At 44.4% G+C, this 556,255-nt stretch overlaps 1 protein-coding gene and 1 non-coding gene across 5 annotated transcripts; both read right to left on the bottom strand.

The window, feature by feature from the left end:
• Positions 1–7,676: 7,676 nt before the first annotated feature.
• LOC126101609 (endoglucanase E-4-like) lies at positions 7,677–456,097 on the bottom strand. Of its 4 annotated transcripts, none has more exons than XM_049912290.1 (9): positions 456,047–456,097; positions 175,347–175,572; positions 92,324–92,419; positions 61,410–61,592; positions 50,455–50,632; positions 42,103–42,265; positions 32,644–32,808; positions 19,532–19,671; positions 7,677–9,369 (listed from the first exon to the last, which is right to left on the bottom strand). In XM_049912290.1, exons 2-9 carry the CDS (start codon positions 175,570–175,572, stop codon positions 9,138–9,140), a joined length of 1,383 nt encoding a protein of 460 aa, XP_049768247.1. In that variant the 5' UTR covers positions 456,047–456,097; the 3' UTR covers positions 7,677–9,137. The 4 variants fall into 4 exon arrangements, with proteins under 4 accessions (XP_049768247.1, XP_049768246.1, XP_049768248.1 ...); XM_049912289.1 differs by lacking the exon at positions 456,047–456,097 and adding an exon at positions 429,320–429,470 and having other exon boundaries at positions 7,678–9,369; XM_049912291.1 differs by lacking the exons at positions 175,347–175,572; positions 456,047–456,097 and adding an exon at positions 92,576–92,688 and having other exon boundaries at positions 7,679–9,369.
• Trnat-ugu (transfer RNA threonine (anticodon UGU)) lies at positions 158,756–158,830 on the bottom strand. Its single transcript has one exon. It is a non-coding gene; the product is annotated as a tRNA-Thr (tRNA).
• Positions 456,098–556,255: the final 100,158 nt, after the last annotated feature.

Genomic DNA, 556,255 nt, shown 5'->3' on the forward strand with positions numbered 1-556,255 from the left:
CAGGGGAAGATGGGCAGATGGGTTGACAGAGGGCTTCGAATAAGTAGGGTGGGAGGTGAGAATAGGGAGGAGATGATAGAACAGAGCGAGTGGAGACTTCGGTGAAGGCTGTGGGGACAATATGCTACTATAGGTTGAGACCAGGATAATTACGAGAGTGGAGAATGTGTTGTAAAGATAACTCCCATCTGCACAGTTCACAAAATCAGGGGAAGGATGCAGATGGCTCAGGTAGTGAGGCAGCCATTGAAATGAAGTGTGTCATGTTCAGCTGCATGTTGTGCAAGAGGGTGGTCTACTTTGCTCTTGGCCACAGTTTCGAGGTGGCCTTTCGTCCTGGTGGACAGCTGGTTGGTAGTCATATCCATATAAAAAGCTATGCAGTGATTGTGGCAGAGCTGGTCGATGATACAGCTGCTTTTACAGGTGGCCCGGCCCCTGATGAGGCAGGTGAAACCTATGACAGTACTGGAAGAGGAAGTGCTGGATGGGTGGAATGGATATGTTTTGCACCTGGGTCTTCCACAGAGACATGATCCTTGTAGCAAGGGGTTGGGACTGGGAGTGGCATAGGAATGGACTAGGATGTTATGGTGGTTGTGTGGGTGATGGAACACCAATTTGGGAGGGGTGGGAAGTATCTCAGGTAGAATGTGCCTCATTTCAGGATATGATGATAATAATAAAAGCCCTGGTGAAGGATGTGGTTCTCTTGTCCCAGTCCAGGATGGTATTGGGTGTTGAAGGGGACACTCCCTTATGGCTGGTTCTAGGGGGAGGTGTGAGGACTGGGGGTGTGAGGGGAAATGGCACAAGAAATCTGTTTGCGGACTAGATCTGGAACACACTGCCTGTCTGTGAAGGCCTTGGTGAGACCCTCAGCATACTGAGCAAGGGAGTTTTTGTCACTGCAGATCCACTGTTACCGGCTGGCCAGGTTGTATGTGAGTGTTTTTTTGTTATGATAGGGATAACTGGTGTCAAAATGCAGGTACTGTTGGTGGTTGGTGGGTTTAATGTGGACAGCGGTGCAGATGGAGTCATCAGAGAGGAGGAGGTCGACGACTAGGAAGGTGGCACAATTGGTTGAGGAGGACCTTGTAAAGTGAATGGGAGAGGAGGTGTTGAGGTTGTGAAGAAACAAAGGTGGGGTGTCTTGGTCTTGATTGCAGATCATGAAGATATCATCAGTGAACCTGAATTGGACTAGGGGTTTTGTGTTTTGGGAGGCTAGGAAGGACTTCTCTAGATGACCCATAAAAAGGTTGGAATAGGAGGGTGCCATGCTCATGCCCATGGTCATTCCATGGATTTGTTTAAATACTTACCCTTCAAACAAGGTGTAGCTGTGCATTAGGATAAAGTTAGTAAGGAGTCTGAGGAATGAGGTAGTGGGTTTGGAGTCTCAAAGATGTTGGGAAAGATAGTGTTCAATAGTGGTATTCGCCTGTCTTCCCTTACTCCTCTCCTATTTTGCTTGTTTCTTCCTCCACCTCCCAATGCTTCATCTGTTGGCATTCTAGTCCCTTCACACTCCACCAGACAGTATTTGTCTCTCTCCCCACCCACACATTACTATGCCTTCTCCTTTCCTGCTCCCTCCAGGTTGATGCTTGCATCCCATGAGATAGTTGCATTCTGGCCCGAGAATAGTGGTATTCGCCTGTCTTCCCTTACTCCTCTCCTATTTTGCTTGTTTCTTCCTCCACCTCCCAATGCTTCATCTGTTGGCATTCTAGTCCCTTCACACTCCACCAGACAGTATTTGTCTCTCTCCCCACCCACACATTACTATGCCTTCTCCTTTCCTGCTCCCTCCAGGTTGATGCTTGCATCCCATGAGATAGTTGCATTCTGGCCCGAGATGCTGGAGTCGGTGGTTGTGTGTGCATAAGGCATGCTTGCTTATGTGTGTAAATGGTGCGTGTGTGTGTGTGTGTGTGTGTGTGTGTGTGTGTGTGTGTGTGTGTGTGCGCTCTCTCTCTCTCTCTCTCTCTCTCTCTCTTTCTCTTTTACTGATGAAGATTGTGGCCAAAAGCTTTATGTAATTGTCTTTTAATTGTGCCTGTCTGCAATCTGATGTGTCTTCTTTATGGTAACTACCGATTTGTCTTTCCCTACATTATTATTATTCCTTCCTGGAGTTTCCATTGTATGATTTTGCTGAATGACTTTCTTCCATCCTACAACCCTGTGCTGGTGGCCCTCACCAACCTGGTACTGCAAAAGCACTGCTCTTCTCAGTGTCTGTCCTTTCTCTTATTTTTGCCTTTTCTTATTCACTGCATTCCAAACCATATCTCACTCTGAGCCACACTGTATTAATGCTCACTCTCACTCTCATGCCTCACCGTTGCTTGTCTCCCACATCTCTGTACCTTTTTAATGTATTTGTGAGTATTTTTATGTGATTTCACACAGTTTCACGTATTTTTACATTCCTGTGTGTATTTTTATGCATCCGTATGTCTTTTTGTATATGTGTGCTTGTTTCTGTGTGTCTTTACATATTTTTTACACATCTTTACATGTCCTTCCGCTTATCCAATTCCTCTCACAATCGTCAACATCTGTTTTGCTCATTTCAGCATCATTCACGTGCATGTTACACCATCCCTGCCACAATGGATCCTTGCTCCATCTTTCTGCACCATTTCAGAAAATTATACCTGAGGTGTCAGAACAGCATGGAGTTCAACCTTTTACACAATGGCACAAGCTCAACACAATAGACTGTGGGCTGGTAGGACTGACCCAAGTGACACAGCAGGCAGTCACCATCAACACAGTGCACTGAACGTTTACTTGGCACATTTAAACAAGACAAATAACAAATAAAACCATCAACATATTTTTAAAATTACCACACATCTTTAAAATTACAATTTAGATGAGAGCAAATTACTTCAGAATTTAAACATTCATAAACCACGGCATTTATGGCCCATTACACATTTAGTGAAATATTTACTCAAAAACTATGATCAACCTGAAGAACAATTTACTAAAATTTAATGAGAAAATGTAGTATTTCATTACTGCAGTGATTGGTATTACCAAAGTAGTTCAAAGTACAGGCAACAACAAATCAGATACTTTGGAACACCACATTACTTAAATGGTAGGCACCCTAGAATGTAGGATACAAAACATAAAATTTCATGTGACCAAGCAACCTCGTGGGATTCAACAAACTATGCCCAGAAGTGGATGCCCTCTCACTCAGCTGTTTCCAATACAGGCTCGGCATGAACCCCCAAACGGGAGCAGAAGTGGTCACAAATAGGTGCAAAAAATCCCAGAACTAGTGAGTATCTACAACAGACTGACATCTGCCTTGACTAACTAGAAACACAAGAATTCATTACAGCACATCATTTGTAGAATTAATCAACCTATTAATGAACATCAGGTAAGCAATACAAATCTATTACCTTATGTGTGTACAGCCAATTATACATCAAGCCACAAGCGAACTAGATACATGGCCAGCTGGCATGCATGGGCAAAGGGGATTTTCCACATTAAACCCACCAACCACCAACAGTACTTGCATTTTGACACCAGTTATCCCTTTCATAACAAAAAAACACTCACACACAACCTGGCCAGCCGGTAACAGTGTATCTGCAGTGACAAAAACTCCCTTGCTCGGTATGCTGAGGATCTCACCAAGGCCTTCACAGACAGGTAGTGTGTTCCAACCCAGGATTGCAAACATATCTCTTGTACCATTTCCCCTCACACCCCCAGTCCTCACACCTCCCCCTAGAACCAGCCATAAAGGAGTGTCCCCTTCATCACCCAATACCGTCCTGGAATGGGACAAGAGAACCACATCCTTCACCAGGGCTTTTATTATTATCATCATGCCCTGAAATGAAGGACATTCTACCTGAGATACTTCCCACCCCTCCTAAATTGGTGTTCCATCACCCACACAACATCCTAGTCCATTCCTATGCCACTCCCAAACCCAACCCCTTGCTACAAGGATCATGTCTCTGTGGAAGACCCAGGTGCAAAACATATCCATTTCACCCATCCAGCACTTCCTCTTCCAGTACTGTCATAGGTTTCACCTGCCTCATCAGGGGCCGAGCCACCTGTAAAAGCAGCTATATCATTGACCAGCTCTGCCACAATCATTGCATAGCTTTTCATATGGATATGACTACCAACCAGCTGTCCACCAGGACGAAAGCCACCTCCAAACTGTGGCCACTAGCAAAGTAGACCACCCTTTTGCACAACATGCAGCTGAACATGACACACTCCATTTCAGTTGCTGCCTCACTACCTGAGCCATCTGCATCCTTCACTCCACAACCCACTTTTCCGAACTATGCAGTTGGAAGTTATCCTTACAACACATTCTTCACTCTCATAATTATTCAAGGCTCAACCTGTGGTAAAATACTGTCTGCACACCCTCCACCCAACAGTCTCCACTCCCTCTGTCCTATGATCTCCTCCTCCCCATTCTCATCTCCCACCCTGTTTATTAGCAGTCCTGCGCCAACACATCTGCCCATCTTCCTCTGATCCTCTCTCTTTTTTTTTTTTTTTTTTTTTTTTGCTCCTTTTTTTCCCACCTCCCTGCCCCACAATCTCCTGGTGCTGCACAAGTTGGCATTCTAGTCCCTGTACTCTCCAGCAGACAGCATTTGTCTCTCTCCCCACCCATACACTACTATCCCTTCCCCCTACCTACCCCCTCCAGGTTATTGCTTCCATCCCATGTTATAGCTGAATTCTGGCCCAAGATGCTGGAGTTGGCGGTCATGTGTGCAAGAGGTGTGCTTCGTTGTGTGTGTGAATGTTATGTTTCTCTCTTCTACTGATGAAGGCTGTGACCGAAAGCTTTATTTAAGTGTCTTTTAATTGGGCTTGTCTGCAACTTGACATGTTTTCTTTACAGTAAGTAGCAATCTGTCTTTTCCTACGTTGTTGATATTCCTACCTCAAGATTCAATTGTTTAATCTGTAATTTATGATGTTCAAAAACCATGCACTTGTAAAAATGTAGGTGGCTAATGAATGATTATTTGCAAAATGCCATAGCTCATTTGACAGCCTTAATTCTCTTTTTCAAGCAAATATTTTACTTTTTCAGAAAAGTTCTTATGTAACTTCTATCTTATTTGTAATGGAAGTTTTCCATCTTCAGAAGATATTTTTGCTATTTTGATCTTTAACCATGTTTCATGACAAGAATTAATGCCATAATTTTGTTGCCTAATTTTTGTGATATAAAAAATACCTTTGATTATGAGGATAATGTGTTAGTTCAGAAATTAAGCAAATGAGGAAAATTAATAACCTATGAAAATTACAAGAAGCCTTGTACATTCCTACATGAGTTCATATGGTATTAACAAACAGTTCATATAGCTTTGTTAATTTTAGAGTTATGTAACATGTAGCTAAACCAGAGTATCACTTGCCTCACTGTAATTTCATCACCAATAATATTGATCTTTTTTCTGTCATAAACTGAAAGCTAATAAGCAATTTCAACAAATATCTATACCAGTACACTTGTCTATAAATAGAGCCACTAAAAAATAAAACAACAGTCTATACTTGGTAGTCATTCAGTCAACAACTTTGTCAGCCCATGATTTGGTATTATTTGCAGTCGTCCTATCAACATCTCAGTGTCAAAGTATACATTTAGTCATCAAAATGTAAATATCTGAGTGACAAAATAAGTCAGTGTAAATATCTTTGTGTACTTCTTTGGGCAGTCCATTTTTAGTTGCCATCATGGCAACATCTCCATATCAAATGTGTTATTAAAACTTCAGGAACTCACTTTGTAAACCAAAATAACTGTGATTCGCAGAGACTAAATGTGTATAGAGGCATGGGCATGGAATTCACTACAGAATTGGGTACCGAATATTTTGTCGCTGTTGAAGTTGATTAAGTGCAGTGGAAAACCTGTGTTGTGTGAGCTATAAACAAAGTTAATCAAAGAAACTGATCATAAATACTATACATGCAAATAAAGTTGACACTTGGCATCATGGATGCTAGGGTTTATGTAAAGGCATTTCCCATTTATGGTTGCTCCCATCAGCCACTGCGAGTGTCAACTTAATTTGCATGTTAGTGTGTGTTTCGGAATTAACAAATGGGAAATATTTCAAGTCTGTTTCAACAATGTTGCATCACTCGTAAAGCTATTAAGATACAAATCCAACCAGTTTCAGAGGAAGAGACTTCAAGATTCCTATGTTATTGAGGAACTGCAGCAGTATAACCAAGTTAGTAAACTGACAGTCTGACAGTATATCTTAATGCCACACAACAGATGAACTGCACACAAAGCAAATTGCACTAAAATTCATTCCACTTATTTTGTATGATTATTAGTGAGGCAGTAGAGTGGTGTTGAACCGCAGACAACAGTTAATAAACGTTAGGTGTATGGTTATGGAAGTGAAGCAAACCACTTATATTTATGGTGGAAGATACCATATACCCTGCGATGAAGTTTTTTTCCCCTTAATTTTGTCTTTTAATGAAACCTTCCAGAAGAAATTTGTTCCATCTGGTCAGAGCACTGTACAGTAACATTTTGAGGAGATAAAAGGAAATATTTATGGTACATACATTCAGAGGTTTAAAGAAACAAAGTCAAATCACTTAATTACGATAACATGTCTGTCCCACCTTTCTACGTGTGAGATATTTCCTATCAAAGAATCAACAGTAATACTGTCTCCTAGTCACTATTCCTATTGACTTTTTTTCTTTTTTTGTGATTTACATTTTATCTATGAAAGAGAAATTGTGGGGCTGAATTTTACTTCACTGAAGAGGTACATTCGATATTACACAGTTACTGGAATCACATTGCACATAAGACAAAGGGTATAACACTATGAATGAACACAGGAATCAGGGTTTAGGTTTCCTCCAGAAATTCTGAATAGCACTTCATATACTTGTATGACATATGGATGTTTGCAATGTGGTGTATTAATGATGAGTAGACAGCAGCAATTAACTTTGAATTTGGATCAGTGCATCCTGAATGGTAGTATCTCAGAAACATATAGTTTCTGCCTGACTCACTGTTCCGTCTATGCAGTTGAATGAACTTCTTGGTAAGATATTAAAATCTGTAATTTGTGCTGACAGTGTGGTTATATTAATTAATTGTATGTATTTATATTAATCACATATCAAATAAGTTCCAGTTTTTTTATGTGAGTTCTTGACTGTAGTACGTTTTCAGAAGCATGTATATCATTTTCACAAATTAATTGATTATCACCTCTATTTAATAAGCTTTGTGAAAAGTTTTCATACTAGGAATTAAGAGTCACTTAAAATTCTTATATCAGTGCACTATTTTTCTCCGTTTAAGCCAGTGTACTGTTCTGAAAAATATATCACAATGTTGCTTATATTATTCAACTGTTTCAGATATGTCATCAAATCTGAAATTGATATAAATGATATAAACGATATGAATGCTTTCTTCATTTTTTAAATTAATTTAGGAGTAAGTGGTTAACTATCCAAAATATTCGCAGATTTTTCTGTAATATATGTGCAGTGTATAAAACTGGCTGTACAGGTATGGAATTAATCAGAAGCTGAAATAAAGCAATCTGAAAGGCATAATCTTGTGACATGTATTACTTTAATCTTTAATATTATATCACAGATAATTAGATAAACTAACAAAGAAAGTTCCTTTTACATCATATAAACTTAAACAAAGACACACAATATATATTCATTCCAGTCTATATTTTAGAATTTACTACTTTTGAAAGCACCATCAGCATAATTACATTCTCAGAAAATATACTCTTATGAGACTCCAGAAGAGAAACATTATTTATAGTCACAATTACATACTACTTTTATGCACTTCTCTCTTAAAAGTGGTCAGTTTTAGGTATAAATTCAATAGTCTTCTGATTTTATCATTAAAAGGCAATTTACAAGTTTCAAAAGTATTTACATAATTTATTTGGCACACATACAGATAATAGTACTAATAATAATAATAATAATAAAACAAATATTTTACAAAAATTGCAGAACAATGACATGTATGTTCCAAAGTGCGGCACAAGTTTCTGAGCTTCTGACTTATTTTGTTAGGCTATTTTTGTAAATATTTTTTACTTTCTACTACTTCATTTCTGTTTAATTTGATTGTCCAGCTTCAACTCTTTAATAAAGGCTTTTCAAATTACATTTATTTGCTAGTGTAGGTATAGAAGGAAGACATATAGCATCGAGTGTGTGTTGGATAAGGATGGATATGAATTTTTAAACCATTGAGAGTTCCTCTACAGTTATTTTCAGAGAATTCAAAACTTTCCATAAAGTATATACTTGTATGATACACACCTTACATCTCACATGAATGCATGGAAATATAAGGCTATCATCACTTGGTTCATTGAGAAAAATAAGAAAACTACACAATACTTTCAGACCATAAAACAGACATGTTGTCCCTAATGTTACAGTGCAGTAATTAAGTGTACCATAGCAAATGCAGATTGTGTTTTTAGGTGGAAATAAGGGCTAGATCTCTGCTTTCATTGCCAGCACTGTGTCAGCTTTTCTTCGTTTCTGATACCAGGATAGGAATTCACATTTTCCTATCATAAATCTTCATGAAGCATTCCTCTGATACTAGAGAACTACTTTAAATGATGATATTAAGTTTTATCACTGGTCTGGTTGACAACATTTATCTACCATCACAGATTAATTTGGCACAAATTGCATTCGCAAGTGGACAATTTTATAGGTCTACATCAAGCTGTGGACTGTTTACTACATGGAGAAAATGTGAAAATTACACCTACCAATCACAGTAACATATTTTTTTTAGTTTTGGGGTGTTAAGAAATATATGAATCCAACGTAAACATTTTATTGTTTGTGGGCGAAAAGAAATTGTCCTTTGATTTGACACATTGTAATTATTTTGAAATGGAGTTCCTGTTAGCAAAGTTCTTATAGTGCCTCATATCTCATTTTTACTCCCATAAAACTACAAGAAGTTTTAAGGTGGTTCAGCATAATCACTGAGGGAGTTATAGCAACACTGTCAGAAATCATGTTTTTTAAGACACCATGAGTATTTGTATCATTCACTGCACTTTAAGAGATCTCAGTTCATCCTGGAGAAGACCAGCCACAGCTGACTGGAAGCCAGCATTGTAGTCCAGAGTCACTTCAGTGTAAACATATTCTTCACGCTTGTCCTCAAAGAAGTCATTCTCATCTGGGCCACTGACAAGTGCGCCATACAACACTTGCGGGTTGGGCTCTTTGCTTCGAAAGGCTTCCCAGTCACAGGGTGCAGGTAAGTCTGGACATGAGCTGTGAACAACAGAAATAGAATAGTCTTTCTAGACAACAATTTTCATTTTTCTCTGGATTCTACCATGTCATTTGAAATAATTAAGTACAACTTGTGCAGAACTTATAAATTTGTTGAACATGAAACATGTTGCATCTGAAAAGCTAATTTATGATTCATCAGTGGCAGAGCACCATTGATATCATCTGCATTAATTATTATTTGACTTGACTTATTTAATGCTACATATTAACTTCCAACATATAACAAAGCCATTCACAACTGCAGAATTTTCTTAGATTAAGGAAAACATAAGAAACATTTACCTTTAATTATAATGTGTACAATAATTGTCATGAATATTTAAATTCATGCATACTAAAATTGATAAAATATTGTGTATCCTATTATTCCATGTACTGCCAAATAAAAATTTTGCAGGCTCTAGTTACAGTGATCATTAAAACCTAGACTCACATATCACATTTTATTGGAATTGTTTCACATGAATTATGTCAAAAGCACACAGCATGAGTAATTCATGAATTTTGTTACAGTCTTTAAACTTCACAGTGAGCTCAAGCTCCGTAGTCTAGCTTGGTAGCTGTAGGTATATTGCGACACACTTCATGACTTCTCTCACTGCTGCCAGTTTTTGTTATCTATGGTGAGTGGTACCATTTGCACTTTAGTTGTGCAGCATGAAAATTATGTTGCCATCGTGGCATGAGATACTTGGCTCTCCCAATTCTTACCCTCTCGTTGCAATCACCTTTGAGGTGAGCTCGGTATGAAAATTTCAGACTCTGTATTAATTATTATTTTGGAAAGGAATAAGTTGAGCAGTTGTGAACAGAGTGTTACCTCATAGAACTGTGTGTAAAATGTGACAACAACATATCACTAAATCATTTCCTTCACACGTTTGCATTAGAAAGTTGGTTGATGACAATAATGCCCTATGTGGTGCTTCGATATGTACTTAAAAGCATCACTGTCTGCCTGTGTAGCTAAGCAACCAATTCCTTCACATCCCACCTGGGGCCATGCATGCCCTTCACCGTACCAACTTAATGATACTGTGACCGTAGCTCACCCTGAGTAATTTACCACTGATAACTGCAGGATGGCCATCCAAGGACAAGTGCTGTCAGTCATCTGGCACATGAATGTGATGAGTATTCTATGAAGATGAATATGACTTCAAGTGGGTGCGTGATACTCTGTCCTACCACATTACAGTGTACAAAAATCAAGGGCAAAGTATGACTAGTGAGTTATTGAATTAGTGCTTGTTTGACTTACTTGGTTTGCACCTTAATGTGCAGATTGTATGGACAGTTACTCAGAGCTATTTACACTGCAATTGGGTTCTTTAAACTATGTGTGTTATATTGTTTTAGTTTTGAGTCAATTCCAAGTTTATTCAAAGAGTTACTTGGTTCCATCATGGCTAACTTACACTGCTAAATTTTTTTATGCCACTGTTTTTTGGGGTGGATTGACTAGATACTGTCTATTGGGTTTGAGCCCTATTGGTATTTTATGAATATTATATGTGCTGGTTTTATGTAATTTATTTTGTACTCAGCATTAATGTAAGTTCACTTTTAATACCTGTTGTTTTGTTGTTTTAGTGTAAGCCATGTTGGTGCTGTTGTTTCAGTTCTGTTTATACTTACTTTTATAGAACTAGCCTGAGTTATTACAACTTAAAATCAAGCTACATATGTTGATGTACTCTTTCCTGGCCGACATTTGCAGTCTACTTTCCAAATAGTTATTTCAACACCTAAATAATCTACCCTTATCATGCCTCTAGATAAAAAAAGTGTTGTAATATAAAAATGCACATTGATAATTATAAAACTAACTGGGATCTTCACTTGTACAATACAAGAATGTGCAATGACATCCACATAAAAAGAGTAAACAAGGCTTTAACACAAAAACAAACCAACATTCAGGGTACTATTTTGTACAACAAACTTCAAACTCAGCTAAAACAAATAAAAACATTGTCTACATTCAAGGAAGCAATATTTAAATTCTTAATGACCAACTGCTATTATAGCATAAATGAATATCTGCAGTAACTTTGTAGCAAGTAACTACATTCATTTACTATATGTTAATAGTACCATAAATCAAATGCTTGCCACAGCCTCAGTGTTAATTTTTCTGAACAAAAGTGTTAAATCAACTATTTACTTGTAATGTATTTAATGTAAAAGGCCCTGAACAAAATTGTTAAATCAATTATTTACTTGTAATGTATTTCATGTAAAAGATCCTTCTCACACTTTTATATTATTACAGTAATCAAAGTTATATTGCTCAAAAATATTGTGATGGGTACAATGAACCATTGTATTATGTAGGAAACTGTACACCCTTATCTTGTTTTTGTTATACTATGTTCTTCGACAAAATCCATACAATGAACATTGTTGCTGGATGAATAAATTACTACTACTACTACCACTACTACCAAGTCCATGCTTGGCTATTTGTCTCTTTAATGAATGAATCACTATGTCTTTAGAAGAGTTATAAAAATATTGCTCTGATTGTAAAGCTTATATTTCACATTGTTTCTATAGCTGATCTACAGGTTGCAAACCACTGTGAAGTCTGCCACCTGCTTGACCCATGACTGAGCTTATGTGATCATTTCATTTCATATCCCTATCAAGTTGTAACCTGGGTATTTGTTTGAGATGGACAATTCCAACAGTGACTCATTGATGTTATAGCCTTAGGAGACCATATTTTTTCATTTTGTGTAGTGCACAGTTTTACATTTTTGAACATTTAAAGCAAGTTGCCACACTCTGCACCACTTTGAAATCTTATCAAGATCTCACTGAATATTTATGCAGCTCATTTCAGACATTACTTCATTATAGACAACTGCATCGTCTGCAAAAAGTGTGGTATTAACATTTTCTGAGAGGTCATTAATATACAGCATCAACAGCAATTATCCCAACACATTAGCTAGGGCACATACAAAGTTTCTTCTACATCTGATGATGAGTCTCTATCTGAGATAATATGCTGTGTCCTCTCTACTAAAAAGTCCTCAATCCAGTCACAAATTTCACTTGATTCCCTATATGATCATACTTTTAACAATAAGCATAGGTGTGGTACTGAGTCAAATGCTCATTGTCTGTTGTAATCTGTTTGCTTACAAATGTTAAATGGTGTTAACTAAATTTTTATTGATGATTAATGCATTATTCTGAAACATTTGTTAGTCAAATGTTTTTTTTTCTTTTTTCTTTCTGCACTCACAGTACCTGAATTTATGCTGTACTTTAATGAATTTATTTTGAGACAGAACCACCTGAGTGAGGTAAGGCTCTATGCAAAGTCACGATCTGAAATCTTTAGTATTGATCAGATTTGAAATACTAAATTTTTATTTATGTTTTTTTGGATTATCATAAATAGCTGCATTCATCTTAGCTTATAAAATTTCACTTCTTAAAAAAATTAATAATAACAGCTTCCCATTTGCAATGATTTTCAAATAAAACACTTTCCACTGTAACTGGAAGAAAACTGACTGAATTCTGTAATGGATGAGATCTAATGAATGTGGGTACCTGATTCATTTGTTTTGAATTAAAAGAACAGTGGTTAGTGTGGTCTGGTGGGAAGTATAAGCCACTTGGCTCCTCGGAACTGCCGTTAGATAGCGGATGCATGAAGTGCTTGGAATAAACTCCAGAGATCACTCCACCAATTGCTAGAGCCTGAGTGATGTAACTGTTGAGTCTGTGTCACAAGTAAATTTCATTTATTTTGAGTACTGTAATAATAAAATCCTGCTCTCTCAAACTGGTTTCTTTTTCTCTCATGTTTTAATGTGCAATGGCAGTCAGGCAATATGGACTGATGCCAACTTTCAAGAAGCACTATCGTCGTCTTCCTCTGATTTCATCTCTTTTTTCCCCCCCTATGCATCCATTTTGTACTTTTCACATGTATTTGGGTGTATTTTTGCGTAATTTTTCAGAAGTAATTCTACTTTCTAACGTATTTTTTCGCATTTTTGCACCACCATGGATCCTTGCTCCTTCCATCTGCGTCAATACAGACGAGTTTCCTTATCCCTAACCAAATCCCAGTCACACATACTGTTCCTGTGTTGTTGCTTGGCTCATGAAATCCCCCCTAATGGCCTTACTATCAAATTACCCATCTCTGCTTGCCACAACTCCTTCCTGTTCAGATTCTGTCAATCCTTAGCCCTCACCAATGTAGTCCTGAAAAACCATATCAATCAATCCCAATCCTCCTTGCAGTACCTTCTCTCCATCCGCAAAATTCTCCTGCTATGTAATCCCAGATTCCTGGAACCCATAACACGCACTGAAACTCTTGCCCTGCAGGAACTTGAGCAACATGCACAACACCACCTCAAAAAGCTCTCCATCCTGCTCACTTCCTACTCCCACCTCGGAGTACCACTGTCCACCACTTCTACAACAACCTCCAAACCTCCCCCATGCCCCCTCATAGCTGACAAACCTTGTCACGCAAACCTACTACATTTACCCCACCCCCCGAAACTCCCTCCCACCACCACACAGAACTCAAATCCTAAACAGACCTGCAACATAGTCATGAACCTTTTCTCCAGAAGCCTTAGTCCCACAGAAATATCAGTCCTTTCCAAAGGCTTCACCTTTTGCCCCAATCCCAAATTCAACCATGCAGGAATAGTTAAGGACCTTCTCTCCTTCTCCCAGTCCCTACAGTGGAAACACTTTTTTGCCACCAACCCAACCAATAAGACTCAACCAAAGACCAACATTGATCCTTGCCTAACTCAGTTTACTCCTCCGTCCAACCGTGATCCACCCCCACTGCCTCCAAACCACCCCCTGTTAACTTTCCAGAATTTCTTATCCTCGAACCTCGCCTCACCATCATACCCCAAATCCCTCAACATGCATACTAACCTTACATCCGCAGAAAGAACTGCAGTCCACCATCTAAAACCTGATCCCAATCTTATAATCCTACCTGCAGACAAAGGCTCCACCACCATAGTTTTGAACCGCGAGGATTACGTAGCAGAGGGACTCCGTCAGCTGTCAGATACTTCCACCTACAAACCGTGCCACAGTGATCCCATTCCAGCAATCCAGCAGGATCTCCAGTCACTACTCAAAGCCTTAGGCCCATCCAAGAACCTCTCCCCTGAGTCCATCTCTCTACTTACCCCTACCACTCCTTGCACTCCCACCTTCTACATACTTCCTAAAGTCCATAAACATAACCACCCAGGATGCCCCATTGTGGCCGGTTACTATTAGAGATGGGGGATCCACTCTTGAACTAATTCATAGAGTTGAATCTTTCAAAGTAGTGAACAATCAGTGATTCAGAAAAAAAGAACGGTAGCTCCAAACGTTTCCCACGGCAGAGAGAGAGAGAGAGAGAGAGAGAGAGAGAGAGAGAGACGGAGCATATCAGCAGCGCCTCTGCTGGTCACAGCACAGTGTACGCCACACAACACAGCCAGCGCCGGCCTCTACCCTGCTTCTACCTTGGCTGCCTGCATTGTGCAGTGCCCCATTGGATTTTGTCTTTCACATATGCCGTGCCGTCTCTGTGCGTCGTCTGCCGCGTGCAGTGTCTGGCGCAGCTTAACTTCGCATCGCACTCTGTCGGCGATCGTTTCAGTCGCACGTCCTGCCCTCTGGGCAGTTGATGCGAGCAACAGGACAGAGAGCCACCTAGCGGATAACATAGGAACTACTTGCAACAACCTGCTCGCAAGGGAACGGACGATTTGTCTCGGAGCGGGTGAGTTCACCGCTCCCCCCACCCTCGGAACTCGCCCGCTCAACGCTCACCCCACCATTCTCGACTCTAGCCAGAGCGTTGAGCAAAGCAACTCAGGTGTCACTCTGGTCTCTGCGGTCTTAGCTCACGCAGTAATACAGCTCGCGGCTCGACCCGCTCAACTCAGTGCTTCTGCATCGGAGTTCGTCTCTACTGGATATTGTTCTTCGTAGTAATACCGCTATGTATATTACATTATTATGTTATGTATACATCATTTGTTTTTATTTTATTTTTATTTGTTTAAACTGATCAGATTAGGTTCCTGACGACTCCTCTTACTATAGGATTTTTATTATGGACACTCGAATTTACGCTTTAATTACGAGCGAGCCGATAAACGTATCGCAAAATGTGATACACCAATATTTTCCTTGTATTATTCTGCGTAAGGCTATAGGCAGCACTTTCGTTTTACAGTCAAATTTATATTTTTTTTTCTTATTCTGGTACGGATTTTGCGATTTTAGGCGTCTTCGGAAGGAAACGTTCACTTTAAAAATATATGGCTTGCGATGTATTTGTATGAGGTTAATGAAATTTTAATACATTATAGCCAAATATATTGTTAATGTAAATATCAAGTTACAACATTTTCCGATCACCCAAAAAACCACGATAGTGCAAAATATCGTGGAAATTTCAATAAACAATACAAAATTCTTACTCATTATCTGTGTTACTTCAAAATAGGATCAAATAAGATCAAAATACAGGTATAGTACTGGAATAAACCAAGTTTAAAGGGCAATGTGCCTTGCATTTATTTTCTATTGTAAATGAGTGGTGAGTCATGAAAAAGAGCTAATTCATTTCAGGGAGTGAACAGTTCTGATCCGATCTCTGAAAAGAACAGTTTTGCCCATCTCTAGTTACTATGCCCCCACTGAGATAATCTCTGCTCTCGTAGAGCAACACCTTCAACCTATTACCCGGAACCTATCCTCCTATATAAAAGATACCAACCATTTCCTCAACCGACTCTCCACAGTTCCTCACCCTTTACCACGCAGTGCCCTGCTCATCACCTCCCTGTACACTAACACTCCTAATGCCCATGTCCTTACTGCTATCAAACACTACCTTTCCAGACGCCCTATGGATTCCAAAACAACAACCTCCTTCCTAGTCTCCATGACCAACTATATCGTCACCCACAATTACTTCTCCTTTGAAGGCATTACCTACAAACAAATCCACGGTACGGCTATGGGCACCTGCATGGCACCATCCTATGCTAACCTATTCATGGGCCATCTAGAGGAATCCTTCCTACAAACCCAGAATCCTAAACCCCTCACCTGGTTCAGATTCATTGATGACATCTTTGCTATCTGGATTGAAGGTAAGGACACCTTATTCACGTTCCTCCAGAACCTCGACAATTTCTCCCCCGTTTGTTTCACCTGGTCCCACTCAACCCAACAAGCCGCCTTCCTTGATATTGACCTCCACCTCAGAGATGGCTACATCAGTACCTCCGTCCATATCAAACCTACTAACCACGAGCAATACCTCCACTTCGACAGCTGCCACCCGTTTCATACCAAGAAGTCCCTTCCGTACAGCCTAGCCACACGTGGTTGTCACATCTGCAGTGATGAGCAGTCCCTCTCTAAATATACCGAGGGTCTCACTGAAGCCTTCACTGACCGTAATTATCCTCCCATCCTTGTACAAAAACAAATCTCCCGTGCCTTATCTTTCCAGTCTCCCACCACCTCCCAAGTCCCACGGTCTGGCCACAGAGCAGCATTCCCCTTGTAACTCAGTAGCATCTGGGATTGGAGCAACTGAATTACATTCTCCACCAGGGTTTCAACTACCTCTCTTCATGCCCTGAAATGAGAAATGTCCTACCCACTATCCTTCCCACCCCTCCTACTGTGGTATTCCTCCGTCCACCGAACCTACACAATATACTCGTCCATCCTTACACAACCCCTGCTCCCAACCCTTACCTCATGGCTCATACCCCTGTAATAGACCTAGATGCAAGACCTGTCCCATACATCCTCCTACCACCACCTACTCCAGTCCGGTCACTAACATTACCTATCACATCAAAGGCAGGGCTACCTGTAAAACCAGTCATGTGATCTACAAGCTAAGCTGCAACCACTGTGCTGCATGTAGGCATGACAACCAACAAGTTGTCTGTCCACATGAATGGCCACCAACAAACCGTGGCCAAAAAACAAGTGGACCACCCTGCAGCTGAACACGCTGCCAAACATGATACCCCTCGTCTCAATGACTGCTTCACAGACTGTGCCATGTGGATCCTTCCCACCACCACCAGCTTTTCTGAATTGTGCAGGTAGGAACTTTCCCTGCAATACATCCTAAGTTCCCATAATCCTCCTGGCCTCACCTTTCATTAGTCACTGTCCTCACCCATCCAGCCCCCTCCCTGTTCCCATTCCAGCACTACACAGCCGTCATTTCACTTCCACACCCAGTCTTTTAATTTCTTTTATTTTTATTTCTCTCCTTTCTGCTACTTACCCCCTCCCCCCTCCGCACCTTCTCTCCAGCCCTCCATCTAAACTGCAACACTTCACTGTCCGCCACTCCCACCATACTATCCCTCGCCCTTCCCGCCCTAGCCTCCTCCTTACCCACACCCAGTTGCCACTCCCATCATACACTGGTGCTGCTGATTGCAGTGTAGTTTCAGCTCTCTGAGACTGCAGATGTGTGTGCAATTTGTGCTTGCGTGAGTGTGTGAGTACATATGTGTATGTGTGTCTACTGCTGGCCTTAATGGCCGAAAGCTATGATTGGGTGAATCTTTTTATTGTGCCTATCATGCCTCAGCATCTCTGCTATATGGTGAGTAGCAACTTTCCTTCTCTCATATTGTTACATTCCATCCTGGATTTTCCATTGTTTGATATTCGACTATCTGCTAGAAGTATGATAAAATATTAGCATGCGGTGAAAATTTCATGCAATGACTGGCTCATCTACATCCATTATTACAGTTGTGGTCATATCTAAAATGCAAGTAAATTTTACACAGACATCAGCCATAACTAAAAATGTGCTTTAAAATGGTTAACTGCATTTTAGTTTCCAGATCAAGACACCCTGTATAGGTGTGAAGTGCTCATTATTCAGTATTACTGGTGAGAAAATGCTGACTTAAAACACAGTTTGCTGATCAGAATCTTGTAAAAACTGCAGAACCCTTGCCATATGTTCCCTATGTCAGTTAAAATTAAGTTTATTCTTCAGATGAGATATTACATGCATAAGTTTGGTAATTTTGGAACTCTATCTTGCTAATGGATAATGGTATTGAAAAAAGTTTCACGGTTCCCGAAGAACATCATCTTATGAACTTATGGTAAACATTTCAAGGATTTGAGATGAACAGAAATTATAGAAGTGGCCATGTCCACATTGGTACTTTTGGTACACAAAAATCATGATTTTTTCAGGTGTATTTGATAACAGAATAAAGATTTTCAAAATGGGAAAATGGTGTTCCTAGGTAAATTTCTAAGGAATATATAGTTAAAATCTGAGCCATTTGCTACAGTTATTTATTTAGATAATAGAAACTCATAGTGCAAAAAAAATGCTAAAACCCAGTTTTAGTGATTTCCTTGGGAACTGCCTGCGGCCACCTAAGACTCACCCTAGACCACACCTTAGGCGAAAGAACCAATGAATTTCCGCAATTTTCCTGGGCTGGAGGAAGTGTGTAATGTTTAAATTTTGACCCTGTATTGTGGGATAGTTATGGTGTGACTGTTCTTTCATTAGGTATACAAATGGCTGCTACACTAAGGACTATCCAAAATACTTGACCCCTTATCTAAGTGATCAGTAGAACCCGAGATATAACCCCCTGAAAAATCACACTGTCATGCATAGTGTTTTTGAACATGTTGGTACTGCTCACTGTATAGCATGAAGCGATACAAACATTTTCAGACAGAATTTAGAGTTAAAGATGAGAAATTTTTGTCTTTCAGAAAGAAAACTTAGGGGAAGCATAAATCCTAATTTTTGCAGTGCTAATATTGGTTTTACTAAGAATGATTTATGAGAAGTTATGTAAGAGGTCAAAAGATTCTATACATCATTTGGTATTTATTGAAACAGAGTTGGGAGGTTGAACTTTCCTCCATCAATTTCTTTCTTTCTTTTATTTTATTTTTATTTATTTATTTATTTTCATACTGCAGTAACAAGTTTCACATAGACTTACGTTACAAAAAGAATTAATGGTTAGAAACTACTGATGGCCAGATGTCTTAACTTCTACAGGGCAGAACAATTTTCTCTTAAAAACTTGATACTGACCTGGCAGCATGATATGGTTGCTTTGGCGGATTGTCTCCGTAGCCAACAACGAAACTTCGTCCACTATCTCCCAACATGTAATTGATTTGGCGTCGAGCAAAATCCACATATTTCCTGCCTCCTAAACCTGCTTCTGATGCCTGTAAAAGTAATTTAATGTTATACAGAGAAAACCATGGAATTTCAAGCACTTTATTCATTTATTGCTTCTATGACACAATAACCTGAAACTGGCTGTGAATAAAATCACTACATATAAGATCTTCTCATAACTGTGCACACCAATGGTTTAACCACCACCATAAGACTGTGTTTAATGAATATGTGGTGTCAATTGAAAATTGCATACAGCCTTGTTAACCATCATGCTGTCTGATCACACCTCCTGGTATGATTCAAATTTTCATTGCCACTGATGTTTCTACATATGATTTCTGAACATGACTTCCAAAAGTTCTCCCACAAGGTATATAGGAACTGACAGAAAAAATGCATTTAAATTTTAGTCATGGTAATTATTTTCATACAGTAAAAATTTACTTACATAATAAAAAAAATTACAACATAGTAAATATTCACCAACCACTGATAAAAGATGGTATAAAGGTCTCCCAGGGTAACTAAATCAGAAACTGAACAAGGAAAATGGGTGTCAAGTGAAGCCTTAAGAAGACAGTATCAAATATTGAAATTTTTGCATAAAAAATAACTAAAAATATCTGGCACTGACAGCATTTCCTCACAGCCAACTGAGCCTGACTTCATTAACAGACAGCCATGAGTTTGGTATATCATCTGCTTTTCTGTACAAAAGCAGGCATAAGATGTGGAGTTACACACACAAAACGAAAGTCAGCACAGTGAAGACATTACAGCATGATTGGGGGGGGGGGGGGGGGGGAAATGCCAGGCTGCACTGGACTGTATGCTGGGCTAAGATTATTAGTCACCCAAACAAGTGAATTTTGGCCGAAAAATCATTCACATTCTTCCAACTTCAGTTGATACTGGTTTTTTTTGGTGCCCCCGTAAGGCACTGCACCAGGTCTTCTGGAAAATGAAATTTGTGGTAAGTTCCTAGGGAAGAAAACTGCTGAGGTCATCAGTCCCTAGGCTTACACACTACTGAATCTAACTTACGCTAAGGACAAAACACAAACGCGTGGCCAAGTGAGGACTCAAACCTTCAACAGGGGGGAGCTGCGCTAACCATGGCAAGGTGCCTCAGACTACACGGCTACCCATGTGGTGGTGTCTTGTGAGAACTGCAACTAGTAGTCAGCAAAGGAAACAGTATGAGAGGGCAAAAAATTGGAAGAGAGGTTGTAAGAAAAAAAAGATCTTGAAATAAGACAATGTGGAAAAACTAAGAGACATGTTCAATAACTAATTACGCTGTACTATGTTGTCAGGAGTAAAACTCTCTGTGCATCTGACTGTCACTTCTTCAGGTTCCATGGCCTGTATCTATCAGGATGAAAAAGTATCTTCATATTGTGCCACTTTGACACTGACAAGATTAATACTAACCCTTACTGTTAACTGTGAACTGTTGTATTAGCACACATGTGTCATGTAAATAAGAAATACTAATTTATGCACAATTATGTATTTTTTGTTCAGCAAACTTCTCATTTTTTAACATCTCTTTTCCAGGATGTGCCTATGTGGCTTTCCTTTGGATATTTTCTACCCTGGTTGGGCTTAGGGGGAAGGAGGCGTTCTTCAACCTTGAGTTGATGGGATGATCTTTCCATAATCCTTAAAAAATGGGTTGTGGTTGATACCTACATAGCTGGTTTACAGGGTGAGTAATTTCCATGTGATGGCCAGTGTTTTCCAACCCTGACTATGGGGAAGTTCTAAAAATCCTGCCAGAAGGTAGCACTTTACAAAAGCTCTTTAGCAGGAGCAGGAAGTGGCTAATAAAAATGCCTACATTCCACTCCTAATTCCAACAGGCTGGAAAGAATTACGCAGCTCACAAAACTGAGAACTCTGCTAGAAGCCCTCATGGGGTTGAGACAGCAAGTCATGAGCCCTCTGGGATGGAGTTTGTGTTTTAAAATGGTTATCAATCCTGAAGTCTGGAGTTAGTGATCCTCCATGCTTAATGAGACTACTTTTCCGGTACTGAAAGCCTACAAAGCATTCGAAAGTGTGTTCCTGTGCACAGGCATCGGATTCCCTGTTTCTCTCAGCAAGTTGTGCATATTAGTGAGTGTGGACTTGTTCACTAAAAAGAGGCCTCAAAGCAGAGTGCAGACTTATTAGCTAATTGGAGGTGGTGCTGAGTAAACGTGATGGACTTGGCTGGGATTAACTGATAGAAATTTGACCCCAGCTCACAGATGTATTAAACTGATTTGATCATGTAGCTGAGAGGAGAATTAATCCTGGTACCCCAATAACTGTTTACAATTAAATCTGTGTGTAATACAGCATTTAATTTATCTTGCACACCACACATCATAATCAGTAAATGGATTCTGGTTGTGGCTGCGAGCGTGACTTCATGAATGCCATGGAGGCTTCAAGGCATGGACAAAAGGAATGTTTCATTTTTTCTACATAAGTTATTCATGATACCTATTATTATAAATAATTACTTATGAATGATTTATGTGTAAATATGTGTAATAATAGGAGGAAATCTGCTGTTCATTTATAAAAAATATGATGCTTTCTCCTAAAATTTCAATAAAAATTCAGAAAAACATTTTTAAGGTGACTCTTTCTCATTTTGGACAGATAAATATCTCCATGAGGTAGGTGTGCTACACATATTACAGAAAGTGATTTATAGAGATAATAATTACTTACTACAGAAAGTCACCAAAAACCCAGCTACAGCATGTGGAAACACAATGCCATGATTCAAATGCCACAGCAAAATTGATATGTTTCAGATACCTCCAAAAGATTCCTTATTGAGCCCTGTGCCCAAGTAAAAGTTCACATTGAGCTTTTAATAATATTATGAAAAGGAAAGTTGCTACTCACCATATAGCAGAGATGCTGAGTCACATATAAGCACAACAAAAAGACTGTCACAAATAATTAAAGCTTTCAGCCATTAAGGACTTTGTCAACAATAGACGTTCACACACACACACACACACACACACACACACACACACACACACACACACACACAGAGAGAGAGAGAGAGAGAGAGAGAGAGAGAGAGAGAGAGAGAGCTCACATAACTCACACAAACAACTGCAGTCTCAGGCAACTGAAACCACACTGCAAGAATCAGCACCAGTGCCTGACGGGAGTGGTGACTGGATGGGGGTAACGAGGAGGCTGGGGAGGGGAGGGGGGGAATAGTATGGTAGGGGTGGCCGACAGTGAAGCGATGCAGGTCAGATGTAGGACAGGGGGGTTGGTGGAGAACGGGGGCGAGTAGCAGAAAAGGAAAATGGTAGAATGACGGGTGTGTAGTGCTGGAATAGAACAGGGAAGGAGCTAGATGGGTGAGGACAGTGACTAATGTTGGTTGAGGCCAGGAGAGTTACATGAATGTAGGATGTATTACAGGGAGCGTTCCCACCTGCACAATTCTGAAAAGCTGGTGTTGGTGGGAAGGACCCATATGGCACAGGCTGTGAAGCAGTCATTGAAATTACAGAGAAGTTTTCTTATCCATAGCCAGATACCAGTCTCATATACTGTTCCCGCATTGTTGCTTGGCTCATGGAATTTCCCCAAATGGCCTTACCATCAAATTACCCACCTCTGGCTGTCACCCCTCCTTCCACAAAGACCTCCACCTGTTCAGATTCTGCCAATCCTTAGCCTTCACCAACATAGCCCTGCAAAACCATATCAACCAAGCCCAACCTCCTTACAGTACTTTCTCTCCATCTGTAAAATTCTAATGCTATGCAATTCAAAATTCCTGGAACCCATAACACACAACGAAACTCTTGCCCTGCTGGAAATTGAGCAACATGCACAACGCCACCTCAAAAAGCTCTCCATCCTGTTCGCTTCCTACTCCCGCCTTGGAGTACTTCTGTAACAACCACCAAACTTGCCCCATGTCCCCTCATAGCTGACATATCCTATCTCACAGACCTACTACACTTAACCCACCTTCCAAAACTTCCTCCCACCACCACATAGAATACAGAACCTTAACAGATCTGTAACACAGTCATGAACTTTTCGTCCAGAAGCCTTAGCACCACAGTGATATCAGTCCTTTCCAAAGGCCTCACCTTTTGCCCCACTCCCAAATTCAATCACGCAGGACTTGCTAAAGATCTTTTCTGCTTCTCCCAGACCCTACAGTGGAAACACTTTTCCCCCAGCAACCCTACCGATCAGACTCAACCAAAGACCAATACTGAACCCTGCCTAATTCCATCAAACCATGATCCACCCCACTGCCCCTGAATCACCCCCTGTTAACTTTCCAGAATTTCTTAACTTCCAACCGTGCCTTACTATCATTCCCAAAATCCTTCAACATGTAAAACTAAGAATGAGATTTTCACTCTGCAGTGGAGTGTGCGCTGAAATGAAACTTCCTGGCAGATTAAAACTGTGTGCCCGACCGAGACTCAAACTCGGGATCTTTGCCTTTCATGGGCAAGTGCTCTACCAACTGAGCTACCGAAGCACGACTCAGGCCCGGTACTCACAGCTTTACTTCTGCCAGTACCTTGTCTCCTACCTTCCAAACTTTACAGAAGCTCTCCACTCCGCTGCAGAGTGAAAATCTCATTCTGGAAACATCCCCCGGGCTGTGGCTAAGCCATGTCTCCGCAGTATCCTTTCTTTCATGAGTGCTAGTTCTGCAAGGTTCGCAGTCCATAAACATAACCACCCAGGATGCCCCATTGTGGCTCGTTACTGTGCCCCCATTGAGGCAATCTCTGCTCTCAGAGACCAACACCTTCAACCTATTACCTGGAACCTACCCTCCTATACAAAAGATACCAACCATTTCCTCCATCTACTCTCCACAGATCCTGTTCCTTTACCACACAGTACCCTGCTCATCACTATTGATGCCACCTCCCTTTACACTAACATTCTTGGTGCCCACGGCCTTACTGCTATCGAACACTACCTTTCCCAACGCCCAACAGATTCCAAACCAACTATCTCCTTCCTAGTCACCTTGACCAATTTTATCCTCACCCACAATTACTTTTCATTTGAAGACATTACTTACAAACAAATCCAGGGTACAGCTATGGGTTCCCACATGGTACCACCATATGCCAATCTATTCATGGGATATCTAGAGGAATCCCTTCTAAAAGCCCAGAATCCTAAACCCCTCACCTGGTTCAGATTCATTGATGACATCTTTGTGATCTGGATCGATGTTGAGGACACCTTACTCACATTCCTCCAGAACCTCAACTACTTCTCCCCCATTTGTTTCACCTGGTCCTACTCAACCCAACAAACAACCTTCCTAGATGTTGAACTCCACCTCAAAGATAGCTACATCAGTACCTCCTTCCATATCAAACCTACTAACCACGAGCAATACTTCCACTTCGACAGCTGCCACCCGCTTCATACCTGGATGTCCCTTCTGTACAGCATAACCACGCGTAGTTGTCACATCTGCAGTGAAGAGAGGTCCCTCTTGAAATATACGGAAAGTCTCATTGAAGCCTTCACAGACCGTAATCATCCTCCCAACCGTACAAAAAAAATTTTCCGTGTCTTATCTTTCCAGTTTCCCACCACCTCCCAGAGTCTCGCCATCCTGCCACTAAGAGCATTCTCCTTGTAACTTGGTACCAACCAGGTCTAGAGCAACTGAATTACATTCTCCACCTGGGTTTCAACTACCTTTCATCATGCCCTGAAATGAGAAACGTCCAGCCTATTCTCCTTCCCACCCATCCTACAGTGGTATTCCACTGCCACCAAACCTACACAATATATTCATCCATCCTTACGCAAGCTCTGCTCCCAAGGCCTTATCTCTTGGCTCATACCCCTGTAATATACCTAGATGCAAGACCTGTCCCATATTTCTTCCCACCATTACCTACTCCTGTCTGGTTATGAATATCACCTATCCCATCAAAGGCAGGGCTACCTGTGAAACCAGCCATGTGATCTATAACTTAAGCTGCAACCACTGTGCTGCATTCTATGTGGGCATGAAAATCAACAAGTTGTCTGTCTAGATGAATGGCCACCAACAGTCTGTGGCCAAGAAACAAGTGGACCACCCTGTTGCTGAACACGCTGCCAAATGTGACATCCTTCATTTCAATGACTGCTTCACAGCCTGCGCCATATGGATCCCTCCCACCAACACTAGCTTTTCTGAAATGCACAGGTGGAAACCCTCTCTGCAATAAATCATACATTCCCATAGCCTTCCTGCCCTCAACCTTCATTAGTCACTGTTCTCACCCATCCAGCCCCTTTCCTGTTCCCATTCCAGCGCTACCCAGCCATCATTCCACCATCACACTCAGTCTTTTTACTTCTCTCCTTTTTCACTACTTCAGGCAGCACTTCACTGTTTGCCACCCCCACCACACTAGCCCTTCCCCTCCCCAACCCTAGCCTCCTCCTTACCCCCACCCAATTGCCACTCTCATCATGCACTGGTGCTGCTGCTCGCAGTGTGTTTTCAGTTGCCTGAGACTGCATTCATTTGTGTGAGTTTGCACATGTGTGTGTGTGTGTGTGTGTGTGTGTGTGTGTGTGTGTGTGTGTGTCTATGTCTATTGTTGATGAAGGCCTTAATGGCCAAAACCTTTATTTATTTGTGACAGTCTTTTTGTTGTGCCTATCTACGACTCAGTATCTCCGCTATATGGCAAATGGTGAGTAGCAACTTTCCTTTTCATAATATTGTTATACTCCATCCTGGATTTTTCACTGAGCTTTTAGTCAGTCATCAAAAACAACATACTGTAACTTTATTTTCTCAGAACTTTTAACTATCTTACAAAAACTTACATAAGAGAGATCTGTTTCAGTTAAGAGACTTTACATATCAAGGCTTAAGACACATGTACTCCTGATAATGGTTTCCAGTAAAGTATTTTGAAAATGTTCGGACAAAAGTCACTCTTTCTGTTATGAGAAAAAGTAATTCTTTGAATTATCTTTATATCTTTATTTTTATCCATGGAGCAAATATCTCATGAAACATTTAAACTGAGGCTGCCTGATAAGGACCTGTAACAAATGACTTTTTCAGTTTGCATCCATAAGTTGTACCAAAATACACTCCTGGAAATGGAAAAAAGAACACATTGACACCGGTGTGTCAGATCCACCATACTTGCTCCGGACACTGCGAGAGGGCTGTACAAGCAATGATCACACGCACGGCACAGCGGACACACCAGGAACCGCGGTGTTGGCCGTCGAATGGCGCTAGCTGCGCAGCATTTGTGCACCGCTGCCGTCAGTGTCAGCCAGTTTGCCGTGGCATACGGAGCTCCATCGCAGTCTTTAACACTGATAGCATGCCGCGACAGGGTGGACGTGAACCGTATGTGCAGTTGACGGACTTTGAGCGAGGGCGTATAGTGGGCATGCGGGAGGCCGGGTGGACATACCACCGAATTGCTCAACACGTGGGGCGTGAGGTCTCCACAGTACATTGATGTTGTCGCCAGTGGTCGGCGGAAGGTGCACTTGCCCATCGACCTGGGACCGGACCGCAGCGACGCACGGATGCACGCCAAGACCGTAGGATCCTACGCAGTGCTGTAGGGGACCGCACCGCCACTTCCCAGCAAATTAGGGACACTGTTGCTCCTGGGGTATCGGCAAGGACCATTCGCAACCGTCTCCATGAAGCTGGGCTACGGTCCCGCACACCGTTAGGCCGTCTTCCGCTCACGCCCCAACATCGTGCAGCCCGCCTCCAGTGGTGTCGCGACAGGCGTGAATGGAGGGATGAATGGAGACGTGTCGTCTTCAGCGATGAGAGTCGCTTCTGCCTTGGTGCCAATGATGGTCGTATGCGTGTTTGGCGCCGTGCAGGTGAGCGCCACAATCAGGACTGCATATGACCGAGGCACACAGGGCCAACACCCGGCATCATGGTGTGGGGAGCGATCTCCTACACTGGCTGTACACCACTGGTGATCGTCAAGGGGACACTGAATAGTGCACGGTACATCCAAACCGTCATCGAACCCATCGTTCTACCATTCCTAGACCGGCAAGGGAACTTGCTGTTCCAACAGGACAATGCACGTCCGCATGTATCCCGTGCCACCCAACGTGCTCTAGAAGGTGTAAGTCAACTACCCTGGCCAGCAAGATCTCCGGATCTGTCCCCCATTGAGCATGTTTGGGACTGGATGAAGCGTCGTCTCACGCGGTCTGCACGTCCAGCACGAACGCTGGTCCAACTGAGGCGCCAGGTGGAAATGGCATGGCAAGCCGTTCCACAGGACTACATCCAGCATCTCTACGATCGTCTCCATGGGAGAATAGCAGCCTGCATTGCTGCGAAAGGTGGATATACACTGTACTAGTGCCGACATTGTGCATGCTCTGTTGCCTGTGTCTATGTGCCTGTGGTTCTGTCAGTGTGATCATGTGATGTATCTGACCCCAGGAATGTGTCAATAAAGTTTCCCCTTCCTGGGACAATGAATTCACGGTGTTCTTATTTTAATTTCCAGGAGTGTACATTCTCGTATTTACTAGGATATCATTGTCCATGAATCGTCACCAAGTAGGCTTTTATAGGAAATGAACGATGATTTACAGTTTTCATATCAGCAGCTACGGCCTCTAACTGAGGTATGGCAGAGGGTATTTTCTTATGATATAATTTTCCCTAGGCCAAATTTTTTTGTTACAGATGTCTTCACTTGTGGAACACAGTACATCTCCCAACTCTTTTATGTTTAATATGATTACTGCTATCAATTTCCCTGAAAATTATAGCTATATGCACACTGTAAGGGGGCTCTTGGCAAGGTGGTTGATGGAAATAGCTGAATTGATGGAAATTGAAATGCACTGACTGATGTTGAGTGCTTTCCCCTCAGTATGAAGTTTAGGTATCAGATAAGAGAGTGTTTAATGCACTGAAGATATCGACAGAGAAGACGTCAAATTCAGTTATACATTTCAATGATCATCAACTCTTCACGTGACTTTTGTTTTTGTAGCTGTATAAGGGCTGATCAAAAAATTTCTGTTTGAGGGTATTTCTGCAGCATAACTTAGCATAACTCTAATGCAGATATATAAACACTGATATGTAGTCAAGGGATTGGTGTGTCTTTCCGATGTGCCTGAGATAAGTGTGAAAAGATAGACTATGGTGATGCTATTACCAAATGTGTCCAAACAGAACCAACATGCTGTTATTCTTTCCTTGGCTGCTGAAGAACGAACACCAGTAGACATCCATCAGACTAGGAAGAATGTGTGTAGGGCAGCATGTCTGTCAAAACATCCAGGAGAACTGCAACAAGGGGTCTGCTGTTTCATGATAATGCAAATTCCCATATCACAAATACCATAATGCAGAAGTTAGGCCAACTCAAGTGGGAGACACTCAAGCACCCACCACATAGTCCTCATCTTTCCCCACATGATTATTGTGCCTTTGGTCCCTTAAGAAGGCCTTGAGGGTCAACAATTCCTGTCAGATGAGGATGTGCAGCAGGCAGTTATGGACCACTTCTCACAGCAGGACATTGTGTTTTACCAATTGGGTATCTTCAAGTTTGTGCATCAGTGGGATGATTGACTCAATGCTCATGGTAATTTTGTCTGATTGGTGTACCTCTCTTGGACTTAATGACCAACAAATGGAAACTTTCTAACTACAGGATACAGATGATAATTTTCAACATCTGAAAGTTGATGCCTAACCAAATTTCACTCCTGTTCCATAAGAGTCATGCTAGTAGTGCCACTATCAGGATGCAAATCAGGTTTGTTTTAAATACACACTGTAACGTTTGTGAGCATTTATTTGCCTTTGCCTTTGAGATTGAGTGTTGTGAGTTGATGTTAGGGGACAAAGATGCCATTATCAATACATCACTGAGTTTGATAAAGGCTGTGTAATAAGACTACTAGAAGTTGGATGTTCTTTCTGCAATGCTGAGAAAGACCTGGCAGGAATGTAGCCACTGTAATGAATGCTTGTAATGATGGTCACGGAAATGTATAGTTGCAAGAAGACCAGGCTCCAGATGGTCACATAAGTTGGGGTCCAGATGGCCATGTTTCACTACCGAGAGAGAAGACCATTAAGTTTGGCATATGGCTCCAATGCATTGTACTGCATCTACAGCAGCAATGTGAACAGCAGTTGGCACAACCGTGACACAACTAACTGTTAAAGATCGGTTACTCCAAGGACAGCTCTACGCCAAACACCCTGTAGTGTGCAGTCCACTGACCCCCACCCACTGCCATTTGTGACTTCAGTGCTGTCAGGCAAGAGCTCATTGGAGAGCATGGAGGAGGTCTGCTGTGTTGTCTGATGAAAGCTGGTTCTGCCTCAGTGCCAGTGATGGCTGTGTGTTGGTTAGAATGAGGCCAGTTAAGGACCTGCAACCAAGTAGTCTCTGCGCTAAACACACTGAGCCTACACCTAGAGTTTCTGGGGTGTGATTTTGTATGATAGCAGGAGCACTCTTGTGGTTATCCCATGCATCCTGACTGCAAATCTGTATGTCAATCTGGTGATTTGACCTGTTGTGCTGCCATTCATGAACAGCATTCCAGTGGGTATTTTCCAATAGGAGAACACTTTGCAACATACCACTCTTGTAACCAAATATGCTATAAGAGTGTCGACATGTTGCCTTGGCCTGTTAGACCACCAGATCTGTCTCCAACTGAGCACTTATGGGATCTCATTGGACAAAAACTCCAATGTCAGCCACAGACAGTATTAACCAACCCTCTATTGGTCAACTAAGTGCAGTGGGCATGGAACTACACCTCGCAACTAACATCCAGCACCTATACATCACAACACATGCATGTTTGCATGCTTGCATTTAATATTCTGGCAGTTACAACAGCTATTAATGTGCCAAAATTTTACATTTGCAATGGCTTATCTTGTGGTTACATTAACCTGTGATCTTGCAACACAATCACTTAAATATGTTACCTACACAAATGTATTCCTGAAATGTCATTACTCTAAATTAATTATTTTTTGGTGTTGTGATTTTTTACATCAGTGTGTGTGTGTGTATGTGTGTGTGTGTGTAGGTAAGTGTTCACTATTAATTTACACTAATCATTGTATAATGGCACAAAGAGTACTAGTCTTCAGTACATATTAGAACAATGTTTTCTGTGTAAAATGATAAAGCTTTAGCATTAGTCACCACTACTGTAGTGAACTAAAGCAACAATTTCTTTTGACTGAAATTTGTGTATTCCTACAGTAATTGTTAACAATATTAATTTTATAAAATGTAACATAGAAAGGTGTTGATTTTTAAGAGACACTTTGTTTGAAATCAGTTTTTAGTTTCTGCTATGTAGATTGCCACATGTGAATATGTTTGTACAAAATATCTACCCATTGTAAATTGCAAGGGGTCATTATTAAAACAGTATTAGAAAAGGTTCATATTGTCAAAATTCTATACATGCCTAGTGTTGGGCCCAATCTGTTAGTTGCAAGTGGCATTCTGTGAAATTATCTGTCACTTGTGAAGTAAGCAGTTCAGTGGTTGTTATGATGCTTCCAAAGAGTTGTTCAGATGTTGAAAGTGAAAATTACCAAAAAATGAAGACAATTATGAAACATGTTTGTCAGAAAATGATTTCTAAAATATGAACTCCATATTCATGTATGAATATAAAATAGTCCAAAAAAATGAGCCTAGGACAAACAAGAAAGATGTACTATTATGATCAACAATCATTGTAACTCTCAATTCATCAAAGTAAATATATAAAATTAATGTATTGTTTCCTGCTCTAAAACTTGTACCACCTGCAATAAATCTCATTAGTTTAATCAGAAGACTACAATTTACAACTAAAATTTAGACTTAATTTTTGTCATCATTGGGAGCAGTAGCATTGCAAGATGCACTAAACATGTTGTCCAGTAGCTCACATTGACAGTAACCATTAAATAATCAACACTATTCAGTGTCATTTGATTTGTATCAAATCTGCTACTCCCATTAGCCACTTCACCAAGTATCTCATTAGAGTGTGCATGTAGTAGTTTAATACCATAACACTTAAAAATAAAATTCATCTTGTAGTGCTACAGAAAGTGAGTGGACAAGTGTAGCAAATGTGTATCAATGAACAAAAAATGTATTAGCAAATATTGATCTTTGTACTTCCTCCTTATTACAGATGAGTTCCTCTTAACCGGGAGTCTGAAGGATGTGGCTCTCCTTTCTAACCTTTTTTGACTTATTTCTCTTTTCTCTCTGCGGTAGAAACTAATAGTTCCAAAAGCTAGGACAAATTTGTTACATTTTTTCTCTCCTTTGTATGTCAATCAGTGCTACTTAGAGTTAAGTAATGGCTAATCATCCTTCCTCATTGTAACTTTATAGTTTTCTCAAGTGAATTTTCCCTTTGATACAATTAGCACCTTTTTCACATCAGTGCTTAAATTTGGTTGGTGTAATTCATAAAGGCAGATCACAAGTGAAGTCTAGTGTTGTAGTTTCTCAGCTGATGTTATAAGAAGTACCCTCAGCTATGTACTTAGTAGCAGTTTGCAGAGCATGCATATGTATGTAGATGTGCTGTGCAAGCTAATAAAGAGAAATGTTACCTCTGAGATAAAACTATAATCAAAAGCTTACAGCTAAAGATTTGCTTCTGTGTACTTTGTATTTCACTGTGTGGGGGAAAAAAAAATAAAAAATAAAAAAGTTGTTGTGCACACTTCATGCTGTAATAGTGTAAATTATTTACGCAGTGGAATTCTTTCATACATCAGGAACTAATGTATATAACTCTACCTTTGGAGGAGGGAAACAGTCTCATTTTCATATACTGTCAATAAATTTAAATTGCTACTTTATTCATGAAGTAATGTCAAAATTCCATAAATCAGGAACAACTTTTTTGAATTTTTGTTTAAGTTTGGACTAATGCAGACTATGTTCAGTAAAGTGATAATTCAGTACCTGTAAACAAACAAATGCAACATTGGCTGCATGGCAGAGTGTTCCAAACTTATCAATGTACACCAGTCCTTTAGGTGTTCTCTTTTGGTGGTCAACAGTAAAATCACAGAATGCTTGTGCAGCTTCCACATACTCTTTTTGTTTGGTGAGCTGTGCCATCAGAACCTGAAAAGAAAATAACAGATGTAACTCATAATCAAAAAGATTAGAGAGAAAAAAGCAAAATTTATGTTACTTTGTGCATTAAAGCTCTGTTATCCCTATACACAAAACCACCTGTAGATAAATACGACAAAATTCATGTAGTAAGTTGGTCACTTACTTTTAAACCTATTGCTTTTTATCACTACAGACTAACAGCACTAAAGTCCCTGCCTCTTAAAATTTTGGTGACAGTTGAATGGTTTGAGCAAAACAGTGGAGAGAAGAGGGTATATGAGCTAGTTAACATCAAAGTAATAATTATCTGAAACATCTGGACTGATATAGGCTATATACTTTTTATAATATGTAAATATATGCATATTGTGTCAAGAGGAAACATTGTTAGCAAAAATCTCAGAAAGTTCTTGAACAATTCACTTCTAATTTTCACGCAATACTCTAATAAATGTCTAGTCGGACATAGGCTACATATTTTTTTAATAAATAAGAGACAGTCAGAAAGCTTCAATCTGAGGATGTTGCTCCAGTATATATGTAATTTGGTGTGACCCAATGCAGGTATTAAGCACTGATGTGTAAGCAAGGGATTGGTGTGACATTTGTATCTTTCTGATGTGTGTAGGGTAAATGTGGACACGTCAAATATGATGATGCTATTAGTAAGTGTGTCCAAACAGGACCAATGTGCTGTTATTCTTTTCTCGACTGCCAAAGAACAAACATCAGTAGACATTCATCAGAGAATGAAGAATGTTTATGGAGCAGCATATCTGTTGAAAAGCACCACTGTGGAATGATGCACCAGGGGGTGCTGTTGTTTCACAATATCACACGTCCCCACATCACAAATGCCATAGTGCAGAAGTTATGCCAACCCAAGTAGGAAGGTCTCCAGCACCCATCCTATGAACTCAATCTCTCTCCATGTGATCAACATACCTTTGGTCCCTTAAGAAAGATCTAGAAAGATCAACAATTCCTGTCAGGTGAGAATGTGCAACAAGCAGTTACAGACTTCTCCAAGCAGCAGGACACAGTATTCTAGCAAATGGGTATCTCCATAGTGATTTAGCCTGATTAGCATACAGTTCTGGTCTGTATGGTCTTCAAAAGAAAACATTTTGATTGCCCCTTATCTATGGAATATAAATGTGTATCTCTAATGTATACACTCAAGCTCATAAATTAAGGATAACTGCAGAATGTGGTGCCACACAACATGGCATTACACAAAACTGGCACTAATAGCATAGGCACATAGGGAACACACACAAGACAGTCTGTAAGTCCACAGTACTGGTGATAAGTTGAGAAAACCATCCAGAAACACATGTGCTACAAAATTCCATTGTTTACCACGCATATACCCTGACATCAATATGGGAAATGATCACCATGCACATGTACACAGGACGCACAACAGGTTGGAATACTCTGGATCAGGTGGTCGAGCAGCTGCTGGGGTATAGTCTCCCATTCTTGCACCAGTGCCTGTCGGAGCTCCTGAACTGTCCTAGGGGTTTGAAGATGTGCAGCAATATGTCAACTGACAGCATCCCAGACTTGCTCAATGGGGTTATAGATTTGGAGAACAGGCAGGCCATTCCATTTGCCCGATATCTTCTGTTTCAAGGTACTCCTTCACATTGGCAGCTTGGTGGGGCCATGTGTTATCATCCATTAGGAGAAATGTGGGACCCACTGCATCCCTCAAAAGGCAGACATACTGGTGCAAAAAGACGTCCCTATACATCCGACCTGTTACAGTTCCTCTGTCAAAGACATGCAGGGGCGTACGTGCACTAATCATAATCCCACCCCACACCATCAAACCACGACCTCCATACAGGTGCCTTTTAAGGACATTAAGGGGTTGGTATCTAGTCCCTGGTTCACGCCAGATGAAAACCTGGTGAGAATCATTGTTCAGACTATACCTGGACTTGTTCGTGAATATAACCTGTGGACCACTCTTCCAATGACCATGTACTGTGTTCTTGACACCAGGCTTTATGGGCTCTCCTGTCACCAGCGTCAGTGGAATGCACCTTGCAGGTCTCTGGGTGAATAACCATGTCTGTTCAGTCATCTGTAGACTGTGTGTCTGGAGACAACTGTTCCAGTGGCTGCAGTAAGGTCCCGAGCAAGGCCACCTGCAGTGTTCTGTGGCCATCTGTGGGCACTTATGGTGAGGTATCGGTCTTCTTGTGGTGTTGTACACTGTGGACATCCTGTACTGTAGCGCCTGGACATGTTTCCTGTCTGCTGGAATCATTGCCATAATCTTGAGATCACACTTTGGGGCACACAGAGGGCCCGTGCTACAACCTGCTGTGTTTGTCCAGCCTCCAGTCACCCTAGTATTCTACTCCTCATAACATCATCAATATGTGTTCTTTGACCATTTTCAACACAGTCACCATCAGCACATCTGAAAATGTCTGCACACTTACTCACTGCACCATACTCTGACATGCACCAACACATGTCTGTGTATGTGGACCACTGCCAGCTCCACCGTGCGATGACCGCAGGTCAAATGCACCACACGGTCATGCCATGAGGTGATTTAAACCCGCAAACTGCCCACCAGAGCATTGTTTCACCATGTATCGGCATTATCCTTAATTTATGAGCATGAGTGTATATTAGGGAAATGCTGTTAGCAAAAATCTCAAAAAGTTCTTGACCCATTTACTTCAAATTTTTGCATAATATTTTGTTAAACATTCAAATGGGCACAGGCTATATATTTTTTTTAAACAGCAATGTACAACTTTTCTGTTAAAACTGACTGCAAGAAGGAAAATGCTGTGCTGTGCTGTGAAAGTGTGCAGTTTAGTTTTGTTCATCACAGCCAGTTTTAATTACAACAGCAGGGCATTTAAACCATTAGGAAAATTGTTTCTCCCACATATATTCTTTTCCCTTATATACAATTTTAAGCAACAGTTGTATACACACCAATGTACTATTTTGTTTTCTTCCTCATAGTCAGTTTTAATAGAAAACAGCAAGTTAGTTAGTTAGTTAGTTGGTTGTGTGTTCCACTGATCAATCCCACGGTACGATAGCCATTATGATGTGGAACATGTCAAGTACACAAGGAATGCACATATGAAACAATTTTTTTAAATATATATATACTATACTTAAAGATTTATTTATTTCTGTTCAAGAATTGATGTATGGTATAGAAGGAGTTGTCAAGGAGATATGATTTCAATTTATTTTTGAAGCCATTACTGCTGTCTGTCAGACACCTTCTTTATTCTGGTAATTTTTCGAAAAAATTTTATAGGAGCATATTTTACCCCTTGCTGTGCCAAAGATAGGTTGAGCAAAGAATAGTGTAATTCTTTCTTTTTTCTAGTATAATAATCATGAATGTCACTGTTTTCAAACTGGTCCATGTTGTTGAGAACAAATTTCATTAGTGAGTAGATGTATTGTGAGGCTGTTGTAAGAATTCCTGGTCTTTTAAAAAGATGCCTCCAAGATGTGTGACTATGAACCCCACACATTATTCTAACCACTTTCTTGTGAGCAGTGAATACTTTTTGTCTAAATGTTGGGTTATCCCAAAATATTATTCCATATGACATCAGAGAGTGAAAGTATGCAAAATATGTTAGCTTACTAACTTCTATATCCTCAGAATTGGCAATTATTCTGATCGCAAAAGTTGGTGAACTTAGTCGCTTTAGAAGATCCAAAATATGAATTTCCCAATTAAGATTCTTATCTATATGTACACCCAAAAACTTAGAATGCTTTACCCTGTCTACTGACTTCTGTTGAAGTGTTATATTTGTTGAAGGAACTGTACTTTTTCCAGCAGAAAATTGGATATACTGTGTTTTTTCAAAGTTTAGAGCAAGCCCATTTGCAGGAAACCAATTAATGACTTTTCCAGAGACCTTATTTGTATCATTTTCAATTGGAGTTTCTTTTACTGAATTAATAATGATGCTTGTATCATCAGCAAACAGTGTCAGTTCAGCTTCCTGTTTCAGATAGGAAGGGAGGTCATTCACATATATCAAGAACAGAAGGGGAACCATGATTGAACACCTAATGTAATTTCACCCCAGTTAGATGAAGTGGCAAACTTATTTAAATCACTTGACCCATCTAAGGAAACTTTTTGCTTCCTGTTCTGTAGGAATGACTTAAACCACTCATATGCTATTCCATTTATACCATAGAATTGGTTCACACAATCAAATGCTTGGACAAAACACAGAAAATTCCTATTGGTGACATTTTACTATTTAAAGAATCTATTGTGTGAACATTGAAATTATATATTGCTGTCTCAGTGGAACAGCATTTTTGAAATCCGAACTGCGATTTATTAAGTATCCCATTACTGTTATGATGGCTAACCACTCTTGAGTACATTACTTTTTCAAAGATTTTTGAGAATGCTGTAAGTAAGGATACTGGCCAATAATTATTGACGTCTGTGGTGTCCCCCTTTTTGTAGAGAGGCCTGACAATGGTATATTTTAACCTGTCTGGGAAAATACATTGAGTTAGTGATGCATTATATATGTGACTCAGAACATCAGCTGTAATTGCTCCACATTGTTTTAATATCTTATTAGAGATGTCAATAACTCCAACAGAACATTTATTTTTCAGAGATTTAATAATTTTACTTATTTCACAAGAGGTTCTTAGGTAAAACTTAATCTGACTAAATTTTTTCAAAACAGTCTCTTCCACGTACTGCCTAGCTTTTTCTTTTGAACTTTTTTTTCTCCTACAGTTAAGAAATGGTTGTTAAATACATTAGCTACTCATGTACTGTTGGTCAGGATGGTCTTGTTCTCTTTAACAGTAATACTACCTATCCCAGTGGTTACTTTTCCTGTCTCCCTTCTTACAACAATCCATATTGATTTGATTTTATTGCCAGAGTTGTTAATTTCTTCTCTAACATACATATTTCTTGATTTACTTACAACTTTTCTCAGTATGTTACAATAATTTTTATCATGTAAAACTACTTCTGGATCTTTACTAGTTCTTGGTGTCTCATACAGTTTTCTTTTTCTTTCTGAAGACACTTTAATACCTGTAGTAATCCAAGGTTTCTTTTAAAAGTGTGTAGTGTTTCCTTTGGGAAACAATGTTCAAAGAGGGATATAAATTTATCAAGAAATATGTTGCACTTATCATTAGCATTTGGCTCATTGTATACATCTCCCCAATTAACATTTCTTAAGCTTTCTCTGAAGTGCTGTACAGATACCAGGTTGAGCGACCTCACACTTTTACTTAATGGTTTCTGAACTATAAATCCTGTTAGGTTTTCTAAGTTGATCAGTTGTGCATCATGGGCTGATAATCCATTTACCATAGGGAAAGCACGTGTTTGTTTTACATCCTCTTTCCATACAAATACATTATCTATTAGTGTGCTACTGTCCTGAGCTATACGTGTAGGGAATTTGATCACTGATTCTGTTATATGTTATTAATAACGTTTCTAGTTCACTTTTCCTATCAGAATTACTTAGAAAGTTTACATTGAAATCACCACAGATTAATAACTTCTTCTTTTTGTCTGACAGACAGCATAATAGGGAGTCAAATTTTTTTATGAACAGCTCCCAGTCTCCTAATGGGGATCTGTACACTGTTGCTAATATCAATACTACATTATCTAGCTGAAGTTCACATGCACAAACCTCAAAGTACTGATAAACACAAAATTTGCTTACTTCTATAGTTTGGCATTTATACCCTTGTTTTATGAAAATGGCAACTCCTCCTTTATCCATCCTAGATCTACAAGTGTAAGATGCTAAATTATACCCACTTATACTGACACTATCCATGCCCACAGTTACCTGTTGTTCAGACAGACAGAGTATATCAATCTCATTCTTATTTTTGAGATAATCTAAACACACTAATAGCTCATCTACTTTATTTTTTATTCCCCTGATATTTTGATGAAGTATGCTGATACTGCCCTTAGCTTTACCCATATTAACTATACGTAAAGTTTCTTTTATTCTATTTATCTTGATTGTTATCTGTCTCGACTCTGGCTGTAACCTAAAAAAACTTGTCTGCCTGGACCCATTAACCACAGGGACCACCCTTTGTGTGACTGTGGACCCCCTTACAGTTTCTGCTAATAGAGAAGCTAACTTACTTTTCCCCATCCTATTCAGGTGCAGGCCATGTGTTGTGTATTCCCACCTACCAATAGCATTTATTGGAACAACACTGAGATTTTGCCAGTGTCTGGAGCATCCTGTTCAGCTCAGTGTTAACATGCCTTACAGCAGTGTTTACCCAGGGCTGATCATGGTGCTGAAAGACCTCCACAAACCCCACATTTGTGTTCTCAGTTTCTGCTCCTCTTTTATCCAGGTCACTCTTAATACTGTATCTTGGATTCATAGCCAGGCTGTTTCCTGCTCCCCCAACTATAATTACCTGATCTTCCTTCTCAAAGTTTTCTGTCACCTGGCTAAGGCTAGCACATGGTTTCACAAAACTTGTGACCTGGTACCCTGCACCTAATTTCTCCTGAAGCTGCTGGCCCACACCCCTCCCATGACTGCTGCCTATAAGCAGAATTCTTCTTTTCCTATTCTGGTTTGATCCCGACCTGTCTTTTTTTCTTTAAGCTAAAGTTCTGCTAACAACCTACTTTCAACTACATCTGGATGAAGTCTTCCTCCACTGCAGACAGCAAGCCAAACTGATTTACTAATTGAATTTCTGGAGTATTTTTAACTGTTTGCCTTTTTCGCCCTTTGCTTGCTACCTTTTCCCAATTCCCAGTCTCTTTTTTCCTCCCTTAACCTACGTAACTCCAAGTTTGTGTTTTCTAATTCAGCCTTAAGGGCACAAATTTTTGCCTCCGGTTCTGTGATTTTTCTGTCCTTTTTACATAACCTACACTGCCACGGAAGAGCCTTACTTTCTACCCTCATTTCCTCACTGCTACATTCACCCCAATGATGAAACCATAACTTACAGTGTACACAGAACACCCCCTCTTTCAAAATTCTACGGCAACCACCACATTTGTCACACATAGTTTGATAGACAAAGTTATATTTACGGCTTACCAGCTGATGATTGTAATAATATCACAGGATCTGATTTTTCCATAACTTTGCAATTCTACCCATTCACATATTAAAACTACATGAAATGCTTTCACTGAGCCTATTATCCTACAGAACCAGCACCTAGAGAGTTCTCTTTTATCCCCTGTATACCCCACATACCAATGATCGCAACAAATCTACCCACTCACTTTAAACTTCTCCAAATCCCAATCAAGATTTTGTTTGCAATAACATTTAATGAGGCTCAGTGTGAGAGATAGGGATGAAGAGGAGATGGACAAAGAGAGAGGTGGTGGAAATGGACATAGAGAGGGGGAAAGGACAAGATGGAGGACGAGATTAGTGTTTAACATCCCGTCGACAACAATGTTATTAGAAATGGGGCATGAGCTTGGATTAGTTAAGGATTAAGAAGGAAATCAGCCATGCCCTGTCAAAGGCGCCATCCTTGCAACTGCCTTAGGTGATTTAGGGAAATCACGGAAAACCTAACTCTGGATGACCAGACACGAGTCTGAACTGTCGTCCTCCCAAATGTGAGTCCAGTTTGCTAACCGCTTCACTTCCTCACTCAGTAAGGACAAGACGGGCAGAGGAAGAGATAGGGAGGAAGAGGTGGACAGAAAGGGGGGAGAGGGAGATGGACAGAGAGGGATGGAGAAGATTAGGATGTATACCCAGTTCCTTATATTTTAGGATGTGTTCTTCTGAAAATATTTGTATGGGATGTAGCCTTGTATGAAGTGAAATGTGGACAGTAAGCCATACAGACAAGAAGAGAAAAGAAGCTTTTGAAATGTTGTGCTACAGAAAAATGCTGAAGATTAGATTAGTAGATCAGACAACTAATGTAGATATAATGTATCAAGTGGACAGAAAAGAAATTTATTGTATAACTTGACTTGAGTAGTTGATAGAACACCCTGAGGCATCAAGGAATAGCCAGTTTGGTTATGGAGGGGAGTGTTGCAGGTAAAAATTATAGAGGGAGACCAAGTCTCAAATACAGTAAGCAGGTTTAGGTGGATGCAGGTTGTGGCAGCTCCACAGGATAAACTAGTACAGATAGCTGCATGAAATACCTTCCTACTGAAGACCACATTGCTAACCACAAGAGTACTCTCAAGTGTGACATTTTTGCCTTTTTGCTGACTGATACAGATATGCATACACATATACGAAATATCATAGAGTTAGGAAAGTACCATATGGATTATTTATTGTACAGAAATGTGGTATGGGTGTTCTCATTTTATTATTTTTGTTTATTGTTTCCATCCTGGAATTTATGTTATCGTAACAGGTGATCTTCTAAAATATGTCACAGGCCCTTTACAAAAACAAACAAAATCAAAAAGTTGTTCTGCTATGATTTGATAGAAGCCACTAATGAGGAATTTAAGCCATGTGAAGGATTAAAAGATTGAGATGTGCATTACTTGTAGTCGAGTTAGATACAGATGATATTTACTTTCAGTTGGGATACAGAAAAACTAAATCTAGAATGTAAGGTAGCAGAAGGATAAAATACTTCACAAATACTCCTTTTTCTGTTAACTCTAACCCCTCAATTTTTTAAGAATGAGATTTTGTGTCCTTTTATAAGTTTAACTTAAGAAAAAATATGCAACAAGGTGAACAGTTAACACCTTAAATTCCTGTTAACTGAATAATGTCATTTGTAAGCCGAACAGGAGTACTACAGTAACACTGCTTGTATAGACTCTATCATTATGAGAATGAAGACAACAAATAACTATATGTCTCTTTTTATGTGAAACAATAACTTCTCTTATTGCAAATGAAACGCAGATTACATCTGCAAGTTGTTGTACAGGAAACTTAAACTATAATAACTACCTTCATAGTTACTTTCTTAACTCTTCTAAGACTAACATTATCTTTATGTTTGTTTAATTCAGCTTATATCCCACATTAATGTTTGCCCTAAGACAATCAGTTCTTCTAGCATGTTTCCAATCAGTTCTTTTAGTATGTTTCTACATAACAAATGGTTAGTTATAAATCTATGCGGAAATAGTCTAGCATATATTTTGAAATTCTGGATTTGAATAAATAATTGAAATGTTGGCACCATTCTCTTTGTGTATGTATTTTTGTGGACAATAACTGTTTACTGTGATTTGGCATCTGGTATTGAGGTAGTACAATAAATTAAATAAATTCTTACCTGAACACCAGCAACCTTCTTATTGTAAAAAAATTCATTTGGCCTTTCTTTTAATCTGAATTTCATATAGTGGTGCTCAGCTTCATCCAAAAACTGTGATTCATTTGTTGCCTTGTACAACCATGCTGCAGCCCACGTCAGTTCATCACCATAGTCGGTGGACCTGAACAACAATTATATTTCAAATAATTCTTTGTGTGCATTGTGTTTATTTAAAATTTATGTCACTCATTAAATGATGCAGAATTTGTGAACTTACATTTAGCAGTAATAAAAGATATTACTACACTTAACAGTCTGAAAGCAATATTCTGCAGAAAGGAGTAATGTAGGGAACATAATACCAAAAAATTTAAGCAAATAGTAGGTGAATGAGATAGTAGGTGAGTGAGAATAAGAAAGAGATAAAATTTACAGATATATAAAATTCATACACGATATTGTTAAATGGTATTCACTCATTTACTTAACAGTAATCCATCTCCTGCTTGAGATTCTTAAAAGAATCAAACACATATGTATAAAACAGTTTCAAACATCTGATTAGTTTATAAATGAGATGATGAGTTAAATATTTGATGTTAAACAGGAAAATCCTTTATGATTGAAAATATTGTAGTTCTTCATGCATTTCAATGTTTGTAATGTGGTAACTCCTGGACTGAGTGTCGTACAATAATATCATTTTGTAGGTACAGTCAGAAGCATTTGTGAGTAATGTCTGTAAAATGGGTTGTGAACTGAATTAGTGGTAAAGAAGTAATAAAATAAAAACTTATGCCTGAGGCTGAAGTTTTACTGCGTGAACAGTGAAAATGTAGTAAGTAATCATCTTTTTCCTTTCATTAATTTGTGGTGGGTAGAGAAATTTCAGAAAAGGTTTGAAATTATTTATTAGAAGTCGCTAAGTTCTTTCATTCTCAAATACTGGATGAATATAATCTGGGTAATCCACATGCTGAGTTACACTGGCCCAAGACAAATACACAGTTTAAAGATTTAATGCAATAAGTAAAGTAAGATTATATCTATTAATGAGCAGGTTATGGCAGCATTTTAAATTTTTTTATTAGGTCAATAATTGTGTGAAATAAGGAAAATCAAATTTTTGTCATGATTGGAAACCACTGGAAAGGCAACCTGCAACTGGTACCATGTCACAGTTTAGCTCTTTAGTAACAAAGATTAATTTGTATACAGATTTTCTCTGTATGCATGTCATCACATTTTATGAATGCATACACACAATAACAAAAGTATCACATCACCCTGACATGTCATGACTGTTCCTGTAGTGATCGGTAGGTCATCTCTGATGTTGTTTGTAAACATACACTTTGTTACATGGGCACTTGCTATGGGTAGAATGCCTTGCTCGAATGGACTGCAGCATTTCAGTTGAAAGTAAAGCACTAGTAAGGATGCATTAAGAGACATCCGTGGAACAGCACAGTGAACATCCATCATCTCACAAAGGACAGTTGTGACCAATCATCAGATCCACATCACAGAATGTGCAGAAGGTTTGTTAACCATGGAAGTTGCTCAAAGCGTGCACCAGAGCCAAACTGATGTGGTGCAGGCATGGAATTGGTTCCAATTGACAGGTAGTGTTGAGGACTTACACCACTCAGGCTGTCCACCTTTGACAAGAGCACAGGATGATCGATATCTAAGACTTTTGAATCAAAGGAGCTGTAGGGTGAGTGCTTTGGAAGTGAATTAGTCATTCAAAGAGGCTACAGGATGTAATGTATTGCATCAACCTGTTAGGAGATGATTGCACAATGTAGATCTCCATCCTTGATGACCACGGCAAGCACCATGTTGTACATCACAACACTGTGTACTCCAACACTGTGTATTCCATTAGAGAGGCAAAAAATCATGCAGAACAGACACCCCATGATTGGCTTTAGGTTTTGATTATGAACAACAAAACTCGAATTTGTTTGAACCCTGATAATCACAGACAATGTATTTGGAGACAGCCCAGTAATACCGAATGCCTCCAACAATGTGTCCCACACTTGCAACAAGGTGAACGTGGAGTGCTGTTCTGGGGGTGGCATTACATGGGGGCCACCAAAGTCCTCTCTTGAATGTTAAGGGCAATCTCACTGTTCTATGAATATTTTGGTGACAATTTCACCTTGCTATATGATAAGCTGCTTGACTACATGTGGCGAGGAAAAAATTATGCAAGTATAGCTTATAGCAGAAGCACCTCAGTAAATTTGTGTTGGTGAAGGGTGAATGCCAATCTTCATAAACCTTTTTATAATGTTTAATTATGCATCTATGTTCAGTAAACTGAGTGCATGGGTTTTATGTTGATTCGTATGGAACATGCTAGGTAGAAAAATATTCAAGCTGTGAAATATTTGTTTTTAATTATTCGGTTAACAGTTCTGTATTGGAGCCACTCATTGATGAAGTAAACCCATCTGACAAAAGAAAATTGTGGCTAACAAAACTGCTACAAATCTCTTGCAATACACACTACAGGTGTCCTTACTGTGGTTGAGGAATAAGTGAACACCTAAATGTAAAGTACCATAAATGCAGGTGACTGATACACACCTGATGCTATTTTACCTATGTAGCCAACATGCAGTTTACCTAAGTCAGATCTTCATTCTGAATGAAAGTGTTAGCTTAACTTTTACCAAGTGGAGTGGCTGTGTAGCTATTGGCTATCTCCCTACGAATACTGCAGCAATTCTGTACCGATACTAAAATTAGAACTACTCTTCAATTCAGTAGCTGCATGAAATTTAATAATATACTGGGTGCAGGGATTAAATTATGCACAGAAAGTGTGTATACTTAAAAAGAATGAAACAAATGTGGCTCTTTGAGATGCAGACTATTAAAGAATTGCAGTTCTTTTCAACCAAATGTCAGTCTGGGAACTGACCAGAGGGAATCTCAATTGGGAACTGTGGGAGGATCATTCACTTGATAACCAAGGGAAACACCATGAAAACTGTGGTCAGAGGTGGTGCATTGGGACTATTTTAATTCATTTTTGGGAGAACGTTGTCAGTTTTCCTAACAAAAAATTAAAATTTAGTGTAAAATGGTTTTGTGTGTGTACATAACATTCAATGAGTGACATTTCAGTCAACCTGGAATAAAATATGTTTGATGTTGACTTAGGCATAACAGCTGTGGCTAATTATAAAGGCATGCGTGGAAAACTACTATTTATGTAGCACATATGAAATTTACGTGGGTGCAATGGTATAGGCCTGCTTCATCTCTCAACAACAATCTCCATCTATTTGAGAGTGCCCACACAGTTGTGTGAACTTATAAACACAAAGATGCGGTATCAAGAACAATTTTATATATGTACGAGGGGGGACCCAAAAGAAACCGGACTCCGAGGGCGCTGCCACTCGTAGACATAGTGCAGGGTTCTCACGCTAGATGGTGTTAGTAGAGACCTTCATGAAACAGCTGTGCAGACGGCGTTAGTGTAGAGCTGAACGTGCAAGTATGGTATTATGTTTCTCTGACTGTTGGCGGGTTACCTCTGCGAAGTCGTTATGGCAACTTTAAAAGAACAAAGAGTGTGTGTGAAATTTTGTTTCCTGCTTTAAAAAATTGCATCAGAGACACACTAAATGCTTCAGGAACCTTTCCAGGAGGACGCTATGAGCCGCACACAGGTTTACGAGTGGTTTGGATGCTTTAAACGTGGTGAGATGTGTGTTGAAGACCAAGCTCGTTCTGGACGCCCTTCAACATCGCGAAATGAGGAGAAAATTGAAAAGGTCCGCCAAAAGATCAACGAGGATCATCGCCAAATGATCGACCAAATTTCAGCAGAGAGAAGAATCAGTTGGAGCTCGTGCCAGCGGATTTTGAGTGAGGATTTGCACATGAGACGTGCTGCTGCTAAATTTTTTCCGCGCCTTCTCACACAGGAGCAAAAAACCATCCGCATGTACATGTGTCAGGACTTGAAAACAGAGATTGCACGTGATCCAAACTTCTTGAACAAAGTCATTACAGGGGATGAGAGTTGGTGTTACGTGTATGACCCAGAAACCAAGCAAGCGTCAAGCCAGTGGAGGACTCCCAACTCTCCCAGACCAAAAACAGCAAGGCAAGTGAGGTCAAATGTGAAGACGATGGTCATTGTCTTTTTTGATGTTCGTGGAATTGTGCATCAGGAATTCGTACCCCCTGGCCAAACTGTTAACCAGCACTTTTACATGGACGTTTTAAGGCATCTGCAAGAGGACGTGAGGAGGAAACGCCCGGAACTTTGGCGATCAGGTGACTGGTTTCTGCATCACGACAGACGACACTCCAGCACACATAGCCTTACGAGTGACCCACTATTTGGCATCTCAGAGATGGTCTGTCGTTCCCCACGCTCCGTATTCGCCGGACCTAATCCCGTGCAACTTTTTCCTATTTCCACGAATGAAAAAAACGCTAAAAAAGGAGCATTATGACGATGTGGAGGCGGTAAAAACAGCTTCGCAAAGGGCACTGGACAATATCAAACTTGAAGAGTTCCAAACATGCTTCCAACAGTGGGAAAAGAGACTTGACAAGTGCATCACATGTAATGGAGAGTAATTTGAAGGTGACTGAAGTAATTCTGTAAAAAGGTTCATCAATAAATTTTTTATGACAATCCAGTTTCTTTTGGGTCCCCCCTCGTATATGTCATGGAGAAGTGAAAGAAAACGCAAATACACATGCCGATTTCAAAAGTGCATCTTCCCTACAAAACTGATTACATTCCTCCAACAGTAAATGAGCTATCACAACTACATCTGGGATGAATCACAAGATGTTCTAGAGGACACCGAGCTTTTCATGTAGGTAAAAAAGTTGTCAAGACACATGCCAAAAGTCCTAAAGCTGATAAACAAGCAATGTAACAGATTTGGTGGGGCTGAACAGTGAAAATCACTGCTGCTGTAACCGCACGGGTTGTAGTAATCAGTTGGCACTTCACAGACCATCACAGATGGCCTCAGAACATTGGCGGAACCACCTGATCAGAAACCAGAGTTACTAGAATCCAGTACACTCCCACAGCATTGCAACAGGGGAACTGCATGTCATCTATGGCAGATGCCTGTCAACAGACCTGTTTCTGTCGAGTAGATGTTCTGGCCACCAAGCTGGTGAAAGACATTGAGTCAGCAAGAGCCGTGGAGTGGGCAACAACTGTGTGTGTGGGGAAAACATTGTCACTCTATCACTGTCTGCTGGTGCAATCACCGATGTCCATCGTTCTATGGAACTACAAGCTGTACGCTCTGACATCAGCTTCGATGGGCTGAGGGTCTAACTTGGAGCCTTCCAGTAACTGACCTGCTCAGCAACTACCATTTCCAGACACTGCCTGCTGGGGCCCAGATTTTGCTCCCTGGATGACACTGCTCTCTCTGCAAGCTGCCAAATGGCAAGCCAGCAAAATGATGTGGCTGCTAGACGTTAAGTGTGAGAACACAAAGAAATCTGGTAGCCTGTGCGTTGACTCACTGCACTGTCCAGCCCAGTTGCATTCACCTGCAGATGCAGATACAGAGAATGCTGGTTAACCAGCCAGTTTGTGCAGCAGTAGTAACACCAGCAGCGTGTCATGTGCATGCTGACTGCTCTATTTTCTTTCTCAATGTTACAGAAAATATGCAGTGAAAAAATTTGACTCTCTCATTACTTATAGCCTCATATTACATGTTATATTGAAGTTCCTATCTTTTCATTAATGATCACAGCTGCTGAGATACTTCTAAACTAGGTAACCCACCATACAAAATTTGAGTAGTCTGCAATGAAAAGTAGGAGTGACTATGAGTTACATTTGATTCACATGAGGTCACACATTGCTGCATATGAAATGTAGGTAGTGCACTGAATTTTTCTTTAGACTCTCCATTCTAGAAAAAATTAATTTTATGTGGCACACTCACCTCCATCTACACGTGCTACAAAACAGCAAATGTGAATTATTCATAAGATTTATTATATTTCATAAGCAAGGCTGCATGGACAACACTGACTCACATCAGCTGCAGAGAATGTTTACCTAGCACAAATGCACCATTCCAAATCCTGCTGCACTGTTGACAACCTGTGCCTGTGATCCTGACAGTGCACTACCATCAAGGACAGTGGGTTTGACACCCACCCCCACCTGATGAACTTGGGTATTGGATCTCTGATGTATGCTGAGCTGGAGAAATAAATGAACTGCTTCCAATCTGAGTGTGACTGGATTTTCTTCTTCTCCCACTTGAGAAATCACATGTCTGGGTAGAGGGAGTCATACTAGTCAATCTGACAAGTCTACTTCTGACCTCCCCTCACCCCAGCAGTCTCAATGTACCCAGCACTATCAATGCCACTACACATCTGTGTGTCCAAAGGATGATCTGGGATTAAGGAGGGCTAGAATCTACAGAATACTGTGCCAGTATGGCAAAGCCTACATTGGTTAGACAATGTGCACAGTGCATGAAATGTGCATTGAACATGATGGCCACAGACACCTTTTGCAGCCCAGTAAGTCAGCCATAGCCAAGCAGTGTTCGAAGGACCTTTTAAATTTGTCCTCTTTGATACCTGCTAGCACTTTCATGACATTGCGTTTTACGTCTTCCATATCCGCAAAACGCTTCCCTCTCAAGTCTCTTTTCATCCTCGGGAATAGGAAGAAGTCCGAGGGTGCTAAATCCGGCGAATAGGGTGCATTGGTCAAGGTAGTCGTCTTTGTTAAGGCCAAAAACTGGTGAATGCTGAGAGCCATGTGCGCGGGAGCATTGTCGTGATGCAGGAACCACACGCGAGAATCCCACAAAGCCGGACGTTTTCACGATAAACTTCTGCGAAGACATTTCATAACCTCCAAATAGAATTGTTGGTTTACTGTCTGGTTTTTAGGGACAAATTCAGAGTGTATGATCCCTTTGATGTAAAAAAAAAAAAAAAAACAGATCAACATCGTTTTCACATTTGATTTCACTTGTCAAGCTTTTTTTAGTCAAGGTGAGCCAGGTGACTTCCATTGTGATGACTGTTGTTTACTTTCTGGATCGTACCCATAGCACCATGACTCATCACCTGTAATGATTTTGTTGAAAAAATGTGGATCATTTTTGAACGCATGTTTCATTTCAAGACAGGCTTGAACACGACGATCCCTTTGATCTCCGGTAAGAAGCTTTGGCACGAATTTTGCGGCCACTCTTTGTATCCCCAAATCGATGGTCAAGATGCATTGAATTGAGCTCCAGGACTGCGTCGATCTTTACTGATGAGATCAAGGATTTTGTCGATGTTGTCTTCGCTTCTAGCAGCTGAAGGTCGACCGGAATGGGGCTGATCTTCAACCACCATTTCTCCCTTTTTAGACCGAGGAAACCATTTGTACACTTGCGTTTTACTAAGAGCATGGTCTTTGTAGGCTGTCTGAATCATCGCAACAGTTTCTGCTGTGTTCTTGCCAAGCAAGAAACAAAACTTCACTGCCGCACGTTGTTCATAAGAACTAGACATTTCCTCGTATCACGTCTGCACTGTATGTACACTCAAAGAACTGCCAAAGAAACCACACTTCTCACTGCTGGGTGACGCCGCGTGGCAGAATGACTCAGCAGAGCTCCTATTAAAACCCTCTGGCGGCGCAACCTGCTACTAGAAGTACACGATGCGCAACATTATGATTCTGGTTACTTTTGGGTCCCCCCTCGTACATTTGGTGGAAGATCTTATTGAGATGGCGGCTTTCAACTGGATAAGGCGTAGGACCTGATGATTTCTTTACTGTCTTCGAAGAGAATACATTTTATGACTAATGACACATCTAGCTAAAGTTAATTTTTTAAATTTGACGTCTGTATTTTTGACTCCACGAGCCCGCATTCTGACAGATAGTACGCATATAGTATCAATATAATGCATGTCCCTATAGATAGAGCAGTGTTCGAGGAGTGTGCAAAAATTGAAGGAGATCTCTCATGTAATGGCTGACTTTGCACATGATCTCCGCACCACGTGATGAACGGTGTGAACTAGCAATTTCCCCTGCAAAACACTCACCTGAAGGTGGTTGAATGACTGGTGGTTGATATTGACAATGTCATCCAGCTGCAATCCTGAAACTTCATGGAACATTCTCTAAGCAGGGAAAATTTCAAGAATCACAGCCTCCTCTATGTTTGAACTTCCACATTTTGCGACTAAGATTTGGATAGGGTCGTTAATTTTGATTTTTGGAATCAAACATCTACATTTACAATCCACAAGCGAAGGTCATTTCTAGTACCACTACCATTTCCACCGTACTATCCTGTTACATTCGCAAATGTCACTTACTCGTAGTAGGGTTCGGCACCCCGGATGCTCTCGTGGTAGAGACCGCGGTGCTGGTTTGCGAAGTGGTACAGCTCACGTGCATGACGTAGGCACAGGTCTGCATACTCTGGCTTGTCCCCTCGGAACACTAGCGATGCTGCTGCCAAGGCTGCTGCTGTCTCACCTGCCAGATCGGAACCTGTCAACACAATGTCCACACAAGTCAAACACTGTGTGCCGTGGTGAGCAAGATAAGAACTACACACAATGTCCGGCTATCTAAAGCCGATTTACAGTGAAGCAAACAAAAGCAAAAGCGCAACAGCGAACGAGAATCCTCCCTGGTGGAAACGCCTGGTGCGTGGTGTTTGGTCGCGCGCGGGACATAATCACAAGTGTTTGATTGGTACCCGAGGGGTGCCGGTTTTGGAGCAGGCAAATTGGAACAGCGACATTTCTGTGACTAGACACGTATACCAAATGAGTGGCGGCGGTTCCACTTCCTCGTTTTCGCGATACCCGGAGGAGGAAGAGATTAGTGTTCAACGTCCCGTCGACAACGAGGTCATTAGAGAGACAGAGCACAAGCTTGGACTAGGTATGGACGAAGAAGGAAATCAGCTGAGCCCTTTCAAAGGAACCATCCCGGCATTTGCCTTAAGTTATTTAGGGAAATCACGGGAAACGTACACTACTGGCTATTAAAATTGGTACGTACACTACTGGCTATTAAAATTGGTACACCACGAAGATGACGTGCTACAGATGCGCAATTTAACTGACAGAGCATTCACACAAGGTTGGCGTCTATCGTGCTGACATGAGGAAAGTTTCCAACCGATTTCTCACACACAAACAGCAGTTGAACGGCGTTGCCTGGTGAAATGTTGTTGCGATGCCTCGTGTAAGGAGGAGAAATCAGTACCCTCACGTTTCCGACTTTGATAAAGGTCGGATTGTAGCCTATTGCCATTACCGTTTATCGTATCGCGATATTGCTGCTCGCGTTGGTCGAGATCCAATGACTGTTAGCAGAATATGGAATCGGTGGGTTCAGGAGGGTAATACGGAACGCCGTGCTGGATCTCAAAGGCCTCGTATCACTAGCAGTCGAAATGACAGGCATCTTATCCGCATGGCTGTAACGGATCGTGCAGCCACATCTCGACCCCTGAATCAAGAGATGGGGACGTTTGCAAGACAACAACCATCTGCACGAACAGTTGGACGACGTTTGCAGCAGCATGGACTATCAGCTCGGAGACCATGGCTGCGGTTACCCTTGACGCTGCATCACAGAGAGGAGCGCCTGCGATGGTGTACTCGACGACGAATCTGGGTGCACGCCGGCCGCGGTGGCCGTGCGGTTCTACGCGCTCCAGTGCGGAGCCGCGCTGCTGCTACGGTCGCAGGTTCGAATCCTGCCTCGGACATGGGTGTGTGTGATGTCCTTAGGTTAGTTAGGTTTAAGTAGTTCTAAGTTCTAGGGGACTGATGACCACAGCAGTTGAGTCCCATAGTGCTCAGAGCCATTTTTTCTGGGTGCACGAATGGCAAAACGTCTTTTTTTTTCGGATGAATCCAGGTTCTGTTTACTGCATCATGATGGTCGCATCCGTGCTTAGCGACATCGCAGTGAACGCACATTGGAAGCGTGTATTCGTCATCGCCATACTGGCGTATCACCCGGCGTGATGGTATGGGGTGCCATTGGTTACACGTTTCTGTCACCTCTTGTTCACACTGACGGCACTTTGAACAGTGGACGTTACATTTCAGATGTGTTTCGACCCCTGGCTCTACCCCGGTGGACGTTACATTTCAGATGTGTTACGACCCCTGGCTCTACCCTTCATTCGATCCCTGTGAAACCCTACATTTCACCAGGATAATGCACGACCGCATGTTGGAGGTCCTGTAAGGGCCTTTCTGGATACAGAAAATGTTCGACTACTGCCCTGGCCAGCACATTCTCCAGATCTCTCACCAACTGAAAATGTCTGGTCAATGGTGACCGAGCAACTCGCTCGTCACAACACGCCAGTCACTACTCTTGATGAACTGTGGTATCGTGTTGAAGCTGCATGGGCAGCTGTACTTGTACACGCCATCCAAGCTGTTTGACTCAATGCCCAGGCGTATCAAAGTCGTTATTACGGCCAGAGGTGGTTGTTGTGGGTACTGATTTCTCAGGATCTATGCACCCAAATTGCGTGAAAATGTAATCACGTGTCACTTCTAGTATAATATATTTGTTCAATGAATACCAGTTTATCATCTTCATTTCTTCTTGGTGTAGCAATTTTAATGGCCAGTAATTTAAATCCGGATGGCCGGTCGCGGATTTGAGCCGTCGTCCTCCCAAATGCGGGTCTGGTCTGCCAACTACTGCGCTACCTAGCTCTGCGTACCGGGAGGACCGAAGCACACCCAGTCTTACTTCCATCGGGCGACTGTAGCGCTACGAGAGACATACTGAGAAATGACGAGCACTGCAAAAAAGCAAAGAACGGGAGATCTGTGTTCTTAGTCATTTAAACACGGCTGGGAATGCAGTTCTTCTTTACAGCAGTAACTGAAAACTCACAGTGTTTGCTGTGCCACCGAATAATAGGCGGCCTGCGTAAATTCACGATTGAAAGACACTACAACTCATTTCGTAAAGACGAGTGTAGCGTACTGAACAGTAAAGAACGGCCAACCACATTAAGTGCGCCTAAGAAAGTGGATGAGGCACACCAACAGATTTTTAATACAAGCCATAATATCTGATACCTCTTGCAATCTTCGTTTCTTGTGTTACATTCGTATCTATTCTACAGTACAACGTAATGTTTTCGATTTTCCAGACTGACAACCACAGTACATCTGCACTGCGAGCAAGTTTGATAACTGCCATAAGAATAGCAAGATCTGGGAAACCGTTTTGCGAAAGGGAGTTTGTAAAAGACTGTCTCATTGATGCTGCACAACTTGTGTCCTACGAATATTTGCAGGTTTCAAGAAATCGGCCTTTCCCAACAAACAGTGGTGCAAAGTTTAAGTCTTATGGCTGGTGATGTGCACAGGCAGTCAACAAATGAGGCTAAGGACTTTTTTGCCTTCTCTGTCGCGGTGAATGAAGCAACAGATCTTACAGATACAGCTCAGGTAGTGATATGCATACGAGGTGTGATAGCGCTCTGCGTGTAAGAGAGGACATCTTGGACAGGTGACTACGACAGGTGCAGACATACTCTAAACTGTCGAGCAAGCGATTGATGGTGTCGGTATGGACTGGAATCGGTTAATCTCAGTGACCACGAATGGAGCACCAGCAATGCGAGCACTGATGCGCGGAAAGCCAGGATGCACAGAAGAAACGTTGTACGGAATTGAAGAGGCGCTTTGTGCAAAATCAGTAACTTTAGAAAACGCCATGTAAATTGTTGTCCATGAAAACACATAAGCTTACGCATCGCCAATTTCAACAGTTCTTGGAGGAATTATAGAGGAGGAAGGCGCCACTCCTTACTACACTCCTGGAAATGGAAAAAAGAACACATTGACACCGGTGTGTCAGACCCACCATACTTGCTCCGGACACTGCGAGAGGGCTGTACAAGCAATGATCACACGCACGGCACAGCGGACACACCAGGAACCGCGGTGTTGGCCGTCGAATGGCGCTAGCTGCGCAGCATTTGTGCACCGCCGCCGTCAGTGTCAGCCAGTTTGCCGTGGCATACGGAGCTCCATCGCAGTCTTTAACACTGGTAGCATGCCGCGACAGCGTGGACGTGAACCGTATGTGCAGTTGACGGACTTTGAGCGAGGGCGTATAGTGGGCATGCGGGAGGCCGGGTGGACGTACCGCCGAATTGCTCAACACGTGGGGCGTGAGTCTCCACAGTACATCGATGTTGTCGCCAGTGGTCGGCGGAAGGTGCACGTGCCCGTCGACCTGGGACCGGACCGCAGCGACGCACGGATACACGCCAAGACCGTAGGATCCTACGCAGTGCCGTAGGGGACCGCACCGGCACTTCCCAGCAAATTAGGGACACTGTTGCTCCTGGGGTATCGGCGAGGACCATTCGCAACCGTCTCCATGAAGCTGGGCTACGGTCCCCCACACCGTTAGGCCGTCTTCCGCTCACGCCCCAACATCGTGCAGCCCGCCTCCAGTGGTGTCGCGACATGCGTGAATGGAGGGACGAATGGAGACGTGTCGTCTTCAGCGATGAGAGTCGCTTCTGCCTTGGTGCCAATGATGGTCGTATGCGTGTTTGGCGCCGTGCAGGTGAGCGCCACAATCAGGACTGCATACGACCGAGGCACACAGGGCCAACAGCCGGCATCATGGTGTGGGGAGCGATCTCCTACACTGGCCGTACACCACTGGTGATCGTCGAGGGGACACTGAATAGTGCACGGTACATCCAAACCGTCATCGAACCCATCGTTCTACCATTCCTAGACCGGCAAGGGAACTTGCTGTTCCAACAGGACAATGCACGTCCGCATGTATCCCGTGCCACCCAACGTGCTCTAGAAGGTGTAAGTCAACTACGCTGGCCAGCAAAATCTCCGGATCTGTCCCCCATTGAGCATGTTTGGGACTGGATGAAGCGTCGTCTCATGCGGTCTGCACGTCCAGCACGAACGCTGGTCCAACTGAGGCGCCAGGTGGGAATGGCATGGCAAGCCGTTCCACAGGACTACATCCAGCATCTCTACGATCGTCTCCATGAGAGAATAGCAGCCTGCATTGCTGCGAAAGTTGGATATACACTGTACTAGTGCCGACATTGTGCATGCTCTGTTGCCTGTGTCTATGTGCCTGTGGTTCTGTCAGTGTGATCATGTGATGTATCTGACCCCAGGAATGTGTCAATAAAGTTTCCCCTTCCTGGGACAATGAATTCACGGTGTTCTTATTTCAATTTCCAGGAGTGTATATTGAAGTACACTGGTTGTGATATTATTGGATTTAAGACATTTTGCATATGAGAAAAGGGCAGCCATCGAGCTGTAGTTTGTAATGATACTAAGCATGACAACGCGAGAGTAAAGAAACGAAATCTGGTTATAACATGCGCCTATACCGAGACGCGCGGCCAGCGTTTAAAAGGTACTTTTAAACACTATGACTCGCTGGGCGCAGATATTTAAAATCATTGCCGCAGCGCTTGATATCAAGAAGCTGCGAAACAGAAGAAAGAACAATTTATCATTTGTTAGGAAAATTCTAGAGTCTTTGTAGTTAGTTGTACTTCTGGTCGCCGATATGTTAACATGTACTTCATTACCTTTGATGTTTGGTCGCCGACTTGTTAAGACGTGTTGTGTAGCACCGCTACAAGTTATATTTCATTTAGTGTGAAAAACCACGTTGTCACCAAGAAAAAGAAAAACGCTTTTGTAATCCTTGGGACGGTAAAAAATACTTACGCGCACGCCAGGACATTTATTTTTTACAAAATATCACACATACAAAAGCAGCGATTGTTGGACTGTTCCATATATGAGAAGAACATAAAAATGTAAGTTTTCTATTCATTGTAAATTTGTTAATGTTTATAGTTTAACGCCTTTGTTCTTTAAGAATATATTGATGCTTCACTGTACAGAAAATCTATGCTTATTCTTTTCTTTAAATTAACCACAAATAATGTTTATGTTTAAATGAACTTTGTTACAGGTTCGCTCTTTATCGCGGTGTCTCGATTGTATTTGGGAGACCATTAATGTGTTCAATTTCCGATCTGACAACTTTTTTTACAACAGTTCACTGTTTTGCATTCATTTCCAATTTTTTATTATTATTCAAATAGGTCCCTTAGGTAATTTCATTGAAGAGTCTGATTGCGTGAAAGCAATCCGGGTTAAGAGGTCATTTGAGAAACTATTTTCACGCAATCAATCTGTACGTCTCCTGAACACAATCGAGAACCGACGCATCGTCGATCATTCATTAATTTTTCTCTCTTTCCAAGTCGTACCAAAAAACGGCCAAGGAGAACTGCCGTGAGTACGCAATCTAGTGTTAAAGGTTGCATTCTTTATCTTGTCGGCAAACATTGCCATAAATTATCATCATCAATGTTATATTTGGTTAAATGTGAAAAGCAAAAAAACCTTTTAACGCTAGATGGTTCAGTCAAGGTAAAATCCTGAAAAGATTTTTTTTATTTACGTTTGGCCGTAGCACATTTCTCACATGAGAAGGGAAAGAGTGAACCAACATTAGATGACGCTTGCTGGATATTAGACCTTGCATATCTCCTGGAGATTGCGTCACACATGAACATAACTTAATTTCTGACATGTTAGAAAAACTAAATGCTTTTGAAAGGAAGCTTGCTTTTTGGTACAGCCAACTACTGTCTGGAAACACTGCACATTTCCCTGCCCTCGGTTTGCTCCACGAAAGTGCTAGATTTAAAGAGTACATATCAATAATTGTAAAAATTAAGCAGCAATTATGAGCACAATTTGTAGACGTTACAAGTGTGTCACCTATCATTCGTCGCTTTACACGGCCGCTTGCTCCGAAGCGTCTACAGATGCGACAGTTCGACCTGCAGTGAAATACACAACTGAAGTACAAGTTTTTTGCAATACAAAGTAGAAAAGAATTCTATGAGAACTTTCACAGAAAGAATTTCCACGCCTCCATCACGAAGCTGTGGCAGTTATGACCATGTTCAGATCTACTTATGTGCATGAAAGATTTTTCTCCATAAGGACAATGAATACATCAAGGTTTCGATCGAGTATTAATGACGAAAATCTTCGCAACTGATAGCGTTTATCAATGTACTGTGCTTTTGTGCCTGACATTAACTTCATCGTTTCTCGTCGCCAGTGATGAGCGTGTATTGAATTTCTTTCTTTTTTGTAATTTAAAATTGTTATTTACTAACTGTGCCTCAACCTGCTCCATGTTACATAGGTGAACATTGTCATCTTGAAAAGATGGCATTAAACCGGTTGTTCAAGGTATACTTACATGCTTAAAAATTATCGTTTAATTGTTGAGGGACATGTATGAGACCCTTGCCATGAAGGGTATTTAGGTGCCTAACGTGGGCGTAAAACCAATCTGGCATATTTATGCACCAATTGTTTTTATGTTTTATTTTAGAAACGTGGCGTTTGTTGATAGAGCGATAGAATAACACGATACCTTCCCTAGATTGCACTGCACACTGTGAAAACAGCTAGAGAGTGTCCCAGGTACAGTGCATCCCAGCTAGTGGGTAAAGCAAAGTGGAGACACCTGTACTTACAAGGGAACCTCCCCATCGCACCCCCCTCAGATTTAGTTATAAGTTTGCACAGTGGATAGGCCTTGAAAAACTGAACACAGATCAATCGAGAAAACAGGAAGAATTTGTGTGGAACTATGAAAAAAATAAGCAAAATATATGCAAACTGAGTAGTCCATGCGCAAAATAGGCAACATCAAGGGGTGTCTGAGCTCAGGAGCGCCGTGGTCCCGTGGTTAGCGTGAGCAGCTGCGGAACGAGAGGTCCTTGTTTCAAATCTTCCCGCGAGTCAAAAGTTTAATTTTTTATTTTCAGACAATTATCAAAGTTCAGGCACTCACACATAGTCAATTTCGCTCTCCAAAATTCCAGGACATGTTCAGATTTGCTTGGACATGTGCAGGATTTGACGGTCTACATATGGAAAAATTTGAAAACGTTAAAAACATATGTTTTGACAGAGCAGGGAAAACTGTGCGCCTGTGAAACTGTTGAATTCATTTGTTGCAGCTGATGTGACAAACTCTTATGTTTTCATCACTTTTTTGGGAGTGATTGTCACATCCACAAGAAAACCTAAATCGGGCAAGGTAGAAGAATCTTTTTACCCATTCGCCAAGTGTACAAGTTAGGTGGATCGACAACATATTCCTGTCATGCGACGCACATGCCGTCACCAGTGTCGTATGGAATATATCAGATGTGTTATCCTGTGGAGAAATCGGTTGACCTATCTCCTTGCGATCAAATGTTTTCGGTTCCCATTGGAGAGGCAGGTCCTTTCGTCTACTAATCGCACGGTTTTGCGGTGCGGTCGCAAAACACAGACACTAAACTTATTGCAGTGAACAGAGACGTCAATGAACGAACGGACAGATCATAACTTTGCGAAAATAAATAAAATAAACTTTTCACTCGAGGGAAGACTTGAACCAAGGACCTCTCGTTCCGCAGCCGATCACGCTAACCACGGGACCACGGCGCTCGTGAGCTTCTAGTATCCTTGATGTTGCTTATCTTTCACATGGACTACTCAGTTAGTATATTTTGCTTATTTTTTTGATACTTCCACACAACTTCTTCCTGTTTTCTCGATTGATCTGTGTTCAGTTTTTCAAGGCCTATCCACTGTGCCTACTTATAACTAAATCTGAGGGGGGTGCGATGGGGAGGTTCCCTTGTTAGAGACATAAACAAAGTGAGCGGTGACAGTCCCGTTTCCCTGTTTATACATCTGGTGACCAGGAAGTTGCACCTGTGCAGCAGATCTGCACGCGTGCAGAATTTCTGGCCGACCATGACTTACAGGGATCTTAATCGGAACATTTAATTCAGTTTCCATCATTCTTGGGTTAAAGGCCAAGGGGAAACCTGCTATGGATAGCAGATGTGCCCTGGCCACAGGAAGAATAATATCTTCATGGCTAATGGTGATGGGTGAAACTGCAATGAGAAGGCGAGCCGGCCGGTGTGGCCGAGCGGTTGTAGGCGCTTCAGTCTGGAACCGCGCGACCGCTACGGTCGCGGGTTCGAATCCTGCCTCGGGCATGGATGTGTGTGATGTCCTTAGGTGAGTTAGGTTTAAGTAGTTCTAAGTTCTAGGGGACTGATGACCTAAGATGTTAAGTCCCATAGTGCTCAGAGCCATTTGAACCATTTTTGAGAAGGCGAATCCAGAAGACAGGCTCACCTAGGCACTCAGGTGTAAGAGACTAGAGATCGACAGACACACCAAAGGAAACCTACCCATGGTAAGATTTGGTATGAAGTCTAAGCAACGCCTGGAATAGTTATGCAACCATAGTCATTCTGGGAACGTTGGCGCTTTTTGTGAACACCAGATAGACGTCAGTTCGTAGCTACAAAGCGTTGCTTTCCGTTTTTAAAGTAACACCTGTAGTTTCTGGACAACAGATACATTGCCAGATTCTTGACTTCCGCAAGGCGCTTGATACAGTTCCGCACGGTCGTTTAATGAACAAAGTAAGAGCATATGGACTATCAAACCAATTGTGTGATTCGATTGAAGAGTTGCTAGATAACAGAACGCAGCATGTCATTCTCAATGGAGAGAAGTCTTCCGAAGTAAGAGTGATTTCAGGTGTGCCGCAGGAGAGTGTCGTAGGACCGTTGCTATTCACAGTATACATAAATGACCTCGTGGATAACATCGGAAGTTCACAGAGGCTTTTTACGGATGATGCTGTAGTATATCGAGAGGTTGTAACAATGGAAAATTGTACTGAAATGCAGGAGGATCTGCAAGGAATTGACGCATGGTGCAGGGAATGGCAATTGAATCTCAATGTAGACAAGTGTAATGTGCTGCAAATACATAGAAAGAAAGACCATATAAAATTAATCGTCGGTAAAGCAGATCCCAGACTGAGATTCATTGGAAGAATCCTAAGGAAATTCAATCCGAAAACAAAGGAAGTAGGTTACAGTACACTTGTTCGCCCACTGCTTGAATACTGCTTACCGGTGTGGGATCCATACCAGATAGGGTTGATAGAAGAGATAGCGAAGATCCAATGGAGAGCAGGGCGCTTCGTTACAGGATCATTTAATAATCGTGAAAGCATTACGGAGATGATAGATAAAACCCAGTGGAAAACTCTGCAAGAGAGACGCTCAGTTGCTCGGTACGGGCTTTTGTTGAAGTTTCGAGAACATACCTTCACCTAGGAGTCAAGCAGTTTATTGCTCCCTCCAACGCATATCTCGCGAAGAGACAATGAGGATAAAATCAGAGAGATTAGAGCCCACACAGAGGTTTACCGACAATCTTTCTTTCCACGAACAATACGAGACTGGAATAGAAGGGAGAACCGATAGAGGTACTGAAGGTACCCTCCGCCACACACCGTCAGGTGGATTGCGGAGTATGGATGTAGATGTAGATGCCTGACAAAAGCAGTGAAGCATCCAAAAGAGGACGAGGAAACGAAACATCATGGGTTGAGAAAACATTACACAGAGCGAGTCAAAAAGGAATTTACAACTTTGGAATGATACAGAAATTTATTGAGATAACTTACAGAATCGGCAGTTGTGTTGTTTTGTAACAAACAATCTCAAGTTTGATTCACATTGGGTGTCGGTACTCCATTCCGCCACCAGGAGCGCCAGCGTAGTGCACAGTCAAAATGGCTATTTAACTGGTGCGGAGCGTGCTCGCTGTGTGTTACTCTTAAGCGATGATCCAACAGTAATGCAGAATATGGGCAGCGAAAATACACATGCAACCCTGGAACACCTTTGTGACTCCCCAAAAGTTAATACGTTTTGTGCCTTTAGCATATTGGAAGTGTAGACATTTGTTCTTCTTGGAAAAAACTATCACTGGTATTGTGTATCTGGATATGCCATGAAAAGTTTTTAATTCTTTAGATCAATGAAATGACCGAGATGGGATGGTTTAGTACCAGCAAGACAGTGCATCATTTTGTTGTTTAGTGTGCATGTGTGTTCAAGTCCTTTACAGGCGAAGCACTAGTTCTCTCGCGAAGCTCCGAAAGGGTAACGGACGAAATTTGACATTGCATTGTTGAAAGAATAATTTTCTAATATGCATGAAGGATATGCATAACAATCGAACGAAGGGTGCAAGGCATACTCTTCACCAAACGTAGGAAGAGTCCTGTACTGAATTAGGTTGATACCAGTAAATAGAGAGTTAAACATGGTAGTGTGTTCCTGCAGCTACGGAATGTGACAAACCTGGGTGCTGGGCGTCAATCTTGAAGGCGGGCCGCGACATGTTGAGCTCCTCTGGCCGACCCCAGTACTTGTGGTCGAGGTCGAAATCGCCAACCTGACCGTACAGCTCCGTGGGAGCCACGTGGCACTTTATGAAGTAGTCTGTCGCCCACTTCACTGCGTCCACTGCATACTGCAACTGACCTGAGGGAAAAAATCGAATTACACGACGAATTTTCGATGTACTGTAAGTGCTGAAAAAAAATTTAACTCCCAGGAGATTGCCCATCAATGGCTACAATTAAGACCATGCGGAAAAAATGCTTAAAATGTCATAAGAATTTTAAAAGCATACAGCATTGTATATACAAGGTGTAACTAAATTCCCTTGCAGACTTTCAGGACTTGTATTTGGGACCAAGACGGTTAAGTTTAGCATAGGAATTCATGTCCTGAAATGTAGCATTTCCCTGCTACACACAAAATACCACAACACACATTGCTCTTTGTCTCTTGTTGTTCGTCATCTGGGTCCACATATAAGTGGGGCTCAGTGTGATGGCCACCGATGTCAACACAAATACGGTATCTCTGTACCATGTTCCAAGACACATGATCTCCAATCCTTGATGCTCCAGTATCCGCCACAGCCATAACCCGCGCCAGTAGATCTTCTCTGCATGCCACAGGAGTCTCGTAAATCTAGGATTTCATGTGACCTCACAGGTAGTAGTCTAGCGGGTTCAAGTCAGAAGAACATGCTAGCCATGCAATCAGGCCACAATGACATATACACTATTGCCCAAATCCTTGGTCCAAATGATGTTGGACAACATGTGTAAAATGAGGTGGTGCAGCATCGTGCTGGAACCATATGTTGTGCACACATGGTGCATCTTGCAAGAGTTCATGCAGTATGCCATCAACAAACTGCAGATATGCACTAACAGTGAGATATGGTGGAAGAAGGTATGGGCAATTCACACATCCAGCCAGAAACCATGCCCAAATGTTCAGACCATATTGTTCCAGGAATCCATGGGGGTACACAGCACGTGGGTTTTCATTAGCCTACCATGACTGTTGTCAAGGTTTCCCACCTTCCCTGGTGAACTTGGCTTCATTCATGAAAAGGATTCACCATGGGAAGTCTGGTTTTTCCACACAATAATGCAAGAACTACCTGCAGAATTGATCAAAAGATGCAAACTCCTGTGTCTACCTTGCCTGTACCTTCTGGGGATAGTACAGGTGTAGCTGCCATTTGAACAAAACACTCCAGACAATTTGGTGATCCACTTTCAGTCTAACTGCTATGTTTCTGGTACTTGTCGTCAATCCTCTTCCACTGCATGGAGTACAGCCTCTTTAAAGTCTATGTTCAGTGCCATCATGGAGTACCACAACCAGCCCTGCTGGTGGTGAATGTCCTTGTCTCGAACGCCCACTTCTACACCGTAGCAAAGAGGGAGTGTGAAGGTGTCTGATGATGTGGAAAATGCTTCACATAGAACTGACGAACAGCCCTACCATTGCACCAAGCTTCGTCATATAATAACAATGTGTAGCGTACTGTGGTCAACAGCAATGCACTAAAAATGAAATGTAGCTTGGATTCTGTACTGTAGTGAGGAGGAGATCAGTCTTTAACGTCCTATCGAGGTGTCATTAGAGATGGACCACAAGCTTGGATTAAGGAAGGATGGGGAAGAAAATCGGCCATGCCCTTTCAAAGGGATTACCCCAGAATTTGCCTGAAGCGATTTCTGGATGTTGGTTTGAACTTTCATCCTTGCATGGCGTACTGTAGTGAATGATTACTACAGTACATTAGCATAGGATGAACAAAGACAATGAACTCACCAGCATGTACAAACGTATTTGGGTGGATACAGTAGTACAATATGAACAAAGAAGCACAATTGCAGATACAAACATCACATGGCAGATCACAAACTCAGCTGAATGGCATGCAAGCAAACCTGTAATGGGCACGTGTCATCAGGTGAGAAGTGGGGCAAAGCGGGTTACGGCGCACTTTTGATATCGAATTGATGTGATAATTAATTAAATTTATCAATTAAACCACCCTTCCCCCTCTCCTTACCCTACTGTTCTGCTATGTGGTTTATGAACCCCAGAAACAAGAGGTTAAAGGGAGAGGATACTTTAATTTATCATTTCAATTAATTACTGTATTAATCTGATATCAAAAGTGTGTCAGAGCCCCCTTACTCTCTCTACCCATGCGATCGCTGAATGACGTATGTAATACTCTAGTCAGTGGCACTGAAAATGTGACAGATTTGAGTGTGTGTTGTGATATTTTACGTGTAGCAGGGAAATTATATTTGTCTGGACACGAGTTCCTATGCTAAACATAACGATCTTGGTCCCCACTACAAGTCCTCATTGCCTGTAAAGGGAATTCAGTTACACCCTCTATATCCTGCAACTAAATAAACTGAAGTTTCCTTGAAGTCTCATCTCCATGCTGTGGGAGGGCTAGGTACCGTCGCAGTTTCAGAGCCAACTCAAGGAAATTTGGCATTTTTCAAACGGAATGATTCATTCTTCCACTCCTAAGCTGTAGGAGTAGGGAATTCATCGCTTATTTGTCTCGCTGTCACACAAGTGTCATGTGGTTAACGTCTTCATTCTCTCCACATTCACATTTTGGGAAGCTGGTCTTTCAATTCAGTGGAGATGTTTTATAGCGTCGAGGTGTGGTACCATCACATACAGGTACACCATCTGTCCAAAAAGTTCTGAGACTGATTTTATTCCTGGTGTGTACGCGATGTCAGTGCGGCAACAATGGTGGCAGCTTGAACTAACGACTGTAAACAACAGATGTACATCCAACCAGTCAATTGTGAGCAGATGGTGTTAAGTAGTGGCTCTGACATCAGCACCAACACCCGTAGAATGCCACGTGTTGTTCTGGATACATTTTAATGCTTTTAATAATTTTCAGATGATGTCTGTTTCATATTGTTGTTATAAAATGCTGTGCTTGCTTAGTTTTAATTTTAGTGAATATCTGTGGGATATTTACATGTTAGTGTTAACATCCATCCACTGTCTATTCATTACATGATGTTCGGATATTAATTCCTGATAGTGTCTGTTTAAGATTTTTGTTAAAAAATATTATGCTTTGTGTTTTTAATTCAGTTCAGATCTTCTACGATCTGAAACTTGCATTCAGTGAATACCCTTGTGGTTTTTACATTCTCGTGTTATGTCTGCCTGCCACTTAGAAGTTATTTGTGGAACTCATCAGAAGATACGTGGTTGTTACTTTACTGAATCTGAAACGTGTGTTAGCGTTTTTCGGTTTACTGTAGAAGTAGAGTCAGGTGAGTCAAATAAGGATGTTGCTAGAACGAGATTTTCACTATGCAGCAGAGTGTGCACTGGTAGGAAACTTCCTGGAAGATTGAAACCGTGTGCCGAACCGAGACTCGAACTCGGGACCTTTGCCTTTCACGGACAAGTGCTCTACCATCTGAGCTACCCAAGCACGATTCACGTCCCGTCCTCACAGCTTTCCTTCTGCCAGTGAGGACAGGGCGTGGATCGTGCTTGGGTGGCTCAGATGGTAGAGCACTTGCCAGTGAAAGGTAAAGGTCCCGAGTTCCAGTCTTGGTCCGGGACACAATTTTAATCTACCGCGAAGTTTCATATCAGCGCACACTTCGCTGCAGAATGAAAATCTCATTCTGGAAACATCCCCCAGGCTGTGGCTAAGCCATATCGCCACAATATCCTTTCTTCCAGGAGTGCTAGTTCTGCAAGGCTCGCAGGAGAGCTTCTGTAAAGTTTGGAAGGTAGGAGACGAGGTACTGGCAAAAGGTGAGCTGTGAGGACGGGGCGTGACTCGTGCTTTGGTAGCGTAGATGGTGCATCATTTGTCCCATATTTCGACCTTTTTCGTCGACTACAGTTACATACATACCAGTCTCCCAGATACGCGCCCACCCAGGACTAATGATTTTTACAGCCTGCTGCTGCGCTGTGTTCCCTGGAATGTGATGGAGACCAAACATCTCTCCATCCAGTGGCCCATAGTGTGGACTACCGTCCACCAGCCCTTCCTCCCTACGAACGTCAGGGCACTGTGGTATCACATAGTCAACAGGAAATTTGCCACGAAGCAGCGACTGCACAACATTGGCTTGTCAGAATCTCCTCTTTGTCTCCTTTGCCAGCAACTGGACACTGAGGAACACCGTCTGACATGCGCCTCATCGCAAGATGTATGGCGCTTCGTGCAGCAAATCATTGCCTGCTATCTCCGGGTGCCACCAGACACAATCGAACCTCGAATGTTTCTGTACCCGGACGACAGACATTTTCCCGCCGCCAAATGTCACGCTATTACGTGGGCCAAAGGGTGGGCGGTCGCTTATCTCTTTCATGAGGGACCTAAATCCCGCCTCGACTTCTGGACCTACACTCCTGGAAATGGAAAAAAGAACACATTGACACCGGTGTGTCAGACCCACCATACTTGCTCCGGACACTGCGAGAGGGCTGTACAAGCAATGATCACACGCACGGCACAGCGGACACACCAGGAACCGCGGTGTTGGCCGTCGAATGGCGCTAGCTGCGCAGCATTTGTGCACCGCCGCCGTCAGTGTCAGCCAGTTTGCCGTGGCATACGGAGCTCCATCGCAGTCTTTAACACTGGTAGCATGCCGCGACAGCGTGGACGTGAACCGTATGTGCAGTTGACGGACTTTGAGCGAGGGCGTATAGTGGGCATGCGGGAGGCCGGGTGGACGTACCGCCGAATTGCTCAACACGTGGGGCGTGAGGTCTCCACAGTACATCGATGTTGTCGCCAGTGGTCGGCGGAAGGTGCACGTGCCCGTCGACCTGGGACCGGACCGCAGCGACGCACGGATGCACGCCAAGACCGTCGGATCCTACGCAGTGCCGTAGGGGACCGCACCGCCACTTGCCAGCAAATTAGGGACACTGTTGCTCCTGGGGTATCGGCGAGGACCATTCGCAACCGTCTCCATGAAGCTGGGCTACGGTCCCGCACACCGTTAGGCCGTCTTCCGCTCGCGCCACAACATCGTGCAGCCCGCCTCCAGTGGTGTCGCGACATGCGTGAATGGAGGGACGAATGGAGACGTGTCGTCTTCAGCGATGAGAGTCGCTTCTGCCTTGGTGCCAATGATGGTCGTATGCGTGTTTGGCGCCGTGCAGGTGAGCGCCACAATCAGGACTGCATACGACCGAGGCACACAGGGCCAACACCCGGCATCATGGTGTGGGGAGCGATCTCCTACACTGGCCGTACATCACTGGTGATCGTCAAGGGGACACTGAATAGTGCACGGTACATCCAAACCGTCATCGAACCCATCGTTCTACCGTTCCTAGACCGGCAAGGGAACTTGCTGTTCCAACAGGACAATGCACGTCCGCATGTATCCCGTGCCACCCAACGTGCTCTAGAAGGTGTAAGTCAACTACCCTGGCCAGCAAGATCTCCGGATCTGTCCCCCATTGAGCATGTTTGGGACTGGATGAAGCGTCGTTTCACGCGGTCTGCACGTCCAGCACGAACGCTGGTCCAACTGAGGCGCCAGGTGGAAATGGCATGGCAAGCCGTTCCACAGGACTACATCCAGCATCTCTACGATCGTCTCCATGGGAGAATAGCAGCCTGCATTGCTGCGAAAGATGGATATACACTTTACTAGTGCCGACATTGTGCATGCTCTGTTGCCTGTGTCTATGTGCCTGTGGTTCTGTCAGTGTGATCATGTGATGTATCTGACCCCAGGAATGTGTCAATAAAGTTTCCCCTTCCTGGGACAATGAATTCACGGTGTTATTATTTCAATTTCCAGGAGTGTATTTACGAACAGCTCATGCAGCTCTCGAAAACACGCCACGTTACCGAACATTATTTGCTAACTATCTTCGGCTCAGAGGGCACCTACCCCTCCTCCCCCGGCGTTTAAACCGGCTACGATCGATTCTACTTCTGACCTCCGTGGATGAGAGAGCGCGTCGCAGATTGCACGGATTTTATTTCTTTTTGCTTTTCATTTTTCTTTTCTTTTTCTTTAACCAGATTTTATATTTCTTTTCTCTTTCCCCGATGTGTTCACATAATTTCATCATAATAGTGAATAGTGAATATTTCAAAAACACATGCAAATAAATAAATAACAACAACGCCTTCCACTACTGTTGATTCCTGTGTCTCCCACTTCCCTAAGCACCATAGGCTCGGTGGTGGTGAGGGGGACACTGTGGCCAGGCCTCGGGTTTCGACCACTGCCCACTTTGCCCCCCGAGCCCCCACCTGTCCACCACCACTCCAAAATAAAATTAAAAAAAAAGAAAAAAGAAAAAAGTGGTAAAAAAAAGATGGTAGAGCACTTTCCCGCGAAAGGCATAGGTCCCGAGTTGGAGTCTCGGTCCTGCACACAGTTTTAATCTGCCAGGAAGTTTCATATCAGCGCACACTCCGCTGCAGAGTGAAAATCTCATTCTGGAAGCATCCCCCAGGCTGTGGCTAAGCCATATCTGCACAATATCATTTCTTCAAAAATGGTTCAAATGGCTCTGAGCACTATGGGACTTAACAGCTATGGTCATCAGTCCCCTAGAACTTAGAACTACTTAAACCTAACTAACCTAAGGACAGCACACAACACCCAGCCATCACGAGGCGGAGAAAATCCCTGACCCCGCCGGGAATCGAACCCGGGAACCCGGGCGTGGGAAGCGAGAACGCTACCGCATGACCACGAGATGCGGGCTGTATATCATTTCTTCCAGGAGTGCTAGTTCTGCAAGGTTCGCAGGAGAGCTTCTGTGAAGTTTGGAAGGTAGGAGATGAAGTACTGGCAAAAGGAAAGCTGTGAGGACCGGGCGTGACTCGTGCTTGGATAGCTCAGATGGTAGCGCACTTGCCCGGAAAAGGCAAAGGTCCGGAGTTCGTGTCTCAGTCCGGCACACAGTTTTAATCTTCCAGGTAGTTTCATGGATGTTGCTGAAGGGCAGTTAGTACTGGAGAAACATGACAGGACTGTGGGTTGGTATTTGATTGGGAGGATTGTAGCAGGGAGGCAAGTAAAGTATCAGATAAGGCTCTTCCACGGATTTGTGTCCTTCAGGAAGAATTATAAATGGCTAATGTTGAATTAGATGGGTTGAAGGGAGAAAGAGACAATGGCAACTGGGGAAAGGTGACAAGTAAGGAGAAAACCTCAGAAATCACATTTCCAACTGCGGTTTGCAAATAGTTTGACCTGTTATCTGAAATATAAGAAGAGAATTAACCTGTTTTTGTACAAAGTAGAGTGCAACAGATTCATAGGAACAACTTTAAGGCTAGGTCGGCAGAAAAATCAAGTAAGAAGAAAGAGTGAGTGGTGCTGCTAGGCAGCAATCATAGGAGGGATGTTGGCCAAAGGCTACAGGAAAAACTAGGGGCGGAATACCAGATCGCCGGCCGGGGTGGCCGAGCGGTTCTAGACACTACAGTCTGGAACCGCGCGACCGCTACGGTCAACAGGTTCGAATCCTGCCTTGGTCATGGATGTATGTGATGTCCTTAGGTTAGTTAGGTTTAAGTAGTTCTAAGTTCTAGGGGACTGATGACCTCAGAAGTTAAGTCCCATAGTGCTCAAAGCCATCTGAACCATTTTTTTGGAAGACCAGATCACAAGTACTGTGAAACCTACAGTCAAGCTCAGGCAGGTGATGGGGAACACAGGGGTTTCGTGCAGAGATTCTGATGAAGAATGTAGAATACTTATATTAGGAGCAGCAGGAAACACTCTGACTAGCAGCTTACCGAGAACAGCATTAAAGGTGACTTGGAGGTAATAACAGCAGCAATAATGCACAATTGTATGGAGTTTGTAGCGGTTTTGTAGTGCCATGATCAGCCCTGTCAGTCGTGTAAACAAAGGGCTGAGCGGATCTCTTATTTGTGCTATACCTGTTGCTGCAACTGGCAGATAGGTATGGTCAAATGTACGTTTATATCTGGATTATACTCCGAAATCACCTAACGGTGTGTGGTGGAGGGTACTTCTCGTACCGCTAACTGAACCCCCTTCCCCATTCCACTCGGAAATGGCACGTGGGAAGAATGATTGTCGGTAAGCCTCTGTTTTAGCTCTTATTTCTCGAATTTTCTCGTTGTGGTCATTAAGCGAGATATATCTAGGAGAAAATAATGTGTTACTTGACTCTACCCGGAAAGAGTTCTCTATAAATTTTGGTAGTAAACGTCCCCGTGATGCAAACGCCTCTCTTTTAACTTCGGCCACTGGAGTTCGTTGTGCACCTCTGTAACGCTCCCGCGCCAAGTAAACGTTACCGTGACTAAACGCACCACTCTTCGTTTGATATTCTGTAACTCTTCTATCGGTCCTATCTGGTAAGGATCCCAGACTGATGAACAACACTAAAGAATCAATCGAACAAGCGCCTTATAAGCCACTTCCTTCGTGGATGAGTTATATCGCCTTCAGATTCGTTCTACAAATCTCAGGCTGGGGTCTACTTTTCGTATTTCAGTAAAACTTCGTTAACACGAATCCGAAGGAACCGAAAAATCAGGAGTTCGTGTTAAAAAAATTCGTTTTAAGTGAAAACCATAGATTTTAATAAGTATACATGTACAGCAGTACAACTAATGTGTAATACACTACACTATCAATCACGTTATTGTAGACTTTTAACACTATAAAGTGATTGTAAAGTCCTAGTAGTCACAAATTATGTACGTTACTTTCTTGGAAAAAATTCGGTCATGGTTCGCTGACGTTCATGGGAACGATAATATTTTGTAATTTCACAACCAATTGCAGTGATAGCGTCCGTAAACCCAGCAGTGACGTCGGATGTTGAAGCGATCCGTTATAAACAGTCCAAGGCTGTAAACATCTCCTGACGGGTAGATGGAATGGTATCTATATTCTCTTCCTCTTCACTTTCTTCTGATGGCCCTTCTTGCACCTCGTTCACAGCTTTTGGCACATCCAATTCCACAGAAGCACATACGGCAACATCTTCGTCTACACTAATGCATTCTTCGAAACTAATCCCAGGGTTCACAACGTCCTGCAGAACTGTCCATTCATCAGGATAAGTGGCATCTTCTAACTCGTGGACATCTTCAGTGTTGCTATGTGCTGCTACGGTCGCAGGTTCGCATCCTGCCTAAGGGCATTGAAGGGTGTGATGTCCTTAGGTTAGTTAGGTTTAAGTAGTTCTAAGTTCTAGGGGACTGATGACCTCAGATGTTAATCCCACAGTGCTTAGAGCCATTTGAACCATTTGTTGCTATGTCTCCAAGCTCTGTTAAAGCACTTCCCTACACGATGTGGCGATACTGAGTTCCAGGCTGCTGCGATGGCTTTTATTGCGTCAAGCAGATTCCAGTTTGGGGTTGCACTGTTGTTTTCAGCAGCACGAATTGCAGCTCTTACAAGTCGCTTACGATAAGCTCTCTTTATAAGAGAGATTATGCCTTGGTCCAAACGCTGAAGGCGGCTTGTGGTGTTGGGTGGATAAAACTGAACCTTTATGTTGGATAGGTTCAGATCATGAACGTTATGGGCAGTACATCTGTCCAATGTAAGAAGAACATGTCTATTTTGAGCAATCATTCGAGTGTTGAAACGAAGAAGCCACTTGCGAAATGATGTGCCATCGATCCAAGCTTTCTAGTGGGTAGAGTAGATGCAAGGTAAAGTGTCCATATTTATGTTTTTAAAGCAACGTGGTTTCTCGGATTTACCGATAACCCAGGGACGAAACTTCTCACTGCCGTCAGCATTACAACACAGTACAACAGTCACACGTTGTTTGCTTCGTGCTCCACCGTGACACTTATCACCTTTTATCCCCAGGGTGTGATTTGGAAAAAGGTTGTAAAAAAATCCAGTTTCATCCATGTTAAACACATCACACGAGGCATACTTTTCCCTCACTCGGTTGAATTCATGCAACCAGCTGTTCGCACTTTCTTCATCAACTTTATTTGCTTCACCACAAATTTGTACAGATAAAATCGAATGTCTCTTTTGGAACCGATACAACCAACCAGCAGAACAACGGAAGTCTTCGATGCCCATATCATTAGCAATATCAATTGCTTTTGACTGAATCACAAGGGCAATTAAAGGTATGTTTATGCACGCATGTGATTGAACCATTCTAGCAGTAACGTCTCGATGTCTTCATACTTGGCGGTACGAAGTCGTTTAGATTTGTTTCCAGAACCTGATGCCACAGCATTAATAATTTTTTCTCGACTTTTAATAATCGTAGATAAAGTGGATTTAGGTATTCCAAACTGCTCTGCAACTGCTGTTTTCTTGGTACCGCGGTCTACTTCATCTAGAATCTTAAGAACTGTACATTTAGAGCTGTCTGTTTCCTCTTTGCTATTTTCGCACGCTACGGTACCGGTTGTAACTGTAGTTTTTATTCAGTATTCCATCTCGATACGGCTACGACTAACAGAACACCTGTCAAATCAGGCACTGAGTACATTCTAAATGATGCTGCACACATTATTGAATGTCTTACAATGTACAGCATACGCTGATTGTTGAGGTGATAATCGCGGCTACCGACCTACAATACGTTAAAAACGAGTCAACAATAAGTATAATTAGCTTTGTAGCTGCATTTCCTACATTCATTTCGGAAAAAAATTACGCTTTAAAATACTCTAAGGTCGGAAGTTTGTGTTACAGTGAAATTTAATTACGCTAGGAACTGAAACAGAGTTCGTAATTCGCCTTAACCGAAATTCGTGTTAACCGATAAAACATACCATAAGAACTAATGTATTCCTGGCGGGACCAATATTTTTTTCGCGTTAACCGCGACTTCGTCTTATGCTAGATCTCGCTGACGAGGTTATACTGTATTTGTTTTGTGTTGGTCATACCACTTAAGGTCTCGCTGGAGAGCTAATTCCTGATATTTTACTGTTTCCAACAGGTTGTCATCAATAGTTTAGCCGTACAGTAGTGGGTTTCTTTTCCAATGTATGCGCAATATTTTACATTTATTCATGTTCAGGGTCGCCTGCCAGAGCCTCCACCATTCGTCAGTCCACTGCAGGTCGTTCTGCAAATCTCTACTCCCGTCTGGTGTGCTATTTTTCTATAGACAACTGCATCATCTGCAAACGGTCTTAAAGAGCTTCCGACGTTTTCTACTTTATGGTTTATGTACGTTGCAAACAGTAACGGTCCTATCACACTTTCATCGGGTACTCCGGAAGGTACCTTTATATCTGTCGATTTTGTCCCATTAAGGGCTACGTGTTGAGTCCTATCCGCAAGGAAGTCTTGAATCCAGTCGCAGAACTGGTTTGATACTCGATAACCTCGTATTTTTTTCAGTAACCGGCAGTGCGAGACGGTGTCAAATACCTGCCTCAAGTAAAGGAGCACAGCATCATCCTGAGCGCCGTTGTCTGCAGCGCTTTGAACCTCACGGAGGAATAGAGCGAGCTGGATTTCGCAAGATCTCTGTTTGCGGAATGCATGTTAATTTTTATAGAGGAGATTTTCGCGTTCCACAAACGTCGTAATTTTTGAACATAAAACATGTTCCATAATTCTACAACAAATTGACCTCAACGATGTTGTTGTTGTTTTTGTTGTTGTGGTCTTCAGTCCAGAGACTGGTTTGATGCAGCTCTCCTTGCTACTCTATCCTGTGCAAGCTTATTCACGTCCGAGTAACTACTGCAACCTACATCCTTCTGAATCTACTTAGTGTATTCATCTCTTGGTCTCCCTCTGCGATTTTTACCCTGCACGGTTCCCTCCAATACTAAATTGGTGATCCCTTGATGCCTCAGAACGTGTCCTACAAATCGATCCCCTCTTCTGTTTATTTATTTATTTATTTATTGTTCCGTGGGACCAAATTAGGGAGAAGTCTCCATGGTCGTGGAATGAGTCAATACATGAAATTATAACACGATATTAGAAACAGATAAAATGAAATATTAAAAAAAACGAATTCAGGTGACAAGTCGTTAAGTTTAAATAAAGAAAATCAACAATGTAACACTGGAATTTGCTTAATTTTTTAGCTCTTCCAGGAGCTCCTCGACAGAATAGAAGGAGTGAGCCATGAGGAAACGCTTCTGTTTAGACTTAAAAGCATTTGGGCTAGTGCTAAAATTTTTGAGTTCTTGTGGTAGCTTATTGAAAATGAATACAGCAGAATAGTGCACTCCTTTCTGCACAAGAGTCAAGGAAGTGCATTCCACATGCAGATTTGATTTCTGCCTAGTATTAACTGAGTGAAAGCTGCTAACTCTTGGGAATAAGCTAATATTGCTAACAACAAACGACATTAAAGAAAATATATACTGTGAGGGCAATGTCAGAATTCCCAGACTATTGAATAGGGGTCGACAAGAGGTTCTCGAACTTACACTACATATAGCTCGAACAGCCCGTTTTTGAGCCAAAAATAACCTTTTTGAATCAGAAGAACTACCCCAAAAAATAATACCATACGACATAAGCGTATGAAAATATGCGAAGTAGACTACTTTTCGTGTTGAAGTGTCACTTATTTCAGATACTGTTCTAATGGTAAATAAAGCAGCATTTAGTTTCTGAACAAGATTCTGGACATGGGCTTTCCACAACAGCTTACTATCTATCCGAACGCCTAGGAACTTGAACTGTTCCGTCTCGCTTATAATATGCCCATTCTGTCTGATCAAAATATTGGTTCTTGTTTAATTGTGAGTTAGAAACTGTAAAAACTGAGTCTTACTGTGATTTAGCATCAAATTATTTTCCACAAGCCACGAACTTATTTCATGAACTACATTATTTGTTACTGTTTCAATATTACACACAAGATCCTTCACTATCAAGCTGGTATCATCAGCAAACAGAAATACAGGGCTATTACAAATGATTGAAGGGTTTTCATAAATTCACTGTAGCTCCATTCATTGACATATGGTCGCGACACACTATAGATACGTAGAAAAACTCATAAAGTTTTGTTCGGCTGAAGCCGCACTTCAGGTTTCTGCCGTCAGAGCGCTCGAGAGCGCAGTGAGACAAAATGGCGACAGGAGCCGAGAAAGCGTATGTCGTGCTTGAAATGCACTCACATCAGTCAGTCATAACAGTGCAACGACACTTCAGGACGAAGTTCAACAAAGATCCACCAACTGCTAACTCCATTCGGCGATGGTATGCGCAGTTTAAAGCTTCTGGATGCCTCTGTAAGGGGAAATCAACGGGTCGGCCTGCAGTGAGCGAAGAAACGGTTGAACGCGTGCGGGCAAGTTTCACGCGTAGGCCGCGGAAAATTGGCTCATGCCACAACTGGAGACCGACAGCGCCGACTTCATCTTTCAACAGGATGGTGCTCCACCGCACTTCCATCATGATGTTCGGCATTTCTTAAACAGAAGATTGGAAAATCGATGGATCGGTCGTGGTGGAGATAATGATCAGCAATTCATGTCATGACCTCCACGCTCTCCCGACTTAACCCCATGCGATTTCTTTCTGTGGGGTTATGTGAAAGATTCAGTGTTTAAACCTCCTCTACCAAGAAACGTGCCAGAACTGCGAGCTCGCATCAACGATGCTTTCGAACTAATTGATGGGGACATGCTGCGCCGAGTGTGGGAGGAACTTGATTATCGGCTTGATGTCTGCCGAATCACTAAAGGGGCACATATCGAACATTTGTGAATGCCTAAAAAAACTTTTTGAGTTTTTGTATGCGTGAGCAAAGCATTTTGAAAATATCTCATATAATAAAGTTATTGTAGAGCTGTGAAATCGCTTCAATCATTTATAATAACGCTGTATTTTTGAATCACCTGTAATACTAGAAGGCATATCATTTATATAAATAAGAAACAGCAGTGGCCCCAGCACCGACCCTTGGGGAACGCCCCACTTAACAGTGCCCCATTGGGACTGAACATCACTACCACTCTCAATATTGCGGTGAATTACCTTCTGCTTTCTGTTCTTAAAGTAAGAGGCGAACCAATTGTAAGCTAATCCCCTTACTCCATAATGGTCAAACTTCTGCAGTAATATTTTGTGGTCAACACAGTCAAAAGCCTTCGTTAAGTCAAAGAAAACACCTAGCGTTCGCAACCTTTTATTTAATCCGTCCAAAACCTCACAGAGAAAAGAGAATGTAGCATTTTCAGTTGTTAAACCATTTCTAAAACAAAACTGAACATCTGACAGCAAATTATGTGAATTTAAATGTTCCAGTAACCTTGTATATACAACCCTCTCGATAACTTTAGCAAAAACCGATGGCATAGAAATCGGTCTATAATTGTCAACATTATCCCAGTCTCCCTTTTTATAAAGTGGTTTCACTACCGAGTACTTTAATCGGTCAGGAAACCGACCACTCCTAAAGGAAAAGTTACAGATATGGCTAAGTACTGGGCTAACATACATAGAACAATAGTTCAGTATTCTGGTAGATACCCCGTCATATCCATGAGAGTTCTTGGTCTTTGGTGATTTAATTATTAACTCAATCTCCCTCTTGTCAGTATCATGGAGGAGCATTTCAGGTAACAGTCTCAGAACACTTTTTTCTAAGAGCACTATATGATTCCCTGTTGGGACTAGGTTTCTATTTAGTTCACCTGCTATATTCAGAAAGTGATTATTAAATACTGTAGATACACTCCTGGAAACTGAAATAAGAACACCGTGAATTCATTGTCCCAGGAAGGGGAAACTTTATTGACACATTCCTGGGGTCAGATACATCACATGATCACACTGACAGAACCACAGGCACATAGACACAGGCAACAGAGCATGCACAATGTCGGCACTAGTACAGTGTATATCCACCTTTCGCAGCAATGCAGGCTGCTATTCTCCCATGGAGACGATCGTAGAGATACTGGATGTAGTCCTGTGGAACGGCTTGCCATGCCATTTCCACCTGGCGCCTCAGTTGGACCAGCGTTCGTGCTGGACGTGCAGACCGCGTGAGACGACGCTTCATCCAGTCCCAAACATGCTCAATGGGGGACAGGTCCGGAGATCTTGCTGGCCAGGGTAGTTGACTTACACCTTCTAGAGCACGTTGGGTGGCACGGGATACATGCGGACGTGCATTGTCCTGTTGGAACAGCAAGTTCCCTTGCCGGTCTAGGAATGGTAGAACGATGGGTTCGATGACGGTTTGGATGTACCGTGCACTATTCTCGACGATCACCAGTGGTGTACGGCCAGTGTAGGAGATCGCTCCCCACACCATGATGCCGGGTGTTGGCCCTGTGTGCCTCGGTCGTATGCAGTCCTGATTGTGGCGCTCACCTGCACGGCGCCAAACACGCATACGACCATCATTGGCACCAAGGCAGAAGCGACTCTCATCGCTGAAGACGACACGTCTCCATTCGTCCCTCCATTCACGCCTGTCGCGACACCACTGGAGGCGGGCTGCACGATGTTGGGGCGTGAGCGGAAGACGGCCTAACGGTGTGCGGGACCGTAGCCCAGCTTCATGGAGACGGTTGCGAATGGTCCTCGCCGATACCCCAGGAGCAACAGTATCCCTAATTTGCTGGGAAGTGGCGGTGCGGTCCCCTACGGCACTGCGTAGGATCCTACGGTCTTGGCGTGCATCCGTGCGTCGCTGCGGTCCGGTCCCAGGTCGACGGGCACGTGCACCTTCCGCCGACCACTGGCGACAACATCGATGTACTGTGGAGACCTCACGCCCCACGTGTTGAGCAATTCGGCGGTACGTCCACCCGGCCTCCCGCATGCCCACTATACGCCCTCGCTCAAAGTCCGTCAACTGCACATACGGTTCACGTCCACGCTGTCGCGGCATGCTACCAGTGTTGAAGACTGCGATGGAGCTCCGTATGCCACGGCAAACTGGCTGACACTGACGGCGGCGGTGCACAAATGCTGCGCAGCTAGCGCCATTCGACGGCCAACACCGCGGTTCCTGGTGTGTCCGCTGTGCCGTGCGTGTGATCATTGCTTGTACAGCCCTCTCGCAGTGTCCGGAGCAAGTATGGTGGGTCTGACACACCGGTGTCAATGTGTTCTTTTTTCCATTTCCAGGAGTGTATATGCGACTTATCAGTAACACGGACATTCCCACTACGCACTGATTCTATATCCTCGACCTGTCTCTGCAGACCAGCCACTTCCTTTACGACTGACCATATGGTTTTAATTTTATCCTGAGACTTAGTTATTCTATCTGCATACCAGATACTTTTTGCCTTCCTAATAACATTTTTAAGCACCTTACAATACTGTTTGTAATGGGCTGCTGCATTTAGATTTTGACTGTTTCTAACGTTTTGACATAATTGCCACTTTGTTCTACAAGATATTCATATCTTCTAGTCAGCCACCCAGGCTGCCTGTTTGTGCTAGTACCCTGTTTTGAACGTTCTAACGAAAAGCAACTTTCAAAGAGCATGAGAAAAGTCTTGAGAAAAGCATTATATTTATCGTCTACTGTATCAGCGCTATAAACATCTTGCCACTCTTGTTCCTTGATAAGGTTTACAAAGGTCTCTACAGCAACTGGATCAACTTTCCTAAACAGCTGATGACTATATTTAACACGTGTTGCAGCACAAAAATCTTTTAGAGTTAAAATTTGTGCATCATGATCTGAAAGGCCATTCACCTTTTTGCTAACAGAATGCCCTTCTAGTAATGAGGAATGAACAAAAATGTTGTCTATGGTTGTTCTATGTTCCCTTGCACTCTCGTTGAAAAGAATACGGTTTGCATAAGATTATATGAATTAAAGAGGTCTACCAGCATCCTCTTCCTTGCACAATCACTTATACAATTAATATTGAAGTCACCACATATAACTAACTTTTTGTATTTCCTATAAAGTGAACCAAGAACCTCCTCTAGCTTTAGCAAAAATGTTGTGAAATCGGAGTCTGGGGATCTCTAAACAACAACAGTTAGAAGTTTAGCTCCATTAAATTTAACCACATCTGCACAACATTCAAACACCTTTTCAGTGCAGTACTTTGAAACATCAATTGACTCAAATGCGATGCCGTTTTTCACATACATGGCTACTCCCCCACACCGCAAAGAGCTCCTCGAAAAGCTGCCAGCCAACCTGTATCCTGGTAAAGGAAGCCTCTGAATTATCTCCTTATTTAAGAAGTGTTCAGATATACCAATAATTTCAGAGTCACATCTATAAGCAGCTCACTAACTTTATCTCTAATACCTTGTATATTTTGATGAAATATTCTAATTCCCTCATTACTCGGATACCTAAGCTTTGTCAAAAGTGGTTCCTTTGTTAGAGAGACTTCCCTTAAGCGGGAATACCTATCAGCTGACCTCAATCTAAAAAAGGTGCAGCTCTAACACCCACTACTGCAGGAATTTTCCCGTGAGTGATACCACCAACCCCACCTATGCTGCCACCTATAAGCTTTGCCAACCTCCCCTTCCCATACCTGTTGAGGTGCAGGCCATGTCTAGTGATCCCCGTCCTGCTGATAGACTCCACCGACACCACTGAAATGTGACCCATGCTTTCTGTCATCAGCGCACCCCCAAGTCTCATGTTATTACGCCTGACGGCTGCATTAAGATGAGGCCGATCGTGACGCTGAAACAGTTCCACGAAATGCACATTCGTGTTGCCAGTCTGAGTGGCTATCTTTTCCGGGTCACCATCTATGTTATACTCCCCATCCCTATCAATACTATTACCAGCCCCACCCACAATCACTACCTGATCCTCTTTAGTAAAATCCCTACATAACCCTCCTATGTTAACAGTCACCTGAGCCAATCCTGCATTAGGCTTCACAATGCTGGTGACCTGGTACTCACTCCCCAGCACTTCCTGCAACTGCTGGCCTACACCTCTGCCATGAGAACTACCTAACAGCAGAACGTTCTTCTTCCTCTTCGACTTTGCAACTGTTCTAGCCACATCTACATCTACAGTTACTAGAGATTCCTCTCCACTAGACTCTGACAGTTGGTCATATCTATTGTAAACACCAATAGTAAAACTATCTGAAAATCTTCTTCTCCTAGCAGATCTCTTGCCAACAGCCAGCTCCCATTCCCCAACCCCCTTCTCCCTCCTCATCCTATCTAGCTCCTCCTGTGCGTTTTTCAACTGCACCTGAAGGGCACAGATCTTACGCTCCTGCTCCTCTATCAACTTACTCTTGCTACATAACCTGCAGTTCCAGGAGAGGATCTCACCAGAATGCCCACTGGCTTCCCCACTGCATTCCCCCCAGTGAAAATACTTCGAACAAGTCTCACACCGCAGTCCACTACTGACGAACCTACGGCAAAGCCCACACTTCTCACTCATGGTAAAATTTTACTTTTTCTGAGTTCCGCTACTACAATAAGAAGATGTTAAAAACCTGACTACAATAATCACAAACTTACTCTACAAGTGACTCTAGTCAAGTTGTGCCATAAATTCCTCTTCTCCCCAATTCCATTCAGTTCCTCCTCATTAGTTACGTGATGTACCCATCTACTCTTCAGCATTCTTCTTTAGCACCACATTTAGAACGTTTCTATTCTCTTCTTGTCTGAACTATTTATCGTCCATGTTTCATTTCCATACATGGCTATATTCCATACAAATACTTTCAGAAACGACTTCCTGACACTTAAATCTATACTCTATGTTAACTGATTTCTCTTCATCAGAAACGCTTTCCTTGCCATTGGCAGTCTACATTTTATATCCTCTCTACTTCGGTCATCATCAGTTATTTTGCTCCCCAAATAGCAAAACTCATCTACTACTTTAAGTGTCTCATTTCCTAATCTAATTCCCTCAGCATCACCTGATTTAATTCGACTGCTTTCCATTATCCTCGTTTTGGTTTTGTTGATGTTCATCTTATACCTTCCTCTCAAGAAACCGTCGATTCCATTCAACTGCTCTTCCAGGTCCTTTGCTGTCTCTGACACAATTACAATGTCATCGGCAAACCTCAAAGTTTTTATTTCTTCTCCATGGATTTTAATTCCTACTCCACATTTTTCTTTTGTTTCATTTAATGCTTGTTCAATATACAGATTGAATAACATTGGGGATAGGGTACAAAACTGTCTCACTCCGTTCCCAACCACTGTTTCCCTTGCGTGACCCTGGAATCTTATAACTGACGTCAACGATATAGGCCTATAATTACGTGCATCTGTCCCATGGCCTTTCTCGAAACAGGAATGACTTACCCTTTTTTCCGGTTGCTAGGTACCCTCCGTTGCTCCAGCGACATACGACAAACTGCTGCCAGAAGAGGAGCAAGTTGTTTCGTATAATATTTGTAGAATCTTACACGTATCTCATCTAGTCCTGACGCCTTTCCACTATTAAGCGATTGTAGTTGCTTTTCTGTTCCACGATCGGTTACCTCAATATCTGCGTTGGTACGACGTTTGGGAGGAAACGTGTACGATCTTTCACGGTGGCCTAGACTGTAATAGGAGGGGAAAGGACAGGTTATATGAGTATCTTGCGAAGAGCGTACGGGGGGCAACAAGCACACAAGGCAAAATCCCTGTGATTACTGGAGTCACCAGAACACATTTTTAGGTAAGAGTCAGGTTATAGACAGTCTTGAAAGAAATTAGAACAGGATAGAACTGTAATGGAAAGAACAGTTTCCAGGATGAGATTTTCACTCTGCAGCGGAGTGTGCGCTGATATGAAACTTCCTGGCAGATTAAAACTGTGTGCCCGACCGAGACTCGAACTCAGGACCTTTGCCTTTCGCGGGCAAGTGCTCTACCATAAATAACAGAAAAATAAAATTATTTTGTTTTATCAGAATATTAGTGGGCTGAAGAACAATGTAGATGAGATTCTTGTATGCTTAGAAGGTGTGTAAGATTCTGACGTGGCAGATGTATTGTGCCCCTCTGAACACCACCTAACCATAGGGATAGAGAAGTTAAATAAAACGGATTATAGACTAGCATTATTTTCATGTAGAGTTTGCATGGAAAAAGGAGGAGTTGCAACAATAGCAGAAGTTGGACACAGTCAAAAGTACTGGTATGAGTAGGTTTTGTGTAGGTCTGAAGCTAGAAGCATGTGATTGCGAGTTATGGCTGCAGACTATTTCTCTGACATTTGTAGCAGTCTATAGACACCCTTTAGGAAAGTTTCAGTTGTTTTTGAGAAATCTGGATGCATTATTGAGTTGCCTATCAGACAACAATTAACAGCTAGTAATTTGTGGAGACTTCAGTGTAGGTTTCTGAACAGATTCTATCAGCAAAAATGAGCTAGAATCTATACTTGGCTGTTTCAATATGATTTCAGTAGTTAGTTATCCAACTCGTGTGTAGGAAGATTGTAGGACCCTCATTGAAAATATTTTTATAGACAGTGCTCAGGCTGGCGCAAATAATGCGTACCCAGTATTGTTAATGGACTATCTGATCATGATGAACAATTAATGGAAATAAAGAATAAAGCACCTTACGACTCTTAGGTAGATTCATACAAAACAGAGAGGCTTATTAATGAGGACAAGGGAAATTGTTTAAAGAGTGAGTTAAAAGAGATGGTATGGGTAAGGTATACTCAGAAAAAGATGCTAGGGCGAAATTCACTTTATTCCGTAGTCTTTCTAAAAAAGTAATCCACAAAGTCCATTCGAAAAAGGACAAGTAAGCCATGAATAACTAGAGGAATTAAAATCTCACGTAAGAGGAAGAGGGAACTCTATATAAAGACTAGAATAAGTCAAGCTCCAAGGTTACTTGGATTAAAAAAATTACTGTAATACCTTAAGAAGAGTCATTAAAATATCCAGAAGTACGCTTGTCCTGACAGAAATTAACAATGCAGAAATAACAGTAAAAGTATATGTGACATCATCAAGTGGGAGATAGGACAACAAATCAGTGTGCTACAAAGATACCTTAACAATTAAAGTAAATGACAGTGCTGTGCCTGATAATTCATAAGTTGTATTTTTAGTAATCAGTTTCTAAGTGTGGCAGCAAAAACAGAATTAAATTGTTCAGTTGAAGAAGCAAGAGAATATAGGTGTTAACTCCGTCATCCTACAACACTTGAAGTAGTGTCAACATCCATCACTGAAATTAATAAAACTCTAAAAAAATTAAAGCTCATCTAGAGTTGATGGAATTGTTCTAACTTAATAATAAATGTCCTTAGTGCTTTATGTAATGCGTCACTGGCAAATGGAACTTTACCAGACAGATTAAAATATGCAGTTGTTAAACCTCTTTATCAGAAAGGTGACAAGAAATACATAAATAATTATTGTCCAGCTTCCTTACTGACATCTTTTCCCAAAATATTCGAAAAAGTGGTGTACTCAAGGGTGGTCTCACAGTTAAGTAGAAACAATTTACTTAGAATATCACAGTTTGGATTTCAGAAGTGTTTCTCAACTGAGAATGCTACTTGTACATTCTATCACCAAATATTACAGGTGTGCCTTAAGTAATAAAACATCGGTAACTGGTATTTTTCGTGATCTTTCCAAGGTCTTAGATTGTGTAGATCATGTTATTCTCTCAGAAAACTTAAAATTTATGGAATTGATAGCTTTATACACAAATGGTGTGAATCATACTCAACAAATAGAAAGCAAAAGCTGTACTGAATAATTCGAACGGTGTTGGAAAGGAAGAAAATTTTAGTAACTCTGTAGCAACACAAAGGGTGTCCCACCTTCCACTTAACATTCAACAAGCAGAATTGGTACTTTTTGCAGAGAACACTACTGTTATAATAAATCCCATTATACAGAAAGCAGCAGAATGTACTATTAATGATGCTTTTCAAGGAATTATAAAGTAGTTATCTGAAAGTGGACTGTTCCTAAATTTTGAGAAAACACACTACATCCAGTTCCATACAACAAGTGAAGTCATACTCATAGCTGATATAGATTTGAACGGGGTTAAGTAAATAGTGTAGGATGATACAAATTTTTGCTTGTACACACTACTGAAAACTTGAACTGGAAGAAGATTATTAGACAACTTCTCAAATAAATAATTTCAGCTGCTTTTGCGCTTCATATAACTGCTAGTCTTGGAAACAGACATCACAACCTCCTGGCATATTTTGCGTATTTCCATTCAATAATGCCTTATGGAACAATTTTCTGAGGTAATTCATCACTCAGAAAAAAAGTAATGATTGTACAAAAGCGAGCCGTAGGAATAATATGTGGTGTTCACCTGTGGTCATTATGTACGTAGCTCTTCAATGATTTATGCGTGTTAATTGCACCATCACAGTACATACGTTCGTCAATGAAATTCATTATGAATCGTCCATTGCAATTTGAGAAGACTAGTGATATCCCCTACCTACATCGCAGGAGGAAAAAAAAAAAAGCGTTTATTAGCCATTGCAGAAGGTGTCGGTGGCTCAGAAGGGAGTTAACATGCAACAACAAAAATTTTTAATCATTTGCCCAATAATATAAAATGTCTGATAGTTAGCAAACGCAGTTTTAAACCTAACCAAAAATAATTCCGCCTGGACAACTTCTATTCCATGGACGAATTTTTAATTGAATATTGGTAGCCTATGTAATCTAGTTTTTACGTTTAGTTATATGAGTAGGACTAAAACGTATGTTCATTAATATCAACATTAATCATGTATACATATCCTGTAAACTGACTCGTTACATATCATTTCGATAAAAGAACCGTTCAAATGGTCTACAGAGCATGTAAACAAGGAACTAATTAACTAATGGACGTGTGGCTGTATTGTGTCAACGATGCTGTATCACAAATTGCAACTGAGCAACGAACTGAATATCTCTAAATCAAGTGTTAAAGATATTCTCCAGAATGTTTTGAAGAAGAGAAAAGTGTGTGCAATGTGTATCCCGCACACCTTGGGTACTCCTTAACAAAAACAAACGGCGCGTGGACGTCTGCTGCGGCTTACTGGAATGACAAACACGGACAATTCTTTTTTGGAAAACATCATTACGGTTGACAAGACTTGATGTTATCAATACGAATATATCACAAAACAATGAACTGCAGAATAAGTCCCTGAAAAAAACCGAAGAATGTATGAATGTGATACGTGACCTGAAGAATATTCCAAAGAAGGATTTTTCTGACAATTACACAAGATTGTATGAACTTTCTGTGCGCTGTACTCAAGTGAGGGGAAAATATGTACAACATATAAAAGCATGAAAGCCGTTATCGTAATTTTTATCTCCTTTTATCTGCTTTTTAATTAATCCATTCTTGAATCCATTCAAGTTAGAAACAAGGAGTAATGGACGTTCAGAACGCCACTGTGAAGCTAGGTGCCAGGTATATAGTTGACTATAGGACCGCTAATAGAGGCGCTAGAAGTTTTCCTTTTTCCACTCGTTGCCCCACTCGTTTGTTAGTGGTTTCTTCAAAGTCGTAATTGAGTTCGGCATTTCGTCACACTAGGTGTCTGACCGTAATAACGATATCCTTTGCTAGCTGGTCTGCTAGTTCGTTGTCCCAAAGGCGGCCTTTTAGTCACAACAAAGCTCAGATAACAATAAGAAATAACTACTTCATGCTGCAGAGCCGTCTTACCTCTGTAGTGTTCTCTGCTAAAATTTTATCACGCTACATATTCTCAGAAAGCTGCTACAGTATGAGATTCAAGAAGAGGCATCAAGAAGATGATTTATTTCGTCTCTTGAAAGGATAAATCACCAGGAAAATTCATGTTGAACTTGCAGGTGAGTACGTAGTTTCACAATGTCTAACACTGTGGTTAAATTGCGTAAACATGTCTAATGTGGTCAAATGGATATTGAAGACAACCAGAAGTAGCCGCTTGTACCAGGAGCTGCCACACAGCTGAAGACCCTGAAAGTGCGAACTTCTTCGCCTTTTTGTAGAGTTGATGGTGGAAAACTTGCACCAGAGTTATAGGTGAATGGTAAGCACCACTCACCATAATTTGGATCAGGTGAAGTCTCCATCCGGTTGGTACCTCGTCTGATTACATATGAACAAAAAAGGTGTTTGTTCATTGAGTGGGTAATGATCCCAGAGGCCGCACAACTGACAAAGTAGTGGAAAAACGAGTGAGACCGCAGTTGTAGTTGGGATACAACATGTTGAGTGTTTTGGGATTGCCGTGATATGCTTTTGATATACCATGTCTGTAAAGATCAGAAATTTACTGAGAAATATTTTCAGTAATGGAAATGAGCGTTTGGCGTCATTGGCCGCCTTGGTGCAGGTCTTATTACATTAGACGCCACATTGGGCGATCTGCGCGCCGGATGGGGATGAAATGATGATGAAGACAACACAACACCCAGTCCCTGAGCGGAGAACTTCTCCGACCCAGCCGGGAATCGAATCCGGGCCCATAGGACGGCAATCCGTCACGCTGACCATTCAGCTATCAGGGCGGACAATATTTTCAGTACATACAATTAAAAAAATTACGGATACCGCTCAAACTATGGGCACTTCCTCTTGTAGAACGATAAACTTGTAGGATTTGGGTAACGAACACGATGTTCATGATGTGTAATGACTGTCAACGTTACCGATTCACATACGCAATATTTATTTATACACATTATACAGGCAGATACAAATTAAACACTTGGCATCCCAGAACACAATGGCCAAGATCCTAAGATACTGTTTTGCAGGGATATTCATGGGGCCGGAAGTCCATAGAGTTTGAGCCCCCACAGGGCTCTCCCCCCCCCCCTTCACCCTCTCCCCCAAAGGCGTGGTGTGCAGAAGCTGTGTTGGGGTGTGGTGCAGGTCGTCTCTGGAGATGCTGTCCAGCTCGTACTCATCTAAATGTCTTGGTCGGTGCAGCGGTCTGCCTGTTCGTGACGTCAGTACTGATTGAGTAGATGGTACTGGAGATGCCATCGTTAGGTCATCCGCCGGTGGTTGTACTTGATTCTGTGGTGGGGGTGTAGGCTGATCCTGTGTCCAGTTTTCTGTCTTTTGATTTGGGGCTGACACTCGTAGGGTGCCATCCCTGGGTACTGTAGATAACAGTGCAATTGTGTCGACTGACTGTGGTATCGGTGTGGAGTGATACAATGATCACGACACCTTGCTGTTGCTTACCTGTCGCTTTTCGTACATGGCAGATACCACTATCGTCGTGTCGTGTAGCGTCACTGTGATATCTTCTGGAAGGTAGTGCTTGACATCGACTATGACAGAAAAGGGGGTTGTGGTTCAAATGGTTCAAATGGCTCTGAGCACTATGGGACTCTACTGCTGTGGTCATCAGTCCTCTACAACTTAGAACTAATTAAACCTAACTAACGTACGGACATCACACACATCCATGCCCGAGGCAGGATTCGAACCTGCGACCGTAGCAGCAGCGCGGCTCCGGACTGGAGCGCCTAGAACCACACGACCACCGCGGCCGGCAGAAGGGGGTTGTGTCGTGTTGTGATGTCAAAGGGGTGGTACTCTTCCTCGGAGTCTCCATAAAAGTCGATGCTGACTTCAGTCTGTTGACGGACACAGTAGTGAGTTTGCCAGCTAGCTAGCATGATTTCGAAAGTGTTGGGTCCTCCGTCTTAGTACTTTATAAGGTCCACTGTACGCTGGGTGCAGGGCTAGCTTGATGGTGTCTGTGCGTAGCATTACGTGAGTGCAAGTCTGTAGGTTTTTGTGCGCAAATACAGTGGGTGTTGCGTGGTGCGACGGTGGTGGGACTCTGATGCTGTGTATCAGTTCTCTGACCCGGCGTACGAGGTCTGGGAGGTCCTTGTTGTGTTCGTCCATTGTCTGTATGACAAATTCCGCCGGGAGGCTAATCGCTTCACCTTAGAGGATCTCTGCTAACGAGGCGTCGATGTCCTCTTTGTGGGCCGTTCTGATTCCCCGCAGTACCCAGGGTAGGGCCTCTGACCATTCGTTATCATGGTACACCAGTGCCGTTTTCAGCGTGAGGTGCCACTGTTCCACTAGGCCGTTTGACTGTGGATGGTAGGCTGTGGCATGGAATCGGTGGCAGCCGCAGAGGCGGCACAGTTCCGTAAACACGGTCGATTCGAATTATCTGCCCTGATCGGATATTAGCGACTCAGGGCAGCCAAATTTCGCCATCCGCAAGTTGATGAACGATCTCGCCACTGTCTCCGCTGATATGTCTCTGAGCTGAGCGGCCTCCACCCACCGAGTCGTTCGGTCGATGACCGAGAGGATACAACGAAATCCGTTAGATTCAGGTAGTGGCCCCACTGAATCTACACTCCTGGAAATTGAAATAAGAACACCGTGAATTCATTGTCCCAGGAAGGGGAAACTTTATTGACACATTCCTGGGGTCATATGCATCACATGATCACACTGACAGAACCACAGGCACATAGACACAGGCAACAGAGCATGCACAATGTCGGCACTAGTACAGTGTATATCCACCTTTCGCAGCAATGCAGATCTTGCTGGCCAGGGTAGTTGACTTACACCTTCTAGAGCACGTTGGGTGGCACGGGATACATGCGGACGTGCATTGTCCTGTTGGAACAGCAAGTTCCCTTGCCGGTCTAGGAATGGTAGAACGATGGGTTCGATGACGGTTTGGATGTACCGTGCACTATTCAGTGCCCCCTCGACGATCACCAGTGGTGTACGGCCACTGTAGGAGATCGCTCCCCACACCATGATGCCGGGTGTTGGCCCTGTGTGCCTCGGTCGTATGCAGTCCTGATTGTGGCGCTCACCTGCACGGCGCCAAACACGCATACGACCATCACTGGCACCAAGGCAGAAGCAACTCTCATCGCTGAAGACGACACGTCTCCATTCGTCCCTCCATTCACGCCTGTCGCGACACCACTGGAGGCGGGCTGCACGATGTTGGGGCGTGAGCGGAAGACGGCCTAACGGTGTGCGGGACCGTAGCCCAGCTTCATGGAGACGGTTGCGAATGGTCCTCGCCGATACCCCAGGAGCAACAGTGTCCCTAATTTGCTGGGAAGTGGCGGTGCGGTCCCCTACGGCACTGCGTAGGATCCTACGGTCTTGGCGTGCATCCGTGCGTCGCTGCGGTCCGGTCCCAGGTCGACGGGCACGTGCACCTTCCGCCGACCACTGGCGACAACATCGATGTACTGTGGAGACCTCACGCCCCACGTGTTGAGCAATTCGGCGGTACGTCCACCCGGCCTCCCGCATGCCCACTATACGCCCTCGCTCAAATTCCGTCAACTGCACATACGGTTCACGTCCACGCTGTCGCGGCATGCTACCAGTGTTAAAGACTGCGATGGAGCTCCGTATGCCACGGCAAACTGGCTGACACTGACGGCGGCGGTGCACAAATGCTGCGCGGTTCCTGGTGTGTCCGCTGTGCCGTGCGTGTGATCATTGCTTGTACAGCCCTCTCGCAGTGTCCGGAGCTAGTATGGTGGGTCTGACACACCGGTGTCCATGTGTTCTTTTTTCCATTTCCAGGAGTGTATATGTGCGTGGCAAATCGGCCCTTCGGGACAGGGAAGCTCCCTAACGGCGGCTGGTTGTGTCGTCCCGTCTTCGCCCTCTGCCAAGAAATGCACGCTCGTGTCCAAGTGGCACCATCCCTCTTCATATTCGGCCACACATAACGATCCGAAACTAGTTTCGTCGTGGGGCGCACTCCGAGGTGACCTAAGTTATGGAACAAGTCGAATATTGTTCGGCTATAGTTGTCAGTGACGAAAGGTCGTTTCCTCCCCGTCGACACGTCGCACCAAACTAATTTGTTGGTTCTGGGCACTGTGCATTATCGCAGTTATAATCCCGTGTCGCCGCCTGACAAGAATCGTTCCAGGTTCGTATCTGTTGCCTGTGCGAGGTTATCGAAATCCCTTTGAGTGGTCACGGCCGCTAACCGGGACAGGAGTCAAATGGTTGAAATGGCTCTGAGCACTATGGGACTTAACTTCTGAGGTCATCAGTCCCCTAGAACTTAGAACTACTTAAACCTAACTAAACTAAAGACATCACACACATCCATGCCCGAGACCGGATTCGAACCTGCGACCGTAGCGGAAGGGTCCCAACATACATCCCTGGGTCACACCCGAAGTTACTTCCACAACTGACGTGACTCCCCATGCAAGATGACATGCTGCATCCTCCCTTCAAAATTACTCTCAATTCAGTCACAAATTTCACTTGATAACCCACGCGATCGTACTTTGTCCAATAACCGTAGATGTGGTACTCAGTCAAATGCTTTACGGAAATCAAGGAATACTGCACGTACCTGACTGCCTTGATCCGAAGCTTTCAGTATGTCATGTGAGAAAAGTGTGAGTTGGGTTTCACATGATCGATGTTCCCAGGATCCAGGCTGGTTTAAGTGGAGGAGGTGATTCTTTTCGAGATACTTCATTACGTTTGAATATGTTTTCATTGTGGATCATTTCTACCATCCTTCTTGTAGACGGGGGTGATCTATGCTTTCTTACAACTACTGGGCAAGATTTTTTGTTCGATGGATCTACGACGGATTATAGCTAGGAGAGGGCTAACTCATTCGCAATTTCACTATAGACTCTGATAGGGATTAAATTGGGCCCTGGAGCTTTGTTAAGTTTTAACGATTTCCGCTGTTTCTCAACGCAACTGAATACTTATTTCACTCATCTTTTCAGTGATATGAGAATTAAATTGGGACAGTTCCTGTACATTTTGTTTTGTAAAGGAACATTTGAAAACGAAGTTAAGTAGTTCAACTTTTGCTTTGCTACCCTCAATTTCATTTCCTGTCTCATTCGTGAGTGACTGGACAGTAACTTTGGCATCACTAACAGCCTTTACTTAAGGCCAGAATTTCTTTGGGTTTAGTGAAAGATCATTTGACAATATTCTACTACTCGACAGTAGGTGGTCATAAACAAAATTCAAATTCTTTTCTTTGCATTATTTTAATAGCATCAGTATTGTGACGGAATACAGACGAAGCACTTGCTCCCAACTATGAGAGCCAAACGAAGAGTTTCGGCATGTGGTACACTCCTGGAAATGGAAAAAAGAACACATTGACACCGGTGTGTCAGACCCACCATACTTGCTCCGGACACTGCGAGAGGGCTGTACAAGCAATGATCACACGCACGGCACAGCGGACACACCAGGAACTGCGGTGTTGGCCGTCGAATGGCGCTAGCTGCGCAGCATTTGTGCACCGCCGCCGTCAGTGTCAGCCAGTTTGCCGTGGCATACGGAGCTCCATCGCAGTCTTTAACACTGGTAGCATGCCGCGACAGCGTGGACGTGAACCGTATGTGCAGTTGACGGACTTTGAGCGAGGGCGTATAGTGGGCATGCGGGAGGCCGGGTGGACGTACCGCCGAATTGCTCAACACGTGGGGCGTGAGGTCTCCACAGTACATCGATGTTGTCGCCAGTGGTCGGCGGAAGGTGCACGTGCCCGTCGACCTGGGACCGGACCGCAGCGACGCACGGATGCACGCCAAGACCGTAGGATCCCACGCAGTGCCGTAGGGGACCGCACCGCCACTTCCCAGCAAATTAGGGACACTGTTGCTCCTGGGGTATCGGTGAGGACCATTCGCAACCGTCTCCATGAAGCTGGGCTACGGTCCCGCACACCGTTAGGCCGTCTTCCGCTCACGCCCCAACATCGTGCAGCCCGCCTCCAGTGGTGTCGCGACAGGCGTGAATGGAGGGACGAATGGAGACGTGTCGTCTTCAGCGATGAGAGTCGCTTCTGCCTTGGTGCCAATGATGGTCGTATGCGTGTTTGGCGCCGTGCAGGTGAGCGCCACAATCAGGACTGCATACGACCGAGGCACACAGGGCCAACACCCGGCATCATGGTGTGGGGAGCGATCTCCTACACTGGCCGTACACCACTGGTGATCGTCGAGGGGACACTGAATAGTGCACGGTACATCCAAACCGTCATCGAACCCATCGTTCTACCATTCCTAGACCGGCAAGGGAACTTGCTGTTCCAACAGGACAATGCACGTGCGCATGTATCCCGTGCCACCCAACGTGCTCTAGAAGGTGTAAGTCAACTACCCTGGCCAGCAAGATCTCCGGACCTGTCCCCCATTGAGCATGTTTGGGACTGGATGAAGCGTCGTCTCACGCGGTCTGCACGTCCAGCACGAACGCTGGTCCAACTGAGGCGCCAGGTGGAAATGGCATGGCAAGCCGTTCCACAGGACTACATCCAGCATCTCTACGATCGTCTCCATGGGAGAATAGCAGCCTGCATTGCTGCGAAAGGTGGATATACACTGTACTAGTGCCGACATTGTGCATGCTCTGTTGCCTGTGTCTATGTGCCTGTGGTTCTGTCAGTGTGATCATGTGATGTATCTGACCCCAGGAATGTGTCAATAAAGTTTCCCCTTCCTGGGACAATGAATTCACGGTGTTCTTATTTCAATTTCCAGGAGTTTATTTGGATCTGAGTGTGGGAAGTGGAAGGTGAGAGCCTGTTTAGCACCGGCTACACGTTTCGGTGCATGTAATGCCGCATGTATAAGATCTTATTTGCTCGCCAAGTATGCAAATTTTAGTGTACCGGACTCGGCTAAAAGCTCATTGGTTTGGAACCACCTAGCGCAGCTGGAAACCCGAAAGATTTTTACCACCTAATAACGTCATTCATCTTCTGTTTTGTCCAAATAAATAAGTGGTATGTTTATACGAATGAAAATTATCATGTCCTGATTTTTACTCAAAGACTCTGTGTATTATGTGCAATATTTAAAAAAAAGCCTTGTTTTTGTTTTAAAATTGTATGGAAGCAATGAATATGCAGCACAACAGCTCTGCAACGGTGGACATAGCTTTTGCTCGTGCAAGAGGAATATTCAGCCACGTAATCAGGCAGATTGCTCTGCTGCTACTCACCCGCCGACTTGTACGCTTCCTTGTAGGAGAGCAGTCCCCACGCCAACAGGGTTGTCGTGCTGGCCATTGTGAACCCGAACTTGACGAAGTCGCCAGCTGCAGCAGAAACAGAAATTCACCTTCAGACGAAAGCAGAAAAGGTTGACATTTCAATTGGGATTAGCATAGGACGCCATATGTAACTTACTTTTTGAAGTCCCTACGTAATATGCGTGTTTCGTGGCTACAGCGAAATCAGCATTTACAACTCACCCAGCGGAATAAACCTGTATGCCAGATTGGGACTCGAACCCAGAACTTAATGTTCACAGAAAACTGTGTACCAGCACAACTATCGGAGCGCGTCTCACAGCCGAATTCACAGCTTCAGTTTGCAAGACTATACGGCGAAATGACGCGACGGAGAACAGCTTGTAAACGTCACACACGGATAAGGCCGTAGGCCTGTTCTGACTCGCCGACTGCTGCCTACAAGGCGAGCGATATATGATCAGGGGACATGTGGTCAGCAAGCCGCCAACCCCTCCAGCCGTTGCAGCCATTGGATGAATCCAGATGATGCCGCTGGTTCTTTTATCAAACAGCTCCTCATTTGCCCTCACGAGGGTGGTGGACCCCAATCAATCCTCCCTACCTCAGAAAAATCCGAGAAGGTATCTGGAATAGAACCTGGGTCAACCTTCTACACCGAAGGTAGTGACGCTACCTGTATGGCTATGGAGGCTGTGAAGAGTAGCTTGCATCAAGACTAAGTTACATTTCTGTATTGTATCTTCAGCATATCACATGATGGTCTCGCTTTGGTTTCTATTTATTTCTCTTATTTATTTGAGCATTACTTTCACCTTACAAGATGTTCAGGCCTGTCTCTTACATCCAAATGAATGCAGATGGTGAGTTAACATTACAATACGCAAAGTACAGGAGCAGCACATTAGTTTTTTGGAGACTGCAGTGCAGACTGATGGTGGAAACTTGAACTGTGTACCAGGTTTACCATAGATGTATGACTGGTAAAGCTCTACACAATAGTCCATCGCATGCCTGCCTCATCACTTCTGCATGACTGCCGTAATCTACATCCACTTGGACATGTTTATTTGACTTAAACCTTTGTCCCATCTCCAAATGTTTTTTATCTCCGACAGGTACACAAGCTTCATGGACAGTTCTTTGATGCATCTGGATGTGTCTTATTAGCTGATCTCTTTTTGTAATCAAATTGTACCATTACGCTCTTTTCTCCTCAGCTGGATTACTTATTACGTTCGTTACTCGATCTACCCATCTAATCTTCGTAATTTTTCAGGAGCACAGTATAAGGCTAAAAGCCAGAAAAATAGTTTCAGAAAAGACTCCCAAGCACTTAAATTTGTATAAAACGTAACAATATTTCCCGTTTTCAGAAGCGCATTCTTGTTATAGCTAATCTCGGTTTTACATCCTTCCTATATAGGCCATTATCAGCTATTTTGCTGCCCAAATCGCAAAATTTATGTACTACAAAAGTAGTCCTTATAACTATTTTCACCTCCATCACTTGATACAATTCGGGTGCATTCCATTACCCTTATTTTACTTTAGATAGCGTTCATACTGTAACCTCGATTAAATGGCGTATCCATTCTATTCAACTGATATTTCTAGTCCAATAAGACTTAAAAAAATTATTGTCTACAGATAGGGATACATGCCCGAAATTATGGCCTCTATTTTTGAAATACACTGTGTTCGGGACACAACATAGGTCCGGAAAGATGAGGTAGAAAATCAGATGTCTCAGAAAGAAGATTCATCCAGGCATGCACCCAAGCGGTTTAATGCGAAGGCTGAAGCTTTTTTCCTCATTCCTGAACTTTATTCCGCTTTCCAAATTTTTCTTAGTTTCCTTTACTGCTTGTTCAATGTACAGACGGAACAAAGTGGGGGATAGGCTACAACCCTGTCTCACTCGCCCCTCAACGACCACCTCCGTTTCTTGTCCTTCGATTCTTATAACTACAGTCTGATTTCTGTAAAAATTGTAGATAACATTTCGCTCCCTGTGTTTCATCCCCGCAGCCTTCAGAATTTTAGTGCACTCCAGTCAGCATAATCAGAATTGCTTTCTGATTATAAAAGCTTCCTGAATACTTCACAATGAGAGATCCGAATGGGTGACGTCTTTAAGTGCGGAATATTTTACCCAAGAGGAAGCCATCGTAATTAAATATACAGTTGAGCTGTTGTAGCTTCCCCTTGCATCCAGCCGTTCGCAGCACCATGCTGGTCAATGTTAAAGGCCAGACCAGTCAGTTTGTTACCCTAGCAGCTACTGAAAAGGCTGCTGCTCCTCTTCAGGGACAATATGTTAGCCTGGCCTCTCCATGGGTGCCTCCTCCGATGTGGTTGGACGGCTGTCTGTACCGTTGAGACAACGAGCCGCCCCAGATACAGTAATCAGTATTATATGCACAGCATATGAGTAGTACAAAGTAAAAACAATAATAATAATAGTAACTGTGATTCGTCAGACGATGCCACAATGATACAGATCTACATTCCATGGATGCTGATGATTCTGTTGACAAACAAATGTTACCTAACAGCCAAGAGAATTTGGGATCGACAGAAAGAAGAGAGCCATTATCCAGGATATTTTATCAGGAACCACCTCAAATGTGGAATTCATTGGAGAAAATCTCAGACTTCTTCGAAATTCACACACGAGTCCGACAATGAGAAGAATTATCGCCACTCTTGTTCAGCATCGTACTCAAAAATGATACGAGAGAAAAGCACATCAAAGTTATCCGAATTGGAAAAGAGAAAGGAAAAACAGTCACCTCGGCAGTAGAAATCTAAGAATTTTTAGCATATTGCAGCCTCGTCAGCAACTTTGAAAGACTAATATTTTGAAGGATCAGCCTCAGTTGCGCAAATTTTCTGGTTTTTCCCAGGATTCGGCTAAATTAATCTAGCCATCTTCAGAAGCATAAAATTACTATAACATGCCAGAGTAAGGCACAGTCAACATTAAAAATTAAAACCTATAGTGCCGTGGTACCATGTCGAATTAAAACTACTTAACTGAAGACCAGTCCCGGCATCTCTTCACCACGCGGTCGGTTGGCAGCGGGGCTGGACTTCAGTTAAATAGTTTTAATTCGACTTGGTAGCACGATACTATAGGTTTTAATTTTAATGTTGACTGTGCCTTACTCTGGCATGTTATAGTAATTTTATGCTTCTGAAGATGGCTAGATTAATTTAGCCGAAACCTGGTAAAGACCAGAAAATTTGCGCAACTGAGGCTAATCCTTCAAAATATTAAAATATTTGAAAAACAACAACGACGAAATCAAACTTCATTGCCGGAAAAAAAAGAAAAAAAATTGTACACCCTTTCAGAGGTTTGCAATTCACTCGAGATTATTGCGACAGTGCATATGGAGTATATGAAATGATAACATTTACAGATCAACAGAACATGCTGTTCTGAGGTACAGTACCAGGTATCGACCCGTACTAAAACACCCATATTAGTAGCACGTAGTGTAGCCTCCAAGGGTGGCAATGCAGTCGCTGACTGTGGCATCCAGTCGATCGTACAGATGGCAGATAATGGTCTGGGATACGTTATGCCTCGTCTGCTCGACCTGTTCACTTATTTCTGAGAGATCTGTTGGTTGACGAGTCGGACAAGTCACTTCTTATCCCATCATATCCCATACGTGCTCGACTGGAGTCGAGTCAGCAGATCGTGTGGCCAGGGAAGTTCCCGCACGGTTTGCAAAGCATGATGAGTTTCACGGGGAGTGTGTGGGCGAGCATTATCCTGTTGGAACAACACATCACCTTCCTGTTGCAAGACCGGAAAAAGAACGGGTGTAACAATGTTCTGCACGTACCACGTACCAAGCGCTGGTTAGCGTCCCCCCCCCCCCCCCTAGGAACACCAAAGGTGAACGAGAATTGTGGCTTTCGCTTCCCGGACCATAAGCCCTGGGTGGGGCCAGTGAGTCTTGGATGAATGCACTCCACGAGACAGCGCTCATCAGGTCTACGAGTACTTCGTACACGCAAACGACCGTAACTTGCGTGCAGGCAGAGTCTGCTTTCATAGTTGAAAACCATGGCGCGCCATTCCATCTTCCAAGTGATCCTCTGAAGGCACTAGTCAAGCCGTGCACGTCGTTGCTGTGGCTTGAGAGCAAGAGTGGTGCGTGCCCGTGGTGTTACTTACTTACTTTTAAGGGCTTCTCCACGCTTCAGCGGTTGTCCTGTATTCCCATTCGCCAGCTTTCACAATTATGGCAGTCTTCCTCTTTCAGATCTCTCTTCCTCAACATCCCCATCACTCCCGTTCTCCGTTTTACTCTCGGCCGTCCACGCTTCCTCCTCCCTGGAGGCGACCACTCCAGGATTGCTTTTGGCCTTCGTCTTTGCTCCATTCGCCGTACATGGCCATGCCATTGAAGAGCTCTATTCTCAGGTCTTTGCACAACCGGTTGTTCCATTTTCATTGTCTGATTTTCTTATTTCTTCTCCGCTCTGTCCCGGATATCTTGGCTGCCCTCCTTATTCCATCCACTTCTAGTGCCTGTACTCTGCTTCTCCGCCGCTCTCTCAGGGCTCATCTTTCTGCATCCTATGTTAGTGTACTTTCCACCACTGTTAGCAAAATCTTCTTCTTTGTTTCTTTTGATACTGCCCTGCTTCACAGAACTCCAGGTAGCATTTCAATTGCTCCTCTTGCCTTTTGGATCCTGCGCTCCACATCTGCTTCACAGCTTCCCTAAGTATTTCAACTCCTTTAAAGCTTTAATAGTCCCTTGCTGCGTTGGATCCTGCGCTACACATCTGCTTCACAGCTTCCCTAAGTATTTCAACTCCTTTAAAGCTTTAATAGTCCCTTGCGGCGGTACTGTTTCCTGCCATCTCCCCCTACTACTAGATATTCTGTTTTGCTCAATTTATTCTAATTCCGCCTCGTTCAAATGCTTCCATTATCTTTTTTGTTATGAATTTGGCGACTTCTCTACTTTGTGCTATCAGTACTTTATCACTGGCAAATAATAATGCGTAGATAGTACCATTTTGGAACGGATTCCACCGTTCCAATATACAGTATACTGCACATATATTTTAAACAAGGTCGGAGACATACTGCAGTCTTTTCCAAATCATTTAGATCTATGGAAGGTGTCAATCAACTTTCTCCCTGCTTTTAACAGTTGGACACGATTGGTGGCATGTTCTTTGAATTAGGGGTATATGTTGTGTCTCTACACCTATACATTCCATCGCTTCCCATAGCCTGTTGATGGGTACACTATCATACTCTTTTTCTAAATTCACTGTCCACCTGCTTAGCTCGGTGGTAACGTGCTCGCCTCCCATGCAAGCGGGCCCGGGTTCGATTCCCGGTCGGCTTGAAGATTTTCCTCCGCTCGGGGAATGGGTGTTGTCTTGTTGGTTTGGTTTGTTTTGGGGGACGAGACCAAACAGCGAGGTCATCGGTCTCATCGGAATACGGAAGGATGGGGAAGGAAGTCGGCCGTGCCCTTTGAAAGGAACCATCCCGTCATTTGCCTCGAGCGATGTAGGGAAATCACGGAAAACCTAAATCAGGATGGAGTGTTGTCTTGTTCTCATCATCATTTCATCCTCATCATCGGCGCGCAAGTCGCCCAATGTAGCGTTGACTGAAATAAGACTTGCACTTGGTGGCTGAACTTCTCTGGATGGGGCCTCCCGGCCAACGTTGCCATACGCTCATTTCATTTCTAAATTCACAAATAACAACGTTATTTCCTGTCCCTTTGAATACGCCTTCTCACTTATTTGTCTAAAGCTAAAAATATGATCCATACAACATCGTCCAATTGTAAAATCTGTGTGTTCCTCTCGCATCTCTCCCTCAATCTCATTCTCCAACCGGTTTTCAGGACAGCGCCAAAAAGCCTGCTGATAGAAGCTGTTACACTAATTCCCCTACAATTATTTGGGCACTTCTTGTTTTCTTTTTTGTAGATAACAGACGAGTGTGATAAACACCACTCTCTTGATATTTCCTCTCGCTCCGCGATCTCACTGTACAATTTACTTATAAGTCTCACCGTCTGAGAGGGCCCTTACTTCCACAATTCCATCACAACTCCTCCCGGTCCCTTTGCCTTTCCATTTCTTGCCTTTTTAGCATATCTTTCACCTCTTCCTCTAGTATAGATTCTATCATACCTGATGTACAGCTTGTGGTGTAGACTTCTATCACGTGGTCTATTCTTTTTTCTACCGGAAGTTATTCAGAGTGCTTTTTTCACTGTCAAATAGATATAGGCTGTATTGTGGGTGCGAGACTACTGGTCATTTTCATCTTACTTGTCATCCTCCATGCCTCTGCCTATCTCCTGTGTCAAAGCGAATGCTTCATTTTCTCGCCTACTCTTTCCCATTTCCCTTCCTTACACTTTGTTGTTTGTTTCTAAGCTCTCTTTTTTATATACTGTAAGTAGGCTGTTTAGATTTTATGCTGGTAATGCCACGTAGTGCACTGTATGAAAATCGCTGACTGCGCTGTGTGCAGTCTGTGGCTGCTTAGACTCATTGTTGGAATATTTGCTATTCTAGTGTTGGGCAGTTGAATGTGAACAACGCGTAGCATTGGGCCGTTGGAGGTGAACCACCAGCAGTGGTAGATGTGGAGAGTGAGATGCCAGAGTTTTGAGAGGTTGCTATAAGCGGACGATCTGGACGTGTGTCCGCCAGAAAAAGGAAATTTGTAAAGATGGATGTCATGAATTGAGAGATATATATGATGACTTTTGAACATTATTAAGGTAAATACATTGTTTGTTCTCTATCAAAATCATTCATGCCTATTAGTAGTTAGTGCCTTCAGTAGTTAGAATCTTTTATTTAGGTGGCAGTTTTGGCGCTCGCTGTATTTCAGTAGTTCGAGTAACGAAGATTTTTGTGAGGTAAGTGATTCATGAAAGGTATAGGATATTGTTAGTCAGGGCAATTCTTTTGTAGGGATTATTGAAAGTCAGATTGCGTTGTGCTAAAAATATTGTGAGTAAGTAAAGAGAAAACTGTTTGAGTACGTTGAGTTTTGCTCAGCTGTTTGAAAATCAAATAAAGTAGAAGTTTACCAGCACAGTCATTATTAATTTTTCTAAGGACACGTTTCAATACCTTTTACCTATTCCAGTTCCCTTCACTCCCAGGACTTAAACATATATGATATAGTTTCTTCTTTCCTTAACCACCTCCAAAAACTCCGTGGTCGTCCATTCAGTTCTTACTCTTTCTCCCTTTCCTGTCCTAAAGCCCCCTCCGACGCTTCCTTAATTGACTATTTCAGGAAACTGTATAGCTCATTACCACTCAAGTGCTCCTCCACTGCATAAAGTCTTAGGTTTAAACTTTGCCGAGACAAACTTTTCACGCTTTCTTCTTGTAACAAATGTATCCTATACTTCGGATCCTCCATAGTTATGCTTCCAGAATTCTCCTCTTTCTCCTTCTGTTCCATCTCAGTCTTAATAAAAAATAATAATTTCTGAAATGATTATAAAATGATTGGAGCCACACTCTATTACTCTTTTTATCTTTACATCTTGCACCTTAATTACCCGTCGCCTCTGCACTATTATGTAGTCTATAATTGATGTTAGGTTCCTTGATGGACTGGCTCAGGTGTACTTAAGTATTTCTTTATGCTGGAACTGCCCATTCATAACGGTACACTTCTGAACCTTATAGAAATTAATCAACCTCCTTCCAGTATCGCTTTCTACATTCTCTCCCCATGGTCCCACAACGTCATCATTTCGTCTTTTTCTAATTCATCTATTTAAGTCCCCATTATTAACAATTCACGTCCATCTGGACATTTGTCAACGCTTCTTGTAAGAAAACCGTCTTTTCTCGTCAGGCGCATCTTCGTTAGGGTCATACACTCCAATTAATTCCAGTTTTATTCCATTAACTATTATTATTGTACTTATTATTCTTTCATTCGCTTCTTCCCAATTAATTATTTCTTGTTTCCGTTTTCTTTTTATAAGAACTGCTACTCCTGATTTTGCTCTTTCAGTTGTTTCCACTCCACTCCAAGACCGAATGTAGTCTCCAATTAGTTGTTGTCCAGATCCTTTCATTTTCGCTTCTGTCACTACCAGCATATCCATTTCCAGTACTTCCATTTCTTTAATTATATTCTCAATTTACCTGCTAACCCCTGTGAATTCCAAGTTCCACAAATCAGAGTCCTTGTTCTTAACCGAAGTCCATGCCTTTTGATGCGTCCGGTGGTGGTGGTTGGTGGTGGTGGTTAGTGTTTAACGTCCCGTCGACAACGAGGTCATTAGAGACGGAGCGCAAGCTCGGGTTAGGGAATGATTGGGAAGGAAATCGGCCGTGCCCTTTCAAAGGAACCATCCCGGCATTTGCCTGAAACGATTTAGGGAAATCACGGAAAACCTAAATCAGGATGGCCGGAGACGGGATTGAACCGTCGTCCTCCCGAATGCGAGTCCAGTCTGCTAGCCACTGCGCCACCTCGCTCGGTGATGCGTCCGGATTTTTTATTTTGTTTGGGAAACATAACAAAACCTGTTTTAACCGGGTTGGTTCAAATTCAAATGGCTCTGTGCACTATGGGACTTAACATCTGAGGTCATCAGTCCCCTAGAACTTAGAACTACTTAAACCTAACTAACCTAAGGACATCACATCCATGCCCGAGGCAGGATTCGAACCTGCAACCGTAGCGGTCGCGCGGTTCCAGACTGAAGCGCCTAGAACCGCTCGGTCACACCCGACGGCTACCGGATTGGGATGCCAACCCCCCATTGAACTCACAACCTGGAGGACTGGTATTTTTTGCTAAGGGTTTATTCCTATATGGAGGCTGCCTACCCTACGTTACCATTTAGAGAAAGGAAAACTCAGATTTGGATAAAGGAAAAGATGAGGCTTGCAGGACACTCTTTGTTTGGATTCTCTGCATGAGGCCTGTCTGGCATTTGAGACCCAGCCAGTAGCTACGCTACCGCCGGTATAGCCCTCGGCTTCACTGAAACACCTAAACCCTCGCTCCCACACAGACAGAATTACATCAAGGCGGAGTCTGTTCGAGTCCCATTGCCCATTGCTAATAACAGTTTGTGTTGAGACATGTGGACTTACAATCCTCATCTGTGCTGTGGTAGCTGTAAAATCTGCTACTGCTGTCCTTACAGCACGACGATCCTGACGGGCATCTGTACTGCTTGGACGGCAAGAATCTCGTTTAAGGGTGTTGAGGCGTAGCGCCGTATAACGATCCTGCCTTGGAGGCGGTTAAGTGGGAGATGTGTCTCCGAGCTGGAGAGTGACAGATGGTGACGCGAGACTGGACGCGCACGTAGTTTATGTGTCAGCCGATAGAGGACAATATTGGATAGGGGGACTGTGATTTTAGTTTCGATTGTGCCCACTAGAGTGCACTGAAGTAATAGAATGTTTTTCATAAGCTGTTCTAGTATTTTCATAAAGTGTTATTAAGTCTTTTTGTGTATGTAAAATGTTATAAATGTCTTTTAGCAGTATGAATAATGCGTGAGTGTGGATTAATGTTAATATGAAGATAATTGTTTAACGAGTTATGTAGCAGGATTTAGTGTAGGAACATTTCGAAGAAGTATGGATATGGACAAAGGGGATTTTTGTAGAATAGTTTTGTAAAGTTAGTTTATGGTAAAGGGAAAGTTAATTCCGATATAAATAACAATGGTAAATAACTTTATGCATAAGCAAAACTTCAGCATATTAGATAATTACGTCGGTAAAAAGTGCAGTCATTAGGTTTACTATTTTGCGATTGGTTATGAATGAAAAGCGCGGACTGATGCGGGAGAATGCTGTTTTGCTATTGGCTGTTAGGTAAGTTGACCAATGGTAAGGCAATATCCTTCGCGCTTCTTTCTCTGCTGGAAAAGAACACTTAGAGTATTCTAGAGAGGGGTCGAAGCCTAGCCATGAAACAGATCGGACGTGTGTAGTAGCAGTTCCGATGGAAACGATAAGTTGTCGGATCTAGCAGTGTTTCATACATCAAAAGTGTTGGAAAGTGATGGCATAATTATTCCGATGTGTGTGTAGAGATTTCGGAATTTTTAAGCGAATTTTGTGACGAGAAAAGACATATATTCTGCGTGGCGTATTGAGCAGGTCGGTGGCTAAAAATTGTGACTGCATTTGGTACCGACATACCTAATATTTGGCGAGTATTCTCAATTAAAAAAAGCAATATTTTTGTATCTACACTCCTGGAAATTGAAATAAGAACACCGTGAATTCATTGTCCCAGGAAGGGGAAACTTTATTGACACATTCCTGGGGTCAGATACATCACATGATCACACTGACACAACAACAGGCACATAGACACAGGCAACAGAGCATGCACAATGTCGGCACTAGTACAGTGTATATCCAACTTTCGCAGCAATGCAGGCTGCTATTCTCCCATGGAGACGATCGTAGAGATGCTGGATGTAGTCCTGTGGAACGGCTTGCCATGCCATTTCCACCTGGCGCCTCAGTTGGACCAGCGTTCGTGCTGGACGTGCAGACCGCGTGAGACGACGCTTCATCCAGTCCCAAACATGCTCAATGGGGGACAGATCCGGAGATCTTGCTGGCCAGGGTAGTTGACTTACACCTTCTAGAGCACGTTGGGTGGCACGGGATACATGCGCACGTGCATTGTCCTGTTGGAACAGGAAGTTGCCTTGCCGGTCTAGGAATGGTAGAACGATGGGTTCGATGACGGTTTGGATGTACCGTGCACTATTCAGTGTCCCCTCGACGATCACCAGTGGTGTACGGCCAGTGTAGGAGATCACTCCCCACACCATGATGCCGGGTGTTGGTCCTGTGTGCCTCGGTCGTATGCAGTCCTGATTGTGGCGCTCACCTGCACGGCCCCAAACACGCATACGACCATCATTGGCACCAAGGCAGAAGCGACTCTCATCGCTGAAGACGACGCGTCTCCATTCGTCCCTCCATTCACGCCTGTCGCGACACCACTGGAGGCGGGCTGCACGATGTTGGGGCGTGAGCGGAAGACGGCCTAACGGTGTGCGGGACCGTAGCCCAGCTTCATGGAGACGGTTGCGAATGGTCCTCGCCGATACCCCAGGAGCAACAGTGTCCCTAATTTGCTGGGAAGTGGCGGTGTGGTCCCCTACGGCACTGCGTAGGATCCTACGGTCTTGGCGTGCATCCGTGCATGGCTGCGGTCCGGTCCCAGGTCGACGGGCACGTGCACCTTCCGCCGACCACTGGCAACAACATCGATGTACTGTGGAGACCTCACGCCCCACGTGTTGAGCAATTCGGCGGTACGTCCACCCGGCCTCCCGCATGCCCACTATACGCCCTCGCTCAAAGTCCGTCAACTGCACATACGGTTCACGTCCACGCTGTCGCGGCATGCTACCAGTGTTAAAGACTGCGATGGAGCTCCGTATGCCACGGCAAACTGGCTGACACTGACGGCGGCGGTGCACAAATGCTGCGGTGTCAATGTGTTTTTTTTTCCATTTCCAGGAGTGTGTTACGTTTTCGGGAATTGCAACACCATAAACTTGCTAAAGGGATTTTGAGTGACTGTGTTAAGGCTAGCACGCGCTTGGCAGTGATACTTGTTCACATAAGTTTCAGAAATCATTAAGTGAGGACAAAATTTCCAACCTTTCATTTGGTGTTTCTCCCGAAACGTAGATTAGTGACTTTAGTTGCAGCCTGGTTCACGTCGAAGTACAGTAGTTCTCACTCGGCTTTCCTACTGATGATCTGCTGAGACAATGTTCACAGGTAGGTGCAGGTCCGTCGTAAAGGGACAGAAAAAACCGCGCCGCCGCAGTGTGAGAATTACCACGAGACTGCCGATACCAGAATCGTTGCCCAACTGACGCAGCACGTCCAACTTGTGTGGCAGTTCTCCAAAAGGACAATCCCGCCACTCGGAAGGCCACGATTCGACCGCTTTCAAACTCGCTCAGTTGGCTGTAGGAAACACGAGTGCGTCTCCATGCCTGCTTGCTTCACACGTCTATTCCACACTGAGCCATCTGCCTGTTAGCACTCCATATTGAACAGCAGACACAGGCGACGCTCTGGTAGCTATGTCACTGCGTTAGCTGTTAGCGGACGACGTTGCAGCCATGATCAGTATATCTACACTACTGGCCATTAAAACTGCTACACTAAGAAGAAACGCAGATGATGAACGGGTATTCACTGGACAAAGATATTATACTAGAACTGACATGTGATTACATTTTCACGCAATTTGGGTGCATAGATCCTGAGAAATCAGTACCCAGAACAACCACCTCTGGCCATAATAACGGCCTTGATACGCCTGCGCATTGAGTCAAACAGAGCTTGGGTGGCGTGTACAGGTACAGCTGCCCATGCAGCTGCAACACGATCCCACAATTCATCAAGAGTAGTGACTGGCGTACTGTGACGAGCCAGTTGCTCGGCCACCATTGACCAGACGTTTTCAGTTGGTGAGAGATCTGGAGAATGTGCTGGCCAGGGCAGCAGTCGAACATTTTCTGTATCCATAAAGGCCCGTACAGGACTGCAACATGCGGTCGTGCTTTATCCTGCTGAAATGTAGTCTTTTGCAGTGATCGAATGAAGGGTAGAGCCACGGGTCGTAACACATCTGCAATGTAACGTCCACTGTTCAAAGTGCCGCCAATGCGAACAAGAGGTGACCGAGACGTGTAACCAATGGCAACCCATACCGTCACGCCGCGTGATACGCCAATATGGCGATGACGAATACACGCTTCCAATCCATCGGAGGCGCTCGTGTCTGTGATGCAACGTCAAGGGTAATCGCAGCCATGGTCTCCGAGCTGATAGTCCATGCTGCTGCAAACGTCGTCGAACTGTTCGTGCAGATGATTGTTGTCTTGCAAACGTCCCCATCTGTTGACTCAGGGATCGAGACTTGGCTGCACGATCCGTTATAGCCATGCGGATAAGATGCCTGTCATCTGGACTGCTCGTGATACGAGGCCGTTGGGATCCCGCACGGCGTTCCGTATCGCCCTCCTGAACCCACCGATTCCATATTCTGCTAACAGTCATTGGATCTCGACCAACGAGAGCACCAATGTTGCGATACAATAAATCGCAATCGCGATAGGCTACAATGCGACCTTTATCAAAGCCGGAAACGTGATGGTACGCATTTCTCCTCCTTACACGAGGCATCACGACAACGCTTCACCAGGCAACGCTCGTGAACTGCGGTTTGTGTATGAGAAATCGATTGGCAACTTGCCTCATGTCAGTACGTTGTAGGTGTCGCCACCTGCGCCAACCTTGTGTGAATGCTCTGAAAAGCTAATCATTTGCATATCACAGAATCCTCATCCTGTCGGTTAAATTTCGCGTCTGTAGCACGTCATCTTCTTGGTGTAGCAATTTTAATGGCCAGTGGTGTACTATCCATCAGCTAGCATGTGCCGTCATCGGATCAAAATCGACGTCGTCTATTCAGGTGCACAATTTTTTTCCCAGCAGTGTAGCGCTACATAAGCTGCATGAAATCTCCTGTAAAGCGGGAGTCCAAAATTTCTATGAAAAGACTCGGTAAATGGACACCAAATCAACAGGAAAACTCCCACTGAAAACACAGTACGGAAATATCTCACAGCTCATTCACTCCAAGATCGGGACCATATGGAGGATGATCCAGTACTTCAGATTGGAGTTTCTGCAGCGTTTCAGCAATGTGGGCAGCAGTATTCGGAGGGGCATTGTGCAACAACACAACAGCATTTGACAGTAATCCTCAGTGTTTGATTCGAATTTCAGGCTTTAGCCTGGCAGTAAGCATCTCACTGTAACGTACACTGTTTATTGTTGTGCCCCTTTCCCCATAGTGCTCCAGTACTGGACCTTGTGCGTCCAAAAAACCGTAAGCATCAGTTTTCCTGCGGATGGTTGGGCCTTGAACTTTTTCTTGGACGGCGAATTACTCTGCCGTCTTGACTTTCCGGCTCGTAATGCTGGATCCATGTTTCGTCACCAGTAATGATCCTGTCTAAGAAGTTGTCCCCTTCGTTACCATAGCGATCCAAATGTTTTTTGCTGATGTCCAAGAGCCTTTGTGTATGCAACTGCGTGAGTTGTTTTGGGATCCATCTTGCGCAAACTTTATGAAACCCAAGTCCGTTGCGGATGATTTCGTAGGCAGAACCATGACTAATTTGCAGACGATGTGCCACTTCGTCAATAGTTAATCATCTGTCTAAGAGAATCATTTCACGTGAGCGCTCAACGATTTCTTCATTTCTGGCGGTAAACGGTCATCCGGTTCCTTCGTCGTGCATAACACTTGTGCGTCCATTTCCGAATTTTTCAATCCATTCGTAGACATCCGTTGTGGTAAAACACTGTTCCCGTACTGTACCGAAAGTCTTCGATGAATTTCTGCCCCTGATACGCCTTCCGATCACGAAGGCAGCGATAACTAAACTAACCTAGCAGCTCGCAAATTGCAAAGATATATATATTGCGGATAATAATTGACTTACCCTCGTTTTTTGTCCCACTATACAGATTAAATACTTACTTATTTTAGAAGCATTCTCGCAGGTGAAATTACCTGTACAGTGGTTATTTTGATGTAGTGGTCTTGCGACCGAGTGTCACGATGTACGCAATTCAGTTCCAACATCTGTCAGTGTCTTTGTATTTGAAAGTATAGCGTGTAATATATTCATTTAGCGAGTGGTGCAACGGTAGTGTCAGTAGAAACGGTACTGAAGTTACTAAGCAAGTGTGATAACGCCACTGTCACTAGAAATTGTTCCAAAGCTAATAAACTAATGCTTGTTGTAAGGGTAGGTTTCACAACTGTCAGTTTCCTTGTGCCGGACAAGCAGGAACAACGTAAATTTTATAACCAGTAATATATTCAAGTAGCAAGTGTAACATAACGATTTTGCAAGCAGAAACTGTGCATGCATGTACGGCTATAGACAACAGGTATCGATACAATTCCTGCGTATCGAATCTTACCTTTATTCTTCTCTGCCTCACCGAAGCCCATATGTGGCGTGGGGATGCCGTATCATCCGTGTACAGGCTTAACAATTTTGACACCAGCCGGATTAGCGCTCGGAAGTTGGTCGGAGGGAGACTGCAGAATGCCATCACAGGCGAACATGGTGTGCGCAATAACGAGTCGGCGTGCGGAAAGTAGGGGCGGACATTAATTATTGTTGGTTCGTAGCAGTTTGGTATGAATAAAAGACTACTGTATTTTCCGAAGTGTTACATATACAAATATGGTCTGTGCATAGACAAAACCGTGAACTCAACACGTTTGCATTTTGCACTCCACAAATGTTCTAACAAGGGAATGGTCAGACTTGTCATGTCGAAACCTGTGTTGCTTTTTTTACCACTGTGAGTTAACATTGCAAGAAGTCTGTATGCAGAATTTTAGCTGCTGACATGACCTGGAAGTATGTAAACAATTTTATGAAGTAAGACATCATTGTCGCATGTTTTCCGCGCTTATAACTGCCTCTTGTACAACCCTGACCTCGCTCGCTACGTTATACCAACGCCATCTAGGGACAAGGTGGTGGTAGCTAATCGCCGCTCTCTTGCCACAGCAGTGAGAGAGCTGATTCCCCCAGTGAAAGCGATCGTATGATAATTAAACATTCGTTGACAAATATAGCTGATATGTTATCTACAACTTTTTTCCAAATAGCTATGAAATAGACACAAATAAATATACGGTTTAGAACACGTCCAAATTTTATTTGTTGTAATTACCGCAAAAATGCGAAATATTGATACAATGTTTAAAACATAGGTTTTTTGTGCACCAAGAACATACAAGCAAAGACGACATATGACAGCCCTGCGAATCACAGACGTTGTTAGATGTCCGTAGACAAAACTGGGCTCAAATTCTGAAAGCGTGGGGAGGAAAATTGATAATGTACTACTGATTGCAGCTTGAGAATATTGTCACTGTGACAGACAGAAAATTGCAGTGATCTGCACACAATAATTTTCTCTGTTAGTTTTCTGTAAAATGCCTTCCACTGACGGAAAAATTCTCTGTCTAAAGGTTGAATTATGTTCGTCGTGCCGGGTGGAATCTGAAGTATCTCTACTTCTTTGTCAGGGTGGGCTCGAAATACAGCTTTTAATGAATCAGACCTTTTATGACCTGACCACGAATATAGAAGGAGAAGAGATTTGTTCCCGCAGATCAGAAGAAAAGCATGACGCATGAAAAGTGTAACGTTTTCATTTCCCATTTTTCCAGACTTCCATGCGTCTACCGCAAGAGTGTTTGCGTAGAACACGTGGTCCAAAACGTCCAGTTTGTTCTTGAAGACACACATATAGTTTAGGAAGCAATGAACCATCCAGACTAATTATGGGCATTATAGTGTATGAATGGGTGAGTGCAGTCGTGGACTGCGCAATTGTCTCAATATGTTTTTCCCCTTTGAATGACAGTGTTCTTTTCGCACACATTTCTTTTTTAAAACCTGACAAATCGGCATTGTACACGTACGATTCACTAAAAATAGCGATCTTATTTTTTGCATTCGTAAGAAAAGCTTCTATCATTTCGATTTGTGTCACTTCCTTTTCCGACCTGTTTCTCGATACAAATTTTGTTATTTTTCTTGCCATAATTTTATGTGATCTTTTGAAGCGACTAATCCAACTTTGAGAAGCTGTAAATTCTTAAGCTCCTATCGCGTTGGCAATCTCTAACGCCCAATCACGCAAAGTTGTATCGCTGACACTAAATGACTGTTGTCTGGCATCGGTAAATAGCTAAAAACGTCGCGCATTTATCTCCGTCGCAATTTCCAGTCGACTCTTACGTCGTCCAGCGACTTCCTTTTTCCATCTATACAATTCAAGTTCAGAACGGACAAAGCGATAATTATTTTGAACAGTACTGACACGTAGGGGTCTCTTACTACTTTCGTTCAACCAATACGTCACCGCTTTTTCTTTGTCTTATAAGGTAATTGTAGTTGCTGGTGCTACTTTCGGATATAGTTGATGATGGTACGTGGCACTATCACTCGAAGATTCTTCATGAGTGCAACTTTCGTCGGTGGCTTCGCCGTCTGTAGATTCACAGTCTGCAATATCGAGTGTTTCAGTTGTTTCTAGCCACATGTCTGAGCCATTTACGTGCTCGTCTAGAAGTTTAACAACCATGTCACACAACACATAGTCTTCACGCGTGTTTTCTGTTGATTGCTTCATTTGGCGTCTGTGGTATATCTCCATGGAAACCAGCAAAACATTTACAGGATTCGCCATCTCCTGTGAGGGGAGATTGAATGTTCACCGTAAAGTGGTTTGCGGAGTAAAGATGAACATGTACAGAACATCTTTCACATCTCTAACCATTTTCAGGACGGTATGTTTCGAAATACGTACCAGAAATTAAAAGGACGTGCATGCCACAGAAACGAATATTCCTTTCCTCTTTCCACCAAAACCTTGCAGCGATATTCCTCTTTAGTGAACGCCGCGATAAGACGGCCGCACTTGCCGACCATGCGCACAACGCTCGCGACTCGCCATTTCCAGGGGTGGCCAGCCGTCACTGCAAGCGCCAAGCAGGAAACACAGCCGTGTTCGTGATTTTTTTTAGGTGACTTCCAGTTCATGTCAGCAGCTACAGTTTTGTATACGGACCTTTTGCACAGTTAAATAACAGTGCTAAAAAAAGCAATACATGTTTCGGCATGACAAGTCTGACCATTCCCTTGTAAGATTGCCCCTCTGGTAACACGACAGATGTCCAAGCGGCAGTCAATTTAGTTCCATACATTGTGTAGCAACATCACAGCAGCACTGATGCTTTCTGTGAAGTGTTCCGGGTACGTAAACACGGTCCTTAATGTACCTCCGCAAAGAAAATGTCGCAAGGCGTTAGCTCAGGCGAGCTGGTGGACCACCGTGAACAGAGCTACGTCGCCTTCAACACAACGCCCAATCCAGCAATGCGGAAGTTCGTCTTTTAGGAAGCGATGCTCTAATGAGGGGCTCCTGCTGGAAGACGCAATTCTAGGAATCAGCAGTCCGATGTGGAAATAACCACAAATGCACCATATCAAGCTAAGAAGCGCCCGTCACAGCCTTTTCACAGAAGAAAACCGGCCTAAGCTACAACTGTGAAACAGAAAACATGAACCTTCGGCAAATCTCGTTCATGTGCCGCAGAGGTTAATCCTTCAAGATAAAGAAAGGGAAGGTTGCTTCGTCGCCCAGCGAAATGTTCATCCTCAAATGCTTCCTGCCGAGGCCTACGAGAAAGACAGGCCGCGGTGCGTACGTCACGAAGGTAGGCCGAGATAGCTTGCTCGCTCGCTCAGCTCAGCAAACAAACTGCGTTTCTACACCTGTTAACTCGTAACTGGGTGTGTATTTACTAACGAGAATTACATCTTCTAATGGAATCCACTGTTACGGAGTTTAATTATTTAGTAGCCTCATAACGATAGGAAAAACTGGTAGAAGCCGACCTCGGGGAAGATCAGTTTGGATTCCGTAGAAATGTTGGAACACGTGAGGCAATACTGACCCTACGACTTATCTTAGAAGAAAGATTAAGGAAAGGCAAACCTACGTTTCTAGCATTTGTAGACTTAGAAAAAGCTTTTGACAATGTTGACTGGGATACTCTCTTTCAAATTCTGAAGGTGGCAGAGGTAAAATACAGGGAGCGAAAGGCTATTTACAATTTGTACAGAAACCAGATGGCAGTTATAAGAGTCGAGGGATATGAAAGGGAAGCAGTGGTTGGGAAGGGAGTGAGACAGAGTTGTAGCCTCTCCCCGATGCTATTGAATCTGTATATTGAGCAAGCAGTAAAGGAAACAAAAGACAAATTCGGAGTAGGTATTAAAATCCATGGAGAAGAAATAAAAACTTTGAGGTTCGCCGTTGACATTGTAATTCTGTCAGAGACAGCAAAGGACTTGGAAGAGCAATTGAACGGAATGGATAGTGTCTTGAAGGGAGGATATAAGATGAACATCAACAAAAGCAAAACGAGGATAATGGAATGTAGTCAAATTAAGTCGGGTGATGCTGAGGGAATTAGATTAGGAAATGAGACACTTAAAGTAGTAAAGGAATTTTGCTATATGGGGAGCAAACTGATGATGGTCGAAGTAGAGACGATATAAAATGTAGACTGGCAATGGCAAGGAAAGCGTTTCTGAAGAAGAGAAATTTGTTAACATCGAGTATTGATCTAAGTGTCAGGAAGTCATTTCTGAAAGTATTTGTATGGAGTGTATCCCTGTATGGAAGTGAAACATGGACGATAAATATTTTAGACAAGAAGAGAATAGAAGCTTTTGAAATGTGGTGCTACAGAAGAATGCTGAAGATTAGATGGGTAGATCACATAACTAATGAGGTGGTATTGAATAGAATTGTGGAGAAGTGGAGTTTGTGGCACAACTTGACTAGAAGAAGGGATCGCTTGGTAGGACATGTTCTGAGGAATCAAGGGATCACCAATTTAGTACTGGAGGGCAGCGTGGAGGGTAAAAATCGTAGAGGGAGACCAAGAGATGAATACACTAAGCAGATTCAGAAGGATGTAGGCTGCAGTAGGTACCAGGAGATGAAGAAGCTAGCACAGGATAGAGTAGCATGGAGAGCTGCATCAAACCAGTCTCAGGACTGAAGACCACAACAACAATGATAGGAAGCCGATATAGGCCTACTAATAATTTGTTACCAAAATTATTAACAGTTGCATAAGGTAACATATCTTGTATGAAATGAAGACTGTTATCCAGAAGAGACGAAATGCTATAAAAAAGCCGCTATACCATTTATATCGAGAATTGATCTTAAATTTTGTTGTACGACTAGTAATCAGTCAGACTTCATAATAGCAGATTCCAGTAGAAGATGCAATTCTCATTAGCACATATACAGCCAGTTACGAGTTAACAGGTGTGGAAACGCATTTTGTCTGCTGAGTGACGTACGCACTGCAGCCTGTCTTTCTCGTAGGCCTCGCTTCCTGCAATATGATGCAAAACTGAAGGCGGCGGTCATGATCTCCAATTTCAACTGTGGCACGAGCTGCAGTTGGTACGGCTTGAACTGTAACTGCCGAAACAAAATCTTGCGGAGAGTTTGCTGCGGTGTTCCAAGTTCAACGCTTGGGCGGACCGCTGATTTTGTTGGACGGCGTACGAGACTGTCCCTCGATCTCTCCACAGTTTCATCTGGCACACTTTCTCGACGGGTACTTTTCTGTTTAGAGAGAGAACCAGTGTCCCTAGACGCATTAAATGTAATGAAAGTTGCGAATATTGACAACCATCAGCTATACAGGGTGGTCGCAAATTCCCGTTACAAACTTCTAGGACGTGTAGAGGGTAGTGAGTACATAACATTTTGAATAGGAACCCATGTCCTGGAAACGTATCGTTTCTGTTCTTCGATGCAGATGATCATCTCATCCACACCCATGTGAGAAATGTACTTAGGCGTGACCCAGTACAATTGTTGCAGTCCATTTGAAAAGAATACTGACTCGTTCCGTTATTACTAACGTATTATTACAACTTACACCTTATGGTTTACATTAGTCGACAACAACAAGAACCCAACATCTATGGCACCAGCCGCAACGTACCGATGCATTACAGCAGCGGCTCGATGTGGCGACCACCAACGTTGTTACACGCATTGTACCTCCGAAGCATTTTCTGGTGCACTCTCTCCATCCCACCTGGCGTCTCTTCAATGTCTTGTGCAGCGGCCAGAACTCGTGCCAGCAGATCTTCCTCTGTCTCTACAGGTGTCTCATAAATTAGGCTCTTCATACGACCCCACAAGAAGTAGCCCATAGGGGTTAAATCCGGCGATCGTGGCGGCCACGCGGTTGGACCACCACAGCCTATCCATCTTTCACCATACCGTCTGCTGAGATGTCTCCGGACAGCCAGTCAAAAGTGAGGTGGTGCTCCATCATGCTGAAACCACATTTCCTGACGGACATTCAGTGGCACAGCTTCTAGGAACGGCTCCATTACGTGTCGTAGGAAGACTAAGTATGCGGGATCCGTGAGCTTGGATGGAAGGAGGTATGGTCCAATCACATGACCGCCCAGAATGCCTGCCCACACGTTAATTCCAAACCTGTCTTGAAATCCCTGAACATGCGCGACATGAGGGTTTTCGTCCGCCCAGACATGGCTATTTCGAGCATTCCAAATCCCTTGTGAACCAACCTTCATCTTTGAAGAGAACTCGACGTGAAAATCGAGGCGCCCCGATGCAACGGGGCAGGAACCGTGTGCAGAAGGCGACGCGTTGTGTAAAGTCTGCTGGACCCATAGCGTGTACCCTTTGTAAGTGGTTCGGATTTAATTGTTGCTCATCCAGGCTGTCTTCAATGCGACGCAGTACACCTTCCTCAAATTCGGGAGTGCGGCGTCGCCGTGGAGCACCACAGTCCAGACTCCTCACTGTGAAGGTACCCGTTTCTCGTAGCCGTTGTGTAACTTGGGCAAACAGTTTGTGCGGTGGAGTGTGACGGTGTGGAAAACGTTCGTGATACAGCCGACTAGCAGCTCTTCCGTTACCTCCAGCTTCGCCGTACACAAGGAGCATGTCTGTGTATTCCGAAAATACACTCCTGGAAATTGAAATAAGAACACCGTGAATTCATTGTCCCAGGAAGGGGAAACTTTATTGACACATTCCTGGGGTCAGATACATCACATGATCACACTGACAGAACCACAGGCACATAGACACAGGCAACAGAGCATGCACAATGTCGGTACTAGTACAGTGTATATCCACCTTTCGCAGCAATGCAGGCTGCTATTCTCCCATGGAGACGATCGTAGAGATGCTGGATGTAGTCCTGTGGAACGGCTTGGCATGCCATTTCCACCTGGCGCCTCAGTTGGACCAGCGTTCGAGCTGGACGTGCAGACCGCGTGAGACGACGCTTCATCCAGTCCCAAACATGCTCAATGGGGGACAGATCCGGAGATCTTGCTGGCCAGGGTAGTTGACTTACACCTTCTAGAGCACGTTGGGTGGCACGGGATACATGCGGACGTGCATTGTCCTGTTGGAACAGCAAGTTCCCTTGCCGTTCTAGGAATGGTAGAACGATGGGTTCGATGACGGTTTGGATGTACCGTGCTCTATTCTCGACGATCACCAGTGGTGTACGGCCAGTGTAGGAGATCGCTCCCCACACCATGATGCCGGGTGTTGGCCCTGTGTGCCTCGGTCGTATGCAGTCCTGATTGTGGCGCTCACCTGCACGGCGCCAAACACGCATACGACCATCATTGGCACCAAGGCAGAAGCGACTCTCATCGCTGAAGACGACACGTCTCCATTCGTCCCTCCATTCACGCCTGTCGCGACACCACTGGAGGCGGGCTGCACGATGTTGGGGCGTGAGCGGAAGACGGCCTAACGGTGTGCGGGACCGTAGCCCAGCTTCATGGAGACGGTTGCGAATGGTCCTCGCCGATACCCCAGGAGCAACAGTATCCCTAATTTGCTGGGAAGTGGCGGTGCGGTCCCCTACGGCACTGCGTAGGATCCTACGGTCTTGGCGTGCATCCGTGCGTCGCTGCGGTCCGGTCCCAGGTCGACGGGCACGTGCACCTTCCGCCGACCACTGGCGACAACATCGATGTACTGTGGAGACCTCACGCCCCACGTGTTGAGCAATTCGGCGGTACGTCCACCCGGCCTCCCGCATGCCCACTATACGCCCTCGCTCAAAGTCCGTCAACTGCACATACGGTTCACGTCCACGCTGTCGCGGCATGCTACCAGTGTTGAAGACTGCGATGGAGCTCCGTATGCCACGGCAAACTGGCTGACACTGACGGCGGCGGTGCACAAATGCTGCGCAGCTAGCGCCATTCGACGGCCAACACCGCGGTTCCTGGTGTGTCCGCTGTGCCGTGCGTGTGATCATTGCTTGTACAGCCCTCTCGCAGTGTCCGGAGCAAGTATGGTGGGTCTGACACACCGGTGTCAATGTGTTCTTTTTTCCATTTCCAGGAGTGTATGTACTGCACCATGTTTCCTCTATCGGTGATGCACAGGTATTGACTCGGTCTCACAGCAAAGCGGACAATAAGTGACATCTGGGGATCGTTTGACGTAATAGACGTCATCGCGTATACCTTGTTGCATACCAGGACAGGGAACTCTGAGACGTTTCTTTTGCCCTAAGCAGACGTTGACGAGGCACACATCTGAATTAAAACTGTCGTAGAACGGAAAAGATACGATTGCGGACATGGGTTCCTATTCAGAATGTTCTGTACTCACCACCCTCTACATGTCCTAGAAGTTTGTAACGGGAATTTCCGACCACCCTGTATAATGGAAAGCACACAATGAAAATTTGTGCCGAAGCGGGACTCGAACCCGTATTTCCCGCTTATGGGGGAGCGGTCGCCTTACCATGCATTGCATAACGGCTGTAGTCGCCGCAATGCCTGTTCCTTCGGAGACGCATGCGTGTCCCTAAATTGTCGATAACAACGCATAATGCTCTGTTCACATTGCGGTTCTTTTCCGTAATTTCTTCTGAATTAATGCTGCACTGTTGTGACACAGAAACATCTCGTATATTCCAATACACAAAAACTCTTTTCTTTCTTCGTCGCCACTTTGCCAAGACACTGCGCTCGTAACGTCAACTGGAGGGCACAATGCAAATCCGGTGAGTTTACGGTTCTGTTCATGCATCAATCATATCTGTACATGGAACACTTTCGAAAGGATAGAGCTTTCGAAACGAATGAATCATCTGTAGTAACCGTATAATTTACGCAGCCTGACCGAACCAGAAAGCAACGGCTAACTTGAGGGGAGATGTGGAATCGTGTGAATGCTAATGTGATGTGAACGAACTTGTAGGGATGTTTTCTATGTACATAAAGTATAATAAATACAGTGTGTGGTATAAAATGTTCTGACCTGAAAAGGTCTTCCGCATCGTTATGTGTGAGCTAGCGACTTACAAGGGGAGGCTACGACGTTCGGAACGCGGATTTACTGCAAACTTCGTACACTCGTAGTACTCCATTAGGACAACAAAATGTGTAAGCAGTGGCGCGTACTTGTCAAGCGTTATTGAGAAAGTCGCAAGATAATTTCGGTTGTCAAATATATACCTGTGCGTGGCCGTTTTTACCAGGAAGCTTCGGTAGCTGAATGTTTTTGGAGTTTAAAATCTTTTTGCTGAGACTAAGTTATCTCAGCAAAAAGAATTTAAACTCCAAAAACGTTACAGCACAGCCGATTTTAGCTGAAAGACTGAAACATGAAAGGAAAAATAACATAGAAACCAAATATGCTGGAATAGCATGGAATGTGGTCTGGAAAAAACATCAGTAGTGATGTTCTTTCGTCTGACGTGAGAACAGCGTGGTACAAGGTAGTCAATAACATCATCAGCACTAATGAGCGTCTCTTTGCCATCGGTTTAAGTCACACAAACCTCTGCAGCAAATGCAACCTCGTTGATAGTGTGCCTCATCGTTACACTTGTGGAGATCGGATTATCAACTGGAGGTGGACCAGGGAGAAAATTGCTCAAATAACAAGAACTTCAGCAAACAATGTGCTAACATTTTCTTCAGACCAGAGGAAAGTTACTACCCTCAAGCAAAAAATAACGCAGTGATTTGGTTAATGGGCAAATATACAAGTTATGTTTTTAACAATATTGGGAGCGATGAACATATTGAATACAAGATGTATATGGAAAATGAATTCGAGAAAATACTCAAATATCAGAATCACAATAAGAAATATGGTAACATGCTCCGAATTGTCTTCAACCGAATGGGTATAGGTTAGGAACTGGATTTCTAGTAGAGAGGGAATGGATTGGGTCGCGTTCCCGACCCTAACCTCATCTGCAAGTCACACATGAAAATAAATCAGCAGTACAGCAGATACAAGAATATGGCGAGAAACATCTGGTGTCTGATATAAAGGAAGATCTTGAACTCCCTATAGATGCGTTTAGAAGGCTGGAACTGACAAAAATAACAAGGCAGTGAAATATTTTGCGATGTCGCTGTTCCGGACTTCTCTTCTGTCCATGTAATTTACCCTGGAAGGAACACACATCAAGGATTTACTGAATGATTAATTTGGGTCTGGGAAATGATGATGAGGAACCGGCTGCAGAAGAAGAAAATGTGCATGCTGGACTGCCACCAGTTGAAGGTGACAGTGAAGGTGCTAAATTGTGCTACTGCTAAAGACTCATTTTTTGAATGCTGAAATTTATGACTGCAATTATCTGTCACCTTAGTTATGTCATTTCATTGTAGCCATTTTTGTTACTGTTTTTGGTGAATAAAAACAAATGGTTAGCGTTCAAGCCCCGTAATCGCTGGATCGCTGGATCGAGTCCCGTTCGTCAGTTTTTTTTTTAATTTCTAACAGTCATTTTCTTTACTATTTACATTACAATTGATATAATGGGAAAAATACGTGTACTCGGATGAACTTTTATTAAATTTACAATGTCATTTGGCAGTCTACAAATTTTTATTATCACAAATAATATAATATTCATAACTATCGTCTAGTAAACGACCAAACGCATAAAGTGATACTGAAAATGTATGCTTGTCCGTGTGTTCAAAATTGTTCGTATTTAATCGAAAAAGAACGAGAAATTGCTTCTCGTGAAGGCGCTATTAAAATACACTCGATACTGCACGATCAATTGTCAGCGCCGATATTTGAGGAAATACTGCGTTATGCCTGGTTTGCTTCCAAATTATCGGCTGAAAGAGAGGTCTTTGAAAATGTTAACGAGGTTTGTTTTTCCACGGAAAACCTCAAACGAGCTTGCGTATGCGGGAACAGCATTTATTCAATACAGCTGGTGCCGTTTAACTTTATGTTTTCAATGTTTTTACGAAAAATACCATCCTGCCATTGTACTCGTAATGTCGAAAGCGACGATTAATTATACATCTTTCGAAAGCCGTCTGTGCAGGTCAAAACTTGGAGGTAACAAGTAGTTTCGGGCTTCTTCCAGGTATAAGGGTTTCCTCATACATTTTCAGTATAACTTTATGCGTTTGGTCGTTTACTAGTCGATAGTTATGAATATTATATTATTTGCGATAATAAAAATTTGTAGACTGCCAAATGGCTCAAATGGTTCAAATGGCTCTGAGCACTATGGGACTCAACTGCTGTGGTCATAAGTCCCCTAACTAACCTAAGGACATCACACACATCCATGCCCGAGGCATGATTCGAACCTGCGACTGTAGCGGTCGTGCGGTTCCAGACTGTAGCGTCTTTAACCGCTCGGCCACTCCGGCCGGACTGCCAAATAATATTGTAAATTTAATAACAGTTCATCCGATTACACGTATTTTTCCCATTATATCAATTGTAATGTAAATAGTAAAGAAAATGACTGTGTTAAAAAATATACTGACGAACGGGACTCGCTCCAGCGATCACGGGGCTTGAACGCCACCCACTCGGCTGCTGCCGCTTCCTGGTAAAAACGGCCACGCTGAGGTATATATTTGACGACCGAAATTATCTTGCGATTTTCTCAATAACGCTCGAGAAGTACGCGCCACTGCTTACACATTTTGTTGTCCTAATGGAGTACTACGAGTGTACGAAGTTTGAAGTAAATACGCGTTCCGAACGTCGCAGCCTCCCCTTGTTAGTTATTGTGGAGTAGTGAGAGTTGGAGTTTTATAGGGCAAGTTTTACGAGCACACTTAGGAACTTTATTGCCGTGTTACGTGGACATTGGAAGTAAAGCTACTCGCCAATGTTGTTCGGTGGCAAAGCAATAGAGAGCCAAGAGGAGATGCCCTTACGCCACAAACGTGAAGCCACCGCCGCCGTATTGGTGTGTCCATAACATCCGGAGTCGAGTGAGTATTCACACTGAAATGCCGTGATACTTTATACTGTATCAAAATACATACTCAGAAATGACTGCCTATTAGACGTATCAAAGCTAAGAGGGCAAGTGTCACACGGTATTCAACCGAGAAACTCGCCCTCTGGGCTCAACGATTTGGTGCCCGTGGCTGCAGTCGATGGCTGTGCTTGGCACAGGTAGTGCCGTCTCTCCTCATTCTAACGTCCTTGACGACAGCAGACTAAAGAGGCTAGTTTTCGAGAATTAGCAATAATCTAAAACTAGTGTGGGGCTTTACAAAGTGTCTTCTAATGAAGCTTATTTGTTTACTACACAGTTTTATGTTGAAGATTAGCAGCGGAAGGTTAACTTTCTCAGTTCTAAATGGTTCAAATGGCTCTGAGCACTATGGGACTTAACATCTATGGTCATCAGTCCCCTAGAACTTAGAACTACTTAAACCTAACCAACCTAATGACATCACACAACACCCAGTCATCACGAGGCAGAGAAAATCCCTGACCCCGCCGGGAATCGAACCCGAGAACCCGGGCGCGGGAAGCGAGAACGCTACCGCACGACCACGAGCTTTCTCAGTCCTAGACAAAAGTAATAGGGCTATAGCACACTGCATTACCATGCATTAAATAGTTCTGACCAACTACTCCCGTCCCTATTTTTCGAATACCCAGAACCCAAAAACGTGTCTCCACCGTCGCTGGCGGTAAATCCAGCTTCCCGATATAGCAGTAACCGTACTCTCTCTTCTCTCATTTTTGGTTCAAATGGCTCAAATGGCTCTGAGCACTATGGGACTTAACTTTTGGGGTCATCAGTCCCCTAGAACTTAGAACTACATAAACCTAACTAACCTAAGGACATCAAACACATCCATGCCCGAGGCAGGATTCGATCCTGTGACCGTAGCGGTCTCGCGGTTTCAGACTTTAGCGCCTAGAATCGCTCGGCCATCCCGGCCGGCCTCATTTTTGGTGAATAAGATGTTGTGGGAGTAGGGAAGGAGAGTTACGGTTTTAGCTGCTGAGTCAGTGGAGGCCGGGTTTTCCATCCTAATTTACCGGCACCGTTGCAGTTAACCTTCGCAGTTTAAAATCTGCGCGCTCGCGAAGTGGAACGTGTCTACAGTGCCTCATTTTAAAGGAGAAAGATCAACTTAATGTGCCATGCACGTAACTACCTTTGTTTATTACTGCGGTGGCGACAGCGGAAATCCCACTGGCGTTGCTATTTTTTTTTCTTTCTTTCTTTCTTTTTTGGAGAGGAACCTGACCTCTAAGTCGAGAAGGTCCGTCTGTCACTAGCCAAGACAAAGGAGTAGTATGGAGGAATAACAACATTTCATTAAAAAACTTGGGTCTAACTGTTTCAGCTTGTAGCAACTTGTATAGGCCTCTTCTCAGGGTTTCAGTGAACACGGTCTGTGAAACGAACTGGACGGACACCAATCCAATCCGGCTGAAAGAGCACATGTAGTAGGCCTTGCATTGCAGCTGGTATACGGAGAGGCTTTATCCTGGACGAAGCCAGTGCTCACAACATAATACCATAGTATGACATTGGCAATGCAGCCGAAATATAATAAAAGCATTAGCAGCTAACTTGGAATGTTCAGTCTAAAATGTCATATTACGAAGTGTTTCGGGCTGCGCTCCCAACTAAACAACTTTCTTACTTGTCTAGCAGCAGCTATATATATATATATATACAGGGTGGTCCATTGATAGTGACTAGGCCTAATATCTCACGAAATAAGCATCAAACGAAAAAACTACAAAGAACGAAACTCGTGTAGTTTGAAGGGGGAAACCAGATGGCGCTATGGTTGGCCCGCTAGATGGCGCTGCCATAGGTCACACGGATATCAACAGCGCTTTTTTTTAAAAATAGGAACCCCCATTTTTTATTAAGAAATATGAATGTTTTAGTTGGTAGTTGGACCACTTTTTTCGCTTTGTGATAGATGGCGCTGTAATAGTCACAAACGTACAAGTACGTGGTATCACGTAACATTCCGCCAGTGCGGACGGTATCTGCTTCGTGATACATTACCCGTGTTAAAATTGACCGTTTACCAACTGCGGAAAAGGTCGATATCGTGTTGATATTGGCTATTGTGATCAAAATGCCCAACGGGTGTGTGCTATGTAAGCTGCTCGGTATCCTGGACAACATCATCCAAGTGTCCGGACCGTTCGCCGGATAGTTACGTTATTTAAGGAAACAGGAGGTGTTCAGCCACATGTGAAACATCAACCACGACCTGCAACAAATGATGATGCCCAAGTAGGTGTTTTAGCTGCTGTCACGGCTGATACGCACATCAGTAGCAGACAAATTGCGAGAGAATCGGTAATCTAAAAAATGTCGGTATTGAGAATGCTAAATCAACATTGATTGCACTCGTACCATATTTCTATGCACCAGGAATTGCATGGCGACGACTTTGAACGTCGTGCACAGTTCTGCCACTGGGCGCAATAGAAATTACGGGACGATGACAGATTTTTTGCACGCGTTCTATTTAGCGATGAAGCGTCATTCACCAACAGCGGTAACGCAAACCGGCATAATATGCACTACTGGGGAACGGAAAATCCACGATGGCTGCGACAAGTGGAACATCAGCGACCTTGGCGGGTTAATTTATGGTGCGGCATTTTGGGAGGAAGGATATTTGGCCCCCATTTTATCGATGGCAATCTAAATGGTGCAATGTATGCTGATTTCCTACGTAATGTTCTACCGATGTTACTACTAGATGTTTCACTGCAAGACAGAATGGCGATGTACTTCCAACATGATGGATGTCCGGCACATAGCTCGCGTGCGGTTGAAGCGGTATTGAATAGCATATTTCATGACAGGTGGATTGGTCGTGGAAGCACCATACCATGGCCCGCACGTCCACCGGATCTGACGTCCCCGGATTTCTTTCTGTGGGGAAAGTTGAACGATATTTGCTATCGTGATCCACCGACAACGCCTGACAACATGCATCAGCACATTGTCAATGCATATGCGAACATTACGGAAGGCGAACTACTCGCTGTTGAGAGGAATGTCGTTACACGTATTGCCAAATGCATTGAGGTTGACGGACATCATTTTGAGCATTTATTGCATTAATGTGGTATTTACATGTAGTCACGCTGTAACAGCATGCGTTCTCAGAAATGATAAGTTCACAAAGGTACATGTATCACATTGGAAAAACCGAAATAAAATGTTCAAAGGTACCTACGTTCTGTATTTTACTTTAAAAAACCTACCTGTTACCAACTGTTCGTCTAAAATTGTGAGCCATATGTATGTGACTATTATAGCGCCATCTATGACAAAGCGAAAAAAGTGGTCCAACTAAAACATTCGTATTTCTTTACGTACTACAGGAATATGTAATAAAAATGGCGGTTCCTATTTTAAAAAACGCAGCTGATATCCGTTTGACCTATGGCAGCGCCATATAGCGGGCCAACCATAGCGCCATCTGGTTTCCCCCTTCAAGCTAGACAAGTTTCGTTCTTTGTAGTTTTTTCGTTTGATGCTTATTTCGTGAGATATTTTGCCCGGTCACGATCAATGGGTTGGGGTTTGGGTTGTTTGGGGGAGGAGACCAGACAGCGAGGTCATCGGGTTAGGGAAGAATGTCGGCCGTGCCCTTTCAAAGGAACCATCTCGGCATTCGCCTGGAGCGATTTAGGGAAATCACGGAAAACCTAAATCAGGATGGCCGGACGCGTGATTGAACCGTCGTCCTCCCGAATGCGAGTCCAGTGTGCTAACCACCGCACCACCTCAATGGACCACCCTATATATATATATATATATATATATATATATATATATATATATATATATATATATATATTAGGGTGAGTCACCTAACGTTACCGCTGGATATATTACGTAAACCACATCAAATACTGACGAACCGATTCCACAGACCGAACGTGAGGAGAGGGGGCTAGTGTAATTGTTTAATACAAACCATGCAAAAATGCACGGAAGTATGTTTTTTAACACAAACCTACGTTTTTTTAAATGGAACCACGTTAGTTTTGTTAGCACATCTGAACATATAAACAAATACGTAATCAGTGCCGTTTGTTGCATTGTAAAATGTTAATTACATCCGGAGATATTGTAACCTAAAGTTGAAGCCTGAGTACCACTCCTCCGCTGTTGGATCGTGTGTATCGGATAGCACCGAATTACGTAGGGATCCAAAGGGAACGGTGATGGACCTCAGGTACAGAAGAGACTGGAACAGCACATTAAGTCCACATGCTAACACCTTTTTATTGGTCTTTTTCACTGACGCACATGTACATTACCATGACGTGGAGGACGCATGAATTGGCCAGGCCGTTCTCCTGATCTTACACCTCTGGACTTCTTTCTGTGGGGTACGTCAAAGGAGAATGTGTACCGTGATGTGCCTACAACCCCAGAGGATATGAAACAACGTATTGTGGCAGCCTGCGGCGACATTACTCCAGATGTACTGCGGCGTGTGCGACATTCATTACGCCAGAGATTGCAATTGTGTGCAGCAAATGATGACCACCACATTGAACATCTATTGGCCTGACATGTCGGGACGCACTCTATTCCACTCCGTAATTGAAAACGGAAACCACGTGTGTACGTGTACCTCACCCCTCATGGTAATGTACATGTGCGTCAGTGAAAAGGACCAATAAAAAGGTGTTAGCATGTGGGCGTAATGTGCTGTTCCAGTCTCTTCTGTACCTAAGGTGCATGACCGTTACCTTTGGATCCCTACGTAATTCGGTACTCTCCGATACACACGATCGAACAGCGGAGGAGTGGTACTCAAGCGTCAACTTTAGGTTACAATATCTCCGGATGTAATTAAGATTTTACAATGCAACAAACGGCACTTTTGTTTATATGTTCAGATGGGCTAACAAAACTAACGGGGTTCCATTTAAAAAAACGTAGGTTTGTGTTAAAAAACATACTTCCGTGCATTTTTTATGGTTTGTATCAACCAATTACACTAGCCCCTCTCCTGACGTTCGGTCTGTGGAATCGATTCGTCAGTATTTGATGTGGTTTACGAAATATATCCAGCGGTAATGTTATGTGACTCACCCTGTATATATGCCAATTTCTTACTTGTCTAGCAGCAGTCAAAACTGTACCGCGCACACTACAGTGGTATGGAGAGATAACGTATGGCGCCTTTCACATCCCCTTGGCACTTGCCTTTGTCGTGCAAATGGCACACGGCGCCCATGGAGCTGCCGGGCACTCACACTGGAGTGGACTGCTGCCGTGCCGTTAGCACCGAGACGTGTGGGATAGTGGAGGCTTTGTAAACATACAAGAATTTACACCTACGATACGCATCTGCTCTAAACGGAAGTGACGTAAGAAGCACCTCACCTTGCAAATGTGCGAAGCCTGCTCTCGCCTCCTTTGCTCAAACAGCTTAATGGTTTTGACGGCGGAGAATATACACGTCACTGATGCTCGTTTCACTGGCAGCAATTTGAGTTGTACTCTCAGGTCCCTCCCTAACCACACACTAGGAAATTGCCACATATTCGGACTCTGCCGGCCGCGATGGCCGTGCGGTTCTAGGCGCTCCAGTCCGGAGCCGCGCTGCTGCTACGGTCGCAGGTTCGAATCCTGCCTCGGGCATGGGTGTGTGTGATGTCCTTAGGTTAGTTAGGTTTAAGTAGTTCTAAGTTCTAGGGGACTGATGACCACAGCAGTTGAGTCCCATAGTGCTCAGAGCCATTTGAACCATTTGAACATATTCGGAGGTAGACAGCCAAATATATATTTTCCTCTTCGTTTTCTAATGAGATGGAAATATAAATAACATTGAATATTGTAGAACGTACTTGCATTACATTCATGAGAAAGTTCCAGAACTTGATACGCTAGAATGTAAAATATATACATTGGCACATATTGCGTCTTGAACCTTCGGAACTACTTTCTGCAGTACTTCACTCCACGACGTGACCCATTACGGTACGCTGTACTTATAAGATTTATTAAGACACAAAGGAAATACAGACCTTGGCTGCGAGCAGGCATTGATTGAAATCGAGGGGGAAAGTTGAAAATTTCTGCCGTACCGGACTTAGAATCTTGTTTGCATCTGCACTGAAGGGATCATTGGCCGATATACACTCCTGGAAATTGAAATAAGAACACCGTGAATTCATTGTCCCAGGAAGGGGAAACTTTATTGACACATTCCTGGGGTCAGATACATCACATGATCACACTGACAGAACCACAGGCACATAGACACAGGCAACAGAGCATGCACAATGTCGGCACTAGTACAGTGTATATCCACCTTTCGCAGCAATGCAGGCTGCTATTCTCCCATGGAGACGATGGTAGAGATGCTGGATGTAGTCCTGTGGAACGGCTTGCCATGCCATTTCCACCTGGCGCCTCAGTTGGACCAGCGTTCGTGCTGGACGTGTAGACCGCGTGAGACGACGCTTCATCCAGTCCCAAACATGCTCAATGGGGGACAGATCCGGAGATCTTGCTGGCCAGGGTAGTTGACTTACACCTTCTAGAGCACGTTGGGTGGCACGGGATACATGCGGACGTGCATTGTCCTGTTGGAACAGCAAGTTCCCTTGCCGGTCTAGGAATGGTAGAACGATGGGTTCGATGACGGTTTGGATGTACCGTGCACTATTCAGTGTCCCCTCGACGATCACCAGTGGTGTACGGCCGGTGTAGGAGATCGCTCCCCACACCATGATGCCGGGGGTTGGCCCTGTGTGCCTCGGTCGTATGCAGTCCTGATGGTGGCGCTCACCTGCACGGCGCCAAACACGCATACGACCATCATTGGCACCAAGGCAGAAGCGACTCTCATCGCTGAAGACGACACGTCTCCATTCGTCCCTCCATTCACGCCTGTCGCGACACCACTGGAGGCGGGCTGCACGGTGTTGGGGCGTGAGCGGACGACGGTCTAACGGTGTGCGGGACCGTAGCCCAGCTTCATGGAGACGGTTGCGAATGGTCCTCGCCGATACCCCAGGAGCAACAGTGTCCCTAATTTGCTGGGAAGTGGCGTTGCGGTCCCCTACGGCACTGCGTAGGATCCTACGGTCTTGGCGTGCATCCGTGCGTCGCTGCGGTCCGGTCCCAGGTCGACGGGCACGTGCACCTTCCGCTGACCACTGGCGACAACATCGATGTACTGTGGAGACCTCACGCCCCACGTGTTGAGCAATTCGGCGGTACGTCCACCCGGCCTCCCGCATGCCCACTATACGCCCTCGCTCAAAGTCCGTCAACTGCACATACGGTTCACGTCCACGCTGTCGCGGCATGCTACCAGTGTTAAAGACTGCGATGGAGCTCCGTATGCCACGGCAAACTGGCTGACACTGACGGCGGCGGTGCACAAATGCTGCGCAGCTAGCGCCATTCGACGGCCAACACCGCGGTTCCTGGTGTGTCCGCTGTGCCGTGCGTGTGATCATTGATATATATATATATATATATATATATATGTGTGTGTGTGTGTGTGTGTGTGTGTGTGTGTGTGTGTGTGTGTGTGTGTTCGTGTGGTGTCTGTTGTTATGGAGATGGGCAAGGGGCACTACTTTTGTATTTTGCGGGTAAGTTGAGAATTTCGGTCTGTCAGGGGAAGTCCGAAGGTAGTCTGTGCAGTGCAATGACCATTGTGTCTGGATGGCTTAGAAGCGGGCACGGTAGCTCAGCGTGTTCGGTCTGAGGCTTAGCAGCCCTCTGTAATAAAAAAAAAACTGAGGGAATGGATCAATAACGAACTTCAACGGGTGTCATGGGACGTCCGCCCCGAACAAGGCAACGAACAGTCCGCAGCTCGTGGTCGTGCGGTAGCGTTCTCGCTTCCCGCGCCCGGGTTCCCGGGTTCGATTCCCCGCGGGGTCAGGAATTTTCTCTGCCTCGTGATGACTGGGTGTTGTGTGCTGTCCTTAGGTTAGTTAGGTTTAACACGTGGCACAGGTCCTCCCACTACCGCTGCAGATAGGTCGCCGGCTTCAGGCGGCCTTCAGTTACTACGTTTCCGCAGGTCATATCTTTAAAGTACGATACGACACTCTTACCCTCCCAGTGCACAAAGGAGGACTGGGATTGGTCAACGTAGGGTGAGAGCAGCTGCCCTTTACATGAGCAACATGAGGAAACGATGGAAAAGTCAATATACCTCTCTCACGGGTCGTTTACTACAGGTTCTGATGCCAGTCTCTAACGTCCCGCCGGTGTCGGTTGCGCACGTCACACCACAGCTCTCCAATGTGTCGATCTTCGTTCTTGATTACAGCTATGTCAGCTCGAACCTCTCCGCCACACGTCCACCAAAGGCGAAAGATTTTTATACCAACCTTCTGCGGGCTGTTCCCCATAACGTGGTGGAAAACAGGTACCCTACGGTTCACTGGCCAAGAGTGTGGAAAACGATACACCACAACTTTCTGTCATCCACGGTGAGTTCGAAGTGGTATCAGATCGCCAACAAAAAATATGCCACACGACAGCGACTTCACACTAATGGACTGGCAGACTCCCCTTGTTGCCCAGATTGTCACCTTTTGGATACCGATGAACATCGTTTTACTTGCGCATCATCGTCCGGAGTTTGGCGACTAACACAGAAGATATTGGCTTGTTACCTCCGGGTCACACCTGATATGATTGACCCTCAGACCCTACTCTGTCCCGATGAAACTTACTTTCCGGCTGCAAAATATCATGCGCTTACATGGTTCAAAGGACTTACCGTCGCCTACATCTATAGCGACGGAGAGAAAGAGCAGCTTGATTACTGGTGGTTCCTACAAAATGCTCACAATGCCCTCGAACGCACACCGAAATACCGTACGCTCTTCGCAAATTATTTACGCAGCGTTTTCGTTAACCCCACCATTCAGCTGGGGAGTGCCAAGCTGCGGTTAATGTTCTGTGCCGCGTCACACCAACGGCTCAACGTTCTGCTTAGTCAGCCATAAGCGAAGGAAGAGACAAGCTGCTGCAAGGATACTGTTTTCCTTGAGGCACTAGCGAAGCAGAATGCCTCCGTTGCAGATGCCCTTCAAAGGCGCTATTGAAGATATCAGATAACGATGGCGAGGCTCCAAGTGGAACCAGTTACATTATTGAAGAACCTTTTAGTTGGAATTACATCAGTGATTTATATTTTTATTTTTTGATTACTCTTTTATGCCACCTTTGTTGTAACATTTGCTTATAACACTTAGTTACTAGAATTCTCATTTGTACACGTTCCCTAAATGTAATCATGTAAAAAAATGTGGCAAAGGATAGCCCTAACCTAAAAAAAAGTAGTTCTAAGTTCTAGGGGACTCCTGACCATAGATGTCAAGTCCCATAGTGCTCAGACCCATTTGAACCAAGGCAACGAACATAAACGAATGAGATTTTAAAAAAAGTGGTCAGATGATGTGCCTAGTAAGTAGGAGACCTGGATTCAAATCCTGGCCCGGCAAAAATTTTCAGCTTTCCACATTCATTCCAATCAACGCCCGCTCGCAGCCAACGTCTGTAATTCCCTTGTTTATTAATTCATAATGGCTGCTGGATCAAAACTGGTGTCTGTTCTTTCGGACATACCCGAAAGAACAGACACCACCCGGAATCCGCACCTGTGTACATATTATGTAAATTAGAGGGAGATGGGAAGGGGGAGAGAAAGGAAAGGAGAGGGTAGGAACTAATGATATCCACTGCATTGGAATCAGCGGCGACGAGTGAAAATAAGCCATTACTGTTGTAAATGCTAAGCGTCGTTTGAGACAGTCGTAAACGGCGACGCCACTGCACAGTGGATGAATGTAACCGAGTGATTTGGAGTGAGGAGTCACGCTACCTGCGTCGACACAGATAATCCGCAAGCCACCGTACGGCATGTGGCGGAGGGTGCCCCGAACCACAACCAGCCATCCCGTTTCCCGTTCCACTCGAAAATAGAGCGAGGGTAAACCGTCTGTCTATGTGCCTCCATGTAAGCTCTAATTACTCGTTTCTCCTGGGCCCTTACGCGCAAAGTACAGGGTGATTGTAATTAAAGTTAAACTTTCAAAAGATATAGAAATAACACCACTGGTCAGAATGACGTCAAATTGCAACGGAATATTATCGGAGAAGGGGGAAAACGTATGACAGAAGAAAAAAAAATAGCTTGAAAATTGATCAGTAGATGGCACTGTATGTGTCAGAATACGTAAATGAAAACACCTGTCATGTGCACGAACCATTGAAGTTGGTATAAACACGCCAGATACACGGCTTTTCCCCCTTTCGCGTCTGCCAACGTCCGCCATGACTGTCTCATTGCAGGATCGCGCTCTGCTTGTACAGCTGTACTACAAGAATGATGACTGGGCACACGTCGCTCTGCAGAAGTTCCGGACACTGAATGGTTTGAAAAACGGCGTTAGTCCAATGACTGCCGTGGGTCTGGAGAAAATGAATCGGAAATTCGAAAAGACGGGTTCTTTTCCTGTGCAACCTGGTAGAGGGAGGAAACAAATTTATTCGACGTCAGTGGAAGCAGTGGCCACAGCGACGCAGAAGAGACGAGTAGTGGTGTGCAAACGTGTAGTGCACGGAGAATTGCCTGAACATTGGACATATCCGTGAGCACGGTGCGTAAAATCCTACGAAACATTCTTTTTTACTATTCATTGAAAATTACCCATGTGCACGAGCTGCTTCCTGTTGACCTAGCAGCAAGAGAGATCTTTGCTTCAGAATTTCGTGCTCGCTTGGAAGTGGACAATGATTGGCCGTGGAAGATTTTGTGGACAGACGAAGTCCACTTCTATCCGACAGGATACGTCAATACACAGAACTGTCGAATATGGGCAACGGAAAATCCATATGCAAATCAACCAGTACCACTTCATCTTGAAAAGGTCACTGTGTGGTGCGGGTTTACAGCATAATTTATCATAGGGCCATATTTTTTCGAAGAGACAGGAGCTTCCGGTCCTGTTACCTGTACCGTCACTGGTAAGCGCTATGAGTGTCTTTTACGCTACCACGTCATCCCAGCTCTCCAACAGTGTGGATGTTTAGATAGGATCATTTTTGTGCAAGATGGCGAACCTCTGCACATTGCAAGTCCAGTTAAGCAGCTACTGAAGCGCCACTTAGGAAATGCTAGAATTATCAGCCGCCATTTCCCTACAGCTTGGCCGTCCCGATCACCTGATATTAATCCGTGTGACTTCTGGCTGTGGGGCCATATGATATATGTTGTGTTCAGTGTTCCGACTGCAAACTTAGCTGTCTTGAAGGCACGCATTGCGCAACACATTCTGAACGTGACTTCGATCAGTTGAAGAAAATGCTGTTCCTCGATTTCAACTTGTTGCAGAAAACGGTGGACAGCATACTGAACATGTTTTGTGCCAGTCACAAGGAAATAAATAATCCGACTTGATTTTTATTCATGTTTTTTATGCGGTTTTTGGCCTCAGGACAATTAAGAACCGATGTGAGTGATGCCTTTTATGCGGTTCTTGGCCTCTGGACACTTATAAACCTATTTTTCCCATCCAGTGTGATATGACCTTGCCGTAGTGGATGGACTTACGTAACTAACAGTATCTCACCTGTACACCAATGCACACTGAGTGGTACAGTTTGTTTAATGGCAGACGTACACCTTAGGCATTGTTGTATGATTCATTTGTCATTTGTAGTCGACCACTATTAAATTACGATGCTTCCAGCGCCATCTATTGCTACAATTTCTAACTATTTATTTTTCTTCTGTCATACGTTTTCCCCCTTCTCCGATGATATTCCGTTTCAATTTGACGTCATTATGAGCAGTGGTGTTATTTCTGCAGCGTTTTGAAAGTTTTAACTTTAATTATAATCGCCCTGTATGTTGGCGGGAGTCAGCTTCGACTGCCGGTTCTCTACATTTTCTCAGTAGTGTTTCTCGAAAAGAATGTCGCTTCTCATACGAGTTCCCGAAGCATCTCCGTAACACTTACGTGTTGCTCGAACGTATCGGTAACAAATCTAGCAGCACGCTTCTGAATTGCTTCGATGTCTTCCTTCAATTCGACTGGATGCGGATCCGAAACACTAGAGCAGTACTCAAGAATGTTGTTGTTGTTGTGGTCTTCAGTCCTGAGACTGGTTTGATGCAGCTCTCCATGCTACTCTATCCTGTGCAAGCTTCTTCTTCTCCAAGTACCTCCTGCAGCCTACATCCTTCTGAATCTGCTTAGTGTATTCATCTCTTGCTCTCCCTCTACGATTTTTACCCTCCACGCTGCCCTCCAGTACTAAATTGGTGATCCCTTGATGCCTCAGAACATGTCCTACCAACCGATCCCTTCTTCTAGTCAAGTTGTGCCACAAAATGCTCCTCTCCCCAATTCTATTCAATACCTCCTCATTAGTTATGTGATCTACGCATCTAATCTTCAGAATTCTTCTGTAGCACCACATTTCGAAAGCTTCTATTCTCTTCTTGTCTAAACTATTTATCGTCCACGTTTCACTTCCATACATGGCTACACTCCGTACAAATACTTTCAGAAACGACTTGCTGACATTTAAATCAATACTCAATGTTAACAAATTTCTCTGCATCACAAACGCTTCCCTTGCCATTGCCAGTCTACATTTTATATCCTCTCTACTTCGACCATCATCAGTTATTTTGCTCCCCAAATAGCAAAACTCCTGTACTACTTTAAGTGTCTCATTTCCTAATCTAATTCCCCTTAGCGTCACCCGAGTTAATTCGACTACATTCCATTATCCTCGTTTTGCTTTTATTGATGTTCATCTTATACCCGACTTTCAAGACACTGCCCATTTCGTTCAACTGCTCTTCCAAGTCCTTTGCTGTCTCTGACAGAATTACAATGTCATCGGTGAACCTCAAAGTTTTTATTTTTTGTCCGTGGATTTTAATACCTACTCCGAACTTTTCTTTTGTTTCCTTTATTGCTTGCTCAATATACATATTGAATAACATCGGGGATAGGCTACAGCCCTGTCTCACTCCCTTCCCAGCCACTGCTTACCTCAAGAATAGGTCACACTAACGTCTTATATGCGGCATCTTTACAGCCGGACCACTCCTTCCTAAAATTTTCCCAATAAACCGAAGTGGACCATTCGCCTTCCCCACTACAGTTCCCAAATGCTCGTTCCATCTCATAAAGCTTTGCAACGTTACGCCCAGATATTTAAACGACTTGACTGTATCAAAAAGGACACATTATACCCGAACATTGACTTACATTTTTCCATATTTAGGGCTAGCTGCCATTCATCACAGCAACTGGAAATTTTGTCTGAACCGTCTTGTATCTTCCTACAGTCACTCAGTTTCGACACCTTACCGTACACCACGGCATCATCAGAAAACAATCTCAGATTGCTGCCCACCCTGTCCGCCAATCCATTTATGTACATACAGGGCTATTACAAATGATTGAAGCGATTTCATAAATTCACTGTAGCTCCATTCATTGACATATGGTCACGACACACTACAGATACGTAGAAACACTCATAATGTTTTGTTCGGCTGAAGCCCCACTTCAGGTTTCTGCCGTCAGAGCGCTCGACAGCGCAGTGAGACAAAATGGCGACAGGAGCCGAGAAAGCGTATGTCGTGCTTGAAATGCACTCACATCAGTCAGTCATAACAGTGCAACGATACTTCAGGACGAAGTTCAAAAAAGATCGACCAACTGCTAACTCCATTCGGCGATGGTATTCGCAGTTTAAAGCTTCTGGATGCCTCTGTAAGGGGAAATCAACGGGTCGGCGTGCAGTGAGCGAAGAAACGGTTGAACGCGTGCGGGCAAGTTTCACGCGTAGCCCGCGGAAAATTGGCTCGTGCCACAACTGGAGACCGACAGCGCCGACTTCATCTTTCAAAAGGATAGTGCTCCACCGCACTTCCATCATGATGTTCGGCATTTCTTAAACAGGAGATTGGAAAACCGATGGATCGGTCGTGGTGGAGATCACGAACAGCAATTCATGTCATGGCATCCACGCTCTCCCGACTTAACCCCATGCGATTTCTTTCTGTGGGGTTATGTGAAAGATTCAGTGTTTAAACCTACTCTACCAAGAAACGTGCCAGAACTGCGAGCTCGCATCAACGATGCTTTCGAACTCATTGATGGGGACATGCTGCGCCGAATGTGGGAGGTACTTGATTATCGGCTTGATGTCTGCCGAATCACTAAAGGGCCACATATCGAACATTTGTGAATGCCTAAAAAACCTTTTTGAGTTTTTGTATGTGTGTGCAAAGCGTTTTGAAAATATCTCAAATAATAAAGTTATTGTAGAGCTGTGAAATCGCTTCAATCATTTGTAATAACCCTGTAGAGAGCAACAGCATTCCTATCACACTTCCCTGCGGCACTCCTGACGATACCATTGTCTCTGATGAACACTCGCCGTCGAGAACAGCATACTGGCTTGTATTACTTAAAAAGTCTTCGAGCTACTCACATATCTGTGAACTTATTCCATATGCTCGTGCCTTCGTTAACAGCCTGCAATGGGGCACCGTGTCAATCGCTTTCTGGAAATCTAGAAATTCCATGTGCCAATCCAATGGAACGATTAGGGTTTGGTGAACACCTGAAGAACGATACCTGCCATTATACACTCCTCGAAATTGAAATAAGAACACCGTGAATTTTTGACACATTCCTGGGGTCAGATACATCACATGATCACACTGACAGAACCACAGGCACATAGACACAGGCAACAGAGCATGCACAATGTCGGCACTAGTACAGTGTATATCCGCCTTCCCCAGCAATGCAGGCTGCTATTCTCCCATGGAGACGATCGTAGAGATGCTGGATGTAGTCCTGTGGAACGGCTTGCCATGCCATTTCCACCTGGCGCCTCAGTTGGACCAGCGTTCGTGCTGGACGTGCAGACCGCGTGAGACGATGCTTCATCCAGTCCCAAACATGCTCAATGGGGGACAGATCCGGAGATCTTGCTGGCCAGGGTAGTTGACTTACACCTTCTAGAACACGTTGGGTGGCACGGGATACATGCGGACGTGCATTGTCCTGTTGGAACAGCAAGTTCCCTTGGCGGTCTAGGAATGGTAGAACGATGGGTTCGATGACGGTTTGGATGTACCGTGCACTATTCAGTGTCCCCTCGACGATCACCAGTGGTGTACGGAAAGTGTAGGAGATCGCTCCCCACACCATGATGCCGGGTGTTGGCCCTGTGTGCCTCGGTCGTATGCAGTCCTGATTGTGGCGCTCACCTGCACGGCGCCAAACACGCATACGACCATCATTGGCACCAAGGCAGAAGCGACTCTCATCGCTGAAGACGACACGTCTCCATTCGTCCCTCCATTCACGCCTGTCGCGACACCACTGGAGGCGGGCTGCACGATGTTGGGGCGTGAGCGGAAGACGGGCTAACGGTGTGCGGGACCGTAGCCCAGCTTCATGGAGACGGTTGCGAATGGTCCTCGCCGATACCCCAGGAGCAACAGTGTCCCTAATTTGCTGGGAAGTGGCGGTGCGGTCCCCTACGGCACTGCGTAGGATCCTACGGTCTTGGCGTGCATCCGTGCGTCGCTGCGGTCCGGTCCCAGGTCGACGGGCACGTGCACCTTCCGCCGACCACTGGCGACAACATCGATGTACTGTGGAGACCTCACGCCCCACGTGTTGAGCAATTCGGCGGTACGTCCGCATGCCCACTATACGCCCTCGTTCAAAGTCCGTCAACTGCACATACGGTTCACGTCCACGCTGTCGCGGCATGCTACCAGTGTTAAAGACTGCGATGGAGCTCCGTATGCCACGGCAAACTGGCTGACACTGACGGCGGCGGTGAACAAATGCTGCGCAGCTAGCGCCATTCGACGGCCAACACCGCGGTTCCTGGTGTGTCCGCTGTGCCGTGCGTGTGATCATTGCTTGTACAGCCCTCTCGCAGTGTCCGGAGCAAGTATGGTGGGTCTGACACACCGGTGTCAATGTGTTCTTTTTTCCATTTCCAGGAGTGTATGTACTGCCAACAGCTAAGTACGGAGGAGGTGGTGTTACGGAGGTGAAGATACAGTCTCCTTATTGCGTTTAAGAAAATGCTGAATTTGGAAGGATGTGAAGAATATGTTTTACAGCTTTGTGTACTGCGTACAATCGGGGGAGCAACTGGAAGGCGATGTTGTTTTTAGAAGCATGCAATGCTCAGTGTCATGAAGCAGCGTCTGTGTAGCAATAGTTTGTGAAAAGCATTCCTGAAATGGACAAGTCTGCTCAGAGTCTCAACCTGAACACAGTGGAATACCTTTGGGATGAGTTATAAGATCGACTTCGCTCGAGACCACAGCATGCTACATCACTATTTTTCGGCTCTCGGGGAAGGAAGGGCTGCAATTCCTCCACAGGCATTCAGATACTTCACTGAAAGTGTCTCCAACAGAGCATAAGTCGTTGTAAAGGCGAAGGGGTGGACGCACTGTCTATTAATGTCCAGTTTTTTATTATTTATTTTATGGCCTTCATTGGACCTCTCTAGTCAAAAATACAAAGTTGTAAACAAGTTGTTACACAGGGATACAATTTGGCTCAACAATAACTTAATATGATATTTAGGTAATATAATTATTAGAGTCTATTCTTGTATGAAAGGTGTTTTACTCTTCTGTCTGCCCAATATTTCTTCATTCTTTCAGATATTTTCTTTCTTTCTTCATCTGAGACCACTCTTCCTGTACTCCTTTTATTGATTTTCGTTTGTAGTCTGGTTTGCGGGTCTTGCAGTATTTTCCCGGCAGGGTCAGGGATTTTCTCTGCCTCGTGATGACTGGGTGTTGTGTGATGTCCTTAGGTTAGTTAAGTTTAAGCAGTTCTAAGTTCTAGGGGACTGATGACCGCAGATGTTAAGTCCCATAGTGCTCAGAGCCATCTGCACCATCTTGCAGTATTTTGGTTTTCTCTGTCTTGTTTTTTAGGTCATCTACTGTGATTTGGAGTTCTTTTAAATCTTCATTAATTTCTGTGATCCATTTAATGTCGCTCTTGCTATTCCACAATTTTGGTATTTTCTGGAGTTCTCATCAGATGTCCAAAGAATGAGATGCGTTTCTTCCTGATAGTGCTCATGAATGGTTCTATTTTCTTATAAACTGTTTCATTTGACGCTATTCACCAATGTCCATTTATTTTATACTGTTTATTTATACATGTCCTAATTATTCTTCTTCCTATTTTTAGTATTCTGTCAATTTCTGCTGTATTAGTTGTTTTGATGATAGTTTCAGCTGCATTATAGTATTTTAATTTTGCATCTATAGATAGGCTTTTTTGTTGTATATCGTTTTGGTAATGTAATTTGCGTAATTCAGTTTTTTTATTCTATTCTGCCATGATGGCTTCTCATTTAGATTGTATGTTATTGTTTCGCCTAAATATTTAAATTTATCAACAATTTTGATTTCCTGTTCTCCTATTGTAATTTTGTTTGTAAGTGGTGGATCAGTTAGCATAATCTCCGTTTTTTAATGATATTCTAAGGCCTACTTAACCTGCTATTTTTTGTAGTGATTTCACTTGTTGCCTGGCATCTTGAACGGTGTTGGCTAGGAGAGCAAGATCATCAGCGAATCCCAAGCAGTTTAAGCTAATATCATCTTTTGCACTTCCAATTCTTATCATCTTTGGATTGTCCTTGTACCATTCTCTCATTATGTATTCCAGTGCACAGTTGAACAGTAATGGTGATAGGCAGTCACCTTGTCTTAAGCCTGTTTTTATGAGGAATGGTTCCGAAATTTCTCCTCTAAACTTCACTTTTGATTTGGTGTTGGTTAGAGTGAGTTGTATTATTTTAATTAGTTTTGGGTGGAGTCCTAGATTTCTTAAAATTTTTGATGCTGAAGGTCTATGGAGACAGTCATATGCCTTCTTAAAATCTACAAATGTTATTGCCAGAGATTTGTTCCGTTTCTTGTAGTATGCCATAATCAATTTTAAACTAATTATCAGCTCTGCACAGCTTCTCCATGGTCTGAAACCTCCCTGATATTCCCCTAACTCCTGTTCTAATTGCTCCTTGATTCTTTCATATAGGATCTTGGATAGAATTTTGTATGTGCAATCTAGGAGAGAGATTCCTCTGTAGTTGTCTGGGTTGGTCTTATCTCCCTTTTTGTGTAGTAGGTGGATGATAGCTGTGGTCCATGTTCGGGGAATCGTTCTGTTACCCATGTGTAAGGAGGTCCAGTAATAGGAGTCCGGAAACTTTTAATCAGACAGTGCAAGGTCTCACAGTTGCAGCAGTAAGTGGCACTGGTCCCAACACGCATCCTTGTGGGACAGCGACAGTGCCCGTCTTTGCAGTGCCGCGTCTCTGTTGCCCAGTCCCAGGGACGTTTATTCGGCAAGTTTTTGCCCGCGCTCTCGAGTCACTCGGCCCGGGACGCCGTCCCGTCAGCAGCTGTCGGGTTGCTGGCCGCCTGTGATGGAGACGGGTCTGGCAGCGGCTGTGTCGGTGGCGGAGCGCGCGTGTCCGCAGCATGGCAGCGCGGGCGACGGCGACCGGTCGAGCCGCTCGCTGCCCGGCTTTTTGCGCGACCCGCCGCCTCTGTGTTGTGTCCAGAGGTGTCCCGTGTCGCCGCTCATGTCCAGTCAGCCGCACCATGACGAGTGCCGCGCTCACCACTTGACAATACATTACGCTTACCGCCGCTCGCACGTCTACCTGCACAGTGCGCTGTCGAAGTGAGGTGTTTGTGTGTGTGTGTGTGTGTGTGTGTGTAGGTAGAGGGGGGGAAGCACAAGCGACGAAATTTATTGCAGTGTGCGAGACCGAACAAAAGTTATCTGTCTTTATGCGACAGGGTACTAATTACATGTGGTGTTCCACAAGGTTCAGTCTTAGGGCCCTTACTTCTCTCGTGTATATTAATGACGTTTCATCAGTAACATTACCAAACGACAAGTTTGTTTCGTTTCCAGACAAACGTTGCAATAACAGGGATGGTAATTAGCCGCGGAATGTGGAATACGTGCTTTCTTGTTCTCCACATTTTAAGCCATTTTTATGAGATATTATGAGTTTACAGTGTACAGCTTTCGCAAACTAGTGTAAAAGACGATACGATACCAGCTAAGCGCAAAATCTGTGCAGTTAGAACGTTTATTTACTTATTTTTATGAACATTAGCCAATTTACGACATTTCCCATGTTTCAGAGTACAATCACGTTTTTCAGATAAATGCTCCTCGAAAACTTAGGCCCAAAAATTTCATTTAAAATTTAAACACTAATTTCGAGTTAATTGCATCAAAACTCGCGCATGTGTCGTGAGATGCAAATACGCACCATTTCTAAATTGTATGTGGCGGTACATCTGTTGTTGACGATCTATGTGAAAGATGTCCCAAAACTACGAATAAAGATGATAACATTGTACATATGGTTTAGGCTGATCATCTACTCAAGGTGTACGAAAAAGGTCGCACCATAGGTGCATGGTAAGAAAAATGGTTCAAATGGCTCTGAGCACTATGGGACTTAACTTCTGTGGTCATCAGTCTCCTAGAACTTAGAACTACTTAAATCTAACTAACCTAAGGACATCACAAACATCCATTCCCGAGGCAGGATTCGAACTGCGACCGTAGCGGTCGCGCGGTTCCAGACTGTAGCGCCTAGAACCGCTCGGCCACTCACGCCGGCCATAGTAAGAAAGCTTACAGAATATGTGACATGAAGAGCTTTGAGAAAGCTTTATTGAAGACAGCTGCCAGGTTTATTGAATACGGACCTCAATTTTTGTGTCTACTTAATTCCTAATTTTAGTGGCTACAATACAGTGAAGCGCGAAAGAAACTGGTATAGACATCCGTATTTAAATACAGAGATTTGTTAACAGGCAGAATACGACGCTGCGGTCGGCAACGCCTATGTAAGACAACAAGTGTCTGGCGCAGTTGTTAGATTGGTTACTGCTGCTACAATGGCAGGTTATCAAGATTTAAGTGAGTTTGTACGCGGAGATATAGTCAGCGCACGAGCGTTGGGACACAGCATCTCCAAGGTAGCGTTCAAGTGGGGATTTTCCCGTACGACCATTTCACGAGTGTTCCGTGAATATCAGGAACCCGGTAAAACATCATATCTCCGACACCGCAGCGGCCGGAAAAAGATCCTGCAGGAACTGGACCAACGACGACTGAAGAGGATCGTAAACGTGACAGAAGTGCAATACTTCTACAAATTGCTGCAGATTTCAATGCTGGGGCATCAACAAGTGTCAGCGTGCAAGCCATTCAACGAAACATCATCGATATGGACTTTCGGAGCTGAAGGCCCACTCGTGTACGCTTGATGACTGCACGATACAAAGCTTTACGCCTCGCCTGGGCTCGTCAGCACCGACGTTGGACTGTTGATGACAGGAAACATGCTTCCTGTTGGGACGAGTCTCGTTCCAAATTGTGTCGAGCGGATGGATGTGTACGGATATGGAGACAACCTCATGAATACATAAACCCTGCATGTCAGCAGGGGACTGTTCAAAGTGGTAGAGGCTCTGTAACGGTGTGTGGCATGTGCAGTTGGAGTGATATGGGACCCATGATACATCTAGATACTACTCTGACAGGTGACACATACGTAAGCATCCTGTCTGCTCACCTGCATCCATTCATGTCCATTATGAATTCCGACGGACTTGGGCAATACCAACAGGACAATGCGACGCCCCACATGTCCTGAATTACTACATAATGACTCCAGGAACGCTCTTATGAGCTTACGCACTTCCGATGGCCACCAAACTCCCCAGATGTGGACATTATTCAGCATATCTGGGATGTCTTGCAACGTGCTGTTCAGAGGAGATCTCCACCCCTCGCACTCTTACGGATTTATGGGCCAGTCCTGAGGGTTCATGGTGTCAATTCCTCCAGCACTGCTTCAGACGTTAGTCGAGTCCATGCCACGTCGTGTTGAGGCACTTTTGCGTTCTCGCGGGGGCCCTGCAAGATATTAGGCAGGTATACCATTTCAGCTCTTCATTGTGTACAGGGTGTTACAAAAAGGTACGGTCAAACTTTCAGGAAACATTCCTCACACACAAAGAAAGAAAATATGTTATGTGGACATGTGTCCGGAAACGCTTACTTTCCACGTTAGAGCTCATTTTATTACTTCTCTTCAAATGGCATTAATCATGGAATGGAAACACACAGCAACAGAACGTACCATCGTGACGTCAAACACTTTGTTACAGGAAATGTTCAAAATGTCCTCCGTTAGCGAGGATACATGCATCCACCCTCCGTCGCATGGAATCCCTGATGCGCTGATGCAGCCCTGGAGAATGGCGTATTGTATCACAGCCGTCCACAACACGAGCAAAAAGAGTCTCTACATTTGGTACCGGGGTTGCGTAGACAAGAGCTTTCAAATGCCCCCATAAATGAAGGTCAAGAGGGTTGAGGTCAGGAGAGCGTGGAGGCCATGGAATTGGTCCGCCTCTACCAATCCATCGGTCACCGAATCTGTTGTTGAGAAGCGTACGAACACTTCGACTGAAATGTGCAGGAGCTCCATCATGCATGAACCACATGTTGTGCCGTACTTGTAAAGGCACATGTTCTAGCAGCACAGGTAGAGTATCCCGTATGAAAATATGATAATGTGCTCCATTGAGCGTAGGTGGAAGAACATGGGGCCCAATCAAGACATCACCAACAATGCCTGCCCAAACGTTCATGGAAAATCTGTGTTGATGACGTGACTGCACAACTGCGTGCGGATTCTCGTCAGCCCACACATGTTGATTGTGAAAATTTACAATTTGATCACGTTGGAATGAAGCCTCATCCGTAAAGAGAACATTTGCACTGAAATGAGGATTGACGCATTGTTGGATGAACCATTCGCAGAAGTGTACCCGTGGAGGCCAATCAGCTGCTGATAGTGCCTGCACACGCTGTACATGGTACGGAAACAACTGGTTCTCCCGTAGCACTCTCCATACAGCGACGTGGTCAACGTTAACTTGTACAGCAGCAACATCTCTGACGCTGACATTAGGGTTATCGTCAACTGCATGAAGAATTGCCTCGTTCATTGCAGGTGTCCTCGTCGTTCTAGGTCTTCTCCAGTCGCGAGTCATAGACTGAAATGTTCCGTGCTCCCTAAGACGCCGATCAATTGCTTCGAACGTCTTCCTGTCGGGACACCTTCGTTCTGGAAATCTGTCTCGGTACAAACGTACCGAGCCACGGCTATTGCATCGTGCTAATCCATACATCAAATGGGCATCTGCCAACTCCGCATTTGTAAACATTGCACTGACTGCAAAACCACGTTCGTGATGAACACTAACCTGTTGATGCTACGTACCGATGTGCTGTCCGCCGCTCGTGGTCGTGCGGTAGCGTTCTCGCTTCCCACGCCCTGGTTCCCGGGTTCGATTCCCGGCGGGGTCAGGGATTTTATCTGCCTCGTGATGACTGGGTGTTGTGTGATGTCCTTCGGTTAGTTAGGTTTAAGTAGTTCTAAGTTCTAGGGGACTGATGACCATAGATGTCAAGTCCCATAGTGCTCAGAGCCATTTGAACCATTTTTTTACTGATGTGCTTGATGCTAGTACTGTAGAGCAATGAGTCGCATGTCAACACAAGCACCGAAGTCAACATTACCTTCCTTCAATTGGGCCAACTGGCGGTGAATCGAGGAAGTACAGTACATACTGACGAAACTAAAATGAGCTCTAACATGGAAATTAAGCGTTTCCGGACACATATCCACATAGCATCTTTTATTTATGTGTGTGTGAGGAATGTTTCCTGAAAGTTTGGCCATACCTTTTTGTAACACCCTGTATACATGTATTTGACTCGTCATTTACATTCGCTTAACAGAGGGCGGTCTGGCAGCGACCACGTTGCCGCTGTTAAGCCTTCCTTAAAAGAACTGAAAGTAAACTAAATACAAATTTTATTCAGTTGAAACAGTGATGAATTCCTAACAAGAAGTTAATGAAGTGAGTTCTTCCTGTTCTATGGAGATGCTGGTGGTGGGAACTTCTGACAGTACAAGGTGGGATGAAAGGGCAGGTTTTTGGTATTGGAGAGGATGCTTTAGGAGTGAGATGAGGCGTGTCTATTTGAAATGAGTAATGAACTGGATGCGGTTGGTGAGGAGAAATTTGGCAGGGGAAGAATAGTATGCAGCTTTCGGTTGTGGTGGGAGTGGGATAGATTACAGTTGATAGCGAGGGTACGTCTCGGAGATGATTTTATGATCTGATTGGGGTTTTTAAATAAAACAAACATTATTAATATTTTACACCTTAGTCTTAATATCTATGTTCTTATTTGTCTACAAAGCCACCCTAGCGACGAAAACATTTCTCCCAACAAAGGACCACATTGTTGAAACCGTCACTACAGAATATTTGACTTCGTTGACGGAGCCACAACCTCACCTGTGCTTGCACCGCTTCATCATTATCATAGTGATTAGTGATCAAAAGGTCGTTGTAGCTAGGCTCAATACCGTTTCTTCCAAATCCACCAGAAACAAACGCAAAATAATTTTATTTAAAAAAGCGGATAATGTGTCACTAGAAGCCTTCCTAAGAGACAATCTCCATTCCTTCCGAACTGACTATGCAAATGTAGACGAGATGTGGCTCAAATTCAAAGATATAGTAGCAACAGCAATTGATATATTCATACCTCATAAACTGGTAAGAGATGGAACTGATCCCCCATGGTACACAAAACAGGTCCGAACGCTGTTGCAGAGGCAACGGAAAAAGCATGCAAAGTTCAGAAGAACACGAAATCCCGAAGATTGGCTAAAATTTACAGACGCGCGAAATTTGGCCCGGACTTCAATGCGAGATGCCTTTAATAGGTTCCACAACCAAACATTGTCTCGAAGTTTGGTAGAAAATCCGAAGAAATTCTGGTCGTATGAAAAGTACACAAGCGGCAAGACGCAGTCAATACCTTCGCTGCACAGTGCCGATGGTACTGTTACCGACGACTGTGCCGCTAAAGTGGAGTTATTGAACGCAGTTTTTCCAAATTCCTTCACCAGGGAAGACGAATGGAATATTCCAGAATTTGAAACACGAACAGCTGCTAGCATGAGTTTCTTAGAAGTAGATACCTTAGGGGTTGCGAAGCAACTGAAATCGCTTGATACGTTCAAGTCTTCAGGTCCAGATTGTATACCGATTAGGTTCCTTTCAGATTACGCTGATACAATAGCTCCCTACTTAGCAATCATATACAACCGCTCGCTCACCGATAGATCTGTACCTACAGATTGGAAAATTGCGCAGGTCGCACAAGTGTTTCAGAAGGGTAGTAGGAGTAATCCATCGAACTACAGACCTATATCATTGACGTCGGTTTGCAGTAGGGTTTTGGAGCACATACTGTATTCAAACATCATGAATCACCTCGAAGTGAGCGATCTATTGATACGTAATCAGCATGGTTTCAGAAAACATCGTTCTTGTGCAACGCAGCTAGCTCTTTATTCGCACGAAGTAATGGCGGCTATCGACAGGGGATCTCAAGTTGATTCCGTATTTCTAGATTTCCGGAAAGCTTTTGACACCGTTCCTCACAAGCGACTTCTAATCAAGCTGCAGGCCTACGGGGTATCGTCTCAGTTGTGCGACTAGATTCGTGATTTCCTGTCAGGAAGGTCGCAGTTCGTAGTAATAGACGGCGAATCATCGAGAAAAACTGAAGTGATATCAGGTGTTCCCCAGGGAAGCGTCCTGGGACCTCTGCTGTTCCTGATCTATATAAATGACCTGGGTGACAATCTGAGCAGTTCTCTTAGGTTGTTCGCAGATGATGCTGTAATTTACCGTCTAGTAAGGTCATCCGAAGACCAGTATCAGTTGCAAAGCGATTTAGAAAAGATTGCTGTATGGTGTGGCAGGTGGCAGTTGACGATAAATAACATCCACATGAATTCCAAAAGGAATCCGTTGGAATTCGATTGCTCAATAAATAGTACAATTCTCAAGGCTGTCAATTCAACTATGTACCTGGGTGTTAAAATTACGAACAACTTCAGTTGGAAAGACCACATAGGTAATATTGTGGGGAAGGCGAGCCAAAGGTTACGTTTCATTGGCAGGACACTTAGAAAATGCAACAAGTCCACTAAAGAGACAGCTTACACTACACTCGTTCGTCCTCTGTTAGAATATTGCTTCGCGGTGTGGGATCCTTACCAGGTGGGATTGACGGAGGACATCGAAAGGGTGCAAAAAAGGGCAGCTCGTTTTGTATTATCACGTAGTAGGGGAGAGAGTGTGGCAGATATGATACGCGAATTGTGATGGAAGTCATTACCGCAGAGACGTTTTTCGTCGCGGTGAGATCTATTTACGAAATTTCAGTCACCAACTTTCTCTTCCGAATGCGAAAATATTTTGTTGAGCCCAACCTACATAGGTAGGAATGATCATCAAAATAAAATAAGAGAAATCAGAGCTCGAACGGAAAGGTTTAGGTGTTCGTTTTTCCCGCGCGTTGTTCGGGAGTGGAATGGTAGAGAGATAGTATGATTGAGGTTCGATGAACCCTCTGCCAAGCACTTAAATGTGAATTGCAGAGTAATCATGTAGATGTAGATGTAGATAGTGAAGTCATCGAATGTGTATCTTAAGTTTTGGAAACAAATGGAAATGGGATGGGGCCAATTCCCGACTGTATGGAGGATGGTCGATGACAGTGACGGAGTGTTGCAATAGTCGCGGCGCTCGAGTGCGATCTGGCGTTGTCATACTGAATGAGAGGGTGCTAGGGTGATAACCCCGTCCGTGTCTGCTCCAGTGCATACTTCTGTTACTGTGTCACGTGCCCGCAACGGCACCAGACGGCGTCCATCGCCACGGGGGGCGGTGGTAGTCATGTCTGGCTCAAAAAATGGTTCAAATGGCTCTGAGCACTATGAGACTTAACATCTGAGGTCATCAGTCCCCTAGAACTTAGAACTACTTAAACCTAACTAACCTAAGGACATCACACACATCCATGCCCCAGGCAGGATTCGAACCTACGACCGTAGCGGTCGCGCGGTTCCAGACTGAAGCGCTTAGAAAAGCTCGGCCACACGGGCCGGCCGTAATGTTGGGGCTGTTCAGTGTACATACTTACATGTAAACATGTATACATACACTATGAGATTGAAAGTATACCTATATGTGATCCAGAATTGACCACTAGATGTCACGTGAGGTAGACTCACCAGTGTAAATGAAGGCTGAGAGTATTGCGTTGCCAGCTGAAAAGCAGCAACAACAGCATGCGTCGGTCAGCATGGCTCAGTCACTTCGAATGTGGACCAGTTATTGGTTGTCATACGAGTAACAAATTCATCAGGAACATTTCAACGCGTGTAAAGCTCCCCGAGTTCACTGTTGGTGGTGTAATTGTGATGTGGAAATGTTAAGGACTAAGCATAGTTATACCGAGACCAGGCAGACATCTTATACTTACCGACTGGGACCGTCAAGCATTGCGAAGGGTGGCTGTAAAATATAGCATGAAATCAATGAAAAGAATCACTCGTCAGTTTCGAAGTGTCACCAGCAGTCCAGTCAGAACAATACTGTGGGTCGGGAGTTTAGAAGAAAGCACTAAAATGGTCGAGCAGCTCCTCATACACCACACATTTCTGTAATCAGTGCTGATTGACGCTTTAGGTGATGTAAATAGTGATGCAACTGGACAGTGATTTGGAGTGTGGCAATCCGATGGAAGGGTTTTGGTTTGCCTGGAGAGCTTTACCTGCCACCATGTGTAGTACCAACAGTGAAGTGCAGAGCAGTTCCAGTGAAGTTTTGTTTTATGGTATGGGGATGTTTCTCGTGTTTGGGGTGTGATGCCTTATTCCACTTGACAAAGTGCTCAATCTGGAAGGATATGAACATATCTTACAGCATTGTGTATTGTGATCAGTAGACGAACAATTCGGAGACTGTTTTTATCAGCATGACAATGCATTGTGTCATAAATCAGCATCTATGAAGGAATGGTTTGTGGACAACAGTATTGCTGAAATCGATTGGCCAAGTCAGAGTCCTGATATGAACCGAAAACAACACCTTTCAGACGAGTTAGAATGTCGACTTTGCTCTAGACACCAGAGCCCAACATCACTACCTTGTCTGGTTTCGGCTCTCGAGGATACGTGGGCTACCACCCCTCCAGAAACATTCAGACACCTCACTGAAAGTGTTCCCAGCAGAGTTCAAGGCGATTTAAAGGCGAAGGTAGAAGCACCTCATATTAATGTACACTAGCAGGTGTCAGCACGCTTATGAACAGACAGTGGATAAAATTATGCACTATGGGACTTAACTTCTAAGGTCATCAGTCCCCTAGAACTTAGAACTACTTAAACCTAACTAACCTAAGGACATCACACTAACATCCATGCCCGAGGCAGGATTCGAACCTGCGACCGTAGCGGTCGCGCGGTTCCAGACTGTAGTGCCTAGAACCGCCGGCGACAGTGGATAAACAGGGTGTTTCAAAAAGAATATACGTATTTCGAATGCATACATTTATTAAACTTTTAAGACATATGAATATGAAACTTTACACACATATTTACGAACTTCTCAAGTTTAGATTACAGATGATCAATACGTCCTCCATCAGCGACACGAACAATATCACATCGATACTCAAATTCCTCCCACACTCGGGCAAGCATGTCCTTCGTCACAGATGTTACGTCAGTACGGATTCGGTTCTTCAACTCTGTGGGAATGGTGGTACATAAACTGTCTGTAACGAAACTCCACAGGAACAAGTCAGAAGGTGTCAAATCCGGTGACCGTGGAGCCCATCTGAGACATGCTAACTTGCCAGCTCCTTGACGTCCAATCCAACGGTTCGGTAGAGTTTCATTCAGATATTCACGCACTTGGCGACTCCAGTGAGGGGGTGTCCCGTCTCGTTGAAAAATGAAGTTATCTTCGTGCAGCCTCGGAAGAAACCAGTTTTGTGACATAGTGAGATACTGCTAACCGTTAAGCGTGTTTCCATCAAAGAAGAATGGGCCATAAACAGATGATTGGGATATCGCGCAAAACACATTGACTTTGGGCGAACCTCGTACATGTTCAGTGGCTGCATGTGGGTGCTGTAGGCCCCAAATTCGAACACTGTGTTTTTTTACTGATCACTAACATGGAAAGTCGCTTCATCACTGAGCACGATGCGTTGTGCGAAAGTGTCATCATTGTCAATAGCATCAGGAATCTCGTCATAAAATGCCACACTTTTGCCTTTGTCATCAGGACGCAGAGCTCGTAACAGCTGTAACTTGTACTGCTGTGATGGTAGAGCACTTGCCCGCAAAAGGCAAAGGTCCCGCGTTCGAGTCTCGGTCCGGCACACAGTTTTAATCTGCCAAGAAGTTTCATATCAGCGCACACTCCGCTGCAGAATGAAAATCTCATTCCGGAAACATCCCCCAGGCTGTGGCTAAGCCATGTCTCCTCATTATCCTTTCTTCCAGGAGTGCTAGTTCTGCAAGGTCTGCAGAAGAGCTTCTGTGAAGTTTGGAAGGTAGGAGACGAGGTACTGGCAGAATTAAAGCTGTGAGGACGGGTCGTGAGACGTGCTTGGGTAGCTCAGATGGTAGAGCACTTTCCCGCGAAACGCAAAGGTCCCGAGTTCGAGTCTCGGTCCGGCACACAGTTTCAATCTGCCAGTTTGGACAAAATAATACTTTGAAATACGTATATTCTTTCTGAAACACCCTGTAATGATTTTTTTAATATGTAGATCAATAGGTAGACTCTATATAAGATCTATGTATAGATAAATAATTACCAATACTACCAAAACTTATTCAACCTTTTTTGACTGTTGATAACACAGTAAATATCTGTCGTGGGCAAGATTGTTCAGATACTGGGTGCTTACAACTGAAATGCAGATACTCACAGAGGTCCAGTGTGGGTTTTAATTACCGTATGGCAGTGAAACCTGGTAGATATGTGAAACCGATTTACCCTAGAAAAAAATTAGTTCCAATTCTGGCCACCAGGTGCAAATCTGGCGTTGTGCAGTATTCGTCGACGTCTCCAGTGCTCATAGTGAACAAATATTGTGTAGGCTGAGGCTAATAATGAAACCAACATTGTGTTTTTCTCAATTGTTTGCGTTTTTCTGCCCGCATCCTGTTCCTGTTCCACTATATATGAAAGTCCGCCTCCGTAGCGTAACGGTAGCGTTACCGCCTACCACGCAGGGGGCCCGGGTTCGATTCCCGGCAGGGGACTAGGTATCGTGTGTCGTCATTGACTCGCAAGTCGCCGACGTGGCGTCACCTAAAAAGGACTTGCAATACGGCGGCCGAACTCCCCCAAATGGAGCCTACCGGCCAACAATGCCATACGATCGTTTCCATTTGTATATGAAAATATTAAGCTTTTGACAATGTTGACTGGAGTACTCTCTTTCAAAGTCTAAAGGTGGCAGGGGTAAAATACAAGGGAGCGAAAGGGAGTGAGACAGGGTTGTAGCCTCTCCCCGATGTTATTCAATCTCTATATTGAGCAAGCAGTGAAGGAAACAAAAGAAAAATTCGGAGTAGGTATTAAAATCTATGGGGAAGAAATAAAAGCTTTGAGGCTCGCCGATGACATTGTAATTCTGTCAGAGACAGAAAAGGACTTGGAAGAGCAGTTGAACGGAATGGACAGTGTCTTGAAAGGAGGATATAAGATGAACATCAACAAAAGAAAAACGAGGGTAATGGGATGTAGTCGAATTAAGTCGGGTGATGCTGAGGGAATTAGATTAGGAAATGAGACACTTGAAGTAGTAAAGGAGTTTTGCTATTTGGGGAGCAAAATAACTGACGATGGCCGAAGTAGAGAGGATATAAAATGTAGACTGGCAATGGCAAGGAAAGTGTTTGAAGAAGAGGAATTTGTTAACATCGAGTATAGATTTAAGTGTCAGGAAGTCGTTTCTGAAAGTATTTGTATGGAGTGTAGCCATGTATGGTAGTGAAACGTGGACGATAAATAGTTTTGACAAGATGAGAATAGAAGTTTTTGAAATGTGGTGCTACAGAAGAATGCTGAAGATTAGATGGGTAGATCACATAACTAATGAGGAGGTATTGAAAAGAATTGGGGAGAAGAGGAGTTTGTGGCACAACTTGACTAGAAGAAGGGATCGCTTGGTAGGACATGTTCTGAGGCATCAGGGGATCACCAATTTAGTATTGGAGGGCAGCGTGAAGGGTAAAAATCGTAGACGGAGACGAAGAGATGAATACAGTAAGGAGATTCAGAAGGATGTAGGTTGCAGTAGGTACTGGGAGATGAAGAAGCTTGTACAGGATAGAGTAGCATGGAGAGCTGCATCAAACCAGTCTCAGGACTGAAGACCACAACAACAATAACATGAAAACATTTCTTTATGTCTTTCTTGCATTCACAGATTTGCACCTGGAGACCAAATCTGGAACTAATTTTTATCCAGCGTAAAGCGGTTCCACATTAACGTATTAGAGCATCTAACAAGCTTCGCTGCCGTATGATAATTACGCTGGACCTCTATGAGTAGCTGCAGCTTAATTATAATCACCCGGTACTTTTAGAACGGCTTTAACAACCCTACGACGAAAAAATGGTTCAAATGGCTCTGAGCACTATGGGACGTAACTGCTGAGGTCATCGGTCCCCTAGAACTTAGAACTACTCAAACCTAACTAACCTAAGGACATCACACACATCCGTGCCGGAGGCAGGATTCGAACCTGCGACCGTAGCGGTCGCGCGGTTACAGACTGTAGCGCCTAGAACCGCTCGGCCGGCTACGACGAAAAAACCGGCGCTTATTTCACTCATACATGACGTGGAATTACAGAATCTGGCGCTACGTTTTGAACGCACCCCCTACACTGCGAATAATACTGCGCCGCGCTGGACGCCCAGAGCGGGCAGCGAGACGTCACGGACACGTCATCGCAGGCGGGCTGTCACCGCGTTTAGCCGGCCTCCGCCGCGTTGCGTGGGAAGGTATGCGTGGAACGCGCCACGGCCGGTGCGTGCCTCATCAGCATGCGAGCGCTCCGGCGGCGATAATTACTGTCCTCCGGCCGCGGCAGGACTGCGGAAGAATGCAAGAAGCATTGTTCCGACGCCGCCGACCGTCGCCCGCCTCCGAGGACACTCGGCGCAGCTCGTTAGCTGGCTGCTGGGAAGCTCACCTCCCCAGTCGGTCAACAGACTCTCGCACCTTCCTGCAATTCGCGACCGAATCATTCTTGTCATGGGACGTTCCGGAAATCACTTTCGGCCGATGAATCGCAAAGCTGCACGCTCTTCCGCATACGAAGTCACCGTCAAATTCTAGTGCGTCAGCACTCGGCCCTCGAATTCTACAGGGTTATTACAAATGATTGAAGCCATTTCACAGCTCTACAATAACTTTATTATTTGAGATATTTTCAAAACGCTTTGCACACACATATAAAAACTCAAAAAGTTTTTTTAGGCATTCACAAATGTTCGATATGTGCCCCTTTAGTGATTCGGCAGACATGAAGCCGATAATCAAGTTCCTCCCACACTCGGCGCAGCATGTCCCCATCAATGAATTCGAAAGCATCGTTGATGCGAGCTCGCAGTTCTGGCACGTTTCTTGGTAGAGGAGGTTTAAACACTGAATCTTTCACATAACCCCACAGAAAGAAATCGCATGGGGTTAAGTCGGGAGAGCGTGGAGGCCATGACATGAATTGCTGATCATGATCTCCACCACGACCGATCCATCGGTTTTCCAATCTCCTGTTTAAGAAATGCCGAACATCATGATGGAAGTGCGGTGGAGCACCATCCCGTTGAAAGATGAAGTCGGCGCTGTCGGTCTCCAGTTGTGGCATGAGCCAATTTTCCGCGGGCTACGCTTGAAACTTGCCCGCACGCGTTCAACCGTTTCTTCGCTCACTGCAGGCCGACCCGTTGATTTCCCCTTACAGAGGCATCCAGAAGCTTTAAACTGCGCATACCATCGCCGAATGGAGTTAGCAGTTGGTGGATCTTTGTTGAACTTCGTCCTGAAGTGTCGTTGCACTGTTATGACTGACAGATTTGAGTGCATTTCAACCCACGACATACGCTTTCTCGGCTCCTGTCGCCATTTTGTCTCACTGCCCTCTCGAGCGCTCTGACGGCAGAAACCTCTAGTGCGGCTTCAGCCGAACAAAACTTTATGAGTTTTTCTACGTATCTGTAGTGTGTCGTGACCATATGTCAATGAATGGAGCTACAGTGAATGTATGAAATCGTTTCAATCATTTGTAATAGCCCTGTACATTTACATCGCCGTCTACGTACATACTCCGCATACCACCATTCGGTGTATGACGGAGGGTATCCAGGGCAACGACACCATTTGGGATTCGTGCCAAGCATTTGCTCGAGTCCCTTGGTGTGGAGCATGTGGAACCCCAACTCCAGGGTTTTACCCGCCTGCCTCCCTGGTTGCTCCAGAGGCCCAGCGTCCTTTTAGACTTGTCGGAGTACCGGAGGAGCTGCACTCCTGCGTTTGTTTTTACCTCTTTATTTTACGATGTTTTAAACCAGCATGCCGACCATGTATCAGTATTTACAGAGGGCTCTAAACAGGGGGACTCTGTTGGTTGTGCTGTTGTTTTCTCTGATCGAGTCGTCAAGTTACGGCTTCCTGCGGCGTTTACCATCTTTGATGCCGAATTGTTTGCGATCTTGCGCGCATTGGAGCAGATGAGATGTGTTCCCAGTCTTAAGTTTCTCATATGTTCTGACTCCCTGAGTGCCCTTCAGACCATGCAACACTTGTACCCAGTGGATAAGGTCGTCCAGAACATCCACGATGCCCTACTCCACCTTCTGCTGGGTGCCGGAGCACGTGGGTATTAGGGGAAACGAACTGGCGGATGTGGCTGCCAAAGATGCATGTTCCCTCCCTCACGTTGGTGAATGTGCCGTCCCCCTCCACGCTGTTACCTCCCCTTTGCGTTTTTGTGTTATGCTTCAATGGGAAGAGGGGTGGCTGGCAGTCGGTGAAAATAAGCTGCGTCTGGTCAAGGCCACCACGCGGCCATGGCGTACGTCCTACCAGTCATGCAGGCGGGATGAGGTTCTCCTCACTCGCCTCCGCATCGGGCACAGTCCCTTAACGCATGGTCTTTTACTCCGGCGGGAGGACCCCCCAATCTGCAGTGCTTGTGGCGTCCAGACTGTCTTTTACTCTCTGACCAGAGGGCGGCGGTTTCCTTGCCACCGGATTTGCCCTCTATTTTGCAAGACGACGTGACGAATGTGGTTAAGGTCTTACCGTTTTGTGTCCTGTCCAATTTGTTGCCTCGGATTTTAGGGAGAGGATTTTAATGTGCTGCTGGGTGACTGGCTCACCCAGGTTTTAGGTAAGAGGCCCGCCAGTCACGATTACCTACTTGTTTCACTTCGATTTCTGTTCGCGTCCTTTAGTCATTCTCCTTGTTCGCTGTCCGTCTTCGTCCCTTCATCGCACGTGTTACTGTTTCAATGCGTTTGGGCGCTGATGACCACGCTGTTTAGCGCCCGAAAAGCTCAAACCACACACCACACACACACACACACACACTGTATCACTCCTAGTCATTCCCTTTCCTGCATTGTGTTGTATAGGTCCCGGCTGTCAGTTTTCGGGGTGGAGTTCCATGCCTGTTGCACTTAATCGGCCAACAAAGAAACGGTTAATGCTGTTTGTGGATGATGCTGGAGATGTCGTCCAAAGACGTCCCACAAGTGCTCGATTGGAGGCAGATCTGGTGATCAAGGAAGCCAAGGCAACATATCTACAGTATGTAGTGGATTTTGGGTTACAACAGCGGTATTTGGTCGAACGTTAACCTACTGGAAAACACTCCCTGGAAGGCTTTTCATGAATGGCAGTACAACAGCCGAGTCACCAGGTTGACGTACAAATTTGCAGTCAGGATGCGTGGAATAACCACGAGAGGGCCCTGCTGTCACACAAAATTGCACCCCAGAGCATAACTTCACGTGTAGGTTGTAATGGTTCTTTATTTATGTGACCATTACCACAATACAACCCAAGTTCTCGATACCAGTAATATCGTACTACTTTTCTGCGAAGTAACAGACATATATTTGTGTCAATATTCACATTTGGTTTTATTTATGTATAGGTACTGCGATGTATCGATATATCACAGTGATATGGTTCTTGTGTGTATTCATTTCTGTGAGACTGCCATAATCTTTGACTTACTTGTAACCGTTTTGGCGCGAATGCGCACAGAGCAGTCTTTGTTTCACTTTGCAGAAGTTAAGTTGTTATTTCGCTTTGTAAAAGAACAGTCAAGACTTGTGTTTGGTTAAAGTGCAAATTAAATATATGAAGATTGATACAAAACTGTTATTCTTGATGATGTGACAATTAAGAAGAAGTACATGTGAATTTACAATAAGTTTAATGAAAATGTGGGTCGTGAACACCAAGTCAAAAATTATTTCTACCATACCGTTGTTCTGATCTGGGATTGTTTGATCATTAAGAATTTCCTGAAAAACGCATTTGTTAGGTCTTCAAATATTGCTAAAATACAGATCTGGACCTTCTAGCAGTCAAAATGGAATCACCCTAGAATCAACAAGATGAGTCATAACAACTTCGACGAAATCTACGTGGGAATCCATTCAAGATAAGTGCCAAAATTGATTACGTTTTTTTTACAGCGACTTCGTTATTTCCATTCTGACGATACAATCCACAGTCAATCACTTTGCTGCTGCCCGATAAAGCGAACATATCCTGCGTGAGCAACATTATTAATGTGATTTCTAACCTACTTTGCAAGTGGTGGTATTGTTAGAAGGTCCAGTGTGTCTAGCATGCAGACAGGTTGGTTGTAGGCCCTCAACTGGCTTCCCCATAACCAACATACGGACATCAATGGCACCGAGGCAGGGCCCGGTTTCTTCAGAAAACACGGCGCACTTTCACCCTGCCCAGTTCTGGCTTGACACCACTGGAAGTGGCAAATGGCTTTGGTTTGCGGTCAGTGGACTCCTCGCTAAAGCGCGTCTGACTCGAAGCTCTCCGTGAAGTAACCGATTTGTAGCAGTTCGTTGTGTCACTGCGGCGCCAAATGCTGCTCAAATTACTGCTGCAGTTGCAGTACGATGAGTCAGAGCCATACTCCGAACACGATGGTCTTCCCTCTCGGCAGTACCAAGTAGCCACCCGGAACCCAGTCTTCTTGCGACCGTACGTTCTCGTGACCACCGCTGACAGCAGTCATGTACAATGGCTACATTCCTGCCAAGTCTTTCTGCAGCATCGCAGAAGGAACATCCAGCTCCTCTTGCCCTATTACACGACCTCATTCAAGCTCAGTGAGCTGCTGTTAATGACGTCTTTGTCGCCCTAAAGGCATAACATCTACATCTACATCTACATCCATACTCCGCAAGCCACCTGACGGTTTGTGGCGGAGGGTACCTTGAGTACCTCTATCGGTTCTCCCTTCTATTCCAGTCTCGTATTGTTCGTGGAAAGAAGTATTGTCTGTATGCCTCTGTGTGGGCTCTAATCTCTCTGATTTTATCCTCATGGTCTCTTCGCGAGATATACGTAGGAGGGAGCAATATACTGCTTGACTCTTCAGTGAAGGTATATTCTCGAAACTTTGACAAAAGCCCGTACCGAGCTACTGAGCGTCTCTCCTGCAGAGTCTTCCACTGGAGTTTATCTATCATCTCCGTAACGCTTTCGCGATTACTAAATGATCCTGTAACGAAGCGCGCTGCTCTCCGTTGGATCTTCTCTATATCTTCTATCAACCCTATCTGGCACGGATCCCACACTGCTGAGCAGCACTCAAGCAGTGGGCGAACAAGTATACTGTAACCTACTTCCTTTGTTTTCGGACTGCATTTCCTTAGGATTCTTCCAATGAATCTCAGTCTCGCATCTGCTTTACCGACGATCAACATTATATGATCATTCCATTTTAAATCACTCCTCGGCCCGCATCTCGTGGTCGTGCGGTAGCGTTCTCGCTTCCCACGCCCGGGTTCGATTCCCGGCGGGGTCAGGGATTTTCTCTGCCTCGTGATGGCTGGGTGTTGTGTGCTGTCCTTAGGTTAGTTAGGTTTAAGTAGTTCTAAGTTCTAGGGGACTGATGACCATAGATGTTAAGTCCCATAGTGCTCAGAACCATTTTTTGAAATCACTCCTAATGCGTACTCCCAGATAATTTATGTTATTAACTGCTTCCAGTTGCTGACCTGCTATTTTGTAGCTAAATGATAAAGGATCTATCTTTCTGTGTATTCGCAGCACATTACACTTGTCTACATTGAGATTCAGTTGCCATTCCCTGCACCATGCGTCAATTCGCTGCAGATCCTCCTGCATTTCAGTACAATTTTCCATTGTTACATGAACACACCACGTCCAAACACAAAGGTAAATAAAGCTTCAACGACCGTTACAGCACGTATTTAAAACAAACATTATTGGCAATCTCATAATGGCGCTACTACCGCCACTCTTATGTGACTGGTGCGAAATAAGAATACGCATCACCTTCTGGATGTAGAAACACGCCTAACAACTTTCGTTTATGTCACACAATTCATTCTTGGCGCTGTGAATTTTTTCCGGCAGTGTATTATCTTGTCTTCGCGGCCCTTACGAAAACTGTGCGATGGCGGCAGTTGAATTGCTCTGCAATCAGTTTCAAATGCCGGTTTTCTACATTTTCTCAATATTGTTCGCGAAAAGAACGTCGTCTTCCCTCCAGGGATTCCCATTTGAGTTCGCGAAACATTTCCGTAATAAGTTTCTTCGACTCTACCGGCAACATATATAGCAAAAAATGTTCAGATGTATGTGAAATCTTATGGGACTTAATTGCTAAGGCCATCAGTCCCTAAGCTTACACACTACTTAACCTAAATTATCATAAGGACAAACACACGCACCCATGCTCGAGGGAGGACTCGAACCTCCGCCGGGACCAGCCGCACAGTCCATGACTGGAGTGCCTGAGACCGCTCGGCTAATCCCGCGCGGCCATATATAGCAGACCGCCTGTGAATTGCTTAGAAGCCTTCATTTAACCAGACCTGGTTGTAAGTAGGCTGTTTAGGTTTTTATGTTGGTAACGCCACGTAGTGCTCTGTATGAAAATCACTGACTTTGCTGTGCTTTCTGCATTCTGTGGCTGGTTGGACTCGTTGTTGGAATATTCGCTTGTGTACTGTTGGGCTGTTGGATGTGAACAGCACGTAGCGTTGTGCGGTTGGGGGTGAGCCGCCAGCAGTGGTGGATGTGGGGAGAGAGATGGCAGAGTTTTGAGAGCGGACGATCTGGACGTGTGTCCGTCAGAAAAAGAAAATTTGTAAGACTGGATGTCATGAACTGATATATATATATATATACTTTTGAACACTATTAAGGTAAATACATAGTTTGTTCTCTATCAAAATCTTTCATTTGCTAACTATGCCTATCAGTAGTTAGGGCCTTCAGTAGTTAGAATCTTTTATTTAGCTGGCTGGCAATATTGGCGCTCGCTATATTGCAGTAGTTCGAATAACGAAGATTTTTCTGGTGTAAGTGATTCATGAAAGGAAAGGTTATTGTTAGTCAGGGCCAAGTGAGTCATGAAAGGTAAAGGTTATTATTAGTCAGGGCCATTTTTTTGTCGGTATTACTGAAAGTCAGACTGGGTGCGTTACGCTAAAATATTGTGTGTCAGTTTAGTGATGATCAGAATAAGTAAAGAGAAAACTGTCTGAGTACGTTGAGTTTTGCTCAGCTGTTTGTAAATCAAATAACGTAAGAGGTTTACCAGCACAGTAATTCATAATTTTTCTAAGAGGACGTTTCATGGTGAAAAAGAAGGCCGGAGTGGCCGAGCGGTTCTAGTCGCTACAGTCTGGAGCCGCGCGACCGCTACGGTCGCAGGTTCGAATCCTGCCTGCGGCATGGATGTGTGTGATGTCCTTAGGTTAGTTAGGTTTAAGTAGTTCTAAGTTCTAGGGGACTGATGACCTCAGAGCCATTTGAACCATTTTTTTGAAAACCTGCAGCCCAGGGCGAAGTCTTCGAGCCACTCACATATCTGAGAATCTATTGTGTGTGCTAAGACCTTCACTGTCAGTCTGCGGTGTGACACTGTGTCAAATGCTTTCCTAAAATCGAAGCCTATGGAATCATCCTGTCCCCCCCCCCCTCCCTCCCCCCCTCTCCAAGGTTGTCAGGATCTTGTGTGAAAAAATGACAAGCTGCATTTCGCACTAACGATGCTTTCTAAATTGGAGCTGATGTATGATCAGAAGCTTCTTTTTGCCAAGGAAATTTGTTGTATTACAAAAAATATGCTCAAGAAATTAGCAAACCGTCATGAAGGATATTGGTCCTTGATTTTGTCAGTCCATTCTCGTACCATTCTTGTATGCGGGAATCATTGCGGATTTTTGTCTCTCCTGTCGTTTGGTTCTTTGCGCTGCCCGAGAATTTCGCGATCAATGCAAAATCAGTAAGAAACCAGTGGCGAAGAGTACTCTCTGCAAACGCGACCTGGGATTCCGACCAGATCTTGCGACTTTTTTGTTTTCAACTCTTTCAGTTGCTTGACAACGCCAGGTTCGCCCATTTCTGTGTCCCCATTTCTGTGTCTTCGACTAAAGAAGTTTGTACTGCGCTCAAATGATGATATTATCGGTACGAATCCTGTTGGTGAAAGGAATGTGCAGCTCCAGTTTTCGTCTGGCAAGGGGTCAGAGATCGCTGCTGTTTCCATCAACAGAATATGCGCCATTGCCGCGCGGGATTAGCCGAGCGGTCTTAGGAGCTGCAGTCATGGACTGTGCGGCTTGTCCCGGCGGAGGTTCGAGTCCTCCCTCGGGCATGGGTTAAGTAGTGTGTAAGCTTAGGGACTGATACCTTTAGCAGTTAAATCCCATAAGATTTCACATACATTTGAACATTTGAACAATATGCGCCATTACGCTGAGTTAAGTGTCATATTTCCCTGTGCCGTCCCGTGGAATGGAGGTATGTGACACTGATGATGTTTTTTCGATCGTTTCCGTGTACATATTTACCACATAACCGATAGTACCGTGTGCTGAATGCGTTTTACTGCACGCATTTTATCAATAGACCTTTGGCCGTCCATCCGGTGCTTCACAAGAGGAACAGAGAATGTGTGGCGCGTGTGGTTTTACCTACAAACGAAATGATAATTAAATGGACACCCTAGCTGCAAACAGGCGTTGATGTACTTCATTGTGCCCCGACCGGGACTCGAACCCGGGATCTCCTGCTTACATGGCAGACGCTCTATCCATCTGAGCCACCGCGGGCACAGAGGATAGTGCGTCTGCAGGGACTTATCCCTTGCACGCTCCCCGTGAGATCCACATTCCCAACATGTCCACACCACTACATTCGTAGTGTGCCTAATAGATGATTGCCCATCATACTCATTACTCGTGGCAGCTAGGGTGTCCATTTAATTATCATTTCATTTCTAGCAAAGCTGCATGGTCATCCACGGTAACTGTTCTTTCGGGAACAGATACTACCGTCATATATAGTTTTACCTACACCTTTCAGCTTCATAACCATCCATACGTACAACTTACACACCCAAAACTATATTGCATAACCTGTCACCATAGTCATCCTAAGGCTACTCGGTCAGGAATCTCACTGACTGGAAAAGAATTGTCTTCAGTAACGAATTCCGCTTCGAAGTGAGCCCCGACAACCAGCGAAAACGAGTCTAGAAAAGTCTCGGACAGCAGTGGGATACCAACCAGACTGTCACCCGCCATACGGCCCGACAACTAGGAATCTTTTTGCAGCAGGATCCCTTTGGTTGTCATCTGCGGCACCTCACAGCACAGTGGTATGTCGACGAGATTCTCCGCCCCGTTTCGTTTCCCTTAGTGTCATGCCATCCTGGACTTATATTTCAGCAAGGTAATGCACGTCTGGATACGACAAGAACTTGCACTGCTTGTCTTCGTGCTCACCAAACCCTACCTTGGCTAGCAAGGTCCCGGATCTCTCCATAGTTGAGAAAGTTTGCAGGGCTATGGTCAGGGCCTCCATCTAGCTCGGAATTTTCACGATCTAACGTGCCAATTGGAAAGAATCTAATGTGCCAATTGGAAAGAATCTAATGACATGTCTCAGGAGAACATCCAGCAGTTGCGTCAATCAGTCCCCAGCCGAATAACTGCTTGCATCAGCTCCGTCAATGTCCGCCCCCGGTAGCTGAGTGGTCAGCGCGACAGTATATCAATCCTAAGAGCCCGATTTCGGCTCCTGGCTGGGTCAGAAATTACCTCTGCTCAGGGACTGGGTACTGTGTTCTCCTAATCATCATCATTTCATCCCCATCGACGTGCAAGTGCCGAAGTGGCGTCAAATCGAAAGAATTGCACCTGGCGAACGATCTACCCGACGGTAGGCACTAGTCACTCGAACGTGTAACACCATAGCTCTTATGCTGTACGGATTTATTTTGCTTTTGTTTCATTTAATATTACATCGTTAAGCTTCTGTAAATATTGTTTGATTGAACGATAACACAAAACTGTATACTCCTTTCTTTGTTAAAACTTTGATGTCATGATTTGATCCTATGCAATGTAGTGTATCTGTTATTTAAAATCTTTGTCCCATTTGGAAGGAACAAAAACTTACTATATATAATTGTAATTTCTGTGTGAATAATTTTTTGTAGAAGTGTCAATATGTGAAAATGTTCTGTTTTATTTAATGTGTTTGTTTGCTGTTATGTAAACTGCTGACCTTCACTTAAGGTTCTTAGTTAATTTGTATGTAAAACGTGTAGTGGTTCCCCTCGGGAACGGAACTGTGTAGCGCGCGCAAATTGTGGTTGGCCTAGGTAGAAAAGGTGGAACTGATAGTCAGTCGGGGACAAGCTACGAGTCGGAGACGAGCTACCAAACTGTGCACTGTCATGTAAATGTTGCATATCGTGCTGGTTCTGAGAGAGTCTTTTCCTGCCGCTTTCCAATGCCTCGGATGGATGGATAAATAGCTGGAACTATTCTGGAACTTGTATCTGTCGTCGCCACCAAGAAATGACAGAGTCCAGCAATTCTGTCTGCGAATCCACCTACCAACATGCAGTTGCCACCACGTTGCGCAATCACTGTAACGTAATACTATAATGATGTACAGTGAAGGATCAGCTTAATGGATGTGTTAGTGTGCTCAAATATAAGGTAATTTATATCTGAATTTTTGTACCTACCCTGATTTTTCTCCTCATCATAACACCTCTCAGGTTCCTCTCCGTTTGAGTTAAAGTGATATCCGAGAGTCTTTACTAAAAGAACATTAGAGCCCAATATTTTGCTCATTAATGCCTCTTCAACATAGTAAAAAGAAAGTTAAAGTTAATGTGGCAAGAGAGTGAGTTAAAGTAAGTGTTGTTTGCTGAAAATATTCCTATTAAAACTGCTTATTAAAGTGCTGTTGCCAACTTCAAAATTAAAAGTTCTTAAGACTGAGGCTTATAAAGTAAATGATCACATTGTTTGTAGTAAATTCTAAAAAGTGAGTCAGTTTCTTGCAATTTTGTCAACATTGTGTTTCGCTGTAGTAAAAGTGGGAAACTGCAATAGTAGAAAACTATATATTCATGATTGCTAAGTGTTTGTCTCTCTTGTGTATTAGAAGTGCATATTAATAGTAATTTTATAAAGACCATTCACTTTGTGCAAGCCCTGAAAGTAATAGTGTGTTTCGGTATCTGTTATAATTTTGCAAATTGTTTCTACTACTCTGTTAGTTTCAATCTTACCGTAAACATACGTATGTGTCAGAGTTCACTGCACTCGCGTGTGACAAAGTATAGGTTGTGTTTATCCATTAAAGTTACTAACAACTATTTACTTGAACGAGAATGTTAATCATTATCTTGCCTAGTTAGGCTGGCGACCGTTTTCTTTATCCATTGAACAGTGCAGATAGGCAAAATTTTGTTTGTTACTGTTCGAATATTTACGTAATTCTGACTTTCATTTCCGATAAGCCATTCCCGTTAGGTACAGCACGGTCAACTTAACAAAATTCCTCTCAGAGGGTAACACTGCTCTGTTGCTTTATACCATTATCACTCTAACAAAATAATTCTGTTTTGCAAACTGCCTCCAGTTTCGAGGTTATGGTATAGCAGTAGCAGCAGGACGGTAGTGTTATAAACGGAGCTCCGTCAACCAGTGCCTTCTCGAATAACTGTTAGCGAGGTCTACTAACCAGGTGTGCTCCATCTGCATACTACATAGCCCAGTAGATAGATAGACTGCTTCTGAACAAGAAGACCTTAAGAGTGAGTGTTTAAGAGCAGAAATATGTTTTGGAAGCTTTGCTTACCACCTGTCACGTGGGGCATAAGACACTTAGGATTGCCACGAGGCGTCAGAGGCCATTTCATCTGTGGCAAAACCTGTTGCCCATGACGTGACCTATCTCCCATAGACGTATGTCGCCAAGACTTTGAAACACCCTGCATGTACAGGGTATGCCAGAAATGTTACGAGAAGTTGTGAGGGGTTGTGTAGAGTACCTTGTGGAACAAATAGAGGTTAGGAAGCTGTGTCCGGAAACATCATCCAAAGACGCTGCAGAGAAGTTGAAGTTACAGGGCTGCCTCTAGGTTACCACTTCGGCAGCAAACCTGACTTTGTGAACTGCCTGCCATTAGGTGCAAGGTCTCGCAATGTTGTTTGCTATTCAGTAATCGAGACTGATTGCCACGATCGCCAGTGGAGAAGATGGAGCAAGCTGCTGCGTAGACTGGTTTCGTCTCCTATGAAAAAACCTCTGTTATAACCGAAACCAAACTAATACAAAAAAATACCGGTTATTTAGAACTAAAATACCCGTTTCGGCTTTAACCGGTCAGTTTTGCCCATCCCTGTTACATAAGCGCGGTGAACAGTGTCACATGTTGAGGGATCGTTGTGTAGGACACAAATAAGCTGCGTTGTCGTGCGACACAATTTTATCAGAACCTGACAGAGTTTGAAAGGGGAGTGTTTGTGGCTCTCGGTTTAGCCGGCTGATCGGATCGTGCACTATCAACATTTATGGAGCACGGGTGTGATAGCGGCCTGATGTTGGACTGTATGGCAACGTTAGGACAGGCACACTCGTATAGAACAACACAGACTGAAGCGCTGCTGGTGATATTAGGCTCGCTACCTCTAGACCTTGCAGTAAGGAAGAGAGGTGCACAATATTGGATAAAAAAGCGCGAATTAGATGAGGTAGAGATACTGAGCACAAGAGCCGTATCGAACAAGAAAATAAAAGAATGCGTTGATAGAGAATGGCAAGAAATCTGGGACGGAGCAGAAGCAGGGAGGAGACCCTACCGGGTCCTCCCCAACATAAAAGAAAGAACGAGAATGACATACTTCGTCCCGACCAAGGGAGCTATAAACTGCCTATCGGGACATGGTCCGTATCCCAGCTACACACTAGAAAAATACGATAGCACATCACAGACACTCGTGAATGTGGAGTAATCTATACCCCGGATCGCACCGTCTGGGAGTGTGCTGTTAGACAATGTGTTACAGACTAGGACAGGGACGCATTTGGAAGTTCAACAGTCCATAACATAAAAAAGGTATGAGGAACTGTGGCATAAGCTGAACTCGCTCACAGATAAGGTATCAGATTGTGAACTGGAAGCCTACATGGCCGAGAGACAACCAATAAGAGGCCTTACATCATGATAACGCGACGCGCCACGGCAGAACATCCACTTACAACCACATTCTGGAAGCAGCAAAGGAGACGGGCCTCGGGAAGGACCCGGAAGGACTTCCCGAGACTCTGTCAGCCATCTCCCAATCTCTACACCTTGTTTGGCAAACAGCATAGCCCTGTCAATCCTGAGTTGCACCTCAGCGCCCCGGGGGCTAACCATCCAGACAAATGAGAGGTCCAGGTTGGTTCTAATACCAAGTACAGTGGGGTAGTGTTGTGCAGTGCAGTGCAGTGCTGTGTAGTATGGTAATAGTGTAGTCTAGAATTATAAATCACGAAACTTGTGGTCTAACAATGCGCATAGTGTAATAATTGGTGTCCAAAATTTAAGCAACAACCGTTTATTTTGGCAACGTTGCGTTTATTTTTCCACAAAAAGTATACACGGGTTATAATAATATAGAACCAATGTAAATAATACATAACATTAACAACTGCAACATGCATAAGGGTAAGAAAAAATGTTCTTCACTTTCACCAACTTAACGGATTTACACACACGTTCCAACAACTGGTTAATGCGCTCAGCATGGCAGCAATACGAGCCTGACAGCAAGGGGGCACGCTGTGAATGATGTCCCCAATCTCATATTGAGGCTATAACGCCTGTTCTTCCTGCAGAGCTGCTCGCAAGTCTTGGAGAGTGGTTTGTGGATGCTGACAGGATGCAGCCTGTCTCCCTAGTGGATCCCACACATGCTATATGGGATTCAAGTCGGGAGAGTGAGCAGGCCACGCTACATGTACAATATCTTCCAGTTAGAAGAATAAATCAACCACCCATGCTCTATGAGGTCGAGCATTATCGTCCTCAATACGAAATCCGGGTCCACAGCACCTCGCAACAACCGCACGTGAGGTCCCAAAATCTCCTCACCATACCTGACAGGAGTTAAACCTCGCTAATTTACCCATACAATTCCGTGAAGAGGTGTTCAGCAGGTCAAGATAATCCCTGCCCACAACATTAGGGATCTTCCCCGATACTGATCTCTTTCCACAATATTTGGGTCCCGAAATCGTTCAAAAATGGTTCAAATGGCTCTGAGCACTATGGGACTTAACATCTGAGGTCATCTGTCCCCTAGAACTTAGAGCTACTTAAACCTAACTAACCTAAGGACATCACACACATCCATGCCCGAGGCAGGATTCAAACCTGCGACCGTAGCGGTCGCTCGGTTCCAGACTGTAGCGCCTAGAACCGCACGGCCACTCCGGCCGGCTGTCCGGCCCAAATCCTGTATCATTTCAGTGACCTCTCTCCCACATTTCGCGATAATACAAAACGTGCTGCCCTTCTTTGAACTTTTTCGATGTACTCCGTCAGTCCTATCTGGTAAGGATCCCACACCGCGCAGCAGCATTCTAAAAGAGGACGGACAAGTAGTTTCCTTAGTAGGTCTGTTACATTTTCTAAGTGTCCTGCCAATAAAACACAGTCTTTGGTTAACCTTCCCCATAACATTTTCTGTGTGTTCCTTCCAATTTAAGTTATTCGTAATTGTAATTCCTAGGTATGTAGTTCAACTTACGGCTTTTAGATTAGACAAATTTATCATGTAACCAAAGTTAACGAATTCCTTTTAGCACTCGTGTGGATCACCTCACACTTTTCGTTATTTAGGGTCAACTGCCAATTTTCGCACTATTCAGATATCTTTTCTAAATTGTTTTGCAATTTGTTTTGATCTTCTAATGACTTTATTAGTCGATAACGACAGCGCCATCTGCAAACAACCTAAGGCGGCTGCTCAGATTGTCTCGGAAATCGTATATATAGATCAGGAACAGCAAAGGGCCTATACCACTACCTTGGGGAACGCCAGAAATCACTTCTGTTTTGCTCGATGACTTTCCGTCAATTACTAGGAACTGTGACCTCTCTGAAAGGCAACCGCAAATCCAGTCATATAACTGAGACGATATTCCATAAGCACGCAATTTCACTACAAGCCGCTTGTGTGGTACAGTGTGAAAAGCCTTCCGGAAATCCAGAAATACGGAATTGATCTGAAATCCCTTGTCTATATGAAACGTCCCCTTAGAAAAATTTATACATGGCTGTGCTTAAACTGACACACAATATTTTTTTTCTTTAGCGCCACACAATCTGACTTTCAAAAATCCCTACAAAAGAATGGCCCTGACTAACATTAACCTATACCTTTCACAAATCACTTACCTCACAAAAATCTTCGTTACTCGAACTACTGCAATACAGCGGGCGCCACTACTGCCAGCTAAATAAAAGACTCTAACTACTGAAGGCACTAACTACTGATAGGCACAGTTAGCAAAAGAAAGATTTTGGTAGAGAACAAACAATGTATTTACCTTAATAGTCATAATATATATAGCAGTTCATGACATCCAGTCTTACAAATTTCAAAACTCCGCCATCTCTCTCCCCACATCCACCACTGCTGGCGGCTCACCTCCAACTGCGCAACGCTACGCGCTGTTAACATCCAGCTGCCCAACACTACAATAGCCAACAACAATGGAAACCAGCCACAGACTGCACACAGAACAGCCAGTGATTTTCATACAGAGCGCTATGTGGCGTTACCAATAAAAAAAACCTATACAGTCTACTTACAAATAGCACTCAACACTTTATGTGAGGCCGGCCGGAGTGGTCGAGCGGTTCTAGGCGCTACAGTCTGGAACCGCGCGACCGTTACGGTCGCAGGTTCGAATCCTGCCTCGGTCATGGATGTGTGTGATGTTCTTGGGTTAGTTAGGTTTAATTAGTTCTAAGTTCAAGGGGACTGATGAGCTCAGAAGTTAAGTGCCATAGTGCTCAGAGCCATTTGAACCAACCACTTTATGTGAATGAAGAGCTAGTTGTGTTTCACAGGAACGATGCTTTCTAAACCAGAGTTTACTGTGTGTCAATAGACCGTTTTCTTCGAGGTAAATCATAATGTTTGAACACAATATATGTTCCAAAATCGACGTTAACGATACGGGCCTGTAATGTAGTGGATTACTCCTACTACCTTTCTTGAATATTGGTGTGACCTGTGCAACTTTCCAGTCTTTGGGTACGGATATTTCGTCGAGTGAACGTTTGTATATGATTGTTAAGGATGGAGCTAATGCATCAGCTTACTCCGAAAGGAACCTAACTGGTATACAGTCTGGACCAGAAGACTTGCTTTTATTAAGAGATTTAAGTTGCTTCACTACTCCGAGGATATTTACTTCTACGTTACTCATGTTGGCAGCTCCACTCGTCGTCAGGGTTCCGGTCGAACAAGTCTCACCACCACAAGAGAGAATTACGGTATTGTGCACAAAACGCATCGTAGCGCTATCACGTCTGTGCCTGCCACCCGGAAACAAGTAACTGGCTCTCTGCAGCATTCTGTCTCATGCCGCAGCAGTCGCACTAGGGAATGAGCGTTAGCAGTGGCACTACAACACAAACGGCTCCCACCGGGGTGGTGCCGTCCGTCACCGGTAAGCGTGAACTGCTGGCGAATGGCATCGCTTCTTAATCAGCGATGAATCGTGGGTCCGCACTGCGCTGGATGACCATCACCGGCGAGAGGTTCTCTTCTTCCAGTGTTTTGGAGAGGCTCGGCGGTGTTACATCAGGCGTCATGGTGTGAGGTCGAGACCAACGAGAGTGGCATGCCATGTCGCGTACGCCACGACACAGCGCAGACCAGGTCTTACGAATGCCAGCAGCCGTCACCGGCGGGGAGCGAGTAACTATTTTACACAAATTTAATAACTCTTGACTGCGCGTTTAATTACATCCACGCTCTCGACAGTACAGGATGAAACTACGGCCTTTAATGGGTACCTTTACAATTACCTACTGATTTCCCGTGGGCCCTGCACGAAGCCGAGCGTTTACGAAGTGTGGCGGACAAGCCGACTCGCGGCTTACGTGAAAGGCAGGTCGCGGCACTTACGTCACGAAGGTAGGCCAAGCTCGCTCAATTCAGCAGACAAACTGCGTTTCTACACCCGTTTACTAGTCACTAGTGTCTATGAACAATAGAGAATCGCATCTTCTGCTGGAATCCACTACTATGGTATCTTGCTGTTATTAATCCTACAATGATAGGGAGTCCATAGACCTACTAATAATTGGTTGCGGCTGTACTGGGGTACAATACAATTAAAATCATACTAAAATGATTATCAGTTGCATAGACACCACATCATCTATGAAATGAGGATGAGATACTAAATGCTGTAAACAAGCCGTTTACCATTTATGTCGAGAATTGATTTTAAATCTTGTTGTACGACTAGTAATGACTAAGACTTAATAATAGCAGATTCCAGTAGAAGATGCAATTCTCATTAGTACGTACACACCCAGCTGCGAAGTAACAGGTTCAGAAACGCATTTTTCCCGTTGAGTTAAGCGAGTGAGCGAGGTCAGGCCTACCTTCGTGACGTACGCGCCGCGGCCTTTCTCGTGGGCCTCGAGCCGACTACGAGGTGCATTCAAGTTCTTAGGCCACCGATTTTTTTTCTCCGGACTGGAAAGAGATAGAAAGATGCGCATTGTTTTAAAATGAGGCCGCGTTCATTGTCAATACGTCCCAGCGATGGCAGCACCGTTCGGCAGATGGAATTTTACCGCCAGCGGCGAGAATGAGAACTGTTTTAAATACTTAAAATGGCGCCGTTTTCCTTACTTGAACAGCGTGCAATCATTCGTTTTCTGAATTTGCGTGGTGTGAAACCAATTGAAATTCATCGACAGTTGAAGGAGACATGTGGTGATGGAGTTATGGATGTGTCGAAAGTGCGTTCGTGGGTGCGACAGTTTAATGAAGGCAGAACATCGTGTGACAACAAATCGAGACAACCTCGGGCTCGCACAAGCCGGTCTGACGACATGATCGAGAAAGTGGAGAGAATTGTTTTGGGGGATCGCCGAATGACTGTTGAACAGATCGCCTCCAGAGTTGGCATTTCTGTGGGTTCTGTGCACACAATCCTGCATGACGACCTGAAAATGCGAAAAGTGTCATCCCAGTGGGTGCCACGAATGCTGACGGACCACCACGTGGCTGCCCGTGTGGCACGTTGCCGAGCAATGTTGACGCGCAACGACAGCACGAATGGGACTTTCTTTTCGTCGGTTGTGACAATGGATGAGACGTGGATGCCATTTTTCAATCCAGAAACAAAGCGCCAGTCGGCTCAATGGAAGCACACAGATTCACTGCCACCAAAAAAAATTTCGGGTAATCGCCAGTGCTGAAAAAATGATGGTGTCCATGTTCTGGGACAGCGAGGGCGTAATCCTTACCCATTGAGTTCCAAAGGGCACTACGGTTAACAGGTGCATCCTACGAAAATGTTTTGAAGAACAAATTCCTTCCTGCACTGCAACAAAAACGTCCGGGAAGGGCTGCGCGTGTGCTGTTTCACCAAGACAACGCACCCGCACATCGAGCTAACGTTACGCAACAGTTTCTTCGTGATAACAACTTTTAAGTGATTCCTCACGCTCCCTACTCACCTGACCTGGCTCCTAGTGACTTTTGGCTTTTCCCAACAATTAAAGACACTCTCCGTGGCCGCACATTCACCAGCCGTGCTGCTATTGCCTCAGCGATTTTCCAGTGGTCAAAACAGACTCCTAAAGAAACCTTCGCCGCTGCCTTGGAATCATGGCGTCAGCGTTGTGAAAAATGTGTACGTCTGCAGGGCGATTACGTCGAGAAGTAACGCCAGTTTCATCGATTTCGGGTGAGTAGTTAATTAGAAAAAAAATCGGAGGCTTTAGAACTTGAATGCACCTCGTAGTGTGACGTCACAAGTTCGTTGCAGGACCTGTATACCTCGTGGGCCCCGTGTGAGGTGCCGTGACGTATGATGTGAGGTCACGGCTGGTAGTGTCTGAATGGACGGCAAAGCTGTATGTCACAAAGGTCCCGCGCCCTTACGCATTGCCTCTCACGCGTGAATACGATGGTGCTCCTTTTCAACACGACACTGCTTGTCCACGCGTGACACGTGTCTCTAACAAACTGTATCCGTGCTGCTGATGTACGCGTATGGCCAGCGAAAACCCGCTACCTGCACTCGATAGAACAAGCGAAGTGCCGCAGTGGTTAGCACACTGGACTCGCATTCGGGAGGACGACGGTTCAAATCGCTTAACGGAAATGCCGCACAGTTACTTCGAAAAGGTCACGGCCGATTTCCTTCCCCATCCTTTCCATATCCGAGCTTCTGCTCTGTCTCTAATGAGAAAGTTGTCGATCAAACGTTAAACAATAATCTTCCTTCCTCCCGGTGAACACGTGTGGGACCAGTTCGAAGCCGGCCGCTGTGGCCGAGCGGTTCTAGGCACTTCAGTCCAGAACCGCGCTCCTGCTACGGCCGCAGGTTCGAATCCTGCCTCGGGCATGGATGTGTGTGATGTCCTTAGGTTAGTTAGGTTTAAGTAGTTCTAAGTTCTAGGGGACTGATGACCTCAGATGTTAAGTCCCATAGGGCTCAGAGCCATTTTTTTCAGCACGCAGAAGTGTCACAATACGACTTGGCATGTACTCGTCTAATGTCTGGAGTAGTGCTGGAGAGAATTGACACCATGAATTCTCCATGACTATCCATAAATCCGTAACAGTACGAAGATCTATTATGAACAGCACGTTGAAAGGCATCCAAAATTTGCTAAATAATGTTCATGACTGGGGAATTTGGTGCCTAGCGGAAGTGTTTCAAATCAGAAGAGTGTTCCTGGAGCCACTCTGTAGCAATTCAGGACTTTCAGGGTGTCGCTTTGTCCTGCTGGAATTGACCAAATCCATCGAAATGCACAATTGACTTGAATGGATGCAGGTGATCAGACAGGATGCTTATGTACGTGTCAACTGTCAGAGAAGAATCAAAACGTATCAGGCGTCCCACATCACTCCAACTGCACACGTCCCACACCATTACAGAGCCTCCTCCAGCTGACATGCAGGGTCCATAGATTCATGACGTTGTCTCCTTACCCGTACACGTCCATCCGCTCGATACAATTTGGAACGAGACTCGTCCCAACAGGAAACATGTTTCCAGTCATCAACAGTCCAATGTCGGTGTTGAAGGGTCCTGGCGAGGCGTAAAGCTTTGTGTTGTTCTGTCATCAAGGGTACACGAGTGGGCTTTCTGCACCGAAAGCCCATATTGATGATGTTTCGTTGAATGGTTCGCACGCTGACACTTGTTGGTGGCCCAGCAACGAAATCTGCAGCGATTTGCGGAAGGGTTGCACTTCTGTCACGTGGAACCATTCTCTTCAATCGTTGTTGATCCTGCTCTTGCAGGATCTTTTCCCGGCGGCTGCGATGTCGGTGATCTGATGTTTTACCGGGTTCATGATATTTACGGTACACTCGTGAAATGGTCGTACGGGAAAATCCCCATTTCATCGCTATCTCGGAGATGTGTCCCATCGCTCGTGCTCTGACTATAACACCACGTTCAAACTCACTTAAATCTTGTGATTACGTAGGCTTTCTCGTCGTAATAAGTCTTGAAAGTCTCCTCGGGTTTGCTGCCGGATCCTAAAATCAACTTGACTCGATATTTCGGCGATCCAACTGGTCGCCATCTTCAGGAAAATGCTGCTTCTGCTGATGAGTCCCGCTGAGAACTGACGCCAGGGTGCAAATTGGCGTCTATATAGGCCACCGTTCAGTACACGGCGTATGCACCGCCCATCACGGTTGCTGCCCTCCAAGACAGGGAGGTGGCGCCGCCCTTAGTGGAACACTGCTGGCATCGATATATCGCACTCAGGGCCGCACCGAAGAACGTTCAATTTTGATGCGAGATAATACAGGATTCCACGTCTTGCTAAGAGGAAACCCCTTGTCTCTGTTGATCAAATTATCAGCCAACCTAATTTCAATCGCCTCTTTATAGACACTGTTCCAAAAACCGGAAATGTTGGCAACTACCACAGTTTCATCAAATTTCATACTGTGTCCCTCATTTAAGCAGTGTTCTGCTACAGCCGATTTTTCCGGCTGTTGTAGCCTCGTATGACGGCGATGTTCCACACACCTGTCCTGCGCTGTGCGAATCGAACGACCAGTGTAAGCTTTCCCACACTGACACGGAATTTTGTACACACCGGATTTCCTAAGCCCCAAATCATCTTTCACAGAGCCGAGCAATGACCTAAACTTAGGTGGACGGAACACACTCTTAATGTTAAAATTCCTTAAAATTCGTCCAATCTTAAACGATAAGCTTCCAGCATAAGGAAGAAACTCCACAGATCTATGTTCCTCTTCATACACCTCCGAAGATGGTCCAAACTCCGCAGCCCGACGAATCTGCTTCTCGGAAAATCCATTTTCCTTAAAAACAGCCATCAAATGCTCAAGTTCTTGGGTTAAGCTGTCCGCGTCGGAAATGGCATATGCTCTCCGTACCAAAGTCCTAAGGACGCCACTGCGTTGGTGTGGTGGATGACAACTCTTGGGATCTATGAAGAGGCGATTGAAATTAGGTTGGCTGATAATTTGATCAACAGAGACAATGGGTTTCCTCTTAGCAAAACGTGGAATCCTGTATTATCTCGCATCAAAACTGAACGTTCTTCGGTGCGGCCCTGAGTGCGATATGTCGTTGCCAGCAGTGTTCCACTAAGGGCGGCGCCACATCCGTGTCTTGGAGGGCAGCAACGGTGATGGGCGGCGCATACGCCGTGTACTGGACGGTGGCCTTTATAGGACGTCGATTTGCAGCCTGGCGTCAGTTCTCAGCGGGACTCATCAGCAGAAGCAGCGTTTTCCTGAAGACGGCGACCAGTTGGATCGCCGAAATATCGAGTCAAGTTGATTTTAGGATCCGGCAGCAAACCCGAAGAGACTTTCTGAGGTGTGGGGTTGATCTATTATTCTGTTATTCTGCGCAACGGATTAATCTGAGATGTACCCTTTACCCTGTGGCTCCTGCAAGATGCAATTCCCACCCACACACTACTACAGAAGTCAGACAGACGCTCCTAAAGTTCTAAAGAGAAATGCCTGAAAAACTTTCAGCAATAAATATCTTCTGGAGTCGTCCGCTGTAAGGAAATGACACAAAAATTCACAAAATTTCTTACGTAACTAGTGGGATACTTGGGTATTGGAGTAGTGCTAGTTAGTGTAAGAAAAACATGGAACTAACGAAAGTTATTTTTTATTTTGCAAAAATTCTGAGAAATCACAATGGCACTTTTAGTTATGAATTGAAGAAGTTATATCCTGGTTCTTTTTGGAATGTGAAGTTACCTCTCAAGGACAGGATTCGCTAATGAAATTTCTGTACAAAGTTTAAGATGGTTGTTGACTTGGCAGAATGGCAGAGAGGCGCGTCTACTCAACTTGAATAATTATCCTTTAGAATGTTGCTAGATACGGTCAAGGCTGTCGCGTGTCAAATGCAGTGAAGTGTACTGTTGTGGAGGAAATATGGGGCTAGCAATAGCTTTAGCGCAGAATACCGTAAGCTGCGATGACTGCTGTCTGCGCCGCTCACTGCTGACAAAGAAGATAACTCTCGTTCTATCTGGGTTGACCTTCGCCAATCAAACTGTCCCTATGCCTTGATGAAGTCATGGATTCCTATTCGCCCCTAGTCTAACTATTGGCGTGGTACAACGGTCAGATAACCAGTCCACCGCGATGCCACTCAAAATTCGCTCGCAGGCGTTTAACTATAATTCTGTCCGTTCACAATAAGTGTGGCGGCCAACACAGTGAACAACGCTTAATCGCAAGTACTCAGTATAGAGTCACCCTTTGATTAGCTCTTGACAGAGGTACTCTCCCAGTGAAGTACTGAGGAGAGACTTGTTCCTCACTCTTTCGAGTCCACGTACGAGCGCGCACGCTCTCGTTACGTGTTCTCGCTCCAAGAGCGACAACGGAACGGCGCCTCTCCACGCCAGACGTGAAGGGGTATATCTTTCGGTCTCTTCCATTCCTTCAGCTTAAGGCCTCAGAAATATCGTCTGCCAATCAGCATTGGTCTTCTAAAACTCGAGAATGACGTTTCGTTTAAGGCGACCAATCTGGAAATCTGTAGCACTGGCGTTTGGCGTTTTGCTATCTCCCTGTGAAAATCTCTGAAACTGCGTGCTACGTGTAAAGAATGCGTAGGCTGGCCGCTTCCACACAGTGTAGCGGAATTTGCTTTTAAGCCGAACACGGGGTCGTTCCACCTTTCCACTCGGGCCCACGCTGTCCGCTACGGGCGGTCACCGGCCGACACGGGCTGGGTCGTCCTCTGAAGGGACCGACGTCCCGTTGAGCGGCCTCTCTGCCGAACTAAAAGCCTCTGTGACCGTCGTGTCTGGAATGTATGTGTCCACGCCAGCCTCGAGTATTTCAACCACGGTGCGCTCACTTGTCAATTGCATATCGTTTACATGAATTCATACAACATTGACTTTATCTTATCGAGTTTGGGTTCGAATGAAGCGTCTTGATGTGCGGAACATCATTTTGAGGGTGGAATATGTAAGCACTGAAGGTCAGGAGACCACGACGTCTTACAACTTTCATCACTTAAATCTTGATAACATGCCATTGTAGCAGCGGTAACCGATCGAGCAAGTGCGCCAGACACTTATTGTTTTACATAGGCGTTGCCGACCTCAGCGCCGTATTGTGCCTGTTTACATACTGTCATTACAAATGATTGAAGTGATTTCACAGCTCTACAATAACTTTATTATTTGAGATATTTTCACAATGCTTTGCACACACATACAAAAACTCTAAAAGTTTTTTTAGGCATTCACAAATGTTCGATATGTGCCCCTTTAGTGATTCGGCAGACATCAAGCCGATAATCAAGTTCCTACCACACTCGGCGCAGCATGTCTCCATCAATGAGTTCGAAAGCATCGTTGATGCGAGCTCGCAGTTCTGGCACGTTTCTTGGTAGAGGAGGTTTAAACACTGAATCTTTCACATAACCCCACAGAAAGAAATCGCATGGGGTTAAGTTGGGAGAGCGTGGAGGCCATGACATGAATTGCTGATCATGATCTCCACCACGACCAATCCATCGGTTTTCCAATCTCCTGTTTAAGAAATGCCAAACATCATGATGGAAGCGCGGTGGAGCACCATCCTGTTGAAAGATGAAGTCGGCGCTGTCGGTCTCCAGTTGTGGCATGAACAATTTTCCAGCATGTCCAGATACACGTGTCCTGTAACGTTTATTTCGCAGAAGAAAAAGGGGCCGTAAACTTTAAACCGTGAGATTGCGCAAAACACGTTAACTTTTGGTGAATTGCGAATTTGCTGCACGAATGCGTGAGGATTCTCTACCGCCCAGATTCGCACATTGTGTCTGTTCACTTCACCAATAACAAAAAATGTTGCTTCATCACTGAAAACAAGTTTCTCACTGAAAGCATCCTCTTTCATGAGCTGTTGCAACCGCGCCGAAAATTCAAAGCGTTTGACTTTGTCATCGGGTGTCAGGGCTTGTAGCAATTGTAAACGGTAAGGCTTCTGCTTTAGACTTTTCCGTAAGATTTTCCAAACCGTCGGCTGTGGTACGTTTAGCTCCCTGCTCGCTTTATTCGTCGACTTCCGCGGGCAACGCGTGAAACTTGCCCGCACGCGTTCAACCGTTTCTTCGCTCACTGCAGGCCGACCCGTTGATTTCCCCTTACAGAGGCATCCAGAAGCTTTAAACTGCGCATACCAACGCCGAATGGAGTTGGCAGTTGGTGGATCTTTGTTGAACTTCGTCCTGAAGTGTCGTTGCATTGTTATGACTGACTGATGTGAGTGCATTTCAAGCACGTCATACGCTTTCTCGGCTCCTGTCGCCATTTTGTCTCACTGCGCTCTCGAGCGCTCTGGCGGCAGAAACCCGAAGTGCGGCTTCAGCCGAACAAAACTTTATGAGTTTTTCTACGTATCTGTAGTGTGTCGTGAGCGTATGTCAATGAATGGAGCTACAGTGAATTTATGAAATCGCTTCAATCATTTGTAATAGCCCTGTATTTGAATACGCGTGCCTGTAGCGTATATGAGGACGACTACATGGGACCAGCGGGCTGACTCACCGTCGTAGTAGCCGCCGGACAGGTCCTCGCCGCGCTGCCCGCGGTCCTCGAGCGCGCTGTCGCCCCTCCAGCTGATGCGGTTGTCGGCCGGCAGCCGACCCGACCTTTGCGCCTCGTAGAAGAGCAGCGACAGCGACAGCACCTTGTCGTACGAGTAGGCGCGCGCCAGAGGCGTGGCCAGCACGCTGCACGCCGCCGACAGCAGCACCACGTGTGTCCACAGCATCTGCAAGGTAGGGGACGACACGGTGAGCGAGGTAGCGGCAACAGCAGCAGCACAGTACGGCGCTCTGCAGCAAAGCCGAGTGTTGCACTCATTTCTACAACTCATTTGTTGAGAAACAGCTGAAATCGCTAAAATTGGCCCCCGATGGGGTCCCTGTCAGATTCTATACTGAGGAGGAGGAGGAGATTAGTGTTTAACGTCCCGTCGACAACGAGGTCATTAGAGACGGAGCGCAAGCTCGGGTGAGGGAAGGATGGGGAAGGAAATCGGCCGTGCCCTTTCAAAGGAACCATCCCGGCATTTGCCTGAAGCGATTTAGGGAAATCACGGAAAACCTAAATCAGGATGGCTGGAGACGGGATTGAACCGTCGTCCTCCCGAATGCTAGTCCAGTGTGCTAAGATTCTATACTGAATTTGAGGCTGAGTTAGCCCCTCTTTTCACTACAATCTATCATAGAACCCTCGAACAAAAAAACCGTGCCCAGCTCTCGGAAAAAGGCGCAGGTCACACCCGTCTATAAGAAGGGTAGCAGAAGTGATCCACAAATCTACCGTCCAGTATTCTTGACAAAGATTTGTTGTAGAATTTTAGTGCATATTCTGAGCTGAAACACTGACTTCTTAAGTACTAGAACCCAGTACGTTGTCCTCGATGGTGAGTGTTCATCGGAGGTGAGGGTATCATCTGCAGTGCCCCACGGAAGTGTGGTAGGTCCGCTGTTGTTTTCCATCTACATAAATGATCTTTTGGATAGGGTGGATAGCAATGTGCGGCTGTTTGCTGATGATGCTGTGGTGCACGGGAAGGTGTCGTCGTTGAGTGACTGTAGGAGGATACAAGATGACTTGGACAGGATTTGTGATTGGTGTAAAGGTTCAAATGGTTCAAATGGCTCTGAGCACTATGCGACTTAACTTCTGAGGTCATCAGTCGCCTAGAACTTAGAACTAATTAAACATAACTAACCTAAGGACATCACACACACCCATGCCCGAGGCAGGACTCGAACCTGCGACCGTAGCGGTCGCTCAGTTCCAGACTGTAGCGCCTGGTGTAAAGAATGGCAACTGACTCTGAATATAGATAAATGTACATTAACCGAGATGAATAGGAAAAAGAATCCCGTAATGTTTGAATACTCCATTAGTAGTGTAGCGCTTGACACAGTCACGTCGATTAAATATTTGGGTGTAACACTGCAGAGCGATATGAAATGGGACAAGGTTATAATGGTAGTTGTGGGGAAGGCGGATTGTCGTCTTCGGTTCATTGGTAGAATTTTGGGAAGATGTGGTTCATCTGTAAAGGAGACCGCTTATGAAATGCTAATACGACCTATTCTTGAGTAGTGCTCGAGCGTTCGGGATCCCTATCAGGTCGAATTGAGGGAGGACATAGAAGCAATTCAGAGGCGGGCTGCTAGATTTGTTACTGGTAGGTTTGATCATCATGCAAGTGTTACGGAAATGCTTCAGGAACTCGAGGTGGGAGTCTCTAGAGGAAATGAGGCGTTCTTTTCGTGAATCGCTACTGAGGAAATTTAGAGAATCAGCATTTGAGGCTGACTGCAGTGCAATTTTACTGCCGCCAACTTGTATTTCGCGGAAAGACCACAAAGATAAGATAAGAGAGATTAGGGCTCGTACAGAGGCATATTGGCAGTCATTTTTACCTCGTTGTGTTTGGGAGTGGAACAGGGAGAGAAGATGCTAGTTGTGGTACGAGGTACCCTCCGCCACACACCGTATGGTGGATTGCGGAGTATGTATGTAGATGTAGATGTAGATCTTGAACAGCATCGCCTCCTCAGTGCCAAGTACAGTAGTTTTCGAAAACATCGGTCGTGTGAAACGCAACTCCGACTTTTCTCACATGACATACTGAAAGCTTTGGATCGAGACATCTATATAGATGCAATGTTTCTCCATTTCCGAAAATCATTTGCCTCAGTAACGCACCTGCGCTTATTGTCAAAGTGCGATCATATGGCGTATCAAGTAAAATTTGTGACTGGACTGAGGAATTTTTGGTAGGGAGGAGACAGCAAGTTATCTTGGACGGAGAGCCGTCGTCAGATGTAGAAGTAACTTCGGGTGTGCCCCATGGAAGTATGTTGGGATCCTTAACGTTCATGTCGTATATTAATGACGTCACAGACAATATTAATAGTAAAATCTGTATTTCTGCATATGATGCAGTTGTCTATAATGAACTTCTATCTAAGAGAAGCTGATTAAATATTCAGTCAGATCTTAAAAAGATTTCAACATGGTGCAGAGATTGGCAAATTGCTCTAAACGTTCAGAAATGTAAAATTCTTCGCTTCACAAAACGAAAAAATGTAGTATCCTATGACTATTTATGAATGAGGCACTGTTGGAACCTACCGACTCGCACAAATACCTGGGTGTAACACTTTGTAGGGGTATGAAATGGAATGATCACATAGGTTCAGGAGTGGGTAAAGCAGTAGTCTTGGTTTATTGGTGGAATGCTGGAGAAGTTCAATCATTCTGCAAAAGAGGTTGCTTACAAATCACTCGTGCTTACCATCCTAGAATATTGCTCAAGTGTGTGGGACGCATTCCAGATAGGACTAACAGGGAATACTGGACATATACAGAGAAGCGTAGCACGAATGGTCATAGGTTTGTTTAATCCATGGGAGAGTGTCACAGAGATACTGAAGAAACTGAAATGGAAGACTCCTGAAGACAGACGTAAACTATCCCGAGAAAGTCTATTGACGAAGTTTCAAGAACTGGCTTTAAATGATTACTCTAGGGGTATACTGCAACCCCCTACGTATCGCTCACACACGGATCGTGAGGATAAGATTAGGATAATTACTGCACACACAGAGGCATTCAAACAATCATTCTTCCCACGCTCATACGTGAATAGAACAGGAAGAAACCCTAATAACTGGTAAAAAACTGGTGCAATGAGACTTACCCTCTGCCATGCACCCCATTGTGGTTTGCAGAGTATAGATGTAGATTTAGACCATCGGGTTGGTTCATCACTGTATGTCTTCAATGTGTGGTGCATCAAGATGATAAAAACATTATTTTCAACCAAAGGCTGTCTCTGTTTTCGGGTAACTGATGCTGCGAGGTGGCCGAGCGGTTCTAGGCGCTTCAGTCCGGAACCGCGCGAATGCTACGGTCGCAGTTTCGAATCCTGCCTCGGGCATGGATGTGTGTGATGTCCTTAGGTTAATTAGAATTAAGTAGTTTTAAGTTCTAGGGAACTGATGACCTCAGCTGTAGAGTCCCATAGTGCTCAGAGCCATTTGAACCATTTGATCTGATGCTGTCCGTCAAGAATTCCTGTCCTGTAACAACCTCTTCATCTCAAACACTTGCACTCAGTGTCGGAAAACTTGAAGAGTTCCTGGAATATGGCAACTCTATCAATAGTAACATAATATTCACGTGGTATTTGAGAAGGAGATGCCACAATAGATCTTTCCTCGGACGGATCCGCGGATCCAGTGTGTATAGAAAACCCACGCACACTGGCTTCTACCTGTGGCCCTCGAATCATCACCATCTGTCTCAAAGAAAGACTCTGGACAGTTTCAGACAAGTAGAGTCTCTCTGCAGAATGACAACACCTAAGAATAGTGTTCCGAAGGAATGGTAGATTGTCAAGCTGAATGGGCGGTGCAGTGAAGAACAAGAAGGCCCGAGAAAGAGATTGAGACAGAGGAACAGAAGCCAAGAATAGCTTACCCATTTTGTCCTCGCCGAATTTCTGGAAAGATCGGCCAGCTACTATGGAAACATGGCATCCAGTGTATTTCCCTTCAAGTAAGATAAAAAGTTCACATAGATGCACTGTACCATGTCGTACGGTAAACAACTATCAGTGATGAAACAAACGTTTCAGCCACTGTTACAGTGGGCTCTTTCAGGGTCTACTGGTTTATGTTGTTGTCCAGAATCACTTACATACTCTCATGACTGCTCTACTGAGCATAATACAGGGCTATTACAAATGATTGAAGCGATTTCATAAATTCACTGTAACTCTGTTCATTGACATATGGTCACGACACACTACAGATACGTAGAAAAACTCTTAAAGTTTTGTTCGGCTGAAGCCGCACTTCAGGTTTCTGCCGCCAGAGCGCTCGAGAGCGCAGTGAGACAAAATGGCGACAGGAGCCGAGAAAGCGTATGTCGTGCTTGAAATGCACTCACATCAGTCAGTCATAACAGTGCAACGACACTTCAGGACGAAGTTCAACAAAGATCCACCAACTGCTAACTCCATTCGGCGATGGTATGCGCAGTTTAAAGCTTCTGGATGCCTCTGTAAGGGGAAATCAACGGGTCGGCCTGCAGTGAGCGAAGAAACGGTTGAACGCGTGCGGGCAAGTTTCACGCGTAGCCCGCGGAAGTCGACGAATAAAGCGAGCAGGGAGCTAAACGTACCACAGCCGACGGTTTGGAAAATCTTACGGAAAAGTCTAAAGCAGAAGCCTTACCGTTTACAATTGCTACAAGCCCTGACACCCGATGACAAAGTCAAACGCTTTGAATTTTCGGCGCGGTTGCAACAGCTCATGGAAGGGGATGCGTTCAGTGCGAAACTTGTTTTCAGTGATGAAGCAACATTTTTTCTTAATGGTGAAGTGAACAGACTCAATGTGCGAATCTGGGCGGTAGAGAATCCTCACGCATTCGTGCAGCAAATTCGCAGTTCACCAAAAGTTAACGTGTTTTGTGCAATCTCACGGTTTAAAGTTTACGGCCCCTTTTTCTTCTGTGAAAAAAACGTTACAGGACACGTGTATCTGGACATGCCGGAAAATTGGCTCATGCCACAACTGGAGACCGACAGCGCCGACTTCATCTTTCAACATGATGGTGCTCCACCGCACTTCCATCGTGATGTTCGGCATTTCTTCAACAGGAGATTGGAAAACAGATGGATCGGTCGTGGTGGAGATCACGATCAGCAATTCATGTCATGGCCTCCACGCCCTCCCGACTTAACCCCACGCGATTTATTTCTGTGGGGTTATGTGAAAGAGTCAGTGTTTAAACCTCCTCTACCAAGAAACGTGCCAGAACTGCGAGCTCGCATCATCGATGCTTTCGAACTCATTGATGGGTGACATGCTGCGCCGAGTGTGGGAGGAACTTGATTATCGGTTTGATGTCTGCCGAATCACTAAAGGGGCACATATCGAACATTTGTGAATGCCTAAAAAGACTTTTTGAGTTTTTGTATGTGTGTGCAAAGCATTGTGAAAATATCTCAAATAATAAAGGTATTGTAGAGCTGTGAAATCGCTTCAATCATTTGTAATAACCCTGTACTTTGTCACAATTTTAAAAACATCGATATTATTGGTCTCTTATATGGCGGAAGGAAAGGGAAACTTCATCCCCTTCGCGTGCTGCATGTCGTGCACTGAAGTGAGAAGAGTCACGGGATAGCTTACAATATCGTGTCTGACCTCCTTTAGCCCGGCGCAGTGCAACAACTCGACACGCCGCGGACTCGACAAAAATACTCTGCAGAAATACTGAGCCATGCCGCGTCTACAGCCGTCCGTAATTGCGAAAGTGTTGCAGACGCTGAATTTTGTGCGCGAATTAAACTCTCGATTAGGTCCCAAAAGTGTTGGACGAGATTCATGTCGGATGACGTGGTTGGCCAAATCAAGCCCTCGAACTGTCAAGAATGTTCTCCAAACCAATCATGACGAATTGTGACCAAGTGACATGCAAACATGAAATCCCAAGAATCGCTGAAAATGGTCTCCAAGTGGCCTAAAATAATGATCTCCTTTCAATGATTGATTCAGTGGCACCAAAGGACCCAGCCCATTCCAGGTAAACACGGCCCACGCCATTATGGAACTACCGTCAGCCTGCATTGTGCGTTGTTCAAAACTTGGGTCCACGGCTTCGTGGAGTCTTCGCCGCACTCGAACCCTGTCATCAGATCTTACCAAACCTAAACGTAGCTCATCTGACGAGGCCACGGTTTTCCAGTCGTCTAGGGTCCAACTGATAGGTCAAGGGGCCCGGAGAGGTGCCGCAGGTTTTTGGAAACCCAGAATCTACTATGTAGGAATCAACATGGATTCCGGAAACAGCGATTGTGTGAGACCCAACTCACTTTATTTGTTCATGAGACCCAGAAAATATTAGATACAGGCTCCCAGGTAGATGCTATTTTCCTTGACTTCCGGAAGGCGTTCGATACAGTTCCACACTGTCGCCTGATAAACAAAGTAAGAGCCTACGGAATATCAGACCAGCTGTGTGGCTGGATTGAAGAGTTTTTAGCAAACAGAACACAGCATGTTATTCTAAATTAAGAGACGTCTACAGACGTTAAAGTAACCTCTGGCGTGCCACAGGGGAGTGTTATGGGACCATTGCTTTTCACAATATATATAAATGACCTAGTAGATAGTGTCGGAAGTTCCATGCGGTTTTTCGCGGATGATGCTGTAATATACAGAGAAGTTGCAGCATTAGAAAATTGTAGCGAAATGCAGGAAGATCTGCAGCGGATAGGCACTTGGTGCAGGGAGTGGCAACTGACCCTTAACATAGACAAATGTAATGTATTGCGAATACATAGAAAGAAGGATCCTTTATTGTATGATTATATGATAGCAGAACAAACACTGGTAGCAGTTACTTCTGTAAAATATCTGGGAGTATGCGTGCGGAACGATTTGAAGCGGAATGATCATATAAAATTAATTGTTGGTAAGGCGGGTACCAGGTTGAGATTCATTGGGAGAGTCCTTAGAAAATGTAGTCCATCAACAAAGGAGGTGGCTTACGAAACACTCGTTCGACCTATACTTGAGTATTGCGCATCAGTGTGGGATCCGTACCAGATCGGGTTGACGGAGGAGATAGAGAAGATCCAAAGAAGAGCGGCGCGTTTCGTCACAGGGTTATTTGGTAACCGTGATAGCGTTACGGAGATGTTTAACAAACTCAAGTGGCAGAGAGGCGCTCTGCATCGCGGTGTAGCTTGCTCACCAGGTTTCGAGAGGGTGCGTTTCTGGATGAGGTATCGAATATATTGCTTCCCCCTACTTATACCTCCCGAGGAGATCACGAATGTAAAATTAGAGAGATTAGAGCGCGCACGGAGGCTTTCAGACAGTCCTTCTTCCCGCGAACCATACGCGACTGGAACAGGAAAGGGAGGTAATGACAGTGGCACGTAAAGTGCCCTCCGTCGCACACCGTTGGGTGGCTTGCGGAGTATAAATGTAGATGTAGATGTATTAACAAAGCCACTCGTGTAGGTCGTCTGCTGCCATAGCTCATTAACGCCAAATTTCGCCACAATGTCCTAACGTCTGTGGTCATTTCACACAGTTTTGCTAGTCTGTCAGCACAGACAACTCTAAGGAAATGCCGCTGCTCTCGGTCGTTAAGTGAAGGCCATCGGCAACTGCGTTGTGCGTGCTGAGTGGTAATGCCTGAAATTTGGTATTTTCGGCACACTCTTGACAATCTGAGTCTCGGAATATTAAACTCCCTAACGATTTCTGAAATGGAATGTCCCATGCGTCTGTCTCCAACAACCATACCGCGTTCCAAGTCTGTTAATTCCCGTAGTGCGACGACAATCACGCCGGACACATTTTCACGTGAATCACCTGGCTACAAATGACAGCTCCACTAAAGCGCTGCCATTTCACACTTTGTGTACGCAATACTACCGACATCTGTATACGTGCAACGCTACCGTAAGACTTATCATATCAATATAGTGCTTTACTGAATTTGAGATAAATTAAGGGAGACCTTATCTTGGCATCTACTCCGTCCTTCCAAAAAGTTCCAAGACTGATTGTATTCCTGGCGTATAAGCGACGTCAGTGCAATTCCTACGGTGGCAACTTGAACTACCAAACGTAAACAACACATGTGCATCCGGCCAATCAATTGTGAACAGACGATGTTAAGTAGTGGACGTGCGGTCGAGTTCTGTCAGTGTTGTTGCATCACAAATCGCACAGGAGCAACGTCTCTAAATCATGTATTCAAAGACATCCTCCAAAATGTTTCGAAGGAGAGAAAGATGCGTGCAACGTTTAACTCACACACCTCGACTCCCGAACGAAAACAAAGACGCGCGGACGTCTGGTCCAGCTTGATTCAAATGCAAAACGCGAACAGTTATTTCCTGGAAATAGTCATCAGGGGTAACAAGACGTGCTGTTACAAATTATTTATTTATTTATTTTATTTTACTTTTTTTGACTACTCAGTCTTCTGACTGGTCTGATGCGGCTTGCCACCAATTCCTGCCCTGTGCCAACCTCTTCATCTCAGTGTAGTACTTTCAACCTACATCCTCAATTAGTTGCTGGATGTATTCATTTCTCTGTCTTCCTCTGCAGTTTTTACCCTCTACAGCTCCCTCTAGTACCACAGAGGCTAATCCCTGATGTCTTAACAAATGTCCTGTCATCCTGTCTCTTCTTCTTGTTTCCCGCATATTCGTTTCCTCGTCGATTCTGCGGAGAACCTCCTCATTTCTTACCTTATCACTCCATGTAATTTTCAACATTCTTCTGTAGCACCACATCTCAAGTTCTTCGATTCTCGTCTGTTCCGGTTTTCCCACAGTCCATGTTTCACCACCGTAGGATGCTGTGCCCCAAACGTATTCTTAGAAATTTCTTGCTCAAATTAAGACCTATGTTTGATACTAGTAGACTTCTCTTGGCCATTAATACCCTTTTCGCCAGTGTTACTCTTCTTTTTATGTCCTCCTACGTCAGCCGCGGTGGCCGGGCGATTCTAGGTGCTTCAGTCCGGAACTACGCTGCTGCTACGGTCGCGGGTTCGAATCCTGCCTCGGGCTTGGATGTGTATGATGTCCTTAGGTTAGTTAGATTTAAGTAGTTCTAAGTTCTAGGGTACTGATGACCTCAGATGTTAAGTCCCATAGTGCTCAGAGCCATTTGAACCATTTTTGTCCTCCTACCTTCTACCTTCGGTAGCTCAGATGGTAGAGCACTTGCCCGCGAAGGGAAAGGTCCCGAGTTCGAGTCTCGATCGGGCACACAGTTTTGCTCTGCATCAAACCAGTCTCAGGACTGATGACAACAACAACAACAACAACAACAACCTCCGTCTATCATGGGTTACTTTAGTTCCTAGGTAACAGAGTTCCTTTACTTCGTCTGCTTGGTCTTCGTCAATTTTGATGTTGATTTTCTCGCTGTTCTCATTACTGCTACTTCTCACTACTTTCGTCTTTCTTCGCGTTACTCTCAATCCATATTCTGTACACAGTAGACTGTTCGTTCCATTCAGCGTATCCTGTTATCAAAAACGGCAAGGTAGACGAATTGACATGAAGGGAATGGTTTCACGACACAACCGACATTCAGCTAGTGTGGTCGCGAGTAAGACAACATCCCAAAGAAGGATTTGTTTGACAGTTTCACGTCGTTGTATAGACGTTCTGTGCGTTGTAGGGGAGGAGAGTTTATGTAGGCCACTGATGATTTAAAATCGCCGTCTTCTCTCTTTTTTTATTAACCCAGCGTCGAATTTTTTGACTGAACCGGTATGTATGATACATCGAGATGAGAAAATTATTATGTTTAGGCCAAATGCTTTTTTTTTGGGGGGGGGGCGGTTAACTGATGGGACCCGCCACTAATTCCTCTCCTGTAACAACCTCTTCCTCTCATACGAACACTCGCGTCCAACGTAGAAGAAATCTGAAGAGTTCGTAGAAAATTGGTATGCATTTTACGCCAATAGTTACTAGACTTTTATGCTACGAGTTATCGTTCCTGTCATATTCCTTCTGGGGCACTGCCCGCTATGTCGGTGCCTCTAGCCGTCACATTTTGTCGCAAAGAAATTTGGTGCTAAAGAACTCGGACACTTTCAGACAGGAAGCGCTCGTCATCGAGTTACAGCACCTAGGAAAAGTGTTTCGAAGGAATGGGTACTCAGGTCCTCAGATTGAACGGGCGATGCAATCAAAATCAAGAATGTCTGACAAGAGGGAGATTGAGTTAATAATTAAATCACTAAAGACCAAGAACTCTCATGGATATGACGGGGTATCTAGCAGAATACTGAAGTATTGTTCCATGTATGTTAGCCCAGTACTTAGCCATATCTGTAACTTTTCCTTTAGGAGTGGTCGGTTTCCTGACCGATTAAAGTACTCGGTAGTGAAGCCACTTTATAAAAAGGGAGACAGGGATAATGTTGATAATTATAGACCTATTTCTATGCCATCGGTGTTTGCTAAAGTTATCGAGAGGGTTGTATATACAAGGTTACTGCAGCATTTAAATTCACATAATTTGCTGTCAAATGTACAGTTTGGTTTTAGAAATGGCTTAACAACTGAAAATGCTATAGTCTCTTTTCTCTGTGAGGTTTTGGACGGATTAAATAAAAGGTTGCGAACGTTAGGTGTTTTCTTTGATTTAACGAAGGCTCTTGACTGTGTTGACCACAAAATATTACTGCAGAAGTTGGAACATTATGGAGTAAGGGGAGTAGCTTACAATTACTTCGCCTCTTACTTTAAGAACAGAAAGCAGAAGGTAATTCTCCGCAATATTGAGAGTGGTAATGATGTTCAGTCCCAATGGGGCACTGTTAAATGGGGCGTTCCCCAAGGATCGGTGCTGGGGCCACTGCTGTTTCTTATTTATATAAATGATATGCCTTCTAGTATTACAGGTGATTCAAAAATATTTCTGTTTGCTGATGACACCAGCTTGGTAGTGAAGGATCTTGTGTGTAATATAGAAACATTATCAAATAATGTAGTTCATGAAATAAGTTCGTGGTTTGTGGAAAATAATTTGATGCTAAATCACAGTAAGACTCAGTTTTTACAGTTTCTAACTCACAATTCAACGAGAACTGATATTTTAATCAGACAGAATGGGCATGTTATAAGCGAGACGGAACAGTTCAAGTTCCTAGGCGTACGGATAGATAGTAAGCTGTTGTGGAAAGCCCATGTTCAGGATCTTGTTCAGAAACTAAATGCCGCTTTATTTACCATTAGAACAGTATCTGAAATAAGTGACATTTCAACACGAAAAGTAGTCTACTTCGCATATTTTCATACGCTTATGTCATATGGTATTATTTTTTGGGGTAATTCTTCTGATTCAAAAAGGGTATTTTTGGCTCAAAAACGGGCTGTTCGAGCTATGTGTGGTGTAAGTTCTAGAACCTCTTGTCGACCCCTATTCAATAGTCTGGGAATTCTGACATTGCCCTCACAGTATATATTTTCTTTAATGTCGTTTGCTGTTGGCAATATTAGCTTATTCCCAAGAGTTAGCAGCTTTCACTCAGTTAATACTAGGCAGAAATCAAATCTGCATGTGGAATGCACTTCCTTGACTCTTGTGCAGAAAGGAGTGCAGTATTCTGCTGCATCCATTTTCAATAAGCTACCACAAGAACTCAAAAATATTAGCAGTAGCCCAAACGCTTTTAAGTCTAAACTGAAGAGTTTCCTCAGGGCTCACTCCTTCTATTCCGTCGAGGGGCTCCTGGAAGAGCGAAAAAATTAAGCAAATTCCAGTGTTACATTCTTGATTTTCTTTATTTAAACTAATGACGTGTCGCCTGAATATGTTTCTTATATTTCATTTTATCTGTTTCTACAATCGTGTTATAATTTCATGTATTGACTCGTTCCATGACCATGGAGAGTTCTCCTTAATGTGGTCCCACGGAACAATAAATAAATAAATAAATAAATAAAAAAGAGGTTGGGACTAAGACAAGGGAAGAGAAGCCAAGAACCGCGTATGGATCTTATGCTGGTCCAATATCCAGAAAGATCGGCGGACTCCAAAGTATTTCGCTCCCTTCACGTGAGATAAAATGTTTTCTTTGTAATATTAAAGACTACACAGGCCTGTGAAAGCCGAGTGTACACTGATGTGCACTGGGACAGTGAGGTAAGATGGGTAAAAACCAGGGCGGGGTTTTGTGGACTGGGAGAGGAAGTCTGTTGAAGCTGCACTGGGAAAGGATACGCAAGGTTGTTGGAGTTTGTCGACATAGGCGCGGCAGCGTATAAGGATTGGAAATTGGAGGGGAAAAACAAAGTTGTGGAGTCGAGTTTTGTTGATAACCTAGGATGTAGGAATGTGTTCAGCGGGAATGAAGAGAGCTGGTATGGTAAAGGCTCCAACTGATGCGGAAGTGAGAGTGTCTGGTGTCCAAGTATTTGGCGAGAGTGGCAGAATTTTGGGGGGAGCGGAATTATGTGTGTTTTGGAAGTTCCTTTTTGTTTCTTTCAGGACTGCTTTTCATAGAGGTACAGCAGCAGTGACAACAAACTAGTTTCACTTAGCGCCCAGCTTCACTGACAAAAATCTCTAGAAGGAAACTGCTAAAGGTACACGGTCGGATCGCTTGTCCGTCCTTACAGCTACACTCGGCAGGGATCTTTCAGAATCCACAAGGGAACGCATAATGTCGTGGCTGGAGGGATTTCCAGGAAGATGTCATTACTTAAGAGGAAGTTTCATCAACCGCACCGCTGTCGTTCGCTTCTGGTTCGAATAACAGAGGCTTTTCCTCCTTATCACCAACCTAAAAATAGATACAGCATTACAAGTTCCTACTTCGTGCCTTGAGACCGACCACAAGGCGAAAAGGTTACTGGGAATCCGAAGACGCGTCGCACAGACGGTAGCAAGACTAACCCTGCACACTTTGCTGGCACCCAGGTTGCTTTATGGCGTAGGCGTTTCCTTCTGGGGAGTTACGATCCAAACCTCCGTTTCACTATCTACTTCGTTTTCTGCGGTTCCCCCCAAATGATAAAAGCGAATGTATCTAAGAGGACACGGCCAATTTTGTTTTCCATCCTTCTCCTATGCGAGCTTGTCTTTCGATTCTAATGATGTCGCCGTATTAATCTTTCTTTACATTCTACTGCTCGCAACTCGGTCAGGCCTAAGTGTGTAGATGTCTTAGATAGTTCTCGGAGAAATATCAACGTTGGTCATCTCCAGCAAATATAAGGTGTTCATAAAGCTCTGCTATCATTTCAAAAAACCGTAACTTGGAAATTATTACAGACAGAGGAATTTGAAAGTTCCTTTTTTTTCTTTGTCCTTGCTACAGATTTGACTAAGAGTGCACCGAAATGACGACCAGGGGAGCGCGCAATATATCATCTGGTATGCAGAATTAAAATCTGGTGACAACGGTACTGCGGAATTGTCGAAGTCAATATGAGAGGACACCAGCGGCAAGAACGAGTCATATTAAGGTGATGAAAACCTTTAAAGAGACAGACAGTATCGAAGAATCTTCCTCAAAGTGGACGTCCACCTGCATCTCAGGTACATATTGACAGATAGTATGCTTGATGGTGCACCCCACATTACAGTTTTAACGTGTGGGATGTACTGAACGACACATTTCCTCGGATGTCCTATCCCACGGACCTTGCTCTCTATCTTGATGTCACGCCATTAGGTTCTTTTTTGTAGGGTTTGTAAGTAGGCTGTTTATGTTTTCTTATTGGCAACGTTACGTAGCGCTCTGTATGAAAATCACTGGCTGTGCTGTGTGCAGTCTGTGGCTAGTTTGCATTGTTGTCTGCCATTGTAGTGTTGGGCAGCGGCAGCTGGATGTGAACAGCGCGTAGCGTTGCGCAGTTGGAGGTGAGCCGCCACTACAGTGGTCGATGTGGGGAGAGAGATGGAGGAGTTTTGAAATTTGTAAAAATGGATGTCATGAACTGCTGTATATATTATGACTTTGATGACTATTAAGGTAAATACATTGTTTGTTCTCTATTAAAATCTTTCATTTGCTAACTATGGCTATAAGTAGTTAGTGCCTTCAGTAGTTTGAATCTTTTATTTAGCTGGCAGTAGTGGCGCTCGTCGTATTGCAGTAGTTCGAGTAACGAAGATTTTTGTGAGGTAAGTGATTTGTGAAAGGTATAGGTTAATGTTAGTCAGGGCCATTCTTTTGTAGGGATTTTTGAAAGTCAGATTGCGTTGCGCTAAAAAATATTGTGTGTCAGTTTAAGCACAGTCGTGTATAATTATTCTAAGGGGACGTTTCATATTACCTGTTTCACTGTCTACTCCATTATTTGACGCCCGCTCCATTTCCCTATGCACAGTTACCAGATCACTACTTTGAATATTAGTTAATTCATTACATGGTGGGGCTAACACACTGCTTTCGTCTTCACTGTCATTTCTCAGTTTACTTTGGAGCCTAGTATTACGTTTTTCACACGCCATTATTGTCACAATATTTCACACGACAACACAGAAAAGCACAATTTGAAGATCAAAAATAAGAGAACGCATTAACATAGCACTGAAAATAATATTTAGTTAATTGCAGCTGCGAAATACTTGGTGCAAATCTACATGCGTGCCACACCTGTTTTACTGTACAACAATGAAAGACTGCAACTACAAAGGAAATTCTCTCTATAATTACGCGCTAGCAATAAACAATAGCTACAAGAAAAAAATCAGAAGATTCCAGTGAGGTATCCTAGGCTAAGGGTCGACATATGAAACGTCCCCTTTGAACAATTGTACATGACTGTGCTTAAACTGACGCACAATATTTTTTTTTTTGTGCAACGCAATCTGACTTTCAAAAATCCCTACAAAAGAATGGCCCTGACTAACATTAACCTATACCTTTCACAAATCACTTACCTCACAAAAATCTTCGTTACTCGAACTACTGCAATACGGCGAGCGCCACTACTGCCAGCTAAATAAAAGATTCAAACTACTGAAGGCACTAACTACTGATAGGCATAGTTAGCAAATGAAAGATTTTAATAGAGAACAAACAATGTATTTACCTTAATAGTCATAATATATATAGCAGTTCATGATATCCAGTCTTACAAATTTCAAAACTCCGCCATTTCTCTCCCCACATCCACCACTGCTGGCGGCTCACCTCCAACTGCGCAACGCTACGCGCTGTTCACATCCAGCTGCCGCTGCCCAACACTACAATGGCAGACAACAATGCAAACTAGCCACAGACTGCACACAGCACAGCCAGTGATTTTCATACAGAGCGCTACGTAACGTTGCCAATAAGAAAACATAAACAGCCTACTTACAGGTTATGCATGCAACACCAGTCAATGACATTTTTGCTATTTTGTACACGACCCTGTGAATCAATCAGAACTGTTGACGCTGCAAAGCAGACCCGAACAAGGCTAGAACTTGAATATCGCCCTGATGTTGTACAAGCGACGAGTTGACCAAACCTTGAAATTCTGGCATAGCACAAAAAAAAAGGCTATGAGAGATGCGAAACCTTTTATAACAAACCACGATACTCTGTCATGTCGGATGGTTATAATTGAAATGCAGTTACTCGAAAAGGTCCACTGTTAGCTGTAATTATCGCATGACAGCGAAATTTGGTAGATGTTCTAAGGTGTTCATGCGAGACAGATTTGCACTGGGAAAGAATTAGTTTCAACTTTGGCAACCAGGTGCAAACCTGGCGCTGTGAATGTAAGAAACGCGTACAGAAATTGGTAATTTTTGAGAACATTTCTCTTCTCTTTGAGAAGAAAGGTGCTTCATTTTATTTCTTAAAAATGTACGTACACAGTCAAACTTCTTTTTTTTATGGGAGGTTACCGGTTTCGGTTTGTTTTAGACCATCTTCAGACATACCACCATGATGGTAGGCGGTGGCGGTAAGCTGAGCAGGCGCTACGACTTCACGAACGTTAACTGCTCAAATTAGCGTTCGTGAAGTCGTAGCGTCTGCTCAGTTTACCACCACCGTGTACCATCATGGTGGTAGGTCTGAAGATCGTCGAAAACAGATCGAAACCGGTAACCTCCAATTTAAAGAAAAAAAAGGTTTCCTGCGGTTGTGATTACGCATGTGAATTTTTTCGTAAAGAAATGTTTCCACATGCAGTGGATTACGAACGGAACGTGGGCAGAAAAGGTAAACAAGTAAAAGAGGCATAATGTTGATTTTATTATTAGCTGCCGCTTAAACGATTTGTTCACTGTGAGCACCAGAGACGTGGACAAGATCCTGTAGGGAGCCAGGTTTCCACCTGGTGGCCAAAATTAGAACTAATTTCTTTCGAGAGTAAATCCGTTCCGCATTAATGCATTAGCATATCTACCAGGTTTCGCCGCCATACGATATTTGCAGTCTACTCTGGTCCTCCACGAATAGTTGCACTTGTAGCCACCCAGTACTTTACCTGTTATGAGTTTTAGAAACGATAGTGGAACTTTTTGGACACCATGTATATAAGTTAAACATTTATCATCGGAGTTTTATGAACGAAATTATGAGAAAAATATGATAGAGTTTAATAACAAGTTTCAAAGGAAAATAAATACCTGTACCGCCATAATTCACAAATAATTATATTTAGGATCATAGATATAATAGTCAGACCCTTGAAATCCATTTTCAGATTTTTTCTATTTTTACGTCATGCACATGTGTCAAAATATTTTACAAATAACAGAACATAAATGTTGATTCAGATGATAGAGTGAAGCAAACGAAATCTATATAAGAAAGAGAGCAATTGATACGAAAAGAGAGAGACTTTAAACTGCGCCATTTGCGACAGTCATTTGTGACATAAAGGAAGGAGGTCTTCGGAAGTACATCTTTTTGATTGCAATGGTATTAGTTTTTTTAGAAGCAGTGAGTCCGATTAAAGTAACAATATTAGTGTAGATACGAGAACTTGAGGATGTGAAATATGAGATGAAAGAAGGGAGTATATAGTTGTTTCCTATCTATTACGTTTTTAATCTAATTTATCTTCAAATGTATAGGAATTATTTCTAGGGATATTATACGCGGTTCACATGCACGTAACGCGTTGTTTAGCGCACCCTTCGGACGTCCTTTCCTGTTGAAACGTGATGTAAGGAGTGCAAGTTACAACGAGGAAAAGAGAAATGCTTCTTAGTACCTATGCATCATCTCTGTGACTGTTAATTAGGCTAAGCTGTGCCCTTTAAGTGAACGCGGAAGATTGACGTGCAGGTTGAACACACAGGCGTCGATAACTCGATTAGCTCCAATTTCAAAAAGTTAATGAAAAAGAGTCAAAAGTCTTACTCCAGTATGTGCCGAGAGAGGTTGTGATGCATGGAAAGACCCGCTATGTTCAATAGTCGTGTGCTGCTACGAAATAAAAGAGAGCTTAATCACAGAGTTAAGTGAAGTGAAACAGTTGTTGAGGAACAAAAACTGACCGAGACCTAAAAGAGCGTCAGAGACAGCTATGGTAGAAAGCTAGAAACAGTAACTACTGTTAACATACGTACGAGTAACCTCTTGGAGCGACGTAATTAGAATGAATAACTTCCACACAGATTTGAAGTCACTTACTGTGGTTGAGAAAGGCGTCCACCATTCAATAATACACATCTTAAATAACATTCCAGTAGCCATAAGAAGTTTAACTAATAACAAAGTTCGCCGGACGCGGTGGTCTAGCGGTTCTAGGCGCTCAGTCCGGAACCGCGCGACTGCTACGGTCGCACGTTCGAATCCTGCCTCGGGCATGGATGTGTGTGATGTCCTTAGGTTAGTTAGGGTTAAGTAGTTCTAAGTTCTAGGGGACTGATGGCCACAGATGTTAAGTCCCATAGTGCTCAGAGCCATTTGAACCATTTGGAATAATAAAGTTCAGTTTGGGTGGCCGTCTCCATCTGCTCCACTGATGAATTTCTTAGCGGAACCAACTGATTGGTATGTGTTAGTAATAGTATCACATAAAATGAATATTACGTACAACTTGACTCCTTTACAAATTTTTTGCAGTAATGCGATCATTGTAAATAAGTGCTGTAAAATGTTATTTTTTTTATTTGAAGTTGTGTGGCTACAATAGCCTAATAATTATCATACGCACTAACTGTATTGAACATTTAATAATTGCTGGCAGGTTTTACATCTTTTTAAATGTAAAGATGCCTAATTTTTTTTTACCAGTTCCACACCTACAAGGGCAATTTCATTTGGGACCTGTAGAAGGTTCATTAGAGTATCTGTTCTTATTTTGTAAATATTTACTGTGAATTCTTGTTTTCTGACGTGTTAGACATCCCAGGAGATCTCCTCACTGTGGATCAACTGGAAAGAAAAGTACATCTAATCTGATCATGATCTCGCGAAACAGTATGGAAAACAGACAGCACGCTCAGATTCGTCGGGATAAAGTTAAGAAAGCGTAATTCATCCAAGAAAACTGTGCATTATGAAACACTCAGTCAACCGATTACTGATGACTGCTCATCGGGCTGGATTAATAAAAGAGATAAAGAAGAACCAACGAACAGCGGCACGGTACCTGAAGGGATTTTGTAGTAAGCATGGGAGCGTAACGGATACACTTACGAAACTCCCGTGGCAAACATTACATGACGGGAGTTGTGAATCACGGAGAGGTTTACTACTGAAATTCAGAGACCGTACTTTCTGACTCGGGAAACATATTGCTTCATCCCAGGTAAGTCTCACGAAACGACCACTTGGGAAAAAAATCATAAATTAGAGGTCATAAGGACGTTTGTAGACAGTCGTCCTGTCGAAACACCGTTTACGATCCGAACGGGCAGGGGAGTGTGGTGGTGGTGGTATCTTGCCCCATACACACAGGAGGCGCGCGAAATATACACGTAGATGTAGTTCATGGTGAGACAGTGTCTACTTGGCTAGAAACATGACAATTATGATTAAACTTTTGCCTGTTATGTTTAACTCTTATTTATTATGAGTCGTATTAACCCCGTGTTTGAATTGCAGCTAGTACGGTTCACCTGCTTAGCGTGAGATTTCTCGTGTGTCCAACATAAGCGCGCTGCATGAATGCCAAGCCGCGGCTGGAACTTCGCCAGCCAGCATTTTCGATTGTGTAACACCTCCAGGCAGTCAACTGCCTTTCCGAGAACTTGTGAGCTTTGAAAGATACCGAGCGGTACTATTGTTCGAATGGTTTTTCCCAGAGAATTCCGGGAAAGGAAGTAGTGTAACATCAATATTTACATAGGCGATAAATATAGTCAACGTCGTGCATGGCTGATGCCGGAAAGTAACAAACAACACGTAGACGAAGCACATACGGTATACGTATTCATCAGCAGACGTGGATACCGTGATTCAGCATTTACGATCCACTCGCAGAAGACTCGTCCATTTGCTACTGATGCTGATCGTTCAGTAGGAATCGTGGCAGGTTATTGGCTTTGGAAGGAGGGCATTATTGGGAGGTGTTGTAAATGCACGACTATCGTTTATATGTATGTGATGTATAGTCTGAAAGACGGAGGAATCGTTAGGGATTTATGGACAGTTATCGACGAGAAGGAGCAGAAAATCGGAATGACGTGACAAAAATAGATGTCCTTGTCAGACGAATTATTCGGGCATCCTCCTTTAGTAAGTAAGGGAACCAAAAAATGCCTTAGCCGGGATGGTTATATGGCGAACTGAACTCCGCACATCCTGATCGCTAAGTGCTCAGTATGGATGGTAAACAGATTGAAGTATCTCTATGTCGCTTACCTTATAGCTTTTACATCTGGATCTTAAAAAAAAAGAGATAACCCTATGGTTCGTGTCTTAATAGCAAAGATATCCTTCTCTTAAAAGTAAGAATGAAATTGCCTCTGAATGCATTTAAATCATCTTTGATTTTACTTTAACATCATCGAAATACCCTCAGACTTCAAGAAGAATATAATAATTCCAATCCCAAAGAAAGCAGGTGTTGACAGATGTGAAAATTACCGAACAATCAGTTTAATAAGCCACAGCTGCAAAGTACTGACACGAATTATTTACAGACGAATGGAAAAACTAGTAGAAGCCGACCTCGGGGAAGATCAGTTTCGATTCCGTAGAAATACTGGAACACGTGAGGCAATACTGACCTTACGACTTATCTTAGAAGAAAGATTAAGGAAAGGCAAACCTACATTTCTAGCATTTGTAGACTTAGTGAAAGCTTTTGACAATGTTGACTGGAATACTCTCTTTCAAATTCTAAAGGTGGCAGGGGTAAAATACAGGGAGCGAAAGGCTATTTACAATTTGTAGAGCAACCAGATGGCAGTTATAAGAGTCGAGGGACATGAAAGGGAAGCAGTGGTTGGGAAGGGAGTGAGACAGGGTTGTAGCCTATCCCCGATGTTATTTAATCTGTATATTGAGCAAGCAGTAAAGGAAACAAAAGAAAAATTCGGAGTAGGTATTAAAATCCATGGAGAAGAAATAAAAACTTTGAGGTTCGCCGATGACATTGTAATTCTGTCAGAGACAGCAAAGGACTTGGAAGAGCAGTTGAACGGAATGGATGGTGTCTTGAAGGGAGGATATAAGATGAACATCAACAAAAGCAAAACGAGGATAATGGAATGTAGTCGAATTAAGTCGGGTGATGTTGAGGGTATTAGATTAGGAAATGAGACACTTAAAGTGGTAAAGGAGTTTTGCTATTTGGGGAGCAAAATAACTGATGATGATCGAAGTAGAGAGGATATAAAATGTAGACTGGCAATGGCAAGGAAAGCGTTTCTGAAGAAGAGAAATTTGTTAACATCGAGTATAGATTTAAGTGTCAGGAAGTCATTTCTGCAAGTATTTGTGTGGAGTGTAGCCATGTATGGAAGTGAAACATGGACGGTAAATAGTTTGGACAAGAAGAGAATAGAAGCTTTTGAAATGTGGTGCTACAGAAGAATGCTGAAGATTAGATGGGTAGATCACATAACTAATGAGGAAGTATTGAATAGGATTGGGGAGAAGAGAAGTTTGTGGCACAACTTGATCAGAAGAAGGGATCGGTTGGTAGGACATGTTCTGAGGCATCAAGGGATCACCAATTTAGTATTGGAGGACAGCGTGGAGGGTAAAAATCGTAGGGGGAGACCAAGAGATGAATACACTAAGCAGATTCAGAAGGATGTAGGTTGCAGTAGGTACTGGGGAGATGAAGAAGCTTGCACAGGATAGAGTAGCATGGAGAGCTGCATCAAACCAGTCTCAGGACTGAAGACCACAACAACAACAGCATCGATTTCTACACTACTCGCCTCATCTTCAGATGTACCTGGCCAGATAAACACACAATGATTCACAATTCACGTTATACACTTCTAGAGGATGTAGAAGGCTCTTAGTAGATCAAGTTTTACGCAGGAACCCACGTCCGACAACTCCATCCAACGGTGCCACCGAGCGTCAAAGTCACAGGCGCCGTCACCCGTAAATGGTGTATATACAGGGTGTTTCCGTGAATACATCACAAACTTTCAAGGATGATGGAGAAGGATAAATGTATCAGTCAGATGTAAAGGTCCCTGAATCGGAAACGAACAAGTCGAAACTTATAAGTTAAAACCGTTCTAATACACTCCTGGAAATCGAAATAAGAACACCGTGAATTCATTGTCCCAGGAAGGGGAAACTTTATTGACACATTCCTGGGGTCAGATACATCACATGATCACACTGACAGAACCACAGGAACATAGACACAGGCAACAGAGCATGCACAATGTCGGCACTAGTACAGTGTATATCCACCTTTCGCAGCAATGCAGGCTGCTATTCTCCCATGGAGACGATCGTAGAGATGCTGGATGTAGTCCTGTGGGACGGCTTGCCATGCCATTTCCACCTGGCGCCTCAGTTGGACCAGCGTTCGTGCTGGACGTGCAGACCGCGTGAGACGACGCTTCATCCAGTCCCAAACATGCTCAATGGGGGACAGATCCGGAGATCTTGCTGGCCAGGGTAGTTGACTTACACCTTCTAGAGCACGTTGGGTGGCACGGGATACATGCGGACGTGCATTGTCCTGTTGGAACAGCAAGTTCCCTTGCCGGTTTAGGAATGGTAGAACGATGGGTTCGATGACGGTTTGGATGTACCGTGCACTATTCAGTGTCCCCTCGACGATCACCAGTGGTGTACGGCCAGTGTAGGCGATCGCTCCCCACACCATGATGCCGGGTGTCGGCCCTGTGTGCCTCGGTCGTATGCAGTCCTGATTGTGGCGCTCACCTGCACGGCGCCAAACACGCATACGACCATCATTGACACCAAGGCAGAAGCGACTCTCATCGCTGAAGACGACACGACTCGATTCGTCCCTCCATTCACGCCTGTCGCGACACCACTGGAGGCGGGCTGCACGATGTTGGGGCGTGAGCGGAAGACGGCCTAACGGTGTGCGGGACCGTAGCCCAGCTTCATGGAGACGGTTGCGAATGGTCCTCGCCGATACCCCAGGAGCAACAGTGTCCCTAATTTGCTGGGAAGTGGCGGTGCGGTCCCCTACGGCACTGCGTAGGATCCTACGGTCTTGGCGTGCATCCGTGCGTCGCTGCGGTCCGGTCCCAGGTCGACGGGCACGTGCACCTTCCGCCGACCACTGGCGACAACATCGATATCGATGTACTGTGGAGACCTCACGCCTCACCTGTTGAGCAATTCAGCGGTACGTCCACCTGGCCTCGCGCATGCCCACTATACGCCCTCGCTCAAAGTCCGTCAACTGCACATACGGTTCACGTCCACGCTGTCGCGGCATGCTACCAGTGTTAAAGACTGCGATGGAGCTCCGTATGCCACGGCAAACTGGCTGACACTGACGGCGGCGGTGCACAAATGCTGCGCAGCTAGCGCCATTCGACGGCCAACAGCGCGGTTCCTGGTGTGTCCGCTGTGCCGTGCGTGTGATCATTGCTTGTACAGCCCTCTCGCAGTGTCCGGAGCAAGTATGGTGGGTCTGACACACCGGTGTCAATGTGTTCTTTTTTCCATTTCCAGGAGTGTATAATATCTGACAGTGAAATACGTGTACCGGTGCTGTTGTTGCTAAGACCGTAGGGTAGGCAACTTTCAGAGTTGGTGGTATGGACCAAAACAAGGAAAAAAAGTCTAGTAAGCATGGGTTATAAAATGTATGCTTCAGGAGCTATGGCCACTTGTTCAATAGACGAGATGTGTTTTACACTAGCAATGACGAACAAGTGGGCATAGCCCATCAGGTATTCATTATAGACCCAACATCTTGGTCTATACTACCGCCTCTAAAGTTGCCTACCCTACATTCTTAGCAATAACAGTACCGGTACATCTGTTCCACTGTCAGAATTTATCACAATGATTTTTGCTTGTAACTTTCGACTCGTTCGTTTCCGGTACATGTACATCATCTACATCTACGTGGTTACTTTGCTATTCACAATAAAGTGACTGGCAGAGGGTTCAAGGAACCACCTTCAAGCTGTCTCTCTTCCGTTCCACTCTCGAATGGCACGCTGGAAAAACGAGCACTTAAATTTTTCTGTGTGAGCCCTGATTTCGATTATCTTATGCTGATGACCATTTCTCCCTATGTAGTTGGGTGCCAACAGAGTGTTTTCGTAATCAGAGGAAAAAACTGGCGATTGAAATTTCCTGAGAAGATCCCGTCGCAACGAAAAACGACTTTTTTAAAAATGATTACCACTCCAATTTACGCATCATGCCTGTGGCACTATCTTCCCTATTTCGCGATGATACAAAACGAGTTGTCCTCCTTTAAACTTTTTCGATGTCATGCATATCAGTTCCACCTGATGTGGATCCCACACCGCACAGCAATACTCTAGAATAGGACGGACAAGCGTGGTGTAAGCAGTCTCTTTAGTAGACCTGTTGCACCTTCTAAGTGTTCTGCCAGTGAATCGCTACTTTCGGTTTGCTCTACCCATAACATTATCTATGTGATCGTTCCAATTTAGGTTATTTGCAATTGTAATCCCTAAGTACTTATTGAATTTACGGCCTTCAGATTTGTGTGACTTGTCGCGTAATCGAAATTTAGCGGATTTATTTTAGTACTCATTAGAATAACTTCACACTTTTCCTTATTCAGGGTCAATTGCCAATTTTCGCACCATACAGGTATCTTATCTAAATCATTTTGCAATTCGTTTTGGTCATCTGATGACTTTACAAGACGGTAAATGACAGCATCATCCGCAAACAATCTAAGACGGCTACTCAAATTCTCTCCTAGATCAGGAACAGTAGAGAGACTATAACACTTCTTTGGGGAACGCTGGATATTATTTCTGTTTTACTCGATGACGTTCCGTCTGTTACTACGAACTGTGACCTTCCTGACAGGAAATCACGATTCCAGTCGCACAAGTGAGGCGGTATTCCATAGGGAGGCAGTTTGGTTAGAAGACGCTTGTGAGGAACGGTGTCGAAACCCTCCTGGAAATCTAAAAATATGGAATCAATTTGACATTCCCTGTCGATAGCACTCATTACTTGATGAGTATAAAGAGCTAGTAGTGTTTCACAAGAACGATATTTTCTGAATCCGTGCTGACTATGTGTCAATAAATCGTTTTCTTCGAGGTACTTAATGTGTTCGAATACAGCATATGTACTAAAACCCTACTGCAAATCGACGTTAGTGATATGGGCCTGTAATTCAGCAGATTACTGCTACTTCCCTTTTTGGGTATTGGTGTGAATTGAGCAATTTTCCAGTCTTTAGGTACGGATCTATCTGTGAGCGAGCGGTTGTATATAATTGCTAAATGTGGAGCTATTGTATCAGAATACACTGAGAGGAACCTGCCGGTATACTATCTGGACCGGAGGCCTTAGCTTTCTTAAGTGATTTAAGCTACTTTTCTACACCGAGGATATCTACTTATGTTTCTCATCTTGGCAGTTGTACTCGATTGGAATGCAGGAATATTCACTTCGTCTTCTTTGGTGGAGGAGTTTCGGAAAACTGTGTCTAATAACTCTGCTTTAGTGGCATTGTCATGACTTCACCGTTGTTGTCGTGCAGTGGAGGTATTGGTTGCGTCATGCCACTGGTGTGCTTTATGTATGACCAGAATCTCTTTGGATTTTCTGCCAGATTCCGAGACAGAGTTTCGTTGTGGAAAAATCAACCCTTACCTCAAATTGGTGCATTTATCTTTCTCCATCATCCTTGAAAATCTGTAACACCATCACAGAATCACTCTTTATACACATATACAGGGCTATTACAAATGATTGAAGCGATTTCATAAATTCACTGTAGCTCCATTCATTGACATATGGTCACCACACACTACAGTTACGTAGAAAAACTCATAAAGTTTTGTTTGGCTGAAGCCGCACTTCAGGTTTCTGCCGCCAGAGCGCTCGAGAGCGCAGTGAGACAAAATGGCACAGGAGCCGAGAAAGCGTATGTCGTGCTTGAAATGCACTCACATCAGTCAGTCATAACAATGCAACGACACTTCAGGACGAAGTTCAACAAAGATCCACCAACTGCTAACTGTATTCGGCGATGGTATGCGCAGTTTAAAGCTTCTGGATGCCTCTGTAAGGGGAAATCAACGGGTCGGCCTGCAGTGAGCGAAGAAACGGTTGAACGCGTGCGGGTAAGTTTCACGCGTAGCTCGCGGAAGTCGACGAATAAAGCAAGCAGGGAGCTAAACGTACCACAGCCGACGGTTTGGAAAATCTTACGGAAAAGGCTAAAGCAGAAGCCTTACCGTTTACAGTTACTACAAGCCCTGACACCCCATGACAAAGTCAAACGCTTTGAATTTTCGGCGCGGTTGCAACAGCTAATGCAAGAGGATGCGTTCAGTGCGAAACTTGTTTTCAGTGATGAAGCAACATTTTTTGTTAATGGTGAAGTGAACAGACACAATGTGCGAATCTGGGCGGTAGAGAATCCCAACGCATTCGTGCAGCAAATTCGCAATTCACCAAAAGTTAACGTGTTTTGCGCAATCTCACGGTTTAAAGTTTACGGCCCTTTTTCTTCTGCGAAAAAGACGTTGCAGGACACGTGTATCTGGACATACTGGAAAATTGGCTCATGCCACAACTGAAGACCGACAGCGCCGACTTCATCTTTCAACAGGATGGTGCTCCACTGCACTTCCATCATGATGTTCGGCATTTCTTAAACAGGAGATTGGAAAACCGTTGGATCGGTCGTGGTGGAGATCATGATCAGCAATTCATGTCATGGCCTCCACGCTCTCCCGACTTAACCCCATGCGATTTCTTTCTGTGGGGTTATGTGAAAGATTCAGTGTTTAAACCTCCTCTACCAAGAAACGTGCCAGAACTGCGAGCTCGCATCAACGATGCTTTCGAACTCATTGATGGGGACATGCTGCGCCGAGTGTGGGAGGAACTTGATTATCGGCTTGATGTCTGCCGAATCACTAAAGGGGCACACATCGAATATTTGTGAATGCCTAAAAAAACTTTTTGAGTGTTTGTATGTGTGTGCAAAGCATTGTGAAAATATCTCAAATAATAAAGTTATTGTAGAGCTGTGAAATCGCTTCAATCATTTGTAATAACCCTGTATTTACAGGCGCTGGCGCCTGTCGTTTCGTTGCTCTGCAGCGTCGGTGAATGACGTTTCCGGACATGGTTCCCTATGTAAAACCTGATATACTAAGTCACCTCTACAACTTCTAGAAGTGTGTAACGTGAGTTGTGAAACACCCTATCTGATCTAAAGTGTCCGTACAGCCCACATATAATAGGAAATTGACCACTGGGTGTCACCAAAGGCCAGTATCACACGAGGCAGGGAGTGTTGAGTTGTCAGGGCACATTTCAAAATGCATTTGGCAAAGACACCTTTTCTGAAGCAAAACTTTATAATTCAAAAGAGTTTGGTTTTTTCATAGCGACGAATTTACTGAAGAACGCTGTAGAAGTGCTGTTACTGATGCGTGAAAAAGATCGACGGACATTTTAAGAATTTTTTCGGGCGACATGTGGCTTTGTTATGAGTCCAAAACTTTCATAACAGCAGTTAGACGTGAGAAGACCCGCGATCAAAAACGACAACCGTTTGATTGGTGCAGAAAAGCTCTGAAAAAATTCTAACTAGGATTTCAAATTCGGTTTGGAATATCGTTACTGGTGACGAATCTTGCATTCAACGTTCTGATCCTGGAAAGAAAAGGCAATCGACTCAATGAGTCTTTCGAACATAACGTAAGCGTAAACAAGTCTGTCTAATTCGCAGTGCGCATAAGAAGATGTTTGGTACTATATTTTTCGAAAACGGACTATACTGTTGCTGTTGCATTTGAAGATTGGTACACAAATATCTGTTTACCAAAAGTTTTGAAAAAGTTCTTGAAAAAATATCTAAAATGTTAATGGCTCATTCAGTTCCTCTTATCAGATTTTCATTAATGTTTCCTCAGAGTTCTGAAGGTTATTTTTGATTTTACAGGCGGTGTGCGTAATCTGCATTAGTCTGTTTTCATATTTTAATTATTGTGTATCTTCTGTTCATTTCCATGTTTAATAAAAATTACCTTTGGTATGTTGCAGTTACGAGGGTCACTCCAAAAGAAATGCACACTATTTTTGTAAAAATACAATTTTCATTCTGCATGTGTGAAAGTTTTGCATTGTGTAGATACATCCTTCCCGCTTGTTTTTTAACTTAGTTCAACCTGTCCCCGTGAGTGGCGCCGTCACAGCATGTCTTCAAGATGGCTGCTACACTTGACGATCGTCAGAAGCAACGTGCTGTCATAGAATCCCTGTGCTGTGAAAACGAGACAGTGGGATACATCCACAAGATGTTGAAAAAGATGTATGGAGATGCTGCTATCGACCGCAGTACAATTGGTCGGTGGGCAAGCAGGTTACGTGATGAAAGCGGGCACGGCAATATTGAGGATCGTCCTCGCAGCGGCAGGCCTCGTACTGCACACACACCAGACAACGTGCAGAGAGTTAACGAACTGGTGACTGCTGACAGAAGGATCACAGTGAACGAATTGTCACGCTACGTTGGGATAGGGCAAGGAAGTGTTTGCAGAATACTGAAAGTGTTGGCGTTAAAAAGTGTTTGTGCCAGGTGGGTTCCCAGGATGTTGACAGTGACTCAAAAAGAAACAAGAAAAACGGTATGCAACCAACTTTTGGAACAGTACGAGAATGGCGGAGATGAATTTCTTGGAAGAATTGTGACAGGTGATGAAACACAGTTCCATCATTTTCACCAGAGACTACCTTCTGCACGCTGTCAAACAGTGGCTCCAACAGGTTGGCCCAGAATTTTATCGTGCGGGCATATACGCACTGGTGCCAAGATGGCGTAAGGCAGTTGAGAGGGATGGAAATTGTGTGGAGAAATGAAAATATTGTTCCTAAAGGATGTATCTACACACTGTAAAACTTTCAAACATGTAGAATAAAAGATGGATTAAAAAAAGTGTGCATTTCTTTTGGAGTGACCCTTGTACAATGAAACACCAGTTAGTTTTCTGAGCCTTATAGCAATAAAGTCGTGCAGTTTTCAGTGTTTTGGTGAACTATACTGGCTTCAAAAAATAAAAGAAATTATTTTTCTTTCGAATATTTTTTCTTGGGCTGCCAGTTTCAACTCCCAGCTCCTCACTTTTTTTTTTTTTTTTTTTTTTTTTTTTTTTTTTTTTTTTTTTTTTTTTTGGTCATCAGTCTACTGACTGGTTTGATGTGGCCCGCCACGAATTCCTGTCCTGTGCTAAACTCTTCATCTCAGAGTAGCACTTGCAACCTACGTCCTTAATTATTTGCTTGACGTATTCCAATCTCTGTCTTCCTCTACAGTTTTTGCCCTCTACAGCTCCCTCTATCAATAAGTAAAGTAACACTTTCTCTTCTACGCCAGTTTCGTTAAGAAATGCGGAATTTGCTGTGGGACATCGTGGAATACTCCCACTTGAGCCACTATGTTTCATGAAGTGCCATAGGTGGCAGCGCTACAAGTAGCCTTCAAAATGGCGCCTGTAATTGGAGTGCTTTCCAAGCAGAGTGCTGCCACTGAGGTTCTTGTGGCGAAAACCAGAGCAACACAGATATCTGCAGGCGCTTGCAGAAGGTTTACGGATATCTTGTAGTGAACAACAACACGCTGGATCGCTGGGCGAGGCGTCTGTCACCCTCCCAGCAAGGTCGCCCAAACATGTCCGATCTCCGGCGTGCCGGCCAGCCGCGCACAGCTGTGACGACTACCTTAGTGTTCGAACGTGTGGACACACTCATTCGAGGTGGTGATGATGTTTGGTTTCTGGGGCGCTCAACTGCGCTGTCATCAGCGCCCGTACAAAGTTCGAATCCTTACACAGTCCAGTCCAACCGCTGTCATGAATGATGATGAAATGATGGGGACAACACAAATACCCAGTCCCCGAGCAGAGAAAATACTCAACCTGGCCGGGAATCCAACCCGGGACACCGTGAGTCAGAGGCAGCAACACTAGCCACTAGACCACGAGCTGCGGACCTCATTCGAGGTGATCGACGGACCACAATCAAACACCTTCCTGGATAACTCCACGTCTCTGTTGGTAGTGTCAACACACGCGTCCAATTGTTGTGGTAGTCAAAGGTGTGTGGCCAGTGGATTCCTCGCTGCCTAACAGAAGATCATAAAGAGCAAAGTGGTTCAAATGGTTCAAATGGCTCTGAGCACTATGGGACTTAATATCTGTGGTCATCAGTCCCCTAGAACTTAGAAGTACTTAAACCTAACTAACCTAATGACTCACACACATCCATGCCCGAGGCAGTATTCGAACCTGCGACCATAGCGGTCACGCGGTTCCAAACTGAAGCGCCTAGAACCGCACGGCCACACCGGCCGGCCATAAAGAGCAACGAAGTAGAATCCGTGCGGAACTGCTTGCGCTTAACGAGGATGATCGTGACAATTTCTTGTCGAACGTCATCATTGTGGACTGGAAACAAAAGGGCAGTTCATGGACTGGCGTCACACCACCTCTACTGTGAAAAAAAAGTTCAAAGCCGCACCCTCTACCGGTAAAAAAAATGGTTCAAATGGCTCTGAGCACTATGCGACTTAACTTCTGATGTCATCAGCCGCCTAGAACTTAGAACTAATTAAACCTAACTAACCTAACGACATCACACACATCCATACCCGAGGCAGGATTCGAACTTACGACCGTAGCAGTCGCTCGGTTCCAGACTGCGGCGCCTAGAACCGCATGGCCACTCCGGCCGGCTCTACCGGTAAAGTCATGGTGACAGTCTTCTGCGACTCTTGAGGGGCTATTGTGTTAGAGATCCTACCTCATGGTGGGATATGTATTGTGCTACTATGAGGAAATTGAAGAAACGACTTAGCGCTTTCGTTGTGACAAAAATGCAAACGCCCAAGACTGCGCACCATAGAGGAGCCACAAAATTCTCATTGGAATGGACTGTCCTTCCTCACCCTCTGTACAGCGCGGATCTCGCACTTTCCATCCGTTTGGCCCGATGGAGGGTGCACTCTGCTAGAAGCAGTAAATGGACGATGGTGAGTCATCGAGGCAGCAAATCTTTGGCTCCGCCTTCGACCAGTAGAGTGGTACCATGCGAGCGTACAGGCCCTCACAATAAGGTGGCGTAAGTCCGTCGAAATGAACGGAAATTATGTTGAAAAGTAAGGATTTTGCAGCGAAAGGCGTCGGGAATAATGTGGTGTGTTGGAATCCTGAATAAAGCGAACCTGCTTTCGAGAAAAAGTGTGTCGCATCAGTTATTAAACACCCCTCGTGTAATGGGCAGCCGCGCAGACGTGGACGTAGCAGCAGGCACGCGCGCCTCGGCCGGCGGTGACGTTTTGACTAGATTAGATTAATACTAGTTCCATGGATCATGAATACGATATTTCGTAATGATGTGGAACGAGTCAAATTTTCCAATACATGACATAATTAAGTTAATTTAACAACATACTTAAGTTAATATAACAACTTTTTCATTTTTTGTGTTTTTTATTTTTATTTATTTTTTTAATATTTTTATTTTTTTAATTTATATCTAAAAATTCCTCTATGGAGTAGAAGGAGTTGTCATTCAGAAATTCTTTTAATTTCTTCTTAAATACTTGTTGGTTATCTGTCAGATTTTTGATACTATTTGGTAAGTGACCAAAGACTTTAGTGCCAGTATAATTCACCCCTTTCTGTGCCAAAGTTAGATTTAATCTTGAATAGTGAAGATCATCCTTTCTCCTAGTATTGCAGTTATGCACACTGCTATAACTTTTGAATTGGGTTTGGTTGTTAATAACAAATTTCATAAGAGAGTATATATACTGAGAAGCTACTGTGAATATCCCTAGATCCTTAAATAAATGTCTGCAGGATGATCTTGGGTGGACTCCAGCTATTATTCTGATTACACGCTTTTGTGCAATAAATACTTTATTCCTCAGTGATGAATTACCCCAAAATATGATGCCATATGAAATCAACGAATGAAAATAGGCGTAGTAAGCTAATTTACTAAGATGTTTATCACCAAAATTTGCAATGACCCTTATTGCATAAGTAGCTGAACTCAAACGTTTCAGCAGATCATCATTGTGTTTCTTCCAATTTAATCTCTCATCAATGGACACACCTAAAAATTTGGAATATTCTACCTTAGCTATGTGCTTCTGATTAAGGTCTATATTTATTAATGTCGTCATACCATTCACTGTACGGAACTGTATGTACTGTGTCTTATCAAAATTCAGTGAGAGTCCGTTTACAAGGAACCACTTAGTAATTTTCTGAAAGACAGTATTGACAATTTCATCAGTTAATTCTTGTTTGTCAGGTGTGATTACTATACTTGTATCATCAGCAAAGAGAACTAACTTTGCCTCTTCATGAATATAGAATGGCAAGTCGTTAATATATATTAAGAACAACAAAGGACCCAAGACTGACCCTTGTGGAACCCCATTCTTGATAGTTCCCCAGTTTGAGGAATGTGCTGATCTTTGCATAGTATGAGAACTACTTATTTCAACTTTCTGCACTCTTCCAATTAAGTACGAATTAAACCATTTGTGCACTGTCCCCCTCATGCCACAATACTTGAGCTTGTCTAGCAGAATTTCATGATTTACACAATCAAAAGCCTTTGAGAGATCACAAAAAAATCCCAATGGGTGGTGTTCGGTTATTCAGATCATTCAAAATTTGATTGGTGAAAGCATATATGGCATTTTCTGTTGAAAAACCTTTCTGGAAACCAAACTGACATTTTGTTAGTACGTCATTGTTACAGATATGTGAAGCTACTCTTGAATACATTACTTTCTCAAAAATTTTGGATAAAGCTGTTAGAAGGGAGATTGGACGGTAATTGTTGACATCAGATCTATCCCCCTTTTTATGCAAAGGCCGAGGCCGACAGCGGAGGCGGCGGCGGCGCGCGGCCTCGAACGGCACGCAGGTGCGTGGCTGGTGCGTGTGCGTGTGCCGGCGGCTCAGTGCGTGGCGTGCCGGAGGCAGAAGCAGAGGCGGCGGCGGAGGCCGCGGCTTCGCTTCCGGCGCTGACCGGCATCACAAGCAGCGCAGCTTCCGCCACGCCGCGGGCTCTGCCCCGCCACGCCGCCTCCGCCGCCGCCGGGGGCTCACGCTCCGCTCTGCAAAGATCACCCGGCGGCTGCCCTGGGCTGACACACCAAAGTGAGCTGGGCCTCTTTACACGGCAAGGATCAGTCAACTGAAAGACCTTCTAGGCGTCGCCACTGGAGAGAGCAGTAATTAATCAAATCGATCCTATACACACTGCTGGCCATTAAAATTGCTACACCATGAAGATGACTTGCTACAGACGCGAAATTTAACCGACAGGAAGAAGATGCTGTGATATGCAAATGATTAGCTTTTCAGTGCATCCACACAAGGTTGGCGCCGGTGGCGACACCTACGACGTGCTGACAGGAGGAAAGTTTCCAACCGATTTCTCATACACAGACAGCAGTTAACCGGCGTTGCCTGGTGAAACGTTGTTGTGATGCCTCGTGTAAGGATGAGAAATGCGTACCATCACGTTCCCGACTTTGATAAAGGCCGGATTGTAGCCTATCGCGTTTGCGGTTTATCGTATCGGGACATTGCTGCTCGCGTCGGTCGAGATCCAATGACTGTTAGCAGAATATGGAATCGGTGGGTTCAGGACGGTAATACGGAACGCCGTGCTGGATCCCAACGGCCTCGTATCATTAGCAGTCGAGATGACAGGCATCTTATCCGCATGGCTGTAACGGATCGTGCAGCCACGTATCGATCCCTGAGCCAACAGATGTGGACGTTTCCAAGACAACAATCATCTGCACGAACAGTTCGACGACGTTTTCAGCAGCACGGATTATCAGCTCGGAGACCGTGGCTGCGGTTACCCTTGACGCTGCATCACAGACAGGAGCGCCTGCGATGGTGTACTCAACGACGAACCTGGGTGCACGAATGGCAAAACGTCATTTTTTCGCATGAATCCAGGTTCTGTTTACGGCATCGTGATTATCGCATCCGTGTTTTGCGACATCGCGGTGAACGCACATTGGAAGCGTGTATTCGTCATCGCCATCACCCGGCGTGATGGTATAGGGTGCCGTTGGTTACACGTCTCGGTCACCTCTTGTTCGCTTTGACGGCATTTTCAACAGTAAACGTTACATTTCAGATGTGTTACGACCCGTGGCTCTACCCTTCATTCGATCCCTGCGAAACCCTACTTTTCAGCAGGATAATGCACGACCGCATGTTGCAGGTCCTGTACGGGCCTTTCTGGATACAGAAAATGTTGGAATGCTGCCCTGGCCAGCACATTCTTACCAATTGAAAACGTCTGGTCAATGGCGGCCGAGCAACTGGCTCGTCACAATACGCCAGTCACTACTCTTGATGAACTGTGGTATCGTGCTGAACCTGCATGGGCAGCTGTACCTGTACACGCCATCCAAGCTCTGTTTGAGTCAATGCCCATCCGTATCAAGGCCGTTATTACGGCCAGAGGTCGTTGTTCTGGGTACTGATTTCTCAGGACCTATGCACCCAAATTGCGTGAAAATGTAATCACATAATATATTTGTCCAGTGAATACCCGTTTATCATCTGCATTTCTTCCTGGTGTAGCAATTTTAATGGCCAGTAGTGTAGCTGGATAACAAATATTTCAGGAGCATTTCAACAATTCTAACGTTGACCAAGTCGACTGTTAGTGATGTAACTGTGAAGTGGAAACGCGGAGGACCAAATCGAGGCCAGGCACACCTCATGTAATGATGAACAGTGACCACCGAGCGCTGCGGAGCGTCTTTGTAAAAAAATCGCATTTAACCAGCGGAAGGAATCACTCGAGAGTTTCAAAGTGCTCCCACCAGCCCAGATACCACAACTACTGTGCGCAGGGAGTTACAAAATGGGGGACAGTGGTGGAGCAGCTTCTCAGAGTCACAGCTTTCCATTGACAGTCTTAAGCCACGCTAGACAGTAGACGACCGGAAACGAATGCTTTGGAGTGATAAATCACGCTACACTCTGTGGCTATGGCTGTAAGGATTTCGGGTTGGCGAATACCTGGACAACTTAAGGTACCAGTGCCGTGGTGAACGAAAGGGTGCAGTATACTTGCAGCCGGCCAAGAATCTCGTTCAGGGTATTAACGCCGCAGGCATTACTTTTTTGTGTACACTTGACAGCATGTGCAGGAGAGTTTGTATGCTCTTGCTGTGCCAAGCGTCGAGGAGTGTCCTCTGCAGTGTTCAAATATTCAGGCACCGTTGCTTTTGGTTTACAAAATGTGTCAGTACAGCACCTTCTTAGTATTCTGCTTGTGGTATCGATAGCTACGATGCTACGGCGTAGGTACAAGTTCTTAGGTTGGCACTACGAGAGCGGAAGATGTTCGCTGACGACAGCGCCCTCTAGCTGGCGCTGTGCCTCTCCAGGTTCACCCCATTCTGATCACGACCAGACCACCAACCAAGACTGTTTCTATTGCATAGTGGGCGAGCCACTACAGATTTTGCCTTAGTGACTTCTAGTCGATGTTAGTGTTGATTGATGTACGGCTTCGCACCTACGTGCTCATCTCAGCCAAAGTTAAGTAACAATTTATGTATTCATATCCTTCCTACAGTAAAGTCCAAATCCTTGAACGCCATGCGCTCCGCCTTGCATTCCGTATCCGCCTTCCTTCCCCCACTCGGCTCCTGTATGAACTGATCCCCTTCCCCCACCTCCTCCTGTTCCTCCAACATCTCTGCATCCATTACGTTTTCCGCAGGCTTGATCCCCCCCACCCTCTGGTTTCCTCCTTCCTCTCCACCCCACGCCCATTGCCGCGCCTCTATCGCTGTATCCCTCCCTATCTCCACCTCCACAACGTCCATCTCCTTCATCAGGGCAATTTCCAACGCCTCCCCCTCCCAGATGACGAACTTCGCCGTGACGTCTACCCTTCCTTCCAACTATAACCTGGCCTTGTTCCACCCCCTCCTCCCCAGGGTCCCCTTTTTTCCTCTTCCCTTCTTCTCCCAAAGCGGATTTTCCTCCTTCTCCCCCCCCCCCCTCCCCTGAGACCCTGCACCCCATACTTGCCTCTTTCCTTCCCACATCCCTCCCCACCTGGCCCTCTTCAGCGCACCCCCCGCTCATCTCCCCCATCTCTTCCCCTCCCTCCCTTCTTCCAGTCTCCCTCATCTCCTTGCGCCTGGCAGATCCTCTGTCTTGATCATCGTCAGTGTGCCACATCAGTGTTGTGTTTAGTGCTGTTTCTCCTGTGCGTCAGGTGTGATTTTAATCGTGTACTGCCTTGAGGTTCGCCGTCAGTGTTATGTGCTACGCCATACGTCGATACCTTTTATGCTCCAGTCATACTGTGCCTTGTGTTCTTTTAATTGTCACAGTGTGTGGCTTTTTTTGTGTGCTACTTTTAAACAGTTTTCACAGTTTTTTATCTCCATTTTACGGTCACCCCGTTTTTTGTCTATTGCCTTCCATGATGTTCCCCCTTTTTTATATCTCTGTTCACCATATTCTCTCCTTTGTTATTTTTAAATGTCTTCTCTTGTTTGTTCTATGTCTTTCGGCTGAAGAGCAGCGCATATGCTGCTGCCAGCCCGCCCCGATGGGGAATTGAAATACAATAAAGAAAAAAAAACCTATAGTAAAGGTGCTTTAAATTTACACGCAGTACCAAAGTACTTCACCTTTTCCTGCTCCTATTCGCGTCCTTCAATCTTGGCCTATTTTTGCAGAAGCAGTTCACAGGAGCAGATCCACGCGCCGCCTGTCCAGGCGGGATAGAAAACTGCTGATGCGATCTTCAACTGTTTTTACGAGTGAGTTGGATCCTTTCTAGTAGATGCTCTACATCTGTGACATTGTAGTTCCCTATTTATCTCTTTGTCAGAGAAGACGTTGTCTCTGAAATTAGTTGTTAAATGATATAAAACTAAACATAGGGCTATGGATAGAGAGATGCTGAATGCAACCTTTTTTCTGCTTTTAAGAGGGAAATGAGTGAAGGTTGCAACGACTGCCGTACCAGAACATTATCGGAAGCTCTCGATAAATCCCGAGGAAATTCTGGTTGTAATTAAAAGCTGTTTGTGGCACCTAAGTTGGTGTCAAATGGCTCTGAGCACTATGGGACTTCTGAGGTCGTCAGTCCCCTAGAGCTTAGAACTACTTCAACCTAACCAACCTAAGGACATCACACACATCCATGCCCGAGGCAGGATTCGAACCTGCGACCGTAGCAGTCGCGCGGTTCCGGACTGAGCGCCTAGAACCGCTAGACCACCGCGGCCGGCTAAGTTAATGTCCAGACACTCATGGACGAGACAGAAAATGAAATTGAGGATATTAAAGCAAATCGGAAATGCTTAACTCTGTTATTAAATATTCCTTTGCAATTGAAAACCCTGGAGCACTGGCCCAATTTAATTGTCGCTCCACTGCGAGTATGAGTAAAATAGATATTGGTGTCAGTGATGCTGAGAAGTAGCTCAAATCGTTAAGCTTCAGCACCCGATGGAATCCCTATCTGGTCCTATGACGGATTTGCGTTTGAGTTAGCCCTCTTTCAACCATAGCATAATGAGGCCCCTCGAACATCGATGATGTTTGCCCAGTGGTTAGGAGAAAGTACATATCTCACCCACGTACAAGAAAGGCTGCAAAAATGTTTCAAACAACTATCTTCAAGTATCCTTGATATCCATTCACTGAAAAACCGTAGAACACACTCAAAGCTCGGAGTGGCATCCTCCTTGACAACCGGCATGGATTCCCAAACATGGGCCACGGCAAGCTCAGCTCGTTCTTTTCTCGCATGACTTCCTGGATGCCATGGATCAAAGCGATCAGATACGTGCAGTGATTCTATACTTCCGAAAATCATTGCCTTCGCTTATTTACAAAAGTGAGATCGTAGCGATGTATAAAGCGAAATTTTTGACTCAACTGAAGATTTCTTGAGGAGGGAGGACATAATACACTCCTGGAAATTGAAATAAGAACACCGTGAATTCATTGTCCCAGGAAGGGGAAACTTTATTGACACATTCCTGGGGTCAGATACATCACATGATCACACTGACAGAACCACAGGCACATAGACACAGGCAACAGAGCATGCATAATGTCAGCACTAGTACAGTGTATATCCACCTTTCGCAGCAATGCAGGCTGCTATTCTCCCATGGAGACGATCGTAGAGATGCTGGATGTAGTCCTGTGGAACGGCTTGCCATGCCATTTCCACCTGGCGCCTCAGTTGGACCAGCGTTCGTGCTGGACGTGCAGACCGCGTGAGACGACGCTTCATCCAGTCCCAAACATGCTCAATGGGGGACAGATCCGGAGATCTTGCTGGCCAGGGTAGTTGACTTACACCTTCTAGAGCACGTTGGGTGGCACGGGATACATGCGGACGTGCATTGTCCTGTTGGAACAGCAAGTTCCCTTGCCGGTCTAGGAATGGTAGAACGATGGGTTCGATGACGGTTTGGATGTACCGTGCACTATTCAGTGTCCCCTCGACGATCACCAGTGGTGTACGGCCAGTGTAGGAGATCGCTCCCCACACCATGATGCCGGGTTTTGGTCCTGTGTGCCTCGGTCGTATGCAGTCCTGATTGTGGCGCTCACCAGCACGGCGCCAAACACGCATACGACCATCATTGGCACCAAGGCAGAAGCGACTCTCATCGCTGAAGACGACACGTCTCCATTCGTCCCTCCATTCACGCCTGTCGCGACACCACTGGAGGCGGGCTGCACGATGTTGGGGCGTGAGCGGAAGACGGCCTAACGGTGTGCGGGACCGTAGCCCAGCTTCATGGAGACGGTTGCGAATGGTCCTCGCCGATACCCCAGGAGCAACAGTGTCCCTAATTTGCTGGGAAGTGGCGGTGCGGTCCCCTATGGCACTGCGTAGGATCCTACGGTCTTGGCGTGCATCCGTGCGTCGCTGCGGTCCGGTCCCAGGTCGACGGGCACGTGCACCTTCCGCCGACCACTGGCGACAACATCGATGTACTGTGGAGACCTCACGCCCCACGTGTTGAGCAATTCGGCGGTACGTCCACCCGGCCTCCCGCATGCCCACTATACGCCCTCGCTCAAAGTCCGTCAACTGCACATACGGTTCACGTCCACGCTGTCGCGGCATGCTACCAGTGTTAAAGACTGCGATGGAGCTCCGTATGCCACGGCAAACTGGCTGACACTGACGGCGGCGGTGCACAAATGCTGCGCAGCTAGCGCCATTCGATGGCCAACACCGCGGTTCCTGGTGTGTCCGCTGTGCCGTGCGTGTGATCATTGCTTGTACAGCCCTCTCGCAGTGTCCGGAGAAAGTATGGTGGGTCTGACACACCGGTGTCAATGTGTTCTTTTTTCCATTTCCAGGAGTGTAGTTTCACTATACAAGCTTTATATCGCCCATATCAAGTAACGCGGGATTCCGTTTTCTTCTAATGTTGACCAGAGTTTTTCCTTGTTTTATCACTCACACACCTTGCCAAATCGATGAAATCTATGTATGGTCATTATTAAATTGTCTTCATTTATTTATTAATATCTCAAAGTGAATATACACTAACGGAAAATAAATCGCAACAACAAACAATAATTAATGTAGTGTAATTAAAGCTTGGAAATACATTTCTGTAGGTAAGATATTTAAGTGAGTAATATTGCAAGCGCGATATATGGGAACATATAGGCACACTGTACAACATTCTGATGGAATGTTATCTATCTTAAGTTCATCAAAGCTCTTTTAAATTCTGGTTCTAATCCTGGATCTCCTAACACTTCTAAACCGACACCTGTTTCTTCTTCTATCACATCAGAAAAATCTTCAACCTCTCATAAAGGCTTTCAATGTATTCTTTCCATCTATCCGCTCTCTCCTCTGCATTTAACAGTGGCTTTCCCCTTATCGTGCTGGAAAACACCTCCCGGAATGCAGCTCAGGAATGGCAGCACAAGAAGTCGAAACACCAGACTGACGTACACATTTGCAGTCAGGGTGCATAGGATAACACGAGAGTGCTCCTTCTACCTTACGGAACCGCACCCCAGACCATAACTCCTGGTGTAGGTCCAGTGTGCCGAGCACACGGACATGTTGGTTGCTGGGCCTCAGTTGGCTTCCTTCTAACCAACAAACGGCCATCACTGGCACCGAAGCAGAACCAGCTTTCGTCACACAACAGACCTCCACCCTGTGGGTACTCGCTTGACAACAACGGAAGTCGCAAATGGCGAACTTTCGGAGTTGGTTCAAATGGCTCTGAGCACTATGGGACTTAACTTCTGAGGTCATCAGTCCCCTAGAGCTTACAACTACTTAAACCTAACTAACCTAAGGATATCACACACATCCATGTCCGAGGCAGGATTCTAACCTGCGACCATAGAGGTCGTGCAGTTCCAGACTGTAGCGCCTAGAACCGCTCGGTCATCCTGGCCGGCTGCAGGGCAACTGCCTCGGAGCTGTCCTTGAAGTAAGCGATACATAACCGTTGTGTCGCTGTTGTCCCAACTGTTGTGTCTAGACAAGACAGTCTAGACACAAGGAGAGGAAACCGAAAGGGCACACGTCAACTCACGCCGACTGGCGTGAAGTCTGGAACAGGATACGTAATGAATGCTATAAAGAAAAGTACGTAGCTGCGGTTATACTTAACTTTAATCCATCATTTGTATACAGCATTCTTGATGATACAAGTGAGACTCTCTCTAGATATGGTTCATGGCGCCTTGCTAGGTCGTAGCCATGGACTTAGCTGAAGGCTATTCTAACTATCTCTCGGCAAATGAGAGAAAGGCTTCGTCAGTGTAGTCGCTAGCAACGTCGTTGTACAACTGGGGCGAGTGCTAGTACGTCTCTCTAGACCTGCCGTGTGGTGGCGCTCGGTCTGCAATTACTGACAGTGGCGACACGCGGGTCCGACATGTACTAATGGACCGCGGCCGATTTCAAGCTACCACCTAGCAAGTGTGGTGTCTGGCGGTGACACCACGCCAACTGCTGCTCAAATTGCTGCTGCAGATGCAGTATGATGCACCAGAGCCATTCGCCGAATACGATGGTCTTTCTCTCGATAGTTCCACGAGGCCGTCCAAGGCGAGTCTTCTTGCAACCGTACATTCTCGTGAACATCACTGCCAGCAATGTCGTTCAGTGGCTACATTCCTGCCAAGTCTTTCTGCAATACCGCAGCAGAAACGTCCAACTTCTCGTAGCCCTATTACACAACCTAGTTTAATCTCAGCGAGGTGCTGAGAATGTCTTCGTCACCTTAATGGCATTCCTGACTAACATCAACTCGCCACGTCCAGTCTCAAAGGTAATTAACGCTCACGCGTTACGGCATGTATTTAAAGCTAACCTGATTTGCGTCTTCTTCTCTTATTCGACTGGCTGAGTAGACATCATGCTTCGGATGTAGAAACACGCCTACCAATCTTTATGTTGCGTAACAAGTGATGATCTTTGTTCGGTACCAAGACGTACACAAAACCCGGTCTCAAGCTAAACGCTAAAAACTTACAAGTTATCCGTACATCGTACTTAAAGTTGATGAACGAATATTTTCTGCCTAATGATCACTGACCCTAGATCAAAGTAAAAGTATCGTCTTCTGCCTTAGGAGCACATGCGAACGCTACCAAAGAGGGTTCAAACGGTTCAAATGGCTCTGTGCACTATGGGACTCAACTGCTGTGGTCATAAGTCCCCTATAACTTAGAACTACTTAAACCTAACTAACCTAAGGACAGCACACAACACCCAACCATCACGAGGCAGAGAAAATCCCTGACCCCGCCGGGAATCGAACCCGGGAACCCGGGCGTGGGAAGCGAGAACGCTACCGCACGACCACGAGATGCGGGCCCAAAGAGGGTACGGGAGCATTCATGTCATGGAGGCTTCGGTGACCATTTCTACGACCTGATCGCAGAAACTCGTTCCCTTGCTGTCGAACCATTGCCAATTAGAGGAAGATGGTGCTATCATTCCGAGCTGTTCGTAGAACAATGACCGCAGTTGCGAGTCACTGCATTGTCTGACGTCGTGCAACGTTCAGAACGTTCTTCCTATGCTGGAAAGTGTTGCGAAACTTTACTCTCACGAGACTTTTACGCAACCGAAATCAGGTTCTGCCACAATGATCACGAGGAAAAACGAAGCACTACAACCATGGTGCCGTGACCTCAGCGATGTGTTGCGAGTCCATTAAGAATCCAAGTCTGTTGGCGACAGATCACATTGTATTATTGTCATTTAGTCTCACACCCATATCTTATTTTTTTCGTGTGACTGCTGTTTCTGAAAATCGGATCGTTCATATGCCTACATCGCATCTCGTTTTTATTCCTGCGAAGAGCGTATGTAATACGCATATTAGAAATGCCATGTGCCATTTCAAGAACGTTAGACTCCAATGTTGAACCATTTATGAAGCAAAGGAGAATGCATATAACGTATATTACTTCCTAGAAGTTTATTAGAGAATCAATATTTGGCAGCATGCTTTGCAGACATGACGATACGAGAGTTACAGAACAAGATAAATCTTAACCACAACATGTTTTTCATAGAACCGTGTCCAAACGTATAATTACATTCAACAAACGAAGATACACGTTTTTAAAACAGGAATTAATATAATCATTCAACCAGTCTCCTTGGTTTTTAAATGAACACACCGCCATTTGACTGTATATAATTACGATCTAGGTTTCGGCCTTTTATGCCATTTTCAAGCGATTGAGTGGAAGTCATTACATATATTGCAGGACATCAAGCCCAAAATTGGCCATAAATTAAGAAAAATATTGGCTCGCCACGAAATTCCAATATTTTTCATAATTTATGGGCAATTTTGAGCTTGATGTCCTGCAATATATGTAATGACTTCCATTCAATCGCTTGAAAATGGCATAAAGGGCCGAAACCTAGGTTTTAATTAAATACACAACAAAACACACAAATGGCGGTGTGTTCATTTAAAAATTATTGTATGACTGTTGTTCAGCAACATCGATACACTGTTTGCAGTCTTCTTGGTTTTGTTTGTAGTTTACTCACAATTGTGTGTTGATCCGTATCATTGTATGTTATTCCGTATCTTTTATTGTGTGATCGAATTTTTAATATATGTAGCTCAAAACTAGATTATTCATGTCTCTATGATCATTTTGACTTGGTTTACTCGCGAAAGGAACCATTTTATTGGACTAAGTGGAGACTCTCATGCGTTTATTTATTGACCAGTTGTCGTCGTTTAACATGATGGAGCTGGTTGAGGAACAAAGGGCCAAAATGACAATTTTAGCATCCCGTAGTCTTCTTCTGAAGTTCTGGAATATAACAGGAGAGGAAAAAATTGCGTATTTCTCTCTGCTCTCCCCCTCCCCTCCTCTCCCCTCCTCGTCCCTTATGGGATGGACGATAACTCCTGTGTCTCTAAATAGTGCTATATATTTCGCCTTATTAGAAAACGAAATACTATAAGAGCTACTTAAGATAACCTCACGGGACACAATACTGCATTAAATGGGGGCGGTTGTAAATTTTCTGACTCGTTCGACGTAGCCCTCCACGAATTCCTCTCTTACGCCATCATTTTCACCACAGAATAGTACTTGCAACCTACATCCTCAATTATTTGTTGGATATATTCCAATATCCACATTTTCCTAGAATTTGTACCTTCTACTGTTCTCTCAAATACCAAGGAAGTTATTCCTTGTCGTTTTGCTGCATATCCTGTCACCATGTCCCTTGTATATCTTCCTCTCCACGCCGATTCTACAAAGGTTCTCCACATTCCTTATTTTATTAGTCCACTTAAGTTTCAACATTCTTCTAGAGTACGACATCTCAAACGCTTGAGTTCTCTTCTTTTCTTGTTTTCCCACAGCCCATGTTTCAATGCCACACAATGCTATGCTCCAAACATATATTCTCAGAAATATCTCTTTCAAATTAAGGTGTCCGCAGCTCGTGGTCTAGTGGCTAGCGTTGCTACCTCTAGATCACCGGGTCCCGGGTTCGATTCCCGGCCGGGTTGGGGATTTTCTCTGCCCGGGAACTGGGCGTTTGTGTTGTCCTCGTCATTTCATCATCATCCTCATCATTAGTGACAGGGGCTGGATTGGACTGTGAAAAAATTGGGACTTTGTACGGGCGCTGATGACAGCGCAGTTGAGCGCCCCACAAACCAAACATCATCATCAAATTAAGGTCTGCGTATGATATCAATGGACTATTTTTGGTCAGAAATGCGCTCTTTGCCTGTGCTATTCCATTTTTTATATCCTTGTCCCGTCCTGTGTTATTTTCCTATCAAGACAGCAGAATTCCTTCACTTCGCCTACTTCGACCTCATCAGTTTTGAAGCTGGGTTTATCGCTGAATCTCGTTTCTGCTACTCCTCATTACTTCCGTCTTTCTTCGGTTTACTCTCAAATGGTTCAAATGGCTCTGAGCACTACGGGACTTAACATCTGTGGTCATCAGTCCCCTAGAACTTAGAACTACTTAAACCTAACTAACCTAAGGACATCACACACACCCATGCCCGAGGCAGGATTCGAACCTGCGACCGTAGCAGTCGCGCAGTTCCGGACTGAGCGCCTACAACCGCGAGACCACCGCGGCCGGCTCGGTTTACTCTCAATCCATAGTGTGTCCACATTAGGCTGTTCATTCCATTTAAGAGGTCCTTCAGTTCTTCCTCACTTTCACTGACGATATCATTGTCATCGGCAAATTTTGTCGTTGATGTCACCTTTCATTTCTTTCCGTCATTGCTTCCTCAACGTGTGGATTGAACAGCACCCTGATCTTACTGTACACCCTGTTTGATTAGAGTACTTCTTGGTTCCATTCTTGTCGTTCCCTCTTGGTTCTTGCTCGTATTTTATATTACTTGTCTTCCCCGACAGCTTAATTTTTTCAGCGTCTCCATGAAGTTCTTCCATAGTTCAACACACCTGTGTACTTTCGTGCTGCCCCTATTTGTATTCGTTCATGATCACCTGTAGATTCTATTTGATATGGTTCCGACACAGTAATATTCCATGATTGGTGACATGAATGTTTTGTATGCAACATTCTTTGTATACTGATTGCATTTCCCTATTATTCTTCGGGTGTTTCAGTCCCTAACCGCGCTGCTGCTACGGTCGCAGGGTCGAATCCTGCCTCGGGCATGGATGTGTGCGATGCCCTTAGGTTAGTTAGGTTTAAGTAGTTCTAAGTCTAGGCGACTGATGACCTCAGATGTTAAGTCCCATAGTCCTTATAGCCATTTGAACGATTTTTTTAATTTTTTTATTCTTCCAATGGACCGAAGTTTTCCACTGACTTTACCTACGACTTGCGTGATCGTTCCCATTTACTGTTTATACAAATTGTTACACCCAGCTATTTGCATGAGTTGACCGATTCCAACTATGACTTATTGATATTGCGGTAATAGGTTACTACTTTCTTTCTTTTCGTAAAGTGCAGAATTTTACATTTCTGGACATTAAAAGCATGAGACCAAACTTTGCACCACTTTCAAATCTTATCAAGGTCTAAGTGAATACTGGCGCCACTTTTTTCAAATGGTACTTCATTGTGGGTAACTGTGTCATCTGCGAAATGTCTGAGGTTACTATTAATATTTTCTGCAAGATCCATAGCATAAAACTTAAAAACACGATCCCCAGCAGAGTGGAAATGTGTATATCTCGGATCTTATCTCAAACCACTGGACTGCTCGAGCGTTTGGGATCCCTATCAGGTCGGATGGAGGAAGGACATAGAAGCAATTCAGAGATTTGTTACTGGTAGGTTTGATCATCACACGAGTGTTACGGAAATGCTTCAGGAACTCGGGTGGGAGTCTCAGGAGGAAAGGAGGCGTTCTTTTCGTGAATCGCTACTGAAGAAATTTAGAGAACCAGCATTTGAGGCTGACTGCAGTACAATTTTACTTCCGCCAACTTATATATCGCGGAAAGACCACAAAGATAAGATAAGAAAAATTAGGGCCCATACAGAGGCATATAGGCAGTAATTTTTCCCTCGTTCTGTATGGGAGTGGAACAGGGAGAGAAGATGCTAGTTATGGTACGAGGTACCCTCCGCCATGCACCATATGGTGGATTGCGGTGTATGTATGAAGGTGTAGTAGATGTAAACTGATGTCAACCAAATTTGGCACACCTCCTCCTAGCTCCAACAGGATTGGAGATACAAGCAAAAACTTATTTTTTTCTGCCTCTTCTGCCCTGCATTTTGTGTGTAAATAGCACTGGCCTGCCTTATCAACCTGTTTTTCAGCGTAGCCTGCATGTCAGAGACATGAAACTGTCTTCCAGACCTGACATGTTGGCTACCCTCCACAATAGGTGGGTTGTGTTGCAGTAGTGTCGACTAGCCTTATCGAACTGCTTTGCAGGGCAGCCTACATGTCAGTAGACACATTGAGGGAGTAGTCTGGCTTGCTTTATCGATCCGTTTTGCAGTGGCTACACATTCTGGCGGTATGGCTGGGAGATGAACAGAGAGGGAGGGGGGGGGGGGCAGGAGGGGACACTTAGGAATATAGGGTGACAGGAAAGGATGGACAGAGTGAGGAGAGGGTAAGGAAGGGATGAACAGACTTAGAGGGCCCAGGAAGAGTTGGGCAGAGAGGGAAGCAGGAGGATACGGGCAGAGAAGTGGAGAGGAAGAGATGGCCAGAGAGAGGGGCAGGAGATGATAGGCAGAGAGGGGGGGGGCGAGAAGTAGATGGACAGAGAGGTTCGGTTGAGGAGAAGACAGGCTGAGAGGGGAAGAGGTGGTCAAAAGGGGAAGAGAGTTACAGATGGACTGGGGAAAGGAGAAGATAGAGGGACGGGCACTGAGGGAAACAGTAGATGGACCAAGAAAAGGAGGAGGAAGAGATCTGTGCAGTATATGTGCCGAAAACATACGCAGGCGAAGCTGCAGAGAAAAGACCGAACTTTACTATAGTAGTACCGTCACCACTTTTATGAGGAAGAGATGCGGAACTATTCTCTACATAACTATGCAGAACAGCGGCTATAACGAGATTTTCGCTAGTTCAACCTCCAATGAAAACAACTTCCGCCGTGAAATCTACTCTGGAACTTCCCTGCTTCGGTTACATAAGCGGAGAGCTTTTGTACTAATCCGAGTAGAGATACCACACATGCAAATGCGCAGTTTCCCCACATCTGCATTGGATCTCAACTTCTGCGAAGGCAGCCTTGCGCTCTTGAGCGCGCGGTATTCTTTGCTTGCTTTCTTCCTCATTATTTTGCCCCTGACGGGCGTTGGGCGCAGTTACAGTCCTGTGGAACGTTAGCTTCCGTGTCCGCCACCTCCAACGCTACTGAATGAGGTGTGCTTACAAATGAAATTGCCTTCACCAATTGTTTTAGAAAATTTCTGTGGAAAACAGCAAAAAAATGGTTCAAATGGCTCTGAGCACTATGGGGCTTAACATCTTGGGTCATCAGTCCCCTAGAGCTTACTTAAACCTAACTAACCTAAGGGCATCACACACATCCATGCCCGAGGCAGGATTCGAGCCTGCGACCGTAACAGTCCCGCGGTTCCGGACTGCAGAGCCTAGAACCGCACGGCCACCGAAACCGGCGGAAAACAGCAGTTTAGTACTTTAAAATGAGTATAAACCGTCTCGACTGCAAGAAACATTCATTTTTTTGGTTACCGGTTTCGGTCAGTTATGCTCATTTCGTGCTTCGTGGCAGTACATGAGAGAAACCCACGCCTTAAAACAAACAGAGAACAAACTGCAACAAAATTCTACTTATTTATCACTAAACCACTTTCACTGCACAGCTCCGTTAAATGTAATAGCGACTGTGGCGAGTGTGTCACTCGTAAACGTCGATGTACAGAATAGTTTGTTCGTGTGGGTGCTAAGGCAAACACGTTGTTTCGTAATGGAATTTTTATGTTGCAGTCCACAGCCACATTATATTTCTTGCGCGATGTCATTTTGCTGGAATCGAAAGAAACAAATACTATTTCAATGTTATTAATGGTAGTTGGTGAATACGGCGACCAGCCATAAATACCTTTTAAATTACCTTTTAAATGTTTTATTTTAGTACCATATCCGGTTTCGGGCTACCATGTCCATCTTCAGATGGCTAATATTTTAGTTACATTGAAGCTCTGACCGACAGCATATCGTCTGCTACTACACTGCACAAGAATATTAGAATATTTGGTGACACTTTATAAGCTCTTTCATTAACACAAACACGCTAAAGTGCTTGCATTTATTTAGATACACTGTGAAATAGTTGTATGGTCGTACATAAGTTCCAGTAGGCCGCGATTTGTTTGCTTGTCATTCGTGTGGTTTTCCAGGTCGATGTACTGTATACGTCGTTGAACTGAATATAGCACACATACTGTGAATAAATTACTATGACACACTTCATAATATTCTTTATGTCAGTGTTGAGCATTATACATGTACTATACACTTGATGTTTCTGTTACAAAGCAGAAATTATCATTAAGCAAAGATAACGATATCATTGATTTCATATTCACCAAGGTTGTAAACAGAGAAAAAATGATGTGTGGGATGTGCAAAATGCAACATTTTAACTATAGAAACATGTTTGCGCTCTAAGAGTGAACTTATTACTAAAAGATAAGAGGAAAACTTGTTTTTAGTATGCATGTTTTATTAATGCAACTGGCAGCGGAAATTTTGATAAAATACTTTAAATCCACCTGATTGCATACTATATATACATTTAAAGCAACTGAATGTTGCAAAGGCGGATTTCCTTTATCTACATGACAGACATGATTGAAATAGCAATTGAGGAATAATGTCTGCAAATATATTTATAAAATTTGTTGAAACTGTTTCCTCACAAGGAGATGTACTAGCCTCTGTGTACTTCCTCAGGTTGCACTCTCCACCAATCAGATACACGTTCATTAGAATACCGCACAGAGCAGAGTAATGGAGTCCTTGTAACTATAGAGGATGTGTGTTCTCATTCTTAGCTTTTCGTCAGACACTTTGTGATTGCAATTTACGTAATTCCTACTTTAATAGTCGCATAGAACTTCTCACGAATTATAGATAAAAGTATAAAACTCATCAATATGTACGCAAGGCGTGATGATTTACCATGCCTGATCTCCATCTCTACTTTATTCAACTGAAAACCAAACTTAGCCAAATAAAGCATCACCGATCTCGGACACAGCGACCGTCCTAACTATTATTCAGCTAACACAGCCACAGGTCGCTCACAATTTGATCCACTATCCGCGGTTTCGTTCGTCAGAAGCGAGAATCATCAAGCAGATAACGGTTGCCCTGGTGGCATCGCGTTTGGGGTTAAAAGCACCGCTCGGTACAAAAATCAACACGAAGTGTTTTAAATAATTCTTGGTCGTTGACACAATCGAGACAAAGAGTTTGAACTGCAACAACTTGGGAATTGTTAGTTTGTTCTTAGATTTAGTAGTTTGCCTAATTTTGTTGATTTGTTTTGATGTCTTTTAATTTTCTTCGCTCCAGGGTATGTAGTATGATGAGGATTGTTACTGCAGCGAAAGATTTTCTGAGTAAACGACTGTGTTTCCTAAATTGTATATAAGTGGCACTATTTAGGCATATAAGACAACATGTTTCTTGTAAAAACAGGTAAATAATAATTAAAAATGTTTCTAATTTAACAGTTACATGCGGGTACCCAGAACTGACCTTCAGTATCTCATTGGAAGTAACTACACTCCTGGAAATTGAAATAAGAACACTGTGAATTCATTGTCCCAGGAAGGGGAAACTTTATTGACACATTCCTGGGGTCAGATACATCACATGATCACACTGACAGAACCACAGGCACATAGACACAGGCAACAGAGCATGCACAATGTCGGCACTAGTACAGTGTATATCCACCTTTCGCAGCAATGCAGGCTGCTATTCTCCCATGGAGACGATCGTAGAGATGCTGGATGTAGTCCTGTGGAACGGCTTGCCATGCCATTTCCACCTGGCGCCTCAGTTGGACCAGCGTTCGTGCTGGACGTGCAGACCGCGTGAGACGACGCTTCATCCAGTCCCAAACATGCTCAATGGGGGACAGATCCGGAGATCTTGCTGGCCAGGGTAGTTGACTTACACCTTCTAGAGCACGTTGGGTGGCACGGGATACATGCGGACGTGCATTGTCCTGTTGGAACAGCAAGTTCCCTTGCCGGTCTAGGAATGGTAGAACGATGGGTTCGATGACGGTTTGGATGTACCGTGCACTATTCAGTGTCCCCTCGACGATCACCAGTGGTGTACGGCCAGTGTAGGAGATCGCTCCCCACACCATGATGCCGGGTGTCGGCCCTGTGTGCCTCGGTCGTATGCAGTCCTGATTGTGGCGCTCACCTGCACGGCGCCAAACACGCATACGACCATTATTGGCACCAAGGCAGAAGCGACTCTCATCGCTGAAGACGACACGTCTCCATTCGTCCCTCCATTCACGCCTGTCGCGACACCACTGGAGGCGGGGTGCACGATGTTGGGGCGTGAGCGGAAGACGGCGTAACGGTGTGCGGGACCGTAGCCCAGCTTCATGGAGACGGTTGCGAATGGTCCTCGCCGATACCCCAGGAGCAACAGTGTCCCTAATTTGCTGGGAAGTGGCGGTGCGGTCCCCTACGGCACTGCGTAGGATCCTACGGTCTTGGCGTGCATCCGTGCGTCGCTGCGGTCCGGTCCCAGGTCGACGGGCACGTGCACCTTCCGCCGACCACTGGCGACAATATCGATGTACTGTGGAGACCTCACGCCCCACGTGTTGAGCAATTCGGCGGTACGTCCACCCGGCCTCCCGCATGCCCACTATACGCCCTCGCTCAAAGTCCGTCAACTGCACATACGGTTCACGTCCACGCTGTCGCGGCATGCTACCAGTGTTAAAGACTGCGATGGAGCTCCGTATGCCACGGCAAACTGGCTGACACTGACGGCGGCGGTGCACAAATGCTGCGCAGCTAGCGCCATTCGACGGCCAACACCGCGGTTCCTGGTGTGTCCGCTGTGCCGTGCGTGTGATCATTGCTTGTACAGCCCTCTCGCAGTGTCCGGAGCAAGTATGGTGGGTCTGACACACCGGTGTCAATGTGTTCTTTTTTCCATTTCCAGGAGTGTAGATAATACGAGGACTTGGTAACTTAGCAAAAATGGGAGTCCACATATGCATATCGGAAATTAAATATTGAGAAGCAAGGAAAATCAAGTAAGATGTTCTTCAAGAATGGTAAAAGAAGGTATTGTGGGGATTAACTGCGTAGTCACATTTCAGACGATTTGTTCTGGAACAGAGTGAAGCCTGTAGCAAGAATTTCACAGAGAATCACGAAGAAGAAAACATGTTTTTTTTCTCAAACCTATGTAGAAGCACTGCTAGTATTGTCTGTATTTTGCTGCCCTGTAGGTATACTGGGACAGTGGAAAGTATGTGCGATACTGTGGATAAATGGCATTGTCCTTGTCCACAGGAACAGATAAGGCAAAATGTCAACGGTAACACGTAAGGAGAAACACACAGAAAACGCATCATGAACGTAATTACAGACGATGGACAGCGCTCTCCTATATAAAATATTTACGACCTAAAGAACCTTTGTGCAACCTGTAATAAAGCGAAATAACAATATGTGCATAAATACTATAATTTTTTTTAAATGGGCCAGTTCATCTTAAAGGATGATCACATAGGCTACATATACACTCCTGGAAATTGAAATAAGAACACCGTGAATTCATTGTCCCAGGAAGGGGAAACTTTATTGACACATTCCTGGGGTCAGATACATCACATGATCACACTGACAGAACCACAGGCACATAGACACAGGCAACAGAGCATGCACAATGTCGGCACTAGTACAGTGTATATCCACCTTTCGCAGCAATGCAGGCTGCTATTCTCCCATGGAGACGATCGTAGAGATGCTGGATGTAGTCCTGTGGAACGGCTTGCCATGCCATTTCCACCTGGCGCCTCAGTTGGACCAGCGTTCGTGCTGGACGTGCAGACCGCGTGAGACGACGCTTCATCCAGTCCCAAACAAGCTCAATGGGGGACAGATCCGGAGATCTTGCTGGCCAGGGTAGTTGACTTACACCTTCTAGAGCACGTTGGGTGGCACGGGATACATGCGGACGTGCATTGTCCTGTTGGAACAGCAAGTTCCCTTGCCGGTCTAGGAATGGTAGAACGATGGGTTCGATGACGGTTTGGATGTACCGTGCACTATTCAGTGTCCCCTCGACGATCACCAGTGGTGTACGGCCAGTGTAGGAGATCGCTCCCCACACCATGATGCCGGGTGTTGGCCCTGTGTGCCTCGGTCGTATCCAGTCCTGATTGTGGCGCTCACCTGCACGGCGCCAAACACGCATACGACCATCATTGGCACCAAGGCAGAAGCGACTCTCATCGCTGAAGACGACACGTCTCCATTCGTCCCTCCATTCACGCCTGTCGCGACACCACTGGAGGCGGGCTGCACGATGTTGGGGCGTGAGCGGAAGACGGCCTAACGGTGTGCGGGACCGTAGCCCAGCTTCATGGAGACGGTTGCGAATGGTCCTCGCCGATACCCCAGGAGCAACAGTGTCCCTAATTTGCTGGGAAGTGGCGGTGCGGTCCCCTACGGCACTGCGTAGGATCCTACGGTCTTGGCGTGGATCCGTGCGTCGCTGCGGTCCGGTCCCAGGTCGACGGGCACGTGCACCTTCCGCCGACCACTGGCGACAATATCGATGTACTGTGGAGACCTCACGCCCCACGTGTTGAGCAATTCGGCGGTACGTCCACCCGGCCTCCCGCATGCCCACTATACGCCCTCGCTCAAAGTCCGTCAACTGCACATACGGTTCACGTCCACGCTGTCGCGGCATGCTACCAGTGTTAAAGACTGCGATGGAGCTCCGTATGCCACGGCAAACTGGCTGACACTGACGGCGGCGGTGCACAAATGCTGCGCAGCTAGCGCCATTCGACGGCCAACACCGCGGTTCCTGGTGTGTCCGCTGTGCCGTGCGTGTGATCATTGCTTGTACAGCCCTCTCGCAGTGTCCGGAGCAAGTATGGTGGGTCTGACACACCGGTGTCAATGTGTTCTTTTTTCCATTTCCAGGAGTGTATTTTGTAAAAGTTACAATTTTCAGATATCTAGGACAAAAACAAAAGTTGTCAAATGGCATGGAAAATATATAATTAGAGCCAAGACGATAAGTGGCAATCAACCGATTGCAGTTTCAAGCTTCACTTATTTTGGTTGTGACTTATCTATGCAGTGAAGAAAAAGCTTTATGTATATGATTACATCTGTAGAACAATTCGGCGAACATTGAAAGGTGAGCTGAGAGAAGAGACTCAACTAAAATGTTGTAGTGCTATAGTTGTGAAAACAATGGTGTTTGGAAGCGAGATGTGATTGAACGAAGCAAATCATCGAAACAAAATACATTCGTCTGCAATGCGGTTCGTCGGATCGGTGAAACGACATACCCTAAAAGAAAGGACAGAGCAACATTTAAATATGTTCGCATTTAATAACATAAGTACCCAAAGTGAGAGAAACTGGGAAAAACATATTTTAACGGGGGACGGCAGAATTCCGAAGCTTGTCCTTAGGTATCGTCCTACCAGAAGAAGACACGATGGTCGATCCAAGAAGCAATGGTAGGAAAACTGAGATCCGAACGGTCTAATAACCTAATCCTGGAGGAAGAAATAAGTAAGACAGAAGGAGTAAGAATGGGAAGCCGTACCTCACGACAAATGTGAGAGGTAGGTGAAACAGAAGAAAAGCTATGAGTCAGTATCGGTAATTGGTTGCAGACAACGATGACGCAATCTCCGTTGAACTTCTTCGCTTCATCACGATGTACGCTGTTGCTGTTAGAAATTACAGCCGAGCACGATGGGAGAGATCCATCATACCGCAGCTGACAGCTTAATACTCGCTTTCTCTGTCCGGAGATGCACGTAGATAAGGCTTATTTCGGCGGCGTTCTAATTCCGACTGCCTTGAAAATAATGGTTACACATATGCCACCGGACTTTTCCCCCTGGGCGTAGCTGCAATGAGAATTTGTCTGGCATTAAAAAACAAGTATAAGGCCATTGTACAAGGAGTGTCAGATTTTCGAAAGAAATATGCGTATAAAACCCTTCTATCTAATATAAGTTGTTGATGTACGCGTCTGCCTGTTCGATTCCTGGTGGTAGGAATAAATCTGTGTCACCAGTTTCTGGCCGGAAAGAATGCAGACTGTACCATATATTCAACGTCGCAGGGGGTTGGAAAAAGTTCATAGATATCGCTGTTTTGACCGTTTCCACACTGATCCACGTAGAATATTTAACATCACTCCTCGTGTAACTGTCAGCTACGATTTTTTTATCATTTTCATTACCCTCTCACGCGATCCAAACTAGTCCGCTGCCATGTGCCCAACTCTTCTCTGCATACTTTCGATTCCCGCCACCAGTTGTCTAGTTACACCTGATACCGATCCCAAACACTTGAGCGGTATTTCAGTGTAAGCCATTCAAACGTTCTGGAAGCGTATTTTTCGCAGGTTCTCATGTTTGCAGTTTGCTAATAACAAATCGACGACTGTCACATGATTTAGCAGTAAATGAACCATTTCATATCGCACATATTGTTGCTCCTAGATATTTTATGCGCTGACACTCTGTGTAATAGAAGCATGCTTATGAGGCTACGTGATAACCTAATTAGCAGGCGAAAAATGTTTTTGGGCGGTTTATCACACGTATTTTTCATAATTCGAAATCAAGTAAAACAATTTTGAAAAGTTGATCAATGGTTACTAAAACGAGCGAGAGAGAGAGAGAGAAAGAGAATATCTTGTGTCAATAGCTGTATTATACCAAAATATTAATTCCTTTCCAGTTGTTGGACTAAAATTCCACGAGATCACTGAAGCCGTATCAGGGACTAAACAGAGACAAGGAGTTGGAATCATGAGTCGGTGGACTATGTTAACGTATGTACGCAACAAGAAAAATTCAGTTAAGCTTGTTGATAGAATAAGGGTTATATTAACATCAGTTTCAGAGATGGCAGATGTTATATCGGACGAAATAACACACGTCGGTATAGTATTGGGTTCTTAGCTTTACTCCTGGAGGAGGCCGAGTTGATACTAACCACCTGCGTGGTTGCTAGGTACGATGTTGTTGTGTTTGCTTAGAGTGTGCTAGTGTGTTTCTTGAATCCATTGCGACTTGCTATTCACTTAGTGTATGACAGTTCAAGCAGCCGGTCGTGAGTGGTCGATGGGATATACCAATGCAGAAAAAGCCACATGTTATTCTTGTTGGAGAGTGTAAGAAGAATGCAGTTTGTTGTTGAACGGTGTATACGGCGAGATATCCAAATAGACGTCAACCATCTCGGTACTTATTTATTAACCTCTTCAACCAGTTACGTGAAAGTCGTAGTGTAAAATCTAGACAACGCTACGGAAACAAGCAAGTGACGACAGAAGAGAGGGAAATTAATGTCCTTGCTGCTCTTACAGTTGATCCGCACGTTAGCTCCCGCGAAATAGCACGAGGAAGTGGCATCGCTCAGGTAATAAATCCTACGCATTCTCGATCGACATACACTACTGGCCATTAAAATTGCTACACCAAAAATGGTTCAAATGGCTCTGAGCACTATGGGACTTAACATCTGAGGTCATCAGTCCCCTATAACTTATAACTACTTAAACCTAACTAACCTAAGGACACCACACACATCCATGCCCGCGGCAAGATTCGAACCTGCGAGCGTAGCGGTCGCGCGGTTCCAGACTGAAGCGCCTAGAACCGCTCGGCCACTCCGGCCGGCCGCTACACCACAAAGATGACGTGCTACAGATGCGAAATTTAAACTAAAGGAAGAAGATGCTTTGATATGCAAATGATTAGCTTTTCAGAACATTCACACAAGGTTGGCGCCGGTGGCGACATCTACAACGTGCTGACATGAGGAAAGTTTCCAACCGATTTCTCATACACAAACAGCAGTCTTCTCTCAAAGTACGACTGACGATAAACTGTCTAATACAACCATCGCACTATTCGCGTTTTTGAGACGAACTGTCTTCTTCTACGATGTTTTCAGGCTGCTGGTGAGCGGTGCCGCGCTCGACCGTTTAAGTAAGCATGCTGACGCGGTGGCGTATGGAACTCGTCGCGAGGTGCCAACTTCGCCTTGGCACTTCGCTCTTCAGAGTACGTCACATCAGATCCTTAAGAAACTAAAGAGCGCGTATGGCATATCTGGTCAGGGTCCCCTTCTGGGAAGTTTGGCTGCCTGGTTTAAGTCTTTATATGTGACGCCACTTCGGCGATTTGTGCATCGATAATGATGATGAGAGCACACACACCAAGTCCCGAGCGAAGAATATCCACAACCAGGCTGAGAATCGAACCCCAGGCCCTGTGACCCTGTGATCGACGGTCAGCGACGCTAAGCACAAGACTGCCAGCTGCTAACACTTCGGGAAGCAATCACATATTTACAACTTTATCTGCTGCGTGGAAGCAAAATTCACGGACAGGCTCTGAAATCAGCAATCTACACGTATATCCACAACTATACACCTATGATAAGTAACGGAGTATTCATTTGGTGTTATAAAAGTGGGAGGAAGTGGGTTCTCTCTCTCTCTCTCTCTCTCTCTCTCTCTCTCTCTCTCTCTCTCTCTCTTTTTTTTTTTAGACTGATTTGATGCCGTCGGCCACGAATTCCTCTCATGTGCCAACCTTTTCATCTCAGAGTAGCAACTGCGCCCCACGACCTTAATTATTTGCTGAATGTAATCCAATCTACAGTTGTTGCCCTCTACAGCTCCCTCTAGTGAAAAGTTATCCCATGATGTCTTAACAGATGTCCTATCATCCTGTTCCTTCTTCTTGCCAGTGTTTTCCATATGTTTCCTCGCCGATTCTACGGAGAACCTCCTCATTCTTTTCCTTATCAGTTCACCTAATTTTCAACATTCATCTGTAACACCATACCTCAAATGCTTCCACTCTCTTCTTTTCTGATTTTCCCACAGTCCACACCTCACTACCATACAACGATGTGTTCCAAATGTAAATTATCAGAAATTTTTTCTTCAACTTACGACCTTCGTTTGATACTAGCAGACTTCTCTTGACCAGGGATGCCTTTTCCGCCAGACCTAGTCTGCCCTTCATTCTTGCTCCGTCCTTCATAGGTTGCTTTGCTGCATAGGTAGCATAATTCCCTTAACTTCGTGATCCCCAAGTGTAACGTTAAATTTCTCGCTCGTTGCCGAGAACATCAGAGGCACACTCGACTTGGGTACCCCAACAAGTCGGCGGTCGCAGACCACTGTTTGTCCGGAAATCACGAAATGGACTACCAGCATACCAGGGTCCTGGCACATACATCTAAATACTGGGACAGCGTCGTTAGTGAGGCTATCGAAATTCGTACCAGGGACGGACTCGCCAACCGAGATTGCAGGCTACAACCTCAGCAGGGCATGGAAACCAGCACTGAGTCTAATTAAAAAGACGCTCAGCAAAGGAAACGAACGGGCGCCTAGGGCGGACGAGGCAGTTACACCGACGCCGCCACAGACGCCGGCGCCAGCGCCTCACCGACGGCTGACGCGCGGGCGCGGACCGCGGAGGGAACGCCTCGTGAGGAGAGGGGATTTAAGACGACCGCCAGCCCTCAGCATCTGCAAGCCTGGGAAGGACCCTCGTCTCCCAAGCAGCTACAGGCCCATGAGTTTGCTGCCAGCTGTCAGCAAAGTCTTCGAAAGGCTGTATCTACGCCGCCTCCTGCGTCATATCAGGGAAGAACGCCTCCTACCGGACGAACAATGTGGTTTTCGCCCTGGACACGCAACGACGCACCAACTGCTTCGCCTAGTTGAAGAGGCCCTTGATGCCATCGAACGGCGGGAATATTTCGGAGCCATATTCCTGGATGTTTCAAGGGCGTTCGATTCTGTATGGCATGAAGGGCTTCTCTTCAAGCTCCTGGACCTCGGTGTGCCCCTACCGCATGTCCGCCTACTACAATCTTACCTCGCCGACAGAAGTTTTCATGTTCGCACGGAGGACCTGTCGACGCGCCGCAGGGTCAGAGCTGGAGTTCCCCAAGGCTCCGTCCTCGGCCCCATACTATACATCCTGTATACCGCAGACATGCCTCGAATGGACAGGGTCCACCTCGCCCTCTACGCGGATGATACAGCGATGTACACGCGTAGCATGAATGCAGCACTGCTCCAACGACGCATGCAGGCAGCGGCCGACACACTTAGTCAGTGGGCCAGGAGGTGGCGCCTCAGCTTCAATGGGGCTAAGACGCAAGCCCTCCTCATCACCAAGAAGCACATCCCAGCCGACCTACCGCAGCTCACCATCAGGGGAACCGCCGTACCTTGGGGCACTACCGCCAAGTACCTGGGTGTGACGCTGGATAGAGGGCTCACGTGGAGACACCATATCGACGACATCGTCAAAAAGGTCAGGGGTAGACTGACTCAACTCTACCCCTTTCTCAATCCGACAACTGCGCTCCCGCCAGAACTGGGTGTTGCGCTCTATCTTACGCTTATACGCCCGATTATCGACTACGCCGCTGTGGTTTGGGGCAATGCTGCAGCGACCCACGTCGATCGCCTACAACGCCTTCAGAACCGGATCCTACGTCTGGCATTGCACCTCCCTCGGGACTTCCCGTCGGACGACCTCAACCGAATCTCCACCATCCCTACTGTTCGAGAACGGTTTCAGCAGGCTGCTCGGCTTTTCTACGAGAAGTCCGCGCAGTCAGAAAACCCGCTCCTTCGAGCCCTGGGCCACCGGGTACAGCGTCTTAACGCAACCAGATGGCCCCACCTGCTTCGCAACCACTGAGTTGCCAGCACGCCCAGACCATCGTCTCCGCAGACTGACAGGACCACACACATGACGTCAGGCCACATCACACGCTCCGTCAGCTTGGAGGAATAGCCTTCCGGCTTAGACTCCACCGGTCCACAGGGGCTCCATTGTCCCTGTCAGGCGGCAGCAGCAGCAGCAGCTCGCGACACGTCACCCAGGAGGGCATCATACCGGACGAGCAGTTCGGGTTTCGAGAAGAGCACGCCACTTCCCACCTGCTTTTGCGGGTGGTAGAACCGGCCGTGAGGGCACTGGAAACAAGGGAATTCCTTGGCGCAGTGGTCCTCGACGTCTCCCGAGCGTTTGACTCGGTGTGGCACGACGGTCTCGAGTTCAGACTTTTTGAACAAGGGATACCGACGTCCCACATGACGCTGCTGCGGTCGTACCTGTCCGAACGAACCTTCCACGTGAGGGCTGACGACGGTACGTCCACATGTAAGTAGGCTGTTTATGTTTTCTTATTGGCAACGTTACGTAGCGCTCTGTATGAAAATCACTGGCTGTGCTGTGTGCAGTCTGTGGCTAGTTTGCATTGTTGTCTGCCATTGTAGTGTTGGGCAGCGGCAGCTGGATGTGAACAGCGCGTAGCGATGCGCAGTTGGAGGTGAGCCGCTAGCAGTGGTGGATGTGGGCAGAGAGATGGCGGAGTTTTGAAATTTGTAATACTGGATATTATGAACTGCTGTATATATTATGACTATTAAGGTAAATACATTGTTTGTTCTCTATTAAAATCTTTCATTTGCTAACTATGCCTATCAGTAATTAGTGCTTTCCGTAGTTTGAATCTTTTATTTAGCTGGCAGTAGTGGCGCTCGCTGTATTGCAGTAGTTCGAGTAACCAAGATTTTTGTGAGGTAAGTGATTTGTGAAACGTATAGGTTAATGTTAGTCAGGGCCATTCTTTTGTAGGGATTTCTGAAAGTCAGATTGCGTTGCGCTAAAAATATTGTATGTCAGTTTAAGTACAGTCTTGTATAAATGTTCAAAAGGGGACGTTTCACACAGACCGGCAGATACGTGCAGGGGTGCCGCAGGGGTCGCTTCTCGGCCCCTCGCTGTACTCCCTGTACACTGCAGACGCGCCGAAAGTGGCAGGAGTCGAACTGGCGCTGTACGCTGATGACACAGCCCTGTTCACCCGCAGCATGAACGCCCGAGTGCTGAGAAACCGCCTCCAACGTGGGTGCGACGCCTCGGGCTCATGGGCAACAAAGTGGCGTTTGAAATTCAACGCCACAAAGAGCCAGGCAGTCGTCTTCACTCGAAGACTTCTGCCGCCAGGGCTTACGCCGCTCGAAATCCTGGGAGAACCTATCCCATGGAGTGGGACGGCGAAATACCTAGGGGTTGCCCTAGACCGCAGGCTCACCTGGAAGCATCACATCCGTGATGTGAAAGGGAGAGCAATTGGACGCCTCCGCGCCCTGTATCCGCTGCTAAACTCGCAGTCGTCATTGCCACCGCTCAACACGGCATCACGCTTTACCTAACATTGGTTCGCCCACTGTTAGAGTATGCGGCCGTGGTCTGGGGGAAAGCCTCAGATGCTCACATCGCGACTCTGCAGTGGATACAGAACCGCGCCCTGAAGACTGCTATGCATCTTCCGAGGCGCTTCTCGACGCGCCAACTCCATGAGGACACCGGGATCCTGCCTCTCCGAGACAGGTTCCGCCCCATCGCCAGGAAGTTCTACGAGAAGACGGGACGCTCCCGCAACCGGCTCATCCGTGGACTGGGCCAGCAACCTCATCACAGGCCAACCACGCGTTGGCCTGACCTGCTGAGGGATTAAGTTTTACTAATCCCTCAACAGAATGTGTCTTTCTCTTTTTCAGGTTAAACCAGACAGGACCTATCGACAAGAGTGGTAATATATATTTCTCTCTCTTACAGGAACCACAGGAACCGCAGGAATGACAAATTTTGTCTAGACTGCACCACCACGAGCCAAGGACAGGCTCGTCATTCTAGCGTCAGCGTCAGCCTCGGGAGCTCAGTTTGTCAGTGGAACTGACGATGGCGACATGTCTGATCGCCGAAAAATTGTGCCCGTTCGACACTATGGACCGGCCGTACACCCGTGGACTGTTCGAGCAAGAAATACGCCGGGAGAAACTGGAGAATCACGGTCTAGCGACTGTTTTCTAAGACACTTCTTTAATTTAAAAAAAAATGGCACCGAGGGTTCTGCACAAACGCAATTATGTATACATATAGTTAAACCATCCTAGGAATCGGGATTTTGGCCTATTACCCATATCGATACAGGCAAGATACACGTCTGCGCTTTCCATAGAAAAAGGGTTCTTAACAGGACAGAAGGACAGTTGGATAATGAATGACAAAAAATATTTTGCTCTTGTTATATAATAACAAATTAACGATTTTCGATTTTTTCCGCTTATTTTTGCTGTGGAACCTTACTTCTTGCAAAATTTCATGATTCTAGGTCAACGGGTGAGCGAGATGTATGAGACAGGCGAAATACCCTCAGACTTCAAGAATAATATAGTAATTCCAATCCCAAAGAAAGCAAGTGTTGACAAGTGTGAAAATTATCGAACTACCAGTTTAATAAGTCACGGCAGCAAAATACTTACACGGATTCTAATAGAAAAACGGGTAGAAGCCAACCTCGCGGAAGGTCAGTTTGGATTCCGGAGAAATGTTGGAAACGTAAGGCAATATTGACCCTACGACTTATCTTAGAAAACAGATTAAGGAAAGGCTAACCTACGTTTCTAGCATTTGTAGGCTTAGAGAAAGCTTTTGACAATGTTGACTGGAATACTCTCTTTCAAATTCTGAAGGTGGCAAGCGTCAAATACAGGGAGCGAAAGGCTATTTACAATTTGTACAGAAACCAGATGGAAGTTACAAGAATCGAGGGGCATGAAATGGAGGCAGTGGTTGGGAAGTGAGTGAGACAGCGTTATATCGTATCTCCGATGTTATTCAATCTTTATATTGACCAAGCAGTAAAGGAAACAAATGGAAAATTTGAAGTAGGAATTAAAATCCATGGAGAAGAAATGAAAACTTTGACGTTTGCCAATGGCATTGTAATTCTGTCAGAGACAGCAAAGGTCCTGGAAGAGTATGTAAACAGTATGGATAGTGTCTTGAAAGGAGGATATAAGATGAACATCAAAAAATGCAGTCGGCCGTTGTGGCCGAGCGGTTCTAGGCGTTTCAGTGTGGAACAGAGCGACCGATACGGTCTCAGGTTCGAATCCTGCCTCTGGCATGGATGTGTGTGATGTCCTTAGGTTAGTTAGGTTTAAGTAGTTCGAAGTTCTAGGGAACTGGTGACGTCAGATGTTAAGTCCCGTAGTGATCAGAGCCGTTTGAACAAAAGCATAACGAGGATAATGGAATGTAGACTAATTAATTCAGGTGATGCTGAGGGAATCTGATTAGGAAATGAGCTACTTTGGGAGCAAAATAACTGATGATGGTCGAAGTAGAGAGGATATAAAATGTAACTGGCAATGGAAAGGGAAGCGTTTCTGAAGAAGAGAAGTTTGTTAACTTCGAGTATAGATTTCAGTGTCAGGGAGTCGTTTCTGAAAGTATTTATATGGAGTGTAGCCATGCAAGGAAGCGAAACATGGACGATAAATAGTTTAGACAAGAAGAGAATAGAATCTTTCGAAATATGATGCTACGGACGAATGCTGAAGATTAGATGGGTAGATCACGTAGTTAATAAGGAGGTACCGAAGAGGATTGGGGAGAAGACGAATTTGTGGCACAGCATGACTAGAACATGGGATCGGTTGGTAGGACACGTTCTGAGGCATCAAGGGATCACCAATTTAGTATTGGAGGGGAGCGTGGTATAAATCGTAGAGGAAGACAAAGAGATGAATACAGTAAGCAGATTCAGAGGGATTTAGATTGCAGTAGGTACTGGGAGATGAAGAAGCTTGCACAGGATAGAGAAGCATGGAGAGCTGCATCAAACCAGTCTCTGGACTGAAGACCACAACAACAACAATTAAACTACGCTCCATACAAAAACTTTCAGAAACGACTTCCTGACACTTACATCTATACACGATGTTAACAAATTTCTCTTCTTCAGAAACGCTTTCCCTGCCATTGCCAGTCTACATTTTATATCCTCTCTACTTCGACCATCATCATTTATTTTGCTCCCCAAATAGCAAAACTCCTTTACTACTTTAAGTGTCTCATTTCCTAATCTAATCCCCTCAGCATCACCCGACTTAATCGACTACATTCCATTATCCTCGTTTTGCTTTTGTTGATGTTCATCTTATATCCTCCTTTCAAGACACTGTCCATTCCGTTCAACTGCTCTTCCAAGTCCTTTGGTGTCTCTGACAGAATTACAATGTCATCGGCGAACCTCAAAGTTTTTATTTCTTCTTCATGGATTTTAATACCTACTCCAAATTTTTCTTTTGTTTCCTTTACTGCTTGCTCAATATACAGATTGAATAACATCGGGGATACGCTACAACGCTGTCTTACTCCCTTCCCAACCACTGCTTCCCTTTCATGTCCCTCGACTCTTATAACTGCCATCTGGTTTCTGTGCAAATTGTAAATAGCCTTTCGCTCCCTGTATTTTACCCCTGCCACGTTCAGAATTTGAAAGAGAGTATTCCAGTCAACATTCTCAAAAGCTTTCGCTACGTCTACAAATGCTAGAAACGTAGGTTTGCCTTTCCTTAATCTATCTTTTAAGATAAGTCGTAGGGTCAGTATTGCCTCACGTGTTCCAACATTTCTACGGAATCCAAACTGATCTTCCCCGAGGCCGGCTTCTACTAGTTTTTCCATTCGTCTGTAAAGAATTCACGTTAGTATTTTGCAACCGTGGCATATTAAACTGATAGTTCGGTAATTTTAATGGTAACGGCTGATAAATCCGTGATATGTTTCTTGCAAATCGCCAGAGAGCAGCGGCGACGTCTTAACGGTCAGAGACCTTCGTCCAGTTGGAGTCCAGCCACTATTCTTCTTCTTCCATCGACCTGTCACCATAAAGCGAGCGCTGACCCTCCTTTTTCCCCGATTTCGTCCCGAGGTTTCTGCCGAAAAGTTCAGAGGACCCCAACTGCTGCCCCCGCTCCCTCCCTCGGAAGGAATTCCTCGCTTGTCATTGTTTTGGGACCACTTCTTGTGCGGGGGCGCATAAATTATCGTCTGACTCGTGTCGTTTTGTTGTGGAGGCCTTGTGGAGGGCGTTGACGTCTGGACGAGAGAGTCCAACTCAACTGACGTCGAAATAATACACCTCCGCAGTTTCTAAAATCTTTGGGAAGTGGCAACCAAACGACTATCCAAGTTGGTCTGTAGACTCTATGAGTTTGGAAACACCGTCAGAAAATTTAGATTTAAGTATGAGACCTAGCGTGCAATCAGCTTAACGTTCATGCTACGAAGTTGTTGACAAAAGTAATACACAGAACAATGGAAATGAAAATTGATAATCTCTTGGGTGAGGATTAGTTTCGCTTTAGGAAAGATATGTGCACCAGAGAGGAAGGGTTAGATGTTGCGTTTAATCAAGTACGACTTAAGAAAAATCTAGACACGTATAAAGGATCTGCTGACATAGAAAAAAGTGTTCGACACTATAAAAAGGTACATAGTGTCAAAATTCTCAGCAAACTGGTTCAACCTATAAGGAAGGACGAGTAATATGTGCAAGAACCAAGGAAAAAAACTAGGAATGGAAGACCAAGAACGAAGTTCTACGATAAAAAAAGGTATAAGACAGAGATGTAATGTTCCACCCCTACTGTTCAATCTATAAATCGAAGAAGCAATGACGGAAACAAAAGAAAGATTTCAATAGTGGAATTAAATTTAAAGGTGAAAGAATGTCAGTTTTAAGATTCGCTTATGACATTAACGTAAATGTACCAAAGAGTGTGCAGTTCCAAAGAGAACGTAGCTTGTGTTCCTGACAGTTGACAAAACTCGTCAAATGAATTCGCAATTCGGCGGTAGACTGGAAAGATGACAAAGCGTCTTTATCATGTTGACTAAACTGATCAGCTCGCCACTGACGTAGTTGTGCTCAGGAAGATATCAGAAACACCTCTAGTAGTTGTGTGAAGAAATCCTGTGTTTCCGAAGTGAAACAAGTAAGAATCATTTTCAGCTTTCTTGATGTAGTTCTGGTATGCTGTTGCGTAAGTTATACACCGAATACACGAACAAATAGTCTTTGTTCTTGACTCCAATTTGAAAGACTGGCTTGCAAACTACCATACTGCATCCACATGTTTTGTAAATGTGACGTGTGCTGCCATCTGTTGACTTCGCTTGTTCCGAAACGCGATGCAAAGTACCTTCAGATATGCATGCATGCACCCTCTCATAAAGTTGCATCTGTGAGGCAATGGTTGTGGCAACAACATCTCTGAAATGGACTGACTTGCCGACAGTCCCAACATAAACAAATTGGGACACTTTTGGAATGAGTTAATAAGACATGGCGGCAAAATACTAACACGAATTCTTAATAGACGAATGGAAAAACTGGTAGAAGCCGACCTTGGGGAAAATCAGTTTGGATTCCGTACAAATAATGGAACACGTGAGGCTATACTAACCCTACGACTCATCTTAGAAGATAGATTAAGGAAAGGCAAACCTACGTTTCTAGCATCTATAGACTTAGAGAAAGCTTTTGACAATGTTGACTGGAACACTCTCTTTCAAATTCTGAACGTGGCAGGGGTAAAATACAGGGAGCGAAAGGCTATTTACAATTTGTACAGAAACCAGACAGCAGTTACAAAAGTCGAGGGGCATGAAATGAAGGCAGTGGTTGGGAAGGGAGTGAGACAGGGTTGTAGCGTATCCCCGATGTTATGCAATCTATATATTGAGCAAGCAGTAAAGGTAACAAAAGAAAAATCTGGGGAAGGAATTCAAATTCGTGGCGAAGAAATAAAAACTTTGAGGTTATCCGATGACATTGTGATTCTGTCAGAGACGGCAAAGGACTTGGAAGAGCAGTTGAACAGAATGGACAGTGTCTTGAAAGGATGATGTAAGATGAACATCAACAAAAGCAAAACGAGGATAATGGAATGTAGTAGAATTAAGTCGGGTGATGCTGAGGGAATTAGATTAGGAAATGAGGCAAAGTAGTAGATGGGTTTTGCTATTTGGGAAGCAAAATAACGGATGATGGCTGAAGTAGAGAGGATATAAAATGTAGACTGGTTGTGGCAAGGAAAACATTTCTGAAGAAGAGAAATTTGTTAACATCGAGTATGGATTTAACCGTCAGGGAGTCCTTTCTAAAAGTATTTGTATGGAGTGTAGCCATGTAAAGGCCGGCCGCGGTGGCCGTGCGGTTCTGGCGCTGCAGTCCGGAACCGCGGGACTGTTACGGTCGCAGGTTCGAATCCTGCCTCGGGCATGGGTGTGTGTGATGTCCTTAGGTTAGTTAGGTTTAAGTAGTTCTAAGTTCTAGGGGACTTATCACCTAAGATGTTGAGTTCCATAGTGCTCAGAGCCATTTAAGGAAGTGAAACATGGACGAAAAATATGTACTTTAGACAAGAAGAGAACAGAAGTTTCCGAAATGTGTTGCTACAGCAGAAGGCCGAAGATTAGATGGGTAGATCACGTGCCTAATGAGGAGGTACTGAGTAGAATTGGGGAGAAGAGGAATTTGTGGCAGGACTTGACTAGAAGAAGGGATCGGTTGGTAGGACATGATCTGAAGCATCAAGGTGTAAGTAGGCTGTTTAGGTTTTTATGTTGGTAACGTCACGTAGCGCTCTGTATGAAAATCACTGACTGTGCTTTGTGCAGTCTGTGGCTGGTTGGACTCATTGTCGGAATATTCGCTATTGTAGTGTTGGGCGTTTGGACGTGCAAAACGAGTAGTGTTGTGCAGTTGGAGGTGAGCCGCCAGCAATGGTGGATGTGGGGAGAGAAATGGCAGAATTTTGAGAGCGGACGATCTGGACGTGTGTCATTCATATATATATATATATATATATATATATATATATATATATATATATATATATATATATATATATATAATGACTTCTGAACATTATTAAGGTAAATACATTGTTTGTTCTGTATCAAAATCTTTCATTTGCTAAGTATGCCTATCAGTAGTTAGTGAATAGTTAGAATCTTTTATTTAGTTGGCAGTATTGGCGCTTGCTGTATTGCAGTAGTTCGAGTAACGAAGATTTTTGTGAGGTAAGTGATTCATGAAAGGAATAGGTTATTGTTAGTCAGGGCCATTCTTTTGTAGGGATTATTGAAAGTCAGATTGCGTTGCGCTAAAAATATTGTGTGTCAGTTTAGTGTTGATCAGAATAATAAGTCTGAGTACGTTCAGTTCTGCTCAGCTGTTTGAAAATCAAATAATGTAAGAGGTTTATCGGCACAGTAATTCATAAATTTTTCTAAGGGGACATTTCAAAGGGATCACCAATTTAGTATTGGTGGGCAGCGTTGAGGGTAAAAATCGTAGAGGGAGACCAAGAGATGAATACACTAAACAGAGTCAGAAGGATGTCGGTTGCAGTACCGAGATGAAGAAGCTTGCACAGGATAGAGTGGCATGGAGAGCTGCATCAAAGCAGTCTATGGACTGAAGACAACAACAACAACACAATATAGTTGACTTCGTCCGAAGCCCCAGCGTCTAACATCACTAACTTCTCTGGTTTCTATTGGGTGTTGGAGTTCCTGTGTTGTTCAGAAATATGTTGAAAAGTTCCTTCGCACATGCAAACATGCACTCTGTCATAAACTTGCACCTCTAAGGCAATTGTTATGGGCAATAACATCCCTTAAATGGACTGGCTTGCCCAGAGCCCCAACCGGAACTGAACGCAATGGATTGCGTTTGTGATGAGAGATGTCGACTTTGCACGAGATTCCAGAGTCCAACGTCACTAACTTCTCTGGTTTCGATACCATATTTCAGCGCCTGTGTTGTTCAGAAATACGATGCATATTTTCTAAGGACATGCATGCAAGTCGTAAGGAAAACGCACTGCGGCGACTACAGAGGTTTCGATTCTTGAGGAAGAAGGAGCTGCCATTGCTCCACAGACATTAAGACCCCTCATTAAAAGTGTCCTCACCAGAGTTCAAGCAGCCATGCAGAGGGTGGGCTCGCTCCATCTTAATGTCAACTGAAGGTGTCGGGATACATTCGATCAGATAGTGCGCATCGGTATCTTTTTGTTGCTCACGGTGGTTAGCAAAACCCGCTTTCGCCAGGCGTGTCAGCCGTGTGGAACCGACCTGGAAGAACAGCTGTTTAGCTGCAAGTTTGCACGCAGCGCTGCAAGGCCTCGGGGAGAAAGGGAATTCCGCCGGAGACAAAGTGGCTGTCTAGGCTGTCCTGGCCCGGTTACCTCGCGGCGCGCGGGTAACGAGCCCGCAGCAGACAATGCGAGACGTAATTAACGGGGGCCGTAATGGGCGCGCCGCCAGATGACGCGCCGTTTAATCCATTAAGGCGCGCGCCGCCCCGGCGGGCTCACAGGTTCGCGGAAACTGCTGGCTTCCCAGAAGACATTTCCGCGTGACAGTCGCTTAACTGCGCCGTGTCGTTATGGTTCATATGCTGGGGCGTGCATGACGGGCTGAGGCTCACCACGCCTACATACGACACAGCTTTCGGAAGGCGGAAACCGAATTTCGACATCCGATTTTCTCTGTCCTGTTTACATGTGAGTTCAGAAATGCTGCTGGAATATTTACGTGATCAACAATAAAGAAATGGGAAATCAGGTACAGAAAAATAGATATGGGGTGCCATTTCAAAGTGCTGACCCAGTAGTTGTGGAGTAAGCCTGAGGTTAAAGGGATATACTCGCACAGCACACGACACAACAATGTTTCTGTGGACACCACCTAATTATTGTAAGACGTGTATATTTCTATTGTCTATTGCCAAACCACAATTTATGAAAGATGTTTATATTTTATTAATAGGATTAAGTAGGAATAATTACTATTTGTCATTTTGGAAATAACTGTGGTAGCAGGGAATGTCTGCACCAAAGTATTGTTGGCGGGAGAGACCGCACATTGTTATAATTTCAAAAAGAAGCGGGAGAGACCGCGTATGGATACATTTTAAGAAAAGAGCGGGAAAGACCGCGCATTGATACATTTTGTAATGGTAGCAGGGATTGTCTGCACCAGAAAGTATTGTTGGTGGGGAGAGACCGCACTTAAGCGTTCGTAGGAAGTCAGCAGTAAGCGAGATGTGAAGCGAGTCGGTAGCAGGTCTGAAGCGAGAGGTTGAGAGGAGCGGTGTGCCTGCCAGCCACCAGCTATGATTTACAAGAGATTATAAACGGATGTACAGAGACATCAACTAACTATTATCACAAGAGGAACTAATTTATTGATATTTTTTTTCTTTTTTGAGAAACACAAGACTACTGAAGGTATGTTTGCGCAATGCTAGTTGTAAGATTATTGTAAAAAGTAAGTCCCATTTGAACGTTTGCAAAATCATTTCATTACCAACAGTAAATATTTGAAGAATCTTTTTCAGAATATAATTAATTTTTGCCAGCAATATTGCATTACTGATTATAATCCATCCCAAAAAATCATCAACGTAAAACTTTGCAAAATTTTATTGTTGTCAAGAAAAAGTTTAACTATGAATTACGTAACTTCAGTCAAATTAATTAAAGAATGACGTCAGCTTTGCTATTAAAGAATAACGTCAGCTTTGGTAATAAATACAGCTACTTATTATGACAGCCCACCAGTAGCTAATAAGAGTATAGTAAAACAGAGCAAATATATTCATGTCGCAGTTCGATGTAGAAGTCAGATGGCGATCCAGTAATAGTAAAAAAGGTAAGGAACAGTTTTGGGTTATTGCAGGTAACGACTGAGGGCCACGACGACGGCACGTTCTATGTTTCGTCGAAATAATCAGCAAATCACTTTTAATAAGCAGCATTTAAATTTTATGCGAAGATTGCACTTATTATTATTGAGAAAGAGAATTAATTTCAAAGGGAAGATTTCATTTGTTATTTTTAAGCAAGAGGTAGAAATCCCGCCAGGGTTATTGTAGAAGGGAAGGTTGCGTAACAAAAGAGATATAGAGGAGACGGGAAGGTTTCAATATTCATATTCACTGCCTTATATATTACTGTGGAGGCGAACTGGGTTAACTGGCCGTAGCGAGAGCATAAGTGGGTACATTCGTTTTACAATTCAAAGTGGCGCACTTCGTTACCTTGCAGTGCGACTATAGAAAGTCGTCACGAAAAGAGATCGTGGAAAATAGCTTCGGGATAGCCGCGACAACTTGCTGTTGTTGTTATTATTAAGTCCGAAGATTGGTTTCATGCAGCTTTCCATGCTACTCTGTCCTCCTCCTCCTCCTCCTCGTCTTCGAATAACTACTGCAACACACATTCATCTGAACCTGGTTTCTGTTCTCGTCTCTTGGTGCCCCTATATAATGTTTACCCGCGCGTCCCCCATCTACACTTACCGCCAGTACCAAAGTGACGATTCCTGACGTCTCAGAATGTAACCTATAAGCCGATTGCTTCTTTTAGTCAAATTAACGCACAGATTTATTTTCTCCACCGATCTGTTCTGTATCTCCTGATTACTAAGATGACTTACCCACCTAATATTTAGTGTTCTTCTGTAGCACCTGTAACATGCCATAATTCTGTGGTATACGTTACGGGAAAACCTGTCGCATCAACTCCTTAAGGAAACAATTTGCAGATTGATTTAGGAATAAAGACATTTTCCCATTGTAAAATATTTTGTTATATTTTAAAAAAATGTATTATATATATTATATTTTTTAACAAAATACACTCCTGGAAATGGAAAAAAGAACACATTGACACCGGTGTGTCAGACCCACCATACTTGCTCCGGACACTGCGAGAGGGCTGTACAAGCAATGATCACACGCACGGCACAGCGGACACACCAGGAACCGCGGTGTTGGCCGTCGAATGGCGCTAGCTGCGCAGCATTTGTGCACCGCCGCCGTCAGTGTCAGCCAGTTTGCCGTGGCATACGGAGCTCCATCGCAGTCTTTAACACTGGTAGCATGCGGCGACAGCGAGGACGTGAACCGTATGTGCAGTTGACGGACTTTGAGCGAGGGCGTATAGTGGGCATGCGGGAGGCCGGGTGGACGTACTGCCGAATTGCTCAACACGTGGGGCGTGAGGTCTCCACAGTACATCGATGTTGTCGCCAGTGGTCGGCGGAAGGTGCACGTGCCCGTCGACCTGGGACCGGACCGCAGCGACGCACGGATGCACGCCAAGACCGTAGGATCCTACGCAGTGCCGTAGGGGACCGCACCGCCACTTCCCAGCAAATTAGGGACACTGTTGCTCCTGGGGTATCGGCGAGGACCATTCGCAACCGTCTCCATGAAGCTGGGCTACGGTCCCGCACACCGTTAGGCCGTCTTCCGCTCACGCCCCAACATCGTGCAGCCCGCCTCCAGTGGTGTCGCGACAGGCGTGAATGGAGGGACGAATGGAGACGTGTCGTCTTCAGCGATGAGAGTCGCTTCTGCCTTGGTGCCAATGATGGTCGTATGCGTGTTTGGCGTCGTGCAGGTGAGCGCCACAATCAGGACTGCATACGACCGAGGCACACAGGGCCAACACCCGGCATCATGGTGTGGGGAGCGATCTCCTACACCGGCCGTACACCACTGGTGATCGTCGAGGGGACACTGAATAGTGCACGGTACATCCAAACCGTCATCGAACCCATCGTTCTACCATTCCTAGACCGGCAAGGGAACTTGCTGTTCCAACAGGACAATGCACGTCCGCATGTATCCCGTGCCACCCAACGTGCTCTAGAAGGTGTAAGTCAACTACCCTGGCCAGCAAGATCTCCGGATCTGTCCCCCATTGAGCATGTTTGGGACTGGATGAAGCGTCTTCGCACGCGGTCTCCACGTCCAGCACGAACGCTGGTCCAACTGAGGCGCCAGGTGGAAATGGCATGGCAAGCCGTTCCACAGGACTACATCCAGCATCTCTACGATCGTCTCCATGGGAGAATAGCAGCCTGCATTGCTGCGAAAGGTGGATATACACTGTACTAGTGCCGACATTGTGCATGCTCTGTTGCCTGTGTCTATGTGCCTGTGGTTCTGTCAGTGTGATCATGTGATGTATCTGACCCCAGGAATGTGTCAATAAAGTTTCCCCTTCCTGGGACAATGAATTCACGGTGTTCTTATTTCAATTTCTTGGAGTGTATTTTACAATATTGTTACCCAACGGCCTTGCCGCATTGGTAACACGGGTTCCCGTAAGATCACCGAAGTTAAGCGCTGTCGGGCTGGGCTACACTTGGATGGGTGACCATCAGGTCTGCCATGTGCTACTGGCAAGCGGGGTGCACCCAGTGAGTCCGATCGCAAACTGACATACGGCCGGGAGATCGGTGTGCTGACCACGTGACCCTCCATATCCGCATCCAGTGACGCCTATGGATGAGGATGACACGGCGGCCGGTCGGTACCGCTGGGCCTTCCAAGGCCTGTTCGGACGGAGTTCAGTTAGTTCTAAAGTGTTTTGTTATGTTTATAAGTTGTGTATATATTGTTGTAGAAAAGCTCGAAGGGTGGAAAGGGCGACGGCAATTCTGTGGTGGCGAATGTTCCAGCCAACCAGCATCCTGAGCGACAAAATTATTATTGGAAGCTGCAGCTGGCCGCTATCTGAATTCATGACGGGACATCATGATAGTTCGAAACTGTTCAGAGTGCTAATAACGCCGTTCGTTTATTCGTTCCTCATTGGTTTTGAGGGTATGAGTAGTTAAAACAGTTTTGAACGGGGAACGGCTTGGATCAGGTGGGAGATAGGTTATCTGACCGTGCATGAACTCGAAGTTCACGGGTTACATCAGCGAAGGTGCTGAACTTGCAACGGAAGGCGTGGCGGTAGAGATATGGTGTACTAATTTTCAAAAGATTAGCATAGGTGCCGGAAGTAAAGTCGTGTTGGGCAGCTTCGATTTTAAGTCAGCATTAAACTGTACGAGAGCTCTTCACAACTCATTCGTGAGGAAAAGGGCGCAGATAAATGATTCTTAGGGGTTTCGTCGTGAATTGGCTGTGCGGGAACGAATAAACTGTCGTTTTGTGACTTTGAATTGCTAGAATTATTTAATCGCTGTGGAGTCCGAATAGCGTTTTGATGCTGAAGAGTGATATCTGACTGTATTGTGAGGAATAATTGTATGTAAACTGTAGTGAGTGTGTAGTGTGATTCATTAGCGTTTATAGTAAACGCCGGCCGGTGTGGCCGAGCGGTTCTAGGCGCTTCAGTCTGGAACCGCGCGACCGCTACGGTCGCAGGTTCGAATCCTGCCTCGGGCATGGATGTGTGTGATGTCCTTAGGTTAGTTAGGTTTAAGTAGTTCTAAGTTCTAGGGGACTGATGACCTCAGAAGTCAAGTCCCATAGTGCTCAGAGCCATTTGAACCATTTATAGTAAAGGCCTGCACGATTCTATACGATTTATAGTACAGCATAACTCACCCAGAATTGTGGAAGACTTTTCATCTGATTTCATTACGTTGTTTGGCATAGTAAAGAACAGTTCCTGCAATACCGTGACTAATGCAAGGAAACACTATATTCTTGCAAAAGTTTCGCAGCTATTGTCACACAGAAATGAACTTCTAGGACATCAAAAGAAATCTGACAAAAACTTTTCCGGCAAAAGGTGCTAGAATGAGCGAATCATTATGTGCGGACGAGAGAAGATAGTTTTACTAACAAAAGAAGTCTTGAAAACTAAAGTGGCCGGGATTTACTTAGACGAAACGTGGATTTATACACCCTACGCGCTGAATAAATATTGCAAAGTAACAGTGTGTGAACAGTACTGTCACATAACAGAGCCAGGCATTGTTTCGTTACTGTGAATGTAAGGTTTCGTGTCTGCTCTTTAACTATAAGAGAAAATAGATAGAATAAAAATACGTAGAGACAAAGACAGATTCTGGCCTAATTAAGAAGCACCACCCTTCGCCTCTTTATTGCATGACAAAACGTCGCAAAAAAAATCCCCTCCTACTGCCACCAACCATGTAGACCTAAATCATATAGAACTGCTCTGGAATTTTACAAAGAATAAGATCCGCAGTCATAATACGTTAAGAACCCCGTTCTCTAACCTGAAAAATAGCAGCTTACGCTTTTTCTGCTAATAAATAAAAGCCATATGCCGTCTATCTTCGTGCTAGGCACTTAACGTAACGTTACTTCGGCGACTTTTGCATCAAGCGGCTTTGTGGTTGGCCTCACTAGCATGAGTGGGCCTCTTTCCAAACCTTCCCACCAAGGAAAAGTGTGACGTGGCCCCCTCGGCATTACTCGCCAAAAACGCTAACCATATTAACATCTCTCATCTCTGGAAATGGAGATACTGTGTACATGAACTAGTTTAAAATCTTTGATCCAACGAAATTTCACCGCACCACATATTTATCTTCGTACTTGACAATGGCGCCACAGTCTAAAACCGGTTCGTGCAACAAATAATAAATATTGTAGAATATCACACCAGTATTGTGTGTGTTTAATTCATAATCTAACCACTAGATTACGCAGTCAGTTTGCTTTTACTTCTTACAAGGGAACCTCCCCATCGCACCCCCCTCAGATTTAGTTATAAGTTGGCACAGTGGATAGGCCTTGAAAAACTGAACACAGATCAATCGAGAAAATAGGAAGAAGTTGTGTGGAACTATGAAAAAAATAAGCAAAATATGCAAACTGAGTAGTCCATGCGCAGGATAGGCAACATCAGGGATAGTGTGAGCTTAGGAGCGCCGTGGTCCCGTGGTTAGCGTGAGCAGCTGCGGAACGAGACGTCCTCGGGTCAAGTATTCCCTCGAATGAAAAGTTTACTTTCTTTATTTTCGCAAAGTTATGATCTGTCCGTTCGTTCATTGACGTCTCTGTTCACTGTAATCAGTTTAGTGTCTGTGTTTTGCGACCGAACCGCAAAACAGTGCGATTAGTAGGCGAAAGGACGTGCCTCTCCAATGGGAGTTACCTCGCATCGGACGGACGGACGGACAGATAATAATTGTCTGAAAATAAAAAATTAAACTTTTCGCTCGAGGGAAGACTTGAACCAAGGTCCTCTCGTTCCTCAGCTGCTCACGCTAACCACGGGACCACGGCGCTCTTCAGCTCACGCTCTCCTTGATGTTACCTATGTTGCGCATGGACTACTCAATTTGTATATTTTGCTTCTTTTTTTTCATAGTTCCACACAACTTCTTCCTGTTTTCTCGATTGATCTGTGTTCAGTGATTCAAGGCCTATCCACTGTGCCGGCTTACAACTAAATCTGAGTAGGGTGCGATGGGGAGGTTCCCTTGTTAGACCTTAGCTTCTACTGTTGTGATATTAGAGGAGCAAAAAAGGCCGCGTATCACGTCAAAAAAGTGTGCTGTGACTACTGGAGAAGAGATACTTTGACAGACGAGGAAACTGAAAACATAATAAAGTTAGTTCGGCGTTATCATCCGCGACTGGAACAGCAGACGACCAGCCAACAGACATAGCTGCATAAATAGCTACATCACTGGGGAAGGTAGTTTTACGGACACTGCCAACAAAGTGTTGCAGAGGTCGGTGAAAACGGAACCGTTATAGAATCATATTGTTGTCCGTCTGTCTGTCTCACTATTAAAAACCCTTTTGCTCGGAAATAGCTAGACGTCTCACATTTAAATTTCTATCACATAAGAAGTTCTAAGGTCCCTTGGCGGTGTAGAACATTGAAGCTTCTTAAGTATTTGACTGAGAGTCAAAGGTTACGGTCATTTGATGTTGCATATTTTGATACTCGCAAACTCACTCATCAAAACCTATAGAGTACTTCACTTTGGACTGGAAACATGAGACTTGGCTAAAGCAATATTTCACAGCACAACCAAAGGAAAATATCTGCAAACTGTAAGTTTGTGAATGTATCACACGAAAAAAAAAATTGTCATTTGTTACCAGACTGTCTGTCCGCCCGTCTAAGAGGAACGGGAAGACCTATCGAGCTGAAATTTATCTCACTAAGTTCTTTGGTCCCTAGGCGGTGTAATAAACGTTAGCTTAGAAGTCAATGCAGTCAAAAGGTACGGTCATTTACGTCATATATTTTGATAGTCGCAAACTCACTCATCAAAACCTATAGCGTCCTCCCCGATTGCTGCACTTAGATATGCCGTTTCAACTTGTATGTAAAACACACATTCGCAGACTAGTCTAGAAACGCCATATCTACGTGTAGCCATAGCTCCTGGATATCCTATGGTGGATAAATTCCGATACGCGTCATACTAGCAAAACAGTCATTCTGTGCCTGATGTTTGACTTTTACCATTGCGATCCAGTCGGCCTGAATGGAGAACTACTGATTATTATAATAATGGAAACCAATATCACTGGGAACCAAAAAAGTTGACCTACAAATCCCCTACTTAGCCTACGCAGACGATCTTGCAATAATGGCAGATTCTAGTGAAATGGCAGTCAAACAGATAGAAACCTTAAAAGAGTGTGCAGGAAAAGTTGGCCTACAAATATGTTTTGAGAAAACGGTGTTTACAACAACAAATCTAGAAATTTCTAAGTTACAAACCAAATATGGAGAAATTAAGAGGGTACCATACTTTAAATATTTAGGAGAGATAATTTCTGAAAAATACTCACAACAAGAAAGAATATTAAAAGCTCGTAGGGGTCTAGGGCTGGTCCAAAACATTTACAATAAAAAATGTCTATCTATAAATACAAAAATTAAACATTATAAGTCGGTAATTAAACCAATAATGCTATATGCCAGCGAAACCTTGACACTTAAAAGAAAAACAGATATGGAAAACCTGAAGAAAGAGGAAAGGAAAATCATTAGGAAAATTCTTGGACCAAGATGGACCAAAGAGGGGTATAGATTACAGAAAAATTCTAAAATTGAAGAATATTCTAACATAGAGATAGACATGAGGAAGAGGCGTCTAAAATTCCATGGCCACATAATGAGACTTCCCGATCACAGACTTACAAAAAGAATAGTAAGATACGTAGCATCCCTTGTTAATGGAGGAGAATGGATCAAAAATGTAAAGAAAGATCTGGAATTAGCCAACATTACTACTGAAGACATGAACAAAAGAAACAATTTCAAACTTAAAGTTGACAAATGGGAGGTCAAACCAGAGACAAAAGCGCCGAGAACTGGAACAAAATGGAGCGAAGAAAGAAAAGCTGAATTCTCGCAAAGAATGAAGACCTGGTGGGCAAACAAGAAGAATAAGAAGCCCCAGAAGTGAACCATCTTTACTTAGCGTCTTCCATGTTGGTAGCTTTACGACTAATAATAATAATAATAATGTGTTGTGCATCAAGGAGAGATTTACTACTGAAATTTCGAAAGAGCACTTTCCACGAATAGTGGGACAACATATTACCTTCTCCCCCCCCCCCCCCCCCCCCCCACGTACGTCTCGTGTAATGACCATGAGGAGAAAACTCGAGAAATTAGAGCCAATGCAGAGGCTTACCGACAATCATTCTTCCCACACGATATTCGCGAGTGTAACGGGGTTGGAAGGCTCAGTGGTACAAAAAGTACCCTCCGCCACACATCATTAGGTGGCTTGCGAAGTGTTATGTAGATGTAGATGAATGGTCGCCAGTCTCCTGCATTACTTTACAACACATTTCTATTATTGAAATTAAAACATGCTCGAAAATCTCGTAATTCCTGGGACCGATGTTTTGCCAATATCAGTGTCGAGCCGGCCGGTGTGGCCGAGCGGTTCTAGGAGCTTCAGTCTGGAACCGCACGACCGCTACGGTCGCAGGTTCGAATCCTGCGTCGGGCATGGATCTGAGTGATGTCCTTAGGTTAGTTTAGGTTTAAGTAGTTCTAAGTTCTAGGGGACTGATGACCTCAGATGTTAAGGCCCATAGTGCTCAGAGCCATTTGAGCCATCAGTGTTGAAAGCAGGCGAAAACGGTCGATATTCTCAAGCTCCGGAACGGATGAACTGTCTGTATACACAGGTTTGTACGGAATCCTCAGTGCGCGAAACATGCTCGCATCTAGTCCTCCTTTTGTTTTTTTGTTTTGTTTTTGTTTTTTATTCGGTGTCACATACAAGCGTGTTCCATGTGACAGCACTCCAGTAGTAAGAGTAATGGAATGTCCGATGTTACACCCGCATCCCCCACCTCCTCCTCCTCCCCCCTCCCCTCCCTGCATCTGGAGCGTAAACACCACCGTGACGGTACCCTGTTCAGCTAACCTAGTTTTATCGACGTCACGTCATGACCACCGCGAGATTGAGTACCACCTAGTGACGTTGTGAGTACGTGACTTGGTAAGGAAACTATATAAACAGAGCAGAGACGTACCGACGATACGTGCCGCAAATGCAGAAATACACTGGCGTGTGTGACTCTGGCAAAGGGCAGACTGTTACGACCCGTCGACTGGGAACGAGCGACTCGGGAAACTGCTAAGCTAGGCGGCGTTTCACCTGCTGCTGCCTTGAGCACCTGTTGAAGGACGGCGAGACAGAGAGTAGGCGACAAGATGTTGGATGTCCACGTCTCGTCACGGAACGTGGAGGACGGACCCCTGTCCGCTCTGCAATGCGGGATAGACGGTGAGCTGTGTAGGTCTGACGTCAGAGTAAAATGCTAGTGCAGGCGCAAGTGTTGCGAATTCCGTTTAGCGCACGTTGTCCGACGTGCGGCTCTGCTGCAGCCGATCCCGACATGTTCCCACGTCGACCAAAGTGTGACGCTATAATACAGATGAGCTATCTAAATTTTTTGCCAATTACATTTCTTGCAAATATGCTGCACTCGTTTTATTCTGTAAACCTTTAGATACTACAGGGCTATTACAAATGATTGAAGCGATTTCGTAAATTCACTGTAGCTCCATTCATTGACATATGGTCACGACACACTACAGATACGTAGAAAAACTCATAAAGTTTTGTTCGGCTGAAGCCGCACTTCAGGTTTCTGCCGCCAGAGCGCTCGAGAGCGCAATGAGACAAAATGGCGACAGGAGTCGAGAAAGAGTATGTCGTGCTTGAAATGCACTCACATCAGTCAGTCATAACAGTGCAACGACACTTCAGGACGAAGTTCAACAAAGATCCACCAACTGCTAATTCCATTCGGCGATGGTATGCGCAGTTTAAAGCTTCTGGATGCCTCTCTAAGGGGAAATCAACGGGTCGGCCTGCAGTGAGCGAAGAAACGGTTGAACGCGTGCGGGCAAGTTTCACGCGTAGCCCGCGGAAGTCGACGGATAAAGCAAGCAGGGAGCTAAACGTACCACAGCCGACGGTTTGGAAAAATCTTACGGAAAAGGCTAAAGCAGAAGCATTTCTTAAACAGGAGATTGGAAAGCCGATGGATCGGCCGTGGTGGAGATCATGATCAACAATTCATGTCATGGCCTCCACGCTCTCCCGACTTAACCCCATGCGATTTCTTTCTGTGGGGTTATGTGAAAGATTCAGTGTTTAAACCTCCTCTACCAAGAAACGTGCCAGAACTGCGAGCTCGAATCAACGATGCTTTCGAACTCATTGATGGGGTCATGCTGCGCCGAGTATGGCAGGAACTTGATTATCGGCTTGATGTCTGCCGAATCACTAAAGGGGCACATATCGAACATTTGTGAATACCTAAAAAAACTTTTTGAGTTTTTGTTTGTGTGTGCAAAGCGTTGTGAAAATATCTCAAATAATAAAGTTATTGTAGAGTTGTGAAATCGCTTCAATCATTTGTAATAACCCTGTATGTTTTAATTGAAGATGATGAAGTCCCATACTCCGAGGAGCGTAGGGGATGATGCGGGAGACCCGCAACGCTGACTAGGCAATTTGCCATTGCCTTCCTCCGACCATAATGGGGATGAATGATGATGAAGACGACATATCACTCAGTCACGGAAAATCCCCGACCCCGCCGGGAATCGAACCCGGGACCCCGCGCATGGGAAGCGAGAACGCTACCGCAAGACCACGAGCTGCGGACTATGTTTTAATTAGAAAATACAATATGTATTATAACTGATGTACCTTTTCTGGGTTAATTCCGTTAGGGAAAGTTAGGCAAAGCAATATCGTTGGCAGAGAGCAAAAACTTATGTAGGAGCGCTGTCTCTGGACGCGAGTGTGACGTCAGAAGAGAGCGCGTAGAAGATTTAGAAGTGGCGTGTACTGTCGGAAGGCCGGCCTACGTCAGCTCGAACTACTACTAGCGAGGCACCAAGAGCATGACAGATGTGGGCACATGGAAGAGGCTCGAATAGCATCGACATCCTGCTCCGTAATTGCTCATTCCTGATCAATGTACGCCCGCAGTGTTACAAGGAGCAACAGGGGCATTATCGGCAACGAAGACGACGTCCTAACATTAACAACGAACTCTAAGGCCGTATAATTTTCGTTAATGTTGGAAACTTTATGTGCCATTACCCACCGGAAAAATATGAGTAAGATTTAACGAATAATAGTTAACATACATAGAAATTGTAGGTACGTTATTTCATTATCGTCCTCACTCGTTGTCACCTACTTAGGGTCCAATTCATTTTCGGTTATTAAATACCCGCGTGTCGTTTAAAGCTAAAAGAAAACTAGTAAAAGGCTACTAATTGACAGCTTTGTTTGCTTGCTGAAAAGATAGATGAAAGTAATTAGTAATGAAGCCTCCATAAGTTAACTGCGCTGTTCAATAATATTCAGAAGCAATGTTTATCTTGTTAATCAAAGAAAGACAAAATAAAGTAAACTAACTCAAAGTAATCTGGTAATTCCAAATCTAAGGAAAAAATAAGTTTGTGCATTTCATCTGTATGTCTGTTGTAGTAATGCTGTTGTGTGGCAGCTTGGTTAGTATTTCGGCGTTGAAAGCCAACAGTTACTTATTCAGGCCAGTAAATTTGCACAGTAATTAGAATCCATTCAAAGAACGTAGCTAGCAATAGCGATGAATCTAATGAATGTAAGTAAACTTAATCTGAAGTTATGTAATCTAGTGTCGCAACAAAAGAACTGCCTCCAATCAATCATTTACCGTACTTTTATATAATGAGTTTTTTCAATATTAACATATCTGAGTGTTAACAATATAACACAACTGATTTCTTTGATCATTATTATTTCGTAACGTGTTGTGGTGTCAGAAACGAGTGTCAAACTTACGTACAGTCCAGCAGTAACGTATTCACTATAGTCCGCATTTTCGCTTAGATATTGAACAGAGAGTGCCGAAACGGGTTGGCGACCACATTAACTAATTTCTGTATTATTTAAGTTAAATTTTTTGTGACCTCTTTAAATGACATGGTACCCCTTTTTGTTTCGTACTTTACATGAGTGATGGCACTGTTTTAAGTATTAAACAAAATTCACATAAGTGGGAGGTGTTGGAGTAGGACAGGTTGTTCATTAGAGTGACGTCTTGTACTCTTCTTTCCACTAACCGATAATTTTTTTCGGGGACGATAGTTTTGTCCAAAACTAAACTAGTTTGTCACCCGCGATCACGCTCATATTTCCGCGCGTAATTCGATTACTAAGAGAAGAGGTTACACGAGTTCGTCAGTAACGATTGCAGTGTGCACGGGCTCTTCAGACTGAGCCAAGGATCAATAGAAGTACGTCGCGCCGAATGCACAGCTCTCTCATACCCTTCTGTGATCACGACCAGAGGCAGAGGTTTTAGCTTTGGATCAATATAGGGCCTACTACAGGATTTCCCACCTATACTTGTACCAACTGTTCGTTGGTCTCATTCTTTTATAGTAACGCTGCCTTTCAGCCGAGACCCACGGGAAGGACATGCGGCGGAACGTAAATTGCCGTATGTAATATGGCACATTGCTAAAGTGCATACACCCGACCTCGACATTTTTTTTTATATGTTACAATACAGCATCACCTGTCTTTTGCGGTCTAACTGTGTTGGTGAGGCAGTAAATTTATCCACAGGGCAGTGACACCGCGTCACTGCAATACACTTTGGACGTGTGGCGGTGGGACTTGTAGTCCCGTACCATCCTCCGCCGGTGACAGTACTACATCAGTCATGCAGAAAAATTTAGCCTAACGTGGGCAGGTAGGGTCGGAAAGTATTGGACGTAGAATGGGGGCTAGTCCCGCCAAAGCATGCGTCGGTGGTAGGCGTGCCAGACCTATCGGTAGCCATGGTCGGAATCCGATTCCTCTAGGATGGTTAGGGGAACCGGATGTCGATGCCAGCGGCATGTAAGTGTGGTCCCAACTTGGCGTAACCCATGGACAGTGTCCCGCAAGGCGTCCACTTTCTCACTGACCCGCCGCGCGTTGTCGCGTTTGCTCGTCTTTTGGGGGACGATATCCGCTTCCTCGTGGAGAGTGACAATTCTCGTGAGTGGCGGGGCGTGCAGGCTCCACCTGAGCACCTTGTTCTGCAGGCGCTGCAACGTCCGCATCCTGGTGACACTAATCGTGGCCCATGCAGCAGATCCATACGTGAGGGCAGGCAGGATAACTGTTCGGTAAATGCGGAGCTTGGTATGCAGGTTAAGTTCCCTACTGCGAAAGAGCGGGTACAAGGCCCTGGTTAGCTTTTGCCTCTTGTTGGTGACATACTCCGAAAGACAGTGGAAGAGCAACTTGTGGTCCATCTGGACCGCGAGATAGGTGGTTGTCGGGGACCAGGGCACCTGCACACCTGCAATCGAAATGTTGCGGCGGAGGACTGGGCGGCGTTTCGTGAAATAGACTTCCGTAGTTTTGGCGGCATTGAGAGCTACTTTGTTTGTCTGGACTGCCGTACTTTTGGCGGCGACAGTGGAAGAGCAACTTCTGGTCCATCTGGACCGCGAGATAGGTGGTTGTCGGGGACCAGGGCACCTGCACACCTGCAATCGAAATGTTGCGGCGGAGGACTGGGCGGCGTTTCGTGAAATAGACTGCCGTAGTTTTGGCGGCATTGAGAGCTACTTTGTTTGTCCGGACTGCCGTAGTTTTGGCGGCGACATGGAAGAGCAACTTCTGGTCCATCTGGACCGCGAGATAGGTGGTTGTCGGGGACCAGGGCACCTGCACACCTGCAATCGAAATGTTGCGGCGGAGGACTGGGCGGCGTTTCGTGAAATAGACTGCCGTAGTTTTGGCGGCATTGAGAGCTACTTTGTTTGTCCGGACTGCCGTACTTTTGGCGGCGACAGTGGAAGAGCAACTTCTGGTCCATCTGGACCGCGAGATAGGTGGTTGTCGGGGACCAGGGGACCTGCACACCTGCAATCGAAATGTTGCGGCGGAGGACTGGGCGGCGTTTCGTGAAATAGACTGCCGTAGTTTTGGCGGCATTGAGAGCTACTTTGTTTGTCCGGACTGCCATAGTTTTGGCGGCGACAGTGGAAGAGCAACTTCTGGTCCATCTGGACCGCGAGATAGGTGGTTGTCGGGGACCAGGGCACCTGCACACCTGCAATCGAAATGTTGCGGCGGAGGACTGGGTGGCGTTTCGTGAAACAGACTGCCGTAGTTTTGGCGGCATTGAGAGCTACTTTGTCCGGACTGCCGTAGTTTTGGCGGCGACAGTGGAATAGCAACTTCTGGTCCATCTGGACCGCGAGATAGGTGGTTGTCGGGGACCAGGGCACCTGCACACCTGCAATCGAAATGTTGCGGCGGAGGACTGGGCGGCGTTTCGTGAAATAGACTGCCGTAGTTTTGGCGGCATTGAGAGCTACTTTGCTTGTCCGGCAACAAGTTATGGTGGCGTCCACCTGTCGCTGGAGGCGGGCAACGAGCGAGTAACTAATGAAGACGAATTTAATAATTCTTGACTGCGAGTTTAAATGTATGCGAGTTCTCGATAGCACAAGAAAACATTACGAGCTTCAGTCGGTACTTTTTCAATTAAATGTGTGGACCCTGCACAGAACCGAGCGTTCCGGAAGTCCCACAAGTGTGACGTGACAAGTTCGTTTCGCGACCCGTGCATCTCGTTGGTCCCGCGCTCACTCAATCTGTGGCAATGTTTTCGTTGCGCACTCGGTGCGACCGCTTCAGACTTCCGGTGGACAGGTTCCATCTGTGCTTAGCTACAGGCCGCAGCATGTTTTTATCGCTATCGCTTCTTTCATGACGCTGTCTCATAAACCATTAGTTCGTTTACAACAGATGTATCGTCGAATGCAATTCGGTGTCCGTTTTCTGGACAACGGCCGAGGAGCTCTCGGCCGAATTGGGCCCGAGGTAATCATACTTGTTAAACTACGAGACTCTCCCAGAAAGTAATGCACCAGATTTTTTTTTCTTCAACGATCGTTTATTGAACACACTGAAACGAACACAAGAGGAAGAACGATGGTTGTAGCTGTGCGGTCGAAGGCGCCTTGCCACGGTTCGCGCGGCTGGCCCCCTCGGAGGTTCGAGTCCTCCCTTGGGAACTGGTGTATGTGTTGTCCTTAGTGTAAGTTAACTTGCGTGTAACCCTAGGGACCGATGACATCAGCAGTTTGGTTCCACAGAACGTACCACAAATTTCCAAGAAAGAATGATGTTTCTTCTATACTCCACATTTTCCACGTAATATCTTTCCCCGTTTTGTGGCCTTCCTCTAGCGGCGTGAGCCGGCCGCAGTGGTCGAGCGGTTCTAGGCGCTTCAGTCTGGAACCGCGCGACCTCTACGGTCGCAGGTTCGAATCCTGCCTCGGGCATGGATGTGTGTGATGCCCTAGGTTAGTTAGGTTTAAGTAGTTCTAAGTTCTAGGGGACTGATGACGTCAGATGTTAAGTCCCATAGTGCTCAGAGCCATTTGAACCTTTCAAAGGGAGTATTCCGACATTGGCCTGGAGCTGTTTATGGAAATCACGGAAACCTAAATCCGGATGGCTGGACGCAGGTTTGAACCGTCGTCCTTCCGAATGCGAGTCCAGTGTGGTAATCACTGCGGATTCAGATGTGTCAGGCGTGGATGGCCTCTCCAAACGCTGCAGATCTTGGAGCTCTGCCGAACCGACTTCTCGTAATGGCTTCACCGTCTTTGCCCAGCGACTAACCTCACTTCTGTCGACTGCAGATACTCCATAAACTGCATACAAACTTTTGTGAATATTCCTTACAAGCTGCTTGTAACGTACATCACTTAGAGACGCCATTTTGAAACAGTGCTCAAGTTTCGCTACCAGAGGAAACGGAAAATTAGCATGCATTCTGGAAACTTCAAATAATACATACCTTAAGTTCGCATTTCCATCATTGTTGTTGGTTGATAAAAAAAGTGGTGCATTACTTTCTGGCTGACCATCGTACACAAATCAGGGATAATTTCTATGGTGCTTGACGAAGCCGCGCGGAACAAAAATTGTAAGGCAACAGTCATTTGAGGGCATTTGGTACATGGGAAACTCCGAGACTGACACAGGAAGTTGTGGCCTGCTACACCGAACCAGTCAGCCAGAAGACTGATCGAAGTATTTACTGGAGCCAGGGCTACAGAAATGTCAAGGAGCGGGTTTTCCAGGAGTTCATGGAATAAAAAAAGGCACGTTGCCAGCAAGTGTGACTTTACGAGCTACTTCGAAGAAAAAGAAAGAGAAAAAAGTCATCTCCGTCTTGAGTAAAAGGCCGAGACGAAAGCGGAACAATGCAGTATCATTATTGCCGCTCTGCAGAATGGTAGCATGCTTATTAGGCTTTAAAATCCATGTCGAAGCCGTGATTGTATCGGAAAAAGTAATGAGACTGTAGTAACGAACTGCAGGTACCGTTTCTTGAACGAATCAGGTTGGCGTAGTGGTTAGCACACTGGACAACTGTCAAACCCGCGTCCGACCATCCTGATTTAGGTTTTACGTGATTTTTCTAAATCATACTAAGCAAATTCTGAGATGGTTGCTTCGAAATGGGACGGCCGATTTCCTTACCCAGTCCTGAAGCATTCCCAGCTTGTGCTCGTCTCTAATGAGCAAGATGTCGACAGGACCTTAACCCTTATCTTCCTTCCTTTTTTTTTACCGTTTCTTGAAATCTGGCAAAACAACAAACGCTGTGGAGAACCATATCCCAGAGGATGAATGCATCAAAATTACCGATTTAAAAATTTCGTATTGTCGATGCAGAATGAATGCACCAAAATCTATAACGAAGAAACTCTGTGTTGACATAAAAAACTAGTGAAACGTCCCCTTAGAACAATTATACATGACTGTGCTTAAACTGACACACAATATTTTTTTAGCGCAACGCAATCTGACTTTCAGAAATCCCTACAAAGGAATGGCCCTGACTAACATTAACCTATACCTTTCACAAATCACTTACCTCACAAAAATCTTCGTTACTCGAACTACTGCAATACAGCGAGCGCCACTACTGCCAGCTAAATAAAAGATTCAAATTACGGAAGTCACTAACTACTGATAGGGATAGTTAGCAAATGAAAGATTTTAATAGAGAACAAACAATGTATTTACCTTAATAGTCATAATATATATAGCAGTTCATAATATCCAGATAACAAATTTCAAAACTCCGCCATTTCTCTCCCCGCATCCACCTCTGCTGGCGGCTCACCTCCAACTGCGCAACGCTACGCGCTGTTCACATCCAGTTGCCGCTGCCAAACACTACAATGGCAGACAACAATGCAAACTAGCCACAGACTGCACACAGCACAACCAGTGATTTTCGTACAGAGCGCTACGTAACGTTGCCAATAAGAAAACATAAACAGCCTACTGAAAACATAAACAGCCTACTTACATAGCCTACTTACACTAGAACTTTGATTCTTCACTAGAACGGAAATATTCGCGCTACCAGAACAGCACTGCAAAATCTACAGAACTTGCACTGCGAGACTCGTTATCATCTCATTCGCCTTGTCACTACTACTGTCGATATTTTTATATTTAAAGTTGAAGTTACTACCTGTGGCTTTATAGGTATGAGCAGCCCATAGTGGCTCACCTTTCACGTATTCTTTTTAAAAGAAACTTGTGACCAAAGCCCTTCTGGCTTGTTATTTATTTTATACGTGACATATAAGTACTGTCAAAAAAAAAAAAAAATGGCTCTGAGCGCTATGGGACTTAACATCTATGGTCATCAGTCCCCTAGAACTTAGAACTACTTAAACCTAACTAACCTAAGGACTTCACACAACACCCAGCCATCACGAGGCAGAGAAAATCCCTGATCCCGCCGGGAATCGAACCCGGGAACCCGGGCGTGGGAAGCGAGAACGCTACCGCACGACCACGAGATGCGGGCATAAGTACTGTCTCTTTCTTGTACTTTTAGTCAGAACTTACATTTTTATATAAAAATTTTTCTTTTCCCATAAATTTGTAATTATGTTATGGGCCACTTTAAATGTTAAATTCTGATGAAATTCTTAGAAGTGTTGAAACCGGGTCAAAAAGACTAAAAATGGTGCCGAGGGCTTATTAAGTTCAACTTTAATTTATAAACGGTCACTGAACCAAGCAGCCATGTTTAAAACTCTGCGGTTTTACATTTACTTTTTTCTTCTGTAACAGGAACCGGCAAAAATTAAGAAAAGTACTGACGGTTTTGACTCTGGAGTCTTTGGGGGCTGTACCGTCAATTTTTAATTCCGTCCGCATTTAACACCTAAGGAAAAGAAAGGGTGCTATACCCTACATCCATTTGAACTTAGTTACTGTTCCTCTATAATTTTCACCCTAAACACTCCCTTCCATTACCAAATTAACTACTCCTAAACGCCTCTGAGTATGTCCAGTGAACCTAGCCCTTCTTTCAGTCAAGCTGTGTCATAGATTTCTTTTCTCTCCTATTCAGTTCAATACCTTACTGTAAAGGACGCGAGCAAACACGAAATTCAAGTAACTTTCGTTTTTGCCTGTGCGACTGAACCCTTATCAGTCCATATTCTGCTGTTGTAGTTATACGATCATTTTGAGCATGCCGCAGGAGCACCACATCTCAAAAGCTTTCGCTCTCTGTTTCTGAACTGTTTGCGATACCTTTCACTTCCATACAAGGCCACGCTTTAAATGCCTTGAGGTCAGACTTATAAACATTCAACTTTAAATCTGTACTTGATGTTCGGAAATTTCTTTTTCAAGAACGCATTGTTTAGTGTTGCCAATCTGCAATTTTTATTGTGTCTACTTCGACTATAGTTCGTAATTTTGCTGCCAGTATACCAAAACTCACTCACTACTTTTAGCGTTTCGTTTCCTAATCTCCCTCAGCGTCGCTTGATATCATTCGACTACAATCCGCCGGCCGGGGTGGCCGTGCGGTTCTAGGCGCTACAGTCTGGAACCGCGCGACCGCTACGGTCGCAGGTTCGAATCCTGCCTCGGGCATGGATGTGTGTGATGTCCTTAGGTTAGTTAGGTTTATGTAGTTCCAAGTTCTAGGGGACTGATGACCTCAGCAGTTAAGTCCCATAGTGCTCAGAGCCATTTGAACCATTTTGACTACAATCCATTATCCTTGTTTCGCTTTTGTTGTTGTTGTTCGTTGTATAACCAATTTCCAAGACGCCATCCTTTGCGTTCAAGTGATCCTCAGAGTTCCTTGTCTGCTATGGCAAAATTACGTCATAGTTAAACCACAAAGTTTGTATTTCTTCCGCCCCAGCTTACCGTTCTAATATAATTGCGTAAGCGTCTGTGGCCAGAATCAGCTGACATGAGAATTTTCATGGTATAATACAGCGTAAACGTTTCGGCCACGGGTTAAGTTTACCGCTGTATTTTGATGTGCAGCGCCCATTATATTATGTCATCACTGTCATTCAGAGCATGAAATTTCGTCACAATTTAAAAACTGTTGATGTTGTTGGTCTCTTGTGGAGGAAGAAACGGGATCTTTTTTAATTTTTTTTTCGTGCCAGTTTCAGTTCAGTAGTCGTTGTTCTTTTCCTTTCTTTCAGATCTCTTTCATCTGTTCACAACGATTTTTTGCTTCTCGCCTTTTGACTAGATCAATTCTTTGTCGGTTTCATACGTTGAAACCCTTGCATATGTAATCAATACTTTTCCCTAAACACTGTCTGTTGTTTCTTCAAATTTTATGCTATCTTTTTCTATATGCTTTTTCACTTCATGGATACAACCTGACTTTTTATCCCACAAATATCCGAAGATCTTTTTGCTTAACCAACTCTCTAGCATTCGATATAAATGTTCAAAAAATACTAGTACTATTTTTCCTATTTCTGCAGGTATGTTTTTTATGTTTCGATAAATTTCATCATTGCTTCGCAGTTTCCAGTCTTCCATAGTTTTTCGTGGGCCTGATATTTTCCTAGGCCTTTTTAGTACTTCAAATTAATCTGGATTATACTGTAATGCTAGACATTCGCTTGCATATAAACATTCTTGCTTAAACTAGTGTGACTGTAATGCTTCATTTTTGCATTTTTAGACGGGAATTTTACATCGTAAAGGTCTTTAGTTACACCGTTTTATGTACCCTTTATTCTATGTCCGCATTTTCTAAGCCATTGTGTTGGGTTACGTCCCCAAGACATCTAAATTTTTTAACCCTCTCTATACGGTCAACATCTGTTTTCAGAAACTGCGGTGCGTACAGGCTATTTTTTCTAAAAGATTACTTTGTATTAGAGCAGATGTCACATTATTCAAACATATAGAAGGACCTCTGCATATGGAAGACATTTTATTCCAATATTTTTGTTTTCTCTTCAGAACATTATTGGTGAAATATTCATTCAGGTTTTCACTGTAATTAGTTTCCTGTAGTGAATGGAGCGAAGGGGACCTGCCGTTGTCTATTGCCTCTTAAAGTGTGCGTCACGTTTCGTAATCTTAAAGACCAAACTGAGTCAACGGTTTTAAAATAGTGACGTAATGTCATGCTCAGTACACCAGTCATAAAATATAATGGACCCTGGACAACGAAATACACCACTACTACTGTTTCCATTTCATGTCATCCAATAACGAAAAAAATATCTACATGTTGTAAGTGTTGTGTGAGTGAAAATGCACAAATATATCGCTGAAAATATTCCCCAGTCATACAATAATTTTTAAATGAACACACCGCCTTTTGGCTGTATTGTTGTTTATTTAATTATGAGCCAGGTTTCGGCCTTTTATAGGCTTACTTTGATTGTTTTTACTAAATATGACGTGCCCTCACTATTATTTACTGACCTTTTTGCACGATAATGATTTTACATCTGGCATTTCGTAGCATGCAATATTTTTCTTAATTCAAGGCCAATTTTGAGATTGATATCCTGCAATATATATTAATGACATAAACTCAAATACTTGAAAATGGCATAAAAGGCCGAAACCTGGGTTGTACTTTAACAAAAGCCATACAGTCCAATGGGGGTGCAAAAATGACGAAATGCCGTTGCAAAGATTGTAAAGTGCAGCTGAAGATGAACCGATAGGGCTTGAGATGTATAATGCATGGTACAGTAATAGATATTTTGTGGATGATTTTATTCAGCACGGCAGTGTCAATTAATCGTAATAATACTCACTCCATTGATGGGGAAAATGAGACGCCCTTCACTTTGCCAGACATTTTTATCCGGTCTCAGCAAGCAGTGCAGACACCGCGTGAGTTTTCTGGGCCCTGGAAGTGGGTTCCTCTCCCATCCTACCTCGCACACACCTTTCTGAAGGCTGGAGTGAAGGGAGACGGGAGGGGGTCCAGAGACGCCGACAATCTGTCATCCTGTCGCCGGGGGCAGACGCGGCAGACGCGCGCACGCAGTCCATCACCGCCGCCGTACATTACTCCCCCTTCCGCACCCTGCATGCATTTTCATTCCTCATCGTCCGACACTAACAGCCTTACCTCTCCTGACCGTGTCATTTATCATAACTGAATCTATACTTAGAACGGAGCGGGAGCTCCCAAACGACGAGGGCTATGTTTTACCTCGGTAAAGATCTGCGAATAGGGAATGCACGGTTTATACTAACGCGACTACACCGTGTTCTGGAGAAGTTCTGTTGTATAGCTAGAGAAGGCGCGTTAAATTCAAGCAGGCTGGCGTGAGGTCTGAAACAGGATACGGAATGAATGCTATAAAGAAAAGTACGTAGCTTCTGGAACCACATTTGTAGGACATTGCTCTTGATGATACAGAAGTATTATAGCAATTGAATACGGCGCCTTGCTGGGTCGTAGCAACTGTAGCTGAAGGCTATGTTAAATATCGTCTCGGCAAATGAGAGCGTAATTCTCAGTGAACCATGGCTAGCAACGTCGGCTGTACAACTGGGGCGAGTGCTAGTACGTCTCACCAGACCTGCCGTGTGGTGGCGCTCGGTCTGCAATTACTGACAGTGGCGACACGCGGGTCCGTCGTATACTAGCGGACCGCGGCCGATTTAAAAGCTACCACCTAGCAAGTGTGGTGTCTGGCGGTGACACCACAAGTTAGAGGTATTTCAAAAATCGGTGCTTCTTATTACCAGTCTTTATTTACGACACATTATTTTGTAGTCAGGGCAGCCACAGCTTAGATCAGGGGCGGGCAAGAATCCTGTACGTGTGCGGTGCACTTGCACGCGTGCAATTAAAAGGTGTTCTGCGTGCACACAGGGGCAAGCTGGCCACCCGCTTACCTCCCCTCCCCACCATACCTACTGTCCACTCCTTCCTCTGTAATGCGTTTTGTTTTTCTAGCTCGCTTTATTGAATGATGGAATAAGGTTAGCAGGAGTGCTTGAAATAAATCATGGTTTGAAAGAGTACCTATTAACTACGATACGTTTTATTTAATTATCACAGGTGGAGTTTACAATACGTTTAATATCTGGAACAAAATTTCTGCATACAGACAAACGCAAACACTTACGTAAATTTTCATCACTTATGCTTTCTCTTAACCGAGGCTTATTAATTCAGCAAATGGTTTTCCAGCTCTCACTATATTAAGCGCAATTTTATAGCTAGCACGTACCTCTGGGCTATTATCGTTGTCGTCCTGAAAAATTGAAAACAGTGCTCCATAAAATGTTAAATCAGTTAGATGAGAGACATGACGAGAGAAAGTCGCAGATCTCTCGTGACAACGGCAACTAGGACAGATGCATCTAATATCGTCAGGTCGCTCTTCTTAAGCTCAGTCAATTTCCCCATCCGCTCAGAATCCGACAATAAATTGTACTCGTCCTTGTGAAATTTATTATAATTGCCTTCAATACTAAACTTCCGTTGACCAGCGAGAATACTGCCACATATTATACATTTCGAATTTTCACGTCTTTGCACAAAGAAAAAATGATTCCCCCATTACTTTTTAAAAGATAGCAAATCTCCACGTCTCCGTTTCCTTGATTCACTCTGCATTTTCCGGTTCTTGAAATCCAACGTTCACTACGTAGTGGTCGCTTCGTATAAACGTCCGCGGCTTAGCCTTGTACTACACTGCCGCAACCTGCCGGCTGTCGCCACTGCCCCATTCGACGCCTGCACGCGAGCAGCACACGTGCAGCGCTGTGCGCTCACGAGCCGCGTGCAACGTTTGCCAGCCCCTGGCTTAGATCATACGTTGTTACCATAAAGATAATTCCAAAAATTCTCCAGAATATCTTAAAAAAATTTCTTCAATTCTTTTTAATGGATGAAAATTCTTCCTGACCGCATTAGCTGTTTATAAGTTCCTTGATTAGGCAAAACAGTCGGTTTCACATTGTTATATGTGCGTCTTCAGGTGATAATTTTTAACCTCTTAAGGGTAGAGAAAATGCACGATACATATATGTGGTGCCTGATACGAAGGAATTAAAGACATTAGCTGCCAGTGGTCAGTAATTAATATCAATGGAGCAAGCTGAACGTTTGTGCCAGACAGGGATTCAAATAAGAGTCTCCTGCTTACGAGGCATCTACGCTGACCACTACGCCATCTGGACACAGTGGCCACCACGACTGGACAGACTTCCCCAGCACATCTCCCGTCAGACCCAAGTTCTCAACTTACACCAAACGTTACTGATACAGTGCCCCTGTTTTCCGTTACCTGCGACATCTCGCTAATTCCCATAAGATATCGAGCTTGGTGTCCATCTGCACCGAAGGGATCATAGGCATCTTCGCCTGAATATATATGTATACAGGATGGTCCATTGATCGTGACCGGGCCAAATATCTCACTAAATAAGCGTCAAACGAAAAACCTACGAAGAACGAAACTTGTCTAGCTTGAAGGGGGAAACCAGATGGCGCTGCCCGCTAGATAGCGCTGCCATAGGTCAAACGGATATCAACTGCGTTTTTTTAAATAGGGACCCCGATTTTTATTACATATTCGTGTAGTACGTAAGGAAATATGAATGTTTTAGTTGGACCACTTTTTTCGCTTTGTGATAGATGGCGCTGTAATAGTCACAAACATATGGCTCACAATTTTAGACGAACAGTTGGTAACAGGTAGGTTTTTTAAATTAAAATACAGAACGTAGGTACGTTTGAACATTTTATTTCAGTTGTTCCAATGTGTTACATGTACCTTTGTGAACTTATTATTTCTGAGAACGCATGCTGTTACAGCATGATTACCTGTAAATACCACATTAATGCAACAAATGCTCAAAATGATGTCCGTCTGCCTCAATGCATTTGGTAATACGTGTAACGAGTAGTTCGCCTTCCTTAATGTTCTCACATGCATTGACAATGCGCTGACGCATGTTGTCAGGCGTTGTCGGTGGATCACGATAGCAAATATCCTTCAACTTTCCCCACAGAAAGAAATCCGGGGACGTCAGATCCGGTGAACGTGCGGGCCATGGTATGGTGCTTCGACGACCAATCTACCTTTCATGAGATATGCTATTCAATACCACTTCAACCGCACGCGAGCTATGCGCCGGACATCCATCATGTTGGAAGTACATCGCCATTCTGTCATGCAGTGAAACGTCTTGTAGTAACATCGGAAGAACATTACGTAGGAAATCAGCATACATTGCACCATTTAGGTTGCCATCCATAAAATGGGGGCCAATTATCCTTCCTCCCATAATTCCACACCACACATTTACCCGCCAAGGTCGCTGATGTTGCACTTGTCGCAACCATCGTAGATTTTCCGTTGCCTAATAGTGGATATTATGCCGGTTTACGTTACCGCTGTTGGCGAATGACGCTTCGTCGCTAAATAGAACACGTGCAAAAAATCTGTCATCGTCCCGTAATTTCTCTTGTGCCCAGTGGCAGAACTGTACACGACGTACAAAGTCGTCGCCATGCAGTTCCTCGTGCATAGAAATGTGGTACGGGTGCAATCGATGTTGATGTAGCATTCTCAACACCGACGTTTTTGAGATTCCCGATTCTCGCGCAGTTTGTCTGCTACTATTGTGCGGATTAGCCGCGACAGCAGCTAAAACACCTACTTGGGCATCATCATTTGTTGCAGGTCGTGGTTGACGTTTCACATGTGGCTGAACACTTCCTGTTTCCTTAAGTAGCGTAACTATCCGGAGTACGGTCCGGACACTTGGATGATGTCGTCCATGATACCGAGCAGCATTCATAGCACACGCCCGTTGGGCATTTTGATCACAATAGCCGTACATCAACACGATATCGACCTTTTCCGGAATTGGTAAACGGTCCATTTTAACACGGGTAATGTATTACGAAGCAAATACCGTCCGGACTGGCGGAATGTTACGTGATACCACGTACTTATACGTTTGTGACTATTACAGCGCCATCTATCACAAAGCGAAAAAAGTGGTCCAACTAAAACATTCATATTTATTTACGTACTACACGAATATGTAACAAAAATGGGGGTTCCTATTTAAAGAAACCAAGTTGATATCCGCTTGACCTATGGCAGCGCCATCTAGCGGGCCAACCACAGCGCCATATGGTTCCCTCTTCAAGCTAGACGAGTTTCGTTCTTTGTAGTTCTTTTCGTTTGATGCTTATTTCGTGAGATATTTGGCCTGGTCACTATCACTGGCCCACGCTGTATAATCATAATTTTCGTGGGCCTTTGTCCCACTTCAACGCAGTGTCGGCCTTTTTACTATGGATTAGCGATGTTAGTGTCAGAGGGTGGCCGGACACCCTTCCTGTCGCCACCCTGTATCCCCCAGGATGGAATTAATGTACCACAGCTGTCAGCATCAAGCGTAAGCCATGAAATAGTGTGAACGTTTTCAAATGTCTGCGAGGCAGACTGAGGTGGGACGTGGGGACCAGCCCGGTATTCACTTAATGGGATATGGAAAACCACCTAAAAACCACATCTAGGCTGGCCGGTACACCGGCCCTCGTCGTTAATCCGCCGCATAGATTCGATCCGGGGCGAGCGCTCCTCCCTCAATCCTGGAAGCAGCGCATTAGCGCACTCGGCTATTCTGGCTGTGTGTGTGTCCGTGCGCATGTCTTTTCTTTCAGACATATGCGAAATGTACGATGTCCCAACATTAAAGTTGTTAAGCGATTAGTTGTGTACCTCGTCAAAAGGCTGATGTCTAATGGCTACACTCGTAATTACACACCGTAAGGTGAACCTCGCACGTGTAAAAAATCATGCTGTAATAAAAAACCAATGCAGTGTTAACTCAAGGTCTAAAATTTTGACTCCTTACTAAACGTAGTCCTAAAATGCAGTTCCCATTAAGAGAGGACTGCAGTGAGCACATGCAAGATCTCCGCCAAGAAGACAAACCCATAGCCGCGCTGAGTGGCCGCGCGGTTTGAGGCGCCTTGTCACGGATTGCGCGGCTTCTCCCGCCGGAGGTTCGAGTCCTCCCTCGGGCGTGGGTGTGTGTGTTGTTCTTAGCATAAGTTAGTTTTGGTTTAAGTAGTGGGTAAGTCTAGGGACCGATTACCAGAGCAGTTTGGTCCCTTAGGAATTCACGCACATTTGAGTATTTGATAAACCGATAGTTCATGTATAATACCTATAAAACTGTACTAAGACAGTGATGAAGAAACTTTTCTAGTTTAAGGTGGTCATCTAGTTCGTGTTAGTACCTCTAGTACTACTGGCACAACAGCCCACTCTAACCGATTTTATACAAAATGGACTCTAGGAATGACTATCCATAATGATCTTAAGTAGAATGTCCACATAAACCAAATAGTGGGAAAAGTAGATGCGAGACAGATTCACAGGTAGAATCGTAAGGAAATGTAATTCATCCGTGAAGGAAGTGTCTTATAAGGCACTTGTTCGACCGTTTCTTGAGTATTGTTCATCTATCTGGGATCCCTATCAGGGACGCAACTAATGACTGATAGAAGAGATAGAGAAGATCCAAAGAAGAGCGGCGCGTTCCGTCACGTGATCGTTTCGCCAGCGCGAGAGCCTTACTGAGACCGTGCGGTTCTAGGCGCTTCAGTCTGGAACCGCGTGGCCGCTACGGTCGCAGGTTCGAATGCTGCCTCGGGCATGGATGTGTGTGATCTCCTTAGGTTAGTTAGGTTTAAGTAGTTCTGAGTTCTAGGGGACTGATGACCACAGATGTTAAGTTCCATAGTGGTCAGAGCCATTTGAAGCATTTGAACCTTACTGAGACGCTCAACAAACTCCTTCGGCAGACGTTACAAGAGAGGCGTTGTGCGCCACAGAGAGATGAAATTCCGAGAGCACTTTCCAGGAAGAGTCGGACAAGGTACTAATCCCCCCCCCCCCCCATAGGTGTCGTGTAATGACCACGAGGAGAAAAATCATTCTTCCCACGCGCTGTTAGCGCAGCTTAGCACAGTTTTATTGGTGTTCTATATGAAATATGGTTTTAACTCCCTGACGGAAAACTTGTATATGCTAATTCCACTCTTCTTTTAAGGGGAACTGCGTTTTAGGACCACTTTTAATAAGGAGTCAATTTTTCAGAGCCTCAGTCTGTTATAACAAAGGTTTAGTTTTTTATTGGAGCATGAGTTTTGACGCCTCCGACGCTCACCTTACGCTGCATGGTTAAGAGTTTAGCCATTCGACAATCAACCTTTTAAGAGGTTACGCAACTAATCGATTTACACCTTGGATGTTGGGACATCGTAGATTTTCTCTAGCCGTATACAGTGAAAAATCACCTACACATCCACCTACAATGGTGTGAAACAGAATGTGTTGCCCAATAAAGGAACTCCTAAACGCTTAATGCGTCCTGAAAAAATTTTCATTCATTTTTGGGGAAAAAAAATTTAAAGCATTTTGGAACATTTTTTGGAGAATTTTTGTAAATTTCTTTACAGTAACAACTTTATTTATGTCTTCGTTGAACCGGCATTGCTTGAATGAATGACGCTATTGTTGCCTATGTACTAGGTCGGGTGGTACTGTGGTTGTGTGCTAAAACTGATAGCAACTGAAAGTCGGATCCATCACGTACTTACAGGCAAAGGGATTTTCTTCCCGAATATTACCATGGGTGGACTAGTTGCGCAGCAGAAAATAACGGAACACCAGGATAGTGGGTTCAACAAACTAACATAGTAAGAAACCAGGCATGTGGAAAAAACACTATTGCATTATTCAGTAAACAATGAAATTTATACGGAAACGGAAACTCTGACAAAATACAGCACTGTTTACTGAACAAAACAGATACGGCATTATAAGGATTCACGGGAATGGTTAACGGAAATTTTAATCTATAATTTAAAACAGGATCTGTACCTATAGCAAGAAAGGCAGCGATCGCAACAAGCATTGCTTCTGGCCCTAGCGTACTACTGACATGAAAAACACGCTTTAATACACTGTCAAATTAATAACCAAGCCCTAAATATTGATAAGTGATTTTAAAGAGCAACAGGGTCGCAGCAAGGATTCTCTTGTGGAGAATCAAACTCGCGACGTTCAGTTCTTTACCTAGATGGGCTGCGATGTCTGGAGAGGAAGCTGCTTCATCTGGCGTTACAACAGCTGCAGCAGTGGTCAATTACTAACAACATCACGGCGCGGTTAGTGACGTTATATTCCACAAAACATGGCTTAATTTGCAGAGGAATGCTGATTTCCTCTGCTCGGCAATGCTTGTTAAACATGCGCATCGGTCTATAGCTGGAAACAGACCTAGACGCCATAGGCAAACAGCTGTTGTACAAACAGTATATCTTTTTTGTCCTGTACAGGACGAATGGTCTACATCCTGACTCCGAACAAAGCGCAGGCACAGAGCGAGGCAAAGCGTGTTCACAGTTTTATTAGCCTGTTTCCGAGAAACGTGAGACTTCCTAATTCTTCATGTTGCCAACTCTCTGCAGACAATCGTTTTTGCAACAGTTATGTCGTCTGAAAGTAGAGTTTCCCACGAAAGCCACCATTCTCCGTGCGTCGAGTAATCCCACACATAATAAGCAGCTTTTTAATTTTTTACAAGTTGCCAAGATATCTTTACAGTAATAACACAGCGTTGGGAGCTATGTTAACAACCGTTTCAATTTAATATATACTTTAAAGGTGCAGGTATCTCAATTTATACATCGATTATTAGTGCTACTTTTGTTCCTATTCATTTTCGTTTTATTTCTTACATTTATAGTAGCAGTGCAACTGTGTTAGTCAAACTACCTTGCAAAATTTTGCATAGCATCCCAGATACATTTCTGAAACGTGTGTTTACATATTCATATTTGTGTCACAAAATCACTGTTAATCTTTAACATGTTCTTCGACCACAATGTGGTGTCATCGAACGAGACATTATACACAGGGAGTAAGAAAATGTTCCATGGATGTGGGCTTGGAAACTTTTCTACAACCTTTCGTAGTTACACAAATGTTCAACAGCCGAACGCACAGGGTTATTTTTTTTTTTTTAGAAAATACGTAAATACCTGATTTAGTACAAGGTGACGCCTTTCTAGATTGCTTATAAATAACAAACTGAAAATTTGTGGTAAGGACTACGGGACCAAACTGCTTAGGGCATCGGTCCCTAGCCTTACGCACTACTTAATCTAACTTAAAATAACTTATCCTAAGGACAATACACACACCCATGTCCGAGGGAGGACTCGAGCCTCCGACGGTCTAAATAACAAATTCCTTGACAGATGCAGACGAGGATCTGAAGCAAATCCCTATCCTCTGTATCTCCGGACCTAAACCTACAAGACCTTTATTTGTGGCACCATATGAAAGCCGTTCTGTATCGAACCCCAGTACTGGATACAGTGTGTTCCCCTTCTACATATTGCGGGAACTACGAAACCGCACGTAATATTCCAGAGATACATCATTGCATCCGGAATTCTGTGCAATGCATGTATCAGTGCTAAAGGAGGACATTCTGAACATTTCACGCAAGGAAGAGTTTCATGTGACCTATGGGTACATTATCTTCCTGTGTTTTTGCCATGATTCTTATACTACTGTAGCTAATTACGAGTAGTTATAACGAAAAGAAAGCGTTTGCAAACTCTTCTCCATATTTTCTTCTCCTATTTGTGAGGTATATGTCTTGAAAATGTAACCGAGCCTTTTTGTCACCCCCTGAAATATAAAAGAACGAAGATTAAGGTTTAAGGTTGTGTCGATGATACAGCCATTAGAGATGCATTAGATATATCGGATGTGTAACAACTATGCATTTACAGAGACTGTAGAGAGAGCTTCGTGCATAAAATTTTACATAGGAACATGGGTCCACAATTGATCGCTTTCAGTGTCTGAAGGCAATGAAAATCGGCTCATGTGGTTAACTCTTATTAAAGGATCTGTATAGAATAAGCTTTACGTGAGACGTTGCCACCATAAGTCGATAGACTGTTGCAAACAATAATAGAAAGAAATCTGGTCAAGTAATCAAAAATTTCCCTAGCGTCGTGATAGAGTCTATGTTGGATCTGAAAAGACTGTGGAAGGGCCTGTCGTAAAGAGAAACTTTTAATCAGTTCGCGAGGCGAGAGAAGATGGCTCAGTTGGACGGACACTGCCTGATAAAAGACATGCATCCAGAGCCGAATCCTGGTGTGGCATGGAATTTTAACTCTGTAAAAATAATTTTAGACAGCCTAGCCAACTTCAGTGATTAATCTGAAATTGATCTGCAAACGCTGCAGGTCGCTTTTCAGAATTTTTTCTTGGGGACAAGTTTCGGTTAAACATCTTCAGAACAAAACGCCCATCGCGTGATAGCAACAGTGATGAAGTAGTACCGGATGCCGGTGTAAAATAAACAAATTATCTAATAACTTGGATACGGAAGATAGACAACTTGTTGACAAGTGCTTTATTTTTCACAGCTGACAGCCTAGTACAAGGTTCGCCTTCGTCGATACTATCTTTGGTTTGAAGATGGTTTAACAGAAGCCAGTCAGCAAGAATAAATATTTCGAGGTTAGTCGTCTAAAATACTCAAAACGATGTACAGCACGCGCGCTTTTCCTGCGCGTTAGACGAACAGCAGTGGACGGAAGTAGGAAATTCTGCCCATAGCATAAGCTGTGGTTTGGGGACTAGCGATTAGGGAGGACGAACTTCCACCTCCTGCTTGGAGTGAAACCACTAGAGAAATCAAACACATGCTCTGTGTTCTAGGGTGAGCATTCGTATCCACGTTCGTCGCTATTGCCCGCAATACATTAGCAACAGCTTCTTTTTTGTGAGTTCTGCATCCTCAGAAGACCCTGCCTGAGCTTGTGGACTATCTCGCTGTCATGAAATGATACACTTACCCAGGAATAAAGCAGTCTGTGTGGAAGAGGAAGTTATTTAATCCTTCATTCTAGCACGTATACACTCCTGGTAATGGAAAAAAGAACACATTGACACCGGTGTGTCAGACCCACCATACTTGCTCAGGACACTGCGAGAGGGCTGTACAAGTAATGATCACACGCACGGCACAGCGGACACACCAGGAACCGCGGTGTTGGCCGTCGAATGTCGCTAGCTGCGCAGCATTTGTGCACCGCCGCCGTCAGTGTCAGCCAGTTTGCCGTGGCATACGGAGCTCCATCGCAGTCTTTAACACTGGTAGCATGCCGCGACAGCGTGGACGTGAACCGTATGTGCAGTTGACGGACTTTGAGCGAGGGCGTATAGTGGGCATGCGGGAGGCCGGGTGGACGTACCGCCGAATTGCTCAACACGTGGGGCGTGAGGTCTCCACAGTACATCGATGTTGTCACCAGTGGTCGGCGGAAGGTGCACGTGCCCGTCGACCTGGGACCGGACCGCAGCGACGCACGGATGCACGCCAAGACCGTAGGATTCTACGCAGTGCCGTAGGGGACCGCACCGTCACTTCCCAGCAAATGAGGGACACTGTTGCTCCTGGGGTATCGGCGAGGACCATTCGCAACCGTCTCCATGAAGCTGGGCTACGGTCCCGCACACCGTTAGGCCGTCTTCCGCTCACGCCCCAACATCGTGCAGCCCGCCTCCAGTGGTGTCGCGACAGGCGTGAATGGAGGGACGAATGGAGACGTGTCGTCTTCAGCGATGAGAGTCGCTTCTGCCTTGGTGCCAATGATGGTCGTATGCGTGTTTGGCGCCGTGCAGGTGAGCGCCACAATCAGGACTGCATACGACCGAGGCACACAGGGCCAACACCCGGCATCATGGTGTGGGGAGCGATCTCCTACACTGGCCGTACACCACTGGTGATCGTCGAGGGGACACTGAATAGTGCACGGTACATCCAAACCGTCATCGAACCCATCGTTCTACCATTCCTAGACCGGCAAGGGAACTTGCTGTTCCAACAGGACAATGCACGTCCGCATGTATCCCGTGCCACCCAACGTGCTCTAGAAGGTGTAAGTCAACTACCCTGGCCAGCAAGATCTCCGGATCTGTCCCCCATTGAGCATGTTTGGGACTGGATGAAGCGTCGTCTCACACGGTCTGCACGTCCAGCACGAACGCTGGTCCAACTGAGGCGCCAGGTGGAAATGGCATGGCAAGCCGTTCCACAGGACTACATCCAGCATCTCTACGATCGTCTCCATGGGAGAATAGCAGCCTGCATTGCTGCGAAAGGTGGATATACACTGTACTAGTGCCGACATTGTGCATGCTCTGTTGCCTGTGTCTATGTGCCTGTGCTTCTGTCAGTGTGATCATGGGATGTATCTGACCCCAGGAATGTGTCAATAAAGTTTCCCTTTCCTGGGACAATGAATTCACGGTGTTCTTATTTCAATTTCCAGGAGTGTAATTGGAAAACAACGCATTGCAACTAACTGAAATACCGCCCTTGCTGGTGGCTACTACTATCATACTACGAAAAGTCTGATCGCGAAGATTGGCAGAAACCAGGAAATACACCACTGGCCCAAAGTCTTTAGACTTCTAGCAGCTGAGAACTGCATAGTGGTGGGATTTTAAAAGATGCGCCACGAATAAGATTATTCAACGTTAACAAAGGCCATCGTAACATTTCCCCCCTCCCCCCCCCCCCCATCCCAACGTCTTGATCATTAATATGCTGTTAGGTTCGGTCACCCTACTCCACTTATTACTGTTGATGTTAAGTGCGGTGGGAAATATACACAGGTGTCCAAAATTAAAGCAACAAACGGAAGTTTTGCAAAGTGGCGTTTATTTTGCCTGGAAACAATACAACGTAGAAACAGTGGAAAAATACACAATGTAAATAACGGCAACATGCTCAACGGTATACAATTTGCATGCACATTACGACAATTGGTTAATGTGCTCAGTATGTGGCTGCAATGTAGATCTCAAAATGACGGGCCGTGCTATGAAAGATGTTATCAATCTCGTGTTGAGGCAATAAATGCTCATTCTTTAGAGGCGCTCGCAAGTATAGAAGAGTGATTGGTGAATGCTGACGTGATGCAACCTGTCTCCCTAGGGCATCCCAGACGTGGTCTATAAGATTCAAATCGGGAGAGTGAGCAGGCCACGCTATGCGTGCAATATCTTTCGTGTCCAAGTAAACATGAACCACCCGTGCTCTATGAGTTTGAGCATCATCGTCCATCAGTACGAGGTCTGGCCCCACAGCATCCCCCCAACAACAGCACTTGATGTCCCAAGATCTCACTTCAGTGGGAACCATGACAATCGATCCACTACAAGAAGTCTGCTTGATGAAACTCAAGAATAAATTGAACACTCCATTTGTCCGCTTCAGTAAATGCCCAGCACCTACTAACTGAAAACTTCTCAAACAAACAAATATACTCGGTGAGCGCACCCGTGCTTCCAACCTCCATGGACTCTGAAGCGTGGGTGAGGAAGGACTAGGAATAAAATCAACAGCTATCACTGCTTATTAATTGAAGACATAAAGTCTGTAAATGAGTCCGCAATTATTTTGGGCACTTTATTTTCACAAGTCCGTCTTGATCACACAGATTTCTTACACTTTATTACTGGTTTCGGCACATTGCCATCCTCAGATCTGTTACAAAGATAAATATTGTGTAAGCGACAGGGCCGGCTGGGGTGGCCGAGCGGTTCTAGGCGCTACAGTCTGGAACCGCGCGACCGCTACGGTCGCAGGTTCGAATCCTGCCTCGGGCATGGATGAGTGTGATGTCCTTAGGTTAGTTAGGTTTAAGTAGTTCTAAGTTCTAGGGGACTCATGACCTCAGACGTTAAGTCCCATGGTGCTCAGAGCCATTTGAACCATTTTTTTTTGTAAGCGACAGGCTCAATAAGTTAACGATAAATCTAACAAGTCTTGGTGAAACGTAAAATATAAAATTATAGGATGTTTATAGGCACGTATAGCAGCCGTACATAGGATTAAAATATTCTGATGTAAATCGTCAAGTTAAACATGTGCGTACATGGTATGTGCTGGTAATACTCAGATTGCGTCTGGTATTTATACAAGAGACTAATGCCAGCAGAGGGCACTTTAGCCAGAGTTCATATTAAACCAGTGTCGCGAATGTGATGATTAAATTGTGACATGCACAGTCATTAGTCAAATTAAAAAGAAAAATTTAACCTTATGCAGGTTGTATATTTTACCTAGTCAGGCTAGTGGCTGTATTAAATTAGTATTTGTACCCTTTATGGTATTTTAAGTATGAATCCAATTTCACAGCCCGCATCTCGTGGTCGTGCGGTAGCGTTCTCGCTTCCCACGCTCGGGTTCCCGGGTTCGATTCCCGGCGGGGTCAGGGATTTTCTCTGCCTCGTGATGGCTTGGTGTTGTGTGATGTCCTTAGGTTAGTTAGGTTTAAGTAGTTCTAAGTTCTAGGGGACTGATGTCCTAAGATGTTAAGTCCCATAGTGCTCAGAGCCATTTGAACCAATTACACATCAATTACATTTTATTGTCAGACGCTCGTTTTGCTACGGGAAGTAATTAAAAAAAATTTTAACTAATGACTGTGCATGCCGCAATTTGATCATCGTATTGGCGACACTGGTTTAATATGAATTCTGGCTAAAGTGCCCTCTGCTGGCATTAGTATCTTGCATAAATACCATACGTAACCTGAGTATTACCAGCACATACCATGTACGCACATGTTTAACTTGACGCTGATTTACATCACAATATTTTAATCTTACGTATGACTGCTGTACGTGGCTATAAACATTTTATAATTTTATATTTTATGTATCACCAATACTTGTCAGATTTATCGTTAACTTATTGAACCTATCACTTACACAATATTTGTCTTTGTAACAGATCTGAGGATGGCAGTATGCCGAAACCAGTAATAAAGTGTAAGAAATCTGTGTGAAAAAGACGAACTTGTGAAAATAAAGCTATCACCGCGTTGGTAGTCCATGGCTCGTTATTGTGATCATAGACTTCTATATTTGTCGATAAGAATCCATATATAGGGGGTACCCCTCCTAAGAGACGTCAGGCGTATTTTCGCTGGAGATAGGGCAGACTTGTGCGTTGCTGTTTCTGCAATGTCTAGACCGATTCAGGTGCAACTAATAGCACGTCTCATGCTACGCCCAGCTTTGACGAAAAATTCGGTTTGTTTCTCGTTAGTAAAAAATGTGTTTTCGGGAGAACGGTCCAAAATTAGTGTACTGTGGTATGCGTTTTGACACTGCCTGTTAACAGTCGCAGAAAAACAGCGTGTTCCAACAGCGACCGACTGGCGTTGCTACTTGGCGGTAGTGGACAGATGGCGTGGCGCAGACCAGCAAAAGCGACTTTTTACGAAAACGTCTTAAACGTAATAACAGTACACTGACGAATACCTATGCAAAAGTAAAGTTCCGTGGTGAGGTATCCAGACCATTCAAAATCAGAACAGGATTAAGACAAGATGGGTTGTCACCTACCCTATTCAACTGTGTGTTAGAAAAAGTTATTAGAGAGTGGAGGAAGAAAACGACTGAAGAAGGAATACAAAAAATCAGATTAGGAAGAATAAGGGATGGATTAGAAGTAGATTGCCTCGCTTTTGCTGATGACTTAGCGATTCTGGCAGGAAGTTTGGAAGAAGCAGTCAAACAGATCAATATTCTGAATGAAACAGCAGAAAAAGCAGGACTGAAAATCTCCTTTGAAAAGACAGAGTACCTAACCAATGTAAAAGAGGCACCGAACAATATGATTACAAAGTATGGCCAGATAAAGAAGGTTTCTAATTTCAAATATTTAGGGGAAATCATCCAGCCCAACGCTTCAGATACAGAAGGAAATAAAACAAGAACAAGAAAAATGGAAATGGCATTCCAGCTAACAAAGAATGTGTACAACAAGCCGGCCGCGGTGGCCGTGCGGTTCTGGCGCTGCAGTCCGGAACCGCGGGACTACTACGGTCGCAGTTTTCGAATCCTGCCTCGGGCATGGGTGTGTGTGATGTCCTTAGGTTAGTTAGGTTTAAGTAGTTCTAAGTTCTAGGGGACTTATGACCTAAGATGTTGAGTCCCATAGTGCTCAGAGCCGTGTACAACAAGAAGTCAGTATCAATTAACGCAAAAATAAGGCACTACAACACTGTGATTAAGCCAGAGTGTCTGTATGCATCTGAATGTTTAGCAATGAACACTAACAAGGAAATGGAAGCTATAGCAAAAAAGGAGCAAAAAATCATTAGAAGAGTACTTGGACCGAGGTTTGAGAATGGGACTTGGAAGCTTAGAAGTAATAGAGAAGTGTATGACAAAATTGAGAAAGTAGGAGATACTATGAGGAAGAGAAGAGTAAGCTTTTACGCCCATGTGAAAAGAATGAATGATGAAAGGCTGACAAAGAAAATATTCATGTTTTTTGACAAGAACCCCAGAACCCAAATTACCTGGTTCAAAGAAGTCAAAGCAGACTTAGAGGAGATGGGTATAGGAGAAGATGATATAACCAACAGAGACTTAATGAGAGACAAAATTCAACATTTTGAAGGATTTGAAGTGAAGAAGAGAAGAACTGGAGGAACAGTGTGGACAGAAGTCCGAAGGGAGCAGCACAGAGAGAGGATGAAGACATATTGGCAGAAGAGAAAAGAGGAGGAGCGCAATAGGAGAAATGTACATTGAAAAATATTTGTTTAACGCGGTCCCTAGACGGCCAAAATCGGAATAAAAAAAAGAAGTACGCATCTACATTAGCTCTGTGGCAGCGTGGCTAATGTCGAACAGTCGATAACAGTAACAGATACTGAAAGATCGGTAAACATCGGTTTTCCACTTTTCGTTTGTCCGACTTTCCCAAACTCGTATGCAGGTATGCGACATGTTGTTGTCTTTCTGCTATCGCATGCAGCAGCGGTACTCAGTCGTTGCTGGAATACTGGTTATTCGTCGCGTTTTGTTTCCCCTGTTAGCACAATATCGTTAAACCAAATATATCACTAGACTAATCTGAGACTGCTCTGTCGGATAAACACACAGAAATATGTGTCGAAAAACAAGAAAAGATGTGAATGACAACTCCTACTCCCAGTAATAGCACAGACTAATTCGAATAAAACATTTCACATAATATGTATGTCCAGTTTTCATTGGTTTCAGAGATACGTCTGTTAGAATGACAAGCAAACAAATACTCACAGAAGGTGTTAAAGGCAGATGATTAAGTCCAAAGTTGATTTTCATAAAATGCACATCTGACTGCAATGCACTTTCGAATTCTCTTGACAACACCGATCAGTCTGTCCACAGTTTACATCGTACAGTTTTCTCACTTTTTTAAATTTTCTCTCAAGAGCATGTGTATGAGATATTCACATTGCTTCTTCTTTTTCAGGTCTTCAATGAAGCGAAAGGAATAATAATTGTCTCAGTTTTTAAAATGGTTCAAATGGCTCTGATCACTATGGGACTTAACAGCTGCGGTCATCAATCCACTAGAATTTAGAACTACTTAAACCTAACTAAACTAAGGACATCACACACATCCATGCCCGAGGCAGGATTCGAACCTCCGACCGTAGCGCCTAGAACCGCTCGGAGACACAGGCTGGCTCTCAGTTTTTAATTTCAAGCATTATCCAAGCAGATATTAACTATTAAACATTGGACCATAATTAGGTGGCGATGTTCCTAACTATGGTGCACCTCATATATATTATTGTGGCTTATAGTTATAGTATATAGGAGTATGAAAGGAAAAATATTATTTCACACATTTATTTTGCAATTTATGAAATATAAATACCGATAAATAAGGAAATAAATAACAGAATTGTTCATTTACTACATATGCCTTAACGTTCTTTTATGGAATATGATTCTCTTTTATTGGACAGCTTAACTGGGAGGGGGGGTTGAATTTGGTAAATTACATAACAGCCTTTGTAAATAGTAAGATCCTTATCTTTAGGGCAAATTGATAGTTTCCCACTTCTTGCCACGTATCTCAGTCCTGCATTAGTTCTGCAAACTTTAATGACTCCATCTGGCCAGACTTCGCCCTCTTATTTGACAATGACAAAATCTTAAATTTTAAACACTTCCCTCTGACTCAGCTTTTTTCACATTTTCCCGTTAAACGTAAGTGCATTGTACCTTTGGTTTAAGGACGAGATGGTCTTCCACTTATTCTCTTTTGATGTTGTTTGTTCATTATTTAGTGTAGTATAATCTGTAGTTTGTATTAAAAAGGGCTATTTTAATTTCAAGTGTTTAAATACCATAACAGCAATGTAAAGTAATTTACCAAAAACATCCAACAGAAGGAAATTTTGGACCATAGTTGCATCTGAGTTTTTAATAAAATATGATACAATGGAAGTTTATTAAAAATATTTTTCACAGGTGACTGCTAAACAATGAAAAATAAGAATAGTATACAGCTTTATCGAAATGCTTGTTTCTGGAGACACACAAGTTTGCAACAAAATCCAAATCACGTTCACTCCTCAAGAAAGGTCAACGATTAATGTTACTCAAGTATGCCGATTTCGTAATTTGGTAAAGTGTAGCTCTCATCAGACTCCCAACTGCAGCAAAAAAGAAATGCAAAGAACTGTTGTACAGGTCTACACAACAATATAAATAGTATAGCAGTAACATTTCAAGCTTAGATAATGATCTAATCAGGTACAGGGTCAGATCACACTTTCAGTGCCAACCTACACATTTGGCTGACATATACTCAAGGTCATCACCACACCCTCTGCCCCCCACCTCCTGTCCCCAGGGAACCACCAGCCATTTAACCAAGATGAGATCACCCAGGGGAACATCCCACCCCAGGGAACGCCTCCCCCCCCCCATTCATCCCTGCCCACTAGCCTTATGCAGCTGCGCTCCCATCGGCTGGGACAGGAAGGGAGGGGTTTCCCACGAATTTTATGTCACATGACCACTACCGAACAATTGCCTAAGGCTTTTGGGGTGGGGGAGTCATGTGGGGTGCTCTCCCCTCGGCAACCTTGACCAATTCTGGTGGATCCCAAAGAGGGCGGGAAGGGAGTGGGGGTGACCTTGAACATAAGTGGGCCAAGTGTGTAACCTGATATTGGAAGGGATAAGACTTTTCTGAGCTTGAAATGGTACTGCTGTACTACTAATATAAATCGAGACTGACACCGTAGTTATGTGCCTGGGCCATAGTTATCGGAAATAACGACACTGAGCTTTTGAACGCCCGGTATAGCGCGCACCTAGTGACACAGCGATTCAGTGGCTTGCGCCTTGCAGACGTGACCAGCTGGCGACGCCGCGTTAGACGTCTGCGTTGCAGTGGCGCAGACAGGCGACGACAGCACGTGAGCTCTGCCCCCGGGGGCTGGGACGGAGGCGGCTGGCCACCGCCTCCGGAGCACAGAGCGGCTTCTTTTCGCGTGAAACGCCGGCCTCTCATTTTCCCGAGAAAGGCTTTTTGCGCGGCGTCCACCTCGGTTTCCCCTCTAATTACAGCGGCACGGCGAGGCCGCTGGCAGCCCGTGGCGCGCCGTCTCGCAGCAGTGCCGACTGCTCGCCCTGACGATGTCTCACGCGTCGAAACGTTCTGCGGATCAGTCGTGCGAGGGCGTCCGGTCACTGACTCACGCGCCGTGTTCCATCAATTTTGGCTTGAGTTCAGCGAGCCACCGGTGCAGCTCACAAGCTGTTTGCAATAGTCACTAGAACTCAGATGTTAAATTAGGTCAAAAAGCATACTGGTACATCTGTACATCTAATTCGCAAGTAATCAAATTGTACACAGAGCAGAAATAAAAGATGACATAGTAATCCCGTCTGAATTTGGAGGATCAGTTTATTTGTTTACTAACTTAATATGCAGCATTGCCTGGGTATGTACTCGTATTTACTGCACTGTACTATTAATCCATCACCTCCTCTCCCTCTCTCTGTCCAACTTTTTCATTGCTCAGTCTGATCACCTCTTAAACCCCCAATTCTGTCCATTTCCTTTTGCCCCACCCCACTCTGTCCGTATTGTTTTCCCCCATCTCTTTGTCAATCTGCTCCTCCTCCTCCTGACTGTCTGATCCTTCCCCCTCTGTCAATCTCCTTCCACCCCTCTAAATCCATCTTCTCCTCCCCCTCCACCGAGCGAGGTGGCGCAGTGGTTAGCACTGTCCCGCGTCCGGCTGTCCTGATTTAGGTTTTCCGTGATTTACCTACATCGCTTCAGGCAAATACTGGGATGATTCCTTTGAAAGGGCACGGCCGACTTCCTTCCCCATCCTTCCCTAATCCGATGAGACCGATGACCTCGTAGTTTAGTCTCTTCCCCCAAACAACCCAACCCATCCCTCCCCCTCTCTTTGTCAGTCTCCGCCTTCGCCCCCCCCCCTCTGTCCATCTCCTCCTTTCCTCTGTCTATATCCTCCCCTTCCCTTTCTGTGTCCATATTTTCCTCTCCCTCTGTCAATCTCCACCCCTCCCTCTGTCCATTTCCTCATCCCCTCTGCCTGTTTATCTTCTCCTTTCCTTCTCTCTGCCTATCTCTTCGTTCCCTTGTGTCTCTCCATCTCACCCTCTTTCCTTTCTCTGTTCATCTCATCTTTTCCCCTCTCTCTGTCTGTTTCCCCCCCTCCCTACTTCTCTTCCTCTCTTCCTACTTCTTCCTGTACCTATTTCCTCCTTCCCCTCACTCTCTCCCCATGTCCTCTCTCCACAAGTTATCACACTCACCCCAATAGAAGACTGGTGTTTTTTACCTTTACAGTATGTCTTCCCAGATAGTAACTATTAAGTGTACCAAATTTGATTGAAATCGTTCCAGGGGTTTAAAATGAGCTTTTTACTCGTGGCTTTGCCTGCATACGCAAATGTCACATATATTTAATCACATTTAACATATTAAATATGTATTTTTACACGTATTTCAGCTGTATGTATAGTGAATTTCACCTTCAGTTTAATTTGCATGCAGCTCAATGTTTATGACGTCATAATTCCTCATCTATATGCTGTACAATGATATATAGTAATTTTGCAGGTACATCCAGTGTTATATTGGCTACTGTCACGAAGACAGTTTGTACTAAAGAAACAATAAATTAAAACGTCATGCTTCATGTGGCAGTTCTACTGCATGAACAGCGAAAATGTAGTAAGAGATAAACTTTATTCCTTTCATTATTTTATGCGGTCATCAGGGAGAAGGAGTTTCGTAAAGGTCTGATATTAAGTGTAAAGTTTGTTTTACGCCTCTGGGTGCTCTTATTCTCAAATAATGGATGACTAAAGTATCGGTATTCGCACGTCGTAGGTTACACTGCTTTTTCACTCCCATTCTCGTCCCTTTGTTAGAGGGTTGATTCTTACTCCCACAGTGATTCTTTCCAGACAGTAAGTGATACATGTACCAAATTTGGATGAAATTGATCAAGTGGTTTTGAAGGAGATAGTGGAATGTACATACATACATATGTACATATACCGAGCGAGGTGGCGCAGTGGTTAGACACTGGCCTCGCATTCGGGAGGACGACGGTTCAATCCCGCGTCCGGCCATCCTGATTTAGGTTTTCCGTGATTTCCCTAAATCACTCCAGGCAAATGCCGGGATGGTTCCTCTGAAAGGGCACGGCCGGCTTCCTTCCCCATCCTTCCCTAATTCGATGAGACCGATGACCACGCTGTCTGGTCTCCTTCCCCAAACAACCAACCAACCAACCATATGTACATACGTATAAACGTACATTGATATATGAGTACATCCATTTTTATAGTTAGCTTATGGATTTAGCGTATGGCTACATCACAAACAAATAATAATACAATTACCTCAAACTAGAAACTTATATCCTGGCCACGAATATATTATATTGATCTCTGTCTTCACCAAAAACTCTGTTGGATCACCAGGGAAGGCTCTCAGAGGATATTATTGAATTACATGGCGAACAGTCTTCTTTTCAGCGCCACACTCACAGCTTGATGAAGTTATTTTCTTCCACTTGTGCAAAGAGTCGGCACACCTTCCAGTGTTCATTCTTATTCGGTTAAGAATCGAACAAATCTTGTGCGGCAATTCAAAGCCAGGTGACTTGATCGGTATGCATGGCATCTTAAGTTGCTCTATCGTAGCATCAATCTACCATGTGTGTTTCCAGCAGCCGTCAGCATTAAAGCGTTTCCAATTAACATTCTTGCGGTTTCCTTGGGGTGGGTCACGAGAGCGAAGCCTACCTTTGCTGATGCTTGGAACGCCTGCGTGAACAATGAAGTAGTTAGGATTTTTCTGTGCATTTTTTTTCTTTTTTCTTTTTTGTAATCCCGTACAAGTACACTTTCCCACCTTACAGATGAAGGTGGTATGTTGCTAACTACGGGTAGCCAGAAAGTAGGCGCGGGTCTGATGGTACCGTTTATGAGACGCATGGCTGCGTATGAGCATCTTTTGAGGGAGCGCTACTCAGTCAGGCTGGTGACCAGTACTGTGCAACACAGTAATCCAATCCCAGAGATGAAGTAGTACAGAGTGTTGATGCAACTGCCACAGAGTTTTTGGAGGACCTTTTTTGACAGCTGTTTTTATCAGATGTTGCGTGGAAGTGAGCCTTCAATCGAGTTTTGCTCCTAGATATTTTGTGTTTCTGTTATGTCTGAGTAATCTTCCTTCAAGGTGGACAGTGGTTTCTTTGTTGGCGATCTTGTTGTTTGGGTGAAATGTTGAGATTTCTGTCTTAGCGGCATTTGACTGCAATCTCCATTTGAGTAAATATTCACTATTCGTTGATAGATCATTGGTCAATACGGACTCCATAACTTCAACATCTTTACGCCTTGTTGCGAGTGCCCAGTCATCAGAATACCCAAACTTTCTTGACATGGTTCCAGGCATATCAAATATGTACGTACTAAAAAAGGAGAAGGGCCAGGACAGTTCGTTGTGGGTCAGTTGAATGGAATGAACAGTGTCTAAGGTTATATGAATAGTAACAAAAGTTTAACAAGGAAATGAAGGAGGAAGGAAGATTAGGGTTTAATGTCCGGCCGAGATCGAAATCATTATACACGGAGTACAAGCTAGGAATCTTTCAAGGATGGGGGAGGAAGTCAGCTGCGCCCCTGCAAAGGAAACATCCAGGAATTTTGCTCGAGTGATTTAGGGAAATCACGGTAAATACAAATCGGGATAGTCGGACGCGGGACTGAACCGTCGTCCTCCCAATGAGAGTCTAGTGTGTAAAAAAAAGCGCCATAGAATAAAGTCGAACTGAGAAAGATGATAGTGAGGGCATTAGATTACAAACTTCGATACTAAAAGTAATACATGAAATCTACTCGTAGTTGATAACGCGGACAACCATCAGCTGTATAATGGAATGACGAAAATAAAAATTTGTGCCGGATCGGGACTCGAACCCTGATTTCCACTTTTACGCGATTGGTCGCCTTAACCGCTTTTTTTTCATTTTGTTCGATATAGTTCGTTGCGTTTGGTCTGGGCGGACGTCACAAGACATCCGTTCAAGTTGATAGTTGATTCCTTTACTTAGGTTTTTTTTTATTACAGAGAGCACGCAGCCCTCTGACCGAACACGCTGAGCTACCGTGCCGTCATTTTTGGCTATCCGTGAATGACTCACGACAAGACCCAACCTTCCATGAGTCGTCGTTCATGCCACACAACCTGCGCTCGGACGGGTTCGGGAGGAGGGTGGGGAGGATATTTTAATTGAAGGCGCTGCCTGGTATCGGCGGATAAATACGATATTGCACTGCCTGTTGTGTTAAGAAGGATGATGCAGTGTACGTTCAGAGTCTACACACGTTCGAAAGAATATCCCACCATACTTCCTAACAAAAAAATGGCTCTGAGCACTATGGGACTTAACTACCGAGGTCATCAGTCCCCTAGAACTTAGAACTACGTAAACCTAACTAACCTAAGGACATCACACACATCCATGCCCGAGGCAGGATTCGAACCTGCGACCGTAGCGGTCTCGCGGTTCCAAACTGTAACGCCTAGAACCGCTCGGCCACTCCGGCCGGCGACTTCCTAATAACACAGGCATGACAATATCGTACTAAAAGCAGTGTATGAGATTTGCTTGCTATTGGGGCATCAGAAAATCTGAGACGATAAATAAAGCAGTCTGACAAGAAAAACATTTCAGAAAAAAAAGAAAGTTGTTAACACTGAACATAAATTTACATGTGAGGAAGCCATTTCTGAAATTACTTGTCTCGAGTGTAGCCTTACAGGTAGGTAAAACGTGCTGTTGAGACAAAAAGACAATAAGAGAATAATGTAAAGAAAACTTCTGATAAGAAGCTTTTTGTTTCGTTGATTGCGTGTCTGTACGCTGGATTACTAGTTTCGACGGGACTAAGCTGCAATCTTAATATCGATACAGTACAGGTTATGAAATCACGCTATGCGATAAACGAGACGTTTGTTTTCGCACCATTGAAACGCACTCGCACAGCACAGCAAGATTACATAACCTTTGCTCTGTGGATCTGAAGATGGGGGATTAGTGCTGTCGAAATTAGTATATATACAAGGCAAAAAAACTACATATCAGAAGCTTTCTTTACATTGAATTTACTGATCGCTCATCAGCCGACACTGTCAGGTGAGAATAACTTTCGAAATGTGATGCTACAAAAGAATGCTGAAGATTAGGTGACTAGATCGGAGACTTGACGTAGAGATACTGAACTGAATTCGGGAGAAAAGAAATGTAGCTTTGCTGAAAGATGAGGGTCGGTGGGTGGAACACAACCTGAGGTGTCCATGAGTGATCAGTTTGGTAATGGATGGAGCTTTAGAGGTAAAAGTTGACGAGGGAGACCAAAGCTTGACTACAATAACAAGCTGAAGTGTTTACACACTACCGGAAAAAAATGCATCACCCTTAATGACAGGGCCATGATACTGACAAGTGACGTGACAGGCAGTTCGTCAGTATAGGAGAGTACGATAAATTCATACCAAATGAAACACGCACGACACAGTAAAGCATGCCGAGACGATCGCGAGCAACGCAGACGTATGTTTTCGCGTGCCAAAGATCATGAAGGCGCCTAATGGCATCCCGCGATAGACTATCCCAGTCAACTTTCACCTTTTGCTGCAATTCGGCAGTTGTTCTTGCGGGCCTCGGAGAACGAGTAAGTTCCCGCTTCATCATGTCCCACACCTGTTCAGCTGGCGAGAGACCTGTTGTAGAATTTTAGAACATGTTTTTTGCTCGCATATCATGTCATCTCTGGAAACCCACAATCTACTCTGTAGGAATCAACATGGATTCAGGAAACAGCTATCGTGTGACACCCAAATCGCTTTATCTGTTCATGAGACCCAGAAAATATTAGACACAGGCTCCCAGGTAGATGCCATTTTCCTTGACTTCCGGAAGGCTTCGATACAGTTCCGCACTGTCGCCTGATAAACAAAGTAAGAGCCTACGGAATATCAGACCAGCTGTGTGGCTGGTTTGTAGAGTTTTCAGCAAACAGAACACACCATGTTGTTCTCTATGGAGAGACGTCTACAGATGTTAAAGTAACCTCTGGCGTGCCACATGGGAGTGTTATGGGACCATTGCTTTTCACAATATATATAAATGACATAGTAGATAGTGTCGGAAGTTCCATGCGGATTTTCGCGGATACTGTAGTATACAGAGAAGTCGCAGCATTAGAAAATTGCAGCGAAATGCAGGAAGATCTGCAGCGGATAGGCACTTGATGCAGGGAGTGGCAACTGACCCTTAACGTAGACAAATGTAATGTATTGCGAATACATAGAAAGAAGGATCCTTTATTGTATGATTATATGATAGCAGAACAAACACTGGTAGCAGTTACTTCTGTAAAATGTCTGGGAGTATGCGTGCGGAACGATTTGAAGTGGAATGATCATATAAAATTAATTGTTGGTAAGGCGGGTGCCAGGTTGAGATTCATTGGAAGAGTCCTTAGAAAATGTAGTCCATCAACAAAGGAGGTGGCTTACAAAACACTCCTTCGACCTATACTTGAGTATTGCTCATCAGTGTGGGATCCGTACCAGGTCGGGTTGACAGAGGACATAGAGAAGATCCAAAGGAGAGCGGCGCGTTTCGTCACAGGGTTATTTGGTAAGCGTGATAGCGTTACGGAGATGTTTAGCAAACTCAAGTGGCAGACTCTGCAAGAGAGGCGCTCTGCATGGCGTTGTAGCTTGCTGTCCAGGTTTCGAGAGGGTGCGTTTCTGGATGAGGTATCGAATATATTGCTTCCCCCTACTTCTACATCTACATCTACATCTACATGATTACTCTGTAATTCACATTTAAGTGCTTGGCAGAGGGTTCATCGAACCACAATCATACTATCTCCCTACCATTCCACTCCCGAGCAGCGCGTGGGAAAAACGAACACCTAAACCTTTCTGTTCGAGCTCTGATTTCTCTTATTTTATTTTGATGATCATTCCTACCTATGTAGGTTGGGCTCAACAAAATAGTCTCGCCTTCCGAGGAGATCACGAATGTAAAATTAGAGAGATTCGAGCGCGCACGGAGGCTTTCCGGCAATCGTTCTTCCCGCGAACCATACGCGACTGGAACAGTAAAGGGAGGTAATGACAGTGGCACGTAAAGTGCTCTCCACCACACGCCGTTGGGTGGCTTGTGGAGTATAAATGTACATGTAGACCTGGTGCTTTTGTTGCCCAGGAAATTTGCTGTACACCACGAAGAGGACGTCGCGTCGCAGCAGCCGTATGTCGGCGTGCATTGCCCTGCTGGAAATGCGCGTCACCTTCCTGTCGAATAAATGGAAGCAGCGCGGGGACAATAGCTTGTGCAGTGTAGCGAGTTCTGGTTGCTTTACCCTGCAGGAACACCAGATGTGGTCGCGAATTGCACCTGTTGGCGCTCTCACACCTTCAAATCTGTGATCGGTGCTGTGTGTCATGGGCCTCTGGAATGGGACAGTTCAACAGGTCTACGCCACAAACGGTACGTCCGTCACTCGCATAGACACGAAACCTACTCTCATCAGTGAAAAGAACAGAGCGCCATTCCACTCTTCTGCAGGTCAACAATGTGACTCTGTTTAGGTGGCTGAAACTGCTCAACGGCGCCACAACAGAAACTCATGACATAGCATCATTTATTTTTTGAACTCTGCCTTTAGGCGGACAGACCTTCTTATGGGTCGTGTAGACATGTTAAGCCTGATTCGGTAAGGAAACTCTTCTACACGAACAAGTATCAAATCCGAGGTCAGCAAGCATTGTTAGAAGCACAATAACGCAGAGAAAACTGAAATACCTTTAAGGGAACCACACACTGCCTATCTAACCCATGTTAATTTAGGTAAGTATTTGACCCATTTCTGAAAAAAAACTATTTGATGCAGGACCTCAATATTTTTACTGTATGTTACATGATGCTAACAGAGTCAACTGCACTAAAATCTACTTTATCCATTTTACAGTTTTTAAGAAATAGGTTTTTAAATTTATTAACAAAAATATTAAATTTTTTCTGCAGAAATTTTTTTTTGTGTAGTTCCTAATGGGGGAATATTAATGAATGTTGTACCAGAGGTGGCTTTTTATGTTATGCAGTCTCTGAAAATTTCATTCATTTATCTATGATAGTTTCTGATATAATGGGGCATATGTACGGAAAATTTTAATTTGCCGGAAATTGACTTTAAAGAAAAAAAACTTTTGAAATTCGTTACTTACAGTTAATTAAAACTGGCCTGCTGCATATGATGGCCCTTCTTTGGCCTCTAGCACTTCTTCCAGCTTGTTTTTCACCTTCCTGGACGTTTGTCTTGCTTTTTTGGCCATATTAAATGCAGACCTGTCTGCATCGGCTATCGTCATTTTATCGCAATGTTGCAGCCCAGTGATCAATTTTCACCAGGATTAATTCCCAGCTTCTTCAGTACCCAACACTGTCCAATATTACCACAATTGAAAGTAATAACAGCATCATGACCTCCTAGTTTCATTGTATGCATGCCTATAAATACAGTTTTAGGAAGGCGGTTCCAAATTATGCTGTTGAAATGTTCATTTGGGTTCCGTGTCTGCCCATGCAGACATTTCCTTACAATGTCACGAAGAGCCAAGTCTCTGAAAATAGGTTTAATTGCTGTAGTAACAGCAGCAGAAAGAGAACGCTGGTGAGAATAACATTCTCCAGTTGCCTGAGCCCTATTGTATTTGCACCACGAATTTTCTCCTGATGGACAGAATCGATGACATTGCTTATCATCTGTAGAGGACTTATGGAAGAATATGGCCCAAACATCTCTCTTCATTGCCTCCAGATTTGCTTTATTTCTCCTAATTGCCTGCCCATAGTATACCTGCAAGTTTTCTATTTCAGTTTTAGTTAACCGACCCTGTCCGGTCAAACAGCAGAAACAAAAGAATACCGACCGTTGCATTCCAATGATAGCCAATACACTCGGGAGTAAAAAAGAAAAATCCCTAAAGTGCAATGTAGGGGATATAAAGATCTAAAATATATGCAGACAAGTGGGTAACAGAAAAGTGGGCGTGGCACATAAACACACGTGATAGGAAAATGCTCTTTAGCCCGCATCTCGTGGTCGTGCGGTAGCGTTCTCGCTTCCCACGCCCGGGTTCCCGGGTTCGATTCCCGGCGGGGTCAGGGATTTTCTCTGCCTCGTGATGGCTGGGTGTTGTGTGCTGTCCTTAGGTTAGTTAGGTTTAAGTAGTTCTAAGTTCTAGGGGACTTATGACCACAGCAGTTGAGTCCCATAGTGCTCAGAGCCATTTGAACCAAAATGCTCTTTAAATGCTCGAAAAAAAATTTTTCAGCAAAATGCTTTCCAGAGTACTTAAATAAAACAATAATCTATCGAAATATAATGAAAACCAAAAATCGATTTTTTTCGACCTGAACCACGTTGTGGTCCCCCCTTAAGGTCAGACACATTAGTTACGCCACAAAATCTCTCGCAAGAGGTCTGCAAAACTCAAGTACAACAGGCGTTGCACTCACGAAGGCAAGGTAAAAGACCGAGACTGGCGGTGATAATTTTAGACCCGTTGCGACTCTTTCTGCGACGGAAGGAATTCTAGGAAACGGCCGTTAACAACTGCCGCGTTTCGGTCTCCGGCGCCGTTGCCCCTGGTAACCGCAGAGGTAACAGACCAGATTGCAGGCGAAAGGTCACTGCAGAAGCGGTGTCGTTCGCAGCTGTACGTGTTGCACGGTCGCTGCACGTACGAGCGCGTTTTCGTGGAATCGGAGCTAAATGCGCTAATGTTGTGACACACGTGGAGACGGACGTTAGTCTAATCGAAAGAAGAGTTACCTGATTTGCGACAATCCAATGAAGAAAATTCAGCAGTAATAGGCGCTAGAGTAGCACATTATCTGACCGAAAGTATCTGTGTAATGCGGAATTGAACGCTGGATGTCATGAAAGGCACATCCGCCAGTATCAAAGAAAGCATTTAGGATTGTGTGGTCAGTAGAGAAGCAGTTGTGACAGCGAAAATGCAGGATGCATGGCACCTGCTACCTATTTATAACTTTTTTTTGGAATGGTATGTAAATATTTGTAACTTAAATGCTTTCTTTTAATAAGTAAGCACATTGCTTCACTGTATGTGTACATTTAGGTAGAAGTCTGTCGACGTTTCATTGTATTTATCTGTGTTTTACTGTGAAACTTATAAGCTCTGGGAAAAAGCAAAGGAATTGTTATTTGCATCGACTAGCAACGATAATAGCAGTGCTTGTGCGTTGTAAAATCTTTGGGTAGGGAGTTGCGCAGAGCGCGCGGAGAGAGCGAGAGACGGGTTCCAGCGCTTGTAGTGTGCGGAAGTGTGGCGTTAAGGTTCTCGCAGTAGAGAGTACCATTTTCGACGGCATCATGTACGCGCGCCGGCCAGATGTCTAGAGCAGGAGTACGGACAGTGGACGGGCGGAAGAGGCTGTATTAATTACTATTCGCCGTTCCTACAATTAGCCGTGGCTCCACAATATGCTACCATCTTCGACAACAGCAGCAATTCCAGCAACACAATTTCGTCGTCGGCTCCGAGTTTGTCGTATGCACAGCGCTGAAGTAAGACTGTTCATTGGTAGAAAGTATTAACGGCTAACCCAGCATCACAGTTGAATGTGATTTGATTAATGAACTTTATTTAAATAATAATCAGTTAAACTCAGGGCGATTGTGTCCTCATTGCCCCCAGACATTGTTACCCAGCAGGATCCTTGTTCCTTTTTTTTCCCTATTATGCTAACTGAGTGTCATAAGAAACAAATTGAATAGTTTATTAATGAATAAGAATTTTAGCCTCAGTGTACTTTCAATTAACTGTTGTACAACAGAGGCTTCAGTATATGACTAAAGTAAAGCAATTTCATTTTTAAGTTTGAGAATCAATCACTTCTTAGAATAGTTAGAATAGATTAAAGAGACTATAGTTCTTACCCATAGAGTAACTAATATCTCACATCCCGTAGCATGTAAGAAGTTTAAAACTTAGAATTAGTAAATGCTGCTAAATATCATTGAATGTACTGTAGATATCAAGTCCCACTAATCTATGAGGTAGTGGGTTACCATATATGACATTTGTTGTTGTTTTTGTTGTGGTCTTCAGTCCAGAGACTGGTTTGATGCATCTCTTCATGTTACTCTATCCTGTGCAAGCTTCTTCATCTCCCAGTACCTACTGCAACCTACATCCTTCTCAATCTGCTTAGTGTATTCAACTCTTGGTCTCCCTCTACGATTTTTACCCTCCACGCTGCCCTCCAATACTAAATTAGTGATCCCCTGATGCCTCAGAACATGTCCTACCAACCGATCTCTTCTCCTAGTCACGTTGTGCCACAGATTTCTCTTCTCTCCAATTCTATTCGATACCTCCTCATTAGTTATGTGATCTACCCATCTAATCTTCAGCATTCTTCTGTAGCACCACTTTTCAAAAGCTTCTATTCTCTTCTTGTCTAAACTATTTATGGTCCACGTTTCACTTCCATACATGGCTACACCCCAAACAAATACTTTCAGAAACGAATTCCTGACACTTAAATCTATACTCGATGTTAACAAATCTCTCTTCTTCAGAAACGCTTTCCTTGCCATTGCCAGTCTACATTTTATATCCTCTCGACTTCGACCATCAGTTATTTTGCTCCCCAAATAGCAAAACTCATTTACTACTTTAAGTGTCTCATTTCTTAATCTAATTCCGCAGCATCACCCGATTTAATTCGACTACAGTCCGCAGCTCGTGGTCGTGCGATAGCGTTCTCGCTTCCCACGCCCGAGTTCCCGGGTTCGTTTCCCGGCGGGGTCAGGGATTTTCTCTGCCTCGTGATGACTGGGTGTTGTGTGCTGTCCTTAGGTTAGATAGGTTTAAGTAGTTCTAAGTTCTAGGGGACTGATGACCATAGATGTTAAGTCCCATAGTGCTCAGAGCCATTTCGACTACATTCCATTATCCTCGTTTAGCTTCTGTTGATGTTGATCTTATATGATGTTATAGGATGAATCATCATCATCATCATTTAAGACTGATTATGCCTTTCAGCGTTCAGTCTGGAGCATAGCCCCCCTTATACAGTTCCTCCATGATCCCCTATTCAGAGCTAACATTGGTGCCTCTTCTGATGTTAAACCTATTACTTCAAAATCATTCTTAACCGAATCCAGGTACCTTCTCCTCGGTCTGCCCCGACTCCTCCTACCCTCTACTGCTGAATCCATGAGTCTCTTGGGTAACCTTGCTTCTCTCATGCGTGTAACATGGCCCCACCATCTAAGCCTGTTCGCCCTGACTGCTACATCTATAAAATTCATTCCCAGTTTTTCTTTGATTTCCTCATTGTGGACACCCTCCTGCCATTGTTCCCATCTACTAGTACCTGCAATCATCCTAGCTACTTTCATATGCGTAACCTCAACCTTGTTGATAAGGTAACCTGGATCCACCCAGCTTTCGCTCCCATACAACAAAGTTGGTCGAAAGATTGAACGGTGCACAGATAACTTAGTCTTGGTACTGACTTCCTTCTTGCAGAAGAGAGTAGATCGTAGCTGAGCGCTCACTGCATTAGCTTTGCTACACCTCGCTTCCAGTTCTTTCACTATGTTGCCATCCTGTGAGAATATGCATCCTAAGTACTTGAAACCGTCCACCTGTTCTAACTTTGTTCCTCCTATTTGGCACTCAATCCGTTTATATTTCTTTCCCACTGACATTACTTTCGTTTTGGAGATGCTAATCTTCATACCATAGTCCTTACATTTCTGATCTAGCTCTGAAATATTACTTTGCAAACTTTCAATCGAATCTGCCATCACAACTAAGTCATCCGCATATGCAAGACTGCTTATTTTGTGTTCACATATCTTAATCTCACCCAACCAGTCTATTGTTTTCAACATATGATCCATAAATAATATGAACAACAGTGGAGACAGGTTGCAGCCTTGTCTTACCCCTGAAACTACTCTGAACCATGAAGTCAATTTACCGTCAACTCTAACTGCTGCCTGACTATCCATGTAAAGACCTTTAATTGCTTGCAAAAGTTTGCCTCCTATTCCATAATCTCGTAGAACAGACAATAACTTCCTCCTAGGAACCCGGTCATATGCCTTTTCTAGATCTATAAAGCATAGATGAATAAAGAATTAAAAAAAAAACATATCGTGAAAGCTGACCCAGAACATTAATGAGATCCGGACGGCCGTGGATAAGGCAGGCTGCCTGCCGACGTCACGGCTTGGCCATCCGTTCGAGCAGTGGGGGAGCAGAGACTCAGGCAGAGGCGAGAAGCAGAGCCGAGGTACCGGCGCTGCGCAGCGAGCGGCGACCGTGAGCCGGCATTGAACCTGAGACCGCGCGTCGCGTTGTCAGCGGGCGTGGCCTGGCGTGTCGTGGCGTGGCGGGCGACGGCACTCCCACGCCCCAGTCTGACCTCACCTGACCCGGCCTCGCTGCTCGAGAGAGAAAAGCTTCCGTCCACAAACAGCACATATTTAAACTACTGGCCATTAAAATTGCTTCACCAAGAAGATGTGCAGCTGATAAACGGGTATTCATTGGACAAATATATTATACCAGAACTCACATGTGACAACATTTTCACGCAGTTTGGGTGCATAGATCCTGAGAAATCAGTACCCAGAACAACCACCTCTGGCCGTAATAAGGGCCCTGATACGCCAGGGCACTGAGTCAAACAGAGCTTGGATGGCGTGTACAGGTACAGCTGCCATGCAGCTTCAACACGATACCACAGTTCATCGAGAGTAGTGACTGGCGTATTGTGACGAGCCAGTTGCTCGGCCACCATTGACCAGACGTTTTCAATTGGGGAGAGATCTGGAGAATGTGCTGGCCAGGGCAGCAGTCGAACATTTTCTGTATCCAGAAAGGCCCGTACAGGACCTGCAACATGCGGTGGTGCATTATCCTGCTGAAATGTAGGGTTTCGCAGGGATCGATTGAAGGGCAGAGCCACGGGTCGTAACACATATGAAATGTAACGTCCACTGTTCAATAATGCCGTCAATGCGAACAACAGGTGACCGAGACGTGTAACCAGTGGCACCCCATACCATCACGCCGCGTGATACGCCAGTATGGCGATGACGAATACACGCTTCCAATGTGCATTCGCCAAACACGGATGCGACCATCATGTTGCAGTAAACTGAACCTGGATTCATCCGAAAAAAATGACGTTTTGCCAATCGTGCACCCAGGTTCGTCGTTGAGTACACCATCGCAGGCGCTCCTGTCTGTGATGCAGTGTCATGGGTAACCACAGCCACGGTCTCCGAGCTGATAGTCCATGCTTCTGCAAACGTCGTCGAACTGTACGTGCAGATGGTTGTTGTCTTGCAAAAGTCCCCACCTGTTGACTCAGGGATCGAGACGTGGCTGCACGATCCGTTACAGCCATGCGGATAAGATGCTTGTCATCTCGACTGCTAGTGATACGACGCCATTGGGATGCAGCACGACTTTCCGTATTACCCTCGTGAACCCCCCGATTCTATATTCTGCTAACAGTCACTGGATCGCGAGCAACGCCGGTCAACTGCTGTTTGTGTATGAGAAATCGGTTGGAAACTTTCCTCATGTCAGCACGTTGTAGGTGTCGCCATCGGCGAAAACCTTGTGTGAATGCTCTGAAAAGCTAATCACTTGCATATCACAGCATCTGCTTCTGTCGGTTAAATTTCGCGTCTGTAGCACGTCATTTTCGTGGAGTAGCAATTTTAATGGCTAGTAGTGTAGAAAGTACCGTCCGTGCAAAACACACATTACCCTTTCCTGGCGCTGTATCCTGTAAGTCACGGATGATGGCCAACATCCCGGATTCCGTATTCCCAGATTTCCGGCAAGCGTTTGACACACTTGCACACTGACCACTGTTAACTAAGGTCCGAACATAAGGAATAGGTTCTCTGACGTGTTAGTAGGATCGGAGACATTTTAAGTATTACAGAATGTTTCAAAATGAATAGGCCTATAAGTTTCTTAAGGCTTTGTATCATTTATTACATTCACCTTAAAATCCATAGGGTTTTTTCCGTAAAGAGGGTGCTAAAACGTGACAGGACATAGAGAATGGTCCACTGAACAGTTTGAGACACGGAACCTGGATTCGAGGAGACAGCTTAACGAGATATGGAAATAAACTAAAAATGTAAATGTCGCGTGACTAAGGCCTCCCGTCGGGTAGACCGTTCGCCGGGTGCAAGTCTTTCGATTTGACGCCACTTCGGCGACTTGCATGTCGATGGGGATAAAATGATGATGATTAGGGCAGCACAACACCCTGTCCCTGAGGGGAGAAAATCTCTGGCCTACCCGGGAATTGAACCCGAGCCCTTATGGTTGACATTCTGTCGCGCTGACCACATTTTATTTTTTAATCTCATTTCGTTCTTTTCATTTACTCGGTGCGGACGTCGCAAGACACCCGTTTCAGTTCGTCGTTGATCCATTAAGTCAGTTTTTTTTTTTATTACAGAGGGCAGCGGACCCTCTGACCGAACACGCTGAGTTACCGTGCCGGCGACCACTCTGCTCCGCGCGGGATTAGCCGAGCGGTCTATGGCGCTGCGGTCATGGACTGTGCGGCTGGCCCCGGTGGAGGTTCGAGTCCTCCCTCGGGCATGGCTGTGTGTTTGTCCTTAGGATAATTTACGTTAAGGGGCTCCGGAACGCCCTATACTTGCAATGTTAAAATAACGCTTATAAATTACATCTTTCCTCACAAAGTATTTGACGTAGGAAGTTGAACTTTTTACAGATTATTTATTGGAATATGGGCTACCACTTAACACAGGGATTTTACAAAATTTTAGTTCAGTTATTAAAGATGATTTTTTTCCAATTGTAATGAAAATTCACAACATTTTTTTGCAATTTTTTATTTATATATTCAAAAATATACAGTTTTTTGGAAAAAGGCTGTGTTAAATTATGCAGAAGGTACTGTGTAACATTTACTGAAAGTTTGAAACAAATATTTTTGGAAGATCCTTAGAAAACATGTAATTAGTATGAGAAAATAAAAGTTTTGGGAATCGAGCGACAAAGATTGGATGAACTTTTTAGTGCATTCCAGGTCCTTAGGATGGATTATCTTCATCCTCTGCAAACTCCTCCTCCAGCTTCCTCTTGTTCCTCCTCCTGTTTACTCTTGCTTGTATTTCTAGACTCTTTACAGCCCTGTCTGCAGCCCGAAGGCGTTCCTTGTCTAAAGCAAGCATCGCTCGTACCATGTTAGAACCTATCTTCATTCCCATATTTCTAAATACCTTGCACCTTACAATGTTGCCATCATTGAAAGTCGCAACAGCAACTTTACTTTTACTCATTATTATACTTCAACAAAACAGAGACTCAAGAAACAGAATTAATTACGAATATTTTCGAGATAACGACAGTAAATAAACATGAAACAATCGACAATCACACCAGCGATATATATTGAACCATCACAGGTTAGCCACAACACATACTTTATCTCACATCACTAAAATGTACCTGATGAACACGGACGTTAATAATAGCACCATTTGACAGCAGTTTAACAGCGCCACAGTGGGTCACGCCCATGTAGAACACATTTCAAAAAAAATTTAAAAATAGTTGTAGTCTTCGGAATTGAATAAATTATATATCTATTAAAAGGTAATAGTCTGCAGATTCAGAAAACGCAAAAAAGTAAAAATTGAACTTTTCATGATTTTGAGCCTTTCCGGAGCCCCTTAAGTAGTGTGTAAGCTTATGGACTGATGACCTTAGCAGTTAAGTCCCATAAGATTTCACACACATTTGAACATTTTTTGAACTACTCAGCTACCGGGGGCGGACTGGAAATAAACTTGTCTACTGCTTTATCTAGCATTACTGTTTTCCATCTTATTTACAACTAACAAGCGTACAAGTTTGCACGTACCGTGCTATTTATTTACATGTACTTTCTTTATTCCCTGCAAGGAAATAATGATGCAGGTTCATTCACTTTCTTGTCCATAAGATGGCTCTGCTGTATCGTATTTACATCCATGGTAGAACGTGCAATGAATCAACGACAGACCCATTCATTACTCAGTGCTGTTCAGAGACGTAGAAGACAATACGACGGAGCAATACCATAACAATATTTCCTTTCGCAGTACTGGAAGAGGAGGTCCAATTCCATGGACTGCGAGCTCCACCTCACCTGAATCCCCTTGATTATTTCCTTTGGGGATATCTGAAGTCACTTGTGTATAAGACCCCAGTGGACGGGGAGATGGATTTAGTTGCCAGAATTACAGCTGCCTGTGATGTGATTCGAAACACACTAGCGAATTTGTCAGGGTAGGTTAGAAGCTTGTTCTCCGATGTCATGATTGCGTTGAGGTTGATGGCGTCAATTACAGTACATTTTGTAAGATACAGTACAAATGATGGTAATTGCAGTTAACTAATGAAATAAAAATGTACACAGCAATGTGATTTTATTTCTATTATCTCCTTAAGCTGGCTTCTCTGGCTCCAAGTTTCCCTACATCAAATTGTTCAATGGAGCATCTTCTATGTCCTGTTAAATTTTTGCACGCTCTTACGCAAACACTCTGCATACCTATAAAAGGCAATGTCCTGACTGACTCATTGTCGCCCAGTCAGAGCCGCTAAGGACAGAAAGATTAAAAACTGGCAGAGCGTGTTGATCTCATGCTGCAGGCATCGTTTAAGAAGCGATTTTTCGAAATTGCGCTCTTAAAAATGTGAAATAAGAGGTGAAAAGAGTTTTGCAAATATGTCGCTATTAAGGCAATTGTGAAAATAAACCTACTGATATTGATATTTGATTTTTCGGTAAGAAACAAAGAAATACATGTTTCGACGTTTTTGGAAATTTAACCCCTATGGGGCGATTTTTAAAAAAAATAAATCATTATTAAAGAAATAAGAAAATATTTTTAAAGGTACAGCCTTGAAAACTGGTATGTGGTTTCTCCGTCAGAAATAAAGAAATATATGTTTCATAATTTTTTGAAATTCAACCCCTAAGGGGGTGAAATAGGGGATGAAAGTTTTTATGGAAATATTTGATAATGCAAGCATTTTTAAAGATAAATCTACGAAAATTTGTAATAGCTTCCTCTGTTAGAAAGTAAAAAAAAAAGCGCATATCGCTGTTTTCGGAAACTCGTCCCCTAAGAGGGTGAAACTGGGCCACATTTATTCACTGACTCATCATCGCCTAGCCCGTTAAGGATAGAAATTTGAAATTTGGGGAGGGTGTGGATATTATATTGCTGGAATAATCTGAGAAGGGCTTGTTCGAACTTCCGCTCAATAAGGGGGCGAAATAGTGGGATGAAAGGCTTTTTGAAAATTTCACTATTATGAAAGTTTCAAAGCTAAAAAGTAAAAAAAAAATGTTCCAGCATTTTTGCAAATTCAGCCCCTAAGCGGGTGAAATAGTGGGTAAAAGAATTTTTTGAAAATAAATCATTATTAAAGAACTACTAACACATTTGTTAAGTTACCTCTATGAAAATTGGTATTTGATTTGTTGGTTGTATATAAAATATTTGTTCAGTTTTTTTTGTTTTTGTTGGAAATTCAGCCCCCCTAAGGGAGTGTTATGAAATTATTTCATCATGAAAGGATTTTCAAGGCCAAGCTATGAAAATTTGTAATTGCCTCCTCTGTTGCAAGTAGAAAAAAAAAAGCCGGCCGGTGTGGCCGAGCGGTTCTAGGCAATTCAGTCTGGAACCGCGTGACCGCTACGGTCGCAGGTTCGAATCCTGCCTCGGGCATGGATGTGTGTGATGTTCTTAAGCTAGTTAAGTTTAAGTAGTTTTAAGTTCTAGGGGGCTGATGACCTCAGATTTTAAGTACCATAGTGCTCGGAGCCATTTCAACCATTATTTTCTTTTAGAAAGAAAATTTCACTGGTTTTGGAATTTGAGTCACTAAGGGGTTAAATAAGGGATGCAAATTTTTACGAAACTATGTCATTATATTAAAAATATTTCTAAAGATAAATGTATGACAATTGGTATTTCATTTCTCGCTTGGAGCTAAAAAAGTTTGTCAGAAGATGAAAATTTCTATGAAAATATTACCACAATAACGCAAAAGGTATGATTAACTAAAACCTTGTACTTCAGCTACCAGAATCGCATTTTGGACACAAATATATTCGGAAAAGAACATGCTTCTATAGCCTTAATTAGCGTGAAAAGTTTAGAACAACATAAAAGTTCGATTAAAGAAAAAAACAGAAAAAATCTGTGCAGACCATACTGTCTACGAAGAGTTTAGAACAACAAAGTTTAGAACAACATAAAAATTAGATTAAAGAAAAAAAACTGTGCAGACCATACTGTCTATGAAAACGAAGCAGCGGGGGCTAAGCTAGTTATAAATAATACATAAGATGAAAGAGCAACTTAAACAGTTTTTCTTACAAGTGTCCGGAGTTCGAGTCTCGGACTGGCACACAGTTTTAATCTCCCAGGAAGTTCCATTATGCCGCGTGGTGTAGCCGCGCGGTCTTGGGCGCTTTGTCACGGTTCTTGCGGCTTCCCCGTTGGAGGTTCAAGTCCTCCCTCGGGCATGGGTGTGTGTCTTGTCCATAGTATAACTTAGTTTAAGTTAGTTTAAGTAGTGGGTAGGCTTAGGGACCGATGACCTCTGCAGTTTGGTCTCATAACACCTTACCAGACAGTGTTTCTTAGAAGTGTCCAACGTGAGCAACATTCGTCACACATCGAATCGATAGGCGAGCTCTTCCCAAACCTCGACCAGTGTGTGCAGTAATTCTTGCAAAATGCTTTTGTCTGAAGTCGGGTAGATCGGCTGGTAGCGGAGACGCATACACATGATGTTTTATGAAGCACCGAGGGTAAAATTCGCATGGGGTCAGATTGTGCGTGGACGTGGAGGTCACGCAAAGCACGCTCCGTCACGCGGCCCCTTGTGGTCAGTGCAGTGGTCGGTTACAACGTCATTTAACCAGTCGTGTACTGAGTTACGCCGCGCGGCGAGGCCGCGTGGTTAGAGGCGCCATGCCACGGATTACGCTGCCCCTCCCACCGGAGGATCGAGCCCTGCTTCGCGCATGGGTTTGTGTGTGTTGTTCTTGGCATAAGTTAGTTTAGTTTAAGTAGTGTGCAAGTCTAGGGACCGATGACCTTAGCAGTTTGGTCCCTTCGGAATTCACACCCATTTTTTAAATTGAGTTACGCGAGTGAGATGGCGCACCATCACGCTGCCAAATTAAGTTCTGGGTTCAGCTTTCCCCAGCTGAGGAGAGAGTCATAGTTCTACCACATCAAAATAAGAAACACCAGTTACAGTTGCTTCACGGAGAAGAAAGGCTAAATGGCTCAGAGCACTATGGGACTTAACATCTATGGTCATCAGTCCCCTAGAACTTAGAACTACTTAAACCTAACTAACCTAAGGACAGCACACAACACCCAGCCATCACGAGGCAGAGAAAATGAAGAAAGGCCTATAAACTTTCCGCCAGGTTATGGCACAAAAAACATTCAGTTTAGGGGGAACATTTTTTGGTAACATTTTCTGGAAGTAGCGATGTTACAATCTACATAAAGTCAGTGAGAAAAAAAGTCTAGAACGCGATGGTACTTTATTAAAATGACCAGTTTCGGTCTATACTTTGGCCATCTTCAGACAGCACTGTGAAAGATAGAAAATGTGCTAGGTACATACAGAAGTCAGTGAATTAAAGTAATTCATACATATTAAAATCGAAGAGTCGGTACCCTCTTCGATTTTAATATGTGTAAGCAGTAACTGAGCGAGGCTTCTGTCAACAGCCGGCCGCGGTGGTCTAGCGGTTCTAGGCGCTCAGTCCGGAGCCGCGCGAGTGCTACGGTCGCAGGTTCGAATCCTGCCTCGGGCATGGATGTGTGTGATGTCCTTAGGTTAGTTAGGTTTAAGTAGTTCTAAGTTCTAGGGGACTGATGACCATAGACGTTAAGTCCCATAGTGCTCAGAGCCATTTGAACCATTTCGTCTGTCAACATCCCAGTAGGGATGCACACAGCTGAGCTACCCTGCGGAAATTAAAGAAACGACATCAGTGTCTTAGTCGACACGAAAATACAGGGCTATTACAAATGATTGAAGCGATTTCGTAAATTCACTGTAGCTCCATTCATTGACATATGGTCACGACACACTACAGATACGTAGAAAAACTCATAAAGTTTTGTTCGGCTGAAGCCGCACTTCAGGTTTCTGCCGTCAGAGCGCTCGAGAGCGCAGTGTGACAAAATGGCGACAGGAGCCGAGAAAGCGTATGTCGTGCTTGAAATGCACTCACATCAGTCAGTCATAACAGTGCAACGACACTTCAGGACGAAGTTCAACAAAGATCCACCAACTGCTAACTCCATTCGGCGATGGTATGCGCAGTTTAAAGCTTCTGGATGCCTCTGTAAGGGGAAATCAACGGGTCGGCCTGCAGTGAGCGAAGAAATGGTTGAACGCGTGCGGGCAAGTTTCACGCATAGCCCGCGGAAAATTGGCTCATGCCACAACTGGAGACAGACAGCGCAGACTTCATCTTTCAACAGGACGGTGCTCCACCGCACTTCCATCATGATGTTCGGCATTTCTTAAACAGGAGATTGGAAAACCGATGGATCGGTCGTGGTGGAGATCGTGTTCAGCAATTCATGTCATGGCCTCCACGCTCTCCCGACTTAACCCCATGCGATTTCTTTCTGCGGGGTTATGTGAAAGATTCAGTGTTTAAACCTCCTCTACCAAGAAACGTGCCAGAACTGCGAGCTCGCATCAACGATGCTTTCGAGCTCATTGATGGGGACATGCTGCACCGAGTGTGGGAGGAACTTGATTATCGGCTTGTTGTCTGCCGAATCACTAAAGGGGCACATATCGAACATTTGTGAATGCCTAAAAAAACGTTTTGAGTTTTTGTATGTGTGTGCAAAGCATTTTGAAAATATCTCAAATAATAAAGTTATTGTAGAGCTGTGAAATCGCTTCAATCATTTGTAATAACCCTGTGCAAGTAATTTCACCGTCCCCATAACAACGCAACGTCTCTCACAAGTCCGCACACCCGAGGGGAGCTCGCAAAACTTCGCTGGAGCGCTTCGCCTCATCCACCTTACAGCCCGGACCTCACACCTTCCGACTTCCATTAATTTGGTTCAGTGAGGGATGCAGTCCGCGGGAAGCAGTACGCGGATGATGCAGCAAGAAGTTGGCTCCGACGTCGACCAGTGGTACCGTCGGACGTACGGACCTTCCGAGTAAGATGGCGTAAGGCCGTCGTATTGAACGGAGATTATGTTAAAAAAGCAGGGTTTTATAGCCAAAAGAGTGAGGAATAATATACTATATTGGAATGCTGAATAACACCAACCAGGTGTCAGAAAAAATGTGTTGCATTATTTATTGAACGGCCCTTATCATTGCAACCTCAGCGTTTTCGCAGATAATGCAGTTATGCGTGAGAAAATTCTACATGGTAAAACAAACTTGTAATATCCGGTTACATCTCGACGTTGTAGAAACTGTTAAAAAGAGTGTCACTTTGAAGTCCGCGCTAAATTTCGAGCTCCGACGAAACATCTCCAATCTCGTAGATTTTGCGATCTTTTGAACCTCGGATGCTTTTTTCGTTGCTTTTGCAATAGTGTTCTGACGACACCACCTGACGAAGAAATTTTCTGCTGTTAGGAACAATCATCTTGAGCATGTGTCCTGGACGTCCTGCAGGATCTAAGTTGTATAACAAACAATCTTACAAGTAGAGCTCTCTGGCTCTGAGCACTATGCGGCTTAACTTGTGAGGTCATCAGTCGCCTAGAACTTAGAACTAATTAAACCTAACTAACCTAAGGACATCACACACATCCACGACCGAGCCAGGATTCGAACCTGCGACCGTAGCGGTCGCTCAGTTCCAGACTGTAGGGCTTAGAACCGCACGGCCACTCCGGCCGGCTATAAGTAGAGCTGGTTCAAATGGCTCTAAGCACTATGGGACTTAACATCTGAGGTCATGATCCCTAGACTTAGAACTACTTGAACCTAACTAACATAATGACATCACACACATCCATGCCCGAGGCAGGATTCGAACCTGCGACCGTAGCAGCAGCGCGGTTCCGGACTGGATCGCCTAGAAACGCTCGGCAACAGCGGCCGGCTATAAGTAGGGCATCCAGGGCTAAAATAATTATACTTGCTGAAAAGAACACTCAAACGAAATATACCAAGGTGCTGAAATGCTGGTAAAATTGATTCAGAATCTGATACGTTGCGTTGGTTGTTTTACTGTAGTCGCTCAGACACTGGTACAGCCGGTTCCGTACCATCCAGGTACATCCTCAGGTGTACTTCTGCATGAAGAAAGTTTTTTACAAAACTTTATAGGAACCATACTACTGACTTACCAAGTTCAGAATTCTTGTTGTTGTTGTGGTCTTCAGTCCTGAGACTCGTTTGATGCAGCTCTCCATGCTACTCTATCCTGTGCAAGCTTCTTCATCTCCCAGTACCTACTGCAACCTACATCCTTCTGAATCTGCTTAGTGTATTCATCTCTTGGTCTCCCCCTACAATTTTTACCCTCCACGCTGCCCTCCAATACTAAATTGGTGATCCCTTGATGCCTCAGAACATGTCCTACCAGCCGATCCCTTCTTCTGGTCAAGTTGTGCCACAAACTTCTCTTCTCCCCAATCCTATTCAATACTTCCTCATTAGTTATGTGATCTACCCATCTAATCTTCAGCATTCTTCTGTAGCACCACGTTTCGAAAGCTTCTATTCTCTTCTTGTCTACACTATTTACCGTCCATGTTTCACTTCCATACATGGCTACACTCCATACAAATACTTTCAGAAACGACTTCCTGACCCTTAAATCTATACCCGATGTTAACAAATTTCTCTTCTTCAGAAACGCTTTCCTTGCCATTGCCAGTCTACATTTTATATCCTCTCTACTTCGACCATCATCAGTTATTTTGCTCCCCAAATAGCAAAACTCCTTTACTACTTTAAGTGTCTCATTTCCTAATCTAATTCCCTCAGCATCACCCGACTTAATTCGACTACATTCCATTACACTCGTTTTGCTTTTGTTGATGTTCATCTTATATCCTCCTTTCAAGACGCTATCCATTCCATTCAACTGCTCTTCCAAGTCCTTTGCTGTCTCTGACAGAATTACAATGTCATCGGCAAACCTAAAGGTTTTTATTTCTTCTCCATGGATTTTAATACCTACTCCGAATTTTTCTTTTGTTTCCTTTACTGCTTGCTCAATATACAGATTGAATAACATCGGGGAGAGACTACAACCCTGTCTTACTCCCTTCCCAACCACTGCTTCCCTTTTATGTCCCTCGACTCTTATAACTGCCATCTGGTTTCTGTACAAATTGTAAATAGCCTTTCGTTCCCTGTATTTTACCCCTGCCACCTTTAGAATTTGAAAAAGAGTATTCCAGTCAACATTGTCAAAAGCTTTCTCTAAGTCTACAAATGCTAGAAACGTAGGTTTGCCTTTCCTTAATCTTTCTTCTAAGATAAGTCGTAAGGTCAGTATTGCCTCACGTGTTCCAGTATTAATACGGAATCCAAACTGATCTTCCCCGAGGTCGGCTTCTACTAGTTTTTCCATTCGTCTGTAAAGAATTCGTGTTAGTATTTTGCAGCTGTGACTTATTAAACTGATTGTTCTGTAATTTTCACATCTGTCAACACCTGCTTTCTTTGGGATTGGAATTATTATATTCTTCTTGAAGTCTGAGGGTATTTCGACTGTCTCATACATCTTGCTCACCAGATGGTAGAGTTTTGTCAGGACTGGCTCTCCCAAGGCTGTCAGTAGTTCCAATGGAATGTTGTCTACTCCGGGGGCCTTGTTTCGACTCAGGTCTTTCAGTGCTCTGTCAAACTCTTCACGCAGTATCGTATCTCCCATTTCATCTTCTTCTACATTCTCTTCCATTTCCATAATATTGTCCTCAAGTACATTGCCCTTGTACAGACCCTCTATATACTCCTTCCACCTTTCTGCTTTCCCTTCTTTGCTCAGAACTGGGTTTCCATCTGAGCTCTTGATATTCATACAAGTGGTTCTCTTATCTCCAAAGGTCTCTTTAATTTCCTGTAGGCAGTATCTATCTTACCCCTAGTGAGATAAGCCTCTAAATCCTTACATTTGTCCTCTAGCCATCCCTGCTTAGCCATTTTGCACTTCCTGTCGATCTCATTTTTGAGACGTTTGTATTCCTTTTTGCCTGCTTCATTAACGGCATTTTTATATTTCCTCCTTTCATCAAGTAAATTCAATATTTATTCTGTTACCCAAGGATTTCTAAGAGCCCTGGTCTTTTTACCTACTTGATCCTCTGCTGCCTTCACTACTTCATCCCTCAAAGCTACCCATTCTTCTTGTACTGTATTTCTTTCCCCCATTCCTGTCAATTGTTCCCTTATGCTCTCCCTAAAACTCTGTACAACCTCTGGTTCTTTCAGTTTATCCAGGTCCGATATCCTTAAATTCCCACCTTTTTGCAGTTTCTTCAGTTTTAATCTACAGGTCATAACCAACAGATTGTGGTCAGATTCCACATCTGCCCCTGGAAATGTCTTACAATTTAAAACCTGGTTCCTAAATCTCTGTCTTACCATTATATAATGTATCTGATACCTTTTAGTATCTCCAGGGTTCTTCCATGTATACAACCTTCTATCGTGATTCTTAAACCGAATGTTAGCTATAATTAAGTTGTGCTCTGTGCAAAATTCTACCAGGCGGCTTCCTCTTTCATTTCTTAGCCCCAATCCATATTCACCTACTACGTTTCCTTCTCTCCCTTTTCCTACACTCGAATTCCAGTCACCCATGACTATTAAATTTTCGTCTCCCTTCACTACCTGAATAATTTCTTTTATATCATCATACATTTCTTCAATTTCTCCGTCATCTGCAGAGCTAGTTGGCATATAAACTTGTACTACTGTAGTAGGCGTGGGCTTCGTGTCTATCTTGGCCACAATAATGCGTTCACTATGCTGTTTGTAGTAGCTTACCCGCATTCCTATTTTCCTATTCATTATTAAACCTACTCCTGCATTACCCCTATTTGACTTTGTGTTTATAACCCTGTAGTCACCTGACCAGAAGTCTTGTTCCTCCTGCCACCGAACTTCACTAATTCCCACTATATCTAACTTTAACCTATCCATTTCCCTTTTTAAATTTTCTAACCTACCTGCCCGATTAAGGGATCTGACATTCCACGCTCCGATCCGTAGGACGCCAGTTTTCTTTCTCCTGATAACGACATCCTCTTGAGTAGTCCCCGCCCGGAGATCCGAATGGGGGACTATTTAACCTCCGGAATATTTTACCCAAGAGGACACCATCATCATTTAATCATACAGTAAAGCTGCATGCCCTCGGGAAAAATTACGGCCGCAGTTTCCCCTTGCTTTCAGCCGTTCGCAGTACCAGCACAGCAATGCCGTTTTGGTTATTGTTACAAGGCCAGATCAGTCAATCATCCAGACTGTTGCCCTTGCAACTACTGAAAAGGCTGCTGCCCCTCTTCAGGAACCACACGTTTGTCTGGCCTCTCAACAGATACCCCTCCGTTGTGGTTGTACCTACGGTACGGCCATCTGTATCGCTAAGGCACGCAAGCCTCCCCACCAACGGCAAGGTCCATGGTTCATGGGGGGGGGGGGGTCAGAATTCTTAATACAATTAAAATCATGGCACAAGAACAAATAACAAATGCCATGAACGCTGTCATAAAAATTACAAGATATAATGTCCCATGTTATCTAAATAGCTCAACGCATGTCCCAAGACGCAATGAGCACTATGACGGAACCACCAGCGGAAGTCAATAAAGCCAGATGTCACCAGTCATTTACGTACGGAGGGCGCCATATCTCTCTAAAATAAAGCTATTTTTTTTTCTCTGTAAAAAACTTTTTTTACGCATAAGTACACTTGAGGATGTACCTGCATGGTATGAAACCGGTTTTTCCAGTGTCTGAGCGGCTAGAATAAAACAACTAACGCGGCAAACTGGACCCTCAATAAATTTTAACAGCTTTTGAACACCTCAGTATATTTTAATTTGTCTGAATGTTCCTTTCAGTATGTATAAATTACGTAAAAGGTCATTGTGCCAGATGCGATCAAAAGCCCTTTCGGTACCAAGGGAGGCACGACTAGTGCTGTGTCATTGATTCTTAGCTGTACAGATGTACTCTGCTAAGGGTGGGGACTGGTGAATGGTGGAGCGTTCGCGCGGAATCCGAACTTTTCAACAGATAGGTCAGGGTGGTGTGGGGAGTTGGGGAGGGGGGGCGCTAGATCTGGAGGTGTCGAGTAATTTTAATATTCTGGAAGACGAATGGTGACTTCTGAGTAGCCATAAAAAAGTTCCATTTCTGAGCCTGTTAAAAAACCTACGTAATACCGAACTGCATATCAGCTTCTTGAAAGAAAACACCTGAATACAATATATTTTTTTCCTTTTCCTGAGAGATGTGGGGGAGGGTGGGTGGGGCGTTTGCGCCGGTCCTGGGCACCCTTCTCTCGAGTGATTACAGTCTAGTGTTAGTACATGGCCGCGCGCACGTGGTTAAGCGCAGAACTCCCGTCAGAGGGCGCAACCACTGCACCCTCTACATGCGGAGCCGCGAGGAATTCGTATTACTTTCTCACCGCAGTATCATACACTCCACATACACTGAGATGACAAAAGCCTTGCGAGAGCTATATTCACACGTACAGATGGCGGCAGTATCGCGTACATATTGTACAGGGTGATTCAAAAAGAATAACACAACTTTAAAAATGTGTATTTATTGAAAGAAACATAATACAACCTTCTGTTATACATCATTACAAAGAGTATTTAAAAAAGTTTTTTTTCACTCAAAAACAAGTTCAGAGATGTTCAATATGGCCCCCCTCCAGACACTCGAGCAATATCAACCCGATACTCCAACTCGTTCCACACTCTCTGTAGCATATCAGGCGTAACAGTTTGGATAGCTGCTGTTATTTCTCGTTTCAAATCATCAATGGTGGCTGGGAGAGGTGGCCGAAACACCATATCCTTAACATACCCCCATAAGAAAAAATCGCAGGGGGTAAGATCAGGGCTTGTTGGAGGCCAGTGATGAAGTGCTCTGTCACGGGCTGCCTGGCGGCCGATCCATCGCCTCGGGTAGTTGACGTTCAGGTAGTTACGGACAGATAAGTGCCAATGTGGTGGCGCTCCATCCTGCAGAAATATGAATTGTTGTGCTTCTTGTTCGAGCTGAGGGAACAGCCAATTCTCTAACATCTCCAGATACTGTAGTCCAGTTACAGTAGCACCTTCGAAGAAAAAGGGACCAAAAACTTTATTGGCTGAAATGGCACAGAAAACGTTCACCTTAGGCGAGTCACGTTCATACTGAATTGTTTCCCGCGGATTCTCGTCGATTCACTTCTGCCGTACTCAATAACACAAAAAGCTTTCTGTTGAGCGGTCGCCATCTTAGCATCAACTGACGCTGACGCCTAGTCAACAGCGCCTCAAGCGAACAAATCTACAACTAAATGAAACTTTATAGCTCCCTTAATTCGCCGACAGATAATGCTTAGCTCTGCCTTTTGTCGTTGCAGAGTTTTAAATTCCTAAAGTTGTGGTATTCTTTTTGAATCACCCTGTATAAAAGGGCACTGCTCGGACGGGGCTGTCATTTGTGGTCAGTTAATTCGTATGAAAGGTAGTGGGACATGGGACATTCCGTTTCGGATATCGTTAGGGAACTCAATTTTCCGCGATCAATAGTATCAAGAATGTGACGAGAATACCAAAGTTCAGGCATTACCTATCACCTCGGACAATGCAGTCGCCAACGGCCTTCATTTAACGACCCAGAGCAGCGGCGTCTGCGTAGAGGTGTCAGTGTTAACAGACAAATGATAGTGCGTGAAACAACCTCAGAAATCAATGTGGGACGTACGACGAACATATTCGTTAGTACAGTGCGGTGGAATTTAGCATTACTGAGCTATGGCGGCAGACGACCGACGCAAGAGCCTTTGCTAACAGAACGAAAAGGTCTGTAGCGCCTCTCGTGACTATATCAGTTGGAACCTAGACGACTTGAAGACCGTTGCCTGGTCAGAAGAATCCAGATTTCACTTGGTAAGAGCTGATGGTAGGGTTCGAGAGTGGTGCAAACGCCACGAAATCATGAACCAAAGTTGTCAACTGTGCAAGCCGGTGGTGGATCCATAATGGTGCGGTGTGTCTTTACATTGAACGGATCATTGACTGGAAATGGTTATGTTCGGCTACTTAGAGACCATTTGTAGACATTTGTGAACTTCTTGTTCCCAAACAATGATGTGTTATGTCAGCAGACCATAATTGCTAGCGATTGGTTTGAAGAACATTCTAGACAGTTCGAGCGTTTTGCTTGGCCATCCAGATCGTCCGATACGAATGCCATCGAACATATCTGGGACATAATCGAGAGGCTATTTCGCGTTCGAAATTCTGCACCAGTAACACTTTCGCAGTTATGGACATCTACGAGTATAAAGGCTGCTTGGCTCAATATTTCTGCAGCGGACTTCCAAAGACTTTTGGAGTCCATGCCACGTCGAGATGCTGCACTACGGCGGGCAAAACGAGGTCCGACACGACATTATGAGGTGTCCTTTGACTTTTGTTACATCAGTGTAGATGTTGTCGTTGTTGTGGTCTTCAGTCCTGAGACTGGTTTGATGCAGCTCTCCATGCTACTCTATCCTGTGCAAGCTTCGTCTCCCACTACCTACTGCAACCTACATCCTTCTGAATCTGCTTAGTGTATTCATCTCTTGGTCTGCCTCTACGGTTTTTACCCTCCACGCTGCCCTTCAATACTAAATTGGTGAGCCCTTGATGCCTCAGAACATGTCCTACCAACCGATCCATTCTTTTAGTCAAGTTTGAAAGACGTATACATTGCCGGCGATGGGCGAGGCATGACAGAATCTCTGACCAGAGAGTAGTTTATCGTTAGCTGTTGCTAGTCTGAGCTTGACCGCGCGAGTCGACAGCAGTAGTAGTCAGTCGACAGTAGTAGTGGTCAGTCGACAGTAGACCGTGCTAGTCCGTGCTAGACGGCGGGAGTCGGCATGCGTCGGCTGTGTGCTCTGCTCGCGACTCTGGTCAGGACTCTGAAGGATGAGTATTGTTGTAGAAGGTAAAGAAGCAGCCTTGCGCATATTTAATAATGTATGTTAATTGTAATTTAATTTGTTCAAAGAAATGCCCCAATAATAATTTTTATAATATAAAGCAACTCTTTTAAAGAAAAGCATTCATTTCAATTTAAAGAATATTTCAAATGCATGATCATTCCTTCCAATAATTAAAAAAATATATATATATATATACGCCAGCATTGCACGAAGCTGTGTCGAAAAATTCCAACTTAAGAGCAGATATAATTGCGGATTTTATTGAGGTAAGAATTTTTGCTTTTTTATTCAGAATACAGGGCCGAAGGGCAGAGCTGCTGTCCTCATAAAATTTATCAGCTTACTAAACTTTTTTATTATTTTTGGCGTTTAGGAATTTTTCTATTCCGAACTTGACATTAAATGAGAAAAGAATTTTGTGGGAATATTAAGTGTGAATACATTCTTTGCACAGAGACTATAAATAGGAGCCAAGTTTGTTCAGAGGTTACATTAAAATCAATTTTGTTCCCCGCAAAATATAATAATAATTAAATGAATTTTTGTAATATTGTAACCTCTGAACGAAATTGATTTTAATGTAACCTCTGAACAAAATTGTCTCCCATTTATAGTCTCTGTGCAAAGAATGCATTCACACTTAATATTCCCACAAAATTCTTTTCTCATTTAATGTCAAGTTCGGAATAGAAAAATTCCTAAACAACAAAAATAACAAAAAAGTTTACTAACCTGATAAATTTTACGAGGACAGCAGCGCTGCCCTTCGGCCCTGTATTCTGAATAAAAAAGCAAAAGTTCTTACCTCAATTATATCTGCTCTTAAGTTGGAATTTTTCGACACAGCTTCGTGCAATGCTGGCGTATATTTTTTTTTTTTTATTGGAAGGAATGATCATGCATTTGAAATATTCTTTAAATTGAAATGAATGCTTTTCTTTAAAAGAGTTGCTTTATATTATAAAAATTATTATTGGGGCATTTCTTTGAACATATTAAATTACAATTAACATACATTATTAAATATGCGCAAGGCTGCTTCTTTACCTTCTACAACAATACTCATCCTCCAGAGTCCTGACCAGAGTCGCGAGCAGAGCACACAGCCGACGCATGCCGACTCCCGCCGTCTAGCACGGACTAGCACGGTCTACTGTCGACTGACCACTACTACTGTCGACTGACTACTACTGCTGTCGACTCGCGCGGTCAAGCGCAGACTAGCAACAGCTAACGATAAACTACTCTCTGGTCAGAGATTCTGTCATGCCTCGCCCATCGCCGCCAATGTATACGTCTTTCAAGTTGTGCCACAAATTTCTCTTCTCCCAAATTCTGTTCAGTAGCCCCTGATTAGTTATGTGATCTACCCATCCAACCTTCAGCATTCTTCTGTAGCACCACATTTCGAAAGCTTTTATTCTCTTCTTCTCCAAACTATCTATCGTACATGTTTCACTTCCGTACATGGCTACACTCCATACAAACACTTTCAGAAACGACTTCCTGACACTTAAATCTATACTCGATGTTAACAAATTTCTCTTCTTCAGAAACGCGTTCCTTGCCATTGCCAGTCTGCATTTTATATCCACTCTACTTCGACTATCATCAGTTACTTTGCTCCCCAAATAGCAAAACTCCTTTACTACTTTAAGTGTCTGATTTGCTAATCTAATTCCCTCAGCATCACCCGACTTAATTCGACTACGTTTCATTATCCTCGTTTTGCTTTTGTTTATGTTCATCTTATGTTCTTCTTCCAAGACACTGTCCATTCCGTTCAACTGCTCTTCCTGCTGAGACTTAACGCTGAGTATGAACCACTGTGGAACACCGGAATACGGCAGAATAACAAGCCCTCTGCCAAGCGTTTCAGAGAGACTCGCAGAGTGCAGCTGCAGATGCAGACTTTGCTGTCGCTCTCCCCTTCCTTCCGCGAACCTACTTTCTCGACGAGGGCCGCAGTCACCTGGGGGGGGGGGGGGGGGGGCGGGTACACAACAGACACGGAGCGCGCGAGCCGCCTTTCGCAGCCGCCCGGCTTTCACCTCGGGGCCGCGCGTTCCCGGAATCGCTTTCAAGAACACCGTTCCGCTGTACCCTGGCGTCTGTCCAGGCGCGGTTCGACTCCAGGCGCAGACAATGGCTGTGGAGAGCAGTTAACGGCAACATACGTCCGACGACAATGGCCTGCCGGCTGACCTACTTGAAGATTTATAGGCTACAGCTGTGCACACCGTCACGTACTCGGGATTTTCCCGACCTTTGCGACAGCCTGTTTCTCGCCTACGTGTTTGCGTAACGTAAACTATTTATGCTTATCCATTACGGATATTTTAGAACCGTGACTGTGTATTAATGTAAATAAGTTATACACAACTTTAAAACAGCTTTAATCCATTACAATCACTTTAACTCTTATACATATACCTGTAGTTAAAATAAACAGAATCTGCTCTTGATAATACTCCAGATCACGTTAACGTAACAACAGAAATAAGCCAACAGTTCATCTGAAGATTGGTTATTAATTTAAATATACAGGTCCTCGTCATACAGACAGCTGCACCTCACTGCAGATACAATAACTCTGTATTATTGATTCCTTGGGATTCATGTTAATGCCAAACATGATAATTACTATATATATATATATATATATATATATATATATATATATATATATATATATATATATATATATATATATTTAAAATAAAAAATAAAAAATAACAAAAAACTGCCTGTAACATACAAGTACACTCCTGGAAATTGAAATAAGAACACCGTGAATTCATTGTCCCAGGAAGGGGAAACTTTATTGACACATTCCTGGGGTCAGATACATCACATGATCACACTGACAGAACCACAGGCACATAGACACAGGCAACAGAGCATGCACAATGTCGGCACTAGTACGGTGTATATCCACCTTTCGCAGCAATGCAGGCTGCTATTCTCCCATGGAGACGATCGTAGAGATGCTGGATGTAGTCCTGTGGAACGGCTTGCCATGCCATTTCCACCTGGCGCCTCAGTTGGACCAGCGTTCGTGCTGGACGTGCAGACCGCGTGAGACGACGCTTCATCCAGTCCCAAACATGCTCAATGGGGGACAGATCCGGAGATCTTGCTGGCCAGGGTAGTTGACTTACACCTTCTAGAGCAAGTTGGGTGGCACGGGATACATGCGGACGTGCATTGTCCTGTTGGAACAGCAAGTTCCCTTGCCGGTCTAGGAATGGTAGAACGATGGGTTCGATGACGGTTTGGATGTACCGTGCACTATTCAGTGTCCCCTCGACGATCACCAGTGGTGTACGGCCAGTGTAGGAGATCGCTCCCCACACCATGATGCCGGGTGTTGGCCCTGTGTGCCTCGGTCGTATGCAGTCCTGATTGTGGCGCTCACCTGCACGTCGTCAAACACGCATACGACCATCATTGGCACCAAGGCAGAAGCGCCTCTCATCGCTGAAGACGACACGTCTCCATTCGTCCCTCCATTCACGCCTGTCGCGACACCACTGGAGGCGGGCTGCACGATGTTGGGGCGTGAGCGGAAGACGGCCTAACGGTGTGCGGGACCGTAGCCCAGCTTCATGGAGACGGTTGCAAATGGTCGTCGCCGATACCCCAGGAGCAACAGTGTCCCTAATTTGCTGGGAAGTGGCGGTGCGGTCCCCTACGGCATTGCGTAGGATCCTACGGTCTTGGCGTGCATCCGTGCGTCGCTGCGGTCCGGTCCCAGGTCGACGGGCACGTGCACCTTCCGCCGACCACTGGCGACGACATCGATGTACTGTGGAGAGCTCACGCCCCACGTGTTGAGCAATTCGGCGGTACGTCCACCCGGCCTCCCGCATGCCCACTATACGCCCTCGCTCAAAGTCCGTCAACTGCACATACGGTTCACGTCCACGCTGTCGCGGCATGCTACCAGTGTTAAAGACTGCGATGGAGCTCCGTATGCCACGGCAAACTGGCTGACACTGACGGCGGCGGTGCACAAATGCTGCGCAGCTAGCGCCATTCGACGGCCAACACCGCGGTTCCTGGTGTGTCCGCTGTGCCGTGCGTGTGATCATTGCTTGTACAGCCCTCTCGCAGTGTCCGGAGCAAGTATGGTGGGTCTGACACACCGGTGTCAATGTGTTCTTTTTTCCATTTCCAGGAGTGTAGAAATAACATATCAGATCACCTGACATTTGTTCTTGTAATAATTTATTATTATTTCATCTAGTGCTCTCATGTTATCGCCATTGTGATAAAAAACTTGCCCTTATATCGACTTTAGCACATGTAAAGAACAACAAATCACACCTCTGTACAAAGTAGGCTTATGCCATATCTCTCTGTCAAGATCTTTGTTATAAGCAACAGTTGTAAAGCGCATGCTGGATGCTGGTAAAGTGTCACTGTTAAAAATGTGAACTAATATAGTTCGTGTGAAAGTGTTCAGGACACTAAAATGGAGGCAGACAGATACGAAAAAATCGGCCTATACTGTCACAGTAAGTAAAAACTAAATTTACATCCATATCGACAGATAAGGTATAGTCATGACGATACATTAAAGTGTGACCCATCTTTCTTCCATAGAACCAGCACCCAGCATTATGCTACTACCAGTAATGATGTAACTTCCCGCATCCTCCCGAAATCATCTGAAGATGAACCTGAAAGGGTTCGAAAACCGGTTAATGTAATAAAGCAATATTATTGAAAAAGTGACTGGTTGGAGTTGTGTATAACTTATTTACGTAAACTATTCTCCGTAACTGGGCGAATGCGTCAGCCTGCGCCACTTCTGCTCACCCTGGAGCCGTAAGTACTGCTACAAAAATTAAAATCACGAGTAATAGGGCAAATCCGGGAGAAGCGTCGCATCACGTACAGACTGTGCGTCACTCTTATTTCGGCAAACGCCGACAGATTGTGTGTGTGTGTGTGTGTGTGTGTGTGTGTGTGTGTGTGTATCGCCGCTGCAGATGCTCAGTCAACGCCAGGGTACAATAAAAGTGTTTACGTTTCGATCGAGGAAGTTTTACGTAAGCTCGGGAGCAATAACTGATACCTGTCTTATAGATATCCCTTCAAAATAGTTTTCAGCGTGACGATTAATTCTTAGAGCGTGCTAAATAGTCAAGTATTTCCAAATATTTGAGTATTCGTAAGCCCTAATGGGCCTATTTTGATTCTAGTGCGGCCACCTCGGCTATCAAAGCTATGAATTTTGTAAGGTGCGGCGTCTCTCTCCCACAGATCGGAATACATGCCGCAATAAAATCCGGTACATATGCCGCAATTTTTTAGTCAAGAATACTTCCCACACAAATCAGATAACAGTTTTAAATAAGTAAGAACATTTCTGTTTTGTTTGTATTTTCGTTCAAATGACTTAGTATGCACAACGTTTCAGATCCCGACGACCCGGATGACGTCACAAAAGATTCAAAAAGGTATTCCTAGATTTGTGTAAGGAATGTGGAGAATTATACCTTAAAAAAAAAAGATTATGTTGCGCAACTTCTAAGTTTTGGTTGCACGACGACTGCAAAATTATTTATGTGTTTTATATCGATTATAGAAGGAAAACCAAATGAATGAAGTTTGTAAATCTTACTTTTGTTTTTGATTTAATATTTCACCAGGATTTATTGAGTGTATTAACTAAATATAAGTGGCTTATATGTCTTAATTTTAATGTTTTTGCCGGCCGGAGTGGCCGAGCGGTTCTAGCCGCTACAGTCTGGAACCGCGCGACCGCTACGGTCGCAGGTTCGAATCCTACCTTGGGCATGGATGTGTGTGATGTTCTTAGGTTAGTGAGGTTTAAGTAGTTCTAAGTTCTAGGGGACTGACGATCTCAGTAATTAAGTCTCATAGTGCTCAGAGCCATTTTTTAAACGTTATAAGTATCAGTAAATAAACTAGTAGTTTAAACCAGTGAATTAGTTTCATATATAAATAAGATATTATAAAGACAATTGTCAACACTTTGTAGCTTTTTCTTCATCCCACTGCACATTTATAACCAAAACGTATATATGTATGTTTTGACTTAAAAAACGTGGTAGTTTTGCGGTTTTTATCATTCGGCACATCATCCGTAGCATAAGAGATAGACACAGCAATGCAAAGATGTTAAACATGTTTAAATGGTGCAGTGAAAAACTTTAAAAAATGTATGTCATAGACAACTGCTGCGTTAAATTGCACAAAAACATGTTTTACAAAAAGTCCACCCTGGCACTTTATGTATGCGATTTTGAAAATGTGCGCCCTATAACTCAGCGAGGTGGCGCAGCGATTAAAGCGTTATACGGAGACCAGTAAGCTGAATCTTTGACCGTCTTATGTTGTACCGCGTCCGCGAAGTGTTTTAAGCATGCCAACAAATGTCCGTCTTGAGTAATGTGACATGCAATTATGGAACGATTTGCTCACAGTGAGCGTTAAAACTATTCTTTTTGAGTGTACATTTCGTATCACCTCGCTCAAGAGCAGACGAAAATAATGTATTAAACTACTTGCACCTGATGATGGACGCACAAGGTTCGAAACGCACGTATGCTTCGATGAAATACGAATATTTTGGTGATTGAAGGCGTTATAGGTCATTCTTCCTGTGTAGCTGCTATAATATTGTACACCATTGGTCCAGTTTAATGTATAACCTACGGAATACAAGCACAGGAACGTACATAGATAACGGCAGCATGAAATCAATGAGGGCTTTTGAGACAACGAAATATGATACTGGGAGCAGACAACTTAGCAGCATTCTAGTCCACACGCACAAGATGCGAGGATTCATTTATTACACATCTGCAAGTATATTGTGTCACCACAAGGCAGCATCTATCCATAAACGGGAATGACAGCTCCTGATTCAGCGTGAAGACTTATAAAAAAGGGAATAAGTAGCACTTATTTTCGGCCGAGAAACGAATAAAGCACAGGTAATAGCAGTGTTAGTAGGACGTCTATGTCAATAATTCTATGTGCCAGATAGTCAATAATTCTATGTGCCAAGTCATTAACGTATAACATGAATAACAATAGTCCTGTTACACTTCTCTGGGGCACGGAAAATATTTGTTCGATAGATGATTCTCCATCCAATATAAAGTGTTCGTAGCCACGAATTTTCGCTCCAGTTGAAAGGTGTCCACGTCGTCGGGCTAATTGCTACTTATGTTTTGTGTAGTGTTTGGGCCACCTTCGTCGTCTCGCCAAAGAATCAAGACTTTGTAACACGTAGGAGAGTGTTCGGTGTGAACTAGGCTCCGGGCATACGCCATGCAGAATATGTTTGGTCAGTGCTAGATTAGGGTAACGCTGGTGGGTCAGCATCTATTTGGCAGCACCTGTACGGTTTGAAACCAACCATGCGTTTCAAGATTAGCTTTCATAATCCTAAGGTCATCCGTTGTTAGACGTGAACACGAGTATCGAGTGGTTGGGCTGATTTGTGTTGTGCAATACATATTTTTTTACTTACAAATACCTTATATGTGCGTCACACCACATTGTCATTCAAATCAGTTATTATTCAGAGGCTCAAATATATTTACTCTACATCTAAAGGCCTGAGATTCTGGGATACTTTCTTTATATCCCCCCTCCGCCCATCCTTCTCGCGATATCACAAGATGGTGGTTTATTTTCATATGTGGTTATGAAGTCAAGGCCACTTAAGTACCTTTCCTAGCGGTGCGCTAGTAACCGAGAGGTGGGTGTAGTATAGAATTATACACTCCTGGAAATGGAAAAAAGAACACATTGACACCGGTGTGTCAGACCCACCATACTTGCTCCGGACACTGCGAGAGGGCTGCACAAGCAATGATCACACGCACGGCACAGCGGACACACCAGGAACCGCGGTGTTGGCCGTCGAATGGCGCTAGCTGCGCAGCATTTGTGCACCGCCGCCGTCAGTGTCAGCCAGTTTGCCGTGGCATACGGAGCTCCATCGCAGTCTTTAACACTGGTAGCATGCCGCGACAGCGTGGACGTGAACCGTATGTGCAGTTGACGGACTTTGAGCGAGGGCGTATAGTGGGCATGCGGGAGGCCGGGTGGACGTACCGCCGAATTGCTCAACACGTGGGGCGTGAGGTCTCCACAGTACATCGATGTTGTCGCCAGTGGTCGGCGGAAGGTGCACGTGCCCGTCGACCTGGGACCGGACCGCAGCGACGCACGGATGCACGCCAAGACCGTAGGATCCTACGCAGTGCCGTAGGAGACCGCACCGCCACTTCCCAGCAAATTAGGGACACTGTTGCTCCTGGGGTATCGGCGAGGACCATTCGCAACCGTCTCCATGAAGCTGGGCTACGGTCCCGCACACCGTTAGGCCGTCTTCCGCTCACGCCCCAACATCGTGCAGACCCTCCAGTGGTGTCGCGACAGGCGTGAATGGAGGGACGAATGGAGACGTGTCGTCTTCAGCGATGAGAGTCGCTTCTGCCTTGGTGCCAATGATGGTCGTATGCGTGTTTGGCGCCGTGCAGGTGAGCGCCACAATCAGGACTGCATACGACCGAGGCACACAGGGCCAACACCCGGCATCATGGTGTGGGGAGCGATCTCCTACACTGGCCGTACACCACTGGTGATCGTCGAGGGGACACTGAATAGTGCACGGTACATCCAAACCGTCATCGAACCCATCGTTCTACCATTCCTAGACCGGCAAGGGAACTTGCTGTTCCAACAGGACAATGCACGTCCGCATGTATCCCGTGCCACCCAACGTGCTCTAGAAGGTGTAAGTCAACTACCCTGGCCAGCAAGATCTCCGGATCTGTCCCCCATTGAGCATGTTTGGGACTGGATGAAGCGTCGTCTCACGCGGTCTGCACGTCCAGCACGAACGCTGGTCCAACTGAGGCGCCAGGTGGAAATGGCATGGCAAGCCGTTCCACAGGACTACATCCAGCATCTCTACGATCGTCTCCATGGGAGAATAGCAGCCTGCATTGCTGCGAAAGGTGGATATACACTGTACTAGTGCCGACATTGTGCATGCTCTGTTGCCTGTGTCTATGTGCCTGTGGTTCTGTCATTGTGATCATGTGATGTATCTGACCCCAGGAATGTGTCAATAAAGTTTCCCCTTCCTGGGACAATGAATTCACGGTGTTCTTATTTCAATTTCCAGGAGTGTATTTACAATCTTATAGTGAATGCGCACGCTATAAGAGTAGGCAGATTGAGTTACAGTCTTTTCAGACCATATTTATTCAGGTAGCGTTTCTGCACAGAAAAAGAGATCGTTCCGGCGTAAAGATAAGCGCCGGCACGAAGGTGAAGAATGCAAAAGCAGAGAGGGCTGCGAGACGACGTCAGCCAATAGCCTGCTGACTATGACGTCACCACGTTTCCTGCTGACTATGATGTCACCACGACAGGGGCGGCCCCTACAAGAAGAGAATATTAGCGTCGCTCCTTCCAGTGTCGGCGGGACAGTAGAAGACGGACACTAGTAGGGCCGGACACTGCATACAGCGGAAGAAATTTATTATTTGCATGTCGCCCATCGCTTGCGACACTACTGTAAACCAAAGTTAAGTATTGTCAATCTACTTTATTGAAATAAAAACCGTTAATGTGATTTGCTTCCTTTAGGCACCCCATAAGAGACGAGTGGGCAGGACCCCACAGAGACCAAAGCTTACTGGCTTCATTCAGAAGTCTCTGCCAGGATTACAATTTTTCCATAGGACAGGAACGTTTCACAGTCTCACATCACGGTGCAGACAACATCAGAATCGCGGCGTATCGCGCATTGGGGAAACTGCTGTATCAGATTTTTTCCCCATGTTTGCGTTTTTCTCCAACCTTATCTTTTGTATTTTTTTTTCACTAGAGACCGTGGAATATTTGCTACCGGTGTCAAAAGTTAGGCCCGAGTACAAACTATCTAATCAAAAGCATCCGGACATCTATCATTGTTTTTGTTCTTCTCGTGGTTTCACAACCTTGCGTCGGTCTCCTCCTTAACCCTAGGACGCCCAAGCCTTGTTTTTTTCTAACTTGGATGCCTAAGGGGGGGGGGGGGTTCAGCGAGCCCACAGGTATTAAGTAAGTTTACTGACGAAAAATTACAACTTTTGAGATGGTTTATGTATTTTAACTAAGGCATCGGTTTATAAATGTCGTTAATTGTTATAAATATTGGATTGAGTGAAGAAAAAATTGACATATTACAATACAAAAGTACACATGTGTTCATATACAATAGACTACTCGAGTCCTCAACTTCAAGGCAAGAGACACACTTCACAATTTTTTCTGAATGTGTGTTACACACATGTTTATGACACTGTCCACAATACTGTTTTTGATTACTTAGATTGTTGTACTTCTGCTTCTTTGTTTTAGCTTTTCTTACACAAATATGGCACCGACCTTTCCCTGCAGGAGACTGACGTGCCTCTGTTGTCACTTCTTTGATTTTCTTTCGTAGAATAGTCTCCATTGATTGAACAATTTGGTTAGATAACCCTCTTGCATTGGCACTTCTTTCTTCTACCTGCAATTTCACTAGTCTCATCCCAGCTTGCAGAAGATAAAGTTTCCGTTTGTTGTTTTACTTTTCATTCCATCTTGGATGTTGCTGGATGAATATGGTGGTTAAATTTATAGCACAAATTTCGATGAGAAAGTAAAATACAGATAGAGGCCATCTCTTTGTTCCCTTCTTGCTGGCGTACATATGCGCCATTTGATCAATGGTATCAATTACATCTTTAGTGGAATTATAATACGCATTTATCTCAGTTTTATTCTTCTCTCCTCCAACAGTGCCTTTATCTTGGTGCATTGTTGACAACATCAGTAAGTTTTTACTTGGTTTTGTTTTTGCTGTGTAGGACACCAAAGTTACTGGAGGCCTACGTGTTGGGAACTGCACTAACTCACTGCAAGTTTACAAGATAAATAACAGCTGACTGACAGCAACAATCACTTCCTCTGAAAGTAAACCGATTGTTGTGAGTATCAAGAATACCAACCAACAAGAAACTGACTTAAATTGTTGTAGAGATGAGAAATACGAAATCCTAGTAAGGGAAATTTTCTATAGCATGGAAGCCTCAGGGGGAGGGGGTTCCCATAAGTTTATTTATTTTTTCTTCCAAAGCAAGAATTTTCTATAAAATATATTGACACTAACGTTTCATAAAATAGCCAACAAACAATAACTCAAAGGGAATATGTAGTATGAAAGTTAGTTCTCGCTTCCCACGCCCGGGTTCGTGTGTTCGATTCCCGGCGGGGTCAGGGATTTTCTCTGCCTCGTGATGGCTGGGTGTTGTGTGATGTCCTTAGGTTAGTTAGGTTTAAGTAGTTCTAAGTTCTAGGGGACTGATGACCATAGATGTTAAGTCCCATAGTGCTCAGAGCCATTTGAACCATGAAAGTTACTTGGGCAAAAGCAGGGGACATAAAAAAAATTGTGGGTTAAACGAAACCCCTCCTTAGGCGTCCTAGGGTTAACAGTTTCCTTCCATTCTGCCGTCTCGTTTAGGGGTCATGAATAAGGGTTATGTCACTCCTTCGCCTTTGTTGGAGACACTTCCAGTGAGTTGTCTAAATGTCTGTGGGGGAACGGTAGACCATCCGTCCTCGAGAGCCGAAAACAGACAAGGCAGTGGTGACGGGCGGTGGGATCTGGAGCAAAGTCGACGTTATAATTTATCCCAGAGAAGTTCTATTAGATCTAGGTCGGGACTCTGGGCACGTTAGTTCCTTCCATAGCTTCATAGATGCTACTTCATGCTAGGGTGCACTTCCAGCGGTACGCCACCCACTTGCCAAAGTGTCATTCATATCCTTTTCATAAGATTGGCAGTAGTTTTTGACATGCCGAGAAGTAAGTCACTGGACATTAAAGGCGTAGAAGGTATCCCATTAAGAGCAACCGGTATTGAAAAGAGGAAATAGGATAACTGTGAACAAGATGTTACAGCCGATTGGGGAAAGTTACCTACTTATGTTATTCTAAACGATAAACTATGCCCAAAGATAAATTTCCTAAGGCTTGATACGCTGCCAAAAAAGACTAGATACACTATGTGATCAAAATTATCTGGACAACTGACTGAAAACGACTTACAAGTTAGTGGCGTTCTCCATCGGTAATGCTGGAATTCAATATGGTGTTGGCTCACCCTTAGCTTCGATGACACCTTCCACTCTCGCAATTATACGTTCAATGAGGTACTGGAGGGTTTCTTGGGGAATGACAGCCCATTCTTCACGGAGTTCTCCACTGAGGAGAGATATCGATGTCGGTCGGTGAGGCCTGGCACGAAGTCGGCGTTCCAAAACATCCCACAGGTGTTCTTTAGGACTCCGGTCAGAACTTTGAGCACGTCAGTCCATTACAGGGATGTTATTGTCTTGTAACCACTCCGCCACAGGCCGTGCATTATGAACAGGTGCTCGATCGTGTTGAAAGATGCAATCGCCATCCCCGAATTGCTCTTCAACAGTGGGAAGCAAGAAGGTGCTTTAAACATCAATGTAGGCCTGTGTTGTGATAGTGCCACTCAAAACATAAGGGGTGCAAGCCCCCTCCATGATAAACACGACCACGCCATAACACCACCACCTCCGAATTTTACTGTCGGCACTACACACAATGGTAGATGACATTCACTGGGCATTCGCCATACCCACACCCTGCCATCGGATCGCCACATCGTCTTCCGTGATTCTTCACTCCACACAACGTTTTTATACTGTTCAGTCGTCCAATGTTTACGCTTCTTACACCAAGTGAGGCGTCGTTTGGCATTTGCCGGCGTGATGTGTGGCTTTTGAGAAGCCGCTCGACCATGAAATCCAAGTAATCTCACCTCCCGCCAAACTGTCATAGCACTTGCAGTGAATCCTGATGCAGTTTGGAATTTCTCTGTGATGGTCTGGACAGATATCTGCCCATTAAATCCGGCCGCTGTGACCGAGCGGTTCTAGGCGCTTCAGTCCGGAACCGCGCTGCTGCTACGGTCGCAGGTTCGAATCCTGCCTTGGGCATGGATGTATGTGATGTCCTTAGGTTAGTTAGGTTTAAGTAGTTCTAAGTCTAGGGGACTGATTACCTCAGATGTTAAGTCCCATAGTGCTTAGAGCCATTTGAGCCATTTTTTTGCCTATTAAACATTACGACCCTCTTCAACTGTCGGCGGTCTCTGTCAGTCAGCAGACGAGGTCGGCCTGTACGCTTTTGTGCTGTACGTGTCGCGTCACGTTTCGACTTCACTATCACATCGGAAGCAGTGGACATAGGGATGTTTAGGAGTGTGGAAATCTCGCGTACAGACGTATGACACAAGTGACACCCAATGAGCTGACCACATTCGAAGTCCGTGAGTTCCGCGGAGCGCCCCATTCTGCTCTCTCACGATATCTAATGACTACTGAGGTCGCTGATATGGGGTCCGTGGCAGTACGTGGCAGCAACGTTTGTTTTGTGGGTGTCCGGCTACTTTTGATCACATAGTGTAGCAACGCAACTGTTTGTTGTCTGGCTGCTTACCATTTGGTATCGCTGTCACAGGGCGCTACATGCTGAGACAGCCGTATTAGTTTCGAATGATTTTATAGGACATGTAACTACTGAAGTAAATGGTAATCTTGTTGCACAAAAGAAAGACCCTGTCGTAATCCCAGGAGGAATGGCTTCAAAACTACAGTTGCTGCATCCGGCCATAAACAATCCGTTCAACGACAATCTCCGGAAGTGTATTCAGATTGGCTCCTCGGTAAAGTTTATCTTCTCACACCGTCTGGGAAGATTAAGAAGCCATCAGTCACCCTTCTGAACTAGTGGATTCTTGCTTCACGGCCCTCGACATCGTCAGAGTCCACCATCAAGGATTCGAGAATTGCTGCATACCGAATACGCTGGATTCGAGTGAGGATGACTTACTGTGGGAAGAGAATAAAGAAAATGACGGGAGCGAGAGTTTTGAATACCGGTTCTGATACTGATGAGAATGGATAAGGCAAAATATGTTACCGGTATGTTAGGTGCCAACTTGTTTTATCATATGACAGAATAAATGTTTACGATACGTACACTGAACAGCCAGAACATTACGACCAGCTACCTAATAGCCGGCATGTCCACCCCTTGCACGTATAACAGCGGTGACGCATCGTGGCATGGAAGCAATGAGACCTTGATAGGTAGCTGGAGGGAGTTTGCAGAACATCTGCACACGCAAGTCACTTAATTCCTGTAAATTCCGGGCAGGGGTGAGATAAGCTCTGACGCCACGTTCAGTCATATCCCACATGTGTTCGATCGGGTTCAGATCTGGCGAGCTGGTGGGCCAGCAAATCAACTGGAGCTCGCCACTGTGTTTCTCGAACCACACTCCTCGCCTTGTGACATGGAGCATTATCTTCTTGAAAAATGCTACTGCCGTTGGGAAACATAACTGTCATGGAGGGGTGTAAGTGGTCTGTAACCAGTGTAAGGCACTTCTTGGCCGTCATGGTACCTTGCACGAGCTCCACTGGGCTCATGGATGTTCATCTGAATGTTCCCCAGAGCGTAATGTTCGAGCCGTCAACTTGTCTCCGTCCCGCAGTACAGGTGTCAAGGACCTGTTCTCCTGGAAGACGACGGATTCGCGCCGGCCGTCAGCATGATGAAGAAGTATCAGACCTTGCAACACTCTGTCTCTGTTCCAACGTCCAGTGTCAATGATAACGTGCCCACTTCAGTTGTAGTTGCTGATGTCGTGGTGTTAACACTGGCGCATGCAGGGGTTGTCCACTGTGGAGGTCCATCTAAAAAATGGTTCAAATGGCTCTGAGCACTATGGGACTCAACATCTTAGGTCATAAGTCCCCTAGAACTTAGAACTACTTAAACCTAGCTAACCGAAGGACATCACACACACCCATGCCCGAGGCAGGATTCAAACCTGCGACCGTAGCAGTCCCGCGGTTCCGGACTGCAGCGCCAGAACCGCTAGACCACCGCGGCCGGCGAGGTCCAACTCTTGGAGTGTTCGGTGCAGTGTGTTCAGACACACGTGCGCTCTGACCAGCATTAAGATCTGATGTTAGTTCGCCACATTTCGCCGCCTGTCCTAAAAGTCTGCCCAACCTACGACGTCTGACATCTGTAATGAGGGGTGGCCACCCAACCCCTCCACATCTGGACGTGGTTTCACCTTGGTTTGACCACGTGTTGGAGACAATCATCACAGCACTCCTCGAACACCCGACAAGTCGTGTTATTTCCGAAATGCTCGTGCCGAGCGTCCGGGCCATCACAATCTGTCCTCGGTCAGAGTCAGACAGACCGCACACCTTCCATCACGGACAGTACTCTCACTAATACTCCCTGCTCCGTGCGTGTGTCTGACTAGCAGTCCTTCTTCGTCAGGTGAAGCTGCTACCGCCTCGACGGTTTTATACCGATAGTAGTTCGGTGGTCATAATGTTCTGGCTGATCAGTGTACCTACGTCTTACGTGCAGGTACAAGTAAAGTTCTGGTTATCTTTCTCTTCTCAATCAGTGTGAGGCTTATTTTCGCGCTTTTTTTAAATTTCTTGCTGTAAATCTAGGGGTGCCCCGTATATGTGTTGATCACCTGTTATCGGGCCAATATGGTACTCCACGCCCACATTTATGCTGGTGGGACCTCCTCTCATGAGATAAGTGGTCAATTCCTCTTCAGACATGGCTGACGACATATTTTTCATATACACTACTGGCCATTAAAATTGCTACACGAAGAAGAAATGCAGATGATGAACGAGTATTCATTTGACAAATATATTATACTAGAACTCACATGTGACTACATTTTCACGCAATTTGGGTGCATAGATCCTGAGAAATCAGTACCCAGAGCAACCACCTCTGGCCGTAATAATGGCCTTGATACGCCTGGGCAATGCGTCAAACAGAGCTTTGATGCCGTATACAGGTACAGCTGCCCATGCTGCTTCAACACGATACCACAGTTCATCAAGAGTAGTGACTGGCGTATTGTGACGAGCCAGTTGCTCGGCCACCATTGACCAGACGTTTTCAATTGGTGAGAGATCTGGAGAATGTGCTGGCCAGGGCAGCAGTCGAACATTTTCTGTATGCAGAAAGGCCCGTGCAGGACCTGCAACATGCGGTCGTGCATTATCCTGCTGAACTGTAGGGTTTCACTGGGATCGAATGAGGGGTAGAGCCACGGGTCGTAACACACGTAACGTCCACTGTTCAAAGTGCCGTCAATGCGAACAAGAGGTGACCGAGACGTGTAACCAATGGCACCCCATACCATCACGCCGTGTGATACGCCAGTATAGCGATGACGAATACACGCTGCCAATGTGCGTTCACCACGATGTCGCCAAACACGAGTGGGACCATCATGATGCTGTAAACAGAACCTGGATTCATCTGAAAAAAAAATGACGTTTTGCCATTCGTGCATCCAGGTTCGTCGTTGAGTACACCATCGCAGGCGCTCCTGTCTGTGTTACAGCGTCAAGGGTAACCGCAGCCATGGTCTCCGAACTGATAGTCCGTGCTGCTGCAAACGTCGTCGAACTGTTCGCGCAGATGGTTGTTGTCTTGCAAACGTCATCATCTGTTGACTCGGGGATCGAGACGAGGCTGCACGATCCGTTACAGCCATGCGGATAAGATGCGTGTCATCTCGACTGCTAGTGATACGAGGCCGTTGGGATCCAGAACGGCGTTCCGTATTACCCTCCTGAACCCACCGATTCCATTACAAAACACTCGTTCGACCTATACTTGAGTATTGCGCATCAGTGTGGGATCCGTACGAGATCGGGTTGACGGAGGAGATAGAGAAGATCCAAAGAAGAGCGGCGCGTTTCGTCACAGGGTTATTTGGTAAGCGTGATAGCGTTACGGAGATGTTTAACAAACTCAAGTGGTAGACTCTGCAAGAGAGGCGCTCTGCATCGCGGTGTAGCTTGCTCGCCAGGTTTCGAGTGGGTGCGTTTCTGGATGAGGTATCGAATATACTGCTTCCCCCTACTTATACCTCCCGAGGAGATCACGAATGTAAAATTAGAGAGATTAGAGCGCGCACAGAGGCTTTCAGACAGTCGTTCTTCCCGCGATCCATACGCGACTGGAACAGGAAATGGAGGTAATGACAGTGGCACGTAAAGTGCCCTCCGCCACACACCGTTGGGTGGCTTGCGGAGTATAAATGTAGATGTAGATGTAGATGTAGATATTCTGCTAACAGTCATTGGATCTCGACCAGCGAGAGCAGCAATGTCGCGATACGATAAACCGCAATCGCGATAGGCTACAATCCGACCTTTATCAAAGTCGGAAACGTGATGGTACGCATTTATCCTCCTTAAAGAGGCATCACGACAACGTTTCACGCCGGTCAACTGCTGTTTGTGTATGAGAAATCGGTTGGAAACTTTCCTCATGTCAGCACGTTGTAGGTGTCACCACCGGCGCCAACCTTGTGTGAATGCTCTGAAAAGCTAATCATTTGCATATCACAGCATCTTGTTGCTGTCGGATAAATTTCGCGTCTCTAGCACGTCACCTTCGTGGTGTAGCAATTTTAATGGCCAGTAGTGTTGTATACGTGGTCTGATGTGTGACGTTCAGACAGAAATAGCACAGCTCGAGACGTGGATGCCGGCACGCTAGGTGAGTCTTGTGGGTGGCCGGCACGGACGGACACCTGCTGCGCTGGACGGTGTGGCGCCCACGTCCCGGGCTGCAGTGTGGGCGTGGCAAGGTCAGGTTGGGACGGGCCGTCCGTCTACTGACGACGGTGTGACGTGCGCGAGGCGGGCCGAGCTAGCGGCCTCGCATTCAGGCTCCCGTCGCCCGCTGCACACTCAGGCCGATTGACCCATCCTGCGTGCAGTTAAGCCTGTGTAATGCGTCCCTAGTTCCGCCGTAAATTTTCTTGACGGCGTGCGTGCCTGTTGGCTAGTAGGTAGCACGGGAAGGCTGACCGCCTTCCGAAGCTGTCATACCGAGAACAGCCTGCGGCAAGTATTGTTTCAAGAGCACTGGGAGTTCTCGGCATATAGGGAAGTTCCGTTTCTTCAGTCTTCTGACTGGTTTGACGCGGCCTGTCATGAATTGCCTTCATGCGCCAATCTCTTCATATAACAAGGAACCCGTGGAGTGCAATGCCGCAATTTCAATCTTTAGTTAGGCTCATTTGAAAGTGTTGTGTTAAGAATTATGACAGGAAGAGTATTAGCAGTTTATGACCCACCATCCGCATCAGGAGGTGTAGAGGTGTAGAGATCAATTTTCTATGGGATGTAAGTATTACACTTCACAAAACAGATATAGTCCTTAATCAAGAAATGTTAACTTGCGCAATGAACATCAAATGAAAAATGGCGCTCCACAGTGATCACAAAGGTTCGCACCATCAAAATCGAAGGCGAACTCCTTGAGAGTTACAAACAGGCAGGACATCCAGTTACGTATCCACTCTTAAAGAATGTATATAGAATCATGTTGGTGTGAGATCACTCACACGCACAATATTAGGGGGCAGAGTAGCTCCAACCTCTGGCAGCACAGTAAATAACTTTCCACCCAATTCACCATCTAGATTAACAATAGGCATAGTTGCATACGAATGCGTGAAGGCCTTGATGTTAGTTGATCTTGATACAACTCTCTTGGTACCTCTGGTTTCCAGGGTTCCTTTCATATGTCTGTCCTCTTCACATCTCGATTGATCAGAGTTGAAAACAATTTTGTTAATGATCGATGGGGTAAGTTTGTTTATCTCATCTACAAATTTTCGGACGGATTTCGCAGTTTGCTGTGCATCAAGTTGATGCTTTGTTTGAAATTTCGTTACCTTACGTTTTGCAATTTTGCAGCACCGTTTGAAGTTACGCAAACATTCACTGCTTCCCTTGAAACCACTGTAACCTATGTCGCGTGCAATTTGATGTGCATAACATAGTAGGTCACTATCGTGCACATCCTGTAAATTGTATCGAACGTCCTTCATCCTTGAAACGCGCAAATGCCACAACCTCACCTCTCATTCCACCGCTTCGTCACTATCAAAGTGAAATCCTCGAAGGTGTTCTGTATGTTTTGGAAACAGATGAAAATCAGATGGAGCCAAGTGGGGACTTTATGGAGGACGATCGATGCCACTGAACCCATGGCGTCGGACTGTTGTAGAGTCTCTGATAATCCATGTTTATGCACAGCCCTGCAGGATCCATGGTGTCAATCCCCTCCAGCACTACTTCAGACATCAGTCGAGTGCAAGCCACGTCGTGTTGCGGCGCTTCCGCGTGCCCGCGGGTGCCCTACACGATATTAGTCAGCTGCACCAGTTTGTTTGGCTCTTCAGTGTATGTACGGTTCCAGTCTGCTTTCTCATTGTTATAGCAGCTCTGTACTTCGTACAGTTCTGTTCTGTGATGGCTGTTTTTTCCTACACATTGGCGGAAGGGCATGATTTAACAGTTCTCACTAATGGTGTTACATTAATTAGAGGCTGTCTTTGAACCTTTCCTTCTAACCTGCATTCGATTCGTCACTTTGAACCACTCCTTCTATCCTGCATTCGATTAGCCAGTTTGCAATCACAGCCTCTGACGAGTATGGAGTTTATCGCCGAAATCTCGTGTGTTTATCTGACTTTAACAAGGCAGCTAAATGAGAAATTTTTCATCGGAGGGCTCCGTCGCAGAAGATTTCGTAGCCAACCGTAGTGGTTATGACGGGAAAAACAACATGGCACCGTTCGTAACAATACGATCCTACAAATACTTATTCAGTATGTAATTAATATGCGAGCTGATGGACATCTCAAGAATGAAGACTCACGCCAGGCTGGAACCGCATGACTGCTACAGTCGCAGGTTCGAATCCTGCCTCGGGCATGGATGTGTGTGATGTCCTTAGGTTTAAGTAGTTCTAAGTTCTAGGGGACTGATGACCTCAGATGTTAAGTCCCATAGTGCTCAGAGCCATTTGAACCATTTGAAGACTCACGCGGACGCAACTGACGCAATTTCCAGAGCTGCTATTTGTGATGAGTTCAAAAACTGTGTATTGTGTGTAAGGGTCATAAGACGAACACACAAATACTATAGGAACAGATACGATGAAACAATCATTCTTCCCTTCTCCCTCGTGCCTCCTTAGTGTGAGGTGCGGGAAGAGGTGGAGTAAGCAGCACTGAACAATGGTCTGGAGACTATCAATGTAGAAATAATTTCAGAGGAGCCAAATGGCAGATACAACTAAAATTTTCTACAATGTAGCCGGTTGCATAAACGTGTGGCTACTGAGAAGCAGTTTTCAGTGGAACGACTTCCGTGTCGTGATTCATTGAGACTCGTGGCTCTGAGACTTAAATCACCAGATTTTACTACCGTCTGCATTGTCGAGATTCTTGCGGTGTTGCTGGCGTTCGCGTCTCAGCTCATCGTCCTTCAGAGCCTGTCCTAAGTAAGCAGGGGGCAGCGCTAGAAGTGACTTCAGGCGTGCCCCAGGGAAGTGTGATGTACCATGTTACTGTTCGTGATGTATGTCAATTACTTGAAAGACAATATAAATAGAAACGCAGATGGTTTGCGAATAATTCAATTATCTGTAATGAAGTAATGGCTGAAAACAGGTGCTCTGATATTCACTCGGATCTTGATAAAACGCAGATGGTTTGCGAATAATTCAATTATCTGTAATGAAGTAATGGATGAAAACAGGTGCTCTGATATTCACTCGGATCTTGATAAAACGCAGATGGTTTGCGAATAATTCAATTATCTGTAATGAGGTAATGGCTGAAAACAGGTGCTCTGATATTCACTCGGATGTTGATAAGATTTCAAAGTGGTGCAAAGACTGGCTACTTGCTTCAGATATTCAGAAATGTAAAACTGTAACGCAAAGACATAGTTTCCTGTTACTACAGTATGGATAAATCAGACCTGGAATCAGTAAAACCAAACAAATAAATGGATGTAAGAATTTGTGGAAATATCGCTGGAGCAGCGAAAGGTACCTAGAGACTAGAAAAAGGCCGTAGGACAAATGCACGTAACTATAGAGCTTGATCGTTTACATAAGTCTGTTGTACAACTGCGGAATGTATTTAATGCTCAATAACTATGACTTTTTGGAGAATGTCGTGTGACTAGGGCCTCCCGTCGGGTAGGCCGTTCGCCGGGTGCAAGTCTTTCGATTTGACGCCACTTCGGAGACTTGCGCGTCGATGAGGATGAAATGATGATGATTAGGACAACACAACACCCAGTCCCTGATTGGAGAAAATCTCCGAACCAGCCGAGAATCGAACCCGGGCCCTTAGGAGTGACATTGTGTGGCGCCTATCACTCAGCTACCGGGGGCCGACTTTTTGGAGAATGAAAACCTCCTCTATAAAAACCAACATGGATTCCGCAAAGAGAGATCTTGCGAAACTCAGCTTGCTCTGTTCCACCATGAGATCCACAGCGCCATAGACGACGGCGCTCAGGTTGATGCCGTGTTCCTTGACTTCAGTAAGGCATTTGGCACCGTCCCACACTGCTGTTTAATGAAAAATAAATTACGAGCTTATCGAGTATGGGAGCATATTTGCGACTAGGTTCAAGACTTCCTCGGAGACAGATCTCAACACACCGCTCTTAACGGAACAGATCTAGAGGTGAAACTTCCTGGCAGATTAAAACTGTGTGCCCGACCGAGACTCGAACTCGGGACCTTTGCCTTTCGCGGGCAAGTGCTCTACCATCTGAGCTACCGAAGCACGACTCACGCCCGGTACTCACAGCTTTACTTCTGCCAGTACCTCGTCTCCTACCTTCCAAACTTTACAGAAGCCCTCCTGCGAACCTTGCAGAACTAGCGCTCCTGAAAGAAAGGATATTGCGGAGACATGGCTTAGCCACAGCCTGGGGGATGTTTCCAGAATGAGATTTTCACTCTGCAGCGGAGTGTGCGCTGATATGAAACTTCCTGGCAGATTAAAACTGTGTGCCCGACCAAGACTCGAACTCGGGACCTTTGCCTTTCGCGGGCAAGTGCTCTACCATCTGAGCTACCGAAGCACAACTCACGCCCGGTACTCACAGCTTTACTTCTGTCAGTACCTCGTCTCCTACCTTCCAAACTTTACAGAAGCCCTCCTGCGAACCTTGCAGAACTAGCACTCCTGAAAGAAAGGATGTTGCGGAGACATGGCTTAGCCACAGCCTGGGGGATGTTTCCAGAATGAGATTTTCACTCTGCAGCGGAGTGTGCGCTGATATGAAACTTCCTGGCAGATTAAGAGATCTAGAGGTAATTTCCGGAGTATCCCAAGGAAGTGTGAAAGGATCGTTACTGGTTACGATGTATATAAATGAACTAGCAGGAAGCGTCGGATGGTCTTTAAAACTATTCGCAGATGATGTGGTTGTCTTTAAGAAAATAGCAACGCCAGAAGACAGTATCGATTTACAAAATAACCTGCAGAGGACTGATAAATTGTGCAGTCTCCGGCAAGTGACCCTGTAAGTAAGAAAATGTAACACATTGCGAATCCCTAGGAAAAGAAATCCACTACTGTACAACTACACTATTGATGATAATCTGCTGGAAACAGTATCTACCGTAAAATATCTATCTACAGCGATCTTAAGTAGAATGACCACATAAGACAAATAGTAGGAAAAGTAGGAACCTGACTGAGATTCAGAAAGAGAATGTCAAGGAAGTGTAAGTGGTCCACGAAGGAGGTGTTTTACTCTTGAATATTGTTCATCAGTATGGGATACTTTCCAGGCAGGACTACAGAGCGAGGTGGCGCAGTGGTTAGACACTGGACTCGCATTCGGGAGGACGACGGTTCAATCCCGCGTCCGGCCATCCTGATTTAGGTTTTCCGTGATTTTCCTAAAGGCAAATGCCGGGATGGTGCCTTTCAAAGGTCACGGCCGACTTCCTTCCCCGTCCTTCCCTAATCCGATGAGACCGATGACCTCGCTGTCTGGTCTCCTTCCCCGAACCAACCAATCCAGGCAGGACTGATAGAAGAGAGAAGATCCAACGAAGAGCGGCGCGTTTCGTCACGGGGTTGTTTAGTCGGTGCGAGAGCCTTGCAGAGATGCCCAACAAACACCATTGACAGACGTCACGAAAGAGGTGTTGTGCATCACGGAGAGGTTCCCTGTTGAAATTTCGAGACAGCACCTTCCAGGAAGATTCGGGAAACATATTACTCAGTCTCCCATACACATCGCGTAATGATCGCGACGAGAAAATTCGAGAAATAACAGTCAATACAGAGGCTTAGCGACATTCTCCCCACGGGCCATTCAGGAGCGGAACAGGGTAGCTGGGATCAGTTAATGGTAGCAGAAGTACCCTTCGCCACACACTGTTAGATGACTTGCGGAGTATGGTTAGATGTACAGGGTGTTTCAAAAATGACCGGTATATTTGAAACGGTAATAAAATCTAAACGAGCAGCGATAGAAATACACCGTTTGTTGCAATATGCTTGGGACAACAGTACATTTTCAGGCAGACAAACTTTCGAAATTACAGTAGTTACATTTGTCAACAACAGATGGCGCTGCGGTCTGGGAAACTCTATAGTACGATATTTTCCGAATATCCACCATGCGTAGCAATAATATGGCGTAGTCTCTGAATGAAATTACCCGAAACCTTTGACAACGTGTCTCGCGGAATGGCTTCACATGCAGATGAGATGTACTGCTTCAGCTGTTCAATTGTTTCTGGATTCTGGCGGTACACCTGGTCTTTCAAGTGTCCCCACAGAAAGAAGACACAGGGGTTCATGTCTGGCGAATAGGGAGGCCAATCCACGCCGCCTCCTGTATGTTTCGGATAGCCCAAAGCAATCACACGATCATCGAAATATTCATTCAGGAAATTAAAGACGTCGGCCGTGCGATGTGGCCGGGCACCATCTTGCATAAACCACGAGGTGTTCGCAGTGTCGTCTAAGGCAGTTTGTACCGCCACAAATTCACGAAGAATGTCCAGATAGCGTGATGCAGTAATCGTTTCGGATCTGAAAAATGGGCCAATGATTCCTTTGGAAGAAATGGCGGCCCAGACCAGTACTTTTTGAGGATGCAGGGACGATGGGACTGCAACATGGGGCTTTTCGGTTCCCCATATGCGCCAGTTCTGTTTATTGACGAAGCCGTCCAGGTAAAAATAAGCTTCGTCAGTAAACCAAATGCTGCCCACATGCATATCGCCGTCATCAATCCTGTGCACTATATCGTTAGCGAATGTCTCTCGTGCAGCAATTGTAGCGGCGCTGAGGGGTTGCCGCGTTTGAATTTTGTATGGATAGAGGTGTAAACTCTGGCGCATGAGACGATACGTGGACGTTGGCGTCATTTGGACCGCAGCTGCAACACGGCGAACGGAAACCCGAGGCCGCTGTCGGATCACCTGCTGCACTAGCTGCGCGTTGCCCTCTGTGGTTGCCGTACGCGGTCGCCCTACCTTTCCAGCACGTTCATCCGTCACGTTCCCAGTCCGTTGAAATTTTTCAAACAGATCCTTTATTGTATCGCTTTTCGTTCCTTTGGTTACATTAAACCTCCGTTGAAAACTTCGTCTTGTTGCAACAACACTGTGTTCTAGGCGGTGGAATTCCAACACCAGAAAAATCCTCTGTTCTAAGGAATAAACAATGTTGTCCACAGCACACTTGCACGTTGTGAACAGCACACGCTTACAGCAGAAAGACGACGTACAGAATGGCGCACCCACAGACTGCGTTGTCTTCTATATCTTTCACATCACTTGCAGCGCCATCTGTTGTTGAAAATTGTAACTACTGTCATTTCGAAAGTTTGTCCGCCTGAAAATGTACTGTTGTCCCAAGCATATTGCAACAAACGGTGTATTTCTATCGCTGCTCGTTTAGTTTTTATTGCCGTTTCAAATATACCGGTCATTTTTGAAACACCCTGTAGATACGAAATGGAAAGAGCACATTCCTCTGGATCCCATCATGTTGTTTAAATATTCAAAAATTACAAAGCTAATTGAAACAAGAAGAACCCGTAAAATCTACAGTGCGGAAGATGAACGGAAGACTTAGATATGTTGGAAGGTTTCTGGGAAAACGCAATGTGTGTGGAAAGGTAAGCACACACGATAACTGGTGCAAACAGTTGTAGAGTACCTCCTCAGTGTCTGTAGTTCCTATGAAGAAGGCATGATAGCAGACGAATGAAAGAATCCAGAGCTGTGCTGCAAGGGTCGTAACAAATCAATATAACCCATACGAAGTTTTGAATCTTTGGAAGAAAAGAGGACTGACCTCGGGGAAAATGTAGATAGACCGGACAGTGAAGGAATCAATGCGTTTGAGGTGCGTTACGAAGGAGTTTTGAAAATTAAGCGAACTGTTAAGATAAGAAACGAGAAGATTATCCACAGAATCGCCAAGAAAGCGCTATACGGAGTGACTTCCGTAGTACCAGCGGGAGCTAGGAAAAACTGCGGAGGAAGGCACACAATACAATTTGTTGTAGTTGTGGGCTTCAGACTGAAGACTGGTTTGATGCAGTCCTCTATGCTAGTCCATCCTCTGGAAGACTGGAAGACTCTGCTTATCTGTATAACTACCGCAACCCACGTCCATTTGAAATTGTTTACTGTGTTCAATCCTTGTTCTTCCTCTACAATTTTCACTCCCCACACTTCCTTCCATACCGCACTTACAATACCTTGATGTCTCAGGGTCAAATTTTCCTGTAAATTTCTTTTTTCCCCAATTCGATTTAGCACCTCCTCATTTACTACTCGATCTAATCTTAAGCATTCTTCCGTAGCACCACACTTCAAAAGCTTATATTCTCTTCTTGCCTCAACTGCATATCGTTCACGTTTCACTTCCAGACACCGCCTTCAAAAGACTTCTTGACTCTTAACTTGATATTAGATGTTAACAAATTCGTCTTTTCTAGAAACGCTTTTATTGTTTTTGTCGGTTTACTACTTTTAGCGTCTCATTTCCTAATCTAATCTCTTTAGCATCGCCTGATTTTCGATTACACTCTTTCTTTATTTTCGTTGATGTTAATTTTACAATCTCTTTTCAGGACACTATCCATTCCGTTTAACTGTTTTTTTTTTCAAAATCTTTTGCCGTCTCTGATAGAATTACAATGTCAGCGGCAAGCCTTAAAGTTTTAAATTATGAATTATTATTGGTTTCTCCGTATTAAGCTTGCTGCAATTAATTAAAGAGAATTTTAGACCGCACACGTTTCGCTTTTATTTACAAAGCATTTTTTGTGCTCATTCTGCAAATATAAACACATACGTCTCTACATTTTGCTCACATATTCTGCAAACCATTGCTTCTTCCCTCTTTTTTAACGGATGTTGGTTTCGAAATAAACTTCGTTACACAGATACACTTGGCAGTGTTTACATTTTTGTACAAATGCAACGCAACTTAATAAACAGAACACAGTTTTTAATCTAAAACAACCAAAAATGTTGAAAAATATGCATCCATATTTGCAGAGTGATCACAGGAGGTGCTTTGTAAGTAAAAGCGAAACGCGTCTTGTGTAAAATGCTCTTTAATTACTTACAGTAGGCTTAAGAAGGAGAGACAAATAATAAATGATTTTAAATGCTGCGGAAAACGTCCACGCGAACAAACTTAAAGTTTTTATTTCTTCTCCTTGAACCTTAATTTCTTTTACAAATTTTTCCATGATTTCCATTATTGCTTTCTCAGTATACAGACTGAATGACACCGGAGATAGGCTACAAACCCGTCTCACTCCTTCTTCAACGATGGCTTCCCTTTCATGTTCTTCGCCAACAATTATACACTACTGGCCATTAAAATTGCTACACGACGAAGATGACGTGCTACAGACGCGAAATTTAACTGACAGGAAGAAGATGCTGTGATACGCAAATGATTAGCTTTTCAGAGGATTCACACAAGGTTGGCACCGGTGGCGACACCTACAACGTGCTGACATGAGGAACATACACAAACAGCAGTTGACCGGCGTTGCCTGGTTAAATGTTGTTCTGATGCCTCGTGTAAGGAGGAGAAATGCGTACCATCACGTTTCCGACTTTGATAAAGGTAGGATTGTAGCCTATCGTGATTGGGGTTTATCGTATTGCGACATTGCTGCTCGCGTTGGTCGAGATCCAATGACTTTTAGCAGAATATGGAATCTGTGGGTTCAGGAGGGTAATACGGAATGCCGTGCTGGATGCCAACGGCCTCGTATCACAAGGAGTCGAGATGACAGGCATCTCATCCGCATGGCTGTAACGGGTCGTGCAGCCACGTCTCGATCCCTGACTCTACAGATGGGGACGTTTGCAGGACAACAACCATCTGCACGAACAGTTCGACGACGTTTGCAGCAGCATGGACTATCAGCTGGGAGACCATGGCTGCGGTTACCCCTGACGCTGCATCATAGACAGGAGCGCCTGCGATGGTGTACTCAACGACGAACCTGGGTGCACGAATGGCAAACCGTCATTTTTTCGGATGAATCAGGGTTCTGTTTACAGCATCGTGATGATCGCATCCGTGTTTTGTGAAATCGCGGTGAACGCACATTGGACGCGTGTATCCGTCATCGCTATACTGGCGTATCACCCGGCGTGATGGTATGGGGTGCCATTGGTTACACGTCTCGGTCACCTCTTGTTCCCACTTTGAACAGTGGACGTTGCATTTCAGGTGTGTTACGACCCATGGGTCTACCTTCATTCGATCCCTGCGATATCCTACATTTCTGCACGATAATGCACGACCGTATGTTGCAGGTCCTGTACGGGCCTTTCTGGATACAGAAAATGTTCGACTGCTGCCCTGGCTAGCACATTCTCCAGATCTCTCACCAGTTGAAAACGTCTGATCAATGGTGGCCGAGCAACTGGCTCGTCACAATACGCCAGTCACTACGCTTGATAAACTGTGGTATCGTGTTGAAGCTGCATGGGCAGCTGTAGCTGTATACGGCATCCAAGCTCTGTTTGACGCAATGGCCAGGCGTATCAAGGCCGTTATTACGGCCAGAGGTGGTTGTTCTGGGTACTGATTTCTCAGGATTTATGCACGCAAATTGCGTGAAAATGTTGTCACATGTGAGTTCTGGTAGAATATATTTGTCCAATGAATACCCGTTTATTATTTGCTTTTCTTCTTGGTGTAGCAATTTTAATGGCCAGTAGTGTATGACCACAAAAAATCGTATATTCTGGTCATATCTCGGAGGAATAATGAGAATAAGATAAGAGGGCATATTGTGGGCAGACAGCTGTTTCCTCCCAATTCATTTGGTACTTTTCGGTTGCATCAACGATCAGATTTTTCATCACGTTCATTTTTTCGCCGAAATAATAATTCACGTTGCCCTTAAAATACTAATTTGGAACGAGTGACCGGTCGCGGTGGCCGTGCGGTTCTGGCGCTGCAGTCCGGAACCGCGGGACTGCTACGGTCGCAGGTTCGAATCCTGCCTCGGGCATGGGTGTGTGTGATGTCCTTAGGTTAGTTAGGTTTAAGTAGTTCTAAGTTCTAGGGGACTTATGACCTAAGATGTTGAGTCCCATAGTGCTCAGAGCCATTTGAACCATTTTTTGGAACGAGTGGTGTCGACTTCGAAACAGACCAGAGCGCCGTGCCTGGACTTTCAAGTCTGAAGGTATTCACGCTTCAGAGCCGACAATAAGTCGTGAGCTGTCTAGCGGGATCACCTCTGATCGCGTTTTGAGGTGGGCGGTGGCCGGGTGCCAGCTTTTAGCAGTGACCGCAGCCGCCTGCCCAGGGGGCATCGAGGGTCCTCAGACACCAGCGCCCGTCACGACGCGCCGTGGGAGCACATCCTGGAGTTCCGCACCCCGAAACCCGGCTGGGATGAATATGCATGGACCGGTTAACTATCAGCCCGCGACTGCCAGCCTTCCGATGAGGTCACGCGCTCGTAAATTAACCTGGCGGCTGTGATCGGACACGTCAGACGCAGCGCTGACCTCAGACCGCGTCCTTGCCAATCTCCTTAACACTCCTGTAGCTTTCCGAGCCACTGTCAACAAGAGTGAGCCATCGACCCAATTATGCCGCATCCCAAGAACCTGGTAGTGTTACGGACGCTCCCTTTCAGACTCCCGCAGAGTGCCAAAATACAGGGTTATTACAAATGACTGAAGCGATTTCACAGCTCTACAATAACTTTATTATTTGAGATATTTTCAAAATGCTTTTCACACACTTACAAAAACTCAAAAAGTTTTTTTAGGCATTCACAAATGTTCGATATGTGCCCCTTTAGTGATTCGGCAGACATCAAGCCGATAATCAAGTTCCTCCCACACTCGGCGCAGCATGTCCCCATCAATGAGTTCGAAAGCATCGTTGATGCGAGCTCGGAGTTCTGGCACGTTTCTTGGTAGAGGAGGTTTAAACACTGAATCTTTCACATAACCCCACAGAAAGAAATCGCATGGGGTTAAGTCGGGAGAGCGTGGAGGCCACGACATGAACTGCTGATCGTGATCTCCACCACGACCGATCCATCGGTTTTCCAATCTCCTGTTTAAGAAATGCCGAACATCATGATGGAAGTGCGGTGGAGCACCATCCTGTTGAAAGATGAAGTCGGCGCTGTCGGTCTCCAGTTGTGGCATGAGGCAGTTTTCCGCGGGCTACGCGTGAAACTTGCCCGCACGCGTTCAACCGTTTCTTCGCTCACTGCAGGCCGACCCGTTGATTTCCCCTTACAGAGGCATCCAGAAACTTTAAACTGCGCATACCATCGCCGAATGCAGTTAGCAGTTGGTGGATCTTTGTTGAACTTCGTCCTGAAGTGTCGTTGCACTGTTATGACTGACTGATGTGAGTGCATTTCAAGCACGACGTACGCTTTCTCGGCTCCTGTCGCGATTTTGTGTCAACGCGCTCTCGTGCGCTCTGGCGGCAGAAACCTGAAGTGCGTCTTCAGCCGAACAAAACTTTAAGAGTTTTTCTACGTATCTGTAGTGTGTCGTGACCATATGTCAACGAATGGAGCTACAGTGAATTTATGAAATCGCTTCAATCATTTGTAATAGCCCTGTACATCGGAAGGTTATCCACCTGTAGGAATGTAGATAACAAGAAGAAAGTCATGCACGACGCAAGAAAATCACCAAGTAACTGGAATCCAGCGTCCGCGTAGGATTTGAATGGTGCTGTGACTGAGGTCTTTAGTCTACAACCGTATGCTAGTACGCAGCCGAACACACTCTGTATCGAGGTAGAACAGCACAGTTCGCGGTTGTTTGATCTTTTTGAAGGGATAAGGCACAGCCACCGCACTTAATACGTCAGAAGTGTCTGTCCAAATTACGGGCTGTGCGACCCAAAGACCGAGTGTCGTGGCATACCATACCACCATGCCACATGAGGATGACGAGTGCAATCTGGTAACGTTCGTTCTCGGAGCTTCCACACAGGGGTAGTTGGTTAGTTGGTTTGGGGGAGGGAACCAACCACCGGGGTCATCAGTCCCACCGGATTTGGGAAGGATGGGGAATGAAGTCGGTCTTTCCCTTTCAAGGGAACCATCCCGGCATTTGCGCGACTGCTACGGTCGCAGGTTCGAATCCTGCCTCGGGCATGGATGTGTGGGATATCCTTAGGTTAGTTAGGTTTAAGTAGCTCTAAGTTCTAGGGGACTGATGACCTCAGATATTCAGTCCCATAGTGCTCAGAGCCATTTGAACTACTTTGAGCCATACCGGCATTTGCCTGGAGTGATTGAGGAAAAGTCACGGAAAACTTAAATCAGTAAGCCCAGACTCATGTTTGAACCGTGGTCTATCCGAATACGATTAAAGGGTCCTGTAGCCACCTTTCATTAGTCCGGTAGCCCATTTTCATTACCATTTCTCTTTCTTTTCCTTGATTCTCTTTTCTCTTTACTCTCATAGTGGCGTGATTGAATGAATGTGGTTGTGTGTCACGTTGCTAGACGGTGGCGTAGTCTGCTGCAGAAAGTCTGCGATAGTCGTACAGATTCAGCAGCAGTGGTACAGAATAGCCAACTCTCGTAGTGGTCAAGTCGGCAAAGAGGTTTTCGCTACTTGTGAGAAATCCACCTGCGTTAGGTTGGTGGCGGAAATGGCATCTTTGGGTTTTCCGGGCCACGCGGAGCGTGGAAGAGGCTGGAGAAGCGGGAGGCAGTCTGCCGCCGGTACGGGAAGCGTCCACAGCTGTGCTCCAGTCGAAGAAGGGTGAGTTAGACTGACCGCGTGGTGCGCTGTTACTTCGCGAGGGGAGAACGGTTAGCTTTTGGCCTCGCTTTTCAAATCTGCAAGATTGCTTTGCCTTGTCGCAGCAAGGAATGCAAAACTTTGGCAGATTTTTCTTTTAGCAAATTTCTGTAGCAGACTTGGATCCGCCGGAAGACCGCCACACAAAGGTGTCCATAAGAAGTGAGCACTCGCTTCTGTATGAATGTCTGTTTGCCTTCAGCTGTGCCTGCATAAGTTTTCACCTTTCTAAATACACTCCTGGAAATGGAAAAAAGAACACATTGACACCGGTGTGTCAGACCCACCATACTTGCTCCGGACACTGCGAGAGGGCTGTACAAGCAATGATCACACGCACGGCACAGCGGACACACCAGGAACCGCGGTGTTGGCCGTCGAATGGCGCTAGCTGCGCAGCATTTGTGCACCGCCGCCGTCAGTGTCAGCCAGTTTGCCGTGGCATACGGAGCTCCATCGCACTCTTTAACACTGGTAGCATGCCGCGACAGCGTGGACGTGAACCGTATGTGCAGTTGACGGACTTTGAGCGAGGGCGTATAGTGGGCATGCGGGAGGCCGGGTGGACGTACCGCCGAATTGCTCAACACGTGGGGCGTGAGGTCTCCACAGTACATCGATGTTGTCGCCAGTGGTCGGCGGAAGGTGCACGTGCCCGTCGACCTGGGACCGGACCGCAGCGACGCACGGATGCACGCCAAGACCGTAGGATCCTACGCAGTGCCGTAGGGGACCGCACCGCCACTTCCCAGCAAATTAGGGACACTGTTGCTCCTGGGGTATCGGCGAGGACCATTCGCAACCGTCTCCATGAAGCTGGGCTACGGTCCCGCACACCGTTAGGCCGTCTTCCGCTCACGCCGCAACATCGTGCAGCCCGCCTCCAGTGGTGTCGCGACAGGCGTGAATGGAGGGACGAATGGAGACGTGTCGTCTTCAGCGATGAGAGTCGCTTCTGCCTTGGTGCCAATGATGGTCGTATGCGTGTTTGGCGCCGTGCAGGTGAGCGCCACAATCAGGACTGCATACGACCGAGGCACACAGGGCCAACACCCGGCATCATGGTGTGGGGAGCGATCTCCTACACTGGCCGTACACCACTGGTGATCGTCGAGGGGACACTGAATAGTGCACGGTACATCCAAACCGTCATCGAACCCATCGTTCTACCATTCCTAGACCGGCAAGGGAACTTGCTGTTCCAACAGGACAATGCACGTCCGCATGTATCCCGTGCCAGCCAACGTGCTCTAGAAGGTATACGTCAACTACCCTGGCCAGCAAGATCTCCGAATCTGTCCCCCATTGAACATGATTGGGACTGGATGAAGCGTCGTCTCACGCGGTCTGCACGTCCAGCACGAACGCTGGTCCAACTGAGGCGCCAGGTGGAAATGGCATGGCAAGCCGTTCCACAGGACTACATCCAGCATCTCTACGATCGTCTCCATGAGAGAATAGCAGCCTGCATTGCTGCGAAAGGTGGATATACACTGTACTAGTGCCGACATTGTGCATACTCTGTTGCCTGTGTCTATGTGCCTGTGGTTCTGTCAGTGTGATCATGTGATGTATCTGCCCTCAGGAATGTGTCAATAAAGTTTCCCCTTCCTGGGACAATGAATTCACGGTGTTCTTATTTCAATTTCCAGGAGTGTAACCCCATTACCTGATCAAGACATACCACGGTCAAGTGAACAATGTGTCTTCCTCTTGAGGCCCTAGTCGCTTGGAGCCTTTGAGATTTAGCCGGCGGAGCGCATGGCTCTTCCTGTACCAATCAATTCCGGACTCGCATCACAGTCACTGGATCCCAAACAATGCGAGCAGCAAAACCGCAGTGTCGACTGGCCACTATACTGCCTCTATCGAATATCGACTCGTGCTGGTAAACGTCTATCCTTATTACGCGAGGCATAACACGGTCTGCTCAAACACAACCAACTTCTCGTACCCACGTTGCCTTTTGCGCCGATATGCTAATCATTTGCGTACCCAAGCATGGAGAACACTTCATGCCAGTATGGACCAGTCTGACAGGGCATATACTACGATAGTTAACGGCCATTGTGCTTCATCAGTTATCTTCGCGCTGATTGCTGCTAAATATTACTACACAAATACAAATTGTTTATGACAGCAAGTTCACAGGATAAAATTAAAGCCATATGGTCAGTTGTGAAGGAAGTGTCTGGTCAGCAGCACAAGGTTGATGATATAAAGTCAGTTCGCAGTAATAATATTTCTGTTACTGATAAATCAGATATATGTACAGTATTTAACAACCATTTTCTGAGCAATGCTGGTGAATTTAATAAAAATTTAGTTTCTACAGGAAATCATACAAATTTCTTAGCAAATGTCTTTCCGAGATTGACCTCTGAAATACTCCTCTGTGATACAGACAAGAGGGAGATTGAGTCAATAATTAAATCACTGAGGAATAAGGACTCTCATGGTTATGATGGAGTGTCTAGTAGAATATTAAAGTACTGTGTTGCACATGTTAGCCCTGTATTTAGCCATATTTGTAATTTTTCCTTTAGGAATGGTCATTTTCCTGAGCGATTAAAGTACTCAGTAGTAAAGCCCCTTTATAAAAAGGGAGAAAGGGATAATGTAGATAATTTTAGACCTATTTCTATGGCATCAGTGTTTGCAAAAGTTATCGAAAAGGCTGTATATGTAAGGTTAATTGATCACTTTATATCACACGATTTGCTATCAAATGTACAGTTCGGCTTTAGAAGTCGTTTGACAACTAAAAGTGCTATATTCTCTTTTCTCTGTGAGGTACTGGATGAGCTAAACAAAAGTTTCGAACGCTTGGCCTATTTTTTGATTTAACAAAGGCATTTGACTGTGTTTATCTCACAATATTGCTCCAGAAGTTGGACCATTACGGAATAAGGGGAGTAGCTCACAATTGGTTCACCTCTTACTTTAGCAACAGGCAGCAGAAGGTCATTATTCACAATGTTGATAACGGCTGTGATGTGGGATCTGAGTGGGGTACTGTCAAGTGGGGGGTGCCCCAGGGATCAGTGTTGGGGCCGCTCCTGTTCCTTATTTATATAAATGACATGCCCTCTAGTATTATGGGTAACTCTAAAATATTTCTGTTTGCTGATGACACTAGCTTGGTAGTAAAGGATGTTGTCTGCAACATTGACTCGATTTCAAGTAGTGCAATACATGACCCCAGTTCTTGGCTTGTAGAAAATAAACTAATGTTAAATTGCAGTAAGACTCAGTTTTTACAGTTTCTAACACACAATTCTACAAAACCTGACTTTTTAATCTCACAGAACGGGCATATGATTAGTGAAACTGAACAGTTCAAATTCCTAGGTGTTCAGATAGATAGTAATCTGTCGTGGAAAGCCCACGTTCAGGATCTTGTTCAAAGACTTAATACCGCCGTTTTCACTATTCGAACGGTATCGAAAGTGAGTGATACTTCGACACGTAAATTAGTCTACTTTGCTTATTTTCATTCACTTATGTCGTATGGTATTATGTTTTGGGGTAACTCTTCCCATTCTAGAAGGATATTTTTGGCTCAGAAACGGGCGGTTCGGGCAATAGGTGGTGTGAGTTCACGAACATCTTGTCGATCTCTGTTCACGAGTCTGGGTATTTCGTCATTGGCCTCTCAATATGTATATTCCTTATTGTCGTTTCTTGTTACCAATCTTAGTTTATTTCCAACAATAAGCAGCTTTCACTCGGTTCATACTCGGCAGAAATCAAACCTCCATTTGGATCGGACTTCCTTAACTCTTGTGCAAAAAGGTGTGCAGTATACTGCTGTATCCATTTTCAATAAGCTGCCACTCGAATTCAAAAATCTTAGCAGTAATCCACGCGCTTTCAAATAGAAACTGAAGAGTTTCCTCATGGGTGACTCCTTCTATTCTGTCGAGGAGTTCCTTGAAAAATTAAGCTGATTCTCATTGTATTGCTGATAGCGTTTGCTTAAACTTATGGACTGATTTTCTTTCAGGTTCATGAACATTTACTTTTATCTGTTGTTAATTTTATGTTGTAAGTTCATGTACTGAAACGTTCCATGAACTTGGAGATTTGCTCCTCAATTTGCTCCTACGGAACTTGACATGTAAACAAAAAATAAAATAAAAAATAAAAACAGAAGCAATTATGTTCGGTACAATGTCATTTTAAATAAAATGCTTTTGATGACTTACTTAATGAGGTAAGTAACTGTACAGCGTTTGGTATATTATGCTAAGACGTTCCTCTCCAAAATCTAACAGGCAGAACAGAAGAATAACAGGTACAAAGCGAAATCTGTGACTGGATAGAGAATTTGTGGTCGGGAGGACACAGCTTGTTATCTTGGATGGAGTGTCATCGACAGATATAGAAGTAACTTGGGGTGTGCCCCAGTGAAATCTACGGGGACCGCTGCCGTTCGTGTTATATGTTAATGATATCCTAGACGATATTAACAGGAACCTCAGACTTCGTACAGACGATGCAGCTGCCTATAATGACGTGCAGTCTGAAAGAAGCTGCAGAAATATTCAGCCAGTTTGAAAACTCCCCTTCGAAAAATTTATCAATTACTGTGCTGGTATGTTATTTGATTTTCAAACAGCTGAGCAAAACTGAAGGTACTCAGACATTTCTCTCTTTAATTATTCTGATCAACACTAAACCGACACACAATTTTTTTTTTCAGCGCAACGCAGTCTGATTAAAAAATGGTTCAAATGGCTCTGAGCACTATGGGACTTAACATCTGAGGTCATCAGTCCCCTAGAACGTAGAACTACTTAAAGCTAACTAACCTAAGGACACCACACACATCCATGCCCCAGGCAGGATTCGAGCCTGCGACTGTAGCGGTCGCGTGGTTCCAGACTGAAGCGCCTAGAGCCGCATGGCCACAACGCAGTCTGACTTTCAATTATCCCTACAAAAGAATGGCCCTGACTAACAATAACCTATACCTTTCATGAATCACTTACTTCACAAAAATCTTCGTTACTCGAACTACTGCAATACAGCGAGCGCCAGTACTGCCAGCTAAATAAAAGATTCAAACTACTGAAGGCACTAACTACTGATCGGCATAGTTAGCAAACGAAATATTTTGATAGAGACCAAACAATGTATTTACCTTAATAATGTTCAAAAGTCAACATATATCAGTTCATGATATCCAGTATCACAAATTTACTCTTTCTGATGAACACACGTCCAAATCGTCCGCTCTCAAAATTCTGCCATCTCTCTTCCCATATCCACCACTGCTGGCGGCTCACCTCTAACTGCGCAACGATACGCGCTGTTTACATCCAACTGCCCAACACTACAATAGAGAATATTCCAACAATGCCAACCAGCCACACTGCAGCACTGCACACAGCACAGCCAGTGATTTTCATACAGAGCGCTACGTGACGTTACCAACATAAAAACCTAAACAGCCTACTTAAAAGATCTTGATAAGGTATCAAAGAAATATAAAGATCGGCAGCTTGCCTTAACTCTCAGACATGTAAAACTGTGCACTCCACAAGAAGGAGAAAAAAATCTAGTGTCGTATGCAATATCAACGAGTCACAGTTGGAACTTATCAACTTATACAACACCTGGGTTTAACACTTTGTAATGATATTAATTGGGACGATCGCATACGCACAGTCGTAGGTAAAGCAGGAGGTAGGCTTCGGTTTATTGGTACAATACCAAGGAAATTCACTCAACAAACGAGAGTGCTTACATACCTCTTGTGGGACTCATTCTAGGGTTTGGTTAAAGTGTGAAGAACTACGAGGTGCATTCAAGTTCTAAGGCCTCCGATTTTTTTTCTAATTAACTGCTCACCCGAAATCGATGAAACTGGCGTTACTTCTCGACGTAATCGCCCTGCAGACGTACACATTTTTCACAACGCTGACGCCATGATTCCATGGCAGCGGCGAAGGCTTCTTTAGGTGTCTGTTTTGACCACTGGAAAATCGCTGAGGCAATAGCAGCACGGCTGGTGAATGTGCGGCCAAGGAGAGTGTATTTCATTGTTGGAAAAAGCCAAAAGTCACTAGGAGCGAGTTCAGGTGAGTAGGGAGCATGAGGAATCACTTCAAAGTTATCATGAAGAAACTGTTGCGTAACGTTAGCTCGATGTGCGGGTGCATTGTCTTGGTGAAACAGCACACGCGCAGCCCTTCCTGGACGTTTTTGTTGCAGTGCAGGAAGGAATTTGTTCCTCAAAACATTTTCGTAGGATGCACCTGTTACCGTAGTGCCCTTTGTAACGCAATGTGTAAGGATTACGCCCTCGTTGTCCAAGAACATGGACACCATCATTTTTTCAGCACTGGCGGTTACCCGAAATTTTTTTGGTGGCAGTGAATCTGTGTGCTTCCATTGAGCTGACTGGCGCATTGTCTCTGGATTGAAAAATGGCATCCACGTCTCATCCATTGTCACAACCGATGAAAAGAAAGACCCATTCATGCTGTCGTTGCGCGTCAACATTGCTTGGCAACATGCCACATGGGCAGCCATGTGGACGTCTGTCAGCATTCGTGGCACCCACCTGGATGACACTTTTCGCATTTTCAGGTCGTCATGCAGGATGGTGTGCACAGAACTCACAGAAATGCCAACTCTGGAGGCGATCTGTTCAACAGTCATTCGGCGATCCCCCAAAACAATTCTCTCCACTTTCTCGATCATGTCGTCAGACCGGCTTGTGCGAGCCCGAGGTTTTTTCGGATTGTTGCCTTCATTAAACTGTTGCACCCACGAACGCACTTTCGACACATCCATAACTCCATCACCACATGTCTCCTTCAACTGTCGATGAATTTCAATTTGTTTCACACCACGTAAATTCAGAAAACGAATGACTGCACGCTGTTCAAGTAAGGAAAACGTCACCATTTTAAGTATTTAAAACAGTTCTCATTCTCGCCACTGGCGGTAAAATTCCATCTGCCGTACGGTGCTGCCATCTCTGAGACGTATTGACAATGAACGCGGCCTCATTTCAAAACAATGCGCATGTTTCTATCTCTTTCCAGTCCAGAGAAAAAAAATCGGAGGCCTTAGTACTTGAATGCACCTTGTAGTGCCAAATAGGACTAACAGGGAATACTGAACTTATACAGAAAGGGTAGCAGGGATGGTAACTGATTTGTTTGACCAATGGGAGAGTGTTACAAAGATGCTGAAGAGACTTCCCAACCTTTCTTAGACTATTAGCCCTGAGTGCAATCAGACATTAGCTAGAATCCCTGCCCTAACCCCCTCCCCCACATTATCACCAACTTTAGCACCTAACTGTAGAATGAAAGACTTTTCTTGGAACGCCTTTATTTTTAAATTCATGGAAGATGAAAGATATTTAGTTTTTGAGTGTGGTGTGTGTTAGAATGAATGACGAAGGAATCCGTGGTCCACCACAACTGCTACCCACAACTCCTCCTCAGGCAAGAAAGCTGCGTATCCACAGTGAGGGCAGAGAGTTACAGTGTGTTACCTTTTCATCGCGGCGCACCCTTGACCTGCTCACTGCAACTCCATTTAAAATCAAACAGATTCAGATGTGTGCACTACATTTACTGTTTGTAAGTCGCTTGACTGCTGCACTTCTTACTTCTGAACTGGCAGAAATTGTACGACTTCAGGCTGTTAATGGTTTGTGTCTAACCACTGTAATAATAATAATAATAGCATTGGGTAAAGCAGCTGCATGGGCAGGTGTACCTGTACACGCCATCCAAGCTCTGTTTGACTCAATGCCCAGGCGTATCAAGGCCGTTATTACGGCCAGAGGTGGTTGTTCTGGGTACTGATTTCTCAGGATCTATGCACCCAAATTGCGTGAAAATGTAATCACATGTCAGTTCTAGTATAATATATTTGTCCCTTATGTAAATAAGTGTCCAAGGAATAGAAAATCAACTGGAATCACTCAACAGAGGAAAATCCACTGGACCTGACGGGATACCAATTCGATTCTACACAGAGTACGCGAAAGAACTTGCCCCCCTTCTAACAGCCGTGTACCGCAAGTCTCTAGAGGAACGGAAGGTTCCAAATGATTGGAAAAGAGCACAGGTAGTCCCAGTATTCAAGAAGGGTCGTCGAGCAGATGCGCAAAACTATAGACCTATATCTCTGACGTCGATCTGTTGTAGAATTTTAGAACATGTTTTTTGCTCGAGTATCATGTCGTTTTTGGAAACCCAGAATCTACTATGTAGGAATCAACATGGATTCCGGAAACAGCGATCGTGTGAGACCCAACTCGCTTTATTTGATCATGAGACCCAGAAAATATTAGATACAGTCTCCCAGGTAGATGCTGTTTTCCTTGACTTCCGGAAGGCGTTCGATACAGTTCCGCGCTGTCGCCTGATAAACAAAGTAAGAGCCTACGGAATATCAGACCAGCTGTGTGGCTGGATTGAAGAGTTTTTAGCAAACAGAACACAGCATGTTGTTATCAATGGAGAGACGTCTACAGACGCTAAAGTAACCTCTGGCGTGCCACAGGGGAGTGTTATGGGACCATTGCTTTTCACAATATATATAAATGACCTAGTAGATAGTGTCGGAAGTTCCATGCGGCTTTTCGCGGATGATGCTGTAATATACAGAGGAGCTGCAGCATTAGAAAATTGTAGCGAAATGCAGGATGATCTGCAGCGTATAGGCACTTGGTGCAGGGAGTGGCAACTGACCCTTAACATAGACAAATGTAATGTATTGCGAATACATTGAAAGAAGGATCCTTTATTGTATGATTATATGATAGCAGAACAAACACTGGTAGCAGTTACTTCTGTAAAATGTCTGGGAGTATGCGTGCGGAACGATTTGAAGTGGAATGATCATATAAAATTAATTGTTGGTAAGGCGGGTGCCAGGTTGAGATTCATTGGGAGAGTCCTTAGAAAATGTAGTCCATCAACAAAGGAGGTGGCTTACAAAACACTCGTTCGACCTATACTTGAGTATTGCGCATCAGTGTGGGATCCGTACCAGATCGGGTTGACGGAGGAGATAGAGAAGATCCAAAGAAGGGCGGCGCGTTTCGTCACAGGGTTATTTGGTAAGCGTGATAGCGTTACGGAGATGTTTAACAAACTCAAGTGGCAGACTCTGCAAGAGAGGCGCTCTGCATCGCGGTGTAGCTTGCTCGCCAGGTTTCGAGAGGGTGCCTTTCTGGATGAGGTATCGAATATATTGCTTCCCCCGAAGTATACCTCCCGAGGAGATCACGAATGTAAAATTAGAGAGATTAGAGCGCGCACGGAGGCTTTCAGACAGTCGTTCTTCCCGCGAACCATACGCGACTGGATCAGGAAAGGGAGGTAATGACAGTGGCACGTAAAGTGCCCTCTGCCACACACCGTTGGGTGGCTTGCGGAGTATAAATGTAGATGTAGATGTACTGCTGTGTCGTGCTGTCAATTAATTCATTTATCTGTCTCTAAGCGAGTAATTAGGCACTTTTTGGACTACTGCAGTTAGTAGTGGGTGACAATTATTGAGCTGTATGAAAAAAACGTAAATTAGTTATAAACTACGGCGTGCGCACACTTTATTCAACATTTAAACGTCACTACAGATATACGGATTTAGGCTATAACATGTTCGATATGCCTGCTATCATTGGCGATGATGTGGCGTAGACGAATAGCGAAATTCTGCAAGACCCGCTGAGTGTCGGAACAACTATGCTGTTGATGACCTCCTGAATGACTGTATTCAGGTGAAAACGGTTTTGGCTTTATGGCTGTACACCTTGTCTTTAATACAGCCCACAAAAAGAAGTCGCCTGTGTTCAGATCCGGAGAATGTCGAGACCAATGCCAGTCGTCTCTGGGTACCCCAGAGCCATAATGCGGTCCCCAAAGTCCTCCTCCAGGACATCAAATTCTCTCGTGCTTCGATGGGGTCGAGGTCCGTCTTGCACGAACCACAACTCGTCAAAATCAGGGTCGCTTTAGATAATGGGGATGAAATCATATTCCAAAACCTTCACGTACCATTCGGTACCGTGCCATCAAGGAATATCGCACCGATTATTCCGTGACTGGACACTGCACAACGCTTAGTCACCCGTTGAAGGTGAAGAGACTTCTCAATCGTGAAATGCGGATTCTCAGTCTGTGGTATCGACAGCTACGATGCCACGGCGTAGGTGCAAGTTCATACAAGGGAACCTCCCCATCGCACCCCCCTCAGATTTAGTTATAAGTTGGCACCGTGGACAGGACTTGAAAAACTGAACACAGATCAGTCTTGAAAACAGGAAGAAGTTGTGTGGAACTATGAATAAAATAAGCAAAATATACAAACTGAGTAGTTCATGCGCAAGGGTAGGCAACATCAAGGATAATGTAAAAACAGGAGCGCCGTGGTCCTGTGGTTAGTGTGAGCAGCTGCGGAACGAGAGGTCCTTGGTTCAAGTCTTCCCTCGAGTGAAAAGTTTAATTTTTTATTTTCAGACAGTTGTTATCTGTCCGTCCGTCCGATGCGATCACTTTTTTGGGAGTGATTATCACATCCATAAGAAAACCTAAATAGGGGCAAGGTAGAAGAATCTTTTTACCCATTCGCCAAGTGTACAAGTTAGGTGGGTCGACAACATATTCCTGTCATGTGACGCACATGCCGTCACCAGTGTCATATAGAATATATCAGACGTGTTTTCCTGGCGATCAAATGTTTTCGGTTCCCATTGGAGAGGCACGTCCTTTCGTCTACTAATCGCGCGGTTTTGCGGAGCGGTCGCAAAACACAGACGCTAAACTTATTACAGTGAACAGAGACGTCAATGAACGAACGGACAGATCATAAATTTGCGAAAATAAAGAAAGTAGACTTTTCACGCGAGAGAAGCCTTGAACCAAGGACCTCTCGTTCCGCAGCTGCTAACACTAACCACGGGACCACGGCGCTCCTGAGCTTACACTATCCATGACGTTGTCTATCTTGCGCATGGACTACTCAGTTTGTATATTTTGCTTATATTTTTCATAGTTCCACAATACTTCTTCCTGTTTTCTAGATTGATCTGTGTTCAGTTTCTCAAGATCTACGAGGTGCATTCAAGTTCTAAGGCCTCTGACTTTTTTCCTCCAGACTGGAAAGAGATAGAAACATGCGCATTGTTTTAAAATGTGGCCATGTTCATTGTCAATACGCCCCAGAGATGGCAGTACCGTACGGCAGATGGAATTTTACCGCCAGCGGCGAGAATGAGAACTGTTTTAAATACTTAAAATGGCGACGTTTTCCTTACTTGAACAGCGTGCAATCATTCGTTTTCTGAATTTGCGTGGTGTGAAACCAACTGAATTTCATCGACAGTTGAAGGAGACATGTGGTGATGGAGTTATAGATGTGTCGAAAGTGTGTTCGTGGGTGCGACAGTTTAATGAAGGCAAAACATCATGTGACAATAAACCGAAACAACCTCGGGCTCGCACAAGCCGGTCTGACGACATGATCGAGAAAGTGGAGAGAATTGTTTTGGGGGATCGCCGAATGACTGTTGAACAGATCGCCTCCAGAGTTGGCATTTCTGTGGGTTCTGTGCACACAATCCTGCATGACGACCTGAAAATGCGAAAAGTGTCATCCAGGTGGGTGCCACGAATGCTGACGGACGACCACGCGGCTGCCCGTGTGGCATGTTGCCGAGCAATGTTGACGCGCAACGACAGCATGAATGGGACTTTCTTTTCGTCGGTTGTGACAATGGATGAGATGTGGATGCCATTTTTCAATCCAGAAACAAAGCGCCAGTCAGCTCAATGGAAGCACACAGATTCACCGCCACCAAAAAAATTTCGGGTAACCGCCAGTGCTGAAAAAATGATGGTGTCCATGTTTTGGGACAGCGAGGGCGTAGTTCTTACCCATTGCGTTCCAAAGGGCACTACGGTAACAGGTGCATCCTACGAAAATGTTTTGAAGAACAAATTCCTTCCTGCACTGCAACATAAATGTCAGGGAAGGGCTGCACGTTTGCTGTTTCACCTAAACAACGCACCCGCACATCGAGCTAACGTTACGGAACAGTTTCTTCGTGATAACAACTTTGAAGTGATTCCTCATGCTCCCTACTCACCTGAACTGGCTCCTAGTGACTTTTGGCTTTTTCCAACAATGAAAGACACTCTCCGTGGCCGCACATTCACCAGCCGTGCTGCTATTGCCTCAGCGATTTTCCAGTGGTCAAAACAGACTTCTAAAGAAGCCTTCGCCGCTGCCATGGAATCATGGCGTCAGCGTTGTGAAAAATGTGTACGTCTGCAGGGAGATTACGTCGAGATGAAACGCCAGTTTCATCGATTTCGGGTGAGTAGTTAATTAGAAAAAAAAATCGGAGGCCTTAGAACTTGAATGCACCACGTATCTACTGTGCCAACTTATAATTAAATCTGAGGGGGGTGCGATGGGGAGGTTTCCTTGTTAGGCTGGAACTATGACAGATACCGACGACAGCGCCCCCTAGGCGGCGCTGTTGCGCTCTACGAGCGCCGCTCCAGAGACTGCCCATTTGATTCAGAGTAGACGACCAAGGAACATTGTTTCTATTTCGTATTGGGCGAGCCACTACAGATTTTGCCTTTGCAGCTTCTAGCCGCTGCTAGATTTGATGAATGATCGGCTTCGCACCTACTTGCTCATCTGTACGCAAAGCTAAGAGTTATAACCCAAACGCAGTACGGAAGCATTGCATCTTTTCCTGCTCCTACTCACTTCCAACATTCGGCCTATGCTTCAGTTTAGAGGAGCAGACCCACGCGCCGCCATCCAGGCGGGATACAAAACAGTCCCCCAAATGCTCCAATTTTGCTTACTGACGAACCCATACAAATGAAAGTGGCCTAAACCAAACCATGCGCATACTAATTACCATCATGCCGCTAGGCCAACCGTGTAGTTTGAACGTCCTAACGCAAACCGTTTAGAAGTTATGACGATTTTATTTCATATAGTTCAATAATTGTCATTCTATATGTACAACTCGGAGAAGACATTTTCTTGAGATATTTAGCATTACTTACGTGTGTGTCTCACATTTATCACCAGCCATGTACGAGACAAAGCACAAAAAAAAGGTTCAAATGACTCTGAGCACTATACGACTTAACTTCTGAGGTCATCAGACGCCTAGAACTTAGAACTTAGACTATTCGTCTACGCCACATCATCGCCAATGATAGCAGGCATATCGAACATGTTATCCGAATATCTGTAGTGACGTTTAAATGTTGAATAAACTGTGTGCACGCCGTAGTTTGTAACTAATTTACGTTTAATTAAACCTAACTAACCTAAGGACATCACGCACATCAATGCCCGAGGCAGGATTCTAACCTGCGACCGTAGCGATCGCTCGGCTCCAGACTGTAGCGCCTAGAACCGCACGGCCACTCCGGCCGGCGACAAAGCACAACGTATATGTGTAGTGGGTGGAGTATGTGAGGAACCTGTAACGTTTACCGCATTAATGCCGATAATTGTGAAATAGTGGTTAGTGATAACTTACGAATATTAAGAGTCTTACAAAATTGTGATAACAGTAATGATCTTTTGAAAATGGTTTAGTTATAGAATAGTTTAGTTTTACCCCACAGAAAATCTCATTTTACCCCTCAGGGGTTTCCAGGTTGGGAACAACTGCTCTAGAAATTTATTGCAACAGTCTACATATCGCTCCCGTAACGTTAGTGAGGACACGATTAGGTTAATTACAGCGCGCACAGAGGCATTTAAACACTTGTTATTTCCGCACTCCGTACGTGAATGGAACGGGAAGAAGCCGTAATAACTGGTACAATGAAAACTACTCTCTTCCATGCACATCACTGCAGTAAGTACGAGGTGATGACTCACAGAACGAGTAACTAGACAGCAGAAACCCGCTCGCCGCCTAGCCTGCTGGCAACGTGCATTCGCGCTTACAAAACGGACGCCTCAGGAAGCCTCCGACACGGTATTTGCGCTGTGTCGCAAGTTCATAAACAGCTGACTGCGGCCGCACCGGGACGAATCGGGGTCTGGTTGCATCGGCGCGACGATGCACGACACATCGCAGATGGTGGTGGGCGGTGCATGGGCCGTCCCTTAACTTTCTTCTACAAAAAAAAATCTGAAAGTTTTTAAAATTAGCACATTTCTGGATGCGTTCGAGTTAACACCGGGAAAAAAATTCTCCACTCTGTTGTTGTTATCTGAAATAAACTGCTCTACAAAACCTACGGACGAGATAGATAAAGAAACGTAACATTTTAACTATTTGGTGGAAATGAATAGAAGTGCCGGAGTATGTTGCCAGAGATCTCCCAGTCGTGTACAGAAAGCTGTGAAGATTGTTGTGTGTGGACGGGTTACTCCTGTAACCGAAATTGCAGATCTGAAGATGGTACTAGAGGAACCGAAACCGGTCATGTAAATAAACATTTTATACAATCAAATGGTTCAAATGGCTCTGAGCACTATGGGACTTAACATTTATGATCATCAGTCCCCTAGAACTTAAAACTACTTAAACCTAACTAACGTAAGGACATCACACAACACCCAGTCATCACGAGGCAGAGAAAATCCCTGACCCCGCCGGGAATCGAACCCGGGAACCCGGGCGTGGGTAGCGAGAACGCTACCGCACGACCACGAGCTGCGGACTTTTATGCAATCAAGACGGATTATAAGTAACATTGACCATCCTGCAATTGTCTACCGCGCTAATCGAGGACTGGAACCCTCTACCACAAGAACTTACCAACCCTGAAGCCAGCACGGAAGCAAGTTGCAAAGCATGCATTACCATCCGCAGTGATCACACACCCTGTGAAGAATCATACCCCGCCTTTTTTAATCCATGGGGCCGTCATAAACCGCGATGACGTCAGTGCAGGCACTGTCTTCGAATAAAAGTGTAATTTCTGTTCGTCTCATTGCTTATTTCTATGAGTTACTTTCTGTAGTGTACTGTAGGAGTTCTACGTATGAATAATGTAGAGTAGTATAGCCATAATCCTATAAAAGCGAACAAACGCTCGAGGGCTCGTTGACGAGCCTGGAGTGTAATTTAGTGCAGGTACAGACCTGTAAAAGAGAGCACATGTTCATAGGCTGGTTGAAGAGCCTGGTGTGTAGTAGTGGAGTATAGCTATACGCTTATAAAAGCGAGCATGTGCTCATGGGCTGGTTGATAACCCTGGAGCTTAGTTTAGAGTATTTATAGACATATAAAAAGGGAGCACGTGGTTGTAGGCTGGTCGTAGCGTAGTGTAGTCTAGCTATATGCTATATCCTCGTTAGCTGGTTGATGAGCCTGGACTGTAGTGTACTTTACTGTAGTGTAGTTATGTACTTATAACAGGTAACATGTGCTTGTAGGCTGGTTGAAGGGTCTAGCCTGTAGTGTAGTATAGCTATAAGCTTATGAAAGTGAGCATGTGCTCATGGTCTGGTTGATGAGCTTGGAATGTAATGTAGTTATAGACCTATAGACAGGGAGCATGTGCATGTAGGCTGGTTGATGAGCCTGGAGTATAGTGTAGTGCAGGTATACACTTATAAAAGCGAGCATGTGCTCGTGGGCTGATTGTTCAGCCTGTAGTGTAATGCTGTGTTGTTATACATCTATGACAGGGCGCACATACTTGTAGGCTGCTTGAAGAGCCTCGTGTGTAGTGTAGTATACCTATACACTTAGCAAGCATGTGCTCGTGGCCTTGTTCATGACCCTGTGGTGTGGGCTGATTGATGAGTCTGTAGTGTAGTGTAGTGGCTACAAAAGCGTTGCTAGGTGGTTTGCCGCCATAGGCCAGAACTGAAGAAAGACGCCCTCTCTTTTTTGGTACCACTGGTTTCTCTGATAACCTCCCCCATCCCAACCACCCCCAACACTGAACAGTGACCCGAATACAGAATAAATTTTCTTTACTTCACGTCTATGGTCACCAATTTTTTGCTGTCAGCCTACCGGTTTCGGTCTATAAAGACCACCTTCAGATCTGTTTTATTATACTTATTATAGACCGAAACCGGTGGTCTGGTGACAAAGAATTTGTGACCTTAGACGTCAAGCAAAGGAAATTTATGTTATACTTTGAGTCACTAAAGGTGACCAGATGTCCTCATTTTCTGGAGAGAGTCCTCAGTTTTTATCCTTTGTCCTAAATTCCCTTAAAACAGATTGAGGGCAACAAATTTCCACAGTTTCTTATTTTTAGCCTTCAATTTTTAAAATTTCCCAAATAGTTGAAATAGGATGAATGTGATGAACTCAGCTGAATATTCCAGTGCAGCCAAATTTGGCATCAGTTACTTACACTACTGGTCATTAAAATAGCTACACCACGAAGATGACGTGCTACAGACGCGAAATTTAACCGACAGGAAGAAGATGCTGTGATACGTAAATGATTAGCGTTTCAGAGCATTCACGAAAGGTTGGCGCCGGTGGCGACACCTACATCGTGCTGACATGAGGAAAGTTTCCAACCGATTTCTCATACACAAACAGCAGTCGACCGGCGTTGCCTGGTGAAACGTTGTTGTGAAGCCTCGTGTAAGGAGGAGAAATGCGTACCATCACGATTCCGACTTTGATAAAGGTCGGATTGTAGCCTATCGCGATTGCGGTTTATCGAAGCGCGACATTGCTGCTCGCGTTGGTCGAGATCCAATGACTGTTAGCGGAATATGGAATCTGTGGGTTCAGGAGGGTAATACGGAACGCCATGCTGGATCCCAGTGGTCTCGTATCACTAGCAGTAGAGATGACAGGCATCTTGCAGCCACGTCTCGATCCCTGTTTGCAGCAGCATGGTCTATCAGCTCGGAGACCATGGCTGCGGTTATCCTTGACTCTGCATCACAGACAGGAGCGCCTGCGATGGTGTGCTCAACGCCGAATCTTGGTGCACGAATGGCAAAATGTCGTTTTCTCGGACGAATCCAGGTTCTGTTTACAGCATCATCATGGTCGCATCCGTGTTTGGCGACATCGCGGTGAACGCACATTGGAAGCATGTATTCGTCATCGCCATACTGGCGTATCACCCGGCGTGATGGTATGGGGTGCCACTGGTTACACGCCTCGGTCACCTCTTGTTCGCATTGACGGCACTTTGAACGGTGGACGTTACATTTGAGATGTGTTACGACCCGGGGCTCTACCCCTCATTCGATTACTGCGAAACCCTACATTTCAGCAGGATAATGCACGACCGCATGTTGCAGGTCCTGTACGGGCCTTTCTGGATACAGAAAATGTTCGACTGCCGCCCTGGCCAGCACATTCTCCAGATCTCTCACCAGTTGAAAACGTCTGGTCAATGGTGGCCGAGCAACTGGCTCGTCACAATACGCCAGTCACTACTCTTGATGAACTGTGGTATCGTGTTGAAGCTGCATGGGCAGCTGTACCTGTATACGGCATCCAAGCCCTGTTTGACGCAATGCCCAGGCGTTTCATGGCCGTTATTACGGCCAGAGGTGGATGTTCTGGGTACTGATTTCTCAGGATATATGCACCCAAATTGCGTGAAAATGTAGTCACATGTCAGTTCTAGTATAATATATTTGTCCAATGAATACCCGTTTAACATCTGCATTTCTTCTTGGTGTAGAAATTTTAAGGGCCAGTAGTGGTATTTCGTACTTAGTTGCGGCTGCTTCAGTTGGGAGTGACAATGTGTTTACTTTCGTCCAAGTAAGTAAAGACTTATTACGTAACAGTTCCCTATGGTTTTGAAAACAATTCGGTTTCCTCTTTTTAATTTGTTCTCCTCATTTGCACAATTTTTTCGCCGACTGATTTGAAATTAATTTTTCCGCCCTTTGCCGCCCCTACCATTGCGCTACCTTAGGGGACCGACTAGTCTTGCCTGACTGTAGAAACGGCCCTGCAAGCACTCATAGAGTGGTCGACGGGCGTGGAGTGTAGTTTAGTGGAAGTGCAGACTCCTAACTAAGGTACGAAGATATGGGTTTGGTTCCCAAATATGTGAGTGGCTCGAAAACTTCTTAAATAATAGAATCCAGTACGTTGTCCTCGACGGTGAGTGTTCATCGGAGGTGAGGGTATCATCTGGAGTGCCCCAGGGAAGTGTGGTAGGTCCGCTGTTGTTTTCTATCTACATAAATGATCTTTTGGATAGGGTGGATAGCAATGTGCGGCTGTTTGCTGATGATGCTGTGGTGTACGGGAAGGTGTCGTCGTCGAGTGACAGTAGGAGGATACAAGATGACTTGGACAGGATTTGTTATTGGTGTAAAGAATGGCAGCTAACTCTAAATATAGATAAACATAAATTAATGGAGATGAATAGGAAGAAGAATCCCGTAATGTTTGAATGCTCCATTAGTAGTGTAGCGCTTGACACAGCCACGTCGATTAAATATTTGGGCGTAACATTGCAGAGCGATATGAAGTGGGACAAGCATGTAATGGCAGTTGTGGGGAAGGCGGATAGTCGTCTTCGGTTCATTGATAGAATTTTGGGAAGATGTGGTTCATCTGTAAAGGAGACCGCTTTTAGAACGCTGGTACGACCTATTCTTGAGTACTGCTCGAGCGTTTGGGATCCCTATCAGGTCGGATTGAGGGAGGACATAGAAGCAATTCAGAGGCGGGCTGCTAGATTTGTTACTGGTAGGTTTGATCATCACGCGAGTGTTACGGAAATGCTTCAGGAACTCGGGTGGGAGTCTCTGGAGGAAAGGAGGCGTTCTTTTCGCGAATCGCTACTGAGGAAATTTAGAGAACCAGCATTTGAGGCTGACTGCAGTACAATTTTACTGCCGCCAACTTATATTTCGCGGAAGGACCACAAAGATAAGATAAGAGAGATTAGGACTCGTGCAGAGGCATATAGGCAGTCATTTTTCCCTCGTTCTGTTTGGGAGTGGAACAGAAAGAGAAGATGCTAGTTGTGGTACGAGGTACCCTCCGCCACGCACAGTATGGTGGATTGCGGAATATGTATGTAGATGTATACAGGGTGTTACAAAAAAGTACGGCCAAACTTTCAGGAAACATTCCTCACACACAAAGAAAGAAAATGTTATGTGGACATGTGTCCGGAAACGCTTACTTTCCATGTTAGAGCTCATTCTATTACTTCTCTTCAAATCACATTAATCATGGAATGGAAACACACAGCAACAGAACGTACCAGCGTGACTTCAAACACTTTGTTACAGGAAATGTGCAAAATGTCCTGCGTTAGCGAGGATACATGCATTCACCCTCCGTCACATGGAATGCCTGATGCGCTGATGCAGCCCTGGAGAATGGCGTATTGTATCACAGCCGTCCACAATACGAGCACGAAGAGTCTCTATATTTGGTACCGGCGTTGCGTAGACAAGAGCTTTCAAATGCCCCCATAAATGAAAGTCAAGAGGGTTGATGTCAGGAGAGCGTGGTAGCCATGGAATTGGTCCTCCTCTACCAATCCATCGGTCACCGAATCTGTTGTTGAGAAGCGTACGAACACTTCGACTGAAATGTGCAGGAGCTCCATCGTGCATGAACCACATGTTGTGTCGTACTTGTGAAGGCACATGTTCTGGCCGCACAGGCAGAGTATCCCGTATGAAATCATGATAACGTGCTCCATTGAGCGTAGGTGGAAGAACATGGGGCCCAATCAAGACATCACCAACCATGCCTGCCCATACGTTCACAGAAAATCTGTGTTGATGACGTGATTGCACAATTGCGTGCGGATTCTCGTCAGCCCACAGATGTTGATTGTGAAAATTTACAATTTGATCACGTTGGAATGAAGCCTCATCCGTAAAGAGAACATTTGCACTGAAATGAGGATTGACACATTGTTGAATGAACCATTCGCAGAAGTGTACCCGTGGAGGACAATCGGCTGCTGATAGTACCTGCACACGCTGTACATGTTACGGAAACAACTGGTTCTCGCGTAGCACTCTCCATACAGTGACGTGGTCAACGTTACCTTGTACAGCAACAACTTCTCTGACGCTGACATTAGGGTTATCGTCAACTGCACGAAGAATTGCCTCGCCCATTGCATGTGTCCTCGTCGTTCTAGGTCTTCCCCAGTCGCGAGTCATAGGCTCGAATGTTCCGTGCTCCCTAAGACGCCGATCAATTGCTTCGAACGTCTTCCTGTCGGGACACCTTCGTTCTGGAAATCTGTCTCGATACAAACGTACCGCGCCACGGCTGTTGCCCCGTGGTAATCCATACATCAAATGGGCATCTGCCAACTCCGCATTTGTAAACATTGCACTGACTGCAAAACCACGTTCGTGATGAACACTAACCTGTTGATGCTACGGACTGGTGTGTTTGATGCTAGTACTGTAGAGCAATGAGTCGCATGTCAACACAAGCACCGAAGTCAACATTACCTTCCTTCAATTGGGCCAACTGGCGGTGAATCGAGGAAGTACAGTACATACTGACGAAACTAAAATGAGCTCTAACATGGAAATTAAGCGTTTCCGGACACATGTCCACATAACATCTTTTCTTTATTTGTGTGTGAGGAATGTTTCCTGAAAGTTTGGCTGTACCTTTTTTGTAACACCTTGTATGTAGATGTAGTGTTTTGTAGAGCATGGGGTGTTGGGGGCCGCATGTCCGCTGCGGTGCTGGGTGTCCTGTCGGCGGGCACAGACAGCCACCTGTCGCGGCCTCCTCATAAGGAAGCTGCCGCGGACTGGACGCGCAGGCCGGGGGACCAGCAGGTGGCGGGAGCGGGTGGCGGGTGGCAGCAGGTAGGGCCCGCAGCCGCGCTTGTTGGACACCGTGTCGCCTGCTTGTCTCCCGCGGCCTGGCGTGACGACTGCTACACCGCCCGCACATGGTCTCTCATATGTGCTCGCTGGTTCCTTGTTTTAGTTACACAGGCTGTTTGTTTTTTTTTTTGAAAGAAGTGTCACAAACTCCTTCAGTACGTAGTACTGGTTAAAACTAGAACGAAACTTCCTCTAATGATACACCATGTGATCAAAAGTATCCGGACACCTGGCTGAAAATGACTTACAACTTCGTGCCGCGCTCCATCAGTGATGCTGGAATTCAATATGGTGGTTGAAATGTATTAAAAAACTAGAAACCCACCTCGATTGCGTAGATAAACTGTTTATGGCGGGTCATGGCCCATCGAACATAGGCCGGCGTGAGGTGGAGCGTACACCATTAACTTAAGTAGTGGTTTTGACTTTGTACATATGTACTGTTTGTGTTTTCCTTTTTTTCGTTTATAAATGTATAGCCATGGTGTTCTTGTAATCATTGACACAGGTCTTCTTAGGAACTTGTGGGTTTTATTGTTCTGAAGAAGGTGTATTTTATCTACGCCGAAACCTAGGTTAACACTAGGTGCTTTTTTCGCAATCGAGGCGGGTTTCTATTTTTTTTAAATGTATTAACCAATGATTGCTGACGCGCTACGATGTTGTGATGATGATGTTTGGTTTGTGGGGCGCTCAACTGCGTGGTTATCAGCGCCCGTACAATTACCCAATTTCGCCACTTTCCTGGATGATGATGAAATGATGAGGACAACACAAACACCCAGTCATCTCGAGGCAGGTGAAAATCCCTGACCCCGCCGGGAATCGAACCCGGGACCCCGTGCTCGGGAAGCGAGAACGCTACCGCGAGACCACGAACGGCGGACTCGCTACGATGTTGGTGGTTGAAATGGCTCTGAGCACTATGGGACTTAACATCTGAGGTCATCAGTCCCCTAGAACTTAGGAACTACTGAAGCCTAACTAACCTAAGGACATCACACACATCCATGCCCGAGGCAGGATTCGAAGCTGTGGCCGTAGCAGTCGCGCGCTTCCAGACTGAAGCGCCTAGAACCGCTCGGCCACCGCGGCCGGCTTCAATATGGTGTTGGCCCACCCATAGCCTTGATGACAGCTTCCACTCTCACAGGCATACGTTCAATCAGGTGCTGCAAGGTTTCTTGGGGAATGGCAGCCCATTCTTCACGTAGTGCTGCAATGAGGAGAGGTATCCATGTCGATAGGTGAGGCCTGGCACGAAGTCGGCGTTCCAAAACATTCGAAAGGTCTTCTGTAGGATTCAGGTCAGGACTCTGTGCAGGCCAGTCCATTACAGGGATGTTACTGTCGTGTAACCACTCCACCACCGGCCGTGCATTATGAACAGGTGCTCGATCGTGTTGAAAGATGCAATCGCCATCTCCGAATTGGTTTTCAACAGTGGGAAGCAAGTAAATGCCTAAAACAACAATCTAGCCCTGTGCTGTGACAGTGACACGCAAAACAACAAGGGGTGCAAGCCCCCTCCATGGAAAACATGACACACCATAACAGTACCGCCTCACAATTTTACTGTTGGCACTACACACGCTGGCAGATGACGTTCACCGAGCATTCGCCATACCCACACCCTGCCATCGGATCGCCATATCGTGTACTGTCATTCGTCACTCGACACAACGTGCTTCCACAGTTCAATCGTCCAATGTTTACGCTCCTTTCACCAAGCGAGGCGTTGTTTGGCATTTACCGTCGTGATATGTGGCTTATGACCAGCCGCTCAACCATGAAATCCGTTTTCTCACCTCCCGCCTAACTGTCATAGTACTTTCAGCGGATCCTGATGCAGAATGAAATTTCTCTGTGATAGTCTGGATAGATGTCTTCCTATTACACATTACGACCCTCTTCAATTGTCGGCGGTCTCTGTCAGTCAACAGACGAGGTCGATCTGCACGCTTTATGTTGTACATGTCCCTTCACGTTTGCACTTCACTATCACATCGGAAACAGTGGACCTAAGGATGTTTAGGAGTGAGGAAATCTCTCTACAGACGGATGACACAAGTGACACCCAATCACCAGACCAGGTTCGAAGTTCCTGAGTTCTGCGGAGAGCCCCACTCTGCTCTCTCACGATGTTTAATGACTACTGAGGTCGCTGATATGGAGTACCTGCCAGTAGGTGGCAGCATAATGCACCTAATATGAAAACCGTATGTTTTTGCGGGTGTCGTGATACTTTTGATCACATAGTGTATGTTCGGTAACAAAGACCTATCGAGTTTTTCGATTTTCTTGCTCCATTGTATTTTGTTTGTTCCAGATGCGTTTCGCTTTCTATTTTAAACCAAGGGTGCTCAACGTTTTTACGCTTGAGATCTACTACATGCTACGAGGGCAGTTCAATAAGTAATGCAACACATTTTTTTTCTCGGCCAATTTTGGTTGAAAAAAACGGAAATTTCTTGTGGAATATTTTCAAACATTCCCGCTTCGTCTCGTATAGTTTCATTGACTTCCGACAGGTGGCAGCGCTGTACGGAGCTGTTAAAATGGCGTCTGTAACGGATGTGCGTTGCAAACAACGGGCAGTGATCGAGTTTCTTTTGGCGGAAAACCAGGGCATCTCAGATATTCATAGGCGCTTGCAGAATGTCTACGGTTATCTGGCAGTGAACAAAAGCATGGTGAGTCGTTGGGCAAAGCGTGTGTCATCATCGCCGCAAGGTCAAGCAAGACTGTCTGATCTCCCGCGTGCGGGCCGGCCGTGCACAGCTGTGACTCCTGCAATGGCGGAGCGCGCGAACACACTCGTTCGAGATGATCAACGGATCACCATCAAACAACTCAGTGCTCAACTTGACATCTCTGTTGGTAGTGCTGTCACAATTGTTCACCAGTTGGGATATTCAAAGGTTTGTTCCCGCTGGGTCCCTCGTTGTCTAACCGAACACCATAAAGAGCAAAGAAGAACCATCTGTGCGGAATTGCTTGCTCGTCATGTGGCTGAGGGTGACAATTTCTTGTCAAAGATTGTTACAGGCGATGAAACATGGGTTCATCACTTCGAACCTGAAACAAAACGGCAATCAATGGAGTGGCGCCACACCCACTCCCCTACCAAGAAAAAGTTTAAAGCCATACCCTCAGCCGGTAAAGTCATGGTTACAGTCTTCTGGGACGCTGAAGGGGTTATTCTGTTCGATGTCCTTCCCCATGGTCAAACGATCAACTCTGAAGTGTATTGTGCTACTCTTCAGAACTTGAAGAAACGACTTCAGCGTGTTCGTAGGCACACGCAAGACCTCACACAAGTCTTCGCACCCGAGAGGAGCTCACAAAACTTCAGTGGACTGTTCTTCCTCATGCACCCTACAGCCCCGATCTCGCACCGTCGGATTTCCATATGTTTGGCCCAATGAAGGACGCAATCCGTGGGAGGCACTACGCGGATGATGAAGAAGTTATTGATGCAGTACGACGTTGGCTCCGACATCGACCAGTGGAATGGTACCGTGCAGGCATACAGGCCCTCATTTCAAGGTGGCGTAAGGCCGTAGCATTGAATGGAGATTACGTTGAAAAATAGTGTTGTGTAGCTAAAAGATTGGGGAATAACCTGGTGTATTTCAATGCTGAATAAAACAACCCCTGTTTCAGAAAAAATATGTGTTGCATTACTTATTGAACTGCCCTCGTATTTAGTCCATTTAGAGATCTACTGAGTCACAAATTTATAAAGGTTTAACCACAAAATGACATGTTACCTAAAAGCTACCGTTTTAATCACGCAAAACGCATAAAAGGTTTTCATTAAAAGTTATAACTCTACTGCTCAAAATCGAAATGTTAAACATGTGAAAAGAATTGAGGAAAGTGTTTCATATTTAGTTTCTGTAACTGTGATTTCAAAAGGTCAAGTTTTCACATGAAACACTTGTCATAAAAGTCACGATATTTTTCTTTTTCCCTTGAAGTTTCTTGTTTAGCCCATTTAGTTCAGCTGTCGTACCAGTTACAAATGCCAGTTCAAACAACCAGCTCAAATCATACAGTTTGAGTAATCTTCCTGTCTATCAGACACAAAAGTTTTTATCGCTGGCAGAAATCCTCTAAATGTGTTTAGCACCGTAACTCTACTCTGCCATCGAATTTCGGTGTGCGGTAGCAGATCTTCACATTGGCATGTTTTCCTGTGTTTAGCTGCGCTTATTGTTCACAAACACATGCAGGAGGGAAGGCTGTTACCCGGACGAGCATTAAAGGCGGTGAAATGCAGATGAAGACGGAAGATCTGGAGACAGTGTTGTCAGTATTACCGTCGACAAATACCAAGCAAGACACTTATTTTTGACTAACTGATAATTTACGAGAACAGCCCACTTAAATTTCGAAAAAAGGTTTTCCAAGATCGGCTCATAAAGCCGTGCTCGACTGACCAGTCGAGCACCCCTGCTTTGAAGCATCCCCAGAACTATGTAGAATGCTGTGGTTTTGCTTTGATATCCGATATATGTATATTGTAAAACAGGTCACGTCTTACCTTAAGTGATTACTTACGGTTATTCGAGTTTTTTGCTGCAACTGTGTTTCCTCTCATCTGGTCATATGTTACAGGCCGTACTATAGGTCCACTTGCGAATCAAAAGCACATTTTCCGTTTATGAACATTTTTATTCACGATTTTCACGTCCTTTTCGCAAATTTCTGTGGAGCATTGCGATTCTTCTGTCACTAGCTGTCGATACTTTACCGAAAACTGTGATTTACAGTTGTAACTACTATGTGTTCACTTTAACTTTCTATCTGTTTGGTTTGTTTACGCGTATGTTACCAACCTAACGAAGTATATGCTGAAAACCAACGTCTGTTCGTTTCTGTTCTCTTTATCTGAGTGCGTGCGTGCGTGTGTGTGTGTGTGTGTGTGTGTGTGTGTGTGTGTGTGAGGGAGAGGGAGATTGGTTCAAATGGCTCTGAGCACTATGGGACTTGACATCTGAGGTCATCAGTCCCCTAGAACTTAGAACTACTTAAACCTAACTAAACTAAGGACATCACACACATCCATGCCCGAGGCAGGATCCGAACCTGCGACCGTAACGGTCGCGCGGTTCCAGACTGAAACTCCTAGAACCGCTCGGCCACATCGGCCGGCGGAGAGTGAGTGAGTGAGAGAGAGAGAGAGAGAGAGAGAGAGAGAGAGAGAGAAAACACAAAGCTAAAAAATAAAATAAAACAAAAATAAAAAGAGAAAACAGGAGACCACGAGACTACAGACAGTAACACAACAGAACCAAACACAATCACAAACACTCAGTACCGAAGGGTAGACACAAAATGGTACACAATGACTCACAAATACAAAGTCATAGATAAAATCGCGAACATTTTCAAAAGACGGGGCATAATAATACCAAACACAACTGACAGTTCTATCCAAAAATACACCCCAGAACTGAAAAAGATATTGTCGTATATAAGAATGCAGGTAGATATCAATTACTGTGTAACACTTTTGATTGCAAATACGTACGACAAGCAGGCAGAACTTTTAATTTCATGGACAAAGAAACATGAGAGCCTGGAAGTATGGAACAAACCATTCGACATCTGCCGAAAACCTAAGAGTACACAATCACAATCCAACCGTTAGAGAAGTAGACATGAAATAATTAGAATAAACAATAAAAAACATCTTCTAACACTGCAAGAAAATACCGTGTATAAAAAAAGCTTTTGAATTAATAAATATATAAAACAACTACGTACACTTTGAGTCAATTTATAAAATGGTATAGTGACACTCCAACAGACGATTATTATCACAATAATACCATATAACCTCTTTCCCGTCACTCTTCCATGAACCCCTTCACAAAACATTTAAACCAAAACTGACATAAGGCTGAACAACAACACTTTGAACCATTGTCTGACAGGTATTACATTCACATTCAGTTTTCTCCAAATCACCCTGAATAACGCACGCACACGATCTCTCTCTCTCTCTCTCTCTCTCTCTCTCTCTCTCTCTCTCACACACACACACACACACACACACACACACACACACACACACAAACAAGGGGAGATGGAGGGGGGGGGGTGGAAGGGGGACAGAAAAAAGAAATGGATATACGTTAGTGTTTAGCACATACTTCATTAGGTTGGCAACATGGACATAAATAAACCAAACAGGAAGACACTTAAAGTGAGCTCATAGTAGTAACGACCTTAAATCACACTTCAGTGAAAATCTGCAACTAGTAATAGAAGAATAATAGTGCTCCGAACAATGTGGCGAAAAGAACATGAAAACTGCGAAGAAAACAGTTCGTGACGTACTCTTGTTTCTTAAGCGAAGTTACAGTGCGATTTCCAACGTGTCACCAGACGAGAGAAAACGCCGATGCCAGGCAAAACCTCGAAAAATTGTAAGTAATGACGTAAAAAATTAGACGGCAACTGATTTATAATATGCAGATATCGCATATGAAAACAAAACTGTGCTATACTGGATTCATCTGAAGACGCCTTAAAGTAAAAGGCGAAATGCATGTGGAAGAAATATAATACACTGCAGAACGAAAGAGGCGTTTTTTATTCACAAAACGAGTATTTCTGTGTTTTCTGCGGGTGATGATGTAAGACGCTACTGAGTAAGACTCTGGTCAACCTGTTTTGCGATCGACGTCCTCCGAGCGTCCCCTCTCATGGTGCAGGTCCCCCGCTAAGGCCCAGGTGTATACACAGGAACTCAGGCACAAAAACGGAAGGAAAGATCTGTCCCTAACTCGTGGTGCCGGCCGGAGTGGCCGCGCGGTTAAAGGCGCTTCAGTCTGGAACCGCACGACCGCTACGGTCGCAGGTTCGAATCCTGCCTCGGGCATGGATGTGTGTGATGTCCTTAGGTTAGTTAGGTTTAAGTAGTTCTAAGTTCTAGGGGACTTATGACCACAGCAGTTGAGTCCCATAGTGCTCAGAGCCATTTGAACCATTTGAACCTAACTCGTGGACTGTAGTCGTGTTCTCTGATTATACATTAATAACTACTAAATAGTGATGGGGACTATCAGCTACTGTTCCAAATCACACAGGTGTATTGGTTGTGAATTCAATGATTGCTCAGAACAAACAAGGTTCAAATGGTTCAAATGGCTCTGAGCACTATGGGACTTAACATCTGTAGTCATCAGTCCCCTAGAACTTAGAACTACTTAAACCTAACTAACCTAAGGACATCACACACATCCATGCCCGAGGCAGGATTCGAACCTGCGACCGTAGCAGTCGCGCGATTCCGGACTGAGCGCCTAGAACCGCTAGACCACCGCGGCCAGCAACAAACAAGGATCAAATACTCATCATTGGAGAATCAGTGCATATGCACATACTAACGTGTGATAATTGTTGCTCTTCAGAAGGGAAGGACTGGAAAGTTGTAGGGTGGACATGTCATTTTGACTTTTTTAAGTTATCAATGTGCACGTCAGAGAGAGAGAGAGAGAGAGACAGCAAGTTATGTTACTAATGGTTCGAATGGCTCTGAGCACTATGGGACTTAACATCAGAGGTCATCAGTCCCCTAGATCTTAGAACTACTTAAACCTAACTAACCTAAGGACATCACAAGCATTCATGCCTGAGGCAGGATTCGAACCTGCGACCGTAGCGGTCACGCGGTTCCAGACTGAAGCGCCTATAACCGCTCGGCCATTACGGCCGGCAGTTACGTTACTGTTAAACAATCTTTGGTCTTGTTGTGGCACAGTCATTTGCCTCTCGGCAGTCTGATACATTCTGAGTTGAAGTGTGGTGGCTGATGAGCGTAATCAGCACTACTATGTTGACTTCTGATTGTATCTGTTATATGAAGAAAGATTTGTTGTAAACGACAGCAAGGATGAATATGTCGTATATACTGAAAGGCGAAAGGAATATAAATTTTGAATGGTTCAAATGGCTCTGAGCACTATGGGACTTAACATCTGAGGTCATCAGTCCCCTAGAACTTAGAACTATTTAAACCTACCTAACCTAAGGACATCACACACATCCATGACCGAGGCAAGATTCGAACCTGCGACCGTAGCGGTCGCGCGGTTCCAGACTGAAGCGCCTAGAACCGCTCGGTCACCGCGGCCGGCATAAATTTTGAATAGTGCTTTTCTTTTTAAGAGAAAAAGTTTGAGGTAAGAGTGTCGCTCTGGGCAGCTAGTTTGTCGGAATGATTATTGTAGCTACAGGCTGACAATTATTGAACATATGAAAAAAAAAACGTAAATTAGTGACAAAGTACGGCGTGCGCATACTTTATTCAATATGTAAACATCACTACAGATATTAGGATTTAGGTTATGACATGTTCGATATGCCTGCCGTCATTGGCGATGATATGGTGCAGGCGAATAGCGAAATTCTCTGTGACCCGCTGAAATGTCAGAACATAGACGCTACCGATGACCTCCTGGATGGTCGTTTTAAGCTCAGCAGTGGTTTTGGGGTTATTCTACATCTACATCGACATCTACATTTATACTCCGCAAGCCACCCAACGGTGTGTGGCGGAGGGCACTTTACGTGCCACTGTCATTACCTCCCTTTCCTGTTCCAGTCGCGTATGGTTCGCGGGAAGAACGACTGTCTGAAAGCCTCCGTGCGCGCTCGAATCTCTCTAATTTTACATTCGTGATCTCCTCTGGTGGTATAAGTAGGGGGAAGCAATATTTTCGATACCTAATCTAGAAACGCACCGTCTCGAAGGCTGGACAGCAAGCTACACCGCGATGCAGAGCGCCTCTCTTGCAGAGTCCGCCACTTGAGTTTGCTAAACATCTCCGTAACGCTATCACGCTTACCAAATAACCCTGTGACGAAACGCGCCGCTCTTCTTTGGATCTTCTCTATCTCGTCTGTCAACCCGACCTGGTACGGATCCCACGCCGATGAGCAGTACTCAAGTATAGGTCGAACGAGTGTTTTGTAAGCCACCTCCTTTGTTGATAGACTACATTTTCTAAGGACTCTGCCAATTAATCTCAACCTGGCACCCGCCTTACCAACAATTAATTTTATATGATCATTCCACTTCAAATCGTTCCGCACGCATACTCCCAGATATTTTACAGAAGTAACTGCTACCAGTGTTTGTTCCGCTATCATATAATCGTACAATAAAGGATCCTTCTTTATATGTATTCGCAATACATTACATTCGTCTATCTTAAGGGTCAGTTGCCACTCCCTGCATCAAGTGCCTATCCGCTGCAGATCTTCCTGCATTTCGCTGCAATTTTCTAATGCTGCAACTTCTCTGCATACCACAGCATCATCCGCGAAAAGCCGTTGTATACCTTGTCTTTAATATAATCCCACAGAAAGGAGTTGCATATGCTCAGTATGGCGACCAATCGAGGCCGACGTGCCGGCCGCGGTGGTCTAGCGGTTCTGGCGCTGCAGTCTGGAACCGCGGGACTGCTACGGTCGCAGGTTCGAATCCTGCCTCGGGCATGGGTGTGTGTGATGTCCGTAGGTTAGTTAGGTTTAAGCAGTTCTAAGTTCTAGGGGACTTATGACCTAAGATGTTGAGTCCCATAGTGCCCAGAGCCATTTTTTGAGGCCCACGTCAGTGGCCGTTGGGTACCGCAGAGCCAGAATGACGTTCGCAAAGTGATCTGTAGGATATCAAACGCTCTCCTGCTTCGATGGGGTCGAGCTCGGTGCTGCATGGACCAAACATCTTGTCGAAATCAGGGTCACTTTGGGTAATGGGGATGAAATTATCTTCCAAAATCTTCACATACCGTTCGGTAGTCACCGTGCCATCAAGGAATATCGCAACGATTATTCCGTGACTGGACATTGCACACCACACAGTCACCCACTGTGGGTGAAGAGACTTCTCGATCGCGAAATGCGGATTCTCAAGCCCCCAAATGCGTCAATTTTGCTTACTGACGAACCCATTCAAATGAAAGTGAGCTTCGTCGCTAACCAAACAATACCACTCATACTAATTCCCATCATGTCTCGCTGCCAACCATGCAGTTTGAATGTCCTAACGGAAACCGTTCAGAAGTTAAGACGACTTTATTTAACGAAGTACAACAATTGTCACCCTGTAATTAACTTTGTTCACTTGCTCACAGCTGAGAGAAAGGCGACGCCACTTCCATGAGTCATACATTACTGTATCAACCGATTAAGCTGTTTGGTTTTTATAATAATTCTCTGTTAACATTACAACCTTTTTAAATCATTATTCATGTTGTTAAGCTTAGTATTTTTCAAAAAATGGCTCTGAGCACTATGCGACTTAACTTCTGAGGTTATCAGTCTCCTAGAACTTAGAACTAATTAAACCTAACTAACCTAAGGACACCACACACATCCATGCCCGAAGCAGGATTCGAACCTGCTATGGTAGCGGTCGCTGGGCTTCAGACTGTAGCGCCTAGAACCGCACGGCCACTCCGGCCGGCAGTATTTTCAGACCGATGTTATGAGTAAAGAACAAGCTTTTTTTTCAATTATTTTTGGAATACCGATTTTATTCTAGTTTCATAGGAATAGTTACTCTTCCCATCCCACTGTTTAAAGAAGATTTATCATTACACATAACCACATTGCACCATTTGGTATGCAACAGTTTGACTACTGTTTGGAAATTTTATTAAAAAAAAAAAGAAATCTAGATGCCCCGCTGCTTTCGAGAAATCTGCAAAAATGTCTTCAAGACCGAGGTAATTGGAAATTTTTGTTTGAGTCAGATAATTGTTTTACTTCAGTTGCGCATTTAATATAAAGACAAGTTGTATTCAGACTAGTTACAGTTCAATTCAAATTAGGTTCTGTTTGGTCAAAGATTAGCATACGAGTTTAAGTTGGATAACAGTCTGTGGATACTTTGTTTTGGTGATACGTAGATCTTTTGTAGTTGGAGGTAAATTTGGGCTAGATTTCGTACAGAACCACATAGTTACAAAGTTATCATAAAACAGACTGAATGAATATCGTGTTAAGTGACTGTTAATCGCGAAAGTGAAATGTTGATAAGGACTGTATCGGAGGATTAGCGATTTGAGAGAAACAGTACACCAGAAATCATGGCTGAAAGATCACCACACAGTCACTTTTTAATCTGAACCAACGCGCCTATCATACGAAACGAATTTCTTATGGCCGACCGGAGTGGCCGTGCGGGTCTAGGCGCTACAGTCTGGAGCCGAGCGACCGCTACGGTCGCAGGTTCGAATCCTGCCTCGGGCATGGATGTGTGTGATGTCCTTAGGTTAGTTAGGTTTAATTAGTTCTAAGTTCTAGGGGACTGATAACCTCAGATGATAAGTCCCATAGTGCTCAGAACCATTTGAACCATTTGACTGCTGCAGTCCACTTCATCCGTCCGCCGCCCCATACCGAACCCAGGATTACTGTGCGGTTCGGCCCCCGGTGGACCCCCCAGGGAACATCTCACACCAGACGAGTGTAACCCTATGTTTGCCTGGTACAGTAATGGTGGTGTACGCGTACGTGGAGAACTTGTTTGCGCAGCAATCGCTGACATGTGTAACTGAGGCGGAGTAAGGGGAACTGGCCCGCATTCGCCGAGGCAGATGGAAAACCGCCTAAAAACCATCCACAGACTGGCCGGTTCACCGGACCTCAACACAAGTCCGCCGGGCGGATTCGTGCCCGGGACCAGGCGTTCCTTCCCGCCCGGTAAGCCGTGCGTTAGACCGCACGGCCAACCGGGCGGGCTCTTGGTTACGATACTTCACAACAGAAGGTGTAACAAAAATGTACGTCATAAACTGCAGGACACATTCCTTTCATGTAGACGAAGAAATTATGTTAAATGAACTTGGGTCTGGAAACGCTTTGTTTTCATATTAGAGCTCATTTTCTCCAACTCATTAAACATGACCGGCCGGTGTGGCCGAGCGGTTCTAGGCGCTTCAGGCTGGAACCGCGTGATCGCGACGGTCGCATGTTCGAATCCTGCCTTGGGCATGATTGTGTGATGTCCTTAGGTTAGTTAGGTTTAAGTAGTTCTAAGTTCTAGGGGACTGACGACCTTAGATGTTAAGTCCCATAGTGCTTAGAACCATTTAACCGTTAAACATGGGAAACAAACAAGAACAGAGCTTTATAATCAGGGGATCATACTCTCATGCCGACGTCTGGTTACGCTGTGCGCCGCCAGTGTTTTGTTTTAATCTCTCTGTTGCCATGCGACGTACGTCATTGCTTGTATACAGGTAACAAATGGTTCAAATGGCTCTGAGCACTATGGGACTTAACTTCTGAGGTTATCAGTCCCCTAGAACTTAGAACTACTTAAACCTGAATAACCTAAGGACATCACACACATCCATGCCCGAGGACGGATTCGAACCTGCGACCGTAGCGGTCGCGCGGTTCCAGACTAAAGAGCCTAGAACCGCTCTGCCACTGCGGCCGGCTGGGCAGACTTCAGTCCTCACCATTTGGGCCGGCATTATTGTTGACTGTTCGGTAGGGATTCACCTTCTTCCACCCAGGCTCAAAGGACAAACTCTTCATAATTTCGTAGAGAATGATCTTTTATCTGATGTGCCTGCAGCTGTGCTGCAAAACATGTAGTTCATGAACGATGGAGCATGTCCTCATCTTTGTATTAATGTCCGTCGGCTACTAAATAACAGCTCCGGTGACAGATGGATACACAGAGATGGACCAATTGCCTGGCCTCCACACTCTCCAGACATAAACCCACTGCAGTTTTATTTGCGGGGGCATTTGAAAGCTCACGTATCCCAGTACAAGATATTCAGAGACTCCGTGCCCGTATTATAGGAGGCTGCGAAACCATACGGAATAATCCAGGGATATATCAGCGCATCCGAGATTCACTACGGTGGTGGGTATGATGTTTGTATCAACGCCCATGGAGGGCACGTTGAACATCTCCTGTGAGAAACAATTGCATGTAGTACGCTGGCACATTCTGTTTTTGTGTGTTTGCCTTGATTAATGAGTTGGAGAAAGTGAGTTGTAACAAAGAGCCGGCCGCTGTGGCCGAGCGGTTCTAGGCGCTTCAATCCGGAACCGCGCTGCTGCTACGGTCGCAGCTTCGAATCCTGCCTCGGGCATGGATGTGTGTGATGTCCTAAGGTTAGTTAGGTTTAAGTAGTTCTAGGTCTAGGGGACTGATGACCTCAGATGTTAAGTCCCATAGTGCTCAGAGCCATTTGAACCATTTTGTAACAAAGAAACAAAGCGTTTCCAGACACGTTCATATAACACAATTTCTTCGTTTACGTGTGAGGAATGTGTCCTACAATTTGTGGCGTGCATTTTTGTTACACCCTGTATTGCGATGTTATTGTACGATACATGCCATTTGCGTGGAGTGTCTATCGCTCGGAAACACCCCTGCACTCATATTCGTCAACTGGCGAGGACATGGCCAGTACGCTGGACTCAGAACGCAGGTGCGTTCTTTGCCGGGCGCGGCTAATTCTGTCAAATATGCACGACGTCCACTGAAATGGAAATGTCGTGTGGCTAGGGCCTCCCGTCGGGTAGACGGGACATACAGTAACTGCTGATCATCCGGCCTTGCCGCACTCGTAGCACCGGTTCCCGTCATATCACCAAAGTTAAGCGCTGTCGAGCTGGGCTAGCACTTGGATGGGTGACCATCCGGTCTGCCGAGCGCTGTTGGCAAGCGGGGTGCACTCAGGCCTTGTGAGGCAAACAGAGGAGCTACTTGATTGAGAAGTAGCGGTTCGGGTCTCGGAAACTGACATACGGCCGGGAGAGCGATGTGCTGACCACATGCCCGTCCTTATCCGCATCCAGGGACGCCTATGGTGTGAGGATGACACGGCGGTCAGTCGGTACCGTCGGGCCTTCATGGACTGTTCGGGAGGAGTTTAGTTTAATGTTGTGCGGTGACACCACACTCACAGGAACTGCGGCCACGTGTACAGCAACATTACCGGCCACCGTTGCCTGGCGATGTTAGTGGCCGAAACATTTCCAGGCCGGCAGTGTCAACACCAGCTCCACTAAGGCCGCAAAATAAAAGAAAGCGAGCTACTGGAAATGAGTGCGGCTCTGCTGCACTTGTATTTCACAAGGAAAAACGTTAATAGTAAAAATAGGATACGGTCTCCCTGGGTGTGTTCTTTTGTAAGTAGTGGATCTCCTTCCGAAACTTTAAGTCATGAACTGCTACCGGAAACACACCTTTCTCAGAAGGGTGAAACACGATTTTGGTTATATCGGTTACTAGTAAACACCCGAGAACGATATCAAATAACGGCGATATATGAGTTAGAACACTTAAGTTTTTGGTTAGTGATGATTGATACAGAAGTTCGAATCACCTCTTTAGAGAACACTTCTCATCGATAAGCCTCTTGGTACAAGTCGTTTACAACGCTCTGGTGGAACGACTCGAGGAATTTATTAAAGTATCATAACTTAACACTTACGCGCTGAGATGCCGTGGTCCATAAATTGAACTCTCCACTGACGTTTCGCCTTCGACAGCGGAAAGCATCTTCCGAGGACAATCGGCGAACTGCAACGATAAAACTAGTGAGCGCCGTATATATAAGTCATCCAGAGGACGCCGCTGTCAATCACGTGACGTCGACTGTGCTATGATCTCTGATATTGCCAACTTTCTCAATTGAAATTTATCGATTGTCACGCTGTTACTGCAATGTTGACATTGCAGGGGAGAGTTCTATGTATGGACTACGGCATCTCATTCCGGAAGTGTTAAGTGATGACAACACCTGCCGTGAAAGCCTTCATTCTGTGACTATTAAAGTCTGTTTATGTTAATATTTTACTGAGGTTCATCAGTGCAGTGAGAGGAATGTTAATTTAATAACAGCGATACATCTACGGCCCGCTTTATGGGCCGTGATAAGCAGCCAAATTTACACAAGCACTGCAATTTTAAAAAAATCCGGCAAATTGCTACCTATGAACAAACGTGATGAAGCAATCATAACTGTTTTTTCCGTCTTGAGCTTACTACAGTTGCAGAGCATTTTATACCAGACGCATTTCGCTTTTATTGAGAAACCGTCATCTACGATAGTTGGTATTTATGCCTTGTGTTTATATATCCTGCACACCACTGCTTTCTCCTTTTCTTCAGAATATGTAGACAAGCGGCAAAAAATAAAAGCGAAACGCATGTGCAGTGAAGCACTGTTTAATTGCAGTAAGCTTAAGACGGAAAAAAACCAGTAATAATTGATTATAGAAACTGCTATGGAGGACGATCGAGCAAACAAACGTAACACGTGATGAAGCTTCAAAGGAGTATATACGTCACAAGAACGTATGTAAGAAAAAACTACGGTTCATTACTGCAGATATTCTTCTAAGACGGTAGCAGCAATTATATTCTTTTACGAATTCCGGTGTCTCTGCATGTATTATTTTCTGTGTTCCATAGCTCCGGTCGTAGGGGTCCGTATCATATTCATGGTTTTTTAATGGTTGTCTCGTACGCTCAGTGCTATATTCCTGTAGGCAATAAACACATAATCTATCTCTACGCACGCGCGCTATTTTTCTAAGTGAATCAAATTAATACTGTTGCACATGACTTGACACTGCAGTGCTCTCAGCTTGAGAAAGAGGAAGCAAGGCTGTGCGAACGAGAACAGAGACATATATAGCCCGGGCATACGAATTATCCTCCTACCTACGGGGAAGACCTCGGAAGTACGTTAGCAATTACCTGCAACAGCCTGATCCATCAGCAATATTGCCCAGCCGTACAACAATGTTGCGACACAGTCACATTGCTCAGTGTTGCCAACAGTACTGAAGCTCCACATAACCGTAAAACATGGCCTGTGTCAACAGCCCTTGGCTCTTCTACCTGCGGAGATCGGGCGGGGAAATTAAAGAACCTTTCCGCAAACGTAGATATTGCACGATTCTGCCGGTGAATGCCCACGATGATGCCCTTTCAAACTCTGTCACATGCTGATAACGCTGTCTCAAACAGGTATGTGACATCTCCGTGTCCCTCATAGTAGTCATTAAACACCTGACGCAGTTCACGCCCCTTAGATAGCCCACCAGGCCTGGTAAGAAAGCGGAACACGAACGTGGCACTCTTGTGGACGTTCTAGCTGTCACAGACAATTGCAACTCTTAATCATTTACATGTACCCGCCGATTGTGTGCACGTGTACGAAGTTACAGTACACTCACATCCGATCGTGTCTTCTGGGTGCTTCAGTTTTCTTGTGAGGCAGTATACGTAGATTCAGATATAGGGACCAAGCTAAGAACTCATTAACAATAAAGCATATTGCTTGACAGTCTCCGTTAATGATCTATAAGCGATAGCTTAAATATCACTACAGCCTTCACGGGTAGAACTCCAAACAAACAGAGGCAGTTGGCAGTTTTAAAACAGCTCAGGAGAGTCCTGTGCCTTCGAAACCGCGGAGCGTGACTCTTGACATTGACATTCGAGTTGGCCGATATGGAGAAATGCAAATGACGGCGACAGTTGGCAGCAGTGCCAGCCGGGACAGCCAGTAAGCTCGTGCTGTGAAGTGTCGCCTGACATTTGCACACTCGCCGCCAACAACTACCTGCTTCTCAGTGTGCTGGGAACTCCGAGATCTCGAAAGTGGTATAACGTCTGCCTGCTCGGAGGTTAATGAACGCCGGGTTCTCTCACTGGTGCGACTTACGCTGCTTTCTCCGCAACATTTCTAGTAGCTCACGCGCTATCACAGTTTGTGTAAAGTGTGCTCGGCACAGTAAACGTACTAATGCTAGTTTGCTGTGCGGGAGGCGTTTGGGAGGAACCATAGTTTACTGCCTACGACAAGTCAGAGACGTCCAAGGATAAAAGATTAGATACCCGAAGTGCTGAAGCTATAGAAACTTATGCTCTTTCAGACGACGTAGATGCAGCGGGAGGCAAGTGATTGAAAAACGGGTTCTCCGGCCGTGAGTCGTGCTTCGGTAGCTCAGTTGGTAGAGCACTTGCCCGCGAAAGGCAAAGGTCCCGAGTTCAAGTCTCGGTCGGGCACACAGTTTTAATCTGCCAGGAAGTTTCAAAGTACTGAAAATCCAATTTTTATTACCCCTTGGGAGCTGTTAGATAGGCAACCTGTAACTGGCTTCGTAGGATTGTTTTACCAGTTTAGTAATATAGATATGCGACTAAGTTTTACCCGGTGCGATTGTAACGAATATCGCGTTGTTATGGATCATGTACTGATTCACATGCGGTACTCTGGTAGGCCGTGCCATAGAAATATTAAGCCAAAATAGCTGCTGCGAAAATTTATTTTACAAAAATGCTAAGATCTGTGATCCAAAATGAGCGTGTCATCTGGCATCCACGAATTGTCTGCGTCGGCGTGTACTCAGTGACATATCTTCCAAGATAAGTAATCAAAGTATGGAAGTTCATAACTGGAAACGCTGATGACAAGAACCAAGTACACGGTAGCCAATAAAGAAAAGACCTAGTGAGGAAGCGCAGTGAACTCGTTCTAGAAGGAATAATATCGAATCACTTCGATTAGATTTTCTGTCTTCTTCTTTTTCGTGACCTTATTCCATATCGAAAGCAGCTAGTGAGGAAGGGCTGTGAACTCGTCCTAGAAGGAATAGTTTCGAATCTCTTCGATTAGTTTTTCTGTCTTCTTCTTTTTCGTGGCCTTATACCGCATCTTTACGAGGTCGGTATGTTAATTTGGATTTGACGCGTTTATGCCCTTTGTGTCATGTTGATTTTTATGGAGACACTCAAAGGTATCTTATCCGGTCCAGTTGCCTTTCCACTTTTTTTCTATTCCGCGATCTCCTGTCTCAACATCGATCTTTTCGGGAATCGTGCGATGATTGAAAGGAATAATAGTATCACGATCTTCTTCAGTGAAACAGTTTCAGAAGACCGAATTCAGTATTACGAAATAGATTCGTATCCTGCGAGTACGTGCTGATGTCAGCTGTTTACGACACATGAGAATTTGCGCCGGACCGGGACTTGACTCCGGATTTGCCTCTTATCGCGAGCGTTCGCCATTACCACTTTGGCCGTCCGAGTACGCCTCTATGACTTCCATACGTCACGTAGTCACAACCCTTATGCCCGCACAATTCTTGATTCCCGCACAGGAAGACAAATATAGGGTTATTACAAATGATTGAAGCGATTTGGTTCAAATGGTTCAAATGGCTCTGAGCACTATGGGACTCAACTGCTGTGGTCATAAGTCCCCTAGAACTTAGAACTACTTAAACCTAACTAACCTAAGGACATCACACACATCCATGCCCGAGGCAGGATTCGAACCTGCGACCGTAGCGGTCGTGCGGTTCCAGACTGTAGCGCCTTTAACCGCTCGGCCACTTTGGCCGGCTAATGAAGCGATTTCACAGCTCTACAATAACTTTATTATTTGAGATAGTTTCACAATGCTTTGCACACACATACAAAAACTCAAAAAGTTTTTTTAGGCATTCACAAAAGTTCGATATGTGCCCCTTTAGTGGTTCGGCAGACATCAAGCCGATAATCAAGTTCCTCCCACACTCGGCGCAGCATGTCCCCATCAATGAGTTCGAAAGAATCGTTGATGCGAGCTCGCAGTTCTGGCACGTTTCTTGGTAGAAGAGGTTTAAACACTGAATCTTTCACGTAACCCCACAGAAAGAAATCGCATGGGGTTAAGTCGGGAGAGCGTGGAGGCCATGACATGAATTGCTGATCATGATGTCCACCACGACCTGTTTCAGAAATGCCGAACATCATGATGGAAGTGCGGTGGAGCACCATCCTGTTGAAAGATGAAGTCGGTGCTGTCGGTCTCAAGTTGTGGCATGAGCCAATTTTCCAGCATGTCCAGATACACGTGTCCTGTAACTTCTTTTCGCAGAAGGAAAAGGGGCCGTAAACTTTAAACCGTGAGATTGCACAAAACACGTTAACTTTCGGTGAATTGCGAATTTGCTGCACGAATGCGTGAGGATTCTCTACCGCCCAGATTCGCACATTGTGTCTGTTCACTTCACCATTAAGAAAAAATGTTGCTTCATCACTGAAAACAAGTTTCGCACTGAACGCATCCTCTTCCATGAGCTGTTGCAACCGCGCCGAAAATTCACAGCTTTTGACTTTGTCATCGGGTGTCAGGGCTTGTAGCAATTGTAAACGGTAAGGCTTCTGCTTTAGCCTTTTCCATAAGATTTTCCAAACCGTCGGCTGTGGTACGTTTAGCTCCCTGCTTGCTTTATCCGTCGACTTCCGCGGGCTACGCGTGAAACTTGCCCGCACGCGTTCAACCGTTTCTTCGCTCACTGCAGGCCGGCCCGTTGATTTCCCCTTACAGAGGCATCCAGAAGCTTTAAACTGTGCATACCACCGCCGAATGGAGTTAGCAGTCGGTGGATCTTTGTTGAACTTCGTCCTGAAGTGTCGTTGCACTGTTATGACTGACTGATGTGAGTGCATGTCAAGCACGACATACGCTTTCTCGGCTCCTGTCGCTATTTTGTCTCAATGCGCTCTCGAGTGCTCTGGCGGCAGAAACCTGAAGTGCGGCTTCAGCCGAACAAAACTTTGAGTTTTTCTACGTATCTGTAGTGTGTCGTGACCATACGTCAATGAATGGAGCTACAGTGAATTTATGAAATCGCTTCAATCATTTGTAATAGCCCTGTATTATACAGTCATTTTAGTTTGTCGGGGCATGGATATAGCAGTGATGGTTACAATGACCCTCACAAGACAATGTTCTTCAACAAGTGGATGCATGTCCGAAGGACATTGTAGTGTGAAGGCACAGACACTATATGAACACAGATATTGTAACCATCAATGACGGATTCAGTACTTCGGCCTTTCCTCTGTGGTGGCCGAACGGTTCTAGGCGCTTCAGTCTGGAACCGCGCGACCGCTACGGTCGCAGGTTCGAATCCTGCCTCGGGCATGGATGTGTGTGATGTCCTTAGGTTATTTAGGTTTCAGTAGTTCTACGTTCTAGGGTACTGATGACCTCAGACGTTAAGTCCCATAGTGCTCAGAGCCATTTTTTTCCTCTCGCATCTTCCGTTTCGGTGCCGGTATAATCATTGAGCAACTGAATAGTTCATCTCGATCCGCTTACTGACTACAGAAGTCCAAAACTTTTTAGAATTTGTAGTGGGACCATTTGCACAAAATTTTGCTTTGAAATTAACTGAACGCTTTTCTTTCCAATTCATTCTGGCTTCTGTCAACTATTGTTTGTGTGCTAAGTTTTGTCTTCACCTAAACCAGAAATGAATCTCGACTTTTTAACACTTTTATGGAAACATGGTGGGACTTATACATCCCTCAACACTTTGCCCGCACTTGTCTTACTTATACTACGCAGTGCTTTTGAATTATACCCATTTTTACTCGACATCTTTATTCTCCGAGCTGAGTATTTGGTGTTGATTAATTAGATACTGTGCAGTGTGCAGTCTGTCACCACCTTTTCCAAATTAAGTGGAAAACCGCTGGTCTGTCATGCTCAATGGTTATGACGTTTGGTGTATTTAACTCTGACCATGTCTTACCACAACTACAAAAAATCATGCTTGTTTATTGCATCTAATCATCTACCACCTAGCCATAATAATGTATTCTGGAAATGAACTTGTCGTTCGCTAAAGCTACGCACGCCCGACCTTAAAACGTAGTCAAAGTAGTCCCCTATTCACTAGGCAAACTCCACACCGCACCCCTCCCAGATTCAGTGGCAAGAGGGCCCAGTGGATACCCAGTCAAAAACGGAACACAGATCAAGCATAAAAACAGCAAGAAGGTGCAATGAACTGTGAAAAAGGAAGCAAAATAGAAACTGAACAGTCCAAGCTCAAGAAGTGTAACATCGGGCAAGCTTGAATAGCCATGGTATCGTGGCCATGTTGTCATTGTGTTGCACTGCGAAAGGGAAGATTGCATGGGGGCTTAATTATATTTTTTTTGATTATGCAAATATTTTTTACTGTCTGTCCGGTTACGCAGCCTCGTAACCGGTTAGCCCTGTCTGGTATTAGTACGCAATCTGACTGCATAGAATAACAACAAAGAATGAAGGAAAACTTGCGTTAACACAATTAATTAAGTCCCCAGCAACTATAAAACCTACAAACCAACAAAACACAAATGTAACTGTTCTGTGTGTGGCAGTGTGATTCAACGTACGCATCTGGCACGGTACTTCCTCAATAAGACAAGATATTTTAGATACCATTTAGACTGAATTAATTAAATAAAACTGAAATACTGTAATTGCACACAGAAACCAGAAATACAGTCTAATACAAGAACACGAGCCAGATGCTTTGTTGACTGAACCTGTGACCAAGAGGCATTATTGTTTAAGACATTGAAATAATAAAAAAAGGAATTTTTTTACCTTCATTTATATGGACGAAAAGTACACTCTAGTCCATCAGCCGGCCGAAGTGGCCGTGCGGTTAAAGGCGCTGCAGTCTGGAACCGCAAGACCGCTACGGTCGCAGGTTCGAATCCTGCCTCGGGCATGGATGTTTGTGATGTCCTTAGGTTAGTTAGGTTTAACTAGTTCTAAGTTCTACGGGACTAATGACCTCAGCAGTTGAGTCCCATAGTGCTCAGAGCCATTTGAACCATCTAGTCCATAAAAGCAATATGACAACATCTGAACAAGCACTCTCCGTGGGATATTCTCAACAACGACACGCTACTGCAACATCTCCACAAGCACTCTCTACCACCGCTTCTCGACAAGAACTCACTACCACCGCTTCTGAACAACTACTGCCAGTGGAGGCGGCTAAATAATACTCTCTGGCGCAACCTCTGGCGCTGTGACTCAGTGTAGCCACCTTTCAAGATTCATATTCGAATCTCCCTTGTGTCCCTTATTTTTTTTTTTTTTTTTACAAAATTATGAACTGTCGCTTCAGTCGGTGACATGTCTGTTCGCTGTATTCAAATATGTGTCTGTGTCGTGGTGTTACGTCCGTTGGCAACAGCGAGGTGTAAGGAAGGGACCTGCAAACGTACGTGCATCTTAGGTGTTTACACAAGTACCACATGTTATAGCTCTCGCGTTCCGTTTTGGTAAGCCGGCCGTGGTGGACAAGCGGTTAAAGGCGCTACAGTCTGGAACCGCGCGGCCGCTACGGTCGCAGGTTCGAATCCTGCCTCGGGCATGGATGTTTGTGATGTCCTTAGGTTAGTTAGGTTTAAGTAGTTCTAAGTTCCAGGGGACTGATGACCACAGATGTTAAGTCCCATAGTGCTCAGAGCCATTTGAACCATTTGAACCGTTTTGGTAGTTTTGAATTACTTAGTTAAAACATGTTTCACACCCATTTATTTGTTGTTTTCATTTCTGTGAGAGTTCTATGCGGTATCGCGCCTGCTATCACTATTCATCACATTTACTTGCGGTGGTAATGCACTGAAGAGCCAAAGAAACTGGTACACCTGCCTAATATCGTGTAGGGCCCCCGCGAGCACGCAGAAGTGCCGCAACGCTAATGTCTGAAGTAGTGCTGGAGGGAACCGGCACCATGAATCCTCCCGGGCTGTCCATAAATCCATAAAGGTACGAGGGCGTGGATATCTCTTCTGAATATCACGTTGCAAGGCACACCAGATATGATCAATAACGTTGTCTGGGGACTTTGGTGGCCAGCGGAAGTGTTTAAACTCAGGAAAGTGTTCCATGAGCCACTCTGTAGGTAATCTGGGCGCGGGGGGTGTCGCATTGTCCTGCTGCAATTGCCCAAGTCCGACGGAATGCACAATGGACATGAATGTATGCAGGTGATCAGATAGGATGCTCAGATTTCACCTGTCAGAGTCGTATCTAGACGTATGAGGGGTCCCATATCACTCCAACTGCACATGCCCCACACCATTACAGAGCCTCCTCCAGTTGAATATTCCCCTGTTGACATGCAAGGCACATGGATTCACGAGGTTTTCTCCATACCCGTACCCGTACACGTCCATCTGCTCGATGCAATTTGAAACGAGACTCGTCCGACCAGGCAATATGTTTCCAGTCATCAACAGTCCAAACGTCGGTGATGAAGGTCCCAGGTAAGGTGTTAAGGTTTGTGTCGTGTAGTCATCACACGAGAGGGCCGTCGGTTCTGAAAGCCCACATCGATGATGGTTCGCACGCTGACACTTGATGAACGCCCAGTATTGAAATCTCCAGCAATCTGCGGAAGAGTTGCACTTCCGCCACGTTGAACGATTCTCTTCAGTCGTCGTTGGTCCCGTTCTCGTAGGATCTTTTTCCGGCGGCAGTGATGTCGGAGATTTGATGTTTTACCGGATTCCTGATATTCACGGTACACTCGTGAAATGGTCGTACGGGAAAATCCCCACTTCATCGCTACCTCGGAGATGCTGCGTCTCATCGCTCGTGCGCCGGCAATAACACCACGTTGAAACTCACTTAAATCTTGATAACCTGCCATGTAGCAGCAGTAGCGATCTAACAACTGCGCCAGACACTTGTCTTACAGGGCGTTTCAAAACTCACCGGTATATTTGAAACGGCAATAAAAACTAAACGAGCAGCGATAGAAATACACCGTTTGTTGCAATATGCTTGGGACAACAGTACATTTTCAGGCGGACAAACTTTCGAAATTACAGTAGTTACAATTTTCAACAACAGATGGCGCTGCAAGTGATGTGAAAGATATAGAAGACAACGCAGTCTGTGGGTGCGCCGTTCTGTACGCCGTCTTTCTGCTGTAAGCGTGTGCTGTTCACAACGTGCAAGTGTGCTGTAGACAACATGGTTTATTCCTTAGAACAGAGGATTTTTCTGGTGTTGGAATTCCACCGCCTAGAATACAGTGTTGTTGCAACAAGACGAAGTTTTCAGCGGAGGTTTAATGTAACCAAAGGACCGAAAAGCGATACAATAAAGGATCTGTTTGAAAAATTTCAACGGACTGGGAACGTGGCAGATGAACGTGCTGGAAAGGTAGGGCAACCGCGTACGGCAACCACAGAGGGCAACGCGCAGCTAGTGCAGCAGGTGATCCGACAGCGGCCTCGGGTTTCCGTTCGCCGTGTTGCAGCTGCGGTCCAAATGACGCCAACGTCCACGTATCGTCTGATGCGCCAGAGTTTACACCTCTATCCATACAAAATTCAAACGTGGCAACCCCTCAGCGCCGCTACCATTGCTGCACTAGAGACATTCGCTAACGATATAGTGCACAGGATTGATGACGGCGATATGCATGTGGGCAGCATTTGGTTTACTGACGAAGCTTATTTTTACCTGGACGGCTTCGTCAATAAACAGAACTGGCGCATATGGGGAACCGAAAAGCCCCATGTTGCAGTCCCATCGGCCCTGCATCCTCAAAAAGTACTGGTCTGGGCCGCCATTTCTTCCAAAGGAATCATTGGCCCATTTTTCAGATCCGAAACGATTACTGCATCACGCTATCTGGACATTCTTCGTGAATTTGTGGCGGTACAAACTGCCTTAGACGACACTGCGAACACCTCGTGGTTTATGCAAGATGGTGCCCAGCCACATCGCACGGCCGACGTCTTTAATTTCCTGAATGAATATGTCGATGATCGTGTGATTGTTTTGGGCTATCCGAAACATACAGGAGGCGGCGTGGATTGGCCTCCCTATTCGCCAGACATGAACCCCTGTGACTTCTTTCTGTGGGGACACTTGAAAGACCAGGTGTACCGCCAGAATCCAGAAACAATTGAACAGCTGAAGCAGTACATCTCATCTGCATGTGAAGCCATTCCGCCAGACACGTTGTCAAAGGTTTCGGGTAATTTCATTCAGAGACTACGCCATATTATTGCTACGCATGGTGGATATGTGGAAAATATCGTACTATAGAGTATCCCAGACCGCAGCGCCATCTGTTGTTGACAATTGTAACTACTGTAATTTCGAAAGTTTGTCTGCCTGAAAATGTACTGTTGTCCCAAGCATATTGCAACAAACGGTGTATTTCTATCGCTGCTCGTTTAGTTTGTATTGCCGTTTCAAATATACCGGTCATTTTTCAAACACCCTGTATGTTTGAATACCATGCTTATATCAGTTTCTTTTTGCGCTTCAGTGTATCTTCTTACCACATGAGTCATATTCTATAACCAGTGTATCGTATGTCCGCAGCTCGTGGTCTTGCGGTAGAGTTTTCGCTTCCCGCGCACGGGGTCCCGGGTTCGATTCCTGCCTCGAGATGACTGGGTGTTGTGTGTCTTTCATCATTATTGACTCGCAAGTCGCCAAAGTGGCGTCAGCTAAAAAGGACTTGCAATTATGGCGACCGAACACCCCGCATGGGGTCTCCCGGTCAACAATGCCGTACGATCATTTCATTTCATTTCATTTCAGTGTATAGTATGACACTTGCCAAGACTACAGAAGAAGTGGCTCGTCAATGACCGGATGCAAAGTTCATTCTATAACCAGTGTATAGTATGACAGTTGCCAAGACTACATAGGGAGAAGAGTCGCGACAGTGACCGGATGCAACGTTCATAATTTTGGGAAAAGAAATGAGGCACCACGGAGATTTGAACACGGGTCTCCCGTTTTGCAGTCGAACACCGTGACCACACAACCACCACGCCGCCGAGATACTAGCACCTCGCTCGATGTTGCATAACTTTTTTTGCTTGTTTTTTCACAGTTCAGTACACCTTCTTCCTGTTTTCATGCCAGATCTGTGTTCAGTTTTTGATGGGCCAGCCACTGGGTCATCTTACTACTAACAAGGGAACCTCCCCATCGCACCCCTCAGATTTAGTTATAAGTTGGCACAGTGGATAGGCCTTGAAAAACTGAACACAGATCAATCGAGAAAACAGGAAGAAGTTGTGTGGAACTATGAAAAAAATAAGCAAAATATACCAACTGAGTAGTCCATGCGCAACATAGGCAACATCAAGGATAGTGTGAGCTCAGGAGCGCCGTGGTCCCGTGGTTAGCGTGAGCAGCTGCGGAACGAGAGGTCATTGGTTCAAGTCTTCCCTCAAGTGAAAAGGTTTACTTTCTTTATTTTCGCAAAGTTATGATCTGTCCGTTTGTTCATTGACGCATCTGTTGACTGTAATAAGTTTAGAGTCTGTGTTTTATTATTATTATTGTTATTATTATTAGTGTTTTAGGGCGCACAACAGCGAGGTTATCAGCGCCCGTTCCCAAAAGTTCAATTCAGAGTCGAATTGTGAGAGAATTGGTGTTGTTCAAATTGCAAGATGGGACACAGCACATCAAAACAGGGAGATAAAACTAAAAATAAAATAGCAGTACAAACAGGTAAAAATAATTAACGGTGGCTGAGTGACCACTTACAAATAATGGGTGACCAAACGACTGGACAGCACATTAAGACTTCAATCCCAATATTTTGGGAAGAAGGCCAGACATCACACAAAAACGTAAAACTCTAGCGTCACTCGCCTCATTATTAGTTAAAAGAGAGGGTAGGTCTGGTGGGAAACTGAAATCTTCCCTCAAACCCGCATATAAAACACACTCAGTTAAAATATGTCGTATCGACAGCTGTGTCCCACATGTCTGACACATTGGTGGCTCCTCACGACGTAACAGAAAACCATGTGTCAAAGGAGAATGTCCTATTCTAAGCCGTGTAAGGGCTACTTCCTCAGCGCGTCGTTGTCGGAAGGAGGTGAGCCACGGTCGGACAGAATTCTTCACCGCTCGCAACTTATTATCCCTCACGTCCAGCCACTGAGCCTCCCACCAACGCATTACCTTCCGAGTCACGAAAGCGACCGCACCGCAAAACCGTGCGATTAGTCGACGAAAGGACGTGCCTCTCTTATGGGAACCGAAAACATTTGATCGCAAGGCCATGGGTCAACCGATTCCACCACAGGAAAACACGTCTGATATATTCTATACGACACTGGTGACGGCATGTGCGTCACATGACAGGAATATGTTGTCGACCCACCTAACTTGTACACTTGGCGAATGGGTAAAAAGACTCTTCTACCTTGCCCGATTTAGGATTTCTTGTGGATGTGATAATTACTCCCAAAAAAGTGATGAAAACACAAGAGTTTTTGACATAAACTGAAAATTAAACTTTTCACTTGAACCAAGGACCTATCGTTTCACAGCTGCTCACGCTAACCACGGGACCACGGCGCTCCTGAGCTCACACTATCCTTGATGTTGCCTATGTTGCGCATGGACTGCTCGGTTTGTATATTTTGCTTATTTTTTTCATACACTCCTGGAAATGGAAAAAAGAACACATTGACACCGGTGTGTCAGACCCACCATACTTGCTCCGGACACTGCGAGAGGGCTGTACAAGCAATGATCACACGCACGGCACAGCGGACACACCAGGAACCGCGGTGTTGGCCGTCGAATGGCGCTAGCTGCGCAGCATTTGTGCACCGCCGCCGTCAGTGTCAGCCAGTTTGCCGTGGCATACGGAGCTCCATCGCAGTCTTTAACACTGGTAGCATGCCACGACAGCGTGGACGTGAACCGTATGTGCAGTTGACGGACTTTGAGCGAGGGCGTATAGTGGGCATGCGGGAGGCCGGGTGGACGTACCGCCGAATTGCTCAACACGTGGGGCGTGAGGTCTCCACAGTACATCGATGTTGTCGCCAGTGGTCGGCGGAAGGTGCACGTGCCCGTCGACCTGGGACCGGACCGCAGCGACGCACGGATGCACGCCAAGACCGTAGGATCCTACGCAGTGCCGTAGGGGACCGCACCGCCACTTCCCAGCAAATTAGGGACACTGTTGCTCCTGGGGTATCGGCGAGGACCATTCGCAACCGTCTCCATGAAGCTGGGCTACGGTCCCGCACACCGTTAGGCCGTCTTCCGCTCACGCCCCAACATCGTGCAGCCCGCCTCCAGTGGTGTCGCGACAGGCGTGAATGGAGGGACGAATGGAGACGTGTCGTCTTCAGCGATGAGAGTCGCTTCTGCCTTGGTGCCAATGATGGTCGTACGTGTGTTTGGCGCCGTGCAGGTGAGCGCCACAATCAGGACTGCATACGACCGAGGCACACAGGGCCAACACCCGGCATCATGGTGTGGGGAGCGATCTCCTACACTGGCCGTACACCACTGGTGATCGTCGAGGGGACACTGAGTAGTGCACGGTACATCCAAACCGTCATCGAACCCATCGTTCTACCATTCCTAGACCGGCAAGGGAACTTGCTGTTCCAACAGGACAATGCACGTCCGCATGTATCCCGTGCCACCCAACGTGCTCTAGAAGGTGTAAGTCAACTACCCTGGCCAGCAAGATCTCCGGATCTGTCCCCCATTGAGCATGTTTGGGACTGGATGAAGCGTCGTCTCACGCGGTCTGCACGTCCAGCACGAACGCTGGTCCAACTGAGGCGCCACGTGGAAATGGCATGGCAAGCCGTTCCACAGCATCTCTACGATCGTCTCCATGGGAGAATAGCAGCCTGCATTGCTGCGAAAGGTGGATATACACTGTACTAGTGCCGACATTGTGCATGCTCTGTTGCCTGTGTCTATGTGCCTGTAGTTCTGTCAGTGTGATCATGTGATGTATCTGACCCCAGGAATGTGTCAATAAAGTTTCCCCTTCCTGGGACAATGAATTCACGGTGTTCTTATTTTAATTTCCAGGAGTGTATTTGTTGTCGTTTTTTGGGGAGGAGACCAGACAGCGAGGTAATCGGTCTCATCGGATTAGGGAAGGAAGAGGAAGGAAGTCGGCCGGGCCCTTTCAAAGGAACCAACCCGGCGATATATTCTATACCACACTGGTAACGGGATGTGCGTCACATGACAGGAATATGTTGTCGACCCACCTAACTTGTACACTTGGCGAATGGGTAAAAAGATTCTTCTATCTTGCCCGATTTAGGATGTCTTGTGGATGTGATAATCACTCCCAAAAAAGTGATGGAAACACAAGAGTTTGTGACATAAACTGAAAATAAAAAAATAAACTTTTCACTTGAGGGAAGACTTGAACCAAGGACCTATCGTCTCACAGCTGCTCACGCTAACCACGGGACCACGGCGCTCCTGAGCCAACACTATCCTTGATGTTGCCTATGTTGCTCATGAACTGCTCAGTTTGTATATTTTGCTTATTTTTTTCATAGTTCCACACAACGTCTTCCTGTTTTCTCGATTGATCTGTGTTCAGTTTTTCAAGGCCTATCCACGGTGCCAATTTATAACTAAATCTGAAGGGGTGCGATGGGGAGGTTCCCTTGTAAGTCGAAGAGGGGTACTATGGGCAATTTCTCTTGTCAGGAAATGATCTGAGGAGAGCGTGTGCAAGGATTTTGCATCGTCGTTTTTGGCAATATCCTAGTGAAAGTCTGTCTCTGACCTATTATGAAGTGTCAAGTGCGTAACTGTCGTACGGAGGATTGTGATGATTGGTCGCTAAGTGTAGGGTTTCCATTGTTATCGATGAAAGGGTGGGAGAGGATGATGCGCGGTGCCGGTGCACACCCTACTCCTGGCCGGCCGCGGTGGCCGTGCGGTTCTAGGCGCTCCAGTCCGGAGCCGCGCTGCTGCTACGGTCGCAGGTTCGAATCCTGCCTCGGGCATGGATGTGTGTGATGTCCTTAGGTTAGTTAGATTTAAGTAGTTCTAAGTTCTAGGGGACTGATGACCACAGCAGTTGAGTCCCATAGTGCTCAGAGCCATTTGAACCATTTTTTGAACCCTACTCCTCTGGAATAGCACCAAGGGGGACGACGGGCTTATCGTCCCCATCTGGCGGACGGATCACCATCAACAGCAGCCCACGTCTCCTCACTTCTTGAGATACTTTTTTTTAATTTTTTTAAACTAGTTGCTTATTTTTTATGACCCACCGTCTAATTTCTTATAGTGGGTCGTACGTTGCCACTTAGCCGCTGTGACTGGGTCCGGGGTCCGGAGTGACTGAAAGTAACACCACACCGGCTCCCTTCCCCACTCACACCGTTGCCCGTGTCCCGCCACGTGGAGGCGTGCTCCATTTGTTTACATCCATTTTATATCATTTTTTTGTGCAGCATTACAAAAATTTATAACTAATACAAAATCAAGTGAGATATTAATAAACAAAACGAAATTAATTATTTAGAAAGAAGGAAGGAAGAGAATTGAATAGAGGAGAGATAGGTATAATATTTCCAGAATGAGATTTTCACTCTGCAGCGGAGTGTGCGCTGATATGAAACTTCCTGGCAGATTAAAACTGTGTGCCCGACCGAGACTCGAACTCGGGACCTTTGCCTTTCGCGGACAAGCGCTCTACCATCTGAGCTACCGAAGCACGACTCACGCCCGGTACTCACAGCTTTACTTCTGCCAGTATCTCGTCTCCTACCTTCCAAACTTTACAGAAGCTCTCCTGCGAAACTTGCAGAACTAGCACTCCTGAAAGAAAGGATATTGCGGAGACATGGCTTAGCCACAGCCTGGGGGAGGTTTTCAGAATGAGATTTTCACTCTGCAGCGGAGTGTGCGCTGATATGAAACTTCCTGGCAGATTAAAACTGTGTGCCCGACCGACCGGTAGCTCAGATGGTAGAGCGCTTGCCCGCGAAAGGCAAAGATCCCGAGTTCGAGTCTCGGTCGGGCACACAGTTTTAATCTGCCAGGAAGTTTCAGGTATAATATTGCCCGTCACCTGGTTGTGGGCGGCGGCCCGGGTCTTGGAATGATCCTCAAGACGCTGGCCGTCGCTCACCGTGCCTTTAACATCTACCATCCCAAAAACTAACTTAACTAGAAGAGAATAGGGTACGTTAAAGCTAGAAACTAAGACAAAGACCTCCATGCCCAGCGTGCTAAGCTATTCACGATATACAGGGCTATTACAAATGATTGAAGCGATTTCATAAATTCACTGTAGCTCCATTCATTGACATATGGTCACGAAACACTACAGATACGTAGAAAAACTCATAAAGTTTTGTTCGGATGAAGCCGCACTTCAGGTTTCTGCCGCCAGAGCGCTCGAGAGCGCAGTGAGACAAAATGGCGACAGGAGCCGAGAAAGCGTATGTCGTGCTTGAAATGCACTCACAATTGGCTCATGCCACAACTGGAGACCGACAGCGCCGACTTCATCTTTCAACAGGACGGTGCTTCACCGCACTTCCATCATGATATTCGGCATTTCTTAAACAGGAGATTGGAAAACCGATGGATCGGTCGTGGTGGAGATCATGATCAGCAATTCATGTCATGGCCTCCACGCTCTCCCGACTTAACCCCATGCGATTTTTTTCTGTGGGGTTATGTGATAGATTCAGTGTTTAAACCTCCTCTACCAAGAAACGTGCCAGAACTGCGAGCTCGTATCAACGATGCTTTCGAACTCATTGATGGGGACATGCTGCGCCGAGTGTGGGAGGAACTTGATTATTGGCTTGATGTCTGCCGAATCACTAAAGGGGCACATATCGAACATTTGTGAATGCCTAAAAATACTTTTTGAGTTTTTGTATATGTGGGCAAAGCATTGTGAAAATATCTCAAATAATAAAGTTATTGTAGAGCTGTGAAATCGCTTCAATCATTTGTAATAACCCTGTAAAATATTGAGGTAACTGATCTCGTGCTTGGCTCAAAGTTGCTAATGAAAGGGTTCTTGTGGTTCTTGAGATACTGCGGGAGACTTGAAATTTAATTTAAAAAAAAAAAAATGGTTCAAATGGGTCTGAGCACTATGGGACTCAACTGCTGTGGTCATAAGTCCCCTGGAACTTAGAACTACTTAAACCTAATTAACCTAAGGACATCACACACATCCATGCCCGAGGCAGGATTCGAACCTGCGACCGTAGCAGTCGCGCGGTTCCGGACTGCGCGCCTAGAACCGCGAGACCACCGCGGCCGGCTTAATTTAAAAGATTTGTGCAAAGACTGCTGGAGCGGAAGTTGACGTCACCGCCTCTCCTGCCATTGACGGCCAACTACTGGATTAGTCCGCGGCTCGTGGTTCTGCGGCAGCGTCCTCGCGCACGGGGTCCCGGGTTCGATTCCCGGCGGGGTCAGCGATTTTCTCTGCCTCGAGATGACTCATTCGCCGTAGTGGTAGTTAAAGAACTTGTGGAGCGGCGGCCGAACCTCGCCCCGCCAGGGGTCTCCCGGCCACCAATGTCATACGCTCATTATTATTATCATTACTGGAGTGGAACCGGCTTACCTCCGAGTCGAGCACAATCATAAAGTTGGCGACCTCGGCTACGGATTCGCGTCTTGCAACGAAGCCACTGTGCAAATTACAGTCGCTCTCTTGTTTCGCATCTTGCAGCGCGATGACGCGACAGAAGTGAAATATGTACTCGTGCCGGCAAACAATGACCTTTCGCATGACGAGGCGGAATACGGCTGTTGGTCCCGGGCGACGTTCTGGGAAGTGAGTGCAAGCGTGTAACGAGTCAGCGGTGTTTGACAGGCGCACACAATGTCGGCCGCCGGCTGCGAGTGTCTCCCCAGACGGTATGATACGGCCCGTGCAAGAAGTCTTCTGCACGGGACAGGACAGGAGGTCGCTGAACAGGACGCTGCGGCCGGTTCTAGCAGAGGACGCTAATGGCGCGAAGGCGCGCTCCGGTGCACTGGAGCGAGGGCCGCGGGAGGAGGGAGGCTGTGGGGCTGGGCGAAGGTGTCGGAATGCTCGCACACAGTACACGATTAAAGGTCTCCAGAGACTCCTATAACTCATACGGTTATAGTCGGTGGGGACTTCAACCTTCCCTCGATTGTTGTTGTTGTGGTCTTCAGTCCTGAGACTGGTTTTCATGCAGCTCTCCATGCTACTCTATCCTGTGCAAGCTTCTTCATCTCCCAGTACCTACTGCAACCTACATCCTTCTGAATCTGCTTAGTGTATTCATCTCTTGGTCTCCCCCTACGATTTTTACCCTCCACGCTGCCCTCCAATATTAAATTGGTGATCCCTTGATGCCTCAGAACATGTCCTACCAACCGATCCCTTCTTCTGGTCAAGTTGTGCCACAAACTTCTCTTCTCCCCAATCCTATTCAATACTTCCTCATTGGTTATGTGATCTACCCATCTAATCTTCAGCATTCTTCTGTAGCACCACATTTCGAAAGCTTCTATTCTCTTCTTGTCCAAACTATTTACCGTCCATGTTTCACTTCCATACATGGCTACACTCCATACAAATACTTTCAGAAATGACTTCCTGACACTTAAATCTATACTCGATGTTAACAAATTTCTCTTCTTCAGAAACGCTTTCCTTGCCATTGACAGTCTACATTTTATATCCTCTCTACTTCGTCCATCATCAGTTATTTTGCTCCCCAAATAACAAAACTCCTTTACTACTTTAAGTGTCTCATTTCCTAATCTAATTCCCTCAGCATCACCCGACTTAATTCGACTACATTCCATTATCCTCGTTTTGCTTTTGTTGATGTTCATCTTATATCCTTCTTTCAAGACACTGTCCATTCCGTTCAACTGCTCTTCCAGGTCCTTTGCTGTCTCTGACAGAATTACAATGTCATCGGCAAACCTCAAGGATTTTATTTCTTCTTCATGGATTTTAATACCTACTCCGAATTTTTCTTTTGTTTTCTTTACTGCTTGCTCAATATACAGATTGAATAACATTGGGGAGAGGCTACAACCCTGTCTTACTCCCTTCCCAACCACTGCTTCCCTTTCATGTCCCTCGACTCTTATAACTGCCATCTGGTTTCTGTACAAATTGTAAATAGCCTTTCGCTCCCTGTATTTTACCCCTGCCACCTTTAGAATTTGAAAGAGAGTATTCCAGTCAACATTGTCAAAAGCTTTCTCTAAGTCTACAAATGCTAGAAACGTAGGTTTGCCTTTCCTTAATCTTTCTTCTAAGATAAGTCGTAAGGTCAGTATTGCCTCACGTGTTCCAGTGTTCCAGTTCCAGTACTTCCCTCGATATGTTGGCAAAAATACTACTGTGGTAGGCAGAAAACATCTTCCGAGATTGTCCTAAATGCTTTCTCCGAAAATTATTTCGAGCAGTTAGTCCAAGACCCCCCGCGAATTGTAAATAGTTGCGAAAACACACTTGACCTCTTAACCACAAACAATCCAGAGCTGATAGAGAGCATCATGACTGATACAGGGATTAGTGATCACAAGGTCGTTGTAGCTAGGCTCAATACCGTTTCTTCCAAATCCACCAGAAACAAACGCAAAATAATTTTATTTAAAAAAGCGGATAAAGTGTCACTAGAAGCCTTCCTAAGAGACAATCTCCATTCCTTCCGAACTGACTATGCAAATGTGGACGAGATGTGGCTCAAATTCAAAGATTTAGTAGCAACAGCAAGTGAGAGATTCATACCTCATAAATTGGTAAGAGATGGAACTGATCCCCCATGGTACACAAAATAGGTCCGAATGCTGTTGCAGAGGCAACGAAAAAAGCATGAGAAGCTCAGAAGAACGCGAAATATCGAAGATTGGCTAAAATTTACAGACACGCGAAATTTGGCACGGACTTCAATGCGAGATGCCTTTAATAGGTTCCACAACGAAACATTGTCTCGAAATTTGGTAGAAAATCCGAAGAAATTCTGGTCGTATGTAAAGTACACAAGCGGCAAGACGCAGTCAATACCTTCACTGACCAGTGCCGATGGTACGGTTACCGACGACTGTGCCGCTAAAGCGGAGTTATTGAACGCAGTTTTCCGAAATTCCTTCACCAGGGAAGACGAATGGAATATTCCAGAATTTGAAACTTTGAACAGCTGCTAGCACGAGTTTCTTAGAAGTAGATACTTTAGGGATTGCGAAGCAACTGAAATCGCTTGATATGGGCAAGTCTTCAGGTCCATATTGTATACCGATTAGGTTCCTTTCACATTACGCTGATACAATAGTTCCCTACTTAGCAATCATATACGTACAACCGCTCGCTCACCGATAGATCTGTACCTACAGATTGGAAAATCGCGCAGGTCGCACCAGTGTTTCAGAAGGGTAGTAGGAGTAATCCATCGAACTACAGACCTATATCATTGACGTCGGTTTGCAGTAGGGTTTTGGAGCATATATTGTATTCAAACATTATGAAACACCTCGAAGCGAATGATCTATTGATACGTAATCAGCATGGTCTCAGAAAACATCGTTCTTGTGCAACACAGCTAGCTCTTTATTCGCACGAAGTAATGGCCGCTATCGACAGGGGATCTCAAGTTGATTCCGTATTTCTAGATTTCCGGAAAGCTTTTGACACCGTTCCTCACAAGCGACTTCTAATCAAGCTGCGGGCCTATGGGGTATCGTCTCAGTCGAGCGACTGGATTCGTGATTTCCTGTCAGGAAGGTCGCAGTTCGTAGTAATAGACGGCAAATCATCGAGTAAAACTGAAGTGATATCAGGTGTTCCCCAGGGAAGCTCCTGGAACCTCTGCTGTTCCTGATCTATATAAATGACCTGGGTGACAATCTGAGCAGTTCTCTTAGATTGTTCGCAGATGATGCTGGAATTTACCGTCTAGTAAGGTCATCCGAAGACCAGTATCAGTTGCAAAGCGATTTAGAAAAGATTGCTCTATGGCGTGGCAGGTGGCAGTTGACGCTAAATAACGAGAAGTGTGAGGTGATCCACATGAGTTCCAAAAGAAATCCGTTGGAATTCGATTACTCGATAAATAGTACAATTCTCAAGGCTGTCAATTCAACTAAGTACCTGGGTTTTAAATTACGAACAACTTCAGTTGGAAAGACCACATAGAAAATATTGTGCGGAAGGCGAGCGAGAGGTTGGGTTTCATTGGCAGGACACTTAGAAGATGCAACAAGTCCACTAAAGAGACAGCTTACACTACACTCGTTCGTCCTCTGTTAGAATATTGCTGCGCGGTGTGGGATCCTTACCACGTGGGATTGACGGAGGACATCGAAAGGGTGCAAAAAAGAGCAGCTCGTTTTGTATTATCACGTAACAGGGGAGAGAATGTGGCAGATATGACACGCGAGTTGGGAGAGAAGTCATTAAAGCAAAGACGTTTTTCGTCGCGGCGAGATCTATTTACGAAATTTCAGTCACCAACTTTCTCTTCCAAATGCGAAAATATTTTGTTGAGCCCAACCTACATAGGTAGGAATGATCATCGAAATAAAATAAGAGAAATCAGAGCTCAAACAGAAAGGTTCAGGTGTTCGTTTTTCTCGCGTTCTGTTCGGGAGTGGAATGGTAGAGGGATAGTATGATTGTGGTTCGATGATCCCTCTGCCAAGCACTTAAATGTGAATTGCAGAGTAATCATGTACATGTAGACATGTAGATGTAGACCCCAATGTGATGCGGAATTGGACACTAGACGTTACGACAGGCGAATTCGTCAATACAGGTGTAGTGCCAAAACTGATGTACGGACGACGTGGTGATTTCGTGCAAGAGCTGACAAGTGCGAGAATTACCGCACCGACAGCTTAGCAACTCGTGCTTCCGAGTTGCTGACAAGACTAATATATGGAAGAATGGAAAAGAAACTTAACATGTTTCCAGAATGAGATTTTCACTCTGCAGTTGAGTGTGCGCTGATATGAAACTTCCTACCATCTGAGCTATCCAACCACGACTCACGCCCCGTCCTCACAGCTTTACTTCCGCCAGTACCTCGTCTCCCATCTTCCGAACTTCACTGAAGCTCTCCTGCGAACCGTGCAGAACTAGCACTCCCGGAAGAAAGGATATTGCGGAATTGCGGAGACATGGCTTAGCCACAGTCTGGGGATGTTTCCAGAGTGAGATTTTCATTCTGCAGCGGAGTCTGCGCTGATATGAAACTTCCTGGCAGAGTAAAACTGTGTGCCGGACCGAGACTCGAACTCGGGACCTTTGCCTTTCGCGGGCAAGTGCTCTACCATATGAGCTACCCAAGCACAACTCACGCCTCGTCCTCACAGCTTTACTTCCGTCAGTACCTTTTCTCCTACTTTCCAAATTTCACAGAAGCTCTCCTGCGCAGGAGACGTATTTGATTTTCCATTCCCTGTAGTATACGCTGTCTGACCGAAAGTATCCGGACACCTATTACTATGTCCATCCTTCCCATTTATGACGGCTTCACCCTTGCTGGTGACTTTTTCATTGAGGTATGTTTATGTCTGTGGAGGAATGGCAGCCCCTCTTGCTTAAAAGCCGAAACCAGAGACGGACGCTTGGTGTGGAGCGAATTCCAAATTTGGTTGCATCCCAGAGGTGTTGCATTAGGTCCAAGTCGGCACTCTGGGCAGACTAGCCCATTTCTGAAATATTATTGTTCACATACCACTGCCTAACGTGTTCTGCTTCGACAGGGTGCATTGTCATGCCGAAACAAACAATCATCGCCTTTGAACTGTTCCAGTGTACAATGCAGTATAATGTTCATATCCTGTTTCACATAACCACGAAAAACCACGCCCATACCATAACACCACCTCCTCCGCACTTTACTGTTGACGATACACAAGCTGATAGGCAATGTTCTCCAGGCATTTGTGAAACCGAAATCGTTCCGTCGGATCGTCACAGGCTGTGGCGTGATCCATCACACCGAATCACCCGTTTCCTGTCATCCACTGGCCAGTGGTCTCTCTCTTCACACAACCTTAAGCGTCGTCGATACTGACCAGAGAAATATGTGGCTTCTTAGGAGCAGCTCGACCGTTGCATTACGTTCTTTTCAACTCCTTACGCACAGTCACTTGCTGGAATAATGGTAGCACTTTGGAAATCAAGAGTTATTGCATCTGCTGATTTCATCCGACTTTTTCGACCACCCTCCGTAATGCTTGACGGTTCCTGAACGCCAGTACGTAAGTTCTACCTGGTCTTTGTTTAGCTGTGGTTTTTCCTTCGTAGTCATCTCACCAACACTCTACTTCGTCAGTTTAGATAGGGTTGAAATGTCCCTGATGGATTTGTTACTCAGTTGACACCCAATGACTATTCCACGTTCAAAGTAACGGAGCGCTTCTGACAAACGCATTCTGCTCTCACAGCTTCTCTACCGACAACACTATATTCCCCTCCTTCTTTTATAGTGGCAGTTTCGCTGCTCATGACGTCTAGATGCAAATTCTGCTTCAGGTAGTGGTACCCGAATACTATTGATCGCACACTGAAGAGCCAAAGGAACTGGTATACCTGCAGGCACAAATGCCGCAACACGACGTGGCATGGATTCGACTAATGTCTGAAGTAGTGCTGGAGGAAATTGATACGAGGAATCCTGCAGGGCTATCCATAAATCCGTAACAGTACGAGGGGATATAGATCTCTTGTGAACCGCACGTTGCAAGGGATCCAAGATATGTGGTATAATGTTCAAGTCTGGGGAATTTGGTGGCCAGGGGAAGTGGTTTACCTCAGAAGAGTGTTCCTGGAGCTACTGGAGCCACTGCGTAGTACTTCTGGACGTGTGGGGTGTCGCATTATCCTTCAGGAATTGTCCAAGTCCGTCGGAATGCACAGTGGACATGGAAGAATGCACGTGATCAGACAAAAATTCAAATGGCTCTGAGCACTATGGGACTTAACATCTTAGGTCATCAGTCCCCTAGAACTTAGAACTACTTAAACCTAACTAACCTAAGGACATCACACAACACCCAGCCATCACGAGGCAGAGAAAATCCCTGACCCCGCTGGGAATCGAACCCGGGAACCCGGGCGTGGGAAGCGAGAACGCTACCGCACGACCACGAGATGCGGGCACGTGATCAGACAGCATGTTTACGTAAGTGCACCTGTCAGAGTCGTATCTAGACATATCAGGGGTCTCATATCGCTCCAACTGCACACGCCCCACTCCACTACAGAGTCTCCACCAGCTTGAACAGTACCCTGCTGACAGCAGGGTCTATGGATTCATGAGGCTGTCTCCATACCGGTACACGCCCATCCGCTCGATACAATTTGAAATGTCCGCAGCTCGTGGTCGTGCGGTAGCGTTCTCGCTTCCCACGCCCGGGTTCGATTCCCGGCGGGGTCAGGGATTTTCTCTGCCTCGTGATGACTGGGTGTTGTGTGATGTTCTTAGGTTGGTTAGGTTTAAGTAGTTCTAAGTTCTAGGGGACTGATGACCATAGATGTTAAGTCCTATAGTGCTCAGAGCCATTTTGAACCAATTTGAAACGAGACTCCTGCGACCAGGAAACATGTTTCCAGTTATCAACGATCTAATGCCGTGTTGACGGGCGCAAGCGAGGCGTAAAGCTGTGTGTCGTGCAGTCATCAAGAGTACACGAGTGTGCCTTCGGCTCCTTAAGCCCATATCGATGATGTTTCGTTGAATGGTTCGCACGCTGACACTTGTTGATGGCCCAGCATTGAAATCTGCAGCAATTTGCGGAAGGGTTGCGCTTCTGTCACTTTGAACGAGTCTCTTCAGTCGTCGTTTGTCCCGTTCTTGTAGGATCTTTTTCCGACCGCAGCGGTGTTGAAAATTAGATGTTTTACTGGGTTCCTGATATTCACGGTACACTCGTGAAATGCCCGTAAGGGGAAAATTCCCACGTCATCGCTACCTTGGAGATGCTGTGTCCCATCGCTCGTGTGCCGACTATAATACCACCTTCAAACTCGTTTAAATCTTGATAACCTGCCATTGTAGCAACAGTAACCGATCGGACAAATGTGCCAGACATTTGTTGTTTCACATAGGCGTTGCCGACCGCAGCGCCGTATTCTGCCTGTTTACATATCTCTGTATTTGAATACGCATGTCTATACCAGTTTCTTTGGCGCTTCATTGTGTAATGTACTTGGTTTTCCATTGCTGTGGTCGGTCTTTGGCTGCTCGTACCTAAGCGCCTAACGTATGCGTTACCTGCTCCGACGCTAACACATGGTAGATTGTGACCAGCTCATTGCGTAATACACGCATCCGACCCTGGAGGCCGCTTGGTTTGTGACGTCACCGGGACAGCCAGAAGGCTGCCTATTGCACGCTTCCGTGGAGAAGCGAAGCAAACACACACGCTGCGGAGATGGAACCCCGGTGCTGGCCGATATGAAGGACGTACTGAAGGTCGAGTTTAACTGGTTCCAGCTCGTTTGCGGCCCAGCAGGAAAAATGCTAGACACTCAGAACGACTTTGCCTTCCTTCCTCCAATAAATGAGTTACGTTCCTGCGAAATGTCCAGACAGTTGATGTGAAATGGAGGAGAGTTGAATCTACGAGGGGTATTCAATAAGTAATGCAACACTATTTTTCTTTTCTGAAAGCAGGTTGGTTTTACTCAGGATTCCAATGCACCATATTACTCCCGAGCCGTGCTGGTTCTCATCGATCAATCGATCGCTAGATCGCGGTAGCGGGGCACGATCTTAGGTGGTTCTCCACTCGAGGAGCTTTGACCGGCATGAAGGCTGACATAGTTGGAAGGCCGAATTGGAAGGAGCACTTGCGGGGGGCGAGGCCGGTTCACCTCCGCTGTCTGGAGCTAACAGTAAATGGCTTTTGCAGAGCACAGACCTCATCTCGCGAAGAGGTTGGCTGTGGTGGCGATGGAACTCTGGAAGTTTGCTTGTGCGGAGCGCGAGGAGATTTTGAGTGCCATCATCAAATATGTTGATGAGTCTCTTTCTGTGGCTTCTGCGCCTTGTTTTGGTAGAACCGTAGTGCTACGACAACTTGTTTCTCCTTCCCGGAAGGTCTACTGTGTTTATCGGGATTCGCTCCGAAAGAACTGAAGTTTACCTTAATGGAAGCAACTCCGCCCCCGGTAGCTGAGTGGTCAGCGCGACAGACTGTCAATGCTAAGAGCCCGGGAGAGATTCCCTGGGTCGGAGATTTTCTCCGGTCAGGGGCTGGGTGTTGTGTTGTCCTAATCATCATCATTTCATCCCCATCGACGCGCAAGTCGCCGAAGTGGCGTCAGGTCGAAGGACTTGCAGCAGGCGAGCGGTCTACCCGACGGTAGGCCCTCGTCACACGACTTTTATATATATTACAGACGTTAGTCACAACTGTTTGCGAAATGTGTGGATGTTGCCTTGTCTGTCTTACAGAGATAGAGGAGGTACATTAATCAGAAGTACTTGTTTAAATTGGTCATATTTGAAGTGGCTTACCGTGGACCATGTTAGGGGTTGAACTGTGTGTTGTTCTTCCTTTTAAATACAGTAAAGTCTAAATTAATCAGAGTGCCTTTCACTGTAATCATTTTAATTAAGCATTTGCAAGACATTTCAGTGGGGTTAATCTAATTTAATCAGAGCTCCTTTTCACTGTAAGTATTTTACTTAGGTATTTGTAAAACATTTTGATGGGGCTGTTAGTTGACCCGCCCTGTGATTTTCTATAGCAAATTGTGCTAAAATAAGAATGTACTATTCCACTGTAGTTGTTATGGGCAGCCTGGTAAAGAAACTTTGACATCTGAGATTCGGTTGCTTAGCTATCTGAAATAGTGGAGTTAACGTTACTAAGAGCTGCCCGATTGGCTAGTGTTTTACAGTAGAACATGTTAGAAGTCAGCGAGTTGAATTCCATTTCAAAGTAGTGTGTAATGGCTGTTCTTGCTATATAATTAGTGCAAGTATCAGTATGGCAATTAATTATCACCATATTCGTTGATTGGGCACATGTTTTTTTTTGTTTATTTGTTTGGCAGTTAAATGGAAATATAATGAAATAGTGCCGCCGTTTGCAGAGGAGTGCACTGTTACTAATTTTCTGAGGTTAGTTCTTAGTGTGCTGCAGTTCACGTTGTACGGGACCTGCCCCATCCACCCACCAGCACATCCGTGGATAGCGAGTTTATATCGCCCACCCTGCCCGTTGGGTTATCCCGTCTGTTGCGGGGCTGAATTGTATCTGCATAACTTCTCGTTCTGAACCTATGTTGCCAACAGCGTGACGAACTGCTTATGTTGCTGCTGTTGTTACCAAATCTACTGAAATCATTTAAGGCATTATACTTAAAATTCAATTGAAATATTTTGTAAATGTTAACGTTTTTATCGTGCAGTTTCACTGAATGGTTACAGGAACTGAATAGAAATGGGGAGAAGAGGATTTTTTTGGCACAACCTGACTAAAAGAAGGGATCGGTTGGTAGGACACGCTCTGAGGCATCAAGAGATCAGCAATTTGGTATTGGAGGTACAGTGTGGAGGGTAAAAATCGTAGAGGGAGACTACCAGATGAATACGCTAAGCAGATTTAGAAGGATGTAGGTTGCACTAGTTACTCGGAGATGAAGAAGCTTGCACAGGATAGAGTAGCGTGGAGAGCTGCATCAAACCAGTCTCTGGAATGAAGACCACAACAACAACAACGATATAGATGTAGATGTATAATAACTAAAACAAATAGTAGGGAAACCACATGGTACACAGAGATTCGCAGAAAGAATCTTAAGGAAATGTACTTCACCTGCAACAGAAGTGGTGTACAAATCAGTTATTCGACAGATTCTTGAGTATTGATCATCAGTATGGGATCCTTACCAGATATGACACGATCTAACGAAGAGCGGTGCGTTTCGTCGCGGTGTAACGGCTCCGTGTGAACCACTACATGGCTTGACACAATAGTCTTAGAACACAGCTGAGTGCCCTTCTGACACTCAGGGAAGAGCAATACAAGATTTATTATTCGGAATTATGTTATACGAGGTGCATTCAAGTTTTAAGGCCTCCGATTTTTTTTCTAATTAACTACTCACCCGAAATCGATGAAACTGGCGTTACTTCTCGACGTAATAACCCTGCAGACGTACACATTTTTCACAACGCTGACGCCATGATTCCATGGCAGCGGCGAAGGCTTCTTTAGGAGTCTGTTTTGACCACTGGAAAATCGCTGAGGCAATAGCAGCACGGCTGGCGAATGTGCGGCCACGGAGAGTGTCTTTCATTGTTGGAAAAAGCCAAAAGTCACTAGAAGCCAGGTCAGGTGATTAGGGAGCATGAGGAATCACTTCAAAGTTGTTATCACGAAGAAACTGTTGCGTAACGTTAGCTCGATGTGCGGGTGCGTTGTCTTGGTGAAACAGCACACGCGCAGCCCTTCCCGGACGTTTTTGTTGCAGTGCAGGAAGGAAGTTGTTCTTCAAAACATTTTCGTAGGATGCACCTGTTACCGTAGTGCCCTTTGGAACGCAATGGGTAAGGATTACGCCCTCGCTGTCCCAGAACATGGACACCATCACTTTTTCAGCACTGGCGGTTACCCGAAATTTTTTTGGTGGCGGTGAATCTGTGTGCTTCCATTGAGCTGACTGGCGCATTGTCTCTGGATTGAAAAATGGCATCCACGCCTCATCCATTGTCACAACCGACGAAAAGAAAGTCCCACTCATGCTGTCGTTGCGCGTCAACATTGCTTGGCACCATGCCACACGGGCAGCCATGTGGTCGTCCGTCAGCATTCGTGGCACCCACCTGGATGACACTTTTCGCATTTTCAGGTCGTCATGCGGGATTGTGTGCACAGAACCCACAGAAATACCAACTCTGGAGGCGATCTGTTCAACAGTCATTCGGCGATCCCCCAAAACAAGTCTCTCCACTTACTCGATCATGTCGTCAGACCGGCTTGTGCGAGCCCGAGGTTGTTTCGGTTTGTTGTCACACGATGTTCTGCCTTCATTAAACTGTCGCACCCACGAACGAACTTTCCACACATCCATAACTCCATCACCACATGTCTCCTTCAACTGTCGATGAATTTCAATTAGTTTCACACCACGCAAATTCGGAAAACGAATGTTTTCACGCTGTTCAAGTAAGGAAAACGTCGCCATTTTAAGTATTTAAAACAGTTGTCATTCTCGCCGCTGGCGGTAAAATTCCATCTGCCGTACGGTGCTGCCATCTCTGGAACGTATTGACAATGAATGCGGCCTCATTTTAAAACAATGCGCATGTTTCTATCTCTTTCCAGTCCGGAGAAAAAAAAATCAGAGGCCTTAGAACTTGAATGCACCTCGTATTATCACTCTTAGTATAATCTGCAAGTGTGAATGCGGGTCGTCTGCTGACGTATGCGTGGGCTGTCTGCTGTGGGTTCTCTGAATGTGGAGCTGCAGTTTGGCAACTGTTATATTAAGTAGAGTGCGGCTGCACTGGACCAGAAGTCAAATAGCTGCTGTGCAGACTCTCTGAGCCCTTCCGGCCACCGTGTGTGGACGCCAGACGATGGGAGATGGTTAGGCATTCCCTGCTGAGACTCTGGTGAGTAGGCCTATAGACGCTCTGCGTGATGGCTCCTACAGTCATCTTAGTTAGGAGAGATAGTCATGTTGGATAAAATTGCTATTTTTATTTTGTATTACTGATGATGGGCCAGTATTCCATATAATTGTACTGTTACGTAAAGTGAGTGATCGAGGAGGATTTTTCGTGTTTTTTATTAAATAAATGTTGTTGTTATATAAAATTCGTAAGTCGGTTTCTCACAGCAACGCCATATTTCCGTTACCATTCCAAGTAAGTTATTCAAATTTTCAACTTAAAGTTAACCAATAAGCAGAAATGTTGTGTAGTGATGTTTGCTCATGCAAACGGTCGTAGGCGTCTTTCATTAAATTTCCACACGCACAGTTTTCAAATTGAGGATGCCTGCCAAGGCTTTGCGGAAAGCAAGTATCATGCAAAGGGATCGTTTAGTCGGCGCGAGCACTTTACGGAGATGCTCAACAAATTCCTGTGACAGACGCTACAAGAGAGTCGTAGTTCTTTACCGCTGAGATTCCGAGGGAATATGTTCGGGGAAGAGTCGGACAACATACTACTTCCTCGCACATAAGTCTCGAGAAATAACCACAACGAGAAAAACCGAGTTCGGACTTGGCAGAAAATCCTAAGAAATTTTGGTCTTATGTCAAAGCGGTAGGTGGATCAAAACAAAATGTCCAGACACTCTGTGACCAAAATGGTACTGAAACAGGGGATGACAGACTAAAGGCCGAAATACTAAATGACTTTTTCCAAAGCTGTTTCACGGAGGAAGACTGCACTGTAGTTCCTTCTCTAGATTGTCGCACAGATGACAAAATGGTAGATATCGAAATAGACGACAAAGGGACAGAGAAACAATTAAAATCGCTCAAAAGAGGAAAGGCCGCTGGACCTGATGGGATACCAGTTCGATTTTACACAGAGTAGGCGAAGCAACTTGCCCCCCTTCTTGCAGCGGTGTACCGTAGGTCTCTAGAAGAGCGAAGCGTTCCAAAGGATTGGAAAAGGGCAAAGTCATCCCCGTTTTCAAGAAGGGACGTCGAACGGATGTGCAGAACTATAGACCTATATCTCTAACGCCTATCTGTTGTAGATTTTTGGAACACGTATTATGTTCGAGTATAATGACTTTTCTGGAGACTAGAAATCTACTCTGTAGGAATCAGCATGGGTTTCGAAAAAGACGCTCGTGCTATTCGTTCACGAGACTCAGAGGACCATAGACACGGTTTCCCAGATAGATGCCGTGTTTCTTGACTTCCGCAAGGCGTTCGATACAGTTCACCACATTCGTTTAATGAACAAAGTAAGAGCATATGGAATATCAGACCAATTGTGTGATTCGATTGAAGAGTTCCTAGATAACAGAACGCAGCATGTCATTCTCAATGGAGAGAAGTCTTCCGAAGTAAGAGTGATTTCATGTGTGCATCAGGGGAGTGTCGTGGGACCGTTGCTATTCACAATATACATAAATGACCTTGTGGATGACATCGGAAGTTCACTGAGGCTTTTTGCAGATGATGCTGTGGTATATCGAGAGGTTGTAACAATGGAAAATTGTACTGAAGTGCAGGAGGATCTGCAGCGAATTGACGCATGGTGCAGAGAATGGCAATTGAATCTCAATGTAGACAAGTGTAATGTGCTGCGAATACATAGAAAGATAGATCCCTTATCATTTACCTACAATATAGCAGGTCAGAAGCTGGAAGGAGTTAATTCCATAAATTATCTGGTAGTATGCATTAGACGTGATTTAAAATGGAATGATCATATAAAGTTGATCGTCGGTAAAGCAGATGCCAGACTGAGATTCATTGGAAGAATCCTAAGGAAATGCAATCCGAAAACAAAGGAAGTAGGTTACAGTAAGCTTGTTGGCCCACTGCTTGAATACTGCTCAGCAGTGTGGGGTCCGTACCAGATAGGGTTGATAGAAGATATAGAGAAGATCCAACGGAGAGCAGCGCGCTTCGTTACAGGATCATTTAGTAATCGCGAAAGCGTTACGGAGATGATAGATAAACTCCAGTGGAAGACTCTGCAGGAGAGACGCTCAGTAGCTCGGTACGGGCTTTTGTCAAAGTTTCGAGAACATACCTTCACCGAGGAGTCAGGCAGTATATTGCTCCCTCCTACGTATATCTCGCGAAGAGGCCATGAGGATAAAATCAGAGAGATTAGAGCCCACACAGAGGCATACCGACAATCCTTCTTTCCACGAACAATACGAGACTTGAATAGAACCGACAGAGGTACTCAAGGTAACCTCCGCTACACACCGTCGGGTGGCTTGCGGAGTATGGATGTAGACGTAGATGTAGAAACTGGAACTAATACAGAGGTTTACCGACTATCACTCTCCCTAGGCCCCATTCGGAAATGGGACATGAAAGGGGATGGGGGGATCAGGAAGTGATACCAGAAGTATCCTTCCCATTGACAGGTGGTTTGTGGAGTGTTGATATGGATATGACTTTAAATGCTAATCTTCCCTCATGTCTACCCATCAGGTGAAACGTTTCCATTATCACCACTTATGAAGCAGAGTGCAGTGAATTGTATATCTGCCACAGATCAGCTGCTTCGAGCTGGTCGGGTGGAATGGAACTGAGACACAAATACGGAAGCACAGTGCGAGAGGGAGAGAGAGGGAGAAACAGACAGTCGGCTGCGATTGCAAAAGTGTGCCACAGCGCGACGCACGCCAGACTTTCCTCGCCAGCGGCCGGTCGCGCGTGATGGCCACGAGCACCAGCCCGCAGGTCAGCAACTCTGGCTGTGGGACCACCTGGGGAGCGGCCGCCGCTACTGATGACGTCACGATGCGCGCCAGACTTAACAGTTAGGCACTGCGCGAAGCTGTTGTAGCCCGGTCTTCCGACGCTGGGCCCTCGTTGGAAGTGTACCAAATGCGACCACCAACAGGTGGGTGAAACCACAGTTGCTGCCGCTGGTAGTCCCGAGAAACTCATACCCTGCTACCCGGTCGGTTTCCCTAAACTTTGTAACTTCGCCGGCCGAAGTGGCCGAGCGGATCTAGGCGCTTCAGTCTGGAGCCGCGCGACCGCTACGGTCGCAGGTGCGAATCCTGCCTCGGGCATGGATGTGTGTGATGTCCTTTGGTTAGTTAGGTTTAAGTAGTTTTAAGTTCTAGGGTGTTAACAGGTGTTGACAGATGTGAAAATTACCGAATTATCAGTTTAATAAGTCACAGCTGCAAAATACTAACGCTGATTCTTTACAGACGAATCGAAAAACTGGTAGAAGCCGACCTCGGGGAAGATCAGTTTGGATTCCGCAGAAATATTGGAACACGTGAGGCAATACTGACCCTACGACTTATCTTAGAAGAAAGATTAAGGAAAGGCAAACCTACGTTTCTAGCATTTGTAGACTTAGAGAAAGCTTTTGACAATGTTGACTGGAATACTCTCTTTCAAATTCTGAAGGTGGCAGGGGTAAAATACAGGGAGCGAAAGGCTATTTACAATTTGTATAGAAAGCAGATGGCAGTTACAAGAGTCGAGGGACATGAAAGGGAAGCAGTGGTTGGGAAGGGAGTGAGACAGTGTTGTAGCCTCTCCCCGATGCTATTCAATCTGTATATTGAGCAAGCAGTAAAGGAAACAAAAGAAAAGTTCGGAGTACGCATTAAGATCCATGGAGAAGAAATAAAAACTTTGAGGTTCGCCGATGACATTGTAATTCTATCAGAGACAGCAAAGGACTTGGAAGAGGAGTTGAATGGAATGGACAGAGTCTTGAAAGGAGGATATAAGATGAACATCAACAAAATCAAAACGAGGATAATGGAATGTAGTCGAATTAAGTCGGGTGATGCTGACGGAATTAGATTAGGAAATGAGACACTTAAAGTAGTAAAGGAGTTTTGCTATTTGGGGAGCAAAATAACTGATGATGGTCGAAGTAGAGAGGATATAAAATGTAGACTGGCAATGGCAAGGAAAGCGTTTCTGAAGAAAAGAAATTTGTCAACATCGAGTATAGATTTAAGTGTCAGGAGGTCGTTTCTAAAAGTATTTGTATGGAGTGCAGCCATGTATGGAAGTGAAACATGTACGATAGATAGTTTGGAGAAGAAGAGAATAGAAGCTTTCGAAATGTGGTGCTACAGAAGAATGATGATTAGATGAGTAGATCACATAACTAATGAGGGGCTACTGAACAGAATTTGGGAGAAGAGAAATTTGTGGCACAACTTGACTAGAAGAAGGGATCGGTTGGTAGGACATGTTCTGAGGCCTCAAGGGATCACCAATTTAGTACTGGAGGGCAGCGTGGACGGTAAAAATCGTAGAGGGAGACCAAGAGATGAATACACTAAGCAGATTCAGAAGGATGTACGCTGCAGTACGTACTGGGAGATGAAGGAGCTTGCACAGGATAGAGTAGCATGGAGAGATGCATCAAAACATTCTCCGGACTGAAGACCACAACAACAACAACAAGTTCTAGGGGACTGATGACCTCAGAAGTTAAGTCCCATAGTGCTCAGAGCCATTTGAACCTTCCACTTGTACCTGTTTGTTACCATCCCAGTACGTTTACTGATACGAACGAACAAACGACTGATGCAAGCATTTGAAGGTCAACTCGTATTTTTACACGTCGATAAGATCACAGGGTCGAGTAGATCACAGGTACTGGAAAGCACACAGGTCAATTTCTGGGCTGCCAGCGGCCTGAATACCCAGGAACAACGATGAAGGACATGACACAAAGACAACGCAGTCAGCGAATGGAATATAATACTCGTGTTAATTTTTTTTGTGACCTCATTTTGTTCGTTACAGTTCGTTGCAATTTTTCGTGGCGGACGTCCCCTGACGCACGTTGAAGTTCGTTATTGATCCATTCATTCAGTTTTTTTTTATTACAGAGGGCAGCTAACCCTCTGACCCAATACGCTGAGCTACTGTGCCGGCGTGTTAATTCGGCTAACCAAAGGCAGAATAAACGGGGCAGCCTTCGAAACACTAGTCCATATGCTTAAGGAGTGTTTGAAAAATCTGCGCAAGAGTTCACAGCATCGGTATGGCTGACACGTGCTACACATTCGGCAAGGATAGTAAGAATAGAGAGGCGGATACTCAGAATATCGATCAACGGCCAATACCCAACAGAAACATGAACTCTCTAGGCGCATCTGTTGGAAGCCAGAAAATGATTAGGATGAAAGAATCGAATTCAGTTGCAACGAAATGTTGTGTACACTCCTGGAAATGGAAAAAAGTACACATTGACACCGGTGTGTCAGACCCACCATACTTGCTCCGGACACTGCGAGAGGGCTGTACAAGCAATGAACACACGCACGGCACAGCGGACACACCAGGAACCGCGGTGTTGGCCGTCGAATGGCGCTAGCTGCACAGCATTTGTGCACCGCCGCCGTCAGTGTCAGCCAGTTTGCCGTGGCATACGGAGCTCCATCGCAGTCTTTAACACTGGTAGCATGCCGCGACAGCGTGGACGTGAACCTATGTGCAGTTGACGGACTTTGAGCGAGGGCGTATAGTGGGCATGCGGGAGGCCGGGTGGACGTACCGCCGAATTGCTCAACACGTGGGGCGTGAGGTCTCCACAGTACATCGATGTTGTCGCCAGTGGTCGGCGGAAGGTGCACGTGCCCGTCGACCTGGGACCGGACCGCAGCGACGCACGGATGCACGCCAAGACCGTAGGATCCTACGCAGTGCCGTAGGGGACCGCACCGCCACTTCCCAGCAAATTAGGGACACTGTTGCTCCTGGGGTATCGGCGAGGACCATTCGCAATCGTCTCCATGAAGCTGGGCTACGGTCCCGCACACCGTTAAGCAGTCTTCCGTTCACGCCCCAACATCGTGCAGCCCGCCTCCAGTGGTGTCGCGACAGGCGTGAATGGAGGGACGAATGGAAACGTGTCGTCTTCAGCGATGAGAGTCGCTTCTGCCTTGGTGCCAATGATGGTCGTATGCGTGTTTGGCGCCGTGCAGGTGAGCGCCACAATCAGGACTGCATACGACCGAGGCACACAGGGCCAACACCCGGCATCATGGTGTGGGGAGCGATCTCCTACACTGGCCGTACACCACTGGTGATCGTCGAGGGGACACTGAATAGTGCACGGTACATCCAAACCGTCATCGAACCCATCGTTCTACCATTTCTAGACCGGCAAGGGAACTTGCTGTTCCAACAGGACAATGCACGTCCGCATGTATCCCGTGCCACCCAACGTGCTCTAGAAGGTGTAAGTCAACTACCCTGGCCAGCAAGATCTCCGGATCTGTCCCCCATTGAGTATGTTTGGGACTGGATGAAGTGTCGTCTCACGCGGTCTGCACGTCCAGCACGAACGCTGGTCCAACTGAGGCGCCAGGTGGAAATGGCATGGCAAGCCGTTCCACAGGACTACATCCAGCATCTCTACGATCGTCTCCATGGGAGAATAGCAGCCTGCATTGCTGCGAAAGGTGGATATACACTGTACTAGTGCCGACATTGTGCATGCTCTGTTGCCTGTGTCTATGTGCCTGTGGTTCTGTCAGTGTGATCATGTGATGTATCTGACCCCAGGAATGTGTCAATAAAGTTTCCCCTTCCTGGGACAATGAATTCACGGTGTTCTTATTTCAATTTCCAGGAGTGTATATAATGATGTCTTATGAAAGTTGCGGAGCTCAACTGGAAGAGGATTCATGGGCATAAGAACACTACACGAAGTTCTCAAGACAAGCAGAAGACTAGAAAGCGGAATCGCATCAACTGGCATACAAAAACGTGTAATTCAGACGTTGAACTACCCACGACCGTAATATGTATCAATACAACGAACAGGCGGTGGAGAAAATATTATCAGCGTCAATATCATTATCATGTATCTACAGAGAGAAGCAGAACAAGAACAAGAAGGCGATTCAGACGTAACAGAGTAAAATTACACAAGAAGGCTACAACAATAATCAACATACGACTAACGATTCAATGAACTGTAAAGCAGCAACATGAATGATATTCTTCTCGCCGGCCGCTGTGGCCGAGCGGTTCTTGGCGCTTCAGTCCGGAACCGCACTGCTGGTACGGTCGCAGGTTCGAATCCTGCCATGGGCATGGATGTGTGTGATGTCCTTAGGTTAGTTAGGTTTAAGTAGTTCTAAGTCTAGGGGACTGATTACCTCAGATGATAAGTCCCATAGTGCTTAGAGCCATTTGAACCATTTTGATATTCTTGTCGATGCAGAACAAACATTACCCCAACAGCATTAGAATGGCAGAAAAGAATTTTACTCTGTAGTCGGCTTCATTCAGACATGTGTGAGAATACTAAACAAGAGGTTAAAAATTATATCTGAGGGTTTATTAGGCAAAGAACAAATGCCATATCGTCGGGGGGGGGGGGGGGGAGGGGCAGGAGTATTTATAATTACACAAATAATCCAAAAACAGAGTATAATACGGAAACCCATCTAGCACCTATGTGTTTTATTATAGCATTTGATGATGTTGACAGAAACTGTGGAGCATTATGAGCATAAGAGGATATTAAAACAAAAGTTTTAAACAGACTTTGCAAATACATGACGGTAATTTTAGATATAAATGATACTCTAACACAGCATATGACCAAAAACAAAGAAATTTGACAACTGTGCGACATTTGACCCACACTTCCGACAGTTAGATGATGCAACTCGTAAAACTGAATGAAATATTTAACTGTGAATTAAAATTAACAGAAATTTCCGTTTGAATATCCTGTTATATATCGGCAACGCCACATTTATGGCGGAGAGCGAAGATGGCCTACAATGTTAAATACATTTATTACGTAGCATTCGTGAAGAGTACCATTTGATGATTACAGAAAAGAAGAAGATGCGTTATACGGGAAAACGCCATGTTCGGACATAAGAAATATTGTGAGAAAATGAAACCCCTACAGACGTTTTTATGAGTTTATTTATTTTGTAGCTACCAGTTTCGGCGCTTCAGTGCGCTATCTTCAGGCTTGTATGCATAATACAGGAACGATAACATTATCAACTTATCAGTCATGCAACATAAAGACAGATTAAAAACAGAATGAGAATCAAGGACAAGACTCTACAAGTGAATTTACATTAAACATTTGATAAAACGAACAGATATATCCATTTTCATGTAACTAAAGTATACCATAAGGAATTTCCATTTTATACATTGTAAAATTATATTAGTTTTCAACTTAAATAATTATTCCATGATTTTTATTATCCAGTTGGATGTACATTATCTGCAAAACCCTGAAATAACTTACTGAAAGACAAAGTAACTACAGAAGGTGATGAATGTATAAAGGAGACAATACCTCATAAACAAGCAAACGAAAGGAACATGACCTATGTGTCGTGTCAAAATATAAAATGCTCAGTTGTGCACAGTTGAACAGCATCGTTATATCATATACATAAAATGAATGTCCAAGGCGTGTCAGAGGACCAAATATGAGACCAACCAGAGATCATAACATACGTAGAACATATGAGAAACACCTACAAGAACCTGTTCGTGTTGAACAATATTCATATCGGAATGCATCCACATATCATGTACTGCCACGAAACAACCCCACACGGGGGCACTAAGTAACCCGCGCGGATGCAGTGCACCATAAAAGATGAGTCAACAATATATACACATGAAATATCAGAAAATCTTTTCTGACGAACCGCTCAAAGTGTGTTAAACATAAGTAAACACAAAAAATAAAATGAGATCTAAAATAACATATAGTTATGAATAAATGTACTGTAACCAGTACACACCTAGGTCTTTCGATGACATTAAAACCAAAAGACAGTACATCCATGCAATTAAAATTTCAAACGAAAATACCGGCCATATAAATCGTGTAAAAGACAAGCAACATTATTAATTGACCATTGAGGAGACCACAATACATGCCAAGTACTGTAGCTCTTCCAGCTAAGCCCAGAAGAAGCAGAGTGCTTGACAAGTTGTGAACCTTTTTCGTTTGGTCCACTACTGCAACGTTTAGTGGAGTCTTACAACCTACATGCTTTGGTTAGACGAAGCATATCCATGCAATCTTTATAATGTGATGGCGCTACAATTAGTTTATTTTCATCCGACTTCTCGTTTGTGATCCACTGAGAAATGGCGATAGCTGAACGAAAACTCGTTTGCGTGGAGTGAAAAATGTTACATAACTTTTCGATTCCTTTCAGTGTTAACTTGATATCGATTAATTTTCCATACACATAGAAAGGCCACCATGTATGTGATGGTTCCGGTCCTCAGAGTCAAACAGTGGTAAGTAAGAAGTACATACACAGAATATTTCTCTTGAATGGTCGCCTTCTTTTAACCATGCCCATGAGACGTCGGTAGCTCCCAGCCTCATTACATAATTGGTACCTTCGCTACAATATCTAATTCTCGTAATAATAAAGAACAACCGCCTTCAGCCACTAATCGTGATTTTATTAAAATGCCGATGCATTTCGAGCCCTGGGGGCTCATCTTCAGGAGCTTTGTTAGTCTACATTAACTTTACATTTCGTTTAGTTGCTGGGTCTGGAAAGGTCACATTGTTGTATTACAAAATGCCACTTTATGAAGTGTAAGTTTATAAAATTATGATAAATCGAAAAGTAACTTGCTGTTTGTAGTAGTAGGTGTTTGATTCTGGGAAACGTTTATGTAAAAATACACACTTACTATTAAACAGCACATTTGCAGAAACATTTTGACATGACATATTTTCGAACACAATTCAAAACAAGTCAAAGAATTGTTACAAATTCGCAGATATTATTATTTACATGGTGTTAAATTATTATTTACATAGATATATTTAATAATACAAATAAAGAATTTTTACAGATACGCAGATATTATTTACATGGTGTTAAATTATTATTTACATAGATATCTTTAATAATACAAATATTTGTAAATGTGGTAAATGTGCCTATATCTTATTAAATTGTCACATTGTCAAATACCGGTACTGATTTCTGTAGAAAAAATAACAGTTCTGAAGAAAAAGAAACATGTGTTTCATAATGTAAGCATTTCGTAAGATGTAGGCTCATTTACCGTACTCACAAATATTTGTATTATTAAAGATATCTACGTAAATAATAATTTAACACCTTGTAAATAAAATCTTTATATTTGTAAAAATGCAGCATCTTCACGTTCGAAATTCTTTGACTTATTATTTTGAATTGTGTTCGAAAATATTCGTGTCAAAATGTTTCTGCAAATGTGCTGTTTCATAGAAAGTGTGTATGTGTACATAAACATTCTCCAGACCCATATACCTACTACTACGAGCAGTAAGTTACTTTTCGATCTATCGTAGTTTTATAGACTTATATTTCATAATGTGGCTTTTTGTAACACAACAATGTGATCTTACCAGGCCCAGAACTAAACGAAAGGTAAAGTTGATGTAGACTGTCAAAGCACTTGAAGATGAGCCCCCAGGGCTCGAAATGCATAATTCATTTTAATAAAATCATAATTAGTGGCTGAAGGTTGTTCTTTACTATCACAAAAGAAATACAGCCACAGAAGAAACGCTGCAGACAATGGATCTACCTCTTGTCGAGCACGGCGAAATTCATTTCGTGAAACGCGTAAGTAGTCCGACCAAACTGCGGTTATGTACACGATAATACTAAAATCCTGTCCCCCCCGCCCCCTTCCAAGACGGACGTGGGTGTTGGATCAGGCGGAACCGCAAGCCAAGCAATAGGTTCTCTTCGACTTAGCATCTGGCAGATGGCCAGGTCCTATAAGACGATTAACAACCTACTGCAGCCAAAATGTTGACCCAAAATTTTGTTTCCATGTAACTCCGTGTGAAGAATAACACAATTTATACTTCAGTATATTCTTTAATCACGACTAGCTGGTTTCTCCCATTGTGGCGATTTTCAAGTGGTACCTGTGGGACATGCATGTGACCTTTCCATAGCAGAGCAAACGTGTTAGAAACATGACGTATGAAGGTGACACATGTCTTCGCATGTGATACTTGAAAACGTAAAAAATAATTATTCATGGCCGGCCGAAGTGGCCGAGCGGTTCTAGGCGCTTCAGTCCGGAACCGCGCTGCTGCTACGGTCGCAGGTTCGAATCCTGCCTCGGGCATGGATGTGTGTGATGTCCGTAGGTTAGTTAGGTTTAAGTAGTTCTAAGTACTAGGGGACTGATGACCTCAGAAGTCCCATAGTGCTCAGAGCCATTTGAACCATTTGAATTATTCATGACTGAATAGTAGATTAACTTAAGAATAAAGGAGCCTAGGTGGAAGAAGAGACGGTGTTACCTTTTTTATGGTTCTTTGAGGCTGCAAAACCCCATAGAAAGCAACTAAATGTACAGCATGTGTATCTGGATTCTCACAGCCAAATATTCAAACTGTTAAAATGACGGACACATTTAGAGCAGGTCTATCTGTCAGTGATACGTTTGTATGCGCACTGCAGCAACGTTAGAATTTTTATGCGCAAATCACTGCACAAACTCCATACAAGATACGAAATCTGGTGTTCTTGCGCCTTTACTTTCTGAAAGTGGTAAAATGTGCTCTAACATCATGACCTAGTAGGTAGTGTCGGAAGTTCCATGCGGCTTTTCGCGGATGATGCGATAGTATACAGAGAAGTTGCAGCATTAGAAAATTGCAGCGAAATGCAGGAAGATCTGCAGCGGATAGGCACTTGGTGCAGGGAGTGGCAACTGACCCTTAACATAGACAAATGTAATGTATTGCGAATACATAAAAAGAAGAATCCTTTGTTCTATGATTATATGATAGGGCACTGGTAGCAGTTATTTCTGTAAAATATCTGGGAGTATGCGTACGGAACGATCTGAAGTGGAATGATCATACAAAATTAATTGTTGGTAAGGCGAGTGCCAGGTTGAGATTTATTGGGAGAGTCCTTAGAAAATGCAGTCCATCAACAAAGGAGGTGTCTTACAAAACACTCTTTCGACCTATACTTGAGTATTGCTCATCAGTGTGGGATCCGTACCGGGTCGGGTTGACAGAGGAGATAGAGAAGATCCAAAGAAGAGCGGCGCGTTTTGTCACAGGGTTATTTGGTAAGCGTGATAGCACTACGGAAATGTTTAGCAAACTCAAGTGGCAGACTCTGCAAAAGAAGCGCACTGCATTGCGGTGTAGCTTGCTGCCCAGGTTTCGAGAGGGTGCGTTTCTGGATGAGGTATCGAATATATTGCTTCCCTCTACTTATAACTCCCGAGGAGATCACGAATGTAAAATTAGAGAGATTAGAGCGCGCACGGAGGTTTTCCGGCAGTCGTTCTTCCCACGAACCATACGCGACTGGAACAGGCAACGGAGGTAATGACAGTGGCACGTAAAGTGCCCTCCGCCACACACTGTTTGGTGGCTTGCGGAGTATAAATGTAGATGTAGATCGCAGAGGCTGACACGTCTCAAGTCAATATCACGCAACACAGCGTGCGAATTGCTTAATTATCACGAAATGCGTGAAGTTAACAGTCCAACGATCAATCGAAGGTTGTTTCAAGCCAGATGGAGATGGCCGTCACAATAGTACGATAGTTTTACACGTCTAATATTACGTTAGGAGGAAGCTGCCTCTACGAATTTAAATGCGGCAGCTGTTCGGAAAGTGAGGTCCGATAGGTCGCGAAATGGGAAAGACAGGGGAAATCCGATGAAGCTTTGCACAGATGTGTTGGGCAGTGTCTCTAGTATGCCTGTCGATCGCATCACGTTGCTCTTTTCAGTTCTGAGCACACAGTGAGTTTGTGAAGATGCCTAGAACAATAGTGCCTCCTACCAAATATGTGTGCCCCTGCAAGGTTTTACCTGATTTCTTGCAACCCCAAATAACGTATACGTCGTGCGTTTCTTTCTTCCAGACAATATTCTCGGACGCACACTGCAGGGGAAATGAAGACACCCCTGCAGCGTTTGCGATGGAAAGTGGTTGATCACCCACCACAATGGCCTGGGCTTGGCTCCCTCTGATGTTCACCTCTGCTCGCATGAACCGCTAGCTATGAAGACAACATTTTGGCACAGACGACGAGTTTATTCAAAGACACTTTAGTCGAAGCAGCACAAAAAGTATGTGGCAGGACGTCTGGAAAGGAAAAAATAAGACAGACAAGTTGGTGGGATGATACCACAATCCAAGCAGTTAGAAGAAAAAAATGGAGCATGGAGAAAGTGGTGGAAAACGAAAAATGACGAAGATCATAAAAAATATATAGAGGAAAAGAAGAAGTGCGAAGAAATAGTGGAAACAGCAAAGAAAAAGGCATGGGAAGAGTTTACAAAAAAACTTGAAGAAGATGTGAAGAGCAATAAGATAATGTTCTATAAAATGATGAAAAATAAATGGAAGGCTTCTGAAGTACCAGTAAAGATGGAGACAGAGGATGGTACCATTATTGAAGATCCAGGGAATATAAAAGATCTCTGGAAAGAACATTTTAAGAAGCTGTTAAACGCTGAGGAGCAGGGACATGAGGAAACAACAAATAATGGAGAAATTGAGAGAAGTTGGGAAGCAGAATTAGGACAAATTACACGGGAAGAAATGGAAAAAGCTGTGAAGAAGATGAATGGGGGAAAGTCCCAGGACCTGATGAAGTATCAGTGGACATGATAAGCGCAGCAGGTCCAGTGGGAATGCAGTGGCTGTATTGAGTACTGTCAAGTGTGTGGCGAAATAGTACAATACCAGACGACTATAGAACAGGAGACATTGTTCCCATCTTCAAGAAAGGCAATAAAAGACTTTGTAAAAACTGCAGAGGAATAACCCTTATGAGTCATACAGCCAAGATTTTTGAAAGAATTTTACTAAATCGAATAAGTGAAAAGATAGAAAAGGAGCTGAGTGAAGAACAGCACGGGTTTAGGAAAGGAAGAAGCACGATCGACCTGATATTTTCTATCCGTCAACTGATGGAAAAAAGTTGGTAGTATAACAAAAGGGTGATAATGGTTTTTATAGACATAGAAAAGGCATATGACTCAGTTGACGAGGAAAGACTCTGGGAAGAAATGAAGAAGATGGATACATTAACGTTGTAAAGACAATGTATAGAGAACACAATTGTAGAATTAGAACACAATTGGTGAACTCTGAATACTTCTAAATAAGACAAGGACTTAAGCAAGGAAGTATTCTATCTCCTGCACTTTTTAATGTTGTGTTGGAGGGAATGAATAGGGCAGTTAAAGATATAGTAAAAGAAAAAGACAAAAAGATGATTTTTGCAGACGATATGGTAATATGGGGTGATAAAGAGGTAGATGTACAGTTACAGCTTGATGCGTGGAAGGAAATAATGAAAAAGTATTGATTAAAAATAAATAAAGATAAGAGTGAAGTAATGGTATTTGGAAGAGAGAAAGGGATCATCGGAAATATTACCTTGAATGGAGAACCCCTCAAAGTGGTAGAAAGTTTCACTTATTTAGGGAGTGAAATATCTAGGGATGGAAGAATAACTAACGAAATTAATAGGAGGTTACAGAAGAGAGGCAATTTCTACCAAACAATAAAACACCTGATCTGGAATAATGAAGTTTCCGAAAGAGCAAAACTCCTTTCGTATAAGAATTATTACATCCCTATTGTCACCTATGGTGGAGAAACATGGACAATGACAGAAAGGGACTGGAGCAGACTGCAAGCAGGGGAAATGATATTTCTCAGAGCAGTTGAGGGAAAAACAAGAATGGAAAATGGGTCAAATGGCTCTGAGCACTATGGGACTTAACATCTATGGTCATCAGTCCCCTAGAACTTAGAACTACTTAAACCTAACTAACCTAAGGACAGCACACAACACCCAGCCATCACGAGGCAGAGAAAATCCCTGACCCCGCCGGGAATCGAACCCGGGAACCCGGGCGTGGGAAGCGAGAACGCTACCGCACGACCACGAGATGCGGGCTAAACAAGAATGGACAGAGTAAGGAATGCAGAGATTAAAAAGGACCTTAAACAAGAAAGTATGAGAGAAGAAATTGAAAGAAAGAGATTAAGATGGTATGGGCATATTAAGAGGATGTATGGGCAGAGACTTCCCAAAATTATGGAAGAACTAAAGATGGATGGGAAAAGACCTAGAGGGTGCCCAAGAACACGGTGGAAAATGGGAGTGAGAATATCTGTAGAAAGGAGAGGTGTGACCCGGCAGCAAGTGGAGGAAGAAAAGTGGTGGGAGGACCGAGCCAAATGGACTCATCAGCACCCAGACCCGGCAGTAGCTGGAGCGGGATTCGGATATAGACAGATAGACGACGAACTGCAGACCAGCGTACAGAAGTGGTGGAAAACACGGGCGGCAGCCTTCTAAGACGAAGATATTGAAAAGTTGGTACAACGCTACGACAAGAGTCTACGTCGGAGCGGTGACTATGCAGAGAAGTAGCTGGAAGGTGTAGCAAACTGTTGCAAAGAAAACATTTTTGATTTTCACTGTGCTTTCCACTTCGTGACCGAGGACTTGCTCTCCGAATAGCCTTCGTACTTCTTTGAAATGTCAGACCGATCTTTGTGTCCTATTTTTTGCTTTTGAGAAGAAAGTACTTTTTTTCCTTTCTTCAATTTAAATCCAAATTTGTAGATGATTTTTCGCCTGGAGAAATGAGCTGCTCGATTCGACGCTAGCTTTGCACTAATTTGTTCTGAATCCATTCCTTACGACTTCTAAAACTTTTCTTTTGACTGCATAACACTGGATAGAATATTTTTTAAACAGAACAGATTACAGGATAAAATACTTGTGGACTTGGTATGGTGGGTAAGGCTACTGACTTAACAGGTTGCTGCAGTGACTCATCTGTCACGGGAAGCGGAATTCCCAGGCTAACGGCGAGCTAGTGATCCTTTATGAGCCGTCTTTAGGCATGTTTTTGTCTCTAGCTGTCACTTCCACTTAGGGGACTGGTTGTCATTTGATAATATATGAGCTGCTGTTGGAACGAGAAGATTATAAAATGTTGCAGCGCACACTTCGCGCCTTCCAGTATAGGCGTGTTACATAGACAATGGAAGTGGAAAATGGATGGAACAACATATTAATTATCAAAACATAATTGCAACTGATTTATCAAACTGCTTGTCATTCGACGTAATGATTCTCAAAACGTTTCGTTCCTTACCAAGTGAATACCCGACTTGTTCATGATGCGTAAGTTCTGCCACGTGTCTTTGTAATTTTCATGACTGCTTCTTTCTTTCATTGTCCCGTTATGTTGTGTAATTTCCATCATGAAGGAGAGCATCCATAGATATGGTACCAGTCAAGTAATTTATTATCATGTAGCGGCAGCCACTTCAGGTAGCGTTATAGTACACTTATAATAAAAAATGACTAGTAGTAATAACAAACTAGATAAAATTTTTGTATACTTCTAGTATTTGTTGTGGTTGTGAATTCCATTCTTAATGTTCACTACAGATACCGCTGGGGAATTGTACTGTAGACGTGTTAGAATTCTAAGGTCTCTTGAAGAGGTTTCTGCAACATGATCAACTTTACATAATTTCTTATTGTGTGCTTCTGTGGAGAAGGTTATTCCATATACACCACTGAAAATATATACCAAGTAAACTAGGAATTCCATCTGGAAATCGTCACAATGAGAGATATTTATATGTCCAAATCAGGCAAAACTATGTTTTTTGTTGCTGCGTCATTAAATACTGTAACAAAGTTACTCATGGTGAAAAGAGAAGAAACGAGAGCCAACCATCAGGTATTCTGCAAATATTGTACTAAACAACTGGCGCATCAAGAGAGACAAATACTTATTTCAAACAGAGGAGTAGCATATTATACGACGAATTTTTTTACTCCATTGAGCGCTTACGAAACTGAGTAGCGCGAATAGTAACAGTATTTTGTCATTGGATGCAGAATGTATAGATTTTGAAATATATATATATATATATATATATATATATATATATATATATATAAACTGCCATACACGTGAAGAGAGATGTCTAAAATTTAGCAAGAATTTGCATAGCAAATTCCAGAAACCGATTTGAAAGCAGCGTTTACTAGTAGTCTTAAGATACGTATACATCTTCCCTCGAAGGCTACTGAGAAGTATGTTTCCGAAAAGAATGGCATGACATGAGTCTGTGGAGTCGATCATGTTCGACTCTTACGAAGGACGTTATTGCATTGATTTTTTTTTTTTTTAAAAAAAAAGACCTGTCACCGAAGTCCCCTCACTAAATTTCAAGGTCATTTTCACAGCGAACTGAGCCACAACTTGTGTTTTGTGTAGTGGTGATTAGGAGAATTTAACGAAAACGAGATTACGAGTATACCCGTGAACCACATAAAACCATGTTGTAGGTTTCAAAGGCTGCTATTTCAATAGCAGCACGTAAGAAACAGCAGAGAAAATTTTAAAACACGACGACAGAAGGTGTGTTCGAAGTGGTAGCCTGTCTAAATTGTCAAAAATGAATGAGACCGGTAGAAAAAAAGGACTTCTCTTACAATGCCAGAGATTTGGTCACGGTGTATCTGACAACAGTTACTGTGATTATTGAGGCCACAAATAATTCAAAGCATCTGTTGTTATAAACAAGTAAGAATATCGGATTTTACCACAAATTTGAACATAATATGTGATAGAAATATAGACGCTACAAACTTATTTGGTGACAATTCATTCGATACATGCAGTGTGTTGAACGATGTCAACTTCTATCAGATGTTCCACTGAAACACTATGAGAGCAAAATCAGTTTAATTTTCATGTCGCGTTGTCGTGTCATGTGCTAATTTAATGTGAACGTCACTCGTGTCTTCAATTTGAACGTGAAATGTAATACCCCTCAGAAAGAAAGTCTAGAAAACATTTGATATTTCACATGGTTTGGTTATTAACAAGTACGTTTTGTATCAACATAATCACCTTTTACTCTACTCAACGATATAGCTACATTGCAGCTTAGATAGTTTATTAAGGACGTACTAGCATGGTGATCAACACAATCAAGCGCGATCATTTTAACGAAAAAAATTGAGCTCCCAAAAACCCTGGCAACGGCGACTGAAAGTCGGAAACGGCTGTTTTATGTGGCAGACAATTTCACCTTCGTATTGACATGGTTTTGTCATTAGTATGTTTTTGAGATGATTTACTGAAAGTTGTATGGCTTTCTTTTTTATCACAAGGTCCTATCAGTTCTGTGGCAGCCGCCATCCTACATCCGCCGCTTACCTCGGTGTCGCGTCTGTGCCTCTTACGACTCCAGAAACAGAGCGGCGAGTCCTTGGTTCGAGCACGGAGATGCCTCACGTATCGGTGACCGCGAGCGCGCGCGCCGTTCTGCGAGCCGACCTGTACACTAGACTTCCGTTCTCACCGGCTGTTTGCCGACGACTAACGCCAAGCCTGGACCCCGCACAACACAACCCGCCGTGAGACGACGCCAGCGCCTCTGGCGGAAGAGCAGCGCGACACACCTCAGTCGGCGGCGTCTTTTCCCTCTCGGGCAAGAAAGCCCGAAAGCCTGTTTGCACGACGACCGCACTTTTTTGACGAGGCGGCTGACAGTCGGCTGATGTTAACTGTCGACGAACTATGCACTGTCAAAGTAGGTCCCAGAACCGCGGAAACCCGATAAATCGCATTGCTGAGCGAGTGCAGAACATACTCAAATTTCCACGAAATTTAACTTTAAAGTGTATGGACACACGTAACTGCAAGCACAAAAAGTGTACATATGCGACTATTCTGTGCAAGCGCGCACTCAGTCACCACATATTCCAAAAGTGCTCGAAAAATAGTTTGTCTTTCGAATATGTAGAGCTCAGACGACAATGATTTACTGGTTTTGACCGAATTTGCGTTGTGAAGTGAATAAAAAAAGGAAAGAAGAAACTTTACGTAAAGGCTGGTTAATAAAGAAAAACACACACGTTCTCACATTATCCTCCTCTGTGAGTTGAAGACTGATTGATACGACTGCTAGGCTGTAATTCCGCCCTCTCGTACCATGTATTCATCCCTGACATGCCCTCGTCCCTCTACCCATCCCAACCTTTTCTTGCCTACTAATCTCCTAATCTACATCCTACATCTTATGTATCAGTTCCTTCCCACACAGATATCCCTTTTCCATACAATATTCTTCCCATTACTTATCACAAACACAACACCCAATCAACATCATAGTATGAAGTATTAACGCTAGGAGCTGAAGAGTTTCATGGACCACGACCTTACATCCCGGAAGGTTTACCAGAAGATACCCAATCAACAGTTGTCAGGAACCCCCATCATATCATCCTTATAATAATGTGAGAGTATATCGGACCATCGTTATCTAGTCATAAACTTAACCTCACTTAATCGCCTATTGTGCTTCCAAAACTATTCGCATAATAAAGTTGTAAATTTTTTAAATGCTGTGGTTGAAGAGCAGCCATCCCACGCGGCCCACTATAGAGAATGATAATCACTAGCAAGTATACATACACTACGTGATCAAAAGTATCCGGAAACCCCCAAAAACATACGTTTTTGATATTAGGTCCGTTGTGCTGCCACCTACTGCCAGGTACTCCGTATCAGCGACCTCAGCAGTCTTTAGACATCGTGAGAGAGCAGAATGGGGCGCTCCGCGGAACTCACGGATTTCGAACGTGGTCAGGTGATTGGGTGTCACTGTGTCATACGTCTGTATGCGAGATTTCCAAACTCTCCTATACATCCCTAGATCAAGTGTTCCCGATGTGATACTGAAGTGGAAAACGTGAAGAGACACGTACAATAGAAAAGCGTACAGGCAGACCTCGTCTGATGACTGATAGAGGCCGCCGACAGTTGAAGAGGGTCTTATAATGTTGAAGAGGGTCTTATAATGTGTAATAGGCTGACATCTATCCAGACCAACATACAGGAATTCTAAACTGCATCAGGATCCACTATGTCAGTTAGTCGGGAGGTGAGAAAACGTGGATTTCATGGTCTAGCGACTGCTCACAAGCCACACATCATGCCGGTAAATGCCAAACGATGCCTCACTTGGCGTAAGGAGCGTAAAGATTAGACGATTGAACAGTGGCAAAACGCTGTGTGGAGTGACGAATCACGGTACACAATGTGGCGATCCGATGGCAGGCTGTGGTTATTGTGAATGCCAGGTGAACGTCATCTCCTAGCGTGTGTAGTGCCAACAATAAAATTCGGAGGTGTTGGTGTTATGGTGTGGTTGTGTTTTTCATGGAGGGGACTTCCATCCCTTGTTGTTTCTCGTGGCACTATCACAGCACAGGCCTACAGTGATGTTTTAAGCACCTTCTTGCTTTCTACTGTTGAAGAGCAATTCGGGGATGGCGATTGCATCTGTCAACACGATCGAGCACCTGTTCATGATTCACGGCCTGTGACGGAATGGTTACACGACAATAACATCCCTGTAATGGACTGGCCTGCAAAAAATCTTGACCTTCATCCTACAGTACACCTTAGGGATGTTTTGGAATGCCGACTTCGTGCCAGGCCTCACCGACCGACATCGACATCTCTCCTCAATGCAGCACTGCGTGAAGAATGGGCTGCCATTCCTCAAGAAACCTTCCAGCGCCTGATTGAACATATGCCTGAGAGAGTGGAAGCTGTCATCAAGGCTGCAGGTGGGCCAACACCGTATTGAATTCGAGCATTACTGATGGAGGGCCCCACGAACTTGTATGTCATTTTCAGCCAGGTGTCCGGATCCTTTTGATGCTCAGTCTGTTTCACTCTGACAAGCATAGAACTAATTTTATGAAAAAACTTAACAGTATTCTGGCTCCTTACTTCGCTCATTTCATTAGTTACCCAAACATGTCGTGCTCATATGCTAATGTTAATACTACGACTTCGTTCACGGAGCCACAACTTCAGCCCCTCAGTTTTCGAAACAGATAAAAATCGGATGGAGGCAAGTCGGGACTGTACGGAGGATAATCGATGACACTGAATTCAAGGATGACACTGAATTGCAGACGTCGCAGCGCTCGTGCGTAGTCTGGAATTGTCATGCTGAAGAATAGGGTCCTCCATGTGTGAACGAATTTTTCGATTATAACACGTTGTCTCTTACACACCGAGACAGTGACGTTACACACCGCCATGTTTCACGCTACAATTCTGAGCCCTCTAGCGACAGAATGGCTGCAAATGTGTAAACATGAAGAGTAAAGATACAGAATGGTAATAACGTTTGTTCTGTTTAAAAAGCTTGAAGAGTTTTCTCAAAAGAGTCGTAGGTATTATTCTTCAGCACGACCTCGTATATATATATATAGCCTAGGTATCGCCAGGCGCATACTCTCTGATGTTATGGCAGATATTTGCAATTTTATTTTTTGCAGGGTGTAACTGGACTCAGGTCAAAGAAATCCTGATCTTCACGTCATTTGTGCGACACCCAATGTCGACGGAAAAATGGTTCAAATGGCTCTGAGCACTATGGGACTTAACATCTGAGGTCATCAGTCCCCTAGAGCTTAGAACTACTTAAACCTAACTAACCTAAGGACATCACACACATCCATGCCCGAGGCAGGATTCGAACCTGCGACCACAGCAGTCGCGCGGTTCCACACTGTAGCGCCTAGAACCGCTCGGCCACACCGGCCGGCCGTCGACGGAAAGCGTCGGTTTGTTTCCCATTATATATAAAATTATTTTTAAGGTGGAATTCTACGTGTCCAGTCAATAGAGCGGTCCCATTTCAGTCTAGTGGGGTATCTGTTTTATCGATATGTATTGGAAGGGACAGTATAACACGAAGAATAAGACGGAGCAAAAGCAGTACTCCAGCAGCTACTGAGCAGCTCTGCTGCATTGTGGTGCAGTCAGTACGGGCCCGGGCAGTGCTATCCCTGCTAGAGTTGTGGTTGTTCTTCGTGAGTTACAGTCCCTGTTAACACACACCGAGAAAACAAATACCACGTGGACTAGTATGGGACCGCTCTATCGAATGGGCACGTAAAATTCCTCCACAAAAATCATTTTTGTCTTTGCTACAGACGTCTGGGTTTGACAGATCACTTCATGGGAAATAACTTTTGTTAGAGACAAAATGCTCGCTGAATGCTTCCCTGTGACGCCTGGAGTCACTTACGAGTGGTTACTTCCCAGAGATGTGGTAGAGAGCAGGCTGTTTGCGGCATGCGTGTGCTGTGTGAGTTGCGTGTCATCCAGTCATCTGCTATGCATGAAAGGCAGTAGGCGGGACAAAATTAGAGTGATTCGCTTGTAAAATATCCTTATCCTCTTGAAAACAGTCGCTTTTACGATTTTCTTGTTGAAAATAACTGTACTGAGGTAGATAGTACACTACACACATGGTTAGTAGACACTGCTAGTTTTGCAAAATCTCGTCACCCTGGGCCGGCGACTACTAAAGAACGTCTACGTGATATAGATTCGACTAGTTATTGATCGATTTGCTAATGTATGTGGCATGAGATTGCTACGCATACATCATGCAATACCTGCAAATTCCGGAACCTAGGATATGTTCCATCGGGGTCAGATCAGGTGAATATGATGTCTAAGACATCATCGTGAGATCACTTTCATACGTGTCAGATCACTGTTGCACGGGTCTCGCCTTGACATGGGTAGTTATCCTGCTGGAAGATGCCATTAGTGTAGGGGAAGTTATCTAGCACGAAGGGATGCATGTGGTCTGCGATAATGTTCATGTACGCAACAGCTGTCATGGTGGCTTCTATCACTAGTACAGGTACGGTCGCAGGTTCGAATCCTGCCTCGGGCATGGCTGTGTGTGATGTCCTTAGGTTAGTTAGGTTTAATTAGTTCTAAGTTCTAGGGGACTGATGACCATAGATGTTAAGTCCCATAGTGCCCAGAGTCATTTGAACAATTTTGAACTAGTACAGGTCCCTTGGAAGCCCAGGTGAATACCCCTCATTGCATAATACTACCCCAACTGGTCTATGTCTACGTCGCGGTGCATGTATCTAGCAGCGGTTAGCCTGGATGAAGGCGTATCCAGAAGCGACCATTATCCTGGTGTAACAAGAAACACTATTAGTGTATCGACATGAAAGTTTTCTGGGTGTGGTACCGCGTCATAACGTATAAAACTACTGCTGCTGAAGAAAAACAGCGTTTCGGCGGCCTTCTTCTGTGTCTACTGGTGCGTTCTAGCTATGCAGTGTCCCTTATACACTCCTGGAAATGGAAAAAGAACACATTGACACCGGTGTGTCAGACCCACCATACTTGCTCCGGACACTGCGAGAGGGCTGTACAAGCAATGATCACACGCACGGCACAGCGGACACACCAGGAACCGCGGTGTTGGCCGTCGAATGGCGCAAGCTGCGCAGCATTTGTGCACCGCCGCCGTCAGTGTCAGCCAGTTTGCCGTGGCATACGGAGCTCCATCGCAGTCTTTAACACTGGTAGCATGCCGCGACAGCGTGGACGTGAACCGTATGTGCAGTTGACGGACTTTGAGCGAGGGCGTACAGTGGGCATGCGGGAGGCCGGGTGGACGTACCGCCGAATTGCTCAACACGTGGGGCGTGAGGTCTCCACAGTACATCGATGTTGTCGCCAGTGGTCGGCGGAAGGTGCACGTGCCCGTCGACCTGGGACCGCACCGCAGCGACGCACGGATGCACGCCAAGACCGTAGGATCCTACGCAGTGCCGTAGGGGACCGCACCGCCACTTCCCAGCAAATTAGGGACACTGTTGCTCCTGGGGTATCGGCGAGGACCATTCGCAACCGTCTCCATGAAGCTGGGCTACGGTCCCGCACACCGTTAGGCCGTCTTCCGCTCACGCCTCAACATCGTGCAGCCCGCCTCCAGTGGTGACGCGACAGGCGTGAATGGAGGGACGAATGGAGACGTGTCGTCTTCAGCGATGAGAGTCGCTTCTGCCTTGGTGCCAATGATGGTCGTATGCGTGTTTGGCGCCGTGCAGGTGAGCGCCACAATCAGGACTGCATACGACCGAGGCACACAGGGCCAACACCCGGCATCATGGTGTGGGGAGCGATCTCCTACACTGGCCGTACACCACTGGTGATCGTCGAGGGGACACTGAATAGTGCACGGTACATCCAAACCGTCATCGAACCCATCGTTCTACCATTCCTAGACCGGCAAGGGAACTTGCTGTTCCAACAGGACAATGCACGTCCGCATGTATCCCGTGCCACCCAACGTGCTCTAGAAGGTGTAAGTCAACTACCCTGGCCAGCAAGATCTCCCGATCTGTCCCCCATTGAGCATGTTTGGGACTGGATGAAGCGTCGTCTCACGCGGTCTGCACGTGCAGCACGAACGCTGGTCCAACTGAGGCGCCAGGTGGAAATGGCATGGCAAGCCGTTCCACAGGACTACATCCAGCATATCTACGATCGTCTCCATGGGAGAATAGCAGCCTGCATTGCTGCGAAAGGTGGATATACACTGTACTAGTGCCGACATTGTTCATGCTCTGTTGCCTGTGTCTATGTGCCTGTGATTCTGTCAGTGTGATCATGTGATGTATCTGACCCCAGGAATGTGTCAATAAAGTTTCCCCTTCCTGGGACAATGAATTCACGGTGTTCTTATTTCAATTTCCAGGAGTGTATTTTGTTGATACTGTTCACTGCGTATGCCATTACGTCATAATTTAGAAAGATAGTTCGGGACCAATTAAACGAACTATCTTTTTAAATTATGAAGTAATGGCATACGCAGTGAACAGTAGCAACAAAATATAAGGGACACTGCATACCTAGCTGAATGATACTAGAGTCGAATCTATAGTCTGTGGGGTCATCAAACTGATCGGTGACAAACACGATGACAACAAATATTACATGTAATAAGGTTGTTGTTAAATTGATACTACAATAACTTTGTAAGACATTTAACTTTACAATCTGGGTTATGTGTTTTTAAAATATGTGAATAAATTTATGCGTGTTTTCACACTGTAAACAGGTTTAATTCATTTTATTAGAATAAGTTATAAACTGGGCAAAGCCTGGAGGAGTTACACGAAGTACTCAACACGGTATGGATGTACACATTGTAAGGCACATGTGTAACGAGTTTTAGTATTATTTATGATACTTGCAGTTCATATTTTGTAAATGAAATTAAGTTTTTCCATCTCTAATGACAGTTTATTACGCAACGTGCGTCGAGTGGAACATGCGATAACATACACTACTGGCCATTAAAATTGCTACACCAAGAAGAAATGCAGAAGATAAACGGGTATTCATTGGACAAATATATTACACTACAACTGACTTGTGATTACATTTTCACGCAATTTGGGTGCATAGATCCTGAGAAATCATAACAACCACCTCTGGCCTTAATTACGGCCTTGATACGCCCGGGCATTGAGTCAAACAGAGCTTGGACGGCGTGTACAGGTACAGCCGCCCATGCAGCTTCAACACGATACCACAGTGCATCAAGACTAGTGACTGGCGTATTGTGACGAGCCAGTTGCTAGGCCACCATTGACCATACGTTTTCAGTTGGTGAGAGATCTGGAGAATGTGCTGGCCAGGGCAGCAGTCGAACATTTTCTGTATCCACAAAAGGCCCGTACAGGACCTGCAACATGCGGTCGTTCATTATCCTGCTGAAATGTAGGGTTTCGCAGGGATCGAATGAAGGGTAGAGCCACGGGTCGTAACACACCTGAAGTGTAACGTCCACTGTTCAAAGTGCCGTCAATGCGAACAAAGGTGACCGAGACGTGTAACCAATGGCACCCCATACCATCACGTTGGGTGATACGCCAGTATGGCGATGACGAATACACGCTTCCAATGTGCGTTCACCGCCATGTCGCCAAACACGGATGCGACCATCATGATGCTGTAAACAGAACCTGGATTCATGCGAAAAAATGACGTTTTGCCATTCGTGCACCCAGATTCGTCGTCGAGTACACCATCGCAGGCGCTCCTGTCTGTGATACAGCGTCAAGGATAACCGCAGCCATGGTCACCGAGCTGATAGTCCATGCTGCTGCAAACGTCGTCGAACTGTTCGTACAGATGGTCGTTGTCTTGCAGACGTCCACATCTGTTGACTCGGGGATCGAGACGTGGCTGCACGATCCGTTACTGCCATGTGTATAAGATGCCTGTCGTCTCGACTGCTAGTAATACGAGGCCGTTGGGATCCAGCACGGCGTTCCGTATTACTCTCCTGAACCCATAGACTCCATATTCTGCTAACAGTCATGGGATCTCGACCAACACGAGCACCAATGTCGCGATACGATAAATCGCAATCGCGATAGGCTACAATCCGACCTTTATCAAATTCGGAAACGTGATGGTACGCATTTCTCCTCATTACACGAGGCATCACAACAACGTTTCACCAGGCAACGCCGGTCAACTGCTGTTTGTGTATGAGAAATCGGTTGGAAACTTTCCTCATGTCAGCACGTTGTAGGTGTCGCCACCGGCGCCAACCTTGTGTGAATGCTCTGAAAAGCTAATAATTTGTATATCACAGCATCTTCTTCCTGTCGGTTAAATTTCGCGTCTGTAGCACGTCATCTTCGTAGTGTAGCAATTTTAATGGCCAGTAGTGTAGTAACAAAAGGCGTTTCGCGTTCACCATTTCGACAGCTGGAATGTAAGTGTGGTATTCTTCGAGAGTGCGGCAGCGTTTGTTTTTTTTTATGGGGAATCCAAAGATCATCCCCGAGTTTGCATTCAGAACGTAGAATGCATTCAACAATTTTCGTACGCAGTCCGCATAAGTCTGTTCGCCGTGCCAGCTGGGACTCAGCCATTCTTCTTGCGTCTGGCGTGTTTTGCTGCGACGTTTCTGTTTCAAAACGTGTAAAATTCAGTTGCAGCAAGACCGCCTTGATTGTGATAAACAGCAACGTGTAGCAATTTGTTAATTCATTCTGGGCCTGGAGGTGAAAGATAAAAAAATCGACATTTTATTAATGTTGACAACTACTGCGTTTCCAGTGCTTTTAACGACTTGAAAATTACAAACATTTCTAATAAATAGTACAGTCGACTGCGAATACGATGTCGAGCTGAAAGTTCTATAATCGCATAACAAATACAATTATGTAATTACCTTTCACCTTTTAGGTTCAGTGATGATGTCACGTTCCATTCAAGTGCAGAAGTGAACCGCCACAACTTAAAGTATGAGGAGTACAGCTGTCACATATAGTATTCGAGCACGAGAGAGACGTATACATCTACATGGATACTCTGCAAATCACATTTAAGTGCCTGGCATAGCTTCATGTGATTTGCACAGGCTCGGGAAAAATTTACGCCCCGTTCTCGTTTGCAGAAAATACGGTTACAAAGAAAAACGTACCTGAGCTGGTTGGAGATCTGACTTTTTGCCACAATGACGAGAACGCGCAGCAAATTTAATTTCAGCGGGCCAGAGCGCCACTGCAACGGCATCTGCTTGTATGAAGCATTTTTTAATCATGAGAAAACGTTTTACTATTAAGCAGCTGGACCTACCAACCACTAACTACTCCTTTAACTTACACCTACTTCAACGTACATACTGAGCAAGCCACTATACGGTGAATGCAGGAGGATTGTCACCATGTAACGCCGGAAATGCATATCCTCCTATTTCCATCTATTGTACTATAAATTTGTTTCCTTATTTTGTTACCTGAATATATGACGTTTCTGTGTCTTTGTATACTGTAATTGTTTTACTATTTATATATATTTATGCACTTATGTCGATGTATAATTGGTTGTTTTGTAAATATTATTTGTATTTTTACGCTGGGTCTTGCCTAGGGAAAACTATGTTATCGAACGAATACATCGATAGGTCGTGTGGAGAACGAAGGTGTGTAGGATCTTTGGTAGTGTTAACTCTGCCGCGTGGAGCGCGGGCTGAGCAGAGAAGGAGTCTGGCTGGGGTAGCGAGTGGAGCAGGTGTGTTGTGTGAAGCTCCCGCGAGTTGCCGCGCTTTCGGGGTTTGGCAGCATGTAATTGCGCTCGACTTGCGATGATAGTTTCTGACATGGTGTCGCGGACGGGAAGCATTAGCTGGCTCACATCAAGAGCCCGTTTCGTCTGGTGACCGTGTCGAGAAGAAGGCGCGCCAACATTCAGCTTCTGCAACAGCGACGGCCGACAATGAGTGACTGTCGCCACCTCCTCGATCGACGGCTTCAAACCTTCAATCAACCAACAAGGAAGACTGGGAGCACGTAAAGTTTTAGAACTGTATGGCAGACCTCAGCTTTTCAAATTGTACCATTTTCGTAACTATAATTACAGCAACTTAGCATGAACATTTGTTGCTCATTGTCCCAATTGCATTACCAAGCAGGATCCCTTCCTTTTCCGGAATGAACCCGAGTGTCGTTGAAATTCAAACGCCAGCATTATTCCCTTTCACTGCTTTAATTTCAAAGTTCAGTTAAGGTATTCATAGCTGGCTACAATATTCAGATTACACAAGCACAAATTAAGAGAGCGAGTTTTGTTACCGTATTTTAGCTTACCTGTGACTGCAGCTCAGCTTGGTACGTACTAAATTTTACTATTGTTAATTGTTCAGAATCATTTAATTCAAGTTCAAAGTTAAATCTCTTATTTCTAAATTGCGTAGATTCAAGTAGCTTTTGAAATGATTGTTGAGGTAGTCCAAGACTAACCGAGTTTTACTGAATTTCGATGTGCTTCAGAAAGAAAGCTCACTATTAACTTCAGTCACTAAATTAACTTTCGATTTTCGTGTTTTATTAATTCTTTTGCTATTTTAAGTCAGAGTGTAGCGAAATTTATTACTTCTGACAAACTTTCAGTTTTCACACTGCATGTGTCAACCTTCAGTTGCCACGCTTCTAGTGCTAATTATATGTGTAATAACCTTTCTTTTTCAGTTACTATAGTAATTGTCCTTAGGACTGGCGACCGTAATTTCCGCCAAATCTCAAATATCTAATTACCGCTAGTTAGTTGTTAACGTAACGTCCGCACATTTACTTTCTTTATTAACTTTACCCCTTTTCATTAGCATTTTTCCTTTCATTTAGATGTAACCCTTTCCTCCCTCTTTACCGACAGATTAACTTCGGTGACGATTGCTTTTCCCAAATTTCCATTAGGTACACGCGGTTTAATTATTCACTGTCATTAAGGTCGATAAGTGAGGGGGAGGTTACAGCTAGACATTCCTACTGCTGTTCAATTCGCAAATGGAGCGAGGGAAAAACGACTTTTTATATGCCTCCGTACGTGCCCGAATTTCTCTTATATTGCTCTCGTGGTCCTTCACGTTAAATATACGTTGGTACCAGCAGCATCTTTCTGCAATGAGTCGCAAATGCCTGTCCTCGTAACTTTCTCAATAGTCCTTCGCTTCTTCCCTCCAGGCATTTCCATTTGAGTTTTTGAGGATTTCTATACTGCTAGCTAACTGATCGAAGCTACCGGTAGCAAACGTAGAAGCACTCCACTGAACTGTTGCGACGTCTTCCTTTAACCCGACCTGATGGGAATTCGAAAAATTCGAGCAGTACTGAAGAATGGGTCGCACTAGTGTTCTTTCGGGTATTCGGAAATTCCCGTTACAAACTTCTAGGACTTGTAGAGGCGACTGAACACATAATATTTTGAATAGGAACCGATGTCCGGAAACGTACCATATCGGTTCTACGAGGGTTTCAATTCAGATGTCTAACGAGTACACGTCTGCTGAGGGAAAGAGAAAAATTTCAGAGCTGCTCTTGTCCTAGTGTGCAACAGGGTAGATAGGATCTGCTGTCAACGCCTGCCTTGCAAGGTTTAATTGAGGAGACTCCTGCAGAAACAGAGGAAGATCTGCTGGCACGAGTTCTGGCCGCTGTACTGGAAACTGAAGAGGCACCAGCTGGGATGGAGAGTGTGGACCAGAACATGCTTCTTAGGCACAATGTCGGTAACGACGCTGGTGGTCCCTGTAGCTAGCCGTTACTGTAATGCACCAGTACATCTACATCTACATCTACATCCATACTCCGCAAGCCACCTGACGGTGTGTGGCGGAGGGTACCTTGAGTACCTCTATCGGTTCTCCCTTCTATTCCAGTCTCGAATTGTTCGTGGAAAGGATTGTCGGTATGCTTCTGTGTGGGCTCTAATCTCTCTGATTTTATTCTCATGGTCTCTTCGCGAGATATACGTAGGTGGGAGCAATATACTGCTTGACTCTTCGATGAAGGTATGTTCTCGAAACTTTGACAAAAGCTCGTACCGAGCTACTGAGCGTCTCTCCTGCAGAGTCTTCCACTGGAGTTTATCTATCATCTCCGTAACGCTTTCGTGATTACTGAATGATCCTGTAACGAAGCGCGCTGCTCTACGTTGGATCTTCTCTATATCATCTATCAACCCTATCTGGTACGGATCCCACACTGCTGAGCAGTATTCAAGCAGTGGGCGAACAAGCGTACTGTAACCTACTTCCTTTGTTTTCGGATTGCTGTTCTGCACGTACAGTATACTGGGTTCTTTTTTGTTTTGATGCAATGTAAACACGTCATGTTTAAGTATTAATACAAACACATGTGTTTAAGTGATAATGGATGTTTCTTTAAGTTTCCTTTCGAATTGTTACGTAATAATTATATTGCGTCACCAATAATTCAATTCCCCAAGCAGAAGTGAATAAGATGATCGTCTGAACTGAAACCGTCGTAGAACGGATACGATACGTTTCTGAACATGGGTTTCTGTTTAAAATACTATGTATTCGCTCCCCTCTAGAAGTCCTAGACGTTTGTAACGGGAATTTCCGGTCACCCTGTATAAGCCGCCTCCTTTGAAAATGAGCTACACTTTCCTAGAATCCTCGCAACAGACCGAAGCAGTGTTTCCACTTTTAAGGATTTCGGCTTCTTTTAGGGCTAAATGTCTTACATTAGGTGTGGTTTAGGGATATTTTATATTGACAGGGATTTAACGACATTTAGGATAAAATCGAAATTCAGAAAATGTTCAAAGGTGGTGAAATCTTATGGGAGTTAACTGCTAAGGTCATCAGTCCCTAAGCTTACACACTACTTAACCTAAATTATCCTAAGGACTAACACACACACCCATGCCCGAGGGAGGACTCGAACCTCCTCCAGGACCAACTGCACAGCCCAAGACTGCAGCGCCCTAGACCGCTCGGCTAATCCCGCGCTCAAAATGGTTCAAATGGCTCTGAGCACTATGGGACTCAACATCTGAGGTCATCAGTCCCCTAGAACTTAGAACTACTTAAACCTAACTAACCTAAGGACATCACACACATCCATGCCCGAGGCAGAATTCGAACCTGCGACCGTAGCGGTTGCGCGGTTCCAGACTGAAGCGCCTAGAACCGCTCGGCCACACCGGCCGGCACTATCCCGCGCTCGAAATTCAGATTTTAACCCTATTACTTATAATATGCACCACTCATTGTAATACTTAACATACTCAGCCCAGTCGTCATCGTGTGATTATTGCCACAACGTGTTTCGGAACAACTTAACCCCATTTTCAAGCGCTGAAAACAAGGAAACGGGATAAAACAATCCTCTTTATACCGACAGATATATAAGGATTACAGACGTCGTGTGTTATAAATCAACTTAAAAATTTTTTTAATGCCGTTAGGCCTCTTCACAACTTAAAAACAAGCTGCGCATGTTTTTAAGTTGTGTCAAAGTCTAATGGCATAAAAAATGTTCTAAGGTAGTTTATAGCTGAGGACGTCTGTAATCCTTATATATCTGTTGGTATGAGGAGGATTGTTTTACCGGGCCGGCCAGGGTGGCCGAGCGGTTCTGGGCGCTACAGTCCGGAACCGCGCGACAGCTACGGTTGCAGGTTCGAATCCTGACTCGAACATGGATGTGTCTCATGTCCTTAGATTAGTTAGGTTTAAGTAGTTCTAATTTCTAGGGGACTGATGACCTCGGAAGTTAAGTCCCATAGTGCTCAGAGCCACTTGAACCATTTTTTGTTTTATCCCGTTTTCTTGTTTTTAGCACTTGAAAATGGGGTAATGTTGTCCCGAAACATCTTGTGGCAATTACCATACGATTGACAGCTGGGCTGGATATCCTCAATATTGCTTGAATAACAGCTGTGTGATGGCTTCGTGTCTGTCAACCACTCATTTTATTACTTTACTCTATGGTCCCAACGGTTTATTAAAAGGGGTTCTCTGAATTAACTTGAATGTGTTCCGTCTTATTTAAGATTACTACAGGGCTATTACAAATGATTGAAGCGATTTCATAAATTCACTGTAGCTCCATTCATTGACATATGGTCACGACACATTACAGATACGTAGAAAAACTCATAAAGTTTTGTTCGGCTGAAGCCGCACTTCAGGTTTCTGCCGCCAGAGCACTCGAGAGCGCAGTGAGACAAAATGGCGACAGGAGCCGAGGAAGCGTACGTCGTGCTTGAAATGCACTCACATCAGTCAGACATAACAGTGCAACGACACTTCAGGACGAAGTTAAACAAAGATCCACCAACTGCTAACTCCATTCGGCGATGGTATGCGCAGTTTAAAGCTTCTGGATGCCTCTGTAAGGGGAAATCAACGGGTCGGGCTGCAGTGAGCGAAGAAACGGTTGAACGCGTGCGGACAGGTTTCACGCGTAGTCCGCGGAAGTCGACGAATAAAGCAAGCAGGGAGCTAAACGTACCACAGGATGGTGCTCCACCGCACTTCCATCATGATGTTCGGCATGTCTTAAACAGGAGATTGGAAAACCGATGGATCGGTCGTGGTGGAGATCATGATCAGCAATTCATGTCACGGCCTCCACGCTCTCCCGATTTAACCCCATGCGATTTCTTTCTGTGGGGTTATGTGAGAGATTCAGTGTTTAAACCTCCTCTACCAAGAAACGTGCCAGAACTGCGAGCTCGCATCAACGATGCTTTCGAACTCATTGATGGGGACATGCTGCGCCGAGTGTGGGAGGAACTTGATTATCGGCTTGATGTCTGCCGAATCACTAAAGGGGCACATATCGAACATTTGTGAATGCCTAAAAAAACTTTTTGAGTTTTAGTATGTGTGTGCAAAGCATTGTGAAAATATCTCAAATAATAAAGTTATTGTAGAGCTGTGAAATCGCTTCAATCATTTGTAATAACCATGTATATTGTGCTATTACCGTTGATAAGGGAGACATCAGAGCTTAGTCGCATTACACCTACTATTACTCAGGGGCGAGTGAAGTGTAGAGGAAAAGCAGATAAGCCGTTATGTCGGGATGCGGGAGGCGAAGTGTTTTCGTGTTTGTCTTCCAGGGTGACAACTTACAGCCATGCATGCCTCGTAACATCGGCTGCTATGGGAAGCTGGTGTGGGAAAAATAACTTACATAAGTAACATGAATTCACTAATGCGGATTGTACAGACTGTGATACTGATGTTATGTTTGTGGGGCGTTCAACTGCGCTGTTATCAGCGACCGTACAAATTTACGATCTTTTCATTGTCCAGTCTCGCCACTTTCCCGAATCATGATAAAATGATGGTAACACAAACACCCAGGCAGCAGGTGGAGAAAATCCCCGTCCCGGCCAGGAGTCGAAACCGGAACCCCGTGATTCACTGGTAGCAACGCTAGCCACTAGACCTCTAATTCGACATACAGACTCTCATCTTCAAATGTGGCACTTCAATTTTTCAAGGCCTATCCACTGTGCCAACTTATAACTAAATCTGAGGGGGGTGCGATAGGGAGGATCCCTTGTAAGACCGCGCGGCTACCCCGCGCTGCTGTCACTTAGGTTGTAGACGTCTCGACAAGTGGAAAGTTCGATGGACTGGACATCAACACCAGAACTTCAAGCTAATTCAAAACCCAATGATGAAACTCGCACTGTTTTGTCTTGCCCGTCTTGAATGATCATGATTGAACCTCATTCGAACAGGAGAATGGGACTGTGATGAAATCTTGAAGAATAGGTGTTGGTGTGAATGTATCTAATGTGTCTATATTGCGGAGGAACAGACAATAAGTTACACTGTGCGGAGCTGCTTACACCGAATGCTGTGATCTGGTTGTCGGATTTAAGCATTAAACGGGTATGTTCTGCAATGTCATGTGGTTGTAAAACACTTCGGGAAAATTCGGAATTCAACATAAGATTGGGGAGATATTCCACCTTATGCGAGACGCTGTCTGTTTTTCTTTGCCCAAACAGGGTTTGTACTTCTTCAGAGGAATTTTTTGAGGTTCAGTCTGTAAATTATTTTTTTCAGAAAGCTCGGCAAGAAAGAAGAGCATCGACATCGGAAAATGTTTTCATATATAGGATATTTGGACAAAGTCTGGTGATTAAAACCTTTGTGCGACCAACTCCTCGTGGAAGTGGAGAGTGAGATTAGCCTCCTGTTGTTGATCTACAGAGGACCGGACAGTACTTGGTTCAAATGGCTCTGAGCACTATGGGACTCAACTGCTGTGGTCATAAGTCCCCTAGAACTTAGAACTACTTAAACCTAACTAACCTAAGGACATCACACACATCCATGCCCGAGGCAGGATTCGAGCCTGCGATCGTAGCGGTCATGCGGTTCCAGACTGTAGCGCCTTTAACCGCTCGGCCACTCCGGCCGGCCCCGGACAGTACTCTAGGACCCACAGTTTATAGGAGACCTAAACGCCACTCAGAAGCAAGCTGTTCTGAACACTCAGTCTTCGTGTGAGTTCGCGTAGGTGCTAGTTAATATTTTGTGATCAGAGCCAGATTTCTTTAGCGGAACATTGATTGCTAACTGCTATGATGACATTCGCATAAACAGGGCCTTCAAACGAAGTTGTAATAATAATAATATTGATAATAACACTGCAAACAAGAATAACGTCTAGTCTTCTGCACATTAATTGACTTGTCTAACCGACATACGGACCGCATATGTAGATTGCTAGGGAAGAATGGTTTAAGGACTGCGTTTCTTAGCCAAAACAAGATACAAGACTTCACTGCTTTTCTTAGCCAACACAAGATACAAGACCTCTTTCAGCCTACCACTGACGTGCCTGACCGCCTCCACACTACGGGAGAATTGCAGTGACGTGTGGCTGTGGTGAAACTGGAAGCGCAGTAAAAGAACGTGACACACTTTTATCACAAACTGCAAAATCAGCGGTAGCGGAGCACCAAGGAGAATGTGACCAGATTATGAATTATAAGTATGTGCGAGTGCTAGTCAGCGAAAGTGATTCTTGTAGAAGGAAAGGCCGTGAAGCTGTCGAAATACCGAAGAATGAGAACGATTTCAATAGAGGCGACGGCTAAAAGCTTCCGCCTTCCTAGCTGCCCGTTATCGCGGAAGTAAACACCCAGCCACGGCGAGCGAGGATCATAAACAGCTACCAGGAAAGAATGGACGTGACACAAGAAGAATATTTTGGACTCCCCCTACCAGATCATAATTTCAATATTTAGCAGATAAACACGGTCCACCATTAACAGCCGGGAGATTTTACCCAGTAACTCTATTTCTCCGAAGAAGTGCAGGAAAAGCGCCTTTTGTAAGTGAGCGCTGCGCTGTCTTTCCGTGCCCTACCAATTATAACTCTTCTGCACGTGTCTCCGTCTCTCTCTATCCCTTCTCCATACAACACCCTGCTCAACCCCAAGACTCCACCTCACCTTCTATCCATCCCAACCCACCTTCATAATTTCCTACCCGAAGCACCATCACATTTTTCTACTCACACCCTTCAACGCCTTAGGAAACATTCGCCCCTCCCCCCTCCTCTCATTTCTACCCCTTGAAATCCTTTTCTTCAATCAGCTTTTAAGTGAATGTGCAACCCTGTTTTTGTTTTCAGAAGAACGTCATCATTTCTACGATGTTTTTAAATGTATATATTTTTGTTTGTTATGTTTTCAGTCCTTCCATTTTCATGTAGACTACAAAGAAAATGGAGAGTCTTCATACATTATGCAAACTTTAACAACATTCACCCTTTTTGTAGTTTTTAAAACCATCTGTAAACTTCTCAGCTTTTAATAATATTTGTTTCGTCTTTGTTTATTTTTTTAAAAGCGCATGTCTGAAGAACGCAATGTTTGTACCCCTGACAGCTCAGCCCCCGCCCATATAGGGTGACGGGGGGGGGGGGGGGGGCATGAAGTAACAACAAAAAATCAAAAAATTCTTTAGTCAGCTTACAGCCACCCACGGACACCAGTGAAAAATTGAAGAAAATCCCAGCAGGAGGATCGAAACGTCTAGCAGAAGTTTGAAGAGGAATATGACGTATCTTAAGGGGGTATGTATATAAAATTAGTCAAAACTACTGAAATTTTATTTGCCACCAGTTAGTTCTGTAGTATGGTAGAAATGTTCTTTCTAATTTTGAGAGTTAAATTAGTGCTACGAATGATGTAAAAGCCATTTCGCTTGAACCAAAGCTCAGTGCCATGTCCACTCTTCTACACGGCCCTGTCCTTGTTTGCGATATTTTATTATTTCCTGCCAACAGAGAAGACGTCTGTAGAGTACAGAAGGCTTTGAGCCCATTTAAGATTCGATTAATTACAATTTATTAAAGAAATGCACACATGATGGAACACAAATCCTGAAAGAAAGCTTTAATAATCTCATTTAAGAGACGCCCAAAGATAACATTTTTGTCATCAGGTAATGTTAAAATTTCGTCATATGATGCTCGTCTGGTGTTCAATGGTGGTAACAGAGGAAGAACCACGACCTTTATGAGACTAGGCTTCGATGCAGGTTGCTTCACTGACACTGAAGAAAACTGATAAGTGCGCTGTTGCTTATTAAATGTCAGTGAAGGACATTGCCAAAAGGGCGCACCAGAGGGACCAGGGTAGAAAGACGGAGCTACATGGAGACCAAAAAGATCAGATGTTGTGGTTATAGCCCACATTAAGGTACTTGTTTCTGGCAACAATGCTAGTAAATTTCTCTGTTTTTCCTGCAAGCTTGATTTTTCAGTGTATAAGAAACATTTTCTGCTGAATCATTGCAGATAAACAGATGAAATATGCTACAGCTTCTGTAGATGTTATAACACAACATCCAGTCGTACAAAATGATTCAAAGCGCATTACCGTCAAATTTTTAGAAATTTTGTGGAATAAGAATTGCTATTATCACATACATAAATTTAGAGATGTTGCAAGAGTTCTAAGACATACATTAAAAGAAACTGGTACACAGATTTGTTTAACTAGAAACTAAAAGTAATCTACCACATTTTAAAAGTGATAAGTAAAACAACTTTCGAGAAAATGTTCCTTAGGTAATAGTATGTGTTCTTAAAGTATCCAGCACCGTCCTTATGATATTATTCGGTAAAAAATGAAAAAATTCCAGATAACACTGAGATGACATGAGTCGCGGGATAGCGATATGTACGTATACAGATGGCGGTAGCATCAAAGGGCAGTGCATAGGCGATTCAAAAGGTTTCCGACGTGATTGTGGCCACATGACAGTAATTAAGTCTTTCAACGCGGAGCGGTAGGAGGACTTAGACGCACGGGAATTCCATTTTGGAAATCGGAGATGGTATTCCTTGATATCCCGGTGTCAAGAGTGTGCCGAGAATACCAATTTCGGGGATTACCTCTCAGCAGGGGCAACGCAATGGCACGACGGCCTTCACTTTACAGTCGAGAGCAGTGGCGTTTGCGTAGAGTTGTCAGTGCTAGCAGACAAGAAACACTGCGTGAAACAACCGCAGAAATCGATGTGGGACGTACGACGAACGTATCGATAGAACAGTGTGGCGAAATCTGGCGCGTCCGCAGCTCGTGGTCGTGCGGTAGCGTTCTCGCTTCCCGCGCCCGGATTCCCGGGTTCGATTCCCGCGGGGTCAGGGATTTTCTCTGCCTAGTGATGACTGAGTGTTGTGTGATGTCCTTAGGTTAGTTAGGTTTAAGTGGTTCTAAGTTCTAGGGGACTGATGACCATAGACGTTAAGTCCCATAGTGCTCAGAGCAATTTATTTGAAATCTAGCGTTAATGGACTATGGTAGCAGACGATCGAAGGGAGTGCCTTTGATAACAGCACGACATCGCCTGCAGTGCCTTTCCTGCGTTCGTGACCATATCGGTCACACTAGACGACTGGAAAGCCGTTTCCTGGGCAGATGAGTCCCGATATAAACGGCGAGAGCTGTGCTAGGTTCGAGGGTCGCGCAGACCCGAGTTGCCAACAAGGCTGTGTTTACATGGAATGGACTGAGTCCTGCGGTTCATTTGAACCGATCATTGACTGGAATTGATTATGTTCGGCTACTTCGAGATCTTTTGCAGAGAACAACGACGTAACTTTTGTGGATAACAATACCCCATGTCAATGGGTCACAATCGTTCGCTATTACTTTGAAGAACAGTCTGGACAATTTGAACGAAATATTTGGCCCATAAGGTCACCCTACATGAATCCCATCGAACATAAATGGGACACAAACGATAGGTCAGTCAGTGCACAAAATGCTGCAGCAGCGTAACACTTTCTCAATTCTGGACGATACAGTATTTCTGAAGAGGCTTCCAGTGACCTGTAGAATCTATGCCACGTTGAAGTACTGCAGTATGCCAGGCAAACGGAGCTCCGACACGATATTAGGAGGTATCCCACTACCTTTGTCACCTCAGCTTACGACCAATGTTGTAATGACAACATGTGTGAAATACACAGGGTGTCCAGAAAAGGGCTCCCTGATTTCAAAATTAAATATCTCGAAAACAAAGATCGATAGAGGAATGCAGTAAACGGTATGTTTATTGTGAAAGCTGTAAAAAGTTTATACAGCAGTTTGAAATAATAGTTACTAAAGCTGCTAACAGATGGCGCTGTGCGCTGCACAACTCATATCAGCATACATAAGTGAAATAATCGTATGAAAACAATTTTTGCAAACAATCACATCACAATGTTTTCAAAATGTTCACCATTGGCACTACAGAGGTGGCGCAAACGAAGAATGAAATTCGCCATCACATTTCGTAGTGTCTCAACCGAAATGGATCCACATGCCACAGAGATCGCCGATTCAAGCTAGTCCAGCGTGGCGGGATGCTTCGGGTAGACCATGTCTTTCACTGTGCCCCACAAAAAAAGTCACAGGGAGTCAAATCCGACGAATATGGAGGCCAATCCATGCTTGCACCAGTAAATTTGGGATATTCCAAAGCAATGACTCGATTCCCGAAGTATTCCTCAATAAAGCGAAACACTTGTTCGGTCCGATGTGGTCGGGCTCCATCTTGCATAAACCATTCAGTACCTGGTCGATCCTCTAACGCTTGCTGTGTGGCGATAAATTGTTCCAAAATTGCAACGTAACGTGCACCAGTGACCGTTTCTCGAATGAAAAAAGGGCCAATAATGCCTCTGCTGCATACTGCAGCCCACACAGTAACTTTAGGATAATACAGGGGTTTCGCTTCACACCAATATGGCTTTTCGGAACCCTAAAATCGCCAGTTCTGCTTATTCACGTATCCATTCAGGTGGAAGTGTGCTTCATCTGTAAACCAGATGCAGCCAACATCAAATCCTTCACTATCAATCATTGTGAGCATCTGATTAGCAAAGGCAACCCTTTGTTGCACAGCTCGTACGGGTATGGCCTGGTGCGTTTGAATTTTGAATGGAAACATGTGTAGGCTCTTTCTCAGTATTTTCTGCATGCTGGAACGCTTCAAACCAGTCTCAGATGCAATTCTACGGACGGATGACATTGGATTTCGCTGAATGATTTCAGAAACTGTGGCGATAGTTTCAGGCGTAACTGCGGTTTGCTTGCGGCCAACATGCCCCACTAGATCATCAGTTACGCTGCCTGTTCGTTGAAATTTTGCGAAGAGCGTACGAATGGTTTTCGAATCGGGTCCTTTTGGAACATTAAACCGTGCTTGAGAACTTCGCCTTGTTGCCGTAGGACTCTCTTCTAACCTGTGGTACTCTAGCACCAGAAAACCGCGTTGTTCAATGGAGTACATGGTTTTAATCTCTTCCTTCGGTACGCTAACCTCCTTTCACGTTTCAATAGTGGAACTGATCGCTCTGGGCTTCGGATCACTATTTATACTAGGCATTAGGTATGGCGATTACAGCGCCATCTGTTAGCAGCTTTTGTAACTATTATTTCAGATGATGATGATGTTTGGTTTGTGGGGCGCTCAACTGCGTGGTTATCAGCGCCCGTACAATTTCCCAACCTTTGCTCAGTCCAATTTCGCCACTTTCCTGGATGATGATGAAATGATGAGGACAACACAAACACCAAGTCATCTCGAGGCAGGTGAAAATCCGATATTATTTCAAACTGCTGTATAAACTTCTTATAGCTTTCACAATAAACATACCGTTTACTGCATTCCTCTATCGATCTTTGTTTTCGAGATATTTAATTTTGAACAGAAACCAGATGGCAGTTATAAGAGTCGAGGGGCATGAAAGGGAAGCAGTGGTTGGGAAGGGAGTGAGACAGGGTTGTAGACTCTCCCCGATGTTATTCGATCTGTATATAGAGCAAGCAGTAAGGGAAACAAAAGAAAAATTCGGAGTAGGTATTAAAATCCATGGAGAAGAAATAAAAACTTTGAGGTTCGCCGATGACATTGTAATTCTATCAGAGACAGTAAAGGACTTGGAAGAGCAGTTGAACGGAATGGACAGTGTCTTGAAAGGAGGATATAAGATGAGCATCAACAAAAGCAAAACGAGGATAATGGAATGTGGTGGAATTAAGTCGGGTGATGCTGAGGGAATTAGATTAGGAAATGAGACACTTAAATAAGTAAAGGAGTTTTGCTATTTGGGGAGCAAAATAACTGATGATGGTCGAAGTAGAGAGGATATAAAATGTAGACTGGCAATGGCAAGGAAAGCGTTTCTGAAGAAGAGAAAATTGTTAACATTGAGTATAGATTTAAGTGTCAGGAAGTCGTTTCTGAAAGTATTTGTATGGAGTGTAGCCATGTATGGAAGTGAAACATGGACGATAAATAGTTTGGACAAGAAGAGAGTAGAAGCTTTCGAAATGTGGTGCTACAGAAGAATGCTGAAGATTAGATGGGTAGGTCACATAACTAACGATGAAGTATTGAATAGAATTGGGGAGAAGAGGAGTATGTGGCACAACTTGACAAAAAGAAGGGACCGGTTAGTAGGACATGTTCTGAGGCATCAAGGGATCACCAATTTAGCATTGGAGGGCAACGTGGAGGGTAAAAATCGTAGAGGGAGACCAAGAGATGAATACACTAAGCAGATTCAGAAGGATGTGGGTTGGAGTAAGTACTGGGATATGAAGAAGCTTGCACAGGATAGGGTAGCATGGAGAGCTGCGTCAAACCAGTCTCAGGACTGAAGACCACAACAACAACATAATTTTGAAATCAGGGAGTCCTTTTCTGGACACCCTGTAGTTTTGTCGTCTCGTGCACTGTGAAAGTTACACTACCTTTTTTTCGTACGACCCTCCTTAACGGCTCAAAGAATGTTATCATCACCTCCCCTCACATTGCTGGACAAATATTTGCTGTGAAAGTTTTGTTCCTCCCTCAGGCTACGGCCACACGAGCGTTTTTCCCGCGCGCGTTTCTGCCGGCGTTCACGCCGACATCATAGATCACTGCGTGTTGAATGGGGCTGGCCACATGAGGCCTTTTCGCACGCCGCTGGCCTGCAAACTTCGGCGTTCACGCTGAGCGAACGCTCCCGGGTGCATTCGTTCTGCGTGTTTTTCACGCTGGGCGCTGGCCACGCGGGCGGGAGACACGCTGCGGCAGAGTCCGGAACCTCAGCCCTTTCCTCCGTCGCTTACCGACAATTGTTGTTGTTATGGAATTACCGAATTGAAATCGTAGCGATGCCAACATATGAAACAATGCGTGGAGCGGTATTATTTCAATAGGTTTTTCATAATAAAGAACATATGCAGTCTAACAATGCGTGGTGCGATATTATAAAAAGTAGGTATTTCGTAATGAAGTAGCCACACATATCTTATTTTTGGTTTTATAACATGTCAAATGCATGATAACTGTTCGTTGTTTGAAAGCCAAAGTACGAGATTTTAGTTGTTTATATACGAGGAAAAAAGTTCTATGGTTGACAACCCTGCTCGGCAGCTCGCTGTTCAGAGTACGGACAGACTTTGCCGTCCTCGCTTCGTTGTCATTGTAGCTGTCTTCTTGTATTTTATAAAGAGCCAGACTGGAGCGTCTGGACAGTGAAATCATTATTATGGAAGTGCAGAAACATCCATGGCTTGTAAGTAGGCTGTTTAGGTTCTTATATTGGTAACGCCGCCGCCACGTAGCGCTCTCTGTATGAAGATGACTGGCTGTGCTTTGTGCAGTCTGTGGCTAGTTTGCATTGTTGTCTGCCATTGTAGTGTTGGGCAGCTGGATGTCAACAGCGCGTAGCGTTGCGCAGTTGGAGGTGAGCCGCCAGCAGTGGTGGATGTGGGGAGAGAGATGGCGGAGATTTGAAATTTGTAAGACTGGATGGCATGAACTGCTATATATATATTATGATTATTAAGGTAAATACATTGTTTGTTCTCTATTAAAATCTTTCATTTGCTAACTATGCCTATCAGTAGTTAGTGCCTTCAGTAGTTTGAATCTTTTATTTAGCTGGCAGTAGTGGCGTTCGCTGTATTGAAGTAGTTCGAGTAACCAAGATTTTTGTGAGGTAAGTGATTTGTGAAATGTTAGTCAGGGCCATTCTTTTGTAGGGATTTTTGAAAGTCAGATTGCGTTGTGCTAAAAATATTGTGTGTGTGAGTTTAAGCACAGTCATATACAATTTTTCAAAGGGGACGTTTCAGGCTGTACAATACAAGGTATCCGGAATACAAAATTAGAGAAAGAAAAAGAGAATCTTGGCGAGCAGTTACAGCGGCCGTTCTGGGAGAAAAATGGGATGGAATGGATAACAAGCAAAAATCAGATCTAGGTAATTACAGACAGTAAATATCTTATTAATTGCTATAAACAGTGTACAATGAAATGTACTATGTCAGGTCTTTCAGTTCTAGATTTTTTTTCCGTGGCATAAACATTTTTAATTAATATTGATGTCTAAACAGAGAAAGAATTAAATAATGAAACGTACCTTAAGGTTACTGCGAGTATTTTTCTGCACTGATACATTCCCTCATGTTCGTGTTCCTTTTAGAAATTTTCTCTCCAATCATATTCAGAAGCATTTGAAATGAGTTAACCGACATCCTGTAGTATTCAAAGAACTTGTCTGGATTTGCCTTCAGTTTGTTGTGTAGAAGCACGAACTTTCCTGTAGTTGATCTGTCGCTTAATATGGGATGAATCCAGTATTTTCTTTTTCCTGCCGTCGTTTCCGACGCCTATGTACAACTAACGCAGCACATACTCCAAGAACCGCGTTCTTGTTTAATGTATTTCCGCTAATAGTTGATACTGAACTGCGCACAGTAGATGTTGTCACAGGTTGCACCAAAGCATTACTGGCGTTTCGCTGGGCTTTACGCCGCGTGAGAGAGGCCGCCATGTGGCAGCGCGTGTTGCGTGAATTCTGGCAGAAACGCGCGTGGAAAAAACGCTCGTGTGGCCGTAGCCTAAAGTCGACGTGAACGCCGGCAGAAACGCGCGTGAAAGAAACGCTCGTGTGGCCGTAGCCTCAGGAGTTTACCTCGATACTGGCGGCACAGGCGTAAGTTAGCGACCTGGGCTAAGGAAGCGGGTGCCCGCAGAACGGAGTCACATCGGCCGTGCACTGCCGGGAACACTCACAAGGGGATGTCGCCAATTGTGAAATTCAGATTCGATTCATACTGCGCATAATAAAAGCTGATGCCCAGATGGGGAAATGTGGCAAAGCACCAAGATGCACTTCTCAGCCATTGTCGAGAAAATCGACAGTTAAAAGAAACCGTTGAGGTGAAATACTCTCTACGATTAGTAACTTTCCGCAGCGTCGTGGCGCAGCGGTAAGCGCTCGGGTTCATAATCCGAAGGTCGCCGGATCGAATCTCGCACCATTCAATTTTTTTATTATTAGTTTTTTGTAATATATATATATATATATATATATATATATATATATATATATATATATATATTTTGCAATATTAATGAATTGCTTATGCGTGTTGGTGAAGGTGGATCTCTCTCCAATTGTACCGCCTCCATTTTTCCGTTTGTTTAACAGGGTGTACCAAAGCTAGGGACCGCATCTACCTTCTTTCGAAGTTAGCAGGCAACTAGGCTGTTATGCGGCGGCTCGTTTCGGCCCATTCAACATCTGTCCTTCAAGTGTAACGAGCGAGTAACGGAGTTTATATTTCATACCTGCCACAGCAAATTTGTGTTCGTGGGGTCTCTATTCTAATTCGAACGTTTGACTTACGCTATACGTATTCGTTTCGGAATATCGTTTCTACGTCTTACGTTAACTATACGTGGTTAACATTATGAAGACAATTAATAACATTTGTGAAATACAACTTTGTTTGCGGAAAACATAATGATGTTCGAAGTTGCCAGTTTTTCCACGACAAACGACTTTCAACAACTTATTATATGCATAATTGTTGCAACTGATTGCCTGGAATATACATATTTGAATTACAAAAAACAAATACTTAAAAAAAAGGTGGCATGGCGCGAGATTCGATCCGGCGACCTTCGGATTACGAACCCGAGCGCTTACCGCTGCACCACGACGCTGTAGAAAATTATTAATCGTAGAGAGTATTTCACCGCAACGGTTTCTTTTACCTGTCGATTTTCTCGACAACGGCTGAGAAGTGCATCTTGGTGCTTTGCCACATTACACCTCTGGCCATGAGCTTTTATTATGCGCAGTATGAATCGAATGTGAATTTCACAATTGGCGGCCTCCCCTTGTCAGAGAGGTGGGAGACTGGAGAGCTGGGCTGCGCTGGACTTACCTCGCGGTCCGGTGAACAGGGCAGCAAGTAGCGCAGCAAGTGAGAGCGTCTGGCGTCGCACGGAGACTAGAGCGCTGCCTGGCGGGGGGCCGTTTGTGTAGCCGCGCGCCGCCCCCACCTGGCCACTGGCGGGGCCCACGCGGGCAGGCGGGCCCGTGCCAGCTGGGCGGTGGGCGGCGTGGGCGGCGCTCCTCTCTCCGGCCTTGCCCCACGGCCGGCAGCCTCGAGTTCACGCGGCGGTGATGTAGCGCCTGTCTGCGGGTGACGCTCCGTTTTGCACCAAAAAAGGCCACCTGCCCCACATCTACAGGGAGTCCGTAACTAAAGTTCCAGGACGCTGTAGACAGAGAACCAGACGTCAAATTTGAACAGTGTGTTACTGGCGCAGGTTGTTGTAGCCCTCAGTCCAGAGACTGGCTTGATGCAGTTCTCCACGCTGCGTTATCCTGTGCAAGCCTCTTCATCTCTGAGTAACTACTACAACCTACATCCTTCTGAATCTGCTTAGTGTATTCATCTCTTGGTCACCCTCTACGATTTTTACCCTCCACACTTCCCTCCAATCCTAAATTGGTGATCCCTTGATGCCTCAGAACGTGTCCTACCAACCGATCCCTTCTTCTAGTCGAGTTGTCTATTCAGTATCTCCTCATTAGTTACGTGATCTACCCATCTAATCTTCATCATTCTTCTGTAGCACCACGTTTCGAAAGTTTCTATTCTCTTCTTGTCCAAACTTTCTACCGTCCATGTTTCACTTCTATACAAAGCTACACTCCATACAAATACTTTCAGAAAGGACTTACTAACAAAACTATACTCGACGTTAACAATTTTCTCTTCTTCAGAAACGCTATCCTTGTCATAGCCAATCTACATTTTATATCTTCTCTACTTCGACCATCATCCGTTATTCTGCATCCCAGATAGCAAAACACATCTTCTGCTTTAAGTGTCTCATTTCCTAATCTAAATCCCTCAGCATCAACCGATTTAATTCGACTACATTCCATTATCCTCGTTTTGCTTTTGTTGATGTTCATCTTATATCCTCCTTTCAAGACACTATTCATTTTGTTCAGCTGCTCTTCCAGGTCCTTTGGTGTCTCTGACAGAATTACGATGTCGTCGGCGAACTTCAAAATTTTTATTTCTTCTGCGTGAATTTTAATTCCCACTCCAAATTTTTCTTTTGTTTCCTTTACTGCTTGCTCAATATACAGATTGAAAAACATCGTTGATTACAACTCTCACTCCCTTCCCAACCACTGCTTCCCTATCATGCCCCTCGACTCTTATTCTGCCATCTGGTTTCTGTGCACATTGTAAATAGCCTTTCGCTTCCTGTTTTTTACCCCTGCCACATTGAGAATTTGAAAGAGAGTATTCCAGTCAACATTGTCAAAAGCTTTCTCGAAGTCTACAAATGCTAGAAACGGAGGTTTACCTTTCCTTAACGTATCTTCTAAGATAAGTCGTTGAGTCAGTATTGCCTCGAGTTTCCAAAATTTCTACGGAATCCAAACTGATGTTCTCCGAGGTCGGCCTCTACCAGTTTTTCGATTCAACTGTAAAGAATTCGTGTTAGTATCTTGCAGCCGTGGCTTATTAAACTGATTGTTCGGTAATTTTCACACCTGTCAAAGCCTGCTTTCTTTGGGAATGGAATTATTATATTCTTCTTGAAGTCGGAGGGTATTTCGCTTTTTTTCTCATACATCTTACTCACCTAATGGAAGAGTTTTGTTATGGCTGGCTCTCCCATGGCTATCGGTAGTTCTATTGGAATGTTGTCTACACCCTTGTTTCGACTTAGGTCTTTCAGTGCTCTGTCAGATCACATCTCCCATTTCATCTTCATCTACGTCCATTCCATTTCCATAACATTGCCCTCAAGTACATCGCCCTTGCATAGATCCTGCATATACTCCTTCCTTCTCCATGAAGAATAGCGCGCTGCTCGTAAAGCTCTTTTACAAGAACGGTGACCGTGCGCCAGGAGCCCTGCGGAAGTTCCAGGCACTTAGCGGCGTGAAAAACGGCATTGGTCCGATGTTTGCCAAGGTTCTGCAGAAAATGATTACAAAATTCGAAAAGACAGGTTCTTTTGGAGTGCAGTGTGGCAGAGGGAGGAAAGCAGTTGCTCGGATGTCTGTCGAATATGTGGCCACAGCATTGCAGGAGGCGTTGAGAGGGAATGTGTAAACAAGGAATGCACGCGGAATTGCCCGAACGTTGGACATGCCTCCTAGGACGGCACATAAAATCCTAGGAAACATCCTGCACTTCTATCCATACAAAATCAACCACGTTCAGGGGTTGTTTCCTGCTGACCCGCTAGCAAGGTAAAGGTTCGCTCTGGAATTTCCGGCTCCCGTGGATGTGGACAATGAATGTGCATGGAAGATTCTGTGAACAGGCAACGGCAATTTCCACCTCCAAGGATATGCCAATACACAGAATTGCAGAATGTGGGCAACGGAAAAACCGCACGCACATCGGTCGGTACCACTTTATTCTGGAAAGATGACTGTGTGGGGCGGGTTGACGGAATGGGGTACCATAGGGCGTATCTTTTCGAGGAGATGAGTCCTGCATGTTCTGTTACCTTTACCAACACTGGTAAACACCATGAAAGAAAAAAATGGTTCAAATGGTTCTGAGCACTATGGGACTTAACTGCTGTGGTCGTCATTCCCCTAGAACTTAGAACTACTTAAACCTAACTAACCTAAGGACATCACACACATCCACGCCCGAAGCAGGATTCGAACCTGCGACCGTAGCGGTCGCGCGGTTCCAGACTGTAGCGCCTAGAACCGCTCGGCCACGCCGGCCGGCTCACCATGAGAGTCTTCTGCACACCGACGTCATTCCAACTCTTCAACAGCACGGATGTGTGGGTAGGATCGTTTTTATGCAGGGTGGCACTCCTCTCACACTGCACAGCCAGCGAAGTGGAAGCTGCACAGTCCTTTTGGAAATGCTAGAATTATCAATTCTCATTTCCCCACAGCCCCACACCAGATCTTAAACCGTGTGATTTCTGTTTGTGGGGTTGAACGTAGCTGAATTGAAGGCACGCATTGCGCAACGCATTCTGAATGTGACCCTTGAGATATTCAGATGCGTCGTGAAACATGCTGTTTCTCGATATGAATTTGCGGCAGGAAACGGTGGAACATCTCTTGTGCCAGTCTCGCGACAATTATAAACCGACGTCATTTGTTTTTGGCCTCGGAACAATTAAAAGCCGATATCATTTCGCTTTTTTTTTGCGGTTTTTGGACGATGTGGTATGACCCAGCCATGGTGGATGGGCTTACCTAATAAACAGTTCCGTAACTGTTGACTGCCGAATTAGTGCACATTGAACAGTGATATGAAAATCAAACCACTGCCGTCTTATTGTGATTCATCCGTTATTGTAGCCGACCCTGTTTACGTTAAGACATCTACAGCGCCGAGAAGTGAGTGGCACTGTGTTGTGTCACGTATTAGGGTTTCTTCTTGCTAACGCGGACCAGAGTGGGAGTGGGGTCATGCTCCGCCTCCCCTCCCTCCCTAGGAAGGCCATACCTTCTGCCAACAACAAATAGCCGGCCGCTGTGGCAGAGCGGTTCTAGGCGCTTCAGTGTGGAACCGCGCGACCGCTACGGTCGCAGGTTCGAATCCTGCGTCGGGCATGGATGTGTGTGATGTGCTTATGTTAGTTAGGTTTAAGTAGTTCTAAGTTCTAGGGGACTGATGACCTCAGATGTTAAGTCCCATAGTACTAAGAGCCAATTTTTAACAACAAATACGACACGGTTGGTGATACCATTGACACAACAGGCAAGCCACCTCGTACAATTTGAACATAGTTTACACTGATTGACGCCATCACTGTTGATAACAGTTTTAGGCCGTGTTTCTCAGCTTCCGTCGTATATGGGTGGGTGTTGCCGAAAATATAAAATTTATTTAAAAATTATTACAGCCGTAGTTAGTAAGGTATACATGTGAACTTTAGCATGTACAAAGAAAAAGAGTTTTATTTTGTTGCAGAAGTGTTGTAAAATACCCAGGATTAGTATTTACCGGAAATACACTTTAACAAAAAAAGACTCACTACGAAGGAGTTACCCAAATTGGACGGAAACCGGTAGTTGCGATGTACGTGTACAGACAGACAAATGACTACGATTTTAGAGAAAGTTTGATGATTAACGCACGAGAAAGAGCTTCACAAATTCAGCAAGTCAATAACGCATTGGTTCACCTCTGACCCTTATGGAAACATCTATTCAGGTCGGCATTGACTGACAGAATTTCTGGGTGTCCTGAGGGATATCGTGCCGACTACTGTCCAACTGACGCTCGAAATCTTCTTTTCTGGGGAGAGATCCGGCGACGTTGCTGGACAAGGTGGGATTTGGCAAGCACGGAGGGAAGCAGTAGATACTCTCATCATGTGCAGGCAGGCAGTATCTTGCCTTTCGCCTCGATTCTCATTGACTGGAGTAGAGAATACCAGCGAAGAGGTGTCTGGAGACGCCCCGAACGACGGTTCAATCCCGCGTCCGGCCATCCGTGATTTCCCTAAGCTCCAGGCAAATGCCGAGATGGTTCCTTTGAAAGGGCACGGTCGACTTCCTTCCCCGTCCTTCCCTAATACGATGAGACCGATGACCTCGCTGTCTGGTCTCCTCCCCCAACCAACCAACCAACCAACCAACCAACCAACGCACCGAAGAGTGGTGGGATACCAACCTGACTATCGCCTGCTGTACGGTCCGACAGCCAGGAGTGACGGTCTGGGGTGCCATTCCATTTCATGGCAGGACCCCTTTGGTTGTCATCCGCGTCACTCTTACAGCACAGCGGTGCGTCGACGATATTCTACTCCCCGTTCTGTTGCACTTCATGGCAGGCCGTCGTGGACTTACATTTCAGGAAGATAATGCCAGTCCGCATGCAGCGAGTGTTTCTACCGCTTGTCTTCGTGCTTCCCAAATCCCACCTTGGCCAGCAACGTCGATGGATCTCTCCACAACTGAAGACGTTTGGAGCATTATCGATGGGGCCCTCCAAACAGTTTGGGATTTTGACGACCCCTCACGAAGACGTCCAACTACTCTATCAGTCAGTGCCTAGCCGAATAAGTGCTTGCATAAGGGTCTGAGGTGCATCAACGCCTTACTGACTTACTCAGTTCGTGAAACTCTTTTTCTGAAATAGTATTCATTTGATGTCGCTACATGTATGGGGTAGAAGGATACTCGGAGTATACATGATATACAAGCATATTTCATAATCGATTAATCATAAGCGATTGGTGACTACTTTAAAACGCGTCGATACACGTATGAATACAACAGTTGCGACAATGCCGAACAGAAATTTCATATTCTAGAATATAATAAATAACTTGTTTCTTTAAGCTTAGTGTATTTCATTACCTATTAACATTATAGTATCAGTCAACAGAACTACTTAAGTTACAATAAAAAATATATTTTACGTTTTAAGTAAAAAACGGGTTTTGCATCATTCTGGTCCACCAGTGGGTCACTTAGATACTTCAGTTGTGGCACGTTGACACGAAATGGAAACTGTATAAAACTAGTTTTAGTTTGTAAGACTTCTATCAAAATTATACTTTTATTGTGAAAAAATTGAAAGCAGTCTTACATTTATCACAAACAATTCAAGTTATGTGTGAAAATTGAACTTTAAACATCTTTAACGAGAAATATTTATCAATAAAATTACCAAACGAGTTGTTCACTCGAACTTAGAGAAATCACAAGAGATTTAAAATTACTGGTAACTTTTATTAGGCTAACAAATACTTATTCAGAGTATACGATGTTTTTTTTAACGTATCATTTTAATAACAATGCAAGCACCTTCCATTGCACGTTATGCACTAAAATCAATTGGAAAAGCATAGGGAGATTAAGTTCGAGATGTGCCTTCCTTGAAATTTGGCTTGGGCAAGTGGAAAACTCCATCTCTGAAATCAACACTTGCTTGTCTTCCATCTTTGGGAAAATAAAAGAACACGATTCTGTTTTTTTTAAAGAGATATGACACTTGATAATCGGTCTAATTGTACTCTGAAATTACGTTGGACACATAATGAACTATCGGTTTCTTCTTCTTAAGTTTGACAAGGAGAGATGAGGCCACCTTTACGCGCCTTCAACTTTCATTTCTGCATCTGCGGGGTGGTATGCAGAATCCCCATGGCCTAGTGGCAGCGAATCACCAGCATCTCTGCAGTCGGAATGTGTCGGCCGGGATAATTGGCTGGTATTTTGGAAGCAGTCTTCCTTCCACGTCGCCTAACAGGCTGGAACCATAGGTGATTCTTGCGGGGAATTTGCCCCCCCCCCCCCCTCCCTTGCTGGAAGAAGTGCCACTGATGATTCAAAGGGTTATGTGGCTGCTACTTGATGGTGCTCCAGCCCACTTCGCCGTGTACGTCTGGACGCATCTCACTCGTACCTTCTCTGTTCGATGGATCGGACGAAGGGGTCCAGTTACATGGCCTGCCCGTTCACTGGATCTCAACCCGTGCAATTTCTGGTTATCGGGAAATCTTAAAAGTATCGTGTTTGCATTGCAGACTTGGAGCGGCTTATTCATGCTGCCTTTGACACTGTTCGGATACAGCCTGGCTGATGTGAATGTGTGAGACAGAACATCCTAAGTACGTACGCGCATACGTTGAGGCCCATGGGACCCATTTTCTACACATACCGTACCTGCGGCTGCATGATACAGTCTCTGTAACAATATATGATTGAATGAAACCATGCATTTCCTGACGTAAGTTCATTAGCCCTTTATTGTTCCGTATCCTCTCATCGATCATTCCCTAGAGTTAGTACACGGTTAAAAAATCTCTCTGTACAAATCCTCTCAACCAATGTACCTATCTTACGCTTAATGCTTTGGGAAGGTAGGTCAGCACTCAAGTCCCGTCGACGATGCGGTCATTAGAGAAGGATAGCAAGGCAACCTTGTACTTGGATTGTGGACCATGTTGCATTAAAATAATCGTGCAGTGGTAGCCTTAAAACGCTTAGAAGGCGCACATGATCACGTAGAACTAAATCAGCTACTAAAATGTTTGGTAAAAAGCTTTCGTCTTTATTTTTGACAACCGGTTTCAAACACGTGTAGCTGTCGTCTTCTGGCCTGCAAAAAAATTTTGTTACAAAACCTGTTCATTGTGAGTTTTTAAATAAATAGTTTTTTGAAGACCAGAAGATGACAACTGCATCTGTCGAAACCGATTGTCAAAAATAAAGACGAATTTACGCGATCTTGGCTATTAAAATTTTTTTGCCAAGTAAATCAGATCGCTCCTTCTAATTTCACAACATGAGAAAATTCAACTAAAGTATTTGCTGTCAGGTAAGTTCCGTTAGAGGGAAATATTTTTACCGTGAGCGCAACCACTGTCCAGAGAGAAATTCATGAAAGGAGGACCAAGTACTTCTCAAAGTACAAAGTGCACAAAGATATGACGGACGTCCAATAAGTAATGTAACACTTTTCTTCTGAAAACAGGTTTCTTTTATTTAGGATTCCATGCACCATAATATTTCCCATTCCTTTTGATACAAAACGCTTGTTTTCCAGCATCATCTCCGTTCAAATGGCTCTGAGCACTATGGGACTTAACATCTGAGGTCAGCAGTCCCCTAGAACTTAGAACTATTTAAACCTAACTAACCTAAGGACATCATACACATCCATGCTCGAGGCAGGATTCGAACCTGCGACCGTAGCAGTGGTGCCGTTCCGGACTGAGCGCCTAGAACCGCTAGACCACCGCGGCCGACCCTCCGTTCAATGAGACGATCTTACGCCACCTTGCCGGAAGGTCCTGTACACCCGCATGGTACCTCTCTGCTGGTCGATATTGAAGCCAACATCTTGCTGCATAATGCCCTCCCCATCATCCAAGTGCTGCTTCCAGCGGACTGCATCCTTCGTAGGGCCAAACAAATGGAGTTCGAAGGTGCGGGATCCGGGCTGCAGGGTGGATGAGGAATGACAGCTTTGCGCGACCTTGTTGCCATGATGACAGGCGCCTCGTCCAACGACTCAGGGTGCTTCTGTTCACTTCCAGGTTTCCGTAGGCATTATACATTCACCTACGAATATTTGCGATGCTCTGGTTTTCCGCCAAAATAAACTCAATGATAGTTCTCTGATTGGAGTGCACTTCAATTACAGAAGGCATGTTGGAGGCTACGTATTGCGCTGCCACCTACAGGAATTTCACGATATTATAGGGGCTGAAGCGGAAACTTTCCACGACGTTCCACAATACATTCCGCATTTTCCAACCGAAAATGGCGGAGCAAAATATGTATTGCATTACCTATTGAACGACCCTCGTGAGATTCTAATTATCATGCTGATAAGAGGTGTTTCAGATAGACGACAGGGCTGAGAAATTTCTCTCGTTTTAAGCTGATTTCCAAAACATTATGTATACTATAAATATTGTATTTATTATAAATTAGCAGTACACTGTTGCGTGTTCCACCCAGTCTAGTTGGGGTCCAGGCAGTGAGTACAACTCACAGCAAAATTCGCAGTACCTGAAGAAGATGGCTGTGCTGACGTCGAAAGCATTGTGCACAAAATGGAAACAGCAACTCGGCGAAACGCCTGGAAACACACTAGCAATCAGTAGCGCCGAGAAAACCTGAGAGAGTACTAAATTATTAATATTAAAATGTGTTATAATGTGGATGCAGTAGTTACTACAAGTATATACTAGTATGAAAGATGTGTAGAAAGCGCGATTAGTATTTTAGTGTCCATACGAATAAACGAGGATAAATAATGTGATTCAGGAAAATGGAAATCAAATAATTTTATCCATAAGAGTATTTGTGTGGTTGAAACAGTTCACTGAAGAATGGAAAGTTGTGATAAATTCTATGGGACTAAACTATTGAGGTCATCGGTCCCTAAGCTTTCACACTACTTAATCTAACTTGAACTAACTTACACTATGGACAACACACACACCCATGCCCGAGGGAGGACTCGAACCTCCGACAGAAGCAGCCGCGCGAACCGTGAGAAGGCTCCTTAGACCGCACGGCTACCCCGTGCGGCACTGAAGAATGTTTTGGTAGGATGAAGTGCCGATGTATTAGGATGAAGGATGAGTTACCGATGAAAGAAACTGTGACAGGTTGAGCGTTTTTGAGAGAGAGAGAGAGAGAGAGAGAGAGAGAGAGAGAGAGAGAGAGAGAGGGAAGGAGGGAGGAAGAGGAAGTGTGTAAGAAACGAACATAATGAATTTTTGAATTTCGTCACCTCATATTTATTTTGTAATATATCGGACTTATGCCCGCCGGTGTGGCCGAGCTGTTATAGGCGCTTCAGTCTGGAACCGCGCGACCGCTACGGTCGCAGGTTCGAATCCTGCCTCGGGCATGGATGTGTGTGATGTCCCTAGGTTAGTTAGGTTTAAGTAGTTCTAAGTTCTAGGGGACTGATGACCTCAGAAGTTAAAGTACGTGAATAAGTACGTTAAAGCCTTCAGTATGTGCATGTTTATAAGAAAGAGAAAAGGATAAAAAAAACTGAAAAAACTGACAACACATAAATCGCTGACTTGCTTTATGTCGCAGCTCAAAATTTGATGAACATTAACAGCTACACTTGTGTACTAAGAAATCCATTCAGAAATGCAGCCGCAGCATGAAACAGAGACTTGAAAGTACGATTAAATGCAGTGCAAAAAGTACAATATAAAAATGACTATCTCTTCTTTCCGCCGACAAAAATCTTTCCAAATCTGATCTAAGAGACTTGTCACGTACTAAATACCCCTGTATTTTGCTCTCACAGGCTTTAAGGCAAGTTCGTTCTACAGTGTATGTATCGAGCAAAATTTAGTGCTGTGCGTCTGAATGTTGCGTGTTCAATACAAGACTAGTTCGTCCTATCATTTAGTACGAAACACTGGATCAGAAAATAATTGCAAAACAAGCTCAACTGATAATTAAGAAATTCAGAATGTCGAATGCTTCTCTTACACTCAATGTGTTTCTCTAAGATAAATGAAAATTAGTTTAAGTATATTGTAATATCGTTTGTACATTTACTTATAAAATACAATGTATCACATACTACTGTTACACTTCATGCATGCTGCATCAAAAGTTAATTTACTGTAAACGGAGAGCTACCTCGTTTGTACCCTCACCCACGTTACCGGATATGTATGTAGATGTAGATACAGATGTTTGTGTGTAACTTGTTATGCTACATTTTACAAACGCTTCTCATGAACCCGGAATGAAATATTCACTCTGCAGCGGAGTGTGCGCAGATATGAAACTTCCTGGCAGATTAAAACTGTGTGTCGGTCAGGCCAGGAAGTTTCAGTTCTCATGAAAGCTGGACGGGATGTAAATCTTTATCAATAAGTCACAGATGTCAGTTTTTATACTGTGTGATGGTAACAATATGTAATGACCTAACACAGGAATGAACTGTCTCTGTACTTTGAACTTAATCACCCACTTAGTAACGTAAACACGGATATGAGAGTTATGCTAACCTCGTGTACTTCAGGTCTCGTTTTGTTCTGGACTTAGCACATAGATGTAGATGTATCTTTTCCTGCCTCATCCGATGTCGTAGCTATCATATTGAGAGCACGTTACCTTTCTTGTACACCTTCCCTGCTTGTTATGGCAAAGTTGAATTAAGAATTTTCTCCTCATTGTTCCTCAAATAAAATACGAGGGCAGTTCAATAAGTAATGCAACACATTTTTTTTCTGAAACAGGGGTTGTTTTATTCAGCATTGAAATACACCAGGTTATTCCCCAATCTTTTAGCTACACAACACTATTTTTCAGCGAAATCTCCATTCAATGCTACGGCCTTACGCCACCTTGAAATGAGGGCCTGTATGCCTGCACGGTACCATTCCACTGGTCGATGTCGGAGCCAACGTCGTACTGCATCAATAACTTCTTCATCATCCGCGTAGTGCCTCCCACGGATTGCGTCCTTCATTGGGCCAAACATATGGAAATCCGACGGTGCGAGATCGGGGCTGTAGGGTGCATGAGGAAGAACAGTCCACTGAAGTTTTGTGAGCTCCTCTGGGGTGCGAAGACTTGTGTGAGGTCTTGCGTTGTCATGAAGAAGGAGAAGTTCGTTCAGATTTTTGTGCCTATGAACACGCTGAAGTCGTTTCTTCAATTTCTGAAGAGTAGCACAATACACTTCAGAGTTGATCGTTTGACCATGGGGAAGGACATCGAACAGAATAACCCCTTCAGCGTCCCAGAAGACTGTAACCATGACTTTACCGGCTGAGGGTATGGCTTTAAACTTTTTCTTGGTAGGGGAGTGGGTGTGGCGCCACGCCATTGATTGCCGTTTTGTTTCAGGTTCGAAGTGATGAACCCATGTTTCATCGCCTGTAACAATCTTTGACAAGAAATTGTCACCCTCAGCCCCATGACGAGCAAGCAATTCCGCACAGATGGTTCTCCTTTGCTATTTGTGGTGGTCGGTCAGACAACGAGGGACCCAGCGGGAACAAATCTTTGAATATCCCAACTGGTGAACAATTGTGACAGCACTACCAACAGAGATGTCAAGTTGAGCACTGAGTTGTTTGATGGTGATCCGTCGATCATATCGAACGAGTGTGTTCGCACGCTCCGCCATTGCAGGAGTCACAGCTATGCACGGCCGGCCCGCACGTGGGAGATCAGACAGTCTTGCTTGACCTTGCGGCGATGATGACACACGCTTTGCCCAACGACTCACCGTGCTTTTGTCCACTGCCAGATCACCGTAGACATTCTGCAAGCGCCTATGAATATCTGAGATGCCCTGGTTTTCCACCAAAAGAAACTCGATCACTGCCCGTTGTTTGCAACGCACATCCGTTACAGACGCCATTTTAACAGCTCCTTACAGCGCTGCCACCTGTCGGAAGTCAATGAAACTATACAAGACGAAGCGGGAATGTTTGAAAATATTCAGCAAGAAATTTCCGGTTTTTTCAACCAAAATTGGCCGAGAAAAAAAAATGTGTTGCGTTACTTATTGAACTGCCCTCGTATCATCTGCTGCTGAAACGCCCACAGTACTGAAACGAGAAATTTGTTCATATTGCGGTAGGAAAATATACGGCAAACATTTATGTTTCATAAACACAAAACAGCCATTCTGTTTATTTACTGCGGGTATTGAAATTTACTTCGGCACTGAAACACACGTCAAGCCCTTGTATAAACTTTTTCCGCCGCTCACATCGAAACTCGTCTTTTATAAATGCTGGAGTCCGATATTCTCCTAGTGTTAGATTACTTTCTTTCGTACATGGGCTAAGCGACAACCTCTTCGGTGCAAGACTTCTAAACGTCTATACTACGTTCAATATCAGATGGGTGGATCGAATAACTAACGAAGGCGTTGTTGTTGTCTTCTGTCTGAAGACTGTTTTCATGCAGCGCTCCAGCCAACTCCATCCTGTGCAAGCCTCTTCATCTCTTAGTAACTACAGCAAACCACATTCTTTTGAACCTGTTCATCGTATTCATCTCCTTGTCTCCCACTACAAGTTTTACTCCCCTCCCCCTCCGTCCCCCCACTTCCCTCCAATACTAAATTAGTGATCCCTTGATGTCTCAGACTGTGTCGTCTCAAACGAGCGCTTCTTTTAGTCAAGCGATGTCAAAAAAATTATTTTCTCCTCAGTCGTCTTTAGTACCTTCTCAGTGATTACATGATCTACCCTTCTAATCGCCAGCACTTTTCTGTAACGCCACATTTCAAAAGTTTCTATTCTCTTCATGTCTGAACGGATTATCGTCCACTTTGAACTTCTATTCAAGGTTATATTCCAGACAAATAGCTTGAGAAAAGAGTTTCTAACAATTCAATCTATATATGTTAACAAATTTCTCTTTTTCAGAAACTCTTTTCTTGCCATTGCGAGTCTATATTTTAAATACTCTCTGATTCGGCCATCATCAGGTATTTTTCTGACCAAATAACAAAACTCATCTACTACTTTTAGTGTCTCGTTCTCTGATATAATACCCTCAGCATCACCAGATTTAATTCTGCTACATTCCATTACCTTTGTTTTGCTTTTGCTATTGTTAATTTCTTATTCTTCTTTCAGTGTACTATTTCGTTCAGCTCTTTTTTTCAGTCCTTTGCTGTCACTGAAGAAATTACAATACTATCGGTCAACATCAAAATTTTTTATTTCTTCTCCATGAATTTTAATTACTTCTCCAAATTTGTCTTTTGTTTTCTTTACTCCTGCTCAATGTAAGATTGAATAACTTCGGGAATAGGCTACAACCCAGTCTCAATCTCTTCTCAACCGCCCTTTTCATACTCCTCGACCCTTATAACTGCCGTATTGTTTCTATCCATGTCGTGTATACCTTCCGCTCATTGTATTTTACTCGTGCTAGCTTTAGAATGTCAAAGAATGTATTCCAGTCGATATTATCGAAAGCTTTCTACGAATCTACAAAAGCTACAAACATAGTTTTATCTTTCCTTAACCTATCTTCTAAAATAAGTCGTAGGGTCAGTGTTGCCTTGAGTGTTCCTACATTTCTCCGGAAATTGTGAAGGGAAATATATCGCACAACCTGACTGAAAGAACTGTTTAGTTGATGGGACATATCTTGAGGCATCAAGAAATAGTTAAATAGTTGATGGAACAAAGTGTGTATATGTGGTGGGTGGGAGTAAGGGGTTGGGTGGATGAGGAGGGAGGTAAATTTAAAGACCAAGACTTGATCTCAATAACCAAGTTTGGATGAATTCAAGTTGCGTTAGCTATGCAAAGGTGTAAAGCCTTGCACAAGACAGACCAGCGTGGAGATCTACTCAAAATTAGTCTACGAAATATAGATAATAACGACAGAAACTTCACAAAATGAACACTAAAAGTAATTGGTCAACTTTTCTGCAATTAAAATTAACAATGTTTCCGTACTGCTATTACGAAATATTCAGTATAAACTTATCTCGTCTCATTCATATGTTTTATATGTTCCTGTCCTGTCGGCAGTACACCCCGGGTATTGATTATACAAATAAAATTCACAATATGAAATTTGATGTTGAAGTCTTCGTGCACAGATTTGAACAACCAGTAATGACAAATAAATTACAGTTTAATAATTATCACAGACTCTTATTGCAACGTGAATGAAAATATACAGCTTCTTTTTTCTTCAGAGGAACAATATAAACGAATTTAGAGAAACCTAAAGGTGTATGGCCTAACGGGGATATGAACATCAATCCTGTCTAATACGAGTCCATTTTCTCACCCTTGTTCGGTACGTTTTAGGAAGAGAAAGTAATTGCATTATAGTATTATTTCTTAAGCCTGTGCGTAGACAGCTGTCTTCATCCCTGTAAATTCTGAATAATGAAAACCGTTTTAAGGCTGCTGCGAGAGGGGGGCAAGCCAGAGTATCTGGCCAAAGATAGCGACACAATCAAGGCCGAGTGTTCTATGAAATGTCTGGGGAAATAAGAACAGTCTATATCCCAGTTTAAAATATTCCAGCTCTGACTGTGGCTTCCACTTATGACTAAATTACACTTCTTACTAAATTACGTATTACAAAATTACATGATAGGATGGCATACTTGGCAGAGAATATGGCGTACAGGCAGACAAAATACTGGGAAGCTTATAAATAGTATAAAGGAGAATTTGGACTTACTTAACATTCAGACTGAGAAAGACAGGTAATGAAACCTGTAAAGTAATTCTCCTATGATGGAAGCAAGATTGGGAGGATGACCGAAGCAAGGAAAACATGAGAAAGAGATTGCCACTGGAAAAGAAGGCTTCTTCAATTTAAGAACTCTGCTGCTATCAGATACTTCTTTGGAAATGCGGAAAGATTTCCGTAAAAGTAAGTCTGCGTAGAACTGAAACGTGGACCATTGGGAATCTGGAGACGAAGAAACTGCATCTTCATTTACATTTATACTCCGCAAGCCACCCAACGGTGTGTGGCGGAGGGCACTTTACGTGCCACTGTCATTACCTCCCTTTCCTGTTCCAGTCGCGTATGGTTCGCGGGAAGAACGACTGCCGGAAAGTCTCCGTGCGCGCTCGAATTTCTCTAATTTTACATTCGTGATCTCCTCTGGTGGTATAAGTAGGGGGAAGCAATATTTTCGATACCTCATCTAAAAACGCACCGTCTCGAAACCTGGACAGCAAGCTACACCGCGATGCAGAGCGCCTCTCTTGCAGAGTCTGCCACTTGAGTTTGCTAAACATCTCCATAACGCTATCACGCTTACCAAATAACCCTGTGACGAAACGCGCCGCTCTTCAAATCGTTCCGTATGCATACTCCCAGATATATCTTACAGAAGTAACTGCTACCGATGTTTGTTCTGCTATCATATAACCATACAATAAAGGATCCTTCTTTCTTTGTATTGCCGGCCTTGGTGGCCGAGCGGTTCTAGGCGCTTCAGTCCGGAACTGCGCGACTGCTACGGTCGAAGGTTCGAATCCTGCCTCGGGCATGGATGTGTGTGATGTCCTTAGGTTAGTTAGGTTTAAGTAGTTCTAGGTTCTAGGGGACTGAAGACCTCAGATGTTAAGTCCCATAGTGCTCAGAGCCATTTGAACCTTTTTCTATGTATTCGCAACACATTAAATTTGTCTATGTTAATGGTCATTTGCCACTCCCTGCACCAAGTGCCTATCCGCTGCAGATCTTCCTGCATTTCGCTGCAGTTTTCTAATACTGCAACGTCTCTGTATACTACAGCACTGAGACCATCTGAAATTTGATGCTATCGAAGGATGTTGAAAATGGACTGATATACTATGAGATGAAGAATAATGAAAAGAGTATTTGAGTTGTTGTTACTGAGTTCTTTGGTCCGAATACTAGACTGATACAATTCTTCACACTAGTCTACATAGATGCTCCGCAAACCACCGTAAGCTGTTTGGAGGAGTGTGGAATTCTCATCACCTCCGAGTAATTCATGTAATCTACATCCGTTTGAACCTGGTTACTGCATTCATCCCTTGGTCTATCCCCTGCACTTCCCTCCAACACCTTGCTGACAATCCCTTGATGCTTCAAAATGTATCCTGTCAAACAGTCCCTTCTTTTAGCCACGTTATGCCATACGCTTACTGCGTCTACATCTACATCTATACTCTGCAAACCGATGTGAAGTGCACAACAGACGTTACGTCCCACTGTACCAGCTATTAGGGGCTTTATCAGGTCCATTCACGCATGGAGCGAGTGAAGAATGATGATTTAAATTTCTCTGTGACTACTGTAATTACACTGAGGTGACAAAATATTGTGCTGGACCTCGTTTAGCCCGGCTTAGAGCACCAGCTCGACATGGCATGGATCCAGCAAATCCCCTGGAGATATACTGAACCATGCTGCGTTAATAGCTGTCCATAATTGCGCAAGTGTTGTCGGTGCAGGATTTTGTGCACGAACTGCCTCTGAATTGTATCTCGTGAATGTCCCATGGGATTCATGTCGAGAGATCCGGGCGGTCAAGTCATTCGCTCGAGATGTCCAGAATATTCTTCAATCCAATCACGAATAACTGTTGTCTGGTGACATGGCAGATTATCGTCTATAATAATTACATTACTGGCCATTAAAATTGCTACACCACGAAGATGATGTGCTACAGACGCGAAATTTAACCGACAGGAAGAAGATGGTGTGATATGCAAATGATTAGCTATTCAGAGTATTCACACAGGTTGACGCCGGTGGCGACACCTACAACGTGCTGACATGAGGAAAGTTTCCAATCGCTTTCTCATACACAAACAGGAGTTCACCGGCGTTGCCTGGTGAAACGTTGTTGTGATGCCACGTGTAAGGATAAAGGTTACAGTACGCTTGTTCGCCCACTGCTTGAATACTGCTCATCAGTGTGGGATCCGTACCAGACAGGGTTGACAGAAGAGACAGAGAAGATCCAACGGAGAGCAGCGCGCTTCGTTACAGGATCATTTAGTAATCGCGAAACCGTTACGGAGATGATAGATAAACTCCAGTGGAAGACTCTGCAGGAGAAACGCTCAGTAGCTCGGTATGGGCTTTTGTTGAAGTTTCGAGAACATACCTTCACCGAGGAGTCCAGCAGTATATTGCTCCCTCCCACGTATATCTCGCGAAGAGACCATGAGGATAAAATCAGAGAGATTAGAGCCCACACAGAGGCATACCGACAATCCTTTTTTTCACGAACAATACGAGACTGGAATAGAAGGGAGAACCGATAGAGGTACTCAGGGTACCCTCCTCCACACACCGTCAGGTGGCTTGCGGAGTATGGATGTAGATGTAGATGTAGATGAAGGAGGAGAAATGCGTACCATCACGTTTCCAACTTTGATAAAGGTCGGATTGTAGCCTATCGCGATTGCGGTTTATCGTATCGCGACATTGCTGCTAGCGTTAGTCGAGAACCAATGACTGTTAGCAGGATATGGAATCGGTGCGTTCAGGAGGGTAATACGGAACGCCGTGCTGGATCCCAACGACCTCGTATGACTAGCAGTCGAAATGACAGGCATCTTATCCATATGGCTGTAACCGATCGTGAAGCCATATCTCGATCGCTGACACAACAGATGGGGACGTTTGCAAGACAACAACCATCTGCACGAACAGTTCGACGACGTTTGCAGAAGCATGGACTATCAGCTCGGAGACTATGTCTGCGGTTACCCTTGACACAGACAGGAGCGCCTGCGATGGTGTACTCAACGACGAACCTGGGTGCACGTATGGCAAAACGTCATTTTTTCGCATGAATGCAGGTTCTGTGTACAGCATCATGATGGTCGCATCCGTGTTTGGCGACATCGCGGTGATTGCACATTGGAAGCATGTATTCGTCATCGCCATACTGGCGTATCACCCGGCATGATGGTATGGGGTGCCATCGGTTACACGTCTCGGTCACCTCTTGTTCGCATTGACGGCACTTTGAACAGTGGACGTTACATTTCAGATGTGTTACGACCCGTGGCTCTACCCTTCATTCGATCCCTGTGAAACCCTACATTTCAGCAGGATAAAGCACGACCGCATGTTGCAGGTCCTGTATGGGTTTTTTGGATACAGAAAATGGTCGACTGCTGCCCTGGCCAGCACATTCACCAGTTGAAAACGTCTGGTCAATGGTAGCCGAGCAACTGGCTCTTACAATACGCCAGTCACTACTCTTGATGAACTGTGGTATCGTGTTGAAGCTGCATGGGCAGCTATATCTGTACACGCCACGCAAACTCTGTTTGGCTCAATGCCCAGGCGTATCCTGGGTGGCCGAACAGTTCTAGGCGCTTCAGTCCGGAACCGCGCGACTGCTACGGTCGCAGGTTCGAATCCTGCCTCGGGCGTGGATGTGCGTGATGTCCTTAGGTTAGTTAGGTTTAAGTAGTTCTAAGTTCTGGGGGACTGATGACCTCAGATGTTACTTCCCATAGTGCTCAGAGCCATTTGAACAATTTGAACCCAAGCGCATCAAGGGCGTTATTACGGCCAGAGGTGGTTGTTCTGGTTACCGATTTCTCAGGATCTATGCACTCAAATCGCGTGAAAATGCAATCAAATGTCAGTTCTAGTAAAATATTTTTGTCCAATGAATACCTGTTTATCATCTGCATTTCTTCTTGGTGTAGCAATTTTAATGGCCAGTAGTGTACATCGTTGTTGAGAACATCAAGTCCATTAATGGCTGTAAATTGCCCCCAAGCAGACGAATATAGCCTTTTTCAGTCAATGATCGGTTCAACTGGACCAGAGGACATAGTCTATTCCATGTCAGCACAGCCCACACCATTTTGGAACCACCACCAGCTTGCGCAGTGCCTTGTCCATAGCTTGTGCGTCGCACTCGGACCCTATCATCACCTCTTACCAACTTAAATCTGGACTCATCTGACAGTCTACGGTTTTCCAGTCGTACAGAGTGCAGTCGATATGGTCACGAGCCCATGAGAGGCGCTGCAGGCGATGTCGTGTTGTTAGCAAGGGCACTCGCGACTGTCGTCTGCTTCCACAGCCAATTAACGCCACATTTCGCCGCACTGTTCTAACGGATACGTTCGTCGTACGTTCCGCACTGATTTCTGCGGTTATTTCACGCAGTGTTGCTTCTCTGTTAGCACTGACAACTCTGCGCAAATGCCGCTGCTTTCGGTCGTTAAGTGAAGTTATCGGCCACTGTTTTGTCCGTGGTGAGAGGCAATGCCTCAAGTTTTGTATTCTCGGCACTCTCTTGACACTGAGGATCTCGGAGTGTTGAATTTCCGAACGATTTCCGCAATGAAATGTCCCAAGCGCATAACTTCAAAAACCATTCCGCGGCCATTAACTGTTAATTCCCGTCGTGCGGCCACAGTCACATCAGAAACCTTGTCACATGAATCACCTTAGAATAAATGGCAGCTCCACACCTGCTCTTTTCCTAAAAGGACAGCCCTTACTGTCGGTTTTTGTACACGCCAAATTGTTCTAACTATTCCTGTGTTTCCTCTATGTGTGTTTTTACGCTAACGTTTGTGTATTTCCCTTTTGCATCTGGAGCACTTGACGCATTTGAATGATAGCTCCGACAGTGCATTGCCCTTTTATACCTTGTGTACGCGATACTACTTCCAACACCATCTGTGTATGTGCATATCGATAGCCCTTGACATTACTCACCTCAGTGGAATCTAATCTTATCCTCACGATCCCTACGGGAACGACATGCCCGGGGTTGTAGTGTATTGCTTTTAAAGACGATTCTTGAAACTTTGGAAGTTTCCCGGGATTGTTTTCGCCTATCTTAAAGAGCCTGCCACTTCAGTTTCTTCAACATCTCCGTGACGCTCTCCCACGGGTCATACAAACCTTTAACCATTCGTGCTGACCTTCTCTGTATGTGTTTCACATCCTCTGTAAGTTCTATTTGGTACGGGTCCCACACAATTCAGCAGAATTCTAGGGTGGGTCCCATGAATGATCTGTAAGCAATCTCCCTTTTAGACTGATTGCAATTCCCCATTACGCTACCAATACACCGAAGTCTACCACCTGCTTCTCCCACGACTGAATCTTAGGGCATATTACGTGCTCAAACACAATGGGGTATCTCAAGATTTTAAACATGGCTGCAACAGCAACTGTTGAAATTCTTCACGATAAAGGATGACAGCCAAAAACAATTGCAGGATAAAAATTTATTAAAATTCTGGACCAAGGTTTCGGCACATATAAATATACCTTCATCAGAAGTAAAAAATCTAAAATTACATCATGCAATGGAGATTAATAATCTTTGAGTACCTCTATCGGTTCTCCCTCTATCGGTTCTCACTTTTGTTAAAAAGTGTAGATGTGGTACTGAGTCAAATACTTTTCGGAAATCAAGAAACACTGCATCTACCTGACTGCCTTGATCCGAATCTTTCAGTACTCCATATGAGAAAAGTGCGAGTAGAGTTTAACGTGATCGATGTTTCCCGAATCCAAGCTGGCTGGCATGGAGGAGGTTATTCTGTTCGATATACCTCATTATGTTTGAGCACGTAATATGCTCTAAGATTCTGCAGCTAATCGATGTCAAAGATGTTGATCGGTTGTTTTGTGGATCACTTCTATTTCCCTTCTTGTAAATGGGCGTGACCTATGCTTTCTTCCCATTACTGGGTACAGTTTATTATTCGAGGGATCTACGATGTAGTTAACAGAGGGGCTAAATCAGCTGCAAATTCAGCAAAGAACCTGACAGGGATTCAATCGGACTCTGGAGTTTTTTCAATTACAGCTGTTTCTCAACACCACAGACGCATATTTCACTCATCGTTTTAATGATACGAAGATTAAGTTGGTGCAACTCTTCTGGGATTTCCTTTGTAAAGCATTATTTGAAAACAAGTTAAGCGTTTCCACTCTTGCTTTGCTGTCCTCACTTTCAGTTCCCGTCTGATCCATAAATTTCTTTTCTCCCCATTGGATTCAGTATGTTCTCTTACGCGATCTATTCACTAAATTTTCAGCATTTTGCTTGAGCACCAAATTTTAAGAGCTTCTATTGTCTTCTTGTCTGATCACCCACTTTTCACTTTTGTACAATGCTGCACTGCAGAGCCGGCCGTGGTGGCCGAGCGGTTCTAGGCGCTCCAGTCCGGAACCGCGCTGCTGCTACGGTCGCAGGTTCGAATCCTGCCTCGGGCATGGTTGTTTGTGATGTCCTTAGGTTTAAGTAGTTCTAAGTCTAGGGGACTGATGACCTCAGAAGTTGAGTCCCATAGTGCTCAGAGCCATTTGAACCATTTGAACCTGCACTGCAGACAATACCCTCAGAACAGAGTTCCTAACATTTAAATTTGTATTCTATGTTAACAAATTTACCTTTTTCAGAAAAGATTTCCTTGCTACGCATTTTATATCCTCTCAACGTACCATGATCACTTACTTTGCTGCCCAAACAGCAAAACTCATCTACTACTTTTAGCGTCTCATTTCCCAACCTCGACCCCGCAGCATCGCTTAATTTAATTCGATTGGTTGATTCGGGATACAAAGGTACCAAACTAAGTGGTCATCAGTCCCTTTTTCCTGACGAAAACAAGGGTCAAGATAGAACAATACCCAAATTTAATTTGTGGAGTTAAAAGGGGGTAAAAGGAATGGGGAACCACAGACGAAAGAGAAAGAGAAAACGAAAGAAGGGAACAAAAAAAGGGGGGGAAACGTACACCACAAGGAAAAGTAGAGAACGGTATTAAAACCACAGAGCAGATGATCTGGGCTGGCTGAGCACAAGAATAAAAGAGGATGAGCCAGCCATTCTGAGACACACGCAAAAAGACAAGGAGAGATGAACACACATAGGGAGAAGACGAACGACAAGGCAAAGAAAATGCACAGAAATGATGGAAGAGAGTGAAATTGGAGGGAGGGTGGAGGCCTGGGAGAGAAGGCCATACGCCCACCTTAGATGGTACGATAAAGACACCCTCACAAATAAAACGTAAAGATAAATCTGCTGTTGAGGCATTGTTGCCCAACACCGTGGGCAGGTGCTGGGAAGGTTAAAAGTCCCCCACAAAGCGGTTAAAATTGGGCAACAAGATGTGGGCGACAGTCGTAAGGAGCCACAGCCACACCGAGGTGGGTCCTCGCGACGGAGGATGTGAGCAGGTGTTAGCCAGGTATGGCCGATGTGGAACCGGCAAAGGACAACAGGTTCCCTACGAGTGGCTCGCATGGATGACCACCACTCATTTGTTGTCTCCTTGATAACACGGAGTTTATTTGGTGTATTGAGGGTGCGCCATTTAGTGTCCCAGATCGTGAGAACTTTGTGGCGGAAGACCGATCGCAAATCGAGGATGTCGAGGGAAGTACTGGTCGAGAGCCTGTAGGCTGGTTGGTTGGTTGTGTGGGGAAGGAGACCAGACAGCGAGGTCATCGGTCTCATCGGATTAGGGAAGGATGGGGAAGGAAGTCGGCCGTGCCCTTTCAAAGGAACCATCCCGGCATTTTCCTGGAGTGATTTAGGGAAATCACGGAAAACCTAAATCAGGACGGCTGGACGCGGGATCCTGTAGGCTGTTTAAGGAGTCACTACAGGTGACGAAGGACTCAACGGCGCAGGAGCGGATATACTCAAGGGCGCCACAAATTGCTACCATCTCTGCAGTGTACACACTACAGCCATCCGCTAAGGAGCTCTGTTCAGTATGTCCAACGTGAGTGTAAGCGAAGCCAACAAGACTGTCGGTGTAGACTATTTCTGAGCCCTGGAACTCGCTGAGAAGAGAGAGAAATTTCCGGCGGAGGACCTCAGGTGGAACGAAGCCTTTTGGGCCTTGTGATACATCCAGGCGAAGCCGTGGCCGAGGTATGGACCATGGAGGTATACGGAAGTGGACCCGCGGGAAAGGTGGTACGGGAAAAGAGTCAAATTCATCAAGAAGCGACCGTACACGGACAGCGAGGAGTTTTCCAATTCCCAGTGCTGGGCCGCCGTTGCGGGAGATGTATCGCCGTGTTAGGGAAAAATGAGACGGTGATTTGGATGGCGAGGCGAACGGCGAATGTGGGCGGTATGATTTGCAAGCAATAGTTGCCGCCGGAGCCGCAATGGAGGAACGCCAGCTTAGACAAGGAGGCTGCTCACGGGACTCGTTCGGAAGGCTCCCGTCACTAGCTGAAGTCCAGAGTGGTGGATAGGGTCCAGCAGACGCAGTGCGGAGGGCGATGCCGAACCATACTCAAGAATACTCAGTATTGTAGAACACTCAGTACAATGTCGTTTATTGAAACTGAACTACACTTCTCGAACAATCACTATACACACACAAAGAAAACAAATACCATGTAGACGACTATTCATCAAGAGCGTCGGTGAGGTCCGTCGGAGCTGGTCCTAGCTCGGCGAGAAACTGGCTGTACTGTTTTTTCTTTTTTTTTTCTTTATTGATTTTCAATTCCCCCCGAAGGGGGCGGGCTGGCAGCAGCTTAGTACGCTGCTCTACAGCCTACAGACTTTTTTTAAAAAAAAGGAACAAGAAAGAAACAAGGAAAAACAGGCGATAAAATGGTGACTTAAAGTGTAAAATGGCGTAAAAATGCGGAAAGTTAAAATAGAAAGCAAAAGGGGTTGTCAATGTTGATAAAATAGACAGGAATCTGACAAGTAACATAGTAGACACACAATTAAAAAACAGGGCAACAGTCTGGTTTCTGTTCGCAAGAGATAAAAAAATCACACCCAGCAACAGTATGATGGCTGTTCGCTACACTTCCCAAAAGACACAACACGGAACACTCACTGGAAAAACACACACTGTAAAACACTGCACGAAAATTGCACAAATATGGCACTCCCGAGCCAAAGGCAGATGGAGGGGGGGGGGACCTGGAGGAGGGGCAAAAACAAGGAGGGAGAAGAGGAAAAAACGAAAAGGGGGGGGGGAACCAAGGAGGGAGAGGACTAATAAAGGGGGAGAAGGGCAGACGAGAGAGGGAATGAGAGGAGGCAGAGGAGGGAAATGTAAAAGGACTCGGGGGAGAGAAGGGGGCAAAGAGAGGGGAGGTGGGGAAGAAAGAGGATGGAAGGGGGGGATGGCTGTACTGCTGCTGCGCTGGCCTTATAAAGCCGGCGGAGGTCGGCGGAGTACTCCAACTTTACCTGTGTCTGTGAGGCGACCTCTGCAGAAAAATTAGTCTCTAGCAAATTTTGTTTATTTTGAAGAGTTGTTTTCCTCTTGGTTGCGCCTGCAAGTGCTTGTGTATGTTATATGGTACACAGGGGTGTCTTGAGTGTAGTCTGCCTGGCAGGGGCCGTCTGTGGCTGACGTAACACATACAACACGCTTCCATAGTCAATACGGGATGGTACGAGGTCTTTGTACAGCTGCAACAGTGCAGGACGATCAGCAGCCCAGTCGGTGTGGCTCAGGCAACGAGTAATATTGGGGTGCTGCCAGCACATGTCCTTAAGCTGACGAAGGGGGCATCGAGCACCAGTCCCAAAAAGAGGCAAGTCTCCACTACATCTAGTACTTGGTCACTGAGGTAAGGTTCTGGGTGGGGATGGGCAGTACGACGACGACAGAAGTGCACGATGCAAGTTTTGGTGGCTGAAAACTGAAAGCCGTGAGTGAGGACCCACGACTGCGGCTTCCGTATAGCTCCCTGCAACCGGCGTTCAGCCACACCAATAGAAGAGAACCAGAGGTTCAAAAATGGCTCTGAGCACTATGGCACTTAACATCTGAGGTCATCAGTCCCCTAGAACTTAGAACTACTTAAACCTAACTAACTTAAGAACATCACACACATCCATGCCCGAGGCAGGATTCGAACCTGCGACCGTAGCAGTCGCGCGGTTCCGGACTAAAGCGCCTAGAACCGCTCGGCTACAACGGCCGGCTAGAACCAGAGGGAAGTACAAAAATCGTCAGCGTACAGCAGGGCAGACTCTGACGATCCTACTGCTAATGAGAGACAATTGACGGCAATTAAAAAGAGTAAGACACTCAGGACCCCATTCTCTTGTATATGGGGAGCACTGTGAGATGCACCAACGCGAGCTCTGAAAGTGCGGAGCGACCGCAATAAAGTGTTGTCACCGGGAAAAGGCTCCTGCGTAGAATATGCTTCACAAGCTACCGACTTCTTTCAGTATCGATTTTGGCAAGCTGCAGAGACCGCTTCTTCTCAGTAATTTATCATCTAAAGCATCGTTACGATAATTGGTCAAAATTCGGCTAAGGCATGGTTGGTGAAAAAATGGTTCAAATGGCTCTGAGCACTATGGGACTCAACTGCTGTGGTCATACGTCCCCTAGAACTTAGAACTACTTAAACCTAACTAACCTAAGGACAGCACACAACACCCAGCCATCACGAGGCAGAGAAAATCCCTGACCCCGCCGGGAATCGAACCCAGGAACCCGGGCGTGGGAAGCGAGAACGCTACCGCACGACCACGAGGTTGGTGAAAATCACTGAGCGTGTGTGCTGATTTTACTGATATTTTCCAGGCGTTACATGCCTATATGGCCATCGGCATTATCGTGGAACAATACAGCCGAAGCGTTGTCGACATACTGTGCGGAGTCAAGATCGCATTCGTTGAAAACCTGCAGAAGCTATCTCAACCCTGCTGCTGATGTCCCTCTTATTCTAGATAAGACTGCCGAGATACGGAAATTGGTCAATACGTGTAGCCTCTTCAATACAGAAGAAGCATTTTGGACATACTGTACAGAGTCTAGATGCTATAGAATGGCATTCGTTGAAAACCTGCAGAAGCTTTCTCAATCCTGCGGCTGATGTCTGCATCTAAGTCCCTGTTATAGGGCTGCCGAGATACGGAAATTGGCCAAGACTTGTAGCATCTTCTCTTGCGCTATAACTTTTACATTTTCATTTTCCATCGTGTTTGTCTCGCCACCATTTACACTCTTAAGATAAAAAAAGCAACGCACTACGAAAGAATTATCCGAATGGGACGGGAAAATGTACACATACAGCCAAACAAATGATTACAATTTCAGAAAAATTGCGTGATTTTTTCAAGAGAAATAGCTTCACACACTGAGCTAGTCAGTAACGAGGTGGTACGCATCTGGCCCTTATGCAAGCAGTTATTCGGCTTGGGATTGATTAATAGAGTTGTTGGTTGTCGTCCAGAGGGATGTCGTGCCAAATTCTGTCCAACTGGCCCTTTAGATCGTGAAATCCCGAGGTTGGTGCGCCGTGTCCATAATATTTCAAACCTTCTCTAATGCAGAGAGATCCGGCGACCTTGCTGGCCAAGGTGGGATTTGTCAGTCACGAAGACAAGCAGTAGAAACACTCGCCTGTGCGGGTGGGCATTCAGCATCTTGGAAATGTACGCTCTTGATGGCTTGCCATGAAGGGTAACACACCGGGTCACAGAGTATCGTCGACGTACCGCGGTGTTCTAAGGGTGCCGCAAATCTACATCTACATCTACGCTCATGCTCATAAATTAAGGGTAATTGTAGAATGTGGTGCCACACAACGTGGCACTACACAAAACTATCACTAATAGCATAGGCACATAGGGAACACACACGACGCAGATCTGTAAGACCACGGTATTGGTGACAAGTTGAGAAAACCGTCCCAAAACCCATGTGTTACAAAATGCCACTGTTTCCTGCGCATGTACCCCGACATTAATATGGGATATCATCACCATGCACACGTACACCGGCCGAACAATGGGTTGGCATACTCTGGATCAGGTGGTCGAGTAGCTGCTGGGGTATAGCCTCCCATTCTTGCACCAGTGGCTGTCGGAGGGGTTTGAAGACGTGCAGCGATACGTCGACCGAGAGCAACCCAGACGGCTGGATGGGGTTTAGGTCTGGAGAACAGGCAGGTCCTCCATTCTCCTGATATATTCTAAGTACTCCTCCACGATGGCAGCTCGGTGGAACCGTGCGTTATCATCCATCAGGAGGAAGGTGGGACACACTGCACCCCTGGAAACGCAGACATACTGGTGCAAAATGACGTCCCGATACAGCTGACCTGTTACAGTTACTCTGTGAGAAACATGCAGGGGTCTCCGAGCACCAATCGTAATCCCACCCCTCACCATCAAACCACGACCTCTATACAGGTCCCTTTCAATTACATTAAGGGGTTGGTATCTGGTTGCTGGTTCACGCCAGATGAAAACCCGGGGAGCCGGCCGGAGTGGCCGAGCGGTTAAAGGCGCTACAGTCTGGAACCCCACGACCGCTACGGTCGCAGGTTCGAATCCTGCCTCGGGCATGGATGTGTGTGATGTCCTTAGGTTAGTTAGGTTTAAGTAGTTCTAAGTTCTAGGGGACTTATGACCACAGCAGTTGAGTCCCATAGTGCTCAGAGCCATTTGAACCATTTGAACCAAAACCCGGGGAGAATCACTGTTCAGACATACCTGGAATCGTCCGTGAACATAACCTGGGACCACTGTTCCAATGACCATGTACTGTGTTCTTGACACCAGGTTTACGGGCTCTCCTGTGACCACGGGTCAGTGGAATGCACCTTGCAGGTCTCGGCGAATAAAACGTGTCTGTTCAGTCGTCTGTGGACTGTGTGTCTGGAGACAACTGTTCCAGCGGATGCGGTAAGGTCCCGAGCAAGGCTACCTGCAGTACTCCGTGGCCGTCTGCGGGCACTGATGGTGAGATATCGGTCTTCTTGTGGTGTTGTACACTGTAGGCGTCCCGTACTGTAGGTCCTGGACACGCTTCCTGTCTGATGGAATCGTTGCCATAATCTTAAGATGACACTTTATGGCACACGGAGGACCCGTGCTACGACTTGCTGTGTTTGACCAGCCTCCAGTCGCCCTAGTCTTCTACCCCTCATAACGTCATCAATACGTGTTCTTTGAGCCATTTTCAACACGGAGTCACCATAAGCAAGTCTGCGCACCTACTCGTTGCACCGTACTCTGACATGCACCAACACACCTCTGCGTATTTGGACGGCTGTCAGCGCCACCGTGCGACGACCGCAGGTGAAATGCACCGCATGGTCATACCCAGAGGTGATTTAAACCCGCAAACCGCTCACAAGAGTGTTGTTGCACGATGTATCAGCGTTATCCTTAATTTATGAGCATGAGTGTACATGGATGCTCTGCAAATCACACACAAGAGCCTGGCAGAGGGCCCATCGAACCACCTTCACAATACTTCTTTGCTATTCCAATCTCGAACAGCGCGGAAGAAAACGGACACTTCTATCTTTCCGAACGAGCTGTCATTTTCCCTATTTTCTTATGATTATCGTTTTTCCTATGTAGGTCGGCGTCAATAAAATACTTTTACCTTCGTAGCAGTAACCTGATGATTGAAATTTTGTGAAAAGATTTGGCCGCAACGAAAACGCCTTTGTTTTAACTGTATCCACCCCAAATCCCGCATCATATCAGTGACACTCCTTCCCCTACTTCTCTATAGTACAAAACGTGCTGCTATTTTTTGAACGTTCTCGATGTACCCAGTTAATCCTCTCTGGGAAGGATCCCACACCGCGCAGCAGTACCCAAAAAGAGGACGACAAGCATAGTACAGGGAGTGTGTGTTGCATCTTCTAAGCGTTCCTGCCTATAAAACACAGTCTTTGGTTCACCTTCCTTACAACATTCTCTACGTGTTATTTCCAATTTACGTTGTTCATAACTGTAATTCCTAGGTATTTAGTTGAATTTACGGTTTCTGATTTGACTCATTTATCGTGTAATGGAAGTTCAACGTATTCCTTTTAGCACTTATGTATGTGGATGACCTCGCACTTCTTATTATTTTGGGTGAATTGTCAATTTTCACTCCTTAAAGATATCTTTCCTAAATCGTTGGCCGGCTTGTGTGGCCGTACGGTTCTAGGCGCTTCAGTCTGGAACCGAGCGACCGCTACGGTCGCAGGTTCGAATCCTGCCTCGGGCATGGATGTGTGTACTGTCCTTAGGTTAGTTAGGTTTAAGTAGTTCTAAGTTCTAGGGGACTGATGACCTCAGATGTTAAGTTCCATAGTGCTCAGAGCCATTTGAACCATTTTGAACCTAAATCGTTGTGCAAATTGTTTTGATCTTCTGGTGACTTTATTACACGATGAACCACAGCATCATCTGCAAATTTTGCTCAGATTGTCTGTTATGTTGCTTTTGTGGATGAGGAAGAGCAAAGGGCGCCTACAACACTACCTTGGGAAACGCCAGAAATCACATCTGTTTTACTCGAAGACTTTCCGTCAATTACTACGAACTGTGACCTGTCTGACAGGAAATCACCAAAAGGATCCTGCTATCAAAAGAAATGGCATCACAGTCCATCATTCTTGATCGTCTGGCAGTATGGCGAGCGACAGTCAGCTGGTATTCCACCACTGTTGGGTGAGTCTCCAGACATATCTTCGCTGGTCATCGTGGTTCAAATGGCTCTGAGCACTATGGGACTTAACTGCTGAGGTCATCAGTCCCCTAGAACTTAAGAGCTACTGAAACCTAACTAACCTAAGGACATCACACACATCCACGCCCGAGGCAGGATCCGAACCTGCAACCGTAGCGGTCGCTCGGCTCCAGACTGTAGCGCCTAGAACCGCACGGCCACTCCAGACGGCTTGGTCATCGTGGCTACGTTCGAAGTGGGACTCGTCACTGAAGACAATTCTACTCCAGTCAACGAGATTCCTGGCCGATAGCGGTGAAATACAATACGGCCAGAAAACCAGGAATGATGGTATGGGATGCCATTTCTTAACAGGGTCCCTTTGGTTGAAATCTGCGGCGCTCTGCAAAACAGGGGTACGTCGACGACATTCTACGCCTCGTTATGTTACCCTACAAGGTAGACTATTCTGGGTCTAATGATATTTATAACGGGTCTCTTCGCAATTGAGAACTTTTGGAGCATTAAGGGTAGGGGCTTCCAACTAGCTTGGGATTTTGATGATCTAAAACACCAGTTGGACAGAATTTTGCACGATGTAACTCCAGATGACATCCAACAACTCTGTTATTCAATGCCAAACCGAACAACTGCTTACATAAGGGTCAGAGGTGAACCAACGCGTTGTTGACTTGTTCAATTTGTGAAGCTCTTCGCCTTGAATAAGTTCGTCAATTTTTCTGGAATTGTAATCACTTGTTTGTCTAAATATGTAAATCACATCTACTGATTTCCATCCCATTCGGATAATTCGTCCGTGATACGACCGTTCTTTTTTTTTAAGTGAATTTTTAAGCCCTATAGAACCAGCCATTCCATCCAGCTATCTTTCGATGGATGTGAAATTTGTGGCTTTTGCCAGAAAAACAATGCAATCAGCAAATCGCAAATTTGTAAGCCTAGATTGGTCATTTCGATATGTGCCCAGGCTGGAGTATTTCCCATTCCATGACTCATATGGACGGGAATGGTGACATAATGCCTCCTTTTCTGACGCCTCAGAATGTTAAAGAAAGTGGTATTCCCAACTTCTATTCTGATGCAATAACTCGAGTCTACATACAGGTTTCCGAAAATATCAATTAGATGTTCTGGAATTCTATACAGGCTTACAATATTCCACAATGATTCTCGGTGTACAGAGTCAAAAGTTTTTTTAATTTTTTTTTTATCACCGAATATTTGTTCAGGATAGGATCTCCCACTTCCAAAACAAGCCTGTTCCTCTCGCAGTGCCGGCCGGTGTGGCCATGCGGTTCTAGCCGCTTCAGTCTGGAACCGCGTGACCGCTACGGTCGCAAGATTCGAATCCTGCCTCGGGCATGCATATGTGTGATGTCCTTAGGTTAGTTAGGTTTAAGTAGTTCTAAGTTCTAGGGGACTGATGACCACAGATGTCCCATAGTGCTCAGAGCCATTTGAACAATTTGAACCTCTCGCAGCCGAAACTCTGCTACTTCTTGTAGCCCTTTTATAAGAATGAGGCAAAAAAAGTTTGCCTGGCACAGTAGGAGGCGTGATACTACTCCAGTTTGTTTATGGTATTCGGTATTTCCTTTCTTCGGTAGTTAAACGATAATGACATGCCTCCTGTCTTCTGGAATTTTCCTTGTTTGCCAACTTGTATTGCAGTTTACTAAAGTGATGATTTATGCGCGGACCTACATAGAGTAGAATTTCTGCTGAATTTTCGTCCAAGCCAGGTGTTCTATTCTTTTGGTTATGATCGCTGCGCACAGTGCTCCAGAAAAAACAACAAAATTTAGCCGAATTACGTAGAGACGATATAAAATGCACACTAACAATAGCGAGAAAAAGTTTCTGGAAAAGTGAAATTTGTTAACACCAAAGGTATTTTTTTCTAGTGTAACATTGTACGAAACGAGAACGTGGACGACGACAAGTGCATTCAATAAGGCAAAGAAGCCCTTCAAATGTGGTGCCACGTATTAATGCTGATTAATAGATGGGTAACTGAATCGAATTTTATGGCAAATAATGTATACCAGCACTTGAACAAAAGAAGGAATTTCGAAAGGACACAGCTAGAGGTATCAAGAAGGGACGGGTGGAGGGGGGGGGGGGGAGAGGATTTTTAAATTCCAATCTGATTACGTAATCTTAGACCAAATGTGGTTTGAATTCAAAGATATAGTATCGACGGCAAATGAGGGATATATACAAATAAATGAATAAGACATGTTACTGTTCTCCCATGGTAGACCCAACGGTCACAACACTGTTGCAACAGCAACGAAGAAAGCATATCAAATTTAAAAGAACGCAAAATTCACAAGATTGCCTAAGTTTTAAAGAAGCTCGAAATCTTGCGCGAACTTTAATGAAAGATGCTTGTAATAGTCTTTACAAAGGAACTATTTCTCGAAATCTGGCAGAATACCCAAAGAGATTCTTGTCGTGTGTAATTTACGCCTGCAGGAAGAGAGATCTGCGCGATAAGCATGGAGACGTCACTGATGACAGTGCCACTAAAGCAGAATCACTCACTAAACACGGTTTTCCAAAATTTCTTTGAAACATCCCCTCAGAAAAATTTATGAATTACTGTGCTGGTAAACCTCTTACGTTATTTGATTTTCAAACAGCTGAGCAAAACTGAATGTACTCAGACATTTCTCTCTTTACTTATTCTGATCAACCCTAAACTGACACACAATATTTTTAGGACAAGGCAATCTGACTTTCAATAATCCCCACAAAAGGATGTCCCTGACTAACAATAACCTATACCTTTCATGAATCACTTACCTCACAAAAATCTTCGTTTCTCGAACTATTGCAATACAGCGAGCGCCAATACTGCCAGCTACATAAAAGATTCTAACTACTGAAGGCACTAACTACTGATAGGCATAGTTGGCAAATGAGAGATTTTGGTAGAGAACAAACAATGTATTTACCTAAATATGTTCAAAAGTCATCATATCTATATCCATCAATTCATGACATCCATCTTTACAAATTTCCTTTTTCTGGCGGACACACGTCCAGATCGTCCGCTTATAGTAACCTCTCAAAACTCTGGCATCTCTCTCTCCACATCCACCACTGCTGGCGGCTCACCTCCAACTGCACAACGCTATGCGCTGTTCACATCCAACTGCCCAACACTATAATAGAGAATATTCCAACAATGCCAACCAGCCACAGATTGCACACAGCACAGTCAATGATTTTCTTACAGAGCGCTACGTGGCGTTACCAACATAAAAACCTAAACAGCCTACTAACACCTTCACTGAAGAAGTCGAAGTAAATATACCAGAACTGTAATCTAGAGCAATGGTCAATATGAGTAACTCAGTAGTTGATATCCTCGGTGTAGCGAAGCAGCTCAAACCACTTGATAAAGGCGATGTCTTTGATCCAGGTCCTATACCAGTCAGGTTCCTTTCGGAGTATACTGATACAGTAGCTCTATATTTAACAGTCCTATACAACCGCTCGCTCGTCGAAACATCCGTACCTAAAAACCGGAAAGCTGAACAAGTCACATCAATGCCCAAGAAATGAAACAGGAGCAACCCGCTGAATTACGGTCGCATATCACTAACGTCGATTTGAGAACATGTACTGTGTTCTAACTTTACGAATTACTTCGAAGAAAACGATTTACTGACAGGTAGTCAGCACAGATTCAGTTCATCTGCAACACAACTAGCTCTTTATGATCAGGAAGCAATGACCGCTGTCGACAAGGGATGTCAAATTGATACCATATTTTTGGATTTCCAGAGGGCTTTTGACACTATTCGTAACAAGCGACTTCTAATAAAATTGCGTGGCTATGGAGTATCGTATTCGTGATTTCCTTCAGAAAGGTAACAGTTCGTAGTAACTAATGGAAAGTCATCGAGTAAAACAGATGTAATATCTGGCGTTCCCAGTGAAACGTTGTAGACCGTCTGCTGTTCCTGATCCACAAAAGCAACGTAGGAGACAATCTGAGCAGGCGTCTTAGATTGTTTGCAGATGAATCTGTCATTTACCGTATTGTAAAGTGATCAGATGATCAAAACAGATTGCAAAATGATTTAGACAAGATATCTGAATCGTGGGAAGAGTGATAATTGACTCTAAATAATGAAAAGCGTGAAGTCATCCACATGAATACCAAAAGAAATCCGCCAAATTTCGGTTACACTATATACCACAAAAACCTCAAGGCTGTGAATTCATCTAAATACTTAGGGATTACAATTACGAATAAATTAAATAATGTTGTGGGGGAAGCAAACCAAATACTGCGTTTTAATGGCAGAAACTTAGAAACTGTAAGAAATCTACTAAAGAGACTGCTTACATGACACTCGTCCGCCCTCTGCTGGAGTATTCTTGTGTGGTGTGGGACCCACATAAGATGGGACGGACAGAGGACACCGATAAACTTAAGAGAAGGTCAAATCTTTTTCTATTATTGCGAAGTAGTGGAGACAGTGCCAGGGACATTATAGGTGAAATGGTGTGACCGTCATTAGAATTACGGCAGAAATCTTGCAGGATCTTCTCGTGAAATTTCAATCACCAGCTTTCTCCTCTGGCTACGAAAATATTTTGTTGGGCCTCCACCTACGTAGGGAGAAATGATCATCATAATACAATAAGAGAAATCAGAGATCGCTCAAAAAGATTTAAGTGTTCGTTTTTCGTACGCACCATTCGAGAGTGGAACGGTAGGGAAATAGCTTGAAGGTGGTTCGACGAACCCTCTGCCAGACACTTAACTGTGATTTGCAGAGTAATTATACAGATGTAGATGTAGATGTAGATGCAGGGAGACCAAGGCTTGCCTACAGTAAGCTGATAGAAACGGCGTTAAGTAGCGATAGCGTTGTAGAGGTGGCGAGACTGAAGATAGTGTAGAGGACTCTAGCAAAGCAGTCTTGCGACTGAAGACCACAACAGAAGCCAATTCAAGGCATTATATGAAGCGTTAGGTAAATGGGAATTAGGCTACGGTTTCGAGGTATAGTTCGTTCGGTAATTACAGTGAATAATAAGAGGGACAGGGGAAGACTAGGAAATGCTTAGCGAATTGTGGTGGATATTGGGTGAAACAGTACCGTAGAGATGAAAAGATTAGTAGAAGATAGGAAAAGTGAAGGGAAGCGTTAAACCAGTAGAAAAACCGACGACACAAAAAGCGTGACGAGATACCGAATATTGAAATTTCTGCATCGAGACCAGTACATGCGTTCTCGTTCCTTGCTTAGCTCCGCGACCAGACAGTGGAACGCCACACGTGACGTGTCGAGTTCCCCACCTGTCGATAGACGGCGTATCGACGCCCCATGACGGCGACCTTATTTTTAAGACTTCGGTATTTGGTTTGCGGCCTACGGTAGCCATTAGCAGTCCTGCCCCCACAAGACATCACTGGTTACGTCGGACATACGTCGCCTGCGTGACTTATGTCATGGATATAAAGCAAGGCTTCGGTGCAATCGCCGAAAAAAAACCGTGTGAAAGGAGGAACTGCGACGGGTTTTTTCCACCCGGATGTTCACACTGGGCTTGTGCAACAGTGTATCGATGCAGCGGTGCGAGGGTGTCCGTCACGAAGTCGTTTACATCGTGCAAGCTGGCTCTCTCTCCTATATAGCTTTTCCTCAGTTCCCCAAAGAGGCATAAAATGGCCTTTTGAACGGGAGTCTGTTACCTCAGACGTTACGAGCGCCCTTTGGCACGTATATTCTACTAGTGAATAGGCAGTTGAGAAAAGGAAAAGATCTAGTTGGCTTACCATACGCAGTTATGTCAGAAGTCGCTATGCTCGCCGATACGGTGACATTTCGACCACCCATTGCGTTTATTTTGCTGTTTACCACGATACAGGCACTGAAATTAAGAAAAGGTGCAGTCTTCAAAGTACGTTAGTAAATCTGAGTGAATGTCTTCTAGCCGGCCGGTGATGCTGAGCGGTTCTAGGCGCTACAGTCTGGAACCGCGCGACCGCTACGGTCGCAGGTTCGAATCCTGCCTCGGGCATGGATGTGTGTGATGACCTTAGGTTGATTAGGTTTAAGTAGTCCTAAGTTCTAGGGTACTGATGACCTCAAAAGTTAAGTCCCATAGTGCTCAGAGCCATTTTTTTAATGTCTTCTATTCCAGGTGCATTATTTCGTCTTAGATATTCCAGTGTCCTGTGAAATTCTTCTCGCATTACTGCAACTCAGTTCTTATCTCACCTTCGTCCAGTACTTCTGCCATTGCATAATACTATCCTTTGCAATGCCCTATGATATATTCCCTCCACCTTTTAACCCAAAACGGTACAAACTTCTTCTTCTTCTTCTTCTTCTTCTTCTTCTTCTTTACTTCGACTGATTCTTCTTCATTACTGCAGTTCGGTTAAGACAGCTGATGAAAAGTTGCAATAACTTTCATTCGACTATGTATGCTATAATGATTTTCAGCTTGTCCTGCAAGTTAATACGCAGTAGATACCTTCCCCCACCTTAGCTTGTGAAGTTTGAAGGTACCTTACTATACGTAACACTTATGTAACAAAATTTTCACCGAAAACACCTGTTGGGGTTAAAGCACCATACACCCTTCCATTTAATCCAACCACTAATCAGACTGTTTCTATCCTGAGCTAGTATGTCTCTCATATTACTAGGTGGATAGCGTCTGTCTCTAAGGAAGACTAAGATCGCACGTACAGAACACTAGCACGCTTCAATCACATACAAAATAAATACATATTAGTGAGACATATAGACAGATAAAATAGCCACAAATATTATTTAGCAATACCTGCTGTGACAACAAGTAATTTTGGGTTACTATTTCCTGCTGGAGATGGGTGGATGGATAGGGAGTCGAACTGTGTTATACGGGTACGTCTTTCACCAAGCTAGTTAATTTGATGCGTATTCGCTTATTATTCTTTTCAACTTAGATATATTAGCATTCAGAATGTCCCTGGTGGAAAACTTTAACTATCGAGCAGTGCAATCAACAAATAAGTGAATGATTCCTGATTGAAATAAAGTTGATGTTAGCGTTAAAGGTTGAAATGATGCAACTGCAAACTGTTTCGACTTCAGGTTGGTGGTAACTGAAGTGACTCTATTGTTTCACAAGCACTACCTTTAAATAAAGTGGATTCACTGTATAAACAGAACAAAATTGCTCAGGCTTATCCCCAGTATCTTCAAAACATCGCTAGTTACATTATGGCTTTTGTATTACCACAAATTATCGAAGTAATGGAGAAGTAATGTGCTCATCATGAGCGCTATGTGTAGTCACTTTGTTCCGTGAAAAGTACGTAAAGTTATGACGCAGAAATAGCCCTAACAGCACCAACGTAATTTTACTTTGAAATGTTACTGAAGGAGAGCAGTTGAACGGTAAATCGAAAACTGACTTGAACCTAGGCAATGCACTTTAAAAACATTAATCGATAGGAGCTCGTACTGACTACCTGAGCTATGAATGACAGTTGACAGTCGGCAGTGTGCGCAGCTTCCCGCTTGAAACGGCTGCTGTAGGATCTCTGGTACGAAGCTCGGTTGTCTCGTTGTGATTATAGTCCAAGACAAGCAACGTTAAAAGATGGAGAAGAAAACTGTATCCTTCATTAATGTTTTACAAAACTTTAAATGATCAGTAGTAGTTCATATATGTATGAAATGTTGTAGAACTACGTATCACTACAGTAGTACTTCATATATATATGAAATGGTGTAGAACTACGTATCACTACAGGAAATTTGAATGTTATATATAAAAAAAATTAAAGTTACTTCTGGAGAAGAGGGGAACAGTTACATGATCCTCAAGAGCTCAGACGGCAAACTAAGCCAAGAAGGCAACGCACGTGTGGCTAGAGGATAAATGCAATGCTGTAGAACCACGTATCATATATATATATATCACTACAGGAATATATATACATATATATATATATATATATATATATATATATATATATATGATACATGGTTCTACAGCATTGCATTTATCCTCTAGCCACACGTGCTTTGTAATTTTACAGCTTACTTATATCTGATGCTTTAGAGATCTGATTTTCCTTATACTCACTTCATATGCGTGATTTTATATTTTCTCTTTCGTGATTTAAATTTAATATCTCGCGTGTTATATAAGGATTTTTACCGCGTCTTGTCTCTTTAGTCAGTAAAATGTAATATCTCTTGTATTATCCACGGATTGTCTTGTTGCCCATTCGTTTCTCTACTCGCTTCACTCTCGTAACGCTCGAAGTCATTCGTTGATTTTCTGTGGTATTTCTTTCGCCTTTTTCAGTCAGTCGCTGCGCATTTCTCCCTTTAAAACACTCAAAAGCCTCTGTTTCAATTCACCCATGTCTCTATCTTCCCACAATTTCTTCAGTTTTAATCTACATTTCATAACTAGCAAATTACAGTCGGAGTCCACATCTGATCCCGGATATGTATACGACCTTCTTAAGGCGTCAGCAAATATGTATCAATCTGAGTGTTTTAAAGGGAGAAATGCGCAGCGACTGACTGAAAAAGACGAAAGAATACCACAGAAAATCAACGAATGACTTCGAGCGATACGAGAGTGAAGGGAGTAGAGAAATGAATGGGCAACAATACAATCCGTGGATAATACAAGAGATATTACAATTTACTGACTAAAGAGACAAGATGCGGTAAAAACCCTTACATAACACGTGAGATATTAAATTTAAATCATGAAAGAGAAAATATAAAAACACGTCATATGAAGTAAGTATAAGGAAAATCAGATCTCTAAAGCATCAGATATAAGGAATGTGTAAAATTACAAAGCACGGGTGGCTAGAGGATATATGAAATGGTGTAGAACCACGTATCACTACAGGAAATTTGAATGTGATATATAAAAAAATTAAAGTTACTTCTGGAGAAGAGGGAAAAAGTTACATGAACCTCAAGAGCTCAGACGGCAATCTAAGCCAAGAAGGGAACGCATGTAACACGCTACATCAACTACTACTGATAATTTAAAGTTTTGTATAACATTAATGGAGTATACATTGACCTTCTTAAGGCGTCAGCAAATATTAAACTGCGATCTGTACCAAATTCTACCAGGTGTCTGCCAATGTCATCATTTTCTCCCATCCCACTTGTTGTAATATTCTCCCTTTTCTTACTACAACAGAATTGCGTTCCATCAGTATCAGATATTGGTCTTCCATTACATATTGAATGACTTATTTTACTTAATGACACATTTTTTTTCAGTCTGTTCATCATCTGCGGAGCCAATAGTCGTATTTTAATGTGATACTACAGTGGAGTGTACTTTGCGTCGGTTTTTGCTGTGGTAACCCGTTCAGTATGTTGATTATGGTAGTTCACCCACATTCCTATTTTCTTATTCCTTATGTTATATACTCATGCATTAGCCCCATTTGATTTGGTTTTCAGAGCCCCATAGTCACCTGATCAGATGTCCTGTACTTCCTGCCACAGCATGTCTACGCCCCAACCAGTGGAAATCTAGAGTACCGCACTGTTCCCAGCTTAAGATTCGAATGGAGAACTACTCTACCTCCATAATTATGTTATTACATGAACTTTCACACAGACATTATGTCAAGTTTGTTATTCTGTGGTCGTGCGGTAGCGTTCTCGCTTCCCACGCCCGGGTTCCCGGGTTCGATTCCCGGCGGGGTCAGGGATTTTCTCTGCCTCGTGATGGCTGGGTGTTGTGTGCTGTCCTTAGGTTAGTTAGGTTTAAGTAGTTCTAAGTTCTAGGGGACTTATGACCACAGCAGTTGAGTCCCATAGTGCTCAGAGCCATTTTTTTTGTTATTCTGTATTTAGTTACATGTTTTCTTTGTCATTTTCACGGAACGAAACTTCGAACTACTTTGCGTGTGTTTCTTACACTCGCGAGTTCTTTATGTTTCAGTAAAAAAGGAAACTGTATATCCCGTAACGACAGTTCCGAGAACGTGCTATTGTGAGTTCAAGAGTGCTAATACATATGCACGTAGGGTGACCTTAGAGTCCAATGCCAGACGTGCAACTGTCTCTCGTGTCCGGATTTCCGCATAGTCTCTGAGGGACCTTCGGCTGTCTCAACACGCGATGCAGGTGTTGTGTTGAAACTGTTAACTCGTGAAGGAAAGTACAAGTAAATACGCGAATCTGAGTTTTTGCAGCGGCAATATCTGTACTGCAAGTATGACAAACTGCTAGCATGTTAGAATAATAACTGAATAATAGACTGACGGGAAAGTAGCGCAGCACCAAGAAGGAGTATGTAACCTCCCCCTCACTTATCGACCTTAATGACCGTGAAAAATGAAACCGCGTGTACCTAATGGGAATTTTGGAAAAGCAATCGTCACCGAAGTTAATCTGTCGGTAAAGAGGGAGGAAAGGGTTACATCTAAATGAAAGGAAAAGTGCTAATGAAACTGGTGGAAATTAATTTTGAAAAGGGGTAAAGTTAATAAAGAAAGTAAATGTGCAGCCGTTACGTTAACAATTAACTAGCGGTAATTAGGTATTTGAGATTTGGGGTAAATTACGGTCGCCAGTCCTAAGGACAATTACTATAGTAACTGAAAAAGAAAGGTTATTACACATATAATTAGCACTAGAAGTGTGGCAACTGAAGGTTGACACGTGTAGTGTGAAAACTGAAAGTTTGTCAGAAGTAATAAATTTCGCTACACTCTGACTTAATTTAGCAAAAGAATTAATAAAACAGGAAAATCGAAAGTTAATTTAGTGACTGAAGTTAATAGTGAGCTTTCTTTCTGAAGCACATCGAAATTCAGTAAAACACGGTTAGTCTTGGACTACCTCAACAATCATTTCAAAAGCTACTTGAATCTACGCAATTTAGAAATAAGAGATTTAACTTTGAACTTGAATTAAATGATTCTGAACAATGAACAATAGTAAAATTTAGTACGTACCAAGCTGAGCTGCAGTCACAGGTAAGCTAAAATACGGTAACAAAACTCGCACTCTTAATTTGTGCTAGTGTAATCTAAATATTGTAGCCAGCTATGAATACCTTCATTGAAATTTGAAATTAAAGCGGTGAAATATAATGATGCTGGCGTTTGAATTTCAACGACACTCGGGTTCATTCCGGAAAAGGAAGGGACCCTGCTTGGTAATGCAATTGGGACAATGAGCAACAAATGTTCATGTTAAGTTGCTGTAATTATAGTTACGAAAATGGTACGGTTTGAAAAGCTGAGGTCTGCCATACAGTTCTAAAACTTTACGTGCTCCCAGTCTTCCTTGTTGGTTGATTGAAGGTTTGAAGCCGTCGATCGAGGAGGTGGCGACAGTCACTCATTGTCGGCCGTCGCTGTTGCAGAAGCTGGATGTTGGCGCGCCTTCTTCTCGACACGGTCACCAGGCGAAACGGGCTCTTGATGTGCGCCAGCTAATGCTTCCCGTCCGCGACACCACGTCAGAAACTATCATCGCAAGTCGAGCGCAATTACATGCTGCCAAACCCCGAAAGCGCGGCAACTCGCGGGAGCTTCACACAACACACCTGCTCCACTCGCTACTCCAGCCAGACTCTCTCTCCCCGCGCTCCACGCGGCAGAGTTAACACTACCAAAGATCCTACACACTTTGATTCTTCACACGACCTATCGACGTAATCGTTCGCTAGTCTTCCCTAGGCAAGACCCAGCGTAAAAATACAAATAATATTTACGAAACAAACCAATTATACATCGACATAAATGTATAAATATATATATATACAAACAGTAAAACAATTGCAATATACAAAGAGACAGAAATGTCATATCTTGAGGTAACAAAGCAAGGAAAAAGAATAATAGTACAATAGATGGAAATAGGAGGATATGCATTTCCGGCGTTACAAGTAGTGCGACATAAACGAACCATCATGCTCGGCGTATGGCGCTGTCGCATCGCACTGCATCTGCAGCACCAATCTGAGCAGCAGTTGGCATCACTGTGACAAGCAAAACAACGAACTGTTACAGATCGGTTACTTCGAGGACAGCTCCGAGCCAGACGCCCCGTGTAGCGTGCATTCCACAGAACCCCAAATCACCACCATTTGCGACTTCAGTGGTGTCAAGCGAGAGTTAGCTGCAGGGCGGGATAGAGATCTGTTGTGTTTTCTGATGAAAGCAGGGTCTGCCTCGGTGCCAGAAACAGCCATGTGTTGGTTAGAAGTGAGCCTATTGAGGGCGTGCAATAAACCCGTGTGAGTGCTGGACACACTGGACCAACACTGGGAGTTAGGTCTAAGGTGTGATTTCGTATGACATCAGGAGCTCTCTTGTTGTTATCCCATGCACCCTAATTGCAAAATTGTACGTCAGTCTGGTGATTTGATCTGTTATGTGCAATTAATTCTTTACAGACGACTGGAAAAACTAGTAGAAGCCGACCTCCGGGAAGATCAGTTTGGATTCCGTAGAAATACTGGAACACGTGAGGCAATAATGACCTTACGACTTATCTTAGAAGAAAGATTAAGGAAAGGCAAACCTACGTTTCTAGCATTTGTAGACTTAGAGAAAGCTTTTGACAATGTTGACTGGAATACTCTCTTTCAAATTCTAAAGGTGGCACGGGTAAAATACAGGGATCGAAAGGCTATTTACAATTTGTACAGAAACCAGATGGCAGTTATGAGTCGAGGGACATGAAAGGGAAGCAGTGGTTGGGAAGGGAGTAAGACAGGGTTGTAGCCTGTCCCCGATGTTATTCAATCTGTATATTGAACAAGCAGTAAAGGAAACAAAAGAAATATTCGGAGCAGGTATTAAAATCCATGGAGAAGAAATAAAAACTTTGAGGTTCGCCTATGACATTGTAATTCTGTCAGAGACAGCAATGGACTTGGAAGAGCAGTTGAACGGAATGGATGGTGTCTTGAAGGGAGGATATAAGATGAAGATCAACAAAAACAAAACGAGGATAATGGAATGTAGTCGAATTAAGTCGGGTGATGTTGAGGGTATTAGATTAGGAAATGAGACACTTAAAGTAGTAAAGGAGTTTTGCTATTTGGGGAGCAAAATAACTGATGATGATCGAAGTAGAGAGGATATAAAATGTAGACTGGCAATGGCAAGGAAAGCGTTTCTGAAGAAGAGAAATTTGTTAACATCGAGTATTGATTTAAGTGTCAGGAAGTCGTTTCTGAAAGTATTTGTATGGAGCGTAGCCATGTATGGAAGTGAAACATGGACGGTAAATAGTTTGGACAAGAAGAGAATAGAAGCTTTCGAAATGTGGTGCTACAGAAGAATGCTGAAGGTTAGTTGGGTAGATCACATAACTAATGAGGAAGTATTGAATAGGATTGGGGAGAAGAGAAGTTTGTGGCGCAACTTGACCAGAAGAAGGGATCGGTTGGTAGGACATGTTCTGAGGCATCAAGGGATCACCAATTTAGTACTGGAGGGCAGCGTGGAGGGTAAAAATCGTAGGGGGAGACCAAGAGAAGAATACACTAAGCAGATTCAGAAGAATGTAGGTTGCAGTAGGTACTGGGAGATGAAGAAGCTTGCACCGGATAGAGTAGCATGGAGAGCTGCATCGAACCAGTCTCAGGACTGATGACCACAACAACAACATGTGCAATTCATGAACAGCACTTCAGGGGCGTTTTAAAGTGGATAACGTTCTTCTGCATACCACTGTTGAAACCCAACAGGCTCTACATTTGTTGACACGTTGCCTTGATATGGTCGATCACCAGTTCTGTCTCCAATGGAGCACAGTAGTACATCAACCTGCAGAGGACAAATGTAATGTATTGCGAATACATAGAAAGAAGGATCCTTTATTGTATGATTATATAATAGCGGAACAAACACTGGTAGCAGTTACTTCTGTAAAATATCTGGGACTATGCGTACGGAACGATTTGAAGTGGAATGATCATATAAAATTAATCGTTGGTAAGGCGGGTGCCAGGTTGAGATTCATTGGGAGAGTCCTTAGAAAATGTAGTCCATCAACAAAGGAGGTGGCTTACAAAACACTCGTTCGACCTATACTTGAGTATTGCTTATCATTGTGGGATCCGTACCAGGTCGGGTTGACAGACGAGATAGAGAAGAGCCAAAGAAGAGCGGCGCGTTTCGCCACAGAGTTATTTGGTAAGCGTCATAGCGTTACGGAGATGTTTAGCAAACTCAAGTGGCAGACTCTGCAAGAGAGGCGCTCTGCATCGCGGTGTAGCTTGCTGTCCAGGTTTCGAGAGGGTGCGTTTCTGGATGAGGTATCGAATATATTGCTTCCCCCTACTTAGACCTCCCGAGAAGATCACGAATGTGAAATTAGAGAGACTCGAGCGCGCATGGAGGCTTTCCGGTAGTCGTTCTTCCCGCGAACATACGCGACTGGAACAGGAAAGGGAGGTAATGACAGTGGCACGTAAAGTGCCCTCCGCCACACACCGTTGGGTGGCTTGCGGAGTATAAATGTGAATGTAGGTAGATCAATGGCCGACAACGCCAGCTTCATGCAACACCAGCATTAACCGTCCCTGTATTGACTGACCAGGTACGACAGACATGGAACTCCATCCCACAAAGTGACATTCGGCACATACACAACACAATGCACGCACATTTGTGTGCTTGCATTCAACATTCTGGCGGTTACACCGGTTATTAACGTGCCACCATTTCACATTTTGCAATGGCTTGTCTCGCGATTAGATTAACCTGTGATCTTTCAATGTTAATCACATAAATATGCTACCTAGAAAAACATATTCTAGAAATTTCATTACTCTACATTAATTATTTCTTGGTGTTGTGATTTTATTTCTGTCAGTGTATGTCTAAGCGTGATGTAAGTTCGTATGTCCAGGCAACTTCAGGGCTCGAAATGCATCATGCTTCAAATGGAAAACAAGTTTATGACTGAATTCCGATCTTCCTTGGTTTGCACATAAGTTAGTCACAGCTCGAAAATTATATGCTGTGGGTAAAAATAAAAAATAAAACACTTGAAATTTGTGACATAGATTGTTAACTGTGAAATAGGGACTAGATACTCGTGAATGAGAGAAGAACTGAAACTGAGGGTTACAAACCAAAAACGGAAATTATGAAATGTTGCTAAAAATAAAAAAATAAAACACTTGAAATTCGTGACGTAGATTGTTAAATGTGAAATAGGGACCAGATACTCGTCAGTGAGAGAAGAACTGAAATTGAGGGTTACAAACCAAAGAAAGGAAATGCTGAAATCCTTTTACCAATGTTGCTCTACATAAAAAAATCCAAGAATACTGCCTCAAGACCCTTGTACAAATCAAAAACTGGTGTTGACAAATAGCTGAAACTGGTACAAATCAAAAACTGGTGTTGAGAAATATCTGAAATTGCCGTATTTGAACAAAGCTTCAGGGTCCAGTGGAACCCCTATCAGATGCTATATCGAATTTGCGACTGAATTATTCCATCAACTTACCGTAACCCGCCGTAGATCCATCGGACAGAAAATCATAGTTAGAAGAAAGCATGGATCACACCCGTCTACAACAAGGGTAGCAGAAGTGATCCACAGCGCTACTGTGTAATATGCTTCACATGCATTAGTTCTAGAATCTTAGAAAATATTCTCAGCTCAGATTTAGTGAGGTATCTAGAACAGAACAATGTCCACCACGCCATCCAACATGGATTTCGAACAGATCGAACATGTGAAATCTAACTCACCCCTTTCTCACACGACATCCTCACAGCTGTGGATGAAGGCAGTCAGGCAGATGTAGCATTTGACGCAGTGCAACATCCACAATTATCTTCAAAAGCACGATAGTACGGAATATCAAGCTATATCTATAACTGGATTGAAGATTTTTTGATAGGGACGATGCAGCTTGTTATTTTGCATGGAGAGTCATCGCAGTTGTTTAATGTATAAGCTTGTAGAGCTTTTGTTTTGCATGTTGGTACTCTGGTTGATGTGAGTTTGTTTATCGACCGTAATTTTTATTTGCAGTTCACGGTAGCTGTTTGACTTTACAGATTGCCATTTTGTCATGTGGAGATAGTGGGTGGAGCTGTGGACGCTAGAAAATGGTGTGCTGAATAGAGAAACTGGAACATTTTCGATATATTCTTCTTTTTGTATTCAGTAGACAGGTGACAGCAGCGGAGGCAACCAGAAACATTTGCTCCACGTGTGGGGATCATGCCATTGGACAGAGACAGTAAGAAAATGGTTTCCTCGTTTAAACATTAATGACTCTCCATGTTCAGGAAGACGTTCAGGTTTTGATGAAGATCGTTTAAATGTATTAATCCAAAGCGATCCAAGTCACTGTATAAGGTGGCAGAATAAATGAAGGTCAGACTCTCACCTTACATGAGAGCTATATAAATTGCAATGGGAAGGTGAATATGGCCTCTAACTTAATTCGGCGGTAAAATGGTTCAAATGGCTTCTGAGGTCATCAGTGCCCTAGAACTTAGAACTACTTAAACCTAACTAACCTAAGGAAATCACACACATCCATGCCCGAGGCAGAATTCGAACCTGCGACTGTAGCGGTCGCGGGGATCCAGACTGTAGCGTCTAGAACCGCTCGGCCACGCCGGTCGGCAGTAATTAACACACAGTTCCTATAATGCTTGTTTGAGCGGCGTTTTAGTTTGGAATTCAGAGGGACGACGCAGAGGAAAGGCCGCGCTACAGGGGGTACCACGGAAACCACTTAAAGGGGTGTCCCAGGTGGGAAGTCAATGACTGACCAGGTGACTCAGACGGGGAGAGCGGGTATAATGGCCCATCTGAGGGAGGTCAGGAAAGAAAGCTTTTAGAAAACTGCAATTCGGAATTCCAAATGAATATGAAACAAGACCAGTGAAGCGTTTTGGATCACATGTCCAGCGAGTAATACACACGTGAGAGAGTCAATGTACGCATTTAGGCGTCTGGAACAGGCACAAAACATCTGATTGGCGGAAACGGACTAGGAAGGAGAAAAGAGCCAAAGTTTTGATGCAGTTTAATGGTAGGGACCATGCAGTTGGTAGAGACAGTTTCCACAAATAAGAGGAACGCTCCTATTGGTCAAAAAAAGCCATGATATGAAGAAAAAAAAGAACCTAGGTGGGAGACAGTTCAGCGATGAGTAAGACAAGACGGATATTTTCGTGGACTTCTCTCTGAACTGGCGTCCAGTGCAGAATGGAGCGCATAATGCTCTGTACCACAGAAGTAATTTGTGTGAACCCTGCATTCACAGCGGCTGATATCCAGCTAGAAATTAGCTGTAGCATCGTTTAGTTCAAACTGAGGAGCAACGAGCCAGCCAATTAGTTAATTGTTCTTGCGAGAACTGAGAGGGCATTATAACATGCATGCTGCTCCAACCATGCGCGTGTAAATCTCGACATTCTAAGACTAGGGGTGAGTACATGTTCTTTTGCATAACGAGTAACATAGGGAAAGTTTCTGCTGGAAAATTCAGCAGAAGAGAGCGGTCTAACAGACGACAGCTAATCACAGCTTAAGGTAAATACCGTGTGCAGAGGCATAAACTTGTTGGTTCACCAGCTTGCATGCTCTGTAAGCTCGAGCGACCTTGGGTAATCTTTTGCTCAATTTGTTACATAACTAACCATCCACCAGAGACTTGATTGTCATCCTAAAAGTAGTACCGAACTTTGAACGAGAATCGGGACGATTTTTGTAGTACTGACCAACATCATAACGTAAGTGTAGGAACAATTTTGTAAAGAAACTTCTAGTTAAACTTTAATATTGTCATGTTTAGGATAATTTGACCTTCTAAGAGTTAATATTTAATATTGTTGTGTTTAGGATTATTTCACTTTATGATGTTGACGAGATGCATTATCCTGACAACTGTTTTTTGTTTCTTTGTCACATTGAAAATTGTGTAAAAGCGTGTATTTTGAGCTAATATTGCGACATTAAACATGTCATTTCAATTTACACAGTTGTGTTCAATCCTAGAATAAGTAAGCCACAAATATTGTTCCTTACAACTGTACTCAAGAACTAGGACATGTGATGTGCTGTAATCTTTTCACCATCGTGCGACATTTGCATACAATGGAGGAGGTTCAAAAACCGGGTGAATGGATACCTCATGCTCTAAACCAAAATCACAAAAAATCAGTGTGCGTCTTTGCTTGCTCCTCATCAACTGGCTCGTGAACTACTCCGACCATTCCTATCCTGTATTGTTACTGGCGACGAGAAATGGTGTCTTTATACCAGATAAGGAAAAGAAAGGAATGTTGTTGTTGTTGTGGTCTTCAGTCCTGAGACTGGTTTGATGCAGCTCTCCATGCTACTCTATCCTGTGCAAGCTTCTTCATCTCCCAGTATCTACTGCAACCTACATCCTTCTGAATCTGCTTAGTGTATTCATCTCTTGGTCTCCCTCTACGATTTTTACCCTCCACACTGCCCTCCAATGCTAAATTTGTGATCCCTTGAAACATGTCCTACCAACCGATCCCTTCTTCTAGTCAAGTTGTGCCAGAAACTTCTCTTCTCCCCAATCCTATTCAATACCTCCTCATTAGTTACGTGATCTACCAACCTTATCTTCAGCATTCTTCTGTAGCACCACATTTCGAAAGCTTCTATTCTCTTCTTGTCCAAACTAGTTATCGTCCATGTTTCACTTCCATACATGGCTACACTCCATGCAAATACTTTCAGAAACGACTTCCTGACACTTAAATCTATACTCGATGTTAAGAAATTCCTCTTCTTGAGAAACGCTTTCCTTGCCATTGCCAGTCTACATTTTATATCCTCTCTACTTCGACCATCATCTGTTATTTTGCTTCCCAAATAGCAAAACTTCTTTACTACTTTAAGTGTCTCATTTCCTAATCTAATTCCCTCAGCATCACCCGACTTAATTCGACTACATTCCATTATCCTCGTTTTGCTTTTGTTGATGTTCATCTTATATCCTCCTTTCAAGACACTGTCCATTCCGTTCAACTGCTCTTCCAAGTCCTTTGCTGTCTCTGACAGAATTACAATGTCATCGGCGAACCTCAAAGTTTTTACTTCTTCTCCATGAATTTTAATACCTACTCCGAAGTTTTCTTTTGTTTCCTTTACTGCTTGCTCAATATACAGATTGAATAACATCGGGGAGAGGCTACAACCCTGTCTTACTCCTTTCCCAACCACTGCTTCCCTTTCATGCCCCTCGATTCTTATAACTGCCATCTGGTTTCTGTGCAAACTGTAAATAGCCTTTCGCTCCCTGTTTTTTACCCCTGCCACCTTCAGAATTTGAAAGAGAGAATTCCAGTTAACATTGTCAAAAGCTTTCTCTAAGTTTACAAATGCTAGAAACGTAGGTTTGCCTTTTCTTAATCTTTCTTCTAAGATAAGTCGTAAGGTCAGTATTGCCTCACGTGTTCCAACATTTCTATGGAATCGAAACTGATCTTCCCCGAGGTCGGCTTCTACCAGTTTTTCCATTCGTCTATAAAGAATTCGCGTTAGTATTTTGCAGCTGTGACTTATTAAACTGATAGTTCGGTAATTTTCACATCTGTCAGCACCTGATTTCTTTGGGATTGGAATTATTATATTCTTCTTGAAGTCTGAGGGTATTTCGCCTGTCTCATACATCGTGCTCACCAGATGGTAGAGTTTTGTAAGGACTGGCTCTCCCAAGGCCCTCAGTAGTTCTAATGGAATGTTGTCTACTCCCGGGGCCTTGTTTCGACTCAGGTCTTTCAGTGCTCTGTCAAACTCTTTACGCAGTATCTTATCTCCCATTTCGTCTTCATCTACATCCTCTTCCATTTCCATAATATTGTCCTCAAGTACATCGCCCTTGTATAAACCCTCTATATACTCCTTCCACCTTTCTGCCTTCCCTTCTTTGCTTAGAACTGGATTGCCATCTGAGCTCTTGATATTCATACAAGTGGTTCTCTTCTCTCCAAAGGTCTCTTTAATTTTCCTGTAGGCAGTATCTATCTTACCCCTAGTGAGACAAGCCTCTACATCCTTACATTTGTCCTCTAGCCATCCCTGCTTAGCCATTTTGCACTTCCTGTCGATATCATTTTTGAGACGTTTGTATTCCTTTTTGCCTGTTTCATTTACTGCATTTTTATATTTTCTCCTTTCATCAATTAAATTCAATATTTCTTCTGTTACCCAAGGATTTCTATTAGCCCTCGTCTTTTTACTTACTTGAATGGCTGAGCTCAAACAAGGCAGCAGCTCACTGTACAAAGAACTGCGTGCATCTACAAAAGATAATGTTACGCCTCTGATACAACAGCGACGATTAGGTGTGCTGTGAATTGCTTCTCTGAGGTCTAACCACGACTGCTGAGATTCACAGCTGAGATGCATTGCAGGCGCATTCCAAGAACAACGACCAGGAAGTCTGCATGAAGTGGTGCTACTGCACAGTAACGCCTGTCCGCATTCTGCTAGTCTGACAAAAAAAAAAAACACTATACAGGAGCTGGGTTGGTAGTCATTCTGCACCCACCTTCTTATTCATCCGATCTTGTGCCCTCGGATTTGTACCTTTTCTGCTCTCTATCGAACAACTTTCAATGGACCTCCTTTACGGATGGAAATGTACTCCGAGCATGGCTGGACGAGTTCATCGCCTCAAAACCACGTGATTTCTAGAGTCGCGTAATCGGTAAGCTACTCCAGCGTTGGCAGAGTGTTTTAAGCAGTGAAGGAGAATATAGTAAGGACGACTAAAGTCTCTGTAATGGGTATCAGATGTGTTTATTAAACTTACGGAAAAATGCTACGAACCTATGCACCAGCCTAATACACTCCTGGAAATTGAAATAAGAACACCGTGAATTCATTGTCCCAGGAAGGGGAAACTTTATTGACACATTCCTGGGGTCAGATACATCACATGATCACACTGACAGAACCACAGGCACATAGACACAGGCAACAGAGCATGCACAATGTCGGCACTAGTACAGTGTACATCCACCTTTCGCAGCAATGCAGGCTGCTATTCTCCCATGGAGACGATCGTAGAGATGCTGGATGTAGTCCTGTGGAACGGCTTGCCATGCCATTTCCACCTGGCGCCTCAGTTGGACCAGCGTTCGTGCTGGACGTGCAGACCGCGTGAGACGACGCTTCATCCAGTCCCTAACATGCTCAATGGGGGACAGATCCGGAGATCTTGCTGGCCAGGGTAGTTGACTTACACCTTCTAGAGCACGTTGGGTGGCACGGGATACATGCGGACGTGCATTGTCCTGTTGGAACAGCAAGTTCCCTTGCCGGTCTAGGAATGGTAGAACGATGGGTTCGATGACGGTTTGGATGTACCGTGCACTATTCAGTGTCCCCTCGACGATCACCAGTGGTGTACGGCCAGTGTAGGAGATCGCTCCCCACACCATGATTCCGGGTGTTGCCCTTATGTGCCTCGGTCGTATGCAGCCCTGATTGTGGCGCTCACCTGCACGGCGCCAAACACGCATACGACCATCATTGGCACCAAGGCAGAAGCGACTCTCATCGCTGAAGACGACACGTCTCCATTCGTCCCTCCATTCACGCCTGTCGCGACACCACTGGAGGCGGGCTGCACGATGTTGGGGCGTGAGCGGAAGGCGGCCTAACGGTGTGCGGGACCGTAGCCCAGCTTCATGGAGACGGTTGCGAATGGTCCTCGCCAATACCCCAGGAGCAACAGTGTCCCTAATTTGCTGGGAAGTGGCGGTGCGGTCCCCTACGGCAATGCGTAGGATCCTACGGTCTTGGCGTGCATCCGTGCGTCGCTGCGGTCCGGTCCCAGGTCGACGGGCACGTGCACCTTCCGCCGACCACTGGCGACAACATCGATGTACTGTGGAGACCTCACGCCCCACGTGTTGAGCAATTCGGTGGTACGTCCACCCGGCCTCCCGCATGCCCACTACACGCCCTCGCTCAAAGTCCGTCAACTGCACATACGGTTCACGTCCACGCTGTCGCGGCATGCTACCAGTGTTAAAGACTGCGATGGAGCTCCGTATGCCACGGCAAACTGGCTGACATTGACGGCGGCGGTGCACAAATGCTGCGCAGCTAGCGCCATTCGACGGCCAACACCGCGGTTCCTGGTGTGTCCGCTGTGCCGTGCGTGTGATCATTGCTTGTACAGCCCTCTCGCAGTGTCCGGAGCAAGTATGGTGGGTCTGACACACCGGTGTCAATGTGTTGTTTTTTCCATTTCCAGGAGTGTATTAATGATGACTAAAGTCTTTGTTATGGGTATCAGTTGTGTTTATTAAACTTACGGAAAAATGCTACGAACCTATGCACCAGCCTAATATAAATAATTTCAAGTGTGTCTCAGGGAGGTGAGTTGGGGCCCTTTGCTGTTCATGTTGTATATTAATGACGTTGCAGATTGTAACCTCAAACTTTTCGCAGATGATGCAGTTATCTGTAATGAAGTACTGTCTGAAGAAAGTTGCACAAATATTCAGTCGAATCTTGATAAGATTTCAAAGTGATACAAAAATTGGCAACTTGCTTCAGATGTTCAGAAATGTAAAATTGTGTACATAAAGAAACGACAACAATGACTAAAAGATCAACGGGTCACAACTGATATCAGTCAACTCATAGAAAAGTTTATATGTAACAGTTTGTAGGGATATGAAATGAAACGATCACATAGTCAGTCGTGATTAAAGCAGGTGGTACATTCCATTTCATTTGTAGAATACTAGGGAAATGCGATAAGTCTCCAAAGGAGAACGTTTACAAAACACTTGTGCCACCTGTACTAGAATATTTCTCAAATAGTGCTAAGAGGGGATACTGAACGTATACAAAGTAGATCAGCAAGAATGATCTGAGATTTCCAGAATGAGATTTTCACTCTGCAGCGGAGTGTGCGCTGATATGAAACTTCCTGGCAGATTAAAACTGTGTGCCCGACCGAGACTCGAACTCGGGACCTTTGCCTTTCGCGAGCAAGTGCTCTACCAACTGAGCTACCGAAGCACGACTCACGCCCGGTACTCACAGCTTTACTTCTGCCAGTACCTCGTCTCCTACCTTCCAAACTTTACAGAAGCTCTCCTGCGAACCTTGCAGAACTAGCACTCCTGAAAGAAAGGATATTGCGGAGACATGGCTTAGCCACAGCCTGGGGGATGTTTCCAGAATGAGATTTTCTCATTCTCCTAAAGTTTGGAAGGTAGGAGACGAGGTACTGGCAGAAGTAAAGCTGTGAGTACCGGGCGTGAGTCGTGCTTCGGTAGCTCAGTTGGTAGAGCACTTGCCCGCGAAAGGCAAAGGTCCAGAGTTCGAGTCTCGGTCGGGCACACGGTTTGAATCTGCCAGGAAGTTTCGATCTGAGATTTATTTGAACCATGGGAGACTGTCACAGAGATGCTGGAAAACTCAACGGGAAAACGTCTGATGACAGATAAAGCCTACATAAAAAGTTTCGAGACCAGATTTTAGTGAGAAATCTGGGAATATACGAAAAGCCCCTATGTATCGCTTCCGTAGGAATCGCGAGGAGAAGATTCAGCGTATCTCAAACGACTGACGAGGAAAATTTTGACCTAAGAAACCAGAGGCAAGTGGTTTCTTTTCTTTTTAATTTCAGTTGTTGGCCTTTGGCGTTCGTCATTTAGCCAAGGAAATGAGTAATTACAAACTGTTATTCAGAATCATATACACAAAACAGCATTTTAAATTACATTAAAACAATTGAAACCTCATAAAAAAACTTGGTAAAACTGAAAGCTGTTATTTCATTTTGTTGCTTGGAAAATCACAATAACATTGAGAAATAAACGTTCACAGGCGCTGTAGGTATTCCCTCGTGTGTGCCACGTCTGGTTATCTTGTACATATGATGATGTAACATGGGCACTAACCCGACAAGCAGTTCCACATCTGAAGAGATCCAGAGTGTTCTTCACTGGTATATGGCTCTGGAACCACTGATTGTTCGACGCTATTCATAAGACATCTCACGCTGGATTCTAATTACTGGGCAAGAATTTCTCAGACAGTTCTTTAGTATAGGAGTCCCTCTGTAATGAACAGCTCTCTACGTTTGTGTCTACGTTACATTAATATATCCTTGCCTTCCAGAAACCGGGAAATACTGACGTAGTCCGCAGTGCGAGCTAATTCTGCAACAGACGTAGTTTGGGGAATTCAAGCTGTTACCATTCCCTTGAGAGGTTAGTGCCGTTGCCTTCCACATTGCGAACACCCCATTATCGCATGGTTGATGACTGCGATGTCATTTGGATATTCTTTGCGTTACAGAGATTGCTCAGCTTTCATCCCATGAAGGTGCGACAGATAACAACTGTTACCCAATCCAATGTGTGTTATAGCAGTGATGTGCCGCCCAGACAGTTTTATCTGTAGACAAACTTATAGGTGGGGCAACCACAGCTATGAGTTTTCATCTTGGCAATTAATAGCACCATTTACAAAAACCAATCGTGAGAGCCATTTTCTCCTTGTGCAGTTGGAAGATTGACATTTCTTTAAAAATTATCGCCACAACGAAAAGAAAGGCTTGTCAAGAATCATTCATTGGTGCCCTAGCCACTCTTCCACCTGCCAGGCGGCACATCATTGATATCAATGTGATAGGCTAATTAATTAAGTTGATCATGAGAGTCACTTTGTATGATGAGTAACTTTTTTTTTCAGCAGTCGGATTATACTCGCCAAGTAGGACAACTGGGAATCTATGGAGGGAACACGATGTTCTTTTCAAGGGACACTATATTGAGAAATGACACTTGAAGCTGACGACAGAGGGATTCTACAACCCACAACATACATTTCGCGTAAGGACAGCACTATTACAAAACACAATCATAACCCCTATGTTACCATCACCCTGCATAAAAAGCGGTCTTGAGTCTACAGACACACACGGTCGCTGATAGTGTCACGCTTTCAGGCTGAAATGCTGTCCGAAATGCTGTATGCAATTTGGAATCAAGTCTGTCCATTCAACCACATATTTGCGCATCTTAATGATTACAGCCAGTGGCGAATCATAGTCGTGCTACTCTCGTATCTCGAAACGAGTCACCTTTTTCTTTTTCCGAAACTTTCTGCTAAGGATTCCATAGACCAAGAACTCCAGCGCTGTTTTCAAACAGTCCCTCTGCATCTCGTAAGTCTCTGCCGCGCACTCCCTGCATCTTATTCCATGTAATCGTCCCACTTTAAGCCTGACCTGGGTGGAAGTCGGAGAGCGCTATATCTAAGACCTTCTGCCACCTGTGGGGAAACAGGACGAGCTGAGTTAATGCTACAGGAGCGCGCTTTGACCACTCGGTAGAAATGGGAGCATGGTGTCATAGCTACGCCAGCTGTTTACAGTGTGTAAGGCTAGCGCCAAAGGAAGCTTCCCCCTACAACATGAGGTATTAGAAGAGATAGTACAAGCAGTTATGGTGGTGTTTTTTGTTGGGAAAATTACATGGCATGGAGGAAGGACGAAGATTTTGCGACACGTCTCCAAACTACACACAGGTAGTCCGAAGCAGATCTGTGTCTCTCGGGGTGCATTCATGTCTATCACCCAAACATATGTGGCGATCCTATTAAATATACAGGTATTGGTTCATTGGAGCAGGTGGTTCGTGACTGAAGTCTCTTCCACAGACAGGTGTAAAGTTTCATCGCTTGTACTGTAGGATGACCATCTCCAACAGACTATCAATCACATGAGAGGGTTTCCTGTATAAGCTGTTTAATACCAATCAGTGTACACCGCCATGCACTTTGTTTTTTCTACCATGACTTAGAGACTGTCAGCTGCTCCTAAACCGACATTAACACATTTCCATCCTCTGACTCTCACAGAAAACTGAACATCGCATTTCGTAAACTATACAGCGACCACACCACAGGCTGGTAGAAGTAAAACACAGATGCGGTGTTTCTCATTGACAAAAATGTGAAAGACATCGCAACTTATGGAAACTGGAGGAGTTGGCAGCATTGCAGTGCGCTTCCAATAACTATTCAAAGGTGATTACCTGTACAGTTAATCTCATCTTCCCAACGAAAAGGTAGCGGATCTCCCGGTGCTCCGTTCTAAAAAGCATTGTTCCATCGTTTTGCAGTCGTGTATGTGATTACTGTTCCAGTCTTGACCATCGCTGGAAGGTGCTGTTCACAACACACGTGAGATAGCACTGTGGTCTTATTGATGAAAAAAATAAATAAAAATAATAACCATGTGTAGGGTATTGCAGCATATGGAAATAGGACGAGTCTGTAGAAATGAGGAACACTTCCAAACAACTGTATTAAGGTGATGATCTTTACATTTAGTCTCATGTTCCACAGCAACAAGCAGCAGATATTCAGTGTTCCATCAAAGTTCCCTTCATCTCAAAGGAGTGGTGTCAGTCAATCATTATGTTGTAATCAATAGTGTACCCAGTGGACATTCGGGATTGGAAAGACGCCATTGATATACCACTGTATATATACACTGCAGTTGATAGCGAAATCAATTTTAGCAATTTACCCAGAAGTTGGTGAGAGCAATATCCACCACATTCTGCAACCTGTGTAGAAACAGAATGAGCTGAGTTAATGCTATAGGAGCGCGTTTCGACCACTCGGTGGAAGTGGGAACATGTTGTACTAGCTCCACCACCCGTGTACGATGTGTAAGGTCAGTGTCAAATGAAGCCTGCTCCTGCAAAACGACTGTGGCGTCTCTTGCTGGGAAAATTAGGAAGACTCAACATCGAAGCAGATCAGTGTCCCTCAGGATCCATTCACGTCTATCTCCCATCCAGCAGAGAAAAATTACGAACTATAAAAGCTCCATTAATTTCATCTGATAGATTTTTACATCTCTCTCTTCCGATATACCGAAAACGAATACCGTCTATGTGCCAGCATCCAGCATATGTGGCGATCCTATTAAATATACAGGTATTTATCCATTGGAGTAGATGGCTAGTGATCGACGTCGCTTGCACAGACCGGTGTAAAGTTTCATCGCTTGTACTGTACGAGAACCTTCTCCAATATGTTGTCAGTCACAGGAGAGGAACCCTGTTTCGTTGTTTGGTAAACAGCTTTTTCTGCTATAACACGCTTAGTACACTGCCATTCATTTTTTTCCGCCACGACTTCGACGTCTGTGTCAGATTCTAAACTGACATTAACATGTTCCATTAAGTTTCGGGTGTGCAGCCGCAGGAAATCTCCTTCTTCTTCTAACATTTCGGCTGTATAGCGTTCAGCCATCTTCAGAGTGAGCCGCAAGACTGCCGCTCCAGTGCTCGCTTCGTCCCTTTATACTCGTGTACCGCGCGACTGCGCATTCGGCCACAGATGCAAATGCGCCAGAGACGTTGGTCGGCGACAGAGACGTGCATAATGCGCGACTTGTATCTGTGACTCCGCAGTTGATCTGTGTTGGCATATCGATATATCATTGTGAGCAGCACTGTGACGACGTCTTTGTGAGTTTATTACAGCAAGTGCCGGATTTCATGATTTATCAAGATTGAAACCACTATCTCTATTAATTAAATTCGTCGTCAAGCGTATTTCAATCGCCTCCTTCATTATCGAGTACCAAAAGGATGATGTAGTTGCCAAAATTTCGACGTTTTCATACAACATATTGTGGCCATTATCAATACAGCGCTCTGCCACTGCCGACGTATTAGGTTGTAAAAGTCGTGTGTACCTCCGGTGTTCTGTACATCTTTCTTGGACAGTACGAGTTGTTTGTCCGATGTAAGAAAGGCCACATTCACATGGAATTTTGTGAACTCCAGATTTTCGGAGCAGCAAATCATCTTTCACGGAGCCCACGAGTGCAGCTGTCTTGGGTGGAGGACGAAAAATCACTTTTACTTTGTGTCTGCCAAGGATGCGTCCTATTTTTGATGAGAGGCTACCCACATATGGCAGGAAGGCCATCGATTTAAAGATTTCTTCATCTTCTTCTGCTTTCTTTGTGGCCTCTTTGGGTTTCATTTTTATGCCCTCTGTATTTGTTGTGGAGAGTACCCATTGTCTTCAAACACACTTTGTAAGTGGGAAAGTTCATCTTGCAGACTGCTTTCGTCAGAAATAAGATGAACTCTGTGGGTCAAAGTTCGGAGAACACTCATTGTCTGGGCAGGATGGTGGCAGCTATTTGCGCCGCCAAAATCTGAAGATGACATTAACATTGACTTCCCCAGGAAAGTAGACATCCCACAGTGTAATCGCATTATGTGGTAATCAACAGCGTACCTGGATTGTTGGGATGGAAAAGACACCGTCGATGTACTGTAATAATAAGCATCATAGTCGATAGTGCGATCAATTTTAGCAATTTTATCGCAATTTCAACATCAACCAATGACGCGGCAGAATGCTTACCAGTTGCTGTATAATCGCTAAATAGCCCCTCCGCTACTTTGCGAGTACCAACGTGAATGTAAGTAGATGACTGTACAGTATGTTCATTCATTGTTAATTCTCGCACATTACACCAAAGTATACCAGACAGCGACCTACATATCTCTAGCACTTCGATCATAGTGCGTAATTTACGATCTTTCTCTATGTGGGTGGGAGTTACAGGGTATTCTCGCATTCTTAGGATAAAGTTAGAGACTGGTAGATCTCAAAATATTCTCGCATTCTTAGGATAAAGTTAGAGACTGGTAGATCTCCTCGCATTGTCTTTGACCAACGCTCCCTGTAGCTGACCAGAAGTAGACCGCTACATTCCACGTTTCGTGTAGGAACAGTGTGAACCGAGTTTGTAGCTGCTGTCCTGCACCCATCCAGAGCACAAGATTACTCCAGATGCGCGAATGTCGAGGAGGTTAGCAGCCCTTATCGGCATACAGTAGATATGTGATGATATAACACACGGTTAAGAACAAGAAACAGGTGATTTTTATGCATGATGGAGCTCCTGATGGACGGAGTGTGCTGTGTTTTACGTAACTCAACTGCGCTAGCAATTCTAAAGTATTGTTCTAGTGTCTGGGGTCATAACCAAGAAGGTAAGAGAGAACATAAACACATGCACTTCTAAGGCTACAATGTTATGCACTTAAAATACGCTATAATGTTAGATCGTCGCGGTTTCCGACCTATTATTCGTATGGAATGCAACGCTGTTACTATCCCATTGTAAGAAATATATTTTCCCCCAGTAAATACGCTGCATTATGACCCGTTCAATATGAGTGCTCGTTTTTCCACGACAATTTCGAAGTGAAATTAGAACCGTGACGCATTTTTGCCATCAGTTGTGGTAGCTTGTATTGGCTTCGATTACCTGGGCTGCAGGATGGGTTCTGAGCAGGCATCTCTCACGAACAGTGACGTCAAACAGTGATAGATACCGTATGGTTACAGGTAATACACTTTTTAAACTCCTCTCTGTTCAACACCATCATCTTGTCAGTTGAACATATTCCCCACCAAAAAGAATAAAGATAGTACCTTACACCCCTGCCATTTTTTCCTGCCAGCTTGTGGGTGTAGGGTAAAGTTTAGGTGTGTTTGTCGCTAATTTCGAGTGGTATTGCGAAATTTTTTCCCAGCAGGATAACACCAGTTGTATTGTTTTTGAGCTGTATTGCGCTTTTATCCCGTCCTTCTGTAATGCTATGCATATAGTCGGGTAATTAGGACTAATCTTTGTGATTAATGTAATTATGATCAATATTTGCGTCAGTTTCCCAACCAAAATAAATAAAGTACACTAAGTTAACATTGCTCTCCCGCATCTGGACAGTTTCCATATGTTAGGGGGTGCACTTGGGCTTTCCATTCAGTAGAATTAGGGTTCGAGTCCCGGAAAGGGCACCACCATTTTTAATTTCCTGTCAATTAGAAGCATCTCTGGTGGTTTAATTGTATTAGGGGTGTACACTTAGGCTTTCCGCCCAGGAGGATCAGAGTTCAAATCCCAGATAGGGGACGTCAATTTTAATTTTCCGCCAATTCCTGGATAGGGAATTTCCGCCAGTAGGATAGGTTGGTGGGAGAGTTGGGAGGGGACACACTAGCAGCTGAGAAAGCACGTGACGTCATCCAGGGACGGGGGTGGGCGTGGGTGGTGGTTATGACTGATCAATTTAATTAATTTGCATATCAATTTGATATCAAAATTGTGCTGACGCCGCCAATCCCCTACTACTGACAATCGTGTGAGCTTATTCCCAAAGTGTTGCAAAAGGATGTGTTGCGACTGCTCCACCAAGCACATTGGGGCATTGTTCGCTCTAAACAGTTAGCACGACGGCACTGTACTTGGCAGGGCATGAACGCCAGCATTGAACAGATGACATCACAGTGTCGCGCATGCGCTGTAAACGAAGCCGTTCCGCTACAGACGCTCTCAGCTTGGGCTAAGATTCAATCACCATGGCAACGAGTGTGCATAGACGTTGCAGGACCCTTTTGGAACAGTCGTTGGCTCATAGTGGTCGATACTTTTAGCAAGTTCCCATTTGCGGTGCCTATAGTTTCCAATACATCATGTAGCACCATATTTTGCATAAAAGTTTCTCCAGAAGTACTTGTGTCGGACAACGGACCACAGTTCACTTCACGTGATTTTGAAGAGTTTTGTGAACGCAATGACATTCGTCATCCAACAAGTACTCCGTTTCACTCCAAGTCTAACAGAGAAGCAGAATGCTTCATACGCACTTTTAAGCAACAGATGGCCAAGCTTCACACCACCCACACATATGAACAGGCGCTGCAACTCTTTCTATCGCTTCCACCCACGAGACGGACCATCACGAACGAAAAATATGCACGGCCGCCGCCATCGGACGTTGCTTCACTTGATCCATCCACCACAGCATCCCGCGCCGCCAATGGTCCCCAAGTATCACTTTGCGCTGCACGATCTTCATCTTTTCATAGATTTATCGCAACCATGGGCGTCGCCAGCATACGGGTCGGCAAAGATGTAGATCGATAGTATGTGCCAGATCAAGCGCACCTATCACGAGAGGCGCCAGCCACGCTTGCAAGCACCAAACCGCCAACACCTTCTTGACAGCATGTATTTAGGGCCCTGCCGCTGTCCAGAGGCCTCACACGGACTCATTCTTCCAGTGACTACAGCAAGATTGTGACTGTAGCAAGATTACCAATATTGTCCCAAGAGGAGTATTATTAATGAACTTGTACCACAACACATGGACTCTATTCAAGATATGTAGCTTCCTGTTCACGTAAATAAAGAACCTTGTTAATCCACATCAACAAAAGCGAAACGAGGATAATTGAATATAGTCGAAGTAAATCGGGTGCCGCTGTGGGAGTTAGATTAGGAAATGAGACTATTAAAGTAGTAAATGAGTTTTGCTGTCTGGGGAGCAAAATAACTGATGATGATCGGAGAGGATATAAAATGTAGACTGGCAATGGCAAGGAAAGAGTTTCTGAAGAAGAGAAATTTGTTAACATCGACTATAGATTTAAGTGTCAGGAAGTCGTTTCTGAAAGTATTTGTATGGAGTGTAGGTGTGTATGGAAGTGAAGCGTGGACGATAAATAGTTTAGAGAAGAAGAGAGTAGAAGCTTTCGAAATGTGGTGCTACAGAAGAATGACGAAGACTAGATGGGTAGATCACATAACTAATGAGTAGGTATTGAATAGAATAGGAGAGAAGAGAAATTTGTGGCAGAACTTGACTGGAAGAAGGGATCGGTTGGTAGGGCATATTCTGAGGCATCAAGGGATAACCAATTTGGTGTTGGAGGGCAGCGTGGGGGGTAAAAATCTTAGAGGGAGACCAAGAGATGAGTACACTAAACAGATTCAGAAGGATGTAGGTTGCAATAGGTACTGGGAGATGAAGAAGCTTGCACAGGATAGAGAAGCATGCAGAGCTGCATCAAACCAGTCTCTGGACTAAAGACCACAACAACATTAATCCACGAGTGCATCTGTTTGTAGAAAGACGTTACTGGCCACCGATAACAACATCGTCTCCCTTGCTTTGTAACGCCGGAAATGCATATCCTCCTGTTTCCATCTATTGTTCTATAATTTTTTTTTCCTATATTTGTTACCTGAAAATATGACATTTCTGTGTCTTTATATATTGTAATTGTTTTACTATTTATGTTGATGTATAATTGGTTTGTTTTGTAAATATTATTTGTATTTTTACACTGGGTCTGGCCTCGGGAAAACTATGCTATCGAACGACTACATCGATAGGTCGTGTGGAGAACCAGTGTTAAGATCTTTGGTAGTGTTAACTCTGCCGCATGGAGGGCGGGCAGAGGGAGTCTGGCTGGGGTGGTGCAGTGGAGCAGGTGTGTTGTGTGAAGCTCCCGCGAGTTGCCGCGCTTTCGGGGTTGGGCACCATATAATTGCGCTGGACTTGCTATGATAGTTTCTGACACGGTGTCGCGGACGGGAAGCATTAGCTGGCGCACATCAAGAGCCCGTTTCGCCTGGTGACAGTGTCGAGAAGAAGGCGCGCCAACATCCAGCTTCTGCAACAGCTACAGCCGACAATGAGTGATTGTCGCCACCTCCCCTATCGACGACTACGAACCTTCAATCAACCAACAAGGAAGACTAAAAGCACGTAAAGTTTTAGAACTGTATGGCAGACCTCAGCTCTTCAAACTGTTGCATCACAAAATTACAGCAACTTAGCATGAACGTTTATTGCTCATTGTCCCAATTGCATTACCAAGCAGGGTCCCTTCCTTTTCCGTAATGAACCCGAGTGTCGTTGAACTTCATATGCCAGCATTAAAGTAATATCATTCCATTTCACTGCTTTAATTTCAAAGTTCAGTTAAAGTATTCATAGCTGGCACAAATTAAGAGTGCGAGTTTCATAGCTGGCACAAATTAAGAGTGCGAGTTTTGTTACCATATTTTAGCTTACCTGTGACTGCATCTCAGCTTGCTACGTACTAAATTTTACTATTGTTAATTGTTCAGAATCATTTAATTCAAGTTCAAAGTTAAATCTCTTATTTCTAAATTGCATAGATTCAAGTAGCTTTTGAAATTATTGTTAAGGTAGCCCAAGACTAACCTTATTTTATTGAATTTCGTAGTGCTTCAGAAACAAAGTTCACTATTAATTTCAGTCACTAAATTAACTTTCAATTTTCCGGTTTTATTAATTCTTTTGCTAAATTAAGTCAGAGTGTAGGGAAATTTATTACTTCTGACAAACATTCAATTTTTACACAAGAAGTGTCAACCTTCAGTTGCCACGATTTTAGTGCTAATTATATGTGCATTAATCTTTCATTTTCAGTTATTATAGTAGTTTTCCATAGGACTGGCGACTGTAATTTTCCCCAAATCTCAAATATCTAATTAACGCCAATTAATTGTTAACGTAACGACCGCACATTTACTTACTTTATTAATTTTATCCTTTTCTCAAAATTAATTTTCACAAATTTCATTTGCATGTTTCCTTTCATTTAGATGTAACCCTTTCCTCCCTCTTTACCGACAAATTAATTTCGGTGACGATTGCTTTTCCCAAATTTCCATTAGGTGCATGCGGTTTAATTTTTCACTGTCATTAAGGTCGATAAGTGAGGGGGAGGTTACAGCTTCCTTGCGGTACAGCACTCTACAGTGGCGACAAGGACACTATATACATAACAATTTATGAGGAATAAAATGAGTTTAGAATTTGGTATTTGTAACGAAAACTTAATTTAACAAAGGGAAAATAGAAATTATGTCTGATAGTAGGCTGGCATTCTGCGTCATGTCTTCGTTGATTTTCATTATTTCCAGTAGGGTCATCTTACTGACCCCCCCCCCCCCTCTCTCTCTCTCTCTCTCTCTCTCTCTCTGTGTGTGTTTTTCTTTTTTTTTTAGAACGTAAAAAGTTTCACATTCTGTGCCATACGGATGGTTTTCTGCTAAAAGATGATCAGCAAAGGTCGAATCTTTCTTCCTTAATCGCCAGTTTCTCTGATGTTCATGTAGCCTGATTGTCGCAGCTCTGACTGACCAATAAACACTTCTTCAAACTGCTTGCAAGTGATTTGATGTACAGAACTGTAACAAAAGTTGCATTTTATCTTTTCCACAGAATAAAAATTTTGATATATTATTGGCTTTACAAAATGCGATCTGTAGTTGCGAGATTGACCTTTTTTGCAAGATTGTCTGAAATACCGCCAATATATGGAATTTTACGCCAGGTCTTGAAACTGTCGAGTGATTGACGTTTGCCAGTATACGGAAGTGGTGTATTTATTTATTTATACTTTCCATATTTCAAAATTCGGCGAAACAGTAATCTGAATAATTCCCGGTTCACAACTTGAGCCGTGGCTGGCTCATGTTATGCTTCGGATTAAACCTTGGTTGCTATTCTGTGTTTAGTCTCCCGTGGTTATCGCGATTATGCTGTTATCCTCTCTCTCCGCGAGTGGCAGCAGCGGTGTGTATCGATATTTGCATCTTGTACTATCTTTGGCCTGGCGCTTATAGACTCTGGCTGTGCTGTGTGCGAGTAGTTAATCGGTTGGCGTGGAGCAGCGAGGAAACTTCGCGGTCGGAGTGTGTGGTGCTGTTCCCATTGCTACGAGGTCCGTGGCTCACCGCTCCTGGACTCGAAAGTTGAGTTTTGACTTAATGTACCAGCAAGTTACGACTGCTCACATTGTGTCGTTTGGATTTCGTAGTCGGCTGTTGGTACATTCCCGCGAGCAATAACGTCTCTTTTCAAGTTGGCAAATTTAGCCGCCCTCCGTTGGAGGTTAATTTGAATTGAAGTGCACCAGCGGAATCTTCTGCCTTGTGGCCGTTAACGTTCCGGTTACCTGCCCTGGCCGTTGGCGTAAATTCAGGCAGCGTATTTTCCTCATCGTGTTGTCGCTGTTCAGCACGGTGTGTAGTTTGACAGCTCAATATATAATTGGTTGTGGGCGCCAATACCTTCTACGTTGTTCCATTGAACCCACTGTTGTGTGCTGGTCGGGTCCGTTGACTGTTTGTTGGTTGGGTTGTCGTCGGATCGACAATGGTTGGGCCGATTGCCTGTCTCACCTATGCGAGTGTTAGCGTTTGAATTGCAGGCCGACCCTCGGAAATTCTGAGCGCTGTTTGGTGCACTGCCTTTTCTTATTTGTTCTTGTTTGTATTTGTATGGCTTATAGCTGATTTTTAAATGAAGGTTGTTTTGTCCTTAAGGCGTAAGACTGTTTGGGCCTTCAGCCTAATTGAAAGAACTGATTTAAGATAAGGCCATCTATTTATTTATTTACATGTCAAGTTCCGTAGGACCAAATTGAGGAGCAAATCTCCAAGGTCATGGAACGTGTCAGTACATGAACTTACGACATAAAAGTAATAACAGATAAAAATAAATGTTCATGAACCTGAAAGAAAATCAGTCCATAAGTTTAAGCAAACGCCTTCAGCAATACAATGAGAATCAGCGTAATTTTTCAAGGGACTCCTCGACAGAATAGAAGGAGTGACCCATGAGGAAACTCTTCAGTTTAGATTTGAAAGCACGTGGATTACTCTAAGATTTTTGAATTTGAGTGGCAGCTTATTGAAAATGGATGCAGCAGTATACTGCACGCCTTTTTGCACTAGAGTTAAGGAAGTCCGATCCAAATGGAGGTTTGATTTCTGCCGAGTATTAACCGAGTGAAAGCTGCTTATTGTTGGAAATAAACTAATATTGGTAACAAGAAACGACAATAAGGAATATACATATTGAGAGGCCAATGTCAAAATGCCCAGACTCTTGAACCGAGGTCGACAAGAGGTTCGTGAACTCACACCACTTATTGCCCGAACCGCCCGTTTCTGAGCCAAAAATATCCTTCTAGAATGGGAAGAGTTGCACCAAAACATAATACCATACGACATAAGTGAATGAAAATAAGCAAAGTAGACTAATTTACGTGTCGAAGTATCACTCACTTTCGATACCGTTCGAATAGTGAAAATGGCGGTATGAAGTCTTTGAACAAGATCCTGAACGCGGGCTTTCCACGACAGCTTACTATCTATCTGAACACCTATCAATTTGAACTGTTCAGTTTCACTAATCATATGCCCGTTCTGTGAGATTAAAACGTCAGGTTTTGTTGAATTGTGTGTTAGAAACTGTAAAAACTGAGTCTTACTGTGATTTAACATTAGTTTATTTTCTACAAGCCATGAACTGAGGTCATGTACTGCACTACTGGAAACCGAGTCAATGTTGCATGCAACATCCTTTACTACCAAGCTAGTGTCATCAGCAAACAGAAATATTTTAGAGATACCCATAATACTAGAGGGCGTATCATTTATATAAATAAGGAACAGGAGCGGCCCCAACACTGATCCCTGGGGCACCCCCCACTTGACAGTACCCCACTCAGATCCCACGTCACAGCCGTTATCAACATTGTGAATAATGACCTTTTGCTGCCTGTTGCTAAAGTAAGAGGTGAACCAATTGTGAGCTACTCCCCTTATTCCGTAATGGTCCAACTTCTGGAGCAATATTGTGAGATCAACAGAGTCAAATGCCTTTGTTAAATCAAAAAATACGCCAAGCGTTCGAAACTTTTATTTAGCCCATCCAGTACCTCACAGAGAAAAGAGAATATAGCACTTTCAGTTGTCAACGACTTCTAAAGCCGAACTGTACATTTGATAGCAAATCGTGTGATATAAAATGATCAATTAACCTTACACACACAGCCTTTTCGATAACTTTTGCAAACACTGATGGCATAGAAATAGGTCTAAAATTATCTACATTATCCCTTTCTCCCTTTTTATAAAGGGGCTTTACTACTGGGTACTATAATCGCTCAGGAAACTGACCATTCCTAAAGGAAAAATTACAAATATGGCTAAATACAGGGCTAACATGTGCAGCACAGTACTTTAATATTCTACTAGACACTCCATCATAGCCATGAGAGTCCCTAGTCTTCAGTGATTTAATTATTGACTCAATCTCCCTCTTGTCTGTATCACAGAGGAGTATTTCAGACGTCAATTTCGGAAAGGCATTTGCTAAGAAATTTATATGATTTCCTGTAGAAACTAAATTTTTATTTAATTCACTAGCAATGCTCAGAAAATGGTTGTTAAATATTGTACATATATTTGATTTATCAGTAACAGAAATATTATTACTGCGAACTGACTTTATATCATCAACCTTGTGCTGCTGACCAGACACTTCCTTCACAACTGACCATATGGCTTTAATTTTATCCTGTGGATTAGCTATTCTATTTGCATACCACATACTTTTTGCCTTGCTAATAACATTTTTAAGCACCTTACAATACTGTTTGTAATGGGCTACTTTAGCTTGATTGTGACTACATCTAACAATTTGATATAATTCCAGCTTTGTTCTACATGATATCCTTATCCCACTAGTCAGCCAACCGGGCTGTCCATTACTGCTAGTACCCCGTTTAGAATGTTAAGCAACTCTCAAAGAGCATGAGAAATGTGTTATGGAAAGCATTTTATTTATCATTTATATTATCGGCACTATAAGCACCTTGCCACTCTTGTTCCTTGACAAGTTTTGAAAAACACTCTATTGCTGTTGGATTAACTTTCCTACGTAGTTTGTAATTAAATACGACATTAGTTCGAGTACAAAAACCTTTTAGTGTTAAAATTTGTGCATCATGGTCTGAAATGCCATTCACCCTTTTACTAACAGAATGCCCATCTAGTAATGAAGAATGAATAAAAATATTGTCTATGACTGTGCTACGGTTCCCCTGCACCCTAGTTGAAAAAAAAAAACACAGTTTGCATCAGATCATATGAATTTAGGAGATCTACCAACATCCTTTTCTTGCACAATCATGTACAAAATTAATATTGAAGTCACCACATATAACTACTTTCTGGTACTTCCTACAAAGTGAATCAAGAACCCTCTCTAACTTAAGCAAAAATGCTCTTAAGCCTGAGTTGGGGGACCTATAAACAACAGCAATTCGAAGTTAATGCTGCACAACTGTCAAATGTGTGTTCAGTGCAGTGTCGTGATACGTCTATGGACTCAAATGAAATACTGTTTTTTTACGTACAGAGCCACTCCCCCCCCTCCCCCTCTCTCCCCCCCCCCCCCACCCAGCGCAAGGAACTCCTTGAGAAACAGCCAGCTAATATGTAGCCTGGTAAAGGAAGCCTCTGAATTATCAAATTATTTACGTGGTGCTCTGATATACCAATAATTTCAGAGTTAACATCTATTAGCAGTTCACTAACTTTATCTCTAATACCTCTTATATTTTGATGAAATATGCTAATTCCTTCTCTACTTGGAAACATTACATCCTCTGGAGGTGAGCCCTTAGTTAGAGGCACTTCCTTTAAGCAGGTATACCTATCAGCTGACTTCAGTCTAAAAAAGGTGCAGCTCTGACACCAATTACTACATGAATTTTTCCATGAGTGATACCACCACCACCACCACCACCACCACCACCACCACCACCACCACCTACTACACTGTCACCTATAAGCTTAGGCATCCTCCCCTTCCCATACCTTTTAAATTTCTGATTCTGGTATGAGTTAAGTTATTGGCTTTCAGTCGATTTTAAATTAAAGTGCTCTTGCCCTAAAAGGCATGAGATTGTATGGCGCATTCAGCCTGTAATGTAGTTCCAAAAATTAATGCTGTGTTTTTATTTTTTAAAATTTTCTTGGCTCTTGAAATGTTTGGTCAAATAAATAACGTTGTATGTTCGAGTGTAAATGTCAGCCGCTTATTTTGGCCCCTTTCTACAATTTAAACTTCCTTTCCTGTCAGGCGGGCTTAGCAGGGCGTCTCAAAACTTAATTGTCGAATGCTAATGTGGGGGCTATCATTCACTGCAGCTAATATCGCAATTTCGCTATTCTTTCTAGAAATTATTCTCCGACGGTTCCTTCATCCTGGTTGTACAGCTTCCTTGGTAGTAAACTGTCGAATAACCAGACAAAAACAAGCGCGTGATAGCACACTGTTTGGAAAATGTTTAGCATAAAAGATTACAACATTATTGACACTCATAAATGTTAACCATTTGAGTTTCCTCTTCTATCGTGACAGCCTGCATTCTAACTAATAACGCAGTTAGCTCATGAGGGAAAATATTTAAGAAATGTGCGACGATTTGTACTTATCAGGTGGGGTAATTAATTAATTAATTAATTAATTAATGTTTCGAAACAGCTACACAGAGAAAACTACAAAAACGCTGAGTCGTTAGCCACATACGTCTGTTTTTATTTTTTTTATCCAGTGCATTTTTTTCGAGATGTTTTGGAAATTAATTACGTTATTTGTCGATTACAGCACCATTTATCACGGAATGACAGGAGCGTTACGTACATAAATTACTTACCTTTTCCTTCAGAATCAGATTCTACAACAAAAAATTGGATGTTCATTCTTAAGACTAATGTTTCCCCCAGCGCTTGGAACAGAAGGTTCAACACTGGTATCGCCGGATAGCATTAAAAAAATTAGATACGCAGTTTTCCATTTTTAATTTGTTGAGATATTCCATATCTCAAGATAATAAACTCATCTGTATATTGGTGAGTTTATAGAAGACAGAATACACTGTGTGCTCATTTGTTATCGTTTTTAAGTTTTTAGTACATAAAAAGAATTAAAAATTTTCCGTATAATGTATTTTTCAAAGCAGCAGGACATCTTTGCATGGAAGAGTGTCAGGTGATACATGGTATCATTTTACCAAAATGGATAAAAAAATGGTAAATGCCGTTACTACCAGCAATAGCTTCCTGTCCCTCTGGCTCCTCATCAGACCTGAAGACACGTCTAAAATTCAAGCATCCAGCAGTACATCTGGAATGGTGTGGGTCAGGAAGCCCATCAATGTCGCAGTCAAGTAATGGTTCTTCTGTAGAAATTCGGGAAATTGTTTCTCGCAAATCATCTTCACCGACGTCTGCTTCTATTTCAGATGAAGCCCTCAACCCAGGAAATCCAAGCTAGTCTCAGTCTCCTCCCAACCTACCCCTGTCACCATTTGATTCCCAACCAGAACGTGATTCCTTTGCAACACTGTCACTCCCAAACTATTTTCGTTCGCAACAACACATAAGAAAATCTGTCGATGCTATAAAACTGATCGCATTAAATAAAATTGTTAATTTCTTGTACCATGTGGCAGCAGCTGCTATAATTTTTTTACGTGTTGTCATATGCACTTTTAGCTGTCACTGTTTTATTTCATTATTACAGTCTCTGCATTTGTCTCATTTTCGAGAACCTACAAAAGATAATACAACGCAGTGAGAAAGACATGAGATCAACAGCATGTACAACGGATTTTTGTAACTTGCTAACATTCATATACTTCCAAGATTTGACATTTTATCACAGAAACAGATTAAAAATAACGTTATCATACGACTGTGTTAGTTTCTATGGTAATAGTCATTGGTTGCTACTAATGACACTAGTTGGTTTATTACTGGTGACGTGATGACCAACGACAGATGCAGAACCATAAATTATATTAGTTTGTATGTGCTTACAGCACATTTTGTAGATAATAAGATTGAATTGAAGTCGCAGTTTCCAGGCTGCATCTAAACTGAAGAAAGACACACTCAAGAACATATTTCAAATTGGATGAAGGCTTTTGTGACTAACTATAATAACACTCTTATAATAACTGTCTTCGTCATTAAGACTTTTTAAAATATGAGGTCAGCTGCCATGCTTTTAAACCCTCCACATGTCCCAAGTTTTGCACATTCCTTACGTTGTACCTGGCAACAAGCAATACAAAAGTTAACAGTGAAAACTGTTGGTGAGATCAAAAAAGCAGTTATAGTTTTTAGTAACACTTCTTTTACCTTAAGAAAATTTGCTGGAATTCAAGGAAATTAACAGAAAGATCAATCACAATCCATATAACCGTCATAAACGCTGGGAACTGTTCAGTTTGGAACCATCAGCCAGCTCCTAGGGAGCCACGGCCTGTGATCTGCAGCAGTTGTCAAAATAGTTGACAATGCGGCCTCAAACCCAGAAGAATTTTACTGACTGTGACAACGGCCGCAGAAGCCTACGTTTACATTTCACGAAGCTATATGGGCTGGAGATACACGGAAACATCAGGCAGCTCGAATCACTGAGGCTTAAGAGAGTTAAACGAATTATCTTGCATTCCTGAAGAGATGCAGGGTCACCAATGTTGTGCCAAATTTTTTTACAGCTGACGTCCCACATAAAATCGAACAAGGCCAGGAGTATCTGTATACAAACCAGGAAAGGTTTGTTGTGGGAAAGGATCTGCCACATTCGTAGTAGTCTCGACGTGAACAACATAAAATTGTGTGAACTCCACCTCCTCCTGAGTGGAAAACTGGATGAGGATGATTGGGAGAAGGTCGACGTGTGAACCTTCCAGCAAGCTACAAGGTCGAGTGAAAGTACCACTAGCCGCCAGATGACGAAGTTCGACAAACTGTAACGGAAAACAACGGATGAAGGACCGATTCTGGATACCTGACGAACAGTGGTGAACCTCTCCAGCCACACCTTCAGCGATGCAGCCACATTAATTCTGGCTAAAGGGATGAACTATGCAATCGCATCAAACTAGTTTCTGAAAGAAGACATTTTCGAATCAGTGGAGGTTTCGGTTCGTCATCTACCACAACTAGAGGCAGAGAAGATCCGCGAGAAACAGTACGACTCTTGGCCCACGCAAAGCCTCCGAAGGAAAACATCAGTAAGGAGGAACGTCATACCATCAAGGAGCTGAAGGACAGCTTTCAGATAGTGGTAATACAGGCGGACAAGGGAAATGCCACCGTAGTGTTGGACATAGTAGATTACGACAAGTGGATGGAGGATCTTCTGAGTGAACACATTTACCATAAACGTGAGGGAGATCCCATGGCCGAGATAACGAAATCGACGCAAGCGCTGCTGAAGCAAACTATTATGAGACGGCCCGAAGACTCATTCCCCGAGCTCCACAGGCACCAAGAATATATGGTGTACCAAAGGTCCACAAAGAAGCCTTTCCTTTACGGCCTATAGTGAGTAGTATTAACTCACCGACCTACAAACTGGCGATATAATTGGCTCCGAAGCTTAGACGTCTAGTGAGCCACACAAATTCATACGTGAAGGACTCTACCCACTTTGTAGCACTTTTGATAGAAAAGCGTGTCTCTGGTACGGGTCTGATGGTCAGCTTTGACGAGAAGTTTTTATTCACGAATGTACCCGTGTCGAACACCATGAATATCTTAGAGCAGGAGCGGGCAGGAATTCTGCACGTGTGCGGTGCACATGCACGTGTGCAGTTAACAGGTGTTGTGCGTGCACACATGGGCAAGCTGGCCACCCGCTTCTCACCCCTCGCCACCATACCGTCTCTCCGCTTCTTCGCCTGTAATGCGTTTTGTTTCCTGGCCTGCTTTATTAAATGAAGGAATAAGGTTAGTAGGAGTGCTTGAAAGTAATCATGGTTTGAAAGAGTACCTATTACCTACGATACGTTTTGTTTAATTATCACAGGTGGAGTTAACAATACGTTTAATATCTGGAACAAAATTTCTACATACAGACAAACGCAAACAGTTACGTAAATTTTCATTACTGATGTTTGCTCTTAACCGAGACTTATTAATTTTCATAACAGAAAAAAGTCTCTCACAAAAGTATGTCGAGCCCAACATTGACTATCTTCATGGCTTCACGATGGAGACGAGGAAACTCTTGCTGTGGAAAGTCGTGATAAAGATCTATTACACGTCTTGCCAAAAGGAACTTGTCTCTCAGACGAGAATTACACTGTAGATCTATTAATTCCACTTGCAAACTGAGATGAATATCATCTACAGAAACCGTCTTCTCTCGAGAACTATTCAAAACGTTGGGATAAGTAAGATATATCCCCAAATCGCTTGAGAAATTCCTCTTTTATTGCACTAAGAACGGCAACATACTGAAATTTATTATAGTGGAGTTCAATATTAAACTTCCACTCACCAGCGAGAATACTGTCACATATTATACATTTCCAATTTTCACGTTTTTCCACAGAGAACAAATGATCCTCCCATTCCTTTTTAAAAGATAGCAAATCTCCAATTCTCCGTTTCCTTGATTCACTCTGCATTTTCCGGTTATTGAAATACAACGTTCACTACGTAGTAGTCGCTTCGCTTCAACGTCCGCAGCTTAGCCTGGTACTACACTGCCGCAACCTGCAGGCTGTCTGCACTGTCCCGTTCGAGGATTGCACGCGAGCAGCACACGTGCAGCGCTGTGTGCTCATGAGCCGCGTGCAACGTTTGCCCGCCTCTGTCTTAGAGGAACACATGACACCTGATGCCTGCGAGCTAGTGCGCCACTGTTTGACGACCACCTATTTCAGGTGGAAAGGGGATTTCTAATGAGCATACGGACGGTGTAGCTATGGGTTCCCCTCTATCGCCTATCGCAGCAGACGTTTTTATGCAAGCGTTCGAAGGAACAGCACTCCAGTCCGCATCATTGCGCCCAGACTGCTGGCTACGACACTTTGACGACACCTCTGTCATCTAGCCACACGGAGAAGAGCTCCAGAACTTGCACCAACATCTCGATCAGCGGCAGAGCAGAAGTCATTGCCTTGGAGACAGAAAAGAACGGGGTATTGCCTTTTCTCGACATGGAAGTTTGCCGTAAGCCTGAGGGGAAGCTTGGACACACAGTTTATAGAAAGCCCACCAACACGGATAGGTACCTGCATGCATCCGCTCACTACCATCCTACGACAAAAGAAATCGACCCTGCAAACTTTAATCAAGAAAGCGTACAGGATCAGCGATGAACACAATCTCAAAGCTGAACTACAGAACCTCAGGTCCATTTTTGGAGCTAATCGCTACGACATGAAACCAAGGTACGGAAGGAGGAGGGCAATAGGGATATGCTGAACGAAGCACGGAGCATCGTACTGCTACCATACGTACAAGGGGTTACTGAAAGTCTGGGCAGAATTCTCCGTCGAGCAGATACTAAGCCGATTTTTTCGTAGCAACAACAAAAGAAAAGACGTTCTGGGCTCGACAAAAGATACAGTTGACAAGTTTCATGCAGCCGAAGTTTATCAAATCGGGTGCGAATGTGAACTGGTGTAAGTGAGACTGGGCGTCCAATAAGCACAAGGTTATCTGAACACGAGAGATGTATACGTCTCAAACAATACAACGAATCAGCGGTGGCAAAACACCAGTAACAGTGCAGGATGAAGATCGAATTTCGGAGGCCCCCGTACTGGCGAAACAGCCGTTTAGTTTGAGGAGCAAGATCAGAGAGGCTATAGAAATAGCCAAGCAATCCGACAACATGTATAGAGAAGACGCGTACCGACTTCCAGCAGTGACAGCTTTGCGGAAGGACAGCTCTCGCAAAGCAACGGGCGCGCGAGGCAGTTAGTAAAAAACGCTAAGCTGCAGTCGCCGCTCGGTTCTTATTCGCCGATTTCCACCAATGGCAAGCAATAAAGGAAAATCCAATGGAAAACGCCCATTTCCGCCAATGACAACACGCATAGCAAAGACCAATAAAAGAACACCTAATACCCTTCCTCCTCACCCACAAATCCAATGACAGCACTCCTCCATAGTATATAAGTAAACAAACTTGTGCTCGTTCAGCAGTTAGCAGTATACCCTGAGTAAGGCGTCTTGCAATAGTCGCCGAAACGTCGTTATTTTATTGTTGACAATGTGGCCTAAAACCCAGAAGAATTTATTGACTAGACATATGTTGTTACAGTGGCTATAAATTACAACTGTAGATAATTGCAGGAAGTAGAAAATTGAGATCTATGTAACCAGATAATTTCATTTGATTAAAAATACATATACAATGACCTTGAATCTGAAAAGGGAAGCTGCGTTTCTTTCATTTATTTTATTGAGTGAATGGTGAGTGGTGAACCATGAGAAGGAGTAAGTTTATTCCAGTGAATGAGTAGCTATGATCCGATTCTGGGACGGAATGGTTTTACCCATCTCTTGTAAACACAGTCTAAGATTGTTTATCCCTGGAGAGGTAAGCGAAATCATTGCGCTTTATTGTTTTGGGTCATTTGTCGTGTTTTGTTAAATCTCGGTTACGTTGCTATAACGAGTTGGGAGTTTGTAGCAGGAGTAGATGATAATGTTACCCTTTAGGCTGCCACTTTTATTTTATTTTATTTTTTGGAGTCATCAGTATTCTGCCTGGTCTGATGTGACAATTCCTCTCTGTGTCAAGCTTTCCAGCACAGAGCAGTAAATGCAACCTACGTCCTCAATTATTTCCTGAATGTATTACAGTGTATCTTTATCTACATTTTAACTCTCTACACCTCCCTCAAGTGCCATAGCAGTTATTTCCTCATGTAAAACATCCTATCATCCTCCTTTTTTGTCGGTTTTTTTCCGTATATGCCTTTCGCTATGAGTCTACCTAATATTCAACATTGTTCTGTAGCACCACATCTCAAATACTTCAATTCTCTCCTGTTCCGGTTTTCCTCCAGTCGACGTTTCACTACAATACAATGCTGTGCTGTGCTCGAAACGTACATTCTCAGAAATTTCTTCCTCTCAAGTTAGGACTTGTGTTTGATACTAGTAGCCTTCTCTTCGCCAGGAACGCTCTTTTTGCCAGCGTTAGTCTGCAGTTTGCTCCGCTCATTGTAGGTTATTTTGCTGCCTAGGTAGCAAAATTCCTTCGTCTACTTTCTCGTCCTCGATTCTGGTGTTAAGTTTCTCGCTGTTCTCACTTCTGCCAGTTCTCGTTACTTTCATTTTTCTTTAATTTACTCTCAGTCCATATTCTGTGCTACTGAAAGTTAAATGCTGGTGCAGAGTGTCATTACTAAAGGATATCACATGTCTTTACTGTCTGTAATTGTGAAGTAGCAGGGTTGCTTATCTCCCTCGGATTCTGTCAGTGTAGAGAATCGTGGTTTATTGTAAAGCGACTCCAATTATTTTCCTTTGTCCTTTGTTGCAGATTTGATTTGGAATCCGTCAAAATGGTGACGAGGAGAAGGTGAAAGATGTCATCTGGTACGCAGCATCCAAATCGGTGACAATGGAACTGCGAAACCAACGGCGGCGGTACGGAAGGGCACCACCGGCAACAACCAGCATGAATGAGGCCGTTCAGAAACTTTAGAGAGACAAGCCATGTCAGAAATATGGGAGAGAGTGTCACGGAAATGATACAGGATTTGGGCTAGAAATTATTAAAAGAAAGGCGTTTCCCGTTGCGACGGAATCTTCTGACGAAATTCCAATCACCAACTTTCTCCTCCAAATGCGAAAATATTTTGGTGACACCGACCTACATAGGGCGGAACGATAAAATAAGGGAAATCAGAGCTCGTACGGAAAGATATAGGTGTTCATTCTCTCCGCCCGCTATACGAGATTGGAATAATAGAGAATTGTGAAGGTGGTTCGATGAACCCTCTGCCAGGCACTTAAATGTGATTTGCAGAGTATCGATGTAGATGAAAAACCTTCCTCGAAGTGGATGCACCCCAGAGTCTCAAGCACATATTGACAGAGTCAAAGCTGCCTGCGTTTCAGCTCAACCTCCTGAAGTCAGTTCGACCCGCGCGAATTGTAGGAAGCAAGAAAAACTGCCCGCAAAGTGTTAGCTTCTTGCGTTCGCCGGTCAAGTGGTCCCACGCATCGCAGCCAAACGATCGTCCTCTGCATATTCGTGTGTTCCATTCCCGCCTCCACAGATACTGACGACGACTACCTGAAAGAAGGCCTGAAGCAACCCCCGCATTCTAGACGCATTAACCGACACAACATTAAGATTTGGAGGTTCTGTAAGCCGACGGAACACACCTGACCACATCCGTGATAACCCGAATGTTAATGTTTCGTGTGTCCCAATGATGATAGGGCCAGTTTTCTTCGTAGGGAAAACAGTAACTGGAAATATTTACCTGGACATACTCGAACAATTCCTGCTGCCACAAATCACGCCGCTGCAGCCGCCAATCACCTTCCAGCATGATGATGCACCCCTACATTGGAATTCTAACGTGCGGGAAGTGATGAATGAAATTTTCTCAGAGACCGCTGGCTCGTCATAGTCCCATCGCATGGCCCCTGCATTCTTCTGATAGCATGCAATTTCACTTATTTTTGTGGAGTTACAACAAGTATCGCGTGTACGCAACACCAGTCAATGGCATTGCTATATTCTGTGCACCTATCTGTCAAGCATCAGAGTTCCAGAATGAGATTTTCACTCTGCAGCGGAGAGTGCGCTCATATGAAACTTCCTGGCAATTAAAACTGTGGGCCGGACAGAGACTCGAAATCGGGACCTTTGCCTTTCGCGGGCAAGTGCTCTACCATTTTTTTTTTGTAATCTCATTTTTGTTCGTTTCATCTGCTCGGTGCAAACGTCACAAGCCACCCGTTTCAGTTCGTCGTTGATCCATTGACTCAGTTTTTTTGTTACAGAGGACAGATAACCCTCTGACCGAACACGCTGAGTTACTGTACCGGCTACGATCTGAGCTACCCAAGCACGACTCACGCCCCGTCCTCACAGCTTTACTTCTGCCAGTATCTCGCGTCCTACCTTCCAAACTTTACAGAAGCTCTTTTGTGAACCTTAAAGAACTGTAAAGAAGTAACGCTGTGAGGACGGGTTGTGAGTCGTGCTTGGGTAGCTCAGATGGTAGAGCACTTGCCTGCGAAAGTCAAAGGCCCCGAGTTCGAGTCTTGGTGTGGCCCACAGTTTTGATCTGCTAGGAAGTTTCAAGACTCAGAGTTGTTTACACTCAGTGCCGACCCGTAAATGGGCAGAGCTCCAATATCGCCTCGACGTTCTACGAGCGGCGAGTATAGCACGCAATGAAATTCTGGCTTAAGAGAAAAATTTTTGTGAGCTGCTAAATGTTCTACAATGAACCAACATGCTCTATCTCTAATCGTTCCCAAGTTTTTGTTGTTGTTGTTGAAAAGATAGGACTTCATGGACACTCGATACAGTACTACACGTTACGTGAACTTGCCGATATACGTCTCGTGTATAAAGGTCTCGGAAATTCTAACAAATTTAAAGAGAAAGCTTTCACATTAGGGAGTATTCCGATTGCAAGAAATTTATCACCATGCGTTATTCAAGCCACAGGCAAATGGCTAATATTTTCTACAAAGAACTGCTTGCTCAGTAAAATACACTGACGAAAATAAAAAATCCCAACACCAAAAAAATAAATAATGTACAGTAGTGAAACTTGGGGAATATGTTTGTTTAGGTAACATTTCAGTGATTAACACTGCAAGGTCACAGGTTAATACAAGAGCGAGAAAGCCGCTGCAAACGTGAAATACTGGAACTTTAATAACCGGTGTAACCGCCAGAACGTCAAATGCAAGCATGTAAACATGGATGCGTTTCGCTGTGCAGGTGCCTCATGTTCGTTTGTTGGATGGAGTTCAATGCCTGTTGCGCTTGCTCGGGCAATACAAGAACGGTTAATGCGTCTTGTGGATGGCGCTTGAGTTGTCGTCCGATGATGTACCATATGAGCTCTATTGGAGACAGATCTGGTGATCGAGCAGGCCAAGGCAACATGTCGACACTGTAGAGTATGTTGGGTTGCAGCAGCGTTATGTGGACGAGCGTTATCCTGTTGGAAAACAAGTCCATGGAATGCTGTTCATTAAAGGCAGAATAGCAGGTTCAGATACCAGATTAAAGTTGAAATTTGCATTCAGCGTGGGTGGGATAGTCACAAGAGTATTCCTGCAGTCATACGAAATCGCAACCCAAACCGCATCTCCAGTTGGTCCAGTGTGTGTACCACGCAGGCCCTCAAATGGCCTCCTAGCAACCACTGCACAGCCTTCGCTGGCACCGAGGCAGAACCAGTTTCCCATCAGGAACCACAACAGATCTTCATCCTGCCCTCCGGTGAGCTCTAGTTTAACGCTACTGAAGTCGCAAAAGGCGGTGATTTGTGGTCAGTGGCACGCATGCTACAGGACGTTTGGCTCGGAGCTGTTCTTGAAATAACCGATTTGTAACCGTCGTGTCACTGCGGTGCCAGCTGGAGCTCAAATTGCTGCTGCAGATGCAGTACTTTGTGCCAGAGCCACACTCTGTACACGATTGTCTTCCCTCTCAATAGTGCCGTGTGGTCTTTGGGAACCTGATCGTCTTGCGACCGTACGTTCTCGTCACCACCGCTGCCAGCAGCCGTGTGCAGTGGCTACATTCCTGCCAAGGCTTTCCGTATTATCGCAGAAGGAACGTCCAACTCGTAACCTCCCCTCACTTATCGACCTTAATGACAGTGAAAAATTAAACCGCGTATACCTAATGGAAATTTGGGAAAAGCAATCGTCACCGAAGTTAATCTGTCGGTAAAGAGGGAGGAAAGGGTTACGTCTTAATGAAAGGAAAAATGCTAATGAAACAGGTGGAAATTAATTTTGAAAAGGGGTAAAGTTAATAAAGAAAGTAAATGTGCGGCCGTTACGTTAACAATTAACTAGCGGTAATTAGATATTTGAGATTTGGGGGAAATTACGGTCGCCAGTCCTAAGGACAATTACTATAGTAACTGAAAAAGAAAGATTATTACACATATAATTAGCACTAGCAGCGTGGCAACTGAAGGTTGACAAGTGTAGTGTGAAAACTGAAAGTTTGTCAGAAGTAATAAATTTCGCTACACTCTGACTTAATTTAGCAAAAGGATCAATAAAACAGGAAAATCGAAAGTTAATTTAGTGACTGAAGTTAATAGTGAGCTTTCTTTCTGAAGCACATCGAAATTCAGTAAAACACGGTTAGTCTTGGACTACCTCAACAATCATTTCAAAAGCCACTTGAATTAAATGATTCTGAACAATTAACAGTAGTAAAATTTAGTACGTACCAAGCTGAGCTGCAGTCACAGGTAAGCTAAAATACGGTAACAAAACTCGCACTCTTAATTTGTGCTTGTGTAATCTGAATATTGTAGCCAGCTATGAATACCTTAACTGAACTTTGAAATTAAAGCAGTGAAAGGGAATGATGCTGGCGTTTGAATTTCAACGACACTCGGGTTCATTCCGGAAAAGGAAGGGATCCTGCTTGGTGATGCAATTGGGACAATGAGCAACAAACGTTCATGCTAAGTTGCTGTAATTTTGTGATGCAACAATTTTAAAAGTTTGAAAAGCTGAGGTCTGCCATACAGTTCTAAAACTTTACGTGCTTCCAGTCTTCCTTGTTGGTTGATTGAAGGTTTGAAGCCGTCGATCGAGGAGGTGGCGACAGTCACTCATTGTCGGCCGTCGCTGTTGCAGAAGCTGGATGTTGGCGCGCCTTCTTCTCGACACTGTCACCAGGCGAAACGGGCTCTTGATGCGCGCCAGCTAATGCTTCCCGTCCGCGACACCGTGTCAGAAACTATCATAGCAAGTCGAGCGCAATTACATGGTGCCAGACCCCGAAAGCGCGGCAACTCGCGGGAGCGTCACACAACACACCTGCACCACCCCAGCCGGACCCCCCTGCTCTGCCTGCCCTCCACGCGACAGAGTTAACACTACCAAAGATCCTGAACACTTTGGTTCTCCACACGACCTATCGATGGATTCGTTCGATAGTATAGTTTTCCCTAGGCCAGACCCAGCGTATAAATACAAATAATATTCATAAAACAAACCAATTATACATCGACATAAATGCATATATATACAAATAGTAAAACAATTACAATATACAAAGACACAAATGTTATATCTTCAGGTAACAAAATAAGGAAAAAAATTTGCAGTGCAATAGATGGAAATAGGAGGATATGAATTTCCCCGTTACAAACTTCTCGTAGCCATATTACGCGATCTCGTTCAAACTCAGTGAACTGTTAATAATGGTGTCTTTGTCGCCTTAAGGACACTCCTTACTATCATCATCTCACCACGTGGAATCTCGAAGGTAACCAATGCTCAAGACCGTTACAGCGTGTATTTAAAGCAAACCTTATTTGCATCCTTATAGTGGCGCTACTAACGCCACTCTTGTGCAAATGGAATGAATTTTGTATAGACATCTTTCAGAAGTAGAAAAACGTATGTGAATTGCGCGAAATTTGAAGAGAGATCGTCTTTCAGATGTAGAAACACTCCTACCACCTTTCGTTTACGTCACACAAGTCTTGGTGTTCCGATTCCCCCACCCCTAGAAGCGGAAGAATCAGCAATTATCAACGGCATGAGGATGCAGTAGGCAATGGAAACCGCTGTATTAAAGACACATAACGTGCATCCACAGGACATGTGGCCTGTAAAGGAAAAAGTGTCGTGATGATCTCTCCATTGGCGAAAGATTCCGGAATAGTCCCCCATTCGGATTTCCGGGAGGGGACTGCCAGCGGAGAGGTGACCATGACAAAAATATTGAATGGCCAACGAAAGGATAACGTTCTATGAGTTGGGGCGTGCAATGTCAGAAGCTTGAATGTGGTAAGGAAACTAGAAAACCTGAAAAGGGAAATGCAAAAGTTCAGTTAGATATAGTAGGGGTCAGTGAAGTTAAATGGAAAGAAGACAAGGATATCCGGACAGATGAGTATAGGGTAACATCAACAGCAGCCGAAAATGGTATAACGGGAGGAGAAAGACTAATTGAGCTCTGTAATAACTAGTAACAGCGAATACTCCTTTCAAGAGGTATACTTCAAAACGGCCAGGTGGTACGAGAAGATTTCAGTTAGATTACATCATGGTCAGACAGAGATTCTGAAATCAGATACTGGATTGTAAGGCGTACCCAGGAGCAGATACAGACTGAGATCACCATATAGCAGTGATGAAGAGTAGGCTGAAGTTCAAGAAATTAGTCAAGAAGAATCGAAATGCAAAGAAGTTAGATGCAGAAGTACAGGGTGATTGTAGTTAAACTTTCAAACCACTGTAGAAATAACACCATTGGTCAGAATGGCGTCAAATAGTAACGGAATATTATCGGAGAAGGGGGGAAGCTTATGGCAGAAGAAAAATAAATAATTAAAAAATGTAGCAATAGATGGTGCTTAAGAATCGTAATTTAATTGTGGTCGACTGCAAATGACAAATGAATCATACAACAACGCCTAAGGTGTAAGTCTGACATTAAACCCTACTACTAAGTGTGCATGGGTGTGCAGGTGTGATACTGTTAGTTACGTAATCCCACTCACCACGGCAAGGTCATATCACATCGGATGGGAAAAATCGGTTTTTAATTGTGGTGAGGCCATAAACCGCATAATCTCATCGATCAAAATCCAGTCGGATTATTAATTTCCCTGTGACTGGCGCAAAACATGTTCAATATGCTGTCCACTGTTATCTGCAAGTTGAAATCGAGAATCAACATGTTCCACAAGTGATCGAAGTGTTTACAGGGTCACGTTCAGAATGTGTTGCGCAATGCGTGTCTTCAATGCAGCTAAGTCTGCAATCGGAACATTGCCCCACAGCCCGAAGTCACACGGATTAAGATCAGGTGATGGGGACGACCAGGCTGTAGGGAAATGGCAGCTGATAATTCTGACATTTCCGAAATGGCTCTTCAGCAGCTGCGTAACTGGATTTTCCGTGAGTGGAGGTGCGCCATTTTGCATAAAAAATGATCCCATCCACACATCTACGCTGATGTTACGCAAAAGACACTCATAGCGCTTACTAGTGACTGTACAAGTAACAGGACCGGAAGCACCTGTCTCTTCGAAAAAAAATATGGCCCTATGATAAATGATGCCTTAAACTCGCACCACACAGTGACCTATTCAGGATGAAGTGGTAGTGGTTGATTTGCATGTAGATTTTCCATTGCCCATATTCGACAGTTATGTGTATTGACATATCCCGTCAGATGGAAGTGGGCTTCGTCTGTCCACTAAATCTTCCACTGCCAATCAATGTCGACTTCCATGAGAGCAAGAAATTCTAAAGCAAAGGTATCTCTTGCTGTCAGGTCAACATGTAGGAACTCGTTCACAAGGATAATTTTGCATGGATAGCAAAGAGGAATGTTTCGTAGGATTTTACGGACCGTGCTCACGGGTATCTCCAATGTTCGGCAATTCTTCGTGCACTACACGTTTGCACACCACCGCTCATCTCCTCCTGCATTGCTGTAGCCACTGCTTCCACTGACGTCGAATGAATTATTTTGCGTGTACATCGTTTTATCAGGAGGTCTCTGGGACGACGGCCGTTTGCTATCGTCTTCTTCCTCTACCAGGCTGCACACCAAAATAATCCATCTTTCCGAATTTCTGAATCATTTTCTCCAGACCCTCTAAACATTCTGCGTGGTGTCTGTCTGTTCTATATCGTGTCTCCCTACCACTTTCGCGCAACGACATTCTGAGGGTGTTTTTTAGGGAATAGAATAGTTTGAACCTGGGACCTGTTGCTGGTAAGGAGACGCCAGACCACACATGACATGTAGAGTTCAGAAGAGTTCAGTGAGACTAGCGATGATAAAATCAAATACTTAATGATTTCAGCGTCAGCTCCACTGCACTCCCTGTAAAAGAATCTTAATACTAACTAAATTTAGTGGAAGGGATTCAAGGCTTTCCTATTTTTAGATAGCTGGTAAAATAACGTCGAAATAGCAGTTAAGTTTACCATTGGAAATTTTATTCTACTCACAAAACATCGTTTATAAATTGCACTATTGATAAAAGGAAATGTTTTAATACAGGATGGTAAAAACCAACTGCGTTCAACAAAAATGTGAACGAATATTCCCTGAATGGGTTTCCAAGTTCTACAATGGATCGAAGGATGACCATGCCATATCACATCTATAATTTAGGTTTAAATTAAGTTTCACAAAACAGAAAACTATCAAAATGGTCTACAGTGACCCTGAATTATCTTTAATTACTTATCTAACTTGTCGTAAATTACAGTGGCTGATGTGGCTTCTCAATAGCTATATACCAGAACAATCATCGCGTTTCAGATTTTTACTTCAAGTGGCAAATGTGAACACCATGAGCTTTAATTTACGATCGACACTAGTATTACGCAAAAAGGGGATGTAACAGATGAGACTTCTGCAGTTCTGAGTGAAGCCTTATGCGCTCAAAAATGCGGCATCGCGTGCGTTCATTACCTTGTCGGTGTTCGTCCGGGGACGGCGAACAGCACAGCTCCGTCCAGCTCGCCCTCTCGGAAGCAACTAGCTCCTAACTTCTCCTTACTACAATTTACCGAAGTTGGTTTAAAAAAAAAACTATCTGGCTGTGTGTTCATCTGACCAATCAGGGTCTCAATGTTAACCTTAAACTCCGCCTACAAAAATTCTGTCTAGCCAATGAGAAACGTTATACTTTTCGTGGTGGGGAAATGTTTTTAAAGTTTGCAACGTAACAGAGACGCGAAAAAGTCTCACGCTAAAACTTGCGGGTGGTGCGGTCCTAGTGGTTAGCTGGCGACGTGGGTGTCCGTCCGTCCCTTATCGCAGGGCCTTCCAGCTTAACGCGGTTCTGCTCTCGGCTTCTCGTTTCTCCCCTCGGAACTGCGTCTGTCTCACGGTGGGAAGGTATGACATGCATTTAGGCATTCTTGTGTTAGTCTGTGGTATTCCATTTGCTCACTCGTTACTCGTATTACTTTGGTTAATTTAATGTCACGATTTATTCGGAGCTATGTGACATACTACTGGATTTGCTTATGTCAGGGTTTTCATGGAAGGTGTTGGATTTGCCTGACACCTTACAACCCACGGCTGTCATCGGACCAACGCCTGTTTTTCAAAGCCTCCAGTGTCCGGAACTTTCGCAAAGACGTGTGCACAGTCATCATTCTCGTAATACAGCTTTACAAGCAGAGCGCGATCCTGCATTGAGACAGTCACGGGGAACGCCGCAGACGCGAAAGGAGGAAAAGCCGTGTACCCGGCGTGTTTATACCAACTTCAATGGGTCGTGCGCATGAGAGTTGTTTTCATTTACGTATTCTGACACATATAGCACTATATATTGGTCAATTTTCACACAAATTTTTTTCTTCTTCCGTATGTGTTTCCCCTTCTCCGACAATATTCCGTTGCACTTTGAAGTCATTCGGGCCAGTGGTTTTATTTCTACAGAGTCTTGAAACTTTAGCTTTAATTACAATCACCCTGTACTAAGTATGACGAGACACGCTTGACGTTCTCTAAGGCTATAGATAAAGCAGTATGGAATAGCTCACCAGGCAGTACAGTTTAAGAGTAGTGAACATCTCTTAAGAGGGAAATCATAGAAGTTGCAAAGTAAAACATTGGTACAAGGAAGTGAACTGCGGAGAAACCATGGATAATAGAAGAAATACTTGAGTTGATCGATGATAGAATGTAGTGCAAAAATGTTCAGGGAAATTCAGGAATACAGAAGTACAAGTCGCTGAGGAACGAAATAAATAGGAAGTGCAGAGAAGCTAAGACGAAATGGCTGCAGGACAAATGTGAAGACGTCGAAAAAGAAATGATTGTCGGAAGGACAGACTCGGCATACAGGAAAGTCAAAACAACATTCGGTGACACAAAAATCAAAGCGGGAATTCCACTGTTAAATGCAGAGGTGAGAGCGGATAGGTGGAAACAGTACATCGAGGGCTACTATGAAGGGGAAGAGTTGTTAGATGCGACTGAAGAAGAAACAGGAGTCGATTTAGAAGAGGTAAGGGATCCAGTATTACGATCAGAATTTAAGATAGCTTTGGAGGACTTATAGGGATAGGTAACATTTCATTAGATTTTGTAAAATCATTGGGAGTAGTGGCAAAACAAGAAAAAAAAGATTATTCACGTTAGTGTGTAACATGTATGAGTCTGGAGACATACGATCTGACTTTCGTGAAAATATCATCCACAGAATTACGAAGATGGCAAGAGCTGACAAGTCCGAGAATTATTGTATAATCAGCTATACAGCTCACAGTAAATAACTGAGAACATTGGTTGCAACTGCTTCTCTGAGATGAAGAGGTTGGCCCAAGAGAGGAATTCTCGGCGGGCCACATCAAACCAGTCAGAAGACTGATGACCTGAAAAAAGTAAGATAATAACAGAGCGTTCCAGAAATGGTGCGACGAACTTAGTCGTCGTGGAGAGTGCCTTGATGAAATGAATCCGTGTCCGGGAAGGTCATCCAACGACGCTACGGAGCATCGAAGTTACAGGCGCCGGCTCCTGCCATTAGGATTCCCCTTCGGCGGCAAACGTGACTCTGTACGATGACTGACAGCAGTCTGAACGTCTGGCAGTGTTGCCTGTTGTTCGGTTATAAAGACTGATTGCCACAATCGCCAGTGGAGAAGATGGTGCTAGCGGCTGCATAGAAAGGCCTTGTCTTCTACAGATGCGATGCTCTGTTGCCTGGTTGATTATTTCGGAAATAGGTTTATATCTGTGGCTACGAAGTCTTTCGCGACGTATTTCCTGAGTAAAAATTTCTCGGTGTACATGCCGCGTCAAATCAGGATAAATCTCCAAGCTTTCGACCACTACCTCCATGGTCGTCGTCAGGGCTAAAACTGACTGTCGTGAACTAGCGAGGTTCCCACTTTTATATGCAAATGACGGCTTCTTATTGGCTTGAATACGTCAGCGATATGGCGCGTAGCGAAGTGGTGCCCTCTACTTCCATAGATGTAGTTGCTATCCCGCGTTGCTTGCAGCGCCATGCCTTAAATCAGGAGGTAAAGTGCGAGAAGTTTTTCTCTGCGATTTTTCTTTATCCAGTGCACTCTTCCAAGTGTTGCTAAGTGCATAGCCGTTGTCTCTATTAAAGTTATTATCGCTAAGTCTAATTTCGACTGCTTCCCGGATCACAGAGTCCCAGTAATTCGATGTGTGGGCTATTACTCTGGTTTCTTCAAATAAAATCTTATGCTTGTTAAGCATAAGCATAGAGACAACGGCTATGCACTTAGCAACACTTGGAAGAGTGCACTGGATAAAGAAAAATCGCAGAGAAAAACTTCTCGCACTTTACCTCCTGATTTAAGGGATGGCGCTGCAAGCAATGCGGGATAGCAACTACATCTATGGAAGTAGAGGGCACCACTTCGCTACGCGCCATATCGCTGACGTATTCCAGCCAATAAGAAGCCGTCATTTGCATATAAAAGTGGGAACCTCGCTAGTTCACGACAGTCAGTTTTAGCCCTGACGACGACCATGGAGGTAGTGGTCGAAAGCTTGGAGATTTATCCTGATTTGACGCGGTATGTACACCGAGAAATTTTTACTCAGGTTTCTATTTGTTTATTTTTCACCTGCATACCGACAAACACTGGAGATTTTAGTGGTTTCCTGGAGAAAAATACACTACAGATGGAAACCCGTGTCCGAAACCATTATCGACCGAGGCAAGACAGTATCGCATTCCTAGGAGACAATGTCTGCCTACGAGCCAGCTCCGTCCCCACTGACGATCATGGCGATCAGAGGGCAAAGGTCCATCCGAGGCTACCTCATGAGAAAGCATACATCACTGACAGTACTCCAGTAATAATAAAGGGAATGATCTCCAAAAACTTGCACAACACATTTTTTCTAGTACACATGGAGTTTTCTGAGACACCTCAAGTAGCCCACAACATACACAGAAGAAGACAAGCTGTCCGTTGTTACTTCGTATGTTTTTAGGAAGATTCTTATCAATTTTACTCACTTCCTAATTCTCTATTATATGAAATAAGCAGTCTCGCATGTGCGAATGACTTAGTTGTGATGGCAGATTCGATTGAAAGTAATATGTCAGAGCTAGATCAGAAATGTAAGGACTATGGTAAGAAGATTAGTATCTCGAAAACGAAAGTAATGGCAGTGGGAAAGAGATATAAGCGGATTGAGTGCCAAATAGGAGGAACGAAGTTAGAACAGGTGGACGGTGGACGGTTTCAAGTGCTTAGGATGAATATTCTCACAGGATGGCAACATAGTGAAAGAATTGGAAGCGAGGTGTAGCAAAGCTAATGAAGTGAGCGCTAAGCTACGATCTACTCTCTTCTGCAAGAACGAAGTCAGTGCCAAGACTAAGTTATCTGTGCAACGTTCAATCTTTCGACCAACTTTGTTGTATGGGAGCGAAAGCTGCGTGGATTCAGGTTACCTTATCAATAAGGTTGAGGTTACGGATATGAAAGTAGCTAGGATGATTGCAGGTACTAGTAAATGGGAGTAATGGCAGGAGGGTGTCCACAATGAGGAAATCAAAGAAAAACTGGGAATGAACTCTATAGATGTAACAGTCAGGGCGAACAGGCTTAGATGGTGGGGTCATGTTACACGCATGGGAGAAGCAAGGTTACCCAAGAGACTCATGGGTTTAGCAGTAGAGAGTAGGAGGAGTCGGGGCAGAGCAAGGAGAAGGTACCTGGATTCGGTTAAGAATGATTTTGAAGTAATAGGCTTAACATCAGAAGAGGCACCAATGTTAGCACTGAATAGGGGATCATGGAGGAACTGTATAAGGGGGGCTATGCTTCAGACTGAACGCTGAAAGGCATGATCAGTCTTAAATGATGATGATGGATATAATAATGAAAATATTTTTCTGGAAGTTTGTTTATTTCATTACAATTTTCAAAATTCCTGTGATTGTCAAAGTGATATTTTGTCAAAAGGCCGTATGTACAATACACACAATGCACTTTCTTTTAGCACTGCGGCAAAACAAGATTGCAAAGCTGCACCGAGATGTTTCGTATAAATCTTGTGTTCCAAAGTATCTGAAAAATTTTTGTGCCTACTGAACGCTCTCACTTTTGTTAGGTATGGCCATTACGCATCTTTCCGGTCCGTTTCATTGTGCATAGGACTCCAATGCCATACGACCAACTACTACGAAATTTAAGTACATTCATTGTCTGTATTAAGTGTTAATTACATTTACGTTTTTAAGCTGTGTTGCCACATATATGTTCTAGTGGTGCCCTGTAACAGAAGTGTGTGTTTAGATACTGAGTGTGCGCACACACACTGTCATCGTGTAGAGAGCAATAGTTGACTTTTCATTTCGTGCCAGCGTGGCTATTCGGGTTGAGCTGATAACATTCACTCACATCCCAGCGTGCCTTTAGATTTACTGATGGAGAAATAGAAAGGAACTACAGTGTTGATGGAACAAGGTTCTGACACTCCACTCATTTTCTCTATCGTTAGACATGAGCAAGAACAACCTGTGAGTGCATCTAAAGAATAAATGACTGGAGTAAGGAGTGGACCCGTATTCTGTGACAGAGCACAATGGTGTTTAGCTGCAAATTTTTTTAAAATTCAGGATTATTGTCAAAGAAATACACGAATTTACGTAGGTTATAACATGACAGTGTTAGGACAGTTGTCAAGATAACCCATTTCGTCCTGTTTAATCGAAATGACTCTGAACACAACAATATCAAATTTTAACCAGAAGGTTCTCTACAAATTATTCTTACTACTGCAACGTCCCCTTAGAAAAATTTATGAATTACTGTGCTGGTAAACCCCTTACGTTATTTGCTTTTCAAACAGCAGAGCAAAACTGAACGTACTCAGACATTACTCTCTTTACTTAGTCTGATCAACACTAAACTGACACACAATATTTTTTAGCGCAACGCAATCTTTCAATAATCCCTACAAAAGAATGGCCCTGACGAACATTAACCTATACCTTTCATGTATCACTTACCTCACAAAAATCTTCGTTATTCGAACTACTGCAATACAGCTAGCGCCAATACTGCCAACTAAATAAAAGATTCTAACTACTGAAGTCACTAACTACTGATAGGCATAGTTAGGCAAATGAAAGATTTTGATAAAGAACAAACAATGTATTTACCTCAATAGTGTTCAAAAGTCATATATATATATATTACACTCCTGGAAATGGAAAAAAGAACACATTGACACCGGTGTGTCAGACCCACCATACTTGCTCCGGACACTGCGAGAGGGCTGTACAAGCAATGATCACACGCACCGCACAGCGGACACACCAGGAACCGCGGTGTTGGCCGTCGAATGGCGCTAGCTGCGCAGCATTTGTGCACCGCCGCCGTCAGTGTCAGCCAGTTTGCCGTGGCATACGGAGCTCCATCGCAGTCTTTAACACTGGTAGCATGCCGCGACAGCGTGGACGTGAACCGTATGTGCAGTTGACGGACTTTGAGCGAGGGCGTATAGTGGGCATGCGGGAGGCCGGGTGGACGTACCGCCGAATTGCTCAACACGTGGGGCGTGAGGTCTCCACAGTATATCGATGTTGTCGCCAGTGGTCGGCGGAAGGTGCACGTGCCCGTCGACCTGGGACCGGACCGCAGCGACGCACGGATGCACGCCAAGACCGTAGGATCCTACGCAGTGCCGTAGGGGACCGCACCGCCACTTCCCAGCAAATTAGGGACACTGTTGCTCCTGGGGTATCGGCGAGGACCATTCGCAACCGTCTCCATGAAGCTGGGCTACGGTCCCGCACACCGTTAGGCCGTCTTCCGCTCACGCCCCAACATCGTGCAGCCCGCCTCCAGTGGTGTCGCGACAGGCGTGAATGGAGGGACGAATGGAGACGTGTCGTCTTCAGCGATGAGAGTCGCTTCTGCCTTGGTGCCAATGATGGTCGTATGCGTGTTTGGCGCCGTGCAGGTGAGCGCCACAATCAGGACTGCATACGACCGAGGCACACAGGGCCAACACCCGGCATCATGGTGTGGGGAGCGATCTCCTACACTGGCCGTACACCACTGGTGATCGTCGAGGGGACACTGAATAGTGCACGGTACATCCAAACCATCATCGAACCCATCGTTCTACCATTCCTAGACCGGCAAGGGAACTTGCTGTTCCAACAGGACAATGCACGTCCGCATGTATCCCGTGCCACCCAACGTGCTCTAGAAGGTGTAAGTCAACTACCCTGGCCAGCAAGATCTCCGGATCTGTCCCCCATTGAGCATGTTTGGGACTGGATGAAGCGTCGTCTCAAGCGGTCTGCACGTCCAGCACGAACGCTGGTCCAACTGAGGCGCCAGGTGGAAATGGCATGGCAAGCCGTTCCACAGGACTACATCCAGCATCTCTACGATCGTCTCCATGGGAGAATAGCAGCCTGCATTGCTGCGAAAGGTGGATATACACTGTACTAGTGCCGACATTGTGCATGCTCTGTTGCCTGTGTCTATGTGCCTGTGGTTCTGTCAGTGTGATCATGTGATGTATCTGACCCCAGGAATGTGTCAAAGTTACCCCTTCCTGGGACAATGAATTCACGGTGTTCTTATTTCAATTTCCAGGAGTATATATATATAATATATATATATAAAGTTCATGACATCCAGTCTTACAAATTTACTGTCTCTGATGGACACACGTCCAGATCATCCGCTCTAAAAACTCCGCCATCTCTCTCCCCACATCCACCACTGCTGGCGGCTCACCAACTGCGCAACGCTACGCGCTGTTCACATCCAACAGCCCACTACAATAGAGAGTATCTCAACAATGCCAACCAGCCACAGACTGCAGACAGCAAAGCCAGTGATTTTCATACAGAGCGCTACGTGGCGTTACCAATATAAAAACCTGAACAGCCTACTTACACTACTACATCGTGAAGTTGGCCAATATTACGACAAATAATCCGATTCCGGTTTTAAGTTCGGAACTATTTAGAATGATAAGTCTACGAAGGATGGTTAGCATTTGTGACAAGCTGAGCAAAAGATTACTCAAGGTTGCTCTGGTTCATAGTGGACGCAAGCTGGGAACCAACAAGTTTACGCCTATGCTAGCAGTACTTACCTTAGTTGCGGTGAACTGTTGGCTGCATGGCTGCTCTCGTCCTCTGGAAGTCCTGTAAAAGCTAATCAAAATCTTTGCCGAGTTTTCAGCAGAAACTGTTCTACGTTTATCGTTAGGCGAGAAAACATGCACTCATCCCTTGTCTTGAAATACGGCGATATGCACATGTATGGCAGGAACAGCGTGCATATTACAATGCGCTGTCAGTTCTTGCAAGGACAATTAACTACGTGGCTGATGTTTTTCTCCGCTGTTGAAGCTCAGCGACACTATAGCTAAAATCCAGTCGAATGTCAGCTGAAGTGAATGCAGTGTCCACACAAATTCCTCGTATGTGTCTTACAGACCGTGATGCACCCCGTTCTGCACTTGATGCTGGTTCAGAGAAGAGTTCCCGAAATTTTCGGTCTTGTGTCTGTCGTAGGAAAACTGTCCCCCCACCTGGGCCCTTTCTTGCTCCATGTCACCGCTTTTTCCTCCCAGTAAGAGCGTTCCTTTCATCTTGGGGAAACTACCTTTGCCAATCGCGAAGGACCTACCATCAAACTGCGTCAAAATTTCGGTACTTTACTCCTTCCTAGTTCATTTCAGTCAATCGGATATTTTGTGCCCGCTCCATATGCCTAAAAGTTACACTCATACATCACTTATTTATTTATTTATTTATTGATTTATTTAACCTGGCAAGATTAGGGCCATCAGGCCCTCTCTTACATCTAACCAGGCATTCTACTTATTTTACATTCATATGTTTTAGTAGGCATGTTAAACTACATCTAGTACAAAAAGTGAAATAAACAATTAGAAAGGTACACCTGGAAAAATACATACATATAGAGTTTATATTCGTAGATCATAAACACTGTTGTAATTAGACATTAATGAAGAGACAGATTTTAGATAGGAGTGCTGGCAGCAGGGAGTATGAGGGAGACACATGGTGAAGGAGGAGAAGAATAGAGAGACATGATGAAACATGATTAAGGAAATATAAAGGAAAAGAAGATTGCATAGCTAATAGAGATAATGAAGAGGAAGGCATCTCAGGAGCAAGATAGGAGACGCTAGCTTTGCTATTTGACAGATGAGAGGATTGGCCTTGTACATAAATTTTGTGGAGAACTTTATGAGGATGATAGTAGGGAATGCTTCAACTTCTTCTTAAAAGCAGCAGGAGATTGAATTTTGCGCAAGGTAAGGGGCAGTTTGTTCGAGAGGTGGACAGCGGCAACTGAGAAGGAGTACCACGCTCCATTCATGTGAGCTGGCCGCTGTGGTCGAGCGGTTCTAGGCGCTACAATCTGGAACCACGCGACCGCTACGGTCGCAGTTTCGAATCCTGCCTTGGGCATGGACGTGTGTGATGTCCTTAGGTTGGTTAGGTTTAAGTAGTTCTAAGTTCTAGGGGACTGATGACCTCAGCAGTTAAGTCACATAGTGCTCAGAGCCATTTGAACCATTCACGTGATAGACTGCGTCGCTGGTCTGTTTGTATCCATCTGGAAATTTCCCAACGCAGTTTTCTAAAGATTCTCTCTGTACCACTCCGGTGGCCCACACCTGCCCTCTTCGATGATATACCCAGCGCATTTGTTGTCCCTCGCCACAGGTCGCTTTAAGAGCATTCCGGTGTACTCGGGCCATGACGTCGCAACTCGCATCTGCTCCCAAACTAAAACGTTTCCTTCAGCAGCTTTTTCTTTCCTTGCTCATCGACATGCAGGATTTAAGTTCGGTGTGTCAAAGCCGTCGACTGAGTGTCATCCCTTTGCACTGCATACTGTACATTTTAATAGGCAAATCTGCTCATTTTCGCTGCAGTATGTCAAGTGACATTCACCTTCCTGTTACAATGTATAAAACCTCTCATGTAAGGTGCTAAATTGACATTCATTTAATCTGCCACCGTACAAGGTCACGCAACATGCAAGCAAAGTGTTAAACCTGGGTGAGTCGATGTCTGCAAATTATGGTTCGAGGGACATGACAGATGACTGCTATTCGAGTGTCTGCTCCAAAGAAAAAGACCTGCTCGTTTGGATAAGTGTATTATTAGGTAGCAAGTTCTGCGATATGATACAACGAAACACAAACTTTGCGAAAGCTTCAGTGGCTTTATCCCACAGAAGTGGACATCGAGGCTAATAAGGAAACTTTGAACAAATGTTCTCTATGTGATTTGTTTTGAAGAAAGTGCCGGAGTGAACGAGTTATGATTTGCGAGTGAGACGACATAGTTAAAAAGAAAGAGGAATACGAGATTAGGTTTCTATGACACAAATGAAGCACCAGCATTAAAGCGGCGAGTGCTCTATTCAGAGCAAACATGGATTCATCCAAAATACACTGTAAAGATTAGTTTCCATAGTAATAGCGTGTACGATGAATCGCCAAACAAAAGTGTCAGTGTTTAACTGCTGGGCTATGCAACGCATGTAGGTTTAGAGCTCAGCCATCTGTTTTTATGGTCTGCATGCTCCGTCAGATTCAGAGAAATCGATCCAAATAACGGCACTTCACAGTCAGTTGGAAAGGACTGTACAACTTCTGTTGAACATTCGGTGTCGTCCTAAAGCACTGTAGATAACCAGGTCTTTTCACGATGACATGGCGGGTGCTGCGATATCTGGAGGAAGCCCATCAGATAAATTTGCTGCGAAAAGCGGAGTTCGTCGAGCGTGCGTAGTGGCACCCATATCTTGTTCGGTATACTCTACTCTTTCCTTTTCAAGGTTGCTTCCGGCAAAACAAACCTGGCCATCTATCTATACAAAAAAGTTGACGGGAAACTTCGTATTGCCTTGCTACTCTGATCCAAGTGCTATCGTGAAGACTTAAGCAAATTTTTGTTAGCTGACGATCCAGCATTCTTAGCACATACTCAACTTTCAAAGGCTTACGGACAAATTTCCTGCTGCGTACCAACTCCCATTCACATCTATGAATGGGAAGAACATTGTTATGCTCAAGACAGTCCATATTTTTACATTCCAGAAAGCGTTTGGCGCGGAGCTCCTTTGCAGGCTGTTAAAGAAAGAATAGCTTCACAGATATGAGTGGCTCGAAGGCAACTTCAGTTATAGAACCCAGTATGTTGTTCATTAGAGACAAAAGTGCCCCAGGCAAGTGTGACAGGAGCACTATTATTTATATACATAAATGACAATGTGGGCAGCAATCTGCTGTGTTTATTGATGATGCTGTGGTGTACGGTAAGGTGTCTAAGTTCAGTGTGAAACGTCCCCTTTGAACAATTGTACATGACTGTGCTTAAACTGACACACAATATTTTTAGCGCAACGCAATCTGACTTTCAATAATCCCTACAAAAGAATGGCCCTGACTAACATTAACCTATACCTTTCACAAATCACTTACCTCACAAAAATCTTCGTTACTCGAACTACTGCAATACAGCGAGCGCCACTACTGCCAGCTAAATAAAAGATTCAAACTACGGAAGGCACTAACTACTGATAGGCATAGTTAGCAGATGAAAGATTTTGATGGAGAACAAACAATGTATTTACCTTAATAGTGTTGAAAAATCATAATATACATAGCAGTTCATGACATCCAGTCTTACAAATTTCAAAACTCCACCATTTCTCTCCCCACATCCACCACTGCTGGCGGCTCATCTCAAACTGCGCAACGCTACGCGCTGTTAACAGCCAACTGCCCAACAGTACAATGGCAGACAACAATGCAAACTAGCCACAGACTGCACACAGCACAGCCAGTGATTTTCATACAGAGCGCTACGTGGCGTTACCAATATAAAAACCTAAACAGCCTACTTACAAGTGACTGAGCACACAGAATGGCTCAGACAAAATTTCTAGTTGGTGTGATGAATGGTAGCTAGTTCTAAATGTAGAAAAATGTAAGTTAATGCGGATGAGTGGAAAAACAAACCTGTAATGTTCGGATACAACATTAGTAGTGTCTTGCTTGACACATTGACGACGTTCAAATATACGAGCGTAACGTTGCAAAGCGATATGAAATGGAACGAACATGGGAGTATCGTGGGAGGGAAGGCGACTGGTCGACTTCCGTTTGTTGCGAGAATTTTAAGAAGGTATCGTTCATCTGCAAAGGAGACCGCATATAGGACGCTGGCGCAATCTGTACTTTACTGCCACTCGAGTGTTTGGAATCCGTGCTAGGTCGGATTGAAGGCAGGCCAGCCGCTGTGGCCGAGCGGTTCTAAGCGCTTCAGTCCGGAACCGCGCTGCTGCTACTGTCGCAGGTTCGAATCCTGCCTCGGGCATGGATGTGTGTGATGTCCTTAGGTTATTTAGGTTGAAGTAGTTCTAAGTCTAAGGGATGATGACCTCAGATGTTAAGTCCCATAGTGCTTGGAGCCATTTGAAACATTTTTTGATTGAAGGAAGACACTGAAGAAATTCAGAGGCGGGCTGCTGGATTTGTTGCTGGAAGATTATATCAACACGCAAGTGTTACGCAGATGCTTCGGGAACTACAATGGGAATACTTGGAGGGAAGGTGACATCCTTTTCGAGGTACACTACTGAGAAAATCTGAAGCTGACTGCAGAATGATTCTGCTGCTTCGAACACACATTGCGCCTAAAGACCAGCAAAATTAGATACGAGAAATTAGAGCTTATAATGAGGCATATAGACACACTTTTTCCTCGTTCTGCTTGCGATTGGAACAGGAAAGGGGAGGAATGTTAGTGGTATAGGGTACCCTCCACCACACACAGCAAGGTGAATTGCGGAGCATCGATGTAGATGGATATGTATACCACGATATTGCATGGCTACTTGTTGAATGCAGTCTGAAATTTTTACTACCTAGACCGCTACTGTGAGAAGGACGACGAAATAGGAGCGAGAACTGGTAAAGTTGCGAGTAGTTTCTGGAAGCCCCGCATAAGAGTGGGCAACAAACTTCTTAAGTGACCATCAAAAGACTATCAAGTATAGATGTTGAGACCTGGAACTATATGCAAAACAAGAACGCTAGCTCCACGCCTTTCGTCTGCAGCGCCTACGAAATATTCAGTGTGTAGTGTGGAGGGACCATATGATAAACGAAATGGTTCGGAATACGGCAAAGCCAACGAATACCACGGCCACTGTCAAGGCACGTCGCCTGCGGTCGTTAGGACACTGTGTGGACCTCCCCCGTCTTCCCAGACCCACATTACTTAGTGAGACAGCAGGTGCAAGAGATATCGCCTGGAAGATCCGCACTGCGCTTTAAAGACTCAGCCAAGCGCGATAGGAAGGCGTTCAGTACTACGAAGTGCATTCAAGTTCTAAGGCCTCCGATTTTTTTTTCTCCGGACTGGAAAGAGATAGAAACATGCGCATTGTTTTAAAGTGAGGCCACGTTCATTGCCAATACGTCCCAGAGATGGCAGCACCGTACGGCAGATGGAATTTTACCGCCAGCGGCGAGAATGAGAACTGTTTCAAATACTTAAAATGGAGACGTTTTCTGTACTTGAACATCGTGCAATCATTCGTTTTCTGAATTTGCATGGTGTGAAACCAATTGAAATTCATCAGCAGTTGAAGGAGACATGTGGTGATGGAGTTATGGATGTGTCGAAAGTGCGTTCGTGGGTGCGACAGTTTAATGAAGGCAGAACATCATGTGACAACAAACCGAAACAACCTCGAGCTCGCACAAGCCGGTCTGACGACATGATCGAGAAAGTGGAGAGAATTGTTTTGGGGGATCGCCGAATGACTGTTGAACAGATCGCCTCCAGAGTTGGCATTTCTGTGGGTTCTGTGCACACAATGCTGCATGACGACCTGAAAATGCGAAAAGTGTCATCCAGGTGGGTGCCACGAATGCTGACGGACAACCACATGGCTGACGCGCAACGACAGCATGAATGGGACTTTCTTTTCGTCGGTTGTGACAATGGATGAGACGTGGATGCCATTTATCAATCCAGAAACAAAGCGCCAGTCAGCTCAATGGAAGCACACAGATTCACCGCCACCAAAAGAACTTCGGGTAACCGCCAGTGCTGAAAAAAGTGTGTCCATGTTCTGGGACAGTGAGGGCGTGATGCTCACCCATTGCGTTCCAAAGGGCACTACGGTAACAGATGCATCCTACGAAAATGTTTTGAAGAACAAATTCCTTCCTGCACTGCAACAAAAACGTCCGGGAAGGGCTGCGCGTGTGCTGTTTCACCGAGACAACGCACCCGCACATCGATCTAACGTTACGCAACAGTTTCTTCGTGATAACTTTGAAGTGATTCCTCATGCTCCCTACTCACTTGACCTGGCTCCTAGTGACTTTTGGCTTTTTCCAACAATGAAAGACACTCTCCGTGGCCGCACATTCACCAGCCGTGCTGCTATTGCCTCAGCGATTTTCCAGTGGTCAAACAGACTCTTTAAAGAAGCCTTCGCCGCTGCCATGGAATCATGTCTGCACGGCGATTACGTCGAGAAGTAACGCCAGTTTCATCGATTTCGGGTGAGTAGTGAATTAGAAAAAAAATCGGAGGCCTTACAACTTGAATGTACCTCGTAACTGCTCGCCGGGCACACCAGCAAATGGAAGAAACTAGTCGAGGATGCCAGCAAGTTTCACAACGGTGCCTGGCTCAAAAACTTGAGTGTTGAACGAGCGTGTGGAAATGCGCTTATGACGAACCCCTCTTTCACAGTAGTACGCGCCGTTACCACCCATGGGCGCCAGTAAGGTCTTCGCATGGGCTCCTGGGTCACTAAAGTCACGAAGGTGACTGGGTGAGGTTATTTGAACCTTCCATTAACAAGTGCACGCCAGTGATAATACAGGCACTGGCGTCTGGACACTGCTCTACTTTTGGGAGTACGAGGTACAAGACTGTACTGTGTGATAGCAGCAATCACACGGCCTTCATGAACAATGATAGCAGCGAGTGAGGCTACACTATTTTGAGCTCGCAGTTGTGTCAATTGTTTCGGTTGTAATACATATATTGTTGCTATTAAGGTGTAAGTTGTTTTCGTCAATTATGCTGTTTTACAAACAGTTTCTTATCAGGAAATACTCAATGCAGATCCCCCACTAAAGCCAAAGTTCTCGCGTGCTGAATGTTGGCTAGATTGTATAACAATCGCTAGCCTGTGAATTTAGAATTATTAACACTATTTCTTATTAATGACGCCTGAGACAGTGTTATCAGAGTAGTCTTTATTGAGAGTTAGAGAACTACAATCTGCATAAATGTGACCTTAGATTTCTGATCTGTGCTTGCAAATTGCTGAATAAATGCAAACTTTACCTGAATGAAAAAATATTGGCGCCGCCTTTCTGGAAGTAGAAATTTTTCCATTCACATTAACGGGAAGTTAAGAACATGTTGGTTAAGGCAGTATGAGATGTTTACACTGCACTGGATCGCCAAGATGAAACAGTTTGCAGTGTTTCAGCTGTAAAGGATAGTCAAATGAAAACGAGACAGGTGGAAACAATAAGTGAATCGTTTATTATTTCAAAAGTTATCGGCGTAACTGTTAATACATTTGTCTAACTGAGACCAGACAGTCAATGCCTTCAAGGGAAAATGTTTGCGGTTGCCTACGGAATCATGACTGTATCTAGGCGTGCGCTATTTCGTCGAAAGCAAACTGATGGCCACGAATATTCTCCTTGGGGACTCCGAAATTACGGACAACGCATGTGGAGAGATCGGGACTGTACGGAGGCTGTGTAATGTATTCGCAGTGGAACTTCTGCAGTCTAGTCTAAACAACCTTGGGAACATATAGGCTCTGGAAGAAGAGACACACGCGTGTATACAATCATGGTTCCGTAGACAACCGCAGATTATATTTTCAATGAAGTCATTGACTATTTTGCCTCGCAGTGTGATAAATGTTAACAGTTATGGCGATTACTCTTAAAATAACAGATTACTTTTTCCCAGGTGTTTTGTTTTCATTTCACTGCCCCTTATACACTGACATCGACACTACTACACAAGACAGAAACACGTTTATAACACTTCATCCACATTAGTCTTTCATGAGGGGACTGAATGATCAGCCGGGGATTCGAACACTGCTCCTTCCTAATACGTTGCACTACCTCTCTTGCTAACTAATTTGCTGCACCATCGTAATCGTGTTGGCACAAGGAAACCTGTACACTGTAGAAGTTAACAATCAATATTTAAAGCGAACGTGAGCACAATAGGCCTAAACCCAAAGTGAAATTCGCTGGCAATTGGATACAGACACTATTTTATTCAGAAACAGTTATATTTATTGGTACCAAAAATTTTATACAATTCAACTGTTATATTTTCAATACCACATTTAAATACTTGAATATCTGTAATGTGGTTTTGCTTTGTACATTATAAATAATTAGTATGAATAGATAGTTATAAAACAATATATTACTGTAGTAATTACTAATGAAAACGTGTTTTGGAAACTGAAATTAATTAATTCTTTTTAATTTCAGAAATGACACAGAAGCGAACAGCACACGCTATAAGAAACTACAGAAAGCTACCTACATTTTAAACTAATTTTAGCGAACTGATAATCCTTATTGGTAATAAAATCGGAAAGAACATGCTGTGAAAGACACACGGCGGGCGTGAAAAAACGAATGTTTTGCGTAGCAAAGAAGGCGGGACAGAATAGCGCCCAGTTACTTATTTAGTGAGTAAAACATTAAAGCAAAATGTTAGCTAAAATAAGAATTAAGAGGCTATCAACACAAGTGAAATCAATTTCAGACTATTTTTCGACACGTGAGTGACGTTTCTGAAATTATTTTACACCTAAGAACAATGAATGCTCTCCGAACATAATAATTAACACTCATGCAAACTACACAG

This window comes from Schistocerca cancellata, chromosome 9 (assembly GCF_023864275.1).
Source record: "Schistocerca cancellata isolate TAMUIC-IGC-003103 chromosome 9, iqSchCanc2.1, whole genome shotgun sequence".
In the NCBI taxonomy this organism is placed as follows: Eukaryota; Metazoa; Arthropoda; class Insecta; order Orthoptera; family Acrididae; genus Schistocerca; species Schistocerca cancellata.

Excerpts from the sequence above, each read along its gene's own strand:
- LOC126101609 (XM_049912290.1), bottom strand. The coding sequence starts at position 175,572 with ATGCTGTGGACACACGTGGTGCTGCTGTCGGCGGCGTGCAGCGTGCTG. Across the intron at positions 32,809-42,102 it reads AGAAGGTTGCTGGTGTTCAG|GTTCTGATGGCACAGCTCAC; the intron begins GTAAGAATTTAT and ends TTTTCTTTTCAG. Across the intron at positions 9,370-19,531 it reads CAACCATATCATGCTGCCAG|CTCATGTCCAGACTTACCTG; the intron begins GTCAGTATCAAG and ends TGTTGTTCACAG.